The sequence below is a fragment of the Sorex araneus genome, chromosome 9 (genome assembly GCF_027595985.1).
Source record: "Sorex araneus isolate mSorAra2 chromosome 9, mSorAra2.pri, whole genome shotgun sequence".
NCBI lineage: Eukaryota > Metazoa > Chordata > Mammalia > Eulipotyphla > Soricidae > Sorex > Sorex araneus.
Genome location: NC_073310.1, coordinates 34,852,070 through 35,344,550, shown reverse-complemented (window position 1 = coordinate 35,344,550; position 492,481 = coordinate 34,852,070). Strand labels below are relative to the sequence as shown.

The 492,481-nt window shown below is 39.2% G+C and overlaps 4 protein-coding genes, 4 non-coding genes and 1 pseudogene across 22 annotated transcripts; 5 read left to right on the top strand and 4 right to left on the bottom strand.

The window, feature by feature from the left end:
* The first annotated feature begins 10,069 nt into the window (after positions 1–10,069).
* On the top strand, positions 10,070–10,194 carry LOC129399049 (small nucleolar RNA SNORA84). The gene has a single exon (XR_008626893.1). It is a non-coding gene; the product is annotated as a small nucleolar RNA SNORA84 (small nucleolar RNA).
* Positions 10,195–16,720: 6,526 nt separating this feature from the next.
* Positions 16,721–171,113, bottom strand: CEP170 (centrosomal protein 170). Of its 9 annotated transcripts, XM_055146761.1 has the most exons (21): positions 170,646–171,113; positions 130,625–130,770; positions 117,444–117,533; positions 111,232–111,310; positions 105,906–105,964; positions 105,649–105,811; positions 104,841–104,975; positions 89,305–89,787; positions 76,491–76,654; positions 75,913–76,197; positions 70,841–70,990; positions 66,520–66,646; positions 61,788–63,584; positions 55,702–55,936; positions 43,424–43,601; positions 41,424–41,594; positions 36,578–36,666; positions 23,908–24,001; positions 22,668–22,719; positions 18,854–18,979; positions 16,721–18,389 (listed from the first exon to the last, which is right to left on the bottom strand). In XM_055146761.1, exons 2-21 carry the CDS (start codon positions 130,727–130,729, stop codon positions 18,379–18,381), a joined length of 4,593 nt encoding a protein of 1,530 aa, XP_055002736.1. In that variant the 5' UTR covers positions 130,730–130,770; positions 170,646–171,113; the 3' UTR covers positions 16,721–18,378. The 9 variants fall into 9 exon arrangements, with proteins under 9 accessions (XP_055002736.1, XP_055002732.1, XP_055002733.1 ...); XM_055146757.1 differs by having other exon boundaries at positions 16,721–18,979; positions 170,646–171,052; XM_055146758.1 differs by having other exon boundaries at positions 16,721–18,979; positions 43,505–43,601; positions 170,646–171,052.
* Positions 99,876–99,978, bottom strand: LOC129398971 (U6 spliceosomal RNA). Its single transcript, XR_008626830.1, has one exon. It is a non-coding gene; the product is annotated as a U6 spliceosomal RNA (small nuclear RNA).
* A 489-nt stretch (positions 171,114–171,602) lies between the features above and the next one.
* Positions 171,603–280,321, top strand: SDCCAG8 (SHH signaling and ciliogenesis regulator SDCCAG8). Of its 7 annotated transcripts, none has more exons than XM_055147515.1 (17): positions 171,651–171,807; positions 183,358–183,388; positions 187,459–187,611; positions 188,156–188,241; positions 204,099–204,163; positions 207,008–207,196; positions 218,808–218,946; positions 226,475–226,627; positions 234,417–234,551; positions 237,258–237,374; positions 247,969–248,111; positions 252,474–252,601; positions 254,746–254,854; positions 261,879–262,010; positions 271,379–271,572; positions 278,636–278,708; positions 280,214–280,321. In XM_055147515.1, exons 2-16 carry the CDS (start codon positions 183,361–183,363, stop codon positions 278,704–278,706), a joined length of 1,842 nt encoding a protein of 613 aa, XP_055003490.1. In that variant the 5' UTR covers positions 171,651–171,807; positions 183,358–183,360; the 3' UTR covers positions 278,707–278,708; positions 280,214–280,321. The 7 variants fall into 7 exon arrangements, with proteins under 7 accessions (XP_055003494.1, XP_055003490.1, XP_055003489.1 ...); XM_055147514.1 differs by lacking the exon at positions 183,358–183,388 and adding an exon at positions 186,389–186,592 and having other exon boundaries at positions 171,743–171,807; XM_055147518.1 differs by lacking the exon at positions 183,358–183,388 and adding an exon at positions 186,389–186,496 and having other exon boundaries at positions 171,744–171,807.
* Positions 266,038–266,203, top strand: LOC129398933 (U1 spliceosomal RNA). The gene has a single exon (XR_008626799.1). It is a non-coding gene; the product is annotated as a U1 spliceosomal RNA (small nuclear RNA).
* A 7,833-nt stretch (positions 280,322–288,154) lies between the features above and the next one.
* LOC101555588 (poly(A) RNA polymerase, mitochondrial-like) lies at positions 288,155–312,418 on the top strand. The gene is given in 3 exon segments (XM_055147667.1): positions 288,155–288,229; positions 310,273–310,836; positions 310,838–312,418. Coding segments are annotated over 3 exon segments (1,833 nt in total). The 3' UTR covers positions 312,032–312,418.
* A 7,296-nt stretch (positions 312,419–319,714) lies between these two features.
* RHOU (ras homolog family member U) lies at positions 319,715–333,753 on the top strand. The gene is made up of 3 exons (XM_004619011.2): positions 319,715–320,377; positions 322,380–322,438; positions 329,922–333,753. Exons 1-3 carry the CDS (start codon positions 320,116–320,118, stop codon positions 330,375–330,377), a joined length of 777 nt encoding a protein of 258 aa, XP_004619068.1. The 5' UTR covers positions 319,715–320,115; the 3' UTR covers positions 330,378–333,753.
* Positions 333,754–408,699: 74,946 nt separating this feature from the next.
* Positions 408,700–408,803, bottom strand: LOC129398972 (U6 spliceosomal RNA). The gene has a single exon (XR_008626831.1). It is a non-coding gene; the product is annotated as a U6 spliceosomal RNA (small nuclear RNA).
* A 75,940-nt stretch (positions 408,804–484,743) lies between these two features.
* LOC101550191 (U6 snRNA-associated Sm-like protein LSm3) lies at positions 484,744–485,049 on the bottom strand (annotated as a pseudogene).
* Between the last annotated feature and the right edge of the window lie 7,432 nt (positions 485,050–492,481).

The following is a 492,481-nucleotide window of genomic DNA, read 5'->3' as shown; positions in this document are numbered from 1 at the left end:
TCACTGTCATCACTGTCATCTTGTTGCTCATCGATTTGCTCGAGCAGGCACCAGTAACGTCTCCATTGTGAGACTTGTTACTGTTTTTGGCATATCGAATACTCCACAGGTAGCTTGCAGGCTCTGCCATGTGGGCAAGATACTCTCAGTAGCTTGCCGAGCTCTTTGAGAGGGGTGGAGGAATTGAACCCGGGTTGGCCGCATGCAAGGCAAATGTCCTACCCACTGTGCTATCACTCCAACCCGCAAGAAACCTTTGGGTTCCAAAATTGGTTTGTGTGCCTCCAGAATCAAGGCCATTCAGGACAGAATCAGAAACACTTTCAAACAGTTTCTAAGAAGCAAATATCAACCTGATACAAAAGCTTACAGAGATACCACAAAGAAAGAGAACTACATGCCGATATCCCTGATGAACACAGATGCAATGATCCTCAACAGAATCCTAACAAACAGAATCCGGCAACTCATCAAAAAGATCATACACCATGACCAAGTAGGATTCATCCCTGGGGTGCAAGGATGGTTTAACATTCACAAGTCAATTAACATAATCCATCATGTTAATAAAAGAAAAGATTAAAAACCATATGATCACATCAATAGATGCAGAGAAAGCATTTGACAAGATCCAATAGGCATTGAAGGAACAAACTGTCCTCAATATAGTCAAAGTCATCTGTTGGATAACATTGTGTTGTCTTTGCTCCTCCCACAAAGAGCTTAGGTCTACTGAGTTACTCCCAGAACAGTGCCCCTAAGGTACACCCAAGTCCATCAAGCACTAATAATCCTATATTGCTTTTCTATTTCCTTTATGTCATTTGCATGGTTTATTTTGTAATGTCCTTTTTGTATAAGCACAGGAAAACAGTTCATGAGAGTTAATTGACTCCAAAATAAAATTTACTCCTGGTCATCCATATGTACTTGACTTAAGCCTCAGTTGCCTTTAATTCCTAGCACTACAAAAGCAGGGTCCCAACAAAGGGACTGGATAGACTCAGGGCAAGCTGTAAGCTCTCCTGGCATCGAAAGGATACAAGCTAAGTGCCATAAGTGTAATAAGTGAAATAAGTCAGAAAGAGAGGTACAGATGTAGAATCACTGCACTCATTTGTGGAATATAAAATAACTAATATGAGGCTGACATCCAAAGACAGTAAACACAAGGGCTAGGAATACTGCTGAATGGTTGGAAGCCTACCTCATGAGCTGGGCTGAAGGTAGTTGAAATAGAGAAGGGATCACTAAGACAATGGTGGTTGGAAGGATCATTCGGGATGGGTGATGTGTGCTTAAAAAGTACCAAATGTGATAGCCTCTCAGTATACATAATGAAACCCAAAGTATAGAGAGAGTATGGGGGAAATTTCTGCCATAATGGCATGAGAGGCGGGGCATGGGGGGTATACTTTTGACATTGGTGGTGGAAACTGTGCACTGGTGGAGGGATGGGTGTTTGATCATTGTATGAATGAAATTCAAACATGAAAGTTTTGTAACTTTATCTCACGGTGATTCAATAAAAAAAAGACACACAAAAATGCTCTGTATTGAGCAGATTCTTGCAGCCATGCATTTTGACTGCGAACTGAACTACAACCTCGTGCAGCCTGGGGAGGGATTTTTTTTTCCCTCTCCACCCCATTTTTCTGAGCGAAAATGGCGGCAGCGGCAGCAGCCACGCGGTGAGAGCCACCCTCTAAGACCCCTACACCAGGAGGTAGGACTTTCTTTAGTGACGTAGCCTGTAGGTGATCCTGGGAGGGGAGGTGTTCCCGGCGCGCCTTCCGCCCAGAGATGAACCAAGAGCCGCGGCACGAGAAGCAGAGCCTCCCGCCTACTGACTGTGATCCTGAGGTCTCCTAACCCATTTTGGCACCAGAGCAGATTCTTGCAGCCATCCATTTTGACTGTGAACTGAGCTAAAATATTAGAAACCCAAAACCGCGCGGCCACGATAGCGGCCGCGCGGACTCAAACTCTTCACTTTTACCAAGGAAGAGAAATTAGTAGATGATGCTTGTTCAGCAGGCCTGATTGTTGGGGAAAATTTCCAATCAACAATAGTGAGTTCTGTATGGAAATATGAAATGTACTCAATATATAGAGAGAATAATGGGAATATCATCAGCTACTTAGATGGGGGGTGGGGTGGGAGGGGGGTGTATTGGGGTTCTTGGTGGTGGAACGGGTGCACTGGTGAAGGGATGGTGGTTTAATCAGTATTTGACTGGGACTTAAACCTGAAAGCTTTGTATTTTTTTTGTTTTCACGGTGGTTCAATAAAATATTTCTTTAAAAAAAATGCTCTGTATTACTAATCAGCGAAGTACAAATCAAATCAACCATGAGATATCATTTCACACTGAGACAGAGAAAGACAGAGAGACAGAGAGAAGTGTCTACCATACTCCTGGGGCTGGGGGCAGGAGGAAAACTGGGCACATTTGCAGTGGAACATGTACATTGGTGAATAGATGAGTATTGGAACAGTGTATGACTGTAGTCCAACCATGAAAAACTTTGTATCTGTGGTATCCCATACTTATTCAATATTTTTTTAAAGTGCATATCATAGAAGCAAGCTGGTGGGAGAGAGGCAATAAGGGAGGGGCACTGATGGAGGAAAATGGACCCTAGTGAAAGAATCAGTGTTAAAACATTGTATGCATGACACCAAATAATGAATAACTTTGTAAATTCATGGTGACTACATTTAAAAATATACTTAGATTCCAAAGGCTAGTCAATGATACAGTGCCATTGGTGAAAGCTACAGAATCAAAACAAAACAAATGGGGCTACATTAATTTAAATTACATGGAAAAAAAAGAAAAACATTACAGGGGCTGGAGAGATAGCACAGCGGGTAGGGCGTTTGCCTTGCACGCGGCCGACCCGGGTTCAAATCCCAGCGTCCCATATGGTCCCCTGAGCATGACCAGGGGAAATTCCTGAGTGCAAAGCCAGGAGTAACCCCTGTGCATTGCCAGGTGTGACCCAAAAAGCAAAAAAAAAAAAAAAACAAAAAAACATTACATGGCATATTTCTATATGGCAAAAGAAATATGGGCTAACACTTAGAGGAATATATTTTAAGTTAAACTCAGTGACACAACTACCCCAGCAAAGTTATTCTACCCAGTCAGATGATTATTCATATTTGAATGAATAAAACAAAGCTTCGTGGATAAGAAGGAAATTTATAGCCTTAAAAATGGTTTACAAGCCTTACAGGGGCTTTACAAAATCAAGGCAAACTGCACAAACATACATAACTTTACATAATGATGACAATAAATGCTTTCATCTCAATAATACCACTCAATACCATGACCTAAATTCAAAAATCAAGACTCAGGGCTAAAAAACAATATTTCAAGCACACAACTCCCATGGAAAGGCTAAGACAACTGTACTTATATAGACAATATAGACTTCAAATGAAAAAAATGTATTGGAACAGGGATGCTCATTTGTCAATGATCAAATAATTTGTACGTCAGGAAGAACTTTAAACATCTACACACTTAGGACCATCACCATATTTGAAATAACTCTAGCATATCTGAAAGGAAGCTATTGACACCAAGACTGTGGTTGTTGTTGAATACAGCACCGTTTTGTCATCCCTATATAAATCAACTGGACCAAAACTAAACAAATAAACACTGGGCTTGAAGAAATGGAAGAGATGCTTTTAACAGACATATATAGAACTTTAAATCTCCCAGAATTCGAACATACATTCTTCACCAGTGCACACAGGCCATCTCCAAGAAAGACCCATACGTGCTAGATCGAAAACATACCTCCTTAAAATTAAGATGGAGGTGTTCCCGGCGCGCCTTCCGCCCAGAGATGAACCAAGAGCCGCGGCACGAGAAGCAGAGCCTCCCGCCTACTGACTGTGATCCTGAGGTCTCCTAACCCATTTTGGCACCAGAGCAGATTCCTGCAGCCATGCATTTTGACTGCGAACTGAACTACAACCTCGTGCAGCCCGGGGAGGGATTTTTTCCTCTCCACCCCATTTTTCTGAGCGAAAATGGCGGCAGCGGCAGCAGCCACGCGGTGAGAGCCACCCTCTAAGACCCCTACACCAGGAGGTAGGACTTTCTTTAGTGACGTAGCCTGTAGGTGATCCTGGGAGGGGAGGTGTTCCCGGCGCGCCTTCCGCCCAGAGATGAACCAAGAGCCGCGGCACGAGAAGCAGAGCCTCCCGCCTACTGACTGTGATCCTGAGGTCTCCTAACCCATTTTGGCACCAGAGCAGATTCTTGCAGCCATCCATTTTGACTGTGAACTGAGCTAAAATATTAGAAACCCAAAACCGCGCGGCCACGATAGCGGCCGCGCGGACTCAAAGTCTTCACTTTTACCAAGGAAGAGAAATTATTAGATGATGCTTATTCAGCAGGCCTGATTGTTGGGGAAAATTTCCAATCAACAATAGTGAGTTCTGTATGGAAATATGAAATGTACTCAATATATAGAGAGAATAATGGGAATATCATCAACTACTTAGATGGGGGTGGGGTGGGAGGGGGGTGTATTGGGGTTCTTGGTGGTGGAACGGGTGCACTGGTGAAGGGATGGTGGTTTAATCAGTATTTGACTGTGACTTAAACCTGAAAGCTTTGTATTTTTTTTTGTTTTCACGGTGGTTCAATAAAATATTTCTTTAAAAAAAAAATAAAATAAAATTAAGATGGTAGAAATGGTCTGAAACCAAAGTGCATTGAAAATGGAAGTTAATCATAAACACAAATGAGGGTAAAACTTAAGCACTTGTAAATCAAACAACTCAGTATATAACTGCCAATGGGGTCTAAGAGGAAATCATAGAAAAAGTAAAAAGATTCCTAGAAACAAATGAGAATGAAGATGCCAGATACTAGAACATTAGCGGCACAGCAAAAGTGGCATGAAGAGGAAAGTTAATAATAATGAAAGCCCTCGTTAGAAAGCAAGAAAATACACATATAAGTAGCATAAACATACAGCTTAAGCATTTAGAAAAAGACTAATAAATAGAACCCAAATCTAGAAGAAGGAAGTAAATAATAAAATTTAGAGAAGAAATTAACAAAATTGAAACTAGAATGATTCATAGTACAGAAGATCAAAAAAGTTAAAAGTTGGAGAGAATAAATAAGATTAACAAACCATTATCAATAAGACTTACAAAGTAAAAGAAGAGAAATAGTCCCAGTAAACCAAGTCATATATAAAAGGGGAGACATGGCAACAGATATCACAGAAATTCAGAGGATAACCAAAGCTTGCATCACTTGTATCACTTGTCATCCCATTGATCTTCGATTTGCTCAAGTGGGCACCAGTAACTTCTCCATTCATCCCTGTTGCGTGTTAGTGTAGCCCAATGGTATCTGCTTGCTCCAGGAACACGAAGAGCCTCAAACCATTCGTTCAGGGACTTGACGAAGACGTCTGACCATCTCATAGGTGGGCGGCCACAAGGTCTTTTGAAGTCCCATGGAATCCAGTTCATAACAACTCTAGTCCAGTGGTTGTCTCTAAATTGCATTATGTGTCTGGCCCATCTGATTTTCGACGTCTTGGCAAACGAGACAGCGTCCCTGATTCTTGATCATTGATGGAGGTCAGAACTCTGGATTTCCTCTCTCACTTGAGTGATATTCCAAGCATAGCTCTTTCGATTCCTCTTTGAGAGACCCGAATAGCACAATCACGAAGGTGCTGAACTAGTCTATCGTATTCCTCATCAACTGTCGCTGGATCTGCCTGTTGTCCATCATATACAAGTTGTTCACTTGAGTCATCCTGAATAGGATTGACAAAACACTAGATGAAGGACAACCATGTGAGCAAGCTGGGTTCCGAAAAGGATTCTGCACAATTGATCATATCCACATGGTGACCAAACTGAGGTTTCGCAAGAGTTCAAGATGTCGCTCTGTCTAACGTTCATTGATTTGAAGAAGGCCTTTGATTCTGCTGAGACTAAAGCAATCATCGAAGCCCTAGCCAAACAGGGCATCCAAACTCAGTACATCAGGATCCTCTGTGAGCTGTATTACGGATTCACCACCAGGATTTCACCAGTCTACAAGGAAGTGATCATTGATGAAAAGAGAGGGGTTTGACAGGGTGATATCATTTCACAGAAACTCTTCAGTACCTTCCTCGAGAACATCATGCAATGACTGGAATGGGAAGGAATGGGAGTGAAGATAGGTGGTCAGCAACTACAGCACCTCTGCTTCGCTGACATATTTTTAATAACACCAAACATTAGTCAAGCAGCACAAATGCTGGCCTACTTCAACCGTGAGTGTGGAAAGGTCGAACTGCAGCTGAATCTCACAAAGATAATGTTCTTGAGAAATGAACCAGTTCCTGACATTCCATTTGCTCTCAATGGAACAAACATCTCTGAATGCAGCAGTTATGTGGACCTGGGTTGAGAATTCAATATGACTCATGACTTGGTGCCAGAACTGCACAGGAGGAAAAGAGAGCGCTGTGGAATGCCTTCAAGAGCATCGAAGAAGTTGTTAAGAGGACAAAGAACCTCCAGCTCCAGGCACATCTTTTCGACTCCACCATTCTTCCTGCACTAACCTACACCTCAGAGACCTGGGCCTTACGAAAACAGAATGAGAACGCTATTCGGGTCTCCCAAAGAGGAATCAAAAGAGCTATGCGTGGCATATTACGTTTCACTCAAGTGAGAGAAGGAATTCAGAGCTTCAACCTCTGTCGACGATCAAGAATCAGGGACGCTACCTCGTTTGCCAAGGCATCGAAAATCAGATGGGCCGGATTTGGAGATGACCGCTAGACTAGAGCTGTTGCTGAATAGATTCCATGGGACGTCAAAAGAACTCCTGGTCGCCCACCTATGAGATAGTCAAACTTCGTCATCAAGACTCTGAATGAACAGTTTGAGGCTCTTTGTGTTCCTGGAGTTTGAGGCTCTTTGTGTTCCTAGTGTAGCAGATGCCACTGGGCTACACTAGCATGCAACAGGGATGAATGGAGACTTTACTGGCACCCGCTAGAGCAAATTGATGAGCAACAGGATGACAAGTGATACTATATATATATATATTAGATATATATCAGAAGACTATTATTCATGGCCAGTGAAAACAGGGACTAGAGGACTTGTCAATGGTTAGAGTCAACCACAATTATGGTGGGGCAGAAGGTAGGTAAGGTAGAGAAGTGATGACAGTAACAGCTGGGAATGATTATGCTGGAACTGAGTGTTAAAAAATAGGAATAACCTTTCAATAATTGTATTGCAAATTGCAATTACAATGCCCAGAAGGAGAGAGAGAGAGAGAGAGAGAGAGAGAAAGAGAGAGAGAAATCTAGAAGTGTTTGCTATAGAGGTAGGTTGGGGGAATCTGGGGACACTGACTGGTGCTGGACAATGTACACTGGTGGAGTGATGGGTATTGGAATACTGTACATCTGGAACCTAATCATGAGCAGCTTTGCAAGGGTCTATCTCACAGTAAGTCAATAAAAATATTTTAAAAATAAAAATTTAAGGCAAATTGACCTGACAATACTATAATTAAAAAGATCATATAGTAAAATAATATAAAATATGAAAAATAAAATTAAATGTCTGTGACCCAATTATCTTCTATTCAGAAACATTTCTCCATGTCCTACTAAGTTCTAGAGATAGAGTGATAAAGTTTTTGCCAAATTTTAGTAAGTTTCAACTTACTAAAATTGAAATGGAACTCCTTGATACATACACATCACTATTTCCTTCTACCTCTTTCACTTTTCTCTTCCCATCTTCTCCAATTTCTGGCTGTGTGATGAGGAACGAGCACTATGTTCGGTTGTTTTAGGCTAGCAGCAGGCAACTTGCTTAGTTGAATACTGTTGACCCAGATATGAAAACTGCATAGCAAACTTTTGGCAGTGGGTGGGTAGGGGTGAAGGGACGGTGTGGAGGGCTCTACAGAGGCAGAATAGGCAGAAGGCAAACTGGAACAATCCCTGTGGACTACTTCTCTCCCTCTTAGTGGCAAGATAGTGATCAAAATAGTTGAGGTTATTGATTTACTGAGAGTATCACGCCCGCACGGCAGAGACTGGCAAGCTCTCCATGATGTATTCGATATGCCAAAAACAGTAACAAGTCTCAATAATGGAGATGTTACTGGTGCCCGCTCGAGCAAATCGATGAGCAATGGGATGACAGTGATACAGTGATTTTATTGCCATCTTCTTTCTTGAACTTCCCAATCTCCTTTCACAGCCATAAAAACAAAGAAAAAAATCCAACGTTAAGTACACAGCGCCACCTTCAGGGAAACAAAAGTTACTAAATCAAACGCATAAAAAGAAAAACTCAGCAGGCAAACACTGCAGAAATTAAGATGGAATTTAGGGGCTGGAGCAATGGGACAGCGGGTAGGGCGTTTGCCTTGCACGGGGCAGACCCGGGTTAGATTCCCAGCATCCCATATGGTCCCCTGAGCACCGCCAGGGGTAATTCCTGAGTGCATAGCCAGGAGTGACCCCTGTGCATCGCTGGGTGTGACCCAAAAAGATTAAAAAAAAAAAAAAGATGGAACTTAATTTTTTTTTAATTTAATAAATTTAATCTAATAAAATTAAAAAGGAAACAAGTCTACAGGAGGGAAAGTTAAAGACAAAGAAGAATTGAAGATTGTAACTGATAAAATAATAATGAAGAAATTTCATCATAATGAAACTATGATTTTCAACAAATGATACTGGAAAAATAGGCTAACCATGTGCCCAAAAATTAATAAAATCTACTATATAACTTTTTAATCTTAAATGTGATTACAAATTTGCATATTACACCTGAAATTGTGAAATTTTTCGCCTCAGGAACCTGTGTGTCCAGGGATTTTAGCTCCTTAGCATTCAACTTCTCAGAGATTTAGTCAGTAATGCATAGAAGAGGTCCATTGAGTGAGTCAACATGGCAGTGGCTGTGGGAAGTGAGTGTGGCTTCTGGGTCTTCTAGAAGTATGAGGAGTGGGTACATATACTTTCTAAATGGAAATTACAGGGTACTGCTTTAAAGTGGTGACACTGAAGCTCTGTGTTCATCCATGGTTCACAGGTTCTTCAATATTTTCAGAAAGATAAATATTGAGTAATAAAGATGCTCAGAGTTAGAAACAGAAAATTTTATTGAAAAGTAGTATAAAAAGAAACTTTTGTGTGAAGGAATCTAGCATAGGAATAAATATGGCTCATTTGTGGGGTGTTTATAGGAAAACTGGGTCTTTTTTTGCACTTAGCAAGTGAAAAGAATGTTACAGAGAATGCGAGGATTATTCGGGGTTGCCTGCCTGGTTTAGATCATTTGGGTTACCTATTTTAACCATTTCCCTTAGGCATTACCCATTATCTCTAAGTTGCTGGTGAGCCTTAGTCCTGGGACAGAATTTATTGAGAACTTTCCTTCTTCGGGAATTGCCCTAGATTTTGTAGGGATATGTAAAGTGTGGAATGGATACAGCTAATATGGAGGTGCTTGCAGCAGCTGGCAAGAGGAAACTGGGTCTCCCTCTCTCAATACTTAAGTCAAAAAGATGGCAGGAAAACTTTATATCAAAATTTATTTACATTAATTGAAATTTCTACTTCCAGACAAGATGTAGTCACAGGAACCAGGTTAACACAAGCTAACACAAAATATACGGAGCTGGGGTATTTGGGCGTCATATATGAATGGCAGTAAAGGAATGGGATGCATTCAACTTGAGTCCTTCATTTGCTCCATTTGCTCCACTACTAACATTCTGGTAGTAGTTTCCAGGCTGAAATACAATGAAAATGTATCCCAGGTTGATCCTACAAGATTCCCAAACATGAGGTGACAGAATTGGGAGTTGAGACACGAAAAGGCAACTGAAGATCACTACACAGAATACCAAAGAAGAGATCATTAAACAGAAAAACAGTTGGAGACATCTTCTGAGGATCCCTCATGATTCTTTAACAGAACGTGGATCACTCTGTTAGATGGATGGGCGGAACTTTTCTAAAAAATTATGTAAGATATGCTGTGGTTTCTGAATGCTGTTGTTCACATGTCCAGTGGATAGAAAGGGCCAGAGCAGTTCTGTGATTTATGCATGAGTACTGTCTTTCCTCAGCAGTCTCTGTAGCCTGGTCACTGATACACGGGGGAAAAAATCATGTAAAAGTGGGAATAGTTTGTGCTCTGTCAGTCTGGTAGAATATCCAATTCACAGGACACTTAGTAGAATAAAAGGGGTATTTTGCATTACAGAACAAAAGTAGCTACCGACTAAATACTTTTCTGATAACACCTGACAAAAAGGAAGTCTTAAAAGAACCAAACTGTTACGATATAATCACTTTCTAGAACAAATATCAAGAATATTTACACTGTAGCACTGTCCACTAGTTTTTCATTGATTTGCTCCAGCAGATGTCAGTAATGACTCCATTGTGAGACTTGATACTATTTTTGGCATATTGAATATTGGCTTGCCAGGCTCCGCTGTGCGAGCGGGATACTCTTCTTGGTAGCTTACCGGGCTCTTTGAGAGGGATGGGGGAATCAAACCGGGGTCGGCCGCGTGCAAAGGCAAACACCCTACCTGCTGTGCTATCATTCCAGTCCAGAGAATATTTGCAAGAGTACAAAAATAGAAGGAACAGAAATTAAAGTACTTAATCTTAAGAGCTTAGGGCACTTGACCTTGCATATGGTTGACTTTGGTTCATTCAATCCCAAGTATTCTCCCCAAAACCAAAAACCACTAGGAATGATCCCTGAACAAAGAGTCAGGAGTAAGCTCTAAGCACTACAGGATATGGTGAAAATCAAAAATCCAAGTACATAGAAAAAAATACCCAGAACTCAAAAATAATAAAAATCTGGGCTTGAGAGACATAAGTCAATGGGTTGAAACAAATGCTTGGAGATAAGGTTGGATCTCCAATACCGTACGGTTCCCTAAATACCACTGGAAGTGACCCTGAGTACAGATCTGGAATAGTTCCTGAGTACTGACAGGTATTGCCCCAAAAGAAACATACAAAAGATAAAAATTTAAATGTTTATTATTCCATCAAAAATTACTAGGTGTGAAAAAAGGGTTGTATTAAAACTATGCTTTATATATTTGAGATTGAGGTAAAAAGTGATCACAAAAAAATGCAAAAAGATTGTTGGTAAATGCCCAGGCCAAACCTCTAGAGATGAAAACCATAAAATCTGGGGCCAGAGTGATGCAGGGAAGGCGTTTGCCTTGTACAAGGCTGACCTGGGTTTGATCCCCAGGATCCCTTATGGTCCCCTGGAGTAATTCCTGAGTGCAGAGACAGGAGTAACACCCGAGCATCGCCAGGTGTGACCCAAAAAGTAAAAATTTTTTTTTTAAAGCGCTCTTTTGATCTATTTTTATTTTTATTTATTTATTCATTTATTTTTTGCTTTTTGGGTCACACCTGGCTCTGCACAGGGGTTACTCCTGGCTATGCACTCAGGAATTATCCCTGGTGGTGCTCAGAGGACCATATGGGATGCTGGGAATTGAACCCGGGTCGGCGGCGTGCAAGGCAAACGCCCTACCCGCTGTGTTATCACTCCAGCCCCCAAAAGTAAAATTTTTTTTAAGAAAGAAGAAAACCATAAAATCTGAAATAAAACATACTCTAGAGGGACAACTGGCAAACTAGATATTGAAGAAAGAACAATTAGTCAATTAGTTATGTATGTTCTTTTTGGTTTTGTTTTTAGGGGCACAATCAGTGGTGCTCAGGGCTTACCTCAGGGATTTGTCCTGTCAATGCTTGGGGTGTTGGAATCAGACCCAGATCAACCACATGCAAGGTAAGTGCCCTATTCCTCCTGTTTTGTCCCATAAACCATCTTTAAAAAAATAAAAGGGGCTGGATAGATGGTATAGTGGGTAAAGATGTCTTGCACACAACTGACCTGGGTTTGACCACCAGTGCCCCATATGGTCCCCTGAGTCTGTCAATAGTGATTCGTAGGGGCAGAGCCAGGAGTAAGAACCCTGAGCACCATCAGGCATAGCTTAATTAAAAAAAAAATCAACAATAAAAGCTTTAAAAAATACAAACGATAGAACATCAAGATAGCTTTGAGTAACTACATGCATGCAATTAGAATACCTGAATCAGATGTGACAATGGTGAAGTCAAAGAATGAACATTTGAAGAAATAACTTAAAAATTTCCCAAGTTTGTTGAAGACTATACAACTGGACCTCTTCCTGCAGCACTGCACTGTAGCACTGTCGTCCTGTTCATCGATTTGCTCGAGCAGGCACCAATAACGTCTCCATTGTGAGACTTGTTACTGTTTTTGGCATATCGAATATGCCACGGGGAGATTGCCAGGCTCTGCCATGTGGGGGGAGGGGGGATACTCTCGGTAGCTTGCCGGGCTGAGAGGAACGGAGGAATCAAAACCAGGTCAGCCACGTGCAAGGCAAACACCCTACCTGCTGAGCAGACCAGACCTCTCCCTTGGTACTGTAAACTGAGCACGTTCCTGCCACCCAGTTCTTAAACTCATGACACACACTTTTGAACCCATAATTTTGACATTGGCCTTTTCTGTCATCTAAATACATCAAGGTTTCTTCCCATCTGATTGCTCTGGCCTTTGGGGCTAGGAATCAGTATAGGAAGATCAGAGGGGTGATGGAAGTTAAAAAAAAAAAGTAATTTGAAAAAGTATTTGTATCTAAATTACGGGAAAGTGCTTATATCTTTTAAAATTGACCAACTTTACTGAGAAGTTACACACAATAAAAGTATTAAGTGTACAGTGTAACAAGTTTCTTCCAAGTTTCACTCATAACCACCACTATGCCCCAAAGTCCAGTTTCTTTAATTTTCCCTCCCCACACCCTGCTCTTCAAAGCGTTGTTTTCAGACTTTACATAAATTGAATGATAAAGCATATACTCTGAGTCAACTTTTTAATTTTTAGCTCAGTATGTTTTTTATTTTTAAATTGATCCAGGATGTTGACAGTAGCTTGTTCCTTTTGATTACTAAACAGAATCACACTTTATGCATGTATTACTATTCGCTCATCTAGTTACTGGTTGAAGAACACTGGTATGTTTCCAGCTATTAGATATTATAAATAAAGTTTCTATGATCATTGTATTAAAATATTTCTGTGGTCAGATTGTTCATAGCTCATGTAAAAAAAAAAACCTAGGAATTAAATGGCTGGGTCATATAGTTGGTAAATATTTAAGCTTATAAGATGTCCTACAACTTCCAAAGTGTACCACTTCCCTTCATCTTTTTTTTTTTTTAAATGCTGTTGACACTATCAGATCTTTTTGGAGTCAAATATGAATTTAGGGTAAATTCTTTCTTTGTCATACAATCATGGATAATGACTCCTCGTGGAAAACATACATGGTAAAGTTTATTTATTCTCCAGAGGCTGAACATGAATCTGGAGAACAGCTGACAGAATCTTGGATATGAAAAGCTTTTATTCATCACTGATGGGACAATATTGAAAAATCAGTTGGGAAATAGGCTACCTGTATAGCCACAGGTACCTATGCATGAAAACTACAATGGAAAAAGCAAAAGAACTGTATGTGTACGTATGACTATATATAATAGTGCTATTATGAATATAAAGAATTGTAACATGCAAGTATTATACTATCATTTAAATTTTTCATATTTAGGGAGAATTCCTTATTCATGGAAAATTCAACTGCCCCCATCCTCACTCATTATTGCAAATAAGTAGAAGAAATCCTCTTATATTTACTTATTATTTTATTTACAAATGTCAGGTTCTAAGAATCTGGCTTATCTCAGGGAAGCAAAAAATACTTGCATGGTTTGTCCCAAGAAAGCGCCAGGGACATTCTCTATTTGTCCAATTGGTATTTTCTCTTCTCTATTTTCATTTGTCTTGTTTGCTGTTCATCTGTCCCTACAGGTATCCTAACAATAACTAGGTGGACAGATCTCTGTAAAAAAAAAAATAGATGGTAAAAGTTCTATTATAGACTGGCTAAAGACAGTTATTTGAAATTTGCACTCTGAGATCTTAGTCTCTTTAAGGTAGAGCAGAACCAGCTCACGAACTGAACAGTTTTTGATAGCACTCTTACTCTTACAGTAGATTTCTAGGAGAGAGTTAACTTTCTCTTCCAAGGGATATTCTATATGAGAGACATTCCTAATACTTGATCATTGCTAATTACTGCTAAAGCATGTTAGGAAGAAAAAAGTAGTATTCCCAGATCACTAATTTATTCACAAATATCTCTTCATGTCTATGGTCAGTGACTGAAGACAAAATCTTGAAAAGAGGATATATAGGTTGGTTCAGGTAGTTCCGTGTTTCTGGGTGAGGGTAAGTTTCTTTCCAAATCAAAGAATTTCAATATCCAAGCTAAAAATACTAAATCCTAAGTAGGCTGCTGAATATATGACTGAAGCTTTGTTAGTTCCTGTGTATCATAATTTTTGACAAGAGATAAAATGAAGATGTTATCTTTAACATATATAAAATAACACACATAAAGGATTTAATATAAGATTATAACATAAAAAGTAGCAATCAGTAGTTATACAGTATCACTGTCATCCCTGTTGCTCATCGATTGGCTTGAGGGGGCACCAGTAACGGCTCCATTGTGAGACTTGTTGTTACTGTTTTTGGCATATCGAATACACCATAGGTAGCTTGCCAGGCTCTGTAATAATTCTAAAAGATTTTAACGAATGAATGAATGCGGAATTATACAGTAATAATTTTAAAAGATCTTAATGAACAATGTTTGCTGAACATTTGAATATATATCTAAATGCTGAAAGAGTACTAAGTCAACCAAGATTCAGGCAGTGAAATGAACAAGACAGACTGAATGGGGCCAGCATCAGAAAAAGAAACAATGTATGTGGGGGGCACCAGGTAAGGTGGAATGGGGTGTGTCTGGGTTCAGTATGTGTCCTAATATCATATGTGTAGGACAGCAGAGAGTAGGAAACTTTTAGTTAGGAAAAGAGACTGTTAAACAAGGATTTGAATCGAGCTAAGATAATCCACAACCGGAGTGGTCAATTACAACATGCATGAAACAAACATGGATTTATCAAAATTTAGAAATGTTGGGAATAACTTCTTGGATTATTTGCCTCAATTTCATCTAGAATTTAGCTGTCCACTGGGATTCCTCAGGGATCTTGAAGCAGTATCACATTACAGGAGAAACCTCTTTACACCTTATCTAGTTTAAAACTTTATGATATTGTAGAAGTGAATTTCAATTGATTTAAGAGAGTATGAGTGAGTCTATGTATAAGCAAAGAGGAAGCAAAAGGGATCAGGGAAAATTGGAAATCAGAACTTGGAAACTGAAATAAAAATTTCTAAACTGATGAACTAGTTGAGTAGATTGTGCTTACTTTTAAGAAATTGTCTACAGGGACATAGCCATTGAGAAATAAAGTTCAATGTGATTTGGAATCATAAATTATTTGATTTCTATTATCTATTTTATTAATCTGCAATGTAAAGTCTGTGAGGGAAACTAGAATGTAAAGTCTTGTGAGACCAATTTCAGTGTGTCGATGTTAGGTTCCTAGCACATATTTGATGACTAGATAAAAATCTCTGCTAAGAGGGGCTGGAGCGATAGCACAGTGGGTAGGGCGTTTGCCTTGCACGCGGCCGACCCGGGTTCGATTCCCAGCATCCCATATGGTCCCCTGAGTACCGCCAGGAGTAATTCCTGAGTGCAGAACCAGGAGTAACCCCTGTGCATCGCCAGGTGTGACCCAAAAAGCAAAAAAAAAAAAAAAATCTCTGCTAAGAGAACACAATCATAGAACTTATAGAAGAAAGAATCACTAATCACTAAATAAAAAGAACCATTTGAAAGTCACAGATAATAATGATGGATAATATTGATGTTCTCATTTTGCTTAAAAAAAGTTTAAATATAGTTTCCTTTTAGAGATAAGGCAAGCATATTCAAGTACCAAAGCATGCAAAATGACATAGATGTTTCCAAATGTACCTAGGAAGTAAAGATTATTTTAGTTACTAAGAAAAATGTATATGTACTAGTTTGGAGAGGAAAAGAGAAAAATGTGATATGTATAGTCATTTATAAAGGACAGTATTGAGAGGCTGGAGGATCTGAAGTGTGAAGAAGCACATGAGTAAGCATCAAGGAAGTGCAGGGGATAAAGCACAGAAGGATAAAGACGTTCAGGCTGTCAGGAATTTTCAGAAAAGATTCTGGATCTGGCACATGAAGGCCAGATTACAAAAAAGGCTCAAAAAGTCAAACAAAAAAAAGAAGAGGAATGTATTAAAGATCTTGAGCAGGATTGATACAATAAAAGAATAAAGTCAAATTAATTATTCTTAAGTTGTAGAGTTAAAATTTCATCTTTCCCAAATGTATCACTGCCATAGAGCATTCAAGTCCAACTCCTAAATATATACTATGCATACTCTTATTGTAGCATTAATCTTGAAGGGTTAAATATAAGTTGCTAAGAAAATATCTTCTTCATTAGTCAAAATATTATGAGGTTTCAAAATGATCAATTTCTTTCTTTTCCTGAGACATGGAAATGGTGAATATCCATGGATCTGGTAAACTGATGAAGTATTCAGATGGTAGAAGAAATAAAATGTAGAATCCTTGCATAAAGTTCCAGAAACACTTTATTCAAAAATGAAGTTTAAATGCATAACAAAATAACATAAGTAATAAATGTAACAAAAATAAATAAGGAGAATAATGTATTCATACAAAATAAAAATAACAGTAAAAGGCCAAATGCTTATTATTGAACAAAAGTATGTAAACAATTAAACAATAATGTAAGTAGAGTAGATGTTAATATTTTCCTACACAACTTCTTACCTTCTAGTTCCATGTGGATATAATCAGTACCCAAACATTAAATAAAAGAAGTAACAATGTGAATATTTTACTCAATTATTTTGTTAAATGGACTGGCCTGGTTTTAATGTTTCATTTACTTCTTTAAAATTTTCCATTTATATTCTTTAAAGTCTTTTTCAATCTTCCTTTATTAGATATAATGGAGAATTTAGCTTTACATGGAGAATAGTTAATTTTCTTTTTTAAACTTAAAAAAAATATGAGATCCATTATACAACAAACTTTTGTTCTACATCTCTACAAAATTTTTTTTCTTTTGCATCTTTATTAACTAGCTCAACATACGGGACTTAAAAAATCCTATAAAGTTTTCAGATGAACAGTTAATCTGTTTATTAAAACAAATATAGCACAGAATTATTTCAGAAATGCTAAAGAACATTTAGCTGTAAAACTTGCCATTTTAACCTTTATAGGGTAATGGGATCAGAGGGTAAATACAAGTTTACTAACAATATTTAACCGAATTAAGAGTTACCATAGTGTTCTGGAAACACAAAGATAATTACTTTCTTTTAAAACCTATCCAAATGTCATCTTACTTGGAAAGAGAAAAATCAAGTTAACAAGATAATTTCATAAGCTTTCTATTTTAGTAGTATAGGCCAAAGTCATTGTCAGTATCACCTTGCAGGGTCTGCATATATGTACAAGACTGAGACAGTATTTACTATGGGTCCTACTGGGAAATACACAGAAACAATTCATTGCTTGGGAGTGAAACTATTATGACTATAGGTTCTCCAAATCTAATGAAGAAAATTTTAACTTCATGATCGTCTGAAAGGAAATTTGTTTTTAACTGTCACATATAACACAGAACATTATACATGTTCTTAGTTTTAAAAATAGACTCCACCAAAGCTACCTGCCTAGTTAAATCTTTCTAGTTATCACCTGTCCTAAAATGAGATAAAATCTTGCTTCTATCAAACAAATAATAAAAAAAAAGTACCAAATTGGACTTTTTAAAAGCGGAGTAAAACACACACTGGGGTTAAAACAAAATACAGTATTATTAATCTGCTATGTACAAAAAAAAGATGGTTAGTCCTTATTGATATATAGATATGCCCACCTACCACTTCCAACAAATCTTAGGGCAAACTTAATAGTTAATCTCTGTAAATCCCAATTCATGTAGCTATAAAGGTTACATAAATCTCATATATGTTGGAAAATTTTAGAACCAAGAATGACTGTTTTGAAGGGTCCATTTTACTGTGGAAGTATGTTACTGTTTCCAATGAAAATGAACAGCAATATAAATCCTATTATAAAGATTCAAAATAGAAGTTCAACAAATCTATACAGATGAAGAGAAAGTCCATTTCAGGGAGCAGCTTGGCACGGAGACACTGGGGTCAGAAAGGTTCAAATGTAGGCTGCTTGTAGGTCACAGCAGGGCTTAAAGAAAAAAAAAATATCTATGAAGGGAAAGAATGCCACTGTATAATTTGAGAATATTCAAACCATAAAAGTAATCTACCAAATTTGCTTTTTCCTATATGTGCATCAAGTGGTTATTTTAAGTAGTTTCAAAGAGTTAATAATACCACACTATAAGCTAAAAAATAAAATTAACAAGACAGAAAACAAGATTGCAGTTGACCAAGTTCTCTTGTGTTATGTATAAATCAACAATATGCTGCTTCCAATACTAGTTTTTCCAAAGGCAATTATTTAAAAAAAAAAATCAAGAGAAAGTCATTCATGTAATGTAATATCTTCCTCTTCCCCATCAGGGTTGAACCTATTGAAATGTATACTGAAATCAGCCTCAGATTCGGCATTCTCAAATTCAGCTGAGGCTGAGGTAGCAGCAGGATGAAGAACCCTAGCTTCTGGTTGGCAAAGTGTCGGTGTCTGACCCGGGCTGCTGTGGTTATTCACAGGACTGGACTTCTGTTTTGGTGGAGATGGCAAGATGGCGTTGGGAAATCCCATGTTGTTCAAAGCCTCCAAAGTTCCATCTGGGTCAATCATAGCATTGATCACTGTAGGAAAAAAAAAAAAGGAACAGAGGAAAACAGGATAAGGATACAGCTGTAACTACAGTTACATTCTTTAGGGCCAACGGGTGAAAGCCTGCCAAGCAGTGCTGAGGAGGTGTGGGGGTTCCTCTCTGATATTTGGCAACCAAATTCGAAGTTCAATGAAAAGGGCCTGGGGGATTCAGTGCTTCTGAAGTTTACCAAGGTCGCCCTAACAGCAGCACCCTGCAATGCTCAGGGCACCACTTAGTAGGAAGGTGCTGGAAACTGAATGGTAGTAGGCTACATGCAAGGTACAGAGTACAAAAAGTGTAAGTACAACAACAACAACAACAAACAATAAGAAGTATAAAAGTACTGCTCTTTTTTCCCCAACAGTTAAGTTTTAAGATAACACTGCATATGACAGGGATAATACTTCAATTCCTGATACTTAGAGATAAGCTTATCTACTCTACAATCTACTTGATACCACTTTCAGTGTTATTCAAAGTTGGTTTTAATAATTTGGGGACCTCTTAAAGTTCAAGGGTCACTCTGTAGTACTCCCTTAATTAAGTGGGCCAGACTTTAAAAGGCTGAGTGGTGCCCTCTCAGGCTGACTTTTATTTATTTATTGGGGGGTGTGGGGCGCCTTTGGATCCAAAACCTGTGCTCAATGATCACTCCTAGTTTGGTGTTTGGGGTTGCTCCTGGAGGTGCCGGAGTCTTTAGTACACAAAGTAAGTGTTCTAGCTCTTTGTGCTATTTCCCTGGGCCCAGGGTAGTTTTTATTATATATCATACCAACCTGGGTGATTCTGACCCCTTGAGTTGCCTCCCTTAGGGACATTTAGAGCCTGGTATTTCAGGATGTGGAATTCAGGAAAGATATTTAAAAATTTATTTCAGCATTATAAATAGATAGTAAAAAATATTATGATTTTAATAAATTACCCTAACTATAGCACAGCGGGTAGGGTGTTTGCCTTGCACGTGGCCAACCAGGGTTTGAGTCCTTTGTCCCTCTCGGAGAGCCTGGCAAGCTACTGAGAGTATCTCGCCTGCACAGAAGAGCCTGGCAAGCTCCCCATGGATGCCAAAAACAGTAACAACAAGCCCCACAATGGAGACGTTACTGGTGCCTGCTCGAGCAAATTGATGAACAATGGGATGACAGTGATACAGTGATATTTCCTACTCAAATTAGGGATTAGTTACTAGATGGTAGTCAGAGTAACTTCAAAATTGGTGAGGTAAAATACTAGAATACTTTGATATCAAGGAAAGATCTCATTCAACCTGGTGAGAGTAGATATAAGTAGTGTAAGATAGGATCTTATGCAAGTATGCTTGTTTCACTAAACCATAAAGACCTTTTTATTTGGTATATAATATCCCATGGCAGTCCCAGAAGGCTAAATAGATCTTTGGAAAGGACAGTGCTCTAATCCAAAAATTAGCTGCTCTAATACAAAAATCCTTGAGTGGACAAGGGAAAATCTCAGTGATTTGCAACTCTGGATTGGGTAGTGGGAAGTAGGGAAAATGAAAGACTATAAATACATGATTCACTTACATGATCTTTTTTTTAAATTTATTTATTTTTAATTAGAGAATCACCGTGAGGGTACAGTTACAGATTTATACACTTTTGTGCTTATACTTCCCTCATACAAAGTTTGGAACCCATCCCTTCACCAGTGCCCATTCTCCACCACCCGTAAACCCAGTGTCCCTCCCACCCTCCCCAATCCCATCTCCCCCCCACCCCACCCTGCCACTGTGGCAAGGCATTCCCTTCTGTTTTCTCTCTCTAATTAGCTGTTGTGGTTTGCAATAAAGGTGTTGAGTGGCCGCTGTGCTCAGTCTCTAGCCCTCATTCAGCCCGCAACTCCCTTCCCCCACATGGCCTTCGACTACAACTTACATGATCTTTTTAAAAGTTTACTTCCATATTATATGTCAATAGTTATAATAGAATGTCATTTTTACTTATGAAGGTACAGTTCAACTCTTAAGTGTGTTCAGGATGGACTTCACCAAGATATAATCTGCTGAAAATTCAGGTATGCGGGTTTTGGGACTGAAATCTCCAGCCTTTCATGGAGTTGAGGTGGGCTACCTACCCCCACTTCCCAATATATATGGAAGTACTGGCAGTCACCTCCATGAACCAACTCCAGCACCACCCTGAAAACTCTATTACTGGCCTTGCTTCAGAGACCCATAAATAAATCTTGAAAGAGGTCAAAAGCCAGAGCCACAGCAGCAAGTCTCAAAAGACACCATAGAACTGGAGATCTCTCTGGGCCCCATACCAAGCCAATTTCACTGTGGCACATCAGATGGAGCAGGTGCAGTCTCCCCGCCTACTCCAGATGGAATCCCGGTGACCAAGAGTCCACAAGCAAGGCCCAGGTATGCGGGTTCCAGGACTAAACCTCCATGCTGCATGGGGGCAGAGGCTCCCTGCCCACCTGTTGTTGGCCTGGCTATCACACCCACAATGTGCCTCCCAGTGCCATCTTAGTGCACCAACAGCCCTGGTCCAGAGATGCCCAACTGAATCCCAAAGTGGATTAGTGTCCTACAGAAATGTCTCTGAAACCCAACTATTTACAATCTAGGACTCCAGAAGCACGCGGCTGTGGCACCCAAGATATTCAAAATGATCAATGGACAATAAATGATCTAGCATCTGCCCCTGGCAGGCAGGCTTGAATGGTGGTGGAAAAATTCGAGCAAAACATAATGCCCAAAAGTAGAGAGTATTGGGGAAATTGCCTGCCATGGAGGCAGGGTGAGGATTGGGATGGAGGTGGATATACTGGGGACACTGGTGGTAGAAAGTGTGCACTGGTGGATGGATGGGGGTGTTCGATCATTGTATGTACAGCTGAATCACGAACATGAAAGCTTTATAACTATCTCACGGTGATTCAATTAAAAAAAAAGTAACATGGAGTTCATGCCCAATTCAATCAGCTTAATCAATTGATGAATAAAAAGAAGTACTCCTACATTTAAAAAAAAAGTGTGTTGAGGTTGAATAGAAGTTAAACAGCTATTAATCTAAGAATAGGGATGTGGTTCAGTAGTAGAACCCTTGTCCCACATACATGAGGCCATGGGTTTGATCTCTGTACTATAAAATTAAAAAACAAATTTAAACTATCATAAATCAAGCAGTAAAGCTGAGTGGAACTAGCAACTGACAACTTTGTGAAAATGCTTCTTATAGGAATGGGAATGACTAGAAGATACAAATATGGATTAATGCATGCTTAAGATCTGACACAAAAACATAACAAAGTCCCTGTCAAACTTCGGAGGCAGAATTTCTTTTCCTCATCTCCATTTCTCATTCATATTAAAAATACAAGTTCACTGAGTTCTATCACAAATTTAAGCATTATCAAATTAAATGCTAATTGTCAACAGGTTATGCAATGTAATACATTGTAATACAATGCATTTTATCTATTTTCCATATGTACATATGTGTAACATAATAAAATACAAAATAATTATAATAAATATAAAATTGTCAATTAGTTAATAACATCTAGGCTGCATATCTGCTGCTTGCCTTTTAAATTTTATTTATTTTTCACTGGGTTTTAAATTCTCCTTTTTATGCACAGTATAGATGTGTACAATTCTATTTTTATTCATATATTCAAACAATGTTAGTTCAGTAGAAATTTACCTTGTAGTTGCTTTTCAACTCTTTTTAGCTCCTGTAAGATAGAAGAAATCTCCTGTGGAAATGCAGTGACAAAAAAGAGATTATTATTATTAATTTTTTGAGGCAACACAGGGATTTGGTGCGAGGGATTAAACACAGGTATCCTGCATGCAAAGCATGCGATCCAGCCCTTTGAGCAACTGCCGTAATCCGTAAAAGATTTTTTCGTCTTATAAATAGTCCTATACTCATGAAACAATTATGACATCCAGTAAATAAGCCTGAAAGTTTTGAGCTTTTTGTTTGCTTTTTGTTTGTTTTGTTTGTTACAGTCACATCTGCCAGAGCTCATCATTTTCTCCTGCCTCTTCACTCAGGCATCAGTCCTGGTGGACTTGGGGAACGTATCGGGTGCCAAAGGTTGAAGAAAGTTTGAGATATTTAATGTTGTAACTGATTTTCCCCAATGAAATAGCAACAGAAGATAAAATGCTCAAGATAATACTACTATACAAGATAAGATTTTGATACTGCTCAATCTTATAACTATTTTGTGAAAATGCCACTGTAAGAATATCCTTCGGGGGGGGCTGGAGCGATAGCACAGTGGGTAGGGCGTTTGCCTTGCACGAGGCCGACCAGGGTTCGAATCCCAGCATCCCATATGGTCCCCTGAGCACCGCCAGGGGTAATTCCTGAGTGCAGAGCCAGGAGTGACCCCTGTGCACCGCCAGGTGTGACCCAAAAAGAAAAAAAAAAAAAGCATATCCTTCAGGAAAATATAAACTGCAGCATCAGGTGTAGGATCCTTTCCTGAACAGTAAAAATCTGTACAAATGTTTGAGAAGTCAAGCAATACTGAAATAGGTAAAAATGATTTATGCAACTTATGTTAGACCCTTATTTAAAAATTGGTTACAATGCATAATTATCACAAGAATAATAACATATCACAGTGAGAAACATAAGTTTGTCATTCAAACCTTATAACTTTGAAGCAAAGTTACAATCAGAACATTGATACTGAGACGATAAAGGAATAAAATCACCTATAGTTGCATAAATATTTCTGCTTTTATAATTTTAACTAATAATTTTAGAATAAGTACATCATTCCCTAAAATAAAACCCTGTTATTAATATTCAAGGAACATTACCAGGCCCAGAGAGATAGTACAGTGGGCAATGATGTACTTAAGTGCTGTCAGGTGTGGCTCCCAAACCAAAAAAAAAAAAAAAAAAGAAGGAAAAATTATCATACCATACTTGAAGTTTTCACAATAGGGACTTCACTTTCAGCTCTTAATTTGTTTTCTATTTCATCCCAATTGCGATCTTTGTCTTTAAATAATATTCTATAAATAAAAAACAATCATTTTATATTCAAATTTTAGTCTTACTACATTTTAAATGATATATAAACAGCGTATCTTTAAGAAACTGTTAAACATTACCTGAGTAGCAAATTAAAGTACTGAAACATTACTATCAGTATTTAATTTTATGAGAAACCTATATTAAGTTACTGGTGGGAAGGAGAGGTAATGCAGTGACAGAATGTTTATCTTTCTTATGGCTGAATGGCTGAACCCCAGTCTTGATTTGTCATTGCAAATGATCCCCCCAATATCATCATCACGGGTCATTCCTAAGCACAGAGCTACAACTAGCCAGGTGAGCACTGCCAAGTGTGGAGCCAACCCACATACCCAATAATTAATGAAAAGCGATTCGTTACAAATACACATACCATCCTTTACTATCTATCCCCTTACTTACAAAACAACATTTATAAAACAAATGTAGATGATATGACCTCAACATTTTATTTAATATTAGCCACTTACAAATTACATTTTGTAAAATTTATATATTCTGTTCAGACAGAATATAAAAATATAAAATTAAGCATATCATGAAATGAAGATAATTGGCTGGAAAAGTGTTAGAAAAATTGTCTATTAACGTGTTGATGCTGGTGCTGTAATTTGGTTAAATCACATTAGCATGAGCCATCAGAGGTATGCACCAGCATCGGTGTGTAAATCTTATTAATTTATTTGTCCTGAGGTCATACCCAGCAGTGCTCAGAGCTTATTCATGGCTCTGTGCCATGAGTAAGGAAGGCTAATTCAGGGATCACTTCTGGCGGGGCTTGGGAGACCATACAGGGTGCCGGGAATTGAATCCAGTTTGGCTGAATGCGTGGTAAGTGCCCTACCCGCTGTACTATCTCTCCAGCCGCTATGCCCTTTAGTATAGGATGAGGTATTTCATTGATTGTACATGTACAGAGTATAAACAGTATTTTTAGGGTTTGAAAATGGGAGTACTTCTGTGTTTACCTTTAAAGTTTTCATCTTTATTCATTATTAATATATTTGTACATGTAACATAATTTAGGAATTAAGATATTTCCCTTTCTTATTTCCTCCCAGTTTGATTCCTCCACCCCTCTCGGAGAGCCCGGCAAGCTACCGAGAGTATGGCACCTGCACAGCAGAGCCTGGCAAGCTACCCGTGGTGTATTGGATATGCCAAAAACAGTAACAATAAGTCTCACATTGAGAGATGTTACTGGTGCCCGCTCGAACAAATTGATGAACAATGGGATGACAGCGACAGTGATAGTGACCAGGAATAAAGGTCAGGGCTTCCCAAGTCTTGCAAGGCGTATGTTTTACCACAGTCACATTCCCAGGTCAAGAAACTTTTGGTAAAAATGACTGCTAGCAATTATCTCTATGTTAGAAAATAAAATTAAATAGCATTCTAGATATCTTAGAAATAAAATGTCAGAAAATTCTGCCTTACTTAAACATCAGAAAAGTACATCAGAAAAATAATAATAAGTTATTATTATTGGATGCAATCGCTCTTTAAGCAAGAATCAACTTTCATTCCTGTCTTTTTGTAAGGGAGCCAGTGTGAAGGAAACCAGTATTAAAAAGCAACACCTGGGGCTGGAGTGATAGCACTGCAGGTAGGGCGTTTGCCTTGCACGCGGCTGACCCGGGTTCGATTCCCAGTATCCCATATGGATCCCTGAGAACCGCCAGGAGTAATTCCTGAGTGCATGAGCCAGGAGTAACCCCTGTGCATCATTGGGTGTGACCCAAAAAGCAAAACAAAACAAGACAAACAAAGCAATACCTGCTAGAGAATCTCGTATCAAATATCCTGACCTTGTGGCTAGAGAGAGAGTGAAAGCTTGCTTTGTATGTGGCCAACCCTGGTTCAATCCTGAGCACCCTGTATGGCCCCCCTGAGCACCTCCAGGAGTGATCCCTGAGCACAAAGCCAGATGTAAGGCCTGAGCATGTTCGGGTTTGGCTTAAAAAACAAAAGAAACAAAACCTAGAATATTTTAACCCAAAACATTAGTTGAATTTTCTAATCTCATCTAAGAAATGTTACATTAAGAGTGTATTTTATATCATATATGCTTTGAAAATAGAATCCTTATAGCAAGGAATTGGTGGGAAGAAAATGACCACTTTCTGGAATCTGCCTGTCTACCCACCACCTGTCTACCTCTCTCTGTCCTCTGACTTGCCTTTTGAATTTTTTTTTTATTGCTGCAATGACTGGGGATCACACTTTGCTGAGATGCTTAATGTAGGGTTATACATCTGGTGTTGGTACCCAAGATCACAGATGTAGTGTTGTCAGGGTCATTAGCTCAGCATGCTAGAGCAGTACTGTGAAGCAAATTACAGCCTCATGCCCACAAGGCAGGTGCTCTACTATTCACCCCATCGAGACTTAGACTTAAATTGTCTCACACAATTGAAGAAAATTGTGCTTAACCATGTTGTACTGAAAATTCAGTGAATCCTGCCAAAAAATGGTCACTGAATTTAATGAAGAGATAAAAGTACAAAATACTTGTTAAAGACAATGTGTAAATAAAATTGCATACATTTAAGATACTAAGCTTACTATTTTTGGTTTTTGAGTGAACTCTAACACAGTATTAGAATGCTAATAAAGCATAAAACTAGAAAAAGAAATGGGCAACAACTATTTTTATTCAAAGATCTTTAAAGCACACAGCCTATTGCAGATTATGGATTTAAAATACTATATAATTAAATATCAATATAACAAACATTAAATTCTGTAAAAGAAAAATATTGAGAAACATTTTTTGTTGCTATTATGAGGCTATACCCAGAGAGTGTTTAGGGTCCATGTTTCAGAGGTCTAGGGCTGCTGTAAGCAAAATATGTGATCACCTTTGAATTATCCCTTTGTGAAATTGATCCTTCTCTTTCACTGGGCATTAAATCTATCACATGCTATCTTGGGCAATAGTACACTATATATGTTTCACTTTGCCAATAGACTAAAAACTGTGTAGACATCATGATTTGCATATTTTGTTTAGAACAGGTTCTTATAATGTTGAGATATTTATGCTTACTATGTCCACAAAGCCTGCCAAAGTGCTTTATATCCAATAAACTTAACTCTTGAGTAGAAAACAAACAAAAAAAAACCCCAACAATGCTATTTTTTTAACATAAATATGTTGAGTCATCTACTTTAAAAAATTTATTAGTGAATCACCGTGAGGTACAATTACAAACTTATGAACTTCTGTGTTTGCATTTCAGTCATACATTGATTATTTACCCATCCTTCCACCAGTGCCCATTCTCCTCCACCAATGTTCCCAGCATCCCTCCCACCAACCCCCACCCCAACCCCCACCACCCTCACCCCATCCCCCACCATCCCACCCTGCCTCTGAGGCAGGACAATCCCTTTTGTTCTCTCTCCTTTTGGGTGTTGTAGTTTGCAATAGAGGTATTGAGTGGCCTTCATGTTCAGTCTATGGTCTACTTTCGGCACGCATCTTTCAACCCAAATGGGTCCTCCCAACATCCTCTACTTGGTGTTCCCTTCTCTATCTCAGCTGCCCTTTCCCCTAACATGTGAGGCCAGTTTCCAAGTTGTGGGACAGACCTCCTGGTCCTTATCTCTACTACTCTTGGGTGTTAGTCTCCCACTCTGTTACTTTATATTCCACAGATGAGTGCGATCTTTCTATGTCTGTCTTTCTCTTTCTGACTCATTTCACTTAACATGATACTTTCCATGTTGACCCACTTATATGTAAATTTCATGACTTCATCTATTCTAACAGCTGCATAGTATTCCATTGTGTAGATATACCAGAGTTTCTTTAGCCAGTCATCTGTTTTTGGGCACTCAGGTTTTTTCCAGATTCTGGCTATTGTAAACAGTGCTGCAATGAACATACAAATGTAGATGTCATTTCTACTATACCTTTTTGTCTCTCTGGTATAAATTCCCAGGAGTGGTATTGCTGGGTCAAATGGGAGCTCAATTTCTAATTTTTTGAGAATCGTCCAAATTGTTTTCCAAAAGGGCTGAACCAGTCAGCATTCCCACCAACAGTGAAGGAGAGACCCTTTCTCTCCACATCCATGCCAACACCGGTTGCTTTTGTTCTTTTGGATGGGGGCCAGTCTCTGTGGTGTGAAATGATATCTCATTGTTGTTTTAATCTGCATTTTGCTGATGATTAGTGATGTAGAGCATTTTCTCATATGTCTTTTAGCCATTCGGATTTCTTCTTTGAGAAAATTTCTGTTCATTTCCACCCCCCCATTTTCTGATGGGGTTGGATGTTTTCTTCTTGTAGAGTTCAACAAGTGCCTTGGATATCCTTGATATCAACCCCTTATCAGATGAGTATTGGGTGAATATCCTTTCCCATTCTGTAGACTGTCTTTGTATTTCTGTCACTGTTTCTTTTGAGGTGCAGAAGCTTCTTAGTTTAAGATAGTCCCATTTGTTTATTTGTTTTCAGTTGCTTGGCCAGTGGTGTGTCATATTTGAAAATACCTTTAGCTTCAATGTCGTGGAGGGTTTTGCCAACTTTGTCTTCAATATACCTTATGGATTCTGATTTGATGTTGAGGTCTTTAATTCATTTGGATATGACTTTTGTGCATGGTGTTAGGTATAGGCCTAAGCCCATTTTTTTGCATGCAGCTGTCCAGTGTTGCCAGTACCATTTGTTAAAGAGACTTTCCTAGGCTTTTAAGGATAAAATCAAAACTACTTAACAAAATCAGACTAAACTGTTCCTTATTTCTCCAGTATCATCCTTTATTGTGCCCTTGCTTTTATTTCACCTAAAATTTTAATTTGGAATAATTTACTTATATAAATCATTCTTTTAAATTTACTGTAAGGAAAAGCAAGTTGATTTTCATTTTATTAAATTAAAAAATATTTTAAAGAATAGTAACGATCATCCTTTAAAGTTATTAGTATTCTCCTCTCCCCTTTCCTTTGTTGCTTGGTTGTGGTATCATGCATCACGCCAGCTTTGGAAATGGAAGCTTCCCATTGCTCTCTCTGGGAAAACTGTGTCCTGTCTGTGCCAAGTACTGCCAGTTCCTAGTCTCTTTCTGATACAAAGTATACACACAAAACAGAACTTTTTAGATCTTGCACTTGTTATCTTCTGACTTAGGTTGAAGATTAAGTCTGGAATAACTGCTTTGAGGTTTCGGAGTTAAACTACAAACCTTCCCAATTGGAATTACCTGCAGAGTGGAGCTCGGACTGTGCGCTTCTGGAATGGCTATTCTCCGGAAGGGGCAGGTGTGATTGTAACTTATGTTAAGTTTACAAGTCCCATAACTTTGACTCCTAAGTTTCATTTCAAAATTAAATTCTGTTGAATGAGGCAAAGCTGCATCACATCAGGCATGATCAAAGTAGGTGAAGCGAGTCAGTGACTGAACTTGGCTTACCTCACTACTAGCTGCTCCCTGCTCACATAAGGAGTGACAGCATGTTATGTTGGAGTCGACAAGTCTCAGATCTGTTTCGGACTTAGCAAAGACTTATATAAAACAGATCTCCCAGGTGGAATATACCGGGTGGGGTACTTGCCTTGCAATTTTTATGCCTTGTGTTGATACCAAAGGAGCACTCAAAACTGTTTGTCTTTGGCCATTATGGCCCCGCCCATCCATTACCATTTGTTAATTAATGACTATCACTATAGTAAAAGTTTATCTAAAACTCAGGCACGCATAAAAAATATCTTTAAAAAACTGGATGGCAAGATAATGATAGTTCTTAAAAATAATGTCTTGGTTGGTATTCCAGCAATACTCAGAGGCTACTGCTGGCTTATTTGCTTGGGATTTCTCCCCCATGACACTTGTGGGACTGTACAGTGCCCAGGTATCAATCCTGGCATCCAATATACAAAGCACATGCACTATCTTCTGGTGCTATAGTAAGTACAGGAAATAGTGCCATATATCCTCTCTTTTAATCCAGCTGCACTTAAACAGAGCCAAAAGCACCAGTTGAATCTCCTAAGCATTTATTTTACAAGATCCCATGCTTTCAGAAATCAGTAGTCACAGACACCAACTAGCCTAATATTACCAAAAGGAGCACCAGATCACTGCTCAGACCAGGAGCAACACCCTTAGCTTTCACAAGGGACAGCAGTAATGTAAAAGGATTTCAGCTCTGCATCAAAAGACAGGGATAGAAGCCAAGAAGAGCACCAGAACTTTCAATGTAGCTGAGAATGACTTCCGTGCAATAATCCTGAATTACTTCAGTGAATAACTGGTGTTTACTGAATAAAAAAGTTATTTGAAGAGGGATTCAATAAGGATATTCAGTAAAAGTAAAGGCTAGTAAAGAATTTAAGAATTCATTCAAACAGAAAGGAAGTAGGTCAGGATTACAGAACAGGACCAGCAGCAGAAAGGAAGAAGCTGAAAGTCTAATCAGCAACCTTGAAGACATTGCATGGTACATCATCAATAAAGAGGTAATGGAGCAGGAAGTAAAAATCTAACTTTCTGCTGCTTACAAAAGACAAACAACCTTTCATGTTAAAAATGAAAGGTTGGAAAAAGACTCATAAATGGTAGTCTAAAATAAGGAGGATGGTCACATATGAATCAGATCAACAGCATTTAAGCAATGAAAGTAACTACATAAAGATGGATATTATGAACTCCTTAAAGACCCAAAAGATTAAGAGGATTTAACCCTTATCAACATCTATGCACCAAATGAAGAGGTTTACAAAGTCATTGCTGACAGGCCTGTTAATATATACCAATGGCAATACAGTAATTGTGGGAGACTTTAATACCTCACTTTTGTCACTGGACTGATCAACCAGGTATCAGTCAGGAAATAAGACCTCTAAATAAAGAAGTGGAGTTAAAAGAAACAAGCACATACTCTTCTCCAGTGCACATGTAATATTCTTCAGGATATACTACATGTTGAAACATAATTAGAGTGTCTATGAAATTATGTAAAGAAAAAATCATATATCTTTTCAAACCATAAATCCAGGAAGGTAGAAATCAATTATTAAAAAAAACAGTTATCGGGGCTGGAGAGATAGCACAGCGGGTAGGGCGTTTGCCTTGCACGCGGCAGACCCGGGTTCAAATCCCAGCATCCCATATGGTCCCCTGAGCACGGCCAGGGGTGATTCCTGAGTGCAGAGCCAGGAGTAACCCCTGTGCATCGCCAGGTATGACCCAAAAAAGCAAAAAAAAAAAAAAAAGAAAAAAAAAGAAAAAAAAAAAAACAGTTATCTTATGGGCTTTCCTTTGTTTTTAAATTTTTATCCTGATGTTTTCAATATTCTGTCTCTCTTTGGATTTTATCATTTTGAGTACAATGTGTCTTGGAATTTTCTTAATTGGGTCTATTCTCATTGGGACACTTTAGGCCTCTTGGATCTCAGTGCTTTAATTCTCAATTCTGAGATGTTCTTATCAATGGTTTCTTTCTTTCTTTCTTTCTTTCTTTCTTTCTTTCTTTCTTTCTTTCTTTCTTTCTTTCTTTCTTTCTTTCTTTCTTTCTTTCTTTCTTTCTAATAAGAATTTTATTTTATTGAATCACCATGTGGAAAATTACAATGCTTTCAGGCTTAAGTCTTAGTCATACAATGCTGAAACAAACATCCTTTCACCAGTGCCCATATCCCACCACCAAAAAAACCCCACAGTACACCTCCCATCCCGCCCCCCCTGCCCGCCCCCCACCTTGTTAACTGATAAATTTCACTTTACTTTCTATTTACTATGGTTACATTCAATATTTCAACACAAACCTCACTATTATTGTTAGGAGTACCCCACCAGAGTCAGACCTGTTGTGAAGAGATATGAGGTCGGTTTTGGATTTCTGTACTTTAACAACTAAGTCCAGGGAGATTTCTTCTGGATATTGGATCATTGCAAGCTTGTAAACCCCATCTGTGGTCGTCATAATATGGCAGTACCCATGCCCTTCATCCCCGGAAAGGGAGAGGCGAGAGAGAGAAATACCTTTCCCCTCCTGGGCGGGCATGGGGTCGTGGCTTAGTTCTCAGGCTGGAGACATTCTGCAAGGAGCTGCCCATGTCAAAAGTGTTTTAGTTGGGTCTGGATTCACGCTCGTGCAGCTGCAGAGAGGCCGCACACGCTTGCGGCCCCGGGGATCACATCTCGGCGGCAGGAGGGGCCGGTGCCTCCCACCTTCCCAAGAGCACCCTCGCGTCCTTTTGCTGCAGTTTTTGTCGTAAAATCCCATCTGTATCAATGATTTCTTTAACTACTGTTTCTTCACATTTGCCTTCAGAAACTCTAGTGACTCATATTGTTCCTCTTGAACTCATCCCATATTCTTCAGTATCACTGTATCACTGTCACCCCGTTGTTCATCGATTTGCTCGAGTAGGCGCCTGCTTATTTCTTTTCAGACTATTTTCCACTTTCTGCTGTTTCCTAATGGTTTCCTCTATCTCATTTTGGAACTCTTCAATCTTCTGTTCGGCTTCTATTACTCTGTGGCTCAGAGCTTTTACTGACTTTTGTTTTATACACCTACTAAGTTTTGTATTTCTGTCACTTCTAGCTGTAATAGCTTTGTTTTGATTCTCCCACTTTCTTGTGTTTTGCTGACATGTGCTATCATTTTTTTGAACTCACTGAACATCCTCAGTAAAGTCACTGAGGATTTAGTGGTATTGTTCATGTCTTTGGTGATACGATTTTCACACACAGAACTTGGTGGATTTCTACATGTTTTCCCAGTTGTTTTTCTAGTATTCTTGTTGTGATGGGGGTGAGTTTATTTTAGTTAACCCCTAGGGAGATGATGAGGAATTAGAGGTTGTTTTCTGTCTTTTCTGCCTGTCCTCAAAGAATTACAGAAAGAATAACAGTCAGCAGTATATAATTTGTTGAGTATGTCTCGCTTCAGGAGCTGTGGTATGTGTCTTTAATATGGTGCAGGTTGGGGGTGGAAGCTGCTGGGACCTGTCCCCCGCTGCAAGGAAGGGGTTCTCCCTCCTATTTGGAATAGGTCCAGTGATATCGACCAGAGGTGAGCTCCACCTGGGATGGAACTTACAAAGGAAAGCCCGTAAAAATCTATAGCAGATCTATCAAATGAGACTATAAGCCAGAAGAATATGGAAAGATATTCTACAAAAATTCGATGGGCAGAACACCTCCCCGAGAATAAAATCCCCAGCTAGATAATCATTCAGATTTGAAGGAACTTCATGGACAGGCAACAGCTCAGGGAATTCATAGCTTTGTAACCAGTTTTGTAAGAAGCTTTAAAAGAGCTGCTTTACAGGACAGGAGAAACTTCCCATCATGTGGTATTGAATATGGCAGTCACTAACAGTATATAGGGTTGTCCTCTACTAGGTTAAAGTACAAAATAAAATTTAGTGCAATATGTTTTAGATGCCATATGTTAATGACAAGAGATAGTATACTATATAGTATTGACTGATTTAAATTTCATTATTCACACAGGTTAAAAACATATATCATTAATCATCAAATTGATTTTTATTGATTTATCTTCTGATAATGCCATTTGCCATTCTTTTAAGTTTGGTTGGAGCAAGCAATATGAAATAAATTTATTATATGCCTGACAAGGGGGCAGGCTGGGGGATGGCAGGAACCTTAGGGATACTGTTGGTGAGATTGCTACTACAACATTGTATGCCTGAAACAATTTTATTATAAAAAGCTTTGTAAATTGCTGTGTCTTAATAAAAAAATATTAAAAAGAGAGTCAGAAAAAGCTTTAACATTTGGAAACTGAGTAACATACTGTTATGCAACCTTTGGGTCCAAGAGGAATTCACAGAAGAAATAATACATCAATCCTGCAGAAACTCCTAGGTCCTTAGGGCTGAAATCTGGGGCCTTCGTAGAGTGGAGTTGGCCAGCCTCCCCCAGCCTCTCATCCCGACGCTAGTAGCTTCGCCCATATCCCAAGACTCCTCATAAAAGGCCCAGGTTCACGACTATTCTTGAAAAAGATACTAAGTAAATGAAATTCACAGGTACACAGGATGGAGTGGGTTATGATGAGTCCCAGTTCCACAGATTCCAGAGCTCCTGGAGTGCATGGCTGCAACACCTCCCAATTCCTCAATACTGACAGCCACTAGGAGCACAGCAAACTAGGAAAGTAGCAGAGACGCCCAGAAAGTAGCAGAGTAAGCCCAATAAATGAAAACCAAAACACAGAAGGCTCAGCTAGTAACAACCAGTTCAATAAATCCTTAGATAGTGACTTTAGCAACACTATCGTGAGTTATAAAATTTTTCAGAAATTTTCTTTTACTAATTTTTGATAATTCCATTTATCATTCTGTTGTTTTAAACAATATAAAATAGATTGTTTTGTGTCTGATAAGGTGGAAAACTTGGGGGTAGGTGGGAAACTGGGGACAATGATGGATGGTCACACTTGTGAGATTTGTGCTAGAACAAATGAACGCCTGAAATAACTGTATTATGAACAGCTTTGTAAACCATGGTGCTTAAAGTCTGAAAATAAGAGGGAAAAATGAAGAAGAAGAAATAAAAAGATTAATTGAAATGAATGAGAATGGAGAAACAAACTATCAGAACCTAAGCGAAAGAAAAGCAATACTATGGGGGAATTCATAACAATACAGGTTTATATCAGGAAACAAAAAGCTCAAATTAATAACCTACCTTACAACTTGAGAAACTAGAAAAAGAACAACAAATGAAGTCCAAAGTAAGAAGAGGAAGGAAATGGCACGAGTCGCATACCACATTAGATCTAAAGTAGAAGGCAACCAATCTCAAAAAGAAAAAAGATATATGTATGTGTGTGTTTATGTACATACACACACACACACACATACATACATCACTTGTATCACTTGTTATACTGCTGCTCATTGATTTGCTCAAGCGGGAGCCAATAATGTCTCCTCCACTCGTCCCTGTCATGTGCTAGTGGAGTCCAATGGCATCTGCTTGCTCCAGGATATGAAAAGCCTCAAACCGTTTGTTCAGGGTCCTGATGAAGAAGTCTGACCAACTCATAGGTGGGTGGCCACGAGGTCTTTTGATGTCCCATGAAATCCAGTCAGTAATGGCTCTAGTCCAGTGGTCGTCTCCAAATCGAATTCTGTGTCTGGACCATCTGATTTTCAATGCTTTGGCAAACGAGAAAGCGTCCCTGATTCTCAATTGTCGATGGAAGTTGGAACTCCAGATTCCTTCTCTCACTTGAGTGAAAGTGATATTCCAAGCAGAGCTCTTTTGATTCCTCTTTGGGATACCCGAATACCGTTCTCGTCCTGTTTTTGTAGGGCCCAGGTCTCTGAGGCGTATGTTAGTGTAGGAAGAACAGTGGAGTTGAAAAGATGTGCCGGAGCCGGAGCCAGAGGTTCTTGTCCTCTTAACAACTTCTTCGATACTCTTGAAGGTGTTCCACACTGCTCTCTTCCCACTTCGCAGCCCAGGTGCCAGGTCGTTCATCATGTTGAGTTCTCGACCCAGCTACACATAACTGCTGCATTCAGATATGTTCGTTCCGCTGAGAACAAATGGAATGTCAGGAACTAGTTCATTTCTCATGAAAACTGTCTTTGTGAGATTCAGCTGCAATCCGACCTTTCCACACTCACGGTCGAAGTCGGCCAGCATTTGTGTCGCTTGGCTAATGTTTGGTGTTATTAGAACAATGGCATCAGTGAAGCGGAGTTGGTGTAGTTGCTGACCGTCTATCTTCACTCCCATTCCTTCCTATTTCAGTAGTCGCATGATGTTCTTGAGGGTGGCACTGACAAATTTTGGTAAAATGATATAGTCCTGACAAACCCCTCTCTTTATGTCCATAATCACTTCCTTGTATTATGGTGAATCTGTAATACAGCTCACAGAGGATCCTGATGTATTGAGTTTGAACGCCCTGTTTGGCTAAGGCCAAACAGTGTGTGTGCGCGTATATATATATGTGTGTGTGTATATATTTGTATATGTATATATATACACACACATATATGAGCATACAAGGCTCAATCTGTAACATTATTAATCTCTTGTACAAGGTCTTAATGGCTCCAGGGTGAAATAAAACAATTTTCACACACTTTCCTCTAAGGAAACTTTTTGGATCATTTTTAACAGATTATTCATAACTAGCAATACAAAATAAATTATTCAGTTCCTGCTTTGGGGGTTGGGGGTAGAAACATTCAAAATATGGTGGTGGGAAGGTTTGTAATGTGGTGGGCTTGGTATCAGAATATTAAACGTAATAAATTATTGTGAAAAACTTTATAAAAATAAAGTAAAAATAAAAAGGAGAAAAATTATAAGATTTGAAATCTATTAATTTAAAATATGTATAATTTTACTTAAGAAAAAAATTGTGCTTATTAACAAAATTATTAAGTTGCTATAGTTATTAATTTTCAATTATAAAGGTGCTATTAGCTATATCTAGAATATTTGCTTATCTTTCTGTTTTCTTCATGTTCTTTAGTATTGGCCTCCTAAAAAGAATAGGAAATTATACATGATGAAATCAATGAGGTTTGAGTAACAAAATGGTACCTGATCTTCCCAGCTGTTTTATCTATAGACTGTCTTATCTTCTTAGAGAACTGAAAGACTGAAGAGAGCAACAGATTATCTCCCATTACCTAAAACATCCAAAGAAAAAAAGGATATTATATAACCACTTTATTGTATAACCACCAAAAAAGACCAGCTAAAATTCATTACATTAAAGAAAACTTAATACTTATATTATTTTAAAGCTTAATGATGGTCATTAGAGTTATCTGAAAGTAAATGAAAACAAATATTAATGAGTTCCATTTTGTAAAATAATGTGTTAAGTTTCCATACTATAATTGTTGTGCCACTTTTGAAAAAACACATTATATCTTCCATTACTAACATCATCTATCTTCAAGTCTTCAATTTAAACTCTATCATAAAAATTAGTATTATTAAATGTATGACTCTTAACAGATATGCACTGTCTGTAGCACTGTTGTCCCATCTCCATTGTGAGACTTGTTGTTACTGTTTTTGGTATATCGAATATGCCACGGGTAGTGTGCCAGGCTAAACTAAAATACTTGCTCTAGTTAGGGCAGAGTATAAAAAGTTTAAAATTGTATTTAAAGATGTTTTTATGATGGCGTGGAATTACTAGCGTTGAAATTTATGAACAAAATTAGTCTGATGGTCTTTGTAACAACACTCAACTTTCTTAATATAGTAAAATCAGCCACACAAATAAAGGAATAATATTTTGTAACAGTATTACAAAAACAGGTGGCAGGCTGCATTAGCCTGCAAGATAAATAGGTTGCCAAGGATTAAATAATGAAAAGCATAGCTAGTGTAGAGTGCTAGAAACAGAACTTAAATGGGGTTAGATGAAGGTTCCCAAAACTATTCTCTGCTTCTTATATTTTTATAACTCTTAGGACTCTTTAGGAAGATAAGCTGTGACTTCAAACGTTGTTTTTTAAACACTTATAAGGGGATGTCAGATAAAAAACCCTGTACGTTTGTGACTCCCCCTAAAAAATACACTAGTAGTGGAGACTAAACAAATATACACAAGAACTTCTAAAAAGTATTTTATAAGAAAGTTGCAAATAAGTGCTAATTTTCTTATTTCATAGCATATGAATTCTCGTGAAAGGAAATTCAATACAAGTAGCATAAATAAAGATGACATCAAGGAAAACTAGAATTTGAAAATGGTAAGGTTAAAGCTTAAAGGATCGTTTAGAGAACCACTACAATGATGGTTGGAAGGGATCACTTTGGATGGGAGATGTGTGATGTAAGTGAATCAAGAATCATAATGCCCCAAAGTATCTACATTGCAAACCATAATGCCCAAAAGTAGAGAGAGATATGAAGAAAAGTGCTTGCCATAGAGGCAGGTTGAGGGGTGGGGAATTGGAGATGTAGCAGGAGAGATACTGGGGACATTGGTGGTGGGAAATGTACACTGGTGGAGGGATGGGCGTTGGAACATTGTATGACTGAAACTCAATGAAAAAAAAAAGAATAAATAAAGGCTCATTTAGAATGCAAATCACAACATAAAGGCAATGAAAGGATAAATAAGCATAACGTTATTTCATGAGCCTTGAAACAATAAAAATAAGATATATATGAAGCTACTAAAAATATATGTTATATATGAGGCAGGATAGTATAAGAAAATAGCACAGGAAAAATGTATCTCTCTTTTATTTTTTGTCATTGATTTTTGGGCTATACCTGCTCAGGGCCTTATTCTTAGTTCTGAGGTCAGGGATCACTTCTGTCAGTGCTCAGGGGATCGAAGGGGTGTCAGAGATTGATTCTTAAGCATCTCATGCATGGCAAATGCCCTGTATGCTACATTATGACTTTGGCCCAGTATCTCCCTTTTAAACCCCCAAAAGTACAGTTCAGTGCACATGTATTGAAAAAATGTACATTACTTATTGTGACATCAATGAACCTATATTTTCAAATTCTTTTTAACAATATAAACTTTGTCCACAGAATTTTACTACATGTAGTGGACTTTATATCCCTACAATTCAGTATGGAATGAGTATAGACCAAATTAGAGAGACTCCTATTACTGACACCAAGAATAATAAGTTAACTAACAGGCCAGAACAGAGGAAGAGAGAAGAAGTATGTTTTAAAATCATCTAGTAAACTGCAGTAACAACCATAACATCACATTTTTATACATGGTACTTTCCCCCTACATTCAGTACTACTGTAAACATATATAAACATAATAATGATTAACTCCTCTTCTGTAATGTCAGAGATCCACAAATGCCAACATATGATCAAATCCTTATCACATGCTTTCTATCTTCTTCCACCAACTCCCTAATTCTTTACCAGTACCACCTCTACATGTTGTCCTTCAATTATCTCTTTACATAATACAATTTTATTTATTTATTTATTGGGAATTCAATTTCTAGTTTCTTTTTTTATTTTACATTTTTTAAATAAAAAATATTTTTATTAGTGAATCACCGTGAGGTACAGTTACAAAGTTATGAACTTTTGTGTTTGCATTTCAGTCATACAGTGATAGTTTACCCCTTCCTCCACCAGTGCCTATTCTCCGACAGCAATGTACATGACACAATTTTAAACAATCATTCTTATGTGAATAAACTCTTGTATGTCCTAGAATTTTTCCAAAATTCATCTACTTTTAATTACTTTTTCAATAAACCTCTTTTCCTGATTTCTCAATGATGATTTAAAATGTCAAATTAATCTGTATTGGTCTGAGGTATATAAATATATCATAATTCATTATTATTTTTGGCTTTTGGGCCGTACCTGGCAGTGCTCAGAGCTTACACCTGGCTTGGTGCTCAGGGTTCAGTCCTGGCGGGCTGAGGGGATCCAATCTGCGCTGGCTGCATTCAAGGCGAGTGTCCTACTTGCTGTACCATCACTCTGGCACCATTAATCATAAATCTAAATGTGACGTATACTATTGGTCTAATTCCAGTCATGTATTTTCTTTATTTCTTTATTGAGGTGCACTCCCAGCAGTGCTTGGGATTGTTTTCTGTTTGTACTTGTGAGTGGCCTTTGACAGTGCTGGGAGACCCTGCAATACTATTCAGTGATTGAATGAGGTCTTCCTGCATGCAAAACATGTGCTCCTGCCCTCTGAATTATCTTGTTAGTCTTCAAACACCTTTTCTTTTGCCCTCTTTATTAATAAAATAAAAATTCATTAAGCTACCACCTAACTCAAAACAAGGACCTAACAATTCAACAGAATATTGTTCCTTTCCCTGTCTCTGCTACCACAGGATACTTACCTTTGACCTTAGCCATGTGATTAATTCACCAAGTGTATATTAGCAGACTTGAGAAAATATTTGAAATTTTCTTGCTCTTTTGTTTATTGCACAATTATGTATAAGAACAAGCACTACTTAGCTCATAGTACAAGCAATATTAAATAAACAGTACAAACTGGAATTCAACCTACAGTTATAATTATCTAGTTAAGCACTATTAGTTAATTTATAAGTGTGATAAATGCTTACTACTTTGTATTAAAAAAATAGCTGACTGACACAATCTACCTTAATAATATTGATTCTTCCATTGCATCTCTATGCCTGCTTCCCATTATAGCATGAAAAACATCCTGAATTCTGGGACTGGAGCAATAGCACAGTGGGTAGGGCATTTGCCTTGCATGCAAACCTGGGTTCGATTCCCAGCATCCCATATGGTCCCCTGAGCACCGCCAGGAGTGATTCCTGAGTGCAGAACCAGGAGTAACCCCTGTGCATCGCCAGGTGTGACCCCCCCAAAAAAAAATCCTGAATTCCATTCATTGAGCCTCTTGCCTTTTTTTTTTTTTTTTAAATTTTACTGAATCACCGTGAGTTAGTTACAAACTTTCAAGTTTGGGTTATAATCACACAATGATCAAACAACCATCCCTCCACCACTGCACATTCCCTACCACCAATATCTCCGTTATACTCCCCCTTCCCCACCCTCCCCGTGCCTCCATGGCAGACAATATTCCCCATACTCTCTCTCTACTTTTGGGCATTATGGCTTGCAACAGACACTGAGAGGTCATCATGTTTGGTTCATTATCTAGTTTCAACACATCTCTCATCCCGACTGAGCCTCTTGCTTTTTTAAAAATATCATTTGTTACATCTATTTTTGTTCTAAGCATATGTTTTTCAAAATTAAAAATATGTGGAATTATCACATATCTTTTGAGAATTACCATTTTCATTAAACATTAATGTTGCCACAGCTTATCGTTATTATTGCATATTGCTACAGGCCCTTTACTTTGATTGTATTTGGTTCAATTCATGAACTAAACATTTTTCTGATAGATGAACACAGATTGTTTTCAAGTTTTATTATTGTCCACTTTCCTACTACAAAGATATCACTTTGTAAAAATATATCACTTCGCTACAATTAAGATATCACTATATGAGGGATCACTCCTGGTAGTGCTCAAAGTATGTGGCACCAGGGATCAAACCTGGGTGGATGCGAATGGTAAGCATCTTACAGCCTATAGTATTTTTAAAATAATCTTTTATTTTAAAGCAGGAACTTTTGTGTTTGTTTTTGGTTTGGTCTTCTCTTTGTTAAAAATATTTTGTATCTGTTAAAAACTCATGCCTTACCACATCGCTGAAGGGCATTTTTGATTTAAAGTTTGGCTTCTGTCCTTTAGAAACTAATTCATTTAGAAATTAATGATTTATGTGTGAGGTGATGTCACGATAAAGTCTTCTTCAACCAAAAAGGACAAGTGCCCTTTTCCTACTTGTATTTATTGAGCCGTGGCTCTTTCTGTCACCAATAAGATATGCTGCTCCTGCTATTACAGCTTACTTACTTCATCTCTACTCCAGGTTCTTCGCCGTGTAATTGTTAAGTGATCATGTGGCTCTGCTGTTTGAGGTCTTGGATCACTAGATTGACAATTGTTTCCTTCTGATGTTTTAGAATGAACTAATGGAGGAATCTTTCGAAAGTTGAGGCTTTCATCAAAAACACGATCAACCAACTATATGGATAAAGAAAATAATTTTATGAGAATAATTTGTAAAACACAGACACTGGCATTATAACTTTAAAAATAGAAGTTACTCCATTCTAAGGTAGTAAGTATATCTTTAGTAAGCCAATTAATCTTTTTAGACAAACATTTCAAAGTACCTATTTTCTAAGATATTCATCTACTAAGATTTTATTTTCAAAATCCCAAATACATAACCATGTTAAAATTTATTCTTTCATGGATAATATTTCCCCCACATTGAAAGCAGATGGTAAATAGAAAAATCTGAGATATGGATGAGGAGCTAATTTTACTCACATTGCCTTACCAGTGCAAAATAATGTTTCTTTTTCTTTTAGTTTCCTATCTTGTAGTTTTTCTTTTTCCTTCCTCCCCAAATTCAGGTGCCAAATTTCTTCTCAGATAATAAATTGCAAATTCCCATTAAGTTTACAAGAGGAAAAAAATTTAAGTCCACAAAGTATTTTAATCTTCAGTAAACCTAACTATGCTACAGAAAGGACATATTCCAATAAAAATGATACAGTGTCATCTACTGTGCAAATTATAGACATCAATACAAAGTAACTCAGGCTTACTGAAGAAATAAACCCTAGTATAATATTCAGAGACAAAAAGAAAAAATAATAAGTTAATTTCACAAAAATGTTTAATTTTATAAAGTGTTACATGAATATCTAATCATGACAACTAAAATTTAACTGAGAGCTGAGAAAATAATATCAGCTTAAATGTACCAAGTCTGTATGTTTTGCCACCAAGAAGAATTTTTTTTTTCACCAATCTAGATGTCTTTATATATGCTTAAATTGGACTGATCAGTGTGGTAACAGAACTCTACAGAAATTAATGAATCAACATTTACCAAAATAGATAATACATGGAGGGGGGAACAACACATCAACAAAAAGTGAACATGAAGAACTTGACTATAAAAGCAATGTGACAAAAAGGCAACTGAAGAAAATACTGTTAGCAGTTTACCAGAATGAAATTTATCAAAAAGGCTAGTTGTCTTTGGCCACTATTAAGACATTATTTTTACAAAATTAAAAAAAAGTGAACCATGAGGCTGGCATTTTTTTTTCTATTAAGAGGCAGGTAGTAACATTTTAAGTTTTGCTGTTACATAGTCTCAAGAAAATTGCTCAATTCTGATATTACTGAATACAAAACCAACCAGATGATAATTAAGTAACATTATTTTTTTAATTATCACTCTTTTGTTTACTTTTCTGCACAAATCAAGAAAGCCAACATGGTAAAGCACCACTGATTTACATTTTATGTTAAAGGCACTTTCAGGAGCAACATTATTGGAAGAAAAATAGTCTATTAGGGAAGAAAAATAGTTGATAATGAATTGAATCTGTGTGTGTGCCTATGTCACACATATACATATTTTAAGGAACAATATACCTGGGTATAAATATATTATCTCTAGGTATTTATCAACAAAATTATTTATAATAGTGAAAACAACATAATTTTTTCCTTTGCTACTAGAGATAATTCTTAGTTAATTTTATATTAGAGTATTTTCAAGCCAAGCTTTCTAGAAATTTACTCATTCATCAAACTTTGATTTTCTTTCCAGATAACATTCACAAGTGAAACTATGTACTAGTATTAGCAGAGTGCTTATTCTAAATAACTTTACAGTTTCATGTTAATAGTAGACCAAATGTTAGCCTTGACTAGTTTTGTTAGAAAACAAAGGAATCTTTTAAAAGTTTGAAAATGCAGAACTGCATGCAAACTTAAATGAACTAAGCAAAAAGCAGAAAGCAAAAGAAATAAAGAAAAGAAAGAACCTTATGCATTTCTCCATGAAGATCTCCTACCTCTTCTCTAGTGTCTATGGCAGAGCCAGGGGTGGTGGCGGCAGTGCTTACTGTGGTACTCGGGGCAGTGCCTGATGAAGTCACTGAATCTATCTCTCCTGCTACGTCGTTGATTTCCCGAGCAATGAGTGCAAGATCTTGGCTGATCCTGGTAATAATTTAGAAGAGAAGTTTAATCCCTTTTGAATAACAGCTCTAGAAACAATTATAATAAAACCAATTAGGTAAGTCGTGTATTTTATTAAAGATATATACCCAAGCCTTTTTTTAAAAATAATGTAGGAGTATTGCTATTTATCCAGCCATTGATTAAGCAAATTGAATTGTATACCCAAAGCCTTTTAAGATTCCTTGGAAATGCCACAAACTATTTGATATTTAAAAATTTTAACTTCAAAACCCAAACTAAGTTCCATGTAATGTATAAGTTCTACAATTAAAAAAATTAAATACCTTAAGAAATGATATGTCTTTTTAAGGTCACTGAGATTATCACAAGAAATGGGGGGGGGGGTGGTGGACAGAATTCAATGAGTATGTGGACTTGTGTAAAAAGAAATTTATTTTCACCAACTTACAAAGTGAAGCTATTTTGTGAGCTTCTTTGAATAATAAGCAAGAATGTACAGAAAAGCTATTACAAAAGCTACTGACTTCACCAGCAGAGCCGTCCCCTCCTTGATGCCTTCGGCAGTGCATGTCAGCTCTGAAGCGATCCGCTGTATACTGAGTGTACATAAATACACTCCAACTATATCTCTAAGTTTATTATGTCTTTATTCCTATACTTCTCGAGGCTCAGGGCCCTTTCCTAATTAAAAAGTGTTCCCGACTTCGCTGCGCCCGCAGCCCGAGTATGACGGAGGAAGAAGACGGAGCTGCTTCGGACACCAGCAGCCCGCCAGCAACCTGCAGTATGTGATTTGAGCGTTTCCGCCAGGCCCCCTGTGCGGGGGCCCAGCATTTCTCTCTCTCTTTTTTTTTTTCTTTCTCTCTCTCTCTCCTTCAACTTCTGAGCACAGCACGGCCTCCACCCCACTTCTCTGAGCACAAAATGGAGAGACGCACCCAAATGCGTGGCGCAGCTGGCGGAAGATCGAGGGCGGGGAAGTACCGGTCTCCGCCCACATCGGACACTTAAAGAGAGTGCAGCCACGTGGGCTTCCCCACTTCGCCGCGCCCGCAGCCCCAGTATGACTGAGGAAGACAAGGGAGCTTTCCCACTTCCGCCAGTGCGGGGGGGCCCCGGTATTTCTCTAGGTTTTCCCATCTTATGAGCACCATAAAAGGGTAAAAGATTGTAGTGATAGAATTTCAGGCAGAATTTTCCCTGGTCTTTATACAGAAATCCAAAACCGTGCGGCCGCTGCTGCGGCCGCGCGACCTAACATCATCTTAGTATCAGCAATATGTAATGGTTCCTTCTTAATGGGTCGGACTTTTGTGGGAGATCCTAACAAGAATAGTAAGTCTTTTGTTGAAATATTGAAGGCAATCAAAGTGGTAGCCATCTCTCTAGACTGAACTAAGCTATATCCCCAAGCCAGCTGAGAAGAAATATCCTATCTCGGGAAGAAACGCGGCGTGGTGTCAAACATAGTGTGATGTCCATTAAGCAAACAGACCTGGTGGCGTGGGAATGGGATATAAGGGGAAAAGTTATGTACATGGAACAGCGGGACGCTGGTGGAATCTCGAGCCGGAGCCGATACCAGCGCAAGATTTTTGGTTCCAGAAACTGCTTGCAGACACTCTAGTAGACTGTCAACTAAGCCAGAGCCCCACGCTGGCTGATGATGGGAAATAACCATCCTCTTCGGTTTTTTTTTCCCTTTGTCAGACAGCGTGTCGATTACTAAACAGGCGTGAACTCGGTGGCGTGGGGCAAGGGGGAAAAAGAAAAGTTATGTAACAAACAGCGGGACTTAATATCTCTATATTCTTAGCAATGGAGAACTATCAAATGCCTCCTTGGCAATAGGACTGTCTTTTTCTTTTTGGGGGGAAACCCCAGCAACGGTAGTGAGTTGTGTGTTGAAACATGGAATGTAATCGAGATAAGCGTAAACGAAGTGAAACTTATCACGTACAAGGGTGGGGACTGGGGAGGTGGGAGGGGGCGGCAGATATACTGGGGGGGTTGGTGATGGAAGATGGGCACAGGTGAAGGGAAGGGTGTTTGAGTATTATATAACTGACACAATCCTGAGAACTATGTAACCCTCCACTTGGTGATTCAATAAAAAAATTAAAAAAAAAAAAGTGTTCCCTATTTGGACTGGAGTGATGGTAGGGTATCTGCCTTCTATGTGGCCAATGTGGGCTCAATCCACAGACCCAATATGGTCCCCGAGCCCTGCTAGGAGTGATTCCTGAAAGAGCCAGGAAAAGCCCACGATACCACAGGGTGTGATAACACCCCCGGCCCAGAAAGGTTTCCTGATTTAAGATTTATTGAGTTTTGAGGTACATATATACACTCAAACTATATCTCTAAGTTTATTATGTCTTTATTACTACTATAAATTTATATGTGTAAAGTCCACTTGGGCTGGAGCGATAGCACAGCAGGTAGGGCGTTTGCCTTGCACGATGCCGACCTGGGTTCGATTCCTCCATTTCTCTCAGAAAGCCCGGCAAGATACCGAGAGTATCCCGCCCACACAACAGAGCCTGGCAAGCTCCCTGGGGAGTATTTCATATGCCAAAAACAGTAACAAGTCTCACAATGGAGACATTACTGGTGCCCGCTCGAGCAAATCGATGAGCAATAGGATGACAGTGATACAGTGATACAGTAAAAGTCCAGTTACTCATCATTCGTATACAGAAAGAAACTGGGTGGGTCTGCATTTCAGGAGAGAAGTGCGTGGTGCGGAAAGGCCAGGACCAACAGTAGCCAGGAGAACGGTGACACCAACATAACTCAGACCTCTGAAATCAAACCTCTCTGCCTGGAACTGACAAGGAGCTCTTGGCCCTAACGGGGCGGGCACCTTCTGACAGCAGTGGGGCTGAGCAAAGGGGCGCCTCCGAGCCATTACTTGGAGTTTGGTTTTCGATCTTTTCCATACCCTCTCCTCTTGTGATGACAGCAGGTCACACACTTCCCATGGTGCTTACAGGCTGTCAAAAAAGCCCGAAGAGTGGAGGCCACACATGCTTGGTGGAGTGCAGCTTTCCCCAGGGGCAGAACTGTGGGCCTGCACTAGGCAGGTGGGCAGAGCCAGACCAGCTGCCTGCAGGCACACCTTACTCCTGAGCTGCCTCTAGGCCCCTGGAAGCAGTGATTTTGATAAAGATAGTTTCAATTGGATTTCTTTCTTTGGAGGTGGGGGATATTCACTGTAGACAGTGCTGAGGGCTCACTCCTGACTCTGCACCTGGGAACCACTCTGGCAGTGCTCAAATGAACACTATGCGGTGCTAGGGGCTGAACCTGGACCAAACACCTGCAAGGCAAGCACCTGGACTCCTCCCTGAACTATCTCGTAGGAAACTCCAGTGTTTTGTTTGGGGGCCACACCAGTGGTGCTCAGGGCTTAATCCTGGCTCTGCATGCAGGAATCACTCCTGATGGGGCTCGGGGGATCATATGGGATGCAGGGTATTGAACCGAGTCAGCCACATGCAAGGCAAATGCTCTACCTGTTGTACTATCTCTCTGGCCCCAGCTCAGGGGTTACTCCTGGCTCTGTACAAAAGAATCACTCCTGGTGGGGGCTCAGGGGACCTTACAGGGTGCTGGAGATTGAACCCAGGTAAGCTGCATGCAAGGAAAATGATCTCTCTGCTGTACTATCACTCCAGCTCTGAAACCCAAATTTTAATTTATGTTTTCTGTAAAAATGATTAACTTTTCATACTATGAATTGGTGCTTTGAATCAAATAGAAATTTGAGTGATTAAGAATGAATCTCCCCATCAGTGGTCTTTCGGTGCTGTTCTGCCCCTTCTCAGGAGCTGTGTCTCCTAAGCCTGGACGACAGTCCCTGGGGGCTTACTCAATGGGGTGGCACCCACTAGGTGGCTCAGGAACAGTAACTAGCAGGGGATCCAATGCCCAGTTCTCAACCAGGGATACAGAAAGAAGTGAAGAACAACTTCTACAGTTAGCTCGTTAAGCTATGAATTTTACCTACCATTATGTCCTATTAATAAAGATTCACTGTCACTGTCATCCCGTTGCTCATCGGTTTGTTCGAGCAGGCACCAGTAACGTCTCTCATTGAGAGACTTATTGTTACTGTTTTTGGCATATCCAATACGCACGGGTAGCTTGCCAGGCTCTGCTACGCGGGCTCCATACTCTTGGTAGCTTGCCGAGCTCTCCAAGAGGGGCAGAGGAATCGAACTCGGTCAGCCGAGGGATAGGCGAACGCCCAACCACTGTGCTATTGCTCCAGCCCATTAATAAAGATTAAAAAAAAGAGAGAGAGAGAATGAATCCCCCCGAGTTATAGGGGTTCTTTATTCTTGGTTTGGGGCCACACCCAGCTGTGCTCAGGGCTTACTCAGGGCTCTGCTTTGGGATCATTCCTGGTGCTGGCCCTATGTGGCGTCACAGTCTGAACTGGAGCCTGATGGTTGCAAAGCAACTACCTTTTCCCTTGTACTATCTCTCTGGTCACTTCATTTGTTTTTCATGTAGCAGAAGGGAACTATTCATTTGGATGCTCAGGATTTTTTCCAAATCATTTGTTGAAAAGACAACCCTGCCCTTACTAAATTATCATGGCAGACTTGTCAAAAATCATTTGATCATATATCCAATGATTTTTTTTTATTTGTGTTTATTTGTGATTGGAATGATAGCACAGCGGATAGGGCGTTTGCCTTGCATGCAACTGACCCCGGTTTAATTCCTCCATCCCTCTCGGAGAGCCTGGCAAGCTACCGAGAGTATCTCACCTGCATGGCAGAGCCTGGCAAGCTACCCATGGCATATTCAATATGCCAAAAACAGTAACAATAAGTCTCATAATGGAGACATTACTGGTGCCCACTCGAGCAAATCGATGAACAAGGGGACGACAGTGCTACAGTGACTTCACCAAATCACATTATAGATAAAGATAGCTAGCTATGGCTATCTCAAAACACTTACATTCATCATTATTTCGAAATTACATTAGTCCTCAAAAATAATCCTCAGTAAAGACATTTTACTTTAGTGCGTTAACAAAGAGCACTCAACCCCAGCACTACATGGTCCCGGGATTATCATCACTAGGAGAGATCCCTCAGAACAAAGTTGAGAGTAGACCCTGGGCACTGCCAGGTGTGGTCCAAAAACAAAAACATCTTTTTGGATAACTTACACTTAAACATAATTGTACTTCTTTGTAATTTTAAGTATTTTATGTTTACAAACTTAGAAACAATATTCTGAAAAGAGTTTCATAAAGTTCCCCAAATTGCCAGAAAGGTCTTAGGTACTAAGAGGTGAAGAACATAAGTGTAGCGCTTTATGCTGTGTACAGTACTTCACAATATGCTATCACCTCATTTGTTATGATTTATATATTTGACAGTGCATATAATCTCTGAGAACAGTCTTGCTGATTGGTGTAATCTTGACCACAGGGCTTAAAAGTAACTTAATAAGGGCCAAATACTGGGTTTAAGGCTCATTTCTATTGTGGGGTCCTAGGTACAATTCCAAAGACACTGCTAAAAATAAAAAATAAAAATTAAGTTCCATAAAGTCACTTAAGTCACATTTTTTAGCTCTAGGTACTGAAGAGCATCTGTTTTCAGTGATATAGGACAATATTGAATTTTTCTCTTTACACTGTTTTTCTTTTCTTTAGAAGGGAGAATATTAGGAAATCTACCATTGATTATTTTTTTTCAAAAAGATGTCAGCGCAAGTGAGCTGTTAAGTTTGGAAGTTTGAACTCAACTGGGTAGGGAAATATATTAACAGTTCTATTACATTCACAGTATCACACATATTACATTATGCCATTTTATAAAAGGCAAAATATACTGGGCACCATTATAAAGTAACTACATTACCTACTCATTTAATTCCCATGAAATACTCATTTAACCACTGTGCAAAAAGATGTACTTAGCATATTGAGGTCAGAAAAATAAGGCGGAAATCTGAGGGAAATTATGTGACCATTTGGAATTAAAGATCAAATAGTATGTGGCATTCCTAGTTTATATTTTATCGTGATACATCTAACTTAATTCCAAATGTAATTTTTAAAAACTTAGTAATGATATAATCATTTTGAGTTTAAACTGTCCTTGGATAATATATTCAATTATTGTAATTTCTGGAATTAAATCAGGATAAGAAATAACTAAGTATGAGATTAAAAACAGAAGAATCAGTTTATCCAAGATTGCTTTTTGCTTTTTATAAATATATTTGTATAATTAAGCTTCAAATATTTTTAGAAAGCACTATGAATATATTAGAAAAACACAAGATGATAGTAATACCAATATGTTTTGCAATAAAAACTATACAAAAATAATTAAACACACGTATTTTTCACTAAATAAGCACCAAAGAGTCTCCTTTCAATATATAATAATGTTGTGGATAAGCCAGCTGTTTCTTTGCCTCACAATTCTTATCTTAAAGCTAGCTCAAACATAGAGATAAATTTAAAATCCGCATTGCTTAAAGGTCTCAGAAACTACTTGAGCTAGCATTAGGAAGTATAAAAGGCAAAATTTTATCAAATAAATCCCCCCCAAACCAAAATGAAACACCAAAGTTACAAATATCTTGGAAATAGAGATAGCATTTTTATAATTCATTAGAAAATGGACCTACTCATGACTGTTAAATCTAAGTTTAAAAATTAAATCAATAATGCTTCTAAAATATTTCTGTTAAAATATTTTATAAGAAAGTATTTCTTGGGGGCTGGAGTGATAGCACAGCGGGTAGGGCGCTTGCCTTGCACGCAGCCGACCCGGGTTCAAATCCCAGCATCCCATATGGTCCCCTGAGCACCGCCAGGGGTGATTCCTGAGTGCATGAGCCAGGAATGACCCCTGTGCATTGCTGGGTGTGACCCAAAAAGCAAAAAAAAAAAAAAAAAAAAAAAGTCTAAAAAAAATGTTTTTTTTAAAAAAAGTATTTCTTTCCAAATCTTTATCTTTAATCTCCAAGTTTATGACTTCTATTTTTTCATTTTTAATTGTCTTTGGGCTATATTTGGAGTTATCAATGTTCACTCCCAGTGGTGCTCAGTGAATATGTACTGTGAGGGATTGAACCTGGGCCTCCTACATACACAGCATGCACTCAGTCTGAGGGTGGTTTTTCTGGGCCAAACCTGTCTGTATTCAGAGCTTAAGCCTGGCTCGGGGAACTGTAAGTTGTGCCACAAATCAAACTAGGTTGGCCAAATGCAAAGCATTTTATCCCTTGCACTATCTCTCTGGCTTTTCCCCCTGCTTATTTTAAATCTCCATCTCTATCAAATACAACAGAGGGTGAAATTCTAAATGATATAAACATTTTATTTGGGCTTCTATATGAAATATTTAGTAGTAATAAAAGCCTTTTGTTTTGAAATGTCAGATGACTATATTTTAACATCAAAATAGGAACAGGGTTGAAAGGGATTCTGTGATTTCGGTTTAGTTCACAAATGAAAAAAATATATACGTGTGTGACTGTTGGTACAAAAAAATTTTATATATCATACTTGGATTAAAAATGTGGACAAAACCTTGGTTGAGAGTCATTAGTGCAAACTAAGCAAGCATAATAGTATGACTTTTTTCTTTTTTGTTACACATTAAGGTGCTAGGGATTGAATCTGGCATGAGAAGCATGCTCACCAGACCTCAGTGCCATTTCTAAAAATAAAAAGTTTCAAAAATTATAAGAATTTATTTTTTATTTCGGCTGAAGCGACAGCACAGCAGGAAGGGCATTTGTCTTGCATGCGGCTGACCTGGGTTCGATTCCTCTTTCCCTCTCGGAGAGCCTGGCAAGCTACAAATATGCCACCTGCACGGCAGAACCTGGGAAGCTACCTGTGGTATATTCGATATGCCAAAAACAGTAACAACAAGTTACTGCTGCCCGCTCGAGCAAATCGATGAGCAACGGGATGACAGTGATACAGTGATTTTTGATTCTCTAACTCTAGTCATATCCACAGTCTGCTAAATTAAAGTTAATGAGATGTACAAAACAACTGAAAGCTCACAAAAAAAGTACTTGATAAATACTTGCTGTTTCATGTATTCCACCTCAATATAACTCTTATTGATAGTTTACTACATGACAAGTATCAGGTGAAGTACATATTCATATTTGTTTGTCAATGCTCTCAAAATGGCATACATTTTACACCTACGATCAGTTACAATACAATTATTTCTTCCAGGTTCACACAAACCTCATGGGTGAGTAGGGAATGAATCTAGATACAGGAGCATGTGCATGTGCCAGAGTCCATGCTCCTCGCCATTTGGCTAAATGTCAATCTTCTTATTTTGTCCTGTTTTAAGGCACATCTGGCGATGCTTAGGACTTACTCCTGCTCTGTGCTCAGGGATTCCTGGTGGGCTTGAAGAACTAGATGGAGGACCCCGGACTGAGCTTGGCTCAGTATTTGCAAGCACCTTACACTGTTGTATTTTTTCTGGCACAGGGCATTCTTATTATTGAGGTTACTGAGTTTGGGAGAATTCACAGTTCTCTAACTATTTTCTGACAATATCATTTACAATCAAAGCTTCATGCATTTTCTTTGACTTCCACAATGATCACAATTATGACTCTGGCTCTCATCAGCTTCTTGTTTAAAAGTCGTAAGAGGAAATGGAAACACAGCCGTTGATTCTGGATGGGAAGGATTAGTATTGTCAAAATGGCATATGTACCCAAAATAATGTACAGATTCAATGCAGTCCCTATAAAAATAACTATGGCAGGGACTGGAAAGATAGTATTTACAGTGGGTAGGGCACTTGCATTGTACTCAGTGGATCTGGATTTGATCCCTGACCCTGCAGATGGTCCTCTGAGCCCTTCCAGGAGTGACTGCTTCTTCTTATTGAATTACCATGAGTTACTAAGCACAGCAGTAGGGCGTTCACCTTTCACGCGGCCGACCCGTGTTCGATTCCTCCGCCCCTCTTGGAGAGCCCGGTAAGCTACCCGTGGCGTATTCGATATGCCAAAAACAGTAACAATAAGTCTCTCAATGAGAGACGTTATTGGTGCCCGCTCGAGCAAATCGATGAGCAATGGGATGACAGTGACTAAGTCACTCAACTGAGTTTGGGGTGTGCAATGTTTCAACACCAATCCCTTCTTCCCCAGTGTTCACTTCCCTCAATGTCACCAGTTACCCTCACTTCCTCAGCCTGCCTCCATGATAGGTATTTTATGCCTCCATACAGCACATCATTCTCCTCGAAAGTGACCACTTCCCTCCACCAATGTCTCTATGTACCCCTCCTCCACCAGTGGCAGGTTTCCTACTGGAAACCAGTTCTCATGCTCTTCATTTGTATTGTCTATGGGCATTTGTCATTCCCCTACTGCGTTTCTTTATGTCCCAAAAACAAAAGAGATTTTTTTGACTGTCTCTTTCTCTGACTAACTTTAATCGTGAAACTTTCCAGATTCATGCATGAAGCAGCAAACTTTATGACTTTATCTTTTCTTACTGCCAACGAGTATTCCATCACCTCACTCCAGAGAGACTGGCACACACTGAAAAGAACAATTGCACCACAGCACTGGCGATCCCTCTGGGCCCCATACCGAGTGAATTTCGCCGGGGTACCCCAGATGGAGCAGGTGTAGTCTCCCTGCCTATTCCAGATGGAACCCTAGCACCCGAGAGCTTCCACAAGCAAGGCCCCGGTACTCGGGTACCAAATCTCCAGGACCAAATCTCGAGGCCGCGTGGTGGCAGAGGCGCTGGGTGCCTCCCGCCCCCCCGCCCCCCCCCGGCTCTCCGCCTGTTCGGGCCTAGCTGTCATGCCCACAAACTTCCACTGGGTGCCATCTTGGTGCACCAATAGCCCTGGTCTAGAGAGTCTCAATTGAATCCCAAAATAGATCAGTGTCCTACAGAGATATCTCTGGAACCCAACCATCTACAACCTAGGATTCCAGAAGTGTGCAGCTGCTTCATGGCCATGCGAACTCTCATGATATTCAAAATGAGCAATGCAAATAAATTATCTAGCGTCTGGCCCTTGCAGGCAAACTTGAATGTGGTGGGAAAATTTGGGGAAAACATGATGCCCAAAAGTAGAGAGAGAGTATTGGGGAAATTGTCTGCCATAGAGGCAGGGCGAGGACTGGTATGGGGGTAGGGGAATATTGGGGACATTGGTGGTGGAAAATGTGCACTGGTAGCAGGATGGGTGTTCATATTGTAGTATAGCTAAATCTCAAACGTGGATTTTTTTGTGATCATATCTCACAGTGCTTCAACAGAATTTAAAAAAAAAAAAAAAGAAAAGAACAACCTATATTGGCATGAACGAGGGGAAACAGGGACCTTCATTTACTGTTGATGGGAATGTCAACTAGTCCAGTTAGTTTGGAAGACAATATGAACAGTCTTCAAAAATCTAGGAATTTAGCTTCCATTCCAAATGTCTCAGCAATTCCACTCCTTGGATTATGCCCCAAGGGCCTAAAAACACATTGGAGAAAAGACATCCACACTTCTGTTTCTTGAAGCATTAGTTACAATAGTCAAAACTGGATCCTCCTTTCTTAATCCTAGATTCCTAAACTGTGTTTTGTGTAACAGTAAGAGTTGTTTTAAAATAAATTTCATGATTCATTATCACTAATATCTGTTTACCTATCTTATATACATATAAACCCAGGATCACATACAAATTTCTCAGAGAGCAGAATTTCTTGGGAGATAAAGGATAAAGTTTAAGTCCCACTAGAGATAAAAAATAACATGTAACACAAGAGTAACAAAATGCACATAATAAAATAGAAGCAAGCAAAGATATAACATAAAGTTCCTATTTATTCCTATTTATTTTCCCTTTGTATTATAAGTATTTTCTCTGAGTGGTAAGGATGCTGGGCCAGAAGAAAGTGGTGTATTCTAGTTTAGTTCCCAAGGGTAAGCAGACATGTTTCCGCAGATTCCACTTGAGATTGTGCAAAAACTTATGAGCATGAAACTATTAAACATAAAAATCCAATCAGTAAAATTAGTCACCAAGTAAAAACATAATTCACAAAATCAAAAAGTATAAAGAAAAAGAGAAAAACCATATAAATTATGGCGTTTGTTTTTAAAGAAGCATCTGTGAATTATTTTTATGTACTTTACAGTGCAAAGACTACTATCTTACAAACTTTAAAAATATATCTAACTACTCAAGTATCTGAGTATAGCATCTTTTCAAGGTTCAACCACAGTGTTATCAGATAAAAATCTATTAAAATTTTAATTGAATTTCCGTCATACTAAATTTTAATTTTTACTTCTGGCTGATATCAAAGGAGAGAATACTTTTATTTGGGGAAGTTGCTTTCTGAGAACTGAGGATGTTGAAAGAATTTCCTATGCAAATGAAGGTAACAAGTTTCCCAGACCCATAAAATCATATCAAACAGTAATGGTTTACATTTAGGTAGTGAGGAAAACCTGGATGTAATAAAATGTTATAATCAATTACTTTAGTGGCCAGGGAGATTATACAGTGGATAAGGTACTTGACTTGCATGTGGCTGACCTTGGTTCAATTCCCAGGATTTGACTTATGGTCTACTAAACACCATCAGGAGTGATCCTTGATTACAGAGCAGGAATAGTCCCTGAGCACCATCGGGTATGCACCAACCTCCCCCAATATTTACCTAACATTCAAAGTAATCATATTTTATTTAGGACTGAACTCCTAAGCCAGTGCCTGAGTGAAAAATCTATCTACACTAACTCTCGCAACTGATCTCAGCAACTATATCAGCAATCAAAAAATTTTGAAATGCAATTCTAATTGCGTAAACTAAGACTGAATACCTTTCAAAAATCACTCATTAGACCTGTGCTAGAATAAGAAAAGGGAGGGAACTAAAATTAATTATTTCTTTATTAGCTGTAGCTACATTAAAAATACAGAAGTATTAGAGTGATACTAGCAGTAAAACTATGTACATATGTTTTTTGTGTGAATTTATCAAACTTTTAGAACAAAGTAAAGCTAAATTATTATTAAGCTAAAATTTCACGAAAACAATTCAACTTTTAAAGATAAACAGTCACCTGGCTATCTCTTCTCGATGAGCAGTCCAATCTCGGATGTAGTCTTCCTGTTCCTTTATTCGGTGCTTGAATGAAGAACTAGTAGGCATTGCTGACCCAGAGCTCTGCAATCGAGTCGTTTTCAGGGCTGGAGAAGTACGTAGACGAGTATGTTTAGGTGAATTACGGTTTGATCCAAATTCATCTTCTGAGGTGGAAGCATAATCAGTAGGAAAGCGCCTCCATCTTGAATTTACTAAATTAGTTTAATTATTAAAAAAGAATTATTATGTTATCTTCTAAGGGAGATAAAAAATCATGATTTTGAAAACACCATGAGTACACACAAGACAATTTTCAATAACTGACATACACAGACCTTACAAAAACTTTGTCTAATAGCCGTTAAAGATAGAAACATTACACAGTGGTGAATTAAAAATAATGAATAATCAAAAACATGACTGTTTTTATAGTATAATGAATAAACATTCATATGAAAAAGTTACTAATGAAAACAAACAAGCTCTAGTCATAAATACTTAACTGAGTATTTCTTGCAAGTATTTCCAATTTGAATGAAAATATGAATTTTTTTAAATAAATGACAACAAAAACAACAAAAATAAAAAATAAGGGAAAAGATTTCCTCATGCCAAATGGACTTTCAACATGGAGATGGTAAAAATCCTCTTTTCCCACATACAAACGTGCATAATTCCTGTTGTGGAAATTATGCCCTTATGGCAGGGAAAAAAAACAACATTACCTCTGCATTCAACATCCTGATATGCTATGACTGGAAAAAAATCTTTTTACATAGTAAAAAACATAACAAAACATCTTTAGTACAACTCTGCTGTTTCGACACTGAAAGCATATGGTGAAAATAGACAATGGCATATAAACGAAGAAGGAACTATAAACTATTATCACAATAACACTTGAGGCACAGGAGATACTGTGAACAGTCAGTTACAGTAAAGAAAGTGGCATTCACTTTCTTATTTAAGGTTAGTAGAAACATTTAAATACGGTACTTCATATACATTTGAAAACTCAGAAGACAAATTAATGCAGACACTTTATCACTGTTAAAATGAAAATCAAACAACTTAGCAGAAAGGCATCAAAGAGGGAAATAATGGGTAATATGTAGTAAATTTCTCAGGAACCATGCCTCTTTCATCCTGTGAACGTTAAAGTATTATCAGCTGAGTTTGGTTAGCAAATTATTTGATATTCTTTTTCAGGTGTCGTCCCAAGCTCTGTTCAGGAGATTGGGGGAGAGGTATTTTGAGCAATACTCAGTTGTGGTTTTAGTGCTTGGGCCTGGTCATCAGCGATGTTCAGACTCTGTAATGCTTGGGGTCACCAGGACCAACCCAGTGTTGTTTCAAGTTCACCAGGGCTACACCCAATAGCTGAGGGACCACATGGGGCTGGATCTTGGTGCCCCCCAATGCAAAGGGCCTTTGAGCAATCTTCCCAGTTTTTAATAAGTATTTTTAAATAAAATAAGAATTTCCTGGATACTGAGCATCTTCTTTTTCTAACAAGAAAAAAATCAAGTGAAAAAAGCAGGAGAAATTATAGGTAGTCTACGTGATATAAAAGTTTAGCATCAGCTTTAAATTTCAATTGTTGTTAAAATTGGGAGATTTCTAGCTTCATGCCTCACCAATCTCACGTTTTTTTTTTTTTTGCTTTTTGGGTCACACCCGGAGATGCACAGGGGTTACTTCTGGCAGTGCTCAGGGGACCATATGGGATGCCGGGAATCAAATCTAGGTCGGTCTCATGCAAGGCAAGTGCCCTACCTGTTGTACTATTGCTCCGGCCCCAATTCCACCTTTTGAAAGATAGAATGACCCTAGCTAGGCTGTGTACTTTGGTAGACTAGAATTCCTTCATTCTACTTATTTCACTAGAACTTTACATCTTTCCTATTTTTCCTCTCCAAACTACATTTTTTTAACTAGTGGCTCTGTATGAGCTGTTCTTCAGATAAAATTCATATAACCACCATCAGAACTGGTTTAAGAAAAATCTGAAGTCAGAAATAGGTAATAAATTACAGCCCACACACTTGCTATTATTCATATTCCTGCTTGAAGCTCCTAGAGACTGGAATTAAATTTATGGTTATGAAATAATAAAGAAATGTAGAAACTTGATAGTTTTCTTAAGTGTAGCAGATACCTGAGCTTTGTATAATTAAAGAATTTTCAAAGGGGAAATTAAAAGTTCTTATTATCACTATATGTAATAAACCCAGACACAATATTTCTGCCATGGCAGAAATTCCTAACAGTAGTAGACATTTAAAAACTTTCTATGAAATGAACTGATCTTGAGACTTTAATTTTAGCATGAGTTTAGAAACAAAAGGAAAGAGGTTTGAGAGGGGAAAAAATGAGATTAAAACCAACTAGAAAAAGTGGTAAATAAAAACCAGAAATACAACAAATTTATGCCTTTCTATAAAGGCATTTCATTAAAGCTAAATAGAAATTTTGTTACTTTAAAATTTACTCATAAAAGAAAATTAAGAAATAAGAAAAAGACCAGATTATTTTGCTAGACTAAATTCCCTGATTTTTGACAGGAAATGTTATAATTGAAAACCAGAGAAAATAAAATGAACAGAGGTTTAATATATTTAAGAGAATATAAAAGCAGGCACAGCAAAACTAAAGTTGTTTATCAAAAGAGGGTGGGCATGTATTATTAACACTTAAGACAATAAATTTAGAGCAACATTAAAATTTTGGAGAAAAACAGAGAAAATTTCCTTTTTTAAAGAAATTTAGAAACCTAGAACACAAAAAGCATAAAGGTTTGGAGCTACCTGCCTTGCAAGTTTATGATCACAAATTCAAGTCTCCAGTGTAGCACATGCAAGAAGTACATGTTCTGCTGTCTGCAATCTCTGGTGTTGCAGAGAGTTATGGCCATATCACTACATGTGTAAACATGAAAAAAGGGCTGACATCACTGAGAACAGTAATAAAAAGAAGTGCAAGTCTCATGGCCAGGGCATGTAACCTGTAGCAAGCACTGTACCAACTCCCAGCAAGCACAACCATAACTTGTTTGCTGCAACTGAAAATGTGACCCCTTAGAAACACATGTACAGTAGAGTAAGAGAATGAAAACCTCCATGAGCACTGTGGCACAAAGTGCAAGCACTGCAACATTATATGAGCACCTTGCTGCTGAGTATCATAGCTAAAAACAAACAGAGAATTATAGCCAAACATGTGGACTACCCCTAGACACTTTAACAATACTTTATTAAGAAGAAAACAAAGGAATAAAAATTTTTTTAAAAAAAATCCACTTAAAGTTACAGTATACAGAGCAACATTGTCCAGACGTTTCATACTTTTTAAAATTAGGTTTCAGATATAATAAAATAGGCTTTTATTTTCTTTTCCATTAAGATATGATAAGTAGCTAAGTCAACATTTATTAAAGATACTCCAATTAGAAAAAATAATTATTTTATTACTACCTATCCAAAGTAACTACTGTATTATAGTACAACTGACTGAAAGACCCTGGCAATTGTTCTTCTAGATAAGATACAGTACTTTTAAATGGGCAATTTATGAAAATCTAAATAGGCAACTCTGATTTGCAGTATAGCTATAGGCTTACAGGGTGGAATAAAGAACCAGAACTTATAAAACAGAATTATAGAGATTAAAACGGATACTTTCAATCTTTATACTATCCAGGTAATAGCATGGACCAGGCAGGTTATTTCATTTATTGGTCTAGTCCCCTTAATTTTCCTAACTTCTAAAGTCTAGGATTCTTCTCTCTTTCTCTGTCTCTGTCTCTCTGTCTCTCTCTCTCCCCCTTCCTTTCTCTTTCTTTCTCTCATAAAAGAGGACAACTACAGTAGGATTTGGCCCAGGAACATCTCTCGTAATGTTCACAGCAGCAATTTGGGCATGAAGGTTTGGTGCCTGGGTCTAGTGATACAGTCAGTGCTCAAAGTTCACCAGGGCTCTGAGGGCCATGTGGTACCAGGACTCAGAACTAAGTGTATCAGGCATGTACTCACCATTTGAACTATCTCCCTCGCCACTGAATTTTATGATTCTAACTATTTAACAAATTGTCATTAAGAAAGTAAAAAAATCATGTACCTTAATTTGTCCTAGTGAAACTTATTAAGCAATTCAAGGCACTTTTCTGAACACATATGTAGAAAACTACATATTTATCAAGTTCTGTATTCAAAGAAGCAAAACCAGTTTATCTTTCAAGTCTTATATATGTACATATATACACACACACACACATATATATATATATATATATATATATATACATTATGGCATCTTATGACTTTCTGAGACTTGTCAAAGCAATCGTATTTGGTTTGATTTCCAAAAATGTCCATCATGGGGGTCAGAGTGATAGGACAGTGGGTAGCGTATCTGCCTTGCAAGCAGCTGACCCAGGTTCAATCCTGGCAACACAAATGGTCTCCCTATTCCTGTTAGGATAAGTGATCCCTAAGTACAGCCTGAGCATTGCAGGGTGTGGTCCCCAAAAAAACACATACAAGTTTATTATGATAAACAATGAGGAATAAAAGCAGATCTGAAGAGCTAGTCAATGAGTGTAGAAAAAAAGTTGTTATTTGATAACTCTAACATATTAAGACAAAAGCCAATTATTTGTATGTACTTGAGCAGAGATAAGTGACAAATCAATGTAGCAGAAATTCATTAGGGTGCACAACATGAAATGCAGCACAAAGGATTCCTAAATGTGAATTAAAGAGGCTGAGCTATAAGAACAACACATAACCCAAATAGTAGAAGTTAGTTTTAAATTAAGGGTCAATAAACCTATAAGCCACCAACCAAAGCTCAAAGTATAGAAATAAAATGGAAGTAATTGTCCTTTTTGATCATGATTATGTTTTCAATTTTTAATCTATTCTATTTCTAGCACAGATTTGATCATGATCACCATAACTGATGATCAGGAGGAAGTAGAAATGTGAATGGAAGGGAGGAAAGCAGAAGTGAAAAGAGGGAGAAATAAAAAATTAAAAGGATAATACAAATAGAGTACCATTCATTTGGGCCTTGAATGTTTATATTTTGGTAGGTGTTAAAAATAAAAAGAAAAAGAGGGCGACAACTACATATCAACTCTACCTCCACTTTTTACAAGGGTCTGGTTAAATGCTTGCTGACTGACAATCACATTAAGACTTTAAGTGCTGGTACATCCCAACTCCAGCCCTCTATTTCTGCCACACAAATACATGAGGTTGATTATGAAGAAATAACATGTATAGGATACACACATATATCTCCTCAGTGCTCTGATCACACAAAAATTCCTACTGGTTTTAGCTTTAATTATAAAATTGTGCATAGATAAATATGCTAGAATTTTGGTGGGAAGTAAATAGCTTTCGTAAGTATTATATTCAAGATCAATGATAGCCAATCACTGTATTGATATAACAAAGAAGTACTTTTTGAGATATGTTCATAACCAATATCTTTCTATAATGCAGTTTGACTAGTATGAAATCAATGATTATTTCATGAATCCATCCTCTTCCACTAAAATTATGGATTATTTTTCAAGTGCTCAAATCATAAATAGATTTAAAAGTATGTGAGGCATTTCAAAATAAATAGGAAAAAGAGGTAATAGAACAGTTTTTAGCCCTGAAAGAAGTACAGGATGTGTTCTTGTCTTCAGGTTCACAAGGGCTTTGAATTATATAAGAATATTTAAAAATTAAATACATGATTTTAGAAGTAAAATTTCAAAAAACAGCAATTTCTGACCTAACTTTGATACATATATCCCAATAACTCAGCAGTTATCAATAAAACTCCTAAAGCTATTCAATATACTTCTAATTTTGAATCACAGGCCATTGAAAGTTTAAAAAACTAAATTTTCTAGTAATGCTGCTATTATTGCTATTTTTTTTTACCTTTTTGTAACTATAGGCTGGTGTAAAACATTACAATTAAATGTTTTAAAAGGGAGTTTCAAAACATAAAAGAAATAAACTAAAACGTAAATATATTATAAAGAGTACATATCCAATTTACCTGGAGAGCCATGTGTAGAGGTCATACTTTTGACCTTGGAGTCTGATAGCCGAGAGATACTGTTAGCTCTAATTCTAGGAGAAAACTTATCTGATGGTACTAATCTGGCTCCACTTCTAATTACGGCGTCTGCAGTCCTTGAAGAAGTACTACTTCTAGAGACTGTTGCTTCAGAGTCACTTCGAGCTGACAAAGAGCCAAGCCTTGTTCTACGAGGCTGAGCCAGTAAATCAATCCTAGAAATGTTACGCCTTCCTGTGGGAGGTTTTGATGTGGAACTTGTTGTGGATACTTCTGAAGCAACGGATGCTTTGTCAGCATCAGCGAGCTCACTGTCTGAAGCTTCACCAAGTCGAGCTCTGCGCAAGAGAGAAGTCCTGGTAGGTCGTGGTCTGGGAAGAGTGGTTGACTTGCTTGACGAACCAGGTACTACAGAAGTCTTAGATTTCGTTACTTTACCTCCTTCCAGTTTAGAATGGGCATGCTCATCAGCTGAGGTAAGTGGAGTCCTTCCATGAGGTTTACAAGAATAAGTTTCTTGATCAGATGACATGATATCAGAAATAGAATGAGGTACACTAGAAGTCTGGTCATCATCTGTTAAATCTACTGAAGGTTGTCTTATTCTTCCACTGGATTGTATAAATTTACGACTATCTGCTCTTGAGCCTACATCTGTGGAACTTCTTTTTTTCTTTTCAATTTTCTCTCTGGCACCTGACGATGATTTTGTGACGTCTTTAGACGGAGAACCTGTGGAGCACCTGTCTTTATAAAGACTAGTGAAACTCTTTCTCTTTTGGGTAGATTTTCTTTCAGACTCTCCAGTAACCAGGCTAATTGTACTAGCTGTATCCACATCAGATTCTGGAGAAATAGAGTTATCTCTGTTGTAGCTAGGAGTATCTGGGCCCTCATCAGTTTTATTATCTTCACGCAGTTTGGCTTCAAGAAAAGCCATAACTGCCTCTGTATCTTTTAGGATAAGGGTTGTGTCCATACCAGAATCAGTACCCACAGAATCAGTTCTTTCTCTTATTCTATTGACAGATGCTAAAGAAGGGACTGTAGATGAATTCTGTTTATTTATATGGGGAATAAGTTCTATTGGTACGTTTGGGCTGGGTTTTTCTATGGTGAAGCTTCCTTGTCGTACTAATGACTTGGAGGATTCCTTCTTGTCTCCTCCCTTAGCAGTTTGAGTTTTTAGAAGTTCCTCAGCTTTCCTTCTCTTGCCCTCATTTTGTATCACTCTTTCTTTGCTTGCTGAATGTCCTGGGATTTTTTCTTGAGGCTGGGAGTCTTGTCTGAAATAGTCCTCCCTGCATCTATCAATCTGACCTGGAACATTTTTGGAAGATAATTTAGCAGATGTCCACTGTCCTTGTTCCTGTTGGTGAATTTTAGCTAATGTTTGCTTTACCAAAGAGGTTTCCTTTTCAGTTTCACTTCTCTCCTTTTCAGAAGCATTGCCTGAGTGAGGCAGGGTTTTACTCTCTCCACCCGTTCTCAGAGTCTCACCATTTGCGGCACTATTCATTTTGTTTAGGGCCTTGTCAGCATCTTGCTTATCTTTTTGGGATACTTGTGCAGGTGCTTCTTTCTCCTGAAGTTCTGTGTCTTGCTTTTCGCCTATCTCTGATCTCTGTATTATAACCTTTCCTCTGGAGTTCTCAAGAGACTTTTCTTCATTTGGAAGCTGGGGAAGGGTTCGTCTCTTTCTCTCTCCCTGACTAACCAAGGAAGTCGCTGAACCAGTACTTCTCATTGAAATGCCAGATTCACTGATATCTGTATCTATAAATGGAAACAAGGAAGAAATTCCTTAGGGCAAAAAATTAGATTTTGAAGTATAAGTTAAGATACAGCTTAAGTATTATTATAGTCATCTCGTTTGTAACTATATTTATTGTTTTATTTTTCTTTAAAAGTGTTTTATGGGGCCAGAGCGAGAGCACAGCGGGTAGGGTGTTTGCCTTGAATGCGGCCGACCAGGGTTCGATCCCCAGTGTCTCATATGGTCCCCCGGCACCTCCAGGAGTAATTCCTGAGTGCAGAGCCAGAAGTAAACCCCTGAGCATAGCCGGGTGTGACCCAAAAAGCAAAAAAAAAAAAGCTTTATGACAAAGACATTCATTACACTCATTGGTTTTGTACCGTACTCCAATCTCAATATTTTGATCCTGAGAAAAGATTTTTGATCATTATGCAACTATACAGAAAATACGTAAAAACACTATTATTACAATTTCAATTTTCATAGTGAAGATTTAATAATGAACTTAGTTTTCATTTTGTTGGTAAGAGAAAAGTTTCCCAACAGGGGACCTGACATCATTCTTGGAAGAAACTTGGCCCGGCTGCATCTGCTAGACCCAATGTTGGCCCAATGTCTGGGCCAACAGATAATGGTTGTTGCTTAGGCCAGGTGCTGTTGAGGTACCCAGGCCAAATATGTTGGTACTCTGGAGACTTATGGTGCTAGATATAGACTTGTGGTCTTGCACATACCAAGTCAGTATTCTGGTCCTTTACGCCTATTTCCAAGTCTCCAATACACCTAGTTTTTAATAAGTATTATCTTCCTGAAAGAATAACAGGGAACAAATGAGAAAAATGTACACTTTAAAGCTATCATGTGCAGAATCGGAGAATATTTAAGAATAAGAATAAACAGTAAGGGACTGGAGCAATAGCATAGTAGGTAGGGCGTTTGCCTTGCACGTGGCCAACCTGGGTTCAAATCTCAGCATCCCATATGGTCCCCTGAGCACCACCAGGAGTAATTCCTGAGTGCAAAGCCAGGAGTCACTCCTGTGCATCGCCGGGTGTGACCCAAAAAGCAAAAAAAAAAAAAAAAAAAGAATAAACAATAAATGGAATGGTTCTCAGAAAAGGATGCCTTTTTAAACACACACACACACACACACACACACACTCACAGACCACTGTAATCTGGTGGATAATTAAGAAAAATGATAGTAGAATCAGCTTTTCTGAAAGTTTTTCTCCCTTGAGAATTATGGAAAAATATAAATTATAAAAACAGAATTGTATTGCTAAGTTTAAATTAGCATTTAAACAGTGTCTATGATGCAGAAAAAATATCTACTAAATTTAATTGATTTAATTTTAATGCAGCAATTAATGTTACTTTTGTATTTTACATATATGTTCTCAGTGTTACTTGAGGTATTTAAAATATATTTCATCTTTTTAAAGTTTTTAGAAAACATTTCTCACACAATCTTGCTCATACCACAACTCGGTGTTAAAATAAGACCATTTTAGGATATAAGTTAATGCCTTACCCAGATAAATTCTTTGTAAAATGAAACAAAAACTTGATAATGTGACAGCCAGAAAGTTTATTTTTATAACCAAGACAGAATTTTGCTTGCACAACTAACATTTAAAAATTTGTGACAATTTTCATTGATATTGATCTAGTCCTTCTATATAATTTCTTTGGTTCACAGTGACTAAATTATGTACAATAATGTGCAAAATCACTGTCTTTCCATAATTTTTTTCATAATAATATCAATATTTAAAATTTTTTATAATAAATAATGGATTTTTAAATAATGGATATTTATGGCATATTGGAGTATGTTCCTCATTTACATATTTGTTATTTATTTCAAAAAAAATTTTGGGGCATTTTGGTCACACCCAGATATGCACAGGGATTACTCCTGGCTCTGCACTAAGGAATTAGTCCTGGTGGTGGTTGGGAACCATATGGAATGCTGAAGATCAAACCCGGGTTGGCTGCATGCAAAACAAACACTCTATTCCCTGTACTATCACTCCAGTCCCTCATTTCAAAATTTCTGAACTAGATTTTTGGTGTTATACAAAAAAGGGACAAATTAAGTTTTTATTTTCAATGACAACAAAGTTAATAATATTGAAAATTATTTTTAGTTATGAATTACATAACAAAACCATGAACATCATAAAATATTTTTCTGAAGAAACTTTTATCTCACAGAAATATAATAATGAAACTGAATTACTTAGATTTATAAAACCGGTATTGGTAAATTCTTCTTGTAGAAAGTGTGGCATAAAGTAGCACTTAAGTACTTGCTGTTGTAATAATGGGATAACTTATAATTGTTTTAATCTTATTTAAAATGTTTACTTATAAATGCAATATATGTTCACATATAAAAATTTGTGTATAAGAGTGTTCTTTATCTACTAATTTTATCTTTTTCTTTGCAGGAGATGTATGGGTCTCCCAAACAGTGGTCAGCAGGCTGTGGGGCCACTTAAAGTAATACTCTGCCTACCTGGTGGTTCAATGCTATGCCCCCAGAATGCTATACCGATTGGGTTCTGTGGTTCCAGAAACCATCAGGGATACCCAGTTATGCTTGGGTCCTCTAACATGCTCCAGAGCTACACTCAAAAGTGCTATGTGATTTTGAAAGGCTGTCCTACCAAGCTTTCTAACTGTTAGTTCTAACTGCTTTACAATCTCCTGACTCCTATAATTAATGTATATATTTCTCTAGCCCTAGGCTTTTAATATTGTCTTCATTGTTTGTAAAAATTAAATATTTAGAATAATTATATAATTAATTATTCCCACTATAAAGTTCCTATTATGTTTAATTGTTCCCACTATAAAGACTTAGATTGCTTTTTAAAAACTAATGTACAATAAGGAAGGAAAAAGGGGAAGAGAGAGAGGGCAGAGAGAGGGGAAAGAAAAAAATACCATTCTCTAAAGGAACAGGTATAGACAATTCCATTATCCTTTCTTCTGGATCATGCCTTGTATGATTAGCAGCCAAACTAGCCCATTGTGAGACCCAACGTTTGTTTCCAGATGAAGATGTTCCTTCCTGAAGAAGAAAAAAAGAAAATGAAGTCTAGTCAAATATAATTTTCATGAAAAAATTCTAGTTAGAATAATAACCAGTTAGATAAAATAACATGTCAAAACTTTACATACATTGCTATGTATGATTCATTAAATTTTCTCATACATTAAAAGAGGCTTTCTAGGTATTATCTTTAATTATATTATTAATGTGTATGTAATATAATTTTCATGTTATTAGCAATAGTTTTAAAGTCCTGGAGTTTGAATTTATACTTCTAGGAAGCCTAGGTATATTACCAGCTTTGTGTCTAAACAGTAGAGGTAGTTTACTTCATTCTACCAATATAGACCCTAAAGATCTAAAGCTAAATTACTTTGCAGCCCTCTACATTTTACTAAGAATCAAACTGCTTCCAGAGTTCCAAGGAGTATTAAATCTGTCAGGTCATGTCTACAGGTATTAATAGAATAAACCAAAGCTCTAGATTGCTTTATCACCATCATCATCATCATCATCATCATCATCATCATCATCATCATCATCATCATCATCCCATTGATCGTTAATTTTCTCGAGTTGTCTCAGTAATGTCTCCATTCGTCCTAGCCCTGAGATTTTAGAAGGCTCTCTTTACTCGTCCTTCCCAATGGTGCCGCATTGGAGGCTCTTTCAGGGTCAGGGGAATGAGATCCATCATTGTTACTGGTTTTGGCATATGAATACGCCATGGGGAGCTTGCCAGGCTCTCCCATGCGGGAAGGAAACTCTTGGTAGTTTGCCAGGTTCTCTGAGAGGGAGAACTAGGATATAAGATGTTGCCTGGCTGTGAAGTGCCCGAGCTTCCGGGAGCTTGGTTTTATAGTCTCTGGATGTTGGCTATTGATGGGATTAAATGGCGCCAGGGGCAGTTTCTGGGTGTGACCGCCTAGCTACAGGAAAATGGGGGATCTGGGCAGAAGAGGCCCAGTCCCGATCTGAGCAGGCTTGGAGATCTCAGCCCTGAGTTCCGAACCTGGGTTCCTCTGCTGGTTCCTTTATGTGTGAGGCTCGTCCAATTGTGTGGAGAGGGGCCTATAACACCTTAATGTACTAGAAGAGAGCTAGGTATCATTCAACCCTTTCAGACTTCTACTAGTCTGACGGTGTCTCTCTTGTTTAGATGGCCTTACAATAAGTGTCTTTATTAGCTCAGCATTCAAGTGTGAAATGAATCAAAATTTGACAAGTATGAAAGGAGCAAAATTTGACATGGCTCTCAAGCTTAATGAACATACACTGGTAATTGATTTCAGATAAATCTTAGGGCTGGATATTAAGTACAGCAATTAAAATCCTTATGACCCTGGTTCAATCCCAAGTACCACATATTGTCCTCCAAGCAAAGCCATGTGTGATCCCTGAATACAAGAGCTAAGAGTAAGCCCTAAGCCCAGTCTGTATGCTCAAATCTGTCATATACCAATAAATAAATAAATAAATAAATAATAAAATGCAAAACAAGAAAAACCATTAAAGATCAGGGAAATAGACATTTAATATGAAAGCAGTAGGGACTAAAGGAAAAATATTTTTACCTTTATTTATTTATTTTATTTAAATTTATTTTATAAGGTAAAATAAATTTTACCTTACTAAAAATACAAGGTAAATTTAATATTAAAACTCAAATGCCCAACAAGGGTATGATAGTGATGAAAACTTTATTTTGGATTACTCAAAAATATTTTATTCAAATTGTCAGATCTGTATCACAGGCAAGTAAACTGCATAAAATATAGATTTTATACTTGACCGTATACAACACAATTTAAAGAATATTGGGCTAAAATAGTACTTCTACATAACGAGTTACATGGAATAAAGCCTGAGGTTACTAATGTCTGTTGAATCCTTAATTTCCTTTCAAGATTTTGTGATAGTTAATCTAATTTACAAGCACCAGAGCCATTCACATAATACTATGCATACCCCAAAAAGGGTAAGTTTCATTAACACATTTAGTGGACTTAAGATTTATGGACTCTTGTGAAAATCATTCTGTGATGACTGTTCAGAAGGCCTGTTTAGGAGTCTCATTCAAAGGAATATACATACTGGGACTAGATAGAAATTTTTTGAGGGTAGGGGAAATTTTACTTTGGGGGTATAGGGAAGAATATCACTTATCAACACCATTTATAGGATAACTGGAATACCATTACCTCAAATAAGTACCACTTGCTTTCAGTAAGAAAATTAAGCATCAGAAATCAAGTTATAAGTAGTCTAAGGTGAAAGGGGAAAATAAAAATTAAAATTACCAAATGCTTTGACAGTGTTTAGGAACTATCATTAAAGAAATATAACAATAATACACATAGGTATATTTACCTGCTTTTAAAAACAAATACTTGATTTCCATTTCATGTAAATATAACATGTATATATATTTTGCTTTATTTGTACCCTATAATTTTTTTTTTTTTACTTTTAGGGCATTTGCCTTGCATGTGGCTGACTCGGGTTCGATTCCTCCGTCCGTCTCGGAGAGCCCGGCAAGCTACCAAGAGTATCCCGCCTGCATGGCAGAGCCTGGTAAGCTACCCGTGGCATATTCAGTATGTCAAAAGCAGTAACAACAAGTCTCACAATGGAGATGTTACTGGTGCCTGCTCGAGCAAATCGATACACAACGGGATGTCAGTGACAGTGTTACAGTGCTATACTTTACATTTATTTATTGTTTTCATATTTTAAGCTAACTCGTTTCCTGAGAGACAGTACTGCATGATGAATTAAAGAATACACTATGAAATCAAGGCTGCTAAATTACAATGTATTACTTTTAACACCTTGGCCACTCAATTTCTACACAACTTCCATTTTGTTATTTGTAATATGATACACTAAAAAGTTTCCCTGAATGCTAATTCTTATTATTTGAATAGATTATAATACTTCTGTTTCATGTAGACACATCAATGTAGAATTAAAACAAAATATAATTTCCAATAAAGGAATACATTTATTGAGTTGTATAAATCTCAGATAATTATTACATTATATACTTTACATCTTTCATTAAACTACCCCCCCAAAATTTTTAAGGACAGGATGGGCTACGGTGCCTATCATGTGACTTACTGGTTTGATCCCTGACACTATGTACGGTACCCAGAGCACTTCGAGAAGTGATCCCTGAGCAGAGTCAGGAGTAGCCCTGGTGTAGTGCCAGGTATGCTCCAGCCAACATAACAAAATAACCAAAGAGGGTTTTTTTTTTTTTTTTTTTTAAATCAAAACTCCTGTTTTAGAGATAGAATAAAGACAAGTGACCAACTCAAAGGCACTGTGGTACATGTGGCAGTTCTTGGATTTGCAATCAAGTCTCTCTAGCTCTGTTAAGCCACATTGACTCCCTAACTGCATTCACCTTAATTTTACATTATTCTACTTGTGTAATATATAAGTATTTTCTAATTATACAAGCTGTAACCATGAGGCATTACCTGACACATTTCTTTTTTAAAAATTTTTTTAATGAATCACTGTGAGGTACAGTTACAGACTTATAAACTTTTGTGATTATGTTTTAGTTATACAATGATCAAGTACCCATCCCTTCACCAGTGCCCATTCTCCACAACCCAGTGTTCCCAGTATCCCTCCCACCATCACCCCCCTGCCCCCCCCACACCCCTCTGTGCCCCCTCTGTGGCAGGCACATTCCCTTTTAATCTCTCTCTCCTTTTGGGTGTATGGTTTGCAATACAGGTATTTTAGTGGCCATCATGTTTGTTCGGTCTACAGTCTACTTTTAGCACATATCTTCCATCCCGAGCGAGCCCTCCAAGCATGCTTTACTTGGTGGTCTCCTATCTATCTGAGATGCCTTCTCCCTCAGCATGTGAGGCCGGCTTCCAAGCCTACAGAATATAATGATGGTTCTGTCTTATAATTTTTGGTATTGTCTTATAATGCCAAAGCTGTGAAGTACAGTTCATTAATTGCCAAAGGAAATTTAACATTTCTCTTACAAAGAAATATTAAAAAAAAATGGAATGAAATAGAAGTACTGAAAATTGTCTTAACGTTTTCATATGATTTATGGGAATTTAGTTTCCAGAATTATTTACAAGGGAGTATCTTCCAATTTCTTAAAATAATATAATTACAACTATGAAAATTTCCATTTTGTGCCTATAATTAAATATAAAAAAAATGTATGTTTACCTCTGAGCTGTGAAATCCAGATGAACTCAGTGGTTTCCTTTCTTCCATTACTACTGTGGAAGAATTAAGGGCCCATTCTTTTACCAGATCTTTATGTTTTTCATTGATAATAGGCCTATTATAATCTTGATTGTCATCTACTCCAAACACCTAGAAGGAAAATTACTTTATGAATAAAAAGCCTGAGACCAGATTAATATTTGAATATTGAGTAACTTTAGAGGCAAATAAAAATAGTCCAAATAATTTCAATAGGCCACTTCAATAATGAAGAAAATTCATTTAATGACAGTCAGCTGAAGTAATAGCTGGAGAAGTAAGTTGGGAAGAATAATTTCTTTAAATTATGTTTTTTGGTTAATAAAAATAACTAGGATATTACAATTTAATTTCTTAAAAGATATTAATAATGGTTGACATTAAAATGCAAAGATTTTTCTTCCTTACACTTAACTTGTTTCCTTTTTGTCTCTTTGAATATTGCTTTTCTTTCAAAAATTTTTTTGAAAATTTTTTTACAAACTGTGACTTGTAAAGTTAATTCATAGTTGCATTTTAGACATATAATGTTCCATCACCAATCCCACCACCAGTGTCAACTTCCTTCCACCAGTTCCTAGGTGCCCTCTCCAACTTCTCCCCCAGCCTGCCACCTCGACAGGCAACTTTTCAGGTTGGTTATTAAAACTTGGGTCTTGTGATTTCAGTGTTGTTGACTTTGTGGTTTGGACCTAAATATAACTCTATCACTCCTTACCACCCCTTAACACCACCAATGTACCTTGACCCTTGTACCCTGGAGCTTCTTATCTTTCTCATCTCTTTCTGCACCCCTCTCTTCTCCTCTCTATACTCTGGGACAAAGGATGATCTAGGCTGTTTTTGAGAAGCATGCTGAAAAATTATAAATGTACAACTGGTTTTCTGTGTTCCTTCTCAAATAATTTTTTATTGTTATATTATTATTATATTATTATTTTCTTTTTGGGTCACACCCGGCGATGCACAGGGGTCACTCCTGGCTCTGCACTCAGGAATTACCCGGCGGTGCTCAGGGAACCATATGGGATGCTGGGAATCAAACCTGGGTCGGCCGCGTGCAAGGCAAATGCCCTACCCGCTATGCTATCGCTCCAGCCCCTATATTATTATTATTATTACTATTTTTATTATTAATGACTTTTGGGTCACACCTGGTGATGCCAGGGGGTTGCTCCTGGCTATGCACTCAGGAATTATTCCTGGCGATGCTCATGGGGCCATATGGGATGCTGGGGATCAAACCTGGGTCAGTCACTTGCAAGGCAAATGCCCTACCTGCTGTACACTCCAGCCCTCTAACAAATTTTTAACAGTTACATATAAGAGTTAATATGTAATTCCTAAGATCCTAAATAAGAAGTTTTATTGTATCACCTAATTTCTAACTAGAGACAACTTGTCTTGTCATCTCTCTCCCCATATGGCTCAGGGTATTTCAAATGCAGTATTAACCCAGGTTCATGATTTTCTTCCCTATTCTGACCTAGCAAAACTCGTGACCTAATATAGTATAAAAGTCCACTCAGAGAGGACATTATGAGGTACAATATATTTATTAGTTTCTATACTAGCCATGAGAGAGATTTAGAAAAAAATATATAGCTTTGCTATGCTCACAAGGAGTTTAAGTCTAACAGGAGCTTATAGAAAATATCACTTGAACTATGAAGAGGTATTTTGTAATTAAAATTTCCATAGCACTCAGATTATAGTTTTATATTTTAGTTACAAATATAAAGAAAGAATTCTTTATATAAAAGAAGAAAAACAGATACAATACAAATGCTGCATATAGAAAGCCTGACCTTGGCTCTTCACTGGCATAACATTATCATGAATATTAGTAATTAAACCTCCGATTATAGAGAAGTGTAAGTAATTTCCAGTTCTGAAATTACCAGGGTTCAGGAAGAGTGAATAAACATCATCAAATCAAAGGACTCGAGGTTAGCTTTCACAGGAGTAAAGATTTTGCCTACTAAATACTTATAAATAAAGGTCAAAATTATAATTGGAGGCAGTAGATGTAGGAGATATGTTTATCATGCCACCAATTATAATTTTAAGCCTTATTTTCAAACTTACCATAGTGTAGAGCTTGCTTTATATCCAGCCAACTCAGGTTCAATCCCCAACACCTTATATAGTTTCCTGAGCCCTGCCAGGAGTGATTCCAGGCATGCACTCCACCCTTTGTGCTATCTCCCTGGCTCAATTCATCTGCTTTTCCTTCTGTACGTCCATCCTTTTACATATTTCTCCTCCCACCCCTGCTTTTGGCAGTGCATGGGAGGAATGAAGTTGGCACCTGATCCCCAACAGTGCTCTAGAGTCACTTCTTACAGTGCCCTGGGACTATATGCAATCCTGAGGCTCAAATTAGGTTGGTCACATGCAAGGCAAGAGTTTTAACCCCTGTACTATCCCTCCAGTCTCTACAAGCTTATTTTTTGAAGGAAAAAAACTCTTTAAATTTGAATTTGCCTTTCCCCTAATACAACTGCTATTTATATTGTTTCCTAATACAAATACAGGTTGATGACAGTAAGTCAATTATAGAAATAAGCTATCAAATGATGGTTTTAAAAAAGGAAAGAGATTAAATCAAAGTTTTTAGGATCAAACAATTACATCACGACAACAACTGATGCCCCAACTTCCAAGCCTAACTTCAAAAGAAACAGAATAGATGACAGACTTTATCTAAGCATCATGGTATGTATTACTACCGATTCCTATCTTCCCAAAAGACTTTGATGTCGTGATTTTGGCTCTCTGGGCTTGTGTTTTCCTCATATCAAATGACTCTGTTGTTAGACATCTGATTCCTGTTTATTTACTTTTGTTTTCCCAGAGACCGATTTTAGTAATTTTAAGTTTGACATCTAGCTTTAATCACAGCTAGCAGATGATGCTGTAACTTTTGTTTTTCCCTACTGTTATAAATCTTGGCTTCAGACAATATAAAAAAGAAAAGAATGAAAGAAAAAGAAAGAAGGAAGGAAGGAAGGAAGGAAGGAAGGAAGGAAGGAAGGAAGGAAGGAAGGAAGGAAGGAAGGAAGGAAAGAAAAAAGGAAAGAAGGAAAGAAGGAAAAGAAAGAAAGAAAAAGGCCCAGGGAATGACTTAAAAGGACTGGAGCTCATCATACTTTATCTGTAGAAGCCCAGGGTTTGGCCACGGGAGTCAGTTATTCTCCCAAGAATCACATGGCCCCCAAGCAGTGCAAGGCATGGTACCCAACCAAAAAACAAAATCAAACAAGGGGCCGGAGCGATAGCACATCGGGTAGGGCGTTTGCCTTGCACGTGGCCGACCTGGGTTCAATCCCCGGCATCCCATATGGTCCCCCAGGCACCACCAGGAGTAATTCCTGAATGCAAAACCAGGAGTAACCGCTGAGCATAGCTGGGTGTGACCCAAAAAGCAAAAAAAACCAAAAAACAAAAAACCAACAAAACAAACAAAGAAAACAAACAAAATCAAACAAAAGAAATCAACAAACCAAGCCAACAACAGTAACAAAATAAGATGACTGCCAAAGTCCTCTTAAAGGAATTCTTTGGGGTTTTTTTTTTTTTTTTTTGAGATCCAAATTGAAACAAAATTGAAACAAACAAAAACATGGTCTAAGACACATGCATACTTAACACTTATTACTAGGGAAAATAAAATCAAAACTACAATGAGATATATCACCTCAGCCAATGATAATGGAGTGTTTCAACAAAACTGGGAAAACTATGTGCTGGCAAGGATGTGGAAAAATGGAAAAAAAAAAAAGAACTGTGATACACTGTTGGTGGGGATGTAAACAGACATTATATCTACGTAAAATGGTATGGAAATTACTTTTAAAATAAATAAAAAAATTATTTTAAAATAAATTGGTTGGAAAGAGAGCTCAATAGAACTCTTAGTTCTTACTTTGCATACAGGAGGCCTTGGTTTTATCCCCTATACTGCACGATCCCCTGGCATTGCTGGAGCAATCTCTAAGCAGTAAGCTAGAGTTAGCTTCTGAGAAATACCACAGGTAGTCCAAAGACAAAAATAATATATAAAAATAAAAATAAAAAATTCATGACCTTGCAAACCACTTGTGGGCACTTAATTGAAGGACATAAAAACCCTGATCTGAAAAAGTATTCATAGTAAAATTATTAACATTATCCAAAATATGGTATCAACCTAAATGTCCGTCCACAAATAAATGGTTAAAAAAGCTGTGATGGGGCTAGAGCAATGGCACAGCGGGTAGGGCATTTGCCCTGCACGAGGCCGACCTGGGTTCTATTCCCAGCATCCCATATGGTTCCTGAGCACCACCAGGGGTAATTCCTTAGTGCAGAGCCAGGAGTAATCCCTGTGCATCGCCAGGTGTGACCCAAAAAGAAAAAAAAAACTGATATACATATTCAAATGAGACATGCGTTTGATTCTTAGCTCCTACATGCAATTTTACAATATATAAATGCAGATATAGATTTCTCTCTTAAATTATACCCTTTGAGATATAATAGATGGAACTTGAGATGATTATGTTAAGAGAAATTTTAAAAAACTGTGTTTTTATATACTTCTAGGAATAGAGAATAGAAAAGAATAAAATTGATTAAAACAAATGTATATTTGGCTGCTTTTCAATATGAATTTAGTAGGCAGGAAACTTGTGGTTAATTATTACGAGCTAAACTTTATGCTTACATTAACAACAATCATTTTTATTTTTAAATAAAAACAAAACAAGAATGGCCAAGGTTTATCATTTTTAAATTCCATTTTAAATTGATCTAACTTTAAAAAGTACAAATAAATATACAGGACTGTTTATGAGCAAGAAAAGTAAACTCAGACTATAAGCAGAATAAAATCAGAAAGTGTTTTGTCTTTCTTAGTTTTGCAATCCCCTAATAAAATCTAAATCTCCAATGTCTCTGACTGCTTAAGAACATTTCATACTGAGTCTTCAATAATTTCTAATAGTCATATATACCACAAAAAACTAACATTATATCCAGATTTTATTTACCTTGTCAATCATTTGTCTTGCTTCCATTTCCTCCCTGTTGGGATTCTCTAACTCAATGGTATAAGTACCCTTGTCACTTTGGTCATCATCATTATCCTTTTCAGAAGTAGCAGCAGTAGCTTGGTTTTTTAACATCTCCTGGCTTGGTCTGTGCCCAAGACTCCCTGAACTTCTTAATAATGAAGTTTGTAGGAAGGGAATTGACATCGATGATTCCTCTGATTTCTGTTTAAACAATTTCCCATGTAGAACACCATGCCCCCCTTTGTGATGCGCAGAGCTAGTCTGTAAAGACAAAGAAACCACTTTGGCATCTGCTGTTGAAGATTTTTTGTTTTTTCAAATTTTGTATGTGGTGGTGAATAAGTAGCTTCCTGATCCAAGACTCCTATACTATGAGTAAGAGAATATGAACTCCTTTTTTTAGAACTATCTTCATCAAAGAATGTACTCATACACTGGTGATGGGTTGTGGTGTTGGAATATGTGCATGAGAAACCATTATTAATAGTTTTGTAAACCACAGAATTTCAATCAGATTCTTGAAAGACTATGATCATAAAAGCAGTTTGACTTACAACAACTTGATCTTGATGCTTTTCAGCAGACTGGGCCTTGTGCATCTTTTTCTGGTCTGAATGGTGGCGCCTTAAGTGTTCCTCAAGAGTTGCACGTTTGCTGCAGCGTCTGTGAGCTCCGGCGTTTTCTGAATCACTCTGAGTGCCATCATCATGTTTATTTCCTGAACATGAAAATGAAACCACATAATTGAGAAGGAAAAACACAACATCCCATTAGAAAACTGAAAGCATATTCAAAAGTGCTATTTATTTTGTCCCTACGCAGTTTTCACCCTACATGAAGCTGTATGTTCTTCTCATGTTAAAAATCTATAAACTTCTGCAAACTGCAAGGCTTACATTCAAGTTTCATTAAAAAAGTGTTCCTTTATAAACAATCGAATAGGATAACTGCCTTTCTCTCTCCAAATTTCTACTCCTTAAATCAATGCTTTGGCAGATGTTATATTATCTATAACAGGCTGCATTTATAACACCAATGAATATTAATTCAGTAATCAAAACTTATACATTATGAAAGCAAACAAAAATATGTCTCTAGCATTAGAGAAGAAGAAAAATAGGATAACCCCATGGAAATGTTTATCCATACAGAGGAAAAGAAGAGCACAAATGCCATAAAAATGTGATGATCAGCATTTCTGAAAGTGGGGCCATATCTTTGCTTTTATATAAAATCTGCAGTTCATACCAATTAGTATTATTAGTTCACAGTATATTGGTGGCTTCTAGCAGCTAAATTAAAATGCTATAAGTTTTATGATAAAAAAGAATAGTTTATAAAATCCTATGTGAATTTAAGCATTTATTGGGCAAATGAAATGCTGCTAAATAAAAGCAGATAAAAAATTTGTTGTCTACATAGAGAATCAAATTTTTCACATTTTTTTCACATTTCATAATTCTCTTAAGGATTAAGTGTAAAATTTTAGGATAAGTATGTGGTTTTTCACTGATTTAACTTCTTTTTATCAAAGAATAAGCATATTCAAATAAATAAGTAATAATTAGTATGGCATAAAATTATTAAAGTATTGGGGCTGGAGCCATAGCACAGTGGGTAGGGTGTTTGCTTTGCATGTGGACAACCCGGGTTTGATTCCCAGCATCCCGTATGGTCCCCTGAGCACCTCCAGGGGTAATTCTTTTTTTTTTTTCTTTTTGGGTCACACCCGGCAATGCACAGGGGTTACTCCTGGCTCTGCACTCAGGAATTACCCCTGTTGATGCTCAGGGGACCATATGGGATGCTGGGAATTGAACCCGGGTCGGCTGAGTGCAAGGCAAACACCCTACCCGCTGTACTATCGCTCCAGCCCCTCCAGGGGTAATTCTTGACTGCAGAGCCAGGAGTAACCCCTGTGCATCACCTAGTATGACCCAAAAAAGCAAAAAGAAAAATAAATATCAAAGTATTAAGAGTTATTCAAGGCAAGTTTTAATTCAAAACATAAATGACAGGCTTAACTAACATTGTCAGAAAGCTATTTTATTTTTGTTAACTGAATAAATCCCAACTCTTCCAAAACAAAATCTGACTAACAGGCTGAAATACAAATTTTAATCCGAAAAACTTAAGAAAAATAGTTAATCATCTATTAATGGGTCTCAAATAGTTAATCATCAGAACTGAAAGTGCTGGAAGCTGGAAAAGCCATAGAACATATGTCTGAGGAAAGAGTTGGGTCTTTAATTCTTTTTTAATTTTAGAAGTTATCATTTACTGTTTTAATTTCACAGAAAAGAACTTATTGCAAATATGTGGCACATGGGGTCAGAGTTCAATAGGCTGAGTGCAATTTTTGCATGCAGGAAGCATAGGGTTTGATCACTGGAGTGGCACAGTCTTTTGAGAATTATCAGAAGTGACATCCAAGCTCAGTCCTCCCTAAACCCCATGAAGTAAGCCCCAAATTCCCCCACCCAACCCCCCAAAAACCAAACCTCAAAATGTGGCATATAAAATTGGCAAGGATACGGTTGAGATATTATATGTTTAAAACTCAATTATTGGTGATTTTGTACATAACGTACTTTAATTAAATAAAAAATATTTAAAAAATTATCAAGAGTAATCAAGAAGAAAGGTGGAGCAATGATGGTATGATATATTACTAAAGCAGCAAGGTAGGAAAAGAAGTGAGTAAAAATTTTTTTTTCCCCTTTGGCTTTTTGGGTCACACCTGGCGATGCACATGGGTTACTCCTGGCTCATGCTCTCAGGAATTACTCATGGTGGTGCTCAGGGGACTATATGGGATGCTAGGAATTGAACCCAGGTCGGCCGCGTGCAAGTCAAACATCCTACCATTTGTTATTGCTCCAGTCCTGAAGTGAGTAAAATTTTGTACGTTCTTGTTTGTTTCTTTTTTGTGCTATACCGTGCAATGCTCAAGGGTTACTTTTAGTTCTGCACTCAAGAATAACTACAGGTGGTGCTCAGAGAACCTCATGGGATGCTGGGGATTGAGCCCTGATCTGCTGCTGTGTGCAAGGCAAGTGCCTCACCCGCTATGCTATCATTATGGCCCAGAGAAGACGTTAATTAGAGCAAAAATAACAGGGTATTCAGAGAATATCAATAGCAGAATAACAGCAGTTAATATTACTAATTATATAAGACAAAAAAAAATCTCAAAATAGTTCCTGAAATTAATAGCTATTTAAAACATAATCAGCAAGAAAACCAACCTATTTGAGGTGACAAGAAATTGGGATTGGGAAAACAGTATAGAAGCTAAGGGGCATGCCTTGCAATGTAATGTAGCTGACCCTGGTTCAATCCCCACGACTGCATGTGTCCCCCAAAGCAGTGTCATGGGTCACTCCTCACCAAAGAGGCAAGAATATCTGTGCCAGCTACAAGACTACAAGAGTGGCCAACCCTAACTCCCGGCCCCCAAATAATTAAATAAATTTTTAAGAATTTGGTGTAGGACATGGGAACTTAAAATCATACTAGCAGTTCAAATACAAAGCTCATTATACTCATTATGTAGATCAATCAAATAGGAAATCAGTAAGGAAACAAACATGAGGAGTTGGAAGAGGTGGGCTTAATATACATCTACAAAGCATTTACTCCCTATTCCCCCTTCCCAACCTCAATGCACAGTAATATATATGAAAGCTTCCTTAGAATGGACCACACGCCTGGGCACAAAACAATTGTCTATAGAGTCATTAAAACTGAAGTTATATCAAATATCTTTTGAGACCATGATCCTACGAAAGGTGAAATGATTCATTAAAAAAAAGCTGGGAAAAATTAAAATATGGAGAGATTAAACAATATGCCAGAAAAAAAAAACTACTGGAACAATGGGGAAACAAAGGTAGAAATCAAAGTGTTTTTAGAAATAAATGAAAATAAAGACACAAGTATCAGAACATATAAAGACCCAAGTTATTAGGAAAATAATACCAAGAAGTTCACAGTGAAACAGAATCAAGGAAATTTAAAAAAGGCTGAAATCCATAATTCAACTTCACATCTAAAAGGACTATAAAAGATGGACTTGGCAATATTACCGTGCTTGCCTTGCATGCAACCGACCTAACTGGGTTTCATCTCAGACACCATATATGGCCCCCTGAGCCCAACAGGTGTGAGCCCTAGGCGCTGGTCCAGGAGTAAGCTCTGAGCACAACACTGGGTGTGGCTCACACCCAATCCTCCAGGAAAAAAGATGAAAAGAAGAACAAATAAAACTCAAAGTCAGTAGAAAGAATGGAAGGGAAATAATAGTTGGAGCAGAAACAAAATAAAAATTTTAAGGATAATACGAGAGATTAGCAAAATCAAGAGGTGGTTCTTTGAAAGAATCAGGGAGACTGACAAACTTTTAGTCACTCTCATGAAGAAAAGACAACACTTAAATATCAAAAATTAAAGGGGAGAAATTATAACAGCTCCCACAGAAACACAAAGGCCCATAAGCAATTTCTTATGAACCACTTTACGCCACTAAACTGAGAGCATTTTAAAAAAAGGGTTTAAGACTCCTATAACTTCCCAAGATTGAATCAGGAAGAAATAAGATACTTGAATGGGCCCAATTAGAGGGAAGGACATTAATAGTAATTAAACGAATGGAGGGTGGGAAAAGGGAATTATAACAGAATGTCCAGTGTACAGATATTAGCACTTTGGTGGTGGGCATGGTATAGTTAACACTAAACCCATGAAACACATAAACAGTCATATTCTTGTAAACCAATTTTACCGGAACATAAAATAAGGAGAGAACTGAAACACAATACTTATTAAAAACATTTAAAACCTATTTCATGTTGCACTGACTATACTGAATATAGTCTGTAAGAGCTGATAGTTTTTCAGCTCCATTGTTTTCTTCAGAAGATTAAATAAACCCACCTCACTCACATACAACAGATAATAACATTTTAACATTTTGAGGGGCTTTTTTTAACAGCCAGCAGTACTTTGGTGTTATACCTGGCTGTGTTCAGGAGTGACCCTTGGCTATGCTCGGAGGATGCCAGGGACCAAATCACTGTCAGCTGTATATACGGCTTTATTCCTTATCCCTAAACTATCTCTCCAGCTCTTCTTAAAGAATTTAATTTTTTGCATAAGCAGTGACAGATTCTTTCAGCATGCTTATTGTTTACAGTTTTTATCAATGGCATCTTTTTATAAAAAATTGAACAAAAAATTTAACAAAAATTTGATTTTACTCAACAATCACTAGTAAACTTTCCTCACCGGTGTCTTTTTTGTTTTGTCTATCGTTAAATGTGCCTAATTATGCTTAAATCCTTTTGGAATATTTTGGTTAGCTGTACCTAGTCAATACTCAGGACTAAAGTATGAAGACATTTTCCTAAAGGGCAGCAGTGAATAGAAGGGCTTGGACTGGAGAAAAAGTTAAACAGGGTAAGTGCATGTTCGAACCTCAGGTTTAATCCCTGGCACTACATGGTTTTCTGAGCATAGCTGAAAGTGAATTCTGAGCACATAGCTGAAAATAGATTCAGAGTCCCACTGAGTCTATTCTGAGTCAAACAGAAAAAATAGGGCTTTTTACTGTGCCAAAGCACATGTACTTCACTTTTACAGGAACGTGGCTATTTGGGCTTTGTTTTGCCTACTTTTAAATTTTTCAAAAAGTAAAATTATTGTAAAATCCTTATTATCTGCACTTGTTTAAGATTTAAGAACATATTTTAATATTCAAAACTGTGGGAAATCTTTAACTGTAAGTGAAAGCTATGATTCTGGGATATAAAGTCTAGTGTAATTTGTAAAAATATTTGGATCTATGGGGCTGGAGTGATAGCACAGCAGGTAGGGCGTTTGCCTTGCACACGGCCGAACTAGGTTTGATTCCCAGCATCCCATATGGTCCCCTGAGCACCGCCAGGGGTAATTCCTGAGTGCAGAGCCAGGAGTAACCCCTGTGTATTGCCGTGTGTGACCCAAAAAAAGCAAATAAATAAATATATATATATATGTATATATATGGATCTATCTGATATTAGATTTACAAAGGTTTGAAAAGCTAGAAACGGCCTGAATGTAAATTCCAAAGTTGTGTTCCAAGTAATGGCAATATATTCTAATATCTTGTCATTAATGTAGAGAGATGCTGTGAATTTGAGGAGGAAAAAAAGCCTCTATTTGGATTCTAGTTTACAAATGAACCTTGTACAAGAATAATATTTTAAAATACTTAAAAATAATAGACAGCACATATTTGTGACAGGGATTGTTTAAAATTTCTCTTATATTTCACTATTTGCATATAGAAAAGCAATGGATTCTGTACACTAATTTTATAGCCTGCCACAGTACAAGTCTACTGTTTCTAAGAGATCTTTTGGTAGTTTTAGAGTTTTTCTAAGCATAGTATGTCATTGAAAATAGCGACAATTTGACTTCTTTTCTAACCTGTATCCTTTTTTTCGGGGGGGGGGGCGCTAACCCAGAAATGCTCATGATTTCTTCTAGGTAGGCATTCAGGAGTCACTCCTGCCAGGAACTTGAGATCATATTGGGTGTCAGGGATTGAACCTGGGTCGGTCGTGTGTAAGGCAAGTGCCCTACCACTGTACTAAAGCTCTGGCCCCTAAAATTTCTTTCTTGCCTAATTGCTATGACAGGACTTTCAATGCTAGATTAACCAGCACTGTTTAGAGTGGGCAAAATTGTCTTGTGCCTGACTACAAAACTGGCTGTTGGTTTTTCAACACTGAATGTGTTTACTGTGGGTTGTGGTAAATTGCTTTAATTATGTTTAGGAAATTTCCTTGAACCCCCAATTTATTGAGTTATCAGGAATCTTGTCAAATGCTTCTCTGCTTATACTGATTTACATTTGTCTTTGCTTCCATTTGATATCATCATTTTTTCTTATACTTTAAATTTCATTTTTCCTTGTACTGATACGCTATTTTATGTTCATTGGCTTGCACATATCGTCATCCTTGCAACGTGGGAATGAATTCTACTTCTGATGTATTGTTGAATTCAGTTTGCTAATATTCTGTTGAGGATCTTAGCATCTTTGCAACTATGTTCATTAGGGATGAACACAGTATATATGTCTCTATATATACATATATATCTATTTGCGATATCTGTCTGGTTTTAATGATAGAATAATAGAATATTTGCCTTATAAAAGTTATCAGAAAAGACTACTGTTTCTTTAATTTCCTGGAAGTATCTGAAAAGGATTGGGAATAGGTCTTCGCAGAAAATCAAGTATCATGAAAACAACTTTAAAATAGAGGTGCCTGCCATTCTGCTTACTTCTCCAGCACTCCAGAATTCTTTTTTTCTTTTTGGGTCACATCCAACGATGCACAGTGGTTACTCCAGGCTCTGCACTCAGGAATAACTCCTGCTGGGGGACCATATGGGATGCTGAATATCGAACCCGGACCAGGCGCGTGCAAGGCAAGCGCCCTACCAGTTGTGCTATCACTCCAGCCCCTCAACCACAAAAATTTTAAATAATGTATTTCACTTTGAAATAATATCCTAGGAAAAAAGTATTCTTCATGACACTGTTGTCATGTATTTCCCTAGTCTATATGCTATAATCACCTAAGCCATTACTTCAAAATGTTTCTGGCTGAGATCACTGTCCCCACCCTGGAACTGGAGGCAGAACCCTCCCTACTTGGCAGCAGCCTCCTCCTAACCTATGCTATATTAAGAGTCCAAACTAGAGCTCCTGAAGCATATGGTCACTTCATCTACTCAACAAATTACATCTGCTCACAGTTAAGCTTCCTGTCATTAGGTGAGGACAGGGAGAAAGAGAATATCCTTTAGCCTAATCCCTCAGCAATTTTGAGGAAGCCTAACTATAAACATTCAACCCCAACACAATAGGAACTCTAGAAAACTAATGGAGAAAAAACATAGGAATCTGACCGGATTCAGTGAGTGAAAACAGTATTGCCGAAGACATCAACAGCACCAACCACCTCAGTTAATTTCAGACAATAGTTTTTGGTGACATTATGATGAAGATGTTCAATGAGCTCAAAGAAATGATGGTGCAGTAGTCAGCAAAGCACAAGAAAGTGTAAGAGTTGAAGTGAAAAAAAAAAAAACCCTACTACAATCAGAAATGACAAATAAGAGTGTGGTACTATTATTAAAAATGCAACAGACGCTCTGAATAGCAGACTAACAGCTGTTGAGCAAAAGATAAAGGAGCCCCAGGATAAAAAGGAGAAAACCTCTAGGGAATAGCAGATGGTGGGAAACAGTCTGAAAAGAAATGAACAGCATACTGAATAACTATGGGATGTTTTTCATGAGAATCATCCAAGTCCATGAAGAACAGGAAGGCAAATGTGACGGTGAAAGAAGGGTAAAAGAAATCGCTAAGAATTTCCCAGTGTTGAGGAATATAGGCAGAAAAGATCCAAGAAGCCAAAAGGGTCCCAGCTAAACAGACCCAACTGGGAAAAATCAAGACATATTTTATTCAAAATGACAAAATTCAAGGTCAAAGAACATTAAAAAGAACAATATCAAAAAAAGAAACTTACATACAAAGGATATCTCAAAAGATGTCAAATGAGATTCTATAAGCTAGAAGAGTATGGAAGAATATAGTACAAAAATTTAATGAAATGAACATCTCACCAAGAACACTCACTCTATGCTGCTAGATTTTAAGATAGGAGATGGGAGGGAAGCTGGAGACACTCATGGAGGTAAGGGGGCACTGGCGGTGGTATTGGTGTTGGAACACTGCACAAAACAGCTCTATTATGAACAACTTTGTAAACTGATGTCTTAATAAATTTTTTAAAAATTGAATGATTTTATTTTATCTTTTCTCGCAGCATATCATTTCTTTCAACCACAGATTTTTTTTTTCTTTTTGGGTCACATCCAGCGATGCACAGGGGTTACTCCTGGTTCTGCACTCAGGAATTACTCTTGCTGGGGGACCATATGGGAAGCTGAATATTGAACCCGCATGCAAAGCAAGCGGCCTACCCGCTGTGCTATCACTCCAGGCCCTCAACCACAGAAATTTTAAATAACATATTCCACTTTGAAATAATATCCTAGGAAAAAAGTATTCTTCATGACACTGTTGTCATGTATTTCCCTAGTCTATATGCTACAATCACCTAAGCCATTACTTCAAAATATTATCTTTCAGATAATTAAAAAATTTTAAATTTGGTGAACAGTTATGCAAAACAACTACAAACCACTACTAAAAAAATAAAGAAGTCACGAAGAAATGGAAACACATTCCCTGTTCATAGTTTGGAAAGATTAATATTACCAAAATGACAATCTTGACCAAAGTTTTATAGAGATACAATGTAGCCCCCATAAAAATATCCATGACATTTCTTAAAAATGTAGACCAAATACTCTTGAAGTTTAAATGGGGTAATAACACACCCTCTAGACCAAGAAATATAAAGAAAAAAGAAGATGGGAGGTTTGTTTCTCTCCCCAACTTCAAACTATATTATAAAGCTCTAGTAATCAAAACAGTGTGGTACAGGATTAAGGATAGACTCTAGAACCAATGGAATAGATGTCCAGATATATCCCAGATATATAGGTTTCCTTTGATAAATAAAAATGTGAAATAGAGAAAGGAAAGCCCTTTTCAAAAAACAATGTTGGGTAAACTGGAAGATCCTTGGGAAAAAGAAGATGGGTGGTATCACCTTCCCCAACGTCAAGCTGTACTACAAAACCGGAGTAACTAAAATATTACTGGAATATTGGAATATTCCATTACTGGTATTGGAATAGAAACAATTTAAATTGTTTCTATTTGCCAGGCTCTGCCATGTGGGTGGGATACTCATGGTAGCTTGCCAGGCTCTCAATTCCACAGACCAATGGAACAGAGTTGAATATTCTGACACAGCCTCTCAAGTATACGATCACTTAATCATAGATAGAAGAACAAGAACTGTGAAATGGAGCAAGGAAAGCCTCTTCAACAGGTGGCGCTAGGAAAAATGGACAGCTACATGCAAAAGAATGAACTCAGACCTCCATATAATGCCGAACACAAAAGTCAGATCAAAATGTATTAAAAACCTCAATGGCAGACTTGAATCCATAAGATACATGGAGGAAAATGCAGGCAGAATTCTTCATGATATTAAAGCTAAAGACATCTTCAAGGATGAAAACCACTGACCAAACTAGTGGAAACAAATATAAACAAATGGAACTACATTAAACTAAGATGCTTCTGCAATTCAAAAGAAACAATGACTAAAATAAAGAAAGAGCCCACAGAATGGGAAAAAATATTTCCAATTACCCATCAGATAGGGGCTAATATCCAGGATATACAAGACACTGGTAGATCTTTACAAGAAACAACTCTCCAATCCCATCAAAAAATGGGGAGAAGAAATGAACAGAAACTTCCTTAAAAAAAAAGAAAAATTCAAATGGCCAAAAGGCACATGAAAAAATACTCTACATCACTTATCATCGGGAGATACAAGTCAGAACAATAATGAAGTATCATCTTATACCACAAACTGGCACACATCAAAATGAACAAGAACCACTAGTGCAGGCACAGATGTGGGGAGAAAGGGACTCTCCCATTGTTGGTGGAAATGCCAACTGGTCCAGCCTTTTTTGGAAAACAATATGGACATTTCTAAAAAAAACTAGAAATTGAGTTCCCACATGACCCAGGAATATATCCTGGGAATATATCTCAGAGATGTAAAGAAACACTTTGTTTATTGCAGCACTCTTCACAGTAGCCAGAGTCTGGAAACAACCTGAGTGTCCGAGAACAGAGGACTGGTTAAAGAAACTATTGCACATCTAGACAGTGGAATACTATACAGCTGTTAGAAAAGTTGAAGTCATGAAATTTGCTCATAAGTGAATGGACATGGAGAGTATCATGCTAAGTGAAATGAGTCAGAAAGAAAGGGACAGACATAGAATGACTGCAAATAGAAAGTGAAATATAAAATAGCATGATATGAGACTAATACCCAAGGACAGTAGAGACAAAGGCCAGGATTGCTCCACAGTTTGAAAGCCTTCCTCAGGTGCTATGGAAGAAGACAGTTGGGATGGAAAAGAGACCACAAAGTCAGTGATGGTTGGAGGGAATGCTTGGGATGGGAGGTGTGTGCTAAAAGTAGACTATGGACCAAACACGATGGACTCTTAATATTTGTATTGCAAGCCATGATGATCCAAAGTAAGAGAGAGTAAGAAGGAAGGTGCTCACCCCAGAGGGAGGGGGTGGGATGGGTGGGGGTGGTGGAAAGGATACTGGGAACATTGGTGGTGGAAAATGCACAGTGTTGGAAGGATGGGTGTTTGATCACTGAATGACTGAAACTCAACCATAAAAGTTCTGTAATTGTATCTCATGGTGATTCAATTCCAAAAGAATAAAAAAAAGTTACTGTAAATATTTATGATTTCTATTTTCATTTATATATATCAATATATCATTTCTAATAACTCATTAATAAAAAATAAACAGATTAGGGCCAGAAAAACAGCACGGGAATTGAGGTGCTTCTCTTGAAACCCCAGTTTGATCCCTGGCATTATTTATGGCCTCCCATCAAGCACTGCCTGGGGTGATCCCTGAGTACAGAGCCAGGAGTAACTGCAGAACACAGATGGGTATGACCCCAAATCAAAAGCAACAGCCACAACAATAAAAGCTGTCAGTTTAAAAATGAGCAGATTTGATGTTTTTTAGGTAACTCATACATATAGATAAGTCTGTGTATATGTCTCAATTTTGTATTTAACATTACCAAATAGAATCAAAGATAATTGCATGTCAAAAGTACATATATTCCAGGTAACTGCTTCATAGAATATTATAATTGCCTATGTCAGTCTTGGAGGCATGCACTGTTTATTCAAAGTACTGAATAGTATCAAAATACTCCCAGGTGAAGTGTTGGGTATTAGTATTACATAGTTTTAATTAATATTACATAGTTTCTAACCTTATTCCAAAAAAAATTGCTTTTTGGGGGAAGGGTTTTTGGAGATGCTTGGTGCTTGGAGATCACTCCTGGTGCTTAGAGATCACTCCTGCTGGTGTTTGGGTAAATCCTGTGGTACTAGGAATCCAAAAAGTGTTTGCAGGATGCAAAACAAGTGCAGTAATTCCAGTACTGTCTCTGGCCCAATGAACAATTTTGATTCTGTTTCTGGGCCCTGTCTGGTGGTGATTATGGCTTATTCCTAGCTTTTTACTCAGGGATCAGTCCAGTAGGGGATCAAACCTGGGTCTACTGCTTATAAGGCAAGTGTCTTACCTGCTGCATTATCTCTCCAGCCCCCCAAATAAATATATTTTTAACCACACTAAACTTTGCAATACATAACAAAATGATCAGAATGATGTAAAATAATTTCTTATTAATAGCTTGCTATGTAATATTAAGATAAAGTAACATAACTCTTTTTATCCAGTAAATTCTAAATAATTAGTAAAGGCAATGGGGAAAACTAATGAGCTGATATACAAGTATAAAGATCTATTAAGGAGCTGGAGAGACAGTCCAGTTGGTAGGGTGTTTGTCTTGCTTGTGGTTGACCTAGGTTCGAGCACTATGTGTGGCACCAAAACAAAACAAAACAAAAGATTTTAACACTGTTTAAAAATAAACTATAAAATCAGTACGATTTTTCATAAAAGCAAAGAAAGAGGAAAAGTTTTGAGTAAGTGAATCCCAATAACTAACCAAAATCTGTTTATTGTTACTGCAAATAGTCTAAAGTATTCTTTCAACAAAGTAATTATATTACCAAAGTGAACCTGGTCCACTGTCAAGTGACCAAATCTTTTTCAAAATGTGATTAATGACATTTTTATTGGAAACATCACAAAGTAATAGGATATACTTTTTCCTTGCATGAAAAAATGATTATTGTCTTCTCAGAATGTCCACTAGTGAGCTGAATATTTAAATTTCATAAGAAAAACATTTGAAGGAATAAATATTAATAATGCCAATATGAAGGCAGACTATTTGAAGTGAATAAATTCAAACATGGAAAATAGGAATGGTTTGAAGTGATTTTTCCTCTTCCATTTTTATTGAGGCACCAGGACAATATTGTTAATTATACAGTTTCATGTATAAAGCGTTACAACACCATACCCACCACCAGAATGTCTGCTTTCAGCTCTGAAACTTTGAAATAAAATATAACCCATTAGGAAAGCAAAACTTTTCTGCATATAATTAATCCAGTAATAGTTTGGTAACTGAGAAGAATAAGCTTTATCATAAAACATGAAGTTTTGAAATGAGTCATTAATTTTACCTTTCAACCTTTTCAAGTAAACTGGAACATCACTTTTAATACTTTTGGAATCCTCTTCGGTTCTTTCCCATACCATCTGAGGAGGGTTGTTCTGGGCTAGCCAGTCAGCTACTTTGTTTTCTGGTGCCATCATTCCTGTTTGAATTCCTGGCAGGTCCTGAGTTCCAGGAGAAGACTTCTTTGACTTGTGGCGCTGATCAGATGTAAACTTCATCACGTGGTCTCTAATAGTTACCTTTCCTGGAGTACTGTCATCAAATTCAATGGTAAATGAAGCATGCCCTGCACCTGCTGTGTGGGAACTTGGTGTTGGTGTGTCTTTTGTTGGGATTTCATGAATAGTGATCTCTGTTAATTGTGAAGGCTGTTGAAATTCTTTTGTGGGAATTTCAAAATAACTTGGTTCCCTACAGAAAGGAAAAATTACTTCTTCATTTGCAGCTGCAGACTGTTCCTCGGCTTGTTTGGCATCTACGCTGCATCCTAATGAGAAAATAAAAAAAAAGAATTCAAAGTATTTGGGAGCTTCTGGCATTTAAGGGCATATAGAAATGGCCACTGGAATTCTTGACAAGAAAGCAAATCAGTCTGGATGAAGAACAATGGCAAATGTCACAGGAAAGAAAATAATTTTATTTTAAACATGGCATTCATAACAGATGCGAGTCAAAAAGTAATAATTGTAAAGGACAGCAAAGCAATTAAGAGATGAACATTGCATGACTACATACCCCAATTTTTTAATGTGGATCAAGAACTTATCAAGGTATGAAAGAACTGAAATCAAATGTAAAAGGAAATCTATGTTTACTCATATATATCTAGAATGACAGAAAATAAATAAATTTTCTTCTCAAGGCAGGAGAATGAAATAGATAAAATACTCATGAACTTAAGTAGAGTCAAAAACGTGAACAGATGTTCCAACGAATACATAAACATAAAATCAACATGTGAGTAATGTTCTAGAAATAATAATTCCACTTACTTTTATTCAACATCATATTCAGAAATACAACTTTTGGAACAGCAAAACAGCATTAATGATGTATAAATATTGAAAGAAAAATAGCTTTTTATGAAGATAAAAGAATGATTAATGGCAAAAACATGGTTTTCTTGCAACCTTGCAATCCAAAAAGAGTGCAGAAGAAATAAAGTGAAAATAGAAAATTCATTTGCCAGTTAATAATTCCAGAAGAAAACTCACATAGTTCTTTAATAAAGCAGAATATGCACAAGCATAAACATTTGTTGGTGTGAAAGTGATTACAAATTTCAGATCAAGAACAACAAAAGTTGGCAGAAAAAGCGAACAATCCTGGAAAACCAGCATTATTTCTCTATTATCTCAGAAAATAAAGATATAAACATAGTACATTTATGCAAAAATATGAAAATAAACTGTTTTATTAACAAAATGATAACTTATATGTTTTTCTGCTAAGTACAAAGATGAAAAATTTAAACTGCTTTGTTTTTCAGGAAACAAAGTAACCATACTGCTTATTAAAATGGTAACAAGTGGGTTTGAATAAAATTTTTTTTCTAAGGCTCTGAACAACATGTCATTTAAAAAATATAGATCAAAAATCATTTGCAAGGTTCTTAGGAAAAAGAGGTGACACCAAGAAGTTGTTTGTAATTATTGATTTTTTCTCTTGGGGGGTGAGGGAGATAGGAAGTGCTGCAGCTGACTATGCTCAGGCTCTGTGGCTCAGGCATCACTCCTGCAGGTGCTTGTTAGATGGGATCATGGAAGGCAAACATCTTACCCATTAAACTATTCCTATGGCCCTTCAAATATTAAATCTTGATCAAATTAATCAGGTGCTAGAATTGATTTCTTGATAGTGCTCTTGATAGTTTTATGAAACAAGCATAAAACTTTTCGTTTAGATTACGAAAGTGGGACAGCAATATCTCTGTAACTAAGGATGTAGATTATGATATCAAGTTCCATACCTAGTTATTTTCAAAAATTATCACAGAAGGAAAAGAATGAGAAAGAAGATGGAAACTATTTTTAATGTTCAATGTTTTCTTATGAAGAGATAAGCAGAAATAATAAGTCTATCAGAATAATGACCTTTTCCAAGTCCATTTTCTCTCTTGAGTATGTATTTCTTTCTATCACGCGACTCCAAGATTGTGTTCTCTCTGCAGCACATAAATCTCTCTCTCTTTCTCTCTCTCTCTCTCTGTCTCTCTCTGTCTCTCTCTCTCTCCTTGCCTTAAGTCTGTTGTCTAATACCCCTCTCTTCCTCTATCTGTCTCTCTCTAAATTTCCAGACAACATATTCTCTCTTCAACACATATCTCTCTCTCCCACCTCACATCTCTGTCTTCCAATAAAAACTACTTTGCAACATACGACAAACACATACACATAGCCTACAGAAAAACCAGACATTAGCAAAATCAGTATTTTTTCATGCTGTTTGAAAGACCTATGTGATTTCATTTTTTTGGTCAAGTAACATCATTTTATTTAAAAATACAAAATATAAATAAGACTTTTAATAAGCAAGAGTCACATTTTCAGAACTTTTAAGCTATGTATATTTTCCTGAACAAAATATTCATAGCTTGTTTTGTTTTTGAGCCACTCTCAGTGGTACTCAGAGATCACTCCTGGTGGGCTATAGGGAGCAGGATTGAACCTGTTTTGGCCCTGTGTAAGGCAAATTCCTTGGTGCTGTTCTATTGCTTCTCCCTGCCCCTTCATGAAGATTTTGAGTGTTTACTACAACCAAAGGCCTGAAAGTAAAATTTCCATGAAAGTAAAATGAATTAACCACTCCACATTATATTAAGAAACCCATTAATATACATTAATGGTTTATTTACTATGTGCAATGTACATAATTTATTCCACATAGAACTAGTTCTATGTCCCTCTTCTTCCATCCTTTCCTGCCTCCTTTCCACTCTTCCCTTTCTTTCTTCTTTCCACTTCTATCCATCCTTTCCTTTCTCTCCCTTCCAATCTATGAATCTATACATACTTATGGACACTAATTCATTTTTGTTTTCTTCCTTCAGATTAAGAGAGTAATATAGGAGATAGGGGCTGTGGTAGAAAATATCCACTGCTGTGTAGGAATTTGGGTTGCTTATCCAAATAAAACAATGTGGCTGAAGCAAAACCCCACAAAAAGCTGACCTAGGCCGGGAATGAAGTCCAGTGGTGCAGCACATACTCTGCATGTATATGAAGCTACTGGGTATGATTCCCAAGAGCATGCAAATGTGCACATGCACACACAACAGTAACAACAACAAAACATGCCTGGGGTATGGAATCATTCACTTGTCATTTACTTGTGATTCACAGGGTCTTTCCCAACATTTGTCCTTTGTATAAGAAACTATCCATGGTTAATAGTGATATAATATAAACATTTTTTCACAGCACAGTTAATACTGTATAAGTAAGCAATTAGACATCACTATTTATATTAAGAATATCAATCCTTTAGTGTGCTACAAAACCACCTGTCTTTGAAGAAACAGAAAGTTTTATACATGGTAACACCTATTTTATGTAGGAGTCAATATCAAAAATTTTAAGTGGTTTACATAGCACATTATTATTTGGTGATTTATAATAGCAGGCAGCTTGGTTTAAGTAGAAATATGAATTTTAGTGCGAAGATGACAAGAGATGTAGCACTATAGCACTGTTATCCTGTTGTTCATCGATTTGCTCGAGTGGGCGCCAGTAACGTCTCCATTGTGAGACTTGTTGTTACTGTTTTTGGCATATTGAATACGCCACAGGTAGCTTGCCAGACTCTGCTGTATGGGTGGTATACTCTAGGTAGCTTGCAAGCTCTCCGAGAGGGAGGATGGAATCAAACCTTGGTCAGCAGCGTGCAAGGCAAATGTCCTACCCACTGTTCTATTGATCCAGTCCTTGTAATAACATACATTTTAAAAATTTAAGACAATTTTAGGCATTAAGTTTCACAGGAAAATAAAGGATAAAAAGAGATATTTTGACATATTCAAGTTCCAAACATTCATAGAGGAGACTTGTATTTTAATAAATTGTATATCAACTCTCATTTTCCTAGAAGGAAAGTGGAGAAATAGTCCTATTTACCCAGAAAACCCTTGTGAATATTTAAAAAGGTAAATTAAGTGAGATCATGAAAATTAGCAGAACGAAGCCTTGTATAAAGTGACAGGCAAGTTTAAACATTTCTCATCCCCACACCCGTGGGCAATTAAGGAAATGAAAAGCAAGACCACAAATCTAACTAAAACCTCAAATCAAATATAATAGAAAGGATCTCACTGAGTCTTTGTGTAACATTTATTCAAATTACATATGGAAAATCTGTAAGTAGTGTAAAATGAAGATCAACACTAAAGTTATTACTTTATAAATAAGGATTGTTACACTGAAATTATTTTACAATTTAAAAAAGTTATGAAATAGAAGACAAAAAGAAAACAACAACCATTCAACCAAGCATCAAAAACATAATAGCTGGGAACCATTCAGAATACTGCTTTTTTTATTTCAAGGATATCAATACAGTGTCATATATAATAACTAATATTCATAATGATTTTATTAAAAGAAAAAAATTACATTCATTTTTCAGTTTATAAAAGCAATGTTTTCTGAAACAAGCAGTGGAATATATTATTTGTTTAATAGAAACTTAGGGAGTAGGTAAACTTTTAGAAAGCAATTGTTAGTTATGAAAGAAAAGTTCACTCATATGGAAAACTCACTATCTGGAGGAATTTATTTCTATGAAGATAATAAAACAGATTAAGTATGGACTTACATTAATTAGGAAAGTACTCTTATTAGAAAATTATTTATTGGAATCTTCTAAATTAATAAAAAGGTAAAACAGCTTCTCTCAAAACACAATGTATTCTGGAATCAAAAAAAATTAAAATGTCTTTTCTTCATAAATTATTTTGTCTTTCATCATCATCATCATCATCATCATCATCATTATCATCATCAACCTGTTGATCGTTGAATTTCTCGAGCAGTCTCAGTAACGTCTCCATTCGGCCAAGCCCTGAGATTTTAGAAGCCTCTCTCTACTCATCCTTCCAACGAGGCCATACTGGAGGCTCTTTCAGAGTCAGGGGAATGAGACCCAGCTTGTTACTGGTTTTGGCATATTAATACACCATGGGGACCTTGCGAGGCTCTCCCATGTGGGCAGGAAACTCCCAGGAGATTGCCAGGTTCTCCCAGAGGGAGAAGTAGGCTATAAGATATGTGGCCACATGCTTCTGGGAGCTTGCTTTTAAGTCTCTGGATGTTGGCTGTTGACGGGATTACATGGCATTACATCGCGCCGGGGACAGTCCCTGGGTGTGACCGTCTAGCTACTGGGAAATGGGAAATCTGGGTGGAGGAGGCCCAGTCCCCATCCGAGCAGGCTTGGAGGTCTCAGCCCCGGTTCCCACACACCTGGGTTCCTCTGCCGGTTCTGCACGCCTGGCTGTTTTCTCCAGGGGCCTCCTCGAAGGGGACGGGCTCCAGCTTCCCTCCCCGCCCCAAGCAGAGTTCCCTGTGGTCGATCACCTCCGTAGTCTAGCCACAGCCATGCCCAAGACCCCTCTCCACACATTAGGATGAGCCTCACGCATGAAGGAACCGGCAGAGGAACCCAGGTGTGTGGGACCCGGGGCTGAGACCTCCAAGCCTGCTCGGATTGAGATTGGGCCTCCTCCGCTCAGATTTTCCATCTCCCAGCAGCTCGGCAGTCACACCCAGAGACTGCCCCCGGCACCATGTAATCCTATCAACGGCCAGCATCCAGAGACTTAAAACCAAGCTCCCGGAAGAAAGCGATGCAGAGAGTCTCTTGCCCGAGCGCCTGGCTATTTTGTCTTTACTAATTTAAAGTATTATGCTAATACTTTATGAAAGTATTTTGCTATAAATCTCAGTTGTTCAATATTTACAACTACTTAGTAAGTGGTTATGCTTGAATAAGTAACCTCACTGAAATAATTGGTGAAAACATGTTTAAGTTTTTAAAATGTCCTATAACTGTATTTTTTAAATTATTATAATTTTTTATTGGATCACTTGAGATACAGGTACAAACTTTCATGATTATGTTTGGTCCTTAGTCTACTTCCGCACACATCTCCCATCCTGAGTGATCCCTAAAACCATCATTTACTTAGTGGTCCCTTCTCCATCCCAACTGCCTTTTCCCCCAGCACAAAAGGCTGGCTTCCAAACCATGGAGTCATCTTCCTGGCCCTTATCTCTACTGTCCTTATGTATTAGTCTCATTGTATACTACTTTATATTACACAAATGAGTGCAGTCATTCTATGTCTGTCCCTCTCAGACTCATTTAATTTAGTATGATACTCTCTATGTTCATCATGCAAAATTTCATGATTTCATCTCTTCTAACAGCTGCATAGTATTCTATTGTGTAGATGTAACAAGTTTCTTTAACGAGTCATCTGTTCTCAGGCACTCAGTTTTTTTCCCAGATGCTGGCTACTGTGAAGAGTGCTACAATAAACGTACACATCCAGATGCCATTTCTATAGTTTCTTTGCATCTCCAGGATATAATCCCATGAGTGGTATTCCTGGGTCATGTGGGAGCTCAATTTCTAGCTTTTTTAGAAATGTCCATACTATTTTCCAAAAAAGGCTGGGCCATTTGGCATTCCCACCAATAATGAAGGAGAGTCACTTTCTCCCCACATCCAAGCCAGCACGGGTTGTTCTTGTTCTTCTGATGTGTGCCAGTTTCTGTGGTATAAGATGATACCTCATTGTTGTTCTGATTTGCATCTCCCTGATGATAAGTGATGTAGAACATTTTTTCATGTGCCTTTTGGCCATATGAATTTTTATTTTGAGGAAGTTTCTGTTCATTTCTTCTACCTATATTTTAATGGGATTGGAGATTTGTTTCTTGTAAAGATCTACCAGTGTCTTGTATGTTCTGGATATTAACCCCTATCTGATGGGTAACTGGAAATATTTTTTTGCCATTCTGTGGGCTCTTTCTGTATTTTAATCACTGTTTCTGTTCAGGTGCAGAAACATCTTAGTTAATGTAGTCCCATTTGTTTATATTTGTTTCCACCAGTTTGGTCAGTGGTTTTCATCCTTGAAGATGCCTTTAGCTTTAGTATCATGAAGAGTTCTGCCTACATTTTCTTCCATGTATCTTATGGATTCAGGTCTGCTATTCAGGTCTTTAATGCATTATGATCTGACTTTTGTGCGTGGCAATACACGGAGGTCTGAGTTCATTCTTTTGCATGTAGCTGTCCATTTTTCCCAGCACCACTTGTTGAAGAGGCTTTCCTTGCTCCACTTCACATTTCTTGCTCCTCTATCAAAGATTAAGTGATCGTATACTTGAGAGGCTGTGTCAGAATATTCAACTCTGTTCCATTGGTTTGTGGGTCTCTTTCTAATCCAGTACCATGCTGTTTTAATTAGTCCGGCTTTGTAGTACAGCTTGAAGTTAGAGAAGGTGATAACACCCATGTTCTTTTTCCCAAAAATTGCCTTAGCTATCTGGGGGGTTTACTGTTCCATATGAATTTCAGGAGTGATTTGTCTATTTTTTAAAAAAAATATCATGGATATTCTTACAGAGAATGTAGTGAATCTGTATAATGCTTTCCGGAGTATTGCCATTTTGACAATAATAGTCCTCTCGATCCATGAGCAGGGGATATGTCTCCATTTCTTAGTGTCCTCTTTTATTTCCAGAAGTAGTGTTTTGTCGTTTTCTTTGTATAGGCTGTTTACCTCTTTAGTTGATTCCAAGGTACTTATTTTCTCAGGTACCATTGTGAATGGGATTGTTTTTTTAATATCCCTTTCTTCTTTTTCATTTTTTGTGTATAGGAAAGCCATGGACTTTTGGGTACTGAATTTGTAACCTGCCTACCCTACTATATAAACCTATTGGTTCTAGGAGCTTTTCTGTAGAGCCTTTAGGGTTCTCTAAGTATAGTATCATATCATCTGCAAACACTGATAGTTTGACTTCTTTTTTTTCCTATCTGGATGCCCTTGATATCTTTTTCTAGCCTAAGTGCTCTGGCAAGTACTTCCAGTACTATATTGAACAGAAATGGTGAGAGTGGGCAACCTCGTCTTGTTCCTTATCTTAGAGTGAAGGCTCTTAGCTTTTCTCTATTGAGAATAATGTTTGCTGTGGGCTTGTGGTAGATGGTTTTGACTATATTGAGGAAAGTTCCTGACTTCCCCTTTTGCTGACAGTTTTTATCATAAATGGGTGTTAGATCTTGTCAAATGCCTTCTCTGCATCTATTGATATGATCATATGATTTTATCTTTCCTTTAATTGATATGGTATATTATGTTGATTGACTTGTGAATGTTAAACTATCTTTGCATCCCCAGGATGAATACTACTTGGCAATGGTGTATGATCTTTTGATGAGTTGTTAGATTCTATTTGCTAGTATTTTGTTGAGGATTTTGCCTCTGCATTCATCAGGGATATTGGCCTGTAATTCTCTTTTTTTCATGGTGTCCGTTTTTGGTATGAGGGTGATACTTGCCTCATAGAAACTGTTTGTAGTATTTGTTTCTTTAATTCTTGGCAAAGCTTGAACAGTATTGGGAGTAGGTCCTCTCTGAAGGTTTGGAAAAACTCACTAGTGAATCCATCTGGGCCAGGGCTTTTGTTTTTCGGGAGACTTTTGATTACTATTTCACTTTCTTTAATAGCGATAGGTCTGGTCTGTTCAGGTATTCCAAGTCTTCTTGGGTCAGCTTTGGGATATTACAAGAGTCCAGGAATTTATCTATTTTTTGAGGTTGTCTAGTTTCATGGCATAAAACTTTTCAAAGTAATCTCTGATTATCCTCTGAATTTCCGTGGGCTCTGTTGTGATGTCTCCCTGTTTGTTTTTGATTCTGTTTATTATGAGTCTTTCTTTTTCCTTGTGAGTCTCACTAGTGATTTCTTTTATTTTCTTGTTTATTTTCTCAAAGAACCAGCTCTTGGTTTCACTGATCTTTTGGATTGTTTTTTGGGTTTCCACATCATTAATTTCTGCTCTAAGTTTTATTATTTCTTTCCTCCTGTCTGGTTTTGGTTCCATTTTTTTGTCATTCTCCAAGAACTTCAGCTGTGAAGTTAAGTTTACTTATGTGGGCTTTCTCTTCCTTCCTGAGGAATGCTTATAGAGCTATAAACTTTCCTCTTAACATGCTTTTGCTGTGTCCCATAGATTCTGGTAATTGGTCTCTTCATTCTCGTTTGTTTTGAGGAATCTTGATTTCCTCTTTGATTTCTGTTCTAAGCCATTCATTGTTCAGTAGTGGATGTTTAAGTTTTCAGATGCTTGGTTTTGAATATCTGTTTCTAGATGTGATTCACTTTTATTTTCAGTGAATTGTGGTCTGAAAAGATCGTTGATACAATTTATATCCTCTTAATTTTATGAAAGTATGTTTTGTGGCCCAGAGTGCGGTCTATCTTGGAAAATGCCCCACGTGTACTTCAGCTTTTTGGTGATGAAATGTCCTATTATATGTACTAAACACCTATATTCCATTTCTTCCCTCAAATAAAGTTATGTCCTTGATGAGTTTGAGTCTGGTTGATCTATGGAGGGGAATAAAGTGTTGTTAAAATCTCCAACTGTTATTCTATTGCTAACGAGGTCTTTCTTCAAGTTTAATGAGCAGTTGTTTGAGTATTGTGCTGGTTCCTCGTTAGATGGATAAATATTTAGGAGTGTGAGTTCTTTCTGGTGTATAGATCCTTGAATCATAAGAAATGACCTTTACTATCTCTTGTAAACTTCTTCAGTATGAAGTCTATGTGGTCTGATATTAGTATAGCCACTTCAGCTATTATGAGAGAGTTGTTTGCTTGTTCAATTGTTTTCCATCCTTTCACTTTAAGTCTGTGTTTGCTCTGACTGTTCAGATGTTTCTTGCAGACAGTAAAATGTTGAGTTCAATTTTCGATCCATCCTGTCACTCTATGTCTTTTAATTGTGCATTTAGCCCATTGACATTGAGAGAGGTTATTGTTATGGGGTTTTGTCCTATCTTTTTACCAAAGTTTGATGTATTGGAGGGGTTTGTCTTGTCTTAAAGTAGACTGTTTAGTTGCTTTTGTAGCCGTGGTTTTGAGCCTAAGAAGTTCCTGAGTTGTGTTTGTCTGTAAAACTGTGAAACTTCTGATATGAGTGAGAGTCTAACTAGGAAAAATATTCTAGGTGAGGCATTTATTTCATTGAGTTTGTTCACTATATCCCACCACTCTTTTTGGGCCCTTAGGGTTTCAATTGATAGGTCTGCTGTGAATCTTAAGGATGCTCCTTTATAAGAAATGTCTTTCTTTGATCTTGCTGTTAAAAATATGGAAAGCTGGGGCTGGAGCCAGGGCATTTGCCTTGCACTCAGCCAACCTGAATTCAATTCCCAATATTCCATATGGTCCCCTGAGCATCACCAGGAGGAATTCCTGAGTGCAAAGCCAGGAGTAACCCCGATGCATTGCTGCATGTGACCCAAAAAGCAAAAACAAACAAACAAACAAAAACAACCCCCAAAATATGGAAAGTTTCACGAATTTGCGTGTCATCCTTGGGCAGGGGCCATACTAATCTCTGTATCGTTCCAATTTTAGTATATATGCTGCCAAGAGAGCATGACTGTATTATGTTTTAGGATTGTATTATGTGTACTTTTAATATACATATACTATATTATATAAGTATGATCACTGTCATACTTCTGTACTAAATGAGATATTAAACATCCAAAATAATAAAGGCTATTTTAAGACATCCATCAAACTACTTCGAATTAGAAAGACTGGGTAACAAGTTTAGTTAAATAGGAATTACAAACTCAAAGTTTCTAAATTTTGATTAGATAACAACTTAATGAAAAAGGAAAAATACCTCCTTTAAACAGCTGTACACAACTAAATACTGCAAACTGTAGCCTAAACAAATGTTTGTTCAAAGTTAGCAGACAAAAGAGCTTATCTGTATCAAAATGAGGACAGATTATCCTTCCTTAGAAGACTCTTCAAAGAATGAATTTAACTACAGTAGATTTTCTTTTTTGAGCTGTACACTTAATTTATAGGAGATTTTGTGTTTTGTTTGTTCATTTTTTGCTTTAGTTTTTGGGCCACACCAGGTGATGCTAAGGGCCTTAGTCCTGGCGGAGTCTGGGGAAATATACAGGATGCTAGGAAATGAACTCGGGATGGCAGAGTGCAAGGCAAGTACTCTGCCTGCTGTATTATCTCTCCATCAATAAGTTTATAGGAAATTTTTCAATCTATGTGGACCCACAAAAAAAAATACAAAAAGAAACAGGTATATTCTTTTAAATGTTTCCCTTCCATAAACAGCACTAAGATTTTACATTCTAAATATTAGCAAAAAGTAAATAATTTTTTTTACAGAAAGAGTATTCTTTTTTTAAAAAATGAAACACCGTGAGATATAGGAATATTTTCAGAGGGTAATTAAGCTAATCATAATTTAAAACTTAAAAAAAATTAAATGTAAATGATGAAATTTAGTGTATTTAATAAATCTGATTCTATAATCTGTTGGCTTTAATAATTATTTCAGATTAATAAATTGTTTTCCTTACCCTGTATTTTGAAATAGCACTAATGATAAACCTAAATAAAATATCCTAATACAAAATGGGCTGGAGCGATAGCACAGTGGTTGGGCTTTCGCCTTTCATGCGGCTGACCTGAGTTCGATTCCTCCGCCCCTCTCAGAGAGCCCAGCAAGCTACCGAGAGTATGGAGCCCGCGCGGCAGAGCCTGGCAAGCTACCTGTTCGTACTGGATATGCCAAAAACAGTAACAATAAGTCTCTCAATGAGAAACGTTACTGGTACCCGCTCGAACAAATTGATGAGCAATGGGATGACAGTGACAGTGAATGCAAAATGATATTTCCAAAAGAATCTTAATAAGTTAAATCTGAGAAGGTGCTTTAATCTATCTAATGTAAGAATTATAATCACTTAATTCCTTCTTACTAACCTGAAGATTATAAAACAAGTTTTAGTTCTTTCGCAGAAAATATGTTCAGTGATTCAGAACACACAAAATGATAATATACTTTCAGTCACATATATGAAATTACAACTAAATATTTCAGGTAAGCTGAAGTGTAAGGAACCAATTTTTAAAGCCAGCGCATTTTCAAAGTGCTTAAATCTTTACACTCTATAAATCACATTTCTTTAGAATGACTTTGTGAGTGTGTAATCATCACTGAAATGTTAACAGCCTGTGGTTTTAAAATCACAGGATCTACAGTTAAGTTACTTGTATTCAGATCCTAAGTAACTAGTTGCTAGCTCGATTACCTTGCTAAGTGAATTTTTATCACTTCAGATTACTTATCTATAAAACAGAAAAAAATAATGGTAATTACCCTTTTTGTACTGCTATGAGGACTAAATGATTAAAATTATATAAGGCACAAAGAAGAGTATCGAGATAAAGAAAAGACCATTGAAGTTATTAATAAATCATGGTTTTATCTCGATGCAAGAGAAATATATATATATATATGTACACATATATGTATACACAAGTATTAACATTTGACTGTATTTTGTAATTCTTATTCTTATACACATTCTCTACTCTGTCCCCCTTTTCATTCCCTCTCTCTGATTCCCTCATCTCCTCTGACCATATTTCTCCACTCTCATCTTTCCCCTCTTTCCTTTCCAACAATCCCATCTCCCCAGATTTCAGGTTATATATTTCAGATTTCAAAGTAGTTTTGTATATACATATGTTAGAGTTTTAATGGTAGATAAAATCACACTGATTTTCAGAATTGGTCAATGCTTTTCTTGGCATTTAAGGCAAGTTTTAATCTATTTAGCTGGAAAGAGGCTGTCACTGTAATTTCTTGCAAAAAGAAAAAATAAAGAACAAATCAGAATTACTAAGCAAATAAACCACAGGAGAGTGGAAACTGAAAGTAGGAATTCCAATATGACTGAATGAGAAAGACAACAAAATCAAATAATGTTTTAAAAAATGGAGCAAAGGAAAGGAAGACACAAAGACTTTGAAATTAAAAGTAAATATTTTTGACTGTCTTCTATCCATTTCCTCTTCCTCTCTCCTAGAATATTCCAACATTCCCGATAGCCACTCCTCCCTGAAGAACTCAAGTACCTTAGGGGCAAACTAAAGTCACACTGTTTCATGATGGGCAGATTAGTTTAAAAATGAGCTCAGATCCTTGCATGTAATTGATTCAGGAAAAAGCAAGTGACCTACTCTTGCAGCTGAAAGACTAATGAGTTGAGGGATGAGAAGTTGTGGAAAAGTTGTTCTTCCAACTACTGAATGGTCTTCTAGAAGCAACCCTGGTGGACCTAAGAAATAGTACCAGCCGTAACCTACCCCGATTTGATCCTTGGCATATATACTGATTCCACGAGTGCACCAGGAGTGGTATCAGAACACAGAGGCAGGAAGTTAAGACCTGAACATAGCTGGGTTCAGTCCAGAACCAAAACAAACAAAAAAACCAAGGAAGCAATCTTTGCGACTTTCTGCTAGAAGTGATACAGGTTAGCACACATCCCTAAATGTTGCTGCAGGCAGCAAATGAATGAGCATGGTGGCAAACCCCTATAGTCCTCTGCTATGATTGCTGACAAATGAAGATAAATCAGCTCTTCTGATGACAATGATGAGACCATGTGTCACCAAATCAAATGAGGTCCTACTTAAATTTTCTTTCTGCTTAGTCTCAGGTAGTATTTCTATTATCTGCCATTGCAAATATATTAATAATAATACTGGGTTTGAGTTCAGGCATGAGGAAAACTGCCTTGATGACAGAAACAGAAAAGCTTTGATGTAACTTTATTTGCAAAGTTTACAAACCTCAGTTTCAGGCATGGTAGTATAAGACTAAACTAATAAAGCCAGCTTTCTTTGACATGGATCCTGGTAAAATTAGAGCATATTTAAAGAGCAACTGATCTTATTTTCCCCTAAGAAAAATGTTTCATTTATCTTGGAGAAGTAGAGTCAAAAATTAAGCTATCTGATCACCAACTACATTGTAGTTGAAGGCCATGTGGGGGAAGGGAGTTGCGCTGAATGAGGGCTAGAGACTGAGCACAGCGGCCACTCAACACCTTTATTGCAAACCACAACAGCTAATTAGAGAGAGAGAACAGAAGGGAATGCCTTGCCACAGTGGCAGGGTGGGGTGGGGGGGAGATGGGATTGGGGAGGGTGGGAGGGACACTGGGTTTACGGGTGGTGGAGAATGGGCACTGGTGAAGGGATGGGTTCCCAAACTTTGTATGAGGGAAGTATAAGCACAAAAGTGTATAAATCTGTAACTGTACCCTCATGGTGATTCTCTAATTAAAAATAAATAAATTAAAAAAAAAATTAAGCTATCTGATGGAATGCATCCTTTAGATTTACACTTAGTTTTCCATACTGCTTGATGTATTTAACTATTGTATTTAACAACCACAGCTCTGGTTCCATATCTTTCATATTTGCTCCATCCATCCATCCTTCAGACTTGATGCCTTTGTCAACTGTTTTTTTTTTTTGGGGGGGGAGGGTGCCACACCCGGCGATGCACAGGGGTTACTCCTGGCTCTGCACTCAGGAATTACTCCTGGCAGTGTTCAGGGGACCATATGGAATGCTGGGAATCAAACCTGGGTCGGTCATGTGCAAGGTAAAAGCCCTAGCCCCTGTGCTATCGCTACAGCCCCTTCTGTCAACTTCTTATGTGAAAGATAACTAATACTTCCATTTATTTTTGAAAATCTTTATTGTTCTGGCACATGAACACTTTTTTTTTAACTACATAGTACCAGTAAAAATATGCTGACTTTTAATTTGAGAATGTATTTCAGAACTAAATTCAATCTGATTGTTGAATTCAGCCAATTTTATTGCTGATCATCTATCAGGGCACTGAGGATTTAAAGGAGTTTTAGTTTCTGAATATAATAAAAATGATTCATTTAAAATATGTATGCTTGTTAAGCTAATGAAAGAAACAAAATTAATTTGTACCTAGGTTAATTAATACTTCCTGATAATTATTTTAAAATATTTAACGCCCAACTATATATTTAATATATTCTTTGAGTTTCGACGATTTCATAATGTAGAAGAATTTTTTATATCAAAATGGTGTGTGGGGCCAGGGAGATGGCTAAAAGGTTTAGAACACATACTTTTTATACAGGAGGCCCAGATTTGATCCCTGGCATCACAGGGTTCCCTGAACACTGCCCAGTGAGTTGCAAGTTTATTTTTAAATAAACTGACTTATAAAGCTATGGGAATTGATAATTTTAGGTGAGAAGTCTCACCATAATACATTTAAGCAAAAATTGCAATGCCATTAGAACATTCTGGACTATTTTTCATCAGATTAAATAGTAGTTATCTTTTTTTAGGGTAGACAATTACTTCTTTTCCACATATCCACTGAATGTTACAGGTGCAACAGAGACTTTACCTGATGTTCTCGTTTCAACACTCTTTTCTTCAGGTTTGTCATTTGACTTAAAAGCTCTTTGTTCTTCCACCTCATCATCCCCCCACCAGGACGGCTGCCCGTATAATGGAGTACCACGAGGCATAGCAGAAATATCTGCAAAAAGGTAGAAAAAAATTTGTCTAAAGCATATGAAATAAAAAAATACATCTATAATGTCCTATATAACATCAGAATTGCTTGATTTATTAAATGAGAAAGAAGGTGCAGTCTTGATAACAAGTTTTAATAACTTGCATAAGGTCTTCAGGTTGGACATTACAAATGTTCAACTACTGACGAGCTAATAGTTAAGCAATGTAAACTGCTATAACATAACATTTTTACTAAAATATAATCAATTATTTTATATGTAAGTGTGTTATTTCATTATGTATAATATAAAACAACATAAATTTTAGTATGAGTGAGTTATTTTTTTAATCCTTTTAAACTCTTAAGATAGATCTCAGTAATGAAATTTAAACTAATTGTTAAAAGGATTAGTGGACATCTGAGCATATTTGGTCTATAAATTAAAAATTGCTATTATTATTATTGTGATTATTTAAATAATGAATTTTTAAAGTCCCTGGAATAAAAGTCATATATAATTACGTGCCATATATTGCTTAAGATTGCTAATTCAAATCAACTCAGAGATTATCATTACTACATATAGCTTCAGATAACATTTTTATGGTTGATGACCATAACTTTGAGAATAAACCATGCAAGATCTCTTCATAGTTAATTATCAATAAAGTGCGTTTAGAGAAGAATAACTTACCCATAGCCTTTTCCTCAGATTTCAGTGCTTCTTTAGCTTTGGGCTGTGCTTCTGAAGCAGCATCTGCTACTTTGGAGTCTACGTTTTTGACACATGCAGCTTTTGGTAACTCTGGTTCTGAAGACTTTTGGGACAACTGAAGCTGAATGGTAAACTTCTCATGCTATGAAACATTTAAACACTGAGATGAGACATCCTGGAGTAAAATTAACTCTAGTAAATAATGGGTTTAGAAAACAAAAGTAAAATGGTTTTACCTTGAGAGCCTCTTCAGGAACCCTCATTTCTCCACGTACTACAGTAAAAAGATTTGTATGTATACAAGGCTAAGGAGAACATAATTTTAAAACTCTGTCGACCTTATTTATTTGTGGTGGTGCCCAGGACTAAACTCGGGGCTTCACACATGCAAACAAAGCTGCATCCTTGGCATTCAACCTTTCAATGTTCAAAGAAAATTCAGAAATGGTTTTATTATATTTGTATCTTCTAACATCAGTTTCACTCACTGTGGGTATTTTTATACGATTTAACATGGACAGTATCAGATTTATTAGCACACTACTTTTAGTATACATTCCAATAATTGTCTATAGTAGTAAGATAAAAGATATCCAGGAGAGGTGCTGTTAACATTTGAAATTAACCTACATTTAATAGGGCACCTTGTTATGTACCCCTTAAGAGTTAAAAGCTAAAATCTGTTCATATGTTCATAAAAGTAAAAAATTTTTATTTTTAAATACTAAAGATTAAATACTAAGCAATAAAACAAGCTTAGGTAACAATGGTCTTCAAGAAGCAAGCTCTCAGAGCACAAAAATGTTACCACAACAACAATATGAATACATATACAAAAAAACACTCATATTGATTTATAGTTATAGCTCATTAGAGAAGCAGAAAACAGTATCTCATATGTAACAATAACACAACAGATAATCCTGAAGGGACTCAATCACTCAGATTTCCTAAGCACTGATAAAAATGAAGTCCATTTTGATTGTGCAAAATAAATGCTATAATTACAGTCTTTATAGCAACCACAATCACTACTTTCTGCTATGAATTGCTATCAGGATCAAATTATATTATGAAACAACTGATTCCATGCAGATTAGAATCGGTGCTAGATACAATGAATGCTTTCATCATTGTGCTTAAAAGAACAAGTCTCTGTATACTAGAAAGATATTTCAAACAGAATTCACCAGCATTAAATAATTGTAGTTTGAAGGAACTTACTACCATGTGCTGAATTTAATGTCTTGCTTTTTGATTGCTTTTTGGGTCACACCCCTTGGTTACTCCAGATGGAACTCAGGGAGTCATAGGGTGCCGGGGAGAAATCATGTGCAAAGCAAGTGATTACCACTGTACTCTGTCTCTGTCCCCAAAATTTCATTCTTTATAAATTCAGAACACCCATGATATCAAGGGTAGAAAGGTAGAAAGATTACTACCCTTGATATCATGGTAATATCAAAGTAATCAAGTACCCTTGATTACTACCCTTCAGTCTACTACACTTAGACTTCCCATGAATAAGGAAAACTAAACTTGTTAATGAGAAATCTGCATTTATGTGCTCATAAAAAATACAAATTAAGAATATTTTAGTATTGTAAAGAGCTTTGTGGAATATCCTTATTTCTACTAACCTGATTTCCTATACCATAGAAGACAAACAGGGATTGGAAGTACAAAATGCAAGACAACTGAATACACAATTTAGAGCATCCGTAACATTTTGAACATATATAGCTTTGAAATGGACTGGAGGAGAGCACAATGGATAGGGTGTTTGCCTTGCACACGGCCAAGGTGGGTTCAATTCCTCTGCCCCTCTCGGAGAGCCTGGCAAGCTACCAAGAGTATCTCACCTGCAAGGTAGAGCCTGGCAAGCTACCCATGGCGTATTCGATATCCCAAAAACAGTAACAAGTCTCACAATGGAGACTTTACTGGTGCCTGATCGAGCAAATTGATGAACAACGGGACGACAGTGCTACAGTGCTATAGCTTTGAAATAGTAAAAGTTTGTGCCTTACCTGCAGTCCTCTCTTTATCTATCTCTCTCTTTGACTTCATCATTAATTTTTTTGGGGGGGCCATACTGAGTTATACTCAGGGTATACTCCTGCTTCTGCAGTCAGGGTGAGCACTCCTGGTGGATTTGGGGTAGCACAGGGGTGCCAAGAGTCAAATCTCGGTCAGCCACATGAGTCAGTTACATGAAATATACCAAATCTGTTTCTGTTCAATCTTCTGTATCACTTGCATTTAACTCCTAGTTATCTCTCTGAAGAGTAAATTTTTCAGATATTCATACTACCAAAAACCTTTACTATCTCCACATCTCCATTCCATTTTAACCTTTTAAGATTTGTACTTATTCACCAAGACCAGGCACTCTTATGTTCCTTATTGCACTTTTCTCTGCAAAATTTCCTATCCTTTTATTATCTTTCAAGTGTTTGTTCTCAACAATCTCCAAATTCAATAAACTTAAATTCCAGGACATCAAAGATTATGTTTCACTTACTGTATGCCAAATATGACTCCATGCCTGACCAGAAGACACTTAATAAGCCCCTGTGTAGTGAATGAACTCAGGCTGCTCATCTACTTCACTTTTTGGCCACTGAAGATCTATCTCTTTCTTAAATTTATCTTGTATTTTTATGTGAGGGCGTAGTACCAGGAATTAAATCCAGGGTCTCACATATTCAAACTAATGAGTGTTTTAAATTTTGATTGGGACCAAATACATACTATAGGAGGTAAGGCACCTGCCTTACATATGGCTGTGGCTGTGATACTGAATCAAATCCCTGGCACCATATACAGTCCCTGAGCATTGGCCAGTACTGCTCCTGGACTCTGACACAAACTATCCCTTCCCACCAAAAAAGGAAATTCAGCTTGAACACTGCTCTTATTTTAGTATATTCTTCATCAGTTTATAGATGTTAAACAGTTTTTTTTGGTTTTTTTAGTTTTGGGGCCGCATCAGGTGATGCTCAGGGGTTACTCCTGGCTCTGAGCTCAGGAAAAACTCCTGGCAAGGCTTAGAGGACTATATGAGATGCTAGGAATCTAACCCAGGTTAGTAATGTGCAAGGCAAGTGCTCTATGCACTGTAATAATATCTCTCTACCTCCCTAGTTTATGGACATTTTTAACATTGTTTCACTACTTGCTCTTCGTCAGTTAATTTTTTGCTTCTTGGCTTTTTGGCTAAGATCAAGTGCAGTATCTAAGTCAGTTAATTTCCCCCTGCCCCCAAAAAATAGTTTGGCATATTATTTTATTTCCTAGTCTACTTTCAATATGTGGTAAAATTTTCTATAAATAGCTATTCTATTTTAATTAAACAGAACAGTCTTCATCCAACCTAAAGCAGTTTGTTAGTTGACAAAATATTTAACTTAATGAAATAAAATAGTAATTTAAATTTGGACTAATTACATACAAAACAAATGAAATATCGAAAATTTATTTTTGAAATATCATCCTAAATAACAGAACTCTTGTAACAGTCAGCAGTTCAATGTTTACTCATGAATATCATTTTGAAGTCATAAGCAGATGGAAATCTATTTTGTAACAACAAAATTAACTGAGCCTAAGATGAGGATTTAGATGAATAGTACTGGATCAAGGTTAAATTATCCTTAAAAAATCCTTCTTCAAATATGCCTATGTAGAATATCTGTATTTTAATTAAATATAAAGTTCTTAGAGAAAACTGCTTATGCTGGTAGAAATATTTTTAATTTTGTTCATCAAATCACTGGTGATTCTTTAACTTAGCATTGGTAAGTGGGCAGTCATGATCCATGTTCCTGTTCAGGTCTTAGGGTCATATTTTTTAACACAAAAAATTTTTAAAAACACTAAGCAATGTATTTAAAACAGGAAGAGCATTAAAACTGGAAAAAAAGAAGAATCAAACTAGAGCACAGAAATGGAGGGAATTCAGAAACTGGCATACATTCAAAAGCATAAGAACATTCAGTGCTGGTGTGGATGTGTGGAGAAAGGGACTCATTCACTACTGGTGGGAATGGCGACTAGTCCAGCATTTTTGGAAAACAATATGAGCATTCCTCAAAAAAGTAGAAATTGAGCTCCCACTGGACCTAATACCAGCAACACCACTTTGGGGAAACATACCCTGGGGGCCCAAATACACGCAGCAGAAACACCATCTGTTCGTCACAGCACTATTCACAATAATCAGAATCTGGTAACAACACTAGTGCTCCAGAACAGATGACTGGATTGAGAAACTATGGGGCCTCTACACAATGGAATACTTGCTATCAGGAAAATCAGGAAACATGTGGCCGTGAAATTTTCTTATAAATGAATGAACATGGAGAATACCATGCCAAGTGAAATGAGTCAGAGGGAGAGTGACATATATAGAATGTCTGCATTTATTTGCGGGATATTAAAAAAACACAGTATGAGACTAATATCCAAGGCCATAAAAAAAACATGATTGGAAGCTTGCCACAAGGCTGTGAGGGTGAAGGACAATTAGGATAGAGAAGGGACCAAAGAACTGAATGTTGAAAATATATAAAGGGATATACATGATAACCTTTCAGTACCTTTACTGCAAACATAATGCCCCAAAGTGAGGGCTGGGGGTGGGCGTTGGAGAGGGAGAATGCGGGGGAAGAGAGAGAGAGACAGAGAGAGAGAGGAAGAGAGAGACGGAGGGAGAGAGAGAGAGACAGAGGGGTGGAGAGAGAGAGGGAAACTAGAGACATTGGTGGTGGGAAATATACACTGGTAAACGGACGGGTGCTGGAACATTATACGAATGAAACTCAATCATGAACAACTTTGTGACTGCATATCTCTCTGTGGTTCAAAAAGAAAAAAAGAAAGTGGTAGACAGAGAATACATAAAATAGAATAAGGGCTGGAAGGAAAGGTACTGATAAAATTTTTCACTCTTCCTACAAATCTACCACTTTAGGGGGAAAAAAATCCCGGGATAAGATTAATTTAAAACCCTCCACTAGAGCAATAGCACAGCGGGCAGGGCGTTTGCCTTGCATGCAGTCGACCCGGGTTCGATTCCCAGCATCCCATATGGTCCCCTGAGCACCGCCAGGGGTGATTCCTGAGTGCATGAGCCAGGAGTAATCTCTGTGTATTGCCAGGTATGACCCAAAAAAGCAAAAAAAAATAAAATAAAAAATAAAAATGAATAAATAAATAAAACCCTCCACTAATCTTTATGCCCAATTATATTCTTTAATACCGAAATTACATTTACAATAGCACTGCAGGGAGACCTCTGCTGACTATACATAGAGGAGAGAAAAAAGCTAAGTCTATATTTTTTTAGGATTATTTTTAGGAACAAGCACAGTAACCAAAATAAATATACATGCAAATTAAATTACACATATAATTTAAGACTTATTTTTAAATATGAGAAGGCACACTCTCATATGCCTTTATTGTGAATTCTTACATCTCAAGAAACAACTTACAAATACTGGAGTTAAGTATTTTTGAATGAAATTAATGAATGTACAAAATTATATATAAGGATATCATATCCAAATCTCAGCTTATCTTCAAGTTTCAAGGTGATATAAGTCTGTTCTGGAATCCTTATATCATTTACAAAAGTCTGAAAAAAATAAATTAAATGTTAAATATTATTACACTTTACATAAACAAATATGACAGTGGCAAATAGACTATACATCTTATAGCTTGATAAATGATTTCATACTAAGTTTTACCACTGTTAATAGTAACAAGAAAAAACCAGGTTGCAGTTCCTCTAAGTCTCTGGACCATTCTGCCAACACAAATTTAGTTACCTTAAAATGGTGCCAACAAAAACTCCTACAATAAACTGACAATAAAGGGTAAAAAAATGCAACTCTCTCTCTCTCTCTTTATATATATATATGTATATATATATATAATCATTACATTTAATTCACGGCTTTTTACAAAATAATATTATTTAGTGTTTAGTATTATTTTACTCAAATTATTTCAAAATGTATTGCTGAAAAAAGAATATGACCCACTGTAGATTGCTATGAGTCCTTTGGGCTTTTAAAAGATACATTATGGGTATCTTATGATCTTGGTTTTGTTCTATATATAAAATAACTATGCTATTTATCTCCCAATTATTTCATATTTTTAAATCAAATATTTCTAAGTGAACATGATCAAAGAGAAAATTGGATAATGAACTCTTTTAGAACTTTTGGTAAAATTAATTCTAATACTTTTCATTTTAACCCCTATGCTCAAAACAGTATTTTTCAAGAAGTATCAAATATAAGATGATATACTTTACATTGCATATTTTACTCTTTACTCTCTTTGTTAGGTTCTACCATCACTGAGCTCATAATTTATACTTCTTTTCAAAGTCCAAATATAGGGGCTGGAGCAATAGCACAGCGGGTAGGGCGTTTGCCTTGCACGCAGCTGAACCTGGTTCGATTCCCAGCATCCCATATGGTCCCCTGAGCACGGCCAGGGGTAATGTCTGAGTGCAGAGCCAGGAGTGACCCCTGAGCATCGCTGGGTGTGACCCAAAAAGAAAAAAAAAAGGGCAAAGTCCAAATATATCTCAAGTGTTCAAGAGCCAGAGACGGTTGCTGGCTTTTCAAATGGAAGAAGCACAGAACTTAAAAAGAATCACAACTTGTGAAATGAATCACTAGCAAATCAACCATTTTTATTATTTTACTTCTCCAAATGCCATATCTTTGTATCCCTTGTGCCCTTTGTTTCACAATTATGACATGAATACGAACACGAGACAGAAATCACTCTACACCAGAAAGGAAAAAACTGATAGAAAATCTCTGGATAAATATAATCCTTGATCCATTTTCTTAATGTATTTTAACAGAATTTTTAACAGTATTTTCAAGGCTATCCTTTGATACTTATAAGTCGGCAAATGTTTGAGTAAACAACACTAAGTAGAAGGAAAGAGATGATATGAAAACAAAATTACTAACTCCAGTTGCTAGAGCATTACTACAGTTGATAGGGCACTTGCCTTGCATGAGACCAACCTGGGTTCAATCCTCAGCATCACATATAGTCTCTCACGCCCCTGAGTGCACAGCCAGACTAACCCCTGAGCAATGTCAAACCATCCCACCCCCAAAATTGCTTGCTCAATTATTTATAAATCCAAAAATACAAAACTAATTTGCAATTATAAATGAAGATGGCTATCCTCAACATAATTTCAAACTTTCAGTACTTTGAAAATAATGGAGTGAGGTGGATGCACTGGTGATGTGTGGTATTGGAATTATGTGCATGACATAAAAGGAAAAAAATTAAAGGGATCGAAAAGAGCATAAGAAGTTAAGGTGCCTGCCTTACCGACCCTGGCTTGGTTCCCAACAAAAGCTATGGATACAAGGATACTGCAGGAGCCAGCCCTGAGCAAAGAGCCAGAAATAGCACCTGCTACTGCAAGTATAGCCCCCATCACCACCCCAATCCCCAAATGCATTCTGTTCATGCAAGAGTAAGAAGAACTAGAAACAAAAAACTAGAACCATCTACAGATATTCTTGAAACCTGGAATCAACATTTATAGAGGGGGTAACTATCCCATGACAACTGATGAGCAGTGATATTCAAAGAACAATGCCTACTTTCCCCGCATTTTAAAAATTGTGGTTTTGGGGCTACACTCAGTACTCAGAGACTGCTCCTGGCTCCTGGGGATTAAATCTGGCTTGGCATCATGCAAGGCAAGCACCAGGCTGGCTGCACTACCTGTCTGGCTCTACTGCATTTTGTACTTTTAAAGCCAAGAAAATAAGGAATAAAATTTTGAGTTTATTATGCTTCATTTTAAATTTTGAATAGCTTTTCATTATCTTTCATCTTCTGTAAATTATCAGTAAAAAGAATTAAAGGGTGTACCTAACGCAGATGGTAAATGATGAGGATGATTTTCCCGGGACACTGGGAATTAATGATGTAGAGTATGCTAAAGTTATGGAATTCCTAATAATGTTATAGGCATCACTCATATTTCCCACATATCAACTTCAACATTGATATGTTGAAGTTAAAAAATATACTTTTATTTTTTCTGTTTCTTTTCTTCTTTCAGTATTATTGATATTTTTATATTTTTATATACTCAATTATGCATAAATTGACATTTTATTAGCCACTGTCACTGTCATCCCGTTGCTCATCGATTTGTTCGAGCGGGCACCAGTAACATCTCTCATTGAGAGACTTATTGTTACTATTTTTGGCATATCCAATACGCCACGGGTAGCTTGCCAGACTCTGCCGCGCGGGCTCGATTCTCTCAGTAGCTTGCCGGGCTCTCCGAGAGGGTCAGAGGAATCAAACTTGGGTCGCTGTGTGAAAGGCGAAAGCCCAACCGCTGTTAGCCACTAAGACTATATAAAAAAAATTACAAAAAGCTGCAACCTTAATTCAGCACAGATATAAATACCGGACAATACACCCCAACCTGATGATAATATATGAGTAATTATTATTTATGATCAATCTTAAATCTCAAGCTTTCAACATGCTTCACAGAAAGGTTGACTCCTTTCCTCCATTCCTAAGCAAAGAAAAAGCTTTAGGGATGGAAAAGTTTTCTTAAGGGCCTGGTGCTATAAAAGGAGGAAAATGAATCCCAAAGGGCATCAGGGAAAAATCATTTTAAGAAATCATCAATAAATAGCATTTAAATAAATTAAATATGGAAAAATAGTTTCGTGGGACCAGAGTGATAGTACAGCAGGTAAGACATTTGCCTTGCCCAAGCCAGGGGAGCTGAGTGTGGTCCCCTCAAAAAATAGATTGTTTATTCTTTTTTTTCGGTGAGGGGATGACTGGGCCATACCTGGTGGTGCTCAGGATTGACTCCTGGTTCTGAGCTCAGAGATCACTCCTGAGTGCTTAGAGGACGATATGGGATGTCAGGGGTCAAACCTGGATCAGTCATGTACAAGGCAAACATTCTACCCATTGTACTATCACTCTCCAGCCCCAAGTTTTTGTTTCTTATGTCATATTATTTGATCATAAGCTATATAGGTTTGGATTTCAAATTCCAGATGTAGGTGTTTCTCTTTATGAGAAATATCAAACTAACCTTAGATGTTAACTTATATTCTGTAGTTCTTTTTAACAAACCCCCAAAATTTTATATCTTATTAGGCTTTGAAAATACTTTAAAAATTTGATGTAATGCTTATTTATTGCTTTTCCAAAATAATAATGTTCAAGAGATCTATTTTATGAGACTTATAAATACAATATAACACTGTGGAAAAATACTTTTAGAAACAGATTTTAAAAGTTCTCTATCAGATTAAGTAGGTTTGTGCACTGTTCTGGATATTGTGATGTATAGAACATATGAACTCTTTAATACCTCATACAGAGATAGATATACAAAAGTAGATTTAATACAAGGCTGGTAGAAAAGCAAAAAGAGAGACTAGAACAAGCATTTTTAGGTATGGGAAACAAAGAGTAGTAATGCAAAGAGAAGCTGAGATTAAAAATTATTTCCAGATAATAAGAAAACTACCATTTTACAGGCATGTCAGGGGAATGTTGAAAGAAGTCTGAAGCTGAAAAAGTGAGTGATGTCAAAACTGAGGTATGTCTATTAAAATCTGAATAATGAAGATTTAATTATATGTGCCATGATAAATAAAGGCTTGATTAAACTAGTTAAAATATTCTGTTTAAAAAATTCTAAATCAGCTAACAGTCATTAGCATAGAACACACAGAATATTCATTCAGAACAGGAAAATACTTTATTGCATTAGCCAAATTTATAAATTTTTCACAGAATGTGTAATATGTTGTTGGGGCTGGACTGAGCTACCAGGGCGAGCCCATGTATACTGTACCCTACTACGGACAGGAACATAGGGACCCATGAAAATGGGCGAGACTTCTCGTGTGTCCTGACTGGTTTGGATGAAGCTGAACATTTTCCCCCTTCAAGCTGCCTTCAGAAAAATAATTTCAGAATACTGAAAAGAGCAGTTTTTCCTTCTCTCACAGAAGCCTGGCTGGTCTTTGACATGCAGATGGCGTTAGCCAGGCCTGACCTTTGATATTGTAAATTGTAGATTTCAGGTGCAGGCCCAGCTTTGTCTTTGGGATGTAAATCCACGTGCCTGTAGAAGGTTTCAGTTCCGGTTTTGTATCTTTCCCTTCTGAGTTCTGTATTCTTTTCCCGAGGCTATAGGCCTACCCATACAAGGAAACAATATGTTTCCATTGTCTCAATGTTCTCCCTGTAACATTTTTTGATGCCTTTGGTGACGTCACTATATTGCGCCCTTTAGAGGTACCATGATCAATAAAAGGAGGTCCACGAGGCCCTCTACCTTTGCTAAGAGCCAGAGAGAGCCTTAGTCCTCCAATCAGTGATTATTTCTTCCGCGTTCCTATCTCAGCGCCTCCGATTGCAGAACGTTCACGCAACAATATGTATTTTTAAAATAAGTAGCAGCTAAAAGCAGTTGAAATATATTATTTCTGATAAATGTTAAGAATTTGAACATTACTAATATGAGTAAAACTTTATATGCTTATGTTAGTAGATCCATACAAAAACTGAGAAGTAGAAAGAATAAGATAAATTACACATATCTGTATTCTTCTGTTGTGTGATAATGTAATTCTCCCTATGGAAAAAATATAGTGGTTTTGAGATATATTGTTTCTGATGAATTCATTTTACTCTATTTATTTTTGTTGGTTTTGGGGCCATTTTACTCTATTTATTTTTATTTGTTTCCCTGGCTCTGAGCTCAGGGATTATTCATGGCAGGGTTAAATTCAGAAGCAATATGTGGTATGGGCTAGAGCAGGGGTTAGAGCAATAGCACAGCAGGTAGGGCATTTGCCTTGCACATAGCTGACCCGAGTTTGATTCCCAGCATCCCATATGGTTCCCTGAGCACCGCCAGGAGTAATTCCCGAGTGTAAAGCCAGGAGTAGCCCCTGTGCGTCACCAAGTGTGACCTAAAAAGCCAGAAAATAAATAAATAAAATTTGTGGTATGGGGGATCAAACCCTAGCAGGCCTCATGCAAAGGAAATGTTCCCTATCCACTGCACTGTCACTCTTGTATTTAAGATAGCAGAAATAAAATAAAATTTTTCTCCTCAATTTGGTACCAAATGACGTTTCAATCTCTCTTATTTTCTCTTTTTTTTTTTTTGGAGGGCAGGGGTGGGGGACACACCTGGTGGTGCTCAGATCTTATTCCTAGCTCTACATCCAGGGATCACTCCTAGTGGGGGCATAGGATATATGGAATGCTGAGGATAGAATCCAGGTTGGTTGTGTGTAGCAAGTGCCCTATCTACTTTACTATTGCTTTAGCCCCTCCCTCTTTATTTTTTAACATTGACCCATATGTCTTCTAAGAGTACTTTTTAGCTTTCTTATTGCCAAAGCTTTCCATAGTTTTTCCACATATAACTTCAAACCACTCAGTGACATCAAACTTTCATATCATCATCTTAAAAACTTCTTTTTCAATTGCTATGAATATCAAGCAACCTATGGATTTCTATACTGCCATCAGTTTCATGGGAACATAAACTATTTTCATAAGCTATGATTTCTGGAGTATTATGTACCTAATAAAGATCAAAAAGTAACACAAAAAGGAAATAAAATAAAAACAAGAAATGTAATATATTTTGTCATAATATTAAAGTCCCAAACTACATAAAAAAAAGTAAACTCTAAACTTACCCCATTTAGGCTGCCCAAATCTTTCACTAGGTGTTCATCAGAAGAGGCATCATAATTGATTACAGCATGTTGCTTATCCACACTACGAGACTGAAAGAATTTTTTATGTCAATATAAGAATATGTTAGAATAAATAACTACATGCTAGATTAAATACAAGACTATTTAAGATCAAAGTAGGCTAAGAACACAATTTATTTTCTAAACACAATTTATTTTCTAAAGATGAAAGCAGCCAATATTGTAAGTCTATCAAATTCAGACCTCTACTTCTAAAAGAACTTAAATCAGATTGTTTTGTTGAACCCGTCAATTTTTTTATGATTTATAAATATATTACTTATATAATCATATAATTATAGTATATAACATATTTATGCTATAATAATATGTAAATACATAATACATAATTTATAATGTATGTAGAAATACATTTTTTTGGTGGTGCCAGATATTGAAACCAGGGCCTCAAACATGCAAGTTAAGTGTTCTAACATTAAGTTCCAATACAAATTGCATATTGTTTAAAATATTTTATTGGGGAAAATACATATCCTCTATTGTTGCCCAAATATTTAAAGCAAAGGGAGAAAATGTAATATGTTCTTTAATATATTCTTTAATAAAACTACCCTACTTAGAATATTCTAGAATAAAATGCATGAACAAGTTCTACAAAAGAAAAATGAAGCCAAAGAAAGAGGAAAAATCACATGCAAATATATAAAATTATGTTCCTGAGTTTCTTTAGAAGTTATCTTTTGTTCTACCCCTCCCCTTTCACTTCTCCTCCCTCTCTCATTCTTTGTCAAGTTGTGGGATGAAACTGAAAAACACTGAACTTAAACCCAATAAACATTTCTTACACAGTTAATATGTAAGTCATGACAGTGTGGCAGGAGTCTACAGGAGTGTGGAATGTGGGAATGTGAGGCACTGTGGTAAGAGAGGAGGGTGGGAGGGCTTGGGTGAAGCTTAAAGGACACCTAATAGTTCCCTGGGCAAAGTTCTAGCCAACCAGACAGTGGAGAAAGGAATGTCTAATCTCGTATAGCCCTGCTTGCTGCTTCTGTAACTATGCTTGCTGAGGGCTAGGGGTATTCAAACTCCTTGTCTTTTGGTTTATCTCCCTTGGCTTATCACTGGATATAAATCCTCTGAACTAGTGTGGACGAGCTCAATAAAGTTGCTTCCTAAGAAAGTCCTGGTGCCTCTACCTCTTAATTGAGTGTCCTGTAAAAATAAACTAAAAGACAAAGTCATCAAAAATGGAAAAAAAATATGACTTCCTTCTAGAAATATGACCTCCTACAAAATGTAAGTTGATCGAACTTAAAGACAAAGATCAAACTTAACGACAAAGACTCTTTGTTTGGGGTCAGAGAGATGGTATAGTGGGGAAGGTGGCTGCCTTGCATGTAGCTGAACCAGGCTGTAACTCTGGTACCCTGCCTGCTAGGAGTGATTCTTTAAGACAGAGCCAGAAGCAAGCACTGAGCACTACCAGGGCTTAAAAAAACAAACCAAACCAAACAACAAAAAACTTTATTTTCATCAGAAAATCTCTGAGGTGTATGACTCAAGGCCAATTGTCACCCAGAAGACTGGTGAGACACGTAAACATAGATAATCTTTAACTAAGAGCAGAAATCATTACTACAACCTTGAGTGGAAATTAACCTACGGAAATTAACCTAGACCCATTTAATTCCCTTGGGGGTGGAAGGGAGAGAGGGGGGAGGAGAGAGAGAGAGAGAGAGAGAGAGAGAGAGAGAGAGAGAGACAGAGACAGAGACAGAGACAGAGACAGAGACAGAGACAGAGAGACAGAGACACAGGCACAGACAGACAGACAGCGTTGTGGGGACAATTTCACTTTCATGAGTTTTATTGCCACAAGTCCCAAAAGGATATCTGGATAATGACAGGGAAAAAAATCTTCCTATACTTCTGGTGGGGTAGGTAACCTTTTGGAAAAACACCCAGATAGTCAGTTCTCACTAATGACCTCTCTGAAGTAAAAGTACTTCACTAAACTCAAGTCAAAGGACCCTCTAGCAAGAGAACTAATTACAGCTATTTGGAATGTCTCATTCCCTCCCTAGAACCATATCTAGTCATCAACAGGGACTTAAACACATAGACAATTCATCAAGGAATTATGATAGAGTATAACTATAGTTTTGTAGCTTTATAAAGCTCAAAACCATTTAAAGAGTCTAGGGAAATGTAGAGACATTAAAACAGGGACACTAAAATAAATGTCACCTCCTGTTAGCTACAGCTACAGCTAACAGAAACAGTATAAATCGTATACAGCCTACATAAATTTAAAAATAACTAATAAAATAAAGATATAAATTCTAGTTGAAATAATCCTTTCCAAATATGTATTACTAATTACTTTCCCAGAGAGCAAAATTTTCCTAAAACTAGCCTTTTTTTATTCCTTCTGAAATAGAAAAAGCGTTAAAATAACAGAAAAAAAGTAAGTAAAAACATTCATCAAAAATGCACTCTTAAAGATTTTAAAGATTGTAAAGTCTGCCTTTTGATTTTGTTTTGTTTGCTCTGAAATCCATTTCTCTAGGAAAAATGGCAAATTCTGAACTAAAGAGTAATTTTATTTATATAAGTGTCCACTTCTTGACAATGTGTCTGAAAAGCTATCTAATGTTATATGGCAGGCACTGGCCCTCCAGCTCTTATCCTCAGGCAGTTAGTACAGAAAGCAAGGGACTGAAGACTGAATGGCCTAAATTAAAAAAGACTGCAGTTAATGGAAAGACAAGGGAAAAAGGTGGTGGGAAGGGCAAGGAAGCTCCCAGATTATTCGAGGGGTATCCTGAAGGATTCCAAAGGCAGAAACCTTTCCCCTTGGATACCTTTATAACAAAGCATGAGTGGGTGAGCATTTCTTCACGGAGCTTAAAGGAGATGGCCTGGCCATGATTATCTTCTGGTGTCACCTAAATAATGTGTTCATCAAGGACATCAGGCAGTCTTGGTCACTGAGCTTATCAGGCATCAACTTGACATACCCTTCTGACATTTCATACCAATAGTTCTTTTTCTCAGGGCCACATTATAGTCTTGCCTTGCCGGTTCCCCTATTGCTCCTTTCTTAAAATTAAAACTGTTAGCAACTGTGAAAATTTTGTAATAAAAAAATAAAAACAAAATCTAGAAATTTCACATACCTTAGTATCCCCTGCCTTGACTCAGCACATAACCACCTAAAAGGTTTGTGAGAAGGCAACCTGTGGGAACAGGTAAACTGCAGCAGGTAAACTGCAGCCCCTAACATGTTGGGAAAAAAATATCTTTCCTCTAAATCCTAAGTAAAATACCTCTTGGCTGCTTATAGTGAACTCATACTGGCATAGTCTGGCTATCCACATCTACTACATTGTGCTAGCACTCAGTCAAGCCTAGCTCCAAACACCATTCCTACAAAATCTTTATTTTAATATTAATTTTTATTTTAATTGAATCACTATGATAGAGCATTACAAAGCTCTTCATGATTGGTTTCAGTCACACAATGTTCCAATACCCATCTCTCCACCAGTGTAATTTCCCAGCACCAATGCTCCCAGATTCCCTCCCACCCCCCAACTCTATAGAGGGCCTCTCTCTCTTTCTTCCTCTCTCCCTCTCCCTCCCTCTCTCTCTCCACATACTGCAACGCAGATGCTGAAAGGTTATCATGTATATCCCTTTACCTACTTTCAACACTCAGTTCTTGTCCAGAGTAATCATTTCCAACTAGTGTTGGCATAATGGACGCTCCTATATCTTAACTACCCTCTACTCCCCACATCCTTATGGTAATTTCCAACCACTGACCAGTCCTCCTGGCCCATTTATCCTGGCCTTAAAAATTCCTTTCATACTCTTTTTCTTTTATATCCCACACATGAATGCAGTTATTCTATATCTGTCCCTCTCATCTGACTCATTTCACTCAATATGATACTCTCTATGTCCATCCATTTATAGGCAAATTTCATGACCTAATTTTTCCTAATAGCTGCGTAGTGTTCCATTGTGCAGATGTATCATAGTTTCTTTATCCAGTCATTTGTTCTCTGGTACTCAGATTGTTCATTGCAGCACTACTCACAATAATCTGGAAATTCCTATAAAATCTTACAAAGGTAGTGGGGGGTTGGTGGCAATATTATAAAAATCTAAACACAAAAGAAGTAGAATGGTCAATGACATTGAATGCCTCCTGGAACCAGCAAAAGAAACTGTTATCCACCTAGAAATGACAAACTGGGTTAGAGATCTTTGTCAGAGAATGAAGAGGGCATCAACCAGCTGGCCTCCCCGAAAACTCCCTTGAGGAAGGGCATGAATGAAAAAGTGGAAAGACTACAATTCATACTGCCAGAGGCAAAATTTGTTGAAGATAAAAGTCCTAAAGACTCCACCAGTAAAACCAGCTATATAAACTGTCAATAAGGAACTGAGAAAGGAAATGTTGTGAATGTTCTAATGAGCTTAAAGAAACAGATGTACAGACGATGAACCCAAAGGATGTATGAGAAAACTAAAATCAGAAATAACAGAACTAAAGACTTTGATAGGTTATGACAAATTCAGTGGAAAGTTTTAGCAGCAAAGGAGTAACAACTCAGGACAAAAATCAGTGATTTTCAAGATGAAAAACAGAAAACCTCTATAAGACAGCTGAAGATGAGGAAAAAGCCTCAAAGTAAATGAGCAACAGACAAAAGGAACTTTGGGATAAATTCAAGAATCATCGGTGTCCCATCGGGCCAGGAAAACAACTTCGATGAATAATCAATTGTCAAAGAAATCATGATGAGAAGTTCCCAGAGTTGAGGCATGCATGTACCCAGATTCAGGAGACCAGAAAGGCAGCAACTGAATAAAAATACATGAAGACATACCCTAGACAGAATAAGAGCCAAAGATAGAGAGGAAATATTAAAAGAAGTGAAACCAATGAAAGAAATTACATAAAAAGGAGCATCCTTAAGATTTAGACATATGAATGTTCCAGGAGAAATTCCATGACCAGTGTCTAACTCCCTCCACCAATGTTCCCATGCTCCCTCCCACATCCGCTCTATCTCCTTAGGCTGTGATCTTGACAGACAATTATTCTTAAGTTTGGTTGTTCAAGTTTGGATCTGATGTTTTCAGTGTTGCTGACTCTGGTTTATATATTTAACTCTATAATTTTTTTGACACAACTGATATACCTCAATCTCCCTGACCCCTTGACCCCCACTGCTTCTCATCTATAATTTTATAACACAACAGGTATACCTGAATCCCCATGACCCCTGCCCACCATTGTTTCTCATATATCTCTTCTTCCCGTCCACTCCAAGCAACCACATGCCTGCTGAATCTCATTCTTCTGTCCCATGCCTCATATCACCCCCCTACCACCCCCACCCCGGCAAGGGATTAACCTCTCCTCACATGAGTTTATTCTCTAAACCTAGATAAGTGCACTTATGAGCCAGACCTGCCCCTCACTGCTCTAAAACCCCATCCTCTTGTCCTGCACCACTGCATCCTCCTTTTAAGTCCGATATTAGCCCCATCGCATGTCTGTCTATTCTCTAAACCCCCTATATCCAAGAGAGTAGATAGCCTTAAATTTCAGTTAACCCAACCAAGTAACTAATTGACAATGATCTGGACAAATTAAAATAACATTGCACAGTAAGGAAATAACCTGAATAGCAGAAGCAATTTAGTAGACACTTAGTAAAAACAACAAATCAGTTCTCAAGTAGCAGGTAATCTAAACTTTCACCATTAATACCCACAAAATTTGAAGAACAATGGGGAAACTAAGGAACTCAGTTGCAATTACAGACAGGGAAAGAAACACAGGCAAGTCCCCAACTTGTCAAAATGCAAGAGCCTGCACAATCAGAACCTAAAATGAACATGCACTGCACTGGAAACAGAAATTAACCAAAATACTTGTCAGCTAAATTTAGCAATCCCTAGATGAGAAATTCAACCAAGTCAAAGAATAACTTTTTCAGAGTATGAGACATTCCATATAAATTGCATTTAAGGAGCTAGAGAACACACTTAACAAGTCACACCAGCAGAATCTCACAGGGGGAGAAAATAAAGATAAACTGGAAGATAAAATACAACCCAGCATTTGATAAGAAGTCTAAAAAAGAGAGAAATAAAAGAAACAAAACAAAAAATGTAAGGTTCTTAATGACAACACAAGAAGTGTAATCTCTAAATTATAGGAATTCCAGAATGTGAAGTTAAAAGAAAAAAAAAGAGGAAGACCAAGTAGTGGCAGAGATAATAGCTGAGAACTTCCCACACTCTGGAAGAAAGCAGCTGTGTGAATTCAAGAGGTCAAAAAGCACCAAACAAAACAGACTCAAACAGAACACCACCAAGACACAGTTACCAAAATGGCAGAAACCAGAAAAGGAAAGATGTTTAAAGAGGCAAGAGAAAATAAAAACCTTAAATATAAGGTAAACAACATTAAGAATCATTGCAGATCTCCTATATGAAATGGTACAGGCAAGAAACAGTGCAATGAAATTCAAATTACTGAATATAAAAAACAGATACCACACCCCATCCATTTGGGGAGCACAATCAACATATCAAAAGCCCTTCCAGATAGCCCATCAGGCTCAAGGGAGGGAAATTCCACCTGGGGTGTTTCTCCTCTCCTTAGTCCAATAACTCAATTAACATTGTAATTAACATCTTAATTCTACTTCTTACTATTATTTTGTATGGACACAGTAAGAGATACATTGAGCTTAAGGGTGGCTCTCCTGGGGACATCTCACTATAGATCTCAGACTACAGTGCTCAGGCCAGATTAATCTTTCCTAACCCTAGCAACGTCCTAATCTAGATGTTACTTTTGGGATCATGACAGAATTTGTCCATGACCATGCTCTTAACTTATAGTTAATATTATGGCACTTTGGCCTGGCCCATTTTGATGCCAGAGTAGCTCAAGTCCCTCACTGGGACCCTGCTTTTGGGGTGCTAGGAAGTAAGGGCAACGAGGCTTAAATTGAGAGAACAGATGCCCAGGAGTGAATATCATTTGGAGTCAATTAACTTCCAACACACAAAAGCATAGCATTAACTGTCTTTCTGTGTCTACACAAAAAGGACATTACTGTGAATTAACTATGCAAAGGACTTAAGGAGAAGAGAAATGCAATATTTGCAAGTCAAGAGTCTGGTTAGGAGAAAAAGAGCACTGACCAGTTGGGGAAGTATAGCACAAAGAAAGAAGCTACAAGTGAACACAGAGGAATGGGAGCACTGTGATGGGAGTAACCCAATAAACCTAAGCTCCCTGTTGCAAGGCAGATAGGACAAGCCAATGTTATCCTACATATATGCATAATGGAACAATAATTGGCTATAAGAAACAATAAACTTATGCAATTTGCTGTTACATGGATGGACTTGGAGAATATCATGCTGAGTGAAGTTAAGTCAGAGGGACAGAGACAGGGACAGACACAGGATGATCTCTTTCATGTGTAGGAACATAGAGGAGTAACAAAAGTCCAAAGGCAACAGATACAAAGAGCCTGAAAATTAGACTCAGAAGGAAGCTTCCAACTTTGGGGGAGGAGGGTAAGCATAGTGGAAGGGTGGAGGGGAAGGAAGGGAAAGCAGTCATTCTTAAGGAGTATGGGGTGCTGAAAGTGCCTGCCAGAGAGGCAGGCTGGGGAGTGGGAGTGAAACTAGGAACACCGGAGAAGAGAAGCGGACACTGGGGAAGGGCCTGGTGTTGAATCATTGTACATCTGAAACTCAGTCATTAATAATTTTGTAATTCACTGGGATTCAATTTTTTTAAAAAAAAGAAAAACAAGAATAGAAAACTATATTTAAATGTTATTTAACTATGAGAACTCCTATAGAGTACCAACATGTAAATTACAATGATCTCTCTGTTCAATAAATGTGATTTTCTGTAACTAGAAAAATAAACTTCTGAAACTCAATTTTGGTTTTTACCCTTGTATTTTTAATTCTAATTTAAATCTTCTAGCAAAAAACCCTTAAATGACGTCAAGCTTAAGGCTCTATTTCAAATTGTCTGGAAGGCTGAGACTCTTGCTAAGATAATCAATCAGCTGAGACCAAGAGACTTTAGCCCTGCCATCACTACATCCTGCCCCGCAGTTCTTAAAACTGGCCTAAGCACCACAATGGCCACTCAACACCTTTATTGCAAACCACAACACCTAATCAGAGAGAGAGAACAAAAGGGAATACCCTGCCATAGTGGCAGTGTGGGGTGGGGGGAGACGGGACTGGGGAGGGTGGGAGGGATATTGGGTTTACTGGTGGTGGAGAGTGGGCACTGGTGAAGGGATGGGTTATCTAACTTTGTATGGGGGAAACATGAGCACAAAAATGTATAAATCTGTAACTGTACCCTCACGTTGATTCACTAATTAAAAATAAACTATAAAAAAAAGAAAATGAGAGAATAGAAAGAATCTAATTTGCTTTCAGGTCTACTAAAATCCACTTTTAAAAATATGGTTCTCCATGTATAAGTCATCATTTTTAATTAGATGTAAACAGAGAAAAGAATTTTAGTGAGATATAGTGAAGGATAATTTTTTATCTTATGCGGCATAATTAGAAGATGTAAGTATATGAAAGCTTCCTTTATGCATATCCCCTATTTTATTAGATGCAGTCCATCAAACTGCTTAGGAGGATAGCTTTTTGTAATTGAGTATCAATTCTATAGTATTCACCTGTGACTTTCTAGGAACCGAGATCATTGCTATAGTTGATAAATTGAAGTATAATGCTCCTAAATAAACTATCTTTAGGATTCTTCAAGCGAAAAAAAAAACTGGCCTAAGCACCTCTCATTATCAATATGGCATAGCAAGACATGCATTCTATAACTTTATTAATCTAATTCCTTCAATTTCCACACTACTCCCTTCGTAGGATGGGCTTAATTTATTTTATGCACATTTTGTTATTTCTACATGATCAGCTTAGAACATTCAAAGTTTATCTAAATTACTCTATGAATTTCTTATCCTTTAATATGATTGCTTGAAATATTTATATACAATTTACTTTCTCCTCCAAACTTGGTATATGTGTCCTACTTGCCCTTCCAGGACTAAATAATCTATAGAAAGCAGAAGTTTCCTAACTGAAGTAGTCTGCATTAAAAACATGCCCTAAGAATGCTATCTAGGTCTCTCTGGAGACCTCTGCTCTTTCTGCCTGACCAGTGTACTCTCTTTTAATTAACACACTTAGCTCGTCTAAACATCTCCCTCTCCTGGTAAATTCTTTTACCACTTCCTGGCTCACACACAGCAGGTTGGGACCTTTCACTTATTCTGTTTCATAAAGTGCAGCACTGTAGCACTGTCGTCCCGTTGTTCACCGATTTGTTCGAGCGGGCAACAAGTAACATCTCCATTGTGAGACTTGTTGTTACTATTTTGGGCATATTGAATACACCATGGATAGCTTGCCAGGCTCTGCCATGCGGGTGGGATACTCTCGGTAGCTTGCTGGGCTCTCTGAGAAGGACGGAGGAATCAAACCCGGGTCTGACACGTTCAAGGCAAATGCCCTACCCGCTGTGCTACTCCAGACCATAAAGTCCATAAAGTGTACTAAATACTAATTCATTCGAGTTACACCCTCAAAAGACTTGTTACCCTGCTACTCTCCAGGGTCAGTCAAAGGCAATCTGATGGGAGAGGAGGATTAAGCTGGTAGGTTGGAAGACATCAGATACATGCCCTAGAAAGCCATCTCAAGTGTCCACAGAAAAAGCTTATGTTGCTAAAAGGAAAGTATTTCTAGGAATGATATTTTGCTGACAATTAGTTGCTAGGGTGATCAATAATTTTTCTTCTGAGTTGTTTTTCCAATGTATTTATAAATCTATAGGCTTTGAGAAGAAGGTCAAGGTAAGGTAGTTGTCATTTATGTACTCAATAGTCCAAGCTTAAACAAGTTTTGGTTGTAAGTTTGAGTCCAGCTCTTTCAAAAAAATATATTTGTGGGGGTAGAGAGATAGTATAATGCATAGGGAGCATGCCTTAAACCTCATATGGTCGGTCCCCTGAATTCTGCCAGGAGTAATCCCTGACTACAGACCCAGCAGTCCTGAGCACTGCCAGTCGAGGTCCCCAAAACAAAATATTTATTTTATTTTTTCCTCCTTCTCCCTTCTTAGCTGCTGTTGATGATATGTGAGAGAGGTATCACACATATACCCAGCTGTGGTACTCACAGGGATCACAGGTTTGTGGTGCTTCTACACTTGACCACACACAGTGTTCAAGTTTGCATTTGTTTAGTTCTGATGTTTGTACACATTAGTGACGTCTGCATATTTTGGCTTAGGTATGCAAATTACGACTGTAGCATTCATTCTGGCTTCAATTCTTGGCCATGGCACTCAACACATCTTTTAAATGTGGTGACTGCCCCAGGAGTCATGCTCTTCGGTAGTATCTATAAATACCTGGTTGTGACACAGACTAAACTGCTTTTGGCAGCAGGAAGCACAGTTCTGAGATTTAACTAGTGGAGGCTGCTAGTATTGTACTAGGTGCATGTGGCAATAACAGGGATTTCACCTCATGACCTTCTTGCAAGGCAGGACAGGTCTTGAGTTCATTTTCTAGTGTCTTCTGTGCTGGTTTCACAGTGACGAGAGGCAAATAGCACTAGTAGGAAAATGAGTATAGATTTTTTTAGTATAGATGTTTTGAATAGTACAGGGAAAGTTTCTACCTGTAAATGAGGCTATCTGAATGGATCAATCATCCATAGTTCCTTTATGAGGGAATACAGAGAAAGAGCAAAAGTACTTATACAAGTATGCTGAAATTCACAGGGAGGGGCCACAGGGATAGTTTATCAAGTAGGGCTTGCACACGATCAACTGGAGTTCGATCCCTAGTATCCCATAGGGTCCCTTCAGCACTGCCAGGAGTGATTCCTGACTGCAGAGCCAAGAGTAACCCCTGAGCATTGCCAGGTGTGACCATAGATGAGGGAGGAGAGAGGAGGGAAGGAAGAGGGGAGGGAGGGAGGGTGGAAGGAAGGGGGGAGGGAGGGGGAGAGGGAGGGAGGGAAGGAGGATGGAAGGGAGGGGGAGGGAGGGGGAAAGGGAGAGAGGGAGAAATTAATTCATATAGAAACATCTAAAGATGAGAAAAATAAAATCACAAAGGGCACAAAAAACAGTTATTGTTTGAAAGGGAGAAGGGAGAGACATCAAATGGCCACGCATGAAGCAAGGACCAGAAAGACAACTTTTGTGGGGAGGAAAATGAGCAGAGGTATCAAAGAAAATATTATGAGAGAAGAAACAGAGTGCAGAGGTGTGAAAGAAAATGATTTGAAAAAAGAAATCACAAGGAAGGCTCCTTTTGGAAAATTCAAAACTTGTGAGAAACCTGGAATTAACTATGCTATGTCACTACCTACAACCAATTTATAGGAGTAGAAAAGTATAAACATCTTTGTCGAAATGCACAGCATGTTTAAGACATAAGAAGTAAATGAGTCAAGATGCAATTTAAAATTTGGAGATAGTGGTATGAAGGAAAGGATGGTATGTAGAATCAGAAAAAAGCATATGTTTGTTTTGCTTCAGATTTATAACACGAGTATGCAGTTTACTGGCGATCTAGTTTTTAAGCAACTGTTAGAACACCATAGGCAAGGGATCATCAGTTTATAAGTTGCTTTTGAAAAATAAAACCACCAATGAATGTAAATTAAAATGTTTATGTTTCTGGTGTCAAATGTATTCAATATATCAATGTTTCAGAATCCATCACAGATATTAAGGAGAAAAACAAGACAAAAGAACATAATACTTCTGAACGAACATAAAAAACTGGTAGAATCACCCAAGATAGGAATCAGAGCTCACAGAATCAACATAGCTAATCTAATTAATTGTTTATGGTTTATAACAAAAAAGAGACACAGGGAGAAAAATTTGTTTCTAGATTTCTGAGATCCATTGATATAATTCTCAAAAACTTAAGAGGTCTATTTATCTGCCAGTTACTTACTCAAAGATTTCTTTGTTTTTTTTTTCTTTATTTATAGTTCCCCTTCTCTTCCCTCCACTGTTGTAACAATTACCAGAAGTTACACATTTTGATTTTGGTTCTTGACTTTCTTGACTTTTTGGCTATGGTGCTGGTTATGGATCACATCCATCTGGTTCTGGGGCTTGTATAATTGGTTGCAGCACTTCCCAGTGGCTGAAATTGTGGCTCTTACACAGAATCTCAGTGGGAACTGCACCCATTAGTTTTATTCACACATATTCTGTTTTTCAATGCTTGCAGAGATGGTTGTATTGTTCACACATATACTCACTCATGTCCATGACCATTGTTGTTTTCATGCATTTTCTAGTTGTGGGGCTCACCAGGATCATCCATACCTTAGTATGTTTGGCCAGAAACTGCTTGAGTACTAAGAATCACAGACATCAGAGCTAACAGGATTGTATATACATGTGATGCCACAGGGGATTGAAAGGGAAATTAAGGTTGCCAGGCAGGTGTACTAATTCACAGAGACATTCTTTCAACCTCAAAGGTCTTTTAAAAGTATCTTCTAAAGGTTATTCAACTTTAGCTCACTCAGTAAATCTTTAGCAACTTTATAATCTTTAATTACAATGAAACTACAAGAAAGTATAATATAGGAACATCTTTAAAAGAAGCAGTGAAACTACTTTCAGTATTACAGAAATAGTCACAAATAAAATTTAATTTTACTTGAGTTTTTGTTCTTGGCTTTTGGAGCACAGCTGGAGGTGCGTAGCGCTTACTCCTGGCTCTGTGCTCAGGGATCATTGTTAGAGTTGCTAAATTTATGAATTACTTAAAATGTACCTTTAAAGTATACAATGTAAATTTTATTTTATTTTAATAAACTTCTCTCTGAGTGTTTTCACAAAGTTAATGGTCAATACTTAGAACTACTGCTAGATAATTCAATGGAGAAAAAATTAACTGGATGCTGGAACTAAAAGGGGAAGAGCCAGAGAATTAAAAATCTAAGTTCATTATTTCCCAAAATAGATACATATTTTATAACACTTTAAACAGACATACATAAAAGGCTGATGCACTTACCTGTAACATGAGCTCACAGTCATCTCTTCCAACAAAAATCATTTCTCGTGGCAGCCTGTGGCGGGTGCCTCCACTGCTCACCAAAAACCAAGATGTCAAGCTCATTTTCTGCTTAGCTTCTAAGTCTTTGGCAAAGCTACATCATCCTGCAGAGAGATTTTGATATAACTTTAGCTTTAATAACTACTCTTCAAACCTTTCAAGCAGACCTAAGAACAGATTTACATTCAACACTTAACCCTTATTAAATAATAACTTAATATTGTTTAAGTTATTTAATAACAAAATATCTTCTAGTTATTAGTTATTTAATAACTTAAATAACTTCTAACTTCTGTTTCAGTGCTGAGATACCATATGCAATGCCAGTGACCTGAACTTCCAGTGGTCAGCCTCCTGAAAGGCAAGCTTCTTAACACCCTTATTATCTCTCCAAGCCAGAGAGGTGTTTCATTTAAACCTCCCTGACCTCACCCCCTCCCCTCATCTTGTTTTGCTTTTGCTGTCTTTAGAAGTAAAATAGAAAGTGGGAAAAAAGAGTAGGTGCTGCCTTGGTACCCACTGCACGGCCTGTTTTATCTTTTATATTCTTGCATCTTGGTACTTTCCGCACAAATTCTTAGTGGGAGGGCTGGCCAAAAAATACAGAATTCCAAATTTGTGGGCTCCAGTTGGAGGAAAAGTAATTTGTCCTGAAGGCAGCCCAATGCACAAATCTGATTAACAAATGTGAGAAGGTACTCGGGACAGATAATAAATAGGTTTGTATGTCAGACCACCCAAACCTCAGTTTCTTTCTCAGCAGCTGCTTTTAACTTCTTATTCCAAAGGAAAGTGTCCTGGAGGACTACAGTCACATGATAGCATCCTCCTAGAGTTGGGTTTTATCTGATACCCTAAACCACTGCATTATAAAAAGCTCTTGCTTTTTTCTCCCACACACAAGGCTGGTGATTGTGAGAATCTGGTAGTGTTGTGGAGGAGTGGGGGCCAGGTACGAGGGGAGGTAAGTAAAGAGTACATGATTTTAAAAACATGTCCTGCATATGGCCAACCCAGAAATAAATAAAATAAAAATAAATTAACAGGAACCCAGGTGTGCGGGACCCGGGGCTGAGATCTCCAAGCCTGCTTGGATGGGGACTGGGCCTTCTTTGCCCAGATCCCCCATTTTCCAGTACCTAGGTGGTCACACCCAGAAACTGCCCCTGGCGCCTTGTAATCCCATCAATGGCCAACATCCAGAGACTATAAAACCAAGCTCCAGGAAGAGAGCAACGCAGAGTCTCTCGCCCCCGCGCCTGGCTGTCTTCACGGGGGCTCCTTAGAGGCTGTGGGTTGAGTTTCCCTCCACGCCCTGAGCAAAGCCCTGGCAGCTGAAGACCTCCGGAACCCAGCCACAGCCATGCTCAAGGCCCCTCTTTACATGTTCAGACGAGCCTCACGCATGAAGGAACTGGCAGAGGAACCCAGGTGTGCGGGACCCAGGGCTGAGATCTCTAAGCCTGCTTGGATGGGGACTGGGCCTTCTTTGCCCAGATCCCCCATTTTCCAGTAGCTAGGTGGTCATCCCCAGAAACTGTGGTGGCCACTCGGCATCTTATAGCCTAGTTCTCCCTCTTGGAGAACCTGGCAAGCGACCGAGAGCTTCCTGCCCACATGGGAGAGCCTGGCAAGCTCCCCGTGGTTTATTCATATGCCAAAAACAGTAACAATGATGGGTCTCATTCCCCTGACCCTGAATGAGCCTCCAATGCAGCACTGTTGGGAAGGATGAGTAAAGAGAGGCTTCTAAAAACTGAGGGCTAGAACAAATGGAGACATTACTGAGACTGCTCGAGAAAATCAAAGATCAACAGGATGATGATGATGATGATGATGAGATTGACTTATATTTTAATCAATAAAGTAAGCCTCAAAATCCACTATTAATTAAACTAAAAATTAATTTAGGAAATTTATTAAGCAAATAGAATTTTTTTTATACTCCTTAAAGGCCTGGAGCACAGCTTATAAAAGTCTACTATTAATTCTCCAGTAAATGAGCCCTTTAGTATTAAGTTAACCTTATAAACATCTGCAATACAGTACAAATGAGTAACATAATTTGCATTAATTTTGAGACAGATACAAAATCCAGATGTATATTTTATATATAATTTTAAACAATGAAGTTTAAGTAAATCAACTTTTGGTCTACAAAGTGTAGACCACTAATTGCACTTTGAAAAACAAGCACTATAGGGATAGAGCAATAGTACAGCAGGTAGGGTATTTGCCTTGCACATGGCCAGCCTAGGTTCAATCCCTGGAATCCCATATGGTCCCCTGAGCACCGTCAGGAATAATTCCTGAGTGCAAAGCCAGAAGTAAGTCCTGCGCATTGTCAGGTGTGACCGAAAAGGGGAATAAAAAAAATAATAAAAGCCACCCAAGCACTATCAATTTCTCTGTTCTCACATTACATTAATCATTTCTTAGAGCAGCAATTCTTAAACTTTTTTCTTGCAATGTACTTTTTATTCTCAAAATATTCTCAAGGAATATTTTGCTTACATGAATTTAATAATAGTTATATTAACAAATACATATGCTAGATATAAAAACTGAAACACATTAGTTTAAAATAAATAATCATCAGCAAATCTATTTTATGTAAAAATAGTGTAATTGTACTTCTAAGACATATATAACACTGTGACTGTCATCCTGTTGCTCTCTGATTTGCTCAAGTGGGCACCAGTAATGTCTCCATTGTAAGACTTGTTGTTACTGTTTTTGGCATATCAATTAAGCCCGGGTAGCTTGCCAGGCTCTGCCACGAAGACATATATAACAAGTCAGAAAAAGAGCATGGTTTTACATAGTTCAAATTCCTTTTATGAAGTCAGAGAAATAGTACAATGTGCGTATTTTGCCAAAGATATGGTTCAAATTCTAGTACCACACAGTCACTTGAGTACCTAATTGGTTATAGGCTCTGAGCACCATTGAGTATAAGTGAAATTAATTAATCACCACCATCATCATGATCATCATGATCATCATCAAATAACTGTAAGAGAGAAAGAAATTAAATAAGTTGAGCTGGAGAAACTCAATGGATTGAGCATAAGCTTTGCACACAGGAGGCCCAGGTTCATTTCCTGGCACTGCTTGTTCCCTGGGCTTATGTTTGCAGTTTGGGTATTCTACCTATAAAAAGATAAAATATGAAAATAATATATAAAATAACATTGATATTAAAACTAGCTCAAAGAAAACAGAAAGCTATTATCCCCTAAAGCCTCGAGATAAGTAATGTTCATCACTTGTACTTACTTTATGTTTGCAGATAAGATGAAAAGAGATAGTAAAGTAGGCAGGTTGTCCTGGGCTCCATATGGTTCCCCAAATCCCACCAGCAGTGATCCCTGAACACAGAGCCAAAAGGAAGCCCTCGGCCCTGCACACTGTGGTACAAAAATCCAAAAAGGGGGCGGGGGAGATGAAATGTACCTCTCAGTTGGCTAGACCAAGAAGGAATTCTATTGTTCATCTGGTGTCCAATGTCAGGATCACCCCTGACCTCAAAAGTGTTGAAAAGGAAGGAGAATAATGCTAGCCACTCCGGCTCTGCCCAGTCCCATTTTCAAGAAACTGAGGTGCAGAGAACAGCAGTAATGGGAGCCCAGCTTTGTTATTTAGGATCCCCATCTGTCTCCAAGGTCAGGATTACCCCTGCTTGTGAAGTGGGCAGCCATTACACGGTTGCACATTTCTTAACCTCTCCAAGATACCTCATTGTGAGCAAAGACACCCAAACTATAGTCACCTAGTCACACAAAAATACATGAAAAACAAGACCAGACTGTGAAAGTAATAATGGGAAAGCAACATAGATTTCCACCAGACTTAGTGAGTGAAGATGATAGCTCGGAAAACTTAATCGGTAGTAAGCTGTATAGATTATCTGATAAGGAATTTAGAGAGGAATTGCTAAGAATGTTTAAGAGCTCAAAGAAGCAATAACACAATGCCTATAAAACAAAAGAGAATATAAAGCAGAAATAAGTAAACTACAAACAGAAATGACAATTGAAAAGCTTGGCAGGTGAAATAAAAGACTCGCTGGGAAGTCTCAGGAGCACGTTCACAGCTGCTGAGGCAGAATCAGTGACCTTCAAAGCTGAGGTGCAGAATACCTCCAGACAACAGCAAAAAATGGGGAAAAAAAAGCCTCAACAGAAATGAACAGCTGACACGAGAAATTTGAGATGAATTCAAAAGGAACACTGTAAGAATAAATGGGGCCCCAGGAGGCCAGAAAGACAATTCTGATGAGGAAGCAACAGTGAAGACAACAATGAGAGCTGGAGAAGGTAGGCACCCAGATCCAGGCCTGAAGGGTAGCAGCTCAAAGATATCCTGATAAAAATACTCCAAGACACATTGTAATCAGAATGATGAAAACCATAGATAAAGATAGAGAACTTGAGAGATAAATAACTCAGCAAATTCATATACTCAAACTATCTGTACAAAAAGAACCAAAGTGGCTACATTAAGACAATACAAGTCACACAAACATGTCAAACTCCTACAAAGGTACAAACTTCATGACGATAATCTTTCTCAATGTCAATGGGCTAAAAGCACCAATCAATAGACACAGAGTGGCAAACTTGAACCCAACATTCTTCTACCTGCAAGAAACACTTTTGGATAGTCAGAGCAAACACAGATTTAAAGTCAACGGTTCGGAGACAATTCTTCAAGCAAACAAACCCCTCAAAAAAGGCAGGGGAGCTGACCAGACTTATATCAGATGACATAGATTTCAGGATGAAAAAGTTTCTAAGAGACAGGGAAGGTTATTTCTTAATGATCAAAGGGATGTACAAACTCAAATTCCTAAACTTACATGTACCTAGTGAGGAGCCAGCAAAATATTTAAAAACAATTGCTAACTGACTTGAAGAAATACATTGATAGCAACACAACAGTAGTTGGAGACTCCAACATCGCTCTGCCACCTCTTTAAAGAGCTCTAGATGCTAAAAACCACTCTATGACTGTATCACTGCCATCCCGTTGCTCATCGATTTTTTTCAAGTGAGCACCAGTAACGTCTCCATCGTGAAACTTGTTGTTACTGTTTTTGGCATAACAAATATGCCACGGGTAGCTTGCCAGGCTCTGCCGTGCGGGCGAGATACACTAAGTAGCTTGTCGGGCTCTCCGAGAGGGGCGGAGGAATCAAACCTGGGTCTGCCGCATGCAAGGCAAATGCCAAGAGAGGGGTTGTATCATATGTGTATACCTTTCTTCAAAACATTTCTCCAAAACGGATCACTTATTTTGGGACACAAAACATACCTCCACAAACTCAAGAGAAAAAAAAAAACTATAATCTCAGTTGCACTCAGATGCACTGAAAGCAGAAGTTAATCAAACACAGAAATGGAGAAATAATTCAAACACCTGGAAATTAAATTGCCCATTACTGAACAGCTAGTGGGTCTGAGAAGAAATAAAAAAGGTGTAAGGGACTTACGAAAGTTAAGCATCATGACACTACCTACCAGAACTTGTGGGATACAACAAAAGTATTAAGAGTAAAGTTCGTAGTGATGCAAGAGGAAGAAGGGACCAAATTAATTTGATTTCACAATGTAAGAAACTGGAAAATGATCAACAAAAGGAGCCCACAGAAGGCAGGAGGAAAGAAATAATGAAACTTTGAGGAGAAATTAATGAACTAAAATCCCTTCACTCTGCGTCACCCAGGGCCTCTCGGGGATCACCCCCTTCTCTCGGGGAACACCCCTCGCAGCACCACCTGCCCTCACGGGGAGCACCCCATCCTCTCAGAGATCACCCATTGGAGTACTCCTCATCCTCTTGGGAGGCACTCCTTGGAGCACTCCTCATCCTCTTGGGGAGCACCCCATCATCTTAGGGAGCACTTCGCAGAGCACAACTCATCCTTTTGGGAAGCACACTGATCCTCTTGGGGGTACCCCCATCCTCTTGGGGAGCACCCCACCTCTGGTACTGAGTGCTGGTCATCTCTAGCAGTCTCTGCCACCCTTGCCCAGGGTTTGACAGTCCTGCCAGAGAGTCTGAGAGTAGCCCCGATGATCATAACTGTGAATCCTCCTTTAACTTGCTGATGGTTTCTTCTCCTTCTCTTCCTCCTCCTCCTCCTTCTTCAAAACATTTAGGATCCCTTAATTTTTAAAACTATTTTACTTTAGTTTATCCTTGACAATCTTTGACCTAGTATGTACAGATTTATACGATCTGAAGAGAAACCAGAGTATGATAGCACAGCATGGAGGGCATTTGCCTTGCACACGGCTGATCCGGGTTTGATTCCTCCATCCCTCTTGGAGAGCCTGGCAAGCTACCGAGAGTATCCCGCCCACGCAGCAGAGCCTGGCAAGCTACCCGTGGCGTATTCGATACGCCAAAAACAGTAACAAGAAGTCTCACAATGGAGACGTTACTGGGGCCCGTTCGAGCAAATCGATTAACAATGGGACGACAGAAATCTAAATATAATCCAAAGATCAATGAAACAATGAAACTAAGAGCTGGTTCCTTGAAAAATAAAAAATAATAAGCCACAAATAAAGAGAGAGAGAGAGAGAGAGAGAGAGAGAGAGAGAGAGAGAGAGAGAGAGAGAGAAGTATCTACCATAGAGGTTACTTGGGGGTTGAGAGGGAGGGAAGCTGTGGACACTGGTGACAGGAAATGTACACTGGTGAAGGGATGGGTCTTGGAATATGGGATGACTGATGAAGGGATGGGTGTTAGAACACTGTATGTCTGAAACTATAACATGAACAACTTTCTGTGGCAATTCAACGAAAGATAAAAAAATATCTTATTGCCTTGTAAGAACTGGTGAACATAAGCCAGGTTAGTGCCTAAAGTAAAAACCACCACGCTCAGACTTGATTAAACTTGTTACACAAACAGGACAAAATGAGAAATTTTAGTTACATAAAAGTCTCTTAGCTAAAATGTTTGAGTTCTATCCACCCCAGCACCATCTAAACCCAATGTGATTTTTCAGTTTGTAGAGTTCATGTTTGTCTCTCAAGTTTTTGTGTTGTTGGATCTAGGTTCTGTCTCTTCTACTGTTATTAACAAAAAAAACCCAAAGTAGCAAATATCCGAAGGTCTGATTGTTCTAGGCCCCTCAGGACTTGACAAACACTGGTATCTTGCTTTTCCCCCCTTATGTCCATGACTTCTACTCAGATCTCTTTGATAGCCACGTCCACCTGCTCACATACCAAATTCCGCAGGATGGATATGTCGTTCCCAATATTCTCCCTTCTGAAATCTGACATGCCATTTCGTCGGTAAAGAAGCATATAGCACCCAGTCCAAAGTCAGACCCGAACACCTGAGGAATCTGCCACCATTACTCATCAATACACTGGCTTGACTCTTCACATGTTACCTGTCTGAATGCAAGGTTCCATTCCGATGGAAAACCAGCAGGACCATTCTGTTATAAAAGGGAGATATCCACGACATTGGCAACTATCGCCCAATCTGCCTGTTGTCTGTTGTTTACAAATTGTTCACTCAGTCATCCTGAATAGAACAGGCAGAACACTAGACAAAGGAAAACCATACGAGGAAGCCAGGTTCCAAAAAGGATACAGCACGATCCACACAGTGACCAAGCTCATTGAGGTTTTGCGAGAGTTCAAGATGCCGCTCTGTTTAACGTTCATCGATTTAAAGAAGGCCTTTGATTCCATTGAGACTGAAGCAGTCATTAAAGCTCTAGCCAAACAGGGCGTTCAAACTCAGTTTGATCCTCTGCAAGCTGTACTACTGATTCACTATCAGGATCTCACTATTCTACAAAGAAGTGATTATCAACATAAAGAGAGGGGTTCGACAGGGCAATATCATTTCACTGAAACTCTTCAGTGCCACCCTTGAGAACGTCATGCAACGACTGGAATGGAAAGGAATGGGAGTGAAGATAGACGGTCCCACCTCTGCTTCGCTGATGACATCGTTCTAATAACAACAAACATCAGCCACGCGGCACGAATACTGGCTGAGTTTGACAGCGAGTGTGGAAAGGCGCAGCTGAATCTCATGAAGACAATGTTCATGAGAAACAGACTAGTCCATGACGTTCCTTTTGCCCTCAACAGAATGAATATCTCCAAATGTAGCAGTTATGTGTACCTAGGTCAAGAACTCAACATGACAAACGACCTGGCACCTGAGCTGCACAGGAGGAAGAGAGCGGCATGGAATGCCTACAAGAGTGACGAAGAAGTGGTTAAGAGGATGAAGAACCTCCAGCTCCAGGCACATCTTTTATTTTTTTTGCTTTTTGGGTCACACACGGCGATGCTCAGGGGTTACTCCTGGCTCTGCACTCAGGAAATACCCCTAGCGGTGCTCAGGGGACCATATGGGATGCTGGGAATCGAACCCGGGTCGGCCGCGTGCAAGGCAAACGCCCTACCCGCTGTGCTATTGCTCCAGCTCCAGGCACATCTTTTTGACTCCACCATTCTTCCTGCACTAACATACACTTCAGAGACCTGGGCCCTACGCAAACAGGATGAGAACGCTATTCTGGTCATCCAAAGAGGAATCAAAAGAGCTATGCTTCACGCTTCACACAAGTGAGAGAAGGAATCTGGAGTTCCGATCAGGGACGCTGTCTCATTTGCCAAGGAGTCGAAAATCAGGTGGGCAAGACACAGTGCGATTTAGAGACGACCACTGGACTAGAGCCGTTAACGACCGGATTCCACGGGACGTTAAAAGAACACCTGGTCAAGCTCCTATGAGATGGTTGGACTTCTTTGTTAAGACCCTGAATTAGTTTGATGCTCTTTGTGTTCCTGGAGTGAGCAGACGCCATTGGGCTACACTAGGGATGAATGGAGACATTGCTGGCACCTACTCAAGCAAACTGATGTATAACAGGATGGCAGGTGATTACAAGTGATGCCCTGTCTTATGGTGAGTGAAATTTGGATGTTATAAAACAAAAGAAAATGTCTATTGATTTGTAATATCACAATGAAGCTTGAAGATTTCTGGTTAGTAAGCCTATGGAAAAAAATAAATATGGAGACCTTTCATGTAAAATTTTTACCAGGAAAATCTAAATGGTTTAAAAGATAAATAATTAATATAGGAATATTGTGGCCAGAAAAGTAATTGGATTCAACTTGAAGATTCAGTGAACCACCCAGAACTCTTACAAGCTTCAAGCACCAACTTTAAGTTTAAAACTATTGCCTTGATGGAAAAAAAAGAATAAAAAGGGCATATTAGTATCTAGGAATGACAGAAGAAATGGTAAGAGATCTTCCTACCTTCTGTGTTTCTGAGATGTCTTTTGTGACATTTATTAAATCATGAGACTGGAATAAGAATCCCCCTCCCCCACACACACTTGACTGACAAAAACTGGGTTAGTTGGATCTCAAAAATGACTGAATAGCTTTAAGGCTTATCTTATAGGTCATTACCTAGATTCAAATAGGAATTAGACTACCTTTGGTTTAGAAATCAGATTATTTCTACCTCAGCAACATTCTTCGAGAAGGGAGTGGTTGGTCACATCCAACATTGTTCAGGAGCTAATCCTGCCTCTAGTTTAGAAGTCATTCCATGGTGGTGTTCATTGGGCTGTAAGTAGTACTGGGTATAGAACCAGATTGGTCACATGCAAGTCTAGTACATTTTAGGGGGTATTGTGAAGTGTAGATTATACTCAGTAGTGTTCACAGGCTGTTCCTGATTCCGTACTTAGGAGTGACCTTTGATAATACTTGACACACCATATGCCAGGGATCAAATTAGGGTTGGCTGTATGCAAGGCAAGTGCCGTAACCTTTATACTAACTTTCCAGTTCCAAGGCAAGCACCTTGATTGCTGGAGAGATTACTATTTCTCCAGAAGAAACATCTTGAAGCATAGCTTCTGAACTTAAAGTTCTTACATGTATTTTTTTTAACTAAACATTGGCAGTTCAAATATTTTATTTTAAAGGTATCTGAAACTGTAATCACTGTACCACTGTCATCCTGTTGTTCAATGATTTTTGCTAGAGCAGGTGCCAGTAACATCTCCATTTGTCCTTGTTGGGTGCTCGTGCAGCCTGATTGGCGTATTGGGGCTCTTTTAGAGTCAGGGGAATGAGGACCGTCGTTTTTACTGTTTTTGGCATATCGAGTACGCCCACAGATAGCTTGCCAGGCTCTGCCGTGGGAAACTTTAATAACAATTAAAAATAAGGAGTTTAGTGTTCTAATGTATCTCCTACTTTCCTTTATTTTCTATAGAGAATTATTACAGTATTTGGCTCCAAATGCTAGTAGTCTGAAAAATAATTTTGTTAAGAGCTGGTTTGACATGATAATCTAATTTGAGACATATAGATCTCCAAAGTCATAATAATGGAAAGAAAACTTTTCTCTTATCTGTACTTATTATTTGAAATGAAATCAGGTTACCTAACAGGGGAGCAACACTGATGGTTTTGTAAGATTTTTTAAAAGTATAAAACTAAATGGAATTGCTTGTGCTGATACCTGTAAGTTGTATAGAAATATGGCTAGAGAAATAGTGCAAGGGTTAAGGCACTTGTCTTGCACATGGCTGCCCCTAATTGGAGTCTCAGCACCGTATATGGCCTCTTGCATTCCTGTTAGGAGTAAATGCAGAGCCACAGCCAGGTAAAAACAAACCCCCTCTTGCCTCAAAGAGAGTATAATGTGTATTTTAAATAAGAAAGATAATGGATAAAGATACTGTTTGGGAAAAAGAAGAAATTCTATATTAAAGTGAAACTGGTTATGAAATATAATAAGAGAACAGAATAAATGTAATGTAAAATCAAGTTTGGGAATTGTACCTTAAGGGAAAAAGCTTTGTATGACTAAACTATACTGCTATAAGAATAGTAACAGTTTCAATATGTACAAAATAATTGAGTAAAGTATTATTTGAACTTGGTTTTGCTAAAATAGCAAAAAGAATTTCAAAAAACAAGCTACCAAGAGTATCCCACCCACACGGCAGAGCCTGGCAAGCTACCCGTGGCGTATTCAATATGCCAAAAACAGTAACAAGTCTCACAATGGAGACGTTACTGATGCCTGCTTGAACAAACTGATGAACAACGGGAGATTTTTTTTCAGACTGAATTAATTTTATTTTATCTATTTAGAAAATTACAGCTTATTAAAATTATTTCATGTCAGTTTTATTAACAAGTCTTTAAGTGTTTATTAACAAGACTAAGTAAACCTATTTTTGGATTTAAGACAGGTTAGTTTCATTTGTAGTAATGATGTTTTTGTTACTTTGTTTAAATGGGTAGTTTAAGTATGACTTCATGGTTTTCTGTGTTTTAAACATTTTAATCTGTGTTTTAAACATTTTAATATCTGATATAATACTTCCTAGAAACAAAAATTCCAAGGAAAAAAAAACTTAGATGGCTGATTAAAGAAAAAGTAGTATGTATGGGTTTTATTAGAAACAAATAATTAATAGATGCAAAGGTGTCTAATAATAATTACTTTCTCATCTTATGGAAAGAGAAATACATATGTATCAGGCCTATTTAAAATGAAGGCTTCATGGGAAGTCATGTAAGCAGAAATGTTTAACCTTCTTAATATACATACGAATAAGGGTATTCTAAAATAACTTAGGAATCAGAGAACTCTGATAATTTTGGTTCATTATGAATATTTTAAGAAACTGTAACAAAATTGAGCAAACTTCCTTCTCAATTAGAGTCCTCCTAAAATCTTCAGGAGGACTCTAAACTCTCTTTGCTATTTTTCTAACTTTCTAATTAGAATTATTCTAATGCCTATCGGGAAGTCCTTGGGGACAAACTTTGCCAAATGCTACAGACTACAAATCTGTCATAGCCCTTAAGATAAAACTGCAGAGTTGTAAGCAAACTAAGAAACTGGTGTCAGCCTTAACATTTAGAAAATATAAAAAGGTTCTCCCTGAGCAAAGCACCTTTAATTGTTAAAATTTGTCAAAAATTGTCAAACTTTGCATCTTAAAGGAATCTGTATAAATCTCACTGCCATTACGCAAAATGAATGGTCATATTAGAAGTAAACATTTTAAATCTGTTACTGAAATTATATATTGCCTCTGCAGTGAAAAGGTAAGAGAAAATGATTTTTGATAACATGATTTTCTTTGGAAATCAGAGTATTGTTCCTTTTTAAAATATTTTAGTTTATTTTTTAATTGAATCACAGTAAGATACACAGATATAAAGCTGTTCATGATTGGGTTTCAGTCATATAACATTCCCAAAACCTGGCCTGTAACCAATGTACATTTCCCACAACCAATGTGGCAAGTTTCCCTGCCCCCACCCTCCTCTATGGTGGGCATTTTTCCTCACTCTGTCTGTCTGTCTGTCTGTCTGTCTGTCTGTCTCCCTTTGAGCCTATTTGTAAGACAGATATCGAAAGATTTTCAGGTATATCCCTTATCTACTTTCAACACTTAGATACTGTCCAAATGATAATTTCCATTTATTATTATCATACTGGTTCCTTCACTATCCTAACTGTTCTTCACCACTTCCCCCTCAGCCGACCTCAAACACTTTTGTGGCAAGCTTTCAACCACTGACCAGACTGTCTGGCCCATTTTCTGTGGTTTTGGATATTAGTCTCATACTATATATACATATATCCCATAAATGCAATCATTTTGTATCTGTTCCCACTCCCTTTGACTCATTTCACTCAGTAGGATACTCTCCATGTCCATCCATTCATAAGAAAATTTCATGACTTCATTTTTCCTAATGCCAGTGTAGTATTCCATTGTTTATATGTACCATAGTTTCTTTACCCAGTCATCTGTTCTCAAGCACTCAGGTTGTTTCCAGATTCCAGCTATTGTAAATAGAGCTCAATGAACACAGAAGTGCAGACAACATTTCTGCTGTGTGTTTTTAGGTCCCCATGGCATATTTCCAGAAGGAGTATTGCTGGACCGTATGGAAGCTCAATTCATAGTTTTTTAAAGTGTTTTTCAAAAAGGTTGTTTGGAACAACCTTTTGTTTTCCAATATGGTTGAAATTTTCAGCATTCCTACCAATGTCAAGATAGAGGCCCTTTCTCCCCACAGCTGCACCAGCACTGGTTGCTCTTGTTCTTTTTTGATGTGTGTCAGTCTCTGTGGTGTCAGATAATATCTTGTTGATTTAATTTGCATTTCCCTTATAATTAGTGAAGCAGAGCATTTTTTAATGTGTCTCTTGGTCATTTGAATTTCTTCTTTGAGGAAGTTTCTGTTCATTCCCTCTCTCCATTTATTGATGGGGTTGGATGCTTTTTTTTTCTTGTAATGTTCTGCCAGTGTTAATATTACTATGATTTTAAAACTTGATCTGATGAATATTGGGTAAATAATTTGACACTTTAAAATTTTTTTTTCTTTTAGGATCACACCCGGCAATGCACAGGGGTTACTCCTGGCTCTGCACTTAGGAATCACCCCTGTCGGTGCTCAGAGGACTATATGGGATGCTGGGAATCGAACCCGGGTCGGCCGCGTGCAAGGCAAATGCCCTACCCGCTGTGCTATCATTCCAGCCCTGACATTGTTTCTTTTAAGGTGCAAAAACTTCCAAGTTTCATGTAGTCCCCATCTGTTTACACCTTTGCTCCCACTTTTTTGATGAGTGGTGTTTCATTTTTAAAGATGCCTTTAGTTTCAGTGTCATGGAGGGTTTTGTTGACGTTTTCTTTCATGTACCGTATGGATTCAGGTCTCATGTTGACATCTTTAATCCATTATGATCTACTGGGCATGGTGTTAGAGATCTGAGCTTATTTTTTACATGTAGGTCTCCAGTTTTCCCAGCATCACTTGTTGAAGAGGCTTTCCTTGCACCATCTCATATTTCTTTCCCTTCATCAAAGATTAAATGATTATATATTTGAGGGTCTGTGTCAGAATATTCAACTTTATTCCATTGGTCTACAGGTCTGTTTTTATTCCAATAGCATGCTCTTTTGATCATTACCACTGTGTAGTACACTTTGAAGTTGAGAAGGTGATGCCTCCCATTGTCTATTTCCCAAGGACTGCTTTGGCTATTTGTGGGAAATTACTGTTGCATATGAATTTCAGGAGTGTTTTGTCTACTTCTTTGAAAAATGTCATGGGTATTCTTACAGGGACAGCATTGAATCAATATAATGCTTTGGGGAGTATTGCCATTTTCAATGTTAATTCTCCCAATCCATAAGCAGGGAATATGTGAATATGTCTCCATTTCCTCATGTCCACTTTTATTTTTAAATAGCTCATTCTGAGACACTTGATTTTATGAGGCACAACTGTACACAGGATTGTGTTTTTAATATCTCTTTCTTCTCTCGCATTATTTATGTACAGGAAAACCATGGACTTTTAGGCACTAATTTAGTAACCTGCCACTTTACTATATAAATCCATTATATCTAGGAGATTTTTGGTAGTCTTTAGAATTCTTTACGTACAGCATCATGTCATCTGCAAATAGTGAGAGCTTGACTTCTTCCTTTCCTATCTGAATGCCCTTGGTGTCTTTCTTATGCCTAACTGCTATGACAAGTACTTCCACTACAATACTGAATAGAAGAGGTGAGAATGGGCAACCTTGTCTTGTACCTGATCTTAAGAGGTAAGGCTTTTAGTTTTCCCCCACTAAGAATAATGCTTGCTGTGGGTTTGTGGTAGATGGCTTTGACTATATTGAGTAAAGTTACTTTATCTACCATTGTGTTGAGTTTCTATCATGAACAGGTGCTGGATCTTGTTAAATGCTTTCTCTGCATCTACTGATATGAGCCCATGGTTTTATTTATTTATTTATTTTTACTGATATGGTGTATTATGCCGATTGACTTACAAATCCTAAACCATCTTTCTATCCCTGGGATGAATACTACTTGGTCACTGCATATGATCTTTTTGATGACTCATTGGATTCTGTTTGCTAATACTTAGTTGAGGATATTTGCATCTGGGTTCATCAGGGTTATCAGCATGTGATTCTCTTTTATTGGTACTGTACTATCTGTTTTCTTTTGGCATCAGGGTGATATGTGCCTCATAGAAACTGTTTAGGAGAGCTTCTGTTTCTTTAACTTCCTAGAAAAGTCTGAAGAGGATTGGCAGTGGGTCCTCTTTAAAGGTTTGGAAAAATTTACCTGTGAGTCCATCTAGGCCAAGGCTTTGTTTTGGGAATGACTTCTGATTACCATTTCAATTTCCTCAATAGTGATAAATCTGTTCAGGTATTCCAGATCTTCCTGCTTCAGTCTTGGGAGGTTAGAGGAATCCACAAATTTATTCATTACCACAGGTTCACTTGTTTCATTGCACAAAGATTCTCAGAGTAATCCCTGGTGATCTTTTGAATTCCTGTGATTTCTGTTGTGATGTACCCCCTTTCATTTCTGATTTAGTTCAGTAAGATGTTCTCTTTCTTTGTGACTCTTCCCAGTGGTTTATCAATCTTATTTAGTTTTTCAAAGAACCAGCTCTTAGTTTCACTGATCTTTTGGATTATTTTTTTGGGAATCCAGCTCATTCATTTCTGCTCTAAGTTTTACTTACAACCTCCAGCTTGATCTGGGCTCCTTTTCTTGGTTGTTTTCTAAGATATTAAGCTGTAAAATCAATTAGTTACGTGGGCCCTTTCTGCCTTCTTAATGAACGGTTGCAGAGCTATAACATTCCTCTTAACACCGCTTTTGCAGTTCCACAAGTTCAGGTAGCTTGTTTACAGGAATATTTTGATTTTGTCCTTAATTTCCTCTCTAACCCATTGGTTGTTAAATATCACTATATCACTGTCGTCCCATTGCTCATTGATTCGCTCGAGCAGATGCCAGTAATGTCTCTTTGTCCCTGTCATGTTCAGGGTTAGGGGAATGAGGCCCATTATTGTTACTGTTTTTAGCATATCAAATACGCCTTGGATAGCTTGCAGGCTCTACTGTGCAAGACTCTGCATCGCATTCTTCTGGGAGTTTTGTTTCAGTCTCTGGATCTTGGCCATTGTTAAGTAGTGAGCTTTTTAATTTCTAGGTCTGTGATTTGATTCTCTGCTTGTGTGTGATTGACTTCTATTGCAAGTGTATTATGATCTGAAAAGACAGTCTATACCATTTATATCTTCTTGATTTTGAGGTATGTTTTGTGGCCCAATATGTGGTCTATCTAGGAGACGGTCCCACATACACTGGAGATGAATGTGTATTTGTTTTGTAGGGGATGAAAAGTCCTGTACATATCTACTATACCTCTTATCTTCTATTTCATCCTTCAAAGCCAATATTTCATTTGGGGAAATCACAGGGGTTAGCACATCTGGAATGCAATGGATAAGCCTGGCAGTGGGAAAACCACCTTTGTGATTATTGTATCTCCCCTGCCAGGTAAGTATATTTTGACTTCTCTTCTAACGTAACTTTCTTTAATCTCTTCCCAGTCTAATAACTATGACAAGGACTCCCATCCAATATGGTTTTGAGTTTAGCTTTCTTTAGGCGTGGGCATCTGGTAATGCTCAGGTTACTCCTGGCTTTGCAATCGGATTGCTGTTAGCAGTGCTTGGGTGATCCTATGGGATGTCAGGGATTCCATCCAACTGGCTGTGAGCATAGCAAATCGCTCAAGCCCCACCTCCGATATTTTGAGTAATAGTGGGTATCCAAAACTTGTGCATTATCTTGGAAAGGTTTTCAGATTTTTGTTAGTTAGCTGAGTGTCAAGTTAGCATTTGTATTAGATTTGTGCAATTACACAACAAGTTACCCCTTATGTTTCTACACCCATATTGGTAAGTTTTGGTAATTTAGAATATTGCTGAATGTTTTCACCTCCTGTACTGATAAGATCTTATTAATCTTACCTTTCCTTTTATTGAAGTGTTGTATCACATTAATGAAATTGGTTTTACTGAACTATTCTTGAATCTTAGGAAAAATTTTACCTGATCACGATGTATGATTTTTTCAATTAATCATCGAATTTAGTGTGCTAAGATTTTGTTAAGGATTTTGCATCTATGTTCATAAGAGGTACTGACTCATAATATTCCTTTACAGTAATGTATATTCTTTTGATATAGGATAAGACTGTTGAAGGTCTCCTGTTGAAAGATTATTTATGAGAAAGAGACTAAGCATATTATCTTGTATTAATGTTTTGAATTTTAATTAAATAGCTTAAATTACATGGCAATTAATCATCACAAATTGAATTTTTTGATAATTCCATTTGCTATCCTTTAACTACATAGGAGCAAGCAATAATAAACAATTTATTATATGTTTACCAAGGAGGCAGGGTGGCGGTGTGGAATAAATAATAATAATAATAATAATAATAATAATAATAATAATAATAATAATAATGTACACTGAAGAAGGGTGGAATACTGTATGGCTAAAATCTAATCATAACAGCTTTTTAAGGGTCTATCTCAGTGATTCAACAAAAAAGTAAAAATAAAAATCATAAGGAACCACAAATAATAAGAAAAATATTTTAATCATTAAAAATCAAAGACTAATGATAGCCTGATTAAAACAGGAACAAAGATATGACCTACCCGAAATGGGACCAAGAAAGCTTTTATTTTGTAGTCAAATTTTTATAAGGATTCTAGGTGCTTTGTGATGTCTGTTTTCACTTCTTTGGCTTTCATTTTCTTCCCCTATATTTTGTATCTGCCTTCTGATGGGTGGATTTCATTTGTCTCCTCTTCTTTGTGTTTTCTAAGTATGTTCACCTTGAGATTACCATACAACTTATTTCTGAAGTTGTGTCTATAACCCCTGCATTAATTCAGGATTAGTGATCCCCCACCTCTTTTTGTAAGACCCTGTTATTCCCTCACATTTGTGTATCCTTAGAATCATACAATTATATGGTAGGATTCTTGGCAGTTAATAAATAGAGAAACCAGTATTTCTTAAAGTTAGATTGATTGTGTTGGCTATCAACCCTAAGTGTTTCAGGCTTCATCAGTGAACTGCCCCTGTTCCTCCTCCCAGAGAAGCTTATCATGTCCTTGCATCCCTAACTTAGTTAAAGTTTATTTTTAACCTTTCCTTTGTATTTTACCTCTCATCATCACAGCTCCCTGAATCAGAGTTGACTTATAAGCCAAAACTTTCTGGTAATTCTGAACTTTGCCTTTGTACTGCTTTGTATTTGAAGTGCTGCATATTTGTACCTCCTTTTCTATTTTCCCTATAGCTTTTTTATATTTTACTATAGAGCAATGTTTTTTGGTTAAACACAGAAAGACCATTAATGCTATGCTCCTAATATTTGAGAGTTGACTCTGGAATATATCTACTCCTGGACATAATTACTTGGTCATAATTAACTAACTGACTCAGGCTTCAGTTGTTATAGTTCCTAACAACCCAAAAGGGAGGTCCTAACTTGGGATTGGGATGGACCCAGAGTGAGTGAAAAAGCTACTCAGGCATTGAAATGGGACAGTCTCGAAAGCATAAATGCATGGTCTTGATGCAAGCTGTTAGGACTTAAGAGCCAGGACTCCCATGGGGAAGGACAAGCTGAACTGACCTGAGGACTTAGTCTGGTATTTACAGTAAAAGCCTGGCTTGCTCTTAGAGACCAGAGAACTAAGTGTTGGGATCTTTGTTTCTTACTGTGTTTATCCAAACAACTTCAAGTATTGATAATTTATACAACAAGAGAGGAAGATAAAAGCAACATAGATGTCCCTGGGAGACAGTATCTCTTTGCTTTAATCTCCCCAAAAGAGAATTTTCTGTGTAAACTATGTAAAAGATCTATGTAAATTCCTAGATGTCTTACCTATGTAAATGATTACACCTATGTCCTTACCTCAAACCCCCTCCAGATGTTCTGTAAATATGCTAGAAGCTCTGCATTAAAGCTAAAGCTCTGCATTTTCACCATCAGGCTGTGGTCCCCTGTTTCTCTATCTTTTCCTGGGGAGGCCTGAGGAGGATAGGAGAAAGCTCAGGACCACCAAAAGCATGTGTCTATGCAGCAGACCACCCCCACATCATTTTGTGAATGCACAGGTAGCACGAGCTACTGTTGTTTGTAAAGTTTTGTGTTCCATCTTGAATTTGGGTGACAACCTACCTGAAGAGAATATTTTTGGTTGTCTCTTTCATTAAACACGTTGGCTATTTCATACCATTTTCATCTGGCTTGTATGCTTTCATTTGATAGATCTGCTATGAGTATAAGGAAAGGTTCTTGATATTTAAGATTTTACAATAGGTCTCCAGGCCTTACCTCTGGCATTTCAAAGCCCAAGACCTCCTGAAGCACAGTGACTACATGACAGTAAATTTCACACTTCTAACAATTATACAACCTATCACTGGTTGAAGATGGGCAGGAAAAGGAAAAGAGCAATTCTCAATTCAATTTCTTAGAGTTCCAGAGGTCTAACTACAAAGATTCACCCTCAGTATAGCAGGAGCACAGCAAATCTAATGGAGAAGATGCAAAGAAGCCCACCACGTTCGATGAGCGAAAATGGTTAACAAAAGGACTCAGCCAGCTCCAAGCAAGATTTGTGCAGTTGAGATGAGATGAAGGAAACTACTAGAAAACACAGAAGGTGGAAAATAGTCTGAAAAGAAATGAACAGCATGCCAGAGAACAGTGGGATGAGTTTGAGAGGAATAATATCAGAATCATCGGGAAGGGAATGGTTCCTGAAGGGAAATTTGATGAAGAAAAATCAGTTAAAGAAACCAGTGATAACAATTTCCCAGAAATGAGGAAGACAGGCACTCAGATCTAAAAGGCTTGATGGGTTCTACAGAAAATAGATTCAATTAGGTAAATTCCAAGACATATTGTATTCAAAATGAAAATCCAAAGACATAATACTGAAAGCTGCAAAAGGAAAAATGGATTTACTCTCAAAGGAGAAAGCCTGAAAGATTCACAGCAGATCTACCAAATGACCTCTATGAACCAGAAGAGAATGGAAGAATATAGTGCAAAAATTCAATGAACACACCTCAGTAAGAATATCTAAACTAGATTATCATTCACATTTGAGAAAGGATATAAAACTTCAGGGACAAACAACAACTTACAGAAACCAGTCTTGTAAGAAGCATTTTAAAAGCATCTTTAAAAGGCCATACAAATTCTGTAGTACTTGGCATTCTGGAGCAACATTTAGTGCATTATTACTTTCTACTCGGACATTATCATTCCTTGGAGGTTTACTAACTTGTTTTCTCTGTTGATCCTTACTGTAATTGTAAGGGTGAAACTGAAGCCATGACAGTTGGCAGAAATCAGCAAAATCAGCTAGGCTTCAGGTTCCTTTAGGGAACTAAAACAGTTTCAGTTTCCCAGCAATAAAACAATGTGTAACTAGCCAACCTGAACCCACCTGGGAAAGTTCCTGGGCTCAGCAAGTGGGCTCAATCAATCACTATGCCCCAGTCAAAATGCCCCAGAAATTGCCTTTTGTTAACCCTAAAAGAATGAGTAGCATACTTAACCATAAACTGCTAGTGGAAGCTATTGTTTAACTATTGCCTGACTACTGCTACCCTAGACACTTGCCAAAACACCTTTGTTCGGCAACTAAGTAAGAGTTCTTTCTGAAACAATAAGGCACGTACTACTTACATAATCAAACCCTATACAAACTGCTTGCTGCCTGAAGTTGGGGTCGCTATCAAGAGATCACTCTGTGGGTGAGATAGCTGACTCCAGTATACTGGAATAAAACTCCTACTGTTTTTGCATTATCGAGTTGGTGTTTCTGTCCATCTTGCCACTTGGGAACCCATAGTCCCGGGCTTAACATAATCTTCCTCCTAAAAGAACTTCCTGGAGCTCCAGCTAGTTGCTGGGTTGTTTCTATTTACTTCCTCTGTAATGTGACATACAAGAGATTTTGTGCTAAGTTCTTCTTCTTAGGGCAGTTTTTGTTTAGGAACCAAGCACATTCTCAGAATCTCTGCCACCAAATTGGTTCTAGCTTCCAGTTTATTCTTTGTATGATGGTAACACGTTTATTTATATAATCAAATGGAAAGCTTCAATGTTACAAAAATATAATTTACAAGTAAAGGAAGGTCTCAGTTAATTTTAACGAAGAATATTTTTATAAAACGGAATAATCTAATACAGTTGAGTGGAATGGTGAGACACAAGGTGACCTCACTCACCTAATTGGTCACTTTAATTCTCAACAATGGAAACTATCTGATCAAAATAGATAATGGGATAGATGAGAGATAGCAGAGATAAAAGGCAGTCCCCAGCCAAGCAGCTCTTACCTCTTCACCTATGCCCAGACAAACAGCAGGACATTAGGGACCACGCCATGCATATGTGTCCATGCTGGAAGCCAAGGAAAGTTACGGGGACAGGAAACTGTTTTGGTATATAGGCTTAGAGAGCCCCCCACCCCCACCCCCATGACAACAAACCCCAGCAAGGGTACCAGATGGCAGAGTACCAGTTGAAGATTTCAGGATAGGAAAGTGCAAACTGGATAGAGAACAGCACAGGGATAATACTCTGGATGCAAGCAGGTGGCAAGAGACTGGACTTAAGACATTATGCACTAGACTGGGCATTTGGGGGCAGAATGCATGATGAGCTCAGAGAAAAAAGGGAGGCCTGGACACTGGGGAGGAACCTGAAATTATTCGTAAAACTATACTTGCTTTATTTGCTAAGTAAGTTTTACTTGCTAAAACTATATTTACTTTCTTGAAGCTTTGTCTCCTTCAGAACAAATATATTTAGGTAAATAAATGTCCTTATGATCATGATACAATAAATGTCAAAATTAAAAAGGCTATAGTTTTTCTAAGCCTAAGAATCTATTTCTATTCTAGGTATAATAAAATATATATAAAATAAAAATATAATACATGACTTAGAAATAAAACATAAAACTTCCAAAGTAGAATAGTTATCCAAAATATAATATTAAGTATTACATATTATTCCAATTTTCAGCAGGTAGTGATTTTTCCTTTATTTCTATCTGCACATTTATTCCAAAATATTAAATACATTAATATGTGAATTTCCAATAATATCTACTTTCTAAAATTCTGCTGTTTCATTTTTATTGTAATATATGCAAATTTCAGGTCACATATTTCTAATATTATAGCATTAATGATTTAGTAGAAACAAATAACCATGGAAAATATCTCCACAGTTATTTAACTAACTATAGCAGGGAGATGGTGGAGAACCTTTCCTCCCTCACACCCATTCTTCCTCCTCCCCTCCCTTTACTCCTTTTTCCAGAATCTTTCTCTAACTCTCAGTGGGTTTTATAGAAAATGAACTTCTTACTCCCTGACTCCACACAACACCTGCTGTTAAAGGTATTAAAAGGAAGACAGAATTTCCATTGAATCCCCAGGCTCCAGGCTTCTAGAATGAATAAACAGGAGGAAGAACAATAATTTTCACAACAAAATTAATGAAGATTTGAAAAATAACGTGGGGCAGGGCGTAAATGTCACCTCCAAATTGCCATATGAACTAGCAGTAAAGCTTATATAAAATGAGGTGGAGGGTTTGGAAAGACAAATGAAAGGCTGAGAGAATGTTCTGCATGCAGACCACATCCCTGGCATTTCATAGTTCCACTGAACACCACCAGGAGTGACCACTGAGTACAGACCTAGAATTAGCACCTGAACACCGCTGAGTGTCCCAAACCTCCCCTGAAATAGTCCCAAACTTAACTGAGCCCAAGGATGTGGCTCAGGGTAGAGCAGATGTCTCGCATGTGTGAGATATGTGATCTACCGTGGGTTTGATCTCTGCATTACAAGTAAATTTAATAAACTACTAAAAAAGCTACTACAACAGTCATGAGGGATGTAATAACATGTAGCACTGTAGCACTGTCGTCCCATTGTTCATCAATTTGCTTGAGTGGGCACCAGTAATGTCTCCATTGTGAGATTTGTTGTTACTGTTTTTGGCATATCAAATACACCAAAGGTAGCTTGCCAGACTCTGCTGTGTGGGTGGTATACTCTAGGTAGCTTGCAGGCTCTTCGAGAGGGAGGGAGGAATCAAACCCGGCTTGGCCACATGTAAGGCAAACACCTTACCCACTGTGCTACTGCTCCAGTCCTTGTAATAATATACATTTAAAAAAATTAAGACAATGCTAGGCATTAAACTTCACAGAAAAATATAAAATAAAAAGAGATATTCTGATATATTCAAGTCCCAAACATTCATAGACTCCCCAATTACCATTAATTACCACTGAAGCGATGGAATTTTAGTAATTGTTTATCTGCTAAGAAGCAAAATTATTTAATATTTGAAGTCTACAGCTTATATTAGGGATCACTCAGTATTATACCGTCCATGTAGCTGGACAAATGTGTAATGGCAGGTATCCATCATATGGTTTCATAGAGGATTTTTCATTGCCTCTTCTCAGACTGGGCTGGAGCGATAGCCCAGCGGGTAGGATGTTTGCCTTGAACTCGGACAACCTGGGTTCGATTCCTCCACTCCTCTCGAAGAGCCCGGCAAGCTACAGAGAGTATCTTGCCCACACGGCAGAGCCAAGCAAGCTACCTGTGGCATATTCAATATGCCAAAAAACAGTAACAAGTCTCACAATGGAGACGTTACTGGTGCCTGCTCGAGCAAATTGATGAGCAAGGGAATGACAGTGACAATGACAGTTCTCAGACTATACACTCCTAACCAATCCCTTGGTCTCTTTTTTCATCTTGCAATTTTGGCTGCATCAAGTTTGGCTTCTTATTAATTTGTTATAATGCCATGTTTTTATATCCCATCATAGCAAATATATATGTATATATGTATGTGTGTGCACACAATTTAAGTGACTAAATTTGTTCATATACAAATACATATATTCATACATATATTTATGTATAAATCAAATACATACTTACATTTCACATTTTCCTCAAACTAAATTCCTAACAGAAACTACCTTTAACACTAAAATCTCTACAATTTGATGCCACTGTATTCCAAGGTATGAAAAAAGAACTAGGGGTTGTATTTCAATGGAAGACCTTGGAACAAATAAGGCAAGAGTGTTCTTTATTACTTATGAAAACAAACAGAACAGGCATGTTTTTCTATGAACTTTTATTTGTGAATGGGAGAATTTACTAATCATTTACTGCGTTTAGAACTGTTCCAAGAAACTTTTCTCTCTTAACTATTTTAACTACAAAATGTATGTAAATTCCAAGCTGTAAGAACATTTTATAGAGTACTATAAACCGAATTATTATTTCTCTTCAAAGTATTAAAATACCAAAGCACTATTATTAGTTAGGAGATCGATGATCAAGATAGAAAATGCTACACACATCTGCTAGGAGCAAAAATAGACTGGGAAAAAAAAGTGAAAAACTTTAGTGCAGTTGGAAAATATAATTAAATAAGACATTACTAGTGCCCGCACGAGCAAATCGATGAGCAATGGGATGACAGTGATGACAGTGAGACAGTGATTTTTAAAAATCAAAGAAGAACATGAAAAATAAGTACAGCAGTTTTAGGGTGATGCTATTATATGAACAAGGCAGTTCAGAACATATCTGTGAAAGGAAATATACTCAAAATTTCAAAAATACAGTACAGTTAATTTGACTTGGAAATTTTAATTATTTTAAATACCATCCCCCCAATGGGAGTGGCCAGTGGGGAACTGTAGTTCTACAGTTTAAATGAAATATCAACCTAAAGCTGTGTTTTGGGTATGGCTTCTTACCATAGTGGGAATTCTACTCTCATATGAACAAACTGTACTAAGAAAATTTTGCTTTCGTATATTCAAAATCACTTTGGAATTCAGAACTTTAAAATTTTACCTGTATACACTGGAGGTCATGCTTTGTGATACAAATCTCATTCTTTTTTAAGTCCAATCATCTCAGGTTACCAAGCTATGCCCAGGAGACCAGTACCTTAGAAGTTGTTGGACACAGGTGATCTTGAATCCCTGAATACCACTCAGACTTGCACAATTGGGGCATAGGTTCCTCAGAGCATTTATGATTTTTGAAAACCAGATCAACCCCCAAGCAGTATGAACCAGGTGCAAAACAACTTGAGGTAGTCACAAGCAAAATCCTATTCTATTTCAATGTCCTAGAAACTGGTGCACAAGTATCCCTGTGAACTCAAAATCTAGTACCTTAGATGATACCACAGTTTAGTTTGAACATGACAGACCTGCCAGGGTGCAACTGTGACTCTATATTTCTGATAATCACCCCAGCTTGACAAAAATGGTGTGCAAGTGCGTCTGGATACCCATAATTTTCAGCACATAGCTGCCCAAGTTCAAAGTGTTGCCACAAGCCTTGGAAAACATTTGTACTATCAGAGTAAGTCCTACTTGTCCTTGTCACCTCTGTGACTTTCACAAACTAGATAAGCTTCCAGTTAAACATGGAAACACATTGTAATTAAAATGTCAAAAGACAAAGAGAAACACTAAAGCAACAAAAGAAAAGCAAAGACTCATTTATAAGGAAACTCTCTTAGGACTGAAGCAGATAAATCAACTAAAAAATTTACAGACCAGACAAAAATGGTATATATCTATAGTGCTGAATAAAAATGACCTCCAACTAAGAATTTTTTACCCAGCTGAATTGACAATCAGTTTCAAAGGAGTGATACAATTTTTTACAAAGACAACTATTATAATAACTTTTAAACTCAGTAAGTTCTAAGAAAATACTAAATTATATTCTATAAAGAAAATAAAACTCAACTCAGAAGTATTGGTACGAGAAATATAAAAAAATGGAGAAGAAAAAGAAATGGGCATCTCCTAGAATAAATTTGAGAGTGAGTTCTTTTGAATTTAAAGTGGTATGTCAGCTTAAAACTTTAGAACTTCATAGCAACCTCAAGGAAAAAACAAAAGGTAAATAAAACCAGATCATGTTACACCAGATATCAGATACAAAGTATAAATATAAGGGTCAGAGAGATGGTTCAGCAGGTAGCATGCTTGCCTCTCACATGGCTGCTCAAGTTCAATCCCCAGAATCCCACCCACATGGTCCCTCAAACCCTGCCAGGAGTGATCCCTGATCATAAAGCGAAGTGTTAGCATCACCAGATATGGCTACCTCCCCAACCATAAAAAAAGGCAAAAAAAAAATCCAGATGGGGAAATGAATTGTTTTATATCAATCACTTTCTAAGTCACTGGTCTAACTCACCAGTCAAAAGCAAGAGAGTGACCTGATAGGTCAGGATACAAAACATAATCTTCTGCAGCTTACTACAGTAGACACATTTGGATTTTAATGATAATAGGCTCAAAATTAAAGAAAGGTTGGAAAATAATGATACAGGCAGGTGCAGGAAAGGTGATTGTTTTAACAGGCAAAATAGACTTCAAACAAAAAAAGTCAGTAGGAGATAGGCATAGATATTAGATATCAAGGAACCCATTAACATACTAACACCCATTAACATATATAAACCAATATAAACCAATGAAGGGAAAAAATTTAAAAACTGCGGGGACGGGGGGAAGGGGATGGGAACATGTGGCCAGTAAAGTGATGAAATTACTTGTGAGACCCTCACGGCAGTACTAAACTGTATTAAGATACCAGTGTGATCTCATGGCCTCTGCTGTTTGGTATATACCAAGTGCCACAACAAAGTGCATGATTCTCTCAAGAAAGCACAACACAGTTTGAGAGCACCACAATCATGTGTTTGACGAGCCCCAGCAAGGACCGTAAATGTGTGTGACTGACTCCTACTCTTAATAAAAACAACAGCAAAGAGGAGAAAAGGTACTACTTATTTTGTTTTGTTTTTCCAAAAGGATAATACAAAGCAAATGCTAACAGGCCTAAAGCAAGATAGCAACATAACTCAATAGTAAGAGACTATTATTTATTCTCCAGTAGTAGAAAACACCCCTCTTGCTGCTGGATAAATCAAATACAAAATAAGAAACTAACAGCTGTAAATGTTGGATAAGCTAAACTTATCAGATATTAACCTCCCCAAATTTAAAGACAATTTCTTCTCAAATGCACATAGAATATTCTTCAGGAAAAACCATTTCAGAAGCACAAAATAACTGTCAAAAAACCTTGAAGATGAACAGCAGTACTATGAAGACAGAAATTAGCAGAAAGAAAGTTGAGGGGCAGAAAAATTGTACCAAGGTTAGGGTGTTTGCCTTGCACATGGCTGATCTGGGTTTGATCCTATCGCCCCATATGGTCCCCCTGATCCCTGCTAAGAGTGACCTCTGAGCAAAGAGCTAGGAACAAGCAGCGCTGACCACTGCCACACATGACCCAAAGGTCAAGAAAGAAAGTTGAGAAATACTCTAGCATTTGAAGACCAACAATTCTACTGAAAACCTACTGAGTCAATGAGAAAATTAAAGAAAACAAAGAAGAAATGGAAGAATTCCTGGGGAACAAATGAAAATGAAATGAAATATCAGAAAATAGGTGACCTAGGAAAATTAGTACTAAGATGGGAAGTTCATGGACGTACAAGTTAATATTAAAAAATTAAAAAGACAGATACATAATCTAATCGGAGTTGTTCACAATTTTAATATTAAATTGCCCTTAATATTCAAATTGCACTTACTTAAGTTCAATAAGAGGAACTCCTATACCAAAATGAAAATTAAGAAGCAAGAGAGCTAGAACAGTGGTTAAAGCGTGTGTCACGCATATAGCCAACACTAGTTATACCCCAGTGCTACATATGGTCATTCAAACAATGCCAGGAACGGTCCCTAAGACAGCTAAAAATAAGCTCCAAGCACCACCACATGTGGTCCAATAACAGAACTCCTTAAAGAAAAAAAAAATGTGTATATATACATATATGATATATACACATTTTGTATATGTATATATAGATATATGTATATGTATATATAGATATATGTATCTATATGTATATACATATTTTGTGTATATATCTATGTGTATATATAGATACATATGTGTATCTATATGTATAATTGAATGTCAAAAAGTTTAATCTAGGGACTGGGGAGTAATTCAAATGGCTGCGCATGCAAAAAGCCTGGTTTAATTCCCTACTGCAAGTAACACACAGGGAGCCCCTGTGAGCAACAGGTGTGGAACCAAAGCAAACACAACACACACACACACACACACACACACATTTAATGTAGAGGCTGGGGATATTCTTCAGTAGTAGAACTAAATAATTTACACGTATGTTGTTCTAGGTTCATTTCCAGGCTGCAATATAAAAATAAAATCATCTCATTATAAAATGTTAATTAAAGCATAATAGACAAGATTAAGTGTAGGGTCACTGACTAGTGGGATTAGAAGAGTTACTAAGAATTTGTAACATTTTCTCCTTTTTTTTGCAATGTAGAAGAATTAGCTTTATGAAAAATATTAAAACAGAAAAAAAAGCATGGCTTTCAATTTGCAATGAGATGTATTTATGAACAACCAAATAATTCTCTATGAGATTTTCAAGAAAAATTAAATATACTTAAGCTATGGTTTGACTTCTTCAAGCTTATCTCTATTGCAATGTTCCTTTACACCAAAACATTTATTTTATAAGTTACTCTTACAATGAGTGTGCTCATTTCCTCTGTTCTCGTTTCCTCAAATCAGTTTTTTTTCATGGTTTCCTGAAGTTCTGGATCCCTAACAAACAAGAGAACTGTACTTGTCTATTCCATAAAACATTAGACAAGCTCTTATCCAGTAGAACGTATCTTCCATGGAAAAAAATCAGCTAAAAGAAATTCTCATTATTGAACTGATAAAAAAGTAGGCAGGATTCGTTTGTTGTTTTCAATGTTATTTAAAAACTCTGCTTTAGAATTAATAGCTGAGTTTAGAATTGGTAAAATTGATTATTTCAAAACCTCATTTAGCATTATGTTGCTTTATTACCACAACATGTGGGAGCTGAATAAATCACTGCCAAAAATATCAGCTGGATCAAAGAGGAAATAAAGGAAGACATAAAAGATTTCTTACAGTGATTAAGAATGAAGGCACAAGCTATCAGAATCTATGGGATAAAGAAAAAGCTGTTCTAAAGGGGAAATTCATAGCAATGCAGGCCTACACTAAGAAAGAAGGAAAAAACTCAAGTCTTAGAATATAATCTCCCAAAACTGAATGAAAACGATGTAAAACAAGAAAAGAAATTTAAACAGTAATTAAGAGTCTACCCAAGAAGAAAAGTCCTGGTCCAGATGGCATTACCAGTGAGTTATAATCTTCAGAGAAAGCATACTCCCAATATTTCTTAAATTCTTCCAAAACATTGAAGAAACACAAATCCTTCCAAACAGCTTCTATGAAGCTAACATGACACTAATACCCAAAGCAAATAGAGACACTTCTAGAAAAGAAAATTTCGAACTAATTTTCCTAATGAACATTGATGCAAAAATCCTCTAAAAGGGCTGGAGTGATAGCAAAGTGGGTTGGGTGTTTGCCTTGCATGCAACCAACCCAGGTCCAATTCCCAGCATCCCATATGGTCCCCTGAGCACAGCCAGGAGTAATTCCTAAGTGCATAAGCCAGGAGTAACCCCTGAGCATCGCCAGGTGTGACCCAAAAACAAACAAACAAAAAAATTCCTCTAAAAAATCTTAGCAAACCAAATCCAACAGCACATCAAAGGAATCCCACCATAATCAAGTGGGATTCATCAGAGGGATGCAAGGATACTATGTCAATAAAAAGAAAGATAAAAATCATTATCTCAAGTGATTATATCAACTGAGCAGAAAAAAATTGACAAGATCCAACATTCATTCATGATTTTAAAAACGAAACAAAATAAACAAACAAAAAAAACCTCAACAAAATCAGTGTGAAAGGAATTTTCCTCAAGACTAATGACTATCTGTAACAAGTCCACATATAAAATCATTTTTAATGGTAAAAAACTGAAAGCATTCACATTGAGATCAAGGTACAAAGTAAGGTTGGACATTGTCTCTACTTTTGCTCAATATAGTATTAGCAGTCCTAACAATAGCAATGAGGGAAGAAAAAGAAAGCAAAGTGATTTAAATTGGAAAAGAGGTCAAACTATCACTATTTGCGGTAACATAATAAACATAGAAGACCTAAAGAGTCCACAGAAAAACTAGAAATACAGCAAAGTGGCAGGCCACAAAGTTAATAACACAAAAATCAGCTGCATTTCTACACAAAAAAAGTAAATCAGAGGAGAAAGAGTTCAAAGAAACTATCCCATTTAAAATATTGTCCTGATACATCAAGTATCTAAGAACCAACCTAACAAAAGAAGTGGGATTTTTATACAATAAAAACCTTAAATGACTCAAGAAAAAGATGGAAAAATATTCCATATTCATGAAACAGAAGAATAAATAGTTAAAATGAGAAGCCTACCTAAACTACTATCTAGATTCAATGCAACTTATACCCAAATTCAGTTGTCACTCTTTAAGGCCATAGAAAAGTCAGTAATTAATTATGTATGAAAACAGGAGATCCCAAATAGCCAAAGCCATATTAAAAATAAAAAATTGGGAGATTTCCTATTACTTAATTTGGAACTGTAAAAAATCTACAGTGAGAAAACTGCATGGTACTGAAAAAAAGACAGGCTCTCTTATAAGTGGGTCACTGTCACTGTCACTGTCATCGCATTGTTTGTCAATTTACTTGAGCAGGCATCAGTAACATCTCTATTACACTCAGCCCTGAGATTCTACCAGCTTCTCCTTCCTTGTCTTTCCCAACAATTGGAGGCTCTTTCAGGGTCAGGGGAATGAGACCTATCGTTTCTGTTTTTGACATATCAAAATACCACAGGTAGCTTGCCAGGTTCTGCCATGCGGGCAGCCTTCATGCATGAGGCTCGTCCAAGCGTGTGGAGAGTGGCCTTGAGCCTATATAGCTGTTGGCTGGGTCCCAGAGGTCTTCAACTGTTAAGGCTTTGCTTGGGGTGGGGAGTGAAAGGCAACTGGTCCCCTCTGAGGGGCCCCGGTAAAGACAGCCAGTGACACGGGGACCAAGAGACTCTGCGTAGCTCTCTTGAGACCAGTGAGATCTCAGTGGATAACAATTCTCGTAAGTGGGTAAGAATCAAATACCCAATGACAAAACCACATATTTATGGTCAGTTAATTTTTTACAAAGGTGCTGAGAACATGAAATAAAATCAAGATAGCCTCTTCAACAAATGGTACCGGGAAAATTGGATAAACCATGTGTAAAAAATATTAAAGCTTCTTCCATATCATACATCTTATATAAAGGTGAAATGAAAGTGGATCCAAGATATTGAGATATGATGAGAAACCTACAGAGTACACTGAGGAGAAGTTTATAGGCAAACACTCCAAGATTTGGACCTCAAAAGTGTCTTCAATAATCTGATACCATTGGTAAAGAAACAAAATTAAATATAAATAATTGGGACAGCATCAAATTAAAGAGTCTTTGCATAGCAAAAGAAATACAGACTAAAGCCAAGAGACTGATACCAGAGTAGAGGAAGGAGAAAGAGAAGTAAAGATATCAAGGTGGGGTGAGGGGAGGAAAAAGAAAAAGAGAAAAAGATAGGAGAACAAGGGTCAGGGATCTGGGTTATACCAGGGATGTGGGAGAGTGGTATAGTTATATAACCAAAGCACAGATTCAATAACACTAAACACATGAGATCTAAACTACAACTACAGAACTTTGAATTGTGCCTGTCAAGTTGGTAGATGAATTGATGGGTGCAAAATGGAACACAGGAATAGTTGTGGAGGGATGCTGACACTGGTGGCGGGATTGGTATCAAAATGTTATATCAATCATTATAGATAACTTTGTCAATTGTACTTCTTTAATTAAAAGAAACCTTTCAAAAACCTTTTTTCAGTGCTCTAAATGTAGTAGTTTGTAAAAGAAATGTAAACAACCCATTCACTAGAATAGCTAATAAATCTTTCCTCAAAGATAATTTATCATAAAAAACGACATTAACTGATACCTTAAAAAGTGGTTCTGTGACTATAGGTAGTAGAGGTGAGCAAGCAGTCTTATCTCTAAATATTCTTTACTTGACTTTTAGGACACCACACATTACTTCACTGACTACTTCTTTGATGGCTTTGGATACTGCTGGAAAGTATAAGATCTTAAATTAGATCTCTTCTCAACTGAATTTATAAATTTTATTTCAAAAATATACAAGTCTTGATTCTTTTTTTTTTTTTTTTTTGGTTTTTGGGTCACACCTGGCGATGCACAGGGGTTACTCCTGGCTCTGCACTCAGGAAATTACTCCTGGCGGTGCTCAGGGGACCATATGGGATGCTGGGATTTGAACCCGGGTCGGCCGCGTGCAAGGCAAACACCCTACCCACTATGCTATCACTCCAGCCCCAGATTCTTTAAACACCAGAACTTGGTAACTATCACTATCTCCATCTTTTAGTTTATCTTTCTGTTCCTATTTTTTTTTTCTGTTCCTATTTTTGATCCCTGCCAATTTATTTTCCACAAAATAGCCAGTGCAATACTTCAAAAAATATATATAATCCAATCTTTTTATTATTCTTCTTATCAAAATCCTCCACAATCCTCTAATGAACACACAAGTGACTTAATAAACGCCCATGGCGTTTAAAAACAATAAAAATCAACCGGTTACATCTATTCAACTCTAACTGTTCATTTTCTTCCTTCCTTTTATTAATGTCTCCAGCAAATGTTGCCTCTTTGTTCTTTGAATTCACTTATTTGTTTCCCATCTCAGGATCACTGCAATCTGTAGATACCTACAGGACTTTATGACTGTACCTTCTCAGAAAGAGGTATATTCCAGAGCTACTCTGTAAGATAGTAGCTCCTAAATTAAATATTGTGGTTGGAGAGATAGATGCTTTCTTCATTAGCTGAACTGAGTACTGCCAAGAGTGATCCCTGAGCACTGTGTGTATGGATAAGAAACCAAATATATAAATAATAATCGAATAAATTTAAAATAGGGCCAGAGAGATAGCTCAAAGGGCTGTTCATAAGCAAGACATGTTGAAAATATAGGTTCAACCTCTGGGCACTGCTAGGAATAATCACTGAGCATAGAATATTTCAGGTATGGCCCCAAAATGAAAAATAATGACAATACAAAAACAATAGCCCTACATTATACTTTATTCATTTACTCTAATTTATTTTATATAGCACCTATGTTAACATTACATCATATAATTACATAATATGTATATCTCACACTACACTGTAGACTACACATAAATCTTTTAGCACTTGAAGATAAAACAGATTTTTTTCTACATTAAAAACAAACAGCATTCAAATGGTTTCATTATCTTTATATCACATATATCCTCTCCACACATACATATTTTACTTGTGAAACATTCATTATATTTATAAATCTTTGTTGGTTGTCAATAGCAAGATGAGGACATAAGACAATCCACTTTAATAGATGCAAAAAGGAAAGGAAGATAATACCTTGTTACAGAATCACAATTAAAGAATATTTGCATAAATTTTAATTATGACTATGAATATAGCCATGACTATAGAAAAAGAGGTTAGATTTCAAAGGGATAAAGTCACATTTCCCTTCTTTTTGCCAAATATATTTTTGCCACTGAATAGTTAACAAACATAAACACACGTGCAAGGCTTGAACTGAGGTAAGGGATAATATCAATACACTGTGTCAGACAGTAATTGCAGAAATAAATAGGAAAAGAAAGAACCAACAGGGCTTACTCTGACAGAGTAAGATTTAAAAAAATAGATAAAAAAATTGTAAGGACTGGGGGCTGGAGCAATAGCACAGCGGGTAGGGCATTTGCTTTGCACGCGGCTGACCCGGGTTTGATTCCCAGTATCCCATATGGTCCCCTGAGCACCGCCAGGGGTAATTCCTGAGTGCAGAGCCAGGAGTAACCCCTGAGCATCGCCGGGTGTGACCCAAAAGCCAAAAAAAAAATTATTAAGGACTATGATATCCATTAATTTACAAAATAGAAAATTCAGAAACCAAATCCATTGAGGAAAATCTGACTCTTAGGGAAATGCAATGAATAAGAATGTATTTCTATACTAAAGCACAAGTATGTTCAATTTTACTACTTTTCAAAAAAGTGCTTTTTTACTTTTTTAAAAAAGCTAAATGAGTCAAGTTATTTCAATTTATTCACACAGAATGTGGACTCAATGAGATCCCAAGGATAATTCTAAAGTCACTGTCAATTCTAAAATTTTATAGATCATAAGGGAATATAGAAATCCTATTTAAATAATTGAAAAATGTGAGCAGAATTTCAGTTTTAGTAAAAAAATGGTTCAATTATATGCTCTACTTTAAAAAGTAATGATATAGAGAGAAAATGATTTTCTAATTGTACTTCAAACAGTCACAACTTTAAATAAGTAAAATAATACTTCAAGGGGCTGGAGCAATAGCACAGAGGGTATGGCATTTGCCTTGCACATGGCCAACCTGGGTTCGATTCCCAGCATCCCAAATGGTCCCCTGAGCACTGCCTGTAGTAATTCCTGAGTACAGAGCCAGGAGTAATCCCTGTGCATTGCCAGGTGTGACCCAAAAAGAAAAAATAAAACTTTGGATAACTATTGTATGGATCATACCCACATACAAAGGCACATACATGATCCTCTCTGGTTTTGATTCTCTAGCACTTAGGAAGTTCTACACATTGTTGTTATTATATCATGTTATGGTAATATTGTATACAATAGCACTGTAGCACTGTTGTCCCGTTGCTCATCAATTTCCTCAAGCAGGCACCAGTAGCATCTCCATTGTGAGACTTGTTATTACTGCTTTTGGCATATTGAATACACCAGGGCTAGCTTGCCCGGCTCTGTGGTGCGGGCGAGATACTCTCAGTAACTTGCTGGGCTCTCCAAGAGGGGCGAAGGAATTAAACCTGGGTCGACCATGTGCAAGGCAAACGCCCTACCCACTGTACTATTGCTCCAATCCATTGTGTATATATTAACTACTAGTATACTCAATTAATTACTTATTCTCCGTGTCTATTTTATTTTGTTTTCCAAATTTAAGCAATATACTTGAGATTTTTTCCATTTATATACTCACATAAATATCAATTTGTATGTAAAAAATTCTTGCAATTTTTTCTTTTACCTTAATTTTATTGGTTTCATTTCTACCTTGGTTGGACATCAAAGTCTGATTCACCTTTAGTGCATATTAGTTATGACATTCCATTTGCCCAAAAAAAATTACTATACACTGTTACAAATTATTTTAACTAAATTGATCTATCCAATTTAATCAATTCTATCACCTGCAAATGTTTTCTTATTCTTTTGTGTTAATTATACTTATATTGGCACATCGGCCAATTCATTGCTGAGCACATTTCTCAGAAAATATTTTTTATCTTTTTTTTTCTTTTTCTTTCAGGAAATATTTTTAAACACAAGTTAAAATATATTTCACTAAAGATTATGCTTATTTTAGAAATTCAGTTACTACCAAGTTTATGAAATAAAATCTGAAGTTTCTCAGTATTTCATGCTCCAGCCAATATTACCTATAAACCAAGATTATTTTTTCAAACAATATGCAATTTACTGGGCTGAAGCGATAGCATAGTGGGTAGGGCATTTGCCTTGCACATGGCCAACCCTGGTTTTATTCCTGCCCAGCAAGCTACCAAGTTTCCCACTCTCACAGCAGAGCCTGGAAAGCTCCCCGTGGTGTATTCGATATGCCAAAAGCAGTAACAAGTCTCACAATGGAGACGTTACTGGTGCCTGCTTGAGCAAATCGATGAGCATCGGGATGACAGTGACAGTGATGCAATTTGCCCTTCTCTTATACTTTTAGAATACAATTTGCAAATGTACAGACAATTTAGCTGGCAATTTAGTATCAAGCTGTTGTGATTCCTTAGGTTCTATTTCCTGGAGCATTTATTAAATAAAATAAAAAATATATAAATAAAATAATTAGTATAGCACAATAGGAGAAATAGGGTCTTGACAGATAATACAAAGGTAAGGTACCAGCCTTGCATGTGGCTGCTTCAATTGCATCCTTGGTTTGAATCTCTGGCACTATATATATAGTCCATTGAGCACTGCCAGGAATCTTTACCAGAGCCAGGAATAGCTCCTGAGCACTGGTAAACTGCTAACTGTAGTTCAGCCTCCAACCCCTCCACACCTCTATGTGGTCCTATTAAATAATAATGACAATAAAACAGCAGAAACTGGAGCTGAGGAGATAGCTCAAAGGGCTGGAGCACACAATTTGCATGTGGGAGACCCAGAATCAGTCTCTGGCATAATCCCTTGCTTAAGTCATGCTTATTATGACTAGCTCCTGAGTTCCGCTAGTGTGGCCCAACACTGCCCCTTTAAAAAAGAAAGAAAGAAAGAAAGGAAGGAAGGAAGGAAGGAAGGAAGGAAGGAAGGAAGGAAGGAAGGAAGGAAGAAAGAAAGAAAGAAAGAAAGAAAGAAAGAAAGAAAGAAAGAAAGAAAGAAAGAAAGAAAGAAAGAAATGAAAAAGAAAAAGAAGTACAACGAAAGTGAAATAGCAGAAATTACTGCCGAGAAGATTTTACTGGACTTTGTTGGAAGGAAACAAGAGTTTAACAGTCAACTGACCACATGCTTTTCTGTAGGAGGCCAAGCACTGCATGGCCCTCTGGGGACTGCCTGGAGCAATCCAGGATCACTGAGCTGGGGTTAGTCCATGAACACTGCCAGTCGTGGGCCCAAAACCCAAACCAAAGAAACAAAAACCATGTTCACCAACAAGTTTAAACATACATAGTCTTCAATGTTAGTTGAGTGATATCTAATTCCTATGAGATGCAAGGATAGTTCTTTGTTTACATGATTAAATGATAACTTGGACAAACGAATCATTTTGGGAAAAGGCAGGGCATACTTAGCAATGATCAGGGATGACTGGCTTGAAATTCAGGGATCATTCCTGGTGGCACTTGGGGGATCTTATAAGGTACCTGGGCCCGGTTTGGCACAAGAAAACAAAGTGCCTTACCCACTGCACTATCAATCTGTCCCCATGCACAGATTTTCAAAAGCATCTTAAAATTTTCATAAACAGTGACGGTAATTGCATAGTGCAAATTTCATTTTAAGGCTAAGATAGAAACCAACCAAATCATTATATATTTCCATACAAAATCCTTTTAGAGGTGTCAGGGAGATGGCTCAAAGAGCATGCTTTGCATGCAAGAGGTCAGGTTCTGTGATTAGAACCTCATAGACTCTTGAACGGGTAGCTGAGATCCAGAAGTAGCACTTGAGCACTACCAGGTGCAGCCCTAGTCTCCCCAAATTTCAATGATAAAAAATTCAACGTATATTTTTTCTCAAGATAAATTTCTGGACCAAAGAGGGTATGGCAGGTAGGGCACTTGCCTTTATGTGTGATTCCCAGCACTGGATATGATCCTCTCAGACCTGCCAGGAGTGATCCATGGGCACAGAGTTAGAAGTAAGCTCAGAGCACTGCCAGATGCGTGTGGTTCAAAATGACAACAACAGGTAAATTACTGTTTAAGTTGAAAATAACTCATTAATCAAAGTAAATTTAATTTGGTTCTCGTTATTTAGTAATTTTATTATTTGAGCCACTCCCAGTGGTGCTCAGGGCTTTATCCTGGCTAAGACTGGGGATCACTTCTGTTAGGGCTCTGGGGACCATGTGGGGTTTCCGGGATCTAACTCAGTCTGGCTGCATGCAAGGCAAGTGCTCTAGTCATTGTCCTATCTCTCCAGCCCCAGCAATTTTATTTTTAACACAATTTATAGTTAATCATACTATAAAATACTACTCCTCCACTGGAGCGATAATACAGTGGGTAGGAAGTTTGCCTTGTATGCGGCCGACCCGGGTTCAATTCCTATGTCCCCCTCAGAGAGCCCGACAAGCTACTAAGAGTATAGCTTGCCGGCATGTCAGAGCCTGGCAAGCTACCCCTGGTGTATTGGATATGCCAAAAGCAGTAACAACAAGTCTCACAATGGAGACATTAATGGTGCCCGCTCGAGAAAACTGATGAGCAACGGAATGACAGTGATGACAATGATAAAATATTGCTGAATATGAGAAACACTGTTACTAGCAAGTAGCAAGAAAAAAAAATCCCAACAAGGCACCTTGTCTATGCTAGAAAATTAATTTATAAGTTCTATTTTAGTAGAATTACTATTTTTGATCAGAAAGAGGAAAACTAGTTTAAGTGCCAATAAATTTTACTACCACAACTGTGCTGAATGCAGACATTTTCCTTGGGTTTTCACATGCTAGGGGCTCCGGTGGCTGGAGGAAAAAACACTGAACAGTAATTGGATTTACTAGCTCCTGCCTTACACTGGCAATTTGGCTTCATCAGAGAAGTTCCGTAACTTTCCAAATTTTCCTGTCTTTCTCTATCTCTGTTAAGATGCACATGCTGTTAAGTTTTACAACAAAATCAGATATTTTCTACAAAGTTAGGAAGAATTAAAATAGTCCCGGCTTTGCCTTTGCGATCTGGAAGAGAAATTTAAGATGGTTCATACTTTGCAACAAAATATTTATAGAGCTGAATTCTTAAATCTTCGAGGCAAAGCTAGCCAGGGTAAAATTAGTGAACATCTAGATATTGTATTCATGATAAAACTCGCTCTTAGCACATTCATTATTTTCCCCACCTGCTTCTTTATCCCCATCCTCTGTCAAACCTTTGTGGCCATTGTATGCTTAAGGATAATATTATCTTAAAAGATGCATTTTCAGTCATGCTTAACTGTCCTCTAAATTTTCATTTAGAGAAAAACTATGCTTTAAAACATTCAAACAAATATGCTAAGACTATTTTTTCGTCCTGACTGCGAAAAAATTTACACAAAGGTAAATGTATCTTTTTTTTTTTAAGGATATGAATGCATTACCCACCCAGTGAAAAATAATTCTGCTGCCTCATTTTCCTAACCACAGAAGAGCTTCAGTGTCAGGGCCCTCCCGGCACATTCTTCATTATCATCTAGCTATTGCACACAGATTCCGGGGGCTCGGGACAAGCCTGCTCCGCACCTTCCGGAAGCTTACATTCTTCCAATAAATCAAACTCCATCAAATCCCAGAAAAGAGAGAAGCTACGACTTGGGATGAAACCTCTCGCCTTCCGGTCCTGTGTTAGGCAGCTGCTAATTTTTCCCTGGCACGAAAGAGGGAGCCATGCCTCTACACTTGCACGTTAGGACAATGAAGCCGACAGGAAGCCACCCCACACCCCCACCCTCGCCCGGCTTTACTCCACGGCCGGATCCAGCACGGGGTGTAGTCCCCTGGCAGGGTGTGTGACACTGTCCTCCCCGCCCTTTGCGCCGCGTCCAAAAGCCTCTTCGCCTGACCTTCACCACGTCGCCCCAGATCCCCCAAACCCCCCACGAAAAGGCTCAGCACCGTTAGCTGCGGCGATCGGGGGAAATCCCTGCCCCTGCGCCGCGCAGCCACTCGGGCCTGAGCACCCCTGGCCAACTGCGGGTGGAGCTAGAAGGGAGGCACCGAGCCCGAGCGCTGACAATTGATCCAACATGGTTTTTTGTTTTTTTTTTTTTTACTGGAGACGGAGATGGCGGCAGGGCGGCCCAGAAACCCGGAGGTCACGGGGCCGGAGGGACCCTGGATTCAGGAATGGGGGGAAGGGAGGGGCCGCCAGGCCGAGCCCCGAGTCTTCTGCGGTGGGGGTTGTGGCAGCGCGCTGAGCATCCGGGAAGCGCTCCTTTGGCCGCCTGCCCCGCACCCCCTCTGCGGGCCGCGCCCAGAGTACCCGGCTGCACAGACGCGGAGGAGGATGTGGAAAAAGCAGCCCCGCAGCAGCGCCTCGCCCGAGAAGCGCAGCGCATCACTTACCCTTCACCGCTAAGAGGGAACTGACGGGGAGCGTCGGGGCGCGCTGTGTCCCGAGAATCTCCTAACACTGTCCTGCCCTAACCCCGACGTGATCGCCTTCGCCGCTGTCGTCGTCTTGCTCCTAGGCTCTGGGTCCGGGCCCCTCAGATCCACTAGGCTGTAACGTTATTCCACACACGCCCCACACTTAGCGGTAACGGCGAAGAACAGCCGCCTAGTGCGCAGGCGCCTGCTGGAAGGGCGAGAAGCCGGATCCTATCCCCTCCTCCCTCCCAGGCCCGGAGATCAGCTACTGCGCAGGCGCCAGATGCAGACAATGAAAAGAGGTTGTGAGTGTTGGTGGGGGGCGGGGGAGAGGGGTCTCACCCTCACTTTCCCAGCTGTCTACTGCGCAGGCGTGCCCCATAGACCTGCATGAACAATGAAGAGACTCCTGGCAGTAGCTGCGGGGGCCACAACCAACAAGGACTACAGTTCCCGGCGGGCAGTTTGGAAGTTCGGACCGCTGGACATTTGAATTTGTAGTTTCACCCGTCTTCCAGCCTATGCCGTTCGGAAAATTTAGTTTCTTTTTTTTTTAAAATAAATAAATTGGTTATTTTGACATGTCGCTGCAAAAGAGTTCAGAAACGGTCGTACGAGCTCTTGACAAGCCCTGACGATATCTGCATACTAGCCGATTTAGAAGACTCAATTCCCTATGTCAGTATCTCTTGTGAGTTTGTGGTCCAAACAGCAGGATGTGACTAAGCCAGGGCTTTAGGAACAGGCTTTGTCTCCAAGCGGTCTCTCGGCAACTGAATCTGGCTGCAAACCACAACAGGCGCCCGGGCGCGGTGCTTTCTGGGAATCGTAGTTTAGTTTGACTGTCCCCTCAGGGATCAACACGAGTCCCTGAGACTCCGCACTACAACTCCCAACGTCCCCGCGAGGAGAGTGGGCAGGAAGAGTCCCAGCTGGTTCTGTCTGAGGTTCCCGCTCTCTAGTGGATAGGAGGGCGGCTCTTCCCCGAGGCCCTGCGGCCTCCTGTTCTGGGAGGGGATAACACTGGACCTCATCCCACGTGTCTCCCAGCTCTGGGGCCCGAGTCTGTACATGGCGAAATCCTCGGAAAACCCCGCCCTGGAGGAGACTCTGGGGCACTATCAAGGGAGTCTCACGGGTGAGTTTCGCATTCCCCTTGTGCCCTCCCGCCTTGGTCAGAGGGCTTAGTTAGCTGGAATAGACTAGGTAGTTTTCTAAGGCCCGTCGCGCGCAGGATGTGTGATGGATGGGCTGTGTTCTTTAGGAATAGATGAAGTGGCACAGTGAAGCGATAATGCAGTGGGTTTGATCCCAGGCACTCCCTGTGGTCCTCAGCGCCCCTCTAAGAGTGACTGCTCAGCAACAAAGAGGTAGCTCCAAAACTTAAAAAAAGAAAAAGTTGTGTTTGTTTCTATAGTTAACTAGAACTATTTCCTTTTGAATCCCTGTTTATCTGAACCAAATCCCTGACAGCTTTCTCATTCAACACCTGTAAACATTCTTTGATCACTGTTCCCCCTTCTGTTTGCCCAGTTCCGAGAGACTTTGCCTTAGAATCTAGTAAGTTTTGGATTCACACATTTTAGACATTTAAATTATGTAATGTATTGAATACGATATTTTTGGGTGTAGGAAAAAGCACAGTAATTATTTTAATCACAAAGTCTCTACTTTGTGATCCGAACTATTGGATACATTAAATTGTTTAAAGTTTGCAACGAAGACCAGACAGATTAATAGAGGGATAAAGAAGCTTGGTTTGCACGATGTTGGCAGTGACTGGGATCCAATATTGCAGCGCCAAACTTCCCTACCACTGCTAAGAGTGATCCCAGCCAGTAGCAGCTCAGGTGTGGACCCCAAACTAAAAATAAAATTTTTGCAACAGCCTTTTGAATAGTTCATTACACAGAATAAACCGGAGTAAAAAGAGTTACAGGACTGAAATCAGTTATTTAATTTAGTCATACCTATCTGCCTTAAAACCTTGATTTTTAAAAGTTGATTTTAACTATTGCTATAACTTAAGCTAGTTGATTTATAGTTTATTTGTATAACACCCTCTGAATATCTAAAAAAAAAGTGATGTCTGTATTTGTAGATACATCTGCCCTACTGAACATCACCAGAGTTCTGCCACTTAAGTCATGGATTTAGGGGAGATGGCTCAAAAGACTGGAGGATGGGTTTTCCATGTGAGATCCTTGGTTTAGAAAAATGTTGAGAGACACTGTTCTAGACTTACAGAAACAATAGTTTAAAAAATTATTTGGGAGTCCAAGGGATAGTAAGGGTGTAAGCCACTTGCCTTGTATCACAGTGTCAGCAGTGGTTCATTCAAACCCTTGGCATCACATAGTACTCCATACAATAAACTGGGAGTAACCCCCGAGCACCACCAAATAGGGTTCAAAAACCCCCGAATAAACATAATACATATATTCAGGTCTTGGCATGCAGCTCTGCCCAGCATTGCAGAATGTCTTCTGATCACCAGGAGTTAACCTGAGCACAGAGTTAGGCTTAAGCCTGAACCCTGATGAAAGTGACCCAGAAACCCAAAAAAGCAAAAAAAATGCTGAGATCAAATAACTGATCCATATGTATATCTTCATCAGGAGCCTTCATGTACAGAAAGATACTTTCCCACTTTAACTTCAAAGCAAGAGAAACACTACAAGAGCCTGGAGCAATAGTAGAGGGGGTAGGGTGTTTGCTGGTTCAATCCCCAGCATCCCGTATGGTCCCTAAGCACCAATGGGAGTAATGCCTGAGTGCACAGCTAGTAGTGACCGCTGCATATAACCAGATATGGCCAAAAAGGTAAAAAAAAAAAAAGAAAGAGGGGCTGGAGAGATAGCACAGCGGGTAGGGTGTTTGCCTTGCACGCAGCCGACTGGGGTTCAAATCCCAGCATCCCATATGGTCCCCTGAGCACCGCCAGGAGTAATTCCTGAGTGCAAAGCCAGGAGTGACCCCTGTGCATCGCCAGGTGTGACCCAAAAAGCAAAAAAAAAAAAAAAAGAGAGAGAGAGAAGGAAGGAAGAAAGGAAGGAAGGAAGGAAGGAAGGAAGGAAGGAAGGAAGAAAGAAAGAAAGAAAGAAAGAAAGAAAGAAAGAAAGAAAGAAAGAAAGAAAGAAAGAAAGAAAGAAAGAAAGAAAGAAAGAGGGAAAAAAGAATGAAAGGCTAAGAGGAATGATAATAATTTTCACTTAAAAAACTATTTTTCAGGGGCTGGAGCCATAGATAGCACAGCGGGTAGGGCGTTTGCCTTGCACGCAGCAGACCCAGGTTCGATTCCCAGCATCCCATATGGTTCCCCAGCACTGCCAGGAGTAATTCCTGAGTGTAGAGCCAGGAGTAAGCCCTGTGCATCACTGGGTGTGACCCGAAAAGCAAAAAAAAAAAAAAGAAAGAAAAAAACCAACTATTTTTCATTAGAAGTTTCTTATATTTTCTTATTTTTCCTTCTCCTTTGACTTCATTGGGTTCTTTTGTTTGTTTGTTTTGCTTTTGGGGTCATACACACTGATGCTCAGGGGTTACACCCAGTAGAGCTTGGAGAGGTCACTCTTGGTTGTCATCTGGGGCTCATATATGCTGCCAGGGCTTGAACCTGGGCCTCTTGCATGAAAAGAATGTACTGCAGCCCGCTGAACTATTTCTCTACTCTGTATTTTGATTTTTTATGTGCTTATAACAGTTCATGGGAGAGAAACAAAATGGGACAACCTAAAATGAAATATAACATAAGCTATTTACTTCACACATATTACCACTTTTAATTAAAAAATTTTCCTTTAATGTAAATTTTGTTTCCGAAAGACTGAAGATCATGGTATCATTTTGGTTTATTAGTTTTTAAATTGAGATAACATTAATTTAAATGACAGCATGTTTGAGTGGTAAATTTTCATTTATCCTCAAATTATGTTGCATACCACAAGCAACTTCAAAGTACTAAGTACTAGTATCCCTCCACCACTGTCCACTGGACACCCCCCCATCATTTCCATCCCTCTTTTTTCTCTCCTAGAGGTGAGTACAACTCAGTTGGATTAGGCAAAAGGCTTGTCCCTTTTATCTTTGTATATTCTTGTGCTCTGCTTCTGTTGACCCCACACATGAGGTGATGTATGTTCCTTAAAAAAAATGTAAAGAATCATGATTTACAAACTTATTAATAGCTAGGTTTTAGACATACAGTATTCTAGCACTAAATCACCACTAGTATCAACTTCCCCTCACAATTGTTCCCAGGTTTTCACCCTCTCAACATCCTTTCTTGGCAGGAACATTTTTAAGTTTGGTTACTGTAGATTGACTCTCATGTTTTCAGTTTTGTTGACTCTGTAGTTCGGATACATAATACTCCTCTACACCACTGATGTACCCACGGCCCTTGACCCTGCACTCACTTTTTCTTCCATCAACTTTTTCTGCCCCTTTTGGTTTCTTTTCTTCTATGTCCTCCTCTTCCCTATACTCTAGGGTCAAGTGTGATCTAAGCATTTGCTTTATAATACATTGCAATTCCTTGTCTGATTATTATATATCCCACTAATTCATGAATTCATCCTGCTTTTTGTCCTTTTTCCGTTTAGCTCACGTCACTTAACATAGTGTCCTCCAGTTCAATCAAAGTTGCAGCAGATTGCATGATTTTATCACTCGTTGAAGTTGCATAGTATTCCATTATGTATATATATACACCATCTTCATAATCCACCCATCTATCTTTGGGCATCTACATTGATTTTGTATCTTAGCTATTGTACTAAGTGCTGCAGTGAATCATGTGTGCATATGTCCTTTTGAATGAATGTTTTTGCATCCTAGGAGTGGTTAGCCAGGAATGGAATTGCTGGGTCATATTGGCATCTCAATTCTTAGTTTATGTCCATACTGCTTTCCATAGGAGTTGAAGCAGTCTTCCCAGTAGTGATGAGAATTCTTATTTCTCCACATCCCTGCCAACATAGGTTGTTCCTGCTATTTTTGTTATGTGCCATACTTACTATTGTGAATATATCTCATCGTCATCTTGATTGGGATTTCCCTAATAATATGTGATCATGGGCATTTTCCCCAAATGCCTATTAGCCATCCAGCTTTCTTCCTTAGAGAAGTGTCTGTTCATAGGAATTTGGGGGCAGGGGTTGATTTGTGAGTACGTTATATATCCTGAATATTTGATGTGTTGAGTGTGAATATTTTCACCCATTCAGTTAGGTTTCTTTTGAATGGGATGGACTTTTTAATTTCCTTCTCCTCTGATTCATTATTTGCACATAGGAATGCAATCAATTTCTTTCTATTGACATTGTAGCCAACCACTATGTTGTAATCGTTTGTTGTTCTTAGCTTTCTTGTGGACTCATTAGGGACTTTTGTGTATATTATCATGTCCCCTCCAAATAGTAATAATTTGACTCTTTATTCAATTTGGATCCCTTTGACTTCTTTTTCTTGCCTTAATTTTGTTGCTAGAATTTCTAATATAATGTTGAATGAAAGCGTTGATAGTGGACATCCCTTCTTTGTACCTGATCTGAGCAGAAATGCTTTCACTGTTTTGCCATTAGGATTAATACTGACGATTCCAGAGAGATTATACACTGAGTAAGGTGGGTTTTTTTTTGTTTTGTTTTTAATTTTTTTAATTAAAAAAATTTTTACAGACTTACAAATTTTTGTGACTACGTTTCAATCAAACAATGTTCGAGTACCCATCCCTCTACCAGTGCCCATTCTCCACCACCAATGTTCCCAGTGTCCCTCCCACCACCTCCACCCCTTCCAACCTCTTGTTTCTGTGGCAGACACATTCCCTCTTACTCTCTCTCCTTTTGTTTGTTATAATATGTAATATATGCACTAAGCAGTCATCATATTTGGTCTATAGGCTACTTTCAGCACACATCTACTATCCTGAGCAAACCCTTCAACCATCATTTACTTAGTGTTCTCTTATCCATCCCACCTGCCTTTTCTCCCAGCATATGAGATTGACTTGCAAGCCTTGGGGCAATCCTCCTGGCCCTTGTCTCTGCTATCCTTATGTGTTATTCTCCTATTATGTTACTTTATATTCCACAGATTGGTGCAGTCATTCTGTGTCTGTCTCGCTCTTTCTGACTCTTTTCACTTAGCATGATACACTTCATGCTGATCCACTTATGTGCAAATTTCATGGTTTCATCCTTTCTAACAGCTGCATTGTATTCCACTGTGTAGATATGCAAAAGTTTCTTTAATCAGTCATCTGTTCTCAAGCACTTGTTTTTTTCCAGATTCTGGCTATTGTAAATAGTGCTTCAGTAAACATACAAGTGCAGATGTCATTTATACTGTACTTTTTTGCATCTCCGGGATATATTTCCAGAAGTGGTATTGCTGGGTCAAATGGGACCTCAATTTCCATTTTTTTGAGAAATGTCCATATTGTTTTCAAAAAAGACTGGAGCATTCGTTATTCCCACCAGCAGTGAAGGAGAGTCCCTCTCTCCCCACATCCACGTCAACACCGGTTGCTTTTGTTCTTTTAGATGTGTGCCAGTCTCTGTGGTTTGAGATGGTATCTCACTGTTGTTTTGATCTGTATCTCCCTGATGATTAATGATGAAGAGCATTTTTTCACGTGCCTTTTGGCCATTTGGATTTCTTCTTTGAGAAATTTTCTGTTCATTTCAGTGCCCCATTTTATGATGAGGTTGGGTGTTTTCTTCTTGTAGAGTTCAACCAGTGCCTTGGATATCTTTGATATCAACCCCTTATCAGATGGGTATTGGGTGAGTATCCTTTCCCATTCTGTAGACTGTCTGTATTGTAGTCACTGTTTCTTTTGAGGTTCAGAAGCTTCTTAGTTTAATATAGTCCCATTTGTTTGTCTCTGCTTCCACTTGCTTAATCAATGGTGCTTTGTCCTTGATGAATAAGGTATTTGCCTTGCATGCAGCTAACCTCGGTTTAATCACTGGCATCCCATATGGTCCCCTAAGCACTGTTAGGAATGATTCTTGAGTGCAGAGGCAGGGATAACTCCTGAGCATCTCTGGTCGTGGCCCCAAACTAAAAAAAAAAATCACCAAAAAAAGAACGGGAAATCTTAATTAATTCTGACTGTGGACTCCTTATAGAGAGCATTTGCTATCTTGAGTAGGTTGCTTTCACACCTATTTTGTTGAAGCTTTTTATTACAAATGAATGTTGGATCTCATAAAAAGTTGACTCAGCTTTGACTGATATGTTCATTTTATTTTTACATTTCCTTTTACTGATGTGATTATTTTGTTAATTGATTTGCATTAGTTGAACCAACCTTGCATCCCATCCAAGTCATAAACTCCACTTGACCTTGGCAGGGTTTGTTTTTGTTTTTGCTTCATTTTGTTTTGTTTTTATATACTGTTGGATCCAGCTTGTTACGATTTTTGTTAAGGGTTTTTGTGTTGATATTCATCAGGGTGACTGGTCTGTAATTTTCTTTTCTATAAGTGTGTCTATTTGCTCTGGATATCAGTATAATGTCAGCTTCATAAGCGTTGGGAAGGATCCCTGTTTCTTCAGTGTTTTGGGAGAGTTTAAGGGATAGTGGCAGTAGGTCTTCTCTGGCAATATGATAAAACTCACTAGTAAAGCCATCTGGACCAAGAATTTTGTTCTTGGGGAGATTCTTTATTATATTTTGACTTCTTGACTTGTGATTGGCCTTTTCAGATTTTGTTTCTTCCTCTTTCAAATTCCCTACTTTTTTCTCATTCAGTTTTGGGGAATTAGATCAGTCTAAGAATCTGTCCATTTCTTCTAGGTTCACCATCTTAACAGAATAAAGTTTTGCATAGAAATATCTCATATGTGGTCGAAGTATAGTTCTTGCCTTGCACATGGCCAACCCAGGTTTAATCCTAGTCATCCCATTTGGCCCCGCATGCAGTACCAGAACATCATCTTCTTTCTTAGCATAGGTCTGCTTTGCTATGAATTATCCCCTTAGTGTAACTTTTGCTATAGCCCATAGATTCAGATATCCTGTACCTTCACTCTCATTAGTTTCAAGCAATCTTTTTATTTCCCCCTTGATTTCCTCTTTATTACAGTTATTTAGCAGTGATTTGTTTATCTTCTAAGCGTTGCAAGTTTTCCTCTTCTTTTTTTGGTGATTAAAGTTTGAAATAGTACTTTGTATGATTTCTGCATTTGTAAATGTATGTATGCCTGTATTATGCTCCTGTATGTATTCTATTCTAGACAATGTTTCATGTGTACCAGTGAAGAATTTGTCCTTGACATTTTGGAGATAGAAAACCCTGTGTATGTCCATTAATACCAGATCTTCTAGCTCCTCATTTAAATCCATTGTATTTTTACTGATAATCTGTTTGATTTATCTGTCCAGGGATAAATTGGAATTTTAAAGTCTTCCACTACTGCTGTATTTCCAATCAATGTGATTCTTTAGGTCTGTGATTAAAGTTATCAACATTTATGCATTGGCCAATTGTTCCCATAACAAATAGTGTCTATTTCTGACTCTAATTACTTTTTTTAGGTTGAATGCTATTTGCTATAACTATAGATGTACCAGTGTTTTGTTGTTTTGTGTACCATTTTCTTGTATGACTATTTCAGATCCTCTCACTCTGAGCCTATGTTTGGCCTGTGTGATTGGGTGTTTCATATATGTTTCTTTTAGTTTTACCACTTTGTCAGATGTTGTTGTCATTATTTTATCCTATTCAGTGGGATGTTATTTTGTTTTATGATGTTATTACTTCTGCAGTTCAGAAGCTTGCTCTTTGGATGTAATCCCATTTGTTTAGTTTTACTTTCATTTTCCATGGCAGCTAATGGAATGCATCACCAAAATAGCACTGAAACCAGTATTTTGAGTGATTTGCATTTGTTTTCTTTGATATAGTTTACAATTTGGGATCTAAAAATCGAAGTCTTTAATTCATTTTTGAGTCAACTTTTGTGCATAATGTGAGATGATAGTGGTCTTGTTTCAAATTTTCACATGTGGCAGTCCAGTTTTCCTAGCATCATTAGTTGAAAACATTTTATTTTATACTTAAGGCTCAATTATTTTCAATTGTTTCTCTGTATATATGAGATTTCTCTATTCTCAGTATTTTTCCTGTGATCTATTTTTGTTTCAATATCATAGTCTTTGTTTCTATAGTTTTGATGTTAAGTTTGATTTGGGGGAGCATAATACTTGTATTCATTTGTTTTATCTTAGAGATTCTTTTTTATTCTATACAAAATTCTCTAATTTTTGTTCTGTTTAGTATCATTAAGGTTTTTGTCTTTTTTCAATTTTTTGGTGATATATATATATATATATATATATATATATATATATATATATATATATACACTACTGAAAGTGCAGGGGGCTATTCCTATTTGGAGATGGGTCATTCTCTAGTGCTCTGGGGACCATGTGCTCTGGGGATTGAATAATGGTCATAAAACAACTTAACTCCTTGTACTATCTCTTTGGCATTGTCATTGAAGTTACTTAGGTATTACATTGACATCATATAATACTTTGGGTAGGACAGTTATTTTTACAATGTTCACTGTATCACTGTAATCTCGTTGATCATCGATTTTCTTGAGTGGGAGCCAGTAACGTCTCCATCCTAGCCCTGAGATTTTAGCAGCCTCTCTTTACTCGTTCTTCCCAGCAGTGCCACATTGGAGGCTCTTTCGGGGTAAGGGGAATGAGACCCATTATTGTTACTATATTTGGCATATTGAATATGCCACGGAGAGCTTGCCAGGCTCTGCCATGCGGGCAGGATACTCCCGGTACCTTGCCAGGTTCTCCAAGTGAGAGAACTAGGCTATAAGATGTCACTTCCAGAAGCATTGTTTTATAGTCTCTGGATCTTGGCCATTGATGGGATTATACAGCGCCCAGGGGCAGTTTGTGGGTATGGCTGCCAAGCTACTGGAAAATGGGGGGTCTAAGTGGAGGAGGCCCAGTCCCAGTCTAGCAGGCTTGGAGATCTCAGCCCCGGGTCCTGCACACCTAGGTTCCTCTGCCGGTTTTGCAATGTTAATCATTCTAATTCATGATTGTAAAATACATCCTAATAAAGAGAGGCCCTGGTGGTGACTAAGAGTTGGAATTAGGAAAACCCAATTATGAAAATGACAAGACAAATTTGTGGAAGTCAGTAACTTAACATTCTCTGTGTTCCTTGTACCGATTGATATTTGACTAATGGACGGACAGAAATATTACTTACTTACATTTATGATCGTATGATTCTGTAGGACACAGAGGTTCTGTTTGTGTTGGTGTTCATAGTTAAGTTTTCAGTCACCCTGTGGTTTGTGAAAGGGACAAAAAATCAGGATGCAGGACTGTTCTTTCAGGAGACAATATGAAAAATTCATAGTCTATTTGTGAGAATAAATGCTGTGTCCACTAGTGTAGGATAGGAAATGATAAATGGAGCCTCCAAATTTAATAAATTTTCTAGTGTATCTAGAGAGTATCACTGTATCACTGTCATCCCGTTGTTTATTGATTTGCTTGAGCGGTCCAGGAATATGCTCACTCATGCGTGAGGCTCGGCTGGAGCGTGTGGAAAGTAGCCTGGAGCGTGGCAGCGGTGGGGTAGTGGAGGTCAGCTGCCAGGGTTGGGTCCGTTGGGGTAAGGAGAGCTCTCATTTGCATCCCTCTGGGGCTCCCCAAGTGAAAACATTCTGGCACAGAGTCCAGTGGCATGGTTATGGGGGCCTCATTTTACACTCCCTTCCCGGAGAAGCAGCTATGAGTTCTGGAAGGTGGCCGATGAGGAGATTATCTGGCGCAGGAAGGAGGTGGCTTATGAGCATGACCCCTGGGCCACCAGAGACTGGGGGAAGCAGGCAGAGGATCTCTGCACTCGGGTTCCATTGAGCCCACAGTCCAAGGTCACAAAGTTCTGCAGGTACTTACCTGCGTTCCTTCCAAGAGAAGCAGCCGTGAGTTCTGGAGAGTCGTGTGCATAATAATGATTATGTTGGTGGTTTTTTGTTTCTTTTTTTCCCATTGGACCCCTCCTGTAAGTGCTCAGGAGCTGTTCCTTACTCTGTGCTTTGGAGTTACCCAGGCAGTGTCAGGGATTTGAACCTGTGTTTGCAGCATGCTGAGGCAAACAGTCTTAACCCTTATACTATTTTTCCAGCTTATTATGGGGTCTATCATTGCAATCACTGAGGTTAAAGAGCAATTTCTTTTATTTCTTTTCAATCATTTGTGTATTACTAGTCCTCAAGATTGACAGTTTGTTAACAGTGTACAATTGTTTCTGTGTTTGAACAGATTCAGCATGCTTTGAATTGTGGTATTGAAAGACTATAAATATTAATTATCTTTGCAGTTTCGGGGCATACTTCTTATAAATTTCTTCTTTCTTTGAACCTAATAACTGAACTCAGTAGTTGTGAAGAAAAAACCAAGATGGTACTAGATTTGGCTCACATCAGTTTTTATCAGAGGTCTTTGTGGAAATATGTGTGTGGATTGGTGTGGAAAAAAAATATAGTGCTGTATGCACTGGATTTGTAAAGTTGTTGGGTGATATAATTTTATTGATGAAATTTGACCTAAAATAACTGTTTTCTTTAGTTTTAATCAAGATATAAAATAAGTTGTTGTGGGGCCAGAGAAATAGTACAGAAGGCAAAGCACTTGTAAGTGGCTGACCACAGTTTGCTGTTTGACATATATATATATATATATATATATATATATATGGTGCCCTTAACCCCTCCAGGAGTGATCCCGATGATCCTGAGGATACATAGAGCCAAGAATAAGCCCTAAGAAGAGCAGGGTGTGGCCCACAACCCCTGCCCCAAGGAAAAAATATGTTGTAAGCAAAAACTTCATATTGTCACTGTCACTGTCACTGTCATCCTGTTGCTCAAGCAGGCACCAGTAATGTCTCCATTATGAGACTTGTTGTTACTGTTTTTGGCATATCAAATACACCCCGAGTAGCTTGCCAGGCTCTGCCATGGGGGCGAGATACTCTCGGTAGCTTGCCAGACTCTCCGAGAGGGGCAGAGGAATTGAACCGGCGTCAGCCGCGTGCAAGGCAAACGCCCTTCTTGCTGTGCTATCACTCCAGCCCCAAAACTTCATGTTAGATATTTTATAATAGGGTTTATATAATATCCAGGTATGGTTCTTTGTTTCTTTTTTATAAGGCATCACACCAGCAGTGTGAGGTGATCTAGTACCATTCCCTTGGTGGCTTGAGACTAAAGCACAGTGTAGTTTTCTAGGGACAACAGTACTATGCCTAGGAGTGTTTCAAGGGCCATGTGGCAGGGAGCAAGCTCTGGGCTTTGCATATGATAAGTATGTGTCCAACTACTTGATCTACCTCCCAGCTGTTTACTTTTTCTGTTCTAAACTTTAAAAGTAATGGTATTGAGGAAATAGACTCAAATTTCAGGGTTTTATAGAATATTTGCTTTAAAATGTGTGTCTGACTCTTCGGTAATGAAAAGATATTATTTGTATGATTATAGAGGTAACAAGGGATAAATCCCCCATTACCCAAGGATGCGGAAAGAAATAAGTAAATTGTCAAAGAATGGTTTAGATCAGAATAGAGTAAGAACTTCATTGGCCATCATTATTATGAATTTGTTTTATTTTGTTTTTGCTGTACAGGGAATGGAATCCAGGCTCTCAAACATGCAAGGCAAGTCTCTACTGCTGAACTACACCATTATTATGAATTAATCTTAGGGGAAATATTTCCTCTGAAGATCTTAAGATTTTTATGAAATTCATTTGAAATAGCTGTGCATGAATTTGCATGTGAATTTATCTTTTTCTAACAAATTGCTGTGTGCATACAAATATAATGCATGCAATCATTTAAATAAATTACTTTAAAATAGCATTCAAATACAGATGTAGAAAATAGAAAATGGTGACAAAAATCTAGACCCTTAACTCTCGGTGTGAAGAAATTTTTGTTATGGTTGTTTTCTAGACTAGAACAAGTGAATTTAGGTAAATCAGATTAACAGATTCTTATTAGACCTAGTTTCTGTGTCCCTAAAGGTGGTTATGTCTTCATGACTGGACTTCTTTAAGACTAGTAACAGATCAACTTCTTTATATCACATCTTGTTTTTTATTAATTTCATAGAAATAAATTGCTGGGGACCCTCTATGTACTTACCTGCTTCATGGTCAAAATACAACATATTTCTTCAGAAAAAGGAGGAGCTCTATAAAATAAAGAAAATTTATTACATGCCTAGAGTAAGGTGTGTAGGTGACTCTAAAATGGAATATTTAAAAGAAAGGAAAGGAATTATGCACTCGAATTTTATTCCAACCCCAGAATAGTTGTATAATAAAGTTGTTATAGGGGTCCTGGTAATGTGTATTTGGGAAAGATTTTGTCTGGAACCCCAACCAACCCAAAGGCTTGGAGTTCTCTGAAATATAGAACCCATCTGAGGAACCAGGAAAAAATTTTGATAGTCAGGATTCCACTGGAGAATCTCCTAGGAAGAGATTGCATTGCAGGAAGAAGGGCCAGGCTGAAAATGTCAAAACCATCATTACCTTTTAAGCTCTAACCCTAGACTCACTCACTTTGAGTGAAATTAGGGGAAATGTCTAAAAATAACTTGACAGAGGAAGATGTGCATTTCTCCAACCTGGAGTTTCCTTTACCTCTGCCTGAGATGTGCAACTTTTTTCTTTTCCTTTGTGGTGTGCATTCTCCACTGTAGAGAAGCCAGTGTTCTCTCTTGATCCCATAACTCTCTTTTCCTCCCCTCATATTTTCCAAATAAACTTATGTTACTCAACTGTTTATTTCCTTCCTGAAATTCCTTTATGCAAGGGTAGGCAACAGATTGTAGAAGGAAAAATCTGAGCAGAGAGACACTGGACTAACTTCCTTTTCCTGAAAAGAGCCAAGTCCATGCTCTAGCCTGAGGCCATGGCTCCCCAAGAAACCCTTCAGCATTGCAGATTAATTTCTGCTCCATGAACACCTAGTGGAATTTAGAGATAACCTGGTGACATGCAAAGTCTATGTCTTCTGGGAACTGGTAGCAGCCTTTATCAGTTCAGTCCTGACACTCCCAAGGCATTTCCCACCATGGTGACCTTGGTGGGAAAAGAAAAAAGTGGTAGATTCCTCTCTCAAGGCTACTACTTTATTCCCATTTCATGTACATCACCTACAACAATCAGGAGAAAAATGTGCACAACCAGCCTAGAGCAATATGAGCAATCCTAGAATAGAATACACGGCACTTGCTTTTGTAAAGTTGATGTTTTTGTGTGTATCATTTTTGGTCACACTCAGCTATGCTTAGGGATTACTCCTGGCTCTTCACTCAGGAATTACTCCTGACAGTGGTCATAGGACATTATGGAATGTCATGGATCAAACCAGGTTGGCCTCTTGCAAAGCAAACACCTTACTAACTGTACTATTGCTCCGGCCCCTCAAAGCTATATATATTTTTTAATTGAATCACCATGAGGTACACTTACAAAGCTAACACCCAGTTCCCCACCAGTGTACATTTTCCATCACTAATGTCCCCAGTATCCCTCCTCGCCTCCCCGCCTACCCCCCACCCCTGCCTCTATGGCCGACAATTTCCCTCTTACACTCTCTCTACTTATGGGCATTATTTGTTTGCTTGTTTGGGCCACGTGCTGCCCTGATTGGTTTGGGGTAAGTGTTTGCTCTGAAGATTGAACTATCTCTCAGGCCTTTCAAGACTAATTTCATAGCCTTTTCCAAGCTCCCTCACTTAGGGCTTTCTGTGAAAAAACTATTTCATAGAATGCCTTACTAGGAGTTATCAAAGAAATAGGACTGTGAGTTCCTGATGGTCTACTTCATGTATAGTCTTACCAGGCAGGATATTTGGTCCTTCTGATACCTCTCCTAAGGATATTGGGTTTTATGTGATTTCTAATCTCATCTTGGCTTTATGACTTCTTGAAATTTGTTTGGTCCCCTGACAGCTACATTACCTGATTCTTTAATTATTTTGCAGATAAACATATTCATAAAGGAGGATACAATTATTATAGTGTCATCAGTAAAACTTTGTAAGGTTTGGGTTCACTTTTGAGAATATGTTTGGGTGAAGGTTTTACTAAATTCAGGTATTTGTTAATGCATAACAAACCACCCTAAGACCTAGTGACAAAACTCAACAACTACAAGCTCTCTTAATGCCTCTAAAGATCTGCAAGGTAACTGGACACAGCCACATATTATTTAGGTCTCATTTTTCCCTCAGTTTTAGTTAGATGCCCTCTGGCACTTACGTCATTTGATGGTTCCTCGGGGCTAGGTTTCTCTCATGTGTGTAGTCTCATGGCGTCTTTTTTCCATATGACTTCTTCACAGGGAAGTCAAATGTCTTACCTGTTGACTTAGGGCTCACAAAAATAAGCATTTCAAGAGGGAGTAAGCAAAATCTGCTAATCATTTTAAAGACAAAACCTGGTCTGCAATTATATATCTTCCATTATTTAGTGGAAAATTTTTACTTCAGGTGTGTTTTTATTTATTCAATGTTGAAAGTTTCTGTTTCTCCAATCCAGGGGACACTACACATCCAGGTAAAAGAAAGCTGAACTGTCATCTCAAGCATTGCACAGGATGCTTCTCAAAATGAATGTTCTGCACAAGTTTTTGTCATTTCAGGACTACAGTCTGCTGTCTGGAGTGAGTTGGAGGCAACAACTGTAAATAATGAAACCTCCCAGCTCAATTTCCCACCCAACATTGGGAAGAAGTGACAAGACTTTAGAGGTCTTTTTTCACCTTTTTGCCCTGCATTGAAATCATTAGGCACTAAATTGGAAAAAGCTATGCTCCTTGCAGAAAAGTCATTAGCACAGAATCTAGGTAAATGACCAGGAATGAGGAAATACACCAATAATTATCACATTATAATCTCAATGTGAATGATAGGCACTCTCAGTTTCAAAATGAGAGAGTACAATGAGTGGCATGAGGTTGGATTCTCCAGGGCTTATTTTTAGAAATCATTGCTATATTTGTATCTGTATTTGTATTTTTAATGTATCCGATAACTAAAATAAAATATCCACTGCTGGATTTCTGGAGGAAGAAGCTAACATGATTCTTCTTAGTTTTTTAGTTTCCAATCCCCTCATGCAAACAAGTTCAGATACAATTATGGCAGGGAGACTGTTCCCACCTAAAAATTCCATTTAAAGGAGTGCTAGAGGAATCTTAGGCATTGAGAAGAATGAGAAATCTTACCAGTAGGGTTATTGTTTGAGTATTGTTTGGTTTTCAGAAAGGGGGAGCAGATTCATTCAGTGTTCTTTACTGGAAGTGCAAAATATAATGTGTAAATGACAACTTCTTGTGACCATTGAGATCAGTTAGTCTACCTCTGTCTAACCCAGTGTTTCACAAGTGACAGTGGGACTAATCCAGGAGGTGGCTTTAGTAGTCTTGGATACAGTTTGGGTGGAGGAGTGCTTTGTTTGTTTGCTTAAAGAAGGTAGATAACTTTTTTTTTTTATATATAAAAGAAAGAGCAGGTAGGCCAATTGAGTTTGGGAAACTTTACCATGATATTAATCTTTAATTCCTATAGTACATTCCATGTCATTTATAAATAGAATTCTGCTTTTTTTTTCCTGTAGTGTCAGAAACAATTGCTTTTCTTTTAAGAGCTTCTAAGTGTATAGGGTGGTATCCAGATTTTCCTGACCCTGAATTTCATCATGTTATTGCAGAACTTGCAAATAGAAAGACTTCCCAACCAGAATGTTCCCCAAAAGAAGGTAGTGTCCCTTTTGGAGAAGACATGCTAGATCCTCCTCTTAGCATCACTGAAATAAATGTAGATACTGGCGCTACCTGGCATGAGCTACAACCCAGCCATGCTGGTGAGTGAATGCCTGTCCTAATCTGTAGAGCTATTCCATTCTTCCTTGCTTGCTTCCTTCCTTTCCTCAGCCTCCCTTCTTTGTGTTTGTTTGCTTTTTGTAGCGTCATCTGACTATGCACAGGGCTTATTCCTGACTTTGTGCTTAGGGATCACTCCTAGAGGGAATGAGGGAACCATAGGGAGTGCCAGAATTTGAACCCATGCTGGTGACATGCAAGATAAGTGCTCTACCTGCTGCCCAACACTGAATTCTTTAAGCTCTATACTGTAATGACGCTACTCCATTCCAGGATTTTATTTTAGAAATACCAATTACTGCTTCCCTTGCTTGTTTCCTTTGATTTCCCAATGGCTATTGGCTGAAGTATACCAATGTAAAATCTATAGGCTGAAGTATGCCCATATAAAGCCTTAGTATACCCTTCCAAGATCATGCCAAACTATTTCTACAGCCTCATTTTCCTTTTCTTCCTCCAATAAAGGTGGGTGGGTGATCATAAGCTTTTGTTCTTAAGTTAATATGTCATTGCTTTCCTCTATAGTTAATCAACTCGAAGCTTTGTTTTGCCAACAAGCAACTCAGGAAAATGAGGTATCTCTATCAAGAAGACAAAACGTACCCTCTTTGGTAAGTATTGATTTTTGTAAACCTGACAAAAAGCATTCGTTTTCTAACTAACTTTTAACGTTTTGGTGTCACTGTAGTAATGCATGTTATCAGTAAATTCTGAGTAGGGCATGCTTAGCAGGATAAAGCTATAAAAGGAAGTATCTTCTAATTTTGATTGAAGACTTTTTTTTTTTAAAGAAATATTTTATTGAACCACCGTGAAAACAAGAAAAAAAATACAAAGCTTTCAGGTTTAAGTCACAGTCAAATACTGATTAAACCACCATCCCTTCACCAGTGCACCCGTTCCACCACCAAGAACCCCAATACACCCCCCTCCCACCCCACCCCCCATCTAAGTAGCTGATGATATTCCCATTATTCTCTCTACATATTGAGTACATTTCATATTTCCATACAGAACTCACTATTGTTGATTGGAAATTTTCCCCAACAATCAGGCCTGCTGAATAAGCATCATCTAATAATTTCTCTTCCTTGGTAAAAGTGAAGACTTTGAGTCCGCGCGGCCGCTATTGTGGCCGCGCGGTTTTGGGTTTCTAATATTTTAGCTCAGTTCACAGTCAAAATGGATGGCTGCAAGAATCTGCTCTGGTGCCAAAATGGGTTAGGAGACCTCAGGATCACAGTCAGTAGGCGGGAGGCTCTGCTTCTCGTGCCGAGGCTCTTGGTTCATCTCTGGGCGGAAGGCGCGCCGGGAACACCTCCCCTCCCAGGATCACCTACAGGCTACGTCACTAAAGAGAGTCCTACCTCCTGGTGGAGGGGTCTTAGAGGGTGGCTCTCACCGCGTGGCTGCTGCCGCTGCCGCCATTTTCGCTCAGAAAAATGGGGTGGAGAGGGAAAAAAATCCCTCCCCGGGCTGCACGAGGTTGTAGTTCAGTTCACAGTCAAAATGCATGGCTGCAAGAATCTGCTCTGGTGCCAAAATGGGTTAGGAGACCTCAGGATCACAGTCAGTAGGCGGGAGGCTCTCGAAGAGAGACTTTTTTACTTTTATTATTCATTTGAAAAATCTGAGAGTTAAAGTAGAACAGATCAATTGTTTTGCATGTTAGCAAATATAACAAAGAACAATAAAGAAAAATATTAAGCATTGCTCCAATTTTTGCTTGTTTTTAAGCCACACCTGAATGTGCTCAGGACTTATAAGGCTCACTCCTGACAGGGTCAGGGAACCACATGGGGTGCTAGGGATTGAACCTGGGTTGGCCGCGTGCAAGGTAAATGCCCTACCTGCTGTACTATTTCACTGGTCCAAGCGTTGCTTCTTTAAAAGTCATATCTATATTTGGTTGTTGTTTTGTTTAGTATCTGGGGGTATTGAGGGTAAGTTGGACCATATCTGGCTGTACTCAGGGCTCACTCCTGGCTCTATACTCATGGTTTACTCCTGGCATTGCTCAGGGGAAGCGTATACAGACAATGTCAGACACATACCTTACCTGCTCTACTGTTTCTTTTTTTTTTTAATTTTGTGTCCTCAACTTAAAACCTCTGCTAATAGAAGGCTACCATCTTGCTTTTTGGGGGTGAAGATTGGTGGGTTTTGGCGGCAGTGCTGGTCAGTGGATCTAGGCATGCCAAACACTCAGCACATTGATCTGTCTCTCCAGCCCTATTTTATATTACTTCCAGAATCTAGTAGTTATATATTTCCAAATACTATTTATTTGAATATGAAAACTGAGTATTAAATCCTTTTCTATATTTAAAGATGTATTTTTTTGTTTTATATAGTTTGTATATAGTTTTATATATATTTTGTCTTTGGGTACTCAATTCTAATTCATTGGTCAGAGAGCCCATCCTTATTCCAGTACCATGATTTTTTGATGGTTTATAGAATAATTTCAATTTAGGTAGTGAGTTGTCTCCCAGTTCCTTATTTCTCAGTATATCTTTGGCTCGTTGGGCTATCTTATGGTTCCATATAAACTTTATTATTGATCATTCTGAGTCCTTGACAGAATTTGGTTTATATTTTCATATAATTATATAAATCTGTCTTTAAATATAAAGAAACATATATGATAATTTAGGTAGGATAGTCATTTGGGTAGTATTTATTCTTCCAATCCATAAACAGGTAATATTTTTATATTTCATAAGGTCTTATGTCTCTTTCTTAAGTGGCATTGTTTTTATGGTATACATGTCTCATATCATTTATTAAATTGCTTTCAAGGTCCTTGATGTTTTTGGACACTATTTTGAATGAGTAGACTTTTTGATCTCTTATTAGTTAGCTATTTGTATATAGGAATGCAGTAAATATTTGTGCAATGAATTTGCAGCCAGCCATCTTATTATATTGGCTTATTGTTTCTAGGAGCTTTATTCTTTTTTGGGCCATCTATGTGTATTATGTCATCTACAAGAGCACTACTTTGGTTTCTTATTTTACAATGTTGATGCCTTTGATTTGTTTTTCTTACCTGATTGCCATTTCCAGAACTTCTATTGTTATATTAAATAATTGTGGATAGAGGGCTAGAGATGTAGTACAGAAAGTAAGGGACCTGACTTTGATCCCTAGTACCCCATATGGTCCCATGAACCTTTCCAGGAGTGATTTCTTTTCTTTCTTTTTTTTTAATTTATTAAATCACCATGAAATACAAAATTACAAAGTTATTCATGATTGAGTCAGTTTCTGAGCACAGTGCCAGGATTAGCCTGTGAGCAGTGTAGGGTGTGCCCCCAAAACCAACAAAATAAGAAAAGGAAAGAAAGCAAGAAAGAAGGAGTGGTTACAGAGAACATTCTTGTATTGTTCCTGATCTCAGAGTTTAATTTTCTCAATATTAAGAATCATATTGGCTGTAGGTTTCTGTGTAATGGGCATAACTACCTAGAGGCAGTTTTCTTCCACCTGTGTTTTATATGATCATATTCTATTTGGTCTGATATAATTATGGCTGTCCTGCTTTTTTCCCCTCCTACTTCTATTAATTGCTTTTCTTCCTTTTACTCTGAGCCTGTATTTATTCTGTGAATTTTGGTGTATTTCCTGTTAGCAGCAAATATATGCATTTTATTTCCTAATCTATCCATCCAGATCTATGCCCTTTGATGGGAAAGTTTTAATTTATTGATATTCAAAGATACTATTGATATGAAGGGCAGTGAGTTAGCATTTTTCTGTGTGGGGATAGGTTGTTTTCGGAATTGGCAGTTTGCTTTTTATAGGTGGTCTTTTAGAAATTCAGAGTTAGTTTAGTTATAGCAAATGTCACCAGCTTTTGTTTGTTTTAAAAACACAAATCACAGTTTTACAGGACTCTAATATTGACTTCTAATATGTTATATTAGATTGAACATTTCATTTCATTAAGTCCTTTGAATATGTCATTCCATTCTTTTCTTGCTTGTATGGTTTCATATGAAATACATTGTGATTCTTATGTTCTTATCATTGTATTTGAGGTATTTCTTCTCTTTGATGCTTTAAGTAATTTGTTTTGTTTTGTTTTCGTTAGTTTTTGCCATTATGATTACATTCTGTCTTGGTGGTGCTCTGTATTAATCTGTTCTATGGTACTCTTTGAGTCTCTCTCTCTCTCTGCCTCTCTCTTTCTCTCTTTATTGTTTGTTTTTGAGCTATATTCTGTAGTGCTTAGGTGTTACTTGTCTCTGCTCAAATGTTGCTCCTGGAAAGACTAGGTGGACTCAATAGCGTGCCAGGTGTTTGACAGCATGTTGCAAGGTAAGTATTCTACCTGCTGTACTGAATCAGCATCAGCATCAATCAAGGCAAGCATTCTGCTCACTGTACTCTTGGTCCCATCTTTGCATCTTTTTAATCTGTGCAGAAGCCTCCTGTCAGAGACCAGCAAAATTCTGGAGCTCTTATCTCTTCCATTATTGTTCTTCCCTTTTTTCTTTTCCTCTCCTTCTGGTATTTATATGATTTGGAAATTATTCCTCTTGTTGTTATCTATTTGATATTTTATATTATCTTATATCTTAACTTAATTTTTAATTTTGCTGCTTCATAATTGTGGATGGCTTATGTTTTCAATTTTGCTAAAAGAACACTCAGCATTTAGAATCTTATGGCTTTCTATTATATTCTTTAGCTCCTTCAATTTGTATAGATTCTTTCATACAGTAAGTAAATTATTCTCTGAATTTATTGAATTTATAATCCAGTACTTGCATAGTTTCTATTGCCATTATAGAATGTGGACTTGACATTCTTCACATCCAGCTTGAAAATTTGTGAACTTGAGTACTTGCCTGAACTGTGTCCCTGTCTGCCAGTATTTCAGAATTTATTTGTTTTCCTATTATTCTTAGAGTTTTGTGGATGCTGACAGTGAAGCTTTATATTCCTGGTTTTCTGATTACTGAGCTGACTAGTTACATTACATTCACAGACCACTGCTTATTCCTCTGTTGTTCTATTTCCATTACTATGCAATGGTCTTTCATCAGGACAGATTTGTGTACATTTCCTTTCTTTTAGGTATGGGGCTTTCGTGTGGGTATTTTGGCATTGACTTAAGATCTTGTAGTTTCCCACAATCCTCATAGTATATGAGGTAAATGGAGTACAGCAGTTTCAGGATGTAAATTTTTTACTCAGTCCTGCATACAGTGTGACTGCTGGGGCTTTGGAGGGTGGAGGGTGGAGGGTAGGAGGCTGAGGCAGCAAGAGTTCTCCAGGTAGGGTAGAAGGAGTAGGTTTCCAGGTACTGTCACCACACTTGACTGAAACACTCATATTTCCAAGTGCTCATGGGTCACTACTGCAGGTTCTCTGGGAATCATATGGTGTGTGGGTATCCTGTATTCAAACTATGCCCTCAGCCTGTTGATCTCTCTCCAGTGCTTCTACACTTTTTGATAAGTGCTTCTCTCGGTGGTGTGAGGTGATGGCTCATTGTTTTTATTTGCATTCTCTTGATTATAAGTGACGAACACTTTTTCATATACTTACTGACTGTATGTCTGAAGAAATGTCTGTTCACCTCTTCTCCCCATTTTTTTGATGGTTATTTTTTGTTGTTGGTCAATTTTGTGAATGCTTTATATATCTTTATTTAGGCTTTTGTCAGATGTGTAGTGACAAAAAATTTCTCTCAGGCTGTAAGGTGTCTTTTTATTGTGCATTCCTTAAGCTTCGATGTAGTCCCATTAGTTTCTTTTTGATTCTGTTAACTTTGAGTGTCATTGAGAGTTTGCAGATATACGTATTATCATGTAGAATCTTACTTTTGCTTTCTTTTATGTAATCTATGGATTCAGATCTAATGTTGAGATCTTTAATCCATTTTAAATTCACTTTTTTTTAATGGTGAAAAATAAGGATCCACCATCATTTTTTTACAAATGACAGTTTTCCCAACACTGTTTGTTGAAAAAGCTCTTCTCGTTGCGCTTCACACATCTAAATCCTTTTCAAAGATTACCTGAGAGTCTTTCTCCAGACCCTCATTAATATTCCATTGATCTGAGAGTCTGCCTTAATTCTAATACTGACAGTCTTGATTCCTATAACTAGAGTATAATTGAAAGTTTTGAAGAAAAGCTTCTCATCATTTCCAGGCATGTTTTGACTATTTGAGGGAAGGTTTTTTTGGTTTTTTTGTTTTGTTTTATATAAATTTTAATCGTATGTCCTTAAAAATGCTATCATGATAGAACTAGAGTATATCATGTGGAATAAAGTCAGTCAAAAGGAAAAGGACAGTTACAGAATTTTTTCTTATGTGGAATATAAAGACACACAGCAACAGAGAAAATAGCTAAAGGTAACAGAAATCGTCAGTTGGTCCACAGAACAAAATTTCTGGAAGAGTAATGAATCCCCTCTACATTGGGACATTGATAGAGTAAAGCAGCCACTTTGATGGTGGATGGTTGTTGGAATGATGTATGCATGAAACTAATAATATTGTAAATCATAGTGCCTCAATTAAAGATGGGGTGAATTCCATGAGAAGTTTTCAAAATTTATGATTACTTAGATACCATTTATTTAAAGAATTGTTCATAATAGTGTTAGTTCAGCATATAATGCTCTAGCACCAGTTCCACCACAAGAGTGACCTTCCCTCCACACCAAAAGAATGCCATGGTAATTAGTATGGAACTGCATTGATTCTATATTGTACTTTGGGTAGGAGTGTAATGCTAACAATGTCAATTCTTTGACATTAACAGGGAATGTGTTTCTATTTCTTTGTGTATTCTATTTTTTAATTATTATTATTATTTTATTTTTTTAATTAATAGTTTATTTTTAATTAGTGAGTCAACGTGAGGGTACAGTTACAGATTTATACATTTTTGTGCTCATGTTTCTCCCTTACAAAGTTCGATAACCCATCCCTTCACCAGTGCCCATTCTCCACCACCAGTAAACCCAACATCCCTCCCCCCCTCCCCAGTCCCGTCTCCCCCCACCCCACTATGGCAAGGTATTCCCTTTTGTTCTCTCTCTCTGATTAGGTGTTGTGGTTTGCAATAAAGGTGCTGAGTGGCCATTGTGTTCAGTCTCTAGTCTATATTCGGCCCGCACCATCTTTCCCCCACATGACCTCCAACCACATTTTACTTGGTGTTCCCTTCTCTGAGTTGCCCAGTGTGTATTCTATTTTTTTTTTTTGCTGTTTTTGGGTCACACCTGGCAATGCACAGGGGTTACTCCTGGCTCTGCACTCAGGAATTACCCCTGGCCATGCTCAGGGGACCATATGGGATGCTGGGATTTGAACCCGGGTCGGCCGAGTGCAAGGCAAACGCCCTACCCGCTGTGCTATCTCTCCAGCCCCGTATTATATTTTTTAATAGTGATTTTTTTTTGTATACTGTTGGATTCGGTCTGCTAAGATTTTGTTGAAAATTTTGTTTGATGCTCATCAGGAGATTGGTCTAAAATTTTCTTGGGACCAGAATGATAGTACAGTGGGTAGAGCATTTGCCTTGCATGTGACTGACCTGGGTTCAAATCCCACCACCCCATATGGTCCCCAGAGTACCATCAGGAGTAATCCCTGAGTGCAGAACCAGGAATAGGGCTTGATCACAGCCGAGTGTGGCCTCAAAACAAACAAATGATTTTTTTTCCCCTAAAAGTGTCTCTATCTGCTTTGGGAATTAAGTGTAATGCCAGCTTCATAGAAGGTTAGTTAGGGAGGAAGGATTTCTACTTCTTAGTGTTTTTAAGTGCTTAAGATAAGGGCTGTAAGTCTTCTCTGAAGGTTTGATAGAAGTCACCAGTGATGGGGGCTGGACCTATAGCATAACAGGTTGAGCAATTGACTTGTACACAGCTCACTGGGCTTCAATCCCTGGCATCCCATACAGTCACACAAGCACCGGAATAATTCCTGGGTTCAAACTCTGGAGAAAACCCTGAGCACTGCCAGGTGTTTTTTTTGGGGGGGAGGGGCCAACTCTACTCACTAGTGAACTCACCAGTGAACCCATCTAACCAATATTTTTTTCTTCTTGGGGAGACTCTTAATTGCTTTTTCAATTTCCTTGCTTATTATTGGACTAGAGTTTCAAATCATAACAGCCAACCTTAATAATGTGAATGTCAAGGAGAAAATTTTTGGGTGGGGGAAAGGCAATCTGGGTACATGGGTGGAAAAAACTTGATGCTAGTGGTGGAAGACTATGCCTAAAACTCATCATTGAATATTCTTGTAAATCACGGCATCTTTATAAAAGATGGTTGACTGAGAATTGTCCCTTAGAACCACTTGGGAGGTCTCTTTCTAAAAGGAAAATTTATCCCAATTCATTTGGTCTAGATTGGATTATTTAAAAAAAACAAAGCTTAAATTTTTAATCCAGGTGGTCATTCAAAAATATGGGCTTTGGGGTTCTTTGTTCTAGTGTGTGTGTGTGTGTGTGTGTGTGTGTGTGTGTGTGTGTCTGTCTGTCTGTCTGTCTGTCTGTCTGTCTGTGTCTGTGTCTGCACACACTCCTGCTTGTGATTTTTGACAAGTTGTTTTTATTTGTTTGCTTTTATTGTTTTTATTTTTGTGTCACACTGGGTGATGCTCAGGGCTTTCCCCTGGATACACCCTCAGAAATTTCCTTGGTGGTGCTTGAGGGACCATATGTGATGCTGGGGATAGAACCCAGGTGAGCCGTTTGCAAGACAAGAGCCCACTGTACTATCTCTACAGCTTCTTGACAAGTTTGTTTCCTTTTTGTTTTGTTTTGTTTTTTTAACTGATTCTAATATCGGTAAACTACATTTCATTCAAGAATAGTAGATTAGATGATCTCTTAAATTTTGACACAAAATTCTTGTGATATTTAAATAGTGTTAAATTTAATATGGCCTTATGGTTAGAAAGAGATACTTTGAATTTAAAAATGATTTTTCACTTCCAAACTATAAATAACCAAACTTAGAAAGGTGCCTGTGAATATGCAGAATGATGTGGTGGTGAAAAAGGTGCCTATCGGGGCTGGAGTGATAGCACAGCGGGTAGGGCAAATATTTGCCTTGCATGCAGCCAACCCGGGTTCGATTTGCAGCATCCCATATGATCCTCCGAGCATCACCAGGAGTAATTCCTGATGCAGAGCCAGGAGTAACCCCTGAGCATCGCTGGGTGTGACCCAAAAAGCAAAAAAAAAAAAAAAAAAAAAAAAAATGTGCCTATCAATATGCAGAATTGGTGTGGTGTCGGGGTTTAGGGAGGGAATTTAAGAACACTGGTGGAGGGAAGTTGATACGTTGATACGGGGGATGGGAATTGCTGCAGAATGCAATTGAACACAAGTTGTTCTGCTTTTTGAGATACATTTGACTTCTCAAAAGGAAGTACTTGTCTGTTGCAGCTTTACTTTGCAATTGATTTTGGTGATTTAGACTTAGCTGTTATTAGCAAATTAATTCTGTTAAACAATATAGATGTCTTAAAATCTGATTAGTTATCTTGTAATTTTTATTCTTGAAGTTATTTTACTGATGTAACATGTGATCATTAGTCCTTGAGCTATGTATGTCAGAATTTTCTATTTAGAAGTCACTTAAGTATTAATAATTATTAATAATAAAGTGGACCAGTTAGTTTTAAATTTTATTTTTCTGTAATTAATTTTTTTCTTTTTGGGTCACACCCGGCAATGCACAGGGGTTACTCCTGGCTCTGCACTCAGGAATTATTCCTAGGGGTGCTCAGGAGACCATATGGGATGCTGGGAATCGAACTCAGGTCAGCAGTGTGCAAGGCAAACGCCCTACCCACTGTGCTATCTCTCCAGCCCCTGTAATTAACTTTTATCAGCCATTTTCCTTCACTACTTTTAGAAACATTTCTATTTTAATTTTAATATTAATAGTTTAAAATTTTGTTTTAATTTTATATTTTAAAGTTAATTTGAAGACAACTTAGTCACAGGAAGAAAGTACTAAAAGTTAAACACAGAAGAAGTACAAAAATAACTAATTTTACTAATACATTTTTTTCTAATATATAGTCACTTAGTAAACAGTGACTTTGTTAGTCACTCTTCATTGTTTATGCAATGCAAAGAAGTAGAAGAGGAAGTGAAAAGAGAAAGGAAATTTGGCAAAGTGAATTCTGAGGGTAAGAGAAGTTGAGTAATGCAAAGGGGGAAGGAATTGTATATTCCCTACTTTGTTTCTCTATATCTCAATAAAAGCATTCATAATAAAACTAACATCATGATTATACAAAGGACAAAGTTATAGAAAGCACATTTGTTTTGTTTTTGAATGTTAACATAAGATAATATATAATGCTGATATTAATGTAGCATTGCAGATGAATCACATTGATGGAACACTATTTTATGTTACGATGTTACCATCATTTTGCCCATTATCATTATTGAGGTTACGTGGTTTGTAATTGTGCAAATATTTATACGTTAGCTTATGTTTCAGCATCATGCACACTACCAAGCTGCTCATATTCCTCATCACTCTCCCTACATCCCATCTCATCTTCATCATCCTGTTCTTCCTCATCTCCCCTTCGTCCCCATCCCCTGCATCTCACTTGATAATCCTAGTTCTGTATAAGGGTCTAAGGTTTTGTTTTCATTTTCTATTGTATACTCCCTACTTTGTTTCTCTATATAAGTTAGTTCATCCCATATTTATTTTTCACCAATTTTACTTATTTAATTTAAGGTGACCCTTATTGTTCTTTCAGTGTTGTGGCAAACTGCAGCAGTTCATCTTCTCTTAACAGTTGAATTGTTTCCTTTCGCATTCTTACTCAATTTCTTTAACTATTTTTATTGAGATTATATATTTAAAATACTGTTAATTGCACTTTTCGTATATCATTCATGCTTAAGACATTTTACGCCCAGTGTGCACCCAGTACCAGAGTACCTGCTTCCTTTTATGCCCCCAGGGTCCTCTGCCCACTCCCCACCCCCATCCAGCCGTACACTCCCTCCCCTCTAGGCTCAGTTATATCTCCAGTTCTGATAACTTTGGCCATAGGAAAGTTGATCCCTCAAAGTTTTTTAAATATCTATCATATGAGTGATCTTTTATAAAATAATTTTTTAAAGAACTGTGATTTTACAAAGTTACTGATAGTTGACTTTTAGGTATATGATATTTAAACAGTAGTCCCACCACCAATGCCATCTTCACTCCACCAGTATTACCATATTCCCTTCCTACCCCCAGCACCCACGCCATCCCTGTCTGTCAGCTAGACAGGCACATTACAAAGTTTCAGTTAGAAAGTTGCAGCTTAGAACTCACATTTTCAGTGTTGTTGAGTCTGTGGTTTGGATATGTGGCTATACCAATCACTTATTTTGCCAGGATAACTGAAGCTCTGATGCCTGTTCACCAATAACTTACCATTCTCTTATTCCCCTGTAGCTTTCTTTTACTCTCTGTCTCCTCTGTAAATGCTGGGTCATGGGTGGTCAAAGCATGCCCCCCCCCACCGCCTTTTACTATATTTCCTCATCCAGTATTCTTTATGCCACAGAAAAGTGAGATCATTCTGTGTTTTGCATTTTGTCTTCTGGCTTTCTTCATTCGACATGATACCTTCCAGTTCCAACCATGTTGCAGCGAACCACATGATTTCATTTTTTGAAGCTGTATAGTTTCCCATTGTGTATATACATATGTATATATGCACATATATAGTATATACTATACATTGTGTGTATATATATGTATATATATTTGCCACGTCTTCATAATCCATCTCTCATTGGGCACCTAGGTTGATTTCATATCTTAGCTTTTGTACCAAGTGCAGCAATGAATAATAGTGTGCATATGTCCTTTTGAGATCATCATCATCATCATCATCATCATCATCATCCCATTGATTGTTGAATTTCTCGAGCGGTCTCAGTAACATCTCCATTCATCCAAGCCCTGAGACTTTAGAAGCTTCTCTCTACTTGTCCTTCTAACGATGTTGTCTGTACTGGAGGCTCTTACAGGGTCGGGGAATGATATCCAGTTTGTTACTGGTTTTGGCATATTAATACACCATGGGGACCTTGTGAGGCTCTCCCATATGGGCAGGAAGCTCTCAGTAGTTTGCCAGGTTCTCCCAGAGGGAGAAGTAGGCTACAAGATATCGCGCGGCCACAAAGCTGCCTCGCGCTTCCGGGAACTTGCTTTTAAGTCTCTGGATGCTGGCCATTGACAGGATTACACAGCGCCGGGGGCAGTTCCTGGGTGTGACTGCCTAGCTACTAGAAAATGGGAAATCTGGGTGGAGCAGGCCCAGTCCCGATCAGAGCAGCCTTGGAGGTCTCAGCCCTGGGTCCCACACACCTGGGTTCCTCTGCCGGTTCCTTCATGCGTGAGGCTCATCTGAACGTGTGGAAAGGGGCCTTGAGCGTGTCTGTGGCTAGGCTCCAAAGGTCTTCGGCTGCCGGGAGCTCTGCTCAGGGTGGGAAGGGAAGCTGGAGCCCATCCCCTCCCAGGGGCCCTGGGGAAGACAGCCAGGCGCTCGGGCAAGAGACTCTCTGCCTTTTGAGATATCGTTTTTATACCTGGAGGTAGATGCCCCAAAGTGAAATTGTTAGGTCTCATCATAGTTCAATTCTAAATTTACTGAGGACTCTCCACACTGTTTTCAACAGGGGGTTGTACCAGTCAACATTTCCACCAGCAGTGGATGAGAGTTCCTTTTTAACCACATACACACCAACCAAATTGCTCCTATTATTTTTACTACTTGCCATTCAATGTAAATGGCCTAAACATAGCAATTAAGAGACACTGAATGTAAAAATGGATTTAAAAACATTGAATCCAACATTCTGTTGCCTATAAGAAAAACATTTTATTAGTAAGAGCAAATACAGACTCAAAGTTAAAGGCTGGAAAACAGTTCCTCAAGCAAACACCTTCAGAAAGGCCAGTGTGGCCATATTTGTTCTGATGACATAGATTTCAGGCTGAAAACTGTTAAAAGAGACAGTAAAAGTCATTTCTCAGTAATTGAGGCATATGTACATCAGGAAGACATTAACCCATAAATATATGTCCTCCCAGTGAAGGATCAACAGAATACTAAAACAACTGCTAATGACTTCAAGTAGGACATTGACAGCAAAAGAATACTAGCTGGAGACTTCAGCACTGCTTTCTCACCTCCTGATAGATCATTGAGACTTAACTCAGCGAGGAAATACTGGTTTTGAAGGATGAAATGGAAGAGAGGGTCTAGTAGATATAAGCTGAGCACCGCCTGAAGTGATTCCTGCGTGTATGAGCCAGGAGTAACCCCTGTGCATGGCCGGGTGTGACCAAAAAAAGAAAAAAAAAAAAGAAGAAGATCACACACCATGGTCAAGTTGATTTTGTCCCAGAGATGCAAGGATGGTATAACAATCACATGTCAACCAACATAATACACCATATCAATAAAAGAAAAAATGAAAACCATATGATTATGTCAGTAGATGCTTACTAAGCATTTGACAAGATCCAGCACCCATTCATTTTGAAAACTCAACAAAATGGGAGTTGTAGGAACTTTCCTCATATAGTGGAAACCATCTACCCAGGCACACAGCAAATATTATTCTCATTGGGGAAAAACGAAAAGCCTTTCCTCTAGTACAGGCACTTGATAAGGTTACCCACTCTTGCCACTGTTACTCAGTATAGCACTGGAAGTACAGTTAGGCAATAAAAAGATATCAAGACATCCGGATAGGAAAAGAAGAAGTCAAAATTTCAGTATTAGCAGGTGATTTGTACTATGCTTAGAAAATCCTGAAGACTCTCCCCAAAATCTCTTAAAAACAAGTGTATAGAAAAATGTCAGATTACAAAGTTAATACCCAAAAGTTTATGGTTTTCCTTGGTACAAATAATGAAAGAGAAGAAAGAGATACTTAAAAATCTTGTTCACAATTGTGCCTCAGGAACCAAGCACCTCAGAATCAGCTTAATTAAAGAGGTGACAGACCTATACAAAGAAAACTACAAAACATTACTTCAAGAAATAAAAGAGGAAAAAAAAAAAAAGAAATAAAAGAGGACATGAAGAAATGGATACACAACCCCTGCTCATGGATCGGAGGATTAACATTGTCAAAATGGCAGTACTCCCCAAAGCATAAAACAGACTCGGTGCAATCCCTATAAAGATAACTACTGTATATTAACCCTAAGTGTTTTAGGCTTCATCAGTGAATCACCCCTTTTTCTCCCCACAGAGACACTTACAGACTCTTACGAGCATTCCTAATTCTAATTGCCTGAATTTATCTTTAATCTTTCCTTTGTGTTTTACATCTCAGATGCACAATTCCCCAAGTCAGGTTTGGTTACTTATAAATACAACTTTCTGGTAACTCTGGACTTTATATTTACATTACTTATATATTCAGTCATAAAATTTTATTAATTTTACTTTTATGGAGCTATGTGCTAAATATATACATTTATATTTTTTAAATTTGCATGACATATTAATTTTGGGCATGCAACATGTTCATTCTATAATTGTTTATACAGTTCTTCCTCAACTTAAACTGGCAATATGTCCTGATAAATATGATCATAAGTCAAAAGAGTGTTCATTGTGCCTACCCTCTGAACATCATTTCTTAGCCTAGTCTATCTTAAGTCTAGCAATATTTGCATTGTCCTAATGTTAGGCAGGATCATGCAGTATACAGCCTATTATCAATAAATTATTTATTTAATACTGTATTGAAAGCAAAAATTAGTCTTAAAAGTACTGGTTGTTTACCCTTGACATCATGTGACTTTGCTGTGCTTGCTGCCACTGCTCAGTTTCAACGGAAAAAAATTAATAATTATTACCTGAGAATAGATCAAAATTCATAATATGGTTTCTATTAAATTCATATCATAAAATAAGAAAATTGTCACTGTATCAAGATCACTGTCATCCCACTGCTCATCGATTTGTTCGAGCAGGCACCAGTAACGTCTCTTATTGAGAGATTTATTGTTACTGTTTTTGGTAAGTTGTAAAAATATAATTTGGGAACTCTGGATAGGAAATTATCACTACAATCTGTGTGATTCATATTTACACTTAGTTGTAAATTCTTTTTCATGCTAATAAGATATTTTATAATCTACCCTGGTCCACTTTCAAATAGTGTTTCTTTGCTAATCTAAGTGCTTAATTACTTTTGTTGATCTGCATAGTACATTTGCAATGACGTCTTTTTGCTCTTCCTTTTATACTTTAAAGTATTTAATGCATTTTTTGCATTGATACTAACTCAGTCATCTAAACAAAGATTTAAAAAAAAAAAAAGAAAAAGAAAAAGGGGGCTGGAGTGATAGCACAGCGGGTAAGGCATTTGCCTTGCACGCGGCCGACCCAGGTTCGAATCCCAGCATCCCATATGGTCCCCTGAGCACCGCCAGGAGTAATTCCTGAGTGTAGAACCAAGAGTAACCCCTGTGCATCGCCGGGTGTGACCCAAAAAGCAAAAAAAAAAAAAAAAAAAAAACACAAAGATTTTGAGGTCTGATGAGTCGTTCTTGTATAATTCATATGACTGTTTCATCTAGCTGTTTACATTCTGACAATTATGATGAGTTGTGGCCAAGTAGTACAGTCAGTGTTTCTCCAGTCTCCTTTCTCTTGTTGTCTATTTGAAATTAATTTTCAGTCATATCTCATTATCTCCTCCATGAAATTTCTGCTTCACTTTGGATGAATTCCAAGTTTCCTTCTCTATTCCCTATTCCTGATTTCCTTCTGTACACCTCATTAGAATAATTATACATAATTGAAATTTTGTATTAGTCCTTCCTTATCTAGTGGTAGTTGGGGTGTTCTCCAAGTATGATACTCGGACCTACACCCAGCAGTGCTTGGGAGACCATGAGGTATGGGGTACAAACCTGTAGGTCTTGTATTCAAAGCATGCACTCCAGCGATTCAAACTATCTATCTCCTGAGCTTGATTATCATTCTATTCTATTTTTTTATGGACTGTAAGCAACTTGAGGTAAAGGCATCTTAAATAAATACCTGTTGACAAAATGATAAGATACTAGAAGAAGCTGGTAGATAGCATATCAAATAGGTGTATTATCATGTGATTTATCATTTCCTTTTTATCACTTATCGAGGTTGCTTTTACTGTATTTCATATATGCAGCAGGGTGGAGTTCAATACCAATGGCCTGATACAATTTTTATTTTATGTTGTTTCATATTGCTAGTCTCTGGTATATGCAATTTTGAAAACAAAATGTTGTGTCATAAAATTGGTTCCCCAAGCTCCACCACAAGTAATTCCTTAGTGCAGAACCAGGAGTAACCCCTGAGTATCAGCAGGTGTGACCCCAAAAGGAAAAAAAAATGGGACATTCAGAATATATTTATCTATGTTTTTCCCCTTTTCTAAAGGAGAAGCTAAAACTTCCTTATGAGGAAAAGAGGGAAATGCTGGAACCTCAGTTGGAGTTTTTAAGGTAAAGTGTTATCATCCATTTAAAGTCATGACAAAACTGTAATGATCTAGGGTGCATTTATATGTAAGTTTTAGTCAGTAAAGTCAGAGTAGATAAGAGAGATGGTACAGTTGGTAGGACATTTTTCTTGCGTGGCTCACCTGGGTTCATTCCCCGGCACCACATGTAGTCTCCAGAGCACTGACAGAAGTGATTCCAGAGCACAGCACTAGGTAGGAATAAGCCATGAACTCTGCTGGGTGTAGTCAAATAATTATTGGTTTTTTAGCACAGCGGTAGGGCGTTTGCCTTGCACGCGGCCGACCCGAGTTCGATCCTCCACTCCTCTCGGACAGTCCTGCAAGCTACCAAGAGTATCTTGCCCGCATGGCAGAGCCTGGCAAGCTACCTGTGGCATATTCAATATGACAAAACATAGTAACAACAAGTCTCACAATGGAGATGCTACTGGTGCCCGCTCGAGCAAATTGCTTAGGTTGACAGTGACATGAAACGTAAATTTACTGAGATTGGTGGGGGGGGTGCGTGGAGATAGTGCAGCAGGTAGGACATTTGGCTTGCATATGGCTGATCTCTGGCACCCCTAGAGATGACACCTGAGCACAGAGCCAGGAGTAATTAATCCCAGAGCATAGTTAGGTATATCCTCTCCCAAAAAAGTCCTGAGCACAGTCAGGTGTAGCCCCTCCCCCCAAAGTAGGAACTTGCCAAAAGAAAGAGTAAAATTGTGTAGTCTTTTTCTAAATACTATTTCAAAGATATGTGTTGTAAATTATCAACTTTATATATTCAAAAATTATAAAAAATGTTTTATAAATAAGAATAACTACCTACTCTTGTAGAAATTATGATTTCATTTTTAAAAGTGTTTTTATAGTGCCAAAGATAAAACCGAGGCCCTCAGAGAGCAAGTCATATATTCTTCCACTCAATCATCTCTGGCCTTAGAAATGATGTTTTGAATGTAAATAACAGAAAGCATCCTAGTTATCAAATACTCTTTTCTTTATAAATATTCATATAATTGTAATATCTCGACAATATTGTTATAGTTTGAATATTTTACTATAAGATGTTAAAATATTAAAGGTTATTTCAAATAGTGATAATGAACTATTTTTAAATTTATATAATTTTAGAATATATTTGGTTTGGTGAAGGGTGGAGGGAAGTGGACACTGGTGAAAGATGGTGTGTTGTATTTTCAGTCTCTTTCATTAGTAATATTATAAATCACGTGTTCAAAACTAAAATATACATGAAAAAAATACTTTTGGGAGTTGAGTTTTAAATTACTTGATGGCTAGGATCAGCCTTACTCAGGTCTATGCCTGACTCTGCTCACTAGTGCCCTCTGGTGGTTTACGGAAGCCATATGAGGTGCTGGGAATCACCACGGGAGGTTTGTTGAATGCAAGGTAAAGCACTTTAAGCTCTGTGTCTGACCCCTAAAAGTAGCACTGTAGCACTGTGTCCCGTTGCTCATTGATTTGTTCTAGCGGGCACCAGTAACGTCTCCACTGTGAGACTTGTTGTTACTGTTTGGGGCATATCGAATATGCCACGGGTAGCTTGCCAGGCTCTGCCGTGCAGGTGGGATACTCTCAATAGCTTGCCAGGCTCTCCGAGAGGGGTGGAAGAATCGAATATGGGTCGGCCGCGTGAAAGGCGAACGCCCTACCACTGTGCTATCACTCCAGCCCCTCTAACTAAAGTACAGTTTTTAATTTTAAGCAAACCGTTTTTTGTTTGTTTGGGAGCTACACCAGGTGGTGCTTAGGGCTTACTCCTGGCTCTGGCTCAGAATCACTCCTGGAAGGCTCAGGGACCACATGGAGTGCCTGGGTTGAACACAGTTGGCTACATGCAAAGTAAGCACCCTGCCTGCTATACTGTCTTTCTGGCCCTTAAGTAAACCATTTTAGAGTACTGAGATAGATAGTTCAAAGGTCTGACTACATCTATTGCAAATAAGTGGCCTGAGTTTGATATCCAACACTGCATGGTCCCCTGAACACCACCAGGAATGACTTTCAAGCCTAAAGATGGAAGTAATGATAGCCTCTGAGAACTGCTGGCTATGTTCCACCACATACCCCAGGAGAAAAGAAAAAGACTGCTAATTTCAATAGAATAAAAATCTTCCAAGTATTTTACTTAACAGTACTTTAGCTAAACATTTCTAACAACTAGAATTCGTGCCTTTTACTGCACCTCCTATCTCTCTGGCCCTTTTTAAAAAGTCAGATTATGACCTGAAAACTTTGTAACTTTCCACATGGTGACTCAATAAAAAATTAAAAAAAAATAATAAAATAAAAAGTCAGATTATGGAAAAACTTTACCCAACGGACTTTGCATAAAGTAAAAACAAAGGAACAAAAAATACACATATGTGCACACAGTTATAAACCCCATCCTTAGTAAGTTGCATTTTTCTAGTTGATAGCTACTACTTATGAAGTTCTATCATTCTGGGGCCTATTCCAGTATTGCTTGGGGGTTATTTCCAGCTCTATGCTCAGAAATTGCTTCCAGTGGTGCTTTGGGGATCATGTGCCAGGAGTTGAGAGTAAACTTCCTCTATGCGAAGTCTGTCCTGAGCACTTTGAGTCATCTCTCTAATCTACTATGTTAGTATACTCAGAGGGAGAGTCATCTGTGTTAAATTTGGAAAAGAACTTGGGATAATTATTTAACATATTCAAGTTATTAATTGAAAAATGAAAAAGGTATATAAAGCACCTTGTGAATGTTCATCAATTATAGTATTTGATGCTATATTTATAAGTAGTAAAATTTTATCCTTCCATCTGCTAGAAATTTTTTCCTTTTCTTTTGTAGAAAATGTTTAGCTGGATATCAGGAAGATTGTGAAGAATTTAAAGGGCAATTACTGCAAAAAGAGACTCTTATTGCTGATAATATGTCTAGCTATACTGGTGGTCTTTGTTTGAAATGTGCGCAGCATGAAGCTGTTCTTTCCCAAACCCATAACAATGTTCACTTGCTTACCATTCAAAGGCTAACCAAGTAAGTATGTTTCTACAGGTAGAGTCTTTTGTACATTGAAAAACTTGTCTTTTAAAGGATATCATGGTACTGAGAAAATTCATAGTGCTGGAGTGTAGGTTTGCATGAGGGAGCCCTGTGTTTGAAACCTGGCATTGCATAATACCTCAACCACTGCGGGAAGTGCACTCTACCAAAAAATGTAGGGATATTGTGTTTGTTATCACCATGCTAAATCACATGTTTACATTAAGCATCGAATAAAATATACTACACATATACCATAAAATATACTATATATAAAATATACTATAAGATATAGACTAAGCTCTAATAACATACTATTAAACTTTATTGTAACTTTTTTTTGTTTTGTTTTGTTTTGTTTTTTTGCTATTTTTGGGTCACACCTAGCAATACACAGGGGTTACTCCTGGCTCTGCACCCAGGAATTACTTCTGTCAGTGCTCAGGGGACCATATAGGATGCTGGGAATTGAACCTGGGTCTGCTGCATGCAAGGCAAATGCCCTACCTGCTGTGCTATCGCTCCACCCCCTATTATAACTTTCTTGAAAGCAGGATAGATGGAATTTGCCGGTGGTTAAATGTGAGTAGCAATGTCACTTTGGACAAGTAACTTTCCTTCTTAGTCTCAATATCTATTCTTAAAGTAAAAGAACTTAACACACTATTCTTTAGAATAAGTTTCAATGTGATTCTGTAATTATAAATGCAATACTGTTCTTCCTGGGTTTTGTTTTGTTTTGTTTTTGTTTTTCAGTGCCAAGGATTGAAGTCAGGGCCTTATAAATGCAAGATGAGTGCTCTGCTGCTGACCTCCATCCCCCAGAACTCCACCATTATTTTTTTCCAGCACTATTTTTAACAAACTGAGTTTGAGAGTGATTGTTAAGTCTTAGATTCCCTGATGATATTACTATGGCATGCCTGTTACAAAGAATGTTATGAGTACATTGGGAGAATAATACTCTTTTACCCATTATTAATATTTGAAAATTTACTAAGGAAAGTTACAAGTGAGCTTCGTGTAGTTAAAGTTTTTACTTAGGCTAGAATGTTAGTTTACTGTAAACTTTTTATGTATTTTCTTTATTCCAGAAGATTTTTATTGTTGTTATTGAGAACTGTGTTCTGTGGTAGTTGAGAATTATTTTTAAACATACTATTTAGTCACAGTTTATATATATACATACATATATATATATATACACATATGTACATATGTATATAGCACTGTCACTGTAGCACTGTCATCCCGTTGTCCATCAATTTGCTCGAGTGGGCACCAGTAATGTCTCCATTGTGAGACTTGTTGCTGTTTTGGGCAGGAATCAAACCTGGGTCAGCTGCATGCAGGGCAAACGCTCTACCCTCTGTGCTATTGTTCAGTCCACATATTTATATAAATGTTTATAAATATATATCTCTCCTATGCCTGTAATTTTCTCTATGCTCAAGGTAACCTCTGTTTGGATTCATTTAAATGGCCTAAATCTCATTTCCTTTTAGACTTACTAGTTTACTAGCCATATGCCATCCTGTCCCCAACTTTTCCTTTCTTTCATAATGCCTATGTATGGATTCAGCATATGACTTGTATATTTCTGTATTTCTGGCTCATAATAGAGAGCTCAGTCTATGATAGACATTGAATAATTATTTGTTACTTATATTTTGTCACTCCTGTATAACAGTCAGAGGGTCTTTGGTTTGAATTAATACAAAGAGTAGGACTGTCATACCAACTTTGTTTTGATACTTTTCTGAGTCCGGAATATTATCTTGTTTTGTAAATGATACATACCTCTTGGCATTGTACTCAAGTAGCTTACCTTGTAACTAGGCCTTATGAGCCAAAATATCTGTTAGTATTCTAATTCTATTTATAAATTACTGTATGAGTTTATGAAAGTTTACCCTATATGCCTCAATTTTTCTGTTCTTTCCCCTCAACCTGTGCAGCTAAGAGTCAGGCTCAGAGCCTTCCACATGCAGGACATGTGCTCTGCCACTGAGTCACATCTGCCTTCAGTTTTGTTTATTTTAAAAGTAGATCTGAAAGCATTTACTTAGAATAGTTATATTTTAGGAGTTACTGAAAGAGTACTTACATAATGCTATAGTGTCATAAGTAAGTGTTCCACAATTTTATAAAAAATTATATAACCTCCTTTATGCCAAGAAAAATCAAAATGTCTTACAATTGGTTTCTATATGACTAAACTATTGACTATTATATAAAAATTGAATTTCTCTGATATGGACTGACTAAAAATTTTATAATCTTTCCTGATGGTCCCAGTCCAATTTTAGTAAAACAAATATTAATAATTATCTTTGTGCACCCAACTGTCCAGGTTCTTTTATTCCATAATTCCAGGTATCCCAGAAAGTCCACAAAGGAGCTTTAAGTTTTAAGAGCAAAGTGGTAGATTCCTAAGAGGGCTGGAGAGGTACCCTACAGCAGAGATATTAGATGTAGTACTCACTGGCAGAGTGCTTAAGTGACTTGGTGGAGAGACTGAAAGGGAAGCAAAGTGGGTAAGGGACTTGGAGGACTACCCTGCACCAGAGGGGCCAGAGGGAGGCCTGTTCAGATCACTTACCTGACTAGGAGAAACGCCTTGCGATGGAGACCTTGGGAAGGAATGTATGGGGGACTTGGAGAAGGGCCTTTGGTTGAGAGGGTGAGAGCAGAATGATTGAGCCAGTGAAGGTTGTGTCTTTGTTGTCTGGAATGTGGCTGAGAGATTCCAGAACAGGAGCAAACCTCCCCAACAGTCCTATAGCTAAGCAGGTTCTTGACAGACTGACACTTAGTCAACCTATCCATCAAGCATCACCCAGGCCACATGGCCTCCCAAAATAATCACATAAGGCAGATAAATAGATAAATAAACAAACAAATAAATAAATAAATAAAAATAAAAGCCTTTAAACAGAACTATGAGCCATAGCAGGTAAGATGTTAGTCTGACTCTTATTTATCAGAGGGAGTCTTATCTGCCAACTTCAGTTCTAGTTGCCAGTAGAATACCCAATATTGTTGTTCGCGAAATTTAGGGCATTTCTTATCTGTAGCCTAGTTTCTCTAGGTTAATATATATATATACATATATATTAATAAAAATTGCTGTGAGTCATATATATATATGGCTCACATATATATATATCGATTTGCACGAGTGGGCTCAAGTCATATATATATATGGCTCACAGCAATTTTTGGCTTCACTTCTCTGTACTATAGGTCCTTGGAAATAGGTGAAAAGATACCGCTGGCTGCCAGAATCTTACTATAGAAGGGAAGCCAATAGATTTGTTTTAACTTAACACTTAACTATTGCAGGGTGGCCAGGATTGTGCCACCAGTCATCTTTCAAACCTCTGGAACATATGGGGACACATACGGATTAGACTGTCGAGCAGTATCAGAAACTCTTATTTTTGTACCGTATTTCTATTTCAAACAATTCCCGCATCACACCATGTATTGCTACCCAGGGCTACTGGGAGTTGACTCTGTAGTTGCAGCTAGGTACTGGAAAGCACAAATGTCATAAGATCACTTCACTAAACAGGTATTACGGATACATATGACCACCATCCCCATTTCCTGCTCAGATTGGCTGAATAATATGTGTCAAATACCATCAGTTGTGAAACCTATGCCAGAGCCCAGGCTGGATATACTGGTACTATAGAAGATATCTGGTACCTGCCAACACAAATCCCTAGCAATCATCCAGTCTTATAGAAACTTAGGCAGCAGCTCAGTGTGTGAACATAAAGCCCTGATCATTGCTCAGACCAACTTGTACTTGGGTCGACGTTCCTATTCCTCAGTGTATCACCAGTGCATTTAACTCTATCAATAGATGGGGATAAAAGCCCAGCTCCTAAAAATACTTTCAAAGGAAGATTTAGTATCAGTTAGTATTGATATTAGTATTGATGTTCAGTGAAATGGAGAAATCAACTTGTTCACTTACAAGTTTAGAGAAAGTTTGAATGAAGGTATGAAAAAGTCTCATCTAAGCAGAGAAATAAGGGGTGCAAGAAAGTTTAAAAGCATGCAAAAAATCTAAAAGCTCCATCAAAAAATGGGGTGAGGAAATGAACAGACACTTCTCTGAGGTTGACCAGCAGATGGCCAACAGACTCATGAAAAAATGCTCATCATAACTTATTATTAGGGAAATCAAAGTCAAAATAGCAATGAGGTATAATCTTATGCTAGTGAGAATGACACATATCAAAAATACTGGACTAATCTTTGATGCAGGGAAGTGGTAAAAAAGGAACCCTCATCCACTGCTGCTGAGACTGTTGTCTGGCCCAACCTCTGTGGAAAACAAGTGTGGCGGTTAGTCAGAAAACTCAGAATTGAGCTCCCATATGACCCATAATTTCAATTTTAGGTATCTATCTCCAGGAAAGAAAAACATTCATTCAGAAGAATGTATAGATACCATTATTTATTGTAGCACTCAGTACAATAGTTGAGTTGAAATTAATCTAGAAGTCCAACAATAGGGATCACTCCAGGTAGGTTCAGGGGGCCATAAAGGGCACTAGGGGTCCAACCCAGGTCATTGGCATTTAAGGAAAGCATCCTACCCACTATACTATCACTCCAGCCTGAAATTTGTTTTCATTTGTTTGCTTTAAGGCTTTAGGGGTTTTTTGGTCAACTCAGTGATCCTCATGGTCTATGCCTGAGTCTGTGTCTGGATTACTCCTGGTGGTGCTTGGGGAGCATGTGGTACTGGAGATGGAATTATGATCAGCACCTGTGAGGCAAATGCCCTAATCCTAATACTACTTCTCTGGCCTCCTGCAAAACATTTTATTTTATTTTTTGTATGTTTGTGGTTCGTACCTGGCAGTGCTCAGTGATTCCTCCTGGCTCCATGCTCAGGGATCACACCTGCTGGGCTTGGGAAACCATGGGGAGTGCTGAAGACTCAACCTGAGTCAACCACATCAAGGCTTCGTTACAAGTACTGCGGCCCCAGCTCCCAGTAACAGCAAGGTTCTTAAAGTAACGGCTGTTAAATAGAGGAATATTCATTGATAGCGACACAATAGTACTAGGAGACTTTAATATCAGACTTTTATCACCAGACAGATCATCCAATAGAAAAAAAAGGAAACAAGAGCCTTAAATGAAGAATTGGAGGAATTTGGATTATTAATTTTTGCAGACTTCTCTCACCCTGCAAAAGTCCAGTACACATTCTTTGCCAGTGTGCATGGAACAAAACATTCTCCAGGATAGATTGTGTGCTGGAATACAAAACAAATAGTCCATAATATCATAGCAAGTACTTTATAGACAATTTGGACATCAGAAATGTCTATATGGATATTTCCAGACACATAGCAAGTTCCTAGAAATTACAACATGTCTCTTTTCAAACTGCAGTATTTTGAAAGTAGAGATTAATCATGAAAATAGCTGGAAAGGCTTAAATATTTGGAGACTATACAGCATATTATTAAACAAGCTTTGAATCAAAGAGGAAGAGAAGAAATTTAGAGATGCCTCAAAATAGAACAAAAATGAAGAGGCAAGCTATTTGAACATATGGGGCACAGCAAAAGCATAACTCTGAAAGTATTTCCTAGCAATACAGATTTATATAAGGAAACAAGATAAAGGTGAAATGCTACTCTCATGCCTTCAGAAACTGGTAAGAACAAATGACCCGAAGTAAGGAAGTAAATAGTAATAATCAGGTGATTCATACATGAAATCAACAAAACCTAGAACCGATTATTTGAATCAACAAGTTTGATAAACTCTTAGGTTTATAGATTAATGAGAAATAAAAGAAAATCTAATCATAAAAAATGAAAGAAATATTCACAGATAACAGAAAAAAAGATATTTTTTAAAAGTATGTTTAGAAAGGTTACTATGAACAGCTTTATGCCACTAAGCTGGGAAACCTAGAAGAATTAGATATAGTTTTAGAATCAAGACTTTCCATAAGTGAATCAGTAAATAAAACTGAATATATTAGTTTAGAAGTCTGAATCAGGTATATAATTGAATAGATCGATTCCTAGTAAGATAATTGAAAAAGCAATCAAATATCTCACTCAGAACAAAAGCCTAAGTACAGACTGGTTCACTAGTGACTTATACCAAACCTTCAAAGCAGATGTAATAACTTTTTTTGGTTTTTTGCTCTTTGGATCACACCCAGCTGCAGAGTGATTACTCCTGGTTCTGCACTCAGGAATTACTCCTGGCTGTGCTCAGGTGACCATATGAGATGCTGGGAATCAAACCCGGGTTAGCCACGCACAAGGCAAATGTCCTACCTGCTGTGCTATATTGCTCCAGCCCCTGTATTAATTTTTAAACTCTTCCAGAGAGCTGAAGAGGCAGGAATTCTAACAGCTTTTCTGAAGTTACCCTAATACCAAAAGCTGATAGATATTACTAAAATGAAAATTATAGACCGATATAAACATAGATACAAAGATCTTTAACAAAATCTTGGTAAGTTGAATTCACACTATATCAAAAGAACAGACAATGTGATAAAGTGGGTTCATTCCAAGTATACAAAGATGATTTAGTGTACCCAAACCAATTAATTTTATAAACCACTTCAACACAAAAGGATAGTAAAATGATAGTATCCAACTGGAGAGATTATATAAGTGCCTTACATCCAGGGACAACTTTCCCAGTCCTAGTAGCACTGTAGCACTGTTGTCCCATTGTTCATTGATTTGCTCAAGCGGGCACCAGTAACGTCTCCATTGTGAGACTTGTTGTTACTGTTTTTGGCATATCGAATACACCACGGGTAGCTTGTCAGGTTCTGCCAAGCAGGAGCGATACTCTTGGTAGCTTCCAGGCTCTCCGAAAGGGATGGAGGAATTGAACCTGGGTCAGTCACGTGCAAGGCAACGCCCTACCAGCTGTGCTCTCGCTCCAGTCCTCTCAGTTCTAGTATCCACACTAAAACCTGGAACCATGTGAACACCATAGGCCCCACACACTTCATGTTTAGGTGAGAAACTAAACAGTCTCAATTCAATGACAGAATACAACCATAAATGTCTTGGTAACAAGATGGGAAAAACTAGATAAAGCTCTCCCTGTCACACTCAAATACCATTATATGGTAACGAAAATAGTCTGAGTAACAGAGATACATGCAATAGTCCAGAACAAATCAGATCAATACTCAGGTTACCAATAATCTAAATGTCCACTGTCCATATCAACAGGATTCTAGAGACAGTGGAAAAGCCAAGGAACATAGCTGCTCTGGCAGACAGGGACAGAAGTCCTGGCAAGTCCTAGAATTCATTAAAATCCTCTAGTTTTCTCTAGCTTCCAGATCCCCTTCCTTCAGGCTTGGTCCCATTAGCCTCCACACCCAACCTCTGTCATCTTAAAGGGCCACCCCAAAGCATTTGCTGCTCCACCCTTCTAGGTGACATAGTTCTCTCTGACAACATTGGATCCTATTTGGGATGGGAGGCGTATCCTCTCCCTTCTGACTAGGTTGCAGCAGCATCTACACACAACCTCAACCAGTAGCCTGTGCCACTGACCCTGAAGCAATGCAGCCATATAACAGATCTACTCAGAAAATGTATTGTTCATTTATACTCCCTGTCACTGGGGGAAGACAGGCTGAGACAGAAAAGAGCAACTCTAGCTCAATCCCTCAAGACTCTTCCAAAGAGAGTCAAACTACTAAGACTGACTCTCAACACAGTAGGAATACTGAAAAATCCAATGAGGAAAACACTTAGAAGCCCACCAAGTTAAATGAGTGAAAACAATAACACAGAAATCACTAACAACACACTCACCTCTATGAATACTTTTTTAAAAATGACTTTGACACCATAGTGAGGCTCTTTAATGAGCTCTGATGATGATGAAGAAATGATAGCACTGATAGTCAGCAAAGTACAAGAAACTATGAGAGCTGAAATTTAAAGAAAAACAAGCAGATTATGTTAGAAAAAGGAATATGGTAGGTGATATTTAAAAAATCATTAGAAGCTCTGAGCAACAAATAATAGCAGCTGAATAAAATACCAAGAAATCCCCAGATGAGATGTAGGAAACCTTTAGAAAGTAATAGAAGATGGAATGAAGTCTGAAAAGAAAGGAACGGCTCACCAGAGAACTATGGGATGAAATCAAGAGGAACACTATTATAATACTGAGGACCAGGAAAGTGAATTTGATGACAAACCAATAGTTAAAGAAATCATAAGAATTTTCCAGAGTTAAGGAATACAGGCAACAAAGTATAAGAAGCCTAAAGGTTTCCAAGTGAAAATAGACTCAGGAAAATGCCAAAGTACACTGTGCTAAGAACCACAAAAACCAAAGATAGAGGCATTCTATTGAAAGCAAGATCACAAGAGGAACTTACAAAAAGCCCATTAGATTCACAGAAGATCTGTCAAATGAGGCTCTAATAGCCAGTAGAGAGTGGAAGGATAAAACTCAGGGAAATGAACATCTCACAAGAATACTGTACCTGGCTAGATTATCATTCCTATTTGAAGGAAGTATTCAAACAGTCAACAAGAAAGGGACAGTCAACAGCTTAGTGAAGTCATAGCCCTGATGATGCCAGGTTTACAGGAAGCATTAAAGGAATGTCTTGAAAAGATAAGACACACTTATCGACACTTTGCCATAAAGTATGACATTCACTGAAATAACATAGTATTTCTTACTCCTAGCTTGCTTAGGGATTTTATACATTTTAAATAACTAACCCCTCATGTTGAATGTTCTACATCAGATCAAGATTTTTTACATCCATACATATTTTTAATTGCAATCTTTTACTTATGAATGCCAATACTTTAGCAATATATATAATATTTTCTAATATAAAATGGATAATTTTTATTAGTTTAAATATTTAATACTCTTATAAGCTACTTAGATTATTTTCTTTTCATTTTCTCTTCAATCTTTATTTATATTTGTAGTTTTTATGTATTTCATATAAACTGAAATATAATAGCATAGGATTTTTTCCTATTTATTTTAAAACATTTATTAAAGTGCTATGATTTACAAAGTTACCTATAGTTGAGTTTTAAGCATACAATAATTCAGCACAAATCCCTCCACCAATGTTCCCAGATTCCCTCCAACCCCAAACCCCACTTCACCCCTGCCTGTCAACTTGACAGACACATTACAAAATCAGTGGTTGCCACTTAGATCATGTGTTTTCAGTTTTGTTGAACCTGTGCTTTGGATATATGGTTATATCCTTCACATATAATTGAAGCACTGTTTTATGTTCACTCGTTCTTGTTCTCTTTTTTCCCCCACTTGATTTTTTTTTCCTTTGGAAACTTTTTCAGTTTTACTTTGTTGTTGTTGTTCCTGTTCCTTTCCCCCTCCCCAACACGCACCACTTTTTATTGATTGACTGTGAGATATAATTACAAAGCTTTCATGTTTGAGTTTCAGTCATACAATCATCAAACACCCAGTGCACCAGTACACATTTTCCACCACCAAAATCCCCAGTATCCATCCCCCACCCCCACCCAGTTCCAACCCTTCCCCTGCCTGTGTGGCAGACAATTTCCCCCCTACTCTCTCTCTACTTTGATTACATTAGATATTTTGATACCAACCCCGCCACCACTCACACCTGCCGAAAAGGCAATGCTAGATTACTTGTTTTGTATTGCTTGTTATGGATAAAATATAATGTCATGCAACCGTTCTTTTGGCCGCGTGCCCTAGGAGTTCTAAAATTTTAATAATTAGGGTCTGGAGCGACCTCTGCAGTGAGCTGCTTGGCTCCAAGGTTCGTGTGTGTGTCTCTGGATCATGGTCGTGCAGTGGCTTAAGTAGCCAGTGGCAGTTTGTGGGCGTAATCTCAGAGTCCCATCAGGATAGAGGGAAGGAGAAGGGCCAGCTCCTCCCCTCTCCCATAAGGCCTGGCATTTGCCACCACTGCTACCTGGGCCTTTCGTTGAGTTCTAGACGATGGCAGCCCCCAGGATGTCTAGGGGGCAGGCAGAGGGATGGTGCCTGCTCCCGTCTGGAGTGGTCCAGCAAATGTGGTCTATTGTGAAGTCTGGAGGCATCTCTGTAGCGAACGGCTCGGTTCTGAGATTCATGTGTGTGTCCCCCACTTGATTTCTTTCTTTTGCTATTTCCTCTCAAAGATAGGTGTTTAAGGTTATCTGGGCATCTCCCTTTTACTATTTTTCCTCATCCAGTATTCTATATTTCTACAAATAACTGAGATTATACTGTTTGACTTTCTTCTTCTGGCTTACTTCACACAACATGATATCTTCCAGTTCCAACCATGTTACAGCAAATGGCCTGATTTCATCTTTCCTTTCAGCTGATAGAGCTGTTGTATGTATGTGGCCATGCTGTTGACATTATATATTTCTTTCTTATTTTACTTTAGGCACTGTGATTTATAATACTGTTAGTAATAGGGCTTCATTCATGACACAATTCAGCACCACTCTTTCCCACAGGGTCTACTCACCTCCACCATTATCCCAGTGCCCCCCCCCCCAACAACCACCCCATCCTAATCCCCTCCATACCTGCATGTGGTAAGTTTCCTACTGAAAACCACTTCTCAATTTCTATTAACTTTGGGTGTTTGTTATACCACTACTTTGTTTCTTTATGCCTTACATGTGACAGAGGTACTCTGCATCCCTATTCTTCAGACTGGCCGCAAAGTCTGTCACCCCATTAATCTCCAGGGCTGACTCAGCTGATCTGTCTGGGTATGTGGGTGTCACCTTCCTCGTTCACATTCCATATGTGTCCCTCCCGGAGCTGTGCACTCAGTTGTAGAGGATGGCCTTTTTAATGTGTTCTCCTTACACTTTAAATGTGTGCCGTGACATACTATTTATCAACAGTTTCTCAGTAAAACATGAAAAGATTTTACTAGTTATCTTAAACTGGTTATTTTACTTTCAGATTTTAAGTGAAGCTGCTTTTGTTCTTTAAATATTTTTAGGTCACTAATTTGTAAACATTTCAAATAGATTGTAATGTTCTCTCTCAGGTTTTACACATATTGAAAATCTGCCTAGTATTCTTATAGCATTAAACTTCAAAATTTATAATTTACTTTATTGGGCATTGTTAAGTGTAAAGTCCAGAGAAATTAAATAAATTCATATTATATAACCATCACATCTGGAGAGTCACCATTTGTCTTCAGAACTCTTTTCATCATACAAAACAGAAACTCTGCAACCTTGAATTGACAACAAAAACTCTTTCTTGAATTGACAACATTCTTCTATTGAGAGTCAAAGAGAAGCTGCTCACCTCTTCTAGAACCCCCACACAAACTCACAGAATATTATTGTTCCATATATATTCAATCCTACCTTGAATATTCATGATATATTTGGCTGCTCTGTCTGCCCTTTTCCTTGTGAGGACAAAGAGTTTTTCTTGGGGTGACCTGCAGTTTATTCTCAGTTGGCCCATGGCTGTTTTCCTTCTGATATATATTCATGGTTTTTTTCCTGACCTATTAATATTGAACATTTGTTCATTTCTCCTTGTGGATTTTTTTTATGTGTGCTGACAGAGAGAGAGATGACTTAATGTCTGCATTAGCTTCAGTAAGGAGTAGCTTAACAGATGTGCAACAAAGAGAAGCAAGTGCCTATGAGCAAGTGAAACAAGCTGTGCAGATGACAGAGGACGCCAACTTGGAAAAAACCAAGGCAAGTGCAGTAAGATTAGAGTAAAAGCATGCCATAATTGCTCGTTTTCTCCCCCTTAGTATTTCTCTAGTTATTATCCTTCCATAACTAAACTCTTCTTTTCCCCATCCATATTCTTTCCAGATAGAGCAAATACGAATTCCTGCACATGTTAGTTCCCATACAAATGTGTTAATGTTGGATTTTCTAAATTAATCAAACTTGCTTTCTGTAGAATTCTAAATACTCTATAATCATGTCTATTTACCACTACTCAGAGACTTTTTGATTGTAGTACAGTGTGGTAAAGTAATATCAGAGAGCTTTGTGCTTACTAATCTTTTTATTTTCTGATTTGTTTAGTGGTATGAAAATCTTAATATCCACAGTCCCTCATTTGTATGTTTATTACCAAAGACACTTTTTCTTCATTGCATGTGAAATTTTGTAGACATTTAAATATGCCACAGATGCAAATATATTTGTATTTAGTAGGCTATTTATCTGAGGGTTGTTTTGGGTTTTTTTTGTTTGTTTCTTGGCAGGGGGTTCCATACCAGATGGAGCTCAGGATTGAATTCTGGTAATGTTCAGGAGACTATATTTTTGTGCTGGAGATTTGAGCCTGGATTGGTCACATGCAAGGGAAACGTGACATTATTTCCTGTACTATCTCTTTGGCCCAGATGTTATACTGGATTTATTCCAGTGAATCCTTCTTGATAATTTTCCCACCAATTATTTAATGATAACAGTAGTAGCAGTTAATACTTAGCAATGAGGTAGTTTCCTCACCCCTCTCAATAATAGGTTATAGTTATTCACTGTATTTGGGTACATCACTGTATTTGAGGGATCACACCTCAATCTCTTTTTTAATATTACTCTCAGTAATTGTCTTATTGTTCGTATCCAATTCACAAGGTGGTACAGATGAGTTGGATACAGGTAGTGGTACAGGTGGAACAGGTGTTGGTACAGGTGAATTGGTGGTACAGGGGATTTAAAAAGCCAGTTAAAAAAAAATAATAAAATAAAAAATAAAAAGCCAGTTAATGTATTTGGGGAGTACACTATGGTTACTACAGCATGTTCACCCTTTTAAAGTGTGAATAATTCTTCCTCTAGAGTTCATTGAAGGGACTCTTTACCCTCTTTTATATGCTTTATTATCAAAACTACTTTCTCCCTGTATGTTCAGCGTCTTGTCACCAGAACAGATTAGGTGTTACATACTAATAAATATAACACATTAGTCCCAGCTCTTTGAATTCCTCTGTTCAAGTGTCTCTCCAGCCCTCACCACCACCACCCATCTAATGTAACCACCATATGAAAGCAGAGCCATGACATATCAAACTCTCGAACTTCTCTTTGTATCTAGAACATTTTCTTTCCTCCCTATCCCAGTAAAATCTATTAAATATTCTCATTCTTGCCTCTAGTTCTTCAATCTCTTCATTTTATTTTGTGCCTTATTGGGCTCTGTTGCATGACCGGTCCTGCAGTTGGAGGCGCTGAGATAGGAATGCGGAAGAAATGCATTGATTGGAGGACCAAGGCTAGCTCTGGCTCTTGGCAAAGGCAGAGGGCCTCAGGGATCTCCTTTTATTGATCATGGCACTTCCAAAGGCCGCAATACATTGAAGTCACCAAATGGCACCAAAAGATGTTACAGGAAGAACATTGAGACAACATTATTCTCTTGTATCTGTAGGCCATTAATCTAGGCCTCTGGAAAGAAGATACAAAACCAAAACTGAAACCTTCCTTGGGCTGAAAGCACTCGGATTTACATCCCAAAGACCAGGCTGGGCTGCCACAGGAAATCTACATGTCAATTACAAGCTAGGCAGCACCTGAAATCTGCATCCCAAAGACTAGGCTAGGCCAGAGACTGGAATCTACAATGTCAAGTCAGGTCTGGCTAGCACCTAAGATCTGAATGTCAAAACTGACTCTGAAATTATTTCCAGAAGGCAGCCGAAAAGGGGAAAATATTCCTGTCTGCTGTACAGTGTCCCCAACAGGGCTCATCTTTCCTTTCCATCTAATATAAATTTTACAGTCCCAAACTGAACTCACAGTCCCATAAAACAGTGTATTCTTTACTCACTGAGTGGTTACTTTGTGCACTGGCATGCCTTGATAAAAAATGTATATGTGGCAGCTATAATTATTTTCCTTCCTTTACCCTACTCCTGACACTGCAAACAGAATTGATCTTTCTAAAAAGTAAATTTGATCATGTTGCTCTCCAGTTTAAAGCCTTCAGTGGTCTACTGCCATCTGGACATCTGTAAACTCCTTTACACATAGATGCAGTCTATTATTGTGCTTGCTTCTGTTTATTCTTGCACTCCATCTCTCAGTGGACTTCACTACCCTTGGACTTAGAACTTGGGAGTGGTCTTACCAGAGTTAGTAGACCTAAATTCACTTTCAGCCTTAATTTACTGTATGACCTGAAGAAGTTATTTAATTCTCTGTGCCTCAGTTGTTCATCACCTATGAAATGGAAATAATAACTAATTGATAGAATTTTATGATGACGGCATTTTAACTTTTCATTAGTGGGGCCTCAGGTATAGTAATACACATAGGGTGCTTGCCTTGCATGTAGCCAACAAAGATTCAATTCCTGGCATGATATATGGTCCTCTGATCCCCTCCAGTAATGAACCCTGAGTATCCAGGAGTTAGACCTGAGCACAGTTGAGTGTGACAAAAAATAGTAAAAAGGAAGTTTATTAGTTATCCTGTAGAAACTCTGACAAAATATTTCTTTAATTAATAGTAGTGGTGGTAATATTTCCAGACACTGTGATATATTCCTGGAGTTTATTAGTTATCCTGTAGAAACTCTGACAAAATATTTCTTTAATTAATAGTAGTGGTGGTAATATTTCCAGACACTGTGATATATTCCTGGAGGTAGGGAGGAAAAATCTCACCACTGAATAGATGTCCTATTCCATTGACTTCACCATAACACACCTGAACTTTCAGAACTTTCTTATCCACCAAACATGCCTTCTCATTATTTTTCTTGTTTGTTGAACTTATTTCCAACAGCAATCTCTCTCAAGATTTTAATATATCTTAAATTTTTGACCCTGTGCCATTTGCCACCATATTTTTCTTGTGTCTTGTGTTGTTTCCATTGTCTCCTAATCATTCTTTCTACAGTTGTCATTATTGTTAAAAAAAAAAAAAAAACAACAACCTTCTCATGATCAGCTTTCATTTAATTTGCCCTTTATCATCAGGTGATTAGAAGCCCTTTCAAAGCATTGTCTAGTCTTGTAATTAGTTTCCCAATCTCTTATGTGCATATTGGAATCAGATTTCTAACAATTATAATCTGATGTTGTGCTTAATGGTCACTTAATGGTCATAACAAAACCTAATGACCTATCTCAATCTTCATTTGACTCAAACTGCAGCTTTTAGAAACCATAATCAGAACTTTTACAACATTATCAAAATGAAAAAAGCCAAACAGAGACAGAACGTTGAGATTCAAAACTGATCTATGGTTTTGAAAGATTCTAAGGGCCAGAAAAGCATGCTGGAATAGTAAAAACTAAAATCAATGAACTTATCACCAAGAGTACACTTTGAAGGATGATACAACAGCTTAGGAATGTTATAACTTTGAAATCATTTCTAAATGACCTTTAAAAGAATTGCTTTGTTGGGGCCAACAACACCGGGGAGCCGGACGGAGGAGGTGCAGCCAGCACACCTTCTCCAGATGGAGCCCTGGCGACACTGAGCAGCAACTAACACGGCTCCGGGATTCGGGACTGGGACACATCTGACCTTTTCTAAAACCTGAAAACATACAATCTTTTAATGGAAAACTAATTATCAAATGCTTCCTTAGTAGGGTTATCTTGTTTGGGGGTATAACTCCCACAACAATAGTGAGTTTTGTGTTGAAATATGGAACGTAATCATGGTGAAGAGAAAATGAAGTGAAATTCATCAGTTATACAGTTAGGGTGGGGGGCGGGGGTATACCGGGGATTTTGGTGTGGAATATGGGCACTGGTGAAAGGATGGTGTTTGAATACGGTATAACTGAGACATAAACCTGAGAACTTTGTAACTTTCCACATGGTGATAAAAGAAAAAAAAGAAAAAAAGAAAATATAAATAAATAAATAAATAGATAGATAGATAGATAAATAAATAAAATAATTGATTTGGGGCTGGAGTGATAGCACAGCAGGTAGGGCGTTTGCCTTGCACACAGCCTACCCGGGTTTGATTCCCAGCATCCCATATGGTCCCCTGAGCACCGCCAGGAGTTAATTCCTGAGTGCATGAGCCAGGAGTATTCCCTGTGCATCGCCGGGTATGACTCAAAAAGCAAAAAATATATAATAATAATAGTTGCTTTACTCTATTATTATTATTATTATTATAATCACATAATCACTACTACTATTACTACTACTACTACCACTACTACTCTTTGTGAGGCCACAGCTCATTCCTGACTGCACTCAGGGATCTGCTGGCAGTGCTCAGAATATTATGTGTGGTTCTGGGAATCAAATCTGGGTCAGCTGCATGCAAGCAAACATCCTTTTGATTTATGGCCCAAAAGAGCTTCTTTAAAATATGAGACAAACTTCACAAAATACATGAGGGCTACAAATGGTGGCAATAACTTCCTTCATCTCAGATTCTGGCTGTTGTGAATAGTGCTGCAATGGACCTACAAGTGCAGATGGCTTTTCTGCTGTGTATTTTTGGCCCACAGGGTACATGCCCAGAACTGGTGTTTCTGGGTTATATGGAAGCTCAATTTCTAGTTTTTTGAAGAAACCCATATTTTCTGAAAAGGCTGAAAATATCAAAATAATGGTGGTGGGAAGGTGTGAGGGTGTTGGGATTGGTGTTGAAATATTGAGTGTAATCAATTAATGTGAACAACCTTATGAAAATAAAATTTAAAATAATAATAATAATATTAATAATAATAATCACCATATCACTGTATCACTGTCGTCCCATTGTTCATCGATTTACTCAAGCGAGTGCCAGTAACGTTTCCATTCGTTCCAGCCCTGAGATTTTAGCAGCCTCTCCTTACTCATTTTTCCCAACAATTGGAGGCTCTTTTCAGGGTCAGGGGAATGAGACCTGTTATTGTTACTATATTTGGCATATCTAATACACCATGGGGAGCTTGCCAGGCTCTTCGGTGTGGGCAGGATACTCTTGGTAACTTGCTGGGGTCTCTGAGAGCTGAGGGTGGTTTGTGGGTTTGGCTGCCAAGCTACTGGAAAACGTCGAAGGTGGGGGGCTGGGTTGAGGAGGCCCAGTCCCGATCCATGAGTCCCGCATACCTGGATTCCTCTGTCAGTTCCTTCATGTGTGAGGCTCGTCTGAGCATGTGGAGAGTGGCCTTGAACATGGCTGTGGCTGGGTTCTGGAGGTTTTCAGCTGCTGGGGCTCTGCTTGAGGTGAGGAGGGAAACTCAAACCCCACCCCCTCTCTGAGGTGCCAGGGTGAAGACAGCCTGGCACAGGGGCAGGAGATTATGCATCATTCTCTTCCAAGAGCTTTATTTTATAGTCTCTGGATCTTGGCCGTTGATGTGGGTAGAGGAGGCCCAGTCCCAATCCGAGCAGGTTTGGAGATCTCAGCCATGGGTCCCACATACCTGTATCCCTTAAAATTTGAATGAGAGTATTGCTTGGTAAAATATTATTGGTAAGAAATTCATTTCATTAAGTTTCTTTTTTTCTTACTGTATCCCATCATTGACTTTGATACTGAAGGGTTTCATTCTATACATCTGCTATAAATCTAAGGGACACTCCTTTGTATGTATTTTCCTTCTTTGATCTTGCTGCTGTCAGTATTTTATCTCTGTCTATGGTTTTCATAATTCTAATTAGGGTATGTCTTGGAATATTTTTATTAGAGCCTCTTTTAGCTGATACCCTTTGGGTTTATTGGCGCTGGATGCCTGCATTTTCTAGCCCTGGGAACTATTCAGCAATAATGTCTTTGACTGTTACTTCCTCATTTGGGTTGTCTTCCTGTTCATCTGGAACTTTGATGATTCCTATCTTGTTCCTCTTGATTTCATCCCATAGTTCTCTTGTCTGCCCCTGAGTTATTTTGAGTTCTTTTCAATGTTCGGCTGTTTCCTAGAAGTTTTCTGTATCTCATCTTCAAGTTCACTGATTCTATCTCCAGCTGCTGTTACTCTACTGTTGAAGGCATCTATTGAGTTTTCCATTTTGAATTTGTTTTTTATTGACATCTCTGCATGTAGTTTTCTTAGTTCTTCTCCCATATCCTCTTTTTTTTATCCTCTTTTTTTTTATTGGCTGTCCATTCCACTGTTTCTCTCATATCCTCCTGTGTTTTATTGGATGTCTGTTTCACTGTTTCTTTGAGCTCATTAAGTATCTTCACCATTTCATCTCCAAATTCTTTATCAGAGAGATTATGTATGTGGGTATTTCGTTTTGAAGCTCTAAGGCTCCTATCTTCACCCACTTTTCGTGGTGGAGTTCTGTGCTGTTTCCCCATGGTGTGTCTATTATAGTCTGGATGTGGTTCTTTCCAATACGCTATCAGCATTCCCCCTCACTGCCAGGGAGGACTCTGGGAGAGCTTGGTGCGTGGTGTTTTTTTTTTTTTTTTTTTTCACAGTTGAGGATATTCCCTTCCAATTTGGTGCTGGTATGTATTTGTGTGGAGCCTCTTGCGTTAATTCAGGAAATGTGTTATTTGGCTTGAACTGACTGTTATTTTTTGATTTGGGTTATATTGTTTCTTGCACTCACCATTACTTTTGTGTGATTTGGGGGAATATTGATTGGAATAGGGCTAAATGGCCTAACGTAGCAGGGGTCACCAGTCTGCCCTGGTGAGAGTTCTGTAGAAGAAGCCAATTTGTGGATCTTATGAGCTATGGTGGGGAGGTTAACTGGTGGCTGCTAACATAGCTGCCCACTCAGAAAACCTTGCCCACTGCTGGTCTGACCTATGGAAGGAGCCAAGCATTAGAGGAATATAGTGCCCATTATAGAGTGTAGGTTTGAAACTAACTTGCTTAGCCACAGGATAAATCTTCCCTTCGAGGTGGTTGGTCTTTTGCTCCTACCTCATGCTTTTAGCTACTCAGAAGACCATGCCCACCTCTGATCTGACCTGTGTGTTTGAGGATGTGGGGAGTGGTGGAGAGGCAGGAAGACAAGTATTAGAGATGTGCAGTGTCCATCATAGAGTGTGAGTTTGAAACTGCTGTCAGCTTTTTGGCCCATAGGAAAAGTCTTCCTACAATGTTGTGTCTATCGCTCCTCGTAGCCTTAATTTTGAAACTTGATTTTTTTGAATAAAATTAACATTAGAATGACACTTTAGATGAGTTAGTGGTATTGACAAAGGTACAAAAAAATACTTTAGTTACTTTGATGTGAATTTTAACTATTTTAAGTAAATGCAAAGTTTAATAATCTATTTTTCTCCTATTTTTCAAATGCTAAGCTTCCATTTCACTTTCTTATTCTGACAGACTTTAATCCAGTGTGAGCAATTGAAGAATGAGCTTGAGAAGCAAACGGAACGCCTTGAAAAACTACTTGCATCTCAGCAAGAGAAACGAACTTTTGAGAAAGAGGTTTTTAAAAAAGAAATAACAAAAGAAAGGGAGGACATGAAATCAAAGGTACTTAAGAATTCACCATTATCTAATTATAGAATATATTTTATAGCGATATCATTGATGATCAATAGGCTGAAATTCATGAATCAAATTTAAATGTTAAAACCTTAGTAAAATTACTTAAAGTAATTTCATGTTTTCTATTTTTCATGCATTTTAGTAAAGGTTTTATATCGTCTTTCAAATAAAATAATCAGTTAGATTCTATGATATGAAAATTTTAAATTTGTTTTATTTCTGCTATTGTTTTTTATTTCCTCTCATGTTTGACAAAGAGCAGGTATTCTTTCGTTACTTAGATTTTATTTCAGAAATAACTCTCCCACTTTTTCCTCATCCCAAATAAAACTTAAAGCAAAGAACTTATCTCTAAAGTTGACAAAGAGTAAAATTGAACAGTATGTGATTCATGTAGTAACAAATAAAACCATTGTGTGTTTTTGTATAAAGGAAACAAATATCTATTACCCCACATTCTCTGTCATTATAATATGTTACTGTATTCATTCATTCATTCAGAATTTTCCTATTATATACTTGTGTACGTGGCAATCTGAAAGCATTCTGGATATAAAAAGAAAAAAATTTTCCCAGTGGGTTTTTAAGTCTTGTTTATGGTTTACACCCTGACTTTATATCAGTTTTTCTTAAATAGTGCCTATCAAAATCCTACTATAGGTCAAACTAGCCATCTATTTTCTCAGCCCTGGAGGATGGTGTCCAGGATCTCTAACATCCCAGAACCTTCAAGTGAGACTACTGTGTACTTATTCATGGTCAATAGTGTCCATATCTCCTTTTATATTTTCAAGTGATCTTAGCATTCTTCTCTCGTTAATTCAACATTCAATAGATTGAAGGGCTTATGAATAGTAGCCACAGGACCAGTGCATTTCTTCCATCAAGTTGAAAGCTTATAGACTTAATGAGAGAGGTTGATCTAAAGTAATATTTCCATAAATAAATTTCTGTAGGAAATATTCCTCCTGTCCAAAAAAATCCATGGACTTGGAGACTTGAAAATATGTGAGACTTTTTGATAGCTATCAATTATGTTTTTTTAGTCTCATCAACGGCCAAGATCCAGAGACTATAAAACAATGCTCCCGGAAGAGAGCGACACAGAGTCTCTTGCCCTTGAACCTGGCAGTCTTCACCAGGGCCCCTCGGAGCGGGGCAAGTTGAGTTTCCCTCCCCACTCCGAACAGAGCCCCGGCAGCCCAAGACCTCCGGGAACCCAGCCACAGCCATGCTCAAAGCCCCTCTCTACACATTCGGATGAGCCTCATGCATGAAGGAAACGGCAGAGGAACCCAGATGTGTGGGATCCGGGGCTGAGATCTCCAATCCTGCTCAGATCGGGAATGGGCTTCCTCCACCCAGACCCCCCATTTTCCGGTAGCTTGGCAGCCACACTCACAAACTGCCACCAGCGCCATGAAATCCCGTCAATGGCCAAGATCCAGAGACTATAAAACAATGCTCCCAGAAACGCGACCTCTTATAGCCTATGCATAAGAGACTATATGCCAAATACAGTAACAATGATGAGTCTCATTCCCCTTACCCTGAAAGAGCCTCCAATGTGGCACCGCTGGGAAGAACGAGTAAAGAGAGGCTGCTAAGATCTCAGGGCTAGGACGAATGGAAACATTACTGGCACCCGCTCGAGCAAATCAATGATCAACGGCATGATTGTGATACAGTGATACAGTGGTCAGTTTTGGTTTTGCAAGTTTGCATACACTCCATCATACAAAATAAAGGGTTCTTGTCCTTAGCACAAGGCCCTGACTATTTCTCTATTGGTTAGATATTTCTGGACACACATTCTAGTTCAAGTGGCACCAGGCTTCCAATTTTCATTTCATTTCCTCATTCTTATACTTTGAGGCCAATGACTGCATTTAAAATAAAAATTAAAGAACAATGGCTTACAAAGTTATTGATATTTTAGTGTTATACATGCAATATTTCAATACCAATGCCACCAGCAGAGTCAAAGTCAACTTCGCTCCACCAGTGTTCCCACATTCCATATCCTTCACCTTCCACCTCATCCCACCCTGCCACCTTGAGCAGCATATCGCAAAGTTTGGTGGCTTGGATCTCAAATTTTCAGTGTTGAATCTGTAATTTAGATATACACCTATACTACTCTCTCATAGCATCTACCCCCAGGACATGAATATATCCTCTGAGAAAGATATATGCACAACATTACTCGTTCTAGCACTTAAAAAGTTCTTCATAAAGTTTATAAAATTATTTATGATGATTTTTTATAGGCATTCAGTATTCCAACACCAATCCCACCACCACTATTATCTTCCCTCCACCATTGTCTCCAATTTCCCATGCAAGCCTACGCCCATAGCAGGCCCATGATAATTTATTTTATATTGTTTGTTATCAATAAATTGCTAATGGAATGATCAAAACATATTTCCTTAGAAGAAAATTAGTGAAAACTGTTGTCTCTCACCATGGAGACATTAAGTCATTTTCAGAGGGCTTACTAAGATGTTGTTACCAGTTAAGTCTTTTGTGTTCTTTCACATTGTTTAGTGTTAGTTCAGATTGCTTAGTTTCTATGTTACATCCCATCCGCTCTGGTATGCTACTACTGGATTGTCAGTATTTAGAGTTTTGACATATTGCTCTAGAAAATCCAGAATATTTAACTGAGTGGTACAGCTGGAGTTAAATTTTTAACTGAGCTTCAGCTTTGGGGTGTGGGAGTGACTGCTTGATGTACAGGGAAGTGAGGGAAGGTAACATATTCTGACTCTGAGAAGACCTGAAGTTTTCAGTCACAGTATGCCTGAGTTTTCAGCAGGTTAATTTCACTGTGAGTCTCAGTCCTGATGCGATGCTGACATGCTGGAGGCATGGCAACATCTCTGGAGTGTGGGAGCAAGCATTTGTCTGGGCTTTGTTTGGCCAGGCACTGGACCACCCCACTACCAGTGTGTCCCAGATGTCTCAGCTGGAAATGTGTCTGAGATCTTTCTGTGGCTAGATCTTTCAAGGTATATTTATGAGTCTCTGGAACAAGGCCTGGAGATGAGCTCATATGGCTTCAGCAGTGGTTCATGGGCATAACTGCCAGGGCATCTAGAAGTACGGGAAGGTGGGGGACGTAACCCATCCTGACTCGGAGAAAGCCTGGAATTTTTGGTCAGAGGGACACATATACTTAAGTTTGGGACAGGTTAAGTTCTCCGTGTGGCTCAGTCCTGAAGAGATGGCATCCAGCCAGAAGAATTGGTGGTAAATTTGGAGCATGAGAGTCCGTGGTTCTGGGGCTTTGTTTGGGTGGGTGCTGGCCCAGGTCCCTCCAACAGTGCCCTAGATGGAAAGTGTGTGAGAAATTTTTGCAGCTAGTTGATCTCTTGATGTCTTTTGAGATTTACTTATGAGTCTATGGGAAAAAGCTGGTATATGGGCTTACATTGTGGTGGATGTGGTTTATAGGTCTCTCATAACCTTTTACATCCTGAAGTCTGTCAGGTGTTACTCATGTGGCTACTCCAAAATTTTTGAGGGAATTGTTTTACTTGAAAAATTGTCTTCCAACCTTTGACTTTGAGTCGGTCTTTGTTCTGTCTATCCAAATGTGCTTCTTGGAGGAAGAATGTTAGATTCAATTTTCTAATCCATTCTGCCACTCTGCATCTCTTAATTAGTGCATTTAGCCTATTGCCACTGAGAGATTATTTTCATGGGGTTTTATGCCATCTTTCTGTAGGAGTTTGGCGTGTTTGTGGTGGTTGTCTTGTCTTTAAACTATGCCCATTAGTTCTAACTATAGAGATAGTTTTGAGTCTGTAAAATCCCAAGTTATTGTTTATTTGTGAAGTTTTTTTATTCCTTCAAATCTGAAAGAGACTCTGGGTCAGTAAAGCATTCTTGGTAAGCACTTATTTCATTGAGTTTATTCACTGTATCCTACCACTCTCTTCGGGCCTGGAAGACAGTTTCATTGGCAAATCTGTAAATATTAAAGATCTCCTTTGTATATAATTTCCTTCTTTGATCCTGCTTCTTTGAAGATCTATATTTTTTGTTATTCTGGTTAGGAGATATCTTGAGTGTTTTTATTTGGATCTCTTTTAGCTGGTACACTTTGGTCTCCATGTAATCTAGGTGCATGCGTTCTCCAGCTGTGAGAACTCGTCCACAATGTTGTCTTGACTGCTCCTTCTTCATCAGGGTTACCTTTCTGACCCTTTGAGAGACCATGATGATTCTAATGTTGTTCCTCTTGAATTCGTCTCAAAGTTCTGTCAGCAGTTTGTTTATTTTGAGTTTTTTCCCCCTCCACCTTTTGTGTTGTCTGGAGATATTCTGCAACTCATCCTGGAGCTCACTGTGTCTGCTCTCAGCAGCTGTTACTCTGCTGAGACCTTCCAGTGAGATTTTCATTTTGCATGTTCTGTTTTTTCAGTTCTGTCATTTCTGTTTGTAGTTTTCTCATTTCTGCTCTCATATCTTCTTGTGTTGTATTGGTGATCCATTCAGTTTTTCCTTTGAGCTACTGAAATACTTGAAATAAATTTCCTCTCTAAAGTTCTTAGAGTGTTTACATGGCTGATTATTATTGATTGAGTCTTCTAAGCTACTATCTTTACTCACTGTACCTGGTGGTTTTCTGCATTGCTTTTTCACTACGACTTTTGCAGTCTGGGGGTGTTTATTGTGTATTCTTGTGTAGCAAGGTCACTAGGGTTAGTATATCATTGTGTGGTCGTTGTGAGACTTGAAGATATGAAGTACTATGCAGCTACAGAGCGGCTACAGACCTTGTGGACTGGGGAATCACTAACCCAGTACAGGGGGCAAAATGGCAATCCTGAGTAACAAACAGTGGCCTGCCACCACTTCTGTGATGCATCAGTTTCCCCAAACCAGGATTAAACAGAGACAAGCCAGAGTGGGTAGCAAAACAGCCTTCTCTTTCCCTTCCACTTCACAGGCAGGGGGGATTCTACCCTGGGGTAAAAGACCAGGTGATGCTGAGTAGGAAGCAGTGCCTGCTCTGCCACTGCTGAGTCTCGGTTTAATGGGATCAGGGCTGGGTGGAGCCATGCTGCAGTGACCCGCAGCCGTCCCCTCCCCTTCCACTTTGAGGGGTTGGGCCAACCTAATCTGGATGCAAAATGCCGATTCTGAGTAACAAGCAGTGCCTCAATACTACTGCCTCACCATCTTAGGACCCTGTTTTATTTACTTTAAAGAGATTATTTGTGTGTGAAGTTCCAGAAGAAAGGATATTTTTTTTTAATTTTTTATTGTGGAAAGTTACAAAGTTACAAAGTTTTCAGGTTTAAATCTCAGTTATACAATGCTCGAATACCCATCCCTTCACCAGTGCTCATATTCCACCACCAAGAATCCCAGTATAGCTCCACCCCGCCCCCTCACACCCCAAACCCCCCCATGCCCCTAGCCCCCCCACCCTCAGCCCCCCCCCCGCCTGTGTAACTAATAAATTTCACTTTACTTTCACTTTGATTGCATACAATATTTCAACAAAACTCACTATTATTGTTTGGAGAGTCTCTCCCCTAAAGTCAGACCTGCTGAAAAGGAAGCATTAGGTAATTTGTTTTCCATTGCTGAGGATGGAGAAGTGTGAGGTCGAGTGACCACACTTAGCGGCCTCTCAGTTTTGGGTTTCTGTAATTTAGTATTTTAGTAACTAAGCAGAAGAAAGGATACTTAACAAATACCTTACCAAATTTTGAATCAGTCCATCATGAACAATACTTGTGAATTTTATCGGCTTTAGTAAAGGATCCAAGGTACACTAAGCCACTTAGGTTATTAGTTAATTCATTCGTAATATGCTCGTTATGAATTAACCACCCTCTAATGAGTCAGGAATAGAATTCTTAAATTCTTTTTTCTTTTTTAAGGAATACTGTTATATAACTTGTCCAGTACTCTGAGGACTACTTTTGTGTATAATTTCTATCAAACTTTCTCATCTTGGGTGTATCTCTTTTATGGGAGCGGATGGGTCACAGTCTGTGATGCACAGGGGTTATTCCTGCACTCAAGATTACTCCTGGTGGTGCTCGCAGAACCATATGGAATACCAGAGATCGAACCTGGGTCAGCTGTGTGTACGGTAAATGCCCTACACACTGTGCTGTTTATTGCTCTGCCCTCCCCACCCCCAAGTCATGGGTATCCTGTTTCTTCTTTACAACTGTCAAAGTTTAAAGGTTTTACCTGATGTCAGTACCTTGAATACCTTTCACTGTTGCAGCTTTACTATTACTTCTATCTATGCAACATGTATATAGAGAGGAACTTCTACAGTGTAGTGTTAACTTTCAGGTGGTAGGCATGGGGGAAAAAGGTGTAACCACAGGAGGTAAGATCTGGGAAAGTGATGTGAGGGAAGACAGGTAGTAAAAGAAGTGATGGGTGGCCGAGGAAAAGAGTCTGATTTCACAATTCTTACCATAGACGTAGGCTCAGAATTTGAATTTACAATGAATAAAGTAAATATCTATGTATTTCATTCAAAAACCAGAATGTGTTTATGTTTACCATAAAAATTGTTTTTCGTACATAAGGAACATTAATTTTTAGTAACTGTAATTAAAATTTTCTGTTGTATGGTTATACAGAAAAGTTATATTAACACATTTCATAAATAGGGTAGTTATGAGCTTGACTTTTAAAGTAATTTTAAATTTAAAGGAAATTAAATTTACTTTAAATTATAAAATTTATTTTTATAATTTAAATTATATTTTATTTTAAAATATAATTTAAATTAAAATTAAAAAAATTAAATTTTATAATTTAAAAAGGACTAGAGCAATAGCACAGCAGGTAGGGCATTTGCCTTGCATATGGCCAACCCAGGTTCGAATCCTCCTTCCTTTTTGGAGAGCCCAGCGAGCTACCGAGAGTATTCTGCCCGCACGGCAGAGCCTGGCAAGCTACCCATGGCATATTCAATTTGTCAAAAACAGTAACAACAAGTCTCACAATGGAGACTTTACTGGTGTCCTCTCGAGCAAATCAGTGAACAACAGGACCACAGTGTTAGTGCTAATTTAAAAAATAATAAAAAGTTAATATTTTAATTTAATTTGATTCATTTATCATTTGATTCTTATGAATTTAACTTTAAGTTTAGACTGTAATACACATAAGGATAATTTATAATTTGGTATTAGTAAGAATACTTTTATATTCAAATTAGATTTGTAGTCAATATTTTTTGATAAGGGTATTTAAGAGCTGTAAGTTAAATATATGTTTCTTGTTTCCAGAAAACATAGCATACCAACCATCAAAATGAAAAAATACTTTCCAGGATTATTATTTTAATATATTCCGACTTTATATTACTTCAAAATCAATCTCAGTTTTTTTTTTAAAACACAGTTTCTGGGACAGAAGTGGTAGTTCAGTGATGAGGGTGCTTAGCTCGCACACAACTGACCTGGGTTCAATCCTCAGCATCCCATATGGTTCCCTGAGGCCCTCCTCAGCATCTCTTAAGTTGTAGTGAACATAGACGTTCAGATGGCTTTTCTGCAGTGTGTTTTTGGGCCCCCGGGGTATATTCCCAGATGTGGTATCTCTGGAGTATATATTTAAACCCTGCATAGGTGAGTTGACACAATAGAGAAATGGACATACCCGTCCCACAGAGAAGTGCTAGAACCCAGGAAGTAGGCTAAGACCATATTTATTCCAAATATTTTAAGCATTTATTCTTGAAAGTAACATCCTCATTCAGGACTTTTATTTCTTCGTATAGATGTTGGCATTGTCTGAGAATATTGCCCAACTAGAGGCTAATGTTGAAAAGGTTACAAGAGAGAAGATTGCAGCTACTAATCAATTAGAGGAAATTCAAAAGAAGCTTGCTTCCCAGGAAGTGGAAGCCGCAAAGGTAAGATGGCACATTTTATTTTAATAATTCCTTAAGTAGTTCATTTGTATTTTCTTCTAACACACAGAGCTCAGAAAGTAGTTTTGAATAGAAATGTTTTATTATTTCAAGATAATGTAAACTCACCTCAGGACCAGAGACATAGTATGTGCTAAAGAACATGCATAGCATGTAGAAGACACTGAGTTTAATCACTGGTACCATGTGACACCCCTTTCCCAGTACATCTCACTGTACCTCCTATGGGCCTCTCATCACACCATGTATAATAGTTTTGATGGCCATCAATTACTTCCAGTTAAACAATACTATCACTATCACCCATCAAAATACACACAACGAACCATCATTCTAGTTCTGCTGGGTAAATATTGCTGAGAAACACCAGCCCCTCCCTTTCCAGTTCCATTTTTTTGTGGTTCCTATAAAAAACTTTTTTGATTACTACATACCAGTTGGCATGTTCTTTGCTACTTGCTATGAATACAAAGATGAATTAGACAAAAATAATGTCTTCAAAGTGATTAGAGAGATTAAGTGGCTGAGAGAAACTTGTGAAAAGGTATTTTATTACTTCTAATTATTGAATAATTTATGACTTGCATTACTACGAACTGGGGTTGGGACAGAACTGCTGGACTTAATATCTTGTATATATGAAGACCTAGATTTTACATTTCTGAGATTGAACCCATCATGACATGCACACTAGCCCTTTGATCTATCTCCCTACCCCATTTAATTCCTTTTTAAGGGCTGTGTCACTGTCACTGTATCACCATCATCCCGTTGTTCATAGATATACTCGAGCGGATGCCAGTAACGTCTCCATTTGCCCCAGCCCTGAGAGATTTTAGCAGCCTCTTCTTACTTGTTTTTCCCAACGGTTGGAAGCTTTTTCAGGGTCAAGGGAATGAGACCTGTTATTGTTACTGTTTTTGGCATATCGAATACATTACAGGGAGCTTGCCAGGCTCTCCCATGTGGGTGGGATACTCTGGGTAGCTTGCTGGGCTCTACAAGAGGTGTGTGTATATATATGTGTGTGTGTGTGTGTGTGTATATATATGCATATATATATGTATGTATGTGTATATATATATACATATATATATGGGGTGGGGAGGGCTCTTACCCGCCCCGCTCTAGGGCACCCTGAGTGAAAACAGCCTGGCGCTGAATCCAGTGATATGGTTATGGGAGCCTCATTTTATGCTGCCTTCTGGGCGAAGCAGCCCTCCCTGCCCTAAGGCCCCAACTCCAGCAGCCGACCTCCACTACCCAGACCACTTTCCACAGGCTCGGGCCAAGCCTCATGCATGAGTGAAGTCCCACAGAACCCAGGTAATGCGGAACTTTGTGATCTTGGACTCTGGGCTCAGTGGGACCCAGAAGCAGAGATCCTCTGCCTGCTTTCCCAAATCTCCGGTGGCCCAGGGGTCACAGTCATAAGCCACCTCCTGCCAGTGCCAGATAATCTCCTCATGGGTCACCCTCCAGAACTCACAGCTGCTTCTTTCTAAGGGCATAAGTGTAAAACTTACTGCCTTTGTTCTATCTTCATACTGTAACATTTGAAATCAGACTTGTTTATTTTTCAAAGTAAGTTTACTTGAACACAGGAATTGAACTTTGGATTAGCAGTATTATAATATTTCAAGTATTTGATGAAACTAATTTCTTTGGTGGGTGTATTCAAAGATCTTGGGAGTGCTCAGGGGATATAGTGCTGGGATTGAACTGGGCTTAGTAAAAGGCATGGCAAGTCCCTTAACCCCAGTGTCTTAATAAACTGGATAAAGAATGATACATAAACATTGATATAATGTGTGCTCGTTATTTAATGATATATTAAAGTGATTTCACTTAAATGTATATTTTCTCTTTATTTGACAGCTACAGTTATAAATACTTAGATTTAGTTTAAGACTTTTGCCTCCTAAAACTACTTAGCACTGTGTATTTACTGATAAGACACACAATTGAAGTATTACCAGTAAATACTGGGTACTACTATATACTTAAATATCAATAATATCATCATCATCATCATCATTATTATATAAATAAAAATTTTATAATTACTTTAAAATTTTTAATGAAAATTATATACTAATCATAAAGAACTTTAATTAATATTTTACCTGGTTAAATTTGAGGTGATGGTGATTTTTGGTAACAGTATGCAATTTAAAATGTATTTTATGGCTGGATTGATAGTACAGCCAGTAGGGCATTTAGCTTGCATGTGGCCGACCTGGGTTTGATCCCAAGCATCCCATATGGTCCTGCAAGCAATGCCAGGAGTAATTCCTGAGTGCAGAGCCAGGAGTAACCCCGAGCATTGCTGGGTGTGACCCAAAAAGCAAAAAAAAAAAAGTATTTTATGTTAAAAAATCTTGGGCACATTGCTTGCAGTTCTTAATTATATGTTCTTTATCTGCAATCTTAAGTTGTTAAGACCTGATATATTACCTCTATGTATTAACAGAATACCTTGAATATTCTATGGATTGGGGTGGAGTGACATGCATGGGATGGAATGGTGTAGGATAAGATAAGATAGGATGACTATAATAGAAAAATGACAGTCTTAGAAAAGTATTGTATTTTAGTGTATGACCTTGAAGAGGCACTAAAAGGTCTAATTGTATTCATCACCTAGTAGATTCTAGAAGCAGTTCATCTAATTTTTATAATTAACAGGTGTTTGGGGAAATGCGCTATCAATTGAATAAAATCAAAATGGAAAAAGATGACGCAGAAAAGGAACACAAAGAGTACCAAACAAAAACTAAAAGGGATCTCGCTATTAAAAGTCAGGTAAGAAAAGATGGCTTGCCCGTGTACTACAGCAAGTAAAGATATAGCTAATGTCCCTTTTGAAGTTGATGTGGTTTTACATCAAAGTACTAATTTATTTTTACTTTATTGTTTATTTGTTTTAAATTTTGGGGGGGAGGGGGCACACCTGGAGATGCTCAGGGGTTACTCCTGGTTCTGGGCTCAGGAATCACTCCTTGAGGGTTTGGGGGACCAAATGGTATGCCAGGGATTGAACCCAGGTCAACTGCATACAAGGCAAACACACTGTATTATCGCTCTGCCCTCTCTATTGTTTGATTTATTCCATTAAAAGAATTTAATTTATAGTTCCTACAATTATCACCTTTCATGGTGAGACTATAACTTCATGCATTTAAAATTCTAATTTTGACAAGTCATAAAAAATATATTCTGATGTGTGTACATTGCTTACTAAGGTAAAAAAATGTTCTGTTGCACAGTTGGAATGTAAAATATACATGTGTATTATGTATGCATATGTATAAAGTATGTATGTGTGTATACATAAAGTATGTCTATGTAAAAAGATAACAAATTGATTTCAGTTTTAAATGAAGAAGAAAGGAAAAGAAGAATAAATAAAACAGGTTGAAAAGTAAATGAAAAGTTTAAAGTTTGTTAGACTTGATAATGTAAATGTGTCAAATTGTTGGCAGAATGAAATGAGTTCAGCTAAGGTAGCCATGGATATGGTTCCTCAGGAAGCCCAAGTATTGCAGAATGATAAATATTAGCATTAAACTGCAGTGTACCTTATTTTCAGTCTGAACAGATGTTTTATACTATTAAGATCATGTGCATACTCCAATTTTAATTGACAATATCCATAAAGGCTTTAGGAAGGCAGTTTTAATAGGCTGATCTTTTACTTTCTGTTTTTGGTGATAATACAGAACTTTGAAGTCTTTTATCCTTTCTATTCATTGAAAGTAAATTGATAAATCTGTTTAATTGAAGTAATAAGACTCAGTGTCTATAAATATACTGCTACAATTTATAAGTAGGTATCTCTGACTAAATGTTTTCAAAATCTATTTCTAGTTCAAAACTTTATAGTTGTAGCACTGTAGCACTGTCGTCCCGTTGTTCATCGATTTGCTTGAGCAGACACCAATAACATAACTTTCATTATATTATACCAGTCAGCTCTGTACAATTGAGAAAAGTCCTGAAAATAAAAGTCACAATAAAATTTAGAATGAAGTTTTTGAACTCATACCTGAAAACCACTAGCATCAGTTTAAAAACTACATGATCATACCAAATTCTTTTGTACCACTGTATTTAATATTTTATAATGACTTAAGCTTTCAAAAAATATTCCATCATTAAGCTGTAGAATTAATGAAGTATTTTATTCCATCCAGTTGGCAGTGTGCTGGGTAGTGGAATTGAAAACCCTTTCTCTTAGAGATTGAAGGTTTCCACCAAAGCAGAGAAATTTTCTTTCTTGATGTAGCACTGCACTGTAGCACTGTCATTCTTTGTTCATCAATTTGCTTGAGCGGGCACCAGTAACGTCTTCATTGTGAGACTTGTTGTTACTGTTTTTGGCATATCGAATATGCCACGAGTAGCTTGCCAGGCTCTACCATGCGGTCGGGATACTCTAGGTAGCTTGCCGGGCCCTCCGAGAAGGACGGAGGAATTGAACCCGGCTCGGCCACGTGCAAGGCAAACACCCTACCTGCTGTGCTATTGCTCCAGTCCTTTTCTTGCTGTATTGTTAATTTTTCTTTCAAAGGGTGCCATGGTAGCATGCTCACTAATATTTTTATATATCCTTCATATTTTTAGCAGCTGTGAGCATAATATTTTAAACTAAATGGAAAGATCACATATCTAGAGAGAAAAAGCATTATGGGACAAGTAAAATATTATATCACATGCATATACTTTAAATTTATTTTAATTTGTTTATATTTTATTTATTTTAATGTAGAACAAATTTATTTTGATGTAACTGTTGATATAATCAAGATGGAATATAATTAGATAACAAAGTTCCAATATTAAAATCAATAGGCATAAAAAATCAATTTATGTGAAAATTGTTATATCTGATTGCAGGGTTGTTGAGTCCTTATCTAAGAATTTATTAAGCTGTTTGTTGCATTAGGAGGTATTTGTCAGGTGGTTCAGAGGCTTCAGGATCTATGGTCTGGGCCAATAAATAGACATGGTGGTGGCTAAGGAAGGTGAGCATGGCTGCCAGGTCAGGAGTCTGAGGGAGTCAGGGGAACGTACCCACTCTGACTCCACAAAACACCAGAGTTCTCAGCCTGGTCACTGGACCCAAAGTTACAAGATTTTACCTGAAATTGTTTGCAGATTGGCATCTCTGCAGAGACTATTCGTGGAGTCGAGCCCTTGGTGTGGCTGCAGGGGTGGGGTGTGGGTGTAGCTGCCAGAGCTTCAGAACTGCAGCTGGGTGTTGGCCCTCCCACCTCTTAAGGGCGCCCCGGAGTTTTCAGGTGTGGAGATTGGTGAGTCCATCCATTTTAGCAATTTGGCCTACATCTCCTAGGATATTAAGTCAGGATTGATAGAGCAGCACAGTGGGCGAGTCAGCATGGCAGCAGTTGGGGGAAGTGGGCGTGGCTGCCAGGGTTTCCAGAAGCTGAGGGACTTTGGGGAAGGCTACCCACCCTCACTCCAAATAACACCAGAGTTGTAGTCTGGACAATGGGCACTGGAATTATTTGCCGATTGGTGTCTGTGTAGAAAACATTCATGAAGCGGTGGAGTTGAGCTCTTGGTGTGGCTGCAAGGTGGGGTGTGGGTGCAGCTGTCAGAGTTTTGACTGGGTTGGTATTTGGTCCACCTGCCTCACGAAGGCACCTGGAATTTTCAGCTTTGGGGACTGGTGATTCCACCTATTTCATCTTCCTGACATGCATCTCCTGGAGATTTAGTCAGGAATCGGTAGAGCTGAGCCAGTAGGTGAGTTGACATGGTTGCAGCTGTGGAAGATGGGCCCAAAGTTAAAATATTTTAAATGGAGCAATTTTTTCTTTTCTTTTTTTTAATTGAATCCCCGTGAGATACAAAGTGTTCATGTTTGAGTTTCAGTCATACAATGATGGAACACCCATCCCTCCACCAGTGCACATTTTCTACTACCAATGTCCCCAGTATCCCGCCCCCATCCTAACCCTCCCTCTGCCTCCATGGCAGTTTCCCCCATACTCTCTCTCTACTTTGGGGCATTATGGTTTGCAGTGTAGATAGATACTAAGAGACCATCACATTTGGTCCTTTATCTACTTTCAGCACACATCTCCCATTTCAAAGAATCCCGCCAACCATCATTGACTTAGTGATCCCTTCTCTATCCCAAGCTGCCTTCTTATTTGTAAACATTTTGGTTTTCCTGACTTGTAAACATGGCCAACAGCTCCTCCTGCCCCACAGAGAGACTAGCTTTGCCCTCGTGGCTTGTGTTGAGTGGCTAGGGGCATGGCGGCTACTCACTGCCAACGAAGGGCTCATCTGCAGCTAGTAGTTGCTTTCGTGGATAGTTTGGGCATTACTCTTATTTATTACTTATTAAAAGAGTAGTATGCCTATATTTTTAGGAGTTAACTAGTTTTCCATCTTCATTGTATCTTCGCCCTTGATGTTTTTTTTTTTTTTTGGTTGGTTGGTTGGGTTTTTTTTCCCTCTATTTTTGGGAATGCACACTTGGTTGTAGTGCTGGGAATTTCAGTGATGGTGGTGTGAGATGTTGCACTCAACAATGTGGTGTGGAGCCATACTTGTGACCTTATATGTGTAAGGCAGTTTCTCTACCAATGACCCATACCACCCCACTTCAGAAGCTATTATTTTAAATTAGTTTTGGCAATATTGCTGATTCCCTAAAGTGATTGAGTCTTACTTTTCAATCTAAACATGTTAACATTTTACAGAAGTTTCACATTTGCTTAAGATGGATATGATATCTGTTATTGTTGGACATAAGTTGAGTATTAATTTTTATTTTATTAAACACCATGATTTACAAAATTTCATAATGCAGTTGTTTCAGGTTTTCAGTGTTACACCAGTCCCACCACCAGTGTGGTCTTCCCTTCAACAGTGTCCCCAGTTCCCACCAACCCTCCCCAAGCCTGCTCCCTTCCCAGGCACAAAATAATTGACTTTATATTGCTTGTGACAACACATATCTCAAGGTAGTATTACTAAAGTCACCGATGATTTAATGAGCTGTTTGGTGCTAGTTGAGACTTCTGCGTTACTGTTTTTGTTCATTGAGCTTGGTGGGCTATATAAGGTTCCCGTGTAATTTGCTGTGTTCCTTCCATTGGGCTGTCAATACTGTGAAATTTGGAGGTATGACACTGCCACATTTGCTGAGCCATATTAGGTGGGCCTCTTGGCAGGGAAGGGATGTCACCCACCCCCAATCCAAGAAGGTGCCAGAGATTAGTCCTAGAGTGGTGAGGCTGGGCTATTTTATGCCAAAGGATGCTGGGTGTTTGTGGAGCTCTGTAGTATTTATTTAAAACAGTATTTCAGTGTAAACATAAGTACATGCACAGGAGCCAGTGGTTATAGCATCTAATAAATTAGTTTTGTTTTACTTTCTATTTTTAGTCCATTGTATATATATTTTCATGTGGTAAACATTGTCTACATTTAATTTTCAGGTTTTTTACTTCAGCATTTTTGTGTTGCTCCCTATTCTTCATAGTTATAACTTTAATATGACCATTTTTAATATACTTTTTAAAATATTTTAAAAATCATATTTTGAAAATAAAGCATATTGTTACAAATTTAGAAAAAGAAATTCCCTAAAATGTACTTGTTACTTTAATTGAACTTTAATTGAACAACTGTATACTGCATGTACTGTGCTGGTCTAGAATTAATTTCTGCCTTCAAAGAAGGGTGTATGATAACATAGCAACTGTTAGCATACTAGAAGTTGTATGGGGATTTAGAAGAGGAAATAAGGACATCTTTAATTAATGGTCAAGATTAATACCCAGCACTATGCAAGAGGAAAGCATAAGGTGAAATGGTCCAATAGAAGACAAACTTCTAACCATATTGTAGACCACGTAATCTCAATACAATTTCTGGTAAAAAAAAATAAAAATAAAATAGATTAATTTTCACTTTTTTTAAAAAAGAAAGAAAGAAAATGAACTTGTCCACATTCCCAGTATGATTTTCTAGATAAATTAGGTGCTGTGCAATGATAAAAGAGAGCTGCATTTGGGAAATGTTTTCACATATTATTTTCTGTCTTTCTCTACTCCCACTTCATGTTCTCTCTCATAGCCTGGTTTCAGAAATTATAGTCAAACTATTGTTAAAGTTCCCATGAAATTATAAAATTGGAAAGATATACCTGTGTCTTCTGCTTTTTTTTATGATGAGGCTGCACAAGGGTTCCTCCCTATGTAAAGAGGGGGAACACTCCTCGCAGTGCTCAGTAGCCCAGACTATCTCAAGGATTGATGACAAACAGCATTCCAGTCCTCTGAGCTACTTTTCTGGCCGATGGCTGCTCCTTATTCCCATAGTCTTCTTCCTCCTTCCCACATCCTCTTCATCATCCTCCTCATTCTCCTAGTCTTCCTCATCTTTGTCATCATCTTTTTCATCTCTGTTGCCATCAGTGTTCTCTAATCCTCCTCCTTATCATCATCCTTTTCTCCTCACCCTTATCTTCCCTTTTTCTCCTCATTCTCCTCATTTTATTGTTGTTTTAGGGGTGACATATACTAATGCAGGGTAAAAACTTTTAAGGATTGTGGAGTTCACTTGAAACATTTTTCTATTATTGCAATTACTATCTTTTAAATTCAGTATTCTCTGCATAAAATTTTGATTATTCATGCTGCGAGGAAATCGTCGTATCTTAATTTGAATTAGAACCTTTAGGGTGTAATTTTCAACTTATCTCTACATTTAAGTTTATCATAGAAAAATAGGCCTCCCAGAGTGTCTGTTTTTTCTTGACATTACTGAAATTGTATTTTAGTGTATAGAGATTTAAATCATGCACTGATTTGTGTAACAAGAACCAGACATAAAGGCTACAATAGGTGTACACAATAAGTATATCAAGAAAACCATCTCTGACTGCATTAAAAATTAAATGAAATATGGAGGAATATGCAATAGCGCAGCAGGTAGGGCATTTTCCTTGCACAAGACAGACCCAGGTTCAATTCCTCCATCCCTCTCAGAGAGCCCGGCAAGCTATCGAGAGTATCTCGCCCACAAGGCAGAGCCTGGCAAGCTACCCATGGCGTATTCGATATGCCAAAAACAGTAACAATAAGTCTCACAATGGAGACAGACTGGTGCCCACTTGAGCAAATTGATGAACACCAGAATGACAGTGATACAGTGACAGTGCTACAGTGATGAAGTACAGCTTGTAGGGCATTTGCTCCCTGACCAGGTTTGATTCCCTGCACCCTCCATGATTCTCCAAGTCCTGCCAGAAGTGATGCCCAAGCACTGTCAGGCTTGACAAACCAAAATACACAACAAACAAAGCAGCGGGGGAAAAAATGCATGCAGATGTATACATATATATTTATAAGATATATTTATAAATATAATTATAAGTCCATATATATATACATGTGGTAGGTGGTCCTCAAAATGTAACTTATATGATGATTCTAATTTCTTATCATATTTTCTTTTCTCTTAGATAAAGTTGGTTTCTAAGACTATATATGTTTCAAGGATACTGTTTCACATCTCTTTAAGATGTATGGTACCTCAATACACCCACAACTGAAATATCCCTCTACCACAGCCTGCTTCTCCTCTCAGTTCTGCACTCTGAATTGAAGCGCTTGTGTGGCTTCTATTCTCTCTTTGATTTATTTTTTATGTTCCACATACATGAGATTACTCACCTGTATTTTCCCCTCTGACTTATTCCACTTAGCATGATCCCCTTTGTTGCCTTCTGTTTCGTGACAAGAAGCAACATAGATGCTGTCAGTGTTTCAAATTACTGTTCTTTAGAGAGTTATCTCAGAGTTGTATTACCTGATAATATCGTAGATATATTTTCTTCATTTTACAAACTATTTATGCATTTTCAGTAGAGGCTTGATTACTTTCTACCAATATTGCACAAGAATTCCTATGTCTCCATACTCTGCGCAATATTTATTTCTGAGCTTTTTGGTTTTTTTTTTTTAAAAGCTAGTTACGTTTCATTTTAATCATAATTGCCATGGTGTTAATGTTAGAAGGGCAGCGCTATTACATTTAATGCACATTACAATTATAAAAATTATCATAAAAACATCTACAATTTCAAAGTTATGGTAATTTAAAGAGTTTTATTGCCACCATTGAAGAAAAATACTACTTGTATTTTACAAAGATGAATTATATGCAATAGTATTATAAATATGTGTATAAATGAAAAGTTTTAGTTATTAATATCACTGTCATCCAGTTGCTCATCGATTTGTTTCTGAGCTTTTTGATATGTGGCAGTCTCACAGGTGTGAAGTGATATCGTTTTTTTTAATTTTTTTTGGTTTACATTTACCAAATAACAGTAATAATGAGCAATTTTCACATACTTTTATGTGTTCTTTGGTGATTTTCTGTTTAGCTGTTCTCTCCATTTTTTGATAGAGAAGTTTTTCTTCTTTTTGAGTTCTGTGATATTAGCACTTGATTAGATGAAGCATATACAAATATTTTCTCCTGCTTAATAGGATCTGGGGGGATTCTGCTCTTTTTGGGGGGGTGTCATACCATATTTATAGGACTTATCCTGGATTTTACTGGTGAAACTGAGTGGTCATATGCGGTGACATCCCTCGGATGTCCTTTTGGTAATATTGTCATTTCCTTTGTTTTTTGTTTGTTCACTTGTTTGTTTGGATATGGAATTCTGCTTTGATATGTACCATAATATTAGTATAGCTTCTTTCATATTGCCTCTGTAAGGAAAATAATGATTATTTTAAACTTTAAAATTGACATTTATTTCAATTCTGATTTTCTTTGCTTTTATTAATATATGCATATTTTAATATGCACTTTTAAATTATATCTTTATTATACATTGATATAACACAAAATTTAATAGACTTTTTGTTACTTTAAAAAATATTTTTATGGGGCTGGAGCAATAAGTACAGCGGGTAGGGCGTTTGCCTGGTACATGGCCAACCGGGTTCGATTCCCAGCATCCCATATGGTCCCCTGAGCACCACCAGGAGCAATTCCTGAGTGCAAGCCAGGAATTACTGTGCATCGCTGGTTGTGACCCCAAAATACAAAAATATATATATGTATACGTATATATACATATATATATATATTTTCAGTTATAATACTGAAAAGGTAATGGTATAAATTTAATTTAAAATATTTTGTAAATATCTGTTTTATTTATTATTTGAATCTTAAAGGTTTAAAAACACTCTGAATGAAAATCTCACTATTACATAGTTTTTTGTTTTTATTTATTTATTTATTTTATTGAATCACCATGTGGAAAATTACAATGCTTTCAGGCTTAAATCTCATTTATACAAATTTATACAATGCTGAAACAACCATCCCTTCACCAGTGCCCATATTCCACCACCAAAAAAAAAAAAAAAACCACCAAAAACCCAGTATACCTCCCATCCCGCTCTCCCCACCCCTGAACTGATAAATTTTATTTTACTTTCTCTTTACTTTGGTTACATTCAATATTTCAACAAAAACCTCACTATTATTGTTAGGACTTCCCCACTAGAGTCAGACCTGTTGTGAAGAGATATGAGGTCGCGTGGCCGGGATAGCGGCCGCGCGGTTTTGGATTTCTGTATTTTAGCAACTGAGTCCAGAGGAATTTCTTCCAGATATTGGATCATTGCAAGTTTGTAACTCTCATCTAGTGGTCCTCATAATATGGCGGTCACCACGCCCTTCACCCCCGGCAAGGAAAAAGGCGAGAGAGAGAGAGAGAGAGAGAGAGAGAGAGAGAGAGAGAGATACCTTTCCCCTCCTGGGCAGGCATGGGGCTGTGGCTTAGTTCTCAGTCTGGAGACATTCTGCAAGGAGTTGCTGATACCAAAAGTAGTTTAGCTGGCCTCTGGAGTCATGCTCGTGCAGCTGCGTGGCCCCCGGGATCACATCTCAGCAGCGACTATTACATAGTTTTTTTTAATCAACAATATTTTAGAACATGTATTATAGTTGTTTTATTATATTTTTGGCAATCTGAAGATTGCGTGGTGGATAAACTATATGTGTGAAAATATTAAAAGCAAATTAATTCTTTTTTACCTGATACGTTCATTGAAGATTATTCAGAAAACAACATGAAAACTTTTAAATGCACTTGAATACTGAGCTCACTCTATCTTTTAATTTCCCATTTTTCTTATTTTTATAGTCTAAATACCTCTTATTTTCCTTTGCTTAATTAAGCTATTTTCCAGATAAGGTATTTATTTTTTGAAATATTTGAGTTTCAGTAAAATACAAGTATTATTATTCTGAAACCCATGACCAAATAGGCACTAACATTTTGAATGTTTTAGAAGTTTGTTTTTATTAATTTTTGAGCCTTTGAAGTACATTATTTTAGCTCAGATCTCATACTCTAAATGCCCAAAGATTCTCATGCTCTAATTTTTCCAAATAGTTTTGAGCATCCTGGTGAACTTCCTTTGTACATCAAACTTTTCTAAAATTTATCTTACATTATTTTCCTTTAATTTTTCTTTTAGTAAAATTGACCTAAATTTTAAGTATATCTTTCAAAATAAAGACATATACTTGATAAAAAGGAACTATATGTATCTGGTTCTAGTTACAAACCAAACCACTGTATTTTAATCATGACTTTTTAAGTTAATAGTTTTAAGAGGCTGAGCCTTTGAATGAAAGTACTGATTAGATACCGGCGTGATAGTCCTGAGTTTGATCCCTCACACCATAAGGTCCATTGAGGCCCACCAGGAGTGGTCCCCGAGCATAGAGCCAAGAGTAAGACCCAAATACCACTGACTAGGCAAAGAAAGAAAAGAAATGAAGAAGGAAAGAGAGAAAAAAAACTGGAAGAGAGAGAAAGATGGAGAGACAGAGGGAGGGAGGGAGGAAAAGGGGAAGTTTTGACTACTATCATTTCATATAAAAAATATTTTACTTTACTCCAGAAAATTGTCACTAATATGAAATTTGCCTTTCCTTATTTTCTTTGTCATAAAATCAGAGGTAACCTAAAATGTCTGATCATCTTCTTCACATTAAAAATCACAACAAAAATTTAGGGGCTGGAGCGATAGCAGGGTAGGGCATTTGCCTTGCACGAGGCCAATCTGGGATCGATTCCCAGCATCCCATATGTTCCCCCAAGCACTGCCAGGAGTAATTCCTGAATGCAAAGCCAGGAATAACCCCTGAGCATCGCTGGGTGTGACCCAGAAAGCATATATATTATATATATATATAAAATAACAAAAATTATATATATTATATATATAATAACAAAAATTTAAATGAGGCCATTTAAATTTGAAGGTCATTCATTTTACAAGGATGTTTTCTCCTCTTCTCTTTACCTAAGGAAACAGAGAAACTGAGATTAGAACTGAGTGAAAGCAAGCAACACTTGGAAGAGGAGCATCAGAAGGTGGCACTGGCCGGAGAGGAGTGCCTGAAACTGACAGAATTGCTGAGCAAGTCTGAGCACCAACTGCACCTGTCCAGGTACTCCCTAACTCCGTGATGGACCAGTATCATTCCACTGATTTCTGCCACAGGCTTCCAAACAGTTGTTTGAGTTAGTCTTAGACATTCAATTCAGGCATGGCTTTTAGGCATCTAACGAATACTAGAGATGTAATGAGCAAAACATGCAGATAGGTGAATGATAAATATGACAGGATTTACTGATATATTCTGAAATTTCCCAGCTACAGTGATTGAAATTTAGGTATTTTCCATAAGGAAAATTATATATTTTTCATATATTTTTCATATATTTTCACTATCTATATAGTTTGCCAACTGCCTTTACAAGCAACAGAAGCAAAGAAAAGAAAGGAGAGAGAACAAAAGAAAAAAATGGGAAGAATCATTTTCAGATTTGTAGTATCTGAAAAAATCCCAGTAAATTAAGTAGTGAGGAAAAAAATGCTTAATACTGCAGAATAATAACTATTTCTTTAATGTGCATAGAAGGAACAGAGGGAGGGAGGGAGCAAGGGAAGGAGGGAAAGAGAGAGGAAGGGAGGAAGGGAGGAAGGGAGGGAAGTAGAGTAAGAAAAGCCTCTCCAAACAGTATAGGAGAAAATTGGTCAGGCATATGGAAAAAACAAAAATGAACTCAAATCCTTTTCTAACACCATGAACAAGTCAGCAAAAGTGGATCAAATATTTTTAAATTAGACTTGAATATATAAATTATATTGAATAAAACACAAAAATTATACTGAGTAAAACATAGAACACTTCATGACATTGAATCATTGATTTCTCTGTTTCCTCAATATTTTAGAAGAGTTTAGGTATCAACGGCAGTAAGTGTTCTCTGAAGTTTTGATAAAACTCACCAGTAAACCCATCTCGACCAGGACTTCTGGTTTTAGAAAGATTCTTGATTACTGTTTCAATTTCCTTGCTTGTAATTAGTCTGTTCAGGCTTTCTTTTTCTCCACTCAGTTTTTTGGGAAAGTACATGTTTTTAAAAATCTGTTTATTTCTTCCAAGTTTTCCAGCTCAGCTATATGGTTCTCTACCTGTGCAATCTGCTACTATGATTTGCCATTGTGCCCTTATTTAGTTGTTTCAGTTCATCTAGTGTGTAATCTTGTCATTCTTTGTTTCAGTTGTTCTTTGAGTTGGTTGAATTTCTTATCTCGTGAATGCTTAATTTCACTGGCTCTCATCAACCAGGCAGGTCCATCAGCTAGTGAATGACAAGTTCATCAGGCGGTGAACATCTTTATCCATCAGGCCAGTGAATGTGCAAGTCCATCTGGTCGGTGAAATTCTGGGAATATGGTTCACTGGCCTGTTTGACTTGCACTTTCACCAGCCTGATGAGTTTGTATGTTCACTGGCCTGATCACTTGCGAGTTTCCACCCTGAAAGACATGCACTTCGCTGGCCTGAGTCGTTTTAAACCTCCAATGTTAACTTACAGAAAAATCAAAGAACAATGGGGAAACTAAGGACACAAATCTTTTGTCAGACAGAGATCCCAGGCAAATCCATAATCCCATTAAAACTCTCAAGCCTTGTCACAAACATGGTAGGCGGAGTGCTTACCACTGGCTCCGTTCTCAGGGATCTTCTTGCACTAATTTATGTGGTGTCAAGAATTTTAACTCTGTCATCCATGTGCTGAGATAGTGCCTTAACCTTTGTACTATCTCTGGGCCCATTTCTGGCCCATTTTTGGTCATTCCCAGTGGTTTTCTAGGTCTAAACCTGAGTTGGTGTCATTTCCAGGGGTACTGTGAAATCTGGTGCTAAGAATTGAACTTTGGACTCCAGTATACAAATCGTGCACTCTATCCACTGAGCCATCTCTCCAGGGTCTGTCTTTTGTATTTTTAAGTGTTTGAGGGGAAATACAAATAAAAATACTTCGTGACAAGTAAAAGGCATATATCTATAAATAATGTTTTATGGAACAGTTTGTTTTATTTTATAAGTGTATTCTCTAAGTATTGTATATGGAACTACCATGACAGAATATTATTCTCAAAGCCTAAATATTCATTGTCTAATATATACAGGGAAGAGTTTTCCAACCACTCAGGAAACTGTTTAATTCATGAAAGAAGTCAAGAGTGCATGAACATTAAGAGGTTTAAGAGTGCGTTTATTTAAAACAGTTACTAACAGATAATGTCGGTGAAAATAGATTGGTTTCCCAAGAGATGATTGAGAGGAACCTCAAGTCAAACAAAAGTGAAGTAGCACTGTAGCACTGTCCCGTTGTTCATCAATTTGCTCAAGCAGGCACCAGTAATGTCTCCATTGTGAGACTTCTTGTTACTGTTTTTGGCATATGGAGTACACCACAGGTAGCTTGCCAGGCTCTGCCGTGCAGGTGAGATTCTCTCGGTAGCTTGCCAGGCTCCCCAAGAGGGGCAGAGGAGTCTAACCCAGGTTGGCCACATGCAGGGCCAACACCCTGATGAAATCAGAATGAAGTCTCAGGTCGTGGTTTGCCACTTAGGAAAGTATCTTCAAAGGACATTTAAGTAACAGGAGGCCAGGATGAACTAATAAGGTCAGAATTCAAGGGAACTCCAGTTTCTAACCTGTCTTACCAAGGTGATTTATTGATCCAGCTAGTGATCATAAAAGGAGTGGCAGAGGACAATAATCATTTTGTTTGGGAATTTTGGTGGAAATGCCAGTACAGTGCTAGTGTAAAGAAAAGGCTCATGACTACAGTCATATGTGGGTGCTTTCCCTTAAAGATCACAGTCATGGTCAGGGAGTAGGTAAGAGTACATAGAGAGAAAAATAAAGTTGAAATTGTTTCACATTTGGGGAATTAGAGACTATGACAAAAGGACTATCTCAGAATTATTTTTTAATTAAATCACCTTGAGACACACAGTTACAAAGCTTTGTATGGTGCGGTTTCAGTCATGCAGTGTTCCAACACCCATCCCTCCACCTGTGCACATTTCCCACCACCAGTGTTCCAACCACTCCCCAGCCTTGTGTTATGAAAGGCACTCTCTCTTTCCCTCTCTCTCTCTCTGTCTCTCTCTGTCTCTGTCTCTGTTTCTCTCTCTGTCTCTGTTTCTCTCTCTGTGTCTCTCTGTCTCTCTCTCAATCTGTCTCCCTCCCTCCCTCCCTCCCTTCCTCCCTTCCCTCCTCTCCTCTCCTCTCCTCTCCTCTCCTCTCCTCTCCTCTCCTCTCCTCTCCTCTCCTCTCCTCTCCTCTCCTCTCCTCTCCTCTCCTCTCCTCTCCTCTCCTCTCTTTTTTGGGCATTGAGTTTTGCAGTACAGAAACTATCTCAGAATCTGGTGTGTACATTTTCAGTCCCAGTTTCCATGGATATTTGCTATTTATACAGTAGTTTCTTCAATAAATCTAATTTGGTACTGTAAAAAAGACTAGACATATTTACTATAGTTGAACATTAGTAAATGATTTTGTAAAATTAAAAGTTGCCATTTAGTCTCATAATTTTTTTTTAATTTTGTTTTTGGGACTGGAGCGATAGCACAGCGGGTAGGGCGTTTGCTTTGCATGCGGCCGACCCAGGTTCGGTTCGATTCCCTGCATCCCATATGGTCCCCTGAGCACCACCAGGAGTAATTCCTGAGTGCAGAACCAGGAGTGACCCCTGTGCATCGCCAGGTATGACCTAAAAAGCAAAAAAAAAAATTGTTTTAATTACCATGTTTTATAATACTGCTATATTAGGTTTTATGTCCCATTATCAAAAATTAGCTGACCATATACCTGAGGGTCTGTCTCTGAATTTTCTATTCTGTTTCATTGATCTGAAGGTCTGTCCTTAATCCAGCATCATGTTGTTTTAATTACTACCACTTTATAGTACAGCTTGCAATTGGGGAAAGTGATGCCTCCTATCTTCTTTTTCCCAAAGGTTGTTTTGACTATTTGGGACGAAGAGGGAGGGGGGAGGGGTGTTATTGTCCCATATGAATTTCAGAAGTGTTTGATCTATTTCTGTGAAATCTGTTGTGGGTATCCTTATAGCGACCGATTGAATCTGTATGTTATTTTGGGCAGTATTGCTCTCTTGCAATCCCTGTCCCTCGTAGGATATTCTGTCAAACAGACCTTTGTTTGGGGCCCAGTCTTTGGAGCATGAGCTCTACTGATTCGGCCAACCCAATAAAACTGAGTTCTCTCACTACTTGTTGTATATTGCTCAATTTTTCACTGTCTCATGGCGAGAATTTCCACAATATATGGAAGGTCAGCTCTTTGGAATTTCCCTCTAAAAGATTTTCTTTTTAGGCTTTACAATTTAGTCTGCGTGAGTGTTTGCCTGGAGGGGAAATTACTGACATTTGGGCTGACATGACTGTAAATTAAATTTCTGTCTGTTTCCTCTCTGCTCTGTAGACTGGAAAAAGATAGCATTAGGCAGAAGTTCAGCAGTGAAGCGAAGGCCCAAGCCCTTCAGGCCCAGCAAAGAGAGCAGGAGCTGACACAGAAGATACAGCAAATGGAGGCCCAGCATGACAAAACTGGTAGGTGGTAGGGAAAGATTAGAGCCTGGGCACTCACTCACGAGCCATGCCCACCCTTACTGTGAAATGACATCAGGAACACCTGTAACCTTTGGCTGGCCAATGGGAGAGATGCTGACTACATCAGAGATTCCACATATTAAATTATGAAAGAGAAAATGGAAAGTACTGACTCGTTTGTTTATTTCAGAGTGCTGCTCTCATATCTGTTGCACCATTTCTCATATGAATTTATTCACCCATTTTCAAAAACATGAAGCTGAGAGCACAACAAAGTAGAAAGACTATTGGCTGTCTTTTTTTTTTTTCTGTTTTCAGGCATACGTGTAAACAGAGCTTACATTACATTAGAGTCTCTTGTATAGCATTGTACAGTTCCCACACTACGCACATTATAGCTACTCTAAAAACCTAATGAATGAGTCAGCTTCAGCATCCAAACTGGAGAAACGCTTTAGCCATTCACCAGTTCTTAATTCATTCTCACAGCTGGATGTAATTCAAGTTCCAAATTGATATGTTCCTTTATTTAATCTTTGCAGATTCGAACATTTTTAGCATAAGCATGATTTCACCAACTCCCCCAAATAAGTCTAGTAATCCTTTGAACTCTTCAGATTCTCACATTGTTGTTAAAATTCACTAATACAAGGGTTTAACTGCAGCTTGCAGCTTGACTAAAAATGGATATCTTTCATCACATTGACACCATTCTGCAGTCTAAATTGGCCAGTTAACTCTTTACCTTTAATTTGAAAGTAAAATGCACTTTGAAAATAGGCAGTTTACCTCATGAGCGGAGGTGAGGGGAGAAGGCAGCTGGGAGAAGGCAGCTGTAATAGAGAAGGGATCACTAAGAAAATGATGGTTGGAGGGATCAGTCGGGATGGGAGATGTGTGCTGAAAGTAGACAAAGGACCAAACATGATAACCTCTCAGTATCTGTATTGCAAACTATAATGCCCAAAAGTGGAGAGGGAGTATGAGGAATATAGTCTGCCATGGAGGCAGTGGGAGGGTGGGAAAGGGGGAGTATACTGGGGATATTTGTGATGGGAAATGTGCACTGGTGGAAGGATGGGTGTTTGATCATTGTGTGATTGTAACTCAAACATGAAAGCTTGTAACCATATCTCATGCTGATTCAATAAAATAAAATTTTTTTAAAAAGAAAATAAGCAGTTTGATCTGTTCAGTCAAAGCATTATGTAGTTTCATTCACTTTTGAGTTGTATTTTCACAGATAGCGTTAGTCAAATCAAGACAGTATTAGTAATTATAATTCCACATCACATACTCCCAAGCTGATTATACTATTAAAACAGAAGTTTGATTGATCCTGTCTCTTCCAGGAAAATGTTGCTTAATATTTTCTTAAGAACCACCTTAAGAACAGTTCCTTTTTCTTTTGCACCAAAGTATCTCACTCTTCATTTTCCTCGACCATCAATCTTCATTAAAGCACATATTGTTGACAATGAAATTAAAATATTTTAAGGTAAACATATTTCATCTTCATGATTAGAGAAGTATGTGCAATGATGTTAAATATGAAAAATATTTTAAAATATAAATTATAATTTAAAGGAAAGTTACTTATTTGACTTTAAAATTATCTGAGTTGTGATCATTTTTGACACCTGGTGTATATAAAATTGTTAAAATAAAATTATAGTATCTATTACATTTAGTGAGGCTTTTGATAATTTATCAACTAATTAAAACATTACACCGAGTGGTATGATCAAAAATGTTTTTGATAGGGGCTGGAGTGATAGCACAGCATGTAGGGCATTTGCCTTGCACGCAGCCAACCTGGGTTTGATTCCCAGCATCTCATATGGTCCTCTGAGCACCGCTAGGAGTAATTCCTGAATGCAGAGCTAGGAGTAACCCCTGCACAGTGCCGGGTGTGACCCAAAAAGAAAAAAAAATGTTTTTGATATATAATTGATGGGAAAATAAACATCTTGAATGATTTAGTGTCTTGATAGATTGGGTAGTACTTTCACTTAGGGCATTGAAAGTGATCCTAGTGCTAAATTGAAAATGTGTAATCATCTTACTGCTTTTGCCACTCAGCATATCAGTGCAAAGCTGTAACAAATACCTTATATTTGACATGCTGTTCTTGTTTTTTCTAGAAAATGAACAATTTTCATTGATGATATCCCAGAACACAATTTTGAAAAAGTTAAAGGAAGAGTGCTGTACATTAGCTGAGAAATTAGAACAAATTTATCAAAAAAACAGGTAGGTTATATATAATACTTTTATATCTATGTGAATACTGTAATTTTTTCCTTAAAAATAGACATTTCCATTTTTTTATAATCTAACATAAAAATTATATTTAATATTTTATCTGTATAAATTTTTCTTAGTTGTCAAAATATTGCTAATGATTATGCACATGTACTATGCTTTTAATTTTTAAATGTTTAAAACTAAAATTTGATTGTCAGGACAGAGAGGTCAGGATTACAATTCTTCCACAAGGATATAGACCAAACAAACAGTCTTTAGGTTAAATGAAAATAGATTAAACATGTATGTTTATATAAATGAACGTTGATAGTACTTTGAAATAAATGAACAAAAACTGTCCTTTTCTTCCTCTAAAATATTTTGTTTATCACAACAATAGTTTATAAATCCATTAATTGTGACCCGTAATACATTTTGTCTGATCATTTTAATAACATATTAATAAATGCATTATTTTATATTCTAATGTGTAAAATACATAAGTCCTCTGCTTTGACAATAATTAGCAAATCAAATTCAGTAGAATCACTGTATCACTGTCATCCCGTTGCTCATCAATTGCTTGTTACTGATACCCGCTCAGTAGAATATTAATAAGAGAATATTAAAAAGAAACACAACTAAAACTAGAAGACGGGTAGCTGAATTGTAGAAAAATTGGTTGTCAACACGTAAGTAAAAGGGTTGGTATCCAAGATGTATATTCACAAAGGTCAGCAACAAAAATTGCAAATACCTGCATCAAAAAATTAGATGAGAAAGTGAACAGGGACTTCTCTGAGGAAAACCAATAGATGCCAATGGGTTCATGAAAAAGTGCTCACTATTACTTATTATTAGGGAAATCAGAAAACAAGACAACAATGAGATGCCATCTCACACTAGTGGGAATAGCACATATTTACGGGGCTGGAGAGATAGCACAGTGGGTAGGGCGTTTGCCTTGCATGCGGCCGACCCGGGTTCAAATCCCAGCATCCCATATGATCCCGTGAGCACAGCCAGGGGTAATTCCTGAGTGCAGAGCCAGGAGTAACCCCTGTGCATTGCCAGGTGTGACCCAAAAAGCAAAAAAAAAAAAAAAATAGCACATATTTAAAATACTGGGAACAATGTGTGTTGGTGTGGATATGTTGAGAAAGGAACTCCTATCCACTGCCCGTGGGAGTGTTGTCTTATTCAAACCCTATGAAAAACAATATGGAGGAGGGTTCTCAGTAAACTTAAAACTGAACCAACTTAAAATATAACCCAGAAATTCCACCTTTGGGAATCTACTCCCAGGGCAGAAAACATTCATTCAAAAGCACATACATGCACCAATATTCATTGCTGCACTCAGTACAATAGCTAAGATTTGGAATCAACCTAGATGATTAACAACAACAGATCAGTAGATTATGAACCCAAATATATATATATGTATATTATATAAAATACTTATTTATTATATAAAATACTTATTTTAGCAAAATAAGTATTTTATACTTATTTTAAATTATATATAAAATACTTATTTTAGCAAAATAAGTATTTTATATATAATTTATCACATCTCAAGAGGATGCAGGACCTGGAATGATGCAGTGCGATCAGAAAGGCACACGTCAAGTTTGAAGCATCTTTTTTCCAAATCATTAGTGATTATATACTTTCCAAGATCGGGAAAAAAAACCACAATTTCCTACTACTAATAGAGGCAATTATCCTATTACAGTAAATCACATTTCCCACTTACTCCTTTATCAACAATCACTTACTAGTTAAGTTGTTAACTACCATAATGCATCGAAGTGTCAACCTAGAAAAGCAAGACTGGGGCTGTTCCCAGGTCTGGGTAGCACAAGGAGTTCTTTGAGCTCAATGACCGTGTTTCCACAGTCAATTCCCAGACCTAAATTCAGCCCAAAGTTACTGTCTCAGGGGCTCAGCCCATCTTCTGACAATAATTTATATTTATATATAATTTGTATATAATAGAGTTATTTAATTATATTGTGTATATATATCACATATATTCATCATATATATGGATTTTTGGATCATGAACATGTGATATTTATAAATATATATAACATATAATATAATACAATACTATGCAGCAATAATGAATTAAAAAATCATGCAATTTGCTACAACCTGTATGAAACTGGAAGATATCAGATTTACTGAAGTCAGCCAGAATAAGAAGTACAAACACAGTATTATACATGATATTTAGAGTAACTGAATGAGGAAAAATCAATGGCTTAACGGGGGTTGCTTTGATCACCCTGACCCCCGAGTATTGGGATGAAAGAGAAAGAAATGGAGTGAAGGAAAAGGGGAGAAGGTATAGATGAGAAGGAACAGGGAGAAAGGTTGGTTAAGGGAATCCAGGTACATCGATAGTGTTAAGGAATGATTTAGCTAAATATCCAGAGTCAAAAACACTGAAATCATCAGTCCCAAACTTTAATAACCAAATGAAAGAAGTGCCTGTCAAGGTCACAGGCTGGGATTGAGAAGCAGAGGAGGGGCAGGAGACAGATCTGGGAACACTGGTAGAGTCAAGTTGACATCGGTGGCAGGCTTAGTGATGAAATGTTGTGTGTCAAAATCCCAACTTGAATAACTTTGTAACTCTTGGTGCTTTAATAAAATCATTATGTCACTGTCATCCCGTTGCTCATCGATTTGCTCGAGTGGGCACCAGTAATGTCTCCCTTGTGCGACTTGTTGTTACTGTTTTGGCATATCGAATATGCCATGGGTAGCTTGCCAGGCTCTGCTGTGTGGTCAAGATACTCTCTGTAGCTTGCTAGGCTCTCTGAGAGGGGTGGAGGCTTTAATTAAATGAAATATGGAAAAATCAAATTAAGTCATTAGAAACCATATCATATAATTTAAGACAAAATTACCTGATCTATGGTTTATTGTATTAAGAGTGCTTTATGATAATTTCATTGTCTACTTATCTTTAAGAATAGCACTGCAGGGGCTGGAGCAATAGCACAGCGGGTAGGGTGTTTGCCTTGCACGCGGCCAACTGGGGTTCGAATCCCAGCACCCCATATGGTCCCCTGAGCACCGCCAGGAGTAATTCCTGAGTGCAGAGCCAGGAATAACCCTTGTGCATCACCGGGTGTGACCCAAAAAGCAAAAAAAAAAAAAAAAAGAAAAGAATAACACTGCAGAAGGACCCACTCGGATGGGAGATGCAGGCTGAAAGTAGACTATAGACCAAACATGATGGCCACTTAATGCCTCTACTGCAAACCACAACACCCAAAAAGAGAGAGAGAGAGCAAAAAGGAATGCCCTCCACAGAGGCAAAGTAGGGTGAAGGGGACGGGGTGGGGGTTGTGGAAGGGATACTGGGACTATTGGTGGTGGAAAATGGGTATTAGTGGAGGGATGGGTACTCGACCATTGTATGACTGAAATGCAAGCACAAAAGTTTGTAAGTCTGTAACTGTACCTCATGGTGATTCATTAATAAATTAAAAAAAATAGAATAGCACTGTACTGTAGCACTGTTGTCCCCATTGTTCATCGATTTGCTCAAGTGAGCACCAGTAACATCTCCATTGTGAGACTTGTTGTTACTGTTTTTGGCATATTGAATATGCCACATGGAGCTTGCCAGGCTCTGTTGTGCGGGTGTGATACTCTCAGTAGCTTATCGGGCTCTCCAAGAGGGATGGAGGAATCGAACCCAGGTCGGCAGCATGCAAGGCAAACACCCTACCTGCTGTGCTATCAGTCCAGTTCAAATTATATTCTTTAAGAATATAATTAGGAAAATTAGAATGTCTAAAAGATAAAGGTGTGTTATGTGCTCAGTATGTATAATTTATTTGCCATTTAAGACAACAGTTATCGTCTCCTTTTGATTATAAGGAAACCAATACTCCTTATAATACATTATTTCTAACCTCTCCAGTTAGAAATAACGTATTATTTCTAACTGGAGAGGTGAAATATCTGAAGTTTTAAAGTTGATTTTTTTCTAGTTCTAAAACACTTGGTTTTATCATCAGTACAGTATCTAACTTCTAATACTGAAGAAAGTTGATCTCAAAATAGTTACATTGTAAGTTAGGCAAGAAAGAACAAAAATTTTTTTTTGAGAAGTAGACATTAAATGGCATGTGAGACTTTGGACCTACCCCACCCCCACCCCCTCTATAAAACACATATGTGTTTGGCAGTAAAGTGAACAGACATCAGCTGCTCCTGGAAGGTGTTTCTCCATGCACCTGTGATCCTTCGACCCACGTCTGCTTGGACCCAGTGCACAATGTGTCCAGGCACTGTTGGGGAAAACTGTTCCCCAACAAGCACTGTAGCACTGTTGTCCCGTTATTCATCGATTTGCTCGGGCGGGCACCAGTAATGTCTCCATTGTGAGACTTGTTACTGGTTTTGGCATATTGAATACGCCTTGGGGAGCTTGCCAGGCTCTGCCATGCAGGCAGGATACTCTCGGTAGCTTGCCAGGCTCTCCAAGAGAGATGGAGGAATCAAGGAATCAAACTCTGGTTGGCTGCGTGCAAGGCAAACGCCCTACCCGCTTTAATTGATGGAACAAGAAATATTAATATAAACATTCAGAAATGTAGAGATAAATTCATAATAAATGACATTTTTAAAAATTAAAAGAGGGAGCCAAAAGATAGTACAGTGGATAAGATGGTACCTTGTATGTAATTGACTCAGGTTTGGTCACTGACACCACACCACTTATACTGGGCCCTGCCCAATATGATCCCTGAGTGATCCCTGAGCACAGAGCCAGGAGTAATCCCTGCACATATGTGGTCCCAGAAAAACAAAAGTAAATTTTAATTAAAGGGGGGGTGTGGAGAAATTGCCTAAGAAACTGGATGTATTGTTTTCATGAAGGAGACCTGCATTTGATCCCCAGCATTGCATGGTTTCCTGAGCACTTTGAGAGTGTCTCCTGAGTTTAGAGCCTTGAATAGCCCAAGAGCTCCATTGCATCTGGCCCTAAAATTTACATTCCTCACAGTTTAGCTGCTTTGGGAATCAACAGACAGATAAACACTGCCATTTTAAATTATCATGCTGGTTAGAAATATGTGATTTTACTCAAGTACCACTAAAAGAACAATTCTGCTCTAGAAATTAGTCATGGGAAAGTTTTCAAGTGGGAAGAGAAAGGTTTAAGTTACATACAGATGTGCTACTCCAAGCTGTTTATTCAGAGGCCACACCTGGCCTTCTTATGGGGAGTAAGGGAGGGCAAAACCTTTGGCTGCTAAAGGCTCTTCCCAGGTCTGTTCTTAGGGTCGCTTCTGGCAGTGCTAGGGGAAAACAGTACTAGAGATCACATCTGGATCTCAGCACGAAAAGAATATGCTCCCTCCAGCCTGTTGAGCTGTCTCTCTGACTCTGTGGTTGCTTTTTTTAATAGCAGTGTAGGTGGCCTTTAACAAGTGCCTAGCAAACATATGCTAAGTAAATCATAGTCTCTAAAAGTGGTTTGAAAGGAGCCAGTGATAACACAGCAGATAAGGCCTTGGTTCAGTCAAATTGCATTATTCCTTAAGGCCCCGAGCCATACAGGAATGATTCCTGAGTACAGAGCCAGATAATCTTAAGCCCTGAGCATAGCTGAGTGTGGCCCAAAACACAAGACAAACAAAGAAAAATTCACCACTAAGAGGATTGCTACATATGATAGTGATTACTAAGTATAATAGGCATTTTATAAATGTTTAAAAGCATGCATATAAATATGTAATTGTTAATTTATAAATGAATGCTTAAATAAAATATAAAAATACATAAGATTTATAAATAAAACCAATAGAAATTGTTTCTGAGGAAGAAGAGTTGAGGTTAGAGATAAATTTTAATTTCTATTAGAATATACTATAAATAAAAATATAAAACACGTACCACAAAATACAAATTATTTATACTTATCATTTTAATCTAATTATGTAGAATAAGTTCTTCCTTTGTTTACCACTAGATACTGTACAACGCATATATTCATCTGTGTTTTGAAATTTCTAAAATATTTTGCACAAATATATTTTATTTGGGATACGGCTAAGTAGTGGACTGGAGCGATAGCACAGCGGGTAGGGCATTTGCCTTGCATGCAGCCCACTGGGTTCATTTCCTCTGCCCCTCTCAGAGAGCCTGGCAAGCTACCCAGAGTATCTTGACTGCACAGCAGAGCCTGGCAAGCTACCCGTGGCATATTCAATATGCCAAAAACAGTAACAACAAATCTCACAGTGGAGACGTTACTGGTGCCCGCTTGAGCAAATTGATGAGCAATGGGATGACAGTGACAGTGTGACAGTGACGGCTAAGTAGTAAAGCACATGCTTCCCATGCATAGGACTTGAGTTTGACTTCTGCTTTCTTAGAATGGAGGTGGGAAGATTTCCCTTTCTTCCTAAAGGTCCATCAGCTGCCACTTGCACTTGATATCTCTGGCATAGAAACAGCCCAGGTCTACAATTAAGCAGCTAAAGATTCCCAGGTAGACCAGTCTCTGGATTGAGAACTGTAATAAGCCCTTCTTGAAACGATTGTATAATGAACACTTTGTAAACCATGGTTTTCTAATTTAAAAAAAAATTAAGACAAATTCAATCCCTACCCTAAAAATTATTTAGTTATATATTTACATATGGAATTTAAAATAATTTTAAGGTTTTACAATAAAAACATTGTTCTGAAAGTTAAAGACAAATATTGGATAATCTCACTCATATGTGGAATATAAGGAATCAGAGAAAGGGATGAGATAAATTCCAATGTAAACAAACCCTTTGGACAGGACCAGAAGAACTGATAGTGAGGAAACATGGGACAGTGATGGAGGGATCTTAAAATGCTGGTGGAGGTCTAGCGTGATAGTAATAGTAAAAATAAAAAACTATGAAACAATGACTTTAATACTTATAAACTATGATGCTTCAACACAAATATAAATTTTATATGCTCTGGTAACGAATCATTTCTGTGTTTTCCTCCTCTCCAGATCAAAAATTTTTCAGTTCAGTCAAGAAAAAAAGTACATATGTGAGAAACTAGAAAAGTTACAGAGGAGGAATAATGAACTGGAGAAACAATGTGTCCAGCATGGAATACTACATGAGAAAATGAAACAAAGGTATTAAGTGTTCAGTGGTCCACTGCTGTGCGCTATCTGTTTTATGTGTGTGACTAAAAGCAGAATGGGTAGGTGGGCGGTTGGGGAGATAGTTCAAGTGGTTGGAATGCTTGCCTTGCTCTGGTTTTGATTTTTTTTTTTTTTTGGCTTTACTTGGTCCAGGAAGTCCCTGCGCTTCCCTCAGCACCATGAGCTGAAGCATCACCGCTCACCAGTTCCTCACAGCCAGGTGGATTATTGCAGGGAGTGTGGGCCCTGGGCTTTCTGAGTGTAACTTGACAGTATTCCCTCTGGAGAAAACTGCAGAATGGGAGAGCTGTAAAATAGAGCTCATGATTACTTTGGTGCTCAGAGGAAAGGCTTAGACACCAATATTTTTATGTATTTGTGTTTTCTCAGTTTAAGCGTTCTTACATATAGGAAAGCACATCTCTTTACCATTCTTGAAAGGCATATAATATGACAGGAAAACCATCCACTTTCAAAGGGTAATTAACAAGGGGAGGGAGTTGATTTTAAAACTTTTCTAGAAATTATGTTTTATGGGAATTTTTTAAATGATTAGGTAGGAGTCAGGAGATGCAGCAGTTACAGTATAGACACCTGACTCAGTTTGATTACCCAGTTTGGTTCATGGTTCCATATAGTCCTGGAGGACCTCGGCACCACTGGGTTGGCCTGAGTATCCCCAAAAATTCAGGACCTAAGCAGCATTTCACCCTTGCATTGAAGGCATGCCAGGTTGGCTTAGAATTGTTGGTGAGGCCCTGGTGGACCTGGTGGGGACCTGGTGAACCTCCTGAGCACATTTTGGAGGCACCTCAGCCCCAAACATATCTGATAAGCATACAGAGGTTAAGCGTATTCACTAGAGGTTATGTTACCATACTGCTAGAGTCAAGATTTGACTTTGAACCCCACAAAGAAGTAAATTACTTCTCTGCCCATCAATTATTTTCATTTATATAATGGGGTTAGTGATGCTTGCTTTGAAGTGTGATATGAAAATTAAATATGTGTATGAAAAGCACCTCATTCACTGCACCTTACTAAATATCAGTATTTGCTTCTCATCTCTAGATTGAGAAAGTCAAGTTCTGATAGACTAATCCATTTGAGTAAAAGAGTTCAAATTCGAACCTTCTGACTCAAATTCACTTTCTTTTCTTTTTATTTTTTTTTAATTTGGGGCCATGTCCAGTGATACGCAGGCACTATTCCAGGATAAGTGCTCAGGGATAAGCTCCCAGAGGTACTCGGGGATCATGTGTGTTGGGATCAAATCTAGGTCTACTGTATGCAATTCATATGCCCCCACTCATTGAATTCTATCCCTGACGCTTATTTTCTTTTCTATGCAATGTTTTATAATAGAAACAGCCCTAAAGTATTTCCTGTAAATTGACCTCTTCAAATATCTGTAATAATGATGAGTTTCCAGGGGCAAGGGTAGGGGGAATCTCAGTATTTTACAGAACTCAATGAACTGATTTATATGGACATGGCAACTGCAAACATAACAGCAGTTGGGCTTTTTTTTAAAATATGAAATGATTTTCTTGGCTTCAAGCTTCCCACCCCTATTCCATTGACCAGCTCCCCAAGGCCTTCTCTGTTTTAATATTTAATGTAAATGTTTCAAATGTGAAAATGTTTGGGGTGGGGAAATAGCTCAAGTGGTAGAACTTAAGCCTTGAATGTGTGAGGCCTTGACTTATCTTGTACCACATTCTGTCCCCCACTCAAGCATCACCATGCATGACCATTGTAGCTTCTGTGTTACTACTGGGTGTAATTAGTATAGAAAAATTAAATTATCTGCATATAGTTGAGAGAAAGTTAATACATTTAGAGACCTATTTTATTCTTTTAAATTTAAAAGTAAATATACGGTCACTGGGAAGTGTTTTCACAATTTTTAAAAGAATGATTTTTTCTTTGAGGTATCAGGGATCAAATCCAGACTTCATGCATGAAAACCTGCACTTTATCATTGAGACACATCACCAGTCCTATTTTTTACAACTTTGATTGTATGCTCTATTTAATGGAAAGGCACTAAAAAAATATTGGATTTATCACCAAATACTACATAATAGTATGTGTGTACATATATGCATATGTATGCATATATAAAAATATTTATGTGCATATATGTATATATATATATATTTAAGCCTAGAAACTTTTAGGCTAAAGATCAGCAGAGTTATTCTATTAAGGACCTGTGAGTAAAAATTTTAGGTTTTGTGGGCTACATGTGATCTCTATCTATAGCTACATGTCACACAGGCTATTGTTGTTGTTGTTTTTTTCACGAATTTTCTGAAGCAAACCATTCTTAACTATGCCAACAGAGCAAGCAAGAGGATTCGACCCTTGTGCTATAAACATTTTTCTTGTATTTATATATTGTTTTTAAGAGTTCACAAAATGCAGTCATAGATATTACCTTATTTTTTAAATAAACCCAGAAAGTAGCTATTATTAACATTTATTTCTAGATGGAGAGCGAAGGATCAGTAAGATAAAGCTGCTAACTAAAGATTCTAATAGCAATTTAATCATCCACTAAATAATTAGATTGCTACTACATGTCATATTATTCACCACATGCTGAGAAAGTAATAGAGTTTTTATCTTTGTAAGGAAAATAAATATTGACAGAATTTTGCAAATACCTGATTAATTATAGTAACTGTCAGTTCTGTGAAAAAGAAATATACTTTGTGATACAAACATGTTCAAAAGGTGGGGGATTTACCGTGATCAGGAAAGGTTTTACTATGACAATGAAACTTGAAATGAACCTGTAAGTGATGAGGTAGGGATTATTAGCATTTTACAGCAAGAGTGCAAGCTGTATCCCAGCCCACAGCTTTTTTTGTAATGTACACTGGCGTGATCATTCATTTACATGTTTGTGTGTGTTACCTATTGTCTATGGCTCCTTTAGTGATATGGCATATAATTCAGTACTTCAGCGAGAGATTGATCTGCTGGTTACAAAGCCTAAAATTGTTTCTTTCTGGTACTCCATAAAAAATTTTCTGGCTCCTGTTCTAGATGAAGCAAGACTGTAAAATTGAAGGTCCTTAGAATCTTAGAGGAAGGAAAGAAAATATGTGTTAAACATAAAAAATAAGGAAATGGAGTGGCATGTGTTAAGATAAAAGAGGGAGGTGAGGAGCAGGCCTTATTTTTACTATAGACTTATTACTCTCCTCTGTTAGTAAACATATAAGGTGATTTAATTTGCATTTATAAAGTATCCTTCCTTACTGGGGAGATTTCTTGGGACTTCATTATGGGGCTTTGCATGCATCCAACACTGGTTTAATCTACAGCAACATGTGCACTCTGTCCTTTGGGAGTCTCACTGTCTCGATCCATAGTAGTCCCCAGTACTGCAAAGTCCAAGCAACACCTTATCCTTGGTCTCTCACATTCAACCAAGCAACCTGATTGAGAATCACTGAATAAGGCCCCTAGGTTCCTTAAGCATAATAATAAAAAAATAAAATAATAAAATAAAATAATCTGGCTCCAGAAAAGATCATGGATTGCAGCAATACTATGATGTTTATACAGGACCAATTAGGAAAGTATTAGATACGTTAATGGTTAAGTGATGCTGCCAGCTTGGACTCAGTGTGATAATAATGGTACTAGAGAGAAGTAAACATACACAGGGCAACAAGTATCAAAAAAGATTTAATAACTGATAGGCTAAGTTGAGTAGAGAAGGGGACATGATGTGTCAAGGATAATTCCCATATTTCTGGCATAAGCGAAGGTTTTAAGTAGTGCAACTTATTAAGAATTAGGTAATACTCAAAAAGAGCAGGTTTGTGATCTAAATTTCAGTTATAAAGTTGGTTTTGTTGTATGATGTTTTGAGTAGGCAGGTGGACATGAATCTAAGCTCCAGAGATGCACATGATCCAGAGAATGAAAGTTCCATAGACCCACTGAGTATATTTAAAACCTTGACAATAAGTGGAGCCACCTAAAAATTAATAAAGGAATACTTACCTGGCAGGAGATACGATGCCATGATCATGAAGATGGTTTTCCCAAGACAAGACTTATCCATTGCACTTCAGATGTGTTCACCCCTGACATTTCCCCAAATGTGGGAAACTCAACTACATAATTTATGGAAATGGGGACTGTGTTCACACCCTCTCCTGGTAGAATGGTAGCACTGTAGCACTGTGTCCCATTGTTTATCTATTTGCTCAAGCGGGCACCAGTGACATCTCCATTGTGAGACTTGTTGTTACTGTTTTTGGCATATTGAATATGCCACGGGTAGCTTGCCAGGCTCTGCTGTGCGGGCGGAATACTCTCAATAGATTGCTGGGCTCTCCGAGAGGGACAGAGGAATCGAACCCAGGTCAGCCCCGTGCAAGGCAAAGGCCCTACTAACTGTGCTATCACTGTGCTATCACTCTAGCCTCTCCTGGTAAAAATAGAAATAAAGGAAAACACAAAGAAATTAGTAAAAGTTCTTAGAGATTCCTAAACAGCACTAATGGGAAGCATTGTCTTTTTTTTTTTTTTTTCATAGTCACAGACTTGAATTGTGATTTTTTTTTTTAATTTTTTTTTTATTTATTTATTTTTAATTAGAGAATCACCGTGAGGGTACAGTTACAGATTTATACACTTTTGTGCTTATACTTCCCTCATACAAAGTTTGGGAACCCATCCCTTCACCAGTGCCCATTCTCCACCACCCGTAAACCCAGTGTCCCTCCCACCCTCCCCAATCCCATCTCCCCCCCACCCCACCCTGCCACTGTGGCAAGGCATTCCCTTCTGTTCTCTCTCTCTAATTAGCTGTTGTGGTTTGCAATAAAGGTGTTGAGTGGCCGCTGTGCTCAGTCTCTAGCCCTCATTCAGCCCGCAACTCCCTTCCCCCACATGGCCTTCGACTACAATGTAGTTGGTGATCGCTTCTCTGAGTTGCCCTTTCCCCGGAACGTGAGGCCAGCCTCGAAGCCATGGAGTCAACCTCCTGGTACTTATTTCTACAGTTCTTGGGTGTTAGTCTCCCACTCTGTTATTCTATATACCATAGATGAGTGCAATCTTTCTATGTCTGTCTCTCTCTTTCTGACTCATTTCACTCAGCAGGGAAGCATTGTCTTTTAATTATCAGTTTTAAATCATAATAAGGGCTGGAGCAATAGCACAGTAGGTAGGGTGTGCACGCAGCCGAGGTTCAATTCCTCTGCCAGGCAAGCTACTGAGAGTATCTCGCCCGCAAGGCAGAGCCTGGCAAGCTACCCGTGGTGTATTCGATATGCCAAAAGCAGTAACAACAAGTCTCACAATGGAGACGATATTGGTGCCCACTCGAGCAAATCTATGAGCAGCGGGATGAGAATGAGAGAGAGAGAGAGTGATACATCACAATAAAGTCAATCAGTTGGTATCATCACCCTCCATTCAATGAGAGTCGGTTACAGAGAATAAGACAAATGCATTGGGAGACAAACACACATGGACTGTCTAAGCTTTAAGGTCACCTGGTCAGACATTTATTCAATAAAATGTCATGTCCCCTCCCTGGCTCCCAAGAGGTAATATCTGTAAGCTAACAAATATTAAGGACAGTTAGTAAGCATATCAAAATTCAACAGGTACATAAGCAGAGACTGGAGCATTTCAAATGGCCAATCAGCAGACATGCTTATAGTATAAAGTTATGACGATTTCTATTCTACTTTTGCCTATGCTGCTTCCTATATAAATAACCTAAATTGTTTTATTCTATTCTTTCTATTCATTCTATTCCCTGGGTGTATTTTTGTTTGCCCTTAATCTGTTCTGTTCTTTCCTAGGCACATTTTTGCTTGCCCGGTTATATTCTAGAAGATCTGAGCTTTTTTATTTTCCCCAGCGGAATATACCAACATTATGGTTATTGTTAGGGGGAATATTTCCTATGATGAGGTACTAGCAATTCGTTTAGAAGATAGAAACTCAGTAAAACTATGTATAATCCATCAATTTTAATATTCTTATAAAGACTTTTCTCAGTCAAGATTATCCACTATAAATCTCTCAGATAATGTGCTCATTACACCTCAATATCTCTCTTTACTGTTTTCTTTTAAGTACATTGAGGACTTTTAGGATTTTCTTTACCTTAACTCTTGTAATTTAAATTTTAACTTAGGGACAGAGAGATAGCTTAGTGAGAAAACAAGTATATTGCCTGCAAGAGGTCTGAGTTCAGTCCTTTGAACAGCATGGTTCCCCATAACCACTACAAACTACATCAGGCACAGAGCCAGAAGCATCCCCTGAATCCTGCTTGGGTGTGACACCCAAACAAAAGTAAATAAGATTTAATTTAGCACTCTTTTTTTTTTGAGTAGTGGGTGTAAGGGGTGTGTAATTTAACCTTTAAGTAAATATAGTTGCTGGTTTGATTTTTGTTTGTTTAATTTCTGAACTTATTGTTTTGCTACAGGTTCTCTGTAATTTTATGTATTAACTAAAAGATGTAGCCCCCTTTCCATCCTTTTTTGGGGAGGGGGCTAATATTATTGTTGAAATACCTATAAGTCACACACACGTGGCTGCAGTATTTGTACTCAGCACAAGTTGGCCTATTCCATTGTGCTTACGCACATTTTGCTGCAGTGCTCACAGAGTACACCTAGATCTTAAAACTTACAAACATACTCACCAAGAGATGCATGTGCTTGGTTATTGTAAACTGGGCGTCTACACTTTTGTTGTGACTTACTGTTCATCAGGATTGTCGGTATGTAATTCTCCTCTGTGATGTTCTGTGTGCTTTCGGTATCAAGATATTGTATCAGGATGCTTTGTCCTGGCACCTGATTCACTCCTGGTGCTCACTTCGAATTTACAGGGTTGGGGGAGTAGCCTGGCAGTGCTGCAGGCCAGCACCTTCTCCCACCACTATATAGAACTGAGTCAGATAATGACTAATATCCAAGATATATAAAGAATAACAAAAAGAAACCCTGCCCCAAAGCAGAACCGAAATAATAATAATATTCCCCTCTAAGGTTGGTTACCACCTACTTTGAATCGCATCAGAGGAGTGGTGCAGTACTCTTGGGGTATGGGTAGGGTGTGTCCTATGAAGTGCATTTGCGGCCTCGTGGTCCAGGAAAAGGTTCACTAGTGGGTGAGGCTCAGCCCGAGCGTGTGGAGAGCAACCGTGATCATGGCAGCGGTTGAGTTCTAGAGGTTTTTGACTGCCGGGGTTGGGTCCCTTGGGACAGGGAGGGGTCTCACCCGCCCCCTTCTGGGTGAAACAGCCCGGTGTGGGGTCTGGTGGCATGGTTATGGCGAGTGTCATGTTATGCTCCCTTCTGGGAGAGAAGGACATTCGATCTAAAACTACTTTTTTTTTTTAATGGCTGGACCTATAGCTAATTGGCAGAGCACTTGCTTTGAATGTCAGAGGTCCTGGGTTTGATACCTAATATCACACACAAACAAAACAAAGAACTTTTTAATGAAAATAAAGTAGGCCTTGGAGGAGATGCCACTGAAAACCTTTTTACCTAAACACATAAAAGTCCCTTTTAGATACAAGAATCTTTAATTGAAAATTTTGGTTACTTTTTTCATGAGTGGGAATTTGAGCTTATTCTTTTCATCTTAATAGAAATAAGGGGTTTATTGGCAAGAAGATAGCTTGTAAATGGAGTTAGTCTGGTTAAGAAAGCATAGCAGAGAGTAAGCTTCAGAAAGGATCAGTGGAGGTTCTGATTTTATGCTGAACACAGTAAAGTAATACAACATATTATTTAAGAATATTTGATTTAGGAATATTTAGGAATTTCCCAAGAAAAACTGGGAGAACCATGGACACTCACACTTGAGTAATTTTAATGAATATATAATCACATAAAATGGAAAGCAGTGGAAAAATATCATTATGAGTGGATTTTCTTTTTTTTTTTTTTGTATGATACTGAAGTACCAGATCAAGAGGGGTTCCGCTGTGTATTGTCTATTGGCTATTTTTTCTTTTCCAGCATAGATGGAGGCCAGTGGGTTGGGACAGTGTAGAGTGGAGGGCAAAAAGTTAGAGCATGCGTAGTGATGGCTTTACTACTGCAGCAGGTGTCTTCACTTCCCCTCATTTCTCCACCTTTGAAATACAGAACACAATGAATGAATTATACCCCAAGACCCGATATGACTGAAAATTAGGAAACTAGGGAATTCAAAGAACTAGAGAACTAGCCAATGTGTCTTCTGTGGCAGCTTGACCAAAGACACAGGCAAAATCTATCAGAGGTTGAGAGGGCAGGTGTAGTATATATTGCTTTGCCCATCGTTTGGAGAGGAGCTTGGAAAAAAATGAATAAAATACTAGAATATCATTAGATTTCGTAGAATGTCGTTATACCTCTCTTTAGAAGTTTCCTTATTGGTAGCAAGTGAATCTTACAAAAACTAAGGCCAAAGTCTCTATCCTTGTAAATGTTTCCTTGTGTTCCAAGAGCAGCCCCTGGCCAGGTGTACAGAACAGTGGCACAGTCTGTGCCCCAGCACTAGACAGGCAGTAGTAGCGGGAAATTAGTCCTGAGCTGTTTCTGAAAAGTATTCTTTCCTAGCACCCTCTCCCCCCGCCCCCAACTATTAGTGCTTTTGGTTAAGTGAAGCAGGGCGTGTGCATCCAATTCTTTCCAATGTGCTTCTGGGTACATTTTTTTATTCTAATTTTAATTCAAAACCCATATTTCTGAAGGTCAGTATGCTACTGTATGCAGGAAGTCATGTCTGTGGACAAATTCGGATAATAGTTTGAGTTAATTAGCAAGTCTCCAGAGGAAGAGAGAAGAACCCAAGAGCACAATAACAAACTTAGCATCTTTAAAACCATCTTCTCAGTGATTCCGGAGCTCATGATTGACTAATAGTGAAAAATCCTTAATTCAGTATTTCTGTTATTCCTACCTCACTTCCCCAGCCAGCGTCAGCCATCTACTCCAGTCTGCCAAAGCTGTTTCCATATGTACAATGGAGGCATTAATATGCTCATTTTGATCTCTAGGCATTGGTGGTTTGAGTTTTTTTTCTACTCATTTAGCTTATCGGTATATTTTCTGTTTGACAGCTCATTAATAAGATTACTATTCTCTTTCATATTTTATGTAATTCCATACACTTATAAATGTCTTCCAAGACCTCACCGCACACTCAGGGTCACTTCAAACTTCCAGCTCACTGTCCACTGTCAGATCATCCCCCAGACATATACCGGTGGAACACTTTGAAAGTTTGAAGTCAGTCTGATCTGCTTCTTGTAGTGCATTGCAGATTTTTAGACCCACATCTAATTCTTCTTGATTTTTCTCCAGGTTAATACAACTGGACAAGTACAGTCAAGTCACAGCCCAACAACTGGTACAGGTCCTCAGCACACAGAACCAGTTTCTGCTGAAACAACAGAACCTTCCAGAAGATGTAGAACATTTGCAAGCCCAGGAACCATACCAAATTATGAAAGTGGATCAGTGTTCAAGCCAGCTCAGCTCAATGCCTCAGAGAACAGGTGCAAGATTTCATGGGGTTCTTTTTCTCCTTTCTTTTCTCAGAATTGCATCTTAACAGACTAGAAGTTTTAGTGATCATACTGGTTATATTACCTCCAAGGCTGGAAAGAGATATCCAAAATTTTATTTGGCACAGTGGAGATTGCCAGGAAGGGTGAGTCACAGACCTATTTCTTGAGGGAGCTAAAGCTAAAATTCAAGGAGAATAAATTTTACCTGCACATATTTTACCTGAATAAATTCAGCCGCACAGAGAACAGTGTAGACACTGCTCAGAGTTCAAGTCACATACACAGATACCACATTGTTTGGTATACTTGTACTAGAGAAAGGATTGCTGACTCCAGACTTCTCACTAAACACACTGAGGCCATGTCTATGGAGGAATCTTGCTTCTGATCTCTCTGTTTGGGCAGTGATTCTGGACTACGTTATTCATGAGGCCTTTTACAACTTATCCAAGTATCTTTTCAAAGTCTTAATTTAGCCATCTGCATAAGGAGCATGATACTAGACAAGCTCAAAGGAATATTGGAAGCTACTTCAAGATGCTCATTAGTATCCCTTGCACATAGTAGCTAAGGAAATGTAAGAGTTTTTATTTTCCTTTCTCCTGCCTAAACTTGAAAAATTTTCAGGAGCAGCTCAGGAAAGGAAGATAGAAGTCTGTGGAACCAGAAGCAATAGGGTCACATACATTCCTTTTTCTCCTACTTCTTGCACCTGTGCAAGCCGGGTAGCAGACCATGTGTGGGAAGGGCTGGTGAGAGAACCTCTATAGATCCAGCTAGAGGTCATGGCCACCAGGTCTCTTGGAAGGAGACAAAGCTCTACCTGTGTGTGGTAGCATGATTATCTATGGCAGAACTCACAACATGCACTGTGGGAAGTGTTCGGGCAGGAAATTGTGGCAGCTCTGACTACACAGCAGTTTTCTTTCAACTCTGCACCAGATTATTATTATTATATGATTTTGTCTTTGAATTCTTCATTTGTACAGGTTCCTCTCCTGGCATTCCTATGATTCAAAGATCATTTTATCTTGTTACTATCTATCAAGAATCTTACATTCTCTTCTATTTGTTTACCTTGCTTTTTCACTTTATTATTAGTGTTGTCTAATATTTTGTCTTGAATATCCTCTGCATGTTGAATTCTATTGCTGTGATTTGCTATTGTATTTTTTAAACTTCTTTAATTCCATTTCTATGGACTCCTTGATACCCTGGGTCAGTTTCTCTCTAAGCTGGTTGAAGTTTTCTTCCAGTAATGCTTTAGTTCAGTGGCCATTGTATGAAACCTTGTTTTGAGTTCCTTGTCAATGAGGCTTGAGGGTTTATTTGAGCCCCATGTTTTGCCAGGGCTTCTGTCCCTGTATGACAAAGCAATTGAAATCTTTTGTTTCTCCTTGGCTCCTAAAGTTTTGTGGGTGCTAAAATTTGAGTTTAAAAACGCCAGATATCTGAGATCTGACCTAATTTGCAATTTTTTTTTTAGCAAGAAGTACTCTTTATAAGTCTGACAATATATGTGAACTTGGGATGTTACTTCACTGGTCATGCATTTCAGTTTCTAATGTATCCATTTGTGCAGAAGTGTTAAAATAGACATATTTGAGAAAGTAAATAAAACTCAAGAACCCTTGAAGTCGGGATGAAAAGTTCTATTGTCACATGGACACTAAATGTGCCCATACAGTTTGGGGTTCCAGAGGGCTCTGGAAGAAGCTTTGTGGGTCCCAGGGGACCCAGATAGTGCAGAAACCACAGGGCAGAATGCGGACTTGACACACCTGAATGAAAGGCCTTTGTCAGTTTTCTGGATCCTTGGGGGTGTGCCCAGTATTCCAGAAGGCTCTGGGAGGGCCTTCGTGGGTCCAGAGGATCAAGAACAGGGCAGCAGACAGCACAGAAACTGGGGGGCAGGATGCAGGCTGGTGCCTTTGACACGCCTCTGATTTCCACAGTTCTTTTTCCATTTTGAAGTCTTGACATTGAGAGGAATTATTGATAATAAGGGCTGTGTTACCATTTTGCTCTGTGCGGTTATTGTTTCTATGTCTGTTTGGTTTACATAAATTCATTGAGGTCCAGTTTAGTTTTATCAAATGCTGTCAACTCTTGTTTGTCTGAGAATGTTTCTATACTTCCCTCCCATCTAAATGAGAGCTATATAGTCTAGTGAACTCTAGGTTGAAAGTTTTTTTCAGTGAATATATGAATATGCCATTCCATCCTTTTCTCCTGTACCATTTTGTATGAGAGATCTGTTGTAATTATGTTGTTTCCCTTATGTTTAAAGTTTCTCTTCTCTCCAGAAGTTACAGAAGTCTGTTTTTCTCTAGATGTTGCCATTCTTATTACTATATGTGCTAGTATTGTTTGATTTGGGCTTATTTTGCTTCATACTCTTTGGGCATCTTGAATCTACACATCAGCCTGTCTCGAGAGAGAGAGGAAATTCTCAATTATTATCTATTCCCACCACTTGTTGCACTTGTTCTTCATCTTTTCCATTTTTCTCTTTTCCTGATATTCCTGTAACTCAGAGATTTATAGGACTATCAAAATAATAGAACTCTTCCATTCTAGTGTTTCTCTTTTGTGAATTTCCTATTAATGCTGGCTTGTATTTTTGCCTTCAGGGATTCTGTAGAGTTCTCTACCTTTGCAGTTCTGCCCCAATGGCTTCCTATTGTGCTTTTAGTTCCTTTATTTCATTATATATGTAATCTCTCATTCTCTAGTGTCAATAGGAAAAGTGTGTTCAATAACAGTCTTGTGCAGATGCTAACACATCCACATGGTTTGGGATTCAGAGAATTAGAGCTGAAGTCAAAAGGTCAACTCCTAGATCTTTGGGCTAAGGTGGGTGAGGAGTGAGCCTTCAGGATCCTTCCTTGACCATACTTGAGAAATTTTATAAACTCAAAGACTTGCCTGGATTTTTGTCTGTGTTTTACAGTGCAGCTGAGTTTCTTTCTTTCCCTTTTGTTCTTAGAGTTTTGTGAATACTTACACTGAAGATTTAGATTCCTGGTTACCTAAATACTGATCAGAATCATTATTTATATTAAGAGACTACTGCTTATACCTTTGTTACTCAGATTGTTCTCATTACCATATAATCACATTTTAAATATTATAATAGGAGGTATAGATCTAGTTCTCCTTTATCCAGGGAATTTAGGGGAGTATTCTGTGACAAATAAAATTTTGTAGTCCCCCACTCACCCATACACAGAGTGTGTGGCTTGGGTAGAACATATACAGGAACATCCTGGAAGCTACAGGTATTGGTGTGGCCACTAGAGTTTCAGGAGATGTCCCTAATGTCTGGACTGAGAGGAAGGGGTGGCTTCCCAGTTTCTCTAGCACATTTAGTTTAGACATTTTAAAGTGATTCCACTTGAAGCAAATCCCTGTACTCGGGACTGGGCAGGGTAGGGGAATGGGCATTTACCTAACCCTAGGGTTAGGGTTAGGGTTAGGGTTAACACGTGTGAGCAGGGCTTCAGGAGTTACAGCTCGAAAAGGTGCTTCTGTTGCCAGGACAAGATGAATCAGCAGCTCTTTTATTTACTAATAATACTTCTGAGGTGACCAAACACTAAACTTATGTCAGCAGCATAAATAGTCTTGGAAAGAAGCACAAGTGATTCTGAGAAGCAGAAGCAGAAGTGCCCATGAAACTGTCAGTATTGACATATTTGAGAGGAAGAAAATGGGGTTCATTAGGTCATTCAGGTCAGTTGTCATTTATTCACAAAGCTTCTGTGTACATTAAAAAAATTAATAGAGCAAGAAAAAAATGAAGAGACACAGCATACTATCTAGTTTTTTAGGAAATCCTCATGGCATTCTCTTTGTAGCAGAAGAAATCCAAAATAATGGGAACTTTCTTCACTTTTTAAAATTTTATTTTCCTTGATTAGGAAAGCAAATTCACACCACTTAAGAATTAAATCAGTTATTTATTATTAAGCCAAGAATTTTCTACAGTTGCTGGGCAGAACAGCTATCTGTTGAGTTTAGGTAATCATCCTTCGTGTGCAGATTTCCAGGTGGCCTGCTACTCACTTTATGAAGCTACTCTATTCCTTTGGCAAAGTCATGTAAGGATTGATTTTTTTTTTTGCATTTTGGGTCATACCTGGTGATACACAGGGGTTACTCCTGACTCTGCACTCAGGAATCACCCCTGGCGGTGCTCAGGGGACCATATGGGATGCTGGGAATCAAACCCGGGTCGGCCACATGCAAGGCAAACGCCCTACCCGCTGTGCTATTGCTTCAGCCCCGGATTGATTTCTTAGAAAGTTGCATAGCTCAAAATGCAAATGACTTCAAAATAAGAATACTTAAATTATTTATTTCAGAACTTGTGCATGATCATGCTTCCTGAATTTGAACCATGTTACAAAATAATAGCAAATAAAACATAACTGAATAAAAAATGTACATAGAAAAATTGGAATAGAATGGTGATCCTAGAAATAAACCTTCACATATGTGGATGTATACAATAATGAAGTCAACACCATGCAATGGAAAAAGACCACTTCTTAACAAATGGTTTTGGGGAAATTACATAGCTACATGTAGCACTGTAGCACTGTTGTTCGATTGTTCATCGATTTGCTCGAGCAGGCACCAGTAATGTCTCCATGGTGAGACTTGTTGTTACTGTAAAAATTAAAACGAAACTGTCACTAATCTCATACATAATAATTAACTCAAATAGATTAAGGGTATATATTAAATACCAAATCAGAAGATACATAGAAAATTTAAATAATAGACCCTAGGACTTCAACATCAGGTTTATATTTTGAGATTCAGCTCGAATGACAAGGGAAACAAATGTAAGAATTTATAATAAATCTGGTCAGACTATACCTAGTCTGGGTTAGGTAGAGCCTAGCATGTATTCTCAAACCCTTAGTTTGAGCCATTTCTCCCTCCCCACAGTACTTCTGTAGGATGTCATCTTAGTGGCCTTCTCAAGCACCACTTGAGAAAGCACCATTGGGAAAGCACCGTTGGATAAAACATCAGTGGATGAATAAAACTCACAAAAATGAAAAGGAAACTTACCTATTAGGAGAAGACAAGGGTTAATATTCAAAAATACACAAAGAGACCAGACCACCAAACAGCAAAAAAACATAAGCAATCCAACTTCTAAAAAAATCAACTGAAGACCCAAAAGAAACATGGGCTAAAACTAAAACACAGCTAACTGAATGGAGAAAAAATATTTTCATTCAACACATTAGATAAAAAGGTGATATCCAGAATATATAAAGTACTCATAAAGATTAACAAAATTCAAGATCCCTATCAACATGTGAATAGGAAATGAATAGATAGACATTCCTCAGAAGACAGATAGATGCCCAGTAGGCACATAAAAAAATACTCAGCATCATTTATCATGAGAGGAATCCAAATCAAGACAACAAAGAAATACCATCTTACATTAGTGAGAATGGCCCATATCAAAAATGTAGGAACAATCTGTTTGATGAGATGTTCTGTAAAGGGACCTCTCATCTACTGCTGGCAGGAATGTTGTCTGGTACAACCCTTGTACAAAACAGTATGGAGAGTTCTCAGTAAACTTAGAATTGAACTGTCATATGACCCAAAAATTCCACTTTGAGGCATCTATCCCCAGGATTAAAAAACACTCTCAAAAGTATACACGCACACTATTATTCACTCAGTACAGTAGCTAAGATATGGAATCAACCTAGGTGCCTACTGGAGTATGAAGGTGTGTTACATATACACAGTGGAATACTATTCAGCACTAAGACAAGCACAGGATGATCTCACTTTTCTGTGGTATATAAAATACTAGATGAGGAAATGTATTGTAGTAAAGGGGGGATGCCTAGGTATCCCTGTCCTCAGTGTTTAGAGAGAAGGACTGAGAAATGAAGAAATCAAGAGGGAGAAAAAGGAAGAGATTAGGAAATGGGTGAAGAGACAAGACTTCAGTTGTACTGGTGGTATGGGTGAGTGGATAGCCATATATACAAAACACAGACTCATCAACTCTGAAAGGATGAGAACTAAGCTGCACTGGAACTTTGTAATGTGCCTGTCAAGTTGACAGGCAGGAGATGGGGGAAGGGGGTTAAAGATGGGGATGGATTATGGGAACACAGTTGGAGGAAAGTTGACACTTGTGGTGGAATTGGTATTGAAATACTGTATGCCTAAAACTCATCAATAACTTTGTAAATTTAAAAATAATTTTGGTTAAGTATGATTGGGGGAGATTGGAGCGATAGTGCAGTGGGTAGGGCATTTGCCTTGCACACTGCCGCCCCAGGTTCAATTCCTCCGTCCCTGTCAGAGAGCCCAGCAAGCTACTGAGAGTATCCCGCCCTCACCGCAGAGCCTGGCAAGCTACCTGTGGCGTATTCGATATGCCAAAAACAGTATTCTCACAACGGAGACGTTACTGGTGCCCACTCGATCGAATCAATGAACAACAGGACAACAGTGCTACAGTGCTATAGTTGGGGGTGGGGGGCGGTGAAGCAACAGTGAGTTGGGTACTTGCCTTGCATGCAGCCAACCTGGGTTCAGCCCCTGGCATCCCATATGGTCCTCTCTGCCCACAAGTGATCCTTGAGCACAGGTTCAGGAGTAAGTCTTGAGCACTGCTGAGTATGGCCCCACCCTCCCCCCAAATGACTATGTGGGGAGTATGGATTTAAAACTCAAATAGAAGTCAACAGCTGAAGGCTTTGCAGGAATTTGCAAGGGGAAGGTAACTTCCTATCAGGATTGAAGGTGAATGAATAGGTGGGATAGAGTGGGCTGCAAAGAGATTTAGAGATTTAGGAGGCAGATTTATAGAAAGAGGAGACGTGATGTAAAGGAGAATGGGGGTTACATGTTGAGCTTTTAAGAGAGAGATGACTAAGGGTACTCCCAACCATGCAAGAGGGACACAGAAAGAAAGTCACTGGGAAATGAAATCAATGTATTTTGTGATGAATTTATTTGAAGTGCTGGAAGACATATAACTGGATGGTTCTTACAGGGGAGCAGACTGAGGCAAAGACCAGATTTAAAGGAGCCTCATTATCTACACATTCACACTGGAAACCATAACTGTAAGTTAAAAATTCCTCTGTTAGGGGCTGGAGCGATAGCACAGCGGGTAGGGCGTTTGCCTTGCACGTGGCCAACCCAGATTCGAATCCCAGCATCCCATATGGTCCCCTGAGCACCACCAGGAGTAATTCCTGAGTGCAGAGCCAGGAGTAACCCCTGTGCATCGCCAGGTGTGACCCAAAAATAAAAATAAAAAAAATTCCTCTGTTAGAGTGGTTTTGTTTGCTTTCTGGTTTGCAGCCGTGTCCGGCAGTGCTATGGGGCTACTCTCGGCAGCGTGCAAAGGGAACCACGTAGTGTTGAGAATCTAACTGAAGCTCCCACCTGCAATGCACCTCAGCCTTTGTAGCTATGTCCTTTGCTCTGACAAAGTGTTTTTAAGTAAGAAGAGAGGGATCACAGCCTTCGAACAGGCCAACACTTTGTGATTTCATGGTGGGACAGAAGCTTGAGATAGTGGAATCAAAAGGGTAGGGGAAACGAAGAGCAACTTATGTTCTGGAAGACAGAGATAGCAAAGAGCAGCACTGTGACCACTGATGGCATAGAAATCTAGCTTGGTGGGCAAGGGCCAATGACTCTATTTCTGCTTTCCCCATGCACAGAATACAGGTGGCAATATCAAATGTGAGCTTTTGTTGTGAGAATTAAAATAGTTATGAGTACAAAATGATTATAATACTTACTAGCCTATAGCAAATTACTAGGAAATAAATATTAGAACATTCCCCTGGGAATTATAGTACATGTTTTATAGCCAAAAGTTACATGTCTGTCGAAAATATTTGTTTCCACGAGGAGACCAGCTCTTTTAGGGAAATCGTGAGTCTTATCATCTTGATAAATTTACACAAGGAATGGAAGAGAAATAGTTCATGTAGCCAGTGACCAAATGTTTAAAAATATTTTAAGATGACACATTTAATTACTTAAAAACACCCCCAAAACACCACATTAAACTAGTAGGAAACTTCCAAGTGAAATTGTGGAGTGAAATAAACACCTAATTAAATGATATGTTTGAGGATATTGTTCAGATCTGGATTTAATGGAGTCCTGCTTGGAGAAAAATTTGTAGGCGTGGCTTTGGTACTAGTAAATAAGGTATGTGGTATGGCAAATAAATTTTAAATAGCACTGTATATCACTGTCATCCTGTTGCTCATCGATTTGTTTGAGCAAGCACCGGTAACATCTCTCATTGTGAGACTTATTTGTTACTGGTTTTGGCATTTCCTTACGCCGTGGGTAGCTTGCCAGGCTCTGCCATGCAAGCGTGATACTCTCGGTAGCTTGCCGGGCTCTCCAAGAGGGGCAGAGGAATCGAACATGGGTCGGCCGCATGAAAGGCGAATGCCTTACCGCTGTGCTATCGCTCCAGCCCAGATTTTAAATAAATAAATTTATTTACCATGCCACATAACTTATTTATATACCACATATAATTTGTATGTATATGTCACAACATAGAAATTTAAATTTATTTATTCACTTTCTTTCACAGTATTCATAGTAAATGAAGTCTGAAGTACAAAACTGAAGTTGACAGCCTCCACCACTTCTCTTTTGTATAAGATATTCATTCAGCTCTATAAAACTGTTTTTTGTTTTACCACTTGTTCTGTCTTGCTTATTTTAAAATAGTTGGTTCTGATTATGCAAATGTGGGCTTGCCTGTTTCCATGGTGACTGCCACGTGCCTGTCATTCCTGCTGAGCCTGTGTTCCCCACCCCCACCCCCCACCCTGGCCTGGAATCCTCATTTCTGCCCAGGTGTGATACTTGCCCACTGGCAGGTCAGCACCACACTCAGAATTGTAACTTCAAGTCTGCCTGCAAGAGTGTACTGGAAGTGTCCCTGGTCTTGAACTGCCTTACCCTGCTATACCAGTGCGTACTTACTGAAAATGAAGAGATTGCCTGGTTCTGACAAGGATTGGCCTGACATGGTGGCAGCCATGGCACTAGAGACAACAAATAGGTCCTAAGGGATCTTTGGGAATGGTGACATACCAGCATGCTACAAATATGAGCTATAAGTTTTAAGGAAGAAAGGCCCACATTAGGGATTGAGTTCTGAAATCTGTTAGTTCTCTCACTTTGTTGCTTTGCAGAGCCTGTTTGTGATTTGCAGACTGTTGGGGATGGGGGGAGGGGTCCTTCTTACAGGAGGAGCTTCTTCCTCCAGAGACTTCAGCAGTCTGGTGATGGAATACCCATTCTCTCTTTGACCTCCTTCCTAACAAAAGGAATGCCGCAAAACACGCAACCCCAATAAAACAAGAAATTGCAAATTCCAGAATAGCTCTTCTATTGAGACCTGAGTGTGTAAAGCACCCCACTGGTGAAGACAGGAGTAATACTTAGGCCAAAGTGATGTGGGAGATATGGCTCCCACAAGAAGTAGTAGGTTTCACTAGGTGGCAATGAAGATACAAACAGCAGACTCTACCATTGAGAGAACATTTTACCAGATAGAGGAAAGGGAAGACCATCACTCCCAAAAGGGTTCTTCTATAATCTTCTTAGTGTAATATCCCACTTCTAGTAATCCTTGAGGTATATTTCTGGTGTCATGATAACGATCACGATCACGAAATCCCGTTGTCAAATTTCTCGAGTGGTCTCAGTAACCTCTCCATTCGTCCTATTCCTGAGATTTTAGAAGCCTCTCACTACTCGGCCTTTCAGAATGATGCCGCATTGGAGGCTCTTTCAGGGTCAGGGGAGTGAGATCCAGCTTGTTACTGGCTTTGGCATATGGATACACTAGGGGAAGCTTGTGAGGCTCTCCCATGTGGGCAGGAAACTCTCAGTAGCTTGCTAGTTTCTCCCAAAGGGAGAAGTAGTTTATAAGATATCATGCAGCCGCAAAGCAGCTGCGCGCTTCTGGGAGCTTGCTTTTAAGTCTCTGGATGTTGGCTGTTGATGGGATTACACACCCCTGGGTTCCTCTACTGGTATCTTTATGCATGAGGCTTGTCCGAACGTGTGGAGAGGGACCTTGAGCATGGCTGTGGCTAAGTTCCAGTGGTCTTCGGCCGCCGGGAACTCTGCTCCGGGCAGGGAGGGAAGCTGGAGCCCATCCAATCCTAGGGGCCCCAGGGAAGTCAGCCAGGCGTGCGGGCAAGAGACTCTCTTGTGTCATCTGGTGTCATCAGAGGTATACACACCGTGACCTATACCCACCAGGTACATACCTCTGGAAGACAGTGAGCTTATCCATGACAATTCTGTAACACAACCTTCCATAAGAGAAAGAGCTCACTTATTAGCCTTAATACCTTGGGTTGGTTTAAAAGTGGAATCATGTAAAAGGCCACAACATATTTCTCGTTCTATACAGTTACAGGGTCGCTGGACTGAGAAAATGGGAAGAGGATAAATACCTGGGAATCTGACTTCAGATCAAATGTAAACAGTAGTGGAGGAAAGATGTTGGGGTGGGGTAGTGGGTGATGGGAGGGAAACTGGGGACACTGGTGCTGGGGAAAGTACACTGATAGATGGATGGGTGATGAAACACTGCATGACTTAAACCAAATCATGAAGAGCTTTGTAAGGGTCTATATCAGAGTTATATAGACCTTTTATTAAAATAAAAAAACCTTTTTTAAGAAATGCCCTATCAAGAAATGGGGAGAGGAAATGAATATTTCACAGTGGAAGATAGACAGATGGCCAGTGGACATATGAAAAAGTGCTCAACATCACTTATCTCTGCGGAAATAAAATTTTTAAGATTTCAGTTTCCCAATATAGGCATTCCTTTAAAAACTAGAAATTGAGCTTCCATATGACTCCTGCAATATCACTTCTGGGAATAGATCCCGAGGATGCAAAAAAGCACAGTAGAAATAACATCTGCACCTGTATGTTCATTCCTGCACTGTTCCCAGTAGCCAGAATCTGGAAACAACCTGAGAGCCCAAGAACAGACAACTGGTTAAAGAAACTTTGGTACAATGGAATACTATGCAGCTGTTAGGAAAGATGAAGTACTGAAATTTGCCTCTAAGTGGATGGTCTTAGAGAGTATCATGCTAAGTGAAATGAGTCAGAAATAGAGGGACAGACATAGAAGGACTGTACTGATTTGTAGAATATAAAATAACATGATATGAGACTGACACCCAAGGACAGTAGACACAAAGGCCAGGAATATTGTTCCATAGTTGGAAGCCTGCCTCATGAGCTGGGGGAGAAGACAGCTGAAATTGAGAAGGGATCACTTAATTCAATGATGGTTGGAGGGATTGGTTGGGATGGTAGATGTGTGCTGAAAGGAGATAAGGGGCTAAACATGATGGTCTCTCAGTATCTATATTGCAAACCATAATGCCCAAAAGTAGAGAGAGAGTATGCGGGAAATTGTCTGCCATAGAGGCTTGGGGAGTGTTAGGATGGAGGGGGCTACTTGGGACATTAGTGGTGGAAAAGGTGCCCTCGTGGAGGGATGGGTCTTCAATCATTGTATGACTGAAACTCAAACATGAAAGCTTTGTAACTGTATCTCACGGTGATTAAAAAAAAAAAAAGAATTCTGTTTTTTCTGAGAGTCATATATAGCTTCTACACTTTATATTAGTTACTCGAACTGCACTTTGAGTGAGACTCTAACCCCTGCTACCTTTTGCTATAAAATTAGGAAAGCTTTTAGCTAATATTGAAATCCATAGAAACACCCATAGAATATATTCTTCTCACACTGTTTTCTATAAGAAGGTAGCTAAGCCAGTTTCAATGGAGATATGGTTTCTTGAACTGCACTTAGAATATGGTTATTAAACTATGGCCACTTGTTTGTAACATTCTATTTCCTTCTGAAATCAATAGTAAGTTAGTTGCACATTTCCTAATAATTTAGTTTTCTCTATGAAAGAGTGAGCTAGATAAACCTTAGCCACACTCATTACATGTAGTTCCTTGAACTGTACTTGTAGTGAGAATCTCCAACTGCTGCCTCCTATAACCTCCACACCCTACCTTTTCTACCGTATCAAATTTCCCAGCTGCACAGCTTCTGAACACCAACAAGTTGTCATACCCTTGATCAGCCCCTAGTATGAAAATTCTGAGACCTTTTTGGAATAGACAGGCATATTTCTCTCCCTTCATGCCAGGCCTGGCAGCCTCCACCCCTGACATTTTCTGCTATTGCAGTGGCCCTTATTCCACAAATCCTTAAGCCTCCTCCAAATTCACACTACTAGCAGCATAATAACAGCAAATTAAAAAGTAAAAAATTCAGAAAGCTACCAAGTTCTGTGAGCAGCAACAATCACATAGAAGGCTCAACCAACATCAACCAGCTGAGTAAATCCTCATACAGTGACTTTAATAACACTATTTTGAGGATGTTAAATCAAGTCAAAGAAACAATAGCAGAGGTAGTGAGCAAAGCATAAAAAAAAGTATGAGTCTCAATGAACAAACCACTACAATTACAGATTACAGAAATGAGAGCATGGTAAGTGATATAAAAAAAAATCAACAAAAGCTCTGACCAGCAATTTTTTTTTTAAATTTTTTATTGGTGAATCACCGTGAGGTACAGTTACAGACTTAGAAATTCTGTCTAGCAAATTAATAGAAGCTAAGCAAAAGACCAAAGAGTTCCAAGATGACATATAGGAAACTACTAGAAAAAAGACAAAAGATGGAAAATAATATAAAAAGACATAAGCAGCACATCAGAGACCAATGGGATAAGTTCAAGAGGAACAATCATCAGAGTCCCTGAGGTGCAAAATCATTGAGGAAAGAATAGTGAAAGAAGTCCTTGGTAAGATGTCCCAGAGTTGAAGAATGCAGGCAACTTGATCCATTAGACCCAAGAGGCCCCAGTGACAATAAACTCACCTAAGGAAAACTCTAAGAAATATGGTATTCAAAGTGCCAAAATCCAATGATAGAGACAGAATATTGAAAGCACCAAAAACAAACAAAAAAATAAGCTTTCATATAAAGGAAAGCCCATGAGACTTACAGCAGATCTATCACATGAGACTCTTTGAGTCAGAAGAGAATGAAAAAATGTGTAGAAAAACTCAACAAAATACACATATCATCAAGAATATTCTATGCAGCTAGATTATAATTCAGATTTGAAGGAGTGATACAGAGCTTCAGCGACAGGCAACAGCTAAAGGAATTCATAGCCTTGAAAGAAGTTCTACAGAAAGCAGTAGAAGAGAGTCTCTAAAGAATAGGAAAAATTTCCCACATTTAACATTGAGTATGGCACTCACTCGTAGTGCTTATGTTTGCACTCTGATATACTAAGAAAGGTTTGTTTACTCCTAGCTTGCTAAAAGATTTTATACATTTTAAATAGTGAATTAACATTTTACTATCATTGAATGTTCTAGGTCTTATCATTTGTACACCCATAGATATTTTACTGCAATATACTACAGTGAATATAGACACTTAAGCAATGCCTGTAATATTTTCTAATATAAAACCAATATTCCCCTTTTTAGAATAAAGCATTTATACTTTTATAAGCCTATTCAGATTTCCTCTTTAAAATTCCTTAATTATCTTCACTCCTAACTTCTCCATTTGTAGTCTTTACCTATTCCGTGTAAAACTCCAAAATGTATTTAGAAAAAAAATTAAAAATAACGTTTTACTAATGACAGGGAAGTCAGGATGATTACCATGAGACACAAGAACAAAATTAGATCAAAATATTTTAGATGCAAGAATTGAAAAATTATTTAAGTAAGTGAGAATAAACATTAGATTATGTTGTATTAAATGATTTGAATTTATCTACATGCTTAATATATAGTAATTATCATAAATTGGGTTTTATTGTTTTATTTCTGGTAATTCCATTTTCCATTTTATTGTATTGAGCAATATTGAGTAAATGTGTTATGTATCTGCTAAGGGATGCAAGATGGAGGGAAACTAGGGACGGTGGTGGAGAGAAGGTACATCAGTGGTAGGATTGGTGGTGGAATGTTGTATGCGTGATGCAACTGTTTTATGAAAAACTGTAAATCATGGTGCTTTTGTAAAAATAAATTTAAAAAAAGACGACTTTGACTTATTCCTAACATTGAACCTCCCATTAGGAAAATGAACTTCCTAAGAACTGTTTTCAATGAGATGAAACAAACTAAAATTTATTGTAGAATCAGTTACTTAATAATGAGAATCACAGATTTTGCCTGCTAGAGTTATATATTCATACATTGACATCAACGTGTGAATATGAGAGTGATTTTGTTTATGTAATTGATTTACTAATAATGTATTAAGTTAGTAGTTATGTCTAACACTGACATAATTTAAACCTCATATTGAAATCAATAGGAAATCGTACTTTCTGTATTTGCAGTTTGAACTCCAAGGCCAACCTCCTTTTGCCAGAAAAATAGGGTCACTTCTTCCTGTGGTTGAAGTACATGTACAATTCCATTGAAGTGGAAGGAAAACACACTTTCCTAAAAACACTTTTCTCTGAGAGTGAGCCACAGCTTACCCACATTATTGTTTTATATATATATATGTATATATTACTTTGAGTTAAAATTATAATGAGAATATCCAATCTCCACATACTTTTGCTAGTAAACTACAATCACATACTTCTTTCATTGAAATCTATTTGAGCTCTTGTTTAAGTTGATGGCAAATAAACTGCAACAAAGCACAGTTTTTTTCTGAGTAAGAGTGAGTTATTGATTAACCCCACTAATATTATAAGTAGTACTTTGAACTGAGACTCTAACTTACACAGTTTCAATTGTTGAAGTCCATTTGAAACTATCATTGAAATTAATTGAAAACAAATTTGTTAAAATCATAATTTTTCTCAGAACAAGCTGCGAGCTTAAATGCACTCCCATAGTGTATGGATTTGAAATACATTTGTAGTGAGAATGTACAACTTCTACATTCCCTTACAACAAAACTAAAACTGCATGTTCCTTTCAATGAAATGAATAGAAATTCCATTGAATTCTATAGAAAAAATTGCTTTCCTAAAAACATAGCTTTCTGTCAGAAAGAAGGTATGGGGCTTATGTCAATTACTGAAAAATGTGTAACATTTTTAACTGCAGTAATGGTGTAAAAATTAAAATTTACCTTCTCTTCCTATAAAACTGGGGTCACCTATTTTTGTTATTGAACTCAATGGAAACTCCCATTGAAGTGTAAAGGAAAAGACACTTTCTTAAAAATGCAGTTTTCTCTGAGAAAGGGTTAACTACCTTTCTCTATAATTATCAATAGTACTTAAAACTACACTTTAGTGAGACTATCTAATGTCTACCATCTTCTATTATAGAACTAGGAATCAATAGAAATACCCACTTAAATCAACGGGAAAGAGTATTTCGCTAAAATTGCAGTTTTCCCTGAGAAAGAGTGATTAGCTTAGCCTCAATACCATTAAAAGAAGTGCTTTGAGCTACAATTGTACTGACTCTCCAACTTCAATATTCATTTGCAATAAAACTTGATCTTTTCAGTGAAATCAGAACTCCCATTGAAATCAATGGGAAAATGCACTTTCCTAAAAATGCGGGTTTCTCTAAGTTAAAGCATCTTATCAGCACTACGATTATAGATAGTAATTTGAACTACACTTGTAGTGAGAATCTCTAATGTCTACTGTCTTTTGCTATAAAAACTATCGTGACCTGTGTTTGTTATTAAAATCGATAGAAACTCCCATAGCAATCAATGGGAAAACAAAACTTTGCTAAAAGTTCGCTTTGTTATAATAAATAGTGAGCTACAGCTTAGCCTCACTTCTGCTCTAGGTGTAACTAAACTACACTTGTATTGAGAATTACCAATATCTACCTTCTTTGCTATAAAACTAGAGTCACTACTAATTTCATTGTAATCAAGTCGGAAACTCCCGCTGAAATCAAAGGGAAAAAGCATTTTACTAAAAACAGTTTTCTTTGAAAAAGAATGAGCTACAGGATAGACATAATACTATTACAGGCAGTTCTTCAGACTTCACTTTTACAAAGATTCTCCACTGTCTACTGCTGGAGTTCTTGCTGGCTCAGCTCCAAACCATCTGTATTTGTTGACCTATGAGAACGCTTCAGGTCCCAAACAATGGTGACAGACTGTCGCCAGGGAATCTGACATTTCCCAGAGATTAGTATAGCTTGATGATTCACAATTACTGGTGACCAGGCTTGAAACATGGATATTGACACCACCTATGGAATCTATAAGACAGCTTTGAATTTGCCTCATAGAGGGCCCATACCACTGTCGCCCCTGTAACATCATTTCCACATGCTCTCATCCTGCATGTACCACATTCCTTTGGCTTCTTTATAATCATTGCTTATGCTGAATAAACTTGTCTGATGATGCTGTCAGTAGTCTACAACTATTGATCATCAGTTATAGACTGCATCAGAATTGGCTTTGTGTACCCAGATCACCGTGCTGCAAAATGGTACAAGGTGGCGGCTGTGTCAGAGACCTGAAGGACATTGGAGATTGGTACAACAGAGACCTTCACAACAGGGTAAGTGGGAATATGGGACAAAATCAGTGCAGAGATAAGCTATCTAAACAGAGAAATTGATTTGGTCTTTCAAAAAAATAACATTACTTGTACAAATTATTTCCAAGTTTGGTTAACTTTGTTAGAGAGCAATCATGAATAAACCAAAATTTAACACATCTAGGAATATTTCATCACTGAAACTTTGGGTAACTCAAATTTTTAGAGTTACTTTAAAAAAAATACTTGCACTAATTGGCAGTTCCATAGACTGGAGTTCTATATGTAACTCTTCCTGAAAGGCACATCCAGCCCCTGAAAATTCATTGTCTTTTAAGGAATCAAGTATTGATAACGACTGAAGGGAAAAAAATGAGCAGGGGTTGGGGGACTGTTTTAAAACAATGCTGCTGCTGCTGAGAGCCGGCTTGACTTTAGTGGTTTCTAAGAATGAAGAATTGGCGAAAGGGGGTATGGTGCCACCAGCAGGTCAACTTGTACCTGTGGAGTGAGTGCATCAGCTGCCTGATGGTGACTTCAGGCTTCCCGATACCCCCAAATTGCCAGACGGCCAAAAGTTAGGTATGTGGGAGTCACGCCCACAAACCACCTCTGGCTTGGCTATACAAGCTCATTTATTGGCCTTATTTAAGAGACCCATAAATAAATCTCAAAAGAGATCAAAAGCCACAGTTAGTCTCGGACCTGCGCATGGTTGAACAGACCAGGAAAAATCTGAGGAGGGTGGGTCAGTCTGGTCCCCACCCAAGCAGAGTCCCTGGCAGCTGCTTGCTCCCACAATCCAAAACCTCACCATCATGCCCCTGGCCTGACTCCACCATCTCAGGATGGATCTCACCAAGACATAATCTGCTGAAAATTCTGGCATGTGGGTTTTGTGACTGAAATCTCCAGGCTTTCTTGGGTTTGGGATGGGCTACTTCCCCTCACCTCTCTGAAGCCTCAGAAGCCTCAGCAGTCTCATCCACACTTCAAAGCTGCCACCCAATTGAAAAGCTACTTGAGCCTTACCGTCCTGATAAAAATAATGAATGCCCTGAACAAACACCATGACCTCTTAGCACCTGTATTGCAAACCATAGTGCACAAAAAGAAAAGGAGAGAGAGAGAGAGAGCAAGAATGAAAGTGCCTCCCATAGAGGGAGGATGATGGGGGTGGGGGGTGGGGGGGTGGTGGTGGGAAACAGGAGACATTGGTGGTGGGAAATGCACACTGCTGGAGGGATGGTGCTGAATCATTGTATGAGTGGAACCCAATTATGAACAGCTTTGTAATGGTCTATCTCATGGATATTCAATTAAAAAAATTTTTAAGTAACGTGGGGCTGGAGTGATAGTACAACGTGTAGAGTTTGCCTTGCATGCAGCCTACCCGGGTTTGATCCCCAGCATCCCATATGGTCCCCTGAACACTACCAGGAGTAATTCCTGAGTGCAGAGCCAGGAGTAACCCCTGAGCATCACCGGGTGTGACCCAGAAAGCCAATAAATGAAAAAATAATAAGGTTTGGGTTTCTTAATTTTAGTGTGGTTGACTGTGGTTTAGATATTTTTAAAAAGGTAATGCAGAGTCCATGCACAGTTCAATTAGCTTAATCAATAACTGAATAAATAGCAGTACTCCTAAATTAAAAATAAATAAATAGTTGGCAAAAAATGTGGAAGATAACTGTAGTCAGCTTTCTCAGACCATACTATTAGTCTGCACAGTACAAGAAAATATGTGCTATTATTAAATAACTTAATTTTGTCAATCTTGTCACTAGATCTTAAAATATGTGCTATTATTAAGTAACTTAATTTTGTCAATCTTGTCACTAGATCTTAAACTAGATCTTAGTCCTGATACCTTAAAAGAGCTTGATACACAAGTGTAAATTCCTTGCTTTTTTCATGATAATTTATGTGTTTTAACCCTATAGTATCTTTATGCTTTTTCCAGGACCCAATGTTCTAAGGCAAAACTCTTAAAGATAAGTATGTTCTGATTAATTCATGATGTGGAGTAAATGTTTTGCTATGTGTTGTGTGTTATAAGATCTTTAATTGTGATCATCCTAACGCCTTTTGAACATAGAACTGATGCAAAGCTTTTATTCAGAGAGGTCTGTAACAAAACTTTAATAACAAGTACTACAGAACACAATTTTATCATACTAATAGAGAGAATAAATAGAAAATTTATTCCAGTTTCTTGGGAGATCAAGCTGGACTAAGTCCAGTAAGATAAGGAAGTTAGGCCTGAAAAATGTAACTATAAAGAAAGATATTAGATGGTACAGATTCATGTTACAATACTCTTAGGTAATTATATGCTTAAAAGCTATAGGAAGTCAAGGTTTTCAACATGGGACTAAATGAACTAAACATGATATTGATAAGCTGTATGTTCTTCTTTGACTATGAGTTTCTTATGGTTCCAAGAGTCAAGGCATTGTAGAAAGAACCCACAGAATATTGAAGACAAAACCGAAAAAAAAAAAAAAGAGGAGGAGGTCATATGTTACCCCTGGACACCTCAAGGTAGTGTGTGTGTGTTTTGTTTTGGGTTTTTTGGGGGGGGGTTTGCCTTTTGGGTTATACCCGGCAATGCACAGGGGTTACCTCTGGCTCATGCACTCAGGAATTACCCCGGGGATGCTGGAGATTGAACCCGGGTTGGCCGAGTGCAAGGCAAAATGCCCTACCCGCTGTGCTGTTACTCCAGCCCCACATCAATTTTTTTAAATCTGCCACAGGGAAAACTCATGAAAATAGTTTTGTGGCTATGCTTGTGGTTTTATCTTGCAGCTCCATGGTATGTATGGTACAACATGTCTATTATACTTATATTCCTCACTCACCTTTGTTACAGGTAAGTGATTGGACCATTCCAGTACATCAAATTTGGACCAATAACTCTATCCATTTACTCTCCCTTTGGGATTTTTAATTGCCCCAGTTTCCTAATGAAGAAGGTACTCCTTTTAAGCTTTGGATATTCTCTTAACCCTATTTACATAGGTCAACTTGATCATAGTCTACGTGATCAAGAATGGTTTTATATTCCTTTGATCCAGACCTGCCTTCCTCCCAATGCATTACAAAAAGTATTAATAATAAGTACTGCAGAGTACAATTTTATCATGTACTTAACATGTTCTCTCTTGATACCTCTGATTCTAGTCTTACAGATATAGGTCCTTCTTATTTCCAAGAAGTGCTGGGGATATACCCCACTCACTGGAAGGAATGTCACACCCTTCGAGGAAAAGGGCAGAACCAGTCGGCATTCCCACCAGCGGTGTAGATGGGTCTCTTTCTCCCCACATCCTCTCCACAGCAGATACCCATGATATTCTTCAAAAAAATGGATCAAGCAATCCTAAAATTCATATGGAACAACAAACACCCATGGAATTGCTAAAACGATTCTTGGGGAAAAGACGATGGGAGGCATCACCCTCCCCAACCTTAAACTTTACTACAAAACGGTAACAACATGGTACTGGAACAAAGGCAGAGCGGCAGACCAATGGAACAGGGTGGAATATCCCTAGAGACAACCCCAAATGTATGATCATCTAACCTTTGATAAGGGAGTGAGAAATGTGAAGTGGAGCAAGGAAAGCCTCTTTAACAAATGGTGCTGGCACAACTGGAAAACCACATGCAAAAAAATGGGCTTAGACCTCCACCTGACACCATGCACAAAAGTGAGATCAAAATGGATTAAAGACCTCAACATCAGACCACAAACCATAATGTACATTGAGGACAAGGTCGGCAAAACCCTCCACGATATTGAAGATAAAGGTATCTTCAAAGATGACATGTAACTGGCCAACCAAGTGGAAACAGAGATAAACAAATGGGACTATACTAAACTAGAAAGCTACTGCACCGCAAAAGACACAGTGACCAGAATACAAAGACAATCTAAAGAATGGGAAAGGATATTCACCCAATACCCATCAGATAAGGGGTTGATATCAAGGGTATATAAAGCATTGGTTGAACTCTACAAGAAGAAAACATCCAATCCCATCAGAAAATGGGGCAAAGAAATGAACAGAAACTTTCTCAAGGAAGAGATATGAATGGCCAAAAGGCACATGAAAAAGTGCTCTACATCACTAATCATCAGGGAAATGCAGATCAAAACAACCATGAGATATCACCTCACACCACAGGGACTGGCACACATTCTTCGATGCTCTTGAAGGCATTCCACGCTGCTCTCTTTCTCCTGCACAGTTCTGGTGCCAAGTCATTCCTCATGTTGAGTTCTCGACCCAGGTATACATAGCTGCTGCATTCGAAGATGTTTGTTCCATTGAGAGCAAATGGAATGTCAGGGACTAGTTCATTTTTCATGAACATTGTTTTGGTGAGATTCAGCTGCAGTCCAACCTTTCCACATTCGTGGTGAAAGTCAGCCAGCATTTGTGCCGCTTGGTTAATGTTTGGTGTTATTAGAGCAATGTCATCAGTGAAGCAGAGGTGGTATAGTTGCCAACCACCTATCTTCACTCCCATTCCTTCCCATTATAGTCTTCACATGATGTTCTCGAGGGTGGCACTGAAGAATTTCGGTGAAATGGTATCACCCTGCCAAACACCTCTCTTTACGTCAATGATCACTTCCTTGTAGAATGGTGAGATCCTGGTGGTGACTCCGTAATACAGCTCGCAGAGGATCTTGGTGTACTGAGTTTGAACGCCCTGTTTGGCTAGGGCTTTGATGACCACTTCAGTCTCAACAGAATCAAAGGCCTTCTTTAAATCAATGAACGTTAGACAGAGTGGAATCTTGAACTCTCGCAAAACTTTAATGAGCTTATTAAAGAGATCATGGGATATAGTAAAAAAAAAAAAAACCTAAATAAAATGTACACCTCACCAAGAATACCCAGCCAAACTCTCATTCAGTTTTGAAGAAACACAAATTTTCACAGATAAACAGTTCAGTAGCTTAATAGACTCAAACCATTGTTGCAGAAACTAAATGGGCTACTTTAAGATAAGACAAGCTCTGTAAACACACCAAACTCCTGCAGAAAGATGGAACAAAAACTCATAACAATAATCTTTCTCAATGTCAATAGGCTAACTGCACCAATTAAGAGACACAAAGTTGCATGATGGATTAGAAAAATTAAACCCAATCCTCTTTTGCCTGCAAGAAACACATTTGAACAGTCAGAGCAAACTGTCAGAGTCAAAGTCAAAGGCTGAAAAATAGTCCTTCAAGCAAAATTTCCCCTCAGAAAAGCCAGGGTGGCCATACTAGTATCAGACTACATAGACTTCAGGATGAAGAGGGTTATAAGAGACGGTGAAGGTCATTTCTTAATGAACAAGGTATCTGTACATCACGAAGAACTCATAGTCCTCAACACGTATGCACCTAAGGAGGGACCAGCAAAATATGTAACTGCTAACAGACTTGAAGAAAGACATTGAAACAAACAATATAGCAGTAGTTGGAGATTTCAACATTGTTTTTTCATAGATCAACAAAACTAAAGCTCAGCAAGGAAATACTTTGAAGAAAGAAATAGAAGAGAAGGAAATATATATGTACATATACATATATATATGGTTTTTAATTCCCCAAAAGCTGAATACACATTCTACACATTCTTCTCCAGTGCACATTGGACATTGGAAATTGGACTGGACATTTTGTAGCCCAGACCATATTCTGGGCTACAAAACATATATTCATAAAGTCAAGAGGATAGAAATTGAATCAACTATCCTGTCAGACCATGATTCATTAAAAATAAAAATTAATCAGGGACTGGAAAGAAGAATCAAATCAAACACCTGGAAATTAAACAGCTTACTACTGAATAACCACTGGCTTAAAGAGGAAATAGAAAAATTACTGGAAACATATGAGAATGAGAGCACAAGCTACCAGAACTTGTGGTTCATGGCAAAAACAGTATTAAGAGGAAAGTTTATAGCTCTCCAAGTGTTTATCAGTAAAGAAGAAAGGGCCCTCATAAATAACTTGACTTCACAGCTTAAGTTCTTGGAAAACAATCAACAAAAGAAGCCTAAACCAAAAAAATAGGAAGGAAATAATAAAACTTAGAGCAAAAATTAACAAGCTGAAAGCCCCCAAAACAATCTGAAAGATCAAGGAAACTAAGAGCTAGTTTTTCTTTTTTAAAAAATAAACAATATTGTTAAACCACTAGCAATACTCACAAAGAAACAAAGAGAATGCTAGTAAGCCAAATAAGAATGAAAGGGGTGACATCACAACAGAAACCACAGAAATTCAATGAATCATTAGAGATTACTTTGATAGTTTTTAATGCCATGAAACAAGAGAACTTTGAAGAAATTCCTGGATTCTTATAACCTCCTAAGGTCAAACCAAGAAGATTTGGAATTCCTGGACAGACCTAGACCTTTTGAGGAAACTGAAGTGATAATCAAAAGTGTTCCCCAATACAAAAGCCCAGGACCTGATGGAGTCACAAATGTATTCTTCCAAATCTCTCTCTTTTTTTTTTTTGGCTTTTTGGGTCACAGCTGGCGATGCACAGGGGTTACTCCTGCCTCTGCACTCAGGAATTACCCCTGGTGGTGCTCAGATTACTCCTGGGATGCTGGGAATCTAACCCGAGTTGGTCACATGCAAGGCAAACGCCCTACCCGCTGTGCTATCACTCCAGCCCCTCTTCCAAATCTTTAAGATGACCTCCTGCAAATCTTTTTCAAGCTTTTTCAGGAAATTGAAGAAACAGAAACTGTTCCAAACAGTTTCAATTAGACTAATATTATTCTGATACCAAAAGTAGACAGAGACACCTCAGAAAGACAATTACAGGCTGATCTCCTTGTTGAACACAGATGTAATGATCCTCAACAAAATTCTAGCAAATAGAATCCAATAACTTATCAGAAATAACATATACCATGACTAAGTAGGATTCATTTCAGGGATTCAATTATGGTTTAACACTTGCAAGTCAATCAACATAATACACCATGTCAATAAAGGAAAAATAAAAACCATATGATCATATCAATAGATGCAAAGAAAGCATTTGACAAGATCTAACACCCATTCATGATAAAAATTCTGAACAAAATAGGAATTGAAGGAACTTTCTTCAATAAAGTCATCTATCACAAGCCCACAGCAAGAATTATTCTCAATGGGGAAAAATTAAATGCCTTCTCTCTAAGATTAGGCATAAGATAAGATTGCTGCTCTTGCCATTCTACTCAATATAATTCTGGAAGTACTTGCTGTAGCAGTTAGGCAAGAAAAAGATTTAAAGGTCATCTGGAGAGGAAAGCAAGAAGTCAAGTTCTCACTACTTGCAGATGACATGATACTTTATTTAGAAAATCCTAAAGACTCTAAAAAAGCTTCTAGAAACAATAAGTTTGCACAGTAAAGTGACAGGTTACAAAAGCAATGTACAAAATTCCATGATTATCGTATCTACAAATAATGGATGCGAAGAAAGAAATATATATATATTTTAAATCTCATTCACAATAGTATCTCAGAAAATCAAGTACCTTGGGTGCCAGGGCTGAGGCAGAGGCCAGGGCTGGGGCTGCTCGAGGGACTTCAGGCCTCCCGAGGTGTTGCTACCTCAGCAGACCAGGAGATTTTGACTTATAAGAGGCCATGCCCAGTGTTACTCAGGACTTACTCCTGGCTCTGTGCTCAGGGATTACTCCGGTGGGGCTTAGGGGACCATATGGGATGCTGAGGACTGAACCTGGGTCGGCCACATGCAAGCACATCAACTGCCATGATGTAGAGACTCACAAATGAATCTCGGAAGACAATAGTTCGCCACAGAGTTGTCTCCAGACCCCGTGCTGAGCTGATTTCACCAGGGTGCCTCAGATGGAGCAGGCGTTCTTTCTGCACCTCCTCCAAATGAACCCTGGAGGCCACAAACCTCCAGAAGAAAAACCCAGGTAAGGGGGACCAGTGACTGAAAACTCCAGGCCACATGGAGGTGGATATGGTCTGTCCCTCCCCATCTCCCTGCCCATCCAGTGTCCTGGTTGTCACAAACTGCCTCCGAATGCCATATAAGCACATCAAGGATACATCAGATACTCACAAATGAATCTCAGAAGACAGCAGCTCACCACAGAGATGTCTCCTAACCCCAATTATTTAAAATTGTATATATTCAGGAGCACACATCAGAAATATCCTATAATATTCATAACAAGCAATACAAAATCAATTAGTTAGCATTTGCCTGTGGGGTAGGTTTTGGCTGTGGTGAGAAAATTTGAAACAATGGTGGAGTGAAGATGTATTGGTGGTGGGACTGGTGTTGAATTATTGATTGTAATCAGTTACTGTGAACAACTTTATGAAAATAAAATTGAAAAAAAGAAAATCAAGTACCACGGAATTAGCTTAACTAAAGAAGTGAAGGACCTTTATACAAAGAAAATTACAAAATACTACTTAAGAAATAAAAGAGGACACTAGGAAATGGAGACACATTCCCTACTCTTGGAAAGGAGGATGAACAATGTCAAAATAGCAATATTCCCCGAAGCACTATACAGATTCAATGCAGTCCCTATAAGGAAACCCATGGCATTTTTTCAAAGAAATTGATCAAACACTCCTGAAATTCAAATGGAACAATTAACCCCCATGAATAGCTAAAGGTATCCTTGGGAAAAAGAAGATAGGAGGCATTATCTTCCCCAATTCAAACTGTACTATAAAGTGATAGTAATTAAAATAGCAAGATATTAGAAAAAAGACAGACCCTCTGACCAAAGCAATGGAGCTGAATACACTCACACAGGCCCTCAAATATATGATCACTTAATCTTTGATAAAGAAGTAAGACATGTGAAGTGAGCAGGGAAATCCTATTCAACCAGTGGTGCTAGGAAAACTAGGCAGGTACATACAAAAAAAAGAGAGAGAGAAAAAGAACTCATACCTTTCTCTAACACAAGGCACAAAAATCAGATCAAAATGGATTAAAGACCTCAATACCAGTTCTGAACCCATAAGGTTCACGGAGGAAAATGTAGACAAAACCCTCTATGACATTAAAGCTAACGCCATCTTTGAGATGAAACACCACTAAACAAGCAAGTGGAAGCAAAGATAAACAAATAGAACTATATGAAACTAAGAAGTTTCCACATCTCAAAAGAAATGGTTACCAAGATACAGAGACAGTCCATGGAATGGGGAAAAGTTATTAACCCAATACTCTTCAGATAAGGGGTTACTGTCCAAGATATATAAGACACTGGTAGAACTTTATTTAAAAAAATCCAACCCCATCAAAAAATGGGGAGAAGAAAAGAACAGAAACTTCTTCAAGTAAGAAATACAAATGGCCATAAGGCACATGAAATAATGCTCTACGTCACAATCATTAGGAAGATGTAAATCAAAACAATGATATATCTCTCACACAGAGACTGGCACACATCAAAAAAAAAAACATAAACAACTAGTGTTGAGATGGATGCAGCGACAAAGGGATTCTCATTCATTGTTGGTAGGAATGCCAACTGGTCCAGCATTTTTGGCAAACAACATAGATATTCTTAAAAAAAAAAAAACACTAGAAATTGAGTACCAATACCACTTCTGGGTAAATACTCCATAGTTGCAAAATCACACAGCAGAAACACAATCTGCTCTTCTATGCTCATTGCAACATTATCCACAATAGTCAGTATATGGAAACAACCTTAATACCCAAGAACAGACGACTGGATAAAGAAACTATGGTACATCTACACAGTAGAATACTATGCAGCCACCAGGAAAAATTAAGTCGTGAAATGTGCTCTTAAATGGATGGACATGGAGAGTATCGTGCTGAGCAAAGTGAGTCAGAAAGAGAGGGTCATACATAGAATGATTGCACTTATTTGTGGGATATAAAATAACATAGTATGAGACTAATATCCAAGGGCAGTATAAAAAAGGACCAGGAGGATTAGCCCATGGTTGGAAGCCTCAAGTGCTGGGGAGAAGGCAATTGAGATAGAAAAGGGACCACTATGACAAAGATAGTTGGAAATGAACACTCTGGAAAAGAACTGAGTGCTGAAAGTAGGTAACAATGGTAACCTCTCATTGCAACCTCTCATGATAATCCTCAAAAGAAGGGATAGAGTGAAAGAAGAAAAGTTCCTACCTTAGAGGCAGGCTGTATGGGAATAGGGGAGGGGAGGAGTGGGAGAGGGCAGAGAGAAACTGGGGATATTGGTGGTGGGAAATGCACGCTGATGGAGAGATGGGTGTTGGAACATTGTATGATTGAAACCCAATCATACAACAGTGTGTCTCACAGCGAGTCAATATATATATATATATATACATATATATACATACATATATATATATATTTGCTTTTTGGGTCACACCCGGCAATGCACAGGGGTCATTCCTGGCTCATGCACTCAGGAATTACCCCTGGAGGTGCTCACGGGACCATATGGGATGCTGGGATTCGAACCCGGGTTGGCCACATGCCAAGCAAACGCCTTACCCGCTGTGCTATCACTCCAGCCCCTGTTCATTTCTTTTGAGACCTCTTTTTAACTTCTGTTAATTTCTAAAGATTTTCTCCATGGAACCAGAATGATAGTACAGCAGGTAAGGTTCCTGTCTTGCATGGAGCTGACCTGGGTTCAATTATCAGCACCCTATATGATTCCTTGAGCTCTGCCAGGAATGATCCCTGAACTCAGAGCAAGGGGTTAAGCTGTAACTACTGTGGTTGTGGCTTCCCAGCAAAAACCAAACAAACAAACAAAAAAGGGAAGCAAACTAGGGACTGGGTTGATAGTACAGTGGGTAGTGCGCTGGCTTTACAGAGGCCACTTGGGTTCAATCCTTGGTATGTAGTCCCATATAGTCCCACAAGCTCTCCAGGAGTGATCCCTTAGTAAAGAGCAAGAAGTATGCCTGAGGTCCCAAAACAAAACAAACAAAACAAAGAATATCCAGTGACATATCATTAGGTTCCAAAGCTTATAATATGTTCACTCTTGGAGTTATTGCTTATAGGGGTTTCATTTTTTTTTTGTAGAATAGTATGCATTCATTATCACAGTAATACACAGAAGTTTCACCATCCTGGAATCCTTTTATGCTGTCTGTATTTCCATATATTGGTCTTGTCAAGAAATGGTTTTAGTTGGACTGGAACATTATGAGCCTTTTAAAGTGGCTCCTTTTACTTGGTAACATTAAGTTTAAGTTATCCAAATGATTTCATGGTTACGGATCATTTTTTAGTGTTGAATAATAGTCCACTGTGTGGCTGCACCACTTTATTTTTATTTATTTTGCCCACTGAAAGATTTTTTCTGAGTCTTGAAAATTATTAATAAAATTGCTATAAACATCGATGTGCCTAGCTATTGTGGGCAGGTACAGTTGGTTTTTATTATTATTATTATTATTAATTTTTAGGTCTTCAATATAGTGCCTGAATAGTGTCTGGTAAAATTTGACCCACACATACAACTGTAATCTTAGTTCTGTCTGTGCCTGCTAGCCAAGGCAACCTTTGCAAATGTTAACAGAATCAACACAAAGGTCAAGGAACCATGGTAGAAATATTTAATTATGCTCTACAGATTTACTGTACTTGGGAAAAATCAGACTAGAAATAATCCATAGTAGAATTGAATGCAATCACAACAACTTCTTTCTGATGACATAGACCTTCAGAGATTATGTGGACACTTACACCCAGCAGTAGTTTAGATTGTAATTACAGAAGAAATAATGTATAAATGATTTGCAAAGCATTTTACTTTTTTTTTGGCATGGTCACAGCATGAGCTCCTCAGGGCTTACTCTTGGCAGTGCTCCTGGGACGATATGCTGTACTGGGGATCAAATATGGGTCAGCTGCTTGTGAGACAGCACCTTACCTTAGGTACGATCTCTCCAATCCACACAAGCATTTTTAAAAGTTTGTAATAAGTAGACCACATGGTGGCGCCCAAGCTATTCTTAATTCAGGCCCTGGTGTCAAGTGAGCCCATAAAAGCCTAACTGGAGAAGAAATCCATATGTATTTCAATGAAATATATAATTTATAATTTTTTTCTGTTTTGAAGGAGTTCCCAAGTGATGCACAGAAGGCCTGAAGGCAACTTCTGGTGACTTGGTTAGCTGGATGGAGGATGTGTTTCTGGTCAAACCCTATAGTATTCTAGTGACCATCAGATGCCAGAGGTTCAACCAGGATTTGTTGCATGCAAAGCATGTGTCTTAACATCTGTACTATCTCTTGGGCCCCCAAATTAATTTTTAAAAATATTTTTGTGAAGCTGGAAAGGTGGTTTAAAGAACATCCTTTGATACAAGGGTCAGCAGGACTGCCCCATAGCTGGAAGCCTGCTTCATGGGCGGAGGGGAGAAGGCAGATAGAATAGAGAAGGTATCACTAAAAAAATGATGGCTGGAAGAATCAGTCGGGATGGGAGATGCGTGCCTAAAGTAGATAATGGACCAAGCATGATGACCTCTTAGTGCCTGTGTTGCAAGCCACAATGCCCAAAAGTAGAGAGAGAGTACGGGGAATATTGTCTGCCACGGAGGCAGGGGGAGGGTGGGAAAGCGGGGGCTACACCGGGGATGTTGGTGGTGGGGAAAGTGCACTGGTAGAGGGATGGGTGTTTGATCATTGTGTGATTATAACCCAAATATGAAAGCTTGTAACTATCTCACAGTGATTCAATAAAAACTAAAAATAAAATTTAAAAAGAACATTCTTTGCATGAGGGAGGTCCAGATTTAATTTCAGGACCCACATGGCCCTCTGAGCACCACAAGAGTGATCCTTGAACACAGAGGCAAAGAAACTTTAGAGTACCACCAACTGAGAACTCAAAATTAAAAAACATGCAAAAAATTCTCTGCAATTATCATTATTAAATGTTTAAAAAGTATTCTCTAATCAGCCACATTATTATTTTCTGCTTCCATCATCTCTTCACCCCCTGCTCCATGCCAGGTCAAAGTCTCATTACCAATCCTAGACCCTCACCGGTCCTTGAGAGTCTACCTAGGCACAGAGCTTGGGTATTGGGGTTTATAATTTTGCACTGTTTTCTGCTGTCTGCCTTTGGTGGCTCTGAGATTTTCTCTCTTTTTCTTTCTGGGGTGCTGAGGCCCCGCAGGGCTGGGAATTGCCCAGAACATCCCAACAGCAGGGGGCCTCTAGAGTCACACCTAGCAGTACTGTGGGCCTTGAGGATGGCACCCAGCTATGCTCAGAGACCATTTGGTGCTGGAGATCAGTCATGCTAAGCATATCTCCTAACTACTGTCCTATATCCCAGTCCCCAAGATTATTTTTTATGAATCATCATGAGATGGCAGAGAAACCCAGGTGTGTGTAATCTCATCAACGGCCAACATCCAGAGAGACTTAAAAGCAAGCTCTCAGAAGAGAGTAATGCAGAGAGTCTCTTGCCTGCATGCCTGGCTGTCTTCCCCGGGGGTCCCTAGAAGGGAATGGGCTCCAGCTTCCCTCCCCACCCTGAGCAGAGCTCCCGGGAGCTGAAGACCACCGGAACCTAGCTATAGCCATGCTGGAGGCCCCTCTCCACACTTTGGGACAGGCCTCATGCATGAAGGTACCGGCAGAGGAATCCAGGTGTGTGTAATCCCATCAACGGCCAATATCCAGAGATTTAAAAGCAAGATCCCAGAAGCTACAAGAAGATACAAGATATCTTGTAGCCTACTTCTCCCTCTGGGAGAAACTGCCAATCTTCTGAGAGTTTCCTGCCCACCTGGGACAGCCTTGCAAGCTTCCCATGGTGTATTCATATGCGAAATCCAGTAACAAACTGTATCTCATTCCCCTGACCCTGAAAGAGCCCCCAGTGCGACATAGGCCGAGTTGAGATAGACTTCTAAGATCTCAGGGAAAAAACGAAATCAGAGGTTAATGAGCCCGCCCGAGAAATCAGTGATTAACAGGATTTTGTGATCGTGATCCTGATCATCATGAGATAAATAATAACAATGTTCTTCATGATTCAGTTTCAGTGGTACAATGTTTCAACACTCATCTCATCACCATCTAGACTGTTTTTGAAGTTAACATTGCCATTACCAAGGAAATATCTTCCCTCTTCATGAATAGCTGATGAAGGAAAATTTAATATTAGGATTATTAGATTTTTAGAGATAAAAGGAAGGAAGTTTTCAACATAAAACACAAAGTTTTGACTTGGCAAAATGCTCAATGGACGGAGCACAACTTTTGCATGCAGGAGGCCTCTATTCAATCCCTGGCACCACATGGTCCCTGAACATCACCAGGAGGGACACCAATCACTGAGGTCAGAGGAATCCCTAAAAAATTGCCAGTTATGTCCCCCCAACAAAACATAAACAAAAAGATTCAGAGATGGTCTGTACTTCATAAATCTGTTTATTTTATTCTCCTTGGTATGGGGAAGAGAGAGGGGGTGGTGGTGATGTGGAGTTTATTTTCTGTATTTTACATACTGGCCATACAAACTTTTGTTTGTTTGTTTTGGTCATACACCTAGAGATGTTCAGGGCTAGAGGTCAATGCAGTTCCAGGGTTCAAATGAGCCGCCTGAATATAATGTTCTCAGTTAGTTGAGCTCTCTGGCCAACAAATGTTTTTCTCTTTTTTTCTTTTAAATTAAAGAACTGTGATTTACAAACCTGTTTAATAGCTGTGTAAGCTGATAGTTAAGTTTTAGGCACATAATATTTCTTTTTTAAAAAATACCCATAGTAATAATAATTTATTTCAGGTGGTAGTATCTTACACATATGATCACAATTTTATCATCTCACTTTGGATAATTATACTTGTAATATAATAAAAATTGTGATAGACCTGGTTTCCAAATATTCATTCAGAAACTTTTTTTCAGTCTTTTAAAAGTTTTTTTAAATTTTGTATTAGTGAATCACCGTGAGTTACAATTACAAACTTATGAACTTTCATGTTTGCCCTCCAGTCATACAATGATTGTTTACCCATCCCTCCACCAGTGCCCATTCTCCTCCACTAATGTTCCCAGTATTCCTCCCACCACCCCCATCCCATCCCACACCACCCCACCCAATCTCTGTGGCAGGGCATTCCCTTTTGTTCTCTCTCCTTTCAGGTATTGTGGTTTGCAATAGAGGTATTGAATGGGCATCGTGTTCAGTCTATAGTCTACATTCAGCACACATCTTTCAACCTGAATGGGTCCTCCCAACATCCTTTACTTGGTGCTCCCTTCTCTATCTGAGCCAGGCATATAATATTTCAACACCAATCTACCACTAGTGTCAACCTCCCTCCGCCAGTGTTTCCGTCTTCTCTCCCCACCCCAATCCCTACCCTGGTCCCCACCTGTTAACTTGACAGCACATTACAAAGTTCCAGTGGCTCAGTGTAGATCTCATGTTTTCAGTTTTGTTGAGTAGCAGGCATGTTTTTAAAAGTATGATTTATTAGGAACATTTATTCTAAGTCTGACTCACATCTATGAAAATAATTCAAGCTCAATAGAGAGTACCAGATACTAAGTTCTGTGTCTTCCAATTGTTAATTTCCACTTTTTTCCATTTATTTTTAATTAGCAACAGAACTGAACTATGATTATTGTAAACCATAAAAATATATTTTAAAAATATGTTGGGTTTTTTTTGGCCACACCTGACGATGTTGAGGAGTCACTTCTGGGGATTATATGGGATGCCAGGGATTGAACCTGTGTTAGCCTCATGCAAAGCAAGCACCCTTCCTGCTGTACCAGCCGTCCAGCCCTTAAAAATATTTTTATTAAGTACTTTTCCCCCCTCCCTTTGAAATGAAGGTATATTGTAAGTCATTATTTGTTTACTTTTCTGTTTGATTTTTGGGCCACACTCAGCAGTGCTCAGGGCTTTGCATTATGGCTCTACATTCAGGAGTCACTCCTGGAAGTGCTCAGGGGACTGTATGGGGTGTTGGAGATCAAACCCAGATCAGTCACATGTAAGGCAAATGCCACACCTGCTTTACTATTTATCTCTCTGGAACCCTTGCTTAATAGTTTTGTCTAACACATATCTTCAGATTTTGTCTATGATCACTCTCAAAGTATGCTAAAATAGCAGATGTTATTAATAAGATTGATAATTAAAGGAAATGTGGCTGTAATAAATAATAACTCTTAAGAAATGAGGAGAGTTGGTTCAGTGGCTAGAGTGTTTGCCTTGCAAGCTTGAGGCTGCCAGTTCAATATCCCTGGTGCTTCCTGCACATTACCAGGGCAGTTTGGGCAACTTTTTGGTTTGTGCAGTCCTGGCAGTTTGGTTCTTTATAACCCTTAGTGATACCAGAGATTTATGGGCAAATAGCAGCCAGATGTCTGTGAGCACTGTCATAACACAGGATCTGGGCACGACAACTAGAAAGGTCTACCAACACAAATGCCACCGCCTGAGCTGCAACCCCCATGAGCAACCAGTACACAACTAGTACTAACCTCCTCCCATGATCACAACAGTAACACCAATTAAATGAAGTGAGGGGATGAAGTAAAGAAATAAAAAGAGGCTAGTTTTAGTCTTCACTTCTCCCTGTTTATGGTATCCAGATTAAAAAAAAAAAATCCAGTTTGAAGGCTCAGAATCGCATCACCAGCCCATACATGCAGCAGGATTGCAGAAAATGCAGGCACAGGAGATATAACAAAAGTAAGTGTTTACAGAGTCTTCCCCTATATGCTAGACAGTGTTCTTGTCTTTCCAAAGGCTTGGTTTACCATGCTCAAGTCTGCTTTCAAGGCAGAGATGTACCAACACCTTCATATTTACCTTGGCATTCGGCTCTCCCAAGCCAGACAAGCTGTACACCTTTGAGGGGTTTTGTGCTCAGCTTTAAGCTACTTCATTCAGATGCCTGACACAGAGTTGGAAGGTCTGAAGCTTTATATATGACCTCTTCCTGCAGTCCCTCCAGGTGGCCACTTTGAACGTACTCATAGCAACAAAACTTCAGGGTAGTTGTACCTGAAGTTTGTATGTAACTGAGCTTCCCCCAAGCAAGTTCTATGAGTAGGAAGTATAAATTGTCCTGGTCTTAAGACCTGGATCCCAAATGGACGAGATTTCTTTTCATTGTATTCTCTTCTTTTTTATTTTTAGGTGTTGTGTTACACCCTGTGGTGCTCAGGGCTTACTCCTGGCTCACTCAGGACTTTCTTCTGATGGAGTCAGGGGTTCATGTGATCAAACCTGGGTCAGTTGTGTCCAAGGCTATGCACCTTACCTGCTATACTCACATATTCCTCCTCCTCCTCCTCTTCCTCTCCCTCCTCCTCCTCCTCCTCCTCCTCCTCCTCCTCCTCCTCCTCCTCCTCCTCCTTCTTCTTCTTCTTCTTCTTCTTCTTCTTCTTCTTCTTCTTCTTCTTCTTCTTCTTCTTCTTCTTCTTCTTCTTCTTCTTCTTCTTCTTTCTTCTCATCCTCCTCCTCCTCCTCCTTCTTCTTCTCATCCAATTCATCTCCTACCTCTTCCTCTTTCTTCTCCTATTCCTCCTCCTCCTTTTCCTCCTCCTCCTCCTCCTCCTTCTCCATCTCTTCTCATCCTCCTCATCCTCTTCTTCCTCCTCTTCCTCCTACTCCTCTTCCCTCATCGTCCTTCTCATCCTCCTCCTTCTTCTTCTCCCAATATTGCCCAAGCATTGCCCAGGGGGACTCCCTGCTCAGAGGATGATGCAGTGTCAGGGATAAAATTCAATTCTCCTGCATTCAAAGCATGTATTCAGCCCATTGATTCAGCTGGCCAGTTCTTCACTGTGTTCTTCAGTCAGGCATTCCTAAGTCAGTCATTGGGAGGGGACATGGAGCCTATCTTCTAGGTGAAAACCATCTGAGTATCTGTGAGCCTCCTGTGCCTGCTTGCCTTAGAGCACTTGGCAAAGGATCATGGCCTGGTGATCAGTGAAAGCAAATCACAGAGCTAGTGTGCCTTGGAAGAAAAAGGAGTGAAGATTGCCTTAAAGGAGTCTCTGCAATATTTCTGCAAACTCCTTTCCCATCTCCCTTAGATTTTCTTTTCAAAAATGTATTTAGGAAATGTGATTTACAATACTGTTAATAATAAAGTTTCATGTCTTCAATGTTCCTGAACCGCATCCAACACTAGGTGTCAGAGACTCCTCCTACTTCTCTATCTCACTCCCTCAGCAAACTCTTCTGTGGGTTGATGCTTAGGGTCCTGTCACCACTGATAAATAATTTTTTTCCTTCTATGTTTCTCTATATCCCACATATGAGATGGATCACTCTATAATTCTTCCTCTTCTCTGGCCTTGTCTGCCTGGAAAATGTCTAGGTTGACTGTGCCCTGGGCCTCAGGAAAGGATTCTCCTGAAGGGTCTGCTACAGATTGGCTCCCTGTCAGCACCATTAACTTCAAACAAAGCAACCAGTTATTTTCACTATAAAACAGGGTTAATCTGGATGCAAAAACAACTAAAGGGAGAGCAGAGTAAAGTGGAATATGTTCTTGGTGAGTCCCATGTGTACTTTTACTCCACTTCTAACCACCCTCTTTGTAATCTCTGGAGGCCTGCCTCTCTTAGCTTTGATGGAATGGGATATGCAAGGCGTGGTGGGGTTTTTAGCCCATTGATGGACATACATGCACAAGCACCTTATTTCTGCCTCATTTAAGCATGATTTTGAATATTAACATTGACAACACTTACCTGGACACCCAAAATTTCTGTTTCTGTTTCTTAAATATGCTTAAAGGGCTCCTGGAGATGGAATAATTAAAAGATCTGCAGACTTGCTCTCATTATGGACCCAGGAGATTCAAAGGTGCTCTCACAGTCCTAAATATAACATTGAAAAGGTATCCACAGCAGTCTCTCAGTTTGGTCCATTGCCTGAGAAGTGAGGGCTCTGAGGCTAGCTGAGCCCTGGGAAATCTTTTTACTGAGTGAATTTAAAACAACTGCCCGCCCCAATGGCAAGAATAAATTGAAAGATGACAACCCTGCTTACCTTACTTGTTTTTCTTGAGGTGGGGGGGCACATCCAGCAGTGCTCAGGGTTTTACTCCTGGCTCTGCAGTCAAGGATCACTCCTGGAGGGGCTTTTGGAACCATACAGGGTGCCACGGGTCAAATGTGGGTCGGGCATGAGCAAGGCCAACCTGTTTTTCTGACCCCTAGCCTTTTTTTTTTTTTTTTGCTTTTTGGGTCACACCCAGCGATGCTCAGGGGTTACTCCTGGCTTTGCACTCAGGAATTACTCCTGGCGGTGCTTGGGGGACCATATGGGATGCCAGGGATCAAACCCGGGTCGGCCGCGTGCAAGGCAAACGCCCTACCTGCTGTGCTATCGCTCCGGCCCCGTGACCCCTAGCCTTTGTTTCATTCACTTCTGCAAATAGTTGAATCTTGGAGAAATCGCTGTGGGTTTGCAATAACGGAGGTTTAATTATAATTGCAACTGCTATAAGTATTGTGATTTTTTTGAAGTAAATTTTTATAGTTTCTGGTGTGCTATCCTTGGCGAGCACAACTAAAAGATGTGTGAGCAGTATGATAAGTTATGTGACCCGCCCTATTCCCGCTTCCTAATAAACACCTACGTGAGTGCCACAAAAGTTCCTACCAAGCATTACAGCAGAATGTGTGAGATCATCATAACTAATAGAGTGAAATACTTGTGAATTATGTGTACAAAAACTAAAACTGATGTATGCAAACTTGAAGCAAGTACCATGACTGACTACGAGCACCACAACTATATATGATCCCTGGTCATTAGAATCACAACAACAGCAACAAATGGAAGACAAGGGGGAGCAATCAGAACTTTGGTTATGTATTAGTTTGTATACTTAACAAAGAACACATGACTTAAATACAATACAATGTTCCCTACAAGTAGTATTAGCCACATTGGGTTTGTTTTGTTGTTGACTTTGGGCAACACTCCAGTATTGCCCAGGACTAATTCCTGGTTCTGCACTTGGGGCTGGTTTGGGGTGCGAGGGATCAAACCTGGGTCAGCAGCATGCAAGGCAAGCTGCCTTACTAACTCTACTATATCTCTGGTTCCCATTATTCACATTGTTAAGGAATAAATTGTTCATATATTAAAGTCCTACTCCCTAGGACCTCAGAATGTGACTAAATTTGGAAAGTGTTCTTTAAGAATTAAGTGTAGGGCTAGAGTGATAGCACAGCAGGTAGGGCATTTGCCTTGCACGCGGCCGACCCAGGTTCGATTCCCAGCATCCCATATGGTCCCCTAAGCACTGCCAGGAGTAATTCCTGAGTGCAAAGCCAGGAGTAACCCCTGTGCATCACCAGGTGTGACCCAAAAAGAAAAAAAAAAGGAATTAAGTGTAAATGAGGCCATTTAAACTGTATATGCAGAATTTCCCCCAGACATCTATAAATATTATTATAGATCTATAAATATTATCATAGATCTATAAGTATTATCATAGATTTATAAATATTATAATAATAGGGACATCTATAAATATTATAATAATATAAATATTATTTATTTGATGTTATTTATTTATGTCGCACTGGACATAAATAAATAACTTCAAATAAATAATATCAAATAAATAATGCACTGTTGCACTGTCAACCCCGTTGTTCATCAAATTGCTTGAGCAGGCACAGTAACGTCTCCATATGGTGTTACTGTTTTTGGCATACTGAATACACCATAGGTAGCTTGCCAGGCTCTGCATGGGTGGGATACTCTCAGTAGCTTGCCGGGCTCTCCGAGAGGGATGAAGGAATCAAACCTGGGTCAGCCTCGTGCAAGGCAAACACCCTACCCCCTGTGCTATCACTCCAGTCCAAATAAATAATATCAAACTCATAAATAAATACAAATAAACTCATAAATAAAAACAAATAAATAATATCAAATTTATCAAAACTAAATTCCTAATCTTTTTTTGAAACTGTTACTTGTTAGAGTCTTCCTTATCCAGTTAATTAAGACAACTTTGGTTTGACAGATCATGATAATTTCTGCTCCTCCTATACATACCCTCACCCTCTCTGACCTTGATCCTTCATGTCTGCTTTTCCTCTCCCCATTACTTTACTGGAACACCGGTATTAACCTCTGAATACATTTTTCTAGAAGATATATGATAGATGAAACTGGTTTCCCACTATAATATTTCAGCTTGAAGGTTTTAGACATGTATGTAAGGCATTTTGGAAGTGCACACATTCATTCCAAGTGTTTCATTGCCACTATAAGCTCAATGATGGATTTTGACAATTATTGAGATATATTAAAAGTCCTTTCTCTTCTCTGTTGTAGGATTGTGGGTGCTTCTTTGCTCTCATCTAGGAAGATCTAGAAAAAGAGAGATGGTTGCAGTTTCTGAAAGGGAGTAGGGCAAACCTATCTTTTCAGAGTTGCTGGCCAGGGCAACTACAGTTGTTGGGAAATGATTATGTGGTCAGTTCTTATCTTCAGGCGACTGAAAATTAGAGGTCAATATTTTGCAATTGTTAAGAGGGATTTTGAAAGAGTTCATATTGGGGAGGATTTCGGCAGCTGGGAAATGTTTGGTCTGGGTAGTTTTTTTGATATGCTGGGAAGAGAAGTTGGATGAGTATCAATTGCTCAAAGATCTGGGAAGGAGTATTTTTTCCTTAAAGGTTAGAACAATTGGGAGGGCAAATAGGGAGGCTTGAGCAGCAAATGGGGGGAGGGTAGATTGGAAATGGCATTTCTCACTGAGAGGGGAGACAAAGTTGCACCAACTCAGAAGACTCAGCAGAGGATTTTAAGAGAGTAAAATAAACAAAGAACAAAGGATGCCGGTGCCTTCAACATAGTGACTGCCTGCTCGACATCTGTTTTCTATATCAGCAATGATTCCAAACTTTTCTTCTAACAACTATTTACCTGCCCATCTGCAAGGGTCTCCCCTGGTTCTTGAATTTGCCTCCAAGAAATAGAGGTAATTTGCCTCCATTGTGATAATCTTGCATTATCAGTGCCTTAAAAAATATTACAGCGGGCGGTGCTCGGCGTGGGGCTGTTGGGCCGCTTGCCCCTCTGTGCTCAGAGAGGTCACATCCCACGCCCCGTCCACAGGCTTCTCAGTTACCCAGGGACTGTGGCCACGGACGCCAGGAGAGAAGAGGAGCCCTCGGCGAGCGTGGAGACAGGTTCTGAAGATGGCACTCCCAAGAAGAGATTCTCTGAGTTACAGAAAGAAAGACAGGAACAGGCACAGCGCACTGTTTTAATACACTGCCCAAATAAACTTAGTGAAAAAAAGTTTCTTAAATATTTATCCCAACATGGATCTATTAATAATCACTTCTTTTATGAAAGCTTTGGTCTTTATGCTGTTGTAGAGTTTTGTCAGAAGGAGAGTGTAGCTTCTTTGCAGAGTGTAACTCGTACTCCCAGCCTGGGCACAGAGGCTGCAATTCCATTCCGATCGCGTTTCTTCAATTTAAAGTTGAAAAGTTCCTCGAGCCAGACATCTGAACAGCCAAGTGTCCAGTGTAGTAATCAGTCCCCACCATCAAACAAGAAGCTTTTTGAATTACTTTGCTGTGCAGAAAGTCTAGGTAGATGATCAGCTGCACACACTCCTAAGGGAGTTCCAGCTCACGGAGGAGAACACTAAGCTCCGGTACCTTACCTGCTCGCTCATCGAAGACATCTCGGCTGCCTATTTCCCAGAATGCACAATCAGACCCTTTGGCTCTTCGGTGAATGGTTTTGGGAAATTAGGTTGTGATCTAGACATGTTTTTGGATCTAGATGAAATTGAAAGATTAGGTGCTCCGAAGACCTCAGGAAATTTTCTGATGGAATTTCAAGTGAAAAATGTTCCTTCAGAAAGAATTGCCACTCAGAAGATCCTGTCTGTGATTGGAGAATCCCTGGACCACTTTGGCCCTGGCTGTGTAGGCGTACAAAAGATATTAAATGCTCGCTGCCCACTGGTGAGGTTCTTACACCAGGCCTCTGGATTTCAATGTGATTTGACCACCAATAATAGGATTGCCTTAAAAAGCTCAGAACTCCTTTATATATATGGTGCCCTGGACTCCCGAGTGAGACCCTTAGTGTTCAGTATCCGGTACTGGGCGCGAGCACATTCCTTAACGAGTAGTATTCCTGGTGCTTGGATCACAAATTTCTCTCTTACAATGATGGTCATCTTTTTTCTCCAGAGAAGATCACCCCCAGTTCTTCCAACATTAGACTACCTGAAAACCCTGGCGGATGCAGAAGACAAGTGTATAATAGAAGGCCACAACTGTACATTTATTTGTGACTTGAATAAAATTACACCTTCAAAAAACACAGAAACACTAGAATTACTACTGAGAGAATTTTTTGAATATTTTGGAAATTTTGCTTTCAATAAACATTCTATAAACATCCGACAGGGAAGGGAACAGAACAAACCTGAATCTTCTCCTCTGCACATTCAGAATCCTTTTGAAACTTCTCTCAACATCAGTAAAAATGTTAGTCAAAGCCAACTCCAGAAATTTGTGGATCTGGCCAGAGAAAGTGCATGGATTTTACACCAGGAAGGTAAAGATTGTCCTTCGCCATCGGGAAACCAGCCATGGGGGCTGGCAGCGCTGCTACTTCCGTCTATGGCAAGCAACATGTCTCTTGCCAAGAAGAAAAAGAAGCCTGCAAGTGAAAGAATTAAGAGCTTGTTGGAATCCATAAAAAGCACAAAGAGTACAGAAAATTCCACAGTCACCAGTGGGAAAAGAACAGTTAGTACTCAGGCATGAAGGCTGCACCTGTGCTGAGTCTGAAAGAACTGACTTTGTCCTGCCAGGAGGATCTGGTATGGACTTTTGCCACATCTCAACTTGCATCTGATACCATTTTCTGTCATCTTTTTAATGGGCCTCTTTACTTGGTTTGATGTTCTGGGATATTTTTGATCTGATCAGTCTGATACCTGGTGACACTTTATTAAAATAGCAATCATGAAGATGGAAATGTACTTTAAAATAGATAACTCACCAAAGTGGTTAAAATGAGATTTAGAATTAAACCATTGTAGATTGGCTCATCTTCCCTGGGTGTATTTTAAAAGACTTCTAGATATGTACATATTGTAGACAATACAATAAAGCGTCAAAATATGATAAAAAAAAATTACAGCATCTGTGAAACTACACTTGTGAAAGATGATATTATATTGAAAAGAAATATCAATTATATAAATAGTCTATAGTAGTATTCATGTCAGGCATTCTTGGAAAAGTTTTGTACAAGTAAAATTGTGGTCAATCAAATGATAGGAAATTGCCATTTAATTCAAAAAGTATAATATGTAATTAACATTGTACTATACTAAAGTTGTACTTAATATAATTTATAGTTTTTATATTTATGAATATTTTTAACAGTTATGCTTTTGAAATATAATGAAATTTACAAATTCAATGAAACAGTCTAATTAGCATATATTGAACATTTATGTAACCCCACTCATATCACAAGTGCCCTATGGCCCTTCTCTTTCCCCAGTGCAACAATTGTTGCCAGTGATACTACCTAACACCTAATTTTGCTCAGTTAAAACAATATATATGTATTCAGATATATGGACACACACATACACACACACATATATATATATATACACACACATATATATATACTATATATATATCACTGTATTACTGTCATCCCGTTGTTCATTGATTTATTCTAGCAGGCGCCAGTAACGTCTCCATTCGTCCCAGCTCTGAGATTTTAGCAGCCTCTCCTTACTTGTCTTTCCCAAAGATTGGAGGCTCTTTCAGGCTCAGGGGAATGAGACTGTTATTGTTACTATGCATGGTATATCAAATATGCCATGGGGAGCTTGCCAGGCTCTGCCGAAAAGGTATATGTAAACATATAAAAATATTAAGTGGTATGATTTCAGGGGCCAGAGCGATAGTACAAAGGGTAAGGTGCTTGCCTTGCACATGACTAACCCAGGTTCAATTCCCAGCACAGATATGTCTGTATAGTCTCCCGGGCCCACCAGGAATAATACCTGAGTGCAGAGCCAGGAGTAAGCCCTGCACACCACTGGTTGTGGCCCAAACACAAAAACAAAACACCAAAATCAAACTCAGTGCCCTGTGCATGCTTGGCCTGTGCATCGCCAGCCCTACAAGACAGCTCCCTGCTCTCCCAAAAGTATTTTGTAAAGGGTCTTCCTCTCATCTCAAAAGGTGCAAGTTTCTAAGATGAGTTTTGTATTACTATGTTTTCATTTCAAGGAGTAAAGGTAAGAAACAGCAAACTTCACTTCCAAATCATAAATCCTGAATACACTAAGAATCCCGAATATACTAAGAAGAACTGCTGGTACTGATTCATTCGTACCAGAAGACTAGTTTCAGTTACGAAACTAATCTTAACCAGATTTCTACCACAGCTTTACATTCCCTACCTCATCCATGTCAAAAAAAGACACTAGTACTTTAAATTCATAAACACAGAGCCAATACAGTCTACCTGCCAATAGTTCCTAGTTCCTAGCATCCCCAAGGCAGCGTCCTGACGAAGGGACTGGATGGACCCAAGGCAAGCTGTAAGCTACCCTGGCATCGAAATGGGGCAGGCCAAGTGCCATAAAACTTATAATAAGTTAAGAGCATGGTCGTGGACAAATTTTGTCATGACCCAAGGAGAAGTGACTGGACAAGGACCCTGCAGGGATTAGGAAGAACTAATCTGATGTGAGGACTGTGGTCTGGGATCTATAGCAAGAAGTCCCCAGGAGAGTCACCCTATAAGCTTAATATATCTCTTACTGTGTCCATACAAAATGACTAGAAAGATTATTAAGAAGTAAATCTAAGATGATTGTATGGACTAAGGAAAGGAGAAGTATGTCCTTAGATGAAATTCCATTCTGGCGCTTGAGCAGATGTCCTAGCAGGATGAAATCTTTGTCTTAGAAGAGCTTCCTCCCCAGAAGGAAAGGCTTTCATGTGTTGATTGTGCTATGTGACCTAGGTGTAGCTGCTATCTCTAAGGCTTGGAGGTTGGGCTCTAGACTAAGGCAGTGAGACTGGGCATGGGGAGAGTAGCTGGGGGAAAGCAGGAGACAGGAATGGGGGGCAAGGTCAGACTGGAATGGGGCACTCAGTGAGACTGGAACATGCATACAGGGAGAATAGAATAAATGGTAACTGATCACCAACCAGCCTGGCCACTGTTTTCTCCTTCTTTTGTCCATCACCATTGGCCATCCTGCTTGAAAAACAAATGACCTGACCACCAAACGCATGTGGAGAGAGTGCTGCACCTCTCATTTATTTTGTGATTACACAAGATAGACCCTTACAGAGCTGTTCATGATTGGATTTCAGTCATACAGTATACCAAAACCCATCCCTCCACCAGAGTACATTTCCCAGCACCAGTGTCCCCAGGATCCCTCCCATCATCCCCCCCCCTCCAAGGATTTACTATTTTTTGCATTTATCTATAATTCATTCTTTTTTTATGGTGACTAAATAGTATAACATAAATTCCAAAACTGACTTATCCATTGTATTGTTTGGGATGTGTAGATTGCTTCCAGTTTTAAGCTCTTACAAAATTGCTCTTACACTCACAATTACACACACAAAACTGCATGGATACACAATCAGAAATGTCTTGTTACATATCTAAACTCATATACAGAGCTGTGAGCAGAAGTTATTTCTAATATTAAGCATTTAGCAGTTGGCACATGAATGTGACTGCTTCCAGAAAACCATGTGTCTCAGGTGTCCCAGTTATACTAAAACTGGATCCATTAATCATCACTGGGCAGGGGAACCAGAAGAGTTTGAGTGGATTTTCGTATGACCAAAATATTTTCTCCTGTGTTTATAGACTTATGCATTTCACTTTATAACTTCAGTATAATCTAGCCTATGTCCAGTAGAAGTAATATCACGATCACGAAATCCCATTAATCGTCGATTTCTCGAGCGGGCTCAGTAACCTCTCCATTCGTCCTTTTCTGAGATCTTAGAAGTCTCTCTCGACTCGGCCTTCCCAACGATGTTGCACTGGAGGCTCTTTCAGGGTCAGGGGAATGAGATCCAGCTTGTTACTGGTGTTAGCAAAAGAATACACAATGGGAAGCTTGTAAGGCTGTCCCATGTGGGCAGGAAACACTCAGAAGCTTGCCAGTTTCTCTCAGAGGGAGAAATAGGCTAGAAGAACGTAGGACTGTCCAAACGTGTGGAGAGGGGCCTCGAGCATGGCTGTGGCTAGGTTCCGGTGGTCTTCAGTCGCTGGGAGGTCTGCTTGGGGTGGGGAGGGAAGCTGGAGCCCATCCCCTCCCAGGGGCCCCGGGGAAGACAGCCAGACGTGTGGGCAAGAGACTCTCTGCATCGCTCTCTTCTGGGAGCTTGCTTTTAAGTCTCTGGATGTTGGCCGTTGATGGGATTAAGTAATATAAGTAATATAAACATTTTATTTTTAAGAAACTTTTAAATAATTAAATAGGTAGTTTTTATAGCTGCAAATTTCATTATGTTAATAGGGCTAATAGGAGCTCGTAATTTATTTATTCTTGGCACCATAATGACAAATAAGGTAATGACAGAAACCAAAGGGCATCTGGATTCAAGGACATCTGGATTCACCACATATTGGACCGTATCTGTGACCCCTTCGTGTAATACAGCTGATGAATAAGTGCAGACACTTGTAGCAACTGACAAGAGCTGAAGAAGATTTCTCCACTGAAAACTGCCAATATATTTTGTTTTTGTTTTTGGGCCATGTTCAGTGACGCTCAGGGATAACTCCTGGCTCTGCACTCAGAAATTATTCCCGGCAGTGTTCAGAGGACCATGTAAGATGCCAGAGATCGGGGCTGGAGCAATAGCATAGTGGGTAGGGCGTTTGCCTTGCACGCGGCCGACCCGGGTTCGATTCCCAGCATCCCATATGGTCCCCTGAGCACCGCCAGGAGTGATTCCTGAGTGCAGAGCCAGGAGCAACCCCTGTGCATCGCCAGGTGTGACCCAAAAAGCAAAAAAAAGATGCTAGAGATCAAAGTAGGGTTCATGGCAAGTGTCTTACCCACTGTATTATCTCTCTGCCCCCCCCCCGCAATATGCCAGTTTTGAGTTAATTCTCCCCCCTACCAACCCCCCCCAACCATCACAGGGTGGTATCACCAATAGATAAAAGGGACTTTTTTTCTGAGGGCTCAACTAGGCAAAACAACACACTGCAAGGTGCTGGGTTAAAAAGGGGAGCTTCACAACCGCTGTTGGAGAGGATGTGGGGAGAAAGGGACCCTTCTTCACTGCTGGTGGGAATGCCGACTGGTTCAGCCCTTCTGGAAAACAATTTGGACGATTCTCAAAAAATTAGATATTGAATTCCCATTTGACCCAGCAATACCACTGCTGGGAATATATCCCAGAGAGGCAAAAAAGTACAATCGAAACAACATCTGCACATGTATGTTCATCGCAGCACTGTTTACAATAGCCAGAATCTGGAAAAAACCCGAATGCCCCAGAACGGATGACTGGTTGAGGAAACTTTGGAACATCTATACAATGGAATACTATGCAGCTGTTAGAAAAAAGGAGGTCAAGAATTTTGTAGTTAAGTGGATGGGCATGAAAAGTTTCATGCTGAGTGAAATGAGTCAGAAAGAGAGAGACAGACATAGAAAGATTGCACTCATCTATGGTATATAGAATAACAGAGTGGGAGACTATCACCCAAGAACTGTAGAAATAAGTACCAGGAGGTTGACTCCATGGCTTCGAGGCTGGCCTCACGTTCCGGGGAAAGGTCAACTCAGAGAAGCGATCACCAACTACATTGTAGTCGAAGGCCATGTGGGGGAAGGGAGTTGCGGGCTGAATGAGGGCTAGAGACTGAGCACAGCGGCCACTGAACACCTTTATTGCCAACCACAACAGCTAATTAGAGAGAGAGAACAGAAGGGAATGCCTTGCCACAGTGGCAGGGTGGGGTGGGGGGGAGATGGGATTGGGGAGGGTGGGAGGGACGCTGGGTTTACGGGTGGTGGAGAATGGGCACTGGTGAAGGGATGGGTTCCCGAACTTTGTATGAGGGAAGTATAAGCACAAAAGTGTATAAATCTGTAACTGTACCCTCACGGTGATTCTCTAATTAAAAATAAATAAAATTTAAAAAAAAAAAAAAAGGGGAGCTTCACAAGTTTAGGAATTGCCAGAGAAGATGAAAAAGGTTTTTTGCTGTCCAGGTGAAGCCTGGGCGGAGTATCAACTGGAACTTAGGAGGAAATCAGTAGCCATGTAAATGAGGCCATTGGGAGGGTCTCAGGGAGCTTGGCTGCAATGTGGAGCTATTGGAGTCTCTGAGGTTTGGTGACTTTGGGGTTAGGCTTGTGGCTTCAACCACAAAGATGGGAGGATGGCAGGATGGGACGAGACTGGAGACATGCTGGGCCCCTCTGTATTTGTCTGCCATCATGTTTGGCCCTATTACCTCGATAGACTTCCAAGAGTCCAAGGTGTTAGCATGAACCTCAGCAGAAAGGTGTCCCGGAAAAAAACCTGGAGGGCTGGAGTGAATGCCCTGTTGACGACACAGATCAGCTCAGATGCCACAGTGTGTAAGAACCAACTTTCTAATCAATGGTCTCTTAGAGGACATTTATAAACTAGGGCTTTTCTGAAGAAAAGAAGCAAGATTAATATGTCCAAAGCATAGGGTTATGACTTCACGAAAAAATAAACACATGCAGTTAGATGGCCTGCAAAAGTGACAGACCTAGACCTTTGCATACCAAATTTGGTTCTCTGTTGTCATGTATGCATAAAATACAGGTTAATGGTGAAATGTCTAAAACGCACAACAATTTTAAGCCAGAAATGAATTAGAAGGGGCTGGAGCGATAATACAGCGGGAAGGGCATTTGCCTTGCATAAAGTTGATACCTGTTTGACTCCCAGCATCCCATATAGTTCCCCAAGCACTGCTGGAAACAATTCCTAAGTGCAGACAAAGCCATGAGCATCACCAAGTATGGACCCCCAAAACATAAAAACAACAACAAAGAAATAAGTTAAATAGAATTGGATCACTGTATTACTTATCACTATCATCCTGTTGTTTGTTGATTTACTCAAGTGGGCACCAGTAACGTCTCTACTACACCCAGCCCTGAGATTTTAGCAGCCTCTTCTTACTCGTCTTGCCCAACGATTGGAGGCTCTTTCAGGGTCAGGGGAATGAGACCTATTGTTACTGTTTTGGGCATATCGAATATGCTATGGGTAACTTGCCAGGCTCTGCCGTGCAGGCGGGATACTCTTGGTAGCTTGCCAGGCTCTCCGAGAGGTTTGTATGTATCTTTTACTGTATTTGGGATATGAAAACACCATGGGAAGCTTGCAAGGCTTTTCCATGTGGCAACAGACTCTTGGTAGCTCGTCAGGCTCTTTAAGAGGGAGAACAAGGCTGCGGCCGCGCTTCTGGGAGCTTGGTCATATAGTCTCTGGATGTTGGCCACTGGTGGGATTACAGGGCTCCCAGGGCAGTTTGTGGGTGTGACTGCCAAGCTACTGGAAAATAGGGGGTCTGGGTGGATAAGGTCCAGTCCCAATAGAAGCAGGCTTGGAGATCTCAGCCCTGGGTCCCACACACCTGGGTTCCTCTGCCCATCCCTTCAGGCATGAGGCTTGTCTAAACGTGTGGAGAGTGACCTTGAGCATGGCTATATAGGGCTGGGTTCTGGAGTTCTTCAACTGTCAAGGCTCTGCTTGGGGCTGGGAGGGAAAGGCAACCGGTCCCCTCCGAGGGGCCCCGATGAAGACAGTCAAGCGTGGGTGGGAGGTGGTGAGGCAAGAGACTCTGTGTCATTCTCTTCCTGGAGCTTGGTCTTATAGCCTCTGGATGTTGGCCGTTGGTGGGATTACATGATGAGAACTGGATATTTAAAAAAAAATGAACTGGGTCACTAAAGTTATCAAATTTAAAGCGCTGACAAACAACATAATTGACAAACATTGCACATGAAAACATCTTAAACTGCACGACACACTTCGACAATACAATTACCATTTCTTTACATTTTCCGTGTATCCCTCAACTTGACTGAGTCATAGCTGACCATGAAAAACGTGCACAGAATTTGAGGCATACAATTGAATTCTGTAAGATACGGATGCATGGTGAAATATTCACGCCCGACCCCGTCTCAACTCGCAAAGCTTGCTGCAAGCGCGTGTGTCCGAGGTCAGCGCCCTGGCCCCACTGTGAAGACACAGTTCCCACCGAGAAAGGGAGGTGTTGGGGACAAGGGAGAAAGCGGGGACAGCGCACCCACAAAGGCGGGGCGATCGGGCGGCAGCACCAGGGCCGGCCGGCAGGTGCCAGTGTCCACCACCAGGCTCCTCCAGGCCCCGGCGAGGGAGCTGGTTCAGGGTCCGCTCCCGGCCGGCTGGGCCCCACCTCTGGCGCTCCTGCAGGGACCCGGCGCGCCGGCGAGGGGCGCTGTGGACCCGGCGCGGGAACCGCGGCGGCCGGGCGGACCCGCCTCTTCCCCTCCCCCGGCCGCCCCCACGCGCCGAGGAGCCGGACGCGGGCTGGAGACAGAGCGCTCGGGCCGCTCGGCGCCGCGGTCGCAGCCCTCCAGCCGCGCGGGGAGCTGGGCCGGGGGGCGCTGTTGGAACCGGGAGCCGCGACCCTTGCCTGGGCCTTTGTCTGCGAGCCGGGTGGCCTTCCTTGATCGCTGCTCCCGGGGGCCGGGGACCGCGCCCGCGGCGCTCGGTGGGTGACAGCTCCTTCCTCCCTGGAGGGCTCCGGCACGGCTCGTCCGCGCCGGCCCGCCCTCGGACGCGCACCCATGCCCCCGCAGCAGGGGGACCCTGCATTCTCCGGCCACTGCGAGGCGCCGCCCGTGCCGCCGCGCCGGGAGCGCTGGGGGCGCGGGGGGCGCGGGCCTGGAGCGGCCGGGGGCCGGGGGCGCGCGGGCGGAGCCGAGGGGCGCGGCATCAAGTGCGTGCTGGTCGGCGACGGCGCGGTGGGCAAGACCAGCCTGGTGGTGAGCTACACCACCAACGGTTACCCCACCGAGTACATCCCCACGGCCTTCGACAACTTCTCGGGTGAGTGGGGTCGGGGGCCCGGGTTGGGGAGTGGGGGGGGTTGGGACCACCGCCTGGGCACGGTGCTGATGGACACGCTGTCGGAGGGTGAGGGGCGGGGGAGACGGTATTGGAGTCACACACAGTGTTCCAACACCCGGAGCCGCAGGGCCAGGCCCGACCCGGGACTGTAAGCGGACCGAGTGCCGAGTTCGGGGCGTTCTCCGCACCGCCCCGGACCGGGCAAGCCCGGAGCAAAGCCGGGAACGTCCGAGAAACGGGGAGCACTGAAACCGGAGCTTGGGAGGGAGGGGAAGGGCCATGGGGTGAGAGCCTAGGCAGAGACGACCAGCTGCAATCGAACAGATCGAGTTCGGTTTGCCTGGTCAGTTGTCACGTAGGGAAGTTGCGTCAGGGCGACTTTGCCGCCGCCGCAGCTGAGTTTCGGTGGAAAGGTGACGCGCAGGTGCCATTACCCGTGTGGCCTTCCCTGCCAGGGCTCACCAGGGGCGTCTCCGCTTTAAAGAGCCGCCGACTGCGCGGCAAATGGTCGATTTAGAGAAACAGCAGTAGGGACTCTGGTGAAGGACTAAGCGTTGTATTAAAGCTGGAGGGCAAACACGTTTTATTTGTTCTGAGCTCCATCAAGCCCCTCTGCCTCTCCTCTCCGATAGCTCGGGTTTAGATTCTTCCTAATCTTTTTCAGTATCTCTTTCTGGTACTTAAAGCTCTTAGTTTGGAGTGGTGAGTTATTTAATCTGGTAGATACAAAGATAAAGAAATCCTTTCTTTTTATTCTTTAGGTCTTTGGTTTTTTTTCTTCTTTTTTAGTCTTTGTTTTTTAATCACCATGAGATAACACAGTTACAAAGTTGTTCATGATTGGGTTTCGATCATACAATGTTCCAACACCCATCACTTCACCATTGTACTTTTCCCACCACAAATGCCCCCAGTTTCTCTCCTTCCATCCTCATCCCTACCCCCGGTCTCAATCTCTCTCTCTCTCTCTCTCTCTCTCTCTCTCTCTCTCTCTCTCTCTCTCTCTCTCTCTCTCTCTCTTTCTCCCTTCTTTTGGACATTACGGTTTACAGGTACAGAAAGGTTATCATGTATGTCCTTTCACCTCTTTAGGTCTTTTGAAAATGAAAGAAATTGAGAAATTATTAACAATCTACAGAAACTAGGGTGAAACACTCTCTCTTGCTCTTTAAATTAAAATAAAAGTCACCAGGATTATTAGTTTGTTCTATTGCAAAGGTGCCCTAGATAAAAAGGTGCCGTGCTAGTCAATTGTATTGTTTCTTTCCTTTATTTTCCTCTTCTTCCCAGCTGATTAGTAGAAACATTTATAAACGATTTGGAAAGTTGTATTGAGGTGAAATTGAGCACTTAATTAAAAGCCTCAAGTCAGCCCTCATACAATCCCCTCCCAAACAGCTCTGTCTGCGAACGTGGACCTCAGACTGCCTTTCCTTTTGAAATTCTCTTTGAGTGGACAGAGAGATAAGCAGTGTCCTCATTTACAAACCGTAATGCAGGTAGCCTGAGTTTGCATATGTTCTCAAAATGAACTACAATTTTATAATTCCCCAAGAAAGCACAAATTATGCGTGGGGTTTTCCACTGATTGAAAACCGCAAAATCAGTTCTACCAGAACCCCTAATTTGCATGTCCCTCATTCCCCATTTTTTTTTTAGGCTTTTTTGAAATAATTGTGACAAAAACGTAAGTGTGGAACTAGGACAAAAGCTCAGACCCTTATACAGTGCTCACACTAGCTCAGGGATTTCCTGCTACGTTCCAGGTTTTGGGGTGAATTGGTAGCTGGAGGTGGAGAGGCTGGGGGGTTGGGGGTCCGGATTGTTAACAGAATACCTTGGTGGGTCCTCCTTGTTTAGGCAAGTCTTCTGTTAGGGGACACAGAACACGACTGGAAAGGTTTGGAGTGATAGTAGTAGCACAAGCTAACACTATTCTAAGGCACCCCTCACTGATAGTCATTTTGGTCTTGTTTTTAAGCTGTGGTGTCTGTGGATGGGCGGCCCGTGAGACTCCAGCTTTGTGACACTGCAGGACAGGTCAGTATCATGTTCCTCGGTGCTGGAAAGGAAACGCCCTTTAGAGATCTGCAATTAATGAATGGGTCATTTCCAATATTCATCAAGTTGCTTCACCCCTGCCGGTCCACCCATTCAGAAGGTTGCGGGGCTGGTGGATAGGACATCTAGAGACTGATACATCAGGGTTTGACTGAGTCTTGTGTGGGTCAGAAAGGGGGATGAGAAATCAAGAACAATTATTATAGGAGTTTCTGGTTTTACTTTTTGTTGTTTATTAATTATTAATGTGGGGTTGTGGCCCAGTGATACAGCACAGGCTTCTAATCTATAAGCCTTGAATTGGATTTCTGGTGTGGTTAAAAAAAAAAAAGTGTTAATCAGGAGCGATAGTATAATGATGAGGGTGTGGCAAAAATGTTGGCTCAGGAGCATAGTACAATGAGGAGGGTGTTTGCCTTGAACACAGCTGACACAGGTTTGATCTCTGGCATCCCATATGGTCCCTCAAGCCTGCCAAGTGTGATTCCTGAGCGTAGGGCCAGGAGTAAGCTCTGAGCATCACCGTGTCATGGTACAAAAACCACACACACACACACAAAAAGTCATCAGTATGGGTAAGAATGATAGCCCAAGGGACCAGAGGGCATTCTTTGCATCCAGGAGGCCAGGGTTCAATCCTGCCTGATCTCCTAAGCGCCACCAGGAGTGATTCTCAGCACCGAGTTAGGAATAGTCCTTAAGAACCACCAAGGGTTACCCAAATTTTTAAAAAACTGTATCAGGACCAGAGAGTAGTAGAGGCACTTGGCCTTCACACAGCCAATCCCAGTTTAGTCCCCAACACTGTGTACGATCCCCCAAGCACAGCCTGGGCCTGGAGTAAACCCTGAGCACTATCTGGTATGAGCCCACACACCCACCAAAGATTTTTTTAAATATCAATAATAATTTATAATAATTTCTTAAAGTAAGTTGGCAATATCTTACAACTATTTCATTAAAGATGAATTAGACATTTAAGCATTTTGCTGCAGAAAATTTTAAAAAAGTAGATAGTGTTGGATTAAATTTTCTCCACTCTAGTTTGGATCCTTAGCGTCGCCTGTGCTCTTGAAGCAGATAATGGGGGAAGCTGTGCTTAGTGGGAGGAACCCCAGTGGGTAAACCTCTACTTAATCTTTCTAAATGGTGAGCATTTTTGTCTTTTCTCAAAGGTCAGGTACTCACTAAAGCAGTCAGGAGGGCTGAGAAGGATATGAGTAGGAGAAACTCATCACCCCCTCACTACCCCACATAGTCTCTGAAGTCTGAAACCTGGGCCTATAACCTGTGAGAACCCAGGTGCAGTTTTTGGAAATGGATGAAGTGACAGGCTCTCCAGTACTTGCTAAAGTTAAAGAAAGTCTTGGGCAGCTATTTTTCAGGCTGTAGCAGTGCCTTCTTCTCTTTCTGAGTTGTCCTCATGGGACCAGTTGCATATACATGGACTTTTCCAGTGTTCCCAAGTACCTCATCCAAGCCAGGGCTTTTAAATTCAGAGTATCATTTTCCAGGTGACATAAGACTAGGCAGCCCCACTCACTGGCTAAATGCCACTTGGTGGTGAGCACAGGGGCATAGGGATTAGTCTGGCCTCTTCTTCCCACTTTCCCTTCCTACACGAGTACATCAGGTAACCAGGAGGAGGGAAACGAAACCAAACCCATATTTTATTGCCTGTAGGAAATGAACATCAAAGAACATGGGCTCTTGGGCTGGAGCGATAACACAGTGGGTAGGGCGTTTATCTTGCATGCGGCCGACCTGGGTTCGATTCCCAGCATCCCATATGGTCCCCTGAGTACAGCCAGGAGTAATTCCTGAGTGCATGAGCCAGGAATAACCCCCTGTGCATCACTGGGTGTGACCCAAAAAGAAAAAAAAAAAAGAAGAACTTGGGCTCTCCTCGAATGTATTCTTTCTGAATGCCCTGCTGCTATTTATAAAGATATAAGGTATAAAGTGACATTGTTTTTCCTAGTATGGGTCAGATTTTCTGATCTTTAAAATGAATGTTCTGTGGTCCTTTGGGACATATTGGCAGCTCCACTGACTCATGGGTGGCTGCTGCACAGCCTGAGAATAAAGCAGAAGAAACACAATAAAGCAAGTGGCACACTTACTAGGAACCGTAAAAGGAGACGCACCCAGCCCAGCGCACATGTCTACCATCTTTGCTCTTAGGTTGCTTCTGGGCTGGAAACATGTGGTGCTATAATTAGGTGGGCTTTGTCAAGGTTTTGTGGAGTGGGTGGATGAGTTCAATGCCAGGTTCCTGAGACAAACCAAAGTCATGAACCCACTCCTCAGAAGACTTAGTCTGTAGGGAAGATAGACCCCCCTTCCCCCCCCCCCCCCCCCCGTGTCAGAAATAACGAAGGAAACTGATGAAGTCATACAGGAGAAGGCGTGTCAGCTGGTGGGCCTGAAAGAAAACTGCCTGTGTGCTTTTACTGGAGAAATAGGCTTTCACTTGAAAAGCTGTATTGGAATGATCATGAATTCTCAAGAAAGAATTTCACATTTTATTAGTCTTTTCTGGCTAATGGCCAGGGAAACCTGAGAATCATGAAAATGTTTATATAATTTGGAAAGGAAAAGTTTTGGTGCTAAGTTGGTCAGTTTTATTGTGTTTGAAAATCCTTCTGGTTTTCTAACAGTATTTTCACTGAGGTTGCCTGTATATCATAATTGATGTATGGCTAATAAAGTATCCCTTATTTCGCAATGAATGGGTCTGCCATCTAAAGATGAAAAGAAAACCAACTTCAAAAACTAACAATGAAAAACACACAGCTGTATTTCTTCTTCCCCCACTTTGTGTTTGTTTAGCTGTCGGGAAGCTAGTCAGAGTATAAATCCTTTTCTATCAGCCCTGGCACTAAGCAGATAAACTACCTTTCAAAAGATGATTTGACACCTACTGAATTTCCTGATTTTTTTTGGTGGGGGAGGGGTGGTGGGGGAGCAGATTATTCCTGGCTCTGTACTCAAGAGTTACTCCTGATGGTTCTCAGGGGACCATATGGAATGCCGGGGATGGAACCTAGGTTGACTGTGTGCAAGGCCCTAGCTGTACTATGTTTGTGGCCCTTCCCTGAGTTTTAATCTGGCTGTGGCAGTCCTCCTCTAAGCAGTCCTTGTCTGGCTTCTCAGGGCTGAAGGAAGTCAAGGTACCTCCACTTCAAACACCAGGAGAATGTGAGCAACAGAGGACTGTACATGCAGTTTTCTCAGAGAAATGAGAGGGAGAGCTGAATGTGTATTTCATGGCTACACAAGTAACGAAACATAGCTGGTTTGCATTTGGATCGCTTTATTTTGGAGTTTAGGTCAGTCTATAACATGTCTTTTTTGTTTGTTTGTTTTGCTTTTTGGGTCACACCCAATGATTCACAGGGGTCACTCCTGGCTCTGCACTCAGGAATTACCCCGGCAGTGCTCAGGGGACCATATGAGATGCTGGGAATCGATCCCAGGTCGGCTGTGTGCAAGGCAAACGCCCTACCTGCTCTGCTCTGCTATTGCTCCAGCCCAAGTCTATAATATGTTAAGAGGAATTTTTCAAACAGGAGTCTTAATGAAGTGAAATTGATCAGAAACTGAGGACTTTGATATGAAAAGAGGTATTACTGAAATCAGGGTTGTTAACTTGTCACAGGAGCTAACATCTTTCATTCAGCCTTTGAGCCAGGAGGCTCTTGGAAAAAATCTTTCACTGAAAAGAGGGAAAACATTACATGGGGCTGGAGAGTTCGTAGGGTGCTTTCTTTGCATGCACCTTATATGGTTCCCCTGAGCTCCCCCAGGAATGATCCTTGAATGCAAATCCAGGAGTAAGCCCTAAACACTACCAGGTGTGGCTCCCCCATCCCCACCCCCAAAGAGACTGCAACCTGATGTGTAATGAATGCCTCCAGCTACCTAACTACCCCTCCCACTCCAGACCTGAATTCTGTGGGTACCTTTGCTATGGGTGCAAATTGCTAGAACTAAGAATATACTTTTTAAGGGTGTGCTGTACTTGGCCTGGTCAAGCTCATATGTGTGCTGCATTAATATCTGGTCAGACCATGAAAATGAGTGTTTAATTTCTGCTTTTTTTCTGAGACCTTCCGCCAAATCTCACAAGATTCAGAGAGCCAGGTTTCCAAAGCATGGTCACAAGGCCTGGCCCCTCTGCTTGCCTCTCGGTAATACAAACTCAGATTCCAGTGCAACACAGAGCAAAGGGTGACTGCCTTCCAAGACTGAGATGCAGTTGCTTCTGGACCTGACTTTACACCCTTCTCAGTTTTCTTCTTCTTTCCTCTGAGAACAGAGGGAACATTTTGTTCAGAAGTCTTGAGAGCTGGCTTGTGGTCTATCTGGTTGAGTGTTTATTCTTTCAGCATAAAGTTGAGCTTGTTAGAGATAGCCTTTACTATCTTTTTTTTTTTTTGTATTATGGGTCACACCTGGCAATGCTCAGGGTTTACTCCTGCCTCTGCACTCAGGAATCACCCCTGGCGGTGCTCAGAGGACCATATGGGATGCTGGGAATCAAACCCGGGTCGGCCGCGTGCAAGGCAAATGCCCTACCCGCTGTAGCCTTTACTATCTTGAGGAAGGGTTCTTCCACTCCTATTCTGTTGAGAGTTTTTATTTTATTAAATATGGATATTGAATCTTGTCAAAAGCTTCTCTGCATCAACTGAGAATATCATATGATTCTTATCTTTCCTTTTACTGATGTAGTGTATTATGTTAATTGATTTCTATATATTGAACTATCCTTGCATCCCTGACATAAATCCCATTTGGTTGTGATGTATGATTTTTTTTTGATATGATGTTGGATTTATTTTGCTAAGATTTTATTGAGGATTTTTGTATCGATGTTAATCAAAGAGATTGGTCTGAAGTTTTCTTTTTCAGTAATGGCTCTATCGGTTGGGGTATCATGTAATGTTAGCTACATAGAAGGTATTAGGTAGGATTCCTGGTTCTTCCTTTGATATTTCGGAGAAGAGTTTAAGAATCAGTGGTAGTTAAGTCTTCTCTGAAGGTTTGATAAAACTCAACAGTAAACAAAGTACTCACAAAGATCATCAACAACAAAAACAAAAACCCCATCAAAAATGGAAAGAGATGGAGCTGGAGCAATAGCACAGTGGGTAGGGCTTTTGCCTTGCACACAGCTGACCTGGGTTTGATTCCCAGCATCCCATATGGTTCCCCAAGCACTGCCAGGGGTGATTCCTGAGCGCAGAGCCTCATACATCTCCGGGTGTGACCCAAAAAGAAAAAAAACATAGGAAGAGAAAATGAACAGGAATTTTTTTGAGGAAGACCAACAGATGACCAACAGACACATGCAAAAATGTTCACCATCACTAATTATTAGGAAAATCAAAATGAAGACAACAATGAGATACCATCTCACACCAGTAAGATGGAACATACCAAAAATAATGGGAACAATCTGTGTTGGTGGGATATGGTGAAAAAGAAAATGTCATCCACTGCTGATGGGAGTGTAGTCTGGTTCAACTATGGAATACAGTGTGGGGAGTTATTAGTAAACTTAAAATTGAGCCACTGTATGACCCAGCAGTTCTACTTTATGATAACTATCCCAGAACAGAAAAACATTCACACCACTATTCATTGCAGCACTCAGTACAATAACTAAGATTTGGAATCAACCTAAATATTCAGAAACAGATCAGTGAGCCATAAAGATGTGGTATATTTCCACAATGGAGTATTATACAGCTGTAAGGAACAATGAAATCATGCACTTTGCTGCAAAATGGATGTAGTCAGAAGATAGGCTAAGTGAAGTAGCCAAAAGAAGAAGCACAAACACAGGATGATATCACTTATATGTGATATTTAGAGTAACTGGACGAGGAAATGCAATGGCTTAAGGCGGGAAGACCTAGATCACCCTTGGTCCCAGAGTATAGGGAGGAGAAGGAAAGAGAGAAACAGAAGGGGAGAAGAAAGATGAGAAGCAGTGGGGGTAGGGGTCAAGGGATCCAAGTATGTTGGATATCCAAACTACAGAGTCAACAACACAGAAAAACTGAGACCCAAACTGTAATAACCAAGTTTAAAAGGTGGCTCTCAAGATGATGGCAGGCTAGGCCTGGGATGGGGTGAGGGAGAGGCAGGATAGGGAATCTGGGAAACACTGATGGGAGGAAGTTGGCACTGGTAGTATAATTGGTGATGGATTGTTGTATGTCAAAAACCTAGCTATGAATAACTTTCTCATTCATGGTGCTTTAATAAAATAAAATTTTGAAAAAAAAAAGATGGTTGAGTGAAGGCTTTCAATTAACTGGGTAGGGTGACTCAGGGCTTTTGACATAAAAAATAAACTGATTTGGAGACATCTATAAAATGGTGAATCTTCCTGTTCTCAGCCTACCCCCCAACCCGACCTTCTGCCTGTGGTCCGGCATGTGCTACAGAGGGCTACAGCAGGGGATTCCATAACATGCTCACCCACTCCCAGTTCTCTGTACCTTAAGATCAAGTCCTTTCTCTGGTGCTTTATCTCCCTGCATTGGTGGTTTCTAGTATTGTCAGAGAAGAAAATGGGAAAGGGAAATAAAAAAAAAAAAAGAGGGAAGAAGGGAGATAGATCCAGAATAAGTAGGTATATCAAACAAGAATGAGGATTTTTAACTACTGTCCTAAGTGACGTTGAGAACAGATTCTTGTAGTTGCCAGGGAGGATGGATGAACAAAATCCTGCTAGTTCTAGGTCTGCCCTTGGGTCTGGGTAGCTTTATATTCTGTGCTCTAGGGCCTCTTGGGTACTTAGTCCAGAGCGGATGCAGCAGGCAGCGCTCATCTTAATGATGAGCAAAGTTAAATTCTTTTTTTTTCTTTTTGGGTCACACCTGGTGATGCACAAGGGTTACTCCTGGCTCTGCACTCAGAAATCAACCCTGGCGGTGCTCAGAGGACCATATGGGATGCTGGGAATTCAACCCGGGTCGGCCACGTGCAAGGCAAAAGCCCTACCCTCTGTACTATTGCTCCAGCCCCAAGCAAGGTTAAATTCTTAAAAAAAAAAAAAAAAAAAAAGGAGTGGTGTTAATAGTTAATGGGTAGCAAGTGGGAGTTCTGGGATCAGCATGGATCTGAATTCTAGAAACGGTAAGAATAAGAGTTGGGAGAGGAAGTTTTGGTTATTCTGGGCTGAAACCAAAGTACCTTTGCTTTCTAAAATTTCATTTCACTTTCTTCCCGGGCAGTTTGTAAGTACATAATGAGTACTAATTACACGAAATACATTTGGTGGTTTTGTGAGGCTGAGAGCACTTGAAGGACCCCTTTAAGACATGAGCTTTTCCTTTCATAACTGTTGGTTTTCCCTATTTGTACCTGCTAGATGTTTCCAAGAAAAATGTTGCTGATTAGAATTGATTTAGGAATAACTTCTGGATGCTTTGATTGGTTGCAGGATGAATTTGACAAGCTCAGGCCTCTCTGCTATACCCACACGGACATCTTTCTGCTCTGCTTCAGTGTTGTGAGCCCCTCATCTTTCCAAAATGTCACTGAGAAGTGGGTGCCAGAGATTCGATGCCACTGTCCCAAAGCCCCTATAATCCTTGTTGGAACTCAGTCAGATCTTAGAGAAGATGTCAAGGTGCTTATTGAGTTGGACAAATGCAAAGAGAAACCAGTGCCTGAAGAGGTGGCAAAGCTGTGTGCAGAGGAGATCAAAGCCACCTCCTACATTGAATGCTCAGCCTTGACTCAAAAAAACCTCAAAGAAGTCTTCGATGCAGCCATTGTTGCTGGCATTCAGTACTCGGACACCCAGCAGCAGCCAAAGAAGTCTAAGAGCAGGACTCCGGACAAAATGAAAAATCTCTCCAAGTCCTGGTGGAGGAAGTATTGCTGCTTTGTATGATGCTGACCGGAAACCTAGAAATGCTCCTTTTCAGATGCAACTGCTATTGGAAGCTATATTAGCTGAAGTGACTCCTTTTTACTGTGTAGAATTTTGTATAGAGAATGTATATTATAATATTTCTCTTATAATATATATAAAGAATATATATTATAAGAGGAATTTTCAATTCCAGTCTTCTTTTTTTGCCCCCAATTTTCTGGTTTGAGTTTAGGATTAGGTACTTAAGCAGAATACTTTTGAATTAAATTAAGTGTTTTTTTCTAACTCTGGTAATTTAGGCCCTGGACTTTTGGATTGTATTACTTCTAACGTGAATAAGGCATCTCAAATCTGGGTGTCAAGAATGAAATTTTACTGTTATCATGGACAAAGAATGAAAGATTAATGCTTGTTTGAGGACTGCTTGATCCAGTTTGTTAGATCTCAGGCCAGCTATGGTGAGGGGGACTCACAGGTTTGAAGCTCTGCTCTGGCTCCTGTTTTTAAAGAACAAAGATCTTGAGAGAGAGAGAGAAAAAAAAAAAGAGAGATCCCTGCCTATAAAATCTCAAACCACTCCCTTTCCTCATGTACCAATATCTGTTAAAAATTGAAAAATAACAACCATTCCACTAGACACTTATGGTGTGATGTTTATCAAAAGGGAAACAATTGCTGGAATTTTTAGGTTTTGACCCATAGTGTAGGATGCTGTATAAAAATCGCCCAAGTGCCCTGCATAGTTCAGCAGGTATTAGTCCGTGGCTCTTTGTATCCTCTTGGGAGGGGTCGGTTGGAAGCAGAATGTGAGATTTGCTGTCAGACATCAAATCACCCAGATCTGAAAGAGTTGCAATTCTGGGAACCCCTGTTTGAATCATTTTTAAGCTTTCAACTTTAAGTGGTCTCATGTGCAGGTAAATGAGCACTCTTAAGGGACTCTAACAAAGAACTTGTGGGACTCAAAATATACCCTTCCACGCGCCAGCCAAATGTACTTCTTTATGTGTACTCAAACAAAAACACGTATACACACAGGTACACATTATGTATAGATGACTGTGTTTGCTGACAACTAGACTTTTGAGCAGTTACTGGCCACAAAAAAAGAAATAAAAATTTAAATAAACAAAACATGGTCACAAAAACATACCTTCTTTTGAGACCATCTTAAAATATAAATGTCTTAAAACTTCTAAAATGAATGACCCTTGAAATCTATTACACATTTAAATTTCTAGATGTCTCTTAAGGAATTAAACGGCAGAGTCAGTGCTGTGTTTTAGAGGTTTAGGAAATGCAGCGTATTTGGGGTGTAGGGATCTGCTGTGATGGCCTGTGGGCAAGAAACAGAGCTTCGTTTGACAGATTTCTGCTGTGGGCCAGTCAAAAAAATGCAAAACACCCATGTTCTTCAAGTGGCAGTTTTTGGGGCTAATCTTGTGTTGAAAAGTTTATCAGGAAAGTAACTTTACTCTGTGAAGAGGCTGCTTCTGAGATGCTAAAGGCATCCCAACATCAGACCCACCAATGTGCCCAAGTCACTTCAGTAGCCAGCCAGAGAAATGTTGAGCTAGCAGGAGAAAACGTTTATCTTTCTATGGATTCTGTGTTTTTCATATCAGAAAAATCCAATTTTTGTGTAGAAAAAAAGAAAGGATCAGATTATACTTTCGGTAGGCGCTTGTTTTATTTTGGTTAAAAAATAATTTTCTTATTTAAAAACTAAGATATCTTGAGCCTGGAGAGATAGTACAGCAGGTAGGGTGTTTGCCTTGTATGTGGCCGACCCAGGTTCAATCCCTAGCATCCCATATGGATCTCTGAGCACTGCAAGGACTAGAGCCAAGAGTTATCCCTGAGCATTGCTGGGTGTGGCCCAAAGAAAAAACAAAACAAAATCAAAAACAACTACCAAGATATCAAGTGTATTTTTTTTTATATGTTGAAATTGGAATCCATTTCCTGAAGCAGGTAGTTACCATCTGAGTGAATAAAGTTACTTCACTGTGGAGATGTCCCCTAAAAAACCACTGAGATGCCTTAAAAGCTGGGTGCCTGGTTCCCATCTGAGGGGAAGGCAGTGGTGTCAGTGTAGCAAAGAGTCATTTACTGGCAGGGATTTGTAAGCTACTTTAATTAAACACAACAGTATGCTCAAACTCATTAAGCTAGAACACAAAACTTGAAAGAAATTCTAAGTATGTGACAGTGTCTGGGGGTGCTCTGGGTTCTGGGACAGGGCTGGGGCAGAGGGCTCTTCTGGGAGAACTTAGCACCTCTGCCTCAGGTCCCTGATGGACAGAAGCTAGTTGTAGTCAGTTCACTAGGTGGCCTAGTTCTCAGCACTTCAATCTAGTGGTTTATTTTTACCCTGACGATACAACTTGTACAATTGGACGAGAAATTTAGAGAGCTGACATTTACATGCAGTAGATTTTCATATGTTGCTGATGTTTTTAGGCTAGGAAAGTTATGATGGTACCAAAAGTTTTCCTTAAAATGTTTTTTTGTGTGAATATAGATAGGGTAGAGATGTTTTTAAGTGTATATTAAGTTAAATAGTTGATTTATTTTAAAACTTATCTTTAACTTGGCATCACAGAAGATTTTAGAAGTGTCATGATTTATAAATACCTCTAACTTCAATAGGAGAGACCAGATGAAATTAAAAAATACACTCACACCTGTTCTGTTTTCTCTTTTAAGCATGTATTTGGAAAGCAGCCTTTATTGATATGGGGCAAGCTTCACAAAAACTGCCCCAAGATTCCACAAGCCAAAAAAAAAAGTCTAGGTCTCCTCCCCAGGGCCTTTTTTTTTTACCAAGTTGTGTTTTTTCTGGTTTCAGTGTCAAGGATGTTCAAAATGTTGTACTTGAAAATGCTATAAATGAGGTGATATAAAATAAACCCTGACTGAAGACTATAACCTGTTTTCTATGGGAAGATTTTGTGAGAAGTGCTTCCTGGCATGGCTTCAGATGCATGTGAATAATGATCACTAACCAATATGAAGCATTCATTCAATATGAGACTTCTAGCCTGCCATGGTCAATCTGATCTGTGTCATGTTAGACCCATGTCTCAAGGGCACTGAATGCCACTGTCCCCTAGCATAGGAGGGAATACTGTTGCTTGAAGTTTGGGCTCTAAGGAACACTTTGTGTTATGAGCTGGAGAGGCCAGGATCAGGCAGTTTCCTTGCATGTAAGCAGTACCAGGCCTCTCATGAGTGCTCCATGGGAGCACGCATTATAGAAAAGGGGACATGGTCTGCTTCTTCCTCACTGAGGCCACAAGAGATGCCCCTGTGTGTGCTGTGCAAATTCTTCAGGCTCATGTGGTCTGTCTTACCAGGCTTTCAGAAGGGAACCCTTCCTCCAGGGGTCTTAGGGGATGCAGCTGGATTTTGGTTGGGGGTGGAGGACGGGGAGGTGGGGAAGGGGAGATGGGCAAGGAGAATGGGGGAAGGTCACCTTGCTTATCCCCTCCAGTCTCTAGTACATTGACAGAGCTTCTGGTCATCTGGTGAAGGATCAGCCTGTTCACTTCGCTTTCCAGGCCATGATATTCTGGTGTATCCCATACTACTCAACGTTGTAAATGAGGTTTACAAGTGTATATTAGGTTAAATAGTTGATTTATTTTAAAACCTATCTTTGAAATAGCATTTGCCTCAGTCACACTAACAGATGCTGAGTAAGAGTTGGTTGAGGATTTGTGGCTGATGGAAGAGAGATCTGTGTATTTCAGGAGAAAATATCAAAACACATTTTACCATGAAAATTAGGAAGCTATGATACACATGCTCCACCTAGGGCCATGTGCATGTCAGGTAGACATACACTCTAGCCATTTCAGCTATCTCCCTGGTCCTTATTTTGTTTGCCACTCCCACCACTTTTTCCTTACCTTTGTTTATTGGGAAATTTCTGAAGGTTACACATTTGTTGCAGTGCTAGCCACACTTAGTAGCAGTATTCTAGGGATTATATACCCATTGTCATACTAGGATCACAATAGTAGTGCCAGGGATTGTACTTAGTGATGTGGGACAGTGCTGAGGATTAAACTGCTTCAAACATGCAAGGCAGGCACTCTGTCCCTGAGACACATTACTGGCCTCCAAAGGTGAATAAATTTCAAGCTTAGGTCTTTTGCTGTGAGAATTCACATAAAGTTAGCTGCCCTTGTCACCAGTTCCCTAACCTAACTCATCTCACCTTTAAGCCCCAAAATGATAGTATGCTTCTGAAAGCCAAATGTTTCTATTTCACTCATAGAAATAGAAAATAGAAAAAAAAAATAGGAGAATAATCAATGATTGAAAAGTCCCTTCCTTGCCAGTACAAGACTGTGAGTCTGATCCTTATTATCATTCACTTACACTAACGTGGTTCCTGCAGTTCTGCTGCCTGGGTCTTCTGGTGCCACAGACAGGTGTGAATAAGCGCCACAATTAAAGTGATTCCCTGTGAGCATGGTAGGCAAGTATGTGAGCTGTAACCAGAGATAAGACTACTTATAAACACCTTATTGTAAAAACAACAAAGACAAGGGAAGGGGAAAGAAATGATTTTTTAAAAAAGACAAAGAAAAATAGAAGTTATTGAAAAAATGACTGGAGAAACCAAGGAGATGGTTTAAAGGCTTGGAGTGTATGCTTTGCATGTGAGAGGCCTGGTTCAACCCTCAGCACAATATGGTTATCCAAGCACTGTTGGAAACAATCCTCAAACACACTGCTGGGCGTGGTCCTCCAGAGAGAGAGAGAGAAAGATAGAGACAGGGACAGAGATGGAGACAGAGAATGGTGTTACTGTGGACCAGGGAACTAAGAGGATTTATGATCAGGTAAGTATCATACATTTTTGAGCCTTAATTTAATGAACATAAAAGTATTATACCTATCCCCTACCTGCCTTAGTATTTTCTTGATCAACTGTGATATAAGTGAATACACACCTGAGTACAATATATCTTTTAACCTTGTACCACCCCTGAGAGTCAAGTTGATGATTTTTCTTTTCTTTATTTTTTGGTTTAATACTTAAAATTTATTTTAATGTAGACAAGAGCCATAACTGTTGGTACAATTCTAGGGTTTAAATTTATTAGATGACAAGCTCCAGTATTAAAATCAATAAGTTATAAAATATCAGTTTTTATGTACAATTTTTATATCTGATCACAGATTATTAAGCCCTGTATAATAACTTATAAAGTTTATTGCTAGTTGAGACTTCTGAGTTATTGTTTTTGTTTGTTTAGTTGGCTTCTATGTTACTTTCCCCTCTAATTTGGTGTTCTCCTACTGCAATTTCAATGTTGAGGAATTAGGAGGTGTCACACTGCTACATATGCAATTTCGCAGTCCAGAGCCTTCAGTATCTCTGGTCTAGCCAATGAGATGACATGGCAGTGGCTATGGGAGATTAGTGTGGCTGCTGGGAGTGCTGGAAGTAGGGGAGGTTGGGGGAGGCTGCCTATCCTGACTTTGAGAAGACACCAGAGGTCTAGCCTGGGCATTAGGGTACCTGATATTATTCACGTTTGGCATCTCTGCAGAGGATGTTCATGAAGCGGTGGAGTTGAACCCTTGGCATGACTAGAGCTGTGGGGTGTGGGTGCAGCTGCCGGGGTTTCAGCCCACTTGCCTCCCGAGTGTCTTGGAGTTTTCATCTTGCAGGGACCAGTTTTTCCATAAATTTAATCTTCTTAGCATGCATTTCTCAGAGATTTAGTTGGGAATTGGTAGAGCAGGACTGATGAGTGAGTCAACTTGGCAGCTTCTTGGGAGATGAATGTGGCTGCCATACTACTTGTTTTTTATTTACTAGAATAAATTAGTCTAATTTACTTACTTAACTGTCTCTGCATAATTTGGTGATAGAACCATTACTAATCAAGGATTTATTTATTTATTTATTTTTGCCACATCTAGATATTATTAGGCATTATTCCTGACTCTTCACTCAAGAGTTACCCCTAACTAATTATTCCTAGTGGTGCTCAAGGGACCAGGTAGGATGTTGGGGATCAGGCACAGGGTGGTCTCAGGCAAAGCAAGTGTCCTACCTGCTGTACTATTGATCCAGTCCCAATCAAGGAAAGTTTAGGCCTGAATTTCCTTTTTCCCTTTCTGCCCTTATGTAGAAGATAAGGAAGAAGACTTTCAAACCCGCAGTGATGTTCAGTAATGTGCCTCTGTAATGTCACCATAACTTTGTGAACTAAAGAAATAGCTGTTTATGCTTTATTGTGACCTGTGGATTGACTGGGCTCAGCCATATGGCTATTCTGCTAAATTTTCAATTGTCATGGACTTTTCAAAGGAATCTGAGTCTTTCCTTGAGCTTATGCATCTTAAGTGATTTAATTCAAATTTTGTTTTGCTTTGTTTTTGTCATGGAGACTGATTTCTATGAGTGAGAAAGTCAGAAAAGAAAGCTTAGTATGAGAGGCCTTGTCAGTCTTGTTTGAATGATGCTTATTAATGTTCACAAGTCAAAGCAAACCCCAAGACCAATATCAGAGATGATGGGAAAGGAAGAAGTTATACAGATTGTTAAATGCTTGGATATCTGGTTATTGAGATTTTCAGGACTGGTGTATGTATATCCTGAGTGAAGAGTTGTGAGTCATATCATCATGCAAGTGGAAGAATTCACTGGTCAGCAGCCAGGACTTCTGGTGGGAAAACTGTATATATCACAAATATTTATTTTAGTCAGGGTCTGACCATTCAATTGGTACCTAATACGTTGTCTAATGTCTCTATTGAGTCTCTATTCTTAGAAGGAAAAGCACATATGTAAAATAAGTGAAACTTGACGTCTAACTGAGTGCACAGATAGCTGGATGGGAAAGAGTTTGGGTGTTCTTACTGTTTCTACCTGTGCTACATTTTAGCAAAAGGAATAGAAATTGTCTACATTGGAACAAAAGGAAAACTCTAGAGTACAGGGTATACAAAATGTCTCTTTATGATTTTTATGTTATATGGACATGATCACTAATGCATTAGAATTACACATATACTTGACTGTTACAATGTAGGAGAAAGGGCTACATTAGTCTAGAGTAGAAAGAAATGCCCAGTGATGTCTTACCTTTGCTACTGACTAGCTCTACAGGTTTAAAGGTCGAGTTTAATTTCTTGTGACTTTAATTTCTTTATCCTTTCCAGAAAGATAATCTCATTTTTTTCTCTATAATTTTCTCTGTAATCTAAAGATAATCACACTTTTCTAGTCTTGAATTCTAGAGACTTAGAAATTTTTTTGTCTTAAGCAAAATAAGTGCCATTAAGAAACTGGTAGTTCTCACCAAACTCCAGGTCTAGAAATTTCTTTCTAGACCAAAGGCTAACCTGCCTGTGGACTGAGGTCCCCTAACAGCCTATGTGAAGCAACTAGAACAAAGTGGAAGCTCTCTGGTTGGTTCTTCAGAGTTGTAGGAAAGATAAGTCTTCAGTACATACATTTTTCCAAGAAGACTGAAAAATTTCTCAATTTCAGATGTTCAATGTGAAAATTCTTTACTAATTAAAATTGGTTTTTGAATAAATAAAAGGAAATGGGAAAAGAGAATTTAAAGATAGTAAAAGATTCAAATAATACCAAATAAAGAAAATAATTATGTTGATCAGAGTGAGTTTATGGCATGAGAATTTGTTGGCTGTTGTCACTGTAAAGAAAAGAATTTATTCTGTACCTATGTGCATGCCAATGTGAGAGTCAAAGCCTAGAATTATGCCCTTCAAGAATTTTCTGTGCTGGATAAGGAATGTCCTAGAGATAAATATGTTTCCTCTTTGATCTTTCCAAGTTAATGAGTCTCTTGGGGAGACAGAATTATCTCTCATTAACTCAATAACAATAAACTTTAAAACAACCATAGGTTTTAGTCATAAATCTGCCATATTTAAACAATATCACAGTATAGCAAATTGATAGCAGTGTGTTAGTCCCTTGAGTACTTGTAAACTGGGGACTTTGATCCTCAAGTCACCAGGTGAAGCACAGGTCAGCTACATACCAAGGGTCTGACAATACATGACATTCCTTTGGAAAAAGATTAGCATGCATTGGCTGTGTGGAGGAGAATGGAGACCTGGCCAGGGCAAAGGCATCTTAGGAAAGAGTTCTGCTCAGAATCTACATTGGACATCTGTTTCCCATTTCTAACCCATGAAATCAATATGTTCTTAGTACAAGTACAGTGGAAAAACTGGGAAGCTAGAAAACAGAAAAGCAACCAAAGGCAACCTAGAATTTTGGTACTTCTAGAATTTATTTTCTACATACTCATGCTTCCTCATTATCTCCCCTGGTACCACCTGCCCTCTCAACATCAGACATTTTTTGTGTGCATTCTCCATATAGATCTATGTCTCTTTGTCCTCTACACTCTAATAATAAAATAGCCTCAACTCCCTTCCTACATCAATAGGAAATTAAAAACATAGTGTCAGGATTTCTGACCTGGGTTTCTGCAGCTGAAATGTCCATTTGGATTTTTCCAACTTGTGAGTATACTTGGGGCTGGAGCGATAGCACAACAGTAGGGCGTTTGCCTTGTATGCGGCCGACCCGTGTTCGATTCCTCTGCCCCCTCGGAGAGCCCGGCAAGCTACTGAGAGTATGTAGCCCAAATGGCAGAGCCTGGCAAGCTACCCGTGGCATATTAGATATACCAAAAACAGTAACAATAAGTCTCTCAATAAGAGACGTTACTGGTGCCTGCTTGAACAAATCGATGAGCAACAGGATGACAGTGAATATACTTGAATATTTCATTCTATTTTGATCTAAATAAGGAATTTAGATCAAATCCCTTCCTCACTTTCCTCTGTATATGATCATACTATGTGATGATCAATGGCATATGATCATACTGCCATTTATGTGGTAAATGCCAGAAAGCCCCAGAATTTCTTACCTAATTTGCAGTATTACTCAGTAGAGTCTTTGGGCACTTGGGCTGGTGTGAGTTGGGGTAGATGTAAACAGTAATGACAATGGACAAACAGACTTTCTAACATATTTTTTTACTGCTACTCCCCAGCAGTCTCAGAAGAACAGCAAAATCCCTGTTGCTTCTGCACAGATATTTGCAAGCCCTGCCAGAGAGCTTACTGTGGAGAACAATCCTGGTTACCCATTAGAAGCTGAACTTTCTGGAACTGAAGGATCTCATACTGAGTGAAATCATCCAGAAAGACAGAGATAGATATAAAATCATCTCTTTCATATGGAAGACTAAAAACCCAAGTTTTTGGGGCGCTGAAGCAATAGCACAGCGGGTAGGACGTTTGCCTTGCACGCGGCCGACCCAGGTTCTATTCCCAGCATCCCATATGGTCCCCTGAGCGCTGCCAGGGGTTATTCCTGAGTGCATGAGCCAGGAGTAACCCCTGTGCATTGCCGGGTGTGACCCAAACACCCCCCAAAAAAACCCCTAAGTTTTTAGTAAGGGAACAACAACTGGTCCAAAGCAACAGAATCTAATTACTCGTCTACAGTACAGAGCTTACCAGACAGCGAGATGTAAGAAGTGAGGTGGAAATGTTGAGACTGCGATGGGGGGAACCCTGAGACAATAATGCAGGAAAACAGGCATTCTGGTCATGGGTGTGCTTTTGGAAGTTTGTGTGTATAAAAACTTACCTTTGACAGTGGTAAAATTTTTTTTTTCTTCTTGCTTTTTTGGGTCTAACCCGGCAATGCTCAGGGGTTACTCCTGGCTCTGCACTCAGAAATTACTCCTGGCGGTGCTCGGGGGACCATACGGGATGCTGGGAATCAAACCCAGGTTGGCCGTATGCAAGGCAAATGCCCTACCTGCTATGCTATTGCTCCAGCCCCAGTATGGTTAAAAGTTTTAATCGCAGAGGATAAAATAAAAGTTTTAAAGTAAGTCATTTTTATCCTAGCTGTTTATGGTTGTGCTCAGGGATCAATTAGGGAACCAATATAAGGTGCTGGGAATAGAACTGTGGTCTGCCAGCTGCAAGGCAAGTGCCTTATCTTATCTACTGTACCATCAGCCCCATACAAATAAGTACACTTTTACAAAAATCAAAGCTGAACTCTAATTCATCCCTATCTTAGAAATGCTGGACAAGACAGAACAGCTACAAGGCGTATGTCTGATTACACATCCTCCTCCACTTCAAAGATTTTTGTCACCTGTGATGATTTAGTTACTGAGGACTAAAGAGAGATCTGTTCCATATGAAGCTGGTGAAATAGCCAAGAAACGTGCTCTTCTCCAAAGTAAAAAATGTGGAGCCCAAGCAACAGTATTGCAAGCAGGGCATTTGCCTTTTGCATGTGGCTGATCCTGATTTGATCCCTGACACCCCAGATGGTACCCGAAGCACTGCCAGGAGTAATCACTGAGTGTAGATTCAGGAGTAAGCCCCCAAGAAACCACTGGCTGTGTCCCCAAAACAACAAAATAAAATAAAACAAGACAAGAGAAAAAGCGTTGTTTCTATCATGTGGCTTTTCTGCCCCCACTCCTGTCGCAGTGAACTCACTTAAAAGCAAACTGTTCTGGAATGACTGGATGGTGGGCATTCACAAGGGTGGGTCTTGCCCTCTGCCCGCCATAGTCCATTGAACATCAGTGACAAATGCATTCAGCAGCAAAAAGCATTCCTATTGACCTGTCAGTCTGAAGGAGATGATTCTGGTCAACTTGTCTCTATGATGCTCTCAAGAGTTTACAAGTTATCAGGAGACTTGTAACTCCAGATTTACAAGGTGACATACCTCTGATGTAATGCATCCACAGGGCACATGGCCCAGCAGGCAGGGGGCCATGGCTAGTGGGGCTGATGCCAGAGTGGTCATTGAAATAACAGGTCACAGGTTCTAATTAACATTAAGACAAAATACAACACTTTTGAACTAAAGTTGTTCACTTTAAAATTGGTCTGTGTTGAATAGCCAGTAAAAACAAAAAAACCACTTTGTTCCATCTGCTTTTTGCTTCATTGAATAATATGATTTAGTAACAAAATGTCATAGAGGGCAAGAGTGTAAGAGTGGTTAGCAGCCAGAAAGATCTGGTCTGGAAAGAAAATCTCTCATTTGCTAATAATAATAATAATAATAATAATAATAATAATAATAATAATAATAATATGGTTAACAGGTTTCTGAAAACTAGCCAAATTCCTGAGCTGATTAGTGACAAGGCTCTGGGTTGATTTGGTCTCGGTTTTGGGTATTCTAGAAAGGCCTGGGGCGCAACCCTCATAAATGAAATGCTGCATTTAGATGTGCTTGCTCCTCAGTAAGCAAGTTCTTCACGTGCAGGCCCTGAACGTGGTCCCCATGCTGGCAGTCTCCTTCTCCTTATGGTAGTTGCTGTCATTTCTTCTCTGTTAGGACACACCCTCTGAGATGGAGCTAGAAGAAGAAAGGCTTAAGAGGAAGCAGTGTCTGTAGAAGAGAGAGGAGACGAAGCAGACTAAATAGAGCCACCATATATAGTTCTATCAACAGGAAAGTCTGGGTCAGTTCCAGGGGGAAGCTATAAAACTTATGTCCCGGTTAACAGAGCCCCATGGTGGGCAGTAATGGCCAGGACCTACCTTGTCTTCTGCCTTGTGAGTCTGGCCATCTGGGACCTGCTTGGGAAGAGAAGTTCAGATAACCCACCCATTAGTTGGAGGCTGTCTGCTTTGTTACAGCTGTTCTGTAGTATCTTTCCTATGGAAGGCTCAGAGCAAAGACACAACCGGTGCATCTCAGTTCTAAAGGAACATAGGTTTACGGCTGGGTGGTACTAATGATAACATACTGGCTTAAAGGAATTGAGCTTATCATCAAAATAATTCTGAATTAATTTTTATTTTCTATATTTGGAAAGCGAGAAATTGAATCTCAGAGAGCTTAACTTATTTAAGTTCAAAAATTTGGAAAGTGACAGAAACAGGGGCTTGAAAGTATGAAATGTAATGATAATGAAGTGATAAACATGTCCTATAAATGCACAGAACAGAACCTGTGGTCAGCTTATCTAGATAATGTGGGGATCTTTCCTGATCACAGAGTTGGTGGGAGCACGAGTAAAGATAGTTTGCAGACTAATAACATTAATATATATGTGTTGGTGGCAGAACATGAATGTTTACAGAAGGACAGTCTCATGATGATCCCTCCTTCAAAATATTGTGCTGAAAAATTATGGTCAAGTTTGTTGATATTCACAGGATACAAAGTGAGCAGAGAAAAAGCATATAATGGGGGTGGGAATGGGAAGCAGAATAAAGGATTTCTTTTTAAAAAGGAAAGAGTCTTGGTCCATCTGTCAGGGCATCGTCCAGCCGTGATTCCCTGGGCCCTCCTTGAGTCTGTATCTGTGTCTGCCCAACCCCCAATGTAGGCATTTGTGCCAACTGATGTCAATTAAAAAGTTTCCCAACCAACTCCATTGGGAAGTCACCCCTTCCTCTCTGTCTGGCCATGGGAAACACTTCTCCCATACCTAGTGTGAATATTGAAACCTGGAACCCCACAGACACTAACAAGTCAGCATAACAGCATTACTCTACTCCACACACCCAATGAGCAGGTGGAGAAACTGTAGGGTCCTAATTCAGTGACAAGATATCCTTCCATCCTCCTCCACCCCTCCCCCACCAAAATGCCATGGTAACTAAATGGGAAGAACTAGATATGAACTTCCTAGTCATACTCAAATACATGATGATGAAAATAGGCTAAATAACAGAGGCATAAGCAGTAGCTTATTTATATAAATAACGAATCATATCAGTACTCAGGTAACCATGACTCTTAAGCACCATTACATGGTCACATAAAATTTTAAGAATAATTGGGAAACAAAGGAACTCGGTTTCACTGGCAGACAGGAACAGAAATCCAGGAAAGTCCTCCAGTTCATCAAAATTTTCCTACCTAGTCAAGGATGACCTCATCAATCACTGGTAAAGGAAATTAAGTAGTAACTGAAAGAGAAATTAATTAAATTCATAGAAAATCTATGCAGGGTATGAGAAAATACATAGAAATGGAATTGAAGGAGCTAAAGAACACAAAAGCAAGTCATACTAACAGAATTTTGATCAATGGGAATCTTTTCAGTGAAGTTGAAGACAAAAATATAAGCCAACAGCATCTAATGAAGTGTCAGAAAAAAGAAAAGTAATGTAAGAGAATTAAGATAGTAGTTAATAGCAAGAGGAATAATCTATGAATTATAGGAATATAAGAAGGAATGGAAGCAGAGATGGAAGAATGACTGGTGGAAGTTTCTCAGGCTCTTCTCAGAACTTCTCAGAACTTCTCAGGCTCTGGAGGGAGGCTTCTGCACAAAGTTAAGATGCCCAAAGATTTAAGAGGTACCAAACAAAATAGACTCAGAATAACACTAAGACTCATGATAATCAAAATGGTAAAAGACAAAGAAAGAGATAGCCTACTTAGTGCATCAAGAAAGAAGAAAACCCTCAAATACAAAGAAAAAACATAAGAACATAAGACAGATAGTGCTGCAGGTAAAGTACTTGCCTTGCAAACAGCTTACCCAAGTTCAATCCCCTGCATCCCATGTAGTCCCCCAAACACTGCCAGGAGTTGTTTCCTGAATGCAGAGACACTAGTAACACCTGAAAGTTGCCTAGTGGGGCTCCAAAACAAACAAACAAACAAACAAATAAAACTAAAAAGAATCATGAAACCATATAATAAAAAAAGTGGAATGACATATTCTAAAAATTGAATGTTAAAAATCTCTTAACCTAGAGTTTGCTATCCTGCAAAGCCATCATTTAGATTTGAAGTAGGGATAATGGGCTGGAGCAAGGCTAGCAGGTAGGGTGCTAGCCTTGCATGCAGTCAAACCTGATTTGATCAAGGCACTTTATATGGTCCCCTGAGTCCTGCCATGAGTGATCTCTGGGCAAAGCCAGGACTAAGCCCTGAGCACTGCTGGATATGTCCCCAAAGCAAAAAAATGTAAAAAAAAAATTTGAAATAGGGAAAAATTTACAGACAAACAAGAGCTAGTGACAATTTCTTTTATTTAAAAAATTTTTTTTTTGTTAGTGAATCACCATGGGGGTACCATTACAGCCTTACAAACTTTCATGCTTGTGTTTCAGTCATACAATGATCGAGTACCCATCCCTCCACCAGTGCCCATTTTCTACCACCAATGGTCCCTGCATCCCTCCCACCATCCCACCCCGCCTCTGTGGCAGGGCATTCCCTTTTGCTCTCTCTTTCCTTTTGGGTGTTGTAGTTTGCAGTAGAGGTATTAAGTGGCCATCCTGTTCGGTCTATAGTCTACTTTCCGCCCACCTCTCTCATCCCGAGCTGGCCCTCCTAGCACCCTTTACTTGGTGTCTCTATCTGAGCTGCCTTTTCCCCCAGCATGTGAGGCTGGCTTCTAAGCTGTGGAATAATCCTCTTGGTACTTATCTCTGCACTTCTTGGGTGTTAGTCTCCCATTCTGTTACTTTACGTTCCACAAATAAGTGCAATCTTTCTGTGTCTGTCCCTCTCTTTCTGACTATTTCACTTAAGATGATGCTTTCCATGCTGCTCCACCTATATGCAAATTTCATGACTTCATCTTTTCTACCAGTTGCATATCATTCCATTGTGTAGATGTACCAAAGATTCTTGAACTAGTCATCTGTTCTTGGGCACTTTGGTCTTTTCCAGATTCTTTCCTTTGTGAACAGCGCTGCAATGAACATATAAGTACAGATGTCATTTCTACTATACTTTTTTTTCATCTCTGGGATATATTCCCAGATGTGGTATTGCTGGGTCAAATGGGAGCTCTATTTCTAATTTTTTTGAGAAGCATCCATACTATTTTCCAAAAGGGCTGAGTCATTCGGCATTCCCACCAGCAGTCTGTGCGAGGTTGACTTCTATCTTCAGTGCATCGTGATCTGCAAAGGTAGTTGATACAATTTCTATCTTTCTGATTCTATTGAGGTATGTTTTGTGACCCAGCACATAACCTATTTTGGAAAATGTTCCATGTGCACTGGGAAAAAAAATGTGTATTGTTTCTTTTTGGAATGCAAAGCCCTGTATAGATCTATTAGCTCTCTCTCTTCTACCTCTTACTTCAAAGCCAATGTTTCCTTGCTGAGTTTTAATCTTGGAGATCTATCTAGAGGTTATAGGGCAATGTTGAAGTCTCCAACTACTATTGTGTTGTTAGCAATGTCCTTGTTAAAATCTGGTAGCAGTTGTTTTAAATATTTAGCTGCTTTCTCATTAGGTACGTACACGTTTAGGAGTGCGATTTCTTCCTGCTGTACATATCCCTTGACTAGTAAAAATTGGCCTTAGCTGTCCTTTCTAATCTTTTTCAACCTGAAATTTATGTTGTCAGATACTAGTATGGTCACCCCAGCCTTTTGAGGGAGTTGTTTGCTTGCAGGATTGTTTTCCATCCTTTGACTTTGAGTCTGTTTGCTCTGACTGTTCAGATGTGTTTCTTGTAGGCAGCAGAATGTTGGGTTTAGTTTCTGAATCCATTTTGCCACTCTGTGTCTCTTAATTAGTGCATTTAGACCATTGACACCGAGGGAGATTATTATCATGGGTTTTGTGCCATCTTTCTGTAGGGGGTTGTGCTTGTAGGGTTTTTTCTTGTCTTAAAGTAGCCCCTTTAGTTCTTCTTTTAAGTTTGGTTTTGAGTCTATGACGTTCCTGAGCTGTTGTTTATCCATGAAGTAGTGTATCATTCTTTCAAGTTTGAGTGAGAGGTTAGCTGGATAAAGTATTCTTGGTGAGGTATTTATTTCATTGAGTTTTCTCACTATATTCCCCCCATTGTCTTCGGGCTTGAAGTGTTTCCTCTGATAGGTCTGCTGTAAATCTAAGGGGTACTCCTTTGTGTGTGATTTCCTTCTTTGACCTTGCTGCTTGCAGTATTGTGTCTCTATCTGTGGCATTCATCATTCTGACTATGATATGTCTTGGAATCTTTTAACTAGGGTCTCTTTTAGCTGGCACTCTTTGGGCTCCTTGGATCTGGGTGCCTGCATTCTCCAGTTCTGGGAACTTTCTAGAAATGGTATTTTTAACTGTGGCTTTTTCACTGGGGTTGTCTCCCTGTCCTGGTACTTCGATGGTTCTAATGTTGTTCCTCTTGAAATCATCCCCTAGGTCTCTGATTCGCCTAAGAGCTATTTTGAGGTCTTTTCCCATTGCTTGTTGTTGCCTGTAAGCTTCCTGCAGCTCATCTTCAAGCTCACTGATTCTGTCTTTGGCTATGGCCATTCTACTATTGAGGGCACCCACTGAGTTTTTAATTTCATCTATAGAATCCTTAATTCGTGACACTTCATTTTGTAGCTTTTTTATTTCTGTTCTCATTTCTTCCTGTATTTTCTCAGCTGTCTGTTCCATTATTTCTTTCATGTCCTCCTTTAATTTCTTGGATGTCTGTTGAGCCATTTCTTTGAGTTCATTGAACATCTTTAATATTTCATCTCTGAATTCTTTATCGGAGAGATCATATTTGTCGGTAATGCTTATTGAGGTACCTGGACACTTTTCATCATCTTCTCCTTGTGGTGGGTATTTTTGTTGTTTCTTCATGTTTTTGTAGTAGTGTGGTTGTGGAACCTTCCAGTTCACTATCAGTATTACCCTCTTCCTCTCAGGAGCTCCTCAACGGCTTAGATGAGGTCTCTAGTGAAGCTTCAGAGGATGTGATCTTTTATATTGGACTTGTAGAGCTTCTAGTGATGCCAGTACTATGGTGTAATTGGAATATGCTACTGGACTATTGTCCTAATGTGTTTGAGATGGCCAGGATAATCTCCATACAATTAGTGATAACTTGACTTCCCCCCCCCCCCAGTTTTGGTCCCATTTTTTTTCTTGCCTGGTCATTTTGTGCTGGGACTTCGAATAATATATTGAATAAAAGTGTACCTGATCTCGGGGAATTCTTTCAGATTTTCACCAAGAATGATTATGCTGGGGTGGAGAAATACCACAGTGGGTAGGGCATTTGCCTTCCACTTGGTTGACCTAAGTTCGATCCCTGGCTTCCCGTAGGTTCTCCTGAACACCATCAGGGCTAATTCCTGAGTGCTGAACCAGGATTTATCACTGAGCATTGCTGGTATGGGCCCAAACTAAAACCAAACCAAATCAAAACAAAACAATGACTCTGCCTGTGAGTTTGTTAGAGATGGTCATTAATATCTTGCTCTAGCTCTTTTTGATGTGAGCCAGTCTCTGTGGTGTGAGATGATATCTCATTATTGTTTTGATTTGCATCTCTCTGATGATTAGTGATGCAGAGCAATTTTTTTCATGTGCCTTTAAGCCATATGCATTTCTTCTTTGAGGAAGTTTCTATTTATCTCTTCTCCCCATTTTTTGATGTGGTTGGATTTCTCTTTTCTTGTAAGGTTCTACCAGTGCCTTATATATCTTGATATTAACCCTTTATCAGAGGAGTCTTGGGCTTATAAATTCTCCCTTTCCATGTCTTTGTATCCTGGTCACTGTTTCCTTTGAGGTACAGTAACTTCTTAATTTAATGTAGTCCCATTTGTTTACAATTGCTCCCACTTGCTTGGTCCGTGGTGCTTCATTCCCTGATGTCTTTACTTTTAATGTCATGGGAATTTCTGCCTATGTTTTCCTCTATGTCGCCTATGGATTCAGGTCTGATATCAAGGTTTTTAATCCATTTTGATTTGATATTTGTTCATGGCATTAGAAAGAAGTCTGGGTTTTTAAATCTTTTTTTGCAAGTAGCTGTCCAGTTTTCCCAGCATCACATGTTGAAGAGACTTTCCTTCCTCCACTTTATATTTTTTTGCTCCCTTATCAATGATTAACTGATCATATACTTGAGTATCTATCTCAGGATATCTAACTTCATTCCATTGACCCTGAGGGTCTATTTTTATATAGTGATAACTTGACTCCCCCCCCCCCAGTTTTGGTCCCATTTTTTTTCTTGCCTGGTCATTTTGTGCTGGGACTTCGAATAATATATTGAATAAAAGTGTCTTGTACCTGATCTCGGGGAATTCTTTCAGATTTTCACCAAGAATGATTATGCTGGGGTGGAGAAATACCACAGTGGGTAGGGCAGTAATATGCTATTTTTTCATAAATAAGATACTTTATTTGAACAAGATTTACAAAGTTGTTCATAATAGAATTGTTATGGACTGTTGATGTTTGAACACCAACCTCACTGCCAAAGTGACATTTCCTTCATCACTGTCCCCATTACAAAACCACTTTCCAAGCCTGCCCCGAAGGCACACATCCTTTATTTTATACTGCTTGTTGCAACTAAATGACTAAAGGAATCATCAACAGTACTTCAGTAAATGAAAATATGTGAAAACTGTTATATCTCACCAAGGGGTGGTTTTAAGTCCTTGTCTAAGGATTTGCTACACTGCTTGGTGCTAATTGAGCCTTCAGTGTTATTGCTTTCATTTGTTGAGTTTAGTTGGCTTTTATGCTACTTTCCAATCTAATTTGGTGTGCTCCTACTGGAATTTCAGTATTGACAAATTTGGAGATGTCATGCAGCTGCATAAGGTCCAGACACTTTAGGATCTATGGTCTGGGCCAATGAGTCGGCATTTGTGGGAGGTGGGCATGGCTTCTGGGGCTTCTGGAAATATGGGAGGAGTGAGGGGAAGCTGCTTGCCCCCTTTGAAAACACTCTGGAGTTCTCAGTCTGGACAGCAAGAGAACCTGAAAGTTTTCATGTGTTTCTGCAGAAAGGATTAGTGAAGCAGTTAAATTGAGCCATTGGCATAGATACAGCAGCTGGGTTTGTGGTTTGTGGGTACAGCTGGTGCGTCTTCTGCAAGTATGGACTCAGCCCACCCCCTTCTGAGGGTGCCTGAAGGGCTGGTGAGTTTAGCTTGTTGGCAGGCATCTTCTTGGAGAATTTGTCATGGATCAGTAGAGCAGAGTCATGTGAGGGAGTCAACGTAGCATGGAAGATGGTTGTGGGAGATGGTTGTGGCTGAAATGACACATTGTCTCAAGTGACCTTTCTGAGCCTCAACTCTATGTCATCACATATTAGTATGATCATTACCACCTTTTCCAGGGAGTTGTGTTTTTGAAGAATTGTCTTCCAACTTTTGACTTTGAGTCTATGTTTGCTCTGACATATTCAAGTGTGTTTCTTGCAAGCGGTCGAATAGAATGTTGGATTCATTAATTTTGATATATTCTGCCACTGTCTGTCTCTTACTTGGTGCATCTAGCCTGTTGATATTGAGGGAAATTATTGTTATGGAGTTTTGTGCCATCTTTTTGTGGTTTGGTGTGTTTGTGGGAATTGTCTTAAAGTAACCCCCTTAGTTCTTCTAGTAAAGATGGTTTGGAGTCTATGAAGTTCCTGAACTATTTTTTATCTACTAAATTGTATATTATTCCTTCAAATTTTATTCAAATTTCAAATTTCATTTATTCAAAGTTCATTTCTTTAGAGAATCTTCTGGGTTTAGTATTATTGGTGAGGCATTCATTTCATTTCATTCCATTTCTTTTTCTTTTTGGGTCACACCCGGTGATTCACAGTGGTCACTCCTGGCTGTGTACTCAGGAATGACCCCTGACTGTGCTCGGGGGACCATATGGGATGCTGGGAGTTGAACCCGGGTTGGCTGTGTGCAAGGCAAATGCCCTACCCACTGTGCTATCACTTCAGCCCCTTCGTTCAGTTTTTTAAAAACTATATGCCACTATTGTCTTTGGTTCCAGAGGGTTTCCTCTTTGTGCCAGTTATTATCTGGCAGCATTTTATTAAGTTTTCATGTGTTGGAGTAGTTCCCCATCTTTTTTTCTGTTTTATTTGTCTGTTTTGGTTTGGTTTGGGGTTACACCTGGCAGTGCTCAGGGCTAACTCCTGGCTCTACACTCAGGGATCACTTCTGGTGATGCTCGAGGGAACATATGTGGTGCCAGGAATCAAACATGTACCCTTCCACATGCAAGGCAAGAGCCCTGATTGCTGTACTATAGCGACACCCTCTTTTCATCATTATCTTTACTTTTATGGCATAACTGCATGAGAGGGTGATTTTTGTGATTTTTATATTCATAAATTTGTGTGTGTTTACTTCCTAGTATGTGTGTGTTGAAATATTTACAAGTGTTTCTATATTTGAGTTATTTCCTAGTATGTGATCTATGCTGGAGAATGCTCCATATTCACGAGAGAATCTGTATTTGGCTTTTTGAGGATGGAGACTTCTGTATATATTCACTAATCCAAGTTCTTCTTATTTCTCATTGTGGGCTCTTGTATCTTTTTGTATCTTTACTGATAATCTGCCTGGTTGATTTGTCTTGTGGTGAAAGTGGAATGTTGAAGTCTCCCACTGCTATTATGTTCCTATCAATGAGTTTCTTTTGGTCATTGAAACTTTAATGTCATTGACAAGTTTGATGTCTCTTTATTTAATGCACACATATTGATAAGAAATAGTACTTATTGACCTATCATTCCCATACACAATATGTAGTATCCATTCCAATTAATTTTTCTATTCTTTTAAAAAATTTTAATTTATTTTAATGTTGACACTATTGTAGAGTTGAACTTGACTAGATAGTGAAGCTCCAATATTGAAATCAATGTGTTTAAAAATAAATTTCTATGTGAAAATTGTTATATCTGATCATGAAGTTGCTAAATACTCGTCTAAAAACTTAAGCTGTTTGTTGTTAGTTGAGCCTTCTGTGTTATTGTTTTTGTTGGTTGAGCTTAGTTGGCTTCTGTGTTACTTTCCCATCTAATTCGATGCCCTCCTACTGAAATTTTAGTATTGAGAAATTAGGAGGTGTCTCATGGTTCAAGAAATCTATGGTCTTCAGAATCTATGATCTGGGTCAATTAGTTGACATGATTGTGGATATGAGAGGTGGGAGAGGCTGCTGGGGCTCCCAGAAGTATGGCGGTGATGCCCACCCCACCTCTGAGAAGACACCATAATTATCATCCTGGGCACTGAAAATTATTCACAGTTTGTGATCTCGGCAGGAAAAATTGTGAAGGGGTAGAGTTGAGACCTTGACATGGCTGCAGTGTGAGGTGCAGGGGCAACCCCTGGAGCTTCTTCAGGGCAGGCACTCATCCTGCCCACCTCCCGAGGGTGCCCGGAGTATAGAGCGTCAGGGACTAATGTTTCCATGAATTTTAGCTGCTCAGTGTGCATCTCCTTGCATACCAGAGCCAGTGGGTGAATCAACATAGCAGCGCTGTGAAAGATAGGCCAATTGTCCCTGTTTCCAATACTTTCTTTAGATTGAATGCTGGGCTGAAACAATAGCACAGCGGTAGGGCGTTCGCCTTGCATGCGGCCGACCAGTGTTTCATTCCTCCGCCCCGCTCCGAGAGCCCACCAAGCTACTGAGAGTATGGCGCCCGCAGGGCAGAGCCTGCCAGGCTACCCGTGGTGTATTAGATATGCCAAAAACAGTAACAATAAGTCTCACAATGAGAGATGTTACTGGTGCCCGCTCAAACAAATCAATGAGCAACGGGATGACAGTGACAGATTGAATGCTATTTGATCTGATGATTTAAGTATGGTTGTTCCACCTCTTTGGGGTTTTTTTTGCCCTTGTCTAACATTGGCTTGTATGATTGTTTTCATTACTTCACTCTAAGTCTATATTTATTCTGTGAATTTAGGTGCACACTGTCTGATTCATGCAGTCACAGTGCACCTTTTGAAGAGTTTCATCCATTAACATTCAAGGAAATTATTGATAAAAATAATTTTTCTATTTTGACTTGGTGAGTTTTGCTCTAAGATATAAGGATTTGTGAGAGATCTATAAGTTTCCATTGCAGTCTCGCTTGTACGTAGCAATTGTCTTAAGTTCTTGTTTGTCTGAGATTGCTTTATTCATATAGAAAACTTAATTTCTGCCGTGAAATGTAGAGGACCCTAAGTTGAAAAGTTTTCTCCTGCAGTGTTTTGGATTATATTATTTCATTTTCTTCTTGCTTGTATGGTTTGAAATGAGAGATCTGCTGTGAGTTTGATCTTCTTTTTCTTATGTTCCAGATTTTTCTTGTCTCTTGCTGCTTTAAGTAATATTTCTTTTGTTCTTTCCATTTTGATTACGAGTCTTTGTACTGTTCTATTTGTGTGCATTCTAGTCCTCTTGAATCTGTGCACAGGTTTCCTTCCAACTAGGGAGCTTTATAGCTAGTACCTCATTCATTATTCTTCCTTCCCCTTTCTCATTTTCCCTCTGTTTGGGTTTTCCCATGATATGAAGGTTGTTCTTTTTTCCGTAAAATATTTTACATTTTCCCCTATTTTTAAAGTTGTTTTTTTATTTGTACTTTTTTGTGATGTTAGCTTGTATTTTATTTTCAAGATCACTGTCAGCATCCTAAATTCTGTTGCTGTGATTTGCTTCTGTATTCTTTTCAATTTTCTTCAGTTCCATTTCAATGAAGTCTTTGATTCAGGGTCTCCCCCCCATGTTTGGATAATTCAATTTCTCTTCCAGAGCTTTCTTGTTTTCTTTACTATTATGACAATTGTTGCTCTGAGATTTTTTCTGTGTCAAGGTTTTTGATGGGCTTGAGGACAACACTGAAATTCTGTTCCTTTGTGCTTAGAATATAATTTCATTGGATTTTTTTATTATTCTGTATTCATAATTGGTAATCATGGATCTGGAGAACATGTTTCTGGGTCTCAATACTTGCTCTAATCATCTGTGGCTGGAAGTAGACTGGAGTGACTGAGGGAGAGACACTGAGCCAGCTAATAAATGCCAACACAGGATCCAAGGGCAGAGTTGTTGGAGGATACTGGACCATAGTGAGTAGGACTCAGTGACACAAAGATTCAGTGAGGGGAGTGGGTTCCATGTGAGTCTCCATGGTTTTCTAGCTGGTGTATGAAAGTGTGAGATAAGAAGACAATAGATGTTGTGTAGCCACATAAGTGAACACGAGGTGCTTGTTAGAGTTGGAGGAAGCAGTGCTGAGCTGGTAGGGCTCTTAGCCCTTCTGGTCCAAAGAGGGCAGAGGGAATTCTGGGTTGGGCATTTTTTTCCTGGGGTGGGTGGACAAAGATTAATATTCACATATTACAGCTGGGGAAAGCAGCACTGAGCTGGGAGGAATCTAGTTCCTTGAAGGGTCTAGAGATAGTAATGAGTACAATAGTTATATTTTGAAATAAAATTGGCAAATGATTCATACTGTAGCATTAATAAGTAATAAATACATTGATAAGTACTAGAGTTGAAACTTTAAAATAATAGCAGAAGTTTCTTCCATGGATGCCTGATTTAATTTTACTTTACAGAAAAGCTCATTTATATTTTGAGAAAAATGGTGACAATGGAAACAATGAGTTCCATATATTGTTGGGACACTTGGAACACTTGCCAGTGGTGCACTTGCCAGTAGCTACCTCCACTTCCATTCCTGATGGACAAGTCCTAGTCGATAAATGAGGTGTGTCAGGCTTTCAGGAAGTGATAAAAAATTTATGGTTCACTTTGATAAGATTTCCGGGATTGTGTGCAGAATTCTGACTCAATCACCTGTACAAGGTCTAAATTCAAAGCTGTTCTTATCAAACTAGAAGGGCAAGGCAGGTTTATTTATATATTCACGAAGCTAACTAGCCCATTTAAATTTAGTTGAAAGTCCATTTGGCAGAATGATAGGAGAGGAAAGTTGTATCTTAGAACATCACAGGTTGATTTTGGTAGATTTCTAGGGAGCGGAAGAGAAGAAACTTTGAATCCTTTCACTCTATGTCAGACAATCCTTTCTGTTATTCTTACATGCCCAGTGTTAATAATGAATGCTGAGATTTTACACAAAGATTTAATCCATGGAATTAAGACTAGAACTCCATTCTTGGAACCCAACCCAGAATGTAAAATATTTAAGAAAAAATTATTGCTCTATCGCCTGTATACATCTGCCCAAACAGTCCTTCCAAAGGAGCAGGGGTGTTGAATCTTGGATCAGGGTAAGAAAATTTCATACTATTTGTAGGTATCTCTCACTCCTTCCACAGGATAAGGGTGCATCTGTGTTGTGGTATTGGGAAGGGGGGAGATGGCATGAGAAAAGATATGAGAAGGGCCTACTGGTACTGAACAAGGACTTGGGGGTGATTTGAGAGGTAATCTCAAATCTAGAACTGTCATGCAACATTTTTTAACTTTATTTAAATACTGCAGTTTGCAAAGTTATTCATAAATACTGTTGTTTTGGGAATTTAATGTTCCAACCCCAACCCCACCACCTGTGTGACCTCTCCTCCACCATTGTCTCCAGTTTCTCAACCCACTTCCCCAGTCTATCCCCTTCTTCAGCAGACACAAAGTAGTTTATGTTGTATAACTTGTTACAGCAAAATGACTAATGGAATTATTGAAATATACTTCGTTACAAGAAAATTTGCTATATCTCAAAATTAAAAGTCACTGAGGGTTTACTAAGCTGTTTGCTGCTTACTGAGCCTTTTGTGTTGTTTTTGTTTCTTAAGCTTAGTTGGCTTCTATGCTATTTTCTCATTCAAATTTGGTGTCCTCCCACTGAGCTGTCAGTATTATGAAATTTGGAGGTGTCATGGGGCAGCATCCAGGAACTCCATGATCTGGAGAGCTGGGCCAATGAGTTCTAGCAGCTTGGCTTGGCTTGCATCTCTCCCGAGATTAGTTGTGAAGTTGTGAAGTGGGGCTATTGTTTACATGATGCTTACATGTTGGCAGCTGTGGGAGGTGGGAGTGGCTGCTGGGGCTTCTGGCAAAGGGTAGACAGAGGATCTCTGCCCTGACTCTGAGAAGACCTCAGACATTCTCAGCCTGAAATCAGGTGTAGCTGGAATTTTTCATTGGCTGTGCAGAGATCAGTTATGAAATTGGATCATTTGCATGGTTGCAGGGAGGGCAGTGGCTGTGTCATTTAATACTTCAGACACTTATTCTCAAATATAAAGAAAGGTAGATTCTAATAACTGCAACAGAATTTATTTTTATGAGATTACACCAAAGCAAGAGCTTTTGAGATGCTGGAATCGACAGAACAATCAACTGACTGCAATAAACAAAGGGCTACATCCAAATGTCTGAATTAAGTGGGAGAGTAACTACAGACGGGCATGTGACTAAGAGGTTAAGAGGAAATGTGACTCTTGTTAGCTCTATTGTACTGGAAATGGGGGAAAGCAGAATGAAGGCGACATTCTTAGGAAACTTGTGCTGATTTGGGTCTAGAATAGAACACATCTTCCTCCTGGGTCAAGCCATACAAATTCTGGTAGGAGAGGTCTGTTCTTGTGTTTATTTATTAAATAGAAGGGCCAGAGAGATAGTACCCCAGTTAAGGCTTGCAAGCGTTCAACCCTGATTCAGTCTCTGGCATACCATATGGATGTCTGAGCTTGCCAAGAGTGATCCCTGAGTACAATCAGGAGTAAGTTTTGAGCACCACACAGATGTCCCCAAAGTAAGCAAAAGTAACAAAAAGCTTAAAGACAACAGAAACTTTCTTATGAAGACAATTCTTGTGTGTGTAGCTTGGAATGGGTTAGTGAGGAGAAAAATCAAGCTAGATAACTTTAAAATATTCACTGATGAAAGGGTCATAAATACAAATCAGCATAGGCAGCTACTTTGTCTGTTTAAAGCCCTGGATTCAGTCCCCAGAACCCCTCCTAAAAATGGTTTTGTTTTAGGAATAGATGTTGCAATAATATCGCTATGTGATATGCTGCTTGTTAAAAAAAAACAAAAACAGAAAAAAGAGTCCATTAGTGTTCTTACATTTAAAATTTATCATTTTTCTGGAGCACCTGACCTGTTCACAAGAGCACGATAGCAGCTATGGACACATGGCATGTTAAGTCGTGTCGAGGACGAGGACGTGTAGCAGGCACAGGCTAGCATCTTTCAGGCGTCCTGCTGGTCTGAGCTTTTCGTTTGCCATATTTGACTTCTGGTGTCTCATCTCCATCTTTACCCCCTCAAATCTCTGACTATCAATGAGTTTGTCTGGACACTGTGGGAAATTAGGGTGGGAAAAAGTTGGGGGTCCTTTGGTGGCTGGTTCAGCTGTGCCTGACTTCTCTGACTCCTTCCATGAAGCCTGCTACTCCAGGGGACATTTGGTCAATGGAAACAAGTGTCTCAGTGCAAGGGCCTGTGGAGGTTCTCAGGCCCGATTTGCTAAGGACCATCAGGGCTACCTCAGTGATGCTTGAGGGGGGCCTCCAGGGTCACCTAGGACTGCTCCCCAGCAGTGGTAGGGGCTTCTAGCACTTTATCTGATAGTGCTGGTCCAGGTAGTACCCCAATTTGAGCTCATTGCAAAATGGGCCCATTCAAATGGGCCCCTGACTGCTGAACTGTTGCTCCAGTTCTTACTTTCATAGATATCATTTACTGGGAGGGGTGTGGGTTTGTACAGGGACTATTCCGGCCTTTGTGCTCAGGAGTGAACAATGGCAGAGCTCTAGGCAACCATATGTAATGCTGGGGATGTATCTCGCATGGGCCACATGCAAAACAGGTGCTTTAACTTCTGTACTATCTACCCTTCTTATAACCTATCACTTAAGTCTCTTCATTCGCCCTTTTTCTTTGGAGAAAGAGATTGTAACAAGCTTCCTAATCTGTCATATGTTTATTGCTTTTCAGATTGTCCAGAAAACCAGAAGCAAAAAAATTGGAAATTTGCATCAACAAATAATAAAAAACTGAAGCAGTGGTATATCCTTGGGAGAAAATGGAACTAGAACAATAGGAACAAAAATAGATGTTGCTGTTAGTCACAATATGTTTGCCTATGCCAGACTCATAGACTGGGAAGCTTGCTATTGTTATGATCACTATGATTTTACTTTATGCTTCAGAGTTATAGGACGAATAGTTCCATAATTCCTTCCAACAGTAATGTATCTCCCAAGCCCTGCCACCTCCTGCTATCTCGGGCTTCTCTGCATTACCTTGCTATTAATACTTATGCACCTATGAGAAGTCACACCTCTATTTCTATGGGAGATTGGAAAGGAATAGCTTGTTGAAAAATTTGTGCCCAAGGAAGTATTTCAGGGCCTGGCTATTGGCTTCCTCAGCACATGGTTGTGGACTGATTTCCTACAGCCCTTTTCTGCAGGAGTTGTAGTGCCCTGCAAGGACACACAGTCAGGGAGGTCATATGTTATGCCACCACAGACAATTTTTTTTTTAATTGAATCACAGTGATATACACACTTACAAAGTTGTTCAGGATTGGATTTTAGTCATATAATGTTCCAACACCCATCCCTTCACCACTGTACTTGTCCCAATACCAAAGGTCCCTTCCCAGTTTCCCTCCCACCCACCAAATCCCTGCCTGCCAGTGTGACAAGCACTTTTCTTCTCTCTGTCTCTGTCTCTGTCTGTCTGTCTGTCTGTCTGTCTGTCTGTCTCTCTCTCTCTCTCTCTCTCTCTCTCTCTATCCTCTTAGGCCTGATGGTTTGCAACACAAATAATGAAAGATTATCAGGTACATTCCCCTACCCACTTCCAACATTCAGTTTCTGTCCAAAATGATCATTTTCAACTACCATTGTCATGTTGGTTTCTTCTCTATACTAACTGTCCTCTGTCCCCACAAACTTTTGTGGCAAGTTCCAACCATTGACCAGTCCTCCAGGCCTCTGTTTACCCTGGCTTTGTATATTGGTCTCATATCAAATGTATATATATATTTGTATATATATATATATCACAAATGAATGCAGTCGTTCTATACTTATCCCTTTTATTCTGACTCATTTCACTCAGCATAATACTTTCCATATCTATACATTTGTAAGCAAATTTCATTACTTCATTTCTTCCTGTCAGCTGCATAGTATTCTACTGTGTAGATGTACCATAGTTTCTTTTTTAAATTTTAGTTTTATTTTAATTTTATAAGATAGTTCACAATATTTGATTACATTTAATATTCAAGCACCAACCCCACCACCATTACACTTCCCACCACCATATTTGGATCTTTCCATCCAGAACCCCAATCCCTGCCCGAAAGCCGAACCAAAATAATTTATTTTGTATTGTTGTGAATAAACCTCTGAAAATGCTCCAGAAAACTTTCCTTAGAGAAGAGTGTAAAGATTGTTGTATTACACCCAGGGGCCATTAAACCCTTCTATAAGAGATTACTAATATGTTGTTAAGGGTTGAGCCTTGTGTGCATATATATATATATATATATATATATATATGTTTAAATATCTGTAAACAGCCTTTCCGGCCCCGCGCGAGATTGACCCTGGAGGCAACTGAACCACTTTGGACACGAGCGGCGCCCCCAAAATGCCTCCAAACTGTGTGCTTGGAGCTTCTGGCCCAGGTGCTGCCAGCGAGTGATGCAATTACCAAAAGAATTTTCCCTGGACTTCATATAGAAACGTGGGGGGAAACTCCAAACAATAGTACTAAGTTTTTTGTTGAAGGGTAAAAGATTGTAGCGATAGAATTTTAGGCAGAATTTTCCCGGGACTTTATATAGAAACCCAAAACCGCGAGGCCGCGGCAGCCTAATGTCATCTAATCATCAGCAATATGAAATGGTTCCTTTGTAATGGGTTGGACTTTGGGGGGACCATAATAGGGTTAAAGTTTGTAGCGACGTGTAATTTCTGGCTGTACTTTCCCTGGACTTTATACAGAAATTCAAAGCCGCGAGGCCGCTGCCATGGCCGCGCAACCTATTGTCATTTAATCATCACCAATATGAAATGGTTCCCTTTTAACGGGTCGGACTTTGGTGGGAAATCCTAACAAGAATAGTAAGTCTTTTGCTGAAATATTGAAGGCTACCAAAGTGGTAGCCATCTCTATAGACTGAACTAAGCCATATCCCCACGTCGGCTGAGAAGAAATATCCTTCTTTCTCGGGAAGAAACGCGGCGTGGCGTTAACCATAGTATGATGTCCATTAAGCTGACACGGACCTGGTGGCGTGGGAATGGGATACAAGGGAATAAATTATTGTGTACTTGGAACAGCGGGACGCTGGTGGAATCTCGAGCCGGGGCCGAGACCAGCGTATTACTTTTGGTTCCAGAAACTGCTTGCAGACATTCTACCAGACTATCAACTAAGCCAGAGGCCCACGCCGGCTGATGACGAGAAATAACCATCTTTTTTGGTTTGTTTTCCCTTTGTCAGGCAGCGTGGTGATTACTAAACAGGCGTGATCTCGGTGGCGTGGGACGAGGGGGGAAAAAAAATAGAAAAGTTATGTAACAAACAGCGGGACTTAATATCTCTACATTCTCAGCAATGGAGAGCCATCAAATGTTTCCTTGACAGTGGGACTGTGTTTTCTTTTTTGGGGGGAAACCCTAGCAACAATAGTGAGTTATGTGTTGAAACATGGACTGTAACCAAGATAAAGCGTAAACGAAGTGAAACTTATCACTTACAAGGGCGGGGACTGGGGGGGGCGGGAAGGGGTGGGAGGTATAATGGGGTGGTTGGTGATGGAATATGGGCACGGGTGAAGGGAAGGGTGTTTGAGTATTGTATAACTGACATAATCCTGAGAACTATGTAACCCTCCACATGGTGATTCAATAAAATTTAAATTAAAAAAAAATCTGTAAACATATATTTCCCTCTAAGATTGGTTGTCTTCTACTTTAAACCCCATCAAATGTGATACGCTACTCTTGGAGTATAAGTGGTGTGAAGTATGAGAGGTTGTGCAGCTGCAAATGCAGTCACGAGGTCTAGGGGATAAATTTACTCACAGGTGAGGCTTGGCCTGAGGATGTGGAGAGTGGCCTGGAGCACTGCAGGGGTTGAGTTCTAGAGGTTTTTGGCTGCTGGGGCTGGGTGCCTGGGACAGGGAGGAGCCTCACATGCCCCCTTCTGGGGCATCCTGAATGAAACAGCAGCCTGGGGCAGGGTCCACTGGCATGGCTATGGCAGTGTCGTGTTATACTCTCTTCCGAGAGAGAAAGACAATGAATGCACAATAGTTTCTTTATCCAGTAATCTGTTCTTGGGCACTTGGATTATTTCCATATTCTGACTACTGTGAATAGACCACCAGAGACTTAAAAAAAAATTGGAACAATGCTGAGAAAGGTAACATCAGTTTGTTATTTTTTATTTCTATACAAATAAAAACTCATCATTGGAATTAAAATTTTGTTATATAGTTCCTTGTTGTTACAAGAACCTGTGAAAATTTTAATGTAAAGTAACTCAGAAGTTATTTTTTCAACTGAAAATTAATGCATGTGTCAGAAGAGAGAGCCACTGTGTCTGGGGATCATGGGAATTCCCAGGAGCCTCCATGTGCCTGCCCTAGCCTGATCGACAACTTCATTGAAACACCTTTACAGGGTAAAGAAATAGTCCAAATAACAGAGAAATAAACACTAGCCTACTAATGTAAAATAGCACATCAGCTCATTATTCAGATAATCAGAAATTAGAAGTTCTGCTGTCTGCATTCACAAAACCCTAAGCACAATGAGAAGACCAAGGAGTTTAGCTATATTGATAAACAGGGACAGAATTCCAAGTAAGTTCTTGAGTTCCTTAAAACTCTCAAATCTGGATAAGGAGAACCTCAAACCAACACTCCATATGATGTCAATGTAAATTAATAAGTCATTGAAAAAGAAATTCAATTAACTCAAAGAAGTACTGATTCAAAATACAAAAGAACACATATAAATTAAAATCAAGGAGGTAAAAATACAATAGCAAACCACAGCAACAGAATTCTGAATGTTAGCAATCTTGAAGAAAAAAACCACAATTCATTTATTACAAGAGAGTAGCAAAAGAAAAGATAAGTAAAAGAATGGAAGAGAATATAAGATACCTAATAGATAACAGCAAGAGAAATGATCTCTGAATTATAAGAATACCAGGAGAAGAAAAGGAGAAAGGAGAAGAATTTGTCCTGGAAGAGATAATAGCTCAAAATTCCCTTAGCTGAGCGAAATGAATCAGGAGAGGGACACACATAGAATTGTTGAACTCATTTGTGGGACATAAAAAGTTAAATATGAGACTTATACCCAAGGACAGTAGAAACAAGAGCCTGGAGGATTGGTCCACAGATTGGAAGGATTTGAAGCCTGCCTCAAGTGCTGGGTGAGAAGGCAGTTGGGATAGAGAAGAAACCACCATGACAAAGATAGTTGGAAATGATCACTCTGAATAAGAACTATGTGGTCAAAACAGGTAAAGGAACAAACATAACAGTGTCTCAGTATCTGTATTGCAATCCCCAAAAGGACAGAGATAGAGAGAAAAAGAGAGAGAGAGAGAAGGAAGGAGAATGTCATAGAGACAGGCCAGAGGGAAGGGGTGGGGGCTGGGGGTAGCGGGAGGGAAACTGGGGACATTGTATGACTGAAACCTGACCGTGAGCAGTTTTGTAACCGTGTATCTCACAGTGATTCAATAAAAAACAAAACAAAATAAAACAAGAAACTCTCAATTTTTGGACAGAGGCTTTTGTGCATATTCAAGAGGCTCAAAGAGTAGAAACAAAATAGATTTAAACAAACAACATTGTTAAAATATTTAAATTATACATATTATAATCAAAATGGCAAGAAACAAAGTGAAAGACAGACTAAGGCATCAATAGAGAAGAAAAACCTCAAATACAAGGTACATAGTGTAGGAATAACAATAGATCTCAGATAGGAAACTGTAAAAGCAACAAAAGTATGGAATGACATATACAAGGTACAGAATGAAAAAGCTTTCAACCCAGAGTCCACCACACTGCAAAATTATCATTTATATTAGAGAGAAGGATAAAGACATTTTCATACAAAAAATAACTGGAGTCATCTGCTACAACGAAACTTTCCCTGAAAGAATTATTCAAAAACCACCTATAAAAAAGCCAATAGAAGAAACAGTGACCCTCCCCACCCCACCACCACTACCACCAGCACTGAAAACTGGCAACACAGTCCTTTATATCCATTTTCTCTATTAGTGTGAATGGACTAAACTCTGCCTTTAAAAAGTACAGAATAACTGAATGGATTAGGAAAGAAAATCTGTTTATTTGTTGTTTAAAGAAAACACATATAAATTTACAGGATGAACAGACTCAGAGTGAAAAGATATGCAATAATCATACAAGACAATTGTAGGCCAAATATTTTTGTGATAGTCATATTTTTATCAAGCCAAATAGTGTCCAATCAAATGAAAGTAATTAGAGACAGACATTACTTATTTGTGAAAGGAATAAGAAATATTCACTCTTATCAACAATTACGCACCAAATGAAAGCCCAATAAAGTTTATAAAACATCTGCCCACAGATCTCAAGAACTACACTGACATAACATAAACGCATTGATACTTCAACATTTTTCTTTAGCCATTATATAGATCAACCAGACAGATATCAGTGATGAATCAAGAGCTCCAAGTGAGAAGTTAAAGAACTGGTTGGTACTAATTTATTTTTTACAGGGTCCTCTTCTTCCAAAAGCTGATACCATCTTCTTGTGCATGTGGAACATAATCCAGGATAGATCACATACTAGGGCATAACTCAAACATAGAAATCATGCCAAGTTACCCTCTTGATTCCAATGCCATAAAAGCAGAAATCAACCATAAAAGGAAGGTGGGGAAAAACTTCAACAAGTGGAAACTGAAAAAACCGCTGCTAAAAAACAATAGGGATCAAAGAGGCAATGAAGGAAGGAATAAAAAGATTCTCAGAGACTAATGAGAATGAAGAAATTATTAGAATCTATGACACAACAAAAGCTGTACAAAGGGAGAAATTCACAGCAAAACTCGCCTACTTTAGAAAGGAAGAAAAAGCTCAAATTAATACCCTAAGCACATGTCTTAAACACCTGGAGAAAGAACAACAAATGAATCCCAAAGGTTGTACAACGAGGGAAATAACACAGAATTAGAAATCAAGAGAGCATGACTAAGAGCCAATGAAACCGTGAGCTGGTTCTTTGAAAAAATAATCAAGACAGACAAAACTGTATCAAGGCTAAAATCATGAGAAAAATTAAGAAAATGCCCAAATAAATTGGAATAGAACCAAGGGGAGAAATAACAATGGACCCCTCTGAAATTCAAGATGAATCATAAGATGAATTCTGTGAGGTTTTTGAGGACAAAACGGTGACCGGGAAAAAATGGTGAAGAGAACTGAATGTCAACCAGCTGATGAGACAGCAACATTCCTGGAATCAGATCACCCTGTCCCCGCGTGGAAGACAGGACTGATGGTCCACCCAGCAACAGGAAGCCATCAAACTGCATTCCATGCTTTCTCATCTCCATCCCCTACAGATGGCGGGACCAAGCACATGTCTTTGTTCTCTTTGTTCTCTTCTCTTTTCCTTCCCAAGATAACTTAAAGGCCCCCTTACTCTTTCCCAGGGCCTGACTCTAACCCGGCCTTACCTGAGGTTCCTAGAGTCACCCTGGAGTGCACCGCGATAAAGTTCTCCGATATCCTTCCCTTTACGTGTCTCTGTCCCTCTGTCTGCTCTGGACAGGGTTCCCAAATCTATCATATTCAAAATATCTTGAATTTCAAGAATGAATAATTCTACTCTGTTAAAGCTGAAGAACCTAGAAGAAATGGAAAATTCCTAGAATCATGTAGCCTTCCAAAAGTTAATGAGGAGGCAAGAGAGAATCTGAACAGTTCAATCACAAGGATGGGAATTGAAACAGTAATTAAGAATCTCCCCCAGCTCAAAAAATTAGAAATTGAGCTCCCATTTGACTCAACAATACCACTCCTGAGAATATATCCCAGAGAGGAAAAAAGGTATTGTAGAAATGACACTATGTATTTGTATGTTCATTGCAGCACTGTTTACAATAGCCAAAATCTGGAAAAAACTGGAGTGCCCCAAAACTGGTTAAAGAAACTTTGGTACATCTACACAATGGAATACTATGCAGCTGTTAGGAAGATGAAGTCATGAAATTTGCATATAAAGTATCAAGGAAAGTATCATGCATATGAAGTATCATTGAAAATATGTTAAGTGAAATGAGTCACTTTCATCTTCATCTTTCATTTCATTTTCATCTTTCATTTCATTTTCATCTCTTTCATCACAGAAAGAGAGAAACAGACATAGAAAGATCACATTCATCTGTGGAATACAAAGTAACAGAATGGGAGACTACCATCCAAGAGTATTAGAGGTAAGAAGCAGGAGGTCTTCCCCACAGCTTGGAAACTGGCCTCACATGCTGGGGGAAAAGGCAGCTGAGATAGAGAAGGGAACAGCAAGTAGAGGATGTTGGGAGGACCCATTCGGGTTGAAAGATGCGTGCTGAAAGTAGACTATAGACAGAACATCAATACCTCTATTGCAAACTACAACACCTAAAAGGAGAGAGAACAAAAAGGAATGCCCTGCTACATAGGCACGGTGGGGTGGTGGGGGTTGGGATGGGGTGATGGGAGGGATACTTGGAACATTGGTGGAGGAGAATGGGCACTGGTGGAGGGATGTAAACGATCACTGTATGACTGAAATGCAAACGTGGAAGTTCATAAATTTGTAACTGTACCTCACGGTGATTCACTAATAAAAAATTTTAATGAAATAAACACAGAAGGAATTAAGTACATCTTCATTGAAACATAAATATAGAATAAAGTTTAAAAAGCAGAAAAATAATATCTCCCCCAGAACAAAATCCTTGGCCTGGATGGGTTTACTTATAAATTTTATAAAACCTTTGAAGAATGCTTACTATATTTACTCTTCAAACTCTTTCAAAATATTGAAGAAACAGAAATCCTCCTAACAGTTTCCGTGAAGCAAACATTACACTACTACCCAAAGCAGGTAGAAATTCTACTAAAAAAATGAAATTTAAGACAATTTTCTCTGACAAATATTGATGCACAAAGTCCTCAACAAATTCTTAGCTAACCAAATCCAACAGCGTATCAAAAAAGACCATATACTAGGACTAAGTGGGATTCATCCAGGGATGCAAATCAATTAATGTAGTGCACTACATCAATAAATGGAAAGATAAAAATCATATCATCAATTTGCATATAAGTGGATCAACATGGAAAGTATCATGCTGAGTGAAATGAGTCAGAAAGAAAGAGACAGACATAGAAAGATTGCACTCATATGTGGAATATAAAGTAGCTGAGAGATACAAGCTCACAATGTTGCAATTTCTGGCAGATATTTCTCTGGACTTAGTAAAATACTGAAATACAGAAATCCAAAACTGTGTGGCTACTAGTGCAGCCTCCTGACCTCATATCTCTTCATTCTCAGCAATGGAAAACAAATTACCAAATGCTTTCTTTTCAGCAGGTCGACTTTAGGGGGGAGGAACTCCAAATCAATGATAGTGAATTTTTTGTTGAAATATTGAATGCAATCAAAGTAAAGTAAAAGTAAATTGAAATTTACCAGTTACACATGCGGGGTGGGGGGCTGGGGAGGTGGGAGGAAGGGGGGAGGTATACCATGATTTTTGGTGGTGGAATATGTGCACTGGTGAAGGGATGGGTGTTTGAGCATTGTATAACTGAGACTTAAACCTGAAACTTTTGTAACTTTCTACAAGGTGATTCAATAAAAAAATAAAATTTAAAAAAAATTTTTAAAAATCATATCATCATATTAATTGATGCTGAGAAATCAAGCTTTGACAAGATTTAACGTCTATTACTGATAATAAAAAAGCACCCTTAGCAAAAGAGCAGAAGGAAACTTTCTCAAAATAATAATAGCCATCTTAAACAAACCCACATTCAGTATCATTCCCAATGTAAAGAAACGGAAAGAATTCCCTCTGCTTTCAGACTCAAAGCAATGATGTCCACTGTCTCTACTTTTATTCAATATAGATTTAGCAATAGCAATCAGGCAAGGAAAAGTAATAAAAGCAATCCATATTGGAAAAACAATGTCTATTTGCAAAATACACAGAAGAGCTTCTAGGAATAATAAATCAATACAACAAAGTATCAGATTGCAAAGTCACATACAAAAGTCTGTCACATCATTATATGCAAATAAAAAGCAAAAGAGAAGGCAATCAAAGAATCTACTCCATTCAAAATTGTGTTTAAAACAACCTAGTACCAGGCAGCAACTTAATAAAAGGTATGAAAAAACTATACTATGAAAACTATAAAACACTTAAAAAAGAAATAGAGGAAGATATTAGGAAGTGAAAAATATTCCATGTTCTTGTACTGGAAAAATCAAAGTTGTCAAAATGACCATTTTACCTAAATTACAAATAGATTCAATGCAATTCCAAGCCCAGTGCCATTTTTCAAGGACTTAGAATGGTCAGTAGGAAGGTTTGTACATAACCATAAAACACCCTGAATAGCCAAAGCCATACTGAGAGATAAGAATTGGGAGATAACTCATTATATAACCTGAAAATATATCATAAAGGTATAGTGATCAAAAAAGCATGATACTAGAAGATAGATTCTCTGACAAATGGGCATACACAAAGAAAAGGTCCTGTATGTATATATGTGTGTGTATATACAATACACACACATATATATGTATGCTCAACTAATTTTTTTAATTTATTTTTTTAATTAGTGAGTCACTATGAGGATACAGTTACAAATTTACCCATTTTTGTGCTTGTGTTTCCCTCAATGCTCAACTTATTTTTGACAAAGAAACTAAGTACATGAAGTGGAGAAATGATAGCTTTTTCAACAATGACGTTAGGAAAACTAGATAACCACATGTAAAATATAAATAAGCTGAGGGACTGGAGAGATAGCACAGTGAGTAGGGTGCTTGCCTGCATATGATTCAATCCTTGGCATCCCATTAAAGTCCCCTGAGCACTGCCTGAGTGATCCCTGAGTGCAGAGTCAGAAATAAGTCCCAAGCACAGTTGGGGGTTGCCAAAAACAAAAAAAGAAAAAGGAAAAAAGAAAAAATTAAGCTGGATCTATCTCACACCCTACACATTGTCAATTAAAAGCGGATCAAAGACCTTGCAATCAGACCAGAATCCATAATATACATTGCGGAAAATACAGGCAGAATGTTTGAAGAATTGGAACTCAAAGGTGTTTTAATAATATGCTTTTGGCCAAGGCAGCAGCAACAAAAATAAACAAATAGAACTTTAGCAAACTAAAAAGTTTCTGCATGGCTAAAGTAACACAGGATAAAGTTAAACGATGCCCAACTGAATGGGAAAACAGATTTATACTGGGTATATCAAATAAATGACTAATAACCAAGATATAAATCACTCACAATAATCAACAACAACAAATTCACAAACTTTATCCAAAAATGGGGAGAGGAAATAAGCAGAAAAAAAAAGGGAAAAAAACACACTGAAAAATACAGATAGAAAGCCAGTAGGCACATGGAAAAAGCCCTTCATCACTTATTATCAGGAAAATCCAAACCAAGGTGACAATCATCTGACACCACAAGTATGAATAATAAACATTAAAAAACTGGGAGCAATCAACTTATTTTAAAATGTAAAATTGAAAAGGAAAGATGAGGGAGATAGGGAAGGTGTAAGGAAGAAATAGGAAAAAAGAATGTTAATAAAAGAGGTGATTCTCTTTTTTCCTTTTTTTTTGCTTTTTTGGGTCAACCCAGCAATGCACAGGGATCACTCCTGGCTCATGCACTCAGGAATCACCCCTGGCGGTGCTCAGGGGACCATATGGGATGCTGGGATTTGAACCCGGGTCGGCCGAGTGCAAGGCAAACGCCCTACCCGCTGTGCTATCACTCCAGTCCCAAAAGAGGTGATTCTTGATTTAAAAAAATCAAAGAACGCCCCAGAACAGATGCCTGCATAAAGAACTATGGTGCATATACAGTGGAATATTACTTGGCCACGAGAAAAGATGAAGTCATGCAAGTTGCTACGACCTGGATGCATCTGAAGTGTGTCATACTGAGTGAAGTTAGTTGGAGAGAGACAGACAGACAGAATGATTTCTCTCATGAGCAGGATATAAAGAAACATAATTGGGGAATAGCAAATGCCCGAAGACAATGCAAATGTAGAGCATGTGAACTGGGGGGCAAGGAGTGAGTGGGAGAGAAAGGTCAGGGAAAGAAACAATAATACAACGGCAAAGGGTAGTGGTCACTCTGGAGAGAAGTGATGAGAGGAGGTAAACCTCTATGCTTGATACCTCATCAGCATCAGTATTGTAAATCACAGTGCCTAAAGGGAAGGGGAAAAAAAGAAAGTCCCTCCCTAAGAGGCAGGCTGGGGGTGGATGAGAGGTTCCATAGGGATATTGGTTGAGGGAAATACACTGCTGAAGAGATTGGTGTTGGAGTATTGTGTACTTGAAACTCATTATGAGTAACTTTGTAATTCATGGTGATTAAAAAAAATTGACTGGGTGTATTCCCTAGGTCCCCAAACCATTGCTTAGGTGTCCCGCCTGTCCCCCCTCCCTGCCCCAAATCTAAAGCAAGTCTATCAGAAATACTTGTATAAACATACATGCATTTGCCTGCTTGCCCTCATAGGTGATAACCATCAGCCATATCAGACCATAGCAGAGCTGACTAAGCCATGGCACCACATAGCCAGACTGCTCTGTCACTAGTACAGAAAAGATCAACCCGACCAGAGCCAGAGAACCACAAAATCTTGAAATCTTGTGAGAAACATTGCTGTTTTGTTTCCCAGAGAGAATTCACAGGTTTTCTATATCACTAACACAGTTTACCTGGGGTATATGAGAGGTTCTGCAGTTAGGGATGTCTTCCAGACAGTGAGCAAAAAGGATGCAGCAAAGATGAAATGTGTGTTGAACATTCAGAAGCAGAATATTCTGTCTCATACCTGATTCCAATACTCTACAGGTAAAGAAAAGAACTTGAATATTGGTCCTTAGGGGTCATATGAGTAATTTGTGGTAAGAGTGATGAATGACAACTATGCATCACTAAAGTTTCAAGGTAAAGAATGTTTGTTAGACTGATTGTTTAAAATGGAAACAAGTGGACTAAAATTTGGTCTCAAAATATCGATAGATTAAATAAACTTTACTGTGGAAAAATTTCAAAGACATGGAATAAAAAATTGAAAAGATGTGAAATGAGCTAGAATAAAAATACAAAGAAATAAAGACTGGAGTATATAGCTCAGTGGTAGAGCATTTGTCTTGCATATGTGGAGTCCTGAATTCAATTTCTAGTACTGCCAATAAAATAAATAAATGAGTAAATTCAAGAAAATAATTTACAAAGACAAGAAAAATGATCAATTCACCAATATCCTTTTAAATGGAATTCCACATGAGATAGGATAATGGAGGGGAGTTCGTCAAAGTCATCATTAAAGTAAAAATATCACAACTGGATGGGGGCTGGGATGTGATATTCCTTAATCAGAGGCTAAAGTAGCTGCCTTGCAAGTATGAGGTCAGAAATTTAATCCCTGGTGTTAAAATTGCCAAGCACATTCTTGACAACACTTCTGCTTGTGACTTCAGTGCTGCAGACAATTTCTAGCCACACTTGTGGTGCATGGGAACACAACAAATAAAAAGGGTGCCACCACCAGTGAACATTAACACAGATAAGGCATGTAATCACCATGGCCCAGCAATTCAATCACCAGTCAGCATGTGAGAACCACAACTAAGGGACTGCAGTGCTGGTCAGCACAACAATAGCATAGCAGGAAGGGAAGCTGAGGACATGTCAGACCTGTATCCAAAGCAAAAGCAAATGAAAATGGCCCTGTTAGGGCCTCTCCGTCTTAGCCTGTTGCAAAATCTAGCCCTCAGAGCTTCTGTTGCTATCACAAGTCGTAGTATCTTTTAGCAAAGATGCTTAGCAAAGTGGCTGTGAGCACAAATGAGCATAGTTTTGGGGTTTTCCTTTGCTTCTTTGTGGTCAGTTATGTAATCTCCGGGCGGCTAGGGAAAGCCCCAGTGGCACTCTCTCTCGACGCCCGGGTTTGGTGGACTCCGGCCACTCACTCGCCCACATGGGGTGGCCCAGGCCATGGGTGGTCGAAGGATGAAATGAGGGCCAAGCTGGTTGGTTGATCAGTTGCCATTTATTCCATTCTCCCCGCGTGCCTGTTCCAGTCTCACTAGGCTCCCCATTCTAGTCTCACACTGCCCCTCATTCCCGTCTCCTCCTGTCTCTCCTGCTCATCTCTCTGCACTCCATCTCAAGGCTTGGTCTCTCTCTCTTCATGTGCCTGCTCCTGCATTCTTCCCCTACATTCTTCTCCCTCTGTCCCCCTTGCTAGTCTCTCTGCTCCATCTTGCTACCCTGGTCTCTCCTCTCTCAGCCTCTCCAACTCCCCACATTGGGGTTAGACACCACCTAGTCCTGCAGCAAAATCAACAAAAGAAAGCCCTTCCTTTGCTCACTGGCAAAATACCACTTACAGTGTTTTTCTCCTTTCCTTAGTCCAATAACTTAATTAACACCTTAATTCTACCTCTTAATATTATTGATTTTGTATGGATACAGTAAGAGATACATTGAGTCTTGTAGGAGTCTTCCTGGGGACAGACTGAGATTACAGTGCTCAGGCCAGATTAATCACTCCTAAGCCTAGTAGGGTCCAAATCTAGTTGTTACTTTTTGGATCATGACAGAATTATTGTGACATTTGACCAGGCCCATTTTGATGTCAGAATAGCACATAGCTCATAGCTTGCCCTGGGTCCACCCAATCCCTCGCCAGGACCCTGCTTTTGGGGTGCTAGGAAGTAAGGGCAACTGAGATTTGCAATGAGAGAACAGATGTCCAGGAGTAAAATATCATTCAGAGTCAATTAACTCCCAAGTTATGAAAGTATAGTGAAAGTATAGCATTAACTGTCTTCTTGTGTCCATACAAAAAAGACATTGCTCTGAATTAATTACGCAAAGGACTTAAAGAGAAGAGAAAAACAATATTCACAAGTCAACAGAGCACAAAGAAAGAGGTTACAAATAAATACAGAGGAATAGGAGCACTGTGATGGGAGTAACTCAATAAACCTAAGCTCCCCGCAGCAAGGTGGAAAGGACAAACTGATGTTATCCTACAGTCAGTGTTAAATAAACAATCAGAATTCCATGTGTTTAGACACCAGAGGCCTGTTAGTATGACTTCTCACTACTCTGTTTTTCCTATTTGTGTGTGCTGTTGGAGAACCGTATGTTCCCTCCCCTGGGATCTAGCCCTCTGTATCTTAGGGCCCTTCTGCCTGAGATCAGTCTCAGCAGCATGTATCCTAGGAATCTGGGCTCAGATCTAGGGCAAGGTTTCTTGACATTGATGTGGTTACAACTGAATGTGGAAATTAAGCTATGAGTTTCTCACCTGACATGTCAGGAGGAAAACTCTTTTTCATCAAATTTCAAAGGAAACGGAAGACTAAATTGACGGCTTATTCAAAATCATCTCAAATGATAATATTAAATCTGGAATTTATTAAATATATTAAAATTAATATATTAATATATTAAATCTGGATTATATTAAATCAGAGAGTCTCTTGCCGCACGCCTGGCTGTCTTCCCCAGGGCCCCTCGAAGGGGATGGGCTCCAGCTTCCCTCCCCACCTCGAGCAGAGCTCCCGGTAGCCGAAGACCACTGGAACCTAGCTACAGTCGTGCTCGAGGCCCCTATCCACACGTTCAGACAGGCCTCACGCATGAACGTACCAGCAGAGGAACCCAAGTATGTGTAATTCCATCAACGGCCAACATCCAGGGAGAGACTTAAAAGCAAGCTCCCAGAAGTGATATCTTGTAGCCTACTTCTCCCTTTGGGAGAAACTGGCAAGCTTCTGAGAGTTTCCTGCCCACAGGGGACAGCCTTGCAAGTTTCCCATGGTGCATTCATATGCTAAATCCAGTAACAAGCAGGATCTCATTCCCCTGACACTGAAGAGCCCCCAGTGCGACATCTTTAGGAGGGCCAAGTCGAGACAGACTTCTAAGATCTCAGGGAAAGGACGAAATGAGAGGTTACTGAGCCTGCCCGAGAAATCGGTGATTAACCGGATTTCGTGATCGTGATCGTGAAATCTGGAATATCTGAAATAATGAGAGAAAGGAATATAATGTGTTTGTTATAAGCTAATGACTAAAATTTTTATCTTAGTTTGTATACTCAGGGCTGGGAAACTGATATGGGTTTGCTCTAAATTCTGGGTCTGCCTTAAAATACCATATGGAGACATTGACAGTGGATCCCATTATGAGCCTAAAGTATTGGTCTGGGTTTGGATCTGTGCTTCAAAGAAGTGTGAGTTACAACCAGTACAGGAGCAGGCATCATTGTGAGCAGGCTCAGGGAGGGAGTTTTCCATAATGTTGAAGACAAAGTCTTTCTAAGGACTGTACTGATCTGTAATCACATTAATGGGGGCTTCCCATAGTTGGTCACAGTGGTGACCCAAACTTGTTCTTTAAACCCTCCCTGCCAAATCATGTTACAGGTCTTACCGCCCCTGTTTACAGGTAGAGATAGGTATAGCCTGAACAGGATCTACATAAAGAAGATGCAAAGCCTGATTTTTAAATTCAGATTTCTGAATCACAAACCCATACTCCTTTCTAGTTTTTCTCTCCTGGAGATAGGATATTTAGTCTGTTCTTAGTGAATTATATAACTAGAGGCAAATATTTCTGTTTCTGGACATCTGGGATATGTTATCTATGTAAAGATAATTTTTAAAATTTTGTATCATACCTATTGGTATTCATACCAATTGGTATTGGAATCATACCTATTGGTATTGGTATGTGATGCTGGGGGTTAAACCGAGTTTCTATTTACAAAACATGCTCTTGACCCTACTATATGTTCTCTTAATCCCTAAAATAAAAATTTTCCCCGTTGCTCATTGATTTGTTTGAGTGGGCACCAGTAATGTCTCTCATTGTGAAACTTGTTGTTACAGTTTTTTGCATATCGAATACGCCATGGGAAGTTTGCCAGGCTCTGCCGTACGGGCGCGATACTCTAGGTAGCTTGCCAGGCTCTCCGAGAGGGGTGGAGGAATCGAACATGGGTCACCTGCGTGAAAGGTGAAAGTCGAGTGCCCTGCTGCTGTGTTATCGCTCCAGCCGTTTTTTTTTTTTTTTGTGCAACTAGGCAAATTTATACAAAAGCTCATTTGAAAAAAAAACCAAGCAAGAATAACTGCTAAAACAATGGGGAAAAGAGCTACTGGGAAAAAATATGCTATGTTAAGTACTAAAATAATAAAGCTCAGGCACATCAATACTTAGACCAAAAAAAACTTGATTGAAGTTTTATAGCAAGTGAGAAATACTTTTTCAATTTAATACTTTTTAAAATTAAAATTTTCTTTTCTTTTTAAAAAAATTTTTAATGAATCACTGTGAGGTACAGTTACAGCTTATAAACTTTCATGTTTAAGGCTCAGTCATTAGGAGCATTTTTTTAAATGAAGAAATTTTTATTTAAATGACGTTAGTCAAATTTAGTAAAACATACATTACTTTTATTTCACTGTTCACTTATTTCACTGTTTTATTTTTTATTTATTTTTTTTATTTCACTGTTTTAATTTTATTTTTAAATTGTGTTTTAGGCACAATTTAAACTTCAAGTGGTCACATACAATGCCAGAACTGAATTAACTTAAGGTATTTTTTTGTGTGTTTTATAGTTACTGTGCTATTATGATCTATTTTGGTTCTACTTAAATATTTGTTTTAGATTTTTTTCTTTCTATTGAATCCCCATGAGATACATGGTTACAAAACTGTTCTAGGATCATCTTGTATTCAGAACACATACCTTGCATGTGATGGGAACTTGTCACAGTCAATAAGTGTTGTGGTGAATGATATATGAAATAATTTTCAGTAGAGAAAATCACCCACCTGTGGAGGCAACTAGCTTCTATTTGGGTGCAGAAAACCATGGAGACTGAAGTTCAAGGGTACAACAGGATCTCAGATTTTTTCTCTTCAAGAGTATTAAGAAAACTCATCAGGAACTAATTGCTGTTTTTATTTTCATAAGATTAAAGCTGTATGATACTTGGTCTGTACTATGTGTTTTTTCCTGTATGTTACCAACCCTCAGTAGGTATAAGGCATCATTATGCAGATTATAAAAATGCATATTCCTTGGCTCTACCCCTAGTGTTCCTGAGCAGGGAATCTGGAATGTGGCCCAGGAATCTGAATTTTCACCAGCATATAAGGAAAAAGCCTTGTGCTTTGTTCTTTAGTCCTCACTATGGATCATTATACTCTGGGTGAGTTAGATGAAATAATGTGTTTCAAAAATATCCTTCCCTCCAGTTCAGAAGAAGCTGGTGTACCAGGAAGTTCTGAGTCCCCATAGCCAGGCTGGGTGACTGACACTGGAATTTTAAGGAGCAGAACAAAGAGTAGGAACTAAAAGGAAATGGGGAAGAACAGATAATCACTTTCAGGAGAGCATGTTTGCTCACATGGGTGTGTAGCCATGTGAAGGGACAAAATCTGAGTAGATAATGAAAAGGTATATGGGAACCAACCATGAAAGTCTGCTATCTAAGGCACAGGAATTCTCAGCAAAAGGGGTTGGGGGTGAAATAGCAGTTGCTGGACTCTGCGTGGCCAGTGCCTATCTGAGGATAGACTCTGATCCTGCATCCCATATCTTTATTAATTAGCCCAGTGCTCTGTCTTAACTGAGATGTGGCATGTGCTTCTTAAGTAGAAAGACAGTAGCCAGGTACATATCATCTGTAAATCTGTCTATCTAAAACTGTAAATCTGAAACTGTATTTCAACATAGGATAATTCCCAGGGCAATATTTAAGAAAATATTTTAAAATATTTATGAAAGTGTTTAACAATGGCAAAATAGTTCTGAGCCAAAGGCAGCTTCTCTCAGAGGCCAGTTATAGAATTAAAAATATATAACCAAGTTAGAGTCAAATCCCATGGCACACATATACAAAAATGTTCTTTGCCACCAGCAGGTCAATCTGTACCTGTAGGGCAAGTGCATCAGCAGCCTGATGGTGCCTTCAGACTTCCGGATGACCCAAAATTGTTGCTGTGCCTTTGGCCAAACCCCAACAAGTTGAGGCCAAGTTTACCAAGAAATTAAACGGTCAAAAGTTAAGATATGTGGGAGACACACCCACAAACCACCTCCAGCTCAGCTATATAAGCTCAAAGCCTCCACCCCTCTTGGAGAGCCTGGCAAGCTACCGAGGATATCCTGCCCGTATAGCAGAGCCTGGCAAGCTACCTGTAATGTACTAGATATACAAAAAGCAGTAACAACAACGTGCTCTTCATGTTCCAGGAGTGAGCAGACGTCATTGGGCTACACTAGCATGCAACAGGGACAAATCGAGACGTTACTGGCACCTGCTTGAGCAATTGATGAGCAACGGCATGACAGCGACAGTGATACAATGTCTTAACCCAAAGACTACTGCATTTCAGAAGGCCCTTTTTCTTTTGCATCTGATCAGAAAGAAATCACTTCCAAGTGAATTCTCCCTGTCAGAGCCAGAAGGTGTTAAGACATGGTGGCTCCCTAGGTAGGTCCTGCAGCAATCATGTGAAGAAAAGTGTGTAAGAAGACAGGTGGAATTGAAGAGAACTGTGTTAGTGCTTGTGTGGCAATTTAAGCAGCACCAGAAAGGAAGGAAAGATGGGAAGGAGGTTGAAGTAGGCTTTCTTGGTTCTGTCATTTTTAAAAAATTGATCAGGCCTCACTTTTCCCCTGATTTCCCCTGAACTCCGGGGAAATTTAGCTACATCCAAGTGCCATGTGTTGTTGATAGTGGCAGTTGCACCACACCTGGTACTCAGCTAAAAATTGTTTCCAGAGAGAGGAAAACAAGGGGCTGTTTAGAAATCCCAGACCAAAACTTCTGTCTTAGAGCAGGAGACATTTCTTTCCAGAAGATGGTAGAGATGAGATAAGAAGCTATACATGACAGACTTCCTCCGTCTCCTGAACATCAATATATAGGTGCCCCCAGTGTCCCTTTTGGTCCAGGTGTCCTCTCAGGAGAACTTGGGAAACTTCAGGTTGAGGTCTACCCATCTCACACCTCCCACATCTTTGGGAGAGGTCAGTTGGGTGCTGCATTGGTTTCACAGAAAGCTTTTGTAAGGAGAAAACTTCACCAGGTTCTAGAAGAGGTACAATGCATAATGTTTCTTAGAAACAGGGGTGGGGATGGTGGGTAGTGTGCCTTAAATAATTTGATTGGCTGTGATTTTCTTTGGGCTGGAGCGATAGCACAGCAGTAGGGCATTCGCCTTTCACGCAGCCGATCCGTGTTCAATTCCTCCGCCCCTCTCCAAGAGCCCGACAAGCAACCGAGAGTATCGGCCCATCCGGCAGAGCCTGGCAAGCTATCCGTGGCGTATTGGATATGCCAAGAACAGTAACAATAAGTCTCACAATGAGAGACGTTACTGGTGCCCGCTCGAGCAAATTGATGAGCAACAAGATGACAGTGAGTGTTGATTTTCTTTCAGTCCCTTTTCTGAATCTATTTTTAGTATCTTCTCGTGTACTGGGTTTTATTCAGTTGTACTGTGTTATGTACTATGATTCTTGGCTTGTTAGATGGTTCAGAAGGGCTCTCTGGTGGATTTAGTTTGGCACTGGGTGTAACCCCAGGGTTCCTTTCTCTGTGAGCTGTTTTGAAACCTGGGCTCAGATTTGCTCTCTTTGTTCCATTGTATCTCTTGTCAGGGTTATTGACCTTACAGAAAACAAGACCCATTGTTATTCTTGGGATAGCCATGATCTTATTGCATATTTTCATTCCTGACCAAGCATGCTGAAAAAGTGACAAAAATAACATACATTGTGGCAAGCCTTAGAGAATTTTTAATTGAAATTTATGTATTAGCATATATTAGAGCTCTTTCTTGGTTTTACCAAAAATCCCTATGATATTTCAGTGGCCACTCTTGGGTTTTTAAGATTTTTGTGCACTAAGTTTAAAATATGCATTTTAAAGAAAAAAAATGAAACAATCTGGTTAGGGTCTATGAACAACAGAGTATAAGGAACTATTTTGAAATGAAATTAATGAAAAATTTTGTGCTTTTCAAACTACTGGTAGTCCAAATGTTTTTTTAATTAGTTCATAAGTCTAAGACGCTAATAAAAACAGAGATTTCTCATTTTATGTTAGCTTTTGGGCCACACCCAGCAATGCTCAGGGTTTACTCCTGGCTGAGCTCTCAGGGGATCATACGGGGTTATGGTGATGGAACCCAGGTCTGCCACTAGCAAAGCAAGTGCCCTACCCACTGTATTACCTCTCTATCCACAGAGATCTGTTTTGTTGTTTATAGGTATGGTATCTTTTCCTTTCTTTTCTTTTCTTTTTTTCTTTTTCTCTCCCTGTGGCGTAGTCAAAAGTTCTTTGATATTAACAATTTAAGTAATTTCAATTTCTTTTTGAGAGGTAAAATAACTTCACGTAGGAAATATGATAGGAGGGAGAAAGGGAGAAGAGAGAAGAGATGATAGGGAGAGAAGGGTAATTTTTTCAAGTGAAAATGTGTTTTTACAGATGGAAAAGACCCTAACATAAATATTTTTATGTCAGAATATTCACATTGTGTTAATTTTTGGTGGGCTGGAGCGATATCACAGCAGATAGGTCATTTGCCTTGCACACGGCCGACCTGGGTTCGATTCCTCCATCCCTCTCAGAGAGCCCGGCAAGCTACCGAGAGTATCCCGAGAGTATCCCGCCAGCACGTCAGAGCCTCGCAAGCTCCCCATGGCATATTTGATATGCCAAAAACAGCAACAACAAGTCTCACAATGGAGACGTTACTAGTGCCTGCTCAAGCAAATTGATGAACAACAGGATGACAGTGCTACAGTGCTACAGTTAATTTTGGTAAATTATAACTATTTTTTTAAAATATGGGTTAGTTATAAAATGCCTACACCTAAGGTCATAAAACTGAGTATAATGCTTTTATCTATATTTATCAATCAGACTCAGAGCATGAGTCTTGGGAATGGGTGATGTGCTACACCCAGTGATGCTCAGGGGCTTTTCCTGGCTCTGTGGTCCTGAGTGGCCCATGGTGGTTCTCTAGTGAACATATGTGGTAGCAATATGTGTATTCAAATCAGGGTCATTGTCATGGGATACCAAAAATGAAAACAAAAAGAAAAATAAGTTAAATTTGCTATGGGCAACATGGACTTAATATTCATATTAAATTTACCTCAATAATGAAGTAACAATAGTATATTTATTATTTTTAAATATTTAAAAAGTGTTAACAGAAGTTTAATGGTTAAAATACAAATTGACTTGCATTCACTAAAGAGTTTTAAAAGTTGTATTTTTTATTTTATTTTATTTTTTTAATTGAATAAGCATGAAATACATAGTTACAAAGCAGTTCATGGCTAGGTTTCAGTCATACACTCCTCCAATATCCATACCTCCACCAGTGTACATTTCCCACCATCAATGTTCTCAGTTTCATCACCACTACTCCCTCATCCCCACAGTCTGCCTCTATGGGAGGTACTTTCTTCTCTCTCTCTCTCTCTCTCTCTGTCTCTCTCTCTGTCTCTCTGTCTGTCTGTCTGTCTCTCTCTCTCCCCTTTGGGGCATTATGGTTTGCAATAGAGGTTGTGTGGGGGTCCCGTCCTGTCCAGCAGGGAGGACCCTTCGTGGGGCTGAGGAGGGGACACAGCCAAATGAACAGACGCAGAGCCAGAAGGAGGAGGAAAAAGAGAGAGCGAGCTTATTCTATGGCAGTTACAGTATTTATACCTCTCTGCTGGGAGAAGGTGGTATGGTATGCATGCCGGGACCCCCAATACAAACAGTAGTAAAATTCAGGGTGTGGCATGGGTGGCAGCTAGTGATAAACAAATGGTGATAGGATAAGATCAGTAGGATCAGGAGTGGCAACCTTGCTACAGGAATTCAAGTAAGCCTCTTTTTAATCAGAAGATAAGAGCCAAGCTTTGTAAAATGGCTCCCTACAAGGTTGAACTTGAATTTTAAATAGAATCAGTAGATCCATTGGAAAGTCATAAAAGCTTGAGGAAAACCATTAGATTCCGTGCTTTGTATTGCTTTTTCTTTTTTTATTGAATCACCGTGAGATTCAGTTACAAAGCTTTCAAGTTTTGAGTTTCAGTCATACAATAATGGAACACCCATTCCTCCACTAGTGCACATTCTCCACCACCAATGTCCCCAATGTACCCCCCAACTTTTGAACTCTCCCCTTGCCTCCATGGCTGACAATTTCCCCATACTCTCTCTACTTTGGGGCATTATGGTTTGCAACACAGATACTGAGAGGTTATCATGTTTGATCCCTTATCTACTTTCAGCACACATCTCCCATCCCAAACGATTTCTCCGATGATCATTGTCTTAGTGATCCCTTCTTTCTTCCAGCTGCATTCTCCACTAGCTCATGAGGAAGGGTTGCAACTGTGGAGCAATATTCCTGGCCCTTGTCTCTACTGTCCTTGGATAGACACATATTGTGTTATTTTATATTCCAGAAATGAGTGCAGTCCTTTTATGTCTATCTTTTTTTTCTGACTCATTTCACTTAGCATGATACTCTCCATGACCATTCACTTCGAAGTAAATTTTATAACTCCATCTTTCTTAACAGCTGTATAGTATTCCATTGTGTAGATGTACCAAAGTTTCTATAACCAGTCATCTGTTCTGGGGTTGTTTCCAAATTCGGTCTATTGTGAACAATGCTGCAATGAACATACAGGTGCAGAAGTCATTTCCACTATGCTTCTTTGCACCTTTGGTATATATTCCCAGAAGTGGCATCTTGGGCTCATATGGAAGCTCAATTTCTAGTTTTTGAAGGAATGCTTATATTGTTTTCCAATAAGGCTTGACCAGTCTGCATTCCCACCAACAGTAAAAGATCATCCCTTTCTCCCCCCATCCACACCAACACTGGTTGCTTTTGTTCTTTTGAATGTATGCCAGTCTCTATGGTGTGTGATGATATCTCATTATTGCTTTGATTTGCATCTCCCCAATTATTAGTGATGTAGAGTATTTTTTCATGTACCTTTTGGCCATTTGTATTTCTTTTGAAACGAGCAAGAAGTTTCCGTTTGTATTTCTTTTGAAATTAACAGGAAGCTTCCATTCATTTCTTCTCCCCATTTTTGATGTGGTTTCAGGTAGTTTTATTGTACAATTCTACTAGTGTCTCGTGTATCCTGGATATTAATCTCTTATCAGATGGGTTTTGGGTAAATATTATTTCCCACTCCATGGGCTCTGTCATATTTTGGTCACTCTTTCTTCTGAGCTACAGAAGTTTCTTAGTTTAATGCAGTCCCATTTGTTTATCTTTGTTTGCACTTCCTTAATGGAGGGTTCTGCCTACATTTTTCTCCATGTACCTTATGGATTCAGGTCTCATATTGAGATCTTTAATCCACTTTGATCTGACTTATTTGACTGGCATTAGATAGAGGTCAGAGTTCTTTTTTTTTTTTAATTTGTTTTATTGAATCACCATGTGGAAAGCTACAAAGTTCTCAGGCTTATGTCTCAGTTATACAATGCTCAAACACCCGTCGTTTCACCAGTGCCCATATTCCACCACCAAAAAAAAAAAAAAACGAGTATACCTCCCACCCCCCATCCCCCAGACCCCCACCCCCCCTTGCATAACTGATACATTTCACTTCCTTTTCTCTTTACCTTGATTACATTCCATATTTCAACACAAAACTCACTATTGTTGTTGGAGTTTCAACACAGAACTCGCTATTTTTATTGGAGTTTATTCCCCAAGAATACAGCCCTATTGACAAGGAAACATTTGATAATTATTTTTCCACTGATGAGAATGAAGAGATATAAAATCCGCGGCCGTGCGGTTTAGGATTTCTGTATTTTAGTAATTAAGTCCAGGAAGGTTTAAGTTGGAAATTGAATCATTTCCCTTCCTGGAACAGCATGGAGCAAAAGCTTAGTTCACAGTCTGGAGATATGGCTGCAAGCACTTGCTGGGACCCCAAGTGATATAGCTGGCTCTGGATCCTGCTCATTCAGCAGCCAAGCAGCTGTGCAAAGGCATGGCCACCCAGGTCGAATCTCAGCGGAGCTCGAGCCAGCACCAGCCCCGGCCCGAGACTGCCCAGGCGTCCCGCTGTTTCAAGTTCAAAACACATTCTTTCCCCCCGCGCCACCAAGTTCATACCTGTTTATAAGTTTCCATAATATGGTGGATGTCACACCGCTTCCTCCCGGAGGGAATTAAAACCAAGGAAGAAGGATATTTCCCCCCTTAGCCAGCGTGGGGCAAAAGCTTAGTTCACAGTCTGGAAACATGGCTGCAAGCACTCGCTGGGACCCCAAGTAATATAGCTGGCTCTGGATCCTGGTCGTTCAGCAGCAAAGCGGCTGTGCAAAGGCATGGCCACCCGGGTCAAATCTCAGCGGAGCTCGAGCCGGCACCGGCCCCGACCCAAGACTCCAGAGTTCTTTTTTTTTTGCAGGTAGCTGTCCAGTTTTCTCAGCACCACTTGTTGAACATATTGCTCTTTAAACAATTTTTTTTTTTATTGAATCACCATGTGGAAAGTTACAAAGTTCTCAGGCTTGTGTCTCAGTTATACAATATTCAAACACCCATCCCTTCACCAGTGCCCATATTCCACCACCAAAAACCCCAGTATACCTTCCACCCCCGCCCCCCCAAACCCAAATCCATAACTGATGAATTTCACTTCATTTTCTCTTTACCTTGATTACATTCCATATTTCAACACAAAACTCACTATTGTTGTTGGAGTTCCCCCCCAAGAAAGACAGCCCTACTACCAAGGAAGCATTTGATAATTAGTTTTCCATTGCTGAGAATGAAGAGATATGTAGCCCAACTGCTCCAAGTATATAACTCTTTTTTTCCTTTTCTTCCCCCCCCCCATTCCCCTTCTTGCGCCTCATAGTATGGTGGACGCCACGCCGCATTTCTCCCCAAAAATGGGAAACAACCGGGAAAGAGGGATATTTCCTCTTCTCGGCCGGCGTGGGGCTGTTGCTTAGTTCACAGTCCAGAGAAATGGCTGCTACTTTGATTACCTTCAATATTTCAACAAAAACTCACTGTTATTATTTGGAGTTTCCCCCCCGGGTCAGACCTGCTAAAAAGGAACTGTTTCACATTGCTGACAATTAAGAGATGTTAAGTCGGTTTTGGATTTCTGTATAAAGTCCAGGGAAAATTCTGCCTGAAATTGCATAGCCCATCTCACAGTCCCAGTGCATTGCTGTAAGAAGCTGCGCTAGATGCCAAAATGCGTTAGAAGGTCTCTAGAATCAGTTACACCCACTTCCCATGATTCCCTAGGAGCCCCAAGTGTAAAAACCGTATACCTCTGGGTTAGGAGTCTTAGGAGGTGGATCCTGCCATATGGATGTTGCTGCCGCCGCTATTTTCCATGAGAAAGACAGGGTGAAGAGGAAAGATCCATCCCCGGGCAGCGCGGAGTTGTAGCCCAGCTCACAGTCCCAGTGCATTGCTGTAAGAAGCTGTGCTGGATGCCAAAATGCATTAGAAGGTCTCTGAAATCAAAGTCTTTAGGCGCAGAGGGTCCCCATATTGCTCTTTAACGTCTCTGGAGCCTTAGGTTATTGATCTTGCAGCTAATGATGAGTCTTTTAAACTATTAAACTATTAGTTTGGTTTTATGTTTTGGTTTTGGGCCACAGCTGGTGACACCCAGGGATTACTCCTGGTTCTTAACTCAGAAAGTACTCTTGGAAGTGCTCAGGGACCATATGCGATACTGGGAATTGAACCTGGGTCAGTCATGTGCAAGGCAAGCACTGCACTAATGCTCTGGCCCCAAAACTCTTTTGTTAGATTTTTTTTAAAGGTTAATCTGTGCTAGAGATATGGCTCAAGTAGTAGAGCCCAATTTTCATTGTCATTGGTCCCTGAACATCACTTAGTACAGTTCTCATAGCTCCCAATACCCCTACATATGGCCTGTTGGATATCATTGGTTTGTCCTTTCTCCCTTGCCACAGAGTTTGGGTTTATCTGGTAATAATATCTAAACAATTCTAGACTACATTGGTATGTCCTGATCCCCTTGCCACTAGGAGCTTAGTTATATCAGTCATGCCCATCAAGGTGCTCCCGAGTCACTCCCATTCCTTTGTTTTTCTGTAACCACTTCTACCAGTTTATCTGCTCTTCCTCTAATCAAACTCTGTTAATTTGTAAGGTCAGACCTTGCTAGGACAGTGTACTTGTATTGTAAGTTAATATTGTCTTTCTCCTCTCTTATGTCTTTTGAATAGTTTACTTTAAAACAATATCCTTTTTGTACGGACAAAGAAAGACAATTGTTAATATGCTTTGGTAACATGGGATTTAATTGGCTTCAAATATTATTCACTCCTGGGCATCTGCTTTCTTGACTTAAGCCTCAGCTGGCCTTACTTCCTAGCATCCCCAAAAGCAGGGTCCCGACGAAGGACGGGAAGGACCCAGGGCAAGCGGTGAGTTATGTGCTACCCTGGCATCGAGATGGGCCTGGCCAAAGCGCCTAATGCTTAACTATATGTTAAGAGCTTGGTCATGGACATGTCATGTCATGATCCAAAAGCAACGATGAGACTAGGGCCCTGCTAGGGCTAGGAAAGACTAATCTGGCCTGAGCACTGTAGTCTGAGATCGAGGTGACCCGGGGAGAGCAATTCTATAAGCTTAATGCGTCTCTTGCTATGTCCATACAAAATGATTCATAATATGAATACTTATATGTTAGTTGGACAAAGAGAGGAGAAACACACCCATGGGATTCCACTCTTGGGCGGATGTCCTGCTGAGAGAGATTCTGTCCTAGTGAAAGCATCCCCTAAGGGATAGAACTTTACCCCCTGTTGATTGTAACCACATCTATGCATAAGCCCCAGCCCACGACATGGAGCCTGATGCGGGGGATTTAGGGTGGCTGTGAGAGAGGGCTGGGGCGAGTGCTGGCGAGTTCCAGTGGAAGCAGAGAAGGAGAATGAAGTAGGATGGGGGAGGAAGAAGCAGGAGGAGAATCAGAGGAGAATGGAGATGGAAATGGAATAAACTGCGATTGAGACCAACCATCTTGGCTCCGTCCCTTCCCTCGCCCGCGCCCTTCTTTTTATTTTTGTGTTTTTTACACAATGGCCCTCCGTTAAAAAAATAAAAATAAAAAGGCAAAAGAGCATTGTGACTTTGTATCCAGCTGGTTTAATTTTTCTGACATTTCCATTGGTTGTCCCTAATGATTACAGAAATTTTAAAATCAGGATTGCAAATTATTCTGACTAGTTGTTGTCATCTATGTTGTTTTGGTGCTATTATGATTGACTAGCATCTATAATAAAAGATTGAGTAGAAGTCCCCTAAAAACTTTTTAATAAAACAGTTGGATCCTTATCACATAATCTAGCCAAAGCCATATGGGATACTGGGGATCGAACCTGGTTTGGCCACATGCAAGGCAAGCACCCTACCCTCTGTACTTTAGCTTTGGCCCTAATTGACCTACTTATTAACACCTACATATGAATCCTACTGTGGGCCTAGATGGACCTAGATGGACCTAGATGGTCCTAAGGCCCCCAAAGTAATCAGCCATATACAGTCAAGAGCACTGTCCTGTAAGACAAGTTCTGACTAAGAGGAGAAAATGTAATCAAATACTGAAAACTCGTTGCAACTTTGTGTTCCTTCTCTTTACCCCTCAAGCTTTGAAGAACTCTGATTTTAAGAAATAGAAACAGACTGGCCTGAATTTTTGTAGTTTAGAGTATGTGACAACCCTCTTGGGGAGGTGTCACATTATTGCATTCCTGTAGCCTTGATGAGCCAAGACAGAGCATTAGAAATACCTTTGTACTGATAAGAATCTGCAACCATTACTGGAAATTACTGGAAATCCTATGTGACCCCAGCAACCTTTCTTTTCATTGCCATACTAAAAAACACACTCTTGATGATATTTCTCCACAATTTTCTGTACTTATTTAAATGCATATCCCATTAAATATTCCTTAAGGTAGTAAATATGTATAAACTATTATGTCACCCTAACTTTCATCATCATCATCATCATTATCCCGTTGATCGTTGAATTTCTTGAGCGGTCTCAGTAACGTCTCCATTCGTCTTAGCCCTGAGATTTTAGAAGCCTCTCTTTACTTGTCCTTTCCAATGGTGCCACATTGGAGGCACTTTCAGGATTGGGGAAATGAGACCCATCATTGTTACTGGTTTTGGCATATAAATACGCCATGGGAAGTTTACGAGGCTCTCCCATGGGGGCAGGAAACTCTCAGTAGCTTGTCAGGTTCTCCCAGAGGGAGAACTAGGTTATAAGATGTCTTCTTATAAAGTCACCCCAACTTTATCAGTCATAAAACCAAACACCACTTCCTCTCTTTGAAATTTTCTCTACAGTCTGTGCTTGTGGACATCCTTCCCCATGTAAGATGTTTTTCACCAAGAAACCTTATCTTTCTCCTCTGTTGTTTCTCTGCTTTCCAAATGACAGGTGTAACTAGTCATTAATGTTATCTATTTAAGAGCTTGCCTTCTGGGTGGCCTCACTCAGTACTTTCTACCTCTAATTCTCAAGCTGTTTATCTTTCAAACTGAACAGCAAAAACCAAGGAGGCAGGTTTTTGTTCTCATCATCCTGAATCCCCATATTTTTGAGTGATGTGGACCATCCCCATATGTACCACAATATTGAAGTGGATTATGGGTTCTTTGAGCTTTTATTTTCCTATTTACAAGGAATATCACTACTAAGTTTGGAGAGTTTATACATCATGTAATTCTACACTGCACGTCTGACCTTGGGTGTAGGAAGAGCTGTTTGGTTACTTAGAGTGTATGTCAGACCTCTGTCACATATTTTTACCATCAGTGAGTCACAAAATAGATCTTTATGGGTCACAATATCTTCTGAGAGGTCTTAATGTCCAAATCATGTCACATTCCCTGTGGTTATAAAACAAATTGCATCACCTTCTCCATTTGCTCTTAAAGTAGAGCCAGCAGGAGAAATGCAGTAGATGCACCTAAGATAAAAAGAAAAATTACTGTACCCTGGAACACTACTGTCGATCCTATATGCAATAGATCCTGTTTGTTTTATGGATGCTTCTTCAACCTCAAAATACTTTTAAGGTATTACAAATATCTACAAATCACCATCTCAGTCAATGCAATTGTGGTACTACCTATTACTGAGAAAGTGTCAGTGTTCTTTTTTCTTGGGGGAACATCTAGTGATGGTTGGGACTTACTCCCAGCATAATTCTTAGGACTCATGCCTAGTAGTAACAGGGACAAAATTCAGAGCTCCCCATGCAAATAATAGAGTCATTTTTTAAATTTATCTCAATCCTTTTTAGAGAAAACAGGTTTTTTTTGTGCTTATTTGTTTGCTTTTGTTTTACAGGGAGGGGGGGTGGGAAATGAAAGTACTATTATTCTATGGTATATGGGGGACTTGAGACAAGGCTTGGGAGGAGGGAATAGCAGAAAGTGGGCTTCAAAAAGGATAGGGGCTGGAGCTCACCAGGTAGGACTTGCCTTGCATGCAGCAGAGTTGGGTTTGATAACTGGCATCCCAGGTGCTTCCCCAAGTCCTGCCAGGAGCAATATCTGAGTGGAGAGCCAGGACTCACCTCTGACCACTATAGGGTGTGACTCCAAAAAACAAAAACAAAACCAAAAGAATTTAAAAAGAAAAATAGTAAATGAGGGTAAGGAGAGAAGATGAGATGGGAAAAACTTGTCACTAGAATTAGATTTGAAGAGGTACAGGGGGAAAATCCTATGAATACAGGATCAGATATGTTGCTCCAGAAAATGATGATGATTAGTTACCTGCAAGTAGACATCCTGTTCTTTGAAGCCAAGGCAGTCCAGAAATGGTGACTTTGTGTGATTGTTGTATATATATTTGGGAGATGCAGAGTAGTAATACAGGGACCTAGTGAAGAAAAGGTAATCCTTTATTAAGGAGCTCTTAAACTAGTTATAAAGACTTATACTTGCTTAATAAATGCACATATTCAAATGCAAATATCTTATAAAGTGACACTAATATACAATGAAGTACAAATGCACCCAAGGAATATGTATCTACAGAGAAGAAAAAACTTAACTTTGGATAAAATCTCATTAGTTATCAGAATTAACCAGACAAATCACTCCACCAACTAAGAACAGCCATGCACCACCACCCACGGAATCGAGAAAGAACTATCAATCTGTCAATCCTGTACATGTTCGGGCCAGGTGAGGTTTCTGTATTGAGTCAATCTGGGCTGGAGCAATAGCACAGCGGGTAGGGCATTTGCCTTGCACACAGCTGACCCGGGTTCGATTCCTCCGTCCCTCTCAGAGAGCCCGGCAAGCTACCGAGAGTATCTTGCCTGCACAGCAGAGCCTGGCAAGCTACCCTTGGTGTATTATTCTATATGCCAAAAACAGTAACAAGTCTCACAAAGGAGACGTTACTGGTGCCCGCTTGAGCAAATTGATGAACAATAGGACGACAGTGCTACAGTGCTACAGTGTAGCTGACCTTTTTGCTCCATTAAAGCCCTCTGACATTTTCTTATCTTCTGTCCATTTGCCTGTGATAACTTGTCTATCACCTTGTGCTAGTCACATCATCTTTCGATATCATCTCTAAATAAAAATTTGAGAATAGTGAAAACTAAGATTTTCTCAGTTTCTGAAAGACTCATGTTTTCCACTGATCCTTGGTCTACTCCTCATGGCTTCATTTCTGATGTCCAGCCCTGCGTAAGCATAGAAATATTCACTCCCTGACACTTTATCTTGATCCCAGCAGAAATTATTAAATGTCTCTGTGTGGATAGTTAGTCAACAAAAGCTCTTGGGGAATGCAATGAACTAAATGCTTATGTTTCCCCCTCCTAATTCAAATGTTGAAATCTGAATTCCATTAAAGATAATGGTATTAGAAGGGAGGTGTCTTAGAGGATGATTACAGCACAGTGGGAGAGTCCTTATGGGTAGACTAATGGTCTAATAAAAGAGACCCTAAAATCTTCCTTTCAACATGAATATACTCAGTGAGAAGTCTATCTGGGAGTAAGTAGATTTTCATCAGAATATGCTGGCATTTTGGTCTTGGGCTTTTTAGTACAAGCCATCATGTTTATGGCATTTTGTTAGAGCATCCTGAATAAATAAAGATATGTAAATAATATAGATATGTAAATAAAGAGAACTATGGAGTTAGTGGAGCAGGGTTTTTATTTTTCTCTTTTTATTTTTGTTATCACCATTGTTTATAGCTCACTCATTCATTTAAGAATTATTAAAGTGCCCACAGAATGTCAGATTCCAAAATTAGCATTAAAAATAAGAATAAAAAAATAAAAATAAGAAGAATTATAAGAAAAGAATAATTGTGTTTGAGAAGCTCACTTTTAAGTGAAGTACATGTGTTAGAAATAACTAACCCAGAATGTGAAAGTGATCAAGGAGGTGAGTGATCAATGCATCACAGGATCCTAAAAAGTGGAGACTAGTGAAAATACATTTAGAAGGAACACAAGTACAGGAGTGGCATTGGAATAAAGCTCTTAAAAATGAGCCATATTTATATATAAAATGTGTAATTATGTTACAAGTATAAAAAGTAACACAGGAAATGGAAAGCCAGGAAGAAACCACCAATGATTTTGATCTGGATTTTGTTGTCACATTAGGAGTGACTGATATGAAAAGAGGCTTTAGGCAGGGGACCTCCTGAGACTTTGTGTGGATCTCAGCTGCTGATAGGAAGAAGCACTATATCTGTGGCACTAGAACTAAAGGGAATAAATGGACATACACAGAGTTGTCCATCCCCCAAAGTCAAATGCACATTTTTCTCTAGTGTACATGGAACATTCTCAAGGATAAACCACATACTGTGGCAAAATTCAAACACATATAAGTGTATGACTATAGAAATAATACTAAGAACCTTCTTAGACAAAAATGCATGAGAGTAGAAAGTAATCATATAAAGAAGATGGGAAAAAAACCCAGAATTTTGAAGCTGAATACTGTTAAATAGTGGCTGAATCAAAAAGAAAATCAAGAAAAAAGTTTCCTTACATCTAATGAGAATTAAGGAACAAACTATCAAAATCTATGGGACATAGAAAAAGATGTTCTAAGGGGAAATTCATAGTGATATAGGCCTACATTAGGAAAGAAACTAAAACAAAGAACAACCTAAATATTTGTCTTAAATAACTGGATAAAGACAATAAAGTGAGACAAAAATTGAGTCAAAGTGAACTTAGTCCTATATTAAGTTCCTCCCTCCATGAAGAATTCCTTTTCCTTTCTCTTTTCCTTTCCAACACACTTTTTTACTTACAGCTCCGAGTCTGAGCATCTTTATTATTCTATACTTTAATTTTTTTTAATTGTTGAAGAGTCTTGGAATTTTGGATGGACACAGAGACCCACCTTCACTGTTCCTGCATCACTTCTTCAGGGATCATACCCAGGTCCGTTCAAGACTTATTCCTCTCTGTGTACTCAGGGATAACTCCAGGAGATGCTCAGGGTACTATATGTGGTGCCAAGGATCAAACTCGGAAGAATTCAAATGACAAGAATAAGAGAAAGCGCTGAAGACAATAAACAAAAGCTTCCAGCCCAGAGTGCAACTGCAGAGAGAGAGAGAGAGAGAGAGAGAGAGAAAGACAGAGACAGAGACTATAAAAGAAACTGAGAAACTGATAAGGAGTAGTGACCGTGTTTGGGCTGAACCTGGACCAAAAAATAGAGTGCAGAGTGGTGCAGAACACAGAAGGGTGGGCACCAGGTAGGAGGCGTCTCTGAACTAGGGCCACAGTTGCAAGGACCTAATATCTGAAATCACAGGTCAGAGGACTGGTGGCAGTGGCTTCTGAGTGGTGCTGCAAAACCATATTCCATAAGAACTACAAATTAGCTTCTTATAATTGAGCTTCCATCTGACCCTGCAATACCACTTCTGGGAATATATACCAAAGGTGCAAAAAAAGTACAGTAGAAATGACATCTGCACCTATATGTTCATTGCATCACTGTTCCCAATAGCCAGAATCTGGAAACAACCCAAATGCCTGAGAAAAGAAGACTGGTTAAAGAAACTTTGGTATATCTATACAATGGAATACTGTGCAGTTGTTAGGAAAGATGAAGTTATGAAATTTGCTTATAAGTGGATGGTCATGGAGAGTATCATGCTAAGTGAAATGAATCAGAAAAAGAGGGACATATATAGAAGGAATGCATTCATTTCTGGAATATAAAGTAAAACAATATGTGTCTACCCAAGGACAGTAGAGACAAGGGCCAGGAATATTGCTCCACAGTTGTAAGCCTGCCTCATGAGCTGGGGAAGAAGGCAGCTGGAATAGAGAAGGGATCACTAAGACAATGTTCATCAAAGAAATTGTTTGGGATGGGAGATGTGTGCTGGAAGTAGATAAAGGATCAAACATGATAACCTCTCAGTATTTGTATTGCCAGCCATAATCCCCCAAAGTAGAGAGAGTATGGGGAAATTGTCTGCCATGGAGGCAGGGGGAGAGTTAGAAATGGAGTATAGTGGGGACATTGGTGGTGGAGAATGTGCACTGGTGGAAGGATGGGTGTTTCATCATTGTATGATTGAAATTCAAACATGAAAGCTTGTAACTGTATCTCATGGTGATTCAGTAGAAAAAATAGCTTCTTATGAGGAACTCTCACTAGGACAGCCTGAACACTCCAACCACATTAAGCCAACAGTCTATTAGCCCTTACTCCAGTTAACATTACATCAAAAACACAAAAGCAATGGTGTGCACAAGAATCCAAACTGCAAAGATCACAATGGTAAAGCAATGTAGAAACCCAGCAGACTTAGTGAATGAAGATGACGCAGATGACCCAACCAGTGATAATTAGTTTCATAAACACTCTGATGAGGAATTTAGAATGGAGCTATTTAAGGAAACATTGTCAAAGAAACCATAAACACACCACCAATAAAATACAAAAGGATATGAGAGCAGAAATGAGGAAAATACAAACTACAATACAAACAAAAATAACAGACCTAAAAAACCTGGTAGGTGAAATGAAAAACTCACTGTAAGGCTGCTGAGGACAGAATCAGTGAGCTCCAAGATGAGGCGAGGAAAATCTACAGACAACATCAGAAGCTGGAAAAGAGCCACAAAATAAATCAACAGATGCCAAAACAACAACAGGATGAATTCAAGAGGAACATAAGAATCACTGGGGTTTCTTTTTTAAAGGAAGTTTCTGTTCACTAGAGGAGGCCTAGTGTTTCTTGGGTTTTATCCACACCGCTATTTTAATTTGCATCATCACAATGTAGATACTCATATCTCTTTTCAAATGAACAAATTTAGACTTAGAACATTTAGTAACTTACTCAATGCCATATTCAAGCTAAAGCATGGGAAAGAGTCCAAGTTATATTGTGAAATTCCACATGCTAACTTCCTCTCTTTGGACCACAGTCATATTTGAGCAGATCAATGTGATTAATTTAACTCCTTCTATAGATATTTTCTACTCAACTTCTGGGTGCTTAAATGTCATGAACTGTAGGATAACATAGCCTCAGGTAGTTTAGGTTTATTGGGTTGCTCCCATCACAGTGCTCCCATCCCTCTGTGTTTATTTGTAACTTATTTCTTTGTGTTCTGTTGACTTGTAAATATTGTTTTTCTCTTCTCCTTGAGTTCTTTGCATAGTTTATTCAGAGCCATGTATGTCCTTTTGTATGGACACAGGAAGACTGTAGCAAATGCTATGCTTTTGTAAATTGGGGGTCATTTGACTCTACATGATATTTTATTCCTGGGCATCTGTTCTCTAGATCTAAGCCTCAGTTGCCCTTACATCATAGCACCCCCAAAAGCAGGGTCCCGATGAGGGACAAGACGGACCCAGGGCAAGCGGTGAGTTGTTTGCTACCCTGGCATCGAGATAGGCCTGGCCAAGCGTCTAATGCTTAACTATAAGTTAAGAGCTTGATCATGGACAAATGCTGTCATGATCCAGGAAGTAATAACTAGATTCGAACCCTGCTAGGGTTAGGAATGGTTAATCTGGCCAGGGTGCTGTAGTCTGGGTCTGTGGCAAGATGTTGCCAGGAGAGCTGCCTTGCAAGCCTCAACATATCTCTTGCTATGTCCATACAAAAGGACATGGCTCTCAATAAACTATGCAAAGGACTCAAGGAGAAGAGAAAAACAATATTTACAAGTCAACAGAACACAAAGAAAGAAGCTACAAATAAACATAGAGGGATGGGAGCACTATGATGAGAGCAACCCAATAAACCTAAACTACCTGAGGCTATGTTATCCTACAATGAACATAGACTATTTCAGGGAATTTGTGGTCTTTCATGCTTTGAACCCTAACTTCTTTTTTAAAAAAAATTTATTGAATCATCATGAGATAGTTACAAGCTTTCATGTTTGGGTTACAATCTCACAATGATCAGACACCATCCTTCCATCAGTGCACATTCCCCACCACTGATATCCTGGGTATACCCCCTCTTTCTCACCTTCCCCCTGCCTCCACGGCAGACAATATTCCCCATACTCTCTCTCTCTCTCTACTTTTGGGCATTATGACTTGCACCACAGACACTGAGAGGTCATCATGTTTGGTCCATTATCTACTTTTGCATGCATCTCCCATCCCAATTGGTTCTTCCAGCCATTATTTTCTTAGTGATCCCTTCTCTTTTCCATCTGCCTTCTCCCCTCCGCTCATGAAGCAGACTTCCAGCTATGGGGCAATCCTCCTGACCCTTGTCTCTATTGTCCTTGGGTGTCAGCCTCATGTGATATTATTCTATACTCCACAAATGAGTGTAGTCCTTCTATGTATGTCCCTCTCTTTCTGACTCATTTCACTTAGCATGATACTCTCCATGTCTATCCGTTTATAAGCAAATTTCATGACTTCATCTCTCCAAACAGCTGCGTAGTATTCCATCGTGTAGATGAACCAAAATTTCTTTAACCAGTCATCTATTTTCTTTTTTTAATTAAATTTTTTAAAATTTTATTTTATTGAATCACCATGTGGAAAATTACAATGCTTTAAGGTTTATGTCTCAGTTATACATGCTAAAACAACCATCCCTTCACCAATGTCCATACTCCACCACCAAAAAAAAAAACCCAGTATACCTCCCATCCTGGCCCCCCCCCCAAACTGATAAATTTCACTTTACTTTTTCTTTACTTTGGTTACACTCAATGTTTCAACAAAAACCTCACTATTACTGTTAGGAGTTCCCCACTAGAGTCAGACCTGTTGTGGAGATATATGAGATTTTGGATTTCTGTATTTTAGGAACTAAGTCCAGGGAAATTTCTTCCAGAAATTGGATCATTGCAAGGTTGTAACTCTCATCTGTGGTCCTCATAATATGGCGGTCACCACGCCCTTCACCCCCGGCAAGGAAAAAGGTAAGAGAGAGAAATACCTTTCCCCTCCTGGGCAGGCATGGGGCCGCAGCTTAGTTCTCAGTCTGGAGACATTCTGTAAGGAGCTGCCCATAGCAAAAGTAGTTTAGATGGCCTCTGGAGTCATGCTCGTGCAGCTGTGGAGAGGCCGCACATGTGTGGACCCCAGGATCACATCTTGACGGTGAGCCAGTCATTTATTTTCATCTGCACTCTGAAACCTAGCTTATTAAGTTGTGGCTCTCAACTCCATATCAGGTCATGTACTAAAGCGTGGAGGTTGCAGAAATTATGACAAAAGTAAAAGATTTCTGAATATGTGACCACAAAAATTAATCTAAGGTCAGTTATGTTGTGAATTTGAAGTGCTTCGGGCAGCTCTTGCTTGTGTTAAATTTCTTGAAAGAGAAGGGGTCATGAGTGAAAACATTTTAAGAAGCTCTGGACTAGAGGACACCACTCCCCTGCCTCCACAACTCCCCAGCACTAGAGCGCCATTCAGATATGCCAAATTGAAAGAGAAATACTCAGCTGAGACTCAATCTAATAGGATAGGCTGAGAGCAAAAGCAGGGGAAAAGAAAGCATCAGAGATGACTGAACAAAGGACGTTAGTTTATTTATTTATTGTTTTAGTGTAGGAGTACTAATATTTTTTCAGCCACTGATTAAGCTGACTAAAGCGTGTATGAACTCCACATTAGATTTTTTAATTTTTATTTTCATAAAGTTGTTCACTGTAATTGTTTACATTCAACATTTTAACACCAATCCCACCACCATTATACCTTCCCACCCCCATTATTTTGAATTTTCCCACCACCACCCAAGACTGCCCCATAGGTAGATGCTAAATAATTTAGTTTGTATTGCTTGTTATGAATAGTATGAGATGTCATGTGGCCATGAAAGCAGCTGAGCGCTCCTGAAATTCTAAAATTTTTTAAATATTTGGGGTCCAGAGGCATCTCTGCAGTGTGTCGTTCTTTTTCAAGATTCATTTGTGAGTCTCTAATCATGGCCATTAATGCACTTAAATGGTGCCCAGAGGCAGTTCTTGGGCATGACTGCCATGAAGCTGGAAGGGCAGGGAGATGGGGAGAGGTTGCCTAACCCAGACTCCATGAAACCAGAGTTTTCAGTCACTAGTCCTGCATTACCTGGAGTCATCTCATGTGGGGGGGACTCGGGATGAGCCTGTCAAGGACAGCTGTGACTGTGGCAGTTCTTGGGCTCTGAAAGTTTGCAGCTGCTAGGGTTCATTTGGGGCAGGTGGAGGGACAAACCTGCCCCTCTCTGATGTGCCCTGGTGAAATCAGCCTGGCATGAGGTGGAAATATATCTCTGCGGTGTGCTACTCTTCTGAGATTCATTTGTGAGTCTCTAGATCATGGTTATTTGGCTGTTAATGTGCCTGATTTTGATCTCTTTTTGAGATTTATTTGTGAGTCTCTGAAGCAAGACCAATAAATGAGTTTGTACAGCTGAGCTGGAAATAGTTTGTGGTCATGACTCCCACATATCTAACTTTTGGCCATTTCATTTCCTAGGAAACTTGGTCCCAAGTTGTTTGGGTCTGGGCAGAGGCACAGCAGCAATTTTGGTGTATCAGGAAGCCTGAAGACACCATCAGGCTGCTGATGCACTCGCCCCACTGGTACAAGTTGACCTGCTGGGTGGCTTTGTACTCTCAGACATTAGCTTCTTGATAACCAACTTGGGATCTCTTTAAGCATGGTGTTTTGTGTACTTTTCAGAACAAAGATTGTGGCTATTGATAAAACATTCATGTTTTAATTTTGAGGAAAATGACTTTCACATAATCTTACATCTGAACCTCACCAATACCAATTTCTGAATCTCAGGTGAAGATGTCTTCGTAGCATTTGAGTGGTGGTGGTGGTGGGGTGTGGGTTGGAGAGTAAATGTCACTTGATTATTTTTTGATTTGGTGATGGGATTTTTTTTTATGCAGTAAAACTCTGCTTGCTCCTATAATACATGCAATCAGCAAACCCAGACTCAGACTTCACCTGCTCTGAGGAACAAAAAAGAAGACTGAATTCTGATTTTTTTTGTTTTATTTTTCTGTTGAGAAAATCCTGTCAAGAAACTCTGCATGAAGCAACTTAGACACATGCATGTGGTTATCATCATCTCAGAGACCAGGGAGCCCTTATTCCTCCCAGTTATGTATTTGAAAGAGGAAGCTGTGTGTGTATGACCACTCATCTGACCCCCAGGGATTCCTGAGGTTGGGCCTGGATTATTGTATGATAATAGGTGAAGGACTTGTCTTGACCCTCTCATTGCCACTTACTACTCACTCTGATCCCAACACAAGCACAGAGTTCTGTCACCTACATAGGAGGAACACAGGTAATTGAAGCTATAGCTTTGTTTAAGCTTTATGGAGAAGAACCAAAGGGATAAAGCAACTACTTCCTGAAAAAAAAATCAGCATGCTACAGTGCACTTCCTTTTCCTTCTATTAATTTTTATTAAAAGCACCATGATTTATAAAGTTATCATTATACAGTTGTTTTGAGCATTTAGTGTTCCAACATCGCCAGTGTGACCTTCTCTTCACCAATATTTCCCTCCTAATTCTACTCTGATCCTTGGACACATAACATAATTACTTTATATTGCTTATCCTAACAAAACTTTAAGAAATGACAAATAGAATTATCAGAAACTAAATTAGTAAGAGTCAACTTGTAATTATCATATGATCTTCACCTGTATAAGTAAGAAAATTTAAAGCCATTTAATACAATATAATAAAGTGCCAACTCTCATTAACATATGTAAATTTTCAACCTTGGAATCTAAAGTATATCACCTTCTATCACTGTCATCCCATTGCTCATCAATTTGCTCAAGCGGGTGCCAGTAATGTCTCCATTTGTCCCTGTCATGTTCAGGGTCAGGGGAATGAAACCCATTATTGTTACTGTTTTTGGCATATTGAATACATCATGGGTAGCTTGCCCAGCTCTGCCGTGCAAGATTCTGCATTGCTCTCTTCCAGGAGTTTGTACTATAGTCTCTGGACCTTGGCCATTGGTGAGATTACATGGCACAGGGGGCAGTTTGTGGGTGTGACTGCCAAGCTACTGGAAAAACAAGGACCTGGGTGGAGGAGGCCCAGTCCCGCTCCAAGCAGGAGATCTCAGTCACGGGTCCCACATACCTGGGTTCCTCTGTCGGTTCCTTCATGCGTGAGGCTCGTCTGAGTGTGTGGAGAGTGGCCTTGAGCATGGCTGCAGCTGGGTTCTGGAGGTTTTCAGCTGCTGGGGCTCTTCTTGGGATGGGTAGGGAAACTCAACCCACCTCCCTCCAAGAGGGCCCCAGTGAAGACAGACTGGAGTGGGGCAGGAGATTCTTTCATATCACATTAAAAATCATTTTATAATTGGATATCAGTACGATAATAATCATGTTTCACCTGTGATTAATAAAACCTTTAAAGCAATTTTATATCAATATATTTTGGAAGTTACATAGAACAGGTAAAGCCAACATATGTAAATGTTTCTCCTACACTTTATATAAATACTGGTTTATGAAGTTGGTCATGATGACTTGTTATAAGCATTCAATATTCCAACACCAATCCCACCACAATTACACTTTTCTTCCACCATTGTCTCCAATTTTCCCAAGCATCCCTTAGCCTAATTAATTTATTTTGTATTGGTGGTTATCAATAGTTCTGCTAACAGAATGATTAAAAAAAATGTTTCCTTAGAAGAAAATTAGTGTAAATTGCTGTACCTCACTATGGAAACATGAAGTCCTTGTATGAGAAATTATTGAGATGTTACAGATTAAGCCTTCTGTGTTTTTGTTTTCATTAATAGGGATTGGTTGCCTTCTACTTTATATCCCATAAAATATGGTGTACTGCTACTGGTTTAGTAGTGTTGTAGAGACTGTATAATGTACAGCCGCAAATGTGGCCAGGCACTTCAGAAGTCCAGAATTTTTTTAAGGGGGTGTTATATCTGGAGTTAAATTTATAACTGGGCAGTGGTTTTAGGGTGTGGGCATGAGTGCTGGGGCTTCCAGAAGTACTGGGAAGTGACGAGATGTAGCCCATCCTGATTCTGAGAAAAGTCTGGAAATTTCAGTCACAAAACCCACATACCTAATTTTTCAACGGTTTAATTTCTGGGTTAGGTTCGTCCTGAGACAGTGGAGTCTGGCTGGGGGCATGGTGGCTGCTTTGGAATGTGGAAGCAATCAGCTGCCAGGGCTCTGATTTGAGTGCACACTGTGCTGGCCTGCCCCACTTTGTGATGGCTGGGCAACTCAGCCATTCTTGGGTATCAGAGGGAAGTTATCATTATTCTAATTTGTTGACCTTTCATGAGATTTATTTATGAGTCTCCGGAGCAAGGCCGGTAAAGGAGCTTACATAGTGGCAGTGTTGGAGGTGGTTTATCTATCTACATTGCATGTCTGGAACTAATTTTTGCCTCCTTTCACACAAATGTGGGCAAGAGACTTTCTGCATTTGTGTCTCTTGCCCGCATGACTGGCTGTCTTCCCTGGGGCCTCTTGGAGGGGATGGGCTCCAGCTTCCCTCCCCACACCGAGCAGAGCTCCCAGCGGCCGAAGACCACGGGAACCTAGCTACAGCCATGGTGGAGGCCCTTCTCCACACATCCAGACAGGCCTCATGCATGAAGGTACCAGCGGAGGAACCCAGGTGTGTGTAGTCCTATCAACAGCCAACATCCAGAGAGAGACTTAAAAGCAAGGTCTCAGGAGCGATATCATGTAGCCTGCTTCTCCCTCTGGGAGAAACTGGCAGTCTTCTGAGAGTTTCCTGCCCACAGGGGACAGCCTTGCAAGCTTCCCATGGTGCATTCATATGCAAAATCCAGTAACAAGCAGGATCTCATTCCCCTGACCCTGAAGAGCCCCCAGTGCAACATCGTTTGGAGGCGGAGTCGAGATGGACTGCTAAGATCTCAGGGAAAGGACGAAATGAGATGTTACTGAGTCCGCCCGAGAAATCGGTGATTAACGGGAATTTCATGATTCACACAAATATTTACCAGTGCCTTTGTGAGAACTGAGCACCGTGGAGAGGTATAGAGGCATGTGGTGTGGCCACAGGTTCCTGGTGACATGGGCTCTGTCCAAGGGGTAACTGGCTCTCCATCCCACAGAACAGAGGCATTGGAAAATGAGTCTTTAGCCTAGGCTGTCTTTTTTAAAATTTTTTCTTGAGTCTTCAGTACACACCAGAACTTGTTTTTGTTTTTAAAGTAGGACAGGTGAATTTACACAGGAGAGTGGAGTCCTTTGGAATTAAGAAGCAGGTGGCTTTACTACACCACCTCCTCTGGCTCACATGCTAAACCCTGTGATGCCTGTTCTTTTTTGTGAACTGAGAGTCATCAGCCCCTAGGCTCCCCAACTATTTTATATAAATATAAAAAGAACTAAAATTAATTTATCTCCTTTCAGGTCTAAAGGCAATGCCACTGAGATTTAGGTGACTTAGGAGATGGTGATACCTCTATCCCATCGTCATTTCCTCTCCCATTTCCCTCCCAAGTACCCACTATGAACACTCATGTCTGCCGTAACTCCTCACTGTCCTGAACAAGTTTCCCCAATTCAAGTTAGGCAGACCTGTTGCAGGTTGGCTTTTCCTGGTCTTAGCAGAAAGGTACTGGGTCCAAGGGGTACTGGATCAGGAGCTGGATGCTGAGCAGATAAATGTGGACCCTTCTTGGATGGGTGTTTGAGCATTGTATAACTGAGACTTTAACCTGAAAGCTTTGTAACTTTCCACATGGTGAATTAATAAAAGAATTAAAAAAAATGTGGACCCTTCTTTAAGTAAATTTCTTTATCTTCTTTCACATATTATGATGAACCTCAGTCACAAATCCTTGAGGTCAGCATAGGTAATTTCCCACGACCCTGTGCTCCTGTGACTTTGCTTCTCTATTTGTATAACAAGAAGAGCTGCTGGGTCTCCTGCAGCAATGGGTGCATTAAAGGTCTGAGATCATGGTTATGAAATCAGTCCCTCAATAAACCCTAGCTGTTGTTAGAGATAGAGTTCCTTCCTCTTGGGAGGGGCAGCTCAGGCTGAAAGAAGGAACGAGAAGGAATAGATAGACCTCAGGTGCCTTGTCATTTCCTTTATTATCCTTATTTGGATATTTAGGCCTGACCCATTTCCTGAAACTAACAACATCCTGTTTCTGCCTGCTTCATCTCTCTGCTTTGTTATCCGTGCTTTCTCAGAATACTGAGAGTGCTTTTACTCTTTTCATTTACATTTTCTTTGCTGACTGCCTTTCTCTTACTCCTCATTTCCTTTTTTTTTTTTTTTTTTCCAATATACTAATTTTTATTTGGACTAAATCCTTGTGATCTCATTGATTATACCAAATTCAAAGTACTGGTATAAAGTAGTACACTGATTATCATGTTTGACTGCACACTACTAGTACCCACAGGATTTTAAGAGTGGCTAATGTTTAAATTTCATTGTCACAAATTCTATATTAATTATTATGGGGATTTAAAAAATTCCCTGGATAATTATAGCATAATAAAAATATAAGTGTAATAATTCTACTGGTTAAAAGCATAAGCTCTGGAGTTCTATAAATCTGGATTAATATCCCTGCTCTCAGCAATGTAACCTTGAGCGATCACTTAAATTCCGTAAGCCTTAATTTCCTTATCTTTTTTTTTTTTTTAATTTATTTATTTTTAATTAGAGAATCACCGTGAGGGTACAGTTACAGATTTATACACTTCTGTGCTCACACTTCCCTCATACAAAGTTTGGGAACCCATCCCTTCACCAGTGCCCATTCTCCACCACCCGTAAACCCAGTGTCCCTCCCACCCTCCACAATCCCATCTCCCCCCCACCCCACCCTGCCACTGTGGCAAGGCATTCCCTTCTGTTTTCTCTCTCTAATTAGCTGTTGTGGTTTGCAACAAAGGTGTTCAGTGGCCGCTGTGCTCAGTCTCTAGCCCTCATTCAGCCCGCAACTCCCTTCCCCCACATGGCCTTCGACTGCAATGTAGTTGGTGATCGCTTCTCTGAGTTGACCTTTCCCCGGAACGTGAGGCCAGCCTCGAAGCCATGGAGTCAACCTCCTGGTACTTATTTCTACAGTTCTTGGGTGTTAGTCTCCCAGAAAAGTGCCTGATAGATACTAAGGAGCATATACAAGCAAATACTTGGCTTGTAACTGACTTGAAAGCAAAAGGTTTATTTAGGGTTAAAGTTACTCAGTCAATCTCTGGACACAGTTTATTCATGAGGCAGTAAAGTCTAGAACCTTTAGTAGAAACAAAACAGGGTCCAGGAGCTTTGTTTGTTTGGTTGAAGTAATGCGAAAGTCAGTCATTAAAAAAGGAAATGAGGCATCTAGACTTTACTGCCTCATGAATAAACTGTGTCCAGAGATTGACTGAGTAACTTTAACCCTAAATAAACCTTTTGCTTTCAAGTCAGTTACAAGCCAAGTATTTGCTTGTATATGCTCCTTAGTATCTATCAGGCACTTTTCTGGCCCTGGAGAAAGTATTTTTATTATGTAAAAAGTGACGCTAACTTCCAAGGGTTCCCTTATAGGGTAACGGAGACTAATTTGTTGTATGTCTGCAGAGTATAGACACAAAGCTAGAGAGTTCAGACTTCAACATCTGTATTATATAGTGGACCCACTGGGACCAGTATCATTGTCAAAACTCTGTGAAGCAACATATAACTGCATTAAATTGTAAAGTTGATTAAGATGAACTTACAGCAGGTGATTAAACAGGGTCTGACTCTGGCTCAGAGACCAAGTGATATAAGGTCTGGGTCAGGTCTCACAGTCTTTCTGAAGTGGTACAGGAAGACTGTTCCAGATGTAGGTCTCCCATATTTAGGCATGGAGGCAACGAGGAACAGAGAATCCAAGTTTTGGGGTAGCCCACACTTGCTAGAAGCAGCTCCTGGAGGGTGTGTAATGTCTTCTGTAGTCTTCAGTCAGCACTGAGAATCTGAGTGCGTTCTCTCACTCCTTCAAGAGAGAGGCTGCTGTTAGGACAAAGGGGCAAATATGTTCCAAGAGGTGAATCTCAAAATTTATCTAGTTAGGAAGAGAGAAACAGCAGGAGGGGGCAAGAGAGACTACAAAAGCAAGAGCGACACTAAGGACAGGAGGACACTGTGTCATGTTTAGGGACATTCGAATTCATAATGGGAACAGTTCTGATGACTGAAGACCTACGTTGCATGGGCTTCTGTGGTGAAAGTGAGGACAAGCATGTTGTGGAGGAGGTATGAAAAATCTGTGTAGGTCATTCCTACATGGGCAAGTCACCCGGCATAAAGGCAGGAAGGAGAATACTGAGAACAGACTGAGGAAGAGGCACCAGTGAGTCAGGTGTCAAAGTCTATACCAAAGATCCACAGAGAAGAGCAAAGAACTCTTGAGGGCAGAAGAATTCATTAGACCACAGGGGGGCAGTTAGAGCACCGCACATACACAGACATTAGCTAGCTGCCCCTGAGTCACAGGTCAGACATTCTCAGGTGGGGAACCCAGAAGGTTCAGGAAGAGGCAAATCGATCTCAGATAGCACTGGAGGCTATGCATCTAGGGTTCTCTGAGGTATCAGCGAACAATGACACATTTAGAAATTTTAAAGTACTGGAGAGACTGGTTTCATTTGATGAATGTGTCTGCATATAAGGAAAGGGTGGTGCTTAATTCCCTTTATTCTTGCAGCTACTCCTCGTGTCCTGAAGATCCCAGTGGGAGAGAGTGTCAAGAAGAGTCTCCTCTAGGCTCCTTTATAAGTTTGAGCTCTCCTGACAACTGGATGTTCAAGGTTAAAATTACATTTAAGGAAAAGATGAATCATCCTAGATAGGCTAATCTCTGGGCTGAGGAGAAACTATGACTTTCTTGGAATGGAAGTGGGAAGATTCCCTGCCCTTCCAGAATGCCCTTTAGGGGCCGGAGCGATAGCACAGCGGGTAGGGGGTTTGCCTTGCATGCGGCCGACCTGGGTTCGATCCTCGGCATCCCATATGGTCCCCCAAGCACCGCCAGGAGTAATTCCTGAGTGCAAAGCCAGGAGTAACCCCTGAGCATCGCTGGGTGTGACCCAAAAAGCAAAAAAAAAAAAAAACCAAAAAAACAGAATGCCCTTTAGCCTCCACCCATACCTGACATTGTCTGGCAGATGAACAGCCCAGCTCCACAAACTGAACCTCATCAAAGCCTCCAAGCCACCAAATTGTCTCAGCTCCACACCTCCCTGGAGGGCTTAGCCACGACATCTCCAAATTTCACAGTCCAGTGAAACAACAGAAAACTTAATGGGAAAGTTATGTAGAAGACCACCAAGCTTAATGTATAAAAACAATAACACAGACAGCTCAACAAGCACCAACCAGCTCAGAATGTCTGAAGACTACCTTTATTAACTGTCACTGTCATCCCGTTGCTCATCGATTTGTTTAGCGGGCACCAGTAACATCTCTCATTGTGAGACTTGTTGTTACTGTTTTTAGTGTATCGAATATGCCACGGGTAGCTTGCCAGGCTCTGCTGTGTGGGCGCGATACTCTCGGTAGCTTGCCGGGATCTCCAAGAGGGGCGAGGAATCGAACCCAGGTCGGCCGCGTGAAAGTCAAATGCCCTACCGCTGTGCTATCGCTCCAGCCCACCTTTATTGACACCATTGTGAAATATAATAATTATCACAAAATGATGATGATTGGTCTATTTTATTATTCTATTTTCAATTTTTTTGTAGCAAGCAATATGAAATAAATTTGTTCATGTCTGCTAAGGAACCAGACTTGGTGGGACACTGGGGACACTGATGGAGGGACGGTCATACTAGTGGGATTTGTGCTGGATTACTGCATGTCTGAAACTATATTATGGAACAACTTTAAAAATCATAGTGTTAAAATTAAAAAGAAATAAAATGGAAAAATGTGTTTAATATTAATGAGGTGGATGCCAGATCATGGATCAACAGAAGGCAGGAGGGGGTAGGTGATGTCTTGAGTTTATTGGCCCAGTAATATGGTAGGTGTGTGGCAGGCCTGGTCACTGCAGGCTTATATGGGGCCTGAGAAGCGACATGAAGTCAGACAGGTGAGGGTAAGCAATAGTGGGAATAGAGAGGTCATTAACTTAATTTTAATTTTTATCTTGGGGCACTATGACTCACAAATCTGCATGAAAGGGCTTCACTCATACAACATTCCAACATGCCCCCTCCACCAGAGTGCCATCTTCCCTCCACCAAGAACAAAGGTCCTACCTTGTTCATTCTCTACTTCCTACCTGTGGTAAACTCAGTTTTGTAGAATTGTTCTCAGGTACTGTTGCCCTTGGCTATTGTTATTCTCTTATTATGTCTCCTTTTATCCCATATATGACAGATAATATTTTGTATTTGCCACTTTCTAGCTTCACTTAACTATTACTATTCTCTACTTCCATCCACATAAGAGAAAAATTTGTGATTCATCTTTTTTTTTTAATAGCCAAGTAGCATTTTATTGTGTATATATAACACAACTTCTTTATCCGGTCATATGGGGTTGTTTCCATATTTGGGCTATTCATAATAGTGTGGTGGGCCTTTCATGGGGAGCCTTCTGGCTGGTATATGCAAGGGAATATTTGATTCCATCTATTGTGAAGCATGGGGCACCAGCAATTTTTTTAACTGTGGGGATATTTTCCTGTAAATCACTATCTAGGAGGTAAATATTTTCTTTTTTTTTTATTTGCACATGTTAGTATATTAGTAAAAGCCCTTAAATTATTCATAATAACCTTTTGATGTATTAATTTATCCCTGTTTTTATTAACAAAACAATGAAACATATTAGAATCTTGGAAATTAAAGATCATCCAAAATCCTCTTTCCCTATTAGAAATGAATGAATGATAGATTTAATTCATAAGGAGAAATTTTTTCCATGAATTTTTGTCTTTGTCATTCAAGTGTCTGAGATTTGTGCAGCAATACACTAAGATCACTGAACATTCAAATCCATTCAATCTTAAGATTTTTTTTTGCATTCGGACATTTGTATTCTGTTTTTTTTATTATTCCCTGAAGAGTGTCAGTTAAAGATATTTTTGATAATTGAAATTATGCTGCCAGTAAACTTTTAAATTTTGGGGGGGCTGGAGTGATAGCACAGCGGGTAGGGCATTTGCCTTGCACTCGGCTGACCCAGGTTCAAGTCCCAGCATAATTCCTGAGTGCAGAGCCAGGAGTAACCCCTGTGCATTGCCGGGTGTGACCCAAAAAAGAAAAAAAAAACTTAAATTTTGTATTACTTTTGTGAAGTTTCCTCATCTTAGGCTCCATATTTCTTTAACTATTCTATCACATTAATATAACAGCCATCCATAACAACATACAGGTGTTTCAGAACCCAAAGTCCACTATGAACAGGCAGGATAGAGCAGACTTACAGACGCCCTAGGACAGGATGACTCTAAAGGTCACTCGACACCTTTTGTACTAGAAACTAGATGAACATTAGTTACTCATCTCTTTTTATCTTGAAACCAAAAAAATGAGATAATGATCCATAATATTGACATGAATGTCAATAACACGCCCCAGTTCTAGAAAAAAGGCTCCTCTGAAGTTTCACTCCTAAATGACTCAAGCTGCTCAAACTTGATCATAGGATGATACATGGAGCCATAAAATCTACCTTCCTCCTTGAGTCTAGGAGATAATTTTAAGCCCTTGGGGTACCCCACTAAAGCTGGGTTTAGAAGGCTCTGTCATTGTTAGCATCTAAATCTTTTTGTTAGTGTAGAGCCAAAAAAAATCAACTGGAAAGATTTATATTAAAGAGTATTTTTAAATATTTTCTGCTAGGAATATTATGGTTTTCCAGCTTACAATTATCTTCAATCTATTCTAATTTAATTTGTGTGCATAGTGTGATAGGGGTGAAATTTCAGTCTTTACATTGACTATCCAATTTTCCATGACTATTTATTTAAGAGATGTCTTTTATTGATTGTATATTGTTTATTTCCTTGCCCACTTAGTTGCCCTTATATGTGTGGGTTTATTTCTGAAAGATGTAATGAATATCTCTCAAGTGTGTATTGAAAGGATCTAAAATACAACTTTAAAATGTGTATTGTAATGAAAGCATTTCAGAGTGCCAATGTGATAGTGAGTTTGGTAGCTGGAATGAAAAAGTGATCAGCCTAGAATATTAGTGCTAAGCCCTGAATCTCAGCGTTTATAACTTGCTCCTGGAATTTCTGGTATCTTCTGGATGCTTTTATTCAAAGTCATTATTGTTCTGTTTCCATGAGTACTTAGAGGTAATGCCTGGTCTTTTCAGAGATTGGAAGTAAAAATCTTGGCTAAATAAATGGTTTTACTTAGTTGTCCTTCATTGAATAAAACCTATTTTATTTTTACTCTCCACTGAGGAATACCCCAGGAACAAAAATATAGGGATTAGTTCTTGATGATTCAGAATTTGGAAGAGAAAACATGTGGTATGTCCTGCAGAAACCTGGAGGTAAGAGTTTTCAAGAGCCAGGCATGTTGGCATTTTGTATGAATCCTAACAGATAAAAATTATCGAATGGAAAGGGTGAATAAGGGCACTTAGGTCAAAGGAACAGCATATATAAAGACATAGGGAGAAATACCGTGCCACAAGAGGTATGAGCAGTCTGGTATGATAGTGTATGGTGCGATATTTGAAAGAGATTAGGCAGATTGTGTTTAGAAGAATAACATATATGTCTTGGGGCTGGAGCAATAGCACAGTGGGTAGGGCATTTGCCTTGCAAGCAGCCAACCCGGGTTCGAATCACAGCATTCCATATAGTCCCCTGAGCACCACCAGGAGTAATTCCTGAGTGCAGAGCCAGGACTAACCCCTGTGCATCGCCAGGTGTGACCCAAAAGCAAAAAAAAAAAAAAAATTAAAAGAATAACATACCTGTCTTCTTCAGGGGGTTCTCTGTTCACTGTTCATGCTAATGAACAGTTTAATCATGGCTATGCAGTGTAGATAATAGAAGCAAATAATTCACTGTAATACAACTTTGTAGCATTTATGCAGACAATTCAAATGAATTCTCCTAGATTTCTCCTCAGCAGCAATTTTCTTATCTCAAATGTTCCTAAACTTTAAACTTTATAAAGAGGAAAGGAAGAAAATTTAGAAAAGGCAAATAAATGCATTTACTGTGATCTGAACTGAACTGGAGAAATGATAAGACCAGGAGGTGGAGGAAACTTGTTCTAGATGGTAGAAATGATGTCAATTAATTGCCACCATAGTTAATAAAACAGTTAGAGGAACACAATGAATGAATCTTTGAGAATCTCTAATGAAAGAATTAATTAAAAATAGCCATGGCTGAAAGAGTTGGCTTTGCTCCACGAAAGGAGCTATAGGTAGTGAGAGTGATAGTCAACAGCTTTCTGTATGATTGATTGCTTTTTGGAGGAAGCAGACAAGGAGAAATAACTTCACAAAGTTGCTGCTTGTTTCTCAGTTATGAGCATCTCTGGTCTCAAAATTCATTAGAGAAAAATTACAGTTAATTAAGAAATACATGAAGAGATAGTTAATTGTACTTCTAACCAAAGCCACAGATACTGACATATCAGTAAATACTCATTGTGATTATAATCTTTGCCAAAAATATAGTAATTTTAAAAATTGGAAAGATTGATGGATGCAAATGTTATAAAGTATTCATTCAACAAAGTTATTTTGACTTACATCATGCATTAAGAAAGAATAATAGAAATATCTTAGGAATTAATATATACACCTACTGTGCACCCAAGAAAATTCTGCATTAAGTTTATACACAAAATCATCATTGTAGCATCATTAGTTTTATCAGACTGTGAAAAATGAAAATCATAATCCATATAATTTGCCCATAATATAGAAACCTGTATTAAATTACCAATTCATCAATCCTCTCATCATTACTCCACTATGTTTGTCAAATAGAATAGTTTATGGCCCAGGAACAGATAATCCTAGAAATTGTAGTCAACTGACACAAAATATTTTTCTTTTGTCCTTGTTAATCCTATGTAAGATGCACAACTCACTAGAGATTTTTCTACCTTTTGCATGAACAAAGAACGTAGAACACTGCAGTTTGGTGCCACCACCTCAGTACATGACTTTCTGGAAGAAAGAAAATATGGGAAAAACTCACATCACTTACTATCTGGAAGTGGCACATCACTTTTTAAAAAGCCTTTTGGGCAAAATTTCATGTATGTCTTTCCTTTTATAAGACTGTTTTTAATGAGGTACCAGAATTTACAAGTCTGTTAATTATACTTTTCTCTTTTTTTTGAAGAAAATAATAATTGTTTATTATATAATACAAACCATGAATTTTATGCTTACAATGTTTCCTCCATTGTCAAGATGCTTCATACTTCATAATTTTATTATTCCCAGTCAATTTTTATATTGGGGAAAGTGAGGTACAGTTATGTAAAATATTCTACTTATTACCATGTAATAAGATTAATAGAACTTAAGTCTATGTACAATTTTTTTATTTATGAATCACCATGAGGATACAGTTACAGATTTACATATTTTCATGCTTGTGTTTCATACAATGCTCGAGAACTCATCCCTCCACCAGTGCCCATTCTCCACCACCGATGATCCCAGTAAAAAATATGGAACACTTCACGAATTTGCGTGTCATCCTTGCGCAGGGCCCATACTAATCTCTGTATCATTCCAGTTTCAGTATATGTGCTGCCGGAGTGAGCACTGTTAATTATACTTTTCATGCACCATCATTCCAATATCACACCCATCACCAGAGTGCCTGTTTCCCTCCAGCAGTGTCCCAAGGGCCCCTCTCTACCTCCCCCTCACCTATGTAAGCTCAGTTCTATAGACAAAAATCTCCAGTTCTGATTATTTCACGCATTTGGACTTTGCCTTTTCAATATGTATGCCCATTTTCTAAGGGTATTGTTTGTTTTCTATAGTGGAGATTTTTTTAAAAAAATATATCCAACACTTATTCCTTTGTTGGCTAGATGGATTGAAGTTATTTTCTTTTATTCTATAACTTGCCTTTCAACCTTTTAGCAGGGTCTTCTTCTAGAGGAAAAAGTTCAAGTATTTTATGAAGTATAATATACCATTGTTCCTTTTATTAACCCTGCTTTTGATGTCAAGTTTAAGAACTCTTGCAATAGGCCTAGATTTCAAAGACTTCATTCTGCATTTTCTCTAAAAGTTTTATAATTTATACTGAGGCTTATTATTCATTTTGAGTTTTTTGTCTAATATGTGAGTAATTTAAATCAACGTTCTTTTGCTTGCCAATTAACGTCCAATAACTTCAAAACCATTTGCTAAAAAAGCGATGTTTTTCATTGAATTGTTTCTTCACCTCTGTCAAAAATCACTTGAATTTATTTCTGAGGGCCTATATTTGAGTTTTCTATTCTATCCTATTGATTTATTATTTATTTTGTATTGGACCAATGTGAATTACAAAGTTACAAAGATATTTGTGACTTGTACAATATTCCAACACCAATGCCTTGAGCAGTTCTCACTACCTCCACCAATGGCCGCAGTTTTCTTCTAGCCCCTTCGCCTGCCTCTGAGCAGGCACATTTCCTTTCTGCTAATGTCCTTCCCTAAAGTATCCCCACCCCTGTGGGCAAGCTTCCTATTGAAGAAAAGTTATCCTGTTCTTTGTTTATATTACCTCTGGGCACTTGATATTCCCCCAGGAAGTTTATATCCCACATATGAGAGAGAGAATTCTGAGTCTGTTCCTCTAACTCTGATTGATTTCACTCAACGTGATACAACTTCTTAATCTAGTCATCTGTTCTTGGACATTTTTTCCGTTCATTTTGCTTTAAATAATTTATTGCTGAGGCTTTCTTTATTGGGGGAAAATGGTTTCAAACAAATTCACAATTGTTTGTAAATATTTTCATTTGGTAACATATGTATATAAAAATAAAATTTACTCTCTTATTGGAAGTGCATTATTTGAGGTCTTTTTTTTTTTCTTTTTGGGTCACACCTGGTGATGCACAGGGGTTACTCCTGGCTCTGCACTCAAGAGTTACTCCTGGCAGTGCTTGGGGGACCATATGGGATGCTGGGAATCAAACCTGGGTCAGCTGTGTGCAGGCAAATGCCCTACCAGCTGTGCTATCTCTCCAGCCCCAATTGTTAGAGGTCTTAAGTACATTGTAGTGTTGTGTTGTTAAAAACTGACTGCTTTAAGATTTTGCCAGAATCTTCTCACATTTCTCTCAGTATTGGCATTTATTATTTATTGTTTTCATTCACTTTGATATATTTTTGGCTCTGTTTATTACAAGTGATTTTCAATGCAAGCCTACATTTCTATTTTAGATTATGGGATCAAACTTCTTAAACTATTCATTTTTTTTACTGACTTTCTGTGATGTTGCTCTGAAGAGAAGGCATGATGCCTCAGCGCAGGGTTGAATGTTCAGTATCCCCCCTATGACTGGTATACATTAACATCTTTGGGAAGAAGGGTCCCCCAGGTTTTCTTGATGCACTTTGATTTTTTCCTACAGGTATTGTTATTCACCTTTGTGTAACGTGGCCAGGTTGGAGGTCTGGCCTCCATTTGTCTTTCCTGGTGTGAGTGAGAGCACAAGGATTTTTTCTAAAATGTTTGCCTGCTGTAGAGCAATCTTTGATCTTGCTATGCTTCTCTTTCCTGAACAGAGCAATCTTCTGTTAGGATTTCTTTTGGTTTGTGCCCACTCTGGTTTCTGAGTTGTCAGTTTTTTCAGCTCCAGTTAGGGGTTATATAGCACTGTTGTTTCTTTGTTCATCGATTTGCTTGAGCGGGCACCAGTAACGTCTCCATTTGTGAGACTTGTTATGTTTTTGGCATATCGAATATGCCACGGGTAGCTTGCCAGGCTCTGCTGTGCGGGCGGGATACTCTCGGTAGCTTGCCGGGCTCTCTGAGAGGAATCAAAAAACAACCCAAAATCCATAAACCTGTTGGTATAATTCCAGTGGAGAATATTTGGATTAAGATAAAGGGAAAGATACATATATATATATGTGTGTGTGTGTGTATTCATATATATATATACACACATATACACACACACATATATATGTTTCACCTGGAAGTTCTTATAGACCTCTGATTTGAATTGTGACATTTATAGAGGATTTTTTTCCATAGGTAAAAAGGAATGGTAAAGGTTTGGATTAATGTTTGGCAAAGATTTTGCTTGGGGATGTAATTCAATGCTAAAACACATGCTTTGAATGATTTAAACCTAGGTTTGATTTTTGTACTATAAAAAAATCAAGCAAAAGTATAACACAAAAAATAGGCTTACAATTTCTTATTTTTCTACAAAATAAAAGAGAAAGATCTTTAAAATGAGAAAGCATGGGTGGATGATTAAGGACAAATTAAATTTCAGGATAGGCAAAGATTGATCCAACAAAAACTATAGTGTCTACATCTATGATTAGCCAGCTGAACTACAAGAATTTTCACTTTCAAAAATTAATGTTTGAAAACCAAGAAAACAAAAACCCTACATATCTCACAGGAAAACAGGAAAGTATAATATTGTCTTCCAAAAAGATTGGACCAGTTAACATTTTCCCAGCACTGAATAAGGGTTTCTTTTCTCTCACATTTTCTTTATTTTTTAATAAAAATTTAATTTTATTAAATCACCATGTGGAAGATTACAATGCTTTCAGGCTTAAGTCTCAGTTATACAATGCTGAAACAACCATCCCTTCACCAGTGCCCATATACCACCACCAAAAAGAAAAAAAAAAACAACCCCACACAGTACACCTCCCATCCTGCCCTCCCACCCCCCGCCTTGTAACTGATAAGTTTCACTTTACTTTCTGTTTACTTTGGTTAAATTCAATATTTCAACACAAACCTCACTATTATTGTTAGGAGTACCCCACTAGAGTCAGACCTATTGTGAAGAAAAAATGAGGTTGCGCAGCCGCGGTAGCGGCGCACGGTTTTGGATTTCTGTACTTTAACAACTAAGTCCAGGGAGATATTTTCCAGATATTGGATCATTGCAAGCTTGAAAACCCCATCTGTGGTCGTCATAATATGGCGGACACCACGCCCTTCATCCCTGGAGAGAAAGAGGCTAGAGAGAGAGAGAGACAAAGAGAGAGACAGAGAGAGAGAGAGAAACAGAGAGAGAGACAGAGAGAGAGACAGAGAGAGAGAAATACCTTTCCCCTCCTGGGTGGGCATGGGGCCGCAGCTGAGTTCTCAGGCTGGAGACATTCTGCGAGGAGTTGCCCATGCCGAAAGAGGTTTTGCTGGGTCTGGATTCACGCTCATGCAGCTGAGGAGAGGCCGCACATGTGTGTGGCCCCTGGGATCACATCTCGGTGGCGGGAGGGGTCGGTGCCTCCCACCTTCCCAAGAGCACCCTCATGTCCTTTTGCTGCAGTTTTTGTCGTAAATCCCATCTGTGGTCATCTTAATCCTCTCACATTTTCACCAGCAGTGGTTGTTATTCTTTTTGATGAATGCCAGTTTAACTGGTGTGAAGTGATTTGCATTTTCCTTGTGATTAGTAACATAGAGCATTTTTCATATATCTTTTGGACATTTTTATTTCTCCTTTGAGGAAGTTTCTATTCATCTCTTCTCACCATTATTTTTGGATGGTAGTGAATGATTTTTTTTAAGTTCTACCGGTGCTTCATATATTTTGTATATTAATCATTTAAAGGATGAGTAATGGGCAACGAATTTCTCCCAATCTGTGGGTTGGCTTTGTATTATGGTCATCGCATCACTTTGAGGTGCAGACTCCTAAACTTAATGTAGTCCCATTTGTTTATCTTTGCTTCTACTTGCTTGGTCACTGACATTGCAATCTTAAAGATGCCTCTGCCCACATCCCAAAAAAACAAAAGCAATTTGTGTTGGCATGGATGTGGGGAGAAAGGGACTCTCCTTCACTGCTGGTGGGAATGCCGACTGGTTCAGCCCTTTTGGAAAACAATATGGACGATTCTCAAAAAGTTAGAAATTGAGCCCCATTTGACCCAGAATACCACTCCTGGGAATATATCCTGGAGAGGCAAAAAGGTATAGTAGAGATGACACCTGCATTTCCATGTTCATTGCCACTCTGTTTACAATAGCCACAGTATGGAAAAAAACAGAGTGCCCGAAAACAGATGATTGGCTAAAGAAACTCTGGTATATTTACACAATGGAATACTACGTAGCCATCAGAAAACATGAAGTCATGAAATTTGCATAAAAGTGGATCAACATGGAAAGTATCATGCTGAGTGAAATGAGTCAGAAAGAAAGAGACAGACATAGAAAGATTGCACTCATATGTGGAATATAAAGTATCTGAGAGGTACAAGCTTACAATGTTGCGATTTCTGGCAGATATTTCTCTGGACTTAGTTACTAAAATACTAAAATACAGAAATCCAAAACTGTGTGGCTGCTAGTGCGGCCTCCTGACCTCATATCTCTTCATTTTCAGCAATGGAAAACAAATTATCAAATGCTTTCTTTTCAGCAGGTCCACTTTAGGGGGGAGAAACTCCAAATCAATAATAGAGAATTTTTTGTTGAAATATTGAATGCAATCAAAGTAAAGTGAAATTTACCAGTTAAACATGCAGGGTGGGGAGCAGTAGATCCAGAGAGAGGCCGGAGCTGGGAGTGCGGGAGATGAGAAAGATGGAAGATTGAATAAACGGTAACTAATCAGCAACCAGCTTGGTCCTCGTTCTTCCTTCGCCTGTCCTTGACCACCGGCCGTCCCAATCCAGTCCACACACTGCGGTTCCAGAGCACCGAACTCGGGTGGTGAGACAGAGCCGCCCGGAGAGCCGGAGAGTGCACTCGCCCCTCGGCGTTCTTTAGTTTTTTACAGAAGAGGCTCTCCTTGTTCCACTTCATATTTTCATCCTTTCCCGAAATTTAACTGATAATATACCTGAAGGTCTGTCTCTGGATTTTCTATTTAATTCCACTGATATGAGGATCTGTCCTTTATTCCAGTATCATGCTGTTTTACTTACTACAGCTATGTAGTAAAATTTGAAGTTGGGGAAAATGATGCCTCCGATTTTCTTTTTCCCAGCAATTGTTTTGACTCTTTGGGGGAAAGGATTTATTATTCCATATGAATTTCAGGAGTTTGAAAAATGTCATGGATAATTTTTTCTTGGGGTGGGGAGATTTATTGGTAAGCCTGGCAGAGCTCAAAGGTTACTTCTAGCTCTGAACTTAGAAAGTACTCCTCGTGGGTGCAGGAGAAAATATATGGTGCCAGCAATCAAACACAGGTGAGCTGCATACAGATTCCTGCTGTACTATCACTCTGACCCCACATATTTCTTTTTATTTTATTGAATCACTGTGAGATAGTTCCAAGCTTTCATGTTTGGGTTACAATCACACAATGATCAAACACCCATCCCTCCACCAGTGCACATTCCCCACCACCAATATCCCTGATATACGCCACCCCTTTCCCACCCTTCCCCTGCCTCCTGTTAGGAGAGATGAAGTCATAAAATTTGCTTATAAATGGATAGACATGAAGAGTATCATGCTAAGTGAAATGAGTCAGAAAGAGAGGGACAGACATAGAAGTACTTCACTCATTTGTGGAGTATAGAATAACATCACATGAGGCTGACACCCCAGGACAGTAGGTACAAGGGCCAGGAGGATTGCTCCACAGCTGGAAGCCTGCTTCATGAGCGAAGGAGAGAATGCAGATGGAATAGAGAAGGGATCACTAAGAAAATGATGACTGGAGGAATCAGTTGGGTTGGGGAATATGTGCCAAATGTAGATAATGGACCAAACATGATGACCTCTCAGTGTCTGTGTTGTAAGCCATAATGCCCAAAAGTAGAGAGAGAGTTTGGGGAATATTGTCTGCCACGTATTGGTATTTTAAAGATGTTAGTTCTTCTGATCCATGATCAGAAGATGTTTCCATTTTCTCATGTTCTCTTTTGTTTCTTTAAGCAGCAGTGTTTTGTAATTTTCTTTGTATAGGTTTTTAGTTCTTTAGTAAAGCTGATTCCTAGGTATTTGGTTTTCTGAGGCACAATTGTGAATGGGATCATTCACATACAAGTTTGCATACAGGTAGGTCATGGACTTTTGCATGTTAATTTTGTAGCCTGCCACTTTACTACACATATTTATTGTTTCTGGGAGCTTTCATTTTTGGTAGAGTCTTTATGGTTTTCTAAATATAGTATCTAGTCATCTGCAAAAGTGAGAGTTTAACTTCTTCCTTCTTTATCTGGATGCCCTTAGTGTCTTTTTCTTGCTTAATTGCTGTGGCAAATACTTTCAGTACTATATTGAATAGAAGTGAGAAATAGAAACTTTATCTAGAGCCTTATTTTGGAGGGGAGACTATAAGTTTTTCCCCATTGTATAAATTTGCAGTGGGCTTGTGACTTTAACTATGTTGTTGAATGTTTCTTGAATTTCCATTTTCTTGACAGTTTTTTCTTTATCATGAATGGATGTGTTAATGTTTCTTTTGATATAATCCTTATTTACAGATGTGAGATGGCAACTCATATAATTTGCATTTCCTTGATGTTTAGTGATGATAAATACTTTTCCACATGCCTGTCAGTCATCTGTGTCCACTTCGGAAAATTATCTGTTCCAATCTTCTGCTCATTCTTTATTGTTTTTTGATAATATGTGTGAATTCTTTATATAGCCTTATATATCAACTCCTTAGCAAACTCATAATATTATGTACTTTGATGTTAAAATGGCTGAAACAGTGAAAACGGCTATATATTTTATTTATATAGTCAATTGCTATAAGGTTTTAGGAGTAATTGGGGCAATTTTAAGTCTTTCCTGAAGAAAGACTATGACTTGCACTGATTTTGATAATTAAGGTTACCTAGAACTAATATTTACCCAGGAACCAAAGGAAAGTAAAGTAAGTAGATAGATAGGGGATAGAGAAATAGGGGGATTCTGGCAATTAAGTTCTTGAGGGGCTGGAACGATAGCACAGCGGTTGGGCATTCGCCTTTCACATAGCCGACCCCAGTTTGATTCCTCCGCCCCTTTGGAGAGCCCGGCAAGCTACCGAGAGTATCGACCCCGCGTGGCAGAGCATGGCAAGCTACCCATGTGTATTGGATATGTCAAAAACAGTAACAATAAGTCTCTCAATAAGAGATGTTACTGGTGCCCGCTTGAACAAATCGATGAGCAATGGGATGACAGTGACAGTGACAAGTTCTTGAGATATAATAAAGCCAAGTATCCCAGAAACCATGAAGGAAGACCCAATTTGAAGACACAGGAACTGAGCCCAATAAGACATTATTCCAACACTAGTCCAAATAATGTGCTGAACCCACTCCAGAAAAGGGCAGTTTCAGTAGAATAAAAAAATGTGATAGCATGAAGGTGGGCCACTAAAAGTTCAAAATTCCCCCATGCAAGACATCCATTGGCAAGGCCATAGTGCTGTGGCCCTGCAGTTCCAGTTGGCTTGGCCACCCACACCCCCTGCCATCAAAGCCAAGTCAGTAATAGCAGGAAGCTGCTTCCTGCCCCTTGAATACCAGGCAATACCAGGCAATTCCCTGGTGCAATACCCAATGTTGCAATTTGTGTTCAGCTCTATTTGAAAGTAAACTCTGAAAACTGAAATAAATAAATAAATCACTGTGACTGTCACTGTCACCCCGTTGCTCATCAATTTGTTCGAGCGGACACCAGTAACATCTCTCATTGTGATACTTACTGTTACTGTTTTTGGCATATCCAACACACCATGGGTAGCTTGCCAGGCTCTGCCGTGCGGGTACGATACTCTCGGTAGCTTTCTGGGCTCTTCGAGAGGGGCGGAGGAATCGAACACTGGTTGGCTGCGTGAAAGGAGAATGCCCTACCGCAGTGCTATCTCTCCAGCCCTAAATAAATAAATTAAATAAAACAATTAATAAAAATTTTAAATTCTTCTCTTTGACAGTTTCCTAGAAACAGACTTATTCACACAGAAATCCCCAAGTTGGGAAAAAACAATAAGATCGTTGCTGCAGAATTGAGCAGCATGCTTCCCCATTTAGGGGGTTGCCCACACCTCAACTTGATTGCTCTCTTTTATTTTATGGGGGTATCCTCAGCTCCCTCTGTTCTGAGAAGCCCGTATTCTCACTTTAACTCACAACACTATATTTCCTTTTCAAAATATTTAAATAAAACTGTTTTCACTTCACCACTCATTTCATCCTGAAATTATTTTTGGTGAGGAAAGATGACAGACCTGTAAAATACCTGGGTAGACGCTCAGACTTATTTTCCTTTTCCCACAAAAAACTATTCCTCATTCCAGCCTGAATTCCCTGGGTCCCCAAGAAATCAGGTGGTGATAATTAATTCCCTCATTGTATAGATCAAGGAAGAGTCCGATGCAGTCTGATTATTGTCAAGTGAAGCATGTGGAACACGAGCATCCTTGCCACATAAATTCTTGTGGCAAGCTTTATCATCCTGACCTTCCCACACAGATCCCTAGGTAACCACACTGGTGAAGAGGAAGGCGGTAGACTCCACTCTGAAAGATCTCTTCTCCCTGCTTCATCTTAGTCATCTACAACATAGAACTGAACAATAAATGGATATCAATGTAGATCATCGCAGCCTAGCAACATGCCTCTGTTGAAAATGCCTTTCTTGGATTTGGGTTATGATTCAAGAGGCCCTTGATCCATTGCATAGCATCCACAGCATCACCTTAGCACCATCATCCTGACCCCTAAGCTCCACTGGTCAGCTGTGCCCCTCCCCCAACTAATAATAATAAAAAAAAGCTCTTCCATTTCCTTTTATGCAAACACAAATTTTTATTTTATTTAAGTTTGCCTTGACAAACTCATTGGAGATTGTGGGTTCTAGAATTCTTCCTCCTATTCTGAATTCATACAGAAATGATAAGAATGCTATCGGTAACTCAAACTGTTCCCAGATACTGTCAGTTTAGCTCCCAATTAGAGCGAAAGGCACTTGATATCAAACACCACCTTCCTGACTTATTTGATATCATTATTGATAATTTTAATTTTTATATTAATAGGTTGTACAAGAGGGGGAGGAAGATAAGGCAATTTGATTATAATTGTCCACAAGACACATGAAATCAAAACATGGCAATAATGAGTCATTTTCAATTTATCTGCAACTGAGAACCCTCATGCCCAGAATTTAATTAGTTGGCATAAATTCAGTAATCAGTCTAACAGTTTAATGCAGCTTTGAAAATTTCATGCAAAATGTCCAGATTAAACACTACACTTTAAAACAAATACAGAAACTGTTAATCTTGTGAACTTATTGTGCAGTGAAACAGTGATTTTCAGTAAGCCCTGATTCTCAGCATCCCACAGATGAGATGACCATGAAAACTTCATCTTTACATAGAAACATGGCTTTTGGTGATAGAGTTTTAATTTTTTGCCCTTAATTCAAAATACTTAAGATTAATTTTTCCTGGATTCCCAAGCAGTGTTTAGAGGGTCCTGGGCCTTTCCCAGTGAGTCCCAGCCAACCATGATAGCAATTTAATCAGTTCAGCTTGAGGATGTGGATTTTCTTGGGTCCTATGGTGTTAGTGATTACCCAGCCCATCCTGACATTGCTTGAAGACCTCCAAGACTCCACCCAGCATTGCTGGGGAGTAAGGAGGGAGCATGTGGAGCTGAAGATCAAATCTCTATGCAACGTTATTTTCTCATGCAGATATTTAGATAGATACATACAGTGATGAATGTGGGTTTTTTTCCCCTTTTTTCCTCTGGAGCTGCAATTTACAAAGAAATTGGACATGTGTTATTTCACTCAATGCTCTCAAATATCCTGAATATATGATTTTATTATCCTAGTTTTAGAGAAAAATTATCTAGACCTCAGATGAAGATCCTATCTTGCTAATACAGAGCTGTGTGATAGGGAATTGAGATTCTGATATTCCCTGACCAATATCCCAAGTGGGTTGTCCTGGACAGGTTACTTTTGTACACACAACTCGCCATTTGTTTCTGTCTCAGTTTTGTGAACTCCAGTCTGTCACTTCCTCCAGGTGTGAGCTTGCACTTGTGTGAGTATGTACATGTAGGGATATGTGTGTTTGCTTTGTGTGGACATATACATATACACATGTCCATGTTTTCTTTGAGGATATGAGAAGCTATGAGCAGAGAATAGAAAGGATGCAAAGGAGGGCTGAGGTCATTTGACTGATTTGGCTCAAGGGTTACTTTTAAAGAGCTGGCACCAATTCTGAGAGCTTGGACATTTCTTTCCTTTTCCACCCACAAGGTCTTTGACAGAAAACATTCCTTACCCCACACCTCCCAAGATATCACCTCTTCTCAGATGCCCTAGCAAGAAGGTTCTGAATCTTGGCAGGTGATGAAGAAGAAGTTTCCACCCCTTGGCTATAAGAATAAATATGCGTGGGGCCAGAGAAAGTACAGTGGGTAAGGCACTTGCCTTGTATGCAGCCAACTTGGGATTGATCCTGGTACCACATATAGTTCCCCAAACCCTGTTGGGAGTGATCCCTGAATGTAGAGCCAGGAATTACCAATGAGCACTAATGGATAATGGCAAAAATAACTAATAATAATAAAAATGAAACACCCACACTCACATCCCATGGCCACTGCCATGTAAACTCATCGAACCAGCTTCACAAATTCACAACTAATCTTGGAAGAGATGCAAAATTCATGGGTGCACCATTCTTCAGTCTTCTGGCAGAAAACTCTGGGACACCGTTGGGAGGAATGCAGGCTGAGTCCCTGCCCTGCCAAAGGTCTGGCAGCCACACACACCTATCTACAATTGCCGCCATGCCAATGGCCCAACTTACTGTTTCATGACTAATCTCTGCAGAAACATCAAACTGATGAAAATTCCAGGTAATATACAAATAAATATATAAAGTTATTTGTGCCTGCCTGCAGGTCCAGGTTAGAAGGTGGGTGAGAAACTTGGGACAATAGTAGAGGGAAGGTCATGTTGGTGGTGGAATTGATATTGAAACACTGAAGGTCTGAAACAAATGTATTATAAACAACTTTGTAAATGATAGTTTTAAAATAAATTATATATAAATACATATACATACGCACACATAAGAAAAATTAAAAAATAAAATAAAAACAAAAAAGTTAAGTAAAAAAATCATGTGCTAAACTAAAATTTGGGAAAATCTTAGTTTGCCTTTCCCAATATGAGTGTCTTAAAGCACTGCCTCCACTCTACCTCCCAAAAATGAAGTGTAGTCTCTGAAGCTGTGAATGTGGTGATAAATTTTTACTTGGGATGAGTGAGGAATGGGTCCATATTAAGGTCAATTTTCTTCCCAAACAGAAGTGAAGCAAACTAACTGGAGAACGCATTCTTATCTAGCCCCTTAATCCTGTTCAAATTGAGGGACACACATTAGCGTCTTTCTAAAATTCCCCTTGGCTAAATTTAGTTCCTTCCTGTGTTAGTTTTGACAGGATTAGTCATGGATCCCTAAGACAAAAAGGCCCAGAATTCTTATTGACCTGACATATCATTAAAATAGTGTTTTACACTCTTGCTACTTGTAAATCCATGGATCCCTGAGACACATTTTCAATATATTGCTTTTTGGCCAGCTTGTTTCCCAACCTGGAAGTTTGGGCATTGTAAGAGGTGACTGCTTTGACTGACAGACTCTTAAGAGTTTAAGAGACATGTTCACAAAGGTAGACTGGAGGCCAAGGCCAAGCCACACCCTATTGATCAGGAGTTGTGCTGTAGGTTATCTGGGTTATGCTTGTGCATGTGGGAAGCAATAACCATACCAAAGCCATGAGAAGTCAGTTGTTAGGAACTGGGTTGGAAGTCCAGCATATTCGTACTGGATGATGACATATTAACTCTGTTACTCTGAATGCCAGAAGTCAGGCCCTCGTGTGAGAGTTGACCTCCCTCAGTATGTAGTTGTTGTCTTGCTTCCTTTGGTTTCTAATCCATGATATGAAATTTAGTAAAGAGTCATTGGTGGTGGGTGGATTGGGGAGTCAGCCTGTAGGATCTCTGATAACCTGGAAGGAATGATATTTATTGAGAATTCTACAGTATTCAGATGACTGATGAACAGATTTTCTGGACCTTGGTGGAGAGTAAGTAACTTTAACATGGTAGTTAATAATGAGTACTCTCCTTACCACCTGTTTTATTGTAGCGAGCTTCTAACTTTATAGATTGCACTTAAAATATCACAAAATAATGAGACCAGAAGTCTACAATTTTCATGTTCTATTATTTATTTATCTCTTATAGACAATCCTAACTCTTAGATTTTGTGTTTTCACTTTCAGTTTCTATTATTCTGTAAGCATGCTTCACATTGTCTGCAAACTTCTTTTGAATGCTACTCTGATTGTGTTAAGTGTCAGTTCCTGGGTACCTATTAGCAAGACAGACTCCTCAGGTAGTGTGAATGGAAAGGATAACACCTTTCAGTACTCTTAGGAAGCATGTCAGAGGAATATGCTCAGAGAGGACCTTCTTCCTCTTCTACAGCAAGAATGTCTTCCTGCTTCTATAAGGAATTCCTTCAATAGTCAGCTGGTGTCTGGAGGAATGACCCTGACAGGCCAGAAAGTCGCAACCTAACACCTATCACATTCTCACAATTGTGATAATTTAAGATCTTTCTGAACTCGTGGCAGCAGGTTCTACAAGATAATTCTTTGAAACTAGTGTCCATGTGTGCATTACACTATGAATATGAATAAACTTCTCTTTAAATGTTTCTTTCTTGGTTGTGTCTTTTGGCCAGCACTCACCAGGAAGTGAACTCTTTGACTAGGTAACAACAGGAATACTGGTACAGGAAAGTTGAAGTAATTTCTTTGCTGTCTTGATTATTTTACTTTTGGTTCTGGCTTTATTAGATTTGGGGGTACATTCCATGGTGCTATTCCTGGATCAGTTCCTGGGGGGTCACTCTCAGGGATGCTTTTGGGACTATGTGCTGCCAGAGATTAAAACAGGATCAGACACATGAAAGACAAGTACTTTACTCCTTGTGCTATCTGCCCAGCACTCCCACACTAACTCTTGATGAATCTTTGCAGCCAAGAATCCAAATGATACTCATCCACTGACTTGATTACTAAAAATTATCAAGTTAATTCTGAATTAAATGAGAGCCATCTGAAAGTGTCTTTCCTTCTACTCTAAATGCAACTCCTGCTCTTCATGTCTGCAAATGTTCCCTTCTGGATCCTCAAGAAGGAGCCTGTACTGATTTTGAAGGAGAACTATCAAATTCCATGAACTGAATTGTAAGAACACCAGAGCTCACCACTGTATTAGTTATAATCTCCTTTTCTCTTCAAATTGCTTTTGATTTTCCTGTTCTTTGTTGTGCTAGTCTGGGTATTTCTAGTTTTCTAGACACTTTAGGTCACAGAACTGCTCTGGGACCCACCATTTATGTGCAAATGGTGGATTTGAGAAGTTAAAGACATCTGGGTATACAAAAATAAAGTTCCAAGACCATAGAGAAAAAAGACTCCAAATCATTGCTATAACCCATTGCAGCCCTTTGGGGATTCCTGAGTATCATCCCATATGTCAGCTTCACTCAAATCCTTGCATTCTTAATTTCAGTTTTGAATATTAAAATCAGCATCTTACTTAGCTCATTTTAATCTTGAGAAATCTGGTTCTTTTAAAAGAAAATGAACATTTCCCTTTTAGTCTTGTTTAGACAGATGTATAAACAGATCTGTCAGTCAAATAGTACAAGACATACAGCCCATTTTGCTCTAGATGATGATAAACAGTGTAAGAATAAAAATCATGATGGATGGCCATGAAATTGTGTATTCCTCACTGCTTTTGCAAAAGGTTGCTAGAAGTTTTGTGGAGGAATATTCCTCCTCCTTAGTGGAGAGCTCGGTGTGGTATATATGAGGGAAGCAAATTCTGAGTTCTTTAAGAGTTATGCTTGTTCTCCAAAAGCTTTGAAACTACTGCCCCTGTCTCCTAAAACATTTGTAGTTAGTAATGTTGACAACAAATTTTCCACTGCAACCATTTTGTTGGTACCAGGAAAGTCCTGCCATTTGTATGCTAAAGGAGAACAGGAACTGGTTGGTCAGAAAATCATATTATAATTTGGGTTAATGTTAGGATCAGAAATCTTAAAATGCATATCATCCTAAAATAAAGAATTCCTTGGTTGTAAGATGTTTCTTCCTCATTTTTTCCACTCAAATTACTTGCAAAAATCAAAGAAAAACATGTCGTAGGCATATCAAGTGATGATAAGAATGTTAATTATTTTAAGTTTTTTCTGGACATGTGTGTCAATGCTTTCTTACATTAAAATTCTTTCAAAACTATGACTATTATTTTTAATATATATACTTTTTTTTTTGCAGGGAAGGAAGCAAGCACACCAGACAGAGCTGAGATACTCCTGACTCAGAGCTCAGGAATCACTCTTGGTGGGACTCAGGGGACCATATGTGGTACAAGGGACAAATCTAGGTATACTGCATGCAAGGCAAACACTTACCTGCTGTACAATGTAGCTCTAGCCCCTGTCCCTCTGCTATTATGAACCTAATTGGTTTTATCAGTGAGTCATGAATGTAGCAACTTCTCATCTAACCAGCGGGATGAAATTGTGAAAATTGTACAAAAAGAAAGATTTCTATGGTCAGTAAAAAAAAGATTATTTCAGGCAAAGCAGTTTTCTTTTAGGGGAAGGTGGGAGGAGGACCTTGTAATGCAGATGACTTCAGGAAGTTACTGGTGGATAAGTTTAAAATTTCACTTTGGAAGAGGCAGAAACCACAGTTGAGTCAGGTAATAAGTCTAGTTGCAGAGCTTAGCATACACAGCTAAATTTGTTTTGAATCTGTTGTTTCCTTTTACAACACCCAGTACAAATGACAACTATAGTTGATGGGATAGCCAGAAAGAAAGAGAGCATTTTCTCTATTTCTCAATTAAAAAGCATCACTAGTACTATATAAAATTAAAAAGCACAGTAAAAGAAACTGCCACAAAACAAAAGGGAAGTCTAGAAAATAGGCTAAGATATTGTACATCACACATCTGACTAGAGGTGTATGTCAAAGTATATAAAGAACTCACGCAAATCATTCATAACAAAGCAAGCAACCCAATTAAAAGAAAATGAACGAAAGAGCTGAGTAGCTGCTTCTCTAAAATAAGAGACACAGATGGCCCACAGACACATGAAAAAAGCTATTTAATTTTTAGGGGAATGCAAAAACAACAACAATGAGGTATTACTTCACACTTATAAGAATGACCTACATATTAAAAAGAAGATACAAGTGTCAGCAAGGATGTGGGGGAAAAAAAATTGTTGGTAGAAAAGAAATCTCTTTGAGCTTGCCGTGATCTCCGAGAGGGGTGGAGGAATTGAACTCGGGTCAGTCCCATGAAAGGCAAACGCCCAACCGCTGTGCTATCGCCCCAGCCCCGTTAAGAAAAAAAAAAAAGAGAGATAAAGAGAGAATCCCAAATAAGTAGGATCGGAGATTGAAAGGGAAAAATTACAATAGATATCTCAGAAATCTTTTAAAAATAAGAAGAGATTATTGTAAACAACTTTATGCTACCCAGCTCAAGAACCGGAGAATTTATTAGAAGGGATGTGATATGGTGGTAAATATATCTAGCGAGAAGAACCAAAAGCCATCAAAACAGTGTCACTGGGACTTGAGGATAATTCAGTGGCAAAATTTCTTGGCTTGAAAGTATGAGACCTTGGGGCAGGATTGCAATAGGTCGGGTGCTCCCTTGCACATAACTGACCTAGGTTCAATCCTTAGCATCTAATATTGTCCCAAGTCTGCTAGGAGTGATCCCTAAGCACAGAGATAGCCAGGTTGGCTAAAAACAAACAAACAAACAAAACCCTCAATAAATAAAATTAGGTTATTAATCTTTTATTTCTAAAAAAACAACAAAGTGTGAAACCTTAAGTTCTATTTCTGGTACTGCCCACATGAACAAGGCATGGTCTCTCTAGCTGCTCTACTCTTTCTGTGGTCACTCCTGGTGATAGTTCCGGGGATTTTGTGGTACCGGGGATTGAACCTGAGTTCCCACATGCAAAGCATGTGCTCCAGCCCTTGAGCTATCTCTCTCAGCCTATTGCTGGTATTTGTGTCATTCTGGTCATTTAGAGAGTAGGTTCATGTACTTTTGAGGTAGTGTAGCTCTTGTTGCTAAGGGTTATTTTAACCAAGTGGGTCCTCAGGTAGAAAGTTAAACAAAGGCTCTCAAATCCTGTTTCTTCATTCCCTTACAGGGCAGAAACGAATGGCTTTTTGAATCTTAGCAGTGTGCCTTGTTGTCCCGTCCCTCGGGACTTGGTCAACGTGGGTAGCCGGGAGAGGATGCGCGAGTGAAAAGGAGACAGACACAAGAAGAAAGAGGCAGACACAAGCAGGCACAAGAATGGGAGCAAGCTCCAACTTTATTTCTCCTAAGCTAGTCTTTTATAATTGATTATATGAGGAAGTGGGCAGAATGGGAGAATAGCAAAGAATGCAGACGTTTAACAAAACTGGATGTGGGCCCTGATGGCAGTTTCCCGGGGCATTGTTCTGCAACCTTTCCCAAGAAGCGGTTGTTCCTTAATTACAGGTCAGTCTGTACTGACATATTGGTTCCCAGGCATTGGTTTCTGGCCGTTCCCAGGCATTGGTTCCTGGAAGCTTATAGGACAAGTCACCAGCCTGATATTCCATGTCAGGCCTCAGATTCTGGTTTTCATACTCCAGAATTTGTATTCTCTGTGATTTAGAGAAATAAAATGATTTCCACACACAAAAATGTGTCTGGAGAGGTGAGTACCCTAAAATAGTGCTCACAAGGACTGAGGGACCATCTCTGATTCTCAGCTAACCGGATGGGCAGTTCAGTGAGGGTCACAGAGCTTGGAGGCTATCAGGGACACATCCAACTGTGCTCAGGGAACAATGTTTGATAGGATTGAATCTGGGTCTACCTCGTGCAAGCCATGTTGCTTAACATCTTTACCACCCCTCTGATCTTCACATAATTGTTTCCAGAATTTTCTCTTCACAGAGCAAGAGTACTCCAGTCATTTGAACTTTCCCCCTAGCAAAACTAGATGGAAATTCAGAACACACACTTGTTCTGAAGTGCCACTATCAATACTCAGTGAGTATACACTCTTTGTTTTAACTTGTTGCTGAGGATGTGACAGCAGCAAAGAAAACAGACCCACATCTCTGTCATGCAGATTGCTGTTTGATGGGGGCAAGCAGAAACTCACGGCAGCAGCACCATTCCCTGAACTAGTGGATGTTTGGTGGCATTGAGAGCTAGGAAAGATAAAAGGAAATAGATAAGAGATGGAGAGGTAGGATGGGGAGGGATAAGAGGAAGGTCCCAGTGGGGCAAGGAAGAGTAGGAATCAAGGGACAAGGGAGAGAAGCTCGTGTTGTGAGGTTCCAATAAGCAGGCTTGCCTAGGTAAGGAAAGTGGCAGTTTTCAAAATTCCCCCAGTGAAGCCTGAAGAAGGGTTGGAAGAAGACACATGTACTATGGCTCATGGACCATAGGGACCAGAGTTAGTATATGTCATCTCTACCCAGAGGAGGACATGTTCAAGAGCCTTCCAGCAGAGTGAGAGAACACTGAAGACCCAGGGGTACAGGAAAAGAAACGTATGCTTATCGTGGATTGCTTGGAAAACACAGTAGTGAAAACAAGAATGGAGGGTCTTATATGCATGGGGGCAGGTGAAATAATCACTTTCAGAGCTGCTGACACAGACACCAAACCATGAAACTGTTGTAACACGACTCTCCCTGAACTCTGAGCTATGACTGAAGGCTAGTGATTGAAAAGAGACTCCACGGGTCATTACTCTTGCAGTGTCATGAAAAAATGTTCCAGCATTCTTCAGTGTATATGGCTGACTCATGGACCTAAAGAGCAAGACCATCATCTGACAGGCCCCCGTATCCCAAATGTGTCAGGCAGTTCTGCGTGGAGGAGATTTGCCTCACTGGTCTGGTTTCCCTAAGGTACATGAGCTCATGTTCTAATACCATGTCAAAAGGATGAGCATTTTTTTCAGGTTCCAAAGGTCATTTGTGAAGAGGATACAAGTTAAAATAAATGGGGGAAGGGCACAGGGCCAGGGGGATACAGGGGGAACTGAGAGTTCCTATAAACTACAATTCTAATCCCCATAGAACTGAACTATAAAAAATATATGAGGAACTCAAAGAGAATGAAAACATTCTGACCATCTAAACTGTGGATGTTAAAGATGGTAAAGAGGATTTTTGTGCTCAATGTAAGTTATAATATAAATAGTTTATTTCTTCTACTCCTAAACATAAAGAACATGTGTTAACTTTAAGGAGGTCCAGACATTAAGGCAACTCATACAATTTACTGAAATGCATTAATAGATTGGCATGGATGGATACTAAAACTTTGTATGATGTAACCCTCTCCATCCAGTCTCTTCAGAAAAAAAAAAACAAACAAACAGTTCCTGTTAAGTGTAGAACCATGAAGCATATTAAGGCCTTATGCTTCCTAGAGGTGTTTTTGTTTGTTTTTCACATGATTTGGACTTGGCCTTGGAAAGAGAATCCATGGGTCATATTTGAAGCTTGACCAATCTCCACAAAAGCCTCACTAAAAGGACAGCAAAGCCAACAACAACAACAATGGACAGGTTCACTTGCACTTTTTTTGTAGTTTTTCCTATCTCATGGTACTAACTACTGTGGGGTGACAGTTTGTAATATTTAGAAAACAACTAACTATCTAATGGAAGTTTTCTAACAGGTCCATTTTAAGGTCTGGAACCTAGGGTAACTCTAAATGTTCCCGTGCCTATGAATGGAGGTCAGCTATGGAATCAGAGTTTCTGAGAGCGTTAGAATGGCTTGGGTCTTATCCCAGGGCCCTGCAAGAAGACAAACGTTCTTATGGTTACTCCATCAGATCGAGAACTTTTATCTCATTCACTTTTTCATTGTCCTCACACCACGTTTGGGACTAATCTGGGGTAAATATTTAGTGCAACCTTTCAGAAAAAACATAAAGGCTTGAATTAGCAAAGTGAATATTTCTACTGTCATATCACCTTTCTTGCCCGTTACTGTAGCACTGTTGTCCTGTTGTTTATCGATTTGCTTGAGTGGGCACCAGTAATGTCTCCATTGTGAGACTTGTTGTTACTGTTTTTGGCATATCAAATACGCCACAGGTAGCTTGCCAGGCTGGAGGAATCGAACCCAGGTCGGCCACGTGCAAGGCAAACGCCTTACCCACCGTGCTATCGCTCCAGTCCATGTACAAGTATGTAGGATGACATTACTTTGTCCTTTCCCTCCTTGCCACAAGTAGCTTGTCCCGGTTTTCCCCGGAGTTTAGGCTTACCCCAGTCACACCCATCAAGGTGTTCCCGAATCTCTCTCATCCCTTTGTTTAGCTATAATCACTTCTCCATGCTCTCTTCCCCAAAAGAGTTAATCCGCGGCTTTCCCTTAATCTGACTCTGCTAATTTGTAAGGTCAGAGCTTCCTAGGATACCGAATTTATATTATATAAGTTAATATTGCCTTTCTCCTCTTGTGCCTTTTGAATAATTTACTTTAAAGCTATGTCTGTTTTGTATAGACACAAGGAGACAATATTATGTTTTTATAACTTGGGAATTAATTGGCCTCAAATATTATTCCCTCCCGGGCATCTGCTTTCTCCACTTAAGCCTCAGTTGCCCTCAATTCCTAGCACCCCAAAGCAGGGTCCCCAACGTGGGACGGGAAGGATCCAGGGCAAGCGGTGAGTTATGTGCTACCCTGGCATCGAGATGGGACTGGCCAAAGTGCCTAATTCTTAACTATAAGTTAAGAGCTTGATCATAGACAAATGCTGTCATGATCCAATAGTAATTATGAGACTGGGACTCTGCCAGGGATAGGAAAGACTGATCTGGCCTGAGCACTGTAGTCTGAGATTAAGATGGCCCCAGGAGAGCAATTCTATGAGCTTTAATGCATCTCTTATTGTGTCCATACAAAATAATTAATATTATGAATTCTTATATGTTTGCTGGCTGAGGAGAAGAGAAACACATTCATGGGACTCCGCCCTTGGGTGGATCCTCCTGCTGAAAGAGAATTAAGTCCTAGGAGAAGCATCCCCTAAGGGAAAGGAACCTTACCCTATTGATGGTGACCACACCTATGTGTATGCCCCAACCCCCTCATGCTGTGGAGATTTAACTAGGCTGTAAGAAGGGGCTGGGGGGCCAGATCCACGGGGGGCGAGATCCACGGGGCTAGATCCACGGAGCCAGATCCACAGATCCTGAGAGAGACCGAGAGCAGGAGAGAAGCGGAGAGAGAGAATGAAATAAACTGATCGAGCAACCAGTCTGGCCTTCTTCCTTTCGTCGCCTGCCCTTGACCGACAGCACACACAGTGGTTCCGGGACACTGAACGCGGGCGGTGAGACAGAGCCGCCTGGGGAGCCCGCGAGTGCGCGTGCCCCTTGGCGAGCCTTAGTTTTTTACACAAGTAGTAATGTATAAATTAACTATGAAATACTCTGTGAGACAGGGACTATTACTGACGTCAGAGAACGCTAAGGGCTAGTGTACCACTGGCACTGTGGTACCATTAAGTGCTAAGCTGTAAGCAGTCTCAAACACCACCTACAAATTTTTTTGATGTCCAAAAACAAACATCAAAAAAATACCCCAACAACAAAGAGAAATCTGAAGTCTATGTTAATGGAACAAAACCAAACTGCAACAAAGTCTCAAATCTAGTTATAACACTTGAGGTCCATCTTCTTGTATTTTGTGTTGTTTTGTTTTGCATTTTGGGCCATACCCAGCAGTGCTCAGGGGCTACTTCTGGCTCTGCTTGGGAGACCTTATCAGATGCCAGGAATTGAACCCAGGTTGGCTATGTGCAAGACAAGAGCTACCTGCTGTACTATCTATCCTTCCAGCCTCAGTCCATCCTCTTAATCATTGCACTTGATCTTCTAAGAGTTAATATACCAAGTCAAACTATTAAAATATAGCATGACTTTAAAATATGTAAGAACAATATTGCACACGTACCATTAATTTTTTTTTCTTTTTGGGTCACACCCAGCATTTCACAGGGGTTACTCCTGGCTCATGCACTCAGGAATTACTCCTGGCGGTGCTCAGGGGACCATATGGGATGCTGGGAATCGAACCGGGGTTGGTCGTGTGCAAGTCAAACGCCCTATCCGCTGTGCTATTGCTCCAGCCTCACGTACCATTAATTTTATATCTAAAATCAAAACAAAAAGGTAATAAACAAAATTATAATTAATAAGGTTGGCTTTCTTTTTTAAAAGACAGTAAATGCAAGCATTTGAAATGTGGAAACAGGGGGCTGGAGCGATAGCACAGCAGGTAAGGCATTTGCCTTGCACACAATTGCATGGTTTGATTCCCAGCATCCCATATGGCCCCTTGAGCACCGCCAGGAGTAATTCGTGAGTGCAGAGCCAGGAATAACCCCTGTGCATCCCCAAATGTGACCAAAAAACCAAAAATAAATAAAATAAAATAAAATGTGGAAACAGGCTGGAGAGATAGTACAGTGGATAGGGTGCTTGCCCTACTAAAGTAATATCTAAGTACTAGGATAATTTCAAAGTAAGTAAGCAGAGCTCAGTGTCTCTCTCCCCTGGGCCATTCCTCTCTTCCATTTGGATCAAGTCTTCAGTGTTCTGGCACCAAAAGTGGATACGAAAAATCCTCTTACAAATCTCTACAAGAGAGGTTAAATTGATTCTGAAAACTTTCCTGATCTGTTTGGTTCCCTGACCAAACTTTTGCTGCTGTACATGGAATATAATATCACTGACCCTGGATCATAATATAGGTCTCAGCTGGAGTTGGAGAATAATATTCCCCAGTAGTAGGGGTCCTTGGAGTATGTAAACATAAGCTCCTCCCTTCAGTCCCTCTGTGTGCATATTAGTTCCTCCCAACTCATAGTAGTATTACAGTGGATTCTGACTAGCTTCAGGGTTCTTGTGGATGGTGTCTTAAGTTAGCATATCAATGACTGGATGTCTCCAGTGTTATAGCAGTTAATAACTCTTAATTTTATAGCTCAGGTAGGTGTATCTCTGTGAACTGTAGCATCTGCAGAAATAGGATCTCTTCTTTTAGAGCAACAACTCCAACCACTGCTCCTATTCTCCTTACCTTTCCTCACCATTCCTCATCACGCTACTGTTTCTCACTCCAACACTTCTCTATCTCGCAAGTTAGCTTAGTATTCATTGTGTCCTCTGACTCACTGTCAGTTCACACTGTTCGTATTGTCTGTATCATCTTCTTTTCCGCCATGTCTTTGCATCTTGCTTATACAGCTATTGGTGTTTATATATACACTATGTTTTCACACTTAGCTATTTTTTTTTCTGATTGGTTATGTCCTATGCAACTGAGAGTTTGTAAAATGATCAATCAGAGGTCTTTACTGTCTGGTTCTCCCCTTCTCCGCTTCCTCTGTAACAGTAGATGGTCTCCAATCTCCTCCTCCAGCTAAGCTAACAGGGGCTTCCAAACTCCCTTAAATTCTATCTTTCTACATGTGAGCACACAAGAGAACATTCACACACAGAATCCCAATGCACAACTCCTACAGGATGAGTGGCAGGAGTTGATGGGAAGAGAACCAGTAAAAAAGGGCTCAGATTCCATCACGCCTGATAGAGAGCTCACATGCAACGAAGGACCTGGTTAGAACAGGATAGCTACTGTAGGAATGAAATAAGCTGCTTTCAAAGAGCTTTGCAAAACACCAGGGATATACTACTTGGCTTCGGGACCCAGATAAGATGAGACAATGTGACAGAGTTGGGGAAAAAGTTATCACTTTTTTTACAGACCACACCATCATGGGACTGTGAGACTAAAAGGGAGTATGGTGTGTTTGGGTGTTTGAGGGGTTCTTCATCTTTGAAAACACTAGGAATCAGGGTTTGGGGAGGAAAAAACAAGAAGAAAAGTGTTGTAATGTATCACTGAGGTCCCTGGTGCTTCTGGAAATTTCTGAGAAAAAAGATCCCATTAGAAGGGGCTTAGAAGATAATGCATGGATTAAGGAACAAGCATTGCACGTGTCAGTTCCCATTTGATCCTGGGTTTACTCCTCGAGTCCCCCAAGCACCATCACCAGGGTGGCCTGGATTGTCCCTGGTCATGAATGGCCCAAGCATCACCAGATTCTCAGTACCTATCTTTGAACCACCAAGTAAACTAACTAAAACTTGCCAGAATTAGCTTCTAGGTCTCTTAAGCACTGCTTGAGAGCACCATCTCAAAGAAAAAGAGTCTATAAAAAACCAAGAGAGGAAAATGAGAATCCTGGTGGACAGCAGGTGGCAACTATTTAGGCTCCTTGAATGGACTATTGCTGTGATATCTATACATCTCAACCATACGTATATCAATCTATCATACCATCTTTCATACCTATTTGTTTCAATCCTGTCTATCTATTTATCTCTTCCATTTGTCATCAGTATCATTATTTATCTTTCATCTTGGTCAGGGGACCTCAACTCAAGATATTGCTGAAAATGTGTGTAAGGTAAAGTCAGCAAGGATGGCTTGGGATGCCAGCATGTCTTCTCTCTCAAAACTAATCTGATACTGAGAAATTTGGGACCCCTTTCAACATGGCAAAAAGGTCAAAGCCCTGACTGGCTGAGAAATTCTGGGCAATTTTATACAAAGGGGAGGGGCAGTGCTTGAGGTGATAAATAGAAAAATTAATTAAGAAGGAGATGTTTTCAAGGATTACAGCACCCTGAGCAACCGTGGCAGTAAAGAAGCAACAGCAAATGACAAGGTCATAGAACAACTTTTCCTAGTCTTTGTCTCACATGCCCCAGGAGATTTTCTAGAAGAGAGCCTCAGTTGGCGCCTCTCCACTGTTTACATTTGGTCATTTATTTCCAATTCCCATGAGTCAACCTGAGAGTTCTGCCAGTGGCGACCATCCCACCATTCTGTTTTATCTGGATAATTGCCAGGGACTCTGCTGATAAATTTTCCCTGAAGGAAAAAAGAAAAAGATATCCTTACTTACACAGGAGAAATATGTACATATTTTGTTGGGGCAGCCATGGAGCTGAAATCAGTTGAGCTAAAAGAGCCAACTCAAACACAGGACCAACACCAGTCCTGGGACAGGTAACTGTGCCACAGGAAATCTGGAAGGCAGGCAGCTTGTGTGGTTACCTGTATACTGGTCAGTCCTATGGTGGAGAATTCAGCCTACATTGGTTCTTTGCGGTTTCAGGTGCTAAGTTTTTCACTCACTCACTCACTCACTCACTCACTCACTCACTCACTCACTCACTCACTCACTCACCTCAGTTATAGATACAGCATCAGCTGACTTCTGCACTTTTCTCTCAACACTCCTCAAGATCGTTCCTTCGCTCAGTGGTTAAAACCTACATTTCCTTGCATCTAGACTGTGAACTGAGCTACAACCCCATGCCGCCCAGGGAGGGGAAAGAATTTTCTCTCTAAACCCTTTCTTTCTGCTGGGGAGATGTGGCAGTGGTGGCCCCGGCACCCACATGGCGACCGCCATCTCCTAGAACTCACAACCCAGAGGTATGAGTTTGCAGTGACATGGCGCACAGGAGATCATGGGATGGGGGTTTTACCAGCATGCTCTCCACCAGATGAGATCCGGAGCAGCCACACACGAAACGGCCCCTAGGGAGGTCTAGTAACCCATTTTGGCACCCAGCAACTTCTTATAGAAATGCATCTAGACTGTGAACTGAGCTAAAATACAAAAATCCAAAACTGAGCGGCCACAACAGCAGCCGTGCAAGCTGATATAATCTTTATTCTCAGCAATGGAAAACAAATTATCAAATGATGCCTTTTCAGCAGGTTTGACTGTTGGGGAAAAATTCCAAATAATAATAGTGAGTTCTCTGTTGAAATATTTAATGTATAGAGAGAGTAAAGTATAGAGAGAGTAAAGTGAAGATCATTAGCCATACAGGTGGGGGGGGCGTGGTAAGGGGGGTATATTGGGGTTCTTGGTGGTGGAACATGTGCACTGGTGAAGGGATGGGGGCTTGATCACTATATGACTGAGACTTAAACCTGAAAGCTTTGTAACTTTTTTCACGGTGATTCAATAAAATAAAAATTAAAAAAAAAATCTCTACATTTCCTGGCCTCTGTGCCAGATGGGAGTATGTTCAGCTCTGTGCATTTCCTCCTGGAAGATCTGACTTCAGAACTATGTTAAGTGAAGCAAAGAGACTGAATGTGAGTCTCAGTTTGGAGGTGTGAAATCTGTTGCAGCATGATGGTGTTATTTCCCAGAGCAGCTTCTTATTGAAGCAAAGTCAGGCTGCTAGCAGACGGAGCAGTGTCCTGGTTCAACAGGTAGTCAGTTCTGCAATGTGCTTTTGGATAATAACCTGGCCAGCAGTTATACCTTCAGTTTGTTTCCTCTGTTCTCCAATGATTCTGTGAATCAAATTAATAGGCCCTTCTTACCTGCTAAAATTAACAAGGTCACTTTGTTTGTGCAATTCCACTGGCTTGCCACATTGATGCAACAATAAGTAGGATGATGGCAAGAAGGCCCAGGGAAACCTTGGTAAATGTCTAACTTTAAGCAGTATTAGAAAGATAAGGAATATTTTAACTTTTTCATCTTTGCATTTTGGAAAATTCTAACTAATTTTTTTTTTGGCATCCCAGGAGATTGTTTTCTATCTCTAACTCTGCTAAAAGGCTGACCCACATTTACCTGTTACATCTGTTGTTGTCGAAACATCTTTAAGCACTAATAAGACCTGGATGTTCCTGTCTCAAACATAGTTGGTTGGTTTAGGTTTTGAGGCCACATCCAGCAGTACTCAAGGGTTACTCACAGATTATTCCTTGTGGTACTCAAATTCTCCCATAGCTATTTCTGTTTATTGGACCTAATAAGGAAGCACTTGATATCTCTCCATGGTCTGTTTGGTTCTCATGCAATGCAAATTAGGGAGGCACACACACACACACACACACACACACACACACACACACACACACACACACCCCACATGGCTTTCAGAAATGTCCAAATTCTAATTCCTAGAATCTGTGTATGTAATAGTGTTTCAAGGTAAAGGAGAATAAGATTGTATTAAAGTTGCTAATAAAATAATCTTAAGATCAAAAAATAAATCTGGACTATCTGTTTGCATCTCATGTAACCACAGAGGTCCTGAAAAGTAAAAGAGAGAGGAACGAGAGGGATGTTTAAGGTGGTTCAGTAGCTTTGAGCACTTTCTCAGCAAGTACTGTCTTGCCAAGATATGGAGATATGCATATACCCAGGCAATTCTGACAACCCCTTTTTCTGATGCTGTGTAAGAAGAATCAATTTAAAAAATTTTAAGAAGTGAGGTGAGTGATAGCACAGCGGTAGGGTGGTCGCCTTGCACACAGCTGACCCATGTTTGATTCCTCCGCCCCTCTCCAAGAGGCCGTCAAGCTACCGAGAGTATCACGCCCACACAGCAGAGCCTGCAAAGTTACCCATAGCATATTCAATATGCCAAAAACAGTAACAATAAGTCTCACAATGAAACGTTACTAGCGCCCGCTCGAGCAAATTGATGAACAATGGGATGACTGTGACTGTGACTAAGAAGTGAGACAGAAAGATATATGAATATATATGTGTATATAAACATATATGTGTGCTTGTTTGTGTGTGTGTGTTTGTGTGTATTTGTGTGTGTGTGGATGCTCAGAGAGAAACAGCACTGCTGGCTTTGAAAATGGAGAAAAGGAGTGCTTAGTAAAACACAAGTAGACCATAGAAGCTGCAAAAGGCAAGGAAATGAATGTTGCCTAAAGTTCCTGCAGTTTGAGAAGAAGAGTAGACTGTTGACACTAAGATTTTAGACTTCTGTCCTCCAGAACCGTTACATAATAAATTTGTATATTTTTATAATTTATTAAGTTGCGGTTTGATTCTCCGTCCCTCTCGGAGAGCCCAAGAGTATGCCGCCCGCACGGCAGAGCCTGGCAGGCTACCCGTGGCATATTCGATACACCAAAAACAGTAACAAGTCTCACAATGGAGACGTTACTGGTGCCCACTCGAGCAAATCGATGAACAATGGGACGACAGTGCTATAGTGCTATTAAGTTGCAGTGATTTACAAAGCTATTCAGAGTAACGTTGTAAGGAACTATTCAGGAACACAATTTTTCAGTCCCTATCCCATTACTACTGTCAAAATTCTTCCATCAATGTCCTCAGTTACCCCTACCCCTCCCCTCTCCAGCCTATATCCTTGACAGGCAAGGATACAGTTTGGTTTTTGTAGTTTAAATCTTATGCTTTTAGTTTGGTCCATTTTGTGGTTTAGATATATAGATATTCCACACCAATAAGTCCAAGACCCACACCCCTGTCCCTGTTACCCTCCATCCATCTCTTCTTACATTCCTTTTCGGTTTCATTCATTTATGATCCTTCTCAGTTTTACAATTTAGGGCCCAGGATAATCTAGGTAATTCCCCTTTTCATACCATGTATTCCCTTGTACTATTATTCTTTATAGCAGAAAAGTGAGATCATCTGGTATCTTTCTTTCTTCTTCTGACTCACTTCACTTTATATGATATCCTCCAGTTCCATCCAAGTTGCAACAAATTGTGTGATTTTATCCTTCAATGAGGCTGCAAAGTAATCTACTATATATATATATATATATATATATATATATATATATATATATAATATACACCTTCAAAATCTGCTCGTTTGTCTTTGAACAACTAGATTAATTCCACATCCTAGCTACTATACTAAGTGCTAGGATGTGCATATGTCCTTTTGAATATATATATTTCAATCTTAGAGATAGATACCAACCAAAAAGTGGAATTTCTGGGCCATATGGCAACACTATTCTTACTTTCCTGAAAAATATCTGAAAAATAGTGTTTTTAATAGGGGTTGAAACAGACAACATTCCCACCAGCAGTAGAGTTTCTGTTTTTACCATGTGATCCATATGAGGGAGGTAGAATCACGCCAATACAAATGGTTCCCAGTGTTCTTGATATAGGCCATTCTCATGGGTGTGAGATATCTCGTTTTCCTTGGTGTTTATAAAATTGTACTGCATTTTATGTGGCTTGAATTGTATCTGAAATCTAATCATTAAGTTAACACAGGGCCTACTTATGGGTATTAGGCTGCTGTTAAACACACCAAAATGATTTAAAATTGTTAGACATTAAGTTTTTAATTGTAAAAGTTTTATTTGATTCTGTATCAAATATTTAGGGACACTTTTTTTTTTTTTTACAAATATCTGTTGTCTACAGAAAGAGGTACCTAAGGAAAAGTGAAGTAGGGAGAGAGATAAAGGAAGGTGAGGGAAGGAGAGGGATTGTATTTAAAAAAACAACTGAGAGCATATAATAAAACCAATTTACGATTGGCAAATTGAGAATAAAAGACTAGTAGGAGAAAAGAACAAGTAAAAAACCCACAAATATCTGTTGTCTACAGTTATTTATTTAAATATAGCATAGTTGTTTCATAATTCTTAATAATTCTGTTTTCTGTGCAAATCAGGCTTATTTGTTCTATTCATTGGTTTGGTTGTCTTTTGCTTATGAGACTTTGTTTCCATGTGTGATTGGTAATTTCTGACAGCATACAACTGGGAAAACATTTACACATAAAAGATTCTGACACTATTTGGCACTGACACCCCTAGGCACTATCAGTTGGGTACCACAAAGATAAATTAATGGCTTAAGGTTTCCTATCCCATGCAGGCAATAGGAGACTATGTGGCCCATTGCTATCAAAGTAAACGTGTGGTCATAACTTCTCAGGGTGTTTACTGGTTTCTTTTCTATTGCTCTATACTCTACTAATTACAAAGGCAACCTTTTTTGTCTTTGAGTGGTACAGAATAGGGGTACTTTTGCATCTGGTTCACCTTTACCCTCTCTGAAGCCTCCACTTAATAGTGAATGTCTCTCACTTTACTCACTTTTTTTAGATATTAACCTCTGCTCCCTAAACCTGCCCAAATTGATGCCTTTGCATGCCCAGCCTGACTAAAGACAGGTCGAAAGCAACAGCAGCTCTATTCCTTGTATTCAAGTCTCCCTTACACCACGTAACTCCTTTCCATTTTTTAAAATCTGAAATATTGATAACTTTCATGGAGAATTGCTTCAAAAAACTTTAGGCTGAATTTTCTGTAAAGAGAAATCCGTTGTAATTTGTAACTACAAATTATTTTTCCAATTTGTAGTACTTCACCCATAGGTCTTCTATACTTGGGGTTAAAAAATATCAAAGGATTTATGTTTTGGGGACCCTAGAGTCCCAGAAGTGGTATTGCTGGATCATGCAGAAACTCAATTTCTAGTTTTTTTAGGAATGTCCAACTTGTTTTCCGAAAAGGCTGGACCAGTTAGTATTCCCAATAACAGTAAAGGAGTCTCTCCCACATCCATACCAATACTGGTGCTCTCTTTCCTTTTGATATATGGCAGTCTCTGTAGTGTGAGATGATATCTCATTGTTGCATTTATTTGCATCTTGCTTATGAGTAGTGATGAAGAGCATTTTATTTCATGTGCCTCTTGGCCATTTATATTTTTTCTCTGAGGAAGTTTTTGTTAAGCCATCTGAAATTCTGTGCTCACTATTCACAATAGGCAGAATCTAGAAACAACCCGAGTGCCTGAGAACAGATGACTGGATAGAGAAATTATGGTACATCTACACAATGGAATACTACACAGCCACCAGAACAAACGAAACCATGAGATTTGCTTATAAATGGAGGGATGTGGAGAGTTTTATGCTGAATGAAATGAGTCAGAGGGAGGGGACAGACAGGATAATTGCACTTATTTGCAGGATGTAAAAAAAAACCATAGTATGAGACTAATACTCAAGGACAGTAGAAACAAGGGCCAGAAGGACTGGCCCATGGTTGAAAGCCTGCCACAATTGTGTGTGTGTGTGTGTGTGTGTGTGTGTGTGTGTGTGTGTGTGTGTGTAGTAGGGGAAGGAATTAAGACAGAGAAGGCATCGCTATGACAATGATAGCTGAAAATGTTCACTTGGGACAAGAACTGAACGTTATAAAGATGTAAAGGTATGTACATGATAACCTCTCAGTACATATTGCAAACCATAATGCCCAAATGAAAAGAGAGAGGACAAGAGAGAGAGAGAGAGAGAGAGAGAGAGAGAGAGAGAGAGAGAGAGAAGTCTCTGCCATAGATGTAGGCTGGGGGTTGGTGACAGAATGGAGAACATTGGTGGTGAGAAATGTACAGGTGTTAGAACATTGTATGACTGAAACCCAATTGTGAATATGTATGTAACTATATGTCTCATGAAAAATTAAATAAATGTAAAATACTAGAACAAAAAGTATCAAAGGGAGTGGAGTGAAGCTACCACAGAGAAAGAGTAGAACAAAAGAGTAATTCCCTTTTTTTTAAATAAAAAATTTATTGGACCACCCTGAGATACAGTCACAAACTTGCATGATTGTGTTTCATTTGAACAATGCTCAAGCACCCAGTAATTCCCTTTCAAGAACAGTTGTCATATATGAGCAACTACTGGAACCCACATCTATGTTTTCTTATAGAGGCAGTTTCCTCATCATTGTCAGGGGGAAGGAGGCCAGCATGTTTGCAATTACCTGTGATGTTGGTTCTACATGTAGTGTCACTAGCATCAATGTGTTGCCCAATCAGTTGTTCTCGTACCTCTTTCACTCTTTTAGAAGTATATATCGAACAATATTTGTAATTCTTAAAATGTGGGCTAAATATTTTATATTTCCTTTGTTGCCAATAAGTTATGTGATGTGAGAAGAGTAGTAGCAAACTAGAGAAGTGAGTTGACAGCTTTCCTCTTTATCTATGTAGATCACCTTGGAATTGCTGAAAGTGGTTTAGGACTGATAATGTCTGATATTGGCACCTACAACGCTACTGAAGTTGCATCTTACCAGTTCCATGTGGAAGTAGTCAAACTGAGCCTGAATTTCAGTTGATCTACACAATACAGGAATTTATCGCCATCACCAGAGAATTTTCTTTGGGAATCATGGACTCAGGATGGAGTAAGTTGTCACTCTTTGCAGGAAAAGAAAAATCATTCTCACCCAGTTAATTCCCCTTCTCTGGTACATCCATCCCCTAACCTTGTAGAAAAGAATTTCTGGAAGGAGAGAGACAGCAGCATAGCAACAAACTTTGAGGGCTGTTTGGAAAACTGTATCACTGTCACTATATCACTGTCATCCTGTTGCTCATCAATTTGCTTGAGCAGGTACCAGTAACATCTCCATGTGAGACTTGTTACTGCTTTTGGCATGTCGAATATGCCACGGGTAGCTTGCCAGGCTCTGCTGTGAGGGCACGATACTCTTGGTTGCTGGCCAGGCTGTCTTAGAGGCATGAAGGAATCGAACCCAGGTTGGCCATGTGCAAGGCAAATGCCCTACCCGCTGTGCTATCGTTCCAGTCCTTGGAAAACTGTATAAAAACTAATTTGACAAATGTAAAGGCATGCATTTTCCTATTCTGAAGCTTCCCTGTTTCTCTCCCCTGATGTGTAATTCCTTTATTTTATTTTTTGTCACACGTTCTTCTTTCTGGGGCTTCTCATGCTTTACAATTTGCTTACTTGGGATGCATATTTGGCTCCTTCCATTCTGGAGAAGACTACATTTCCTCTCTCCTCTTATCTTTTCTAAATACTCTTATCTGAATTTACTATATGTCTATGAGCTACTCATATTTCCTAAAGAATACCTCTAGATAAAGTGGTGCAGGGAGGGGGAAATTCTTTAATTTTATTTATTTTTTATTGAATCACTGTGAGATACAGTTTTCATTCTTGAGTTTCAGTCATAAAATGATCGAACACCCATCCTTTTACCAGTGCACATTTTCCACCACCAATGTCCTCAGTATCCTGCCCCCATCCCCCCCGCCTCTATGACAGACAATTTCCCCCATACTCTCTTTCTACTTTCGGGCATTATGGTTTTTAATACAGATAATGAGAAGCTATAGTGTTTGGTCCTTTATCTACTTTCACACACATATCCCATCCTGAATGATCCCTACAACCATCATTGACTTAGTGATCCCTTCTTTATTCCAGCTGCCTTCTCCCCCAGCTCTTGAGGCAGGCTTATAACTGTGGATCAGTATTCCTGGCCTTTGTGTCTACTGTCCTTGGGTGTCAGTCTCATATTATGTTATTTTATATTTCACAAATGAGTGCAGTCCTTCTATGTCTGTCCCTCTCTTCCTGACTCATTTCACTTAGCACGATGCTCTCCATGACCATCCACTTGTAATTCTTATTTTCCTTTATCTGGAAGGGGTGGGTGTCATAGCAGGATGGTGTTAAAGAGTTTGAGAGAAAGACATTAAAAAACATGCACTATCCACTTGTTTCTTTTCCAGGACCAAATGTATATGCAGAACAATTTTATCCCATGTCTCAACTCCTCGGGAGTAGCCTGTGTGTTGCTCTGTCAGGATTATTGCACAAATACAGAGGAAACCTAGGGCTGGGGTTAGTTTTCTACTCCGGTTTCTCAGGTCAGGATGAGAAAACAACTAAGTTTGGGTCTTTTAGGAAAAGCTAAGTAATCCACTGCTAGTCTCTGTCACCAATTTCCTCTCTCCTCCTCCTCCTCCTCCTCCTCCTCCTCCTCCTCCTCCTCCTCCTCCTCCTCCTCCTCCTCCTCCTTCTTCTTCTCTTCTTTTTCTTCTTTAATTGTGAGGAAAATTTAGATATGGGGTGGAAAAGGTAGGGGTGCAGAGGAAATAGAATATTTGACTTGGTAGAAAATATTATCACCATTTGTCAGGTCAGGAAATCCTAAAAAATTCTCTGTGAAAGGTGATTCAGATTCCTGGTTTTCCAGCTCAGCATTAATAGCAAAAATTCAGTTTTGAGGGTTTGAAGCTTATAACTAGGAGAAACTCATTAAGAAAAATAAATATTACAAACTCCAAACTACTAATGTTTGCAATATTTCAAGGTCTTGGCAGGAGTTACAGCAAAGGACCCTGAAGATCTAAGTCTTGCTTACTAGTAGGGAATAACTACTTGGATCATAGATTAGTAGAATACTTTTATTAAAAAACAAAATCAGAAATATCTTTGTTTTGTATAATGACAGAAAAGTCTATAAAATAACTAAATAGTCTAGGATGACTCTCAAAGGAGAAAATGATGTATAACAGAAACGTTGATGATAATAAAAAAATAAAACAGGGGCTGGAGTGATAGCACATCAGGTAGGGTGTTTGCCTTGCACACAGCCAATCCAAGTTCAATTCCCAGCATCTCATGTGGTCCCCTGAGCACCGCCTGGAGTAATTCCTGAATGCATGAGTCAGTAATTACTCCTATGCATCACCGGGTGTGACCCAAAAAGCAAATAAATAAATAAATAAATAAAACAGATTGAGTAAGTACCATAACCAACAAATGTGTAGTTTGGCAAATCTACCTGTTGAACATAGTTGACACAGGAAATCTGAAGAGAAAGTTCTTTCAGCTAGAATGGAAACTGCACATTCAGATGATTTGTAGCTCACCTTAGTGTAGAATTTCTTAGCCTTTTAGTGACTGTGCTTTATTTCTGACCATATTTTATTTTTTTATATTTCTTCTGGTTGGACCCTGTCTCATGCAGTACCCCACCCCTTGAAATATCCTAGGACATACAGGGAGTATAAGCCCTCCGGTAGAGAAATATTGCCTTATAGGTCTATTAGGAGCCTGTATTTTGATTGAGTTCCAAAAAATCAGATCATCTGGCTCCTCGTGCTCTCTCTTTCTCTGCATTCCTGCTTGTCAAACTCTTCTCAGATCTTTGCTGATTTTTCAGTAGAAAATAAATAAAATCTATTTCAAAAATCCAATAATACAAAAGACCTTACAATACATTTTCATATTTTAGAAAACTACCTTATTTATATTACCCAAGTTAATTCTAGGGCAGGACTAGAATAACTATAGAGTCATACACCCAGTGAAGTCAATATGGCTATTGTGATTTTGCTCCAACAGAATCATAGGAAGTAAATAAAGATGATCAACATTTTAAGACCTTACAGGTAATTAATGGGCAGCAAGTTCTTGATGAACCGAAATGCACTGACTGATCTCATCTTAGAGGTCAGAGGACTGAAAAAAAGAGACATGTACAACTTGAAAAGAATGGGCACATTTTTGGACACAGTTGCACTGGCCTTGACCCTATTGGAAAACCACTCAAGTCTACCTGTTTTCTCCCTTATTCACCTTGGGAGAAGGATTGTGAGTCTTGCACAAAGACTTGTTTGTAAAAAACTAAAGAACGCCGAGGGGCGAGTGCACTCGCGGGCTCTCTGTCTCACCACCCGCGTTCGGTGCTCTGGAACCACAGTGTGTGGACTGTATCGGGACGGCCGGTGGTCAAGGACAGGCGAAGGAAGAATGAGGACCAAGCTGGTTGCTGATTAGTTACTGTTTATTCAATCTTCAATCTTTCTCATCTCCCGCACTCCCAGCTCCGGCCTCTCTCTGGATCTACCGCTTAACTCTGCCTCTCTCTGGCTTCTCTCTCTCCTCCTCTCTGTCTCTCCCACTTTGCCCTCTAGGCTACAACCAGCCAGGTAGCCAAATCAACATAAGAAAGCCCTTCCTGAGGGCAGGGCACTCCAAAGCCCTTCCTCACTCTTCAGGTTTTTTTCTTTTCCTTAGTCCAGGAACTTATTAACATCTTAATACTAGTTATTTTTGTATGGACATAGCAAGGGATACATTGAGGCTTGCAAGGCAGCTCTCCTGGCAACATCTTGCCACAGGCTCAGACCACAGCACTCAGGCCAGATTAATCATTCCTCACCCTAGCAGGGTCCAAATCTAGTATCACTGTTTGGATCATGACAGCATTTGTCCATGATCAAGCTCTTAACTTATAATTAAGCATTAGGCACTTTGGCCAGGCCCATCTCGATGCCAGGGTAGCACACAACTCACCGCTTGCCCTGGGTCCTTCTTGTCCCACGTCGGGACCGTGCTTTGGGGGTGCTAGGAAGTAAGGGCAGCTGAGGCTTAGGTCAAGAGAACAGATGCCCAGGAGGAAAATATCATGTAGAGTCAAATGACTCCCAGGTTACAAAAGCATAGCATTTGCTAAGTCTTCCTGTGTCCATACAAAAAGGACTTGCTCTGAATAAACTATGCAAAGGACTCAAGGAGAAGAGAAAAACATTATTTACAAGTCAACAGAACACTAAGAAAGAAGCTACAAATAAACAAAGAGGAATAGGAGCACTGTAACGGGAGTAACCCAATAAACCTAAACTACTGAGGCTATGTTATCCTACACTTGTTTACATATTTTAAATCCTATCATTGTACTTAATATTGTTGTTATTATCATTGTTGGACAGTCAGCAGTGGCTCTTATACATTGTCTTCAGACAGCCACATGTTTGGACCGCTGCTATTTTTTTCTCCTGTGGGCTGGAGCCATAGCACAGCGGACAGGGTGTTTGCCTTGCACGCGGCTAACCCAGGTTCAATTCCTCTGTCCCTCTCAGAGATCCCAGCAAGCTACCGAGAGTATCCTGCCCACATGGAAAAGCCTGGCAAGCTACCCATGGCATATTTGATATGCCAAAAACAGTAACCACAAGTCTCACAATGGAGATGTTACTTGTGCCTGCTCGAGCAAATCGATGAGCAACGGGATGACTGTGATACAGTGATCATTGTTAGTATATTTTACATATTAGATTTAAACATAACATTTAAAACTAGAACACCTTCCATGAAAGGGGAAAGCGGAAACTGTACAGACACAGTTCTGATAGATGGAAGAATGAGAGTGGGAAGGAGCAGCGAAGTGCACCAGGTAGCGCCACAGAGCGACTTTTGCGTTGATCATACATAGGTCTGAGTAGTGACTGTTTTACTTTGTTTTGATTTTGGATAAAACTTGGTGGTGCTCAGGGCTAACTCCTGATTCTGTACTCAGGTATCACTCATGAAAGGGTTCAGGAGCCAGAGGGAGGGGGTTAGGGATGGTGGGCACAAAAAAATCCCTGTGGAGTGCCAGGGATTAAACCCAAGTTGGCTGAATTACAAGATACATGTACTATCTCTTGTACTATCTCTCCAACCCTGAATCTTGACTTTGTAAACATTATTTCTGGGAAGAAAATATATGTTTTGTTGCATTATTAATAGGCTTTTGAGGGTGACTGAGTTTTGTAGAGGAGATACAAATAAAACTGACTTAATGATTATTCTGTGCAGAAGGTTTGAACCCTCCATCTCTATCTTCAGCTAGTAATTCAACATTTTGAGCAGGGTGCTCTTTCAGCCTAGGTTTAGACAAGGACAGTTAACATTTCCCAAGAGTGAGAAATAACCTTTCCTGGTTTTCATCTACCTTGTGGATGAAATAGCATAATATAACCAATATTGACTAAGAGGCTCTTAATCTCATACCCTCTTCAAAAATAAATGTAAAACCATCTGTGACGAGAAATGGTGGTGGGGTAAATTGACAATGATAAAGTCCTCATAGTAAGTAGCAAGCATTTCTGATGTGCCAAGTACAAACATAAGTATTCTGTATGCTCATTGAATCCTCATACAATGAATACATGAGGAAGATAATGGTTATTAACCCAAAAACTGCAGAGGATGGAGCAGGTGAGTACAGGATACTGAATTGTAATAGAAAGTTAGTGGGCAAGTTTCCCTTTTCTTCGTTTTATACTGAAGGAGGTTTTGGTGTTTTGTGCCTACCATCCCTATCCCGCTCCTTTGACTTTCGGCTCAGGAATGCTATCAGAAGCATTAGGGTGATTTGTGAATTGCATGAGCACATATTTGTGCTGGAAATCCATAAGCTCAGGTCATGGGTAGATGTCACATTCTGTGAGTCTTCTCACACAGTCCTCAAGCCTTGAAAGCACCTTGCCTGGGCTCCTACTTTAGCCACGGTAGGTGTTCTATATTCTACCATGGGTCTGAGTTCTGTAGGGTAAGCAGCTATAATCCATGACTCATGATATTCTAATGACTAGCCAGTGTTCCATGACTATATGATCCAATTTTTCCTGGAGTTTGTTTTAATTAGTAAAACTTAACTTACCTTAATGGAAAATGTGAACCATTAGGAAAAAGACCTAACTTGGGCATCTTACGTAAGCATTGGTTCAGGGAAAAGACTTGAGAAGGCCATTAACTTTTACTTTGGAAAATCTCAGGGAAGTACTGAGTACAAACATCACTAAACATTAAATATTAAACATTGGCAAAGCCAAGGGAGCTGCTTTAAGGTGAATTAAAAAGTAATTAAAAATTTGTTAGGACTAAAGCAACACTATAGTAACAAGGCCTGAACCAGGTATAATTCAATCCCTGAATCTATGTGTGGTCCCCTGAACACCTCCATTCAGGTTACTATATATGGTAACCTCTGAGCATAAAGCCAATAACCTAAATGCAACCCCCACCAAAAAAAAAAAATTGTACTGAGAAGCATAGTTGCTTTTTTTTCATTTTACTTCTTTGTTTAATTATTATTATTGAATTACAGTGATAATCAGTTACTAAGTTGCTCATGGTTGGATTTCAGTCATATAATGTTCTACCCGTGATCATGGTATCTCCTCTGCCATCCCTTCATCGGTGTACTTTTCCCACCACCAATGGTACCAGTTTTTCCTCTGCCTCTCTCTCTCTCTCTCTCTCTCTCTCTCTCTCTCTCTCTCTCTCACTTTCTCTCTATTTCCTTCTAGGCCTTAGGGTTTGCAGTACAGATGAACAGATGATGACAGGTTACCAGATATATCCTTTTACCTACTTTTAACACTAAGTTCCTGTCCAAAATGATCATTTCCAACTACAATTGTCATCTCAGTCTCTATCCTAACTGCCCACCTCCCCTTACACACACACTCTAGTGGTAAGCTTCCAAACATTGACCAGCCTTCCTGGCCCCTGTTTACCCAGATCTTGGATATTAGTTTCATACTATATCTATCTTATATTCCACAAATAAATGCATTCTATATCTGTCCCTCTCCTTCTGACTCATTTCACTCAGCATGATACTCTCCATGTCCATCCATTTATAAGCAAATTTTATTCCTTCACTCTTCCTAACAGCTACATAGTATTCCATTGTGTAGATATACCTTAGTTTCTCTATCCAGTCATCTGTTCTTGGCACTCAGGTTGTTTCCAGGTTCTGGCAATAGTGAATAGTACTTCAATAAAATAGAAATGAGGGTGATATTTCTGCTGTGTGATTTTTGTGCACCCAGAGTATGTCCCCAGAAGTGGTATTGCTGAGTCAGATGGGAGCTCAATTTCTAGTTTTTTGAGGAATGTACATATTGAAGAATGTCCAAAAAGGCTGGACCAGTCAGCATTACCACCAATAAATAATAAAGAGCCCCTTTCTCCCTGAATGGTCAGCACTGGTTGCACTGGTTGCTTTTGTTCTTTGGGATTTGTGCCAATCTCCGTGGTGTAAGATGATATCTCATTGTTGTTTTTATTTGCAGTTCCATGATAATTAGTAATGTAGAGGTAGAGCACTTTTTCATGTGCCTTTTGGACATTCAAATTTCTTGTTGGAGGAAGTTTCTGTTCATTTATTTCTCCCCATCTTTAAATGGGGTTGGCTTTTTTTTTCTTGTTAAGTTCTACCAGTGTCTTATATAACTTTGGTACTAACCCTTTACCAGATGTTTATTGGGTAATTTTTCCAACTCCATGGGCTGTCTTTGTATCTTAGACACCGTTTCTTTTTTTTTTAAATTTTATTGAATCACCGTGAAATAGTTACAAGCTTTCATGTTTGGGTTACGATCTCACAATGATCAAACACCCATCCCTCCACCAGTGTACATTCCCCACCACCAATATCCCCGGTATACCCCCCCTTTCCCACCCTCCCCCTGCCTCCACGGCAGACAATATTCCCCATACTCTCTCTTTACTTTCGAGCATTATGGCTTGCAACACACACACTGAGAGCTCATCATGTTTGGTCCCTTATCTACTTTCGGCATGCATCTCCCATCCCGACTGATTCCTCCAGCCATCATTTTCTTAGTGATCCCTTCTCTATTCCATCTGCCTTCTCCCTTCCACTCATGAAGCAGGCTTCCAGCTATGGGGCAATGCTCCTGGCCCTTGTACTCCTAGGGCCCCTGGGGCCAGCTCTTGGGGCTGCAAGACTATACCCAGCAGTATTCAGGGAACCAGATATAACGGACTAGAAACAGGGTGTGTCATATGCAAAGCATGTGCCTTAATCTCTGTACTACTATTGTGGGTGAGAGAGGTGACTCTTACCAGAAGTACAGTTTGCCAGGTATAAGTGAGAGGAGGCTATATTAAGTGGGAAGAAAAGGTGACAGCCACAAGAGGGGATTCTACTACTTCCCTCTTTACCTACCTCTGTCACCTAGGGAATTTTAGGACTGATTAGAGTCTTCTATGAGCACCTGCACAGCACAGACCTTGAGTCTTACCAGCCCATGAGCCAGTCACCAAATAGCCTCTGAGTTATACTTGTTCTACCCAGCTTGGGAAATGATCCACCACCCTATTTCTTGGGGATCCATGGAACACTGCAGGAAAGGGGAGTCAGTCCTAAATCCTAACCAGGCTTTTCAGCTCTGCTGCTTTCCCTCATAGAAAAGAACTTCAGAATACAAATAATAAGATAAAGTACATTTATTTGAGAAAAGAAGGGATGGAAAGAGAGAGTGATATGTGCTCAAGAGAGAACACAGACTTCTTCAGAGTGGAAAAGAAGCAAAGCACACATCTCAGGTTGATCTGCAGTGAACTCCCAGGAGGGAGAACACATGCCATAAAGAAAGTACACTGAATGGGAAGAGATGGGGGCCCATAACAGAGAGGTGTTGGCAAATGTGTTCTTTTCTCTGCTAAGTTATTTATGTACAGTTTTCCTGAATGCTCCTCAAGTGTTGCTAGACTGCTTGTCAATGAGGGTCTCTTTGTATTCTTAATATGGCCTTTGTCCCAGTGTAGATCCTTTCCTGCCAGGAGGTCCCGTCACTTTCTGGGTGGAGAATTATCTATTCCAAAGACTTCCTATATGTCCTCAGATGTGTCTCAAAGGTCTTCATGACTTTGGGCTGGGTTAGGTTTCAGACAGTTTTTCCCGGTACACAGTAGTTCTATCTCTCTGCCTGCAATATTGTCTCTCCAGCCCCCAAATCATACTCATTATAGAAGTGATTTTACTGCCATACAAGCAATAGAAACTGTAAACAGAATTATAATAATTTACAGGAGGAAAGCTAGAAAGGTGTCTAAAGTTCATTTGTTTAAAACTGAGCTGGGATCATCTTCCCTTTTCTCCAAATCTGAGAAATTGTATTTCCTTTCACCAGTCTGGAGTATCCAACTTCACTGACCTAATTCAATGCCTTTTCTACTTTCAATACGGTGTGGATTTCCTATTTCACTATTCATTTCCCCGCCACCCCCCCGAAAGGAACATGCAGTCTGTCTTCTGACTCCACATATTCCTACATCTCTCTTTTGACTCACTGCTATGGTCCCCAGAAGCCTCCTGGTTTCTAGTTCATCTTCTCTTCAGCATTGAGCAAGCACCCAGTCATGAAGGTTGGTGTCATCTAAACCCTGCTTCTCTCCATCTTTCTGTGTCCCTGTCCTTTAATTAATAACACTCAACACAGATCTTTTACATTTCCTATAAGAGCCAAATTCTCTCCACTGTGGGGTTTTGTGCATCTCTCTCTTCAACTTTTCCTGATCTGCTTCTATTCCTCCTCCAAATGTTACTTTCTAAAATAAAATCCTTCCTCATCATATCCCCCTGTCAAAATCTAATTTTCAGTCTTAATCTCTCAGTGTATCCCTGAAGATATAATCATAAATTGCATATCTTTTCTCAATGGATTCCTATAATCCACACTTGTTTTTATTGGGAGTGGGGGGTGGGATTGGATACAGAACCTCTCCCCTCAACATTCATTTTGTTTTATAAAATGGCAGCATATTTACATGTTATCCATAACATCCTGAGACCTTCAATCACATATGAGCTTAAGTACACAATGCAATGTGAGCTCTATGTGGATAGTTAAATTTTACTGTTTAGGAAATTATAGAAAGGAAAGAAAGTTGGCATGTCTTTATGACTTGCAACTATTGTAGACCCACATGGTATGTACTTTGATACATGATTAGCTGAATCTGTGAAATTAGACAGGAAACCAGATCTTTGTTTATTGTCACAGGACCACCCTAGAATGTAAGTATTCTAGACAAAAGTTACATTTTATTGTAGTGCCTATCTCCACAGCCTGGACTCTGCACCAGGCTGTTTTCACTTGGGGCACCCCAGAGGGGGGCAGGTGATAACCCTCCCCACCCCAAGGGACGCAGCCCCAGTAGCCGACCTCCACTGTCCAACTGCCACCACACTCCAGGCCACTTTCCGGACACATTATAAGACACTTCCTACCCATTTTCCATCATTACTGCATCATATTTGATGGGGTTCAAATATGGTATGAACCATCAGAACACCTATAATGGCAATTTGAGGCCGCTATAAAAGCCTCCATCCCTCATGGAGAGCCCAGCAAGCTACCGAGAGTATCTCATCCACACAGCAGAGCCTGGCAAGCTACCTGTGGCATATTCAATATGCCAAAAACAGTAACAACAATGGGCCTCATTCACCTGACCCTGGAAGAGGCCCCAGTATGGCAGCGTTAAGAAGGACAAACAAGGAGAGGTTGATATAATCTCAGGGCCGAACTAGGCTGCCAAAATAAAGGACTAAAATAAAAAAAAAGGACTAAAATGACTGTTTGCACTTTTAACGCACTTATGCTGGCATCGGAAGGATCCATCGAGGACATGATGGTGCAAGATCAAGTACAATGTCATTGGATTGACTGAGAAGACATCAAACACATCATGCCGTTTTCAACACTAGAGAACTGCTCTCGGAACATGTGACAGTAGAGGCATTGGTGGTGTCCGTGTCCTTGTCAACACGAACTTGACCATGAGCATTGATTTGTTCGAATGCCTAACACCCCGAATCAAATGCTTACTTTTGAATAGGTGTGGCTAGTTGCCTGCAGTTTCTCTTTGTCGTCTATGCACGAACATCCAACTACCACGAAGAAGAAATTGAGAAGTTCTACATGGAGCTGGAGAAGTTCTATAAAGAAGACCACACCTTCTACAAGGTCATTGTCGGTGATTTTAATGTGCCAAGATAGGACCTAGAAGGTCACCCAAAGAACTGCACACTGGGACCCATGGCCTAGAATGGAATGAACAGGGTGAGAGACTGTCTGAGTTCATCATGTCGACCAAGACCATCCATGGTAACTCACAGTTCCAGAAGGCAGAATCTAAACGCTGGACATGGGAGTCTCCCAGTGGACAGTTCCACAACGAAATTGACCACATCATATTCAATCAAGGGTTTTGCTTGACCAATGTTGCTGTTGTCCCAAAATTCCAAACGGGATCAGACCACTGTTTCCTTCATGCAAAATTCTACTTCATGGAGCAGGGATAAAGGGCTGCAAAGTTTAAGAAGAGAACTCCCAGAACGACCACCAACTGGGAGATCTTTGGCAATATTGCAGCAATATAGGAAGATGCCGTTGTTGACAACATCGACGAGGAATACGATCAAATGGTTCAGCACCTCCATGATTGTGCAAGAGATGCAGAGAGAGAGAAAGCCACAAAAAGTTGCTTGTCTTCGGAAACTCTCAAGCTCACTCACCGATGTGGTCTGGCACGAGCCTCAGGCAATCACAAGCTGATGTCTGAGCTTGCAAAGCTGTGCAGAGAAGCGATAAAGGAATACCTCAAAGAGAGAAGAACAGCAGTGTTGGCCAATGCAGCAGAAGCCGTGAAAAGTTTTCTTAACACCTGCTTGTCCTTTGCCAATTATAAGACCAAGATAACTGCTCTCCGATGTCCTGATAGATCTATCACATCTTCCAGAAGGACAATGGAAAAGGTTTTCCATGACTTCTACTTGGATCTCTTTGATAGCCACATCCACCTGCCCACATACCAAATTCCACAGGATGGATATGTCGTTCCCAGTATTCTCCCTTTCAAATTCCGACACACTATTTTGTTAGTAAAGAAGCGTACAGCACCTGGTCCAGACAAGGTCAGACTCGAACACCTGAAGAATGCCACCAGTACTCGGCAATACACTGGCTTGGCTCTTCACACACTACCTGTCTGAATGCAAGGTTCTCTTTCTTGTACAAGAAGGAAACATCCACAGCATTGGCTACTATTGCCCTATCTGCCTGTTGTCCACCGTCTACAAGTTATTCACTCAAGTCATCCTGAATAGGACTGACACAACACTAGATGAAGGACAACCATGTGAACAAGCCAGGTTTCAAAACGGATTCAGCATGATTGACCATATCCACACAGTGACCAAGCTCATTGAGTTTTCACGAGAGTTCAAGAGGCGTCTCTGTCTAATGTTCATTGATTTAAAGAAGGCCTTTGATTCTGTTGAGACTGAAGTGGTCATCGAAGCCCTAGCCAAACAGGGTGTTCAAAATCAATACATCAGGATCTTCTGTGAGCTGTATTACGGATTTACCACCAAGATTTTACCATTCTACAAGGAAGCAATCATCGATGTAAAGAGAAGGGTTTGGCAGGTGTGGGGTCCCGTCCTGTCCCGCAGGGAGGACCCTTCGTGGGGTTAAGGAGGGGACGTAACCGAATGAACAGACGCAGAGTCAGAAGGAGGAGGAGAGAGAGAGTTTATTCACAGCAGTTACAATACTTATACCTCTTGGTGAGAGGGGGCAGTACGCATGCTTGGACCCCCATAGGAACAATAGTAAAATGCAGATCAGGCATGGGCGTTGGGCAGATCAGGTATGGGCGTTGGCTAGTGAGAGGAATGGCGGAACTGATAAGATCAGTAAGGTCAGCAGTGGTGACCTTGTTACAGGAATCCCAAGTAAGCCTCCACTTGACTAGAGGATAAGAGCCGGGCTTGTAAAATGGCTCCCTACAGGCAGGGGGACACCATTTCACCGAAACTCTTCAGTACACCCTCGAGAACATGTGATAATTGAAATGGGAAGAAATGAGAGTGAAGATAGACAGTTGGCAACTACACCACCTCCGCTTCGCTGACGACATCATTCTCATAACACCAAATATTAGCTAAGCGGCAGGAATGCTGGTGGACTTAGACCGTGAATGTGGAAAGATCGAATTGCAGCTGAATCTCACGAAGACAGTGCTCATGAGACACAGACTAGCTCCTGATGTTTCATTTGCCCTCAACGGAATGAACATCTCTGAATGCAGTAGATATGTGTACCTAGGTTGAGAATTCAACATAATAAATGACATGGCACCTGAACTGCACAGGAGGAAGAGAGCAGCATGGAACGCCTTCAAGAGCATTGAAGAAGTGGTTAAGAGGATGAAGAAACTTTGGAATATGGTAAAAATATTTTTTTAAAAAGTCACCATTTGAAAGTGTTAGACTCTGACCTAACTTCAGTGTTCAGGTCAAGTTGGATTGAAGCAGTCTTCCATGTTTTCCTAACTGCAGTCACCTAAGCTCCATTTGGTGCTTTGCAAGAAAGACAGTAAGCATTTGAGGTGTGTGTGAGTGTATATTGGGGGGTGGGGTTGCTAAACATGAGAGCTCTAACTTCGTGGAGCCCAGGGATCACCCCACAGAGGACCCTGCCACCACTTCCCTTTGACAAGTCCATTATTTTAAATGTTAGATTAATAAATAATAGCAAAAGGCACTTAGCGTGAATGGATCATTAGTTATTTCTGAGACACTGAGGAATTCATGAAAAAAATAAAGAACCATGTCCACAAATTTGGAATGAATGCCTTTGAAATCAAATTGCTTGCATGGCATCAACCTTGGTTTGATTCCCACTACTGAATATGGTCCCCTGGTCATTGCCATGAGTGACCTCCCTCAGCACAAAGTCGAGAGCAAGACCTGACCATCACCACCTCCCCTGCAAAAAAAAAATCAAAGCAAACTAAGACAGAACAAATTACTGTGCTCAGTGAAGTGGCAGGTAGAAAAATATAGATCCTTAAAGTGATTTGCTGCCAATTGCTTTAGGGTTTTTGTTTTGTTTTGTTTTTTGCTTTTTGGGTGACACCTGGTGATGCACAGGGGTTACTCCTGGCTCTGCACTCAAAAATTACTCTTGGCAGTGCTTAGGGGACCATATGGGATGCTGGGAATCAAACCCAGGTTGGCCACATGCAAGGCAAATGCCCTACCCACTGTTCTATTGCTCCTGTCCCTGCCAATCGCTTTTGAAAGGCTCATATCCCTCTCTTACTGTTCTTGTGGGAAAGGAAACTTGAAGGTCAAGGTGAAGAAAAGCCAGCTCTAAGCTTAGGAGAAACCCCTCATTTTCTAGTATTGCTGCTCTAGCCCTCACATATTGGCTAGTCTGAATGCAAAGGAAATTGAAAGTGTTTCGAAGAACTGTTTCCTTTGGAATCTCCTGGAAGCTTCAGAGAATGTTTGACTTGGCTCTTGTATTTTGTTGGTTTTTTTTTAAAGTGCAATATTCCTAAGCAGGGTCAAACAGAGGTAATAACTGTCAGTTCCGCATGTAAGCAAGATCTGTTTCTTCCTCTTACAGACACTTGGGACCACATACTGTTGGAAGTTAAGCCTATTACTTGCTTTGGTTAGCACTCTACCATCACATCTAGACAAAAGCAGTATGAACAATGTAATCTTTCTGTTTCTTTCACTGTCTTGGGAATCACAAAGGTATGCGGTGATAAGGAGCCTCCATCATCTTCAATTCCAAAGTTGTGAACTGGATAAAGCCCCTTCCGGCCCATTAGAGCTGTTAGGAGACACACCTTTTATATCCCTTGCCTGTAACAGAACAAGAGTGAAAAAGTAAACTTTACTCTTGAGAGTTCCTCCTAGGAGTACATCCCAACTGATAAAAGTTCAGAAACAAAAACTTGGAGATAAATCATACACCCAGGACTCTCCCCAATCTTCCGTTGATTTTGCTATTAGAGGGTTGGAAATGTTAAAATATGTGACGGGGCTGGAGCAATAGCACAGCGGGTAGGGCATTTGTCTTGCACGTGGCTGACCCGTGTTCAATTCCCAGCATCGCATATGGTCCTCTGAGCACTGCCAGGAGTAATTCCTGAGTGCATGAGTCAGGAATAACCCCTGTGCATCACCGATTGTGACCCAGAAAAGAATAAAAAAGTGACAGTAGGAGCTGGAGCAATAGCACAGCGGGTAGAGTGTTTGCCTTGTCTTCGATTCTGAGCATCCCATACGCTCCCCTGAGCACCACCAGGAGTTAATTCCTGAGTGCTTGAGCCAGGAGTAATCCTGTAGCATGGTATGGTTTCTTGAGTACTATTTATGGCCCTGGTGCTTCCCAGCACTACATCACTAGTGGGAGCACTGAACTGCTTAACCAGAAGTGACTCATAGACTCTCTCAGCACTGCTTAAAGAATCAAGGAAAAAAATGTGTTCACATCTATGCTAGTCTTGACTATTTACCGCCAATGAAACAGACAAGGCGTTGATGAAATTGCTGAGATTGTGTGATTAAGGACTTCTGGGCTTCCTCCTTGTCTTTTCTTTAGGTTCATTTGTACTGCTAGAAGGATCATCCCATAGAGAACCCGCATGTTAAGGCTTCCTGCCTTATATAAGGGAAGGTGTCATTTTGGAAATGAGTTCTCCTCATTTGTGTTGAATTTTAATAATGAATGTAGCTCCACCCCAATTCTATCTCATCTTGACTGTAACTTGAATTCCTGACCCAAAGAAGTTCAGAGATAATAAATATTTTTATGCTACTATTATTGGAGTAAACCTCTCCTGCGGCAATAGGTAACTAGCACAATGAGTTGGATCCAAATATTTAGAAATTAGAGTGGTTACTTGCAGGTTACCTTGTTACATGTTAGCTTATTTGTTATCCATAATGGTAGCAAATGTAGCTCAATGGAATAATTGCATAATTTTTAAAAAGCAATGATCATAGCTTCAAAATAAATTTCTCTTATATATTGTAGCCCTAAATTCCTCCTCTATAGGAACTTTAGAACTGTCATCAATAACTTTAAAAACTAAGCTTCCCAAGTAATTAGGAAGCAATATATAATCTTTTCTATTTTATCTCAATTGTTTCTTGAATATGGTGGATGTTAAACAGAAAACACAGAAAACATACTCTATAATTATTTCATCATTTGTTACCCTCAAAGAAATGTGAATAGATTTCAGGCAAAGAGTGGCCATCAACTCAGAACCAGAGCTGGAAAGCCCATGTGCAGAAAGAAGTAGGCTGGTCTTAAGTCTCTAGAGTTCATCAGATTTTGAACAATATGAAATGCATAGAGACAAAGCAATATTAAATTTGAGTGGTGAGTAGTACTGATATAAACTTGGCCTGTGTAATTACACTTTGGTGAAGTATTACATTCTCAGAAGAGCTCAGGACTGTGCTTTTTATATTCATGTTGTGGATATAATGGCTAGCTGGCAGAGGGTCTAGTGGGGCTCTGGAGAGAGAGTACAGTGGGTAGGGCATTTGCCTTGCATGCAGTCAACCCAGGTTTAATCCCCAGGGTCCCATATGGTGTGCTGAGCATTACCAGGAGTAATTCCTGAACACAAAGCCAGGAGTAACCTCTGAGAATCACTGGGTGTGGCTCCCAAACAAAAACAAAACAGAGGACCTAGTAGGATGGGTAGAAGGACCAGTCCCCAACCTATGAACTAGAATGGACTGTATGTCATTAGGGTTTATTCTAATTTAAGGTTCCACACCCTGACACGCCTTCACATTTTAGAGTTCCTTTTATGTTGGTATTGCTAACAACAGTGGGTGTTTTCTATGGGTAAAGTATATTAGCATCTTCATGGGTAAAATATTATTTAACCTTCATAATGATAAAGACCAGAGCACTGGAGCACTGTTGTCCAGTTGTTCATTGATTTACTCAAGCGGGCACCAGTAATGCCTCCATTGTGAGACTTGTTGTTACTGTTTTTGGCATATTGAATACCCCACGGGGAGCTTGCCAGACACTGCCATGCGGGTGGGATATTCTCAGTAGCTTGCCGGGCTCTCGAAGAGGGATGGAGGAATCAAACCTGGGTCGGCCGTATGCAAGGAAAATGCCCTACCCACTGTGCTATCGCTCTAGCCCAAAAGAGAAAATAATAATAATAATAGTAATAATAATAATAATAAGAAGAAGAACAAGAACAAGAAGAAGAACAAGAAGAACTGGAGCAATGTAAAGCCACGCATGTGGCGTTTGCCTTGCATGCGGGTTCGATTCTTCCATCCCTCTTGGAGAGCCTGGCAAACTACTGAAAGTATCCTGCCCACATGACAAAACCTGGCAAGTTACCCATGGTGTATTCAATATGACAAAAACAGTAACAACAAGTCTCACAATGGAGACGTTACTGGTGCGAGCTGAGCAAATTGATGAGCAACGTGATGACAGTGATACATACAGTGACAGTGACAGTGAATAATAAAGACATGATTATCTTTACAAATGTGATGAAACTAAACCTCCAGGAGTAGGGTTTAAGCCCATGCTTTAGAAAATACTCTCTGGCCTCTGCAGAGCTACTGATGGGTCCTGGGATGGTTTCCGTCCCACCCTACACTCACTCCTACATGGGGGGCTTAGTAAATTCAGGACAGCTGGGCACTTTATCCTTCTAGAAATTAGAGATCTGTTCAAATTCTGTAAAGGTGGCCTTTTGCTTGGTTCTCCACAACACTAAACAGTGTTTTCTACTCCAGTGTTCCTCAACAGTATGCAAAAGTGTGCTTGTGTCCCCTAGAAAGAGGAATTCAAATGGTGGGAGAAATAGAACCATCTGAATTCCAGGAGTGGGTGAAGATCGGAAAGTTGCCTCCATTTAAGCAGAAGGACCAAACAGAACACATCTCTGCTCCATTATCCACGACTTCAGTTGATTATCTGAAGCACGAGGCCAAAGATCCATGCAGTAAAATAATCCCCAAGAAATGTGCTGCCCAGAATGTCTTATTGCACTCACAAAAAGGAATTTTATAACAAAGACTAAAAGGACAGAGTCCAGATCCCATTCTGAGAAGTGAGGACTGTTATTGCTAATCATCATCAATAATGAAAAACCCTACTTAGCTGTGTTTATTGGAAGTCAGATATTAAATCATGGGCATTCAGCAAGAACAGTTCAGTTCCTGCTCTTACCACAGAAGAAAAAAAATTTTAACGTTGCCTCTTCCCTCCCATTGCCTCATAGATGTACTTCTGAGCCTTTGAGGATTTCACCTTGTGGAGAAACCCTCCCATTTCACTCAGCTTACAGAACAAATTGGCGGATTCTGGCTCTTGTAATTCATGAGCTACTTAAGTTCAAGAGATGCAGATGAATGGAGATCTCTTCCTAGATCTTATATTTCAGTATGTGTGAATTTACTTCTATTTTTCTCTCAGAACTTGAGCACTAAAATAACCTGGAAAATCTCAAAGTGTATGTGGACTGGGATTAAGAAAAGAGATTAAGAAGAGAGAAAGAGTAGGAAAGAACACCTGCAATAAAGTTTAGGTATCAAGAGAAGAAACCAAGGACATTAAGGTCCATCTCTAAACTGGCCCTCAGTCTTTGACTGGAGAGGGCAGGCCCAGAGGAATGTTTGGATGAAGAGGCAGCAGCGAACATTTAAGTTATAGATAGTTCCATGCTGTAGGGAGGAACCGAGAAGAACCTCACCTATCTCAACACTGACATCAAGGGGTCTCAAGAAGTCAGGCATGAATAAGTCTGAGGCAAAAATTAAAATACTTTGGATGGGGGACACACACACATTAAAGATAAGAAAGGGAGAAGGATGAGAAGAAAGTGTAACTGAAGTGGGAAAAAGAAACAAAAAATAAAGAAACAAAGAAGAAATGATCAGAAACAAGGCAAAAGTCAAATGTATTCAGACTAAACAAAAAGTTTTTACTTGATACCTTTCAAGTTTTTACCTTAATATTTCTGAAACTGTTTCTTGAAGGATACTTATAATCAGTAGTGAGTTGATTGGAATAAGTAATAAAAAGGGCTCAGTGGTTAAGTTTGCAGAAAAGAGGCATCATCTCAAGTTTTGGGATTTTTATGTCTGATTTTTATGCCCTAAGTGTATACTTTACATATGTATGTATGTACTCAGTAATAGTTTTATTCTGCACCGTTTTGGCTTTTTATGTCACAATTAGGAGAGCCTGGAATTTAATCCATGCTCTGTGTAAAGAGATCACTCCTAGGTAGGAGTCAGGGAAATATTTGTAGCAGCAAGGATTGAACCCAGGCCAATACATGCAAAACAAATGAACTACCCACTGTACTGTCACTCAAACCAAAGGTTGTAAACTTTAAGAGAACAGTCTAATACCCTTTTATCATCTACAACTTGTTTCCCCAGGGGTTCATATCCAGAAGTGAAAGTGCTTACTTTTTTAGAAGTACCCACATTGATTTCCAAAAAAGGCTGGACCAGACTGCATTCCTACCAGCAGTAAATTAGGGTGCCTTTCCATCCACATCCACACCAACAGTGGTTATTTAATTCTTTATGATGAGTGCCAGTCTCACTGGTTTGATATGGTATCTCATTGTTGTTTTGATTTGTACTTCCCTGGTGAAAATGATGCAGAGCATTTTTCATTATACCTTTTGACCATTGGTTTGTCTTCCCTGAAATTTCTTCCTTGTTCATCTCTTTTCCACAATTTGTTGATAAGGCTTTCCTTCATTTTTTGGAAAAAATGAAGGAAAGCTCATTTCAATTTTTGCTCCCTGATCAAAATTTAACTGTCTATATATTTGGGGGCTATAGAATCTCAATTCTATTCCATCTGTCTAAGAATCTCTCTTTATTCTGGTACCACACTATTTTGATTGCTACAGCTTTATAATATAGTTTTAAGTTGGGGAGAGAGAAGCCTCTGTCTTCTTTTACCCAAGTTTGCTTTAGCTCTGTGAGGGGGATTACTACTCCATGTAAATTTTAATAGTGCTCTTTAAAAAATGTCAGGGGTGGAGATCTGGAGCAGCCACGCACGCATGAAACGGCCCCTCTGCTCCTTAAAGACTATGATCCGGGAGGTCTACTAACCCATTTTGGCACCCAGCGACTTCTTATAGAAATGCATCTACTGAGGAGGTAAAGGACTTGTATAATGAAAACTACAAAATGCTACTTCAGGAAATAAAAGAGGACACGAGGAAATGGAAAGATATCCCCTGCTCATGGATTGGAAGAATTAATATTGTCAAAATGGCAATTCTCCCCAAAGCATTGTACAAATTCAATGCGATCCCTATGGGGATACCCTTGTCATTCTTCAAAGAAATGGAGCAAGTGCTCCTGAAATTCATATGGGACAATAAGCCCCCACGAATAGCTAAAGCAATTCTTGGGAAAAAGAAAATGGGAGGAATCAACCTCCTCAACTTCCAACTCTACTACAAAGCGTTAGTCATTAAAACAGCATGGTACTCGGAAAATTCTCCGGACCCGAATTGGGGCCAACAACACCGGGGAGCCAGAAGGAGGAGGTGCAGCCTGCACACCTCCAGATGGAGCCCTGGCGACACTGAACAGCAACTAACACGGCTCCGGGATTCGGGACTGGGACACATCCAAGCCGCGCGGCCGCGTTAGCAGCCACGCGACCTTTTCTAAAACCTGAAAACATACAATCTTTTAATGGAAAACTAATTATCAAATGCTTCCTTAATAGGGTTATCTTGTTTGGGGGTATAACTCCCACAACAATAGTGAGTTTTGAAATATGGAACGTAATCAAGGTGAAGAGAAAATGAAGTGAAATTCATCAGTTATACAGTTGGGGTGGGGGGCGGGGGGTATACCAGGGATTTTGGTGGTGGTATATGGGCACTGGTGAAGGGATGGTGTTTGAATACGGTATAACTGAGACATAAACCTGAGAACTTTGTAACTTTCCACATGGTGATAAAATAAAGTTAAAAAAATAAAAAAAATTAAATTAAATTAAGGTTCTGAAAAAAAAAAACCAGCATGGTACTGGAACAAAGGCAGAGCTGCAGACCAATGGAACAGGGTTGAATACTCTGACACATCCCCCCAAATATATGATCATCTAATCTTTGATAAGGGAGCAAGAAATGTGAAGTGGAGCAAGGAAAGCATGTTTAACAAATTGTGCTGGCAAAACTGGACAGCTACATGCAAAAAAAAATGGGCTTATACCTCCACCTATCACCATGTACAAAAGTCAGATCAAAATGGATTAAAGACCTCAACATCAGACCAGAATCCCTAAGGTACATTGAAGACAAGGTCGGCAAAACCCTCCACGACATTGAAGCCAATGGTATCTTCAAAGCTGACACACCACTGGCCAACCAAGTGAAAACAGGGATAAATAAATGGGACTATCTCAAACTAAGAAGCTTCTCCACCTCAAGAGAAACAGTGACCAAAGTACAAAGACAACCTACAGAATGGGAAAGGATATTTACGCAGTACCCATCTGATAAAGGGTTGATATCAAGGATATACAATGCACTGATTGAACTCCACAAGAAGAAAACTGCCAACCAGATTAAAAAATGGGGTGATGAAATGAACAGAAACTTTTCCAAAGAAGAAATCCGAATGGCTGAGAGGCACATGAGAAAATGTTCAACATCACTAATCATCAGGGAGATGCAGATCAAAACAACAATGAGATATCATCTCACACCACAGAGACTGGCCCACATCCCAAAAAACAAAAGAGACCAGTGTTGGCGTGGATGTAGGGAGAAAGGGACTCTCCTTCACTGCTGGTGGGAATGCCGACTGGTTCAGCCCTTTTGGAAAACAATATGGACGATTCTCAAAAAATTGGAAATGGAGCTTCCATTTGACCCAGCAATACCACTCCTGGGAATATATCCCAGAGAGGCATAAAGGTATAGTAGAGATGACATCTGCATTTCTATGTTCATTGCAGCACTGTTTACAATAGCCACAATCTGGAAAAAAAACAGAGTGCCCAAAAACAGATGACTGGCTAAAGAAACTCTGGTACATCTACACAATGGAATACTATGTAGCTGTCAGAAAACACAAAGTCATGAATTTGCATATAAGTGGATCAACATGGAAAGTATCATGTTGAGTAAGATGAGTCAGAAAGAAAGAGACAGACATAGTTGCACTCATATGTGGAATATAAAATAGCTGAGAAGTACAAGTTTGCAATGATGCAATTTCTGGCAGATATTTCTCTGGACTTAGTTACTAAAATACTAAAATACAGAAATCCAAAACTGTGCGGCCACTAGTGCGGCCACTTGACCTCATATCTCTTCATTTTCAGCAATGGAAAACAAATTATCAAATGCTTCCTTTTTAGCAAGTCCGACTTTAGGGGGGAGAAACTCCAAACAATAATTCTGAGTTTTGTGTTGAAATATTGAATGTAATCAAAGTAAAGTGAAAGCAAAGTGAAATTTATCAGTTACACAGGCGGGGTGGGGGGCTGGGGATGTGGGGGGGCGGGGTGGAGATATACTGTGATTCTTGGTGGTGGAATATGTGCACTGGTGAAGGGCTGGGTGTTTGAGCATTGTATAACTGAGACTCAAACCAGAAACCTTTGTAACTTTCCACATGGTGATTCAATAAAAGAAAAAAAAACAACACATTAGATTGTCAAAAATACAAAAAAAAAAAAAAAGAAATGCATCTAGGCTGTGAACTGAGCTAAGATATCGGAAATCCAAAACGGCACAGTTACTATTATAATCTTCATTCTCAGCAATGGAAAACAGTTTATCAAATGATGCCTTTTCAGCAGGTTTGATCGTTGGGGGAAATTTTCAAATAATAATAGTGAGTTCTCTGTTGAAATATTGAATGTATTCAAAGTATAGAGAGAATAAAGTCAAGATCATTAGCCACTCAGGTGGGGGGATGGGCATGGGAGGGAGGTATATCGGGGTTCTTGGTTGTGGAACATGTGTACTGGTGAAGGGATGGGGGTTTGATCATTATATGACTGAGACTTAAATCTGAAAAAAAAATGTCAGGGGTATTTTTAAAGTATCAATTGTTTGTTTTTATTAGGGGGCCACAGCTTGTGGTGCTCAGGGCTTACTGCTGCCTCTGCATTTAGGGATCAGACCTGGAAGGGCTTTGGATACTATGTGGGGGTACCGGGGATCAAATCTGAGTCAGTCACATGTATGGCAAGCACCGTACACACTATACTAACTCTCTTGCATCCATTGGCATCTTTATAGGGGCTTCTTTGAATCTTTATACTTCTCGGAGCAAAATAGTCATTTTGACATATTAATCCTTCCATTTCATGAACAGGGGATATATTTCCATTTCTATGTGTCCTCTTTTACTTCTTTTAGTAGTGTTTTATAGTTTCTTTGTATAGATCTTTCACCTCTTTTGTTAAGCTGATTGCAAGGTATTTCATTTTCTGAAAAACAATTATTATTATTGCTTTTTTTAAATTGCTCTCCTGCATTATTTATATATGGAGGGTTATGGATTTCTGTGCATTGATTTTGTTTGCTGCTTGTTTACTGTACAAGTATATTATTTCTAGGAGATTTTATGTGGAGTGAGTCTTTAGCAATTTATATTTAGGAGAAACTAGGAACAATAGGGTCCATCTCTAAAGTGGCCCTTGGCTTCTGACAGGAGGGAGATAATAAAGTAATAAAAATAAAGTTAAATAAATATCACGCCATCTCTATCTAGTGAGAGTTTGATTTCTTCTTTTCTAATCTAGATGTCCTTAATATTTCTTTCTTGCCTAATGGCTATAACAAGGACTTCTAGTACATATTGTATGGCAGTTGTGTCTTGTCTTGTGCCTTATCTAACTCAGTGGTGAGAAACAGGGAAGGCTGTATATGTTACTTTTCATGTCTGGTGGTAAGTGGTTTTAAACAGTTAAAAGAAATTGGAGTATTCCTTCAATCCATTTTATTGAATGTTTTCATCATAAATGGGTGTTGAATCTCTTCAAATGCTTTCTTTGAAATATATTGATGTGATCATACGATTTTTATTTTTCTTTGTATTTATATTGTATATTACATGGATTTAACTGTCTACATTAAACCATCCTTGCATCTCAGGGATAATCAAATTTGTTTATCATGTATGATCTTTTTTAATGTACTGTTGGATTTCAGTTTGCCAATATTTTGTTGAGGATCTCTGCATTTCTGTCAATCAGAGATATAGGTCTATAGTTTTCATTTTTGTGATATCTCTGTCCACTTTTGGTATCAGGGTAATGTTTGGCTCAGAGAAACTGTTTTGGAAGATTTCTATTTCTTCAACATTCTTAAATAACTGGAAAGGATTGAGAGTGTGTCTTTAAAAGTTTGGAAGAACTCCAGCAACAGATGAATAAATCAAGAAATTATGGTACACCAGTGAAATACTGTGAAGCTCTAAGAAAGAACAAAATCATACAATCTGCAGCAGCTGGGAAGGAACTAAAAGATATCACTTGAGTGAAGACAGTCAGGATGAAAGGGAAAGATACAGAATGATCTCTCTCATACATAGGATATAAGGATACACAGCTAGGTAGCAAGAAAGATTCAAAAGCATTAACGATTCAAAAGCAATAAGATGGGGAACGGACTCACACAACTGAGTTGAAGGGAGTAAGAGGGAGGGAGACTTAGTACCTTAGGGGAAGGAGATGGGTAGAGTTGTGATATGTTTAGTGTTGGAATTATGTCCATGAAAAAGCACATTTTGATAATGTTAATCCTCCCTATGCATGAGCAGGGCATGGGTCTTCATTTCCTAGTTTCCTCTTTTATTTATTGAACAGTGTTTTGTAATTTGCCTTGTATAAGTCCTTCACCTCTTTGATTAAGCTGATTCCTAAGTACTTGATTTTCTGGGGAACTATTGTGAAAGGGATTGTTTTTTAATGTCTCTTTCTTCTCTTTCATTATTTGTATATAAGAAAGCCATGGACTTTTGGGTGTTGATTTTGTAGCCTGCCACTTTATTATAGAGACCTATTGTTTCTAGGAGATTTTCTGTAGAGTCTTTATGGTTTTCTAAATGTAGTTATCATATCATATGCAAATAGTGATAGCTTGATCTCTTCCTTTCCTCTCTGTATGCCTTTGATATCTTTTTCTTGCCTAACTGCTATGACCAGAACTTCCAGTACTATCAATATTATATATTTCTTTGGCTTTCATCCTCTTGATTATGATGTGTCTTGGTGTATTCCTATTGCATCTCTTTTTCCTGTAACCCTTCTGGCCTCTTGAATTCAAGTGCCTGAACTTCCCAACTTTGGGAATTTCTCAGCAAAGATTTCTTTGAATAATGATTCTTCATTGACACCACCTTTCTTTTTCTCAGGAAATTTAAATATTCTTCTTGAACTCATCCAATAGTCCTCTTGTGTGCTGTTCATTAATTTGGGACTTTTTCCGTCTTTTGTTGAAAATGTTTGAGAGTTTTTGTGGGAGTGTTTGAATAGAGCTAAGAGTGTGTTAATATTAGCACTGTGTGGATGGGGCATAAAAGTCACTCCAAAGTCTCTAAATTTAATGCCAGTGTCCATGTGTTTTCTCCATGAAAGAAATATTCTGAGTAACGTTAGTGTGAGACTTGAAAGAGGATTCTGTTGCTCTGTGGGCCAACTTCAAGGACTAAACAGGCTTGCTTGAGTCTAGGTGAGGCTTTTCTGACTAAGTGAAAACACAGGACAGAAAATTAGATGTTATTTGTCAGATTTTTTTTCTCATAAGAGGTGATCCTAGGTGAAAGAGATTGCAGAGAGAGGATGGTACACATATGATGGTTTTGGTGTATTTTGGCTTGATAAGCTTTCAGTGAAAAATATTGTTTCTATAATTTTTCTTACTTGTCAGGTATAGGATAACATCGGTTTGTCCTTTCTGCCTTGCCACAGGGAGCATAGGTTTATTGGGTTACTCCCATCACAGTGCTCCAATTCCTCTGTGTTTATTTATAACCTCTTTCTTTGCGCTTTGCTTCCCCAAACAGTCAATCCTAATAGAGTCAGATTAGGAGATAAACCTTTATCTCCTAATCTGACTCTATTAATTTGTAAATATTGCTGTTCTCTTCTCCTTATATCCTTTGCATAGTTAATTCAGAACAATGTCCTTTTTGTATAGATACAAGAAGACAGTTAATGCTATGTTTTTGTAACTTGGGAGTTAATTGACTCTGAATGATATTCACTCCTGAGCATCTGTTTTCTTGACTTAAGTCTCAGTTGCTCTTCCTTCCTAGCATCCCCAAAACAGGGCCCCGACGAGAGACTAGATGGACCCAGGGAAAGTTGTGAGCCACCCTGGCATCGAAATGGGCCAGGCCAAAGTGCCATAATATTTAACTATAAGTTAAGAGCATGATCATGGAAAAATTCTGTCATGATCCAAAAAGTAACAATTAGATTAGGACCCTGCTAGAGTTAGGAAAGTTTAATATGGCCTGAGCACCATGTGGTGGTTACCCACAATGCAGGGAGGTGGTGAGAGACTAGAGAGAGACCAGGCTGCAAGTCTAAGCAAGATGAGTGGGAGAGACAGGAGGAGACGGGAATGAGAGGCAGTGTCAGACTATAATGGGGAGCTGAGTGAGACTGGAATAGGCATGTGGGGAGAATGGAATAAACAGCAACTGATCACCAACCAGCCTGGAAGCCTCATCCCTTCCTTCATGCATCTGTTGGCATCAGCTGGCCGAGGGTGGGGGAGTGCCGCAAGACCATCAAATGCAGGTGGCACAAGAGAGAGAGAGCTACTGGAGTTTTCCTAGTCACCTGGTGATTACACAGTCAGGGTGATTTTTCTTTTAGGTTAAAAATGTCATGACTGGGGCTGAAACGATAGCACAGGTAGGACATATGCCTTGCACTGAGTCAACCTAGGTTTGACCCTCAGCATTCCATATGGTCCCTGAGCACCTCCAGTAATTCCTGAGTGCAGAGCCGGCAGTAATCCCAATCCCCAATGCCAACCAACAAAATAGTTAGGACTTTGGAACTTTATAACTTTATTTCTTTCTTGTTTGTTTGCTTGTTTCTATCCTTCATTCCTCATGGTGAGATTTATTAATAACTAACTTATAACAAAACAAAAAATAAATATTAGAAGGCCACCTGAAGGTCAGGTAAGATACCCACATGCTCAACAAGTGGAAAATTGGCTACAATTTATAGAGATATAATTGTGAAAGAAGTGAATATGTGTTAGGGTGGGCATACCATACTGAAGAGAATTGTCAAAGATGGAGCAATATCATAGTGGGAAATATCAGCTTATTTTCTTTAAAACAACAGAGCTGAAGCATTCATAGCAGTGCAAGTGTTCATTAGGGAGCAAAAAGGACCCACATAAATATCTTAAATGCATAGTTTCCACAGTTAGAAAATACCAACAGAAGGAATCTAAAACAAGCAAAGGGAAGAAAATAATTAAATTAGAACAGAAATAAATCAAGTGTAAACTAACAAAAAATCAATTTAAACAGTAACAAAACCAAGAGCTGCTTCTTTGAAAGAATAAACAAGATTAACAAATCATTACCTAGATTCATAAAGAAAGAAAGGGCAAAAACCCTACTAAACTGAATCAGAAATGAAAGGGGAGCTGTCACAACAGATGTTACAAAAATTCAAAAGATTGTCAAAGATTACTTATAGAATCTTTATGCCATGGATCTGAAGAATCTAGAAGAATCTGAAAGTTCAAGAACAGATGACTGGATAAAGAAACCATGGTACATCTATAAAATGGAACGCTATGAAATTGAAAAAAATGAAGTCATGAAATGTGCTTATACATGGATGGACATGGGAAACTTGCTGACTGAAATGAGTCAGAGGGTGATGGACAAAGAGAACAGTCATACTAATTTTTGGCATATAAAAAATAGTGTGAGTATAATACCAAATAAGAGTAGAAATGAAGGTCAGGAGGACTGGTCCATAGTAGGAAGTTTGCCACTGGTGGTAGGGGAGTGCAGTTAGATCAGAGAAGGGCCTGCTATGTCAATGAGAGTTGGAAATGATCATTCTGAACAAGAACTGAGTGCTTAAATGAGGTAAAAGGATATATAGATTTCCAAATTTAAAAAAAGGGGGGTTCACTCGACATGCACAGGGAACTCTAACATTTGGTGACAGAGAGCTGCCTCCCCAAGCTGGACAATGGGTGAGGATGGGGGAGATAGAGAAACAGGAACCGGGCCCCAGGCTGGTCAATAGTCAGTTTATTTCTCTCTACTCTCCAGCATGGAGCGATAGCACAGCAGGTACAGCGTTTGCCTTGCATGCTGCCAACCAAGTTTCGATTCCTCTGCCCCTCTCAGAGGGCCCAGAAAGCTACTGAGAGTATCTCACCCGCATGGCAGAGCCTGGCAAGCTATGCAGGGCATATTCGATATGCCAAAAACAGTAACAACAAGTCTCACAATGGAGATGTTACTGGTGCCCACTCGAGCAAATCGATGAGCAACGGTAAGACAGTGATACAGTGACAGGGATATTCTCTGGCATAGTCCTATCTCTCTCTTATGATGCAGTCATAGCTGTAGTTTTGATCATAGTCCCAGTCATCAGAGTTCCATCATCCTAGTCTCCTTGTAAACCTCAAAGTCCTCTCCCTCATTTTATCTTCTTCTTGATCTCGACGTAGTCCTCATAGTCCTCTACTTCCACTTATTGTTGTCATCTGGTTTTTTGATGACAGTCAAAAAACTGTCCTTCCAGTCTCAAAGTCTCCATAGTCTCAGTTCTCTTCCTCATCTTCAGAATCTTGTCATCAACTTTCTAGTCCCCAGTGTCTAGTCCTCAGTGTCTAGTCTCCAGCATCTAATCCTGACTTTCTCGTTTCCAACATCTAGTCTTCAACATCTCATTCCCCCTTACCCCTTACAGTCTAGTTATATATAAGTCATGAAGGGTGGGGATACAAACATTATCATAACAACAAACAGATGTAAAGCTTCTCCTTCAGGACATTAACTCAAGGACAAAATCTCATCTGAGGATTCAGCACTCTAGATTACTAGGAGATCCGCTCAAGGGCAGGATTCCATCTAAGGTGTATTGCTTTCTCCTTTCCCCGGCTAGTAATCCATTTAAACACTCATACTAAATTTACTTCTTATATTTCTAGCAATGTCATTTTGTATGAATACAGTAAAAGATGTATTAAGCTTAAAAATTGGCTCTTCCTAAGGACATCTCACTATTATCCCAGATCATAATCCTCAGGCCAGTTTAGTCTTTTCTAACCCCAACAGGGTCCATATTCAGTTTCTTCTTTTTTGGGTCTTGACAGACTTTATTCATGACCATGCTCGTAATTTATAGTTAAGTATTCTGGTGCTTGGCCTGATCCACTTCGATGCCAGGGTTGCTCACAGCTTGCCCTGGGTCCATCCAGTCCCTTACAGGGACCCTGCTCTTAGAGTGCTAGAAACTAAGGGCAACTGAAGCTTAAGTCAAGTAAATATGGATGCCCAGGAGTAAATATTATTTCGGAGTCAAGTAACTCCCATGTTGCATAGCATAGCATGAACTGTATTCCTGTGTCTATAGAAAAAGGACATTACTAAATAAACCATGCAAATGACATAAAGGAAAGAGAAAAGCAATATAGGATTATTAGTGATTGATGGAATTTGGTGTGCCTCAGTTGCTCTGTTGTGGGAGTGTCTCAATAAACCTTAAGTTCCCTGTGGGAGGAGCAAGGAAAACCCAACGTTATCCAACAGATATACCTATATTGGAAACCACAGTGCATATAAGGGAAAAGGGGGGAAAGGAGAGAAAGCCAGAAAGAGAGAAAAAGTGAGTGAGTGAGTGAGTGAGTGAGTGAGTGTAAGCAAGAAAGCAAGAGAGAGAGCATGGAGAGAGAGAGAGTGAGGGAGAGAGAGAGGGAGGGAGGGAGAGAGAGAGAGAGAGAGAGAGAGAGAGAGAGAGAGAGAGAGAAGAGTGCCTGGTATAGAGACAGGTTTGGGGAAGGGAGTGGGAGAGAAACTCTTATGTTCATTGCTGGCAGGAAATGTAAACTGGTGAAGGAACGAGTGTTGGAACATTTTATGACTTAAAAGCACTTGGGAACAACTTTGTAACTGTGTATCTCATGATGATTTAATTTTTTAAAAAAGGAGTGAGAAATGGAAGGAAGGGAGGAAGGAAGGAAGGAAGGAAGGAAGGAAGGAAGGAAGGAAGGAAGGAAGGAAGGAAGGAAGGAAGGAAGGAAGGAAGGAAGGAAGGAAGGAGGGAAGGAAGGAGGGAAGGAGGGAAGGAGGAAGGGGGGGAGGAAGGAAGGGAGGAAGGGAGGGAAGGAGAAAGAGAGAAAGAGAGAAAGAAAGAAAGAAAGAGAGAAAGAAAGAAAAAAAGAAAGAAAGAAAGAAAGAAAGAAAGAAAGAAAGAAAGAAAGAAAGAAAGAAAGAAAGAAAGAAAGAGAGAAAGAGAGAAAGAGAGAAAGAGAGAAAGAGAGAAAGAGAGAAAGAGAGAAAGAGAGAAAGAGAGAAAGAGAGAAAGAGAGAAAGAAAGAAAGAAAGAAAGAAAGAAAGAAAGAAAGAAAGAAAGAAAGAAAGAAAGAAAGAAAGAAAGAAAGAAAGAAAAAGAAAGAACTATGGTTTTCAATATACGTATATCTGTTGGATAACTTTGCTTTACAGGAAAAAAATTAAAATCTATTTTCAATAAAAAGATAATATTGAATGGAGAAATATTTGCACACAATGCATCAGATAAAGTGCTAATCTATAAAGCACTCATAACATTCAACCACAAAAAAAATCTAACAACCTTATCAAAAAATCAGGAGAAAAGATGAACAGATTCTTTCCAAAATAACACATGTAGATAACCAATAGGTATATAAAAATGCTCATTGTCACTTATGATTATGAAAGTGCAAATTAAAACAGCAATGACATATAATCTCATACCAGTGAGAATGGCATATATCAAATAGTATGGAAATGGTCAGTGTTTGTGAGATTGCAGTAAGAAGGAAATCCCTTTTCACTGTTGCTGGGAATGTTGTCTGGTTCAACCTTTATGAAAAGCAGAAAGGAAATTTCTCACAAAAATAAGAATAGAACTACCATATGACTTCTTGGCATCTACCCCCAAAATATAAAACATTAATTCAAAAGGACATATGCACACCTATGTTCACTGCAGTGCTTAGTATGACCAAAAAAAAAAAAAAAAAAGCCAAAGTGCTGGAAAACAACCCAAATGTTCAACTATAGATGAGAGGATCAAGAACTTTTGATATATATACACACAAGTTTTGATATATATGTATATACAAGAGAGTTAATCCACAGAACTGAGCTTTTTGGTGTGCAGGACGGGGGAGTGGGATTGGACTTGTCTTGGAAAGTTAATGGAGGGAAGTGGGTTTCCTGGTGATGGGTGTAGTGTTGAAATGATGTTCGTTTGAAACTCTAATTTACAGCGGTATAAATCACAATACCTCAATAAAGATTATACTCAAAATATATGCACTTCCACATATACTCATAAATATAGTCACCAAATATATTTAGAGCTTTAAGTGCCAATGTTAATACTTGAATAGTTCACAATACTTTGGGGAAGATAAGCAAATGCAATATAAAACCTCAGATGATGAAAGATCAAAGGAATTAGAGAATATGAGGTTTAGAGGAGTGAGACTAGGGTGGCAACAGAGTTCAGGTCAAAGTGGAATGCATATCTTTATGCATTCTGGATCAGAATAAGATGAAAAGGGAGGACTTTCCTCTTCTCTCTCCCATTAGTGATTTTCTTGCCCTCCTGAATAAAAACACACAAGGATTGAGCTGAGGAATTTCTTAGAGTGAGTAAAAGAAATTATTCTCTCCAAGCAAAGATCTGTTTTTTAAGACCTCACCCTCCCTGCATTCCTTCAAGTACAAACCATTTCAAAATAATCTAGCACATTTCTCTTCAAACTGTTTTCATAATTTGGAACTTGCTATCTCACCTAAAAGGAATGTGGGTTTATTCAGTTCAGAGATTTCACATGGTACAAGAGGGTGTGAGCTAAACTTTGAGAGGAAGAAATCGGCCCAGGGCCCTACAAAGACCCTTTGGATTGTGCTGGGTAATGCTTAAAACAAACTGAAAGGAGAGCAGAAACTCTGAATGAACAGCTTCCTGCAGTGTCTGATAACTTTGACTGGAAGAAAGGCCAGAGAGGAAGGAGAGGCCATGCGGAATGAAGCTCCACAGTGCTGTCGCTGCCTTTCTCAGACTTTGTCCTGTGGCCTCACACACCCTCAACTCTGTTTCAGTGAAAATGGGTACACGTCTTTCTCTGCTTGCAAAAGTCTTTTGCTAAGATCTCAGCTGCAAAGAGCTATTTCTATTTTCTCACTAGAAAACTTGCTTCAAAAAATAATCAACCATAACATTCTTTCAATTATTTTTGGAGTAACCCCCAGCTATACTCAGGGCTTATTCCTGGCTCTTTGCTCAGGGATCATTCCTGGCAGTCTACAAAGACCATATGGGGTGCCAGAGATTGAACATGGGGCAGCTGTGTACAAGGCAAGAGCTTTACCTTTTGTACTAGCTCTCCATCCCCAACACTCCTTTAACTTGTAATGCCATTTAATGTCCTCTTTCTCCAGGACATAGTTCTCCATGGCTGAATAGCAATACGTTTCTGTTGCAGACTCCATTCTTCTACCTGTCTTCTATACCCTATCTTCTTAAAATGTGGTTTGAAACCCCTTAGGTTCATGAATCTCCTGCCCCTGTGCCAGGCTATCTTCACTGGGGCACCTTGAAGGGGGGAGAGTTAAGTATCCCTCCTCGCCCCAAGCAGAGCCCCAGCAGCTGAAAACCTCCAGAATCCAGCCACAGCCATGCTCAAGGCCACTCTCCATGAGCCACACCCATGAAGGAACCAACCGAGGAACCCAGGTATGCCAGACCTGTGGCTGAGATCTCCAAGTCTGCTCAGATCAGGACTGGGCCTCCTCCACCCAGGTCTCCCATTTTCCAGTAGCTAGGCAGCCACATCCACAAACTGCCGCTGGTGCCATGTAATCTCATCAATGGCCAAGATCCAGGGACTATAAAACAAAGCGGAAGAGAGCGATGCACAATCTCACATGGCAGAGCCTGGCAAGCTACCCATGGCATATTTGATATGCCAAAAACAGTAACAATAATGGGCCTCATACCCCTGACCCGGAATGTGACAGGGACGAATGGAGATGTTACTAGTGCCCACTCGAGCAAATCGATGAGCAACGAGACAACAGTGATACAGTGATACAGGGTGATGAATGTGGGTGTTACAAAAATTTGGTTTAAAAATAAATTTATAATTTGTAATTAGTAGAGTTGTTACCAGTTAGTATGAGTTTAATTTATATATCAATTTCATATGCTCAAGGTCACATCAAAATTTCTCAGGCAAAAAGTGTCATTAATGGAAAAGTTTTAGAGCCCTAGACAAACTAATGGATAATCCTTGTCATCATAGCTTTACCCATGTCAAGAACTTAAGCACTGGCAATGATTCCAAAAAGCCTGCATACTAACATCTTTTTTTCTAAGACTTAGTCTCAATAAAGGCATCAAAGAGTTTCCGCATTGTGGGAACTCTTCCCCCAAATAAATATCCCCAGAGTTGGAATAGTGCCCTGGGTAAAATAATTTGTCTTATATAATAAGTTATGTAATGGGTTATATTATATAATATATTATATATTGTATAATAGGTTATATTATATACTATTTCTTCTATAATATAATAGTTGCAACCATGTACTCAGGAAAGGATAGATGAGCAGAAAAGAGAGATGAAGAATAGATGATATGTGCCTGTGCCAAGGAAGCATAGAATAAAACAGTCTCAGGTAACTTAGATGTAAGGTCAACTGGTTGACTATGTGAAATGCCCCAGTCTCTGTTGAAGATCATGTACCTATTGAATGTTGATGTGCTCACTGCCCTTAATGTTTCTTTTAATTAAACAGTGACACCTGTGTTGGAATCCTGTGTGGGAATGACATATGTTATTGAATAAACGGCCTCCTTGTGAGATCACTGATTATCCGGCAATACTAAAGCTTAGACTGTCTGTGTGTGTGTGTGTGTGTGTGTGTGTGTGTGTGTGTGTGTATGTGTGTGTGTGTGTTTGTATTTATCTTCTTCTCTTCAACCAGCCTTACTGGTCAGGGTGTTAGACCAGTTTGTCAGGATTTAGTACACCCAAAGGCTCTAATGGCAGGATGTTGTGGGGGCCACTGCCAATCTCAAATTATGCTCATTGCTCCTAGTCTTGGGAGATGGAAACCCTGCCTTTTTCAAGATATCCCATATCCCTACTGTACACCTTGACACCAGAAGTCATGCTCCACCTTTCTTTACCCACCTCACACACTTCAAAGGTTTGTGGGAAACTACAGGATCTTACCTTAGTGTCAGAATATTCCCAATAAAAGTTCTTCCAACTAAAAGAGGAAAACTAGATCCATTCCTGCCTATCCTGTTAGAATACCTTTACATAGTATGGAGATAGAAAAACAAAGACATTAACAGCAGATTGTGAGAAACAAGAAGTCAGGTCAGCACTCAGATCCCCAGAAATTTCAAAGTCTACTATCAATACTTTAAGAATAATGGATCCCTCCACCTGACCAAGCAGAGCCCTGGCAGGCAAGAACCTCCAAAACCCAGTCACCACCATGCTCATTGACAGGCTCGGCACAAGCCTCATCCGTGAATAAATCTGTTGAAAAACTCAGGTATGCAGGTTTTTTTTTTTTTGCTTTTTGGGTCACACCCAGCGATGCTCAGGGGTTACTCCTGGCTTTGCACTCAGAAATTACTCCTGACGGTGCTTGGGGGACCATATGGGATGCCGGGGATCGAACCCGGGTCGGCCGCGTGCAAGGCAAACGCCCTACCCGCTGTGCTATCGCTCCAGCCCCAGGTATGCAGGTTTTGTGACCGAATTTTCAGGCTCCTACAGAACTGGGGATGGGTGACCTCTCCCATCCCCCTGTTCTTCCGGAGCCTGGCAGTCATGCCCATGAATGACCTCTGGCACCAAATAAACTCATTAACTGCCTATGATCCAGAGACTCATAAATAAATCTCAAAAAAGATCAGCGAGTTGCAGAGATGCTTCTGGACTCCAAAGTCACCATCTAGTTAAAAATTTCACCCCATCAAAATTTTAGAATTCCTGGAGAAACATTTCATACTCTGCATCACTGATATACCAGGAGTAGCACACCACATTGGATGGGATGTAAAGTAGAAGGCACCCATTCTCAATTAAGAGAATAGTAACACACAAGTCTTAACCTGTAACAATGGGTTAATAATCTCTTATACAAGAGCTTAATGGTTCCAGGGTGAGATACAATGATCATAACAAGTAATGCAAAATAAATCATTTTGGGCCTGCTATTGGGACAAGCTTTGGTGATGATTGGGAAAATTGGAAATAATGGTGGAAAGGTATAATAGTGGGATTTATGTTAGAATATTCATCATCATCATCATTATCCCATTGACTGTCGAATTTCTCGAGCAATCTCAATAACGTCTCTATTCATCCTAGCCCTGAGATTCTAGAAGCCTCTCTTTACTTGTCCCTTCCAATGGTGCCGCATTAGAGGCTCTTTCACGGTCAGGGGAATGAGACCCATAATTGTTACTGGTTTTGGCATATGAATATGCCATGGGGAGTTTTCGAGGCTCTCCCATGTGGGCAGACACTCTCCGTAGCTTGCCAGGGTCTCCCAGAGGGAGAACTAGGCCATAAGCGGCCAAGCGCTTCCAAGAGCTTGGTTTTAAAGTTTCTGGATGTTGGCCATTGGTGGGATTACACGGCGCCGGGGGCAGTCCCTGGGTGTGACCTCCTAGCTACTGGAAGATGGGGAATCTGGGCGGTAGAGGCCCAGTACCGATCTGAGCAGGCTTGGAGGTCTCAGCCTTGGGTCTCACACACCTGGGTTCCACAGGTCCCACACAATATGTTAGAATATTGAATGTAATAAATCACTGTGAGCAATTTTATTGGGCTGGAGCAATAGCACAGCAGTAGGGCGTTTTCCTTGCACGCAGTAGACCCAGGTTCAATTCCTCCACCCCTCTCGGAGAACCTGACAAGCTACTGAGAGTATCTTACCGCATGGCAGAGCCTGGCAAGCTATCCGTGGCATATTCAATATGCCAAAAATAGTAACAAGTCTCAAGATGGAGACATTACTGGTGCCCGCTCGAGCAAATCAATGAGCAATGGGATGACAGTGACAGTGACAGTGAGAAATTTTATTAAAACAAAATTAAACTTAAAAAAGCTTTAAGAACTATGGAAAAAAGAAAGGATTGCAGCTGCTCCAGGAGATAGTGACATAAGTTTAGGAAAGTCATTGAGTTGATCAAAATCCTTGAGAACCTCAAATCAAAACTCTATACAATGGTGACGCGGGTAAGGCAGAAGCGGCAGTGGTGGGTCTCTGTGTTCATTTGTGATTCCCAGGTTCTTCAATATTTTCAAGAATGAAAATATTGATTAATACATATGCTCAGACTCAGAGTTGGAAAATAGAAATGTTTATTGGAAAGTAGAAGAGAGAAGAAAAGGAGCTCCCCAAATGGGAAGGAACTTAGTGTAGGACTAATATAACTATGGTTCTTTTTGCGTGAGATTTTTATAGGAAAACCAGGTCGTTGTGTTACAGAGAATACAGGGAATCTACAGGGTGGTTGAGCTGGTTTGTCTTTCTGGTCAGCTGCCTCAGTACTGTTCATTATCATAGTCTTGTGACTCCTAGTGATGTAGGCAGGCAGGCAGATAGGGAAGGCCCCGCCTCCAGGCAGTGGCAGTAAATTTCCTGGGTAGTAATAGCTCTGAAGTTGCAACGGCCAACCTTGCAGAAAACAGAAACTAAGGCCTGGTAAGAATCTCACCTGGTGCCAGCAACAGATCCTGAGGAGATTGGACCCCTCCCCATGAAGGAAATTCCTCGAATACCCTTGGACCTCTCCCTTAATCTGATTAATTTTAGTGATTCAGTCCAGATAAGACTTCAGAGCATTCCAGACCAAGACAACCCGAGAACACACTCTATAAAAGCCACCTTTAACAAAGGAGGGGCCCGCATATGCTACCCGAGCCTATGTGCTGCTTGCACCCACATGATCACGTACATGTGGTGCCTGAGCACGTGTGTCACTCACTTCTCCCTTCTTGATATGTGTACTTTCATGCTTTCGTGTCTAATGCTGGGATGTGTGTAAGGTATCACTCCACTCTTGGAAAAGCCTGGGTTCTTTTCTGAGCACGTTACTTTCCATTCTCGCACATGAGCCACCAGTGGGACCTACCGACATCACTATTTCTGGGACAGAAGAAAATGGTCCTGAGGAACTCCAGGGATGTCAAAGATAGGGCCTTGGGGATGAGGTATGGTTGGTCAATGGGGCGAAATGGAATTGCTGGGGAGGGGAAACTGGGCTCCCCTCTGTTGGCAAGGAGAAACTGAGGCTTCTTCTTTTATTGGTAATGGAAATTAAGCCATCACTGAAGAGAAAATTGGACCAACTCCAAGAATTGATTCAGAGTATGACAGAATTCATACAAATCAAACGGAAGGAGTTAAGGGCATACATCACCGATGCAGGGGCAGTGACGCTGGATCTCTATCTCAGCCCATGGTTCCCAAGTTCTTCAGTATTTTCAAGAATGAAAATATTGAGCAACAAAGATGCTCAGATTCAGAGTTGGAAAGCAGAAAAGTTTTTATTGGAAAGTAAAAGAAAAAAGAAAAGGAATTCCCCAAGTGAGAAGGAACTTAGTATAAAAGACTAAGTTAATTATGACTCTTTTTGTGGCGTTTTCATAGGAAAATTGTGCCTTGGAGTTACAGAGAATGCAGGGAAGTTAAAGATTAGGGTTTGTTCTATAGGTCCTTTTAATGAAAATCAAGCACTCTGCATTTCAATGGACAAGAATGTTACAGAGAATGCAAGGATTCAACAGAGCTTTGACCATTTGCCTTAGGTATTTTCCATTATCTTAGCCTCCAGCCAAAACTGTGGCAGAATTTTATGTTGGACTGTTAACTCTCTGTTTATCATTAAGGAGACTGTTCACAGCAGCTGACAAGGGTAAACTGAGGCCTCCTCTTTCATCACAAAGAATAAAAACAACCTTTGTTGGATGGATGTGGGGGTAAAGGAAGCTTCATTCACTGCTGGTGATGATGTCAACCGGTTCAAACTTTTTGGAAAATAATTCGAATGCTTCACAAGAAAACTGAGACTTGAACTTCTCTATGACTCAGCAATCCCACTTCTGGTCATCCAATCCAAACCCACCCACCCACCCAAAAAAAAAAAAAACCCTCTATTCATAAAAGACATTTACATGCTTACGTTATTTGTGGCACTATTCACAATAGCTAAACTCTGAAAAGAACCTAAACAGCCAAAATCAGATAAGTGGATGAAGAAACTATGGTTTATATACAATGCAATATATATATATATATGTACAATGTAATACATTAGCCAATAAAAAACAAAACAAAATTATACAAGTTTCTGTTACATGGATAGAACTGGAGGGTATATTTCGGAATGAAATGAAATGAAATGAAATGAAATGAAATGAAATGAAATAAGGGGGGGACAGATAGAGAGTGATCTCTTTAGTATGTGGGATATAAAAACTCACAGGATGGGGATGAGAGATAGTACAGTGGTTAAGGTTCTTGCCTCATATGGCTCAACTGGGTTCAATCCCTGGGAGCCCATACAGTTAGGAATAATTCTTGAGCACAGACCCATGACTAAGCACTGAGCACAGCTGAATGTGTGCCCCCCAAATAGTAATAAAAAGAAAAAAAATAACAACCCATATAAAGAGAATAACTGTAGCACTGTCACTGCAGCACTGTCACCCTGTTGTTCATCGATTTGCTCAAGCAGGCACTAGTAATGTCTCCATTGTGAGACTTGTTGTTACTGTTTTTGGCATATCAAATATGCCCCGGGTAGCTTGCCAGGCTCTGCCATGCGAGCAGGATACTCTCGGTAGCTTGCTGAGAGGGACAGAGGAATCGAACCCAGGTCAGCTGCATGCAAGGCAAATGCCCTACCTCCTGTGCTATCGCTCCATTCCAAAGAGAATAACAAGTGACCTAAAGAAACGTAATCTATGAATTGGTCTAAAAATACCATGGCAGTGAGATAAAGGGGTTGGTATTGGAGGCGTTGGGGGAGCAAGAACCTGAGATAATGGTGCAGGGAAACTGGCACTCTGGTGGCAGGTGTGGTGTCAGAAATGTTGTATGCGTGAAACTCAACCAATGGCTATATGATAAAATTGTAACTCACATTGACTATAATAAAAATTAACTTCAAAAATTTAAGAATGGGGGTGGGGAATAAAAATATTGAGAATACAATAACAGGCCATAGCAACAGAATTCTGAATACTGAGAATCATATCGACAAACATAAGATACTTAATAAATGACAACAAAAGGAAAGAATCTTCAAAATATAGAATTATCAGAAAGGGAGGAAATGGATAAACGGGAATAATGACTAATAAAAGAAAAATGTGGGCCAAAGCAACAGTACAGTAGATGAGGGCACTTTCCTTGTATGAGATCGATACAGCACTGTAGCACTGTTGTCCCATTGTTCATCAATTTGCTTAAGTGGGCACCAGTAATGTCTTCATTGTGAGACTTGTTGTTACTGTTTTTGGTATATTGAATACACCACGGGTAGCTTGCCAGGCTCTACCATGCAGAAGGGATACTCTCAGTAGCTTGCTGGGCTCTTCGAGAGGGACAGAGGAATCAAACCGGGGTCAGCAGCATGCAAGGCAAACGCCCCACCCGCTCTGCTATTGCTCCAGTCCTATGAGGTCGATATGGGTTTGATTTTCAGCACCCCAAACAGTCCCACATGCCCTGCTGGGAGTGATCCCTGAGTGTAGAGAGTGTAGAGAGCCAAGAGTAAGCCCTGAGCACCACAGGGTGTACCTGCACCACCCCACCCCCAGCCCAACAAAAAGAAAAAAAAAGATTAGAATTTCCCCAAAGAGTACAAAACAAAATACTCAGACTGAACAACACCAAGACGACACATAATTGAAATGGCAAGAACGAAAGAGATTGATTATTTAAAGCATCAATAAATAAAAAAAAATAATAAACACAAGGGAAATAAGTTAAGAATCACAACATAGCTCTCCTACAAAACAATACAAGCAAGAAAAGAGTGGAACATTCAAATATATTAAAAGTATTGAAGAAAAAAGATTTTCAACCTAGAGTTCACTACCCTGAAAAGCTGTCATTTAGACTTAAGGGTGGTATAAAGTCACTCTCAGACAAATAAGAGTCAACATTTTCAACTAAACCATACCCTTAAGAATTACAGAAAGGTTGCTGGTATAAATGTGGAGAAAAAAGTACTCTCATTCATTATTGGTGAGAATGTAAACTGGTTCAGCCTTTTTGGAAAACAACTTGGTCGTTCCTCAGAAAACTAGAAGTTGAGCTCTCACTTGACCCAACAATACCATTTCTAGGAGCGTACCTTGGGGGTCCAAAAATACCAACTGTACTTCTTTGTTCATTACAGCACTATTCACAATACTCAGAATCCAGAAACAATCCAAGTGCCCAAGAACAGGCAAATGGATAAATAAACTAGGGTAGATCTACACAATGGAATACTATGTAGCTGTTAAGAAAAATGAAGTCATGAGATGTGCTTATAAATGTACGGAGATGAAGAGTACCTAGCTGAGTGAAAGAAGTCAGAAAAAGAGGGACAGATATAGAATGACTGCGCTCATTTTGGAGACATTAAAAAAAAACACACACACAGTATGAGACAGGGCAGCAAAAACAGGGGCCAGGAGGACGGTCAATGGTTGGAAGCTCGCCACAAGTATGAGGGGGCAGAAGGCAGTTAGGACAGTTACTATGACAATAACAGTTGGAAATGATCACTGGGAATAAGAACTGAGTGCTGAAAGTAGGTAAAGGAATATGCATAACCTTTCAGTATCTGTATTGCAAGCCATATGCCCAAAAGAAAAAAGAGAGAGAGAGAGACAGAGAGATAGAGAGAGACAGAGAGGAAAAGTGCCTTCCATGGAGGCAGGTGGGAGCAAGGGGACATTGGTGGTGGGAAACATACACTGGTGAAGCGACCAGTGTTGGAACATTGTATGTTCCCAATCGTGAACTACTTTGTAAGTGTGTGTCTCATGGTGACTCAATTAAAAAATAAATGAATTAACAACAACAAAAGAATTAGTGAAAGAATTTTCATAAAAGGCAAATGTCCAGTTCTAAAAACAGCTAACTTCCACACAGAAATAAAGTCATCACAATCCTCTGCATCAATAAAATCTCAATGTCAATAGACTGAATTCTCCTATAAAAAGGCACAGATCCTATTTTCATATTACTGTTGGCCATCTCTAATGTCTTTTTTCTTTTAACAGACTGGTCATTTAATAAGAATCTATTTTAGTTCGTCAGTCCCCAAAGCCACAATACTATTATCATGAAATATTTTTGGAAGAATAAGAAAATTATTGTTGTCAATCATCTGTCTTCATCTCTGATATTGTTGTATCAGATTTATTCTTTTTTCAAATTTTTATTTTTTTATTTTTAAATGAATCACCGTGAGGTACAGTTACAGATTTGCAAACTTTTGTGCTATATTTCAGTCATACAATGTTCGAGTTCCCATTCTCCACCACCAATGATCCCAGTTTTCCTCCAACCAACCCCATCCCATCCCCCCACCCCACGCAGCCTCTGTGGCAGGGCATTCCCTTTTGCTCTCTCTCTTTCACTCCTTTTGGGTGTTGTGGTTTACAATAGAAGTATTGAGTGGCCATCATTCTGTCTATAGTCTACTTTCAGCACACATCTCCTATCCCAGGCGGGCGCTCCTAGCACCCTTTACTTGGCGGTCCCTTCTCTATCTGAGCTGCCATTTCCCCCAGCATGTGAAGTCGGCTTCTAAGCTGTAGACTAATCCTCCTGGTACTTACCTCTACTATACTTGGGTGTTAGTTTCTCATTCTGTTGCTTTATATTCCACAAATGAGTGCAATCTTTCTATGTCTGCCCCTCTCTTTTTGACTCATTTCACTTAACATGATACTGTCCATGTTGATCCACTTACATGCAAATTTTATGACTTCATCCTTCCTAACAGCTGCATAGTATTACAACTAATGTCTTTTTTTTTTTCAATATATGTTCATATCTTCCCTCCACTTTATCTTATAGGGTTGGTAATTTTTTTTTCTTTCTGCCTGTGCTTTAAATATCTTGGCTATCAACCCTTTGTCAGATAAATGGTGGGCAAATATTTTCTCCCAGTCTCTAAAAATGGTCTGCATCACTTATCATCAGGAAAATGCAAATCAAAATGAAGAGTGATATTATCTCACATGAGTGAGACTGGTACACATCACAAAAAACAAAAACAACTGGTATTGGAGTGCATATGGAGTGAATATTCACTCTAGTGGGAAAATCATTTATTTTCACGTTTTTGGAAAACATTATGGACACTTCTCAAAAAACTAAGAATTAAGCTTCTATTTCTTGACACTCCTTTCATTTTTTGACGTCTACTCCTAACATCCAAAAGCTCTGTTCTGAAAAGACATTTGCATGCTTACGTTTATTGCAGCATGTAAGTTTCAAAGTAAAGCATGAGGGCACTAGTCCCCTGGCCAGCCTACGGTGATGAACGGACAAAGGCCCAGGGAAATGGAGAAACAGGGGCCCAGGCTTGTTGGTGGTCAATTTATTTCTCTCTCCTCCCCAGAATAGTTCTATATGTCCTGTTACAGCACAATTATAGTCTCATAGTCATAGTTTTGGTCATAGTCTCAGTCATCATATTTCCCTTATCTTTGTCCTCATCCTCATCCTCCTTATCTTCCTAGTTATCACGCTCCTAGTCCTTATCTTCTCTTCTTTCCCCTTACAACATAGTCATAGAAACCATGAAGGGTGGGGTACATATAGGTGGGATTGAACTTTGTTATAACAACAAACTGTAAAGCCACTCATTTAGGGAAGTTCTAGGAGATTAACTCAAGGACAAAATCTCATCTGAGGGTTCAGCACTCCAAATGACTAGGAGATCTGCTCAAGGGCGGGATTCCACCCAGGGAGTATTGCTTTCTCCTTTCCTCAGTTAGTGATCCATTTAAACAATCATAGTAAATTTACTTCTTATATTACTAGTCATTTTGTATGAACACAGTAAGAGATATATTAAGCTTAAAGTTTGGCTCTTCCTGAGTTCATCTCGCTATATATCCCAGACTATAGTCCTCAGGCCAGGTTAATCTTTCCTAACTCCAGCAGAGTCCTTATTCAGTTATTTCTTTTTGGGTCATGAGCGTATCTCCTTCCTGAGGACTGTGAAATAAAGGAGAACCCTACACTCAGGCCTTAGATACTCTTGTTTGCTTACTTAGGCTTTATGTCTCATCATAAATGGTTTCTACAGTTGTTCCTTCAGGCCATATTTCTTTCCTCTGCATTCTCCAAGCATCTACTGTCATCATGTACCTCCCTCTGCATATTCTTAAATTGTTCAAAATGGGATAATATTTTTACCCCTTATGGGCTGGAGCAATAGTACAGCAGGTACAGCGTTTGCCTTGCACGCAACAGACCCAGGTTTGATTCCTCCATCCCTTTGGAAGAGGCCGGCAAGCTACCGAGAGTATCTCACCCACACCCGCATGGCAGAGCCTGGCAAGCTATCCATGGTGTATTCGATATGCCAAAAATAGTAACAACAAGTCTCACAATGGAGACACTACTGGTGCCTGCTCAAGCATAATCGATGAGCAACGGGATGATAGTGATACAGTGATACAGTGATGGGCTGCTTTAGAGCAAAGCAGTGGTAGTCACATTTTTATTTATACAAATGCCCAGCAGAATATAACTACTCACACATTCCATTTTTTTTTAAAAAAAGGAAACAAATTTAATTTAAGAGAAAAAAATCAAACATAAAAAAGCAATCAAAGCGTATCAACTCCTGGGGAAAAAATTTCTCATCTTGGCAATCATGTTTTTTGTCAGGGCTGGAGAAGAATAAAAATGCCATTCAGCTGAAGAATTTCTGAGTTATCAGCAAATCAACTCATTTCAGAAGCAGGGGACTCTCGGTTGTTTCTTAATACCAAAATGGACACCAGCTTCTCTTCTGAGGGTCTCCAATGGCCCCTCTCAGACTCTCAGCGGGGGTGCGAGGAGGACCATGCTGTCTCCCCGGACAAACAGCATCAGGATAGTCCGTTTTGTTGATTTATATATCTCTTCATAGTTCTCTTCATCAATTTCTATAGCGGTCACAGTTTATTCCACATCTCCCAAAATCATACTTAAATGTTGTTCATATGCATGTAATCTGTCTCGAAGCTCTCTGTCATTTCTCATTTTCACATAAATTCTCTCATCGAGGCTGAGCCTAATAAGGTCCAGGGATTCCTCCAAGGTATTGGTAGCTTGTTGCTGGTCCACGTCGTCTGCCATGTTTCAAACGTTGCCTACTCACACATTCTTTTTATTTTGCTTTTTGGGTCACACCCGGCGATGCACAAGGGTCACTCCTGGCTCTGCACTCAGGAACCACCCCTGGCGGTGGTCAGGGGACCATATGGGATGCTGGGATTCGAATCCAGGTCGGCCGCGTGCAAGGCAAACGCCCTATCTGCTGTACTCACACATTCTTATTTGAGTTTTCAAGTCATTAAATGAGTAACTAAAAACAAGGCCAGTAATATTTTGTGGCAGTGGGTACAAGGCAAAACAAACAACAGCAACAACAAAAGCACATGTGTACTCTAGGAAAGATAAAAAGAACTCAGGGCACTGCAAGGGGCTGACACTGCATAAAAACAGGCTGGGGCTGAGCCCAAGTGAGTGACTCTGCTAATTAGGGTCCCCACTGCCTATTCTTACACAGGGCAACCCTGACTCATATGTCCTTCTCCAAGACACTGCTCTGAAATAGGCACCCTACACAGTCAACTCTTTTTCCCATCTCCTCAAATTACTTTTATTTTGTTCCCAAATATATTACATTTCTTCTCTCTTTCTCATTTGGTTAACTAAAAAAGGAAGACCCAAAATGCTCTTTTAAAAGTATAGAGAATACAAAAGATGTTGCTGTTTGAGTCAGACTTCGGAAATTCAGTTGAGAAGAAAGAGAACTGCTATGTATCCACTAGCTGTCAGAGCTGTTGTTGGAAGCGCTAGCCCTACATCTCTCTTATTCATACTATATAGACACACCATCCCCACATAAGGAAATAGGTCACAGAGGAGCCTCAGAGGCTGCCCACCTGTATTCACACCTGGTGTGACTGCAAGTACACACTAGTTGATGTGTTGATTTCAAAACATTCCACTTTAAAGTCAGCATATGTAAAAATTCAAAACAGAAAAAATGTTGCTGGTGCTACCAAATGATGCAGGTGGTTTCTCCTGAGAACTTTCTCTTTGGATTGCAAACAGCCATCATGATTCTTGTGTCTTCACATGTTTTTCCATCCCTCTTGGTCTTAATACGGTCTTAATTCTTTCTGTCTTAAAATTTTACTTATTTTCGACTTAAAAGATTGCAAAGTTGGGATGGTCCGAGCTCAGTCCCCAGTACCATATATAGTCCCACAAGCTCTGCTGGGAGTGATCCCTGACCACAGAGTCAGGAGTAAGCCCAGAGCACTGCTGGGTATAGCCCCTCAAAACAAAACAAAAAAGTTCATTAAAAAAGACTGAAGAGACCATACCTGGCTATGCTCAGGGGTTATTCCTGACTCTGCGCTCAGGAATTACTCTTGGCAGTGCTTAAGGAACCCAGGTTCCCCACATGCAAGGCAAACACCAACCTGCTGTACTCTCTCTGTAGTCCCAGATTAATTTATTTTAATTGATAAATATTGCATTATTGCATCATATGCATCAATGAAAATCAACATGTCTACTCTCCTCTTAGGTCAATCATAAAAGCTTAGGGCCCACCCTAATGACCTCATTTAGCTAAGACATATTTTTAAAGATCCTATCTCAGAAGAATCACATTCTTTTTTTTTGGGGGGGGGGTCACACCCGGCGATGCACAAGGGTCACTCCTGGCTCTGCACTCAGGAACCACCCCTGGTGGTGCTCAGGGGACCATATGGGATGCTGGGAATCTAACCCGGGTCGGCCGCGTGCAAGGCAAACACCCTACCCACTGTGCTATCCCTCTAGCCCAAAGAATCACATTCTTAACAACTGGTGTGTTTGTGGCAGGGAGTGGGAAGTGGGTGGAGTAAGGAGGGTGGACAGGAAGTAAAAAATTTAACATATGATTTGAGAGGAACACAATTTCTTCCATAAGACCGGATGCAAAGGTGAAGGTGGTTGTCTCCTAGTGGGAGCTGAGTCTGAAGACTAGCAGGTTCATATGTCTTGAGGAGACATTGTTCTGTTGATGGTGGGAACTCAGACCTACAGAGCTTGAAATCCTTGGCAGCTCTTAGTCAAGTTGTTTGACCTCTGAATAAATTTTTCTCACTTGTAAAATTGAAAAACTATATACTTGTTGTAAGAATTAAATAACTTTAATTGACTAACGAAATTAATCTAGACCCTAAAGCAATCTCACAGGGTCTAGAAAGCATCCAGGGTAGTAGGCAATAAATACTGGGAAGATGGTGATGAGGTACAGGACAAAGATAATCAAGGGTCAGTGTCACACAGTCACAGCACAGTGTGTTCTATGGATCACCTGTGGCAAGTTCTGAGGTCTCTTTTCAGCTATTGAGTCAGAATAGGAATTTGCATTTTAATGGGCTTTCCAAGAGCTCCCCCAGTCAGCTTCCAGACCTGCAGATATGAAGGTAGAAAAAGAAGGAAGAGGAATCTACCATTGAGACAATTAAAATTTGTTGTCAGTTGCCTCTCTTCAGCATTCTAAGGACAGACATTTGGGTGTGGGCCATTCAGCTCAATTTGCTTATCCATCCCTGACACCCTGAATCCTGCTGTACACCATCTGTCATCCATTCAAGTCTGAGCTGTGCAGCTTGCCTCAGAACGGCAAAATTGAGTCTTTTCCCAGTGTTGGCAGCTCCCCAGGAATCATATTTGTGGAGAAAATGCAAAACGGTGGCCTGCCTACTTCATGGATGGAGTGATTGTAAGGAGCCAAGCTGAAGGCGTTTTCCAGAAATTGAATGAACAAAATATTAAAATTAGTCATGGTCTGCATGCTGCCAGCTGACCTGGTTGCCTCTAGTTCTTTAATTAAGCTATAGACAGGAAATACCTCCTAGTGTACAGAGTAGCCACTAGCAAGTTAATTTGCTCGCAGCTATTAACCCTGTACAACTAACAACTCTTTCCCTGGGAAATGATTTTCTTGATGCGGCTTTTGTTTTCTGGGCCACACCTGGTATTGATCGAGGCTTAGTCCTGGGTCTGTGCTCAGGATTACTCCTGACAGTGCTCAGAAACACATATGGGGTGCTGGAATCAAACCTGAGTCAGTGTGTGCAAGGCAAGTATCCTCCTCACTGTACAATCTCTCCAGCCCCTGGGGAAATGATCTTAATGAAATCTGCTACCATTGATGGAGATAAAGAAAACCAGAGATTTGATCATTGGCTCTTCTCAACTCAAGAGACAGATGCAAGGCTTAAATTTAATGAACATTTCTTAGAGTAGAGAGAGAAACAAAGACACTTATATGTAACCTAAACAGTTATTTTCCCTTTTAAAAATCTCTGAGGCCTCACATACACTTTCACCCTACATTCATACATCAGTAAGTGTACACTTCTACATACACACACATACACACACACACACACACACACACACGAGTTTCTGGAGGTTGGCTGATAGACACAATTTTATTGTAGCAGATGAATTGCTCGGTCTGTTGCTCGCATTTATACTCATCCTGCATTCTGCTAGTCTAGAATTATGATCATTTGGTTTATCTAAGAACTATGTTCTGTTACTATTTGCCTTAATGTTACTTAAGAAGAGGAACTAAAAAGTTAATTTATACAAAAATTTAATTTACTGAACCAGCTGTCTGTTCTCACCATTAGAGTTTGCTGCAAATTACAAATGAACTAACTCTTCATTTTATAATATGTATGGTACTTACATAGAAATATTTCAGAAACATGAGTTTGTTACTCTCTTATAAACAAAATGATATTTCTTTTTAAAAATATGCATGTCAGACTTACCTATTACACCCTCTGGCACCAGTTCCCATTGGAAGTTTGTTGCCCTGCATAAGCTAACTTAAACTTAAGCTGGTCACTTAAGCTAACTCTGAAGAGAACTTTAAAGTAGTCTGGAGCTGAGGGTTCTATAAAGGGCGATCAGAGTGGCCAGTGTAGTCTAGAGCCTTCAGAATCAGGATATCCTTTTCCCCTGTTCACCAAATGAGAAGGAGGCAGTTCTGGTGCTATCTATAGGAGGCTTAGCTCAGGGAAGACCCCATATCTGCAGTCATACCTCTTCCTCTAAAGAGCAAGGATTTGCTGGGATTTCTTCATGAATGCTAAACCAAAATGTGCCACGCCCTATGATATCATGAGACTGAATGAAGTCTCTAGTTGACAGTAAGGAATAGAAACATATAGCACACAGAGACAGATGCCTTGAAGCAGCTGCAGACAACATCCAGGCAGAAGCCTTGTATGCCATAAGACTGGGGGAGGGGCAGGGGTTGGGATGGGGAGGAAAACTGTGGACACTGGTGGTGGAAAATGTAAAGTGGTGGAGGCATGGGTGTTTGATCATTGTAACATAAAAACTTTATAATTGTAGCTCACGGTGATTCAATAATAATAATTTTAAAAAAAGAGTACAGAGAGCAAGACAATTCCTGTCCAAGACAGGAGGTAAAAAACTCAGAATTTCTGGAATGCGTCAAACAGTAAATATTTTACGCTGTGCAGGCCATGAAGTCCATGTCTCAGCTCTAACTCTGTAACACAAAGACCTCCATAGGGTGAGCATGGTCATGCTCCGATAAAACTTTATTCATGAAATCACATACAAATCTATAGTCAGCCTTGGAGTCAGAGTTTGGGTCATTTGTGTGCAGATTTCTCTGTTTTCAAGAACTATTAAGGTTAATTACTGTTATATTTTTTCTTGTGGCATTAGTCTACTGGAATAGTTTTTGAATAATAGTCATATATTATCCCTTTTAAAATATGGAAGAAATGCATAGTCATTAAGAGTATTATTAAGTACAAGAGTTTCTTGCCCGAATGCCTGGCTGTCTTCCCTGGGGCCCCTCCGGAGCGGGTGGGCTCCAGCTTGCCTTCCCGCCCTGAGCAGAGTTCCCACGGCCAAAGATCTCCGGAGCCTAGCCACAGCCATGCTCAAGGCCCCTCTCCACAGGGTCAGACGAGTCTCACGCATGAAGGAACCGGCAGAGGAACCCAGGTGTGTGGGACCCATGGGCTGAGACCTCCAAGCCTGTTCGGGTCGGGACTGGGCCTCTTCCTCTCAGATTTCCCATTTTCCAGTAGCTAGGCGGTCACACCCAGGGACTGCCCCTGTCGCCGTGTAATCCTACCAATGGCCAACATCCAGAGACTTAAAACTAAGCTCCTGGAAGTGACATCTTATAGCTTAGTTCTCCCTCTGGGAGAACATGGCAAGCTATGGAGAGTTTCCTGCCCACATGGGAGAGCCTCGCAAACTCCCCATGGTGTATTCATACTCCAAAACCAGTAACAAGCTAAGTTTCATTTCCCTGACCCTGAAAGAGCCTCTAATGCAGCATTGTTGGGAAGGACGAGTAAAGAGAGGCTTCTAAAATCTCAGTGCTAGGACAAATGGAGACATTACTGAGACTGCTTGAGAAATTCAATGATCAATGGGATGATGATGATGATGATGATGATGATGATGATGATGATGATGATGATGATGAGTAAGTAGAAGTAAGCCAAAATTCTAAAAATGTAAAATTTCTAAGTTCCTCTTTCCCTAGCTCTTCTTTTACTGGAATCACGGATGTCTCACATGATCCCACAACCACTGTCTTTGGGGCACTGCTCAGTTGGCAGGAGGGAGGGTGATCACTGCAACATCAGTACCACTCACAGCGGATGTCCTTATAATGGAGACTGAGCCTGACCCCAACTCTGAGCAGCCCTTTCTTGCAGGCAGGTTTGCTCTTTCTTCACATTTGTCTCAGACACAGGGTTTATGGAACATGTGTTAGGAAGTTCGCAATTGCTATGCTGACAGAAACCAGGAGGGGCCATTTTTCAAGCCCTGGTTCATACAAAGCTTTTAAAGGTGGAGTCGAGGTCCTTTCTTGGACCACAGCCATGCTGACACTGGGAATCTGCCTTTTGAAAACATGATGTATCACAAATAAAAAGAACCCCAGAGTTGAAAAGGATTGGAAATGTCGTGTTGTTTATATCTTTAATTTACTCGAAGAAAATCTAGGAAATCAAGGCAACTTTCCCAGAAGTGACCAATATCAGGATGGAACCAGTTTCCTGATTCCTTAGTTTCCTGATAAGGACAGAGTCCTTTACACTTTTTCTTGAGCTACAGAGCACCCACTAGGGATAACAGTACATGTATGTGAATGTGTATGTTCATATACATGACTACTAAGTGCCAGATAAGTAGTTCCTTTACTTCAGTTTCTGAGTGGTTTCCAGAAAATTGTTTATCATTAGGACTTCTTAGAACTTTGAAAATGTTGGCATATACATTGAGATCAAAAAGTGAGATCAAAATATAGTTTCTATAAACTATGGTGCATCTACACAATAGAATACTATGTAGCTGTTAGGAAAACTGAAGCCTTAAAATTTGCTTAAAAATGGATGGGCATTGAGAGTATCATGCTGAATGAAATGGGTCAGAAGGAGAGGGACAGATATGAAATGAATGCACTCATTTTCGGTGTATAAAATATATAGTATGAGACTAATATCCAAGGACAGGAAAAACAGGGGCCAGGAGGATGGTTGATGGTTGGAATCTTGCCATAAGTGGGGGCTGGGGGTTTCAAAAAGCAGTTAGGATAGAGGAGGAACCAGTATGACAGTGTAGTTAGAAATAATAGTCTAGACAAGAACTGAGTGTTGAAAGTAAGGGATATGTTTACCTTTCAGCATCTGTATTGAGAACCACAATGCCCAAAAGAAGAGAGAGAGAGAGAGAGAGAGAGAGAGAGAGAAGAAAAGTGCCTGCCATCTCAGTGGGCTGGGTGGGGCAGGAGGGAAACTGGGGGCATTGGTGGTGGGACATGTACACTGGTGAAGGGATGGGTGTTGGGACATTATATAACTGAAACCAAATCATGAACAATCTTGTAACTGTATCTCACTGTGATTCAATAAAAAAATTAAAATACAGCCTAATGTCATCTAATCATCAGCAATATGAAATGGTTCCTTTGTAATGGGTTGGACTTTGGGGGGACCATAATAGGGTTAAAGTTTGTAGCGACGTGTAATTTCTGGCTGTACTTTCCCTGGACTTTATACAGAAATTCAAAGCCGCGAGGCCGCTGCCATGGCCGCGCAACCTATTGTCATTTAATCATCACCAATATGAAATGGTTCCCTTTTAATGGGTCGGACTTTGGTGGGAAATCCTAACAAGAATAGTAAGTCTTTTGCTGAAATATTGAAGGCTACCAAAGTGGTAGCCATCTCTATAGACTGAACTAAGCCATATCCCCACGTTGGCTGAGAAGAAATATCCTTCTTTCTCGGGAAGAAACGCGGCGTGGCGTTAACCATAGTATGATGTCCATTAAGCTGACACGGACCTGGTGGCATGGGAATGGGATACAAGGGAATAAATTATTATGTACTTGGAACAGCGGGACGCTGGTGGAATCTCGAGCCGGGGCCGAGACCAGCGTATTACTTTTGGTTCCAGAAACTGCTTGCAGACATTCTACCAG

What these genes read in the sequence shown, in the direction of transcription:
- CEP170 (XM_055146757.1), bottom strand. Translation starts at nt 130,729, where the DNA reads ATGAGCTTGACATCTTGGTTTTTGGTGAGCAGTGGAGGCACCCGCCAC. An exon ending in TTACTTGAAAAGGTTGAAAG is followed by an intron (nt 76,655 to 89,304) that starts GTAAAATTAATG and finishes TTTCATGTTCAG; the next exon opens with GAAATAAACATGATGATGGC. An exon ending in ACCTGTTCCTTTAGAGAATG is followed by an intron (nt 63,585 to 66,519) that starts GTATTTTTTTCT and finishes TTCCATTTATAG; the next exon opens with ATACAGATATCAGTGAATCT.
- SDCCAG8 (XM_055147514.1), top strand. Translation starts at nt 186,556, where the DNA reads ATGCTCCTTGCAGAAAAGTCATTAGCACAGAATCTAG. An exon ending in GCTACAACCCAGCCATGCTG is followed by an intron (nt 187,612 to 188,155) that starts GTGAGTGAATGC and finishes TTTCCTCTATAG; the next exon opens with TTAATCAACTCGAAGCTTTG. An exon ending in CCTCAGTTGGAGTTTTTAAG is followed by an intron (nt 204,164 to 207,007) that starts GTAAAGTGTTAT and finishes TTTCTTTTGTAG; the next exon opens with AAAATGTTTAGCTGGATATC.
- RHOU (XM_004619011.2), top strand. Translation starts at nt 320,116, where the DNA reads ATGCCCCCGCAGCAGGGGGACCCTGCATTCTCCGGCCACTGCGAGGCG. An exon ending in GGCCTTCGACAACTTCTCGG is followed by an intron (nt 320,378 to 322,379) that starts GTGAGTGGGGTC and finishes CTTGTTTTTAAG; the next exon opens with CTGTGGTGTCTGTGGATGGG. An exon ending in TTTGTGACACTGCAGGACAG is followed by an intron (nt 322,439 to 329,921) that starts GTCAGTATCATG and finishes GATTGGTTGCAG; the next exon opens with GATGAATTTGACAAGCTCAG.